Genomic DNA, 576716 nt, shown 5'->3' on the forward strand with positions numbered 1-576716 from the left:
ATTTCTCCTAGTTTTTATTCTTTCTGCGTGTGCTGCATTCTGGAGCACACATAGAAAGAGGAAGATGCCGCTCAGTTATGTTTATGTGCAGGAAGATGTCCCTGCACAAAAACAATCCTGCCTACAACTCAGGTACTCATTCACCATGACGCAAGAGTGCCTGCATTGGCGTTAGGCAGGCAAAAGTGTATCAGTGCTAGGAAAGGACAGGAATGCTCAGTATAATGTTAAATACTGCACATTCCTGCCCTTTCCTTTTAACGTAGCGCAGCAAGATGGCTGGCTGCATTGCTCTGTGTAAAAGAAAGATAAACCTGCCCCTAAATGTTTAATGCAAGTATTTCATGACTCTATGTTAATCGTTGAGGTGTTTAGCTATGTATTCTAATTGTTCTTTGTTTCATATGATATTTGAGATACTATGCAGGTGTTGCAAATTGTCCTTTAACAAGAATATTGATGTTTAACAAGGTACATTGAACAAGATAAAAAGTATTTCAAACAAGCACTGCCAGGAAGAAGAGGACACTTCAGTCCAACTTAAAGACTCGCTGCTAGTGGAAATCTGCAAGTATGTACCAGTGACAATGGCTGCTCAAACACAAATATGGAACCTAGAATGTAAAACATTGATATTTGTATGAATTTCCCTGCAAGACATCACCAATATATTACCCCACTACCAACATACCTCCTGCTTACTAAAAGCTCTATGTCCTGTTGGCCGTGAATACACCAACATAATGTGTTAGCCACTCTTTGTTGGTAATTTGTAGTCTCTTTTTGAACATCAGTTGATCACTGAGGTCTGTATCGAGTCGCTTCTCTAATGTGTTCAGGGCAGGCAAATTGCAAGAATAAGTGTGGCTTGGCATATGCCTGTTTTGTCCTTATGTGCAGGGTTCTGTTTTTAGGGTAGATCCTGCGACCGCATGCGTCTCGCTTACGAGACGCTGTTGTTAACAATAAAGGCTTGGAACCTGCCCATTGCTTATCATTTGTTGCCGTGCCTGGCACTCTTCTTTACAGCCACATAATATGTCTCTGCAGTCCTAACATCATTTCCATTCCTTTCTGTGGTGCAAGGACTAAGCACTGATTGATATAACTTAATCAGTGCACGTCCGCTGCTCCCTATGTGATTGTGGTACTATTTTGTTCTTTTAAGCTTCTAGTGCCATGAAAACAAAAAGTGTGTGACTAGCAAAAATGTGCCCAGCAGCACAAACAAAATTGCAAAGATTTATTTTCTATAGTTACCTTTCTCTTTTTTTTGCCAAGTCTTCTTTTTTCACTTTGCATTCATGCTTTTTGTTTTTGCTCGTGGGCTCTGTTCTCAAACAATGTGGCTTATTTTGTTCAAAATATTGCAAAGTGACATTGTTTCATTCTTATGTGTAATTTTTGAAATGATGCAATAACACTCAGTTGTGCAGTACACCCCCATCTACTCCACTCCAATCGACCCCACTCCAATCCACACCAATCCACCCCACTCAATCCAATCCACCCCACTCCAATCTAAACCACTCACCCAAATCCAATCCACTCCATTCCTCCCACCCCACTCCAATCCAAAGCATTTTGCCCCATTCCAATCCAAAACAATCTGCCCCACTCCAATCTTCCGCATTCCAATCTGCCCCACTACAAACAAAACAATATGTCCCATTTCAAACTGCTCTATTCCAAAAAAATCTACCCACTCTAATCCAAAACAATCTGCCTCGCTCCAATCCAAAAACAATCTGCCTTGCTCAAATGCACAACAAACTTCGATCCAAAACAATCTGTTCCACTTCAATCTGCCCAATTCCAATTTAAAACACTCTGCCCCACTCCAATCCAAAACAATCTTTCCTACTTCAATCCAAAACAATCTATCCTACTCCAATTTGTCAAACTCCAATCCAAAACAATCTGCCCTACTCAAACCTGATCCACTCCAGTCCAAAACAATCTGCCTCACTCCATTCCAAAACAATCTGCCAAGCTCCAATCCACCTAACTCCAATCAGCCCCATTCCAACCTAAAACCACCTGCCCCACTCGTCTGCCCCATTCCAATCCACCCTGCTTTAATCTGCCCACTCCATTCCAAAACAATCTACCCACTCCAATTTGCTCCCCTCCAAACTGCCCCACTCAATCCAAAACAATCTGCCTCACTCTAATCTTCTCCACTCAAATCCAAATCAATCTGCCACACTCTAATCTAAAACAATAGGTCCCACTCCAACCATCCCCATTCTAATCTAAAACAATCTGCCCCACTCCAATCCACCTACTCCATCCCAATTCACCCCACTCCAACCCATGACAAGCCACTAGACTCCAATCAAACCTCACCAATCCAATCTACCCCACTCCAATCCAATCTACCTCACCATAAAACAATCTACACCACTCTCTACCTAGTCCATCCCACTCCAATCAAATCAACCACAATCCACCTCACTCCAATCAAAACAATCTGCCTCACTCCACTCCAAAATAATATTTCCCACTCCAATCTGCCCCATTCCAATCCAAAACAATCTATCCCACTCCAATCCAAAACAAAACAATCCATCCCACTCCAGTCCATTCCATCCTACTGCATTCCATCCCACTCCAGCACACTCAATCCATTTCACCCCACCCTACCTTAATGCAATCTGTCCACTCCAATCCACCCCACCCCAATATCCCCACCCCATTTCAATCCACCCCACTCCAATAAAATCCACTCAGTCCACCCCACTCCAATCTACGCCACCCAATCCAATCTCCCCTTCAGTTGTCTAATCCACCCACTTCATTCTACTTCACCCCACTCCAAACCACCATACTGAAATCCAACCCAATCCACCCCACCCGTCTTATCACTCCAATCCAATTCCCCCACCCTACCCAAATCTAATCCACCTCACCTCATTTCAGTCCACCCCACTTCAATCCCATCCACCACAACCAGTCCACCCACTCCAATCTACCCACCCTACCTCAGTCCAATCCACCCCAATCAACTCCAATCCAATCCACCTCACCTCAATCCACTCCATCCTATTCCACCTCACTACATGCCACCCGACTCTATGCCACTCAACTCTACTCCTCTCTATGATACTCTACTCCCCCTACTGCAATTTACAACACTACTCCAACAAATCCAGTCTAGGACACTGATGTACAACATGCCGAAGCCATTAGCTTTTGCATAGGCGAGACCTATTAGATTTACCAGTGCTGGTTATTAATTGAGACCATTTTAAAGTGACCCTTTTATGTTGGTCTTTTTATGTGGGTAAAAGTCTCTGCAAAGTATGGTGTCGTTTTTAAGGTGAACAAAAACAAATGCTAATTTCCTTCCAAACGCCTCTATTGCCTTTTGCGCTGGGCATAGCAGCATATGGTCACACTAGAGCTCTCAGATCAAAGTCTACGGCCCTGTTAAAACAGGTTAAGATATATTTTAAGATCTTTCCAACGGGAGCACCCATGTTTCTTCCTTCTACTTTATTTTTCGGAGGTATATATACATTTTGATACTCCTGAATAGGTAGTCAGGCTAGTAAGTTCTTATCCCCAAAAATTATCTTTAAGGGAAGATAAAACTGTTAGACCAATTCAGTCCATTTGTTTTAGTTACAGCGCAGGTAAATGCTTCCCTGCTAGAGTTTTCAAATTTTCCCAATGGATAACTGAAGTCTGCCCAATGTCACCAGTGGTAAAAACTTTTTCTATTTTTAGAAATAAGGTGTTTTATTAAAGTTAATGCTTGCATAAAATTGAATTATGCCAGTAGGACAATAAATCCATTTACATTCCATTCAATATCCTAACAATCTTTAAAATAACTTACTCATTTTGAATAATTATCCACCTATTCCCTTTGAGAAATTTAAAAGAGAAACTGGTAATAGTGTTAGTTAATTTACTCATAGTATGATTTAAAGACTTAGACCTAAGAAAAAGTGAAGACAAATACTGGAATTGAATAGTCTTCTTATAAAGTCTAGGCGTTCTAGTGTTATCTAAGGGTCATTCGTGGTCTCTTTGAACAATTCCAAAACGTCACTCTATACTTGAAAATAATGTTGAACATCATAATGTAACTAGTACAAAATGTTTGTTGAGTACTAGTTGTATCCCTTCTGTAATGCCATATTCATAGCACTTCAGATATACATTGGTTCAGTAAATTATAATTTGTGACATTTTTTAGGAATCCCAGATTAGATCAAAGCTGATGCAAATTTTGGCAGTACACATGTTCCGCAACCTTAGCAAAAATGTAATCTTAGCTTTATTATGTCCACAAACCCTCTCCAATTTAAAAATCAGGCTCTACATGTTTGACATTGGAAGCGCTTACCAGTTACAGCCTTAAAAGGGCCAAACTAGAAGGGAATAAGCTTTATGAACACAAACCCAGCTTCCTTCTACAACTCCCACAAAAGCGATCCCTTAAGCTCTATTGACTGCCAGCACTGAACAGTTTACTAGACTCTACCCCGTACCATCTACAGTGAGCGCTAGCAAAACCTACTGATGATTTTGTCAACCTTTCCCCTAGGAGGACATTGGATCCATCTGTTCTTTCACTTTAACTGAAAACAGATAATCAATTTTCCTCAGTTTTCTTTTTTTTCTTGAACTATTTGGTTAAACTCATCTGATGTTTTATTGTTGACTATTTTAGATATTACTATCATTATTCTTTTAAGGTGTTGCATATTGAATTGTGCGTTCCTGCAACCGATCCACCCCCTTAATTAGACTACAGCTCGACCCAATCTACTAAAGGGTGAAACAAGGAAGGCTTTGATGGTTAGCCTTTGTGCATAGTAGAAGCTCAACTCAGCTGGAGCACACATCACAGTTTTCTGCCACTCTACTATTTTGACATTCTGGAGGGGCAGGGGTTATAATGCAACTCGTTGAACTATGGGCCTCATTTAGGCCCATGTGGAGTGCCCACTTCGTTGGCAGAGGACTTAGCTGGTATCCCCTAGCGAAGGACTGCTGCCATAGTTTGAAATCATCACCTGCCTGGTAGGTATCTCTGTGATGAAAGTGCATCCACTGGTGCAGTGAATTTCATTATTCTTGAATGCTGAGTGGACTATCATGTTTATGTGGTCCGAATGGCAGGCTTTTTTTGTTTTTCAACAACAGAACCCCAAGTAGTGCCCTTCCCAGGACTGTCAATGCCCTGTATGGGAAAATCATTTATTGCTGCCCTGCTTCAATGAGGATTTTGATGTGATGCACTTGCTGGCAAGGAATGCCAGATGAGTGGCAGTTGGCTAAGGCTCTGCCAACAGAAATCCACTAGTCATCTCACCTCGAGACGGGGTGGTGGAAAGTGAGCATGGCAATGTCCACCAAGTCTAAATGAATCTACTTTCAAGCTTTTGATGTTTGTAAGGAAGATCCAGTAACATTTGATTTTTTTTCTGCAAAGAAAGATTGTTAGCTCAATTGTGTGATGACGTGTTCCATGGACGTTGTCTTCAGGAAGCAAAATGCCAGACTTCTTCCAAGCTGCAGCATATTCCATGAATCTAGAGTAGAGAAGTTTCTATTATGAATAAATGCAGAAACACTGTGTGAGTATTTTGCATTTCTTTTCCGAGATACTTCAGTGGTTCCCATAGATACATTTGTGAGTAAAACTGAAGTTTTGTGGACGAGTCAGATATTCAGTGGGCAACAGTAAAGTGATTTCATTGTCAGAGGTGGGTGAGGCATATGGCTTCTTTACAACTTTAAGTCTTGCTGAAGCAGGGTAAAAATATCCAATTTGTTTTAATACTGACTTTTTTTGAATTTTTAAACCAGACTATTTTTTTTCCAGACTACCAACAACAATTTTGATAAAGTAAGCTCCAAGTGAAAAAGCGTTAATACGCATCTTTTGATGCAATTACTTTTCCTTTGAGGAAAAAGTAACTGAGTGGTGTTTAAGAAACAACCATCACATTATTCTAATTTTTCAGTTTTGAATAATGAGGCTAAAATGTGTACCTCCACACCAGTCAACCAATTCAGTACCAATCTCCTTCCTAGTCAAAGAGTTCGTGTTGCAGGAAAATAAAATTGTACAGCTCGTAAACTGATGACGAGCATGAGATGCACTCCATGGTTAGCACTGGTATCCTTTTTCAGGCGGGAGGAGTAAAACTTGCTGAAAGTACCTAATCGATTATCTCAAGATCAGACTCCAACATAAAGAGGCTCAATAGACCTCAACCTAAATTAACCTAGAAAAAGCCATGTGCTCTTATTGTGTGAACATTGCTGATACTGCCAGTTCAGTGAATACTGCAGTAAACATTACTCACTAGCCTTCAATGAGTAACACCTGTGTCGCTTCCTCTGGCATTGTTTTCCCACTCTCATCACCGACGTCAGCCATGTTCACAAACAAAGGTATGACAAGTCATCACATAGCCAATAGGTCTAACTTTTGTTAGGGGAAGTGACTGGTAGCAGTCACAAACATTTTTGTGTTGGGCATGGTTGTCCTATAAAAAAAATCCCATGATGAATCAACATCTTTAGTTTCAATAATATGGAAGCTGGGACCAGACTACAGTACCAGAGGTAAGCTGTACCCAGACAGAAATGTTTTATGAAAAGGAGTCAGTAGATAAAAGGTTTGTAAGTACTGAACTTAAACTGCATATGTAACAAAAGACAGCATTGCTGTTACCTTTTTACAAAGGAGTCAATATTTTTAGTGCATCTTTAAGAAAGCATATGTATGCACAAGTCTTTACTTTGTGATCAATTAAGGTGTACATCCAACAAATTGTTATCTGGACAGTAAAGTAACACAAGCATTGGCAATGCCAACAGGTGTGGCATTAAAGAAAGCTGTATGGTAATGTGAAGCATTACGAGTAAATAGCAGGAGAATAGACATGTATTTGTGTGCAAGCAAAGACCTGAAGAATAATATTGGTGAAGGTTGAGGTCAGATGACAGATATGTCAACCCAGACCTAAAAAACCATGCAAGTTAATGACTTCCCTCCTCCCATCTGTGCTACTGCCAGAAGAAAATTAATTATTTTGCTATCACTTCGCTCCTCCCTTCTGTATTGCTGCCAGAAAATTAATTTTTGCTATCTAAGACACTTTAATAACATCCCAACACAGGACTAGAAGAACCCACCAGACATAATACCTGTGACCAAATATGCACTATAGGAGACCAAGGGAAATTGATATCAGGGATATATTCTTCTCTACTAGCCAGCACATGTCTTCCCTTAAATAAACTTAAGACCAAATGGCAGGGGGAACTAGATATTACAATAGATGACGCACAGTGGACCAGAATAACCACGCACATATATACAGTTTCCAGAAATGCCAGGTTTAAATTAATAAACATATATGTTTATCACAGAGCTTACTTAACCCCATATATGATATCAAAGATTTATGGTGTAGAAGACGCCAGCTGCCCTCGGTGTGCAGAACTAGCAGCAGGGTTGCTGCACATGCTCTGGAGTTGTCCATTAATTGAGGACTACTGGACAGGGATATTTGAAGCACTCTCCACTTGCACAGGCAGAACATTATCCCGATCAGCCATGGTGGCGGTTTTGGGAGATTTCCCCCTCGCCAGCAAGCATAAAATCACAAACCGATTCATAGACCTGGCTCTGATACTAGCAAGGAGAGAAATAACTTCACACTGGAAAGATTCGAAGGGCCCACAGATAAATCGTTGGAGAAATGCATTAATCAAGTGGGCGGAAACTGAAGGGACAGTATTACTAAGGGAAACACTCAGGGGCCTAGGAACTAGAGACAATGCTCAGCATTGGAACACGATACTGGACAATTTTAGAACACCTGACACTTCTAACTCTGATGCAGAGGCAAATTTATCAGAGTCAGATCATGTATAGTTGACCAAGTTATCTCTATTGAAGATCGTACAAGAGACCAAATAAGTGAATCATTTGTGAACCGAACAAATATCTCTGTATAATTGATGGGAAGTGCGGAAGGGGAGAGGGAGGGGTAGGGGGGGTTATAAAAAGATGGGAAGTTATTTTGTTCTGTATGCGTTTTCATGCAATTATAAAGCAATAAAAGAGATCTTAAAAAAAAAAAAAAAACATCCCAATGTCATGTGTGGGCCCCTGAAAGTTCATCCTTATGCACTTGGATAAATAAATAAAATGATCATAGCTGCGTGAAGACCAAGCACTTATTTGTGGAAGCACACACCTGCCTAATCATAACATGTACTCCTTGGCTCCCAACATTTGGGAGGAGCCAAAGCCCCTTCTTAGCGATACTCATACAATTGTCTGGCAACAGCTGTACAGTCAATCCAGACCATAAAGAAATGTGCTAGGGTGATTAGTAAGAAACACTGACTTTATGACAGGCGAAGGTAGCCAAACGGCAAGCTCTTCAGAAACAAAAAAAGTCATAAAACAACGTGAATGTTCTTCTGTAGTCCCGGTCAACCCACCAAAGAGGACAACCTCGGCCTCAATTACAAACTATACACCTTGCAGCATCTGCACTATAACAGAAGGAATACTTAATACCCATCATCAAACCCTAATGGGAAAACAAATGAGCCAATGTTAGCATCCAAAAAAGGTCTTTGCCCTGACAAATAACTCAAGCAATGGGAATGCATGAAAAACCTATAACAGCCAATGGGAGAAGAGAGCTGACCCAAAGCCCACTCTTTCTGCACTTTTTACTTTTTTGAGGAATTGCTGACAGACAGCAGCGGTCTGTAGCCAGACCTGAAAAGTCAATTAACTTGAGTCATGTCATTTAAATGAACCCGAGATATGGTGTGTCCAATACTACGAAATTGTATGACTGTCACATAGAACTGCAGATATTGTAAATCAATATTTTGTCCCCTGTAATGCAGTTCTTCTATTGGGAGCTGTACAGCTCTTCACTATCACAACTGAACCCCTTGTTCTTACCTTAGGTTATACTGCATACTGTAATATTGTGGTGCCTGTAGACAAACCATCCATAGCTTGGGCTGGCCTCGGGATCCTTTAGATACCACCTATTTCCTTTTTCCAGTTTGTCTGTGTGACAGTTGTGATAGGTTTGGCAGTTTGATATAGGTACTGCCTGATATGGGTCCATGTATAAGAAGCTGGTACTGCATCAAGCGCATTGAACCCAAAACACATCTGGAGCGATTGTGTTTGCGTTCCTCTCAAAGGGGACCTGGCCTAAGGATGCAGTAGCACTTTCAGGGTAGCACATGCCTTATTTCCATACTGCTTGTTTCTTTCTTTAATGGGCGCAATGAGGTAACACTGCCAAGAGTAATTATCAGTAATTAAAACAGTCAAGCATTTCATCAGTCACCCTTTTTAAGGCCCGCCAACAGACATTAGCGGTCTGTTGTTAAAAGACATCTTGTGGACCCTGCCAAAAACTTCCAGTGTGCTTTGTGCCAATCCGCTGCTTACCACTGGCTGGCTTTCTTCTCATTTGCTTGCTTTTTATTTGATGGCTTCCCTTCTTTTTCTGTTTTACCCTCCCATTGATCATAGCCTCTTTACAGAGTTTTTGATTGGATGACTTATATTCCTCCAATGTTCATATTTAAGGCACTACTTTCTTCATTATTTCTCAGCACTCCACAAGTGTCTGTGCTTTCTTGCTGTCTCCCTTGTAACTGATTCCTCTATAAAAATACCCACCCACTGTGCACTCTCGGGCCTCAAAAAATCTACTCGCACACTTGCAATGGCAAGTAGGATTTTATCAGGTTGAGCTTTTTTTTAGCATCTACTTGTCTGTTCTGGTGAGTGAGCTTAGGTTGGATGGAACAGGTTATGTGTTCATTCAGAAAGTGAATGAGAAATAAACACACCTTTAAATTTTGTTTTTATCTTGACACATTTGCTGTCTGTTCAAGGACAGAGGTCAAATGTCAGTTTGCATTTTTACTAATTGTTTCTTATCTAATCCTGGAAATGGTGTTTAATTTTTTTTCTCTTATTACAGTTGGAGGTTTGCCAAGTGAGCTGTCTAACAATCATTGTGAAACAAAAGGCTGTAAGATGTCAGGTTTTTTCTCTAACACAACATCTAAACAGCTTGTAAAATAATAGTACAAGTATTTCAAAAGAGATCAGGAATTACAAAAGAATTTGTTTTTGTAATTTAGATGTGTGATGCAAACAAAGATTTAAATCTGAGTAAAACAAATCAGAACACTTTACTTGGTGGTGTGCAAATGACAATTGCAGAAACTCGATTTCCAAACGTTAAACACTATGGGCCTCATTCTGACCCTGGCGGACGGCAGAGGCCGTCCGCCAGGGTACCGCCGCTGAATGACCGCACCGCGGTCAAAAGACCGCGGCGGCCATTCAGACATTTCCTCTGGGCCGGCGGGCGCTCTCCAAAAGAGCGCCCGCCGGCCCAGAGGAAATGCCCCTGCAACGAGGACGCCGGCTCAGAATTGAGCCGGCGTAGTTGCAGGGGTGCGACGGGTGCAGTTGCACCCGTCGCGTATTTCAGTGTCTGCTTAGCAGACACTGAAATACTTTTCGGGGCCCTCTTACGGGGGCCCCTGCCTTGCCCATGCCATTGGCATGGGCACGGCAGGGGCCCCCAGGGGCCCCGCGGCACCCCCTACCGCCATCCTGTTCCTGGCGGGTGAACCGCCAGGAACAGGATGGCGGTAGGGGGTGTCAGAATCCCCCATGGCGGCGCAGAAAGCTGCGCCGCCATGGGGGATTCTAAGGGCAGCGGTAAACCGCTGGTTTGCCTCTTCTGACCGCGGCCGAACCGCCGCGGTCAGAATGCCCTGCGGGGCACCGCCGGCCTGTCGGCAGTGGGTCAGAATGACCCCCTATATAGTTTTATCAGTAAAACCACGTCAGTGAGAAATGTTGTGGCCATTTCAATGGAAAATCTGCTGACTGGAAGTAAGTGTGATACCACTTCATGCTTCAGTTATTATGTATAAATTAAAAGTGCTAGATATTAAATATTATTTGAGAAACAATCATGCCCCCGCCCAGATGACAATGTGGTTAATGAACTAAGAGGCAAGTCAGTAGTCATTTGTATCCTATTTGTGGCTAGATTTGTATTATATATGGAGCAAACGTTTAGTCTATTAAATCAAACAAAATTGTTTTTTGTATAGTTTTTTGCTCAATTTGTGTGTTTGAGGGTGCTCTCATATGTGATAAAGAAGACAATGAAAGCTCAGTGAATTAAAATATTGGCCCAGGATCACATCATTTGATAAATATTTATGGGTCAAGAGCATTATAATGAGGCCAAATTGATTATTTAAGACTCTAGACCTGCAGGCCTAGTAAAGGTTTTATGATTTTTCGAAGCACGACTCCATGATGCTAAATTCTACCTAAATTCCTGCTCATTCCTTGCTTCCCCCAACCCAGTTTTATATTTCTTTCCCCCAACTGTTTCAAGCTCCTCTGTTGCTCCCCAACCCACTTCCCATTGTTTCCTTGCAATAAGGTCGCCCCATCCACTGCTCCCTTGCTTCCTTGCTCCTACAATTCACTGTTGTTTAAAAACATTTTTTTCAGCGCCTGCAACTGCCATTTATTGCCACTTAGTTCTAAATAGATGTTTCAAGTCCGCCATCCTGCTTCTCTGTCACTGCCTTTTAAAGTTTTTTTTCCTTCAATTTATTTCAGAACATGGCACCTGCCATATGCTGTCAGGTTTCTCCATTTTAAATAGGCACCCTTGTGCCTGTTTGCATTATTTTTTTGAATGTACTGCTTCAAGTGGTGTCTGCCACCTCTGCGCCATAAATTAAAAATAAATAACATGGTGGCTGCATCATGTGTGGACGTACACCATGACGACTGGCCGCCAAAGTGTAATGATGCCTAAGCCTGTGTACATACCATCTTACCATTTTTTTCATTTTGTTGATGCTGGATAGCTTCGGTGTAAGGAATTTCTTTTTGCTAATGTTGCGTAGCATCAGCAAAAAGCATTGGTAAAGCCAGGATGCTACAAGGGCAAGGCTTACTGACTTTGCTAATGCTTGTCAGTGCAAGTCATGGAAGTGGTGGAGGTCACAAGTCTCTGATTTATGCTAATTTAGCAACTTTGAGTCCTTTTTCACTTCAAAGTTAATAGCGTGTTGAAGATAATGCTGGCAGGTTTGCTTTTCAGCACACTAATTGAATTCTAACGTAGGCCATGTCTACAATAACTGCCAATCTTGCATGTTTCCACATCCGCCAGGCTTTACTTTTCACGGATTATGGTGATAATTTTGCTTTGTGTATTATTCATACAAACTGGTGCATACGTCCACCCATAATGTGAACACCAGTCGATGACCACTACAAGAATTTACCTTTAAGACAATACATCGAAATGTAATTTTATCTTAAAATGTGAAGGAGCTCCAAAAGGGTTCAAACGGACTGCTTCCTGCTTAAACTGGGTGAATTGTACACTCGGTTTACAGGATTATGCGAATTTGTAATTGGCTCACTGAATCATCTGGACCAGATTTAAAGATGGCGTAAAGGGAAGCACTTTTAAAGCTACCAAATACTTTACAGCTAGGGAAAAAAACAGAAAGGGTACTACGCTAGTGCAATCTATACATTGAGTAAAAAAGCACAAGGTTAGTTACATCGTGATTACAAATAGTTTATTCATGCGTGTATTGGCGTTACACATGCAATCGAGATTACAATAGTAAAAAGAATGTGCAACATGATTTATGCCTGGAAAACCGCTGTAGGTAAAATTTACATCCAAATATTAAAAATAGTCAATGTGGGCTAACAAAAATTGGAATTGAATGAAACGCGGGTTATAGGGCTAACGCAAACAATTTATACTAATGTTTAGACAAACAGAGCTTTGCTTCTCACATTTGTGATTACACATTTTATAAAAATCCCCTTTGACGTGGTTTACAATGAGCTTAAACCTCTAAATAAAACCAAGAAGCTGCAAAGCAGATGCTATCGACAAAATAATCACTCCAAAGTAGCCGATGTATCCGTATGCGCCCTGCATTCTTTTCTGTGGATCTGTAAATAAATGAAAAAAGGCAATTAACTCAAAAATAATACTTACTTTGATCTCTTCGAAAGCTCTACTGTTATACGAACATGAACCTTTACTTAAACAGCCTGCATGATACAACACACAATGAACATTGCGTTACACAGATGTAACCTCCTCAAGCTCATATTTATTTGACTTTAGTTATTAACCAAATTGAGGAAAGGCTAGAAAAGAAATCTTCGTTTCGTTGAACATGTATGGTTTTGAGAAAAGTTATTTTCCCTCAAAAACACAACTTTAATCAGCTGTAAGGCAACGGATTGTTGCAAGCCTAGGGGCGTCCAACTCCAGTCCTCTGGGGTCAAAATCAAGTCTGCGTTTACATGGTTGGTGGATGGTGGTTATGGTGAAGATCTGATTTGATTGCGGCTGGACACCAAGTCTTCCAACAGTATTTTTCGAAACTGCACATTAATTGCAATCTTCAAAAACATCACAAGCACTCAGTGAGGTTATTTTGAGTTTGGCGTGATGGGAGAATGGGAGAAAAATGACAGCTCACCCATCCGCCAAACTGGCAATTTCCCCGTCTGATTGAGATGTGGGAGAGGAGTCATATTTCCAATAGTAGAGCCCCAAATGGCTCTGCCAGGAGGAACCCTCTTTCCTGAAGACCTTCTGCTACAGAGCTGTTGGGGGCAATGTACTTGAAGGTTCATCCAGACTAGGATAAGCCTTCTGGCACATAGTTTTCATGCCTGAGAAGAGCCATAACAATCCAAGCCACGAAAGATCATAAATGATTCCACATGAAGGGCAAAAACTCCCTACACACCATAGCCCCAAATTATTTGTATCTCAGAAACAAGGAGACAGTTGGCATTTCATTACATTTTTGACCGAAGTGTTTCCTTTTGCTAACTCAATTCCCAGTGAGTGATCCTGCACTGGGTTGGTGAAGGTAACCTTCCACATCAGTGGGCTGGTGGGCCGTCTGTCCAAGTTACAACTACCCCTCTTATTCTGGAAACAAGTTATGAACTAAATCCCAAATTATAGAAGATCAGCCATCCTTGTGCCTGTTTAAAAATAAAAGTAATAATAAGCGCTCTCAGTGGGTAAAAAGAGATCAAATCTGGTGCTGCGGACATAAAGTGTGAAATATTATTTGAGTTGAGATAATGAGGTGTAAGTAGCTACAAATATCAAGAAAAATCAGATTGCTTAAACCTGTAACCACAAGCCTACAAAGACAGTGTTCATAAATGGTTATGAATAAACGTCTTTAATCTAGAAAATCTGGCGAAAGAGCCAACTATTTAGATGTCTGATGTGTTAGACTTTGGTTCGTGACATTGAAGGATGGTATTAAACTATCAAAGCAGGGATGGAAAAAGACCTTCTCTGGGGCAGTCCAATGCTGGGTTCATGCTGGTTAGATCAATGTAGGTTTTTCAGGATCACCACTGAATATGTGAATAGTTCTCATTTAGGCTAATTTTATGAGAATATATCTCATGAGGATATCCTGCAAATGTGTCATTGATCCGACATTTGGACAAGCATACAACATACATTCTTCCCCACCCTTATGCATTCTTTCTAAGGGTCACTTGTATCACTATACTGGTTGCAAAAAATGATCACGATATGCAGCCGGTATTTTTGCGACCAGTATTTAATTTTGCAAACACACCGATATACTAAAAGGCTTGTTCGTAAAATTTCAAATCAGAGTGGGTTGTAATCAGACTTACCCAATTAATACTCATTAGGTTGGTCCCAAATTGCAACTCACTCCAACTGGATACAATCATTTAGCGGTGGCCTGCAAGGATCGACAGACCACTAAAGGAAAAGGGTCTGCTTTAAAAAGAAATTTCCTCTTATTACTCTGAGAGTTGGCAGTGCTCTCCCTCAATAACGGTCTACACCCAAAAAACGTTTTCCACAATTTACAAGGAAGAAGGGATTGAAAGGGAACTCCTTTCCTTTTGCAACTGAGTTACCACCTACTTTGTGGGTCAGTAAGTTTTTAATGGTTTAGGACCAAAATAGCATTCGAACCAATGGAAGTGTAAACCTTTACATGCTCCTAACATGGGATAGATAGAACTCTGATTCAGAGTGTTTGTGATGGTTGAAGAAAGTTAGTACATCTTCCCCTTATAGCACTACCTGGTTTTGTATTTTGATAAACACAATTTAGCAGTACTCCACTTATGAAAACAGTGAACTATAGTTGGTCCTTACTGTAGAGGATACAGCAAAAGGAAGAGACAAAGGCTCATAAGGCACACTACTCTCTTGAAATAAAGAAATGGTTTGAGGTAAAATGGTTCTATCGCAATCACAACTATATAAGGGGCTAAGGTAATTGAGAGTTTATTAATATTTGTGAGTTTTCCAATATATGCTATGAATAACATAGCCTTTTATGTATAACCTGTCATGAAAATGCCGATAAACAGGATAACATTAACTAACTAAGTGCTGTGGTAACTCTGCCCCAGCAAAGTGCCACAGATTATATTGATCTATTGTAATTTCCTACTCCAGGACCAAAACATATCGTAAGCATACAACTTAAAAAGAATAAATCATTGTTGTCAATTAGAGGAAAACTAGGATAGCACATGCTCCACCTTGCTTGCCCTTTGGTACCCCTGGTACTGCTATCCCTAATGTCAGTGCTCAAGAAGACGGTAGCAGGAACCCGAATTAAGGATGACTCTTAGAACTATATTAACTACATTAATTTTACACTCATTTCCCCTCCCTAGACCCTCAGTAGGAAAAAGGAGGCTAGTAAGGGGCAAAAGATAAATCAACCCTGGAATGTAATTTGGGACCAAAAGGTTTGTAATGTCAGTTTCTCTACCCAGGCAACCAATAATTGTAATAAAAAATAATATAGTAACAGGTACTGTGTCTCTGTACACTCTTCTCGCCCTTACACCCCCTAATTGAACCAAAAAAAAGCCATCCACCTAGAATCCCAAACCAAGTGGGCCCAGATTTAAGGAAATGTCTACAGAAGAGAAGGAGGCTGCTCATGGCAGTGATAAACAAAATGCAATAAAAGCTGGAGGCAATAGACTGGAAGGTGACTGTCTATGAGGAGAGGCTGGAAAAGATGGAGGTATGTGTGAAGAATACTGAAGAAATGATTTAGTCAGGGCAGCCACACTACACAGAGTGGAACCTTCAGTGCAAACCCTGAAAGTGCACTCCAAAAGATACTCTATGTCCCAATCTTGTCTGCTTACCACCATCAAACACCTTGAGGAGCAAGTAGAATGTCAGGAGAACTCAAGACAGTCCAATGTGCTTAAGCTTCTAAGCTAACCATCCTCTCCCACCCAGAGCGCGGCAAACAATGCTTGGCAAGGGAGCCTATGGTAGAATCTTACAGAAGTTAGGTCAGATTTAAGTAAGAACCAAAAACTGGTCTGTTGTGCCACCCATAAACAAGCAGGGAAGTCTAAAGTCTGAAGTCGTGAAAGGCATGATTTTTTGTGACTTCAGACAATGAAGCTTTGAGTGACCTAATCTTGAGAGCAGGGGATTGAGAAAAGTGATCCAAAACCAGGTCCACTGCATTCTGCTATTCCTTCAAATGAGCCCCATGTCCACTGACCAGAGACTGAGAATGCAGGACTTACATAAAGAGACAATACATAAAGTGGCCAGGCCTTGATCTACTTCCCAGTAAGCCTGCATGTTGAGTAAGTGCACTGAAGATTTCTGTGCTCCCAGGTAGGGGCAGAGGATACCTCCGTAAACTGCTTGGGAGGCATGAGCTAGGATAACTGAACAGTGGGGAAGATGATGAAAACATCCCTCTCAAGAAGTCAAACGTGTGGATTATTTAGTTGAGCCACACCCATACCCAGTGCTTAGTCCGGAGTTGGTTTGATTTTGCGGACATGCCCTGGCTCGGCCTCGTTGTTCCAACCCCTGCCCCCACTGAGTACTCAATGCAGAAGCAATCCAGGGTCTAGTGGTTATCCACTGGTCCGGTGACTCTCTTTAAGCACAGATTCTGCGTCCTCTTCTCCCTTCACACTAGCTATACATTCCCCATATAGTTAGAGGGATTTAGAGACCCTTTATATTTTATCTCCCCTCCATTCCAACCCTTCTTAGGTTGCCTACACGTAGCTGTTGTTGAAGACCTATTGTGGTCAATAACAATACTTATAATGGGCTTTGAGTGAGTCCATTGCTTACTACTGGATGTCATTCTGGTCAATCTGAATTGTTTGCCTCTTTTACAATGGTGTTCCTCCTTATCTTGTGCTGCGGCATAGCATCTTTACCATGCTTTTCATTAGAGGACTTGCATCCCTGTATTGCTTACATTCAGAGAATTACTTTTTTATTTTTCATACAGCACTCCATGTGAGTATATCTGTTTCCTTGCACAAACTCTCCCCTATGCTGCTTGTGTACTCAAATCGCACCACCCCACTGTTGCTGACCCCTACACCTTTCACTCATTTCATTTTATTTAACTTTTCCCCACCCATATCTTTCATTGCGGTTCCTGTCCTGCACCTTTCAACACCCCTTCACATCCACTGCTTTCCCGGCCACCCATCCCACTTGGCTTTGTCCCTCTAGTCCCCAGCTCCTTCGTTGCTTGCCATCGCTTACTTCTCTTCTTCTTCATTGGAAAGCCGGTAGCTGGTCTGTGAGAGCCCGAGGTGCAGCAGGTAGGACAGAAAACGAAATAATGACCTGCCACACTATGGGAGATAACTCCAGCTTTAGGAGTTTTTTTTCCTGAAAAACAAAAAAAATGTAAAGATTGGTGAACAGCTGTCGACTAAACTTTTTGTACAAAGAAAGGAACTGCTGTGTTGGTGGTTCCTTTCAAAGTACAGAGATGTCTACTGGGCCTGCGGTAATCTCTAAATTTGACCGCCGGTAGTCTGTCAGAGTGGTGAGGTAAAGTCATCTGCCACCCATATCATCGTTACTTTTCTCTGTTGGGACTGGGGTTGGGGTGGGGTAGAAAGGCAGACTCTGGCAGTCTTGGAATGCATTTGTGCTTCTTCCGCATGCGTTGCGTCGGTTCTTCGCAGGGGGATTCTCAGTGCCCAAAGCACCTTTGTATGCTCCCATTCCAAAGCATCTTCCCTCAGAGGGGAACATTGACGGAGCCGTCTTTTACCACAGCAGTACGGTCCTGATTGGTCTCTTAGGTTTTGTTCCAGTATGTAACTGCGCTTTTGTAGCTGCTGGCATCCAGAGTGAGATTTCTCTTTCCCTTACATAAGTGAATGAATTCCGCCATGTATAGTCGTGTGCTTTTATTTGCTTAGCTTCTAATGGCTTCTCACCGTCCTTGCCTAATCTTCAGATTTTGGTGGCATTCTCTTGAAGTACACGGTTGGTAAAAAGACCTTTATTATAATGAAAGAAGGTTGCACAACTGGAAAAGACGTTTGAATAAAAAAAACAAACAAAAAAAAAAAAAAACACCTGTTCCTCCCGTTTATGATCTTTTCTTTTATGCTAAAATAGGCAAGAAACTCATTCTAAATAGGCGTCGCCAGTTGAAGGAATAACTTGCATGGTCAAGTAAACATTTATAGTTTGCAAGTGGTGAAAAAGGACTACTTAATAGTTCGTCAGATGATTATAATGCCTATTGTTTGAAATATCACTGCACCAAAGATTACGACGAATGGCTAATTCATAGTTACATCAAAATCAGATTAAACGTTTATATTGCTTCACTGCAAGCTGCATTGGCGCGTTAGCTTGTGGTTTTCACTTTGACAGAAACATTACAATCACACAAACACACATGCGCACTGTGCTCTCTCCAACCCAGCAACACAGTCATTGCGTTGCTGGGAAAATATATATATATATATATATATATATATATATATATATATATATATATATATATATATATATAATCCCCTGCCCCTTTTCCCTCCCGCGAGTCGCCACTAGGCACTATGCGTGTTGGAGACAAGTTTGTTCTGATCATCAACAAAACTGAATAGCAATTCATTTTGTGATGCAGTTGTTGACATCACGGCTCCACTCTGTATTCATGGCCAATAATTTCTTCAATGGTAATTTCTCCACCTTCACCCATAGATGCGCTCCCAATGAGTTGCGGTTCCGAACAGTCTCAGAGGTGTGCCCACCTCAAACAGGGGCACAGTCAACATTTACATAGCATTATCTACTGCAAAGGCTCTAAGCCATTCAAGTGACGAATATCCCACTTTCCTGCACACCATCTTCAAGGCCTCTAACTGCTATCTTACTATTTTCTTTTTCAGCAATCTACCCGCTGCTTCCGTCCTTCTCAATCTACCACGCTCGTCCATTTTGCAGCCACTCTAACTGGTTCTTCTTTCCCGTCACCCCTCTATTCCATTGCTGCCCAGACTGCCAACCTTAATTTTGTTGGTCTTTCCATCCGCCATGCCTCTGTCTCCTGCCACCCCTTTTCATTTGCACCCCTCTATCTGTTGTATTCTTCTTTACCTGTGTCATCTTTCTAGCTGCAGCCTCAGTTTTAGGGTCAAGCCTGTGAGTGCATGCTTTACTGTATGCATCTCGCTTGCAAGACTGTTGTGTACACTAAAGGGCTTGGAGCCCGCCTGTCGCTTACCATTTGTTGGCTTGCATGGCACTCTTCTTTACAGCCTTGTAATTCGTCACAGCAGGCCAAGCATCATTTCCGTTCCTCTGTGAGGAGCAGGGGCCAAGCACTGATTGATTAAACTTAATCAGTGTCTGCCCTCTACTCCCAACATGAATGAGGAATTATTTTGTTCTTTTTAACTCCGAGTGCCCTGCAAACAGAAGGCTTGTGAATGGCAAAAACATGCCCAGCAGGACAAAGCATTCTTTTACTTTGCTAAGTCGTCTTTTCTCGCTTTACACTCATGTTTTCTTTTGTTTTCGCCCGTGGGCGCTGTTCTCAAATTATGACGATTACCTTGTTTTAAATATTGCAAAGCAGCATTGTTTCTTTATTATCACTAATTTCTGAAATTATGCTTTAACACACAATTGAGCACTACACCCCAATCAACCCCACCTCACCTCACACCAATCCACCCCAATCCAATCCAAATCAGCCCACTCCAATCCAATCCTCCCAACCCAACCCACACCAATCTAATCTGCCCTCCAATTAGCCCCAGTCCAATTCAAAACAATTTGCTCCACTCAAATCTGCCCTACTCCAATCAAAAACAATATGCCAGCTCGAGTCCAAAACAATCTGCCCCACTCCAATCTGGTGCCTTCCAATCCAAAACAATCTGCCCACTGCAATCCAAAACAATCTGTCCCACTGCAATCTGCCCCACTTAAATCCAAAACAATCTGCTCCACTCCAATCTGTCCAATCTGCCGCATTCCAAACCAAAATAATCTGGCCCACTCCAATCCAATTTACCAGCTCCACCTCATTTCACCCTACTCCAATTCACCACAATCCACCCCCCATCCACTCCAGTCCAATCAACCCCCACTCCAGTGCAATCCACCGCACTTCAGTACATCCCACCCCACTCCAATCCAATCCACCCCAATTTTGTCCACCCCCAGCCCAACCCAGTCCAGTCCAATCCAGTCCACCCAAACCCATCCCACTACAGTCCAGGCCACCCGACCCCAATCCACCTTCACCCAATTCATCCTACTCCAATCCAATCTACCCATTCAAATCAATTCCACTTCAGTCCATTCCAATTCACCCCACTCCATTCAAGCCCACCGCAACTCAATCCATCTCACTCCAATCCAATTCTCCCACACAACCCCAACCCATCACAATCCGGTACAATCCACTTTAATCCACCCCACTCCAATCCAGTCCACCTAAATCCACCCTAACCCAATCAACCCCACTACAGACTACCTTAATACACCCCACTCCAATCCACCCCACTTAAATCTAATCCACCCCACTTTAATCTAATCCAACCCAACCCCCTCCAGACCAATCCACCCCACTTTAGTCCAATCGACAACAACCCAATTCACCCCACACTTACCTATATCCAATCCACCCCACCCCATTCAGTCCAACCCAATCCAAACCACCCACTCAATCTACTTCACCCCACCCAATTCAATCCACCCCACCTCACTCAAATCCAATCTAATCTAATCTAACCCAATCCGATCCACCCCTACCTAATCCCCAATTCGTATCCACCCCAGTCATTCCAATTCACCCCATACTAATCCAAGTCACACCAACTCAATGCGATCCACCCCACCTCAATCTAATTCATCCCACTCCAGTCCACCCCACCCCAATTGACCCAACCCAATTTCAATCCACTCCACCCCACTCCAATCCCACCCAATTCTACCCCAATCAAATCCACCCCCACCCTAATTCAGTCCACTCCATTCCATCCAGTCCACTGCCTCCAATCCATCCCACTTCAATCCAATCAACCTCACCTCAATGCAACCCACTGAAGCCTAATCCACCCCATACCATCCCAGGTCAGTCCACCCTACCCCACCCCAGTCCACCTCACCTCAATCCCATTCACTCCACGTCAATCCAGTCCACCCCACCTTAATACAATCAACCCCAATCCACATCAATCCAGTCCAACTCACCGACCCTAATCCAATCCACCCACCACAATCCATCCCACTGCAGCCCACCACACCCCAAGTGAATCACCCTACTCCAAACCACCCCACTACACCACACTCTACTCCATTCCACTCCATTCTATCCTAATCCAATCCACCCCCACCCCCGTTCAGTCCACCACACTCCAATCCATCCAGTCCACCCCACTCCAATCCAATCCAATCCATCCAGTCCACCCCACTCCAATCCAATCCAATCCAATCCAATCCAATCCATCCAGTCCAACCCAGTCCAATCCATCCAGTCCACCCCACTCCAATCCATCCAGTCCACCCCACTCCAATCCATCCAGTCCACCCCACTCCAATCCATCCAGTCCACCCCACTCCAAATCAATCTAATCCACTGCACACCAGTCCAAACCACCCCAATTCAATTCACCCCACACCAGTTCTATCACTCTAATCCAATCCACCCCCCCAAATCCAATCTAATCCACTCCATTGCAATCACTTCATCCCATTTCAACCCATTCTACCCCACTCCAATCCAATCACTCTACTCTACCCCAATCAATCTAGCCTACTCTACCCCACTCCAATCCAATCACTCTACTCTACCCCAATCAATCTAGCCTACTCTACCCCACTCCAATCCACTCTATGACACTCCACTCCCCCACTCCACTCTATGACACAACACACCACTAACTTTTAACCATGCTGAACAGTAGCCACACTGGTGTACAACATGGCAAAACACATTGCCAAAGCAAATACCTGCTGTTCCTTTTCTACCCACTCTATATACAACCTCCCTCTTTCCCTTTGCCATTTTTTATCTATCCATCCTCAGCTATTGCCCATGTATGTGCTCAAATGGGAGTCAGAGCAGACATAGTGGCTGTTAGTGCAACGTAATCTCAGTACATTTATGCCAGTGCATCACTTCCAAGGCACACATCACAGTTCATCTGCATATCGTCCCGGACACAAGTATCTAGATACAGCTCTGCCAGGGCACCCCTTCAATGTCACAGGTCTGCCAGTGGATATGCACTGTTTCCCTGGTAAAGCTTTACTAATGCACCACTATGAAGACACAGATCGGAGAGTGCTTATGTACCTCTTCCCTGCTACAGCTCTGACAGTGCATTTTTATATAGACAAACATCTGAAAATAGGTCTGTCTGCAATGTGCTAATGCATATAAACGAAGGCAGCCAGAAATATACACACTATTTGAGCCATGTAAGCCACTGCTTGGCACCTCAAACTTGAGGTATAAAAACAGGACACAGCTCTAAAAAGAAAAACTAAAAAGAGGCAGACTTCAGAGAGACCAAGAAAAAGGGCAAGTGCCCATTTGGGCAGGTCTGTAGTTAAAAAAAGTATTTAAAATGCAACAGGTCTCACATTTGCTCGAGTTAGAGCTATTGGCATTCTAAATTCATAACTGGACTTTTCTTGCCACATAAATTGGTCAACCCTGCCTCATAATTTTGTTTTTTCCAGTCATATATTTTCAGTGGCCCTGCATATAACTAAAGCACTTCCATTTACTTTCTTCCACTATCTGCAGCAAATAATGAAAATGTTGCCATTTAGCATCTTAATTTAAATCTGCCATGCTAATTCCAATAGAATACCACTCCCCCCCCCCACCCCCACCCCCCACATTAGAGTTGCTTCTGGCCAACACAATTCCCCAAAGAAAAACACAAGAAAGCCACAGAGGAGAAATAAACTAGAGGGGTCCCCCAAACATATCAAGAGTGCTCAACCAGTCATAGTGTAATAGGGGTGTTACGCTGGCCAGAATTATGATCATAATTATAATAAGAAGAGATTATTAAAACATATGCAATTATCAAATAAACCTTTATCAGAAATAAACTTTTGGCATTAGACTGTAATGCTCAAACCAGCCCCTAGAGTACACCATAACAAAAATATCAACTGTAAGAAACATGGTCATGTAACCATATTGATAACCCCTAGAGGGAATTACCCCATAAAAAAACAGGAGAAAGTAATGCAGTGTAACCAAATACTTAGCCCCTAGAGGACATTTCTAGGGTTAGCAGGCCTAGCGAAATGATATTACAAACAAGGCCTTTAAAACAAAACTCCTCCCAGCTGTAAAACAAAAGTTGTTGCCATGAGAAAGCTTAAAAGACACTAAATGGTGGAAGGGAGTTATTATTTTGGGGTCCCCACTAATCTAGTGTGGGGACCCACAGATGATGTAGACAGAAAGAGCATTTTGAAGCTGGTCCATTGTCCTAGGACCACCACAGGTTGAATTATGAGCAAAAATGTTTTGTAAAAGTAATGCCCTACAAAGCACTATGGGGCGAGTTTATTGTGCAGCCAATATTATAGTATGTTGACTGCAATGCTCAGAACCGCCCCAGAGGATGCCACAATAAAAATAGCATTTGGCAGACACATGGGTATGCAACCATACAGTCAGCCCTTAGAGAGCATAATCACATGAAAAAGGAATAGGGGAAAATAATGCAGTGTAACCATATATTTAGCCCATAAAGAACATAGAGCATTACACATGTTTAAGGGTAGCAGGACTATTGCAATGATATTACAAACAAGTCCCATAAAACTTAACTTCTCTCAGTGGTAAAATAAAAGTTCCAGCCATGAGAAAAATTATAAAGATAATGAATCGTGATGGGGTAATTATTTTGGAATCCCCACTAACAGTGATGATGTAGAGAGAAAGAGCACATTGTGGCCGATGTTTTGAATGTGGCCTCGTTGCCATAGGACCTCCACAGGCTGAGTTATTAGCAAAAATGTTTGTAAAAGTAATGCCCTGCAAAGCATTATGGGACAAGTTTTTGTGCCACAAATATTTTAAAATGTTGATACAACTGTAATGCTTATAACAGCCCCTAGAGGACCCTACAATAAAAATAGCATTTGTAAGAAACATGGTCATGTAACTATATAGTTGGCCCCTAGAGAACATAACCACATAAAAAGAAAACGCCAACTAATAATGTAGTATAACCATATATTTAGCCCCTAGAGGGCATAGTGCTTTAATACATTCATGGATAGCAGGCCTAAAACACTGATACAACACAAGCAACTCCTAACTATAAAACAAAAGTTTCACCCATGAGAGGGCTTAAACAGCCACTGAATGGTGGGAGGGGTTATTAGTTTGTGCTCCCCACTAACCTAGTGTGGGGACCCAAAGAGGATGTAGACCGAAAGAGCATGTTGTCATGAATGTTTTGGTGGTTGTCCCATTGTCCTAAGCACCACCACAGGCAGAGTTATGAGCAAAAACTTTTGTAAAGGTAATGCCCTGCAAAGCATTATGGGTAGAGTTTTCCCAAGAGCAGTGAATATTGTAGTATCGTCTCTTCCTGCTGTGCCGGAAGAGCCGCTTTCACTTTGAGGATTTCGGTTTTACGTAAAGCATTCACCAGTTTCAAGTGTTTTAAGGTGAGAGCCACAAGAAATGACTCTTGATTAGGTAACTGAACAATGAGACCAGCCCTCCAATACCGCCGATCGAGTTCACAATGTTGTGCCTGTTCGCGCTGTGAGCGCCATGGCCGCCACACAGCACGAAGGGAAGAGACAAAATAAATTGTTTGCCAATGCTGAAGTATATCGGCAATCGTCCAATAATCCATTTAACAGGGGCAGTCTGCAAGGCGTGACAAGGCGTGTCAAAAACATACTCAAAGTGGGACAAACAAAGCATTTACTAATGATATCAAGCTATTTTTGAAAGGCAAGCCCACGAACGAGTGAAAGTGATGGGTGTGACATGGGCACGGTTAAAAGCCCACAATACTTACAATCGGCCAAAGTGCTTTCATGCTCGATCTAAAAATGTCTTGAAAAAACAGATAGAACTGTACTTTTGTAGTTGTGTTTGGAGTAAACACCTCACTTTTTGGAATTCAGACAAATACAGGAGTGGTCTTGAATCATTATGCGAGTCTTGGACATCTCGTAGTAATGCACTTTGTTTTTGTCCCTCTAAAGGAAAAAAAATGTACTGTGGAGAAACCTAATAATTATTATGTGTACTACATTTGCCCCCACAATAATTCCACTATACTGGCAAAAGGTTTGTGGAAGGAATTACAATTAATTTATGATGGTACAATGGTTCTTGTCCTAACAAATAATGTTTTCTATCAACACAGCTATACTTCGGTGCACAAAACCGTGAATAAACAGGGCTGGTAGTGTCGTCAAGCTTCTTGCGATTAGGTGGTAAAAAATCGTGGCTGATATCATCAATCCAACAACGTTGTCATCCTAAACCTCCTTTCTGAAGCATGTAATGCAATCCACATACATCCCAATAGCATATTTTGGGGCTAAAACAGATTACCTTTGTACAGTTTCTGTGGATGTGGTGAAAGGTACATCCCAAAAACAATTGTTCTCCTTTGCATACACTCTTTCACAGATTATATTGGAGGCAGTCCCTTGTCTTAAAAAAAATCTTTGCTATTTAAATGCAAGCATAAATGTAGATTGCAGCAGCAGAGGTACATTGTAATGCTATACAATTTAGAAAGTTAGACAAGGGAGAGCATCAGCAGACCCAGGTACCATACACAGCACAGTGTCACATCGCAAGAGGGTTTGGGTCACTGTGAAATATGATTTGGCAAATAATCACTTTCTCAGAAACACATAAGTTTGTACATCTCTGTTATTCATCCCTAATTGAACGAATATCTCAGTGTGTCACTGGGTCAGGCGGGAACAATACATTTTAACCAAGTCGCGTCATACACGTAATCATCACATTTCTCGACATGTTCAAGTACTGAGCGTGTGTTTTTCTTCAGCCACTGTCTAGTCATGAATGTCTTGAAGCCAAAAGGTGCAGCACAAGTCTGTCTGGATGTAATCAACAGAGTGCTACGGGTCTCTAAACAAGCAAATGCCGAGGGCAGGAAATGTATATCTAATTTTGCCTTTCTTTAGCCCTTGAATAAGTCTTAGCACTGCCAAGTGTTCCATCAACAATTTGATACTTTGCCTCCCTAATGATTCCATGATCAATGTGGAGGAACCCAGCATCATCCACAAAATGTGGGTATGTATTTAGGCTTTCAGGACATGTGTTATGTAAAACAGCAGTGTCAAAAGTCCTGTAAGAGAATTTCAACTAGGTACACCCAAGGCAGACACTGCTTGTTGCTCTATTGGTATGTAAATGTTCCCTCACTTCATCTACCTCAGATAGTGGTACTTCAAGCCAAAATCCCATTTATCTGTATTTAAGAGTATACGTAGGATTACTTGATCTGGTCTTCTTGTAGAGTAGAGATGGGTCTCTACAAACCCCTATAAACAAAAGAACTCCTTCCTGGGAAGGACAAGCAGCCCTAGCAAATCTTACATACACCTAAAAAAGGTCCACTTTGCACAACATAGTGAGGTTTAGATTTCTAAAATACTAAGAAATTAGCCTTTGTCTGAAGGCTTCCACTCTTAAGCTTTTAAAATATAACAGGCTTGTCAAGGAAAATGAAGTAAAGCCAAACGTGACACCCCTGAAAATCAGGGTCCTTCTTAATCACACTCTAACCTCCCACTCTCCAATACGCTAAGGTTGCTAGCCTTCTCTGTTCTGTTTCTGTGCTTTACTCTATATTTGTTCTTTCCTGGTGTATGTCTTTATCTGCTCCTCTGCCTCAGCACACTACATCCATAGGGAGATATTCTGTGGCCTTGAGGGGTGTTCCACCAGGAGTTCCTGACAACTTGTAACAAACAAACTGCCTCTTTGCATATCGCCTTCATACTACCATACCAGTGTTCAACAAGCATTGCCAAAGCCAACAGGCCTGGTGTTGGCTGCTAGTCTTTTGGTAATTCTTGTTTTTTAGTCATTTGTTTTTGCAAAACGTTATTGTTCAGGAAGCTGCTGGGCCCTCAATCTTAACAAAAGCATTGGCTAAAGACAAAAATGATGCTTTGATCTAAAAAAAATGCACACATTGCCATAGAACTCAATGGGAACTACTTTGTGTGTTAATGGGCTCCCTGTGAAAAGGCAGCAAGCTGTAACTTGTAGTAAAGTAAGCCAATGGCTGAAGTGGAATGACCCACAGTCCCTTGATGCATGCTGGAAGAAAAATATGAATGACAGACAAAACCACAGACTAATGGATAAAGTCTGGCTGAATACCCCTAAAGGTAACTTTGTTATGCACATAGGTTTAGTAACATAAAAAAGGTCTTTACTAACAGACTTAAAAAGCCAATCTGTCTGGCACTGGCTGCAAGCTTCTTACCTTTGGGAAATAAGCCAAGCATGCAAAAAGGAAAGAAAGAAAAAAAAATGAAAGAAAGAAGACGAGAGAAAGAATGAGAAAGAAAGAAAATGAGGATAGAAAGAGAACGTAAGAGGGAGGCACAAAGAGGAAGGAATGAAAGAAAAGAAGCAGGGAAGAAAAAAAGTGAAACAAAGAATGGAAAAGGCAAGAAAGAAAGAAGGAAATGAAAGATGGAAAGGAAAGAAGGAAAGAAAAAGAAAGAAGAAAGGACAGACAGACAGTTAGGGTTGCAAAAACAAAGCACCCTCATGAGCATATATTCAGAGTTTATATGAGTTGTTGGTATGGTGTGGAAAATCAGCAGTCATACACAAAGGCCAATTTAAAAGGAGTTTACAATAGCATTGGCAGGAGACAGGAACTGATAAAGCTGGAATGTTTTCTGTGCTCAAATATGGTGGAAAGTCTTGCATTCACATTAAGCTCTACAGAAAAAGGCACAACCAAAGTAAAAATAAAGTAATAAAAACACTGACACTGAAGGGAATTATCTTCTGAGTAGATGTGCTCCTTGTGAAAGAGATAAATCCTTTCACTCAAAGTAAAGTCAGCAAGTGGGTGAAGTAGGATTATCCACTGCTCCATGCTGTATTGTGTAGTGGGAGGAAATAAAATGTGAATGACACAAGAACAGACTAGTTGATGAAGAGAGGTGTCTGAAAGCCCTTTTATGCAAGTATGTTATACATATACTTTTAGTAAAATTAAAAGGTCTTGGCTAATGACAGACTTAAAAAAAGGTAACACAAAAGATCCACACTTATCGAACCATCACCTTGCTAGACTCTACAGTGAAGGTGGTGGGTCAAATAGTTCTTCACAGAATAACAAGGACATTCCACATTCTTAGTGAAGTACAATATGAATTTAGAGAAGGATTAGGATTGAAGAAACAATACCTTGACTGACACCTGCTTATTAGTAAATACACTGCGGTGAAACAAGGCCATCTGTACCTATTTTAATGAACTTCAGCAGTAAGCTTCTAAGCTAAGAGACATTCTAAATGGTCTGCAGATGGAACAGTTCTTGGTTGACTCTCTCTGTACCCTATATTCAGACGTTTTGACATCTGCAAGACATAGCATTGGGGTGGAGGGAGTTTTCCAATTCCATTACTTTAGCACTGTGCTCATCCCACTTTTTTCCTAGTGTACATAAATAAGCTCAATGCATTTTTGATTTTGTATAAAATTAACATGCTAAAGGTACATTCCAAGTCAGTATCGGACCTATTGTATGCAGATGACTTAGCTTTAATGTCTCAGACTCCCAATGGTCATAAAGGTTTGATAGATCACTGTCATTTTTATGGACAGTTTAAATCTGGAGACCAATGTCTCTAAACGTATTATATATAAGTCATGTGGCCATAAGAACTGCAGGTGTAGACCAATTTTCATCAAGGGAAAGAGCACTGGAAAGGTAAATTATTCATCTTACTTAGGAATTGCCTTTGATTCTCTTTGTTCATGGTCCCATTGCCTGTCAACCAGCTCTTTAAGGTTTTATCAATCGGTCTGTGCTCTTTAATTTTGCACAGTATGTTGGGAACATACAGATGAAACCACTCCTTGAAATCTATAAGCGTAAATTCTGCCAATTCCAACTTATGGGGCAGCCATTTGGGGCTACAATAAAAGACAGACTTCAGACAGAGGACATTATTTTTCACATATAGAATTAGGCTGAAGCTAAGTGGAAGGCCATATTAAACTAGCTCCTATGGTTTTGTGGACATCAGACTTGGAAAATATCCACACAACCGTAAATCGATCCATCATTGAGGATACTTTAGCCTGTGGCCTGAGATATAAAATCCTTTGGCTTAAGTATATTACGCATACAGCTGACATCCTTGGCAGACCCAACCTATTTTCGAGTCCTCCCAAATCACCGGGGGTGAGAAAGGTTGGGTGAAAGATAAAATTGGTGCATGCATGCCATCTTTATGGGAGACAGAGGACTTGAATAACCAGACTGTGTGGGAAATGTTACTCTTCTAACCCCCTCAGATATAGAGCCTTAACCTGGCTGACAAATTTCTTGGAAAAGCTTTGTTAAATAGATTTTATCTTGGCAGGATACACAACTATCTTAGCTTTCTGCCTGGTCCATTCCAAGACTGCTACCACCCTTACCTGCCCACATGATGAATCCGCCTCAAACACTTAATTGCACTTCATATTCTTTTGTAAATTCTATAAACCTTTTACAGGTGACTTTTTAATCCCGATTCTTAAAAATCATGGTTTGTATTCATGTAAACCTGCTCTTAACGTTCTTAAGAATGTTGAGTAACCCTATAATGGATTACCACATTGGTTGTCTTCTAAATTTTGCAGTACGCTTCTGCAAGATGTTGCAGGTTTATTTATTAAGCAGTAGTTCTTACTAATAGACATTTATAGTTGTACCTCTTAATATTGTACTTTTATGAATATTTATTAATAATTGAATACAAGACTTGAATGTAACTGTAGGGAAATGCCTCCCTTAGCATGGTTACCCCCTAACTTTTTGCCCTTTGTTGATGCCAGTTATGATTGAAAGTGTGCTGGGACCCGGCTATCTAGGCCCCAGCAACAGTGTTATTTCCCTAAACTGTACCTTTGTTCCCACAATTGGCACAGCCCTGGAACACAGATAAGTCCCTTGTAACCAGGGATGGTCTCTAAGGGCTGCAGCATGTATTATGCCACCAAGGAGACCCCTCACTCAGCACATGCACATGGCCTCACAGCTTGTGTGTGCTGGTGGGGAGAAAATGACTAAGTCGATACGGCACTCCCCTCAGACTACAATGCCCTTAACCCACTGCCTGTGGCATAAGTAAGTCACCACTCTAGCAGGCCTTACAGCTCTAAAGCAGGGTGCACTATACCACAGGTGAGAGCATACTTGCATGAGCACTATGCCCCTACAGTGTCTAAGCAAAACCTTAGACATTGTAAGTGCAGGGTAGCCATAAAGAGTATATGGTCTGGGAGTCTGTCAAATACGAACTCCACAGTTCCATAATACATACACTGAAATCTGGGAAGTGTGGTATAAAATTTCTCAGCACAATACATGCACACTGATGTCAGTGTGGGATTTATTGCAAAATGCACACATGTCTCTTAGAGCTGCCCCCTGCATGCCAGTCCGACTCCTAGTGTTAGTCTGACCAGTTCCTGCCACAACCAGAGGAGTTTCTGGCCACATGGGGTGAGTGCCTTTGTCACTCTGTGGCCAGGACCAAAGCCTGCACTGGGTGGAGGTGCTTCTCACCTCCACCTGCAGGAACTGTAGCACCTGGCAGTGAGCCTCAAAGGCTCATGCCTGTTGTTACAGCGCCCCAGGGCATCCCAGCTAGTGGAGATGCCCGCCCCCCTGGACACAGCCCCCACTTTTGGCGGCAAGTCCGGATGAGATAATGAGGAAAACAAGGAGGAGTCCCCTACCAGTCAGGACAGCCCCTAAGGTGCCCTGAGCTGAGGTGACCCCTGCCTTTAGAAATCCTCTATCTTAATTTTGGAGGATTCCCCCAATAGGAATAGGGATGTGCCCCCTCCCCTCGGGGAGGAGGCACAAAGAGGGTGTAGCCACCCTCCAGGGCAGTAGCCACCCAGACCTAAACACACCCCTAAATTTAGTATTTAGGGGCGACCCTGAACCCGGGAAATCAGATTCCTGAAACCTATAACAAGGACTGCTGACCTGAAAGCCCCGCAGAGACGACGGAGACAACTGACTTGGCCCCAGCCCTACCGGCCTGTCTCCAGACTCAAAGAATCTGTACAGCGACGCATCCAGCGGGACCAGCTACCGCTGAGGACTGCCCTACACCCAAAGGACCAAGAACCTCCCGAGGACAGCTGCACTGTTCAGAAACAGCAACAAACTTGCAGCAAAGAAACAACTTTAAAGAGACTCTCACTTCTCGGCAGAAGCATCAGACTTGACACTCTGCACCCGACGCCCCCGGCTCGAGTCCAGGACAACCAACACCACAGAGAGGACTACCAGGCGACTCCAACGACGTGGACACCCTGAGTTGACCTCCCTGCACCCCCACGGCAACGCCTGCCTAGAGGATCCAGAGGCTCCCCCTGACTGCGACTGCCTGGTAACAAAGGAACCCGACTCCTGAACCAAGCACTGAACCTGCAGCCCCTAATACCGAGAGGAACCACCTACCAGTGCAGGAGTGACCAGCAGGCGGCCCTCATCCTAGCCCAGTCGGTGGCTGGCCGGAGAAACCCTCATGTGCCCTGCCTGCACTGCCAGAGTGACCCCCCAGGTCCCTCCATTGCGTTCAATAGCAAAACAGACGCCTACTTTGCACACTGCACCCAGCCACCCCTGTACCGCAGAGGGTGTGTTTTGTGTGCTTGTGTGCCCTCCCTCCCACCCCCCAGTGCTCTACAAAATCCCCCTTGTCTGTTCCGAGAGGACGCAGGTACTTACCTGCTAGCAGACTGGAACCGGAGCACCCCTGTTCTCTATAGGTGCCTATGTGTTTTGGACACTCCTTTGACCTCTATACCTGACTGGCCCTGTGTTGCTGGCGCTGTGGCTTTGGGGTTGCCTTGAACCCCCAACGGTGGGCTGCCTATGTCCAGGAGACTGACCGTGTAAGTGTTTTACTTACCTGAAAAACTAACTAATACTTACCTCCCCCAGGAACTGGTGTCCATTTTTAAAATAGCTTATTGCCATTTTAACCAAAACTGTGTGTACTACTGTTTTAAATCAAAGTGTCAACACCAGGACAGTGCGCGCTTTACAGGCGACTAGAATGCAAAAACCCAACACTCTCAAGATAATGTAATTTATGCATTGTGCTGATATGTAATTGTTCATGTTATTGTTTAATCTTTTGCATTGCAGAATTCAATTCTGAAGATTCATTCTTAAGGTGCTTATAAATACTGTCCATTTGCAATGTATTGCTGCAGACTTTCAGAGTGAGTCAGGGTGTGGTCCCTTTCCAGGGCCTACTAGAAGCTTTCCCTGCAGCATGCCTGGGTGTGGTTGTGGGCTGGGCCAAGACTCTATAAAAGGGAGCAGTCCAACTCCACGTGCTCACTATTCAGAGGTCCTGGTGCAGAGCAGCAGCAACTCCCTGAGCTCCTGTTCCGGCGGCCTACCTTGACCTTCCAGGCCTCTGCCCTTCATACTACAGTGGTGACCCTTAGTCAGGGCGGTAAGACAGAGGTTGGGCTGGGCCCCCGACCCCTTAATCAAGGACGCTCGTATTCTTGAGCCTAATCTTTCATGCTAAACAATTTGCTCTTGCGTGTGTGAATGTGTGTTTGGATTTTTTCATGGCATTTGCGTGCTGGCTTTCGAATCGGCAAGACACGCGATTCTTTCATGGTGTTAAATTCATGATATTCATTGTGCGCTACCATTCTTTCACAGTTCACAGTTGGTGGCCTTCGAATCGGCAAGATGCGCGATTCATTTCCTAGTGATTTAACCCTTGATGTTCAATGTACGCTACCTTTTCCTTGACAGTTTCATTGTGGCCTTTGAATCGGCAAGACGTGCGATTCTTACCTTGTGTGTAATTCATGATATTCATTGTACGCTACCATTCCTTGACAGTTACATGGTGGCCTTCGAATCGGCAAGATGCGCGATTCGTTTCCTAGTGATTTAACCCTTGATGTTCATTGTACGCTACCATTTCCTTGACAGTTTCATGGTGGCCTTCGAATCGGCAAGACGCGCAATTCTTTCCTTGTGTGTAATTCATGATATTCATTGTACGCTACCATTCCTTGACAGTTACATGGTGGCCTTCGAATCGGCAAGACACGCGATTCGTTTCCTAGTGATTTAACTCATGTTATTCATTGTACGCTACCATTTCCTTGGCAATTTCACGGGGGAATTAGAATCGGCAAAACGCGCAATTCTTTTCCTTGTGCGTAGTTCATGATGTTCATTGTGCGCTGCCGTTTCCTTGGCAGTTTCATGGAGGCGTTCGAATCGGCATGACGCACGATTAGTTTTCTAGTGACTTATCCTTTGATATTCATTGTGCGCTACCATTCCTTGGCAGTTACATGGTGGCATTCGGGAAAATGGGAAAACCTGCGTGGTTGATATTGGGGAAACTCCATGACTAAAATGTTTATGGGTTTAGGGCATCCTTTAAAATTCTGAGCAACTTCCAGATAGCGTACTTAATTGCAACATCTGTACTTCGCATGTTTAGAAGAGTATTCATCTGCACTTCAGAGTTGACAGAGACTAACCGGATAATGTGACTAAGAAGGCAGGTAATATGCTGTGATGATGTATAAAAATTAACTTATCAGATGGTCTGAAGGCCTATTGAATAATATGCTTTTGGTCTGGGTGGCCTATTGAATGACATGATTGTTAAGCATTGGGTTCTAACAGAAATTAATTTTGTTTAGGAGTTGCTTTGCCAAAAATAAATTCTACAGCAGTCTTTAAAGTAGGTGTATTAGTTAATCAAAATTGAATCATAAAGAAGTCAGATGTTCACATAAAGTTTATTTATCAATAGATGTTGAGCTATATACTGAAATAACAATGGAAAAGGAAAACTATCCATGGTAGTGGAGAACTTATGAACTATGTTTTATCTAAGAGGGCTGATAAAGTTAATCAGATTTGGGTTCGACATGCACGTTTCATGCAGATTTGTAAATAGGAGGGGATATTTAAAAAAGTGACTTTTTGCATATTAATTCCCATAGGAAGCTTTCCTCAGATAAAAACAGAAAAAAAACAGAAAGATATCAAACCTAGTATGAAAGCAGAACAAGAAAGTGCTTCATTTGGTGTAAATCCATACTGTACCAGGGGCTTGAAAATTCAAAATAGTCCAAGGTTTGGAGAGTCAATCTGCTGTTACTGGTATATGATCTTTTCAATAGAGTTCAGTATTTTTTTTTTCCCAGACAGTTGTCATGACCACAACAACATTATGGCATCTGTAGGCAGAAGTCACGAAGCACCACCGAACTGGCCAACAGAAGGTGCCAAGTTACAAAAAAACAAAAAAAAACAGTAAAGGAACTGCCTATGTATCGATTTCCCTTGATCCCCAAAAATCATTGTACTGGAGCTCAGGATAGCCAGTCTTTTTTTTCTTCACATTTTCCAGTTCTGCTCAGAGTATGTAACTAAAAATAAATATATCACTATGGTCTAGTGAGGGTCACGTACTCCATGAACCAGTGGCTTTTGACTGTTCCTACATACAGGGGTGCAAAATGAAGTGTATCAATGCTAAACTTCATTGGGAAAAACTCATTTGGAGCCAATATACACATTAGTGTTTGAGAAAGCACTTAAACATGCTCTTAGTTTCATTATTTTTTTCTCACTGTTCATTAAAAAAAGAGCAATGTTGGTATACTTATTTTAATATTTTGTTGCACTAATATTTACCTTACTCAATTACCACCTTTGCTTTTTAGAGAGCCATACAAGGAATAGCCCTTGAAATTATTCACACCGTATATGTAATTCAAAAGGCAACCATTATTTTATTGTTGGGGGAGGGTCCCATTCCAGTTTCCATTTGGAGACTACCCCGTTCCTATGTGTAATGATTTGGCCAGGCCAGGTGACAGAGGACATCCACATTAATACTGCTCATAAAGATTGTGAGAAAAGATATAGGAGGCACCTCATGTAAGCAACAACCATGGGATTTTTGGCTGTTAGTCACCAACTTGTTCACTTTTTCATCATTGGCAGCTTTCCTATAAACCGGAGGAACCAACACCTAGACTGAATCAAAAAGTGCTACTTGTGTGTGCCTCTGTAAAGTGAAACACTCGTCATCCTCCTTAGGTCCTCATAAAGGAAGAAAAAAGCAATATCTTCCTAACAGAAACATACAAAATTAGTTCAAAGTGGCATCTAGCGTATGTCTATATTGCATGCCCGTACTCATGATTAAAACCAAATCCCATATTTAGACCATTTTAATGTGAAGGCTATTTATGATTATGGGAAAACCTATTTTGTGGTTGAAAAATCCGAATCAAGACGTTTGAGACTGTAAAATAGCTTTGTACATCTGGCCTCCTTCTCTAATTAAAAGAGTGCATATAGTCCTCCCACTCAACAAACATTAGGCTAAGAATAAATACTAGTCTACGAACCCCACATTTCATGAAGTTGTACAAGCAAAGGAACATTGAAACATTAATTTTGCAGGTAAAGGTTACAGCCAAAATGCTGAGTTGCACAAATAATTTTCCACATCTACAATGTTGAACCAACTGTGAGCATGATACCATTTCCCTTTGCCACTCCTGGAAATTTCCAGGCTAGTGACTGAATCTACCCTTAAAGCACTGCAGGCTGATGCAATGAAAAAGGTTTGTTTTACTGAGGGTAATGTAGGAGGAGCTCTATGAGCCAAGTAATGAACATGGTAGGCCATTCTGCATATCTACCCAAATATATGAAGGTAATGAAGGGTAGTTACCAGAGGGAACAGCCCTTCTCTTCGCCCTGATTGACATTGGCACCACAAAAAAAGGATATTTTGCAAAAAAAAATCTTTGCTAGTTCTTAATTTGCCTCAAGGTTGTGATATGCTTTTAACACTGCTTTTTACACAGGCAAGGATAGAGCTTATATAAATATGGGTAGGTCAGAGTTTCCATTAAAAAGGCATTTTTGTTATCTTAATAACTTTCCAACAGTTCTACCCTAAAACTTCCTAATAAAAAAATTCATCGATTTGCATTTGGCATGGCATGTTTCGTACAAATCTCTCATGGAGACCAGAAATGAGGAGTGGGGTGAAAAAAATAGGCTTTTCCTATTTCAATTTTCAAAGAAATCTTTGATCTTGAATACATACATAACGCTGCATGCAATTACACGGAACTTGTCATGAAAGTAGAACTTTACCCAAGGAAGTGGCTTTGCTTGGCTTGAATCAGTTCGGTAGGTTTCAAACAATTAGCCTTTAAAAATAGTTTTGGGGTGGGCTTGCAGGGGTACAAATGAGAGATCTCTAGACTGCTTTTTCTCCTGTTGTCCATTTCATGTCTGCAGACTCAAAAGACAGAACACTGACCTTAAGGTTCTTATTGACTGGCTGTATAAGAATTTTTTTTCTTCAACTCTTCATTACAAGATGTGGGGCACGGCCTCAACATCTTGACAAAAAATGAAAAGCCCACAAACGAGGTCACAGTGAGCCCATCTTCATCCCCAGACCTCAGCTAATCTTGAATCCCAGGTCAAAGTACACACTGAGCCCCATGGTTTGATGGGAGGACTAGTGTGAGGGGGCAGTCACCGTTTCTGGTAAGAGAAAAAAAACTTGGATTATGATGGGGTGATCTGAAAACCAGGACTGGCTTTCGCAGACCCCTGTTCTCCCAGCATTTGTGAAGATAGTCTGTGATCTAAGTACAGAGACTGAAGACTACAGAAAGGGGGCCCAACACTGGTTCATATAGTCTGCTACCTCATCAGTGAAGCCACAAACCACCGTATGAAAAATAGCACCCATAATCTGTACCTCAGTAAGAAGAAGGTAGACCATATTGACCAGTGTTGGGCACCCTTTCAATAGTCTGCAATTCAATACTGCGAATGCATACTATCATTTGGGATTGCTGGGGTGTATGCTATCTGTATTTAACCACTGATTCCATCTTGACCACGGACACCATTTTGTGCTTGGCTTCAAATGCCATCACATCAGTGGCGCAGGTATTTTTCCACGCACAGCTTGTTAATTTGTTTTCGCTTGTCTCACCAGGGAAGGGAACACAACATGGGGGACGCAACGTTTATAAGAGTGTACAAGGATGAGAACGTTTATAGCAGAGAAGGGTACGCTCGGTCTTGGAAATGTACCTTGGGATGTGGACAATCTCTTTGCATGTTTTTCAACACTGACCTAATACGGCCATCGCTTGAATTTCACAACTTACTCGAAGGGAGGAGGATTACTAGAACCTTCCTCTCAAGTTTTGTTTAAAGTATATAAGGTGGGGAAGCTTGCCACTGAGGCAGAAGGAACTCATTCCTGAGGGAGGACACTTTGCCCAGGAAAATCAGAGTCCCATTGGGTAAATTCCTCCTGTCTCAGCTTTCCCAGGTCCCATAGCTTGACCTTGGCAAAAGACTAAGATGATGTTGGTTTCAATCTCCATGGTAATGCATTTTTAATTCTTAATTAGCTAGCTTTACTGTGCGCCTGCATATACATATATATTCACTGCATACATATTCATAGTTGATATACTGCATTTTCTCTTATTATCCAACTGTTGTGACTATTTTAGTAGCCGCACATGTTTTGTGGCATTCAAATTAAGCGTTCACGTTAATATTTTTGAATAATCCTATTTGAACTCTGGGAAGTGCCTTAAATTCATTACTCAGACTATGAGTGCTGCATTCTTTAGCCTCTTTCCCTCTTAGGTTGAAGCAAAGCAGAACATGGGGGGAAGATTTGGAAGGTGGCAGTAGTATAACTGTGTCTATCATGATCTGCCGCCTTGTTACAGAGGCCACACAGCAAGTGTGTCATTTTAGGTCTCAAGCCTAAGATTCACTTTTAGGGAAGGCGATTATAGTTGACAACTTTCTTTTTTTTCTTTTTAAATATAAATGTGCAGAGCCAGCAGTCTCATTCTTGAAACTGCAGACTCAGCAACCCAATAATGAGGGACAAACCTTTCTGCAAAGCACGTGGACTTCCTGTCTAGTCTGCAGACTATTTTACAGTTTAAAAAGGCATTTTGAGCCAAGAACTCCAGTATCGTCAAACCATATGAAAAAGTGTTTTTTTTTTCTTTAACACAGACGACTTATCCACCAGTTCTGATAAGCAGGATACCTGAACAGGTACCCACTGGTCCATCTGACAAAGCCATAGCAGAGAGAGCCCAGTAAGAGATTTCTGGACCATCCATAACTACCACACAAGATGCTATGCTTATGACCTGACAATATTTATACCAATAAGTAACAACACCTAAAAGCACAACATAATTAAATAGCATGATCAAACTTATAACTAATACATTTTAGGTTGCTCTTTCATAGTGTTAAGAGTAATAAGTATATGTAATCTCATCTATAAGCTTATTTACAAAATTACAATTGCATTGGTTATATCAAGGTTGAGGTCATGTGCACTGAATTTGGCGTGCGAGTTCTGGTTTTCATGGTTGTTGTGCACATTATGGATAGTTGAACCAACCATAATTTACGAGTTTCAGTGGTTCTTCAGTTTTAATTCGTAACCATAACTGAAATTCACTTAAAAAAACCAGTGCTAAGTACAGAGTGTTTTAAGCATACATTAAGGTGTTAGGACACAAGAGACAGAGTGTGTGTTTAAATATACATGCACTATGAATGTTGTTAGCAGTATCCTATTCTATCATTATAAATCTAGCAAAAGGGCATAATTATGTAGGGCCAGTGAAGAATCTGCAGCACCAATCATGCAATGATGTGAACTTTAACATGTACATTTAACGTTCTACCTTGAGTAAATATGTTTAAAGACCAGGTTAGTACATTGTCCCTACATGAAAATGTGATCTAATTTAATTTTTAAAGGGATGCTCCAATACGTATTTTTACAATCAACTTTGCTGTAGGAAACCAATAGATAAGACCTCCTGTAGCACATACACAATTCTATATCTTTAATTGGGCACAAGGGAATAGGGATAGAAAAGATGCCTGGTTAAAACAGATCACTTGGAAAAAACAGCTCTTATATTAAAGATATGTACCTATGGTGTTATATTATAAAATGGCATTAAAGCTCACACAACATTCACTATGTTATCAAATGTTTGTATTATGTTATTGTAACTCTACTCTATCAGGTAAGGGGTGAGGTTGAAGGAATATCCCAAGGCAGTTTTAAACAATCAAGAGCTCAAAGCATTCTAATAGAATTTCTCCAAGTGCTGCATGGCTCTCTCTTGACACCTAAAAAGATCTAGGGATTATACTGAATATGCACATAAGCAAAAGACAAGGTTTCAGTTCCTGTAGCTTATTAAACGGCTATTGCGTATTGTAATGTATTTAATACACAACAACTGAATGCAAAATTAGTAGGTAAATTATGTTCACAGTACAGCAGATGAACCTTACAAAAATGATGCTCTGCTCCCATTTATGTATATCATACCTCCAGTATAGTAACCCCGTGCGTAGGAGAATCGGCTTGTAACCCAAAGAGCTCCAAGAATTGAGGCTGGTATCTGGATGGGGAAAGAAAAAGGAAAACATGAAAGCTACAACCAGAAACCAAACAATTCTGAAACGTTATTGAAACAGTTCTAGTTTGTGTTTTTTAATAATGGTTATACTACCCATGAAGGTGATGTTAAATGCACCAACCTAAATGATTGCACATTTAGAAATTTGAAACATAACCAACAGTCATCAACAGCATTAATTCTGGATCATGCCTGATTTTATTTACACAACAGGCCTCTGCTCTGATGCGTGATCCTCTGTAGGAGGAGAGTGCTCCTTGGACTACTCATTAGGTGATCAGTGTGGCAAAGAAAGTATGGAAGCACAGGTAAAAAGATACTAGATTTTGAAATGTAACTTTAACTCCTTCCACCACCTGCACATACATGTCATCATCAGGCCATTTTGATAAGTGAACTACTAAAATCTTCCTTTTGCAACATTTGCTAAAAAGGAGGTCATACTGCACCCTGTAAATGCGGATGCTACGGGGGACCTGTTAAGACTTGGCATCCTTGGTGTGGTCTCCCCTAACTTTCTTCCTCTGCTTCCCAGGTTGATGATGTGTGCTGGACTCTGTTTTTGAAACTCTGGGCACTTTACCACTGCTAACCAGTGCTAAAGTGCACATGCTCCTGGGTAAAATGTATGTGTAAATTGGCTTATCCATGATTGGCATATTTGTTTTACTAGTAGGTCGCTAGTAAAGTGCACTAGAGGTACCCAGGGCATGTAAATCAAATGCTACGAGTGGGCCCCCAGCACTGGTTGTGCCACCCACATTAGTAGCCCTGTAAACATGGCTCAGGCCTGCCACTGCAGTGTGTGTGTGTGTGTGTGTGCAGTTTTAAACCACCAACTCAACTGGCAAGTGTGCCCACTTGCCAGGCCTAAACCTTCCCTTTTCATACATGCAAGGCACCTGCTAAGGTAAGCTCTAGGTAGCCCCATGGGCAGGGTGCAGCGTATATTAAAGGTGGGACATGTACTGATGTGTGTTACATGTCCTAACAAATACTGCTAAATTCAGTCTTCACTGTTGCAAGGCCTATCTCTCTCATAGGTTAAGATGGGGGCTGCCTTTAAATAACCTTAAAATGCAGATTTCCTTTGAAGGCAGATAGAAATATGGAGTTTGGGGGTCTCTGAACAAAAAATACATCTTGTAGTGAAGTTGTTTTCTAGATTGTTTGAAAATGCCACTTTTAGAAAGTAGGCACTTTCCTTCTTAAACCATTCTATGACTCTGCCTGTTTGTGGATTGCCTGTCTGGGTCAGTTTGACAATTGGGCTGTTTGTGAACCCCCTCTAGACAGTGAGACAAAGGAAGCTGGGGTGTAGCCTTCATATCCTGATGAGCCATCCGTGCTAGAGTGGAAAGAGGAGTGGTCACTTACACCTGAATGGGCTGTGCCTGCCCTCTCGCAATAAGGTCTCCAACCGCCAGGTATCTGTCTGGGGCCTGGCCTGGGCAAGGCAGGATCTTGTGAACAACAGAGACTTTCCTTTGAAGTAGGCCTACTTCAAAGGCAGAAAGGGGTATAAGTATTGGACCCAAAACCCCTGAAAATCATCTTACTTCTGGAACCAAGAGGAACCTCTGCCAAGGAGAAGAGCTGTAGTGCTGAGGAGGCGTGCTGCCCCTGCCTGTGACTGTGCTTTGTTCGGCTATCCTGCAGTTGCTGCTTCTGCCTGTGAAACGGGACAAAGACTGGACTTTGTGGCATATTCCTGTTTGTGAATAATCTCCAAGGGCTTGAACTAAGCTTGCCTCCTGTTTTGAAGTATCAGGGCCAAAGACTTCCTCTGCCAGCACCACGACTCTCTGCTGAGACTTCTACCCTGCCAAGTGGTGTCTGATTCCATCTCTGGGCCCTTCAAAGGTGAAGTTGGCAGACAAGAGCTGAAAATCCACGCACAGATCCTCGTGCAGAGAACTTTTTGATACACAATCTGCAGCGCGGCTGATAAACAATGCTACACCTGTATCGCGGATGGTAGATCGACAAATCACAGTTGGAGAAACGACGGGCAACAAGCACTTGCAGCTGCTGATAACGATGCAAAACCCACGCAGTGCGGTTTTTTAACACCGTGTGACAGGATTTTCCACGCATCGTCCCTGGGCGTCAAAGTCAACCCAACTCTGCGCGGATCCGAGGTGCCCCGTCCGGGAAAAAACAAAAAAATTCAATGCATCGCTCTCTTTTGAGGGAGAAGAAACGACTCACAGCCTCCCTTGTAAGGAAGGAATCGACGCATCGCTGCCTATTCCGACGAACGCTTGCACGTGGGGCTTTATTTTTTACGCTAACCAGGTACTTTGTGCAGAATCATCGTTTCCATTGTTTCCTATGGAGTAAGACTCATTCTTTTGAAAATTCATATTTTAACTTGGGTATGTTGGATTTTTGTTGTTTTGGTCTAGTTCGATTTAGAGAAATATTGCCTATTTTTCTGAACTGGTGTGGTGTCCATTTTCAAGTGTTTTCACTGTATTACGTTACACATTGCTTCTGAGTTAAGCCTGCGTGCTCGTGTCAAGCTACAAAGGGGTTGAGAGGGGGTTAACCAGCTTTGTTTCTCCTTTTCCCATGACTAGAGTGAGAGTCCAAGCTTGGCAGGGCTTGACACCTTGAAATAGTGGGTTAACGTGATGCTGTATGTTTCCCATTCCAAACAGCCAAACTGTAAATATTGCAGTTTCTTCCTGCACAGATGTCACCAGGTATTAAGTGAAGCTTGTGCATCGAAAAAAGTAAGGTACTTTCATACAACTTGAAATCCTGACTAATACGAGTTTGTGCCTCAATCACAATTACAGCGGGCATCAAAATGAGACTTTCATGTTTAGCCTCAAGGTCTACACGCCACCCAAAAGTAACCAGTTTCAAAATCTCACAATGCACCATCAAGGGGACATACACATACATTTATATATGCAGACAGAGATGGCATTTGTAGTACCAATGGAATTAGCTGACATTTAAATTAGTAACAAAACTGTGTATTCATACGTTTTCATGACCTAACAGATTACACAACTTATAAGTGCAAAATATCTTCCCTTCCATCTTTAGTTCTGGCCAGGGAATTTTTCCTCCCAAAAATGTAGAATGGAATAGTGTTACTCAGAGAAGCCACTGAATGGCGTACAAACAAGTGTCATTTATTGTTCATATGTGGTGGAATGGTGCTTTAAGGCAGCCAGGGACTGTTGTCAGTATGAGTCTGGTAAAAACATAAAAAATGTCTTCTCTTGTTTCAGATTATTTGATATGGACAGGGAAATCTTCTTCCCAAAAAGGTGTCATGTGTTAAGAACATTGTATTTTTTACATATGTGCTGGAACTGTGCTTTAGGTGAGCCAGGGCCTGTTATCAGTCTGTTTCCAGTAAAAGCAAAACAACATGACACTGGACCGTGAACCTAGGATGACTCAAGCTCTTTCCTTCATCTGCTGGATAAAATTATCTGTGCTTACTTGTCACAGGCTGGAATTTGCAACATGTGATCACCGGAAATCCCTTTGTGACATAAGGACAAAGCTGCATGGTAGATAATACTGTTTACCATTGGTGTCCAAGAGATCGATATACCCCACAGTAAGAAATAGGGTTAAAATGTGGATGTGGGTACACCCACCACAAGGAATATTCTCAACGAAAATCATGGTGAACCCTCAAAGTCACTGAATTAACCCGAGTTCAACCTCCTGGCAGCTATGATAGCGGGCAGAAAGGATTAACTTAGGGCAATGTGTAAAGTATTTATGAAGAACCAAAACATTAATAAAGTCAAAATGCAAAACAATAAAAAACCCAAACTGAATTAAAAAAAAAAACAAAAAAAAAAACATGAGGGTAAAACCTAATGAACAAAATGACACCAAAATTAAAAGGAACCAGGCATATGATTTTTCAAACTACAGTGCCAAGGAGCACAAAGGGCCAATGATAGTATATGGTTGCAGTAGACTATAACTTAGGCACAATTTGAGGCTGACCGTGATGGAGCACAGGTCAGATATTCCAATCAGGTTTGTCCTAGTCAAACATTTTACTTTCTGACTCAGGGTGGACAGCCCTGGTGGAAAGGACCGCCCACCAAATTTAAAAATCATGGTCTAGCAGATGGTCATTTATAAAGGCAATGGCAGGAACCGTTTTCACTATGGTTCCTGTCAATGCATTTTACTGTTTGCTGCAGGGCTGTATCGGAAGGTCACAGCCCTACAGCAAATAGTATTATTTTTTCTTTTGAAAAAGAAAATCCCAAAATGGGATTTTCTTTTTTAGAAGAAAAAAGTAATGCTCCCCTCGCTATGGGAGACTTCACCCATACTGCGTGAAGTATTAGAATGGTTTTAGTGTTCCTTACCGCCAGCTTTTAGCTGCTGGTAAGGAACAGTAAACAATGACTACATGTCTGCCCATCTAAATTGGGTGGGCGGACATGTAGCTATTTCTCTGATAGCCCTTACTTCCCAGGTCTGTCTGAGATATTTAGCCATGGCACAGACAGAGTAGTATCTGCCATGGTCAAACTCAAGGCCCGCCAGCAACTATATTTGGCGGGTGCACCACAATGCTGGAGAGAAGGGAACTCAGTTGCAACAGCCTGATTTAAATTCTGGTGGACAGACCTGGTGGAAGGACCGTCCAGCAAGATTTATAAATCACCATTTAGCTGGCAATCATTTATAAGACATTGGTGGGAGGTTCCCGTCAATGCATATTACTGCTTGCTGCCAGGCTGCATTGGAAGGACAGGCTGGGAGAATTTGGAAAGCAAATGTAAATTAAGCTTCCAGGTATTTCAAGGCCAGGAAAAGGTATCTTTCGAAAAGATACTTTCCCTTAATATTTCATAAAAACCCATCTTTACCATTCAATTGGATTTTTGGTAACTATTAAAAATAACTGCTTTATTATTTTTCTAGCTATCCCCATTCCCGAAACACAATACTAGGATTTTAACCTGTACTCTCGTTTTTTACGTAGGACAGCTGTGTCTGCCACAGTGAAAAATAGCAGGTAGATGCTGTAAGGATATGTTAACATTACATTTCTACAGTCCTTAGGGCCTGATTTTCATATTGGCACAGATGGTGCTGTGTTGCAACAGCAATCGAATTCTCGCCCAACCAATAAAGTGGTCCGCCCACCAAACTGAATTTTCAGTCGGACCTTAAGTTCAGCCATGGCTGGGACAACTCCATTTCACTTTTTCTTTTTGAAAATTTCCGACGCAAACCGTATTCCGCAGCAAAACGCACTGGCAGGAACCGCTGTGATGATAGTCCCGGACACTGCCTTTAAAAATGACCACCTGCTTGGCTGTAATTCTTAAATTAGAAGGGTGACCTCTCCAACATGGGGGCGGAGTAATTTACTCTGTCCACATGGCAGGCCCATGGGCCGTCAGCCTAAATCTAAATCTGTTTTTTTACCAGCTTTCTCTCCTCCAAGGCTAGTGTAGCCAGCCTCTACCTCAAGTCCCACTACAACTGCCTGTTCTCTATCTCTGATTGGGACAAACTGTAGGCTGACACTACTGCCTGCTCCAAATAATGCAGGTGAGGCTGCCTCCTCAATATAGTCTTCATTTCCATCTCCAACCTCATCATCATTCTCCTCTATGTTGCACTGAAGCTGAAGGACTTCCTTCCAGGCTGATATGGCAATGTGATAATCCCCCTTCTTGGACTGCTCAGCTTTAGTACCTTTTGCTTGCATATGCTTCTTAGCTCTGCCATGCTGGAGCTTTCTAGCCAGGCCCACCTCAATGATCCCCAATGCTTAACGTGCAAGAACATGCTGCTTCACTATAGAAGGACTCCTTGCTCTCCAGGGCCCTCACTGGTGAAGCACACTCCATCCTAACATTAAACACTGACACAGCTACCCGACCTTTAGACACAAGTGTAAAATTCACCAGCTTAGTGATCCCTACCCAGCTCCACAACAAGTCTACATAGTGTCTAGAACAAACCAAGTGCCAAATGTTATATATGAAATAAATTCTCTCCCATGCCTACTCACGAACTCTATCACTTAGTTATTCACTAAATAGATTTCTCACTCTATCTCCGAGTTATTCACTTGCTCTCTTACCAAAATCACTCACTAACACACTTGCTCAGGCACTAATTTGCTTACTCGCTCTCTTAACTAATCAGTCTTTCACGCTCATGTGGTTGCACGCCCCACCATTTCACTCACCCAATCATTTGCTCATTCACTATGTCACTGTCTTAACTAAGCACATTTGCTCATTTATCGCAATCACTCACTTGATTGCCCAGTCATGTATCTGCTCACTTACTTATCCAGCTCATTCAGTTTATTTGCTCATACCTCACTTAATCACTTGCAGCTTCACTTAGTTACTTTTTTATTTGTTTACCATCTGAACTATCCACCACTTACTTGCTCACCTCCCTCACTCACTTGCTTAACTAGTGTCCCCTGCCTTTCATACGCACTCACATATGCACCTCGCTCAGCTCCTCCGGTTACTTGCTAAATCACCTAACTCAATCACTCACTCATTCACTTGTCACTCAATCACCCAGTCACACTCGCTTATTCAGTCACTCAGTTGCTCACAGTTGCTTACTCTCCCAACTCACTTCACACAACTCACATTCACTGTTTCATTTGGTAATTCACTTCCTCGCTCACTACTGTATCACTCACAATACCCCTCAGTCTAGTGCTATGCCGGCTGCCTCTGTAGTGAATTTTGTGCTAAAGCATCTGTGGAATCTATATTCTCTGAGCCAGTGAGAGATCAACTGAGAACAGAAACGCCCACAGAAGCCTCAGCTTTGTTTTACTGAAGACTGAGCCCACAAGCAGGAAGACTACCCAACCCAGCCAGATGATTGGCTTTTCTATTTCACTCTGGCACTCAAGTTGGCATTAAAAGGACAGAATGAATGAGAACCTTTATTTGTTTCATTACTTAAGATCATTACAGATCAATAAACCAACCAAACGACAGCCTACACATGTTGCACTTGGGTTAAGGGAATAGCGCATACAATAAATGTGAAAAAGAGTCAAACATTTGGTGTTATGTGGCGCTTCAGGTATGCCATGATAAGGGACCTTGAAGAGAAACGTTATGTGGGACAAGAATGACTTTCTGTGTAGCCCTAGCCCATATTCACTCGCATTTGTCTACTTCACACAGGATTCCTGGATGAGACCGCAAAACTTAGTGCCCAGTGGCCACTGCATTGGGTTTGTAGTTAAACTTTCAAAAGAACTGAAGTAAAACTTTAACCAGACTCTCAATGCAAGAGTATTTGAGAAGCTGTCCTTAAATCATAGATACAGGAATAATGCCTGCAGTTTTTCAAATGAGGTTTAAAGCTGGATATCTTTTAGCCCCTACCTCTACACTATTGCAAGTTTAATGCAATACATTGCTGTTAATATCCAAACTGTTCCTCTGTTGGGAGTTTGCTAAGGCCTGGATGGGATAATGGAGGCAGGGCTGGCTTGGCAACAAACATACATAAGTGCACATAGCAACCTAAAACAAATGGAATGTTTTGAGGCAATGAGATGTCATAGAATTGACTGTCATGATGGGGGAGCCCCTGAAGACCACTGGTTTAGTTGTAGGACATGCTTTCCCATATATAACCAGAAAGAAACAGGAAGCAAAACTACCCCAGCCAGGCAGTCAGCACTTACCGATGAGCATGGACAGACAATTTCAAATCAGACACTGAGTAAAAATTGAAACGGCTTTTATACCCCAGAACTCAGTCTAGATCAGATGTGTGATAGACATATGGAACACTAACCACAATGGTGGTAACCCACAATCTACCATGCTGAAGTTCAACATAATCTATAATGATTACAAACAAGCCCAATTATTGATGTGTTTCCTCTAAGATGCTGCTATGTCATAACGTTTGAGGCAGTGGCCATCTTGGATTATGAGAAATCCCTTGGGAGCTTGTGAGAGAGCAACAAACACTTTTTTCCATGTGCAAGCAATTAACTTGTGTCCAATCAAGTACTGTATTCCTGGCTCCCAACATGAGGACAGAGCCAAAGCACCACTCCTTGAGATTCTCACATAATTGTCTGGTGCCAGCTGTGCTGACAAGACAGACCATAAAGAAAAAAGCAGTGCTTGAAAAGGAATCGAAGAACACAAGTAAAGGGTCCACACTAGGCTTCAGATGAAAGACAAACAGCAGAAGAGGAAAGAGAGCCCACAGAGCCTGACAAATAAAAAGCAAGCAAATGAGAGTGACAATAAAGCCAACCAATGGGAAGCAACGTTAGTCCCTTTATGGTTTTGGTAAGCCCACAATAGGTCTTAACTAAAAAGGAAGGAGAAGATGGGAGTATGAAATGGCACATCATAGAAAGAAAATGCAGGGTTAGGAAGAGCAAGGAGGGGGTGATGTTAAATAAAGAATTAAATTGGTTGAGGGCACTAACTTGCCTACCTTGTACACAATATGTTCAATCTTGAGCACGCTCCTCACTTGCCAGCATCATGGCCATTCTCTATATGCGCTTAGGTACATTTTCCACTTTGGGTGTCCCTCTAATTGTACAACAACCTAAAGTCCTTTCTGATTGTTTATCATGCCATGCCTATCCTCTCTCTTCTTTTCTCACTGGGGTCGCACATTGTTTGCCACTTTCCTTTTTGCACATAAACATCTATTTATCGTTTTACATAACTTGTGTTTCGCGAAATATGGGTATTGTCACATACAAGTTTGCTTATACCATTGTTTCGCAGCCTTGATGAAGTCACCTGAGTGACGAAACACGTGTTGGCTGTATCTTGAAGAACGCACTATCTGTATTGAGGCGAACTGTGCCTCCAATTAAAGACACCTTCTTCAACGGACTTGGGACACTTACGTATTATTTCTACAACTCCAGCATCCTACTAGCGATACAAATCCTTGTTATTTTATTGGACTTTACATCTGTGTGCCGTGGTCGCACTGTGCACACAATATGTTCAACATAAACCTTTTTCACTTTCAACATTTTAACGTGGGACTAATGTGTTTTTTAATTGTGAAGGGTAATCAAAATGAATAGGGGAAAACGGGACGAATGGTGAATCCAAAAACTGTGTCTAAATTGAAAAAATCCTACCCATAAACATGAACACAGACTGATGCAAAATATTTTTCAAAGAGAAGACTAAAAACTTACCGGAAAAGCCAGCCCTGCTAACAGCTGAAAGATTAACCAGGTTGGTAACACTTCCAGGGTGTTCTGATGAGCTCGCTGGATGCAGTTAAATAGTGGATCTTTATCAGAGTACATTTTAGGATACTGAAATCAAAAATATTTCAATTAATAGTTGTAGTCCACATTATTAATGAAATATACTTAATAAACATGTTTCTATTCATATCTTGCACCCAAACGACCACCTTCCTCGCCACACACATCCTTCAGTATTAAGCACTTCAGAAATGAGTGCAATGGCCACTGTTATATGTGTTGGGCCTATTGAAGAGAGATTCCTTCCTGGTATTTATAATAATATCACAGCTCTGCCTCTAAATAGCTTAAAGGGGTAATCCAGTGTAGAGAAATAATCAGTTCTCTTTATCCAGTTATGGATCTCTCACAATCACTAGCAAGAGTCAATCTCAAAATGTTCTTAAGGCTGAAAATGTCAGAGAGGGATTCAAAATTTATCCTGACATCATTCGCTGGATGGCCTTTTAAAGCTACTGAATATAACAATTTTAAGTATGCATATCGCTAGAGAAGAAGGAATTAACTGTACCGTTCAAGCACTGCTATGAAGCACTTGTATTGGTGAGTATATACAAGCTAAATATATTTTTTTCTTGAAAAAAACTTAAAATTGTCAAAATGAATAATGCTGTATTGGTTTAAACAATAAACCTGAATAGGGACAGGTTTGGAAGTGTTGCTCCTTCACCGGGTATGGGGAAACCAATCTTTCTTTCTCCCTTAACACGCCCCTCTATCTTTTCACTTCCTCACATTACTTGTCCCCAATTTCCTGTGTCAAAGAAATATATGTTGATTTTCCTCTGATCTGAAATCCAATTTTCCTCACTTTTCCAATGTTTGGGTTTCCTTTTCAGTTGCGCTTAACTTGCTTTTTCAGCTTATTCTTTTCTAATTTGTCACTGAAGAACGAGTTACTTACCTTCGGTAACGACTTTTCTGGTGGATACATTAGCTACCTGTGGATTCCTCACCTAATGAATACTCCCATGGCGCCAGCATTCGACGGAAATCTTCTTACTAGTCTCTGCACGTCGACGAGGACGTCACTCTAGCCCACGCGACGCCGTCTGACGTCATACAGGCAATAAGAGGTCCTCGACGACGTGCGGACGTCAGTACCAATAATTTTTTACGTGCATGAGAACAACCAGGCAATGCAATGAAAGAGCAAGGCAACATCCCATTATATTGTAAAAATACACAACATTGCATGAATAACTGTAAATCTTTTATATATATATATATATATATATATATATATATATATAAAACTCTCTCTTTTTAAAATATATACACACATCAAGTATATACACAAAGATATAAACATATATACATATATATAAATATATTATATACAACATCTATTGCACCCTCAAAGACCAAGAGGAGCGCACTCAAGGATTACTTGGTAAGACCAGAAAGGCAACGGGGAGGCGGGTGGGACCGTGAGGAATCCACAGGTAGCTAATGTATCCACCAGAAAAGTCGTTACCGAAGGTAAGTAACTCGTTCTTCTGATGGATACAACTACCTGTGGATTCCTCACCTAATGAATAGAGTCCCAAAGCAGTACCACGCCCGGCGGTGGGTGCCTAAATGGTCAAACCAAGAAATCCTGCAGCACTGACCGTGCAAAATGGCCGTCTCTTCTAACCTCAGAATCCAAACAGTAATGTTTTGCAAAAGTGTGAAGGGACGACCAAGTTGCGGCCTTGCAGATGTCGACCACAGGAACACCCCTGGCCAAGGCCGAAGTGGCAGACTTAGCTCTGGTGGAATGAGCTCTAATGCCCTCAGGAGGATCCTTCTTTGCCAAAGAGTAACAGATTTTAATGCAAAGAACAACCCACCTGGATAGTGTTCTCTTGTGGACTGCCTTTCCTCTCCTCTTGCCCACGTATCCAATAAACAGCTGATCCTCCAGCCTGAAATCCTTTGTTCTATCAATAAAGAAGCTCAACGCTCTCTTTGGGTCCAGACGGTGCAGTCTTTCTTCCTCTTTGGAAGGATGAGGCGGAGGATAGAACGTGGACAAAGTAATTGCCTGAGCCAAATGGAAGGGTGAAACAACCTTCGGGAGGAAAGCAGCCTTGGTCCTCAACACCACCTTATCCCCATAAAAAGTTGTATAAGGGGGCTTTACTGATAAGGCCTGCAACTCACTCACTCTCCTTGCTGATGTTATCGCTATCAGGAAGACTGTTTTTAAAACCAAATACCTTAAGGGGCAAGAATGCATAGGTTCAAAAGGGGACCCCATAAGGAAAGTCAGGACCAAGGACAAATCCCATTGCGGCATAACGAATGGCTTTGGAGGATATTTATTTAGAAGACCTTTCAGGAATCTGATAACAATAGGGGATTTAAATAAAGATGGTTGGTCTGGAAGACATATGAAGGCTGACAAGGCCGATAAATAACCCTTAATGGTAGCCACTGCACAACCTTTCTGCGCTAGAGACAGAGCAAAAGACAAAACGTCCGATAGATGAGCATGCAAAGGATCAATCTGCCTCTCTCCACACCACGCAACAAATTTAGACCATCTATTAGCGTAGATAGATTTAGTGGAGTGTCGCCTGGCCGCTAATATAACATCCACTACCTCAGGCGGGAGAGAGAAGGAACTCAGGTTGCCCCGTTCAATCTCCAGGCATGTAGGTGCAGACTCTGGAGGTTGGGGTGTAGAACCTGCCCCTGCGACTGCGAGAGGAGGTCTGCCCTGAAAGGGAGACGGAGCGGAGGGCACATTGAGAGTTGGAGAAGGTCGGAGTACCATACCCTCCTTGGCCAATCCGGAGCTATTAGGATGACTAGAGCCCGGTCCTGGCGAATCTTCCTCAATACTCGAGGAATCAAGGGTATGGGAGGAAACGCGTAAAGCAACTGGCCGCACCAGGTTATTTGAAACGCGTCCCCCAACGCTCCCTGCATCGGATACTGGAGGCTGCAGAATAACGGACAATGCGAGTTCTCTTGAGTGGCAAACAGATCTACCCGAGGAAACCCCCACCTCTGGAAGATTAAACGGACTTGATCTGGATGGAGACGCCACTCGTGGTCTGCCGAGAATTGGCGACTGAGACTGTCGGCACGCACGTTCAAGACTCCGGCCAGATGGTTTGCTATCAAGCAAATCTGATGGTCCTTTGCCCAGGACCATAGTCGAAGAGCTTCTCTGCAGAGAAGGTACGACCCCACTCCTCCCTGCTTGTTTATGTACCACATCGTGGTAGTATTGTCCGTTAGGACCTGTACCGACTCTCCACGAAGGGAAGGGAGGAAGGCCTTGAGAGCCAGACGTACAGCCCGCAACTCTAACAGATTGATGTGAAACATCTGTTCCTCTGGAGACCAAAGACCTTTGATCTCCAGATCCCCCAGATGAGCTCCCCACCCTAGAGTGGAAGCATCCGTTATAACTGTGGCCACTGGTGGCAACTGCTGGAACGGCTTTCCTTGTGAAAGATTGTTGCTTGCAATCCACCACTTCAAATCCACAGCAGCATCTCTGGAGATCTTGACAGTACTCTCTAGATCCCCTTTGTGTTGAGACCACTGCCTTCGGAGGCACCACTGAAGAGCCCTCATGTGCCAGCGAGCATGCGTGACCAACAGAATGCAGGAGGCAAACAGACCGAGCAGACGAAGGACCTTGAGGACTGGAACAACCGCTCCATTTCGAAACATTGGAACCAAATCCTGAATATCTTGAATCCGCTGAGGCGGAGGAAAGGCCCGACCCAATGTTGTATCCAGTACTGCCCCTATGAACAGGAGGCGCTGAGAGGGCTCTAGGTGAGATTTGGGCTCGTTCACCGAAAAACCCAGGTCGAACAACAACTGGGTTGTTGACTGCAGATGATGCGACACAAGCTCCGGGGACTTGGCTTTGATCAACCAGTCGTCCAAGTAAGGGAATACTGCTATCCCCTTCCTTCTGAGTTCTGCCGCAACCACCGACATCACCTTCGTGAAGACTCGAGGTGCTGAAGTAAGACCAAACGGAAGGACCGCAAACTGATAGTGTTGCGATCCCACCACAAACCGGAGATACTTCCTGTGTGACTTGAGTATCGGGATATGAAAGTAAGCATCCTGCAAGTCGACAGACACCATCCAGTCTTCCTTGTTCAACGCCAAAAGCACCTGTGCTAGGGTCAGCATCTTGAATTTTTCCTGCTTGAGGAACCAATTCAAGATCCTCAGGTCCAGAATTGGTCTCAAACGACCATCCTTCTTGGGAATCAGGAAATACCTTGAGTAACATCCTCGACCCCTTTCCTGCTCTGGGACCAACTCCACTGCGCCCTTGGAAAGGAGGGCTTGTACCTCCTGTTCTAGCAACAGGAGGTGTTCTTCTGAACAATAAGAAGGGCGGGCGGGATGAGGGGCGGGAACTCCCGAAAGGGAAGGGTGTAGCCTTTTCCCACAATACTGAGAACCCAAGTGTCCGTTGTAACAGTCTTCCATTTGGTGAGAAAATGCTGTAATCTTCCCCCTACAGGAGAGGAGTGAGTGGGAAATGGTGGAAGCCTAAGGCTGCTTCCCCTGCTGCACCCCGCCAGAGGATGAGGAAGAGGCAGAGTGATGCTGAGAGGCTCCTCTGGTGCGGACCCTACCTCTCCCCCTGAAAGATCTATAGGGATGGGAAGAGGCAGGTTGCTGATATCTTCCCCGAAAGGAAGAGGAGGAAGAGCCACGCCCAAATCCACGAAACCTCCTGAAAAATCTGGAAAAGGCCGTGGAAGAAGGAGCTTGGAGCCCTAACGACTTAGCCGTGGCCCTGCTTTCCTTAAAACGTTCCAAGGCCGAATCAGCCTTGGCTCCAAACAGTTTGTCCCCATCAAACGGGAGATCCAACAATGTGGACTGTACATCTGCAGAAAAGCCCGAGTTACGGAGCCAGGCCTGTCTCCTTGCCACCACAGTTGTGCCCATTGCTCTGGCTACCGAGTCGGTGGTATCCAGTCCCGTCTGGATAATCTGGGTCGCAGCAGCCTGGGCATTTGAGACAAGATCCAAAAGACCCTGGGGAAGCTCTGTAAACAATGAGGAAATGTCATCCATCAGAGCATGAATATACCTCCCCAGGATACAGGTTGCATTGGTGGCTTTTAACGCCAGACTGCAGGACGAAAATAATTTCTTCGACTGCGCTTCTAGCTTCTTTGAATCTCTGTCCCCAGGCACTGTCGGGAAAGAACCAGGCGCTGACTTGGATGAACAGGAGGCCTGCACCACCAAGCTCTCTGGCGTAGGGTGCCTAGATAGAAACCCAGGGTCAGTCGGAGCCGCCCGATACCTCCTGGCCACGGCTCTGTGAACTGCTGGGGAAGATGCCGGCCTCTTCCACACCTCTATCACCGGATCCAGCAGAGCGTCATTAAATGGCAACAGAGGCTCCGCCGCAGCTGAGGCCGGATGTAGCACCTCTGTTAAAAGGTTTTGTTTAGCCTCCACCACCGGCAAAGGCAGGTCCAAAAAACTAGCTGCCTTCCGTACCACTGCATGAAAGGAAGCAGCCTCCTCAGTATATTCCCCCGGGGACGAAAGATCCCACTCAGGGGAAGTGTCCAGCCCACTGGCCGACTCCAGTCCACGCAGCCCATCACCCGAGTCCTCTAGCTCTCCTTCCTCCAGGGCTCGTTGGTACTCCTGCTCTTCTAATACACGGAGAGCACGTCTCCTAGAATGAAGTCGCTGTTCAATACGCGGAGTCGACAATGCCTCCGCCGAAGTCGAAGATCGGCGCCGATCTTCAGAAGCCACCGACGCCGCGTCCGGCGCCACAGGTAACTTCGGCGCCGACAAAAGAGCAGCTGAAGCAGATGGACCCATCGGAGTCACAGGCCGAAATCCCGACTTCGACGTCGACGGGATGGAAATCCCCGGGGCCAATCCTTCTGAAGCCACCGGAGCGGCCACCGGCGCCGACACTGGCGCCGAGCCCACGTTCCCAAAAGGGAGAAAGGGCATAAAGGGTGCCGGCCGAAGAGGCGCAGGATCACCCAAAGAAAAGGCCAAAGGCCCAGCCGGAGCACCCCCTGGAGCCATCTGTTGGAAGATGGCATACATCGCATTCAAGAATGCAGAACTATCGGCTCCAGGGGTGGGAAAAGCCGGATACTGAGGTGCCTGTCTCGGAGGCGACCCCGACGCCGGCCTCGGCGTCTGCGCCGGAGAAAACACCTGAGGCTCCAATACCTCAATCACCGATGCCTGTCCAGGTGAAGTCGGAGACACCGGAGAGGGAAACGGCGTCGAAGGATGCGGCGTAACCGTGGGACTGATCTCCCATGTCCTTCGGCACCGATCCGAAGACCTGGAACAAGTCTCCTTCGAATGACGCCGAGATTCTCTACGGCGCCGGGAGTCTCGATGACGCCGATGTCTTGGAGAAGAAGACTTCTTGTGATGCTTCTCCTTCGATTTAGCCATAAACAGCTTCGCCTCACGTTCCTTGAGGGCCTTTGGATTCATGTGCTGGCATGAATCACAAGTCGAGACGTCGTGGTCGGAGCTCAAACACCAAAGGCAATCGGAATGAGGATCCGTCACCGACATCTTGCCTCCACACTCACGACAAGGCTTAAATCCAGACTTTCTCTGCGACATTATTACCACAACGAAAGACTACGCAGCAAAAATACACTGTAACCAAAAAAGTAACAGTTGCTCCCTCGAAGATAACCGTTTCAAATGCACGGAAAAAAGGGAACTGACGTCCGCACGTCGTCGAGGACCTCTTATTGCCTGTATGACGTCAGACGGCGTCGCGTGGGCTAGAGTGACGTCCTCGTCGACGTGCAGAGACTAGTAAGAAGATTTCCGTCGAATGCTGGCGCCATGGGAGTATTCATTAGGTGAGGAATCCACAGGTAGTTGTATCCATCAGAATACCTTGTTATAAACCCTAACTCAGTGGACTGATTGCACAGCATGACACTAGATGTCACTGACAAAATCATGCCAATAGTTCACAGCACGTTCGTAAAACTGAGGTTTCCACATTGTCCGGTTTTCCTTTAATCTCCATTCTAAATGGAAGGGTGGATGCACTACATTTACTCAGGGACCTGTGGCAGACAGAAATGCTGTAAGAGCCAAACTCAACAGAACACAACACACCTAACCTCTTGCCTCAGGGGCAGAAATGAGTGGAAAAGAGATTCTTAAAAATATGCTTGAGCCAACGGTTTTAAGTATAACTCATATTGGAGAATCTCATTCAGTGTAGCAGTATAAGATCTCCTAAAAAATATTCTAGATATAAAAAAATGTAGCATCTTCAGCTCTTTATTTGCTTATTATCAAAATATCAAATCGTAGGGTCAGATTACAAAGTCATTTAGCTTTGTAGCAAACCCAGCGGTTCACAAAATGGCTTTTCTTTTTTTTAAATGTACTAAACCCATTTTGCAATTTGGTTAACAGGTTAATCACAAAATGGACTTAAAAAAGCATAACGAACTGAAACACTATTTGAGTTGGGGTGGAATTACATTCGCTACATTTAAAAAAAAAATCGATGGCGAATAAACAGTGGTTCAGGGGACCAAGTTCTTGCTAAATGCAGTCCGGTTTCCTTGAAGGAATACGGACTGATTTTAAAAGAAAAATGCTTATCCAAATGCGATTACAGACACGGTGGCCTGCTGACCCTAGCAGGGCACCATCCCTGGAATGCAGCCAATCATAGTGGGTCGCAATTTGAGACCTAGTGCCTGAATATCAATGAGGCAATTGAGCTCGTGACCCTCTATGATCTGGAATTTTGCAAATAGACCTATCGGTACATATGTACGTTTGCATAATTCCTTTCCATTTGCAAAAACTCAGTGACCAATTTTGCAAATGGAAATTTCGTACATGAGGCCCATAATGCTTTAAAATGTACGTGCACAAATGGCACTTGGTCTCCAAGTTCTTACTTTTGCTATTTCACTTTACCAGACAGGTAAAGAAGAAACAGATTTATATTTATCAACTGGAATCCTGGGACACTAAAAGCGTGTGAATCATGATTATGGAACAGTACAAGGTTTACAGTTTCACTTTTTTCAATTGATCTTATAATAAAAATTAAGAGTTCAACAGACTGTGCTATGCAAGAGTTGAATATCAACATATTAAAGGGAAGAAAAAGTTCACTAGAGGTTCAGATGTGTAAAAACAGGCTTTAAAATTAAATGTAAGGTATACATCGAAAACACGATGATATCCACGTTTCGGCAGAGGATGTGTAAAATTATAAATAAGAAGGTTCGAGGACCAACGAAGCTGCATGTAAGACGTAGTGTTCTGCTGATAGTGATACTATGTAATTACAGTATTACATTTGCCTCTTTCCAGCTCACTACATTATACAATGTTTGGTGATGGTTGTGACTTCGTTGAGCTTTTACAACAACAGTTTAGACGTCATTGACATCACGTTTCCGGTACTTAATATTGCTTTGAAACACTCCTGGTTTGCAAGCTTCCAAAGACCAAAGTTGCTGGAGATGTCATGCTGTATACTAGGGATTGATTGTCTCTGGAAAATGTTGCTTTGCAGAACAGGGGCATAGACTATTTGAAGTTTAGTCTCTAAACTTCTTCAGATACAAGTCCATCCATGAGGTCACAGAACCTTTATGGGAGGATAGGCTTTTTGCTCAGACAACGGTTCTTCCTCCGCAGGCCCTGTGAGCATTGGAAGAACTGTGGGGTCTCTGCTGGAGTGATGCAAAGCCTATTAATATAGTTTTCCTCTAGGTTTAGCAAAGATAAGAATATGCAATTACTTGCCCACCTTCCAAAAACAGGGTCACTACATTTTTACCTCAAGGAAAGAGCAATTATGTTAGAAAAAGTAAACATACTTATTAAGAATCTTTTTTATAAATATCCAAGGCACCGAGGGCATTAGAAATCTGTGTAATGACCCCTTCGGACGCGAGAGACTTACTAGGAGCCCAACATTCAGATCAAAGGTCAATGTCAGTTACAAATAGTTGAGGGGGTCACGGGCATCTTCTATGAATTTGTGGAGCAGGGAAGTACATTATGAGTGAATATTTTTAACAAGTGTATGAGAGCCATATTACCCATATTGCAATTCACATGATGCCTCCGCCAGAGCTGTACTGTGTGTCATGTTGTTTTGTTCCAAAATGCAAACATAAAATCATTTTTTTAAAACAGAAGAATGTTTATGAGAGAGGTTTCGTCAAAAGAAGTGACAGACCACAGTGTTCAGGTTATTTTACTCAGATTCCTTGACTTTGGGCCAGGGCCCTGAAAGGATTCGCAGTCAAGTAAAACCTATCTGCCTGCCTCTGGGAGGTGGGTAATACTCACCAAATACAAATATGAAAATTGCTCTCGTTTCTGGACTCATGCATTATGGCTTCATGGGCTGCCTCTGCAGAAGGCTTACTTCTTGGTACTTTTCTTGTGGGTTTCCATTATTTTATTTTAGAATACCTGTGAGAAGATAAAATGACAAACATCTTGTCTACCTCATGCAATGTTCCCGAGTGGGGACAGTAGGAGAATGTGGAATTCTTTGGACTGAAAAGCAGAATGTGTAAACATAACTGTCAACTCTGGAGCTAGGTTAACCTTTATAGAGGATCCCTAACTGGGAACATGATCATCAGTCATGGGGTGGACTGGTTAGTGGTACTACAGTTTGAACACCATGCTGGAAGTGACTACATTGAAAAAGCTGTTTGGTACTTTCCCACCTTTACAGGCAAACCGACAGATTAATGGGTCACAAGGTGAATGAAGATTTCCAGCAGCAGATGAGGATGGTTAAGAAATGTGCAGCTGGTTCTCCTCAGGAAAAAGGTTCAACTAGTGATCGAGTTTAGCTGCCTGAAAGCCCCAATGACGATTTCTATACATCTCCCCAGCTGCCATCATTCATCCTTTGTGGTGTGATCCAACTGCAAGGTGTGGTGCTGCTAATAAAAATGCCCAACGTGCCTTAACCCATCAAAAAAAACTTTACTTTTTGGTTTCACAAGTAGAACACGACCATGTCAAGATTTGTTGCCTGCCTAGCTTGCTGGAGGAAAAGATTTGAAAACGGAGGCATGCAGGTGAAGGTCAGTAGCCAACTGGCAGATCTATGACTTTGGATAAAGTATTTTTTACCTGTGAGTCAGCTTTGGGTTTTGCCCCCTAGCTAGCTGTGCTTCCACAGATGTAAATCTAAGAGGGCTTAAATAAGCTACCTCTTGAATAAGGTTACTTCATTGTCTCTGGTACGGTTAGGGGTCTGGTGGTAGTAAGCACCCAAAAACTGAGAAAAAGAAGCAAGTGATCCAGGCTCACAATCATCTCTACCCCGTGTGTGATACTGTGTCTTCCAATCAAGAGAATGGTCACAGAACATGAATGACCAAGAAAAAAAGGAAAGGTAGATTTTGGGTATGACACTTTGCTATCTATTAGGAGGGGAGGATAGATTACAGTCCCTTTTAGCTTCCTACCATTATCGGCTGTCTACATTCACTTAGATCTAGTGCTGTAAGAATGACTGTAATGGAGAAGTGTTTATTCTGAGTAAGGAAGGAATACTAGCTCCCTCGTTACTAGTACTTTACAGCGAAAAAGAGAAAGGTAAATGGTGATGTCAGAACTTGCTCAATACCCTATGTAGTTAAAAAACATACATGGGGCGTGGCCTGGATGCCGAATATGACGGGCGCAGCTTAACACTGGTCCGTGCAGCCACCTACCATCTGACATCATCCTATCATTAACCAAGCCAGAAACGCATGTTGCTGCTTACAAATACACCCGAAACATAATGAGCGCTCTATCGGAGGCAAGATCGGCGGGCTGGTGATTGGGGCGACAAAGGCAGCGGCAGCCATGCTGGAAGCAGAGAGGGCAGAGGTGCATCGGACAGCACCCGGCACTGTGCAGGCCCCGATCCCGTTGCTCGCTGCTGCCCAAGAGGATCCATAGCTGCGAGGGCCGATCTATTTGGCTGAGCGGAGCGGGCCTTGCACTGACAGGGCCCGGACCACGGAAGTGCCGGCAAGATAATGCTACCTTCGGTGTGAGCACGGGGCTGCAGACTGGGGCTGTCGCCTCCAGGAACCAGGCAACATTTGAAGGTACACGCACACACAGACTGAACAGTAGGGTTGGAGACCCGGGACAGTGACTAAGCGAGCTGTGGGTGGCCTGGGCCTCCAAGTGTGGCAGCTGTGGTTTTCCCCGTGGGTGGGCAATGGAGGAGCAACTAATTTCAGAGTCTTTCCCCCACCCACACCCCCTCCATGGATATTGCATGCTGGATTCTCCTGGAGCAGAAGCGGTGGTGGTGGGGTGCTAACTCTCTGGGACCTTGAAACTGCTCTGACGGGCCCTAATTGCTTGCCCACAACGAGTGGTTTAACAGATCATCCGGCATTAAAGAAGTGGGGGCCCCCAGCACATACTTGTTTCTTTTCACACTTGAAGACTGCAAGCAGCAGTGGCAGGCGATGCCTGGGAGGTGACACTGCAGTCCTCCAGCGACCCTAAACGCAACTACACTACCCTCACCGAGGAAAAGATGATGAGGGACTGACCACTGCTGCTCCCTAAGATACAACAGGTGCTCACTTGAACTGAGTTCACATACACTTTGCTAATGATCACTAAAGATTAAAGGGCAACCGGCAGCCAAACAAGGCACGGTTGACAAATACTCTCTCCCCAACACCTGTCGACAGGACAAGACACATAGGCAGCTAATAATCCAGACAGTGCTGTGGTGCACAATGACCTGCATCACTTATTCCTTTCTCTGCTATTACGGCCCCTTTGGCGTGTTAGACACTTTATTTGCAGAGGTGGTTTCCGTCTTTCTTTGTGATAGTTGGAAAATAACGGGCAAGTGCTGGCTAGCCAGTCTTCCCTTAGTGATCTCCCAGGTGAAGAATATCAGAAGCACTCTGTGCACATTTCCTCCAGATCCTCACTTTTCTTCTTAAACCGATTTTTCTGATTCTGCCAATTTGCCCCTCGTTACAAATTATGCAACCAAGCATATGAAATGTCCGCCCATTAGTGTTAATTATCCAGAATGTTAACAATTGCGGTGTAGTCTCAGCACTGACTGTTTCAACTTCTCATATTGTATTGCCTTGCGCTACTTGGCATGCTTCTTACTTATTGGCATGCTTCTTACTTCTTGCTGTTTAAAATTGCTCTCTTGTCATTTGGGACTAGGTCATTGCCATATAAAAGCCCTAAATAAAATACAAATATACAATTAATGATAGATTTGTACAGGTAACAGCAATTGAGCTAAAAGTTGTGCTTCCAGACACTTCCCTGGAGCCCAATATTTTGCTTTTCTTTATGGTTCAGCGATTTCTTATTGTCAAAGCCAATTACGGTAGGTTTATGCGTAATAAGATAAAAATATTCTTTCCAGTATTACTAACCTGAAAAACAAATGTTCCGGTACCCTTTCTCAAGAAGACATCATTAGACCTCAGTAGGTGGGCTAAATTCAGCCAAAATACTAATCTCGTTTTCCGAGGAAGATTATGAATTTTGAAGGCACTCACGCATTTGAAGTTTATGGCTTTTAGTGGTGTGTTATGTGACTGTGTGGTTTTAGGCATACCAGAGGAACAGAATTAGTGCTGCAGACAGCAGGAAAACATACTTCCTTTTAAATTAAACCAAAACAGCAGTTCATATCTTGATGAGTTTCTCTGGAACATATCATGTAGTCTTATTCCCAACTGCTGGTGTGATTCTGCGTATAGATGGGAGGCTGTGGCAGGGTACTAGAATGAGCGATGGACTACTGAGGGGACTGAACCAATAGATAGATGCCCAGCATTAAGAATGTAAAAAGGAAGTTCTCATAAGAATCCATCCTTTGCCCCTGATGTATATTGAATGTCTCCAGTTTCTGTGAAAGAAAAGGATGATCATACCGAAATCATGTCCTGTTTGTACCACACTTTTTTGTATGAATCATCATTTTCTTTACCTAAATGAGTTCAATAAGTAATTCCGTTTGCTGTGTGCCAGTTCAGGGACCAGTATTGTATACTTGGCCAGAGTGATGAGACCTTTATGCTCATTGCCCATTCATCCTAACATTCTTCCATCAGCTGTTGTCTATAAAATCTACAGATCTTGCATTGGTGCAATGTGTTTTGTTGAAATATAGTTATACTACACTATTCTCTGATACTTGATGACATGTTACTAGCTTAGCCTTTTAGTTCACCCTCACCATTGTTTGACTGAAAGTGTAAATCATCTTGACCTCCTTTTGTACCAATATTTGATTGACTTGTTCCAAACACCTCACAGGATTCCTTCCACTCTGTCCATCATACTGAGTATAAGAGGGGTAACTGGTACACAGACGGTGACGCCTGTTACATTTAATGGAAAAATGTTAAATCCCAGGGGCAAAATCAGTGCCAGACTGGTGAAGGCACACATTTGTGTTACTCCCCTCGTGCCGTCCTTTATCGCTGCAGAGTAAAGAAAAAGTGGGTCAAAATACCATCAGCCTTGATCAGAGGGGACAAATGTGCAAGGACAGGATTATGGGCGCAACTGGCAAGGTCAGAAGAAATTGACTTTGTGGAGTCTGATGGCAACCAACCCCGAGACACTATGTACGTGTTTGATTTGATTACTACAGCACCAGGCGTTCTAGGTTTTTGTACAGTGAGAGATGGGCAAACATTTGTATTGGGCATTTGTCCTCAAACACAGCAAGAGGCCATCTGACTGTTTATAGAAGAGTTGTGCTATCAGTGGTGGAGGCGGGAGAAAGCCCAGAGTGTCAGGGGAAGTCCAGAGAGGACAGCTGGATGTTTTCAGAGAAAGACCATCCAAGCATTACTTAATGGTAGCCCCACTACTTTAAGTGGGTATGAGTACTGAGGAGAAGATAAACTAGGCTGGCAACTGTTTTGAATTTTAGTATCAAAGTAGGTTGTGGTAAGTAAGCCATACCAAACTACTCAGAAAAGCAAACTTGATAAGTATACTAAGTGCCAAGGTATTTCTGACATGTCAGTTGCCCAAAATGTTGCAAACACTTGCTGTTTTAGGGACAGCTGCAAGGGTGGGTAATTCTACAAACACAATCATGAATGCTTTATCTGACTCCAGAATAGCCTCAATAGTAGTAGATTCAGCAGGAACCGTGCCAGAACTGGAAGAAGCAGGAGTGAAGAGGGTCGTAAGTGATCTCATTAAAAAGTGCTTGAGGAAAGAGCACATTAGAACGGCACAGTGCAATAACTTACAAATGGTTGGCATCTCAGAAAGGATGGGGGAAGCAAGGGAACAGAAGTTGATTGAAGCATCTGAAAGAGTTGGTGTGAGAGGCATCCTTATTCAAATGCTTTCATATGAACTCCCTTCCTCCATGAGACCGGTTGAGACTATTTCCTGGGGCCCATCAGAACCCCTAATGCGTCAAAGTCGTAAATTATCAGGAAAGTGATGTCATTGTGGTATCAACACAGAGCAGATCCAATAGGAATTCTTCAGTTTATCTTCCTGTACTTATCAAGAGCAATGACAATGCCAACTGGCATTGGAATGTGCTGCTCCCACCATCCAAGCTGGTAGTTCTATGGAAGGAAAAAAATTGTATTTTTCCAATGATAAGAAGCAGCTAAGGACAACAGTATAGAAAGGCACAAGAAGAGAGCAAGTAGATCAAAAAGGGAGAAGGATTTGAGAGACCAGTCCAGGAGAATGAGATGGCAACAATAGGAAAGGGCCATTGACAGGAAAGTGCAAGAATGCTTGATCCGAGCATCAGAATATGAGGAGTAAGATGATGCTGGGGGAAAAGAAAGGAGTGTGGACACAGGCCGGGGGACAGTGATTTATAAGGCGTAAGACATGGCATCAGTATGGAGGAGGGAGGGCTCTGAAAGATTCAAAGTATGTCGAAGATGACCAACAAGAGTGGCTGAAGTTAGGATGGCAGGGAAGAGGGGTAGAGCAATCCTTAAATAATTGCGGAAAAAAGAGACCTAGTGAGTAGATTTTGCTTAGTTGTATTGTATTTACATGGAGCTTAACTGAGTTTGCAAAGATGAACCAACAGCTGCAGAGGATAATCGTTGAATGGATAGTTTTGTCAGGAGCAAGAGGTGAAACAAGTTGAGGTCAACATACTTTTAGGGCAGATGTGGGGTGGTTGTTGGGAATGGTTTGAAGTCGGACAGAGGTGGTCAAACTATGAATTTGTACGACTTCAGCTTGTCTATCATCTGAAGATTTGATGCCTAGAGGCTACTACAGAGACAAGGTCAGGGAAGGCGTGAATGCTGTACCTAACATGAAATATAGGAGGCCTCTGAGACCAAATTAAAAAGGGCATTATGTTTAACCACACCAGTAAATATGTGGCAACTGTTTGATTTGTGCAAGAGAAACACTTTGTGTGGGTTCAGAACATAGCTTCCTGGCTAGACCACCTATCATGTGGGGCTTATATGCAGAACTGAGAAGTAACATGCCTCTCAAAAGAATAATTACCAATGCTGATCATGTACAGACAAATAGTGAATGTTAGGATTCCTGAAAAGAGAAACTTGGTGTAGCCACTATGTGCAAGCTCCACCCGGCCCACAAAATGTGGAACTGTCATGCAGAAGAGGGTTCTACCAGAAGTCCCGGCAGGGGCTTAACTACCAATGCTGCAGTTACACCAGGGCCCACTGCTCTGAGAGGCCCATTGACCTTAATAATTGATGTGTTTTACTGCCTCAGCAGAAGTGAAATGGGCCATTTTCCTTGCTGGCACCAAGGCCCATGGCATTCTTCCTACACTGTGGAGTCCCAGTAGAGGCCCTGGTCATGGACAGAAGTTTCTTTGCAGTGATCAACAGAAAATTATTTAGAGTGAAGTCTGTCATAGTTTAGACAGCAGATTACAGTATTCCGCATAGGCTTGTATGTATGTTGGGTCTTGGGGGCATTCATTTGATTTAGGGTTTTTTACTAAAGCTGGATTTTGCGTGTCACACAACTATTTTTGTTCCTCTTAATGCTGTTCTCCTAGTTACCTAGTACAATATTGTGGGGCAACGCAAACTACTTTCTAATATTAATAAGATTATGGGTTGTAAATCAGACTGGTGCCATACTAGGCACCTGATTTAATAAGGAAGCAGTGGAATATTTAATGAATGAGAATGAAGAGTGTGTTTTTTATTTTCCTTAGGCCTCACCTGCACGTGTGCTTGCGTGCTGCTCACAAAATCTATTTAAGAAAAAAAAACTTCAAAGGGGCTTAAGACCAGCCCCTTACTTACCTGAATTTACCAATGGCTTAGTCCAACTTCACTCTGATTTATGTGCTTCTGATTGGCCAGATTCTTTGCATGTTCTGCTTCACTTCCTGTTGTCTTCTTTGCCGTCTGGTTGCCTGTGAACCAAGTACTCCTTCCGGTCACTTCTCATTGGACACTAGACAGTGTCCTTCCTCTCTGGCCCCACGCTGAAGGTTGTACTTTTTTTTTTGGTTTGCTTTGCTTCGTGCTCCGTGGCTGTATGTTTGGGCATGTCCTCTGGTATCGGCATCTCTACAAGCCTACCTGTTTTGACGCCTCTGTGGGAGCAGTGGAGTTTTCGTTGTCTCTTCCCAGAGCCACAGCGCTCTTGGTGAATGGCAAGATCCCATTTGTGAATCTGACCCCCCCCCCCACCTTCCCCCCTCCCCCTACCACCACCACCAACCCTAACCCCCAGTGCTCACATGCAGTGTGGTGAACGGGTTCCCTCAGCAGGTTTCCATAAGCATGGTTGAGCAAACCCTTCACTGTTCTTGGATTCCGCTCAACTTGAAACGCACTGTTAAAAGAGGAAAATAGAGAATACACATTGTAGAATACTTTGTGGATCTAAATGATTTGTGTATGTTTCATGGCATAAAAGCTGTCTCGAATGTGTGCATGCTTAGAGGGGTTTTAAACCGGGAGTCAATAGTAATTTCATCAAATAATTCTGAATTGCCTGGCCTGATCAATTTGCATGAATGAAGAATGGCTCTGTATCCTTCTGTTTTCAAGAATGCACATTGGTGGCCGTTGCATGTGTTTGTTTTTTTTCTTCTTTTTTCCTCAGTGTTATGTAGCACAAACTCAACCAAAAGGTATTGGAGCGCTTTACATAAGCACCAGTTACATAATATAAGGACATGTTCATTTTTATAGGCACAGAGAGATCACGTGATTTGCCCAGAATCACAGGATGTTTAGCTGACACCGAGACTTGAACATGGTTTCCCTGTTCCAAAGTTGGCAGACCTGGCTGTTACGGCACATCCTCTTCCTGTTGTGGGCTTCTGTGATTTTGGGGTATCCTTGCCAGAAAAAGGAGAGGGCAGTTTGTTATTTTCTCTGCAACAGCAGGAGCGTGCCCGACAGTTCGCCCAGTGGATAGCAAAGTCACAATTCCAGTGGCTGTCGTCAGAGGAGCAGGAGGGTTTGTGAGCTGGTGGCACTGTGATCACTTCTCACGAAAAGGCACCAATGGATGAGATTTTGTTGTGTGGAATCCAAATAGCTTCGGCACCTCACAATGCACTGCAGCCCCCATCCTGATATAATATCCGAGAAGAAAATGGCATGTGGTGTTTTAGAATAAGGCATTGGGCATCAGACCTTCATCCAACAGACCAGCATTCCTGCGATCTCTTCTCACTGTGTACCACTGTGCTTGCATTTCATCATTTAAGACACAGGTGACTGCGCTTTCTCGCATCAGAGAGCTGGTTATCTTCCAGACTAAAACTAAGGCGAAACCTGTTGACTTTGACAAGGCTTGCTTAGTTTGATGAGACATTGGTGAGCATGCAGGAAAGCTTGTATGCCAGGTATTGGGGGTGTAGCAATAGTTGTTATCAAACAGGTGTGTAGAAGTAAAGAGGAACGAGAACAATTTAAAATGAAGATTTTGGAACTAGTGATGGGATTTGCTGTAAAGTAATACCAAATTACTTTTTGAAATAGCAGTGAATTTAGAACAAAAGATCAGGAGTGCCTTGCATTAGAAAATATGATTTGTAAGAGCAAGAAGATGTAGGGAGTAGGCAGAAGAGAGAAGAATGGTAGCAGAGCCATTTACTTGTAGTCTGAAAGTAAGCTCATTCGGTTATTTACCCTGCAGATTTTATACACTGAGTAGAGTATATGTGATATTGGAAGAAGTTTGTAAGGCAATCGATGGATAAAACAAACGGCTCTCAATCGGACTGAGGAACCCACTGCTTCCGTTTGCTACTGCTCGAACAGCAAAGTCTTGAGGTGTCTCCTGAAGCTAAGTAGGTCCTGTGTCTGTCACAGGTGGCTGGGAAGAGTGTTCCACATCTTGGCGGCAAGGTGGGAGAATGATCTGCCATAGGCGGTCGTTCTGTGGATGCGTGGGACGGTGGCAAGGTCAGCGAAGCGGTCGGGGGTGGGAGAGCCTTCTGTTGAGGTATTATGGTCTGGTGTTATGCAGTCCCTTGTGATTGAGAATGAGGAGTTTGAACGTGATTATCTTGTTGACGGGGAGCCAGTGCAGGTCTCTCAGGTGGGCTGTGATGTGGCTGCGGTGGGGGATGTCTAGGATGAGGCATGCACAGGAGTTCTGTATGCGTTGCTGTCTTTTCTGGAGCTTAGCCATGGTTCCTGCGTAGAGGGCGTTGCCATAGTCCAGTCTGCTGCTTACGAGGGCTTGGGTGACCATCCTTTGGGTTCCAGTGGGGATCCATTTGTAGAACTTCTGAAGCACGTGGAGGGTGTTGAAGCAGGAGGAGACAGCGTTTACTTACTGGGTCATTGATAGCGATGAGTCCAGGATGAATCCCAGATTTCATGCGTGGTCGGTGGGTGTCGGGCAGTTCCCACTGCAGCAGGCCACCAGGAGTCGTCCAAGGTGGAGGGGTGGAGCCGAGGATGAGGACCCCAGACTTGTCAGAATTAAATTTCAGGCAGCTGTTCGTCATCCATTCGGCGATGGCCTTTATTCCTTCATGGAGGTTGGTTTTGGCGGTGGCGGGGTCATTGGTGAGGAAGAGGATCAGCTGGGTGTCATCGGCATAGGAGACTATGTTGAGGTTGTGAGATCGGACAAAGCTTGCAAGTGGAGCCATGTAGACGTTAAAGAGGGTCGGGCTGAGGGATGATCCCTGGGGTTTTCCGCACATGATTTTGGTGGCTTCAGATCGGAATGGAGGGAGGTGGACTTTCTGGGTTCTGCTGGTGAGGAAGGCGGTGATCCAGTCCAGGGCTCTGTCGTGGATCCCTGCGTCGTTGAGGCGTGTGCGTAGGGTGTGGTGGCAGACGGTGTTGAACGCAGCTGAGAGGTCGAGGAGGTTGAGAGCCACTGTTTCGCCGTTGTCAAGTATGGTCCTGATATCGTCGGTGGCGGCGATGAGGGCAGTTTCAGTGCTGTGGTTGCTGCGGAATCCGGATCGGAATGGGTCCAGAGTGTTGTTCTCGAGGAAGCGGGTCATTTTTTAAAATAGTTTTTTCAATGACTTTGCCGGGAAGGGGAGAAGTGAGACGGGCTGGAAGTTCTTGAGGTCTTGTGGGTCCAACTTGGGTTTCTGAACAGGGTGTTGATCTCGGCGTGTTTCTATCTCTCTAGGAAGGTGGCGGTCTTGAAGGAACTGCTGATGATCTTCTGGTGTTGGGGTGCGATTACGAAGCTCACTTTGTTGAAGATGTGGTGAGAGCAGTGTCAGATGGTGTTCATGATTTTGATGGTGGTGTTGACGTGGGTCCAGGAGAGCAGGAGGCTGGTGTGGCGAGTCTGTGGTTGATGGGAGCGGGGGAGATGCCGGGGGTAATGAAGCTGTCATGGATGTCTGTGATCTTGCAGAAGAAGGTGGCTAGGGAGTCCTAGAGGTTTTGCGATGGAGGGATGTAATTGATGTTGGAGCCGGGGTTGGAGAGTTCCTTCACGATGTTGGCGAGCTCCTTGTAGTTGTGTGTGTTGTCAATGCACTCTTTGAAGGCAGTTCTTTTGGCGGTTCGGATGAGTTGCTAGTGTCGGCAAATGGCGTTCTTTAAGGCTGTGTGGTTGTCCGGTGTCTGTTCTTGGCGCCACTTTTTCTCGAGTCTTCGGCATGTGTGCTTGGATTCTTGGAGGTCGCGGTGAACCAGAAGGCCTCTCTGTCGGTGCGTCTGTTAGAAAGTTTCTTGATTGTGCGATAGTGTTGGCACAGTTGTGGATCCATTGCCTGAGGTTGTGGGCTGCGGTGTATGCGTAGGTGGTGTCGATAGGTGGGTTCGGGGAGAGGGTGGTGATCAGCTGGTCTTCGGTGACCTTGTTCCATCTGTACAGTGGAGAATCCTCTGTGGGTGATGGTGTGTTGTGGGTTTCTCGAAGAAGTGGATGTAGCATTGGTCGGTCCAGTGGAGTTCGGTGGTGTGGCTGAAGGAGACGTGTTTGCTGGCGGATAAAATGGGGTCGAGCGTGTGACCTGCGGAGTGGGTGGGTGTTGTGACGAGCTGCTTGAGGCCGAGGTTGTCGAGCAGGGTGGTGGAGTTGTTGTCGTTGGTATTCTCTGAGCAGTATGTAGTCTGTGGATGCAAGGGCATGCGTGATGATGACGGAGATGGAGTCGCTGAACTGCTGTCATGGTCCGGGGGTGGGGCGGGTGGGGGGTGGGGGGGGTTGAGGTCTGTAAACGAGGGTCCCTCTGAGGGTTGCGTTTGGATCAGTGTGGATCTGGAAGTGCAGTTGTTCGGCGGCACTGAGGGTGTCTTCGGTGCTGGTCGTGATAGTGGGGGTATTCCTGTGGACGATGGCGATGCCGCCTCCTGGTCACTTGGTGCAGTCCCTACGGGTGATCTTGTAGCTGTCCGAGATGGCTATGGCGATGGATCCGGGCTCCATGTCAGCTTATTGGAGCTCCTGGCGATTCGGATAGCATTAAAAGCATTTCTTCCTGTTGTGAAAGGGAAGACAGTGCAGGTGTTCATGGGCAACAACACTGCAATGTGGTACTGCAACAAGCAGGGTGGTGTGGGGCAGTGGACCCTTTGTCAAGAGGCTCTGCGTCTCTGGACATGGCTGGAACAGCAGGGCATAACTCTGGTGGTTCAACACCTGGCAGATTCTCTCAACGCCAGGGCGGACTAACTCTGCTGTCGATGCCTAGGGTATCATGAGTGCTATCTCCATTTGTAGGTGGCGCAAGGACTCTCAGCAGTGGGTAGAGCCTTGGTTAGATCTGTTTGCCTCAGCAGAGAACGCACAATGTCAGCAGTATTGCGTGTTGGAGTTACCAAGGCGCCAGTCACTCAGCAGTGTTTTTTGTCACGAGTGGAGTTCAGGTCTCCTGTACGCTTTTCCGCCAATACCACTTCTGCCCAGAATTCTGAAGAAGACATAGAACGACCAGGCCCAAGTCATCTTAGTGGCTCTGGATGGAGCACGGAGAGTCTGGTATCCCAAGCTACTCAAAATGAGCCTCACTCCTCCGATCAGGCTGCCCCTTTGGGAGGATCTTCTGTAGCTGCAGCAGCGGAGGGTTCTCCACCTGAACCTGTCAACTCTGCGCCTTCATATGTTGAGACTGAGCGGCGGCAGCTGATGGCTTTTGACCTTCCTCCTGAAGTCTGTAAAGTTATTTTGGCAGCCAAGGGTCCCTCCACTAAAACGGTGTACGCCTGCCGTTGGAAACGCTTTGTATATTATTGTACAGAAAAGTCTATTGACCCTCCTTCTGCTTCTCTTTCTGATATTCTTCTTTTTATACTTTCCCTAGCCCAGCAGGGTTCTGCCTTGGGGACTCTCAAGGGCTAGCTTTCTGTCTTATCAGCATGTTTTCGGCTGCCTGATCAGCCGTCTCTGTTCAAATCTCCCACTGTACATAGATTCCTCAAAGAGCTTGTACATATGTTTCAATTTCCGCCTTTTATTATGCCTCAATGGGACTTAAATCTTGTCCTCACATTTCTCGTGTGCTCCTTTTGAGCCTCTGCACAGCTGTCCCCTCTGGCTGCTCACCATCAAGACAGCCTTCTTAGTGGCAATAACATCTGCCAGGGTTGTGAGTGAGATGCAAACCCTTTCACCAAAGCCACCGTATCTCACTATCTATCCAGACAAAGTGGTTCTCAGAACTGGTGCCTCTTTCCTTCCCAAAGTGGTGACCTCATTTCATCTGGGTCAGAACATCACCTTGCCCCACCTTCTTTGCTCCATCGAATCCCTCTAAAGAAGAGGAGCGACTCCATCGACTGGACCCAAAAAGAGCGTTGTCATTCTTCCTTGACCGCACAAAAGGGTTCCGGGTGGATGACCAACCCTTTTGGGGTACGCTGGAGCAAAGAAGGGTCGGGCAATGCAGAAGCGGACTATTTTGCTCTGGGTCATTCTCTGCATCAAGATATGCTACGCATTGGCTAAGAAGCAGCCTCCTGAGGGCTTGCGAGCTCAATCTGCCAGGGGCAAAGCTGCTACCACTGCACTAGCTCGAGGCATGCCAATCCTGGAGATATGTCAGGTGGCAACGTGGGCATCTTTGCACACGTTTGCAGGACAGTCCGGTACGAAGAGACGGGCACTTTGCCCGTTCACTCCTACAGGACTTCTTAGTGTAAGGAGTAGTATCCGCAGCCCACCGCAAGGAGGTTATGGCTTGGGTATCCATTCAAAGGTAGGGAATCTGCAGCTAGAGGTCGCTATCAGATGAACAAGTTACTTACCTTCAGTAACGCATTATCTGGCTGCAGATTCCTTACACCCACCCATGCCTCCCCGCTCTGCGGATATGTCTAGTAGGGTTAGTCTTTATTCCTTTCAGGGTCCTAGTTTTGCACAGACAAATGTTGGTTCTATCCATGACTCTGCGCTTCTGGCGTGGAAGTTTTGTGGATAAAAGAACTAAGGTATGCGCGCCGGGGTGGCGCCTTTATAGGCGACTGGGATGTCACAGACTGCTCCGACGATGCTGATGAAGCCACACGGAGCTGGACAACGCATGTAGATCCGAACTTTGACACCCGATGACACGCACAGGGTATTGCTCAGCACAAAGATTCCGGATTCGAAGCGGACGCCAGGGAATTCAAAGATAAGGAACCTGGAGCAAGATAGTCTCTACCAGATAATGCATTACCGAAGGGAAGGAACTTGTTTATTAGTGGGAAAGGAGTGTGTTAGATGGCTTTAATGGAGGTGATTAAAATAGGCATCTTCAAGTTAGAAGACGTGATAGACCAAGATTGAATTTAAACTTTTGAAGAACTCCAAAAAAACATTTAACTTGTGCAAAAAACAGACCTAAGAACACAAAGGCCATAATTCTGATAGGCGACGGAGTACTGGAATCTGTCTCAAATACTGTTTTTCTGATCATGTATTCTGAGTAATCCAGTAATTTTGCACACCTGTTACTTTTTCTTTGTAAAGCTTTTTTCTTGTAATTCTGTCTGAGTTTTGCATGTTTAAAAAGGGGAAAACCTGAAGAAATCTGGTTCCTCTCTTGTGACCTAGGGCCATATGTATGAAAGCTTTTTCCCATAGAGACAGAATGGGTAAAATTATTTGGTACATCTGGCCCCAGGTTACACAACTTGACATAAGTAACAATCCCATGCAAGATTATGAGTAGTGACAACCAACACCTGTGCTTAGGGCATGTTGTCCAAGAATGGCATACAATGCTGAAATGCCTTCTGTTGAGTGATGACTTAACATTGTTATGCCAGGGTTGGTTCTGAGTAGTCAAAGGATGCCCACAATAATCCACGAGTTGGAAACCCCTCCCCTTAACTTGGCGCATAGTTCACAATTGTCAGGGAACAGTCACAGGTATGTCAATGGTGCTTGTCTTATAAAAAGAATTACACCACTCTGCCAGGAATGGTCACCATTGACCCAGAGATTAACTTGATTGAGAATGGGGTTAGCAGATGCCCTCACGATTTCAGATGTAAAGGATTGCTCCTGGTGAGGGGGACAACACCAGGAGCAGATGTACCCCAGTCTGGGTAGATTAGCATAAGTGTCCACGTGTGAACACACCCAAACTCGTGCAAGTGGAATACTCGTCACCGTCCATGCTCTGGCCCCTGCGTTTGTACATTTCCTATAGAATGCGGGCCATCCTCTGCCTGCGCAGCAGCTGACACACTGCGATTCTTTGAAGCACACTCAGTTTGTACGTCACCATAGGATCCTGAAATTCAAATTTGTTTGGCTGTCGGTCTCAAAGGTTTAGAGACCCCTTAACTAGGTGAAATAAAATGTCTTTTCTATAACTATATTCCTTTAACATATATTCCCTTACTATGTATTTACATATCTATTTATTACTCTAGTCCTACTGTACTAGAGAAAAATGTAATAAAAATAAAATAAAGTCTATTAAAAAGTAAATTAAAAAAAAATATTCATAATAATCATAATGAATAAATGAAATAAAAATAATGATCAAAAAGTGTATATATATATATATATATATATATATATAAATATATATTATATTTTTACTCTCTTAAGCTTTACTTTGTCTACCTATCACCATATGTCATGTCCCTCTCTATCAATCTGTCCTCCATTCCCACTCTGACTCATCCCAAATCCATTCTACTACTTTCATCTCCTAAATAACCCTGCCTAAGCTCTTCCCTCCTCTTCCACATGTAACTCACCCAACCCTCAGTTTACTGCCATGATCTCCCAAACAACCCTACTAAATTCTCCCTCATTTATCTCACCTTTGACTCATCCAAAACCCTTCCTGCTACTATGATCTCCCTAACCCTTTCCACTGACTCTTTCCTCCTCCATCCCCCCTTTACTCATCCCAAGCCTCATCCTATTACTATAAACTTATAAACTCTTCTGGATTCTTCCCTCCTCTACCTCTCCATTACTCCAGTCAATCCACCTAACAACCTCACATTTCCGCGGCTCAAATTAACTCATAATACTAAAACCGTACTCATATTTCCCTCTACTAATCCACCACTAATTCCTTTTGGGTTCCGGAGTAGCATGCTACTCGCCAAAAAGCGCTTTGAGGCCTCGTCAAGGGTAGTAAGCGCTATATAAAATACTATTACAATACAATACACTTCTCGCAGCTATGACACAATCCTGAGACGTCCTGGATGCAAAGATATGAGCTGTGGGCTCCGAGATTCAGCTACTTCGGCAAGACTTCCGTAATGCAGTGGAACGAATTACAGCAACTGAGTCTCGAATATCAGATGTGGAAGATATGATCAACTCCCTGAAACAATCAGTCTCATGATTAACATCACTAGTAGAGGATGCTGAAAGAAAAGCACGTCACAACCACCTTAGATTTATAGGCTTCCTGGAGAAATTCTTAAGACACCTAGATCCAGGAATTGGTGCCAACTAGAACCCTATCCTCCTGCTTTTTGATTGAGAGAGCCCATATGGCTCTCGTTCATCGCCCCCCACTGGGGGCATGGCCTAGACCTATCATTGCAAAATTGTTGAACTGTAAGGATAGAAACACTATCCTTAAGTATGCTCCACTCTAGGCCAAATATTATATCAGTCACACACTATCATGATCTTTCCAGACTACATTAAGCTAGTGCAGCAATGCCACTAGTCCTTTCAAGAGGCCAAGCAATGCAAATGCGATTCAAACATCAAGTATATGCTCCAATTGCCTGCTAAACTCAAAGTGTTTCATCAGGCGCAAACCCTCTTCTTTCACACTCCGGAAGAGGTCTTCCAATGGACAGATGAGTGATTCCCCATTAAACCTTACACCGCACAGAGACTGGACTCTGATTCGTCTCAAAGAACTAACCCATCAAAATCCTGCAAGCCTCAGAGCACCCGTAACCATCGGTCCCGCTCCAGCCAGAGGCGAACCAGACGGCAGATGGAGCCAACAAAAATAACTGAGAAATCCTTAGCTAACAACCTTTTGGACGCTGACTCTCATAAAGGAACTTTGGTATAATGATCTGTTTATCAAATGTACTTGTATATGTTCCTATTATGCTAATAGGTGGATCCCCAAGGGTAATATTCAAGCACTTGCCCCCTCCCCCACTTTGGTTCTCCCACTTTCTTTTTTAGATTATTAATGATTAGGGGTGGGATGCTTTGGACTTGGACAGGACAAGGCCCTCGTTGAGGTCTCCTGGGATCCATTTCTGTGACTGATATTTCATGGTTTAGAAGTATAGGGTGGGAGGTACAACTGGTTATAGTTGGACTTGCTTTTTGTTATTCTTGGCACTACAACACCTTTTAACAATACTACAGTTACCTTTGACATTTTGCAGATTCTTTGCTTTTCATTCACAAAACGCGAGACACGCACATGATCCACTGAACTTAAGCAAACACTATAGTAAAACAGCGACATGACTCCTGCATATCAGGCTACCCCCAAAGACGCCCCCCATATAGTGTCCTAGAATGTTAATGGTCTCCTAGATAAGGTCAGGTGGAACACTGTCATGCGACAGGCCAAATGACTGGGAGCTGCAATATTACTGCTTCAAGAAACTCATCTCAATGTGTACAAAGGTCCATTCTTACAAAAATGGAGGCACACACAAGTTTACCACTCTGGGTTCATGAGGGGCTCAGTAATCCTGATTAACAAAATTGGTCTTCTTTGAGCATCTCAAAACACGATTGGACATTTATGGTCGTTACACCGTGGTAACGGGGCAACTCTATGGAGAATCTCTCACGGCGCTTTGCATAATACCGCCCCCCCCCCCCCACCACCCTTGGACAATCATTCACCAAGGTACTGACACAACTGTGGAGCGACTTGCCAGAAGGAATGGCAGTGGTGGGAGATGACTGGAACAGGGTGGTGACCCCATGTCTGGATAGATGGTACCCACAGAGACCGACCCCGGAAGACAGGACAACACACCTCTCCTTACTGATAGGCATCCTTTAGATTTCAGATGTTTGGAGGGCCCACCACCATGCCAGTGGAGGATATACTTTTTCTTTGGCTTGAGGTTCTTTCTCCTGCCTGGATTACTTCCTGGTACCTCTGTCCTACATGCATAGAGTGATAGATATTAAAGTTCTCCCGCAGGGTGTGTCAGATCACTCTCCACTAGCTCTGAACTTACATTGGGGCCACAGCGCCCTACACGCCGCTGGCCACTGTCACCATGGTATCTACAGTCCCCTGAGTATCGTACACATATGAAACAGTCAATAGAGCGTTATTTCGAGCAAAATACTGGCTCAGTCACTTCCCCTTAGATATTATGGGAAGCTATGAAACCCACACACTGGGTGGTGGACATTGGTTACTGCATGAGTATGAAACACCACCAGATAGACCCTTTGGAAGAATTTGAGTCTAAAATGTTCCGATTAGACACGCAGAGCCACCAAGAATATGGCATATATGCACGTGGACAACTACTCCTGACAACAACAATATCACCAGATATCACCAGACCTTGACGAACGAGGCATGGATGGCGTTGCAGGCATCGCAAAGCTGCATCTAACAATTGCGGTACAAGTCGAGTCATATGCGCTACAGGCTCTGCCAAGGCCAACTTAAAGTACACACTCTGCCCCTAATTAATGCCTCATCGGGCACTCCATTTACAAACCCTGATCAGACAGTGAATTGTTAAGCCACCCATTTTGAAAAAGTCTACGCTAAACATGATACCATTCACTAATAGAAGTTTGGAAATGACTTCCCCCTCAGGACTCTCTCTGCCACAGCCCATACATCACTAGACGCACAATTGACTAGGGAGGAATTGGCATCTGCAGTGACTAGTACTAACTCCGGTAAGACCCCTGGGCCCCATTGATTCACTCGTGAATTCTTCAAGACACACATGCCCAAACTCCAAGACCATCTCTTGGGGGCAATCGTGTCGGCTTCTGAGACAGGAAACATGCCATCTGATTGGTGTCACACTAAGATTATGGTCCTCCCCAAACCTGCCCACCCCAATGATGACATCACCTCATATCGCCCAATCTCATTCCTTAACTTAGAAGTCAAGATAATAGCCAAAGCCCAGGCAAATAGACTTATACCTCATGTGCCTGATATGGTTCACCCAGATCAGTCTGGCTTTATGCCCCATAGGGTGACCCTCTACATTATTCGACCTGTCCACAATGCCCCTGCAATGGCAGACTGAGATAGCCCACACTGCTCCTCCTAGCTGATATCAATAAAGCATTTGATTCAGTCAGCTGGGAATACCCATTTCTTCTACTCCAACTTCTAGACTTCGGCCCATGCTTCCTAACTTATCTGCGCTTGCTTTACACAGACTTAACCTCTTTGGTGTGGGTGGCAGGAGCACAGTCACATATCTTTCCAATACAGAGGGGGACAAGACGAGATTGCCTTCTGTCCCCCCTCTTGTTTGCCCTGGTCATGGAACCACTTGCGGTGTAGGTGAGGATGGACATGCAAGTGAAAGATTTTGAATAGGGACCAGGCTTAGCAGACAAAATTGCATTATACGCAGACGACGTTCTCTTTTTCCTTACTTCCTCAGAAGTCACCGGCCCTAAGTTGCTACAGATTCTGCACGTATTTGGAGAAACTTTGGGCCTTCATATTAATACATCTAAATCCTTAATTTATGCAGTGGGCAAGGGGCCTCATAGACTGGCGTGGGTGGAGGAGCTACATCAAGCCGTGGGTGGGTTCAAATACTTGGGTGTACATGTATCTTCTACCACCTCGGTGAGATGGGACAAGAATATTTAACTTATATTCCTTAATTTTAAAGAGGCAACCAAAATATAGCTGATGCTTCCGATGCCCATCTGGCAAAGTCTGCAATTTTCAAAATGGTCTCCGTCCTCAGTTTCCTCTATCAACTTCAGAATTACCCATTACCATTACGCCATCCCCAGGCAGTGCTTTTGTAAATGTAACTCTATCCTTGCCACCTTCCAGTGGGACGTGGGACTCCACGAGTCGCCCTCATTAAATGCTTTCAATATACATATTGCGGCGGCATCGTGGTAACAGACCTCGAAACCTATTATTCTGTAGTCCATCTCATAACCATTAATGACCGGTGCTACAATACTCACGGCGATCCTGCATATGAACTGGAGCGATTGGTGCCAAACCTCTACTGGAGTATCTTTATAGTGGGAGCCGCCACACAGACCTTCCCCGTCAACACAAACAGTCCTCAGCTTATGGCAGACATCTCTTAAACATTTGAACTGGTGGGGGAACTAACAGAGCAGACACCTTTGTGGTGGGTAGGGTCATCTCACCCACAGCCAGATTACCAGGTTTCCAGAAATGGAATTTAATTGGAATTTCCACCTTAGGTAATGTCATGCAAGGCACAACACTTAAATAATTTCGAGACTTACAGCTGGAATATCAATTGCACCGTAGTCAGTTCTTCAAATACTTGAAATTCCACCATGTATTGACCCCACACACCTATGCGTTGTCAGAACTCCCTGAAAAAAACCTAGAAAACCATAAATTAGCAAAAACCTACCAAACACTCATCTCTAACCAGCTAGACACATTTACCTCTCTTTGAACAACCTATAAGGAGGATATTGGGGGCCTGGAAAACGAGGACTGGGTGGGGGCTTTGGGCTCACCCCGGGAGGCGGCCATAGCATCCCGCCTCTGTCTCATTCAATTTAAATATCTACATAGAATATATCTTACACATCATCAGCTTTGGCGTACGGGTGTGATAACTACTCCATTCTGTCTTCGCTGCAACACAGAGGAGGGTACCTTCCTTCATACATTCTGAAGCTGCCCCGTGAATGTGACATTCTGGAATTAGGTTTTCCGATGTTTTGAGGAGGTCTTGTCCTGGTGAACCCTCCACCCCCACACCCGCCCAAGAGCCCAAGATTGGTCCTACTCTACCTTACAGACAAAGTGGGAGGCAACAGATACAAACTGCTTCTCCTCCGAGTGGGATTAACACTTGGTAAGTGAGACATTGCCAGAGAGTGGAAGGCTTACAATCTCCCATCCCTGACGGTTTGGAAGAGGGGGTGGACCACTGCATGGCTATGGAAATAGCAGTGTATAAAGTGCTGGGATGCCCCCAAGAGCACCCCAAGATCTGGCAACGGTGGGCAGATTATAAGGGAATAAATTTATCAACGGTGACTCTAGTTCAGCACACCTTAGACACGTTTCCAGAATGCAATGAGATCTCCTGAACTATATATTGCCAAACATGTGCTGTGTTGTGGTGCGTACATTTGTTCAGTGTATTTTAGATGCAGGCAGTGCGAGTTGTACCCTAATTTCTCACCTACAAACTCTGATGCTGTCCTGGTATATGATAAGAGTATTGATTTTGAATCTGTTAACTTTGTTGTTTATAATAAGCCGAATAGGCTATCCTGTAATTTTCGATTATCATCAAATAAAATGTTTTCTTAAAAAAAAAAAAAAAAAAAAAGACATACAGAGCAGAGAAACATAAAGACCTACTACAGACTGGTAAAAGGAATCGTGCTGCACCTTAGACCAGCCATGAAGTGACAATATTTGCTCCGGCTGTTGGGCGGGTGTAAAAGTGTGTGTAGAGTAGGACAGTTTCTGCAAAATTGGTCTTGGAAAAGTGAACAGCCTTATAGCTAGTATGTAGGAATAGCATGTTTTTAGCCCAGCTATCTTTTGAAACAACATAAGCATTTGAAAAAAAGTCTGCGACGTACAGAAAAGAAGCACCAAAAATGTAAGTCCTGAAGCAATTAAGCATATGTAGTGTAGGCTTTAGCTACAGATATCTACTTTAAAAACAAGGTTTTTGAATGATTTGCTTTGGGTCATAAATGACACTACACAGTGAAGATGTATTTTAGAAGCGTCTCATTTCATTGTCACTAAACTCGAAATTAAATTACTGATTTAAAAAGTATTTTGACCCCATATTTACAGTATCTCTTCGGTTTGTGTCCGATATCGAATGCTTTTACAAAGCTGTTTCGAAACGGCAAAACGAGTTTCTGTGGAGAATATACCTTTGAAGCCTGGGGCAAAGGTTACCTGATATCTTTTTTCCATCTGTGAAACTGGGTGCCTGAATTCTGCAAGTCATCCTTAGTATGCGTGCGATGTGAACCGCACCCTAGAAGGCTGTTTTCGTTACAAGTTCCTGTGAGTGTGTAGTATGAAGTGCCATTTTGAGCTAAAAACCACGAACTGTTAACCGAAAATAGTGAACTCTTCCTATGTTGAATACTTTTCGTACGCTGTACAGGTGAGAGGAGCGGGCGCCTTCCACAAATCCGCTGCTGCGTGCACTATATTGGCACTCTCATGGTACATTATTTGCCATGCTTCATCCATTCTCCCTTCGAAAAAGCCCCCGAAAGAGAAAAAGTCTCGTTTGTGAGTTGGTGGAAAAAATTTTCTATTTGCCGACAACCATCTTCCTTTACATTCCTCCTTTATTCTAAGGTCTGGAGGTGGTCCTGCCTCATTGGTACTTTTGGTCATCTAATATTAAAAGTATATGACATGAAAGAAGCAGGGGGTGGGTTCAGCGACTCATTACTACCTCGCCCCACCACCCATGTATAGTATAGGGCAGCAAAATAAATATACCTACGTTAAGTACCACACAAGCCAATACCGTCCCCAGCACGGACTTCAAACCAGGCCACCGATTATCTCTATAGCTTACTAGCAAACATTTCTTCTATCCACTGATGTGTTTATTTTTCCAGCCTAAATTCAATTGGCAAGGCACTCTGTAGCCTGGGTTTATGAGGCCTCCTATAATGGGAAATCGGTTCTACTGAGAGAGTTACTTGTGTTCCTCTCCTTTGACATACTTTATAAGGCCACGCTTTTGGAAGAATGCCAAACAATACAGATTAGAAAGAAGATGCGCCGTCTTCTCCATTAATACGTATCAGATATTTTTCCACGTCCAAACAATGTGCTGCCCCAAACCGATTTAGATGCCACAATCAATAGCAAAGCAATGGGTCTGGCCTGGTCAAGCATGCAGGTTTTTTTTGCAAACATATACAACGCTCCTTAAAAGTACAAAGGTAATAAAGGTTTCAAAATGCCACCATCTAAAGGTAGGCTGCATACGTTTGCAAAATAATACTTTAAAAATAAAATACTTAAAAAAATAATCTTTTGAGCTTGTGCTCTTTGTTGTAAATACTTGTTAAATCTGGATTAGCACCAGGGCTCTGGTGTTCTGACCAAAAGTCTTGTTAAGCAGAGATTTTCAAACATCTGGTCTGGAATCACACAACTGGTGCTGACGTGCAAGATCAACAGAAGATTACATTTTTTTCGCAAAAAAATGTATAATTTCTACCAGTAACAATGCTGGATACAATAATCATTTGTAGGTCTGGCCTGACAGCACAGTTGTCTACATATCTATTGTTTCCAATGCTTTAAAATATACACAGAGCAGTCTTTGGCCCCAACCAAAGGAGTTTTAATCTCTCACCTCATGCTACTGGCTGTTCGGTGTATTATTCAACCTCTCATGAAATGCTCGTATCGGAACACATAAGGGACTTTTTACACTTAAAAAAATACACTCAATCGTCATGCATTACATTATTTTTCCAGTGAGACGCATTGCATATGGAACATAATTATATTTAGTTGTATTCATTCAATGCAGCAAGCTTCTTTAATGTTTAGTCAGGAGTCAAAATGCAAACCAGACCTACTGGTTTTGCCAATGCTTATTTATGCATTTGTTTCTTTCACCATCTTGTAGTGTTGTGGTTCTTTAAGTAACAATTGCTACCATTATTCAACTCAGTTACCCTCAGATATATCAATGATGTGTGCAGTTTTTCCACATTTTGAGTATGTGTCGGAAGTTATTGTTTGGACTCAATGACAGAAAAGGTATCGTTACCTAGAAGTGCAGATAACAGATGTAATCCTTAAATCAAAGGACAACCATTGAATCCATATGTCACTCTGGAAGGGCACTTGTGTCGCTAAACACTATCTACTGCTGGTTGCCTTGATCCCTTAAAGAACAGTGATATTATCTCTACTGACTCCTCACTACCACAGCTTTCTGCTACACAACTTACTTGCCCAAACTGTGATTCAGAAGGGCACCGCATTTTTTACTGGCAGAGGAGGTTGGCGAGCTACAGTTCAGCCAGGAGATCGACTATACATTTGTGCAGCTGCAGTATAACTTTAGGACACAATCAAACTCAGCTATCTGCAACTTTAAGGGTGTAGCAAACAAAAATGTCTGATTCGCCAATGGTTATTCCTAATTAAACGGAGGTGGATTTTGATTAGCAAGAAAACAAAGTTAGCAAGAAGGAATATTTGTAAATGAAAACAGAAACTACGAAGTTTAAAAGCTTGAATTGTATCCAGACTGTGTATGCAATGCAAGCTGTAATATTTAGTAGTTTAGATCCTATGTCGTTTTTACAAATGTTTTCATTATCTTAGAGTTTCTGTAAATGTAATCTACTTCCGAATGATTTCACATGTTAGATTGCTTTATGAAAAATGTTACAATGCATTCACCCTCTATTTGAATTTGAAACTTTGTGCAGCAGTCAGCAACTTGTACCTGGCTCTCCAGAAACAAAAAGTACAGATAGTTTAAGCTTGTAATTGTTTTTGTTTAAAAACATGCTTTTTCAATACTTATAAAGCACCCCCAAACTTTAACCACTGCCTAGCAATCATCAGTAAGCACTGAAACTCTCGGGGGACTTCTCACAAATGCATTCTGTAGTACACAACGTAGTACTACTGTAGACCTACTCACATACTACAAAACGCTGTTCACTAACTTTCAGGCAGAGACCTCTGCCTCTCCTATATTTTTTATGCAGAGATCTCTGCCAATGCGGCATAGCTCTCCATACATGTAAATATACGATTTAGGTATAAATGTAGGAGGGACCAGGTGGAGTGGCACGAAAATAGGAAATAGCAACTCCTAAATGGATGAGGTTTAAGGGACTGTAATGATGGGTTTAGGGGGAGACATGTTAGGATAAACACACACAAAAGTAAGCACACTGTCATTCACAAACTACACTTTTAATGTTACTACAGATCAAAAGATTCCAAAACAGGTGTAAATGTACTCCAGAATAGCCTCTGAGTCTAGCATCACACACATAGGTACTGCAGCACACTCCATAGAGAATAAAGGAGACAGGGAATTAAACAATACTTCGCAGCAATGATATTAAAGTAACAAAAATATTTAGCTTTTAAATATACATAACGTGTTATGCTAAATAAAAAACCGAAAATTAATAATTAGATATTCTATTTTTAAAGTTAATAGTTCATTTATTCACAGAAATGTCAACTTTTCTTAAGACTTAAAATTTCTACATTATAAATATTAATTAGAAATAAAAATTATTGTGAAGCTACGATTTTTAAATAACATTTCTAAAATTAATAGACTACATTATTTATTTAACAAACATTTATGTTGAAGAGTTAATCTGCTGTAACAGTTTATTAATTCTAGGTTAAAATAATCATTTAAAATGTTACATCTAAATTTTACTTTAAAATATTTACAATATATATATATATTTTTTTAACTTTATGGGATTTTCCCTACACTTTTCCATAGGGAGATATCCACCGTGGTGACAGAGATGTTTGCCTATGTTTGAAAAGTTACTAGCAATAACTTTACTCTTTTAGACTTGGTCTTAGCTGCCTCCAACCTTTGAACTGAGAGGGTGGGGTACATACAAGTCGATACTTAGGTGTAAACCTACACTCAGAAACAGTGAACAGCAAATACGTTTACAGTTGCACCTAAGTGTAGTGGAAAATATGCCAGAGTGACTATACGCTTGTATATTTAATTTTGTGAATAGGACCACCGAGTTGCTCTGGAGAGCACATCGTGAGAAATCCCATAGGATTTTGTGTATTGCGAAAGTAGCCTCTAACCTAAATTATATAATCACAAATGAACAAAACGCATACAGATAAACATATTTCAATGTCACATTTTCAAACTTTCAATGTGTAGTGTATTCTACACCGACTTTAACCGCTGCTTGAAACAATTAAACCTACATTAATTTAATTTGTTATAATTTCTAAAACATGTTCCCTAGCAAATCCAGGGCAATTTGATGTAGAATATTATTGCCTGAAATACAAGAGAGGTCGGTTGTGTAAGTACAAGGTATTTAAAGTTCTGATAGTGGTTTCTGTCGAACATGCTTAGTGGTCACAAATGAACACTTGGCTTCTTGTCGCCAATGGTAATCCTAAATACTGTTTCGTGTAATCTATGTATAGCATTTCTGTAAATGACAATCTACCGATAGATACCTAAACAACAAATGAAATTAGTCTAATACAAAATGGCTAGTATAACTGAAGAGTAAAACTTTACTACGGAATATCCTCCACTTACAGTACATTGTAAAACTTTCCAAAGGAACAGGACAAAACAGACTTTGACCACTGATTTTCAAATAAACACGCAGCGCCTACCTTGACATCGTATTTCTTCCTTCCTGCCATTACCTTACTTGATAGGTAAAACAACATAACCTGGCCATAACAAAACGTAAGGATAACATATGCAAAATTCTCAGGCACTATGTCGCGGATCGAAGTAGCCATGTTTCCGTCTGAATACTTTTCTCCCCAGTAAGTACGTGAAATGAAGCTGCAGCCCTTGACGCTCCTCCGAGTCTTCGCGCAGCATAATAGGAGGGAGGGGAAAACGTCTGCTGGAAATAGAAGTAGGACGACGCAAAAAATCCTCCGCTCATTGTTATCACTGTTTCAACAGGGTTTTAGTTTTTTTTTAAATACAGCAAATTTTCAAACCTAAAACCCAAGTTTTAAATCAAAGCGAAGAGAGAAAATAAAGCGCATATTTTACAAGTCTGTAATTAAGACAAATGAATATTTTTACAAATATTGTTTGTTAAATATATTATGCTTTTTGAGCACTTAATACAAAATATTTAAACAATGCAAATCTACGGCTGTCCATTGTTCTCATATTTCATCCCGTTGACAGAATTAGGTAATCAAAGATGGTGGTTAGGCTAACCTATGCACAATATGAAACGACTGTGCTTTCTAGATCTAAAACGTGGTATACGTCGGTGTTTACACACTAAATCAAGCAATCCCTACCTCAGGAACGAGTTTGCCGAGCAGTCATTTGAGTTCTGCACGGTTACAAGCGAAAAGACTTAGCAAAGCAGATAAACGAGAGGGGCAGTGCTTGAAATTGAAAAATGAAAGTGCAGATTCTCTTTACCAGAGTACCTGTTGTTTCTGAGACGTGCCGGTTCTCTCTAATTAACCCCTTCGCTGCCAGGCTTTTTCCCCCTCAGGTTCCAGGCCTTTTTTTGGCTATTTGGGGCAGGACACGCCTAGGTCCTCATAATTTATTGTCCACATAAGCTACCCATGCCAAATTTGTGTCCTTTTTTTCCAACATCCTAGGGATTCTAGAGGTACCCAGATTTTGGGCCAGATTACAACTTTGGAGGAGGTGTTAATCCGTCCCAAATGTGACGGATACACCACCAGCCGTATTACGAGTTCCATAGGATATAATGGACTCGTAATACGGCTGGTGGTTTATCCGTCACTTTACCGTCACTTTTGGGACGGATTAACACCTCCTCCAAAGTTGTAATCAGTCCCTTTGTTCCCCTGAAGGAGACCAAGTAATTAGCCAAAATACAGTTAAAATGTTTTTTTTTTTAAAACAAATTGGAAAAAAGGGCTGCAGAAGAAGGCTTGTGTTTTTTTCAGTGAAATTGGCATAAACAAAGGGTTTGCAGTGCCAAAATCACCAGCTTCCCAGCTTTCAGGAACAGGCAGACTTGAATCAGAAAACCCAATTTTTCAACACAATGTAGATTTTATTACAAGAACGGAGGCTCCTATTATGCTTCCTTTTCTTGCTTTATTCTAAATAGCAGCCAAGATAACATACACAACAAGAACTACATATCCCATGAATCAAGACAAAATAGATGTCGTACATGAAGTCATAAACAAATAACCAATAGAAAATGCCCAACCCCAATAACTATCTTAACTGCAAACAACAAGCCCTCTTTTCTTGCTGCTTGCAGTCAAAATAAGTTCTATTTTTCCTCATTACATAATATTGGTGTTGTTTTCGTATATTATGTATACTATATGTATTTTATGTATTTTATTATATATTCTTTTATGTTTTAAATTGTGTAGTTATTGGGCTTACTGTTCCTGCCGGTTTCTAAAGAGAGCGCTTTGTTCGCGCTTCGCTGGGTGAGCCGAACGCTCTTCAGAACGTTCGGCTCTCCCGCCTCGCTCTTCTGAGGTACGCGTCTCATTCGAACGCTTACCTCAGGAGAGCTCGGATCGCAGCGGCGACGCGTCTCCACAGGCCTTTGTTTGGAGTTTCTTTGTCTTCAAAGGTTTTCCTTCTTTGGCTCCACGGCTGTTTACACCGCGTGTCTGGAGCGTCTGTCAGGAAACAGTTCCTGCTTCAGTGGAGACAAGGAGCGAGCCACGCCCCCTCAAACCTTTTTTTGGTTGTTGGGGGAGTGTCATCCATTTTTTACACTCCTCTTGCATACGCCCACAGCCCACAATACTTTTTAACCCCTTTTTTACTGGTTTACTCTTAGTCCTCTTACTAGCTTTTCAATTTGTGAGCTTTTCTGCCTGGCGCTTATTTCATATTTCCAGACAATGTCTAAAAAAGTTTTTGAAGATACTAATGAGGTTGGCATTGATAATTTTCACGCTGATTTGAATTCTTTTATTCAAGATACTGTTCAGCAGGCTGTGTCAACATCTATGTTGCATATGTCTAAAAAGCTGGAATTATGTTTTAAAAAGTTGGCCTCCCAGTATGCCAATGTTTCTGAACCAATCAAAAGGAAAAAGCGCACTATTTCTAAGGTACAAGCTATGTCGAGCGCTGACGAGTCTCCCCAAGTTGCTGGTCCTTCCCCCCGTAAGGAGTTTAATACGGTGGAAAAGGGTCCCTCTCCTTTTAATATCACACAGTTGAGAGACACTGATGGTGATGTGGAATATGATGATGGGGAAAATGATGATACTCAGGGTCTTGATGATCCCTGGCAAGGGCCTCTAAAGAAAAGGCAAAAAAATTCTCTTTCTGATTCAGACCCATCTTCATTTATAAATGATTTTACTGTTCTTGATGCTCTGGGGGAACCAATGTTTGATCCCACTTTGATACACCATCCAAACTCCACTGAATGGTTCCCGTCTGAACATGTGGCGGAATATGTTTCGCTCCATTTAAGACACTCTTTGGACAAATCCACGAGAAATAAATTGCGCTCTGGATGTCCCCGTCCCTCACAAATTGATCCTGCTACTCTTTCTAACTGGGCCCAGCGGGCAAATTGCATTTTGGGCAATGCAAACACAGCTATTTCCCAGGAGAGACAAAAGACTCTTTTGCTCAAAATGGATCCTAAATTGGGCAGCCTGGCCGCCAGGGAAGAAGGACAGCAAGCTAACGGAATTCTTTTTGGGGACTCGTTTATAAAAGAACTCAGTAAATACGTTTCTACCTTTGCAACCCTGGATAAGGCTCAGGTCTCAATGAAGAAGATTTTCAGCTCCAGGGTTTTTGGCAGGGCCAGTAAAGGAAGGAGCCGCTTTACTGGCCGCTTCACCTCCTGTGGTGGCAGTTCCTTCCGAGGCTCCTCCTTCTACTCCCCTGAATTCAGACCTCAGTTCTTTCCTCAAAGAGGGAGAGGGTTTAGGAGCAGAGGTTTCCGTCAGAGAGGAGGACAAGTCTCAGGTAAGAGATTTAAATTTTGGCCCTCTTCCTGTGGGAGGTCGATTAGCGCATTTTCTTTCGAATTGGTATCAAATTACTGCGGACCCTTGGGTTCTTCAGACCATTCAGTGGTATTGCATAGATCTGTATCAGGTTCCCAGCCAATCTTGTCCTCCTCCCCCTCTAAGGTTTTCCCAGGAACAATCTTGTTTGATAAAATTAGAGATTTTATCTTTGATTTCAAAAAACGTAATAGAAGAAACATGCTTTCACCCTCGGGTTTTCTCAGTACCATTTTTCTGGTCCAAAAGAAAAACAAAAAGTTTCGGCCAGTGATAAATCTGCAATTGTTCAACAACTATGTTGTTTACAACCATTTCAAAATGGAGACGATTCTCCATCTCAGGGACATCTTGATGGAAGGCGATTGGTTCGTTCGGCTAGATCTCCAGGACGCTTATTTTGCGATTCCTGTCCATCCTTTTTACAGGAAATTCCTACAGTTTCAATGGGAAGGTTTGATTTTCGAGTTCAAGGCTCTCCCTTTCGGCCTCTCTTCCGCTCCATGGTGTTTCACAAAGGTGATGAAGCCAGTGGTAGATTATTTAGGAGCTCAGGGAATAAGATTGATTATCTATCTAGACGATTTTCTCATTATAGCTCAGAACAAGGACACCCTGTTAGAGCATTTACACATTTGCCTTCATCTTTTGCAGTCCCTAGGTTTTCTGGTAAACATGGAAAAGTATTCTCTGGTTCCCTCGACTCAGGTGGAATTTCTGGGGTTCCTTATAGATTCCAAAACGACATCTCTGTCTCTACCCCAACAGAAAGTGTGTCGAATAAAACATGAGCATCGGCAAGTCCTCAATCTTTACCATCTTTCTCTTCGATCTCTGGCAAGAATTGTAGGCCTCTTGGCCTCATCCATTCAGGCCATATTTCCAGGTCCATTACATTACAGAGCTCTTCAGAGGCTAAAGATTTGTCATCTCCGCAGAGGTCTTCGGTACTCGGATGTCATTCAGTTGGACCAGGACTCTCGAGCAGAGATACAGTGGTGGCTCGATCATTTGGAAGCATGGAACGGAAGAGCAATTTTCTCTTCGGCCCCAGATCTAGTATTAGAATCCGATGCAAGTCGGACAGGTTGGGGTGCAAGATGTGGCAACATCTCGACTGGGGGCGTATGGTCAGAGAGGGAGTCTGCTCTGCACATCAATTGTTTAGAGATGCTTGCAGGCTCCTTTGCACTAAGGACTTTCGCAAAGGACAAGGTAAGTTGTTCTATTCTTTTAAAAATGGACAATATTTCCGCAGTAAGGTATGTCAATCATCTTGGAGGAACGAAATCCAAGCCTCTTGCAGATCTAGCCAAAAGCTTTTGGGAGTTTTGCCTTCTTCAAAAATTGTTGGTCACGGCACAATATCTACTGGGCAAAATGAACACAATAGCGGATTGGTGTTCACGCCACCTAAAAGATTCCAGCGATTGGCATCTTCATCCTTTAGTGTTCAACAAACTTTCTTCGAACTTCGGTGCCATGTCGATAGATTTGTTCGCTTCTCGATTGAATTCTCACCTCCCAAAGTTTTACAGCTGGAGACCGGATCCTCAAGCTCTTGCTACGGACGCTTTTCTCCAGGACTGGTCTTTCCATCTCAATTATGCCTTTCCTCCTTTCATGATGATAGCCAGAGTCCTGGCTCAGGTTCGTCGTCAACGAGCCTCCCTGGTGTTAGTGACTCCCTTTTGGCAAACCCAGCATTGGTTCCCTTCGGTTCTGGAACTGTCAATCGATTTTCCGGTCCTGATTCCTCCTTTTCCAGAGCTCCTTCTCGATATCAAGGGTCGTCCTCACAATATGGTTCTCGACCACACCTTAACTCTGGTAGCATGGAAGATTTCGGGTCAGCCTGGAGAACCCCCAGAATTTCGGAGAAGATGCCCAGTACATCCGCCACTCTTGGGCTCCAGGAACGACTAAGGCTTACAAGTCTGCCTGGTTGGTATGGTGTGGCTGGTGCTTGGATTCAGATCCCTTTTCAGCCGATGTGACTTTAGTCATCAATTTTTTAGCGCCTCTAGCCTCCCAGGGGAAAGCATGCAGAACAGTGAATACTTATAGATCTGCTATTTCTGCAGAACATATTCAAATTGATGAGAAACCTGTTGGGGAACATCCTTTGGTGTGCCGTCTTTTGAAGGGAGTAAGATTTTCCAATCCCCCTGCATCTAGATATACTCATTTATGGGATGTGAATTTGGTTTTGAATTTATTCAACTCTTGGCTCGATAATGAATTGCTCTCTCTGAAATGTCTTTCAGCAAAGTTAACTATGTTGTTATGCTTAGTTTCTTTGAAACGTGTTTCTGATGTTAGAGCTTTAGATGTATCCTCCGTCCAGTTTTCTCCTTCTAATGTGTCTTTCAGAGTTCGTAGAAGAACAAAGACTAACATTTCTGTGATTCATTACCCGTATTTTCCTTTGCATCCTAAACTCTGTATTGGTAACTGTTTAAAAGTCTACATCGCTAAAACCGCAGATTTAAGAACGTCCTCCTCCCCCCAGTTACTTATTTCTTTCTCTAAACCTCATAAACCCGTCTCTTCCCCTACCCTTGCTCGATGGGTTAAATGGGTTATGACCCTTGCGGGTATTGACACCAGTTCCTTTGGAGCACATTCCGCCAGAGGTGCTATGGCTTCTAAGGCCCTTTGGGCTGGAGCTCATTTGGAGGACATTCTTAGATCAGCAGACTGGTCTAATGTTTCCACTTTTAGGACTTTTTATTGTAAACCAATTTCTTCTGTGGCTGATTCTGTTATTAACATGCTTTAAACAAGCATAATAGGAGCCTCCGTTCTTGTAATAAAATTCAGATTTTCCTAGCTTTAGTGAAGGAAAGTCTAGATTTTATTAAAGACACAGAGGTGAGTATTATCCCACCGCTTTTTATTAACCCACCCATTTCTATTTCAGTGCCGGCTCCCCCTGCACCACTCGCTTCATCTTGAAGATACTTGTTCAGTGTCTAAGACTCTTTCTCAGGAAGTCTTTCCTTCTGGCACTCTCCACGATCATCGGTTAATGCTTTCCGCATGTTATGGGGACCACCTGAAGCCGATTCCCCCATCAGCCCTGGACTTTGCAAAGGACTTCTTTACGTTATTGATGGCTTTTTCCATTATTTTGGTTATTATTCCTTTGTTTCATCTACCTTGATCTACTCCCGCAAGAAAAGTGGGTTTGTTGTTCGCAGTTAAGATAGTTATTGGGGTTGGGCGTTTTCTATTGGTTATGTGTTTATGACTTCATGTATGACATCTATTTTTTCTTGATTAATGGGATATGTAGTTCTTGTTGTGTATGTTATCTTGGCTGCTATTCAGAATAAAGCAAGAAAATGAAGCATAGTACTCGCCTCCGTGTCTTTAATAAAATCTAGACTTTCCTTCACTAAAGCTAGGAAAATCTGAATTTTCCTAATAATTTATGACGGAAAGTCTTAATTTTATTAAAAACACGGAGGCGAGTATTATGCATTATCTTTTCTTGTTTATTAACCCCTTTGCTGCCAGGCCTTTTCTCCCTACTGTGTCAGGCCTTTTTTTGCCTATTTGGAATAGTTCTCGCTTAGGCCCTCATAACTTTTTGTCCACATAAGCTACCCACTCCAAATTTGCGTCCTTTTTTCCAACATCCTAGGGATTCTAGAGGTACCCAGACTTTGTGAGTTCCCCTGAAGAGGCCAAGAAATTAGCCAAAATGCACTGAAAATTTCGTTTTCTTTTAAAAAAATGGGAAAAAAGGGCTGCAGAAGAAGGCTTATGGTTTTTACCCTGAAAAATGCATCAACAAAGGGTTTGCAGTGCTAAAATTACCAGCTTCCCAGCTTTCAGGAACAGGCAGACTTGAATCAGAAAACCCAATTTTTCAACACAATTTTGGCATTTTACTGGGACATATGCCATTTTTACGATTTTTTGTGCTTTCAGCTTCCTTCCAGTCAGTGACAGAAATGGGTGTGAAACCAATGCTGGATCCCAGACACCTAAACATTTCTGAAAAGTAGACAAAATTCTGACTTCATCAATGGGTAATTTGTGTAGATCCTACAAGGGTTTCCTGCAGAAAATAACAACTGAAATAAAAAAATATTGAAACGGAGGTGAAAAAAACAGCCATTTTTCTCTACGTTTTACTCTGTAACTTTTTCCTGCAATGTCAGATGTTTGAAAGCAATATACTGTTACATCCGCTGGACTCTTCTGGTTGCGGGGATATATAGGGCTTGTAGGTTCATCAAGAACCCTAGGTACCCAGAGCCAATAAATGAGCTGCACCTTGCAGTGGGTTTTCATTCTATACAGGGTATACAGCAATTCTATGTCAGGACCGGAGGCTCGGATTATGCTGTATCTTTCTTTTACTGAACTTTCACAGCAGCCATTAACAATACAGTAAAGGAAAAAACTACATTTCCCATGAACACATATCATATGTCACATGCTCCAATCACATATCGTGACCTATAACAATAAGAGCTCTGACCCCCGTCATATCCTCTTTCTTTGCTTCTTCGCAGCAGATAAGTGACATTTTCTCTTTTCTCATGTATTTTGTATGTGTTTTAACTGTTATTCAATTGTGTAATTGCTAATTATTAGCGTCGCAATTGCTATTCAGTCATTTTTTTAAAATCAAAATATAACGTCGCAATTTTGCGCGCTGCATTTATTTTAGGTGTATTTTGAGCCTTTGAGTTCTTTGATTCTATTGTGGAGCAGGAGCGGGAACACTGCACGCGATTTGCGCAGTCTGTCTTCTGTTTCAATTTACTTTTGACCGACGCGCGTTTTTAAGAGCCGATCCATTCTTCAGAGGTTTCTCCTCCGGATCGGCTCGTAATTATTGCGCGCTGGGGCAATTTGTTTTGAAGGAATTTGACAGACTTTTAAAGTGTGTCCCTTACGCCCAGGCAGTTCTAACTGGGTTGTAAAATAATAGCAGGCTCTGCCTAGAGTAAATTACAGGCAGCTCCCTCCACTCGATATTTAAGGGCTTAATTGTTCATACCTATTGCCTGAATTTTTTCACTCCCCCTATACAGTTATTATTGTCTATTTTGATTGCAATGGCACATTTGAGTGACCAGGATGCAGGGTTCTACCCTGAAGATAATGACAATCAATTAGAAGTTAATTTAGTTGAGGCACTCAACACTAGAGTGCAACAGTCAGTAAATGATGCATTAGTGAGGGCATTAGGCCCCTTTTCAGGACAATTGCTGGAATACGCTCACTCTCAGGACTGGGTGCCGGATCCATCCCCTTCTACCCCCGAAGGGACCAATCCTCAAGTTGCCTCCAAGTCCAAAACTAAAACTAAGAATATTGCAAATGAGGATCCCTCTGAGGATATACATGCAGAGGTTTTTGCGAAATTGCGCAAGCAGCGTATTGCGGAGCATAATTACAGCACTTTGAATAATTCCTCCTCTTCAGGAGACTCGTCTGATCAAGATTCGGATGACCTGACCACGCCTATGCCTAGTAAGAAGGCAAAAAAGCATTCCACTTCTGTTTTATAAGATTTCGACCCCTCAGAAATTGTTCATCCTAGATCCTCTAACTGGCTACCATCCACAGAAGTGGCACAATATTTTCACGATAACCTTAGGAAAAGCTATGATAAGGAAGTGCGTACTCGTCTCAAGACTGAATGCCCCAGACCTGATTTAGAGAATAACATAGCAGATACCCCAGAGATAGATCCGACCATGGTTACCTTTTTGAATTTTTTTTCCAAAGATCCTAAAAAAGGTTTGGATAGGTCATGGCGTTCATGCCAAGATAAGCTGCTGGACATGTCAGGTCCTCTTACTAAAATCCTAGATCTAGCGGCAGAGTCAAAAGAATCAGGAATTCCAGTGGATACAGATGTCTTACTAGGTTGGGCCCAGCGGGCTGTTTGCCGATTAGGCAATACCAACTGTGCGATTTCAGCAGAGTGCAGAAAATCTATTCTCATGCGCATGGATCCAAAACTGGTGGATTTGGCAGCTTCTGAGGCAGGCCCAGCTGCTGAGGGCCTCCTTTTTGGATCTTCTTTTATTAAAGAGCTTGCAAAATTTTGTTCCACTTTTTCCACCCTCGACAAAGCACAATTGTCCCTTAAAAAAGTTTTTAGAAGAGGCCTTTTTCTCAGGGCCGGATGTTATGGTGGACAAATGTCCTGCCGGGGTTCCTTCCAAAGTCCCCAAAATGATTATCCGAGAGGACGAGGTAACTGGTCAGGTGATCAATCGGATGCCACCTTCTACCCCACTCGGTTCAGAGGTGGTAGGCCTAGGTTCCGCAGAGGACATGGGAGAGGGCAACAAGGAGCGATCCAGGACGCCTCCAACGCTGGTAAGACTCATTCATCCGTCTCAGGTTATTCTTAGGGGAAGAGTAGGTCGGTGTGCACAAAATTGGAGAAAGATTTCTGGGGATCCTTGGGTGCTTCAGACGATATCAGGTTTTCATCTGGAATTTATCAGCACTCCACGACAATTATACCCTCCTCTTCAAACGAATTTTTCCCTAGAAAGTCAGAATTTTATAGATACAGAGGTGCAAGCGTTACTAGACAAAGGTGCGGTAATTTTTTCAACTCCTCACCCAGCTGGATTTTGCAACCCCATTTTTGTCGTGGACAAAAAGGGAGGAGGTCATCGGCTGGTTTTGAACTTGAAAGACTTCAATTCTTGGATTGTGTACAGACACTTCTAGTTGGACGGGATTCACATGCTAAGAGATATTTTAATAGAAGGAGACTGGATGGTAAGATTGGATCTGAAGGACGCTTACCTTTCAATCTCTATTTTTCCTCCACACAGGAGATTCCTCCAATTCCAATGGAAAGCTCAGTGTATGGAGTTCACAGCTCTCCCATTCGGCCTATCCTCAGCACCATGGTACTTCACAAAGTTGTTGAGACCGGTAGTGGAGTATCTGAGAACCAAAGGGGTTTGGTTGATTATTTATCTGGACGACATCTTATTGATGGCCCAGGAACCAGCAAGTTTACAGACCCATTTGAATTGGACAATCGATCTATTACAGGAATTGGGTTTCCTTATCAATGCGCAGAAGTCATTGTTGAGTCCAACTCAAGTAATAGAGTTCTTAGGCTTCAAGATCGATTCGATTCAGGCTCGGTTGATTCTCCCCTCATTAAAGATTCGCAATATAAAAAGGGAATTGAGGTCAGCCCTAGCCAGTCCGACTATCTCTTTAAGAAGCATTGCTCGATTGGTGGGCCTGCTGGCCTTATCCATTCAAGCAATCTTTCCAGCCCCTCTACACTATTGGGCTCTGCAAAGATTGAAAATCAAATATCTGAGACAAAATTGGAGTTACTCGACATTGATCCCGTTGTCCAGGGAGGTCAGGGCAGAAATTCAGTGGTGGCTTCACCATATGGAAGCCTGGAATGGCAGAGCCATATTCGGGTCCCATCCTGAAATAGTGATAGAATCAGACGCCAGTCAATGGGAATGGGGAGCCCGTTGCGGGTCTGTAGGGACCGGGGACCGTTGGTCTGTGACAGAGCAATCTCTTCACATCAATTGTTTGGAGCGTCTTGCAGGATCGTTTGCGATAAAGAGATTATCCCCCCTCAAGACAGATTGCTGCATCCTGCTAAGGATGGACAATATATCAGCAGTGAGGTATGTCAACAAGTTAGGGGGAACGAGATCCAGAGTTCTAGCGGAGATAGCCAAAGAGTTCTGGCATTATTGTTTGAACCACAGACTAGTAATTGTAGCAGAGTACTTACCGGGAGCTCAGAACGCAGTTGCGGACTGGAACTCCAGATATCTGACGGATACCAGCGATTGGAGGTTAGACCCGATTATCTTTCAACAGATAATGGGGGAATGAGGTCCTTGCGAGGTAGATCCCTTGGCATCTCGCCTCAATACCCAGATTCCAAGGTTCTTCAGCTGGAGGCCGGACCCTCTCACATCAGCGACTGATGCATTTCTACAGGACTGGTCCCCTTTTCGGGGATATGCCTTTCCTCCGTTTCTATTGATTCCCAGGGTTCTGTCTCAGATTCAGAGACAGAAAGTAGACTTAATATTGGTGACTCTTGTGTGGAGATCTCAGCCCTGGTTCCCTATTGCACTCCAATTAACGTGTGCTCCACCGTTGCTCATCCCTCCTCGTCAGGGCCTATTGTTGAGTCCGGACCAGAGGACCTTCAACATCCTCTAATCTCATCAAGGACTCTCGCGTTGATGGCATGGATGGTTTCAGGTCAAATTGGAAACCCCCAGGCATTTCACAACAGGCTAAAAACTTTATCAAACAAGCCTGGGCTTCTAGCACCCACAAGAGATATGCTTCTGCTTGGCGCAGATGGACTAGTTGGTGTAATGGAAGGAATAACAATCCCTTGGAATCAAGTATTGATTTGATAATCAGTTTTTTAGCTGAGATAGCCTCCTCAGGTCTAGCCCATAGGACGGTTAATAATTTCAGGTCAGCTATTTCGGCTGGACATAGGCCGATTGACGGTAAACCAATAGGTGAACATTCACTGGTTTGTAAGTTATTGAGAGGTATACGTTTTTCTAATCCACCTCAAGCCAAGTATAATACTTTATGGGATGTAAACGTGGTTTTCAAATTTATTGATTCCTGGCCTAGTAATACTTATTTATCACGTAAACAGCTCTCAGCAAAACTGACGATGTTGCTTTGTTTGGTTTCTTGTAAACGGGTTTCGGATGTCAAAGCCCTGGATTTATCTGGTAGAGTATATTCTCCTGAAGGTGTTACCTTTTCCATTTCTGAAAGGACCAAAACTAATTGCAGGTCGGTATCCTATCGTTGGTACCCGGATAATTCTAAATTATGTGTGGTACAATGTTTGAAGGACTATGAGTCGGCCATGGAGGAATTCAGACAGAACATGAATGGCCAGTTATTAATTTCTTTACAGAAACCCTTTAAACCAGTTGCTTCGGCCACTCTGGCGCGATGGGTTAAATGGCTCATGAGTGAAGCAGGGATTAATACCGATCAATTTGGAGCTCATTCTGTGAGAGGAGCAATGGCTTCCAAATCCTTTGGTTTAGGCTCTAGCTTGCAGGATATTATGAAAACGGCTTATTGGTCTTCTGAAGGTACTTTTCATAAATTTTATTTTAAACCTGTGATTGATGTTGCTTCTATTGTTACTGATCAGCTTTAAACTAGCATAATCCAAGCCTCCGGTCCAGACATAGAATAAAACAAATTCTAGTTTACGCGTCAAGAATTTTCAATTCTATTAAGGACACGGAGGCGAGGATTATCCCACCCGTTATTGTTATGGAAGGTTATATTCAATTGTATATTTCATATAAAGAGTTATACCCGCCCTATAATTTAATTAAAGAAATGTTGAGAATTCTTTCTGGAAAGATAGGTCAAGGAGAAGTATTATTATATTGTGTTATTTTTTCTAATAGAATTGAAAATTCTTGACGCGTAAGCTAGAATTTTGTTTATTCATTTGCTGAAATATAAAGAGTCAAAATAGGTATCAAGAAAACCTTTGTATTTCCAAAATGGGCACAAGATAAAGTGTTGAGGAGCAGTCGTTATTTGCACATCTCTGAATTATGGGGTGCCCATACTAGCATGTGAATTACAGGGCATTTCTCAAATAGACGTCTTTTTTACACACTGTCTTATATTTGGAAGGAAAAAATGTAGAGAAAGACAAGGGGCAATAACACTTGTTTTGCTATTCTATGTTCCCCCAAGTCTCCTGATAAAAATGGTACCTCACTTGTGTTGGTAGGCCTAGAGCCCGCGGCAGGAAATGCCCCAAAACACAACGTTGACACATCACATTTTTCCACAGAAAACAGGTGTTTTTTGCAAAGTGCCTGCCTGTGGATTTTGGCTTCTAGCTCAGCCAGCACCTAGGGAAACCTACCAAACCTGTGCATTTTTTAAAACTAGAGACCTAGGGGAATCCAAGACGGGGTGACTTGTGGGGCTCTCACCAGGTTCTGTTACCCAGAGTCCTTTGCAAACCTCAAAATTTGGCTAAAAAAACACCTTTTTCGCACATTTCGGTGACAGAGAGTTCTGGAATCTGAGAGGAGACACAAATTTTCTTCCACCCAGCGTTCCCCCAAGTCTCCCGATAAAAATGGTACCTCACTTGTGTGGGTAGGCATAGCGCCCGCGACAGGAAATGCTCTAAAAACACAACGTGGACACATCACATTTTTCTACAGAAAACAGAGGTGTTTTTTGCAAAGTGCCTACCTGTGGATTTTGGCCTTTAGCTCAGCCGACACCTAGGGAAACCTACCAAACCTGTGCATTTTTTAAAACTAGAGACCACAAAGTTCCTTCCACCCAGCGTTCACCCAAGTCTCCCGATAAAAATGGTACCTCACTTGTGTGGGTAGGGCTGCTCGCAACAGGAAATGCCCCAAAACACTATCTGGACACATCAAAATTATCAAATAGAAAACTACCTGTTTTTGCAGGGGGCACCTGTGTTTTTGGTCCTGGGCTCAGCAGCCATCTAGGGAAACCTACCAAACCCAGACATTTCAGAAAACTAGACACCCGAGGGATTCAAGGGAGGTGTGACTTGTGTGGATCCCCCAATGTTTTCTTACCCAGAATCCTCAACAAACCTCAAATTTAGCTAAACAAAATCACATTTTTCCCACGTTTCTGTGTGGGATCACTGCACCGGGACAAATTTCCTACCACCTAACGTTCCCCTTAGTCTCCGGGTAAAAATGATACCTCACTTGTGTAGGTGGGCCAAGTGTTTGTGACAGGGAAGAGCCAAAAACACGTCAAAATTGAGGGGGAACCAAAGTGGGTCCAAAAGGGAAGTTTGAAACAAAACTTTTTAAGGCTGACAAGTGCAGCAGAAATTTTATCGGTATAGATGAGACAATGCTGGGTGGTAGGAATTTTGTGGATTCCTGCAGATTCCGGAAGGTTCTATCACAAAAATGTGGGAAAAATGTGTGCTTTCCAGCAAAGTTGCAGGTTTGCAGGGCATTGTGGGTAAGGAAATGGTGTGGGGTGCATGTGAAGCACACCACCCTGGAATCAACTAGATGTTTCGTTTTCAGATGTGTCTAGGTCTTGTGGATTTTCTACATGGCAGCGTCCCAAAGTAAAAAAAAAAGTGCAGCCCTCACCATTCCAAGTGGGACAGCTGAAGTAAGCCTCAGCAAGGCCTACTAGTGCAAGGGGTTCGACCTTCTCTGCACAAAGTCCTCCAACCATATAGGAAGAAGTTGGCACAGAAACTGAAATAAAAGACAAAGGGGGTCATTCTGACCCCGGCCGGCGGCGGACGCCGCCGGCCTGGCTGGGACCGCCAGAATACCGCTGCGCGGTCAAAAGACCGCCGCGGGTATTCTGGGTTTCCCGCTGGGCTGGCGGGCGACCGCCAGAAGGCCGCCCGCCAGCCCAGCGGGAAACACCCTTCCATGAGGATGCCGGCTCCAAATGGAGCCGGCGGAGTGGAAGGGGTGCGACGGGTGCAGTTGCACCCGTCGCGATTTTCAGTGTCTGCATGGCAGACACTGAAAATCATGGTGGGGCCCTGTTACGGGGGCCCCTGCAGTGCCCATGCCATTGGCATGGGCACTGCAGGGGCCCCCAGGGGCCCCACGACACCCCATACCGCCATCCTGTTCCTGGCGGCCAAAACCGCCAGGAACAGGATGGCGGTATGGGGGTCGGAATCCCCATGGCGGCGCAGCAAGCTGCGCCGCAATGGAGGATTCCCCAGGGCAGCGGAAAACCGGCGGTACACCGCCGGTTTTCCGTTTCTGACCGCGGCTGTACCGTTTGCCCCCCAGGGGAGCGACCCTTGCCTAAGAAGTTGCTCCCCATACATAAAAACATAAAGTAAATAAAAATATATATATATCCCTGGTGTCTAGAGGTTTCTGCCCCCTGGAGGCAGATTGGGCTAATTATATTAGGCCGATCTGCCTCCAGGGGGGCAGAAATGGCCTAAAAATAATATGGCCCCCTAGGGAGCGACCCTTGCCCAAGGGGCCGCTCCCTTTATTAGAAAACACAAAAAAAAAATCCCTGGTGTCTAGTGAGCATTTCTGCCCCTCCTGGGGGCAGATCGGCCTAATTATATTAGGCCGATCTGCCCCCAGGAGGGGCAGAAATGGCCTAAGCACAATTTGGCCCCCCAGGGAGCGACCCTTGCCTGAGGGGTCGCTCCCTGCACAGAAAAGAAAAAAAATCCAAAAAAAATCCCTGGTGTCTAGTAGGCAGGGCCTACAAATAATATGGCCCTCTAGGGAGTGACCCTTGCCCAAGGGGCCGCTCCCTTTATTAGAAAACACCAGAACAAAAAAATCCCTGGTGTCTAGTGGGCATTTCTGCCCCCCATGGGGGCTGATCAGCCTAAATGTATTAGGCCAATCTGCCCCCAGGAGGGGCAGAAATGGCCTAAGCACAATTTGCCCCCCCAGGGAGCGACCCTTGCCTAAGTGGTCGCTCCCTGCACATAAAAGAAAAAAAAAAGAAAAAAAAATTCCCTGCTGTCTAGTAGGCATTTCTGCCTCCCCTGGGGGCAGATCGGCCTAATTGTATCAGGTCAATGTGCCCCCGGGGGGGGGGGCAGAAAGGGCCTAAAAATAATATTGCCCCCTAGGGAATAACCCTTGCCCAAGGGGCCGCTCCCCTCATGTAAATTAAAAAAATACCTAAAGTCCCTGGTGTCTAGTGGGCATTTCTGCTGCCCGATCGCAGAAATGCTCAGAATGACATCGAAAGAAAGGAAAAGCCTTTCCTTTCTTCCGATGTCTCTCCCGGCTCCCTCCTCCCGAGCGGAAGAGAAATGCTCAGCATTTCTCTTCCGCATCGCGCTGGAAGGTCAGCATCAGACGTCACTGGGGGGGGAACGTGGGGTCGGGGCGAAAGGGGAAGCGATTCCCCTTTCATCCCTGACAGAGGGAAGTGTAGGTGGTGGGCTCATGGGGGCAGCGCTAACGCTTCCCCAGTGGGCCCGGTGCAGGACGAGGTGGTCTCGTCCAGGCACACGGGAACCGTGTGCTGGGACGAGACCACCTTGTCCAAGGCACCGAGGGGTTTAAAAAGTGTTATGTTTTTCATGAGAAGTGCAGGTAGTCTCCCTCTCAAAATAAAAAAGTGCTGGTACTCTGTACCGGACAGGTCGGCCCATTTAAAGCACTGGTGAGGAGGGTATTATGGGACGATTTTAGGGAGAAAGGTGTAAACATTGTTTAATTCAATAGCTTTTATTGTTTTTTTCAAATTGCAAGTGTGAGAGCTGGGATTTTCTTGATAAATGTTTAGTATTTACGCAATTATACTTACAGATTAATGTGTGAATTAATCTAATAATAATATTGTATTCACGAGAATGGTGACTATGGGGGTGATTCTAAGTCTCCGCCGCCCGCCAGACTTCCCCCTCCAAAATACCGCTCCGCGGTCGAAAGACCGCTGAGGGTATTTTGGGTTTTGCACTGGGCTGGCGGGCGACCGCCAAAAGGCCGCCCGCCAGCCCAGTGCAAAACTACCTTCCATTCAGAGCCGGCGGAGTGGGAAGGTGCGACGGGTGCAGTGGCACCCGTCGTGAATTTCACTGTCTGCAATGCAGACAGTGAAATTCTTTGTGGGGCCCTCTTACGGGGGCCCCACAACAACCCATACCGCCATCCTGTTCCTGGCGGGCGAACCGCCAGGAACAGGATGGCGGTATGGGCTGTCAGAATCCCCATGGCGGATTCAAATGGGCAGCGGAAAACCGGCGGGAGACCGCCGGTTTACCACTTCTGACCGCGGTCAAACCGCCGCGGTCAGAATGCCCAGCGGGGCACCGCCAGCCTGTTGGCGGTGCCCCCGTCATTTTAGCCCTGGCGGTCTTGGACCGCCAGGGTTAAAATGACCCCCTAAATGTCCACCATTTTATGTAAGGCCTATATTTTGTCTATGCTAACCTAAGCTGAGGAAATTATTTTGTCAAAACTAAAAAGAGAGTGTGTTTCTTAACTAAAATAAATGTCAGAATTAAACGTGTATTTAGTGGCTTCTATTGGACTGAAGTGGAAGCAGATGCAAGGTCACTGTGCAATGCAAGCTATATAAAATGTTTCTAGTACGTTCCGTGGTTTGACTGACTTCATTTTTCGTAGTTATGTTTCTAACTTGTATGTCTTTCCTCGAGGGAAAAGAAATGGTGTGGTAACATATTTTGTAATCGTTTTCCTGTGACTTCGTATTCCGGTGGAGTGAAAACAATGTATCCATAGTTGAAGCTAGAGAAGAGGACATACAGGATACAAACGTATTAGTTTAGATTTCATCAATGAAATACCAGCAAATAGAAGAGCTTTGAGTAAACAAATTGTATAATTTTGATATCTGTTAATGTTCTGATTGGTCATAACTTTCTCACCTCATGTTTTAGCCAATCATTTTCATTTAACAAGTTTATTTTAATGTTCAGTCACCACTGTTTGTGGGTCATTCTTCTTCGGGATTTTTTTGTATCCTGAGTTCTAGAGATTCTTTTACCGTATGATCTGTCACTTTGACATTTCATATTTTCCAGATAGTCTATTGACATTCTGGTACTTTATCAGTATGTCTGTTCAATTCTGAACTTATTCATAGATGATTTAGTGTATTTATAGCCCAAATTCTAAACCATCAACCCTTGCCCTTATTACTTTTCCATCCTGATATTGGTGCCTGATGTTGCTGTCCCACTGATGAAGCAGACGTTGTTGCTGATTACCATAGTGATTTGGTAAATGTATGTGCTGTGAATTGTTATTTGTCTTTTGTTTTCCAGGTACCAGCTGCAAATGTTATTAAATGCTGCTTATTCTTATGTTTTTTATAGCACCATAGTTAGATGTTTTCTAAATTTGTGTTACTAAAACTTTTAAATGAAGTCCAACATGTTGATGCTAATTAATGGTTAGTGAAGTGTTATCCACATGTTCATGAATAGTGAATGATATTTTTGTCTTATCATTGTCAGATGTATTCAATTTCTCCTGCTCAGATCTTGTTGCTATGGTTTTGTGTAATAACTATTCAGATAATTTGTCTATTTGCATTGATTAAACCTAGATATATCTGGCGTTCAAATCAGCCTTTGTTGTTTCTCTATGTGTATCACTTGTGTTTGAGAATTATTTTCGTGACCATAGCTTCTTAATAAACAGGTGTGTTATTGAAGTTGAATTGATTATCATGTGTTATCTATGATCTTTATGACATACTTTGAATTACATTATTCTTAAAACAGATTTGGTTCTGTTCATCGACCTAGGGTGTGAAATCCACTATCTAGTCCTTAGTGACTAAAAATATAGCTAGGGTTTCTCCACGTCAACACAAGTACAAAACTATTTAAAAATAAAAAGAAAGAATGACAGCGTGTTTCGAAGGCCATGATTATGATTGTGTTATAAGAGTGTACATATAAACTATGACACCGTGCTGTTCACCATTTATTAGGCGCGACAAATAGCACCTATGCTGTATTTTTGGGAAATAACATCAAGATTTAGTTGGTTAATATACCAAAATCCTCGTATTATGGTAAACATCGTACTATTCACACATAGACCCGCAAAGTTAAGCTCTCACAGCCAGGACCCTATGCAAATAGCGCATGTCTAGCTCCTGGCTGCCTGACCTGAAAATGAAGAGTGTCTGTTAGGCTGACCTTTGCTCAGCCTGACAGACACTCTTCTTGAGGGGCAAAAGATGTGGTGGTGGGGGTGTGTGGCCTCTCAGCCCTAAAGGACAGGTCACAGCTGAAGAGAAGTAGAGTGTCGTAGAGTTGACTACAGTGAAGTAGAGTTCAGTGGTTCAGTGGCAGAGAGTGTCATAGAGTGGAGTGTAGCGGGGTGGAACAGAGTGGAGTGGGTTGTGGATTGAGGAATGGGGTGGATTAGATTGGGGTAGAGCGAGGTGGACTGAGTGAGGTCGATTGGTGTGGGGTGGATTGGATTGGAGTGGGGTGGTTTGAAATGGGGTAAAGTGGATGGGATTAGGGTGACATTTAGTGGGGTGGATTAGACTGGATTGAGGTGGGGGTTTAGATTGGAGTGACAGGGGTGGGGTGGACTGGATTGGAGTGGGGTGGGCTGGATTGGAGTAGGGCGGGTAGATTAGATTGGACTGGGTGGATTTGATTGGATTTGAGTGGGGTGGATTGGACTGGAGTGGGGTGGATTGGACTGGAGTGGTGTGGTGTGGATTAGAGTGGAGTGGGGTGGATTGGACTGGAGTGGGGTCGATTAGATTGGAATGGGGTGTGGTGGATGGATTGGAGTGGGGCGGGCTGGATAGATTGGAATGGGGTGGATTGAATGGGAATGGGTGGATTAGATTGGGATAGAGTGGGTGGATTGGAGTACAATTTGGTTGATTGGAGTGGGGTGGGGTGGATTGGAGTAGGGTGGAGTGGAGTAAGTGGGGTGGGTTAGAGTGGGGAGGGGTGGATTGGTGTAGGGTGGAATAGATTGGAGTATGGTGGGGTGGATTGAAATGTGGTGAGGTGGATTAGATTGAGGTGTGGTGGGATGAATTGGATTGGGGTGTGTTGGATTGGATTGGAGTGGGGTGGACTGGATTAGAGTAGGGTGGATTAGAGTGGGGTAGGGTGGATTGGTTGGATTGGATTGTGGTGGACTGAACTGGGATGGGGTGGGGTAGACTGAGATGGAGTTGGTAGATTGGATTGGAATGGGGTGGACTGGACTGGAGTGGAGTGGAGTGGGCTGGAGTGGACTAAAATTAGGTGGGGTGAGCTGGCAGGGTGGATTGAATCGGGGTGAGGTGGATTGGAATGGCGTGGGGTGAATTAGAATGCAGTGGGGTGGACTGAAGTGGTGTGAATCGGATGGGGTGAATAAGATTTGGGTAAATGGAGTGGAGTGGATTGAAGTGAGGTGGATTGGATTGAGTGGGGTGGATTAGGGTGTGGTGGGTTGGATTAGATCGTGTGTGGTGGATTGGATTCGGATGGACTGGACTGTGGTGGGTGGATTGATGGGGTGGGTTGGGTTGTAATGGAGTGGGTCACAGTGGAGTGGGGTGGATTGGATAGGAGTGAAGTGGATTGGATTGGAGTGGATTAGACTGGATTGGTGGGGGTGGATTTGATTGGTGTGGAGTGGATTGACTGAAGAGGGGTGAACTGGATTGAAGTGGGGTAGATTAAGGTGGTTTGGAGATAGGTGGATTGGAATGGAATGGGGTGGGTTAAAGTGGATTTTACTGGAGTGAGGTGGATTGGATTGAAGTGAGTTGAGGTGGATTGGGTAGCGGTGGACTTGATTGGAGTAGGGTGGATTACATTGGAGTTGGTTGGATTGGAGTAGGGTGAGTTGGATTGGAGTGGGTGGGATGGACTGGAGTGGGGTGGTTTAGATTGCAGCGGGTGGAATAGGCTTTAGTGGGTTGGATAGGACTGGAGTGGAGTGGAGTGGGGTGGATTGGACTGGGGTGGGGTGGATTGGACTGGAGTGTGGTGGATTAGACTGGAGTGGCTTGGGGCGTGGTGAGGTGTATTGGATTGGGGTGGGGTACATTGGACTGGGCTGGATTGGGTTGGATTGGATTAGTGTGGGGTGGATTGGATTGGCGTGGCATGGACTGGATTCTAGTGAGGTGGATTGTGGTGGATTGGAGTAAAGTGAATTGGGATGGAGTAGAGTGGATTAGATTGGGGTGAGGTGAGGTGGATTGGAATGGAGCGGGCAGATTGTTTAGGATTGTAGTGGGTTGTTTGGGATCGTAGTGGGGCAGGTTGTTTTTGGATTAGTTTGGGGCATATTGTTTTGGATTAGAGTAGGGTAGAGTGTTTTCGATTGGAGTGGAGCAGATTGCTTTGGATTGGAATGGGGCAACTTGGGGTGAGGCGGATTGGATGGGACAGATTGTTTTGGATTGGAGTGTGGCGTGGATTGGGTTAGCGAGGGGTGGATTGCATGGGAGTGGGATGGATTGCAATGGGATGAATTGGGATGAATGGGGAAGATTGGATTGGGGTGGAATTGATTTGACTGGAGTGAAGCATATTGTTTTGAATTGGAGTGGGTCAGCTTGGAGTGGGGAAGACTGTTTTGGATTGGAGTGGAGCAGACTAGGTTGTGACAGATAGGAGAGGGGCAGGTTGGAATGGGGTCGTATTGGAGTGGGACAGATTGCTTTGGTTTAGGGGCGGATTGGAGTAGGGCAGATTGTTCTGGATAGGAGAGGGGCAGATTGTTTTGGATTGCAGTGGGGCAGATTATTTTGTATTGGAGTGCAGCAGACTGGAGTGGGTCAGATTGTTTTGGATTTGGGCAGACTGGAGTGGGGCAGATTGTTTTTGATTGGAGTGGAGCAGATTGTTTTGGATTGGAGTGAGGCATATTGTTTTGGATGGGAGTGGGGCAGATTGCTTAGAGTGGGGCAGATTAGATTGTGGTGGGTTGGAAGGGTTAGAGTGGGGTGGGTTAAAGTGGATTGGATTGTGAGTGGTTTCGATTGGATTGGTGTGGGGTAGAGTGGAGTGGGTTGGGATGTAGTTGGTGTAATGCACAATTATGTGCTAAAGAATCATTTCAGAAATTACACATAATAAAGAAACAATATTGCTTCACAATATTTCAAAAAGTTAATCATCATCCTTTGAGAACAGCTCCACGAGCAAAAACAAAAGAAAACATGAGTGGAAAGTGAGAAAAGGCGACTTGACAAAACAAAAGAAATTTGGCTTTACAAAATAAAACTTTGGGATTTTGTGTGTACTGCTGGGCATGTTTTTTGCAGTCACAAGCCTTCTGTTTGCAGGACACTACAAGTTAAAAAGAACAAAATAGGACCTTGATCATGTTAGGAGCAGCGGATGGGCACTAATTAAGTTGAATCAATCGGTGCTTGTTCCCTGCACCACACAGAGGAACGGACATTATACCAAACCTGCCTTGATTAATTTTATGGCAAGACCGGTGGCTCATATTATGCATTTTCTTTTCTTGTTTATTAAATAGCAGCAGTCGAGAAAACAACAACTCCCATAAGGCCAAACGAAAAATGGCCAATGGGAGAGAAACAGTAGTTTTAAGCGTCCACCAATGACAGGGCACCAAACCCCTAAATATGTATCTTGACTGTGAACAGCCCTCTTTTCTTGCTGCTTGCAGTCAAGATAAGTATTTCATTGTTCTGCTTGTATTAATAATATTTGCTCTTGTATTTGTCGGTTTTATGATATTTGCAGTATTTTGCCTATGCGCAGCTTTCCTTTCATGCTTCAATCTCCCCCAGTTGGTTCGTAGCCGCATATTTCATTTTTTCAGTGCGTCTCTGCACGCTTTCGCGTTAGGCTATTTTCGGCATTCTAAACTGTTGTTTCTGTCAGGGCGTCTTCATTCGGATAGACGCTTGACAGAAACAGTAGCGTTTGCTGTAGTTCTTCGTGTTTCATATAACTCTGGCAAGCTCTGCTTTATTATTTGCTTGCGGACGCAGGGATGTGGAATTCCTATCGCCCGACGCCCGGGACATCTTGTTTGAGGTCAAGGGCAACAAGTTTTTATGTTCACTTTGTCCTTGGGACAAGTAGGCCCAACCCTCTGCAGCACAAACCCTGTGGCTGCCTGTTTACAGAGAGTGGAACTCTCTGCAGTTGAGGTAATGTGTTTCCGAAAGATAATGCTGTTCGAACTTGTATTTATGGTTCATTATTTGAAAACCTTCATTATTAGGGTGAGTGCTGTAAATAAATGTTTTAAGGTCACACTTCACTACTGACGTTGGTTCCAGTACAAAAAAAAAAAAAACGTGTATACACATGTTTGAAAAGTTTAGGCTATGAGGCTAAGTATAATGCTCCCAGAATGCTCTCTGATTAGATGCAAATGAAGTGTCATTTAGTAAAATGTTTTGATGCATGCTAGTATTTCCCAAAAATATTTCGAATGGAAAATCAGTGTAAACATTTTCAACACTATTATGGGAAGCATGAAAATAAACAAACACTGACAAAGCCAACTGATCTGACATATTTTTATAAGTCTTTTAGTTTCATCAATGCGTGTCTTGTTTTGACATGGCTTTTGTAACACTTTATTGTTGTGGGAGCTACCAGGCCCTCAACATTGTAACAAACACTGGCAAAAAAAAAAAAAAACGTTTTTGAACTCCAAAAGCACACGTTGCCACCAGTGGCATAACAAAGGCCCCGCAGCCGCCCTCCAGGGGGCCCCTTCAGCACAGCACCTGCCCTGAGTGAGTCTGGAGAGGGGGCTCCTCCATGTTCTTTGCAAAGGGGCACCCTCCAGTTTTGTTACGTCACTGATTGCCACTGTTGTTCCTGACACTGAACAAAACTACTTTGTGTGCCAATATGCTCCTTGTGGAAGAGAAGAATGCGATCACTCACAGTAAAGCCAGCCAAAAGAGAGAGAAATAGAAGTTTAATAAAAACAAAATGTCTTTGTTAACACCAGACCTAATTAGGGACCAAGACCCACATGTAGGTAGCTTTTTGCATGTCGCAAACAGCGACTTTCGCTGTTTGCGACGTGCAAAAAGCACATTGCGATGCACAAACCCAGTTTTGCGATTCGGTAACCTGGTTACCGAATCGCAAAACGGGTTTGCGACTCGCAATTAGGAAGAGGTGTTCCCTTCCTAATTGCGACTCGCAGTGCAATGTAGGATTGCTTTGCGAACGCGGGCGCAAGCCAATCGCAGTTTGCACCCATTTCAAATGGGTGCTAACACTTTCACAAAAGGGAAGGGGTCCCACTGGGACCCCTTCCCCATTGTGAATGTCACTGTAAACATTTTTTCAGAGCAGGCAGTGGTCCTGCGGACCACTGCCTGCTCTGAAAAAATGAAACTAAAACGTTTCATTTTTCGTTTTTGTAATGCATCTCGTTTTCCTTTAAGGAAAACGGGCTGCATTACAAAAAAAAAAAAACTGCTTTATTGAAAAGCAGTCACAGACATGGTGGTCTGCTGTCTCCAGCAGGCCACCATCCCTGTGAGGCCGCCATTCGCAAAGGGGTCGCAAATTGCATCCCACCTCATGATTTTTCATGAGGTGTGCATTTGCGAAGCCCTTGCGAATCACAGATGGTGTCAGGGACACCATCCTACATTCGGATTTGCGACTCGCAATTTACGGGTCGCAAATCTGAACCTACCTACATGTGGCCCCAAATTCTTAAAGAAAGTCACAAAAGTGCACCCATGGTATATGTCGTACCCCTATAAAATATTTGTGAACTGTATTTTAGCATGGGTAAATACGCATGTGTAGATTTTCTCATGTGAAAATCTATTGAGCATTTGCAAGTTCATTTTCCCTCCAGCCACTTTCTTCCCAACCCTGGAAGAAGTTCTAATTCTGCCATTGTCAGGAGTAAATGTCCAACCTTTCTTATTATGGGAAAATATTAGAGAGAAGCTGGTGAAAATCTTTAAAACATGCAGGTTAGTAGGTTTGCAGACTCAAAGGCATTCCAGCCCTGGAACTATTGCTTACTGCTTCCTCCAGCCCCAGTATGCAGATCTGCAGAAAGGTGGAAAAATAAGGAAATTGCTACAGTAGGGATTGAAACTGCAAGTATTCAAGCCCTACTATGGTAGTAGCCCTGGCATAATCAGAGAGGCTATTATCAGAGCTCCTACATAATGAGATTGCTGCCATAATTTGGCGCCACACTACATGGCACCAAAGGGACAAGTAGATCTTTTTACAGGACAAGTAGATTTGAGAAGCAGCCTGTCCCGTGGACAAGTAGATATTTCAATAAATTCCACACCCCTGGGACGCCCTGCTCCTCACCTGTTTCGGCCGAGTCCTGCCTGTTGTACCCATCCATCGGCGAAGCCTGCCTAGTTCCTGCTAGTCTGCAAAGAATTTAACCCTTTCAGGTCTTTTTTCTCATTTTTCTACTGCTTTAATCCATTTTCTTTGGAAATGGAGGGCTCTCTGGGCAAGAATGGCTTAGAGGAGGATGACCAAATGAATAAACAATTAACTGAGTTCATTCAGGGCTCTGCAGAACAAGCTGTAGCAACTTCCATTAATAAACTATAAAAAAATTTGGAGAATTCTATTTTAAGCTTGGTTTCAAAGACGATTTTGTCCCAATCTGCTGGGGAAAGCAGAAAACACCTTATTTAAAAAAATGTTTCAAAAAAGGCGTTGGTGAGTGAGGTTTCCTCACAAAAGGCAGAGGACGCGGTTCCTCACAAGGCTCCTTCCAAGGAGGGTTCTACTATTTTGCACTCTAAATCATCTGTAAAGTGTGCTAAAAAACAAGCATCTTACTGCGCCTATTGTGGTTTCCAATATTTTGGATACTGATGATGCTGATACTGATTCCGCTTCTGATGTGCGCAATTCAGAGAATGACGACTCTTCTTTTGCCTCCTCCTCCAAAGAAGGCAAAGTTTACGGCGCAAGAGGCTGCCCAACCTCTAATCATATCTGATGCAGAAGGGGTTCCTATGTTCAACCCAAACAATAGCCATCACCTGAACTCAACAGAATGGTTCCCAATAGATCATGTGGGTGACTATGTGGCGTCTAGGTTACGTACGTCCCTAGACAATCAAACCAGAGCCAAACTCCATTCCGAAAGTCCTCGTCCCTCTCTTTCATAAAAAATCATGGCCACCCCAACTATTGACCCATCTCTTATTACTTTCTTTTCTAAATTTGGTAAGGATCCACGGAAAGGAGTGAACAAAGCCTGGTCCACGTGTCAGGATAAGCTTTTGGATGTTGTGGGTCCTCTCACCCGCATTTTTGATTTGGCTGAAACTGCCCGTCTGGATAATTGTCCCATTGATCCAGTCGACTTATCTCTACGGGTTCAGAGATCCTTTTGCCTCTTAGGCAATGCCAATGCTGCAGTCACACATGAGAGAAGGAAAGGCCTCCTTCTTAAGTTGGATCCAAAGTTGGTCAATCTGGCTGTGTCAGACCCAGGAATCAAGGCAGAAGGACTCCTCTTTGTTGATTCCTTTATCAAGGAACTGAGTAAATATGTTTCTACCTTTGCTTCTTTGGACAAGGCCCAACAATACCTCAAAAAGATGTTTCATAGTCGGGTTTTCACCAGGGCCGGCAGAAGTAGGAACCGCTTTGTCGGCCGGTCGTACAACAACCAAGGTTCTTGTGGTTCCTTCAATGCCTCCTACCAGGACTACAAGCCACAATTTTGCCCACGGAGAGGAAGCGGTTTCCGCAACAGAGGCAGCAGGCGAAGCCGGTAAGTCTGTCTTCTGGCCAACCTATTATAGGGGTCGTCTTTTGTTGTTTCTTCCAAAATGGCAGTCGATTACTGCAGATCCTTGGGTTTTAAACACTGTTCAAGGTTACAATATCGAACTATACTCGGAGCCTATTCAGACTCGTTTTCCTTGCCCTCCCAAGTTTTCACAGGAGATGACGGCAATATCAGTGGAAATCCAAGGTTTACTTCAGAAACACGCCATCGTCCCCTGTCAGCTGGATCCTTCAGGCTTCATCAGCTCTATATTCCTAGTTCTGAAAAAGAACAAAAAGATGCACCCAGTCATCAACCTAAAACATTTCAATCAATTTGTGGTTTACCATCATTTCAAGATGGAAACTATTCTCCATATCAGAGACTCTCTTCTTCAGGGCGATTGGATGGTTCATTTGGATCTGCAGAATGCTTACCTGTCAGTTCCTATGCATCCAGATTCCAGGAAATTTCTTCAGTTCGAATGAACAAATCAATTCTTTCATTTTTCTTCCCTACCTTTTAGGCTCTCTTCAGCCCCTTGGTGTTTCACAAAACTCATGAGGCCAGTCGTGGCTTTTCTCAGGTTACAAGGTATCAGACTAATCATTTATCTAGATGATATCCTCATTATGAACCAAAATCGTTCTTCTCTTCAATCTCATCTCCTCTTGACCTCCACTCTTCTCACCGATCTAGGTTTCATTATAAACAACGCAAAGTCTTCCCTGGTCCCAGTCCAGCACATAGAATTTCTAGGGTTTCTAGTAGATTCGGTATCAGCTACTCTTCATCTTCCCCCGCAAAAGTAAAGTCTATCAAATCCAAAATTATTCACACTCTACACAAATCCCTTATATCCCTCAGATCTTTGGCAAGGATTGTAGGCCTTCCTTCTTCTTCCATCCAGGCATTTTTTCCGGGTCCTCTCCACTACAGAGCCCTTCAAAGACTCAAAATTAGTCATCTTCAAAATGGGCTCACTTATACAGACAATGTGGCTTTAGATCTCAATTCTCGCGCAGAACTCCAATGGTGGATAGACCATTTAGATGCCTGGAATGGCAGGACCATATTTGCGTCAGCCCCAGATCTAGTATTAGAATCCAATGCAAGCCTCTCCAGTTGGGGAGCCCGGTGTGGTACAATCTCGACTGGGGGCACATGGTCTCTTCAGGAGTCACAGTTGCACATCAACTGTTTAGGGATGCTTGATGGCTACTTTGCCGTCAAGAGTCTGGCAAGAGATCGAGTTTGTTGTTCAGTTCTTCTCAGAATGGACAACATTTCAGCCGTCAGATATATCAACCGTCTGGGAAGCACAAGATCCAAACCTTTAGTGGAATTAGCTAAAGGGTTCTGGGAGTTTTGTCTTCAAAGAAAAATCTCAGTCTAGGCGGAATATATTCCAGGCAACCTCAATACCATAGCGGATTGGCATTCTCGCTTTCTCCAGGATTCCAGCGACTGGAAACTTCATCCCGAGATTTTCAGGGCTATTTCTCGCAAATGGGGTCATTTGAAATAGATCTTTTTGCGTCACGTCTCAACACTCAGTTACCTCAGTTCTTCAGTCGGCGCCCAGATCCGTTAGCTCTGGCCTTCGATGCTTTTTCTCAGGATTGGTCTTCTGCTCTGAATTACGTCTTTCCCTCTTTGATTATGATAAACAGGCTCACATCAGATGTTAGCAAGCAGTTGTAGAACTCGTAGCCCACTTTTGGCAATCCCAAGTATGGTTTCCGTCTCTTTTAGAATTAGCAATAGATTCCCCTTCTCTCCTTCTTTCCTTTCCGGACCTTCTCACCAACCCTCTTGGGCTTCCTCACAACTTGATTCTAGACAATCTTCTCTCCCTCTCAGCTTGGAAATTGTCGGGGATTCCCAAACAATCCCTCAGATTTCGGCAGAAGCTTCTAGCCTCATTGAACAGTCCTGGGCATCTGGCACAAAAAAGGACTATAGCTCAGCTTTATCCTTATGACATAGCTGGTGCATGGGAAAAGGTATCAATTCTCTTTCAGCAGATGTAACCTTTATAGTTAATTTCCTGGCAGCTGAAGCTAGCAAAGGTAAGTCATATCGTACTATTAACCTGTACAGATCTGCAATTTCTTCCCATCACCCATACATCAATGGTAAAACTGTTGGGGAACATCCTTTGGTTTGTCAATTATTGAAGGGAGTAAAGTTTTCTAACCCTCCTTTACCCAGATACAGCTCATTATGGGATGTCAATACTGTGTTTAATCTGTTATTATCCTGGCCTGACAACGATATGCTTCAATTTAAAAAATTGTCTGCAAAGTTAGCTATGTTGCTATGTTTGGTTTTTTTTAAACGTCTTTCAGATGTCAGAGCTCTGGATATCTCTGCCCGTCATTTTACCCCATCAGGTGTTTTATTTAATATTCACAGACACACAAAGACTAATTTGTCATCAGTGTTTTATCCTTATTTTCCTGACCAACCTAAACTCTGCGTAGGTCAATGTTTAAAATCATATGAACATGAAACAGCTGATTTGAGATCTTCTTCCGCTTCCCAACTCCTTATTTCTTTTAAAAAACCTTTCAAACCAGTCTCCTCTCCTACTCTTGCTCGTTGAGTTAAATGGATTAGGTCCTTAGCTGGTATTGACACTTCCGTTTTTGGCGCCCATTCCACCAGAGGTGCTATGGCCTCCAAGGCTTTTTTGGGGAGGTTCCCGTCTTGAGGATGTTCTCAAATCAGCTGATTGGTCTAATGATAATGTGTTTAAAGTATTTTATTGCAAACCTGTACATCATGCTGCATTAGGTGTTATTAATTTGCGGGAGAGGAGGAGCCAAGATGGCGGCCGGGATGGCGCCTGATACGAGCGCTCCGTCCCAGGCTTGCCAAAAACATCCTGTAGGGCACCCCCCGGAACCCCACTGATATACTGGGAGTGGCGGTCTGCCCGGGGCGGGCCGGAGCATCTCGTGGGAGCTGTGCGCCGGCCGGACTGAGGCTGCTGCGCCGGAGACTGGCCGCGAGGCCGGGAGTCGCTGGACGCGGACCCTGACCCAGCCGAGGCTGGTGGGAGGGGGTGCTGAGTCGGCGGACCTGGGCGCGCCTCCTCCCGACGGCGCCTGCGCTCGCCTGGCTTGGACAGCCGGGGGGGTGGGGGGCCAGGGGCGCGGGCCTCTGCCCTCGCTCCTCCGGCCGGGGCCCACCTCGCTGGAACTGGAACACGGGAGCAGCGATCGGCGCTCCCGCAACGTGGAAAGGCACCCGCGAGGGGCGACGACAAGAGCCCAGGTCTGGGCCATAACGCCGGACTGAACTGAGCCGCGGCAAGGGAGGAACGAGCCCTTCGCCGAGCCTGGCAGACTCGCCTGCCCGCAAGCAGGACTGACCGTGGCTCTCGGCCTGAGGTGGGGCCAGAATATGCGCTGAGCCAGCAACTGCAGGACACTGTGGTGAGGGGGAGGCCTGCCCGGGGGGGCACGGCTCACGCGGAGGGGTGCCACCATTAACTCCCCCCCTTTTTTTCTTTGTTTCTTCCTCTGCCGCCCGGCGACTCTAAAATGGCGGCGCACGCCACCCGAGCACGGGAGGTGGCCCATTAGCGGAGCCCTGCACAGGGGCCCCACCGACCTCGCCCCGAAGGGCCGCTTCGAGCCGGCGGTGGGCCTGGACCAAGAGCGGAGGAGCCACACCTTGGTCCCATTGTTTAGCCGCGAAAAGGAGGAAACTGGCTGCTCTTTGTTCCCTCGGATCTCTGCCGGAGGCTGCAGGAGTGGACGCGATGCCTGCCTGGGGGCCAATCACCTGCCCCCCCATTGACTCGCCCTGCTGAGCTCCCCTTCCCTGCCTTCTGCCGTGCCCCCCCTCCTCTCTAGGGGCGCTGCTACTGCCTGACTCCGTCGCTACCCCCGGGGGGTTCGGCATCCCAATTTTATGCATATGGGACTCATCCCTGCAAGGGGTGCAACAGATAGCCCTGGGGCGACCCAACGCCGAGATCGACGGGTGAGTTGGCGACCACCGCACCGCCCCGCGTGCACACAGCCGTACGAACTGGTCACTCAAAAGCTAAGAACATGCTCCCTCCTAGCTCTACTAGCTAACGTCAAACCCAGAGAGTAAAAAAGCACACGTCATACCGAGAACAACAGGCAAAAGCCTAGTCCGCCGTGAGGATAACGCCAAGCCGAGCGCAACTACACCCCACAAGGCGATTACCAGACAGCCACAATGGCTGGCAGGGCCACATCATCCAAGAACCTGGACCGCAACACTCTTGGAACAACACCCAATGACCAGCAGACAAGCCCGTCCCTACAGTCATTGGAAAATACTCTCATGTCGCATTCTGCACAGTTTGAGAAAGTACTACAGGCGATCATGGACACTAAATCCTCCATTTGGAGCCGGCTCCTATGTTGCGGCCGTGATCCCCACTGGCCCAGCGGGGATCTCCAAATGGCTGCGGCGGGGCTGCGGCCGCATTGGCGGCCGCATGGCGGTCAGATCTTGGCTGACCCCCTAAGTCTGTGGAAAGATGTGAGCCCCGCAAAAGAGCCACACCTGGTAGATATGATAAATCCACCACGGAAATCCAATCGGATATGGGTTTTTTCACACACTTACGGGTTAAGTAGTTTCACACAAGTTGTTAGAAGGGTTGGGGATCCATTTGGGGTGGTTGGGGTTAGTAGTTTAGTAAAAATACACGCGTCGGATTCACTCAAAACACAGGGAACACAGCTGCACACGTCCCCCTTAACAAACAGCTTTGCCAGAGGGGCAGTGACCAGGAGGGCCAAGCTCAAGGACCGGAACCCAAGCAAAAAGATATATCTCAGAAATCCTTATGGCGCCTCACGGGAGAAATAACAAAAACCAGTATGTCATAGTAACATGGAATGTGAGGGGTCTGGGAGCGCCGAGTAAACTGACCAGAGTACACGCACGCCTTAGGCGACTAGGAGTACACATTGCCATTTTACAAGAGACGCACATGCTGGAGGCGGACTTGCGGGAGCTGCGCGCGAGATGGGGAGGCCAGCTGATAGGCACTACGTACTCAGCTTTCGCGAGGGAGGTGTTGATCTGGATCTCAGCCGGGGTCCCATTCCTCCTATCGGCACACAAAATAGACGAGGGAGGCAGATACGTGGTAGTGGAAGGCCAGCTGGATGGCAGACAGTTAGCTGTAGTAGGTATATACGCCTCAAACAGCGGGATTGTAGGTTTCCTGGGAACTCTCACACCGACACTATTGACAAATCCAATGGCTCCGGCCCTCTGGGGCGGAGACTTAACAGTACTCCAACTGTAACACTGGACAGATCCCACGCCCAAGCGAGCTTGATAGTAAATAGGAAAACCCCAGGCCCCCTGCAGGTATGGGCAGGCGATATGAGGCTATACGACATATGGCACTTAGGACATCCGCAACAGAGGGAATACTCATTCTACTCAGCCCCACACAAAACCTACACTAGAATAGATATAATATGGGGCACCCAGGACATAGGAGCACTGGTCAGCGAGTCAGAATACCTAGCGAAGACACTGTCGGACCACGCACCACTGAGTGTAACACTGAACTGGGGTAGGACACGACAGGCAATCCCTACGTAGCGACTGCAAGTGGAAGCTTTACAAGATCAGGCATTCGCCGAAACACTGAAATCCACATTAAGCCAGTACTGGGAAACAAATGCCATGACCGCAACATCACGAGCTATAGAGTGGGATGCCCACAAAGCAGTGGTCCGCGGACTATGAATATCCTCCACATGGGGAGTAAGATGCACCCTGCAGGCGGAAATCTGCAAGTTAGAAAAGGAGCTTAGAGCAGCAGAAATAGCAGTAGCGCGAGGGGAAATTCCCCACACAGTCCTAAAAGAAAGGCGCTCAAAATATAACGATGCTGACAGCATACTCCGATGTCACGACTATAACTATCATCTAATGCGTCTGCAAACAGAAGGGGATAGATCGAGCAGAATGCTGGCGTGGCTGCTGCGCGAGGATAGACAGCAATCCCCTATAGGGGCCATACGCGTTGACGCACACGGTAAGGCCACTACACAAGCTGAGATAAATGGAACGTTTAGAGAATATTGCTCAAACTTATATACCAAACGCACCTCATGCACTTCTCCGCAACTCGAGCCCTTTCTCGCAGGCTCTCTCCTGCTGCAGTTATCACAAACTGACAGGGAAACACTCGAAGCCCCCATGACAATGGAAGAAATAGAATCAGCCGTAGCGCAGATGCCCAGGAACAAAGCGCCTGGCACAGATGGCCTCCCGTTGGAGTATTACACTGCCTATTCGTCCTGCCTAAAGCCCCACCTGCTGAAGGTGTTCGAAGAAGCGTGGGCCAATGAATGCCTGAGAGAAGCCATAAGAGTGGTGCTCCCCAAACACATCAGTGACCCGACAGATGTCAAATCCTACAGACCACTATCGCTCCTAAACTTAGACTGCAAAATACTAGGCAAAATATTGGCAAACAGACTAGCCCCCATCATGCACACCCTAATACACGACGACCAAAACGGCTTTATACCAAGGCGTAACACCTTCTTGAATATCCGTAGATTACTGAGTATAATGGGAGACACTCCCCTGGATGCATACGAAGAAATGGTGCTCTCGCTGGATATCGAAAAGGCGTTTGACACGCTAGAGTGGGACTTCCTCCTGACCACAATGCGTCGCATGGGAATAGGCCCCAATTACATACGCTGGGTCCGGACACTGTACTCCAGCCCACAAGCCAGGGTGAAGACAGGCGGTGTGATTTCCGACAGTTTTTTTATCACTAGGGGCACGAGACAGGGCTGCCCCCTATCCCCGCTATTGTTTGCTATAGCAATCCCTCACCTCGCTATCCCCGAGGTGAGCCCCGGCCAATTTCTGGCATACCACGCCATATGCCACGCAATTAAAAAAACGTGGGGGGCAGGTACCTCAGAACCAGATTCCTCCCCTGTAATTCATCATATCCTACAATATGATGCCCAAATAAAAGTAACATCAAGCCTGTACAAAATCCTTAATAAACCCCCCGAGCCGCATGCGGAGAGAGCTAGGGAGAGATGGAACGCCGTTCTCCCTGACCCGATCCCACAAGCTGAATGGCCGAAAGCTCTGTATCATGCCTGTGGAGTGTCAAGGAACCCCAGATTCAGGTTAAACTTCACACATCAAACATACTTGTCCCCTGCCAGGATAAAGCGAATGTTCCCCGACTCGGAGCCCTCATGCCCTAGATGCAAAGCACCGTCAGCACACTTCTACCACATGGTCTGGGAGTGCCCTAGCATACAAAAAGCATGGACGGAGGTGGTACTGGGGATTTCTGAACTAACGGGGCTTGTATTGGCAGTAGACCCCAAGTCCTGCCTTCTGGGGCTGAGGTCAAGATCTAAAAAACAAAGACACCTGCACAAATTTGTAGACCTAGCCTGTTTGATGTGTAAAAGATTGATAGCAATGCACTGGAAAGCGCCCAAAGCACCTGATTGGAATTCTTGGTACACCCTTACACTACGCTGGGCCCGCACGGAATACCAGGTACTGAAGAAGCTTGCGCGAGAGGGGCAACAACACACAGGGTGCGTAGCCTGGGAAGCATTGGTAACCAAACTCGAGGCCAAAAACGACGATAAGCCCCCATGAACCGGGGAATACACAGAATGAACAAGCATAGCACCAATCCTTCTGCGCACCCCCCGTGGAAGCACAACTCGACGAGCGGCTCGCCAACATTGAACGGGCTCGTTCACCACCCCCCCTCCCGTACTGGCAGCTCATTAGCTCACCAGCGCAAGAATATCTATAACACATAGGGTAAACATTTAACATCCGACACCATCCGCTGTTATCAAGCCCATACAGGGCCACTACTAGACGATGCGTGGGACAGGATCAGCAGTAAAGGGCCCTCACTGGTCACATGTGCGCACCCCCTCAGCTACTCAACACACGCTAAAGTTTCCAGCTAATGCAGCAAGTAATGATTCTGAAGGTTAGGTAGTGTTCAGTGACGTGTCTAAGTGTGGGGTTTGGGGTTGTTATATGCTTCCTACGCAGATAAATGGGATCCTGTTGATGACAATTGTATAGCTTGTAACATATATCTGAAATATAAAACCAATAAAATATTTAAAAAAAAACAACAACAAAAAAGTGTTATTAATTTGCTTTAAACTTGCATAATATGAGCCTCCGGTCTTGCCATAAAATTTGGATTTTCCTAGTAATTTATGACGGAAAGTCTTAATTTTATTTAAGACACAGAGGCGAGTATTATCCCGCCTCAATAAATAATGGTCTTCATTGTTTTTCCCTCCCTTCCAGAATCAACTACTTCATCACAGCCTTCAGCGTAACCGCCATCTTTCAGCGGATCACCTTTGTTTACCTCCATTGGTTTCTCTTCCTCATCCACATCGGCTCCATTCGGACGTCATCCTTTCTCCGTCTGATATCCAGTTGTTGAATGTTTGTCAAGACTTTCTGGCTTTCTTGATGGCTTTCTGCATAATTTGTTCTATCCTACCTTCGTTTAAGGGCTGTTCACAGTCAAGATACGTATTTAGGGGTTTGGTGCCCTGTCATTGGTGGACGCTTAAAACTACTGTTTCTCTCCCATTGGCCATTTTTCGTTTGGCCTTATGGGATTTGTTGTTTTCTTGACTGCTGCTATTTAATAAACAAGAAAAAAATTACATAATACTCACCTCCATGTCTTTAATAAAATTAAGACTTTCCGTCATAAATTACTAAGAAAATCTACATTATTAGACTGTAACAAAGAGTGCCATGCTAACCAACAAATGATGAGTGACAGGCGGGCTTCAATCCCTTTACTGTACACAAGCAAGACACATGCACTAACGCATGCACTTGCAGGCTCAACCCTAAATATAAAACAAAATCTTTTTCCTTAACTGAGATTATAAGAATTGCCATGGTGTACATTTAATTTCTGCAGTCAAATTTCTGCTCATGCCAACAATACCGTTAAATTGTGCCTATCTCAAGCTTTGTTTCCATGCTTGGTATATAAGCTAAAAAATGTGTGGTTAGCTTGTTGAGCACCAAGATTTTAATTTTTTTAACTGTTTGCATAGCTGCCAAGATGTCAGATTGCTTATGTGTGACATTTCTATGGTTTCAGTCTGCCTATGACTGTCATTCTACTGTCAAATGTGTGACACTTCAAGTGACAAATTCTTGCGAGTAAAACAATGCAATAGTTAGTATCTGAGTGACTCTGAGTTTTCCGTTATTGTATTCAGATACATCACAGAGCAATAAACATATCCTAAAACAAACCACACCTATTGGCGTAGCCAAATCTTTTTAACAGAAACAGATCAATGCATAATAACAAAGATTTTGTTATGAATAACTTGAATTGAAAATGTTTCAATTCTGAGAATATTAGATTGTGAATTGAACAATTCTAGGTCTGTTGGAAGGGAAGTGGTCTTCAGCGTGTCTTAATCACTCTTGCTGTCCCCTTCACACTACTTTCCTCTGCAGTTTCTACCTCTACGAGCCACTTGCACCCTTCTTCTCACATTTTTCTGAAACCCTTCTTCTGCAATACGTCACGCATCATCTTCTTCTTCACCACACTTTTCACTGTTTTCAGGTTCTACTTCCTTGTGTGAGACCTTCATCATGTTCCCTCTCACACACACACACCCTCCATCTCCTCCCTGGAAATGCAGCATTTTCTTTTCATTGGAATTGTGCTGTCTGCATTTTCATAACTGTGTACCTCCGTTACAATCCCTCAAATAAAATGGTAATTTCAGTTGGCAGATTGTGTAAAAAACGTACGTGGTAACAAAGTGAGGTTCCCACAATGCCATGCCACAACAAACTCACCACAGATCTCGGAAAGGGAAAAGAAACAAAAACATTAGAAAGGGAGGACAGATTAAGACAATAAAACATAAACATAGGAGAAAGACAGGAGGTCAAATACACACTGATTGAGAAATGCACAACAGTGACACACCCTGTGTTTTAAAACACAGGGAGTGGGAAACAATAGGAGAGCGCAGAATCAATCAATCAGGGATTTGTAAAGCGCACTATTCACCCGTGAGGGTCTCAAGGTGCTGAGGAGGGGATAGGGGAGAAGGTGAGGGTGGGAGGTGCTGCTACTGCTCGAACAGCCTGGTCTTGAGAAGTTTCCTGAAGGTAAGGAGGTCTTTGGTCTGGTGCAGGTGAGTGGGAAGAGTGTTCCACATTTTGGCAGCGAGAACAGTGAAGAAAGGAAATGGATGGAGATGACAGAAGAGCAGGGATGCCGACACAGAGGCTGGACCAGAGACCAGGGAGAGGCGAGTCCATACAGGTGAACACAGCCCTACAGGTTGAGGGTAGGGGCTAGAGGCAAAAGGGAAATGGGACAAACATCCCATAAGGAGACAAGAGGGAGGAAAAAGATGCAATAAACCCTTAAGTGAAAAGGGGCCAGTTTTTGTTCAGCACAGAAAAGCCTAAAAATTCCAAGCAGAAATAACAGAAAAAGACATAAAGGAAGAGACTAGAAGGCTAGGAAGAAAAAACGAGATAGAGAGAAAAAAAAGAGAAGGAAAGGACTAGCTAGGACAGGGATCTCCGATACTATTAAGAGCTACTGGTGTCCAATAGCAATTAGAACATTGGAATGTTGGGAACTCCTTTGGAGACAATGGAGTGTTCTAGGCTTTTACTGGCTGGTAAAAGCCCAGAGCGTCAACATTCCAATGTTCTTTGTTTACAGCAACTGCCTTGAACAAAGGCTTCACTGAGCCTAAGGGGGTCTTAATCCCCTCGGGCTCCGTGAGGACTTTGTTTTATTTATTCGAACATTCTGCCCTCTAGTGGCAGAACATTCTACTCTGTAGGGGCAGAATGTTCTAATAGCCTTATAGCTCTTTGTAGCTGGGCTTTACCGGCACTTAAAGTCCCGCTCCCTTGCCTTCAGCTTGGGCCTTTAGCGCTGGAGCGGGCCTTTAATGGCCAGTATAGCCCGCTACAGTGGACTCTAAGGCTATATTATCCAGAGCTACCAACACAAATTATCAGTTACAATAGTGACCGCTTCAGACAGGATTCCATTACAGGCCATTCTGTACAGGATTGCGAGAAGTGATGACCTCAGTGCATCAGGCAAGGTCGCCAGCAATAATGTTAAAAAAAGCTATCAGTTTTAATTTTTAATGCCTTTTCATGTCATAGCAGGTATGTTTACAATCACTCTGGCATCTCGGAAAGAATACCAGCAATAGTGGTTCCCCAAAGCAACTTGAATTGCTATTCATATATCTGCCTTAAATATATATTTTCTGCAAACATCAGTTTATCAGTTCTGAAGATAGACATATTTTACTTTAAAAACTTCTTTTGAATTATCGAATTGAAAGGAAGAAACGTCTCCAATAAGAGGTAAAAGGGGTTTTATTCCACCAACTATAAATGAATCCAGTGCATCAGAATCCATAAACATTTTACCAAAAGAATGGAAAAACAAAATTGCACATACAAATAGAGTAAATAAATCAAAAGAAACAAAACATATCTAATTCAACCAAAGAAAGTCGTTTCATTTACCAGGATGGGCTACACATAGGGGAGTTACTCACAGATACCTGGAGAGCCACCAGTAGCTCCAGAGCTACTCTTTGGAGAATCCTGAGCTAGTACAAGAAAAACAATTAAAATCACAATGAGCAAGAATTTCTGAAGCGAAAGACAAACAAAGGGAAAAGTTTATATGCGAGAACACTAGTGTTTTTCTTTTCTTTTATTTCTTTTCCTTAATGCAGCTGGCACTGACACCTACCCTTTTTCCCTTTTAGCGTCCATGAAGAGGGGGCTGTTACCTGGAAAAGAAAGGAGAAGGAGTCAGAATTTTGAAAACGGAAAAAAACTATGAGAGAAACAGTACATGTCAAAAACGTGAAATTAGTGCTCTAAAACATGAAAGACTTGCCTTCTTGGAAAAACAACACCAAACAGGAGTGACTGGCGGTGCGCTCAGCTGTGGAATGGATAAGCATGTAATCGAATTGCTTTATGATCCACTGACAGGCACTGCCTACAGCCTCAGTACCAGAGCTCTCAATTGTTTCCTAGGGTGAACAACTTCCCAATTTGAATCTACCCAGGCACCTAGAGGCGTAAACAGGATGCACTATACATGAGTCATATGTTGCAAGAAACAAAACTACAGAAACATCTGAGAAGTGCATTTGTTTCTAGGTAGTATGAACTAAAACGTGAAATGTAGACAGGCATTGTATCACTGGCATGGATTACCTTTAGGGAAGGGTAAGCCATCATCCTGTGCACTCAGTAGAGATTCCAGTGATAGTGTGAGCATGTCGTTTGAACACAATTTTATGACAAGACCGGAGGCTCCTATTATGCTTTCTTTTCCTGCTTTATTAAAACAGCAGCCAAGAGAAACAGACCAATCCCAGTGGTTTGCGAGCAGGCAGCCAATGGGACTTAAGAGAAATAACATTAACCAATCAGTACACTATAACACGTAAGATATACCAATCCTGACTGCAGGCAGCCCTCTTTTCTTGCTGCTCGCAGTCAAGATAAGTATATCTTTCGTTGCTCCATACATTTAGATAACTTTATTGTATTTCGTTTGTTTTAATATGTTGTTTTATCATTTAGCGTGTATTTTATTAACTTCATTAAGGTTTGAAACTCGTATGCGCCTTTCCGCAGCTCGTAGGCTATTTTTAGCCGTTTCGCTTCCATACGCGAAGAGAACGGCCGCCCGCAGTATCTCCTCTCTCAGCCAGCTCGCGTCACCGTGAACGTTCTATTGTGAACGCCGGCTGACACGAGCGCCAAACACGCATTCCCCTCATTCCTGAGCGCATTCTTTCTGAAGCGCTCCTTCTATCGCAGACGCCTGCAGTGTTTACCAGATTTTCACACTGCCACGGAGCTCCTCTGTTTCTCGCCGTTTATTCTCTTCAGCTACTGTAAATCTTGGCCTTATTCTATACCGTTTTCTCCGGTGTTCTGGTGAGTCACACAACTTTTATTCTCAGAGTCTGCCCTTATTATTTAACCCTCACTTACCAGTTTTTGCCTCTTCCTTTTAGCAACATGGAATTTTCAAACTTCTTCACAGAAAATAATGATTCTGATGAGAATTTTTCCTATAACCTAAATAACTTTATTCAATCATCAGTCAAAAAAGCAGTTTCTGCTTCAATGGGAAAGATTTCCAAACAAATTCAGTCTACAGTTTCATCCTGTTTGTCCCAATCACAAGTGGCCTATTCTGCGGGGGAAAGCAGAAAGCGCAAAGCCTCGGAGGCTTCTTCTAAGCAGGCTAACGCCTCATCTGCGCTAATGGAGGGTGAACCAAGCTTACACAGGATGGAGGACGAAGTTCCTCAAAGGCCTCCTAGTACGGAGGGGAACACAATTATGGGTACTAAAAGTAAATCTAGAGTAAAAAACGTGTCTAAGACCCATAAAATTGTGATTGCGGACATTAGAGACACTGATGATGATGATGGAATCAATGACTCTTCCTCTGATAACGAGGACGACAACACCTCAAACTTTTGGATTGGCCCTCCCCCCTCCAAAAAATCCAAGTCAATACCATCTGATCAATTCCACGCCCCTCTGCTAGATTCAGATGGTAACCCCATGTTCGACCCCGGTCTAATTCACCACCCAAACTCAACCGAATGGCTACCTTCCGACCACGTTGCAAGTTACATTCTTGCAAAACTACGTCTTCCTCTAGACAAACAAGTACGAGCCAAACTTCGCTCAGAATGTCCTAGACCCTCCCTTCCCTTACACATTACTGCTACCCCGTCTATAGATCCGTCCCTTCTAACTTTTTTCTCCAAATTTGGGAAAGATCCCCGTAAAGGGGTGGACAGAGCCTGGGCCCTGTGCCAGGATAAAGTCTTTGATTTGGTCGGTCCCTTATCCCGTATTTTCAACCTTGCTGAATCCGCTAGAATAAATGATGAATCTATCGACCCCAAAGAACTCTCCCTCTGGATCCAGAGAGCCTTTTGTTTGCTGGGTAACGCGAACTGAGCCATGACGCATGAGCGTCGTAAAGGTCTACTGCTCAAACTAGATCCTAAACTTGAAAACCTAGCAGCTATGGATCCAGGAGCTAAAGCCGATGGTTTACTCTTCGGAGATAATTTTATCAAAGAACTCAGCAAATACGTCACCACCTTTGCTTCAATAGACAAAGCCCAACAGTCAATCAAAAAAGTTTTTAACTCACGGGTTTTTGCCAGGGCCGGTAGAGGGAGAAGCCGCTCCACAGGCCGGTCCTTCAGGAACCAAGGCTTCAGAGGCTCCTATAATTACCAACAACAACAACAGCAACAGGACTTTCATCCACAATTTTACCCCCAGCGTTCCAGAGGGTACAGAGGAAGGAACTATCGCAGGTCCTACAATAACTCAGGTAAGCCAACATTCTGGCCATTTTTCTATAGGGGGTCGTCTAAAAGAAATTCTCCACAAATGGAAAGAAATTACATCAGATCCCTGGGTTCTCAACACTATCAAAGGCTACTTAATAGAATTTTATGAAACTCCCTTCCAACCGTCCCCTCTTCTTCCCCTCAGATTTTCAGAAGAAATGTCAAATCTTATCGATTCAGAAATCCAAGATCTGCTTCAAAAACGTGCTATCCAACCAGCTCGTCCTCTCCACTCAGGCTTCATAAGCCCCCTCTTTCTAGTAATCAGAAAAAACAAGAAAATAAGACCGGTCATCAACCTCAGGCAATTCAATCAGTTTGTTGTCTACAGACACTTCAAAATGGAAACGATTCTCCATCTAAGAGATTCACTTCTCCTCAACGACTGGATGGTTCATCTAGATCTCCAAGACGCTTACCTAACAGTTCCCATACATCATTCCCACAGAAATTTTCTCCAATTCCAATGGAACTATCACACCTATCAGTTCACTTGCCTACTCTTCAGTCTTTCCTCAGCCCCTTGGTGTTTCACCAAGTTAATGAAACCTATTGTAGCTCTTCTCCGATCTCAGAGTTTCCGACTGATAATCTATCTGGACGATATTCTTCTTATGCACCAAGATGTTTCTACACTCGGTCCCAACTCTCTTTCGCAATCTCACTTCTGTCAAATCTAGGCTTCTTAATCAACAACGAGAAATCAATGTTTATCCCGTCACAAACAACGGAATTCCTAGGTTTTCTAATCAATTCTTCTCAAGGCCTCCTACAACTCCCGGCCTCAAAAATAAAAAATATCAAATCCGAGATAACCCTATCTTTACAGCAGACTTCTCTCTCCCTCCTTGCAAGGATTGTAGGTCTTCTTTCTTCCTCGATTCAAGCAATCTTCCCAGGTCCCCTGCACTATCGAGTGCTCCAAAGATTAAAAATCCGACACTTGCGCAACGGTCTTGCTTATTCAGATTTCATTCCCTTCGACCTCGAATCCCATACAGAACTCCAATGGTGGCTCGATCACCTAGAAGCCTGGAATGGCAGGACCATCTTTGCCTCAGCCCCAGATCTTGTATTAGAATCCGACACAAGTCTAACAGGCTGGGGCGCAAGGTGTGGACAGATATTGACTGGAGGCACATGGTCTCGACAGGAGTCTTTATTGCACATCAACTATTTAGAGATGCTTGCAGGCTCCTTTGCAATAAAAACCTTCACCAAAAACAGAGTCTCTTGTTCCGTACTTCTCCGTATGGACAATCTTACAGCTGTAAAATACATCAATCATCTCAGCGGTACCAAGTCCAAACCCCTTGCAGATCTAGCAAAAAGCTTTTGGGAATTTTGCCTTCATCAAAAAATTTCAGTTCAAGCAGAATACTTACCAGGTTCTCTCAACTCAGTTGCAGACTGGTATTCTCACCATCTTTCCGATTACAGCGACTGGAAACTTCACTCCTCAGTTTTCACCTCTATCCATCGCAAATGGGGTCCATTTCGGATAGATCTCTTTGCTTCCCGTTTGAATGCTCAACTTCCTCGCTTCTTCAGCTGGAGACCGGATCCGCACGCCTTGGCGACCGATGCATTTCTCCAACAATAGAATCATGCAATAAACTTCGCATTCCCTCCTTTTATCATGATAAACAGAGTCCTCAAACAGCTTCGTCGTCAAAGAGCAACACTAGTTCTAGTAGTCCCATTGTGGCAAGCCCAAGTGTGGTACCCCACTCTCCTAGAATTAGCCATCGACTTCCCGGTACTTCTGCCCTCCTTTCCCTCCCTCCTTCTGAACCCACAAGGTCTCCCTCACGACCTCATTCTCAATAAAACCCTTCTCCTATCCGCCTGGAAGGTTTCAGGTCTTCCTCATCTTACCCAGGAATTTGACTCGAGGCTTCAACCTCTATCAACAATTCCTGGGCTCCAGGCACTTCCAAGGCTTACAAATCAGCTTGGTCCATCTGGTCTAGCTGGTGTTTGGGAAAAACACGTGATCCCTTTTCAGCAGATCTAACCCTAATAGCTAACTTTCTTGCTTCCCAAGCTAGCGCCGGCAAATCATACAGAACCATCAATCTTTATAGATCAGCTATATCCCTACACCATCCGTTTATAAACGGAAAACCTGTAGGAGAACATCCTGTTATTTGTCGTTTATTGAAAGGAGTAAAATTGTCCAATCCCCCAGTTCCCAAGTATTCCACTTTATGGGATGTGAATCTCGTTTCGCAAATGTTTGTTTCATGGCAGGATAACAACTCCTCATCTTTGAAAATGCTTTCAGCCAAACTAACAATGTTACTTTGTCTTGTGTCTATCAAACGTCTTTCTGATGTCAAAGCTCTAGATATTTCGGCTCGTCACTTCACTCCTACTGGTGTTATGTTCAATGTCTCTCGTCGTACGAAAACTAATATTACTTCTGTTTTCTATCCCTTCTTTCCAAATCACCCGAAACTTTGTGTGGGAAACTGTTTAAAAGTTTATGAACAAAAAACGTCCGATCCTAGAACATCTTCCGCTTCCCAACTGTTAATTTCCTTCAGAAAACCCCATAAACCTGTATCTTCCCCCACCTTAGCTCGTTGGGTCAAATGGGTGATGTCCCTAGCGGGCACTGATACTTCAAAATTTGGTGCCCATTCTGCTAGAGGCGCCATGGCGTCAAAAGCCTTTTGGGCTGGATCACGCTTGGAAGATATTCTAAGATCAGCAGATTGGTCAAATGATTCTACCTTTCGTACTTTTTATTGTAAACGTGTTAGTACAGCAACTTCTGTAGTAGTTAACATGCTTTAAACATGCATAATAGGAGCCTCCGGTCTTGTCATAAAATGTAGATTTTCCAAGTATTTTATGATGGAAAGTCTTAATTTTATTAAAGACACGGAGGCGAGTATTATCCTACCGCTTTTACACTAACGTTGTTCTTTCCCACCCCATCTAGTTACTAACAACGCTCCAGCATCTGCTTCAACCTAATTCAACGAAGACTGATTCTCCTCACAGTATCCACTCACCGCAATTTCCATTGAACTCGGACTTCTGCCTTCATCAGCCTATCAAACCATCCTTTTCTCCTAACCTGGACAGAATTCAAGACTTTTTTGCTCTAATCATGGCAATCTGTTTAATTTGTTGTATTGTACCTTTATTTAAATCCTTTTCTTGACTGTCTCGCATCTGAAAAGAGGGCTGCCTGCAGTCAGGATTGGTATATCTTACGTGTTATAGTGTACTGATTGGTTAATGTTATTTCTCTTAAGTCCCATTGGCTGCGTGCTCGCAAACCACTGCGATTGGTCTGTTTCTCTTGGCTGCTGTTTTAATAAAGCAGGAAAAGAAAGCATAATACTCGCCTCCGTGTCTTTAATACAATTAAGACTTTCCATCATAAAATACTTGGAAAATCTACATTATGAGTCACTAACAGTCACTATGAGAAACTTTCAATGCCCTACTACTCAACTCATGATGCTCACAAACCTATTTCAAAACTGGGAACCACAGGCAGCTCAAACCAATGCTCCCATTCCGGCCCTGCAGCACCCCACGATCAGAACTCTATAACTAGTTCTGCCAACGCACCTCAAACGGAAGCTGCGGCAACCCTAACTATGGATAGATACTACCTGATTAATTAGACCTGGAGATGAGGGCTCAATGGTGTTGTCTCTACAACTATGTTACTTTGTAACAAAGTCAATCACAGCAGTCCCAGATATTGTAAAGAAAACAGCTTGAGCCTAGGCTGAATCCTAGAGCTGTAGACATAGCAACTGCCTCACCTCAACCTAGGCCCAATAGTGCACCACCCACTCACTGTTTTCAGCAAAGGAAGGTGCTATAACAGCACCACTCCGATAAAGCGCTTTGTGGTGGACTCGAACAGCTTCATTCAATATGAGTGATATAACATTTTAGTGCGGTCATGTGGATACCAGCACTAAAATGCGTTAGACCAATCCCCTAGGAGTGGCACTTGGCAGGGCTGTATTTGAAAGTTGCCAGCATGCTGTCTCATGTTTTCAGACGCCTGCGTCTATTTAACACCTTTATTATTAAGATTTTAAAATACTTCAAGCTAACAACCCTCTGGCTCCCCCTCCCCCTTTCCCTCCCCCCAACTGTGAGGGCACATTGGCCTCCAATATTTTTATTTTGTTAACAAAAGTTTTAGATTCTGAATTTACATCTTGGGTAGATTTTCTTTAAAAAATCAGGCACATTTTTCTAGGAAGTACCTACTATTGGCCATAAGTGGGGGGGGTTTGGGGGGGGGGGTGGACCAGGCCATACCGGGCATCGGGCATTTCCCTGGAAAGGTGGGGGCCGCCTTTCTTACTGGGGGCCGGTTTTGTAGCAGTACAGCATTTTGAAAATACTCCAAAGTTCCTTGTGTATCCAACAGTTTTCAGGCAACAATAAAAATGCCAAGATAACTAAGGTGATTAATGTACGTACTAGAGAGAGATTGGGGGTTTGTTTAGTGACAGTTTTAACTCATCCAAGGTAGTGCACAGGATTCAGTGAGCTATGAACTGCCATCAAAGAGCTGCATGCAGATTGCATGATACAGGTTACAAAGGTATGTTTTTACCAATCTTTGATTACCCTAATTTTGCTAAGAAGAGTTTGGGTAGAAATAAATTGATATTAGTAACATCATCTCTAAACACTGCCTTGCGTTCTAAATCTTGAGTTTATGCTTCCCCAGACCAAGCACTCTTAAAAGTGTCTACCAGTATGGATGCCATGTGAATCCTCCACCTTGGAGTCCCCTTTCTCTTATGTACCATTTTGCATACGCTGATTTACACATGTATGATTCATTGTCTCTATATGTGTGTGTGATGTAAAGTGCTCCAACACCCTATGCTGGTAAGAGAGTCGCATTAAAACAAATAAAATACATGTGAGAGAGCGGTTTTGGAGAGATGAGAGGCACTGTTAGAGGTTGATGGTGAGGGAATCAGTGAAGAGCCCGAATAAAGACTGCTGCACCCGGTGTGCTATAAGGACATAATTTACTATTGTGTGTAAATTAATACAATTTAATATATATTGGAAATGTGTTGTAGAATGCACTGTTTTGCCGTATTTTCCCCAGATTTTCTTGGGAGTTAGAACGCCTCCTCCCACCCAAGCCCTATTGTAGTGGTTCAGCTCGCTCGCTATGCACCCCATGGGGGCTGGTCTGACAAAATTTGCCAGGGCTGCTTTGGGTTCATAGTCCAGCCCTTGTGGCCTGGCATTTGACTCACCAGCCAGGTCAGACAGCATTAGCATGCTTGATAATTTATTTAATTTGAAATATGATTGTGTTTATTGTCTGTAAGGGTCTGAAGAGAATTTAGAAAATTGTTGTGTGGGCAGGTGATGCTGTGGCTGTCACTGCTGCTAGAGAAGCAATGGTAAATCATTTTATGGATGTGTGTCCAGCCAAAACTTACTGGACCAAAATTAGCAATTGTAAATGTCATTATCCATGATCCATGCTAACTTGGGGATGTCATGTGAGTGCAGAGACCTCATCTCCAGAACTTCATGGGCAAGTGTGTTCTTCTTTTCTGAGAAGACCATAGGGGTGGAGTACATAAACACTTATTAGATAGAGAATATGAGGTTGCGACACCCATGCTACACAAAACACTCCATAGGAACTCAAGTAAAATACAATTCCTAAGATGCCGATGGACTCTCAAGACTTGCAGAGGCAGCAGCCATCTAAGTTCCTTGTGTCCCATGGCGTTCATTACTAGGCAATCGGTTTTCGTGTTGCTGCAGGTAGAACTCTTGTTGCTAGGAGTAGGTTTTCTTTGTCTCTTCATGTCAGTGATGCAGTTTCTTGTACACAGAAAAGTATATCAGATAACACTGAAGATGTGAACTCCATACAAGAGTCTTCTGAGGTGTGCTATGCACTCTACACTGGAGTCATCTGGTTTGGTGGTATGAAACCTGTGCTGGAGTAAACTGCTTTTGGCGCTACAAATTCTATACAGAAAAATTAAGAAAGGGATATCCACTTAATGGTGTACATTCCTGTTCTCCTGCCCTGAGTGCCTGATTGTGATTAAAAGGTATCCTTGTTTTTTTATTTTGGACACAGCCTCATACTAATCTATTGTGTGTGAGTGCCTAGGCCTGTCCAATGATGTGAGAGAGGTCCTTGACCTGGAGGGCTGCACCAATGCTGGCCTCATTTGTATGACAATGGACTACCATCCCTGTCATTGTAAAGAATTTTCCTTACCGTTTGCCACCACAGGCTCTGCTGTGGCAGTGCTTTACAATTCTGCTGCCGCAGGTTCTGCCGCAGCACATTCTGGTGTCCTGCTTGTCATGGGCCTCGCCTCAGGGGCATCACCTCATCTTGTAGTCACAGTTCCAGCTATCGCAGCACTAGGCATTCCACATGGGTCTCTCCTCCTCCTCCCATTGGTGCTCTCAGTGGGTGCCATCTTGGAGTAGGAGGTCCATTCATGCTCCTGGTGTATAGCATGTACAGGAACCTTATTATTTTTTAAGAAAAGGCAGACCTTACAACATATTGGGACATATTTTGTTAACTTAAAGAAATGTCTTATTCATTTATTATCTTTTGTTTATATTAGTTTGTTAGATTATTCTCCCAATCCAAGATGGCCGAACCTTCTTCTATGGGTTCCTATTCTGTTTTACACTGTTTAAGGGAACTCCATTGTGAAGTCTAGTTTCGTCGCAATTGTTTCGGCTCTAAATTCCCTGGTCTCCAGTTTTTCCCTTCCTGCTTTGTTTTTTCTGGAGCATTGCTAGACCCCTTCTTCTCATTCTGGGGTCTGGTACTGCCTCTGAAGATAAATGGCTGTATCTCTTGACTAATAAGCTGTTCTGAGCTTCGTCCAAAAGACCAGCCATTGACAGTCATAGGTTTAACACGTGGTGCATGGTGGCACCATACCATATTTTTTGAGTCAATAGCTCTGACCAGACACTTTTATCTGTGTCACTGGAGACAATGCCTACTGGCCCACTCATGTAAAGGTCCACATCTACAAAGTCTTAGTGCTAACATTCCAGTGCATGTTTTGCCTGTACGTATGTATGTAGCCTCTGTAATACTTCCATTACATCTACGAGTGAACCAGACCATTGGAGACCGTTGGGTTTCATTTTTGGAGTCCCCGGCCTCTCCAGGTGCACAATATGGAAGTGAGCTTGTTTTCCCAGACAGTAAAGTATATTGCTGACATTGCTGAAGCTGCAGGGAGGAGACCTACACCCTTAGGTGGGTTGAAAAGGAGACAGGGCTATAGTTGAAATTCAATTAGGTTCTTTACTGAGAGGGGCTGCCGATTAGTCTTCCAGAGCACTGTCATTCTGTAGATGGATGTAGTGAAGGCTGGGGCTGCAGCCTCTGTTGTTTATAGTGTAGAGTATGAAGGTTCCCTTAAGTGAGGTCAGCCTTTTGTTAATTTCCTGATCACTGTTCAGTATTGCTGTAGATAACCAGGTGCAGGCTGTGTCTGGAGAAGAACCTGGAGAGGACACATGGAAGAAGAACAATCCCAAACTGGTTTTGAGAGGGCAGATTGAGAATCCACATCACTGTCTGCTTTGACTGTATAAAAGTGGGAATTGCCGACATACTTATTGTGACAGTTTCAAGTTCTTTGTGACCAATGAATGGAGTGCTCTGCAGAGTACTCTGAGGACAGGGTGGAACAAGAGCTAGTATCTGCCTGACAACCAGCTTCCCAGTGATAAGGTGACATCACTCGCAGGGTGACAATGAAAGGAGAACTGTCTCAATGTCCTAAAGTGCCTGAAAGCTAATCTGCCTGCCGACAGAGAGAAGCAGTGTGTCACCCATGCAAGAGGTATGATCATCTAGGATATGCCAGAAGCAGCTGACACTAGAGCAATGGGTCCATCCACCCACACAGACTCAGCAGATTGATGTGTATACTCCTGGATCATGTTGCAATCTCTCTCCCCAAGTGACCTGCACTGTAGCAGTGTCCTGAAGTTGTGCCCAAGTGGACTGTGCTGATGTAATCCTCCAGTTGTGCACCAGTGTCTTGAACTGTGTTACTGTCCTGAAGTTGTATCTGACCGGACTACTACTACTGGATGCTAAAGTTGTACCCAAGCAGACTGTGCTACTACGAGGTTCAGAGGTGTGCTGAAGCAGACAGTTCCACCAGGACACCTTGGACTGTGCCCAAGTTATTGGGCTGCTGTGACAGCTGATTGAACCTGTGTGGGCTACATAACTAACCCAGCAATGTGACCATAGCTGTTCATGCCACTTGCAGAAGAGCAACTTGAGTCAGTTCCAAGACCTCTGACCCCGCAGCTCACCACACAAGTCATCTGAGACTCAAAAGCGGGCTTACGACCAACCAGAGAACTGTGACGATGCCAGAACCTGTATGCCGGCACAGACCTCAGGTGGCCACCTCTACTGTTGCTTCCAGTGGACTTGATCCAACTGCTGGAGCACTTGCAGCTGTCATGTCTCCTCCTGAAAGAGAGAGGGAGAGCCAGCTTCATGCAGTAGGGCTTTGCTGTTGAAGGCACTTAGACAGATCTCCGCACTGGTGAGATGAACAATCATTTGGGACTATTACGAGTAACAGAATGCATAAATTCTAGAATGGGTAGCATTCCACCTGTGCCTAATAATCACAGAAGGAGTGACATGCCAGTATCTATATGCTGTAGTCAGTGGTGTAATGAAACTTAAAGTTGCCCCCCTGCAAAGTACCTGTAGGAGGCCCCTCCCCCCTAGATCCAGTCAGGGGTCTGCCACCCATGCACAGTGTACAGTGCTCAGGGCACCCTGAAGCTCGCTCCCCCTGTCCCATGTGGGCAGCGGGGGCCTTTGTCATGCCTCTGGCTGTAGTGTGTAGTATTATGTTTTTTGCGAGTATGAAAGTATTTCCTTTTTAATAAAGACAAGCACTGTGTTGGAAAATCAAATTATTTCACTGCTGAGGGACTGTTGAGTCTTGAACTTGACGCACCCATGCACTACCTCCCTGAGCAGCCTGAGATTACTAGTCACTGCTACCACTGAGAGGCAAGTGTGGAAGTGTTGTGCCTGGCTTAGTTTGCAGAGCAATAGTAGGACAGACCCCAGACCATCAGAGGCAAATTACACCAACCAACCTTATGCCTGAGGTCCAGTAGGCCCTGCTTGTCTTGTGGCCCGCGAACTGGATCTGAAAATGAATTTAGAATTAATCAAATCAGAAACGTAACTCCCAGTTTGCTGGAGGTGATTCTAGAGCATAGAACACATATATTACTCCAGGTTACTCTGTGTAATGTTTCTAAAGATTATTTCTTTCTTTCAGCTCTTAGAAATGAATGAATGAATGAATGACTGAATGAACTAATGAATGAATGAATGCTAAGGATTTACATAGCACAGCTGCTGCACCTAGAAGTGTCTTGATGCTGAAAAAGATCAGACAAATCATCAAAGCAATCACTTTTAGCAGGAAGTGAATGACTAGGTATTAAGAAGTAAATTCTAGAGCTACCATCAATTTCTGAGTGTGGGTAATGCAAATATTATTACAAGGTATGTCATGTGACATAGTAGACTCAGTGAATTGTAATCTTGCTGACTATGAACTGAAAGATCATTCACTTGTTGTAGGTATCCCTGCTTCTATAGTGCAAGTTGAGACTGGATGATCAGGTGAGAAGATACTTTGGTGTATGTTACTCTCTCTCGTGTCCCATTCCAATGATCCTTAAACACTGCATAACCAACATGCTAATTGTATGCATGGCCATTAGTGAGTCCAAGGAAATGTGTGTATTAGCATCACTCCTGTTAGATCCGAAATAACAGGTTAATGAAATCAACCATTTTTTTTAAAACTGATTTTTATTGTAATTTTCAACTTTGCAAATAGCTCGGTGCGGGCCACAATAGATGGAGAACATGCTTACCACATTATTCAATATAGTGATCTTCGTGGCAGTTCAAGTAACACAACTGAGAGAACATTTATAGGAATACAGTACATGTTCAACGTAGGCCATCCGCCACCTGAAGGCTATCCCTCTGCCCTATCCATCCCTTCTAACCTCTTGCCTATGCCTGCTTAATTCTGTAACCCATGGTGTTGTATAGGCAGCTAAGGGTCAGATAGGCTACCTACTATGTCAGTACTCCACAAACCCCATAATGCCCAGCAAAGGAACAGGACTAACCCTGCTCCACGTTCAAGCCATCTGTAGGCAGTGGGAAACCAGTTGGGGTGTCTGTCTCAGGGTCTTTAAGGCAATCCACCAGGTGATCCCATGCTCGGGCTTTATCAATCGAACCATGCCCTTTTCTCCCCTCCTGGAATAACACTGTGCCTTCGTACCCTGCCCCTCGTATAAGGTTGTCTCTACATTTGGGTAATGTGGTTCTATAGCAACTTTCCAGTTCATGGTCTTTTCTTATTTTTCAAGCACTAGGGCCAGGTCTACAAATCTGGTAGTTATTTTTTTTTGTTTGGGCGTGGGAACACCCCAGCAAGTAGGCCAGTGGAGTATATAGGACTGTCCAATAAGTTACCCCGTTAATGCATGCAATCACCCTGTCTGTCATTTAGGGGCAGGACCACACCATACGAAGCATCTCAGCTCCATGCTCACCACATCTGGGGCAGGATGCCTCAGCTGCCTTAAAAATCCTTCTGATCTTGCCGGGAGTAAGGTATGACATCTGTAAGAAAAAATATATAATTAATTTAAATCTAGCATTTCAGTAGACTGTGTACGTATTGACAAGAACTGTTATCCTGTCCGCTACTGTGAATTGCATCATAAGGTCCTCTTCCCATTTCTCGTGTAGTTCACCTAGGAGCATGACGATATCAGCCTTCACAGCCTGATACAGGTTGGTAGCTACCTTATCACGTAGTGCAGAGGACCCTACAACACTGATGGATAGAGGGATCGTACACACTGTTGCCACCACTGCTCAGTGAAGCAGAAATCGTCCCCTAGGCATCCCAAAGGCCTCCGAGAAATCATCAAATGTTAATAGATCTCCATCTCTGTAGAGGTCATCAGTTCGAGTCACTCCATATGTAGACCACTCTGCCAAGCCCCTTAATGCCCCGCCTTTGACCTAAGTCTCCAGCTCCTCTAATGGAAGTTACTGAGAATACATCAGGTGGACGTGGGTATGCTGGAGGCAATGATACCAGCAACTGTGCATGAGTAGCAAGTCCATGGGACCCTTGGGGTTCATTAACACCCGATATAATACTTGGTGGTTTGACGGTCCCATCAGGGTTCCCTCGAGAGTAAACCCATTGGTTCAGCCACTGGAGTTGCGCTACTATATAGTACGCCTCCAAGTCCAGCGCTGCTGACACCCGCTTCCCAACCCCCCCCCCCCATTGTAGGATATTGTAATTTGGCTAACACAATCCTGCGCCTGCCCGCCCCCCAAAGCAAGTTCTGTCATTAGGGAGGTCAAACCCCCGAATATTCAGTGGGATATAATGATGGGCAGTGTGGAAAAAAAATACTCAAGGTGGGTGAGCACCACCATCTTTGTCACCGCGATCTTCCCAGCCACATTGGTCCGAAGCACTCTAATGGTGAGACAATGTTACCTTCTAGGAGGTTACAAGGGTCGTGGTAAATTTTAACTCCTGGGTATTTCAGACAGGTGCTTTTCCAGGAAAGCCTGCGCTAATCTCAGGGTTGCAACACAGCCTTACAGAGAGGGAATAAATGGGATTTTTACGGTTGATATGAAGGCCTGAGGCAACACCAAATCACTCCAGAACTAAGATCGCCTCAGGTAAATCGGCATCTATATCACATAGAAACACGAGCATGTCGTCAGCATATAGAGCAGTGTAGCGTACATTGCCCCGCAGGTCTAAACTCTGGTAAGATTCACACGAGTGCGCACTATTGGCCAGGGATTCAACTTCTATTGCAAAGAGTAGCGGGACACCCTTGTCTCATCCCCTGCCCTATGGCATAGGACCCAGCTATGGTCTTGCTGGTCGGAACACGAGTAAAGGAGCTGTGCCTTATGGACAGACCTAGGTCCCAACCCCATAGGTTAATAAAAGCAAACATGACAGTAAAAAGGACGAAGGCTGTATCTGAATCTTCGTCTTGTTTTGCTCGGGCTGCAAAGAGCGCTTGGGAAGCTGTTGCGTTTCTTCAAAGTTTCCCACCTGAGGTTCAAGAACAGCTTTGCACCATTAGTACTGGATGGCAAAAGAAGGGTCTTGCTGGATTAATTTATGGTGCTATTCACTGTGTTTCCGTGCAAGAGAGGAAAAAGGAGCCAGATGAATCAAGAGTGATGTCTTTGTACATGCAATTGTTTCAACAAACTACTAAAGGGAGGGACCCGGGAGGACTGGGCAGACGGAATGATCAGGGTGGGCAGGAAACTGCGAGGCCGTGACTGGGTCAGGAGAGAGGTTGATATAATTTGGCTCCGCCTTGTGATTCCTCATGTTTCAGTTGTGGGCAACTGGATCATTGGAAACTGGACTGTCCTCACTTACTAAACCTTAGCACTCACCATCAACCGAACAATCTGAATTAACCCATCTCTCCCAAAACTGATACCCTATCATTTAGGAGAGCCCGAAAGAAGACGACGACTGTGCTGTAAGTTTTTTGATTGCACTAGATCAATGTGGGCTGTACGTGTGAAGCAATATTAATATGTTTTATTTCAAAGGTGGTACCGTTCAGCACTAAATACCTGTGATTTCTCTTTCTTACTTTTCTCGGGCAAGCCCATTGATGCAGTTAGCATTCCAATCACCCGTGTCCCTCACCATATAATCAGTCTCACCAATCTCATATCCATAACCCTGAGTTCTACAACAGACCAATTTGCCTTTTTGTTAAGCTCCACCTTTCCTGCCAACCTTTTGGGAAAACATTTTTTAAGCAAAATTAACTGTACTGAGAATTGTATCATTGATGGTGCTTATTTGAATGTACCAGAACCAACAGCAATGAAGTTCTAGCTGTACTATTTGAAAAAATAGATTATACTGATGATGTTGAGTTCAAGTACCAGAGGGGTTCCTTATATTTATTTTAGTGTCAGGAGCTGGGGAAGAGCTTCAGTTTTGAGTGGAAAAATGTGTGGTATCCATGTTGTGTTTTGGGCCATTTCCTGTCCTGGGGACTAGGCCTACCCACATAAGTGAGGTATCATTTTTATTGGGATGCAGGTAAGCTCCCCCAACACTTATTTGTGGGGACCGGCACTTATTTACCACATATTTATCAAGACTAAGAATGAGAAAAACACACAAATAGAAAAGACAGAAGAAAAGAAAAATGGTAAAACAGAAACAAAGGGCGAAATCATGAAGCTACAAGAGCGAAATAAAGGGACAGGGAGCATCTGGTAATGGATTAAAGAGACATTAGGTGGATTTTAGACTACCTAGGTATTCAGTAGAGGTGGGTGGTGAACTCCGCTCCGCTAGTTTGCAGAATTTTTCCCACTCCGCGCTCTGTTTAGAGAACAGAGTTCCAAAAAACTAGGCGGAGCAGAGTTTTTTTTCTCATTCGCGCTTGCCAACGTTAAGTTAAGTTGGCAAGCGCGAGCGAGTAAAATCTTACTCCAGACCACCTTACAGTGAGACTTCTCACTGCAGGAGGTCACGGATGGTCGCTATTGCTCGTGTAGAGAAACGTTCCATTTGCGTTGAGTAAGCTGCCACTAGAAAAGGAAATCTACTTGATCAGCAGAAAGAATCAGTGCCCTCTTGCGCAGTGCGTTGTGCCATTTGCTTTGATTTTTCAGCACAGGACAAACACCCAGCACTACAAATCAGCATGACCGGAGTGACCTAATGCACTCCTCTGCTTGCGGAACTCCACGTAGTGCTCAGGAGTTGTTTGGTCACTTCGCAGAGTTCCGCGTCCGCCGAAGCCTAGTATTCAGCATGCCAATGTTTAATTGCACCAACCGTGCACTACTGAGCAAAGCTTCGAGCACCAGCCCTCTTTCTTTTACAAATTAAGCACTGCATCCTGCATTTTTATAAATAAGACCTTCTCTTTTCAGTTGGTATGGGTGCAGCCTAACATCAGGATAAATTATGTTCTAGTGATAATTCTACTCAATGCACATGATATGCATGTATTTAGGGGTGGGAATGTGTACTCCGTAGGGACTGTGCATTCTGTAGGGATTTATGTGTACCTTTTAGGGCACAGACTTGATTCTCTGCAGTGGTTTCACAGCCTTTCAGCCTTCTGAGATTGCTAAAGTTAATATCACTGACTGACTAACGGAAGCACCTGATATTTACGGTGCTGCAGAACTGCACCATCTGTCTTGCAAGGTTTACATCAAACCACCGCTTAATTTGTAAAAACCCATAAGTGCCAGGGCCCAGAGTATTTCTCAGGAGTCCCCTGCATCTGGCACCACAAACAGCTCCTGCCACTGCTAAGAACTACAAGTGCCAACATTACCTACTAACCATCGTACTCAAACAAGTGTGATATTTTGAACTTATTCAGGTCACCTAGTAAGAGCTAAGTTTATCATTTTAACTATACATTGAGGGGCAGATGTTGCAAAAGAAAATTTAGCGAGTTGCAAATTGCGAGTCATACCGACTCGCAATTTGCAACTCGCAAAATTGTATGCAGAAAGGTGTCTCAGACTATTATATTATAATATTAATGAGGTGGGTCGCAAATTGCGACCCCATGGCGAGTACCTGCACTCACAGGGATGGTGGCCTGCTGGAGACAGCAGACCTCCATGTCTGTGACTGCTTTTTTAATAAAGCAGTTTCTTTTTTTTGAATTGCAGCCCGTTTTCCTTAAAGGAAAACGAGTTGCAATTCAAAAAAATAATGAAACCATTTGGTTTCATTTTTTCAGAGTAGGCAGTGGTCCTTTTGACCCCTGCCTGCTCTGAAAAAATATTTTCAGCAACATTCACAAAGGGGAAGGGGTCCCATTGGGACCCCTTCCCGTTTGCGAATGAGTTATCACCCACTTCAAGTGGGTGTTAACTGCAAATTGCTTTGCGACCGCTTTCGCGGTCACAAAGCAATTCTGCATCGCGGTGCGAGTCGCAAATAGGGAGGGAACACCCCTTCCCATTTGCGAGTCGGATTCACATTTTGCGAGTCGGTACCGACTCGCAAAATGTGAATCAGCATCGCGATGGCCGTTTTGCAAGTCGCAAACTGCATTTTTCGCAGTTTGCGACATGCAAACCGGTTCCTACATCTGGCCCCGAATGGTTAAAACACACTACTGATGTGCTCGATCAAAAATTAAACAACAGTGCCACCACGTGGTGATGCTCAAAAATACATGCTAGTGATTAGAATTAAAGCACAGGTCCCTTTTCAACCTACAACTCTCTCGACAAATTGGCCAGTATCTCGGCTCCTCATTACATTACTTTTTTGGTAACTTTTGTTAGCAGCTTATACTGTATCTTTTTGAAAGAATCTTCAAGGTCCTGTGTCTGATTCAAGAGAGGCCTCAAATAATGGATTACATAAACCAACAGGTCTGGCTTTAATTTGCTAATGCGGTGTTTCGGAGGACCCCTGGTGGTCCGTGAGGCCTACTCAAGGTGTCCGTGACTGCTTTACAAAATTAAATATTAGTAAAATGAATCAATTAAAAATAACAAAATATATACGAATAAAAAGGCAAAATTGATAATTGGAAAACTCTAGAATTAAATAAGATATTTCATTATTTGAGCATCTGTTAGGAGTATACTCATTTTCGTATTTTTAAGAGTATGCTCGTTTTCGTATTTTTAGGAGTATCCTTTTTTGTATTTATATGTTTTGTTTTGAGGTTCAAATCACAGAAATTGTTTAGGCCAGGGGACCCTGGCTTCCAACAACGACTCAGTGGGGTCCCCTGGCTTTCAATAATGATTCAGTGGGGGTCCAGACATGTGAAAAGGTTACAAACTGCCGTGCTAATGCATGCAAACACAGCATGTACAGCATACAAACAAATTATGGTATAAATATTGTTTGCCTTTGTTAACATATTAAAGCTAGACCTAGTGACTTTCTCAATGCTTGTTTGCTTCTGGTGTCAATTTTTATGTGGCTCTGTCCTCTGTGTCCCCAGTTTTTGCTCCTTAGGGGAACAGAAAGAAGAGGAAACACTTGCATTACCGGGACCAGTGACATATAAACCTACTGGATCAATTTTGGATGATTTTGAACTAATTACATAAGGAGTCAGCAAAGATTTCTCCCCATTTATAAGAAATTGTGAAGTACTTAAACTTAGTTTATATTTAAAAACATTAGATTGAAGTAGATAATTGAACAATTGATATATCAATTAATAACAATCGATATATCTTATGAACCTTAGGATATGCCTCAATGAAAGCCCATGAAAAGGTTTAACTTGAAAATTTTTATCACTACATGTTCTGTAGTTTGGCATACACATCAATGTCCATTTATTTCTGTGAAATGTGTTTTCTGTGGCCTCAATGGACAGCTGAAAAGAATTAAACTGCCCCAACCAGCTTATTTTTCATTTAAAACGTTTTTCAGTCATAATCAAGTTGCAGTTTCGCTTAAGCAAGTATATATATATTTATATACATATATATTGACCCCGGTGCGTTGCCAAAATCAGCTAGTGGTGCTGTGTGGTCGTAGGTGCTGAGCAGAGTCCATTATGAATCACACTGGCCTCTGGAGTGCAGGCCGGGTGGTCTATGTCTTGCGCCCACTAGGTGGTGAACTTGCTGCATTGTCGTAAAGTTTAAACCCTAATTCGTGAAAAGCCTTCACTTGTCCTGGGGGCGCTCAGAAAACAATTATGCCCATCCAAACGTAAAGTATAACACCCAACTGTATTTATAACATCACCCAAAAAAATCATTTTTTAGTAGTTGAAGACACTTGAAAGTGTTTTTAACATAAAATACTTGTAGTTTTAACTGTGGCCAAACAGACATGCCCACTTAGGTTTCTCCAACCCGGCTGTGCTGCACAGCCGAGTTAGAGAAACAGCATAGCCTCTTATGCACTGTCTGAGCAGCAGACCAAGCCGCTCAGACCAATAGAGCAGCGCCAGGATTGTGTGAGGAGCCTGTGCTGGTTTCCTAGGGACTGCTGGGACACCAACACCATTGAGGGAAGAGGAATGAGGCGGTCAGCGGCGGCGGCAGGAACAGGTAAGTTTTTTTGTATTGTTATTATTTTTTTTATTTCCGCCATCCTCATCCCCTTCACTCCTCCTGCCCCTCCCCCTGAGATCTGCAGCGGCTGCCGCAGGATATTAGTTGGCTCACTACAGCTCTAGGCAGCCCACTCCATCTCAGACGCCACTCTTGCTTCTTTCACTTGTTTTGTTTAGTACTTTCCCATACAGCTCCTTATTCCTCCAGGCAGCTGGGCTGTGGATTGTTCTTTTTGGCAGCTCCTCTGTGTAGAAATAACTCCAGTGTCACTTTCTGTTCAGTGGAAGCTCCTTCCTCCAAGCCTCCTTCTAAGCCCTGCTTCTAACAGGATTGTTGCAGGGCTTCAGGCCTGTTTCTGACCTGAGAAGGGGCTTGGCTGCCAAATACCCTAGCTCAGAAACACAGAGGGTCCTAGCCACCAATACATTTTGGCGTATGTGAAGTAGTACTTACGTAGTACTACTTCACACACTGATAAATACAAATTACTAAAGTATTGGTGGAGATCTCTGCCTACGCTTCTCCTATCTCTTAAGTGCAGAGTTCTCTGCCAGAGTTGCATAGCACTTCACAACCATAAGTCCACATTTTTTAAGTAAATGGGGAATGGCAGACAGGAGTGGCTACAAAACGGATATATAATGTAAAGTGGAAAAAAACTATGGAGGGCCAAGTGCAATTACAAAACTACAACTAAAAAAGGTGAAATCCGTTGTTATTCACCAAAGTTACACCCAGATGTACTCCACTAGTACTATAGCCCAAATGTCTTTGAATGATACAGCAAAGCCTTGGCGTATGTGACACACCGCACATGGCTGCTCAGCAGTACTAACAAGGTACTACATTATGAAAATAAAAGATATATAAATATAAAATACTTACAGAGCCCAAACACAGCACATTCAGTACATCTACACACCTACAAAAGTAGCAGTACATTTTAGAAGAAACTCCCACACACACAACATTAAACGTAGACAGAAAATAATTATGTCAAACTGAGTGTACTACACACATAGCTACAAGTGTAAATTCCCATTCCACGCACCTGGCACAGGAAGGGGTTGACGGACATCAACAAGCATGACTCCACTACACTCATCATTGGGTGAAACCCAGCACAGCATCAACCAACCACTCACTGTCTGATCTGTATACTAAAGAAAGTCATAGGCAAACATTTTATTACCATGTCAGTGAATGTGTTTATTGCCCTGCTCCTCATTTTGAGAACGATTACATAAGGAGGTAGACGATCTACAAGCATAGAATCACTATATTTAGGATGCCCAGGAAAGGAGGATGAGCAATAGACCACAACCCTCTCAATGTAATCCTTGAAACAGTTGCAAATATGAGCAGAATGTCATTTCATCTACTACCCACTCCCAGGCCATTCCTTCATTTCAAAATGCTAGCAGGTCAATCCCAGTGCTTGTGCCAGGTCCTGAGAGACATCACCAATCAAGTGCACCAGTCTAGCCCCACACCACAGTCATGGGTAGAAAGGCAACCGGTGGTAAGGAAATTCCATTCCATTTCCCCCTTCCCTCAATTCTGCGGTGCAATTGATGTCACTCATGACACATAAGTCACAGGGAGCAGCATTTGTGTCACAGATTCCATGCCATAACCTTAGGTGGGATTGAAACTCAGGCAGATAGGCCAAAGCATCCCTGAAGCCTAACATTCTCAGAATATTAAAATCACAAGCACTTAGAATCAGACGCTAAAAAACAGAAGAGAAGGGAAAGGAGGAACACTGGTGTACAAGACGTACAGAGCTCCCTATCCCCACATGCAATTAAACGGTATGAGCAGTAATGATAAATTGTGAAAATATACAGGCATTTGCAATTCAACTCACCACTTTGAGGCTTTGGGACAGCTTTTTAAATAGGGTGAATCCAGTGATTCCAGCATGAAAGAAACTGAATGAAGAACTGCAAGGGGTAAATTACAACAGCATCAACAATTCCTGCTTAAGGTGAAACCTCCCACAGGAACCCAATAAAACAGAAAATGTGCAATTGGGAGGAAAACTGGGTGTGAATTAGAACAAGAAACGAGGAAGACCACCAACACAATTACAAGGTGAAGTTCACCTGAAAGTGCAACCCTTCTATACTATGCTGCCTACTCTGACCCAGAAGAGGAATCCTGTCACTTTCTTGGATGGGTATGACCCATATCCCCTACATAGTAAGCCTCTGCCATCTTAGAGTGTCTAGGACACCAATACTTGCAATCTTGATTCCCCAACTTTCAACTCCAGGGTAGCCATAGGCGCCATGTCACCTTTCTATTCCATAATGTACCGCAAATTCTCCTGTGTACCCGCAACCTTGTGGAGTCTGAAGCATGAACATTGATGACTGTTTTCAGGTGAGTCCTAACAGTACCCTCACTATCAGAAATTCCCCCACGTTTGGTGGAAAATCCATTTTTTGTTTGCATTTTTATATATTGCAAACTTGGCTCAGGGACATTAAAGAACTTCACAACAGAACCACACCACAATACACTTTTTGAAGGCACAAGGAGGTTAAGTTATTTGCCAAGAATCACATGCTGTTGACCTGAAAACTGGGATTCAAACCTGGTTCCCCAGTTCAAATGTCAGCAGTTTTAGCCAGTAGGCCACGGCCTTGACCAGGGGAGAGGCAGTAACAAATGAAGCAGGCTCCCATTAATCTATCAGCTGGTCCATACGGAACACTATAGCTGTCTATAAACCCAATGGGAATTTAGGGTTGAAAAAACTTCTTATTCATGTTCCTGACTTTCAACTACTGGAAGACATGGCAGAGTAGATCAGAGTGGAAGGAAAGGGGATGGTTTTAGCAAAGAGATGTGGAAAACCAGATATATGTGGCAACAAGTAGGTAGTGAGGGGTGCACAGCAACTGCTTTGATGATCAGAGAAACTAGAAAGGGACCGATGAAGCTAGCTTTGAACTTCAAATGGTATCCTGAAAGATGTAGATTGCCGGTATTTATATTTTATGAATTGATGAAACAAGGGCTTTGACCAAGGGTACTGAACTCTATGGTTCATGATTGGGTAGCATGAGAGAGTGAAATCCACAAGAGCAATAAAATGTTGATGATTCAAAATACCTGTGTAGAACATAAATTCCATAAATTCAGCAAATGGAACCTTTCTACAAGAATAATCTTGGTACTGTGTTACAAAGGTCTAAAGATATTGTTATGTTGTTTAGTTTACCTTTTCAACCAGACTATCATACTATGAGTGATAACTGCTAGATTTATATAAGTTCACTCCTAGATGTTTCATTGAAGCAGAGCAAAATTTAGAAGCCAACTGTGTAGATCGGTCTGACACAATACCAGTAAGCAGGCCTTGCAGAACAACTATCTCCTGCATGAATTGTTTTGACAATGACCCAGCTCTGGGAACTGATTTCATAGGAATAAAATACCCCATCTTAGTTAAGGAGTTAATAATGACCCTTAAACTTGTAAACGCGTTTAAGGCAGTTAAGTCCATTGATATTGTTAACCATGGTTGAGAGGGGGTGGGCAAAGGGATGTTTCCCACATACGTTTTAGCTTGCAAACAAGTAACACAGGTTGCTATGTACTCATGGATTATCTTTCTCATGCATGCACATTAGAAGGAACATACAAGCAACTCTTTGGTTTGTGGATTATGACTGGATGACTGGCTAAAGGAATATTGTAACACTATTAAAGTATTTGATTTTGGAGTTCTTTTATTGGCACAAAAGTATCTTCTCTTGAAACACAATTTTCCGTTAAATATGCCTTAGCTTTGGTTCATCCTTTTTTATTCAGGGATGTCTTTTTGAGCTTAAGTTTTGGCCTTCAATAACATACATAGTGCATAGTATCTGGTATAAACAACAGGAAATATTTCTGGTGGTGTTGTTTCCTCTATGCTTTTTCCATTTCTTGGTAAAGCATCAGCTTTACAGTATTTATCTATTGGTTTCTAGTTGATGTGAAAATGGGAGCTATTGAGCAAATCTGTGATTTTCACAACACATTTTCTTAAGGAAACCAAGATTATTGTGGTCTGCCCAAAGGTTCACTTCACAGTTCACTCCTTGTAAATAATGCCTCCCATGAGTAAAACCATCTTTGATGACTAAGGATTCTCTGTCATATACATTATAATGTTGTTCAATTTCTGATCAGGTTTGGGAATAAATTGTAACTAAATGCAATGCCTCTGTCTGGAGGTCTCTTTGTGGTAGAATAGCTCAGATGGCCGAGGCAGAAGCATCAGTTCCCATAATAAAGGAAAGAGAAACAGCTGGATGACTTAGGACTGGCGCTGTAGTAAATATGCTTTTCAGGGCTGAGGATGCATCCTGTAACCTGCAATGAGGGCAATAATGGTGGAAAAATAGTGAATACATTGTCTGTAAACATTTTCAAATCCAACAATATATTGCACTTCCTTAATATTCTGAGTGTTGGCCATTAGATAACTGTCTTCAGTTTCTCATCATCCATGCCTGTGTCCTTAGCTGTGATGAAATATCTCCAAAATGTCGCTAAGAGAGCTTCAAAAATACATTTGGACAAGAGAGCTTCAAAACACATTTGGATGACAGCATATAAGCTATGTTGTCTGAGTTGTTGAAAGACTTCTTTTACATCTTGTATGTATTCTTGAAAGGGGGTTTGAAGAGATGATGATTTCTTTAAGTATGCAACTACAAACATATCCAAGATATAACAAAGGATGTAATTTATAAAGTATCGGAAGGGCGCAGGGGCATTAGAAAGACCAAATGGCATGGCTATTCATAATGGCTATCTCTCTTCCTTTGATCTCCATGCTGTATTTTAACCAGATGGAAGGCACCTTAAAGATCTAACTTTGTGAAATAATTTGCAGAATGCAGTTGACCTAATAACACAGAAATGAGAAGTAAAGGATGTCTGTTTCAAATAGTTATAGAGTAAATTTCTTTGTAGTCTATGCAAGGGTGTAACTCCCCATGGTTTCCAGGCACACAAATATGGGTGTTCCTTCTGGTGAAGTTGAGTGCCTTTAGCTAGATTTTCTTGTATCTAGTTCTATACTTTTATTCTCTTCTCTTTGAGTAAATCATGGAATCTTGGCACCTGTAAGTAAGGGCCTAATTTAGAGTTTGACAGACAATGTACTCTGTCAGAATGGAGGACTTACAGAGTCACCTCCATTTGCCAAATGTAAAGTTCCCCGGTGACCCAGGAAACAATGTTCGACATGGACCCACCATGGTGGCAGTTACCGAAAGGTTTGACAGGCAGTAGAGTCATCCATGATAGGAAACAGTTGGGAGCACACTGCCTCACACTCCAACATGCAGTCTGCCCCATTGCATTATGGTAAATGCAGTACAATCTTGTGCTTTCTTCCTTTTTTCACCTTAGTGGGTGCAGCTAGTGCTGTATATTTCTAGACAAGTGTTTCTGGGTTTAGCCCTTCATCAGTAGAGAGCAGCAGGCTTTTTTTCCTGGGGTTGCTGGAAATGCTGCCAAAGTCCTCTCAGGTCTCAGTATCACTCACTGGCACACAGGTGCATCAACCAAAGCTTGCCAGCTTGCTGGCTCAAGGGAGCCTTTTTAAACAGGAAACAGTTGGGAGCACACTGCCTCTTACTGCAGGATGCAGTTTGCCCCATTGCATTATGGTAAATGAAGTACAAATTTGTGCTTACTTCATTTGTAGGCTGTAGGTTTGCACCTTAGTGGGCGCAGCTAGTGCTGTATATCTCTTGACACATGTTTCTGGGTTTAGCCCTTCATCAGTAGAGATCAGCTGTTTTTTTTCTGGGGTTGCTACTTCTGCCATGATGGTGCGGCATCAAATTTTCAAAGTTTCTTTTCATAGGCAAGCTCTCAAACCAGGAGTTTATCATTTAAAAAAAATAACACTAATAGCCCCCACACTCTGAGAATTTTCTCCCTGGTTGAAGCGATTGTTATTGTTATTTCTTGTCCCTTACTGTCAGTATTTTAATGACGGTAACGACTTGGAAAAAAGACTTAGGGCGGACAGTGTAAAGCCCTTCCTCTGATGGCCCCTACTCCATCGGGCTATTGGAGGAAGTATTCCGTCAATGGAGCCAATGCAGGCGCTGCCAACTGAATAGTTATGGTCTGCTCATCTCTCAATGAGATAGATGGACTGAGAACTTGGCTAGCAGAGTACTCTGTCACATTTGTAATGAAGTACTCTGTTAAAAAGCAGTTATAGGATTGAAGTGGCGGTAAATGTTCTGCACCTTTCTCACAGAATACTTCTGCAAACGTGTGATAGACTTGAGGGAAATCATTGTCTTTTACACTAGCAGCCTCAGTAATGGTCATTGTGATCACCTTGGGAAAATAATTAGGTGAAATTTAGTGTCTCTTTGAGCCAATTGACAGCAGGTTATGTTGACGAAGCCAGGTGATGCCTAGTATGATGCTAAATCATGGGTACTAGCAAACATATACACAAGAACCAAAATGTTTGGTATATGATGTGACCGAGGGCCACAATGAAGCCAGCAGGGTGGCGGTCAGTGGTTTGAGGGAGAGGGTCGGCACTAAAGTGGGTGTAGGGGAAGCAACGCATATACATCTAGTACATGAATTACACAATGTGAAACCAGAAAACCTGGGATTAATGCCAGCTTGCCCTCTTAACCAAAATATATGATACTAGGCAATTGTTTTATTTCACTTTTCCTCATTTTTCTTTACTATCACATATAAGAGGACCTCCCAGGCCACCCAGAGGTGCATATTACAACTGATTTGCCTTTCAGTTCACCATTGGCATTTGTTGTCAAGGTGGGGGGGATGAATGTTTCTAAATATGTTTGCTAACTATCACTTTAAAAAAAATACTTTGCAATGCACTGACATAATCTGAGGTACTAAGATTTGGCATGATAGTAAAAGACTTTTTGAATTTTGGAGAGACCTTGTCATATTTTTACACTTTTGCTGCAAGGTGTTCTTGAAAACGAAGATATTCCAAAAGTTAAGTGGTGCAGGACACTAGTTACTTTCATTAACTTTAGTAAAACGTTGTAACACCACTTTCATGTTATTGCTGAGTCGAGTAAACAGTAGCCCAGTGCTGCTACTGACCATGGGGTCACCTGTAAAGATCATATATAATATATATTTTTCTTCCCCAAACAATGTGGCCTTACAGCGGATCACTTAAACTGCTGGTGCCAGCACGAGGTTAAGGTCATACCTCTGTTACTTTGCCAAAGAAAAACGCTGCACTCCCAGAGGCTTCCTTTTCACATTACATTTTAATTCTCAGATTACATTCCTTAGCAGGTTCTGCAACGATGTCTCTCTAGACACCACAACGCGTTTCAACATCCGTCTTCCTCAGGTGATCTCCATCTGTATACACACCATGTTCCGATTAACCTGCTCTTTTTCTACACATACAGTCAATGTGGAACTTGTGGTTTTAATGTTCATTACACGTGGGAAACATTGTAAAAACAGCATTTCAGTTGAAGTTACTAATTATAAACACTCCCATAAGTGAAATCACAAGTCACTCAGTGCTGGTAGTTCATACATTTAACTCAAGTGCTGCTGCTGACCATGGGGGGTCCTGTAAAGATCAGAAGGGCCGTATGCGCCCCCTGGGCCGTTCTTTGAGTATCTTTGTGCTAACTGAAGGTACAGAGATTACTTAATAAGAAATAGATTATTTATGCCACACAAGAGACACCATGAACATCTTGGTAGTTTCTCCGGCACATCTTCTGGCGTCCAGAGTGTTCTATCTACTGCTAATACAGGTTCACCTTAGGGCTTTTTTTTTAGCAAGTTAATACCATGGTTTGTGGTTAGGGCAGTGCTGAGCAAAGTTCCCTGGCTCACCACAATAGAGAGATAGTTGATTTCTCCATCGATGTTCCTTTTTCTTCAGAACCGAGCCCTTCACTGACTGTTTCAATCTAAATTGATTCTTCTACAGAGCCTATAGTGACTGTAGGTGATGAAGTTGTTATAGATACTAAAAAAAAAGGACACATTGGGGTGCAGAGTTTATTTTTTGTTTTGTTTCTAGCAGTTAGCTAATTGCTGATCACACTGTAGAACCAGATCAATGACAGCAGTCCTAGTTATAGGCCTGTTAAATACTATGGGCAGGGCATTTTTGAAATCCTCTTCTAATCCATGATATAAAGATATTGTGTCTCCTTCATCCATCCATGATGCTCAGATGAGTACCTTTGAAACTGAGTAATGTAATGCATTACTTCTTGAGAACCTTGTCGTACTGGTAGGAACTGGTGGTGTATGTAATTCTCAAGTGTAATTATGTGAAATATACAAAACAATACACATAATTACGTGAAAGGTGGCCCCATGATCTTGGACACAAAACATCTCAAAAGCAGGTGACACGTGAAAGCAGATATTTTGATTAGGATATGGTATTCCTCACTCCAGCTTCCTTCTGTCTAGCCGTCCCTCTGTCCCTCTGGCCATCCCACTCTAGACTGACCTTTTTACTGTCCACCTGTCCCATTTTCCAACTTTTTTTGCTTTTTGGATACTTTTCCTGCCCTTGCTTTTTTCTCTCTTCTGCTCCCCCCAAGTCATGACAGAGGAAGGCAGAGGGCTCTGGGACACCACCACCAGCCCCCAAAGGCACTTTGTGGGTGTGACCCATGCAACATTTTTTCTGCGGATGAGGTGGCAGCACATCTTTTTTTGGTGCACCTTTCCATCATGTTGGGGCAGACAGCAGGCCTGGAAAGGGATACAGCTTCCCTGAGAGGAAGATGCACTGGGGGAAATTGGGGGAAAGTGTGATGCAGAAGAATTGTGTGTGCGTGTATATATATATATATATATATATATATATATATATATATATATATATATATATATATATATATATATATATATATATATATGGAAAGGGATACAGCTTCCCTGAGAGGAATATGGACTGGGGGAAATTGGGGGAAAGTGTGATGCAGAAGAATTGTGTGTGCGTGTATATATATATATATATATATATATATATGACCTAGTGGCGATCGACATGAGGTAGTAATAGTTAGGACCTAGTTTCTATAGAAAAAAACAGTTTTTTGCTTGCCTATATCTTTGACGCCGATTGACGAATCTTCACAAAATTTTACCCAAAAAATTGACAGTCATGCGAGCTGCTGTCTGGATAGTTTTGGGGTAATCTGTCAAGCGGGGATGAAATTTAGTGTGTTTTCAATGTTAATTTCCATAGGAAAAATTGAACAGTGATAGTGCAAAAACCACTGGACGGAATTACTCCAAATTCGGCAGAAAGGTAGCTCTTGGTCCAGAAGAGCTCTTTTTGTCATTTAGTGTAAATCCGTTCAGTAGTTTTTGAGAAATTTAAGGGAATCCAAGTTTGTATATCTAGGGATGCAAAGGATTTCCTACCCCTCTCGATCTTGTGCTGAGATCTGATTGGCTGCCAACACTTCAACAAGGAAGTGTTGGCAGCCATTTTGGGACTCAGCATAAAAAAAAGAATAGAAAATACAAAAGGGAACACGCTGACTCCTTAGCTCTGGTGCTGTGGTCCCCCCAGGGCTAAAAAGCATTTTTTTAAATGACGTGGTCGCAAATCTGCGGTAAAACTAAAAAAAAAAAAACGCAAGCTTCCGTGCTTGTTTTCAAAAAAGCGCCGGGACCACCACCTTCCAAGGGTGAATAATGAAATATGAGCGGGGTGCCACATGGTATCCCCATAGCTTCGGGGACCACCACCTTCCTGGGGCTACAATTAAATATGAGCTGGGGGTGCACAGACCCCCGCACCCCAGGGACCACAACCCCCTGTGATGGGGGCGCGAGTTATAGTTATCTTAGGGCACAAATCATAATTATAGTTACTTGAGGTAACTCTAAATCTAACTGGTGAATTTCTATGGTTTTGCACATTTAAAATGTGAGCCTAACTATAATGCCCCAGTAACCTTTGGTTTCTTAAGTGAATATATATATATATATATATATATATATATATATATATATATATATATATATATATGAAACACCAACGTTGCCAGACATCCGAGGCTCCTAATTCAGTAGCGGTCCACACGTGGACCTAGACATCCACATATTATTGCCAACAATTCTCCTATTACATACAGAGAGTTCCCGGACACCACATGAAATTCCAAAAGTGCTTTATTCACCAATGCTTCCTCCCATAACAACGCGTTTCAGCCGTAGCCTTGATCACGTAACACTTGAGAGTGTCTCATACCAACTATATACCACTACTAACATACACATAAGAAAAAATAGAAGAAGGACTATCAGGTTGCATGGCTATCCCACAATGTGCAAATATCAGCCCCATCTTGGAATGACCAGAGTAACCCATCGACAATACTGGAGGCAATCATACAGTTACAAAATTGTCCACCTTATTTGCTCACTTTCAACATAAATTAATTATATTCCTAATAGTCATTTAAATAGCTTCCATATTACATATTAAATATTATTAATATCCAACATGGTCCAGAACAATTTTAAAAAAACATAATAAATACTGGATACCATTATATTCCCAGAATATCCACATTAAAAACACAGCAGCAAACAACAGATTGCATTCCTTGATGTCGAAGTTATGGTCCAAGAACAATCATTAAGGACCAAACTCCATATGAAATTGACGGCTGGCAATAGTATATTGAACGCGAACAGTGCCCATCCACCAAATCTTATTGCCAGTATCCCCTTTGGGGAATTTTTCAGAGCCCGCAGGATTTGTAGTACCTGGGAGGACTATCAGAAAGAAAGTGACAGTATGTTCTTACGCTTTCTAGAGAGGGGGTATAGGAGTAAAATGATTCTCCAAGCTAAAAATAAAGCGGATAACATAAAGAGAGTGAATCTGTTATACCCGAGGGTGGATTCAGATGTAGGTGATCAAAAGGTAAGATTTATCACCACCTATTCCAACCAGTCACAAGTCCTGAGAAAGATTTTGAACAGAAGTTGGCATATACTACAGAATGATGCCATCTTAGGTATTGTCATCCCGGAGGTGCCCGCGATTACTTTTCGCAAGGGTAGATCGTTAAGAGACGATCTTAGCCGCAATAGAATAACTAGGGATAGTGTTAGAGCTATGTCCCTTGATCATTCTGTGGGTTTTTTCTGTTGCAAACAATGCAAGGCATGTAAATACAGTAGGAATTGACTTAAAGTATTTGGGGAAAATGGACACTGGACTTATCAAATTCGAGGACATTTTAACTGTAATACAGATTTCTGTGTTTATTGTTTGATGTGCCCCTGTGGAAAACTGTATGTGGGTAGCACAATACACAAGGCTAAAAAGAGGGTTCTTGAACACATTCGTGCGATCCGCAGTTTTGATCGAACATACCCAGTGGCAAGACATTTCCATGATAAACACAATGGTGATGAGAGGCTGTTGAGTTTTGCAGTCATTGATCAGATTAAACCCAGTATTAGGGGAGGTAACAGAGAGAGGAAGATGAGGATTTTGGAATCAAAACTGATTATCAGACTCAACACCTTGAGCCCTGGGGGTTTAAATTCAAGTGAGGAGATGAATGTGCATTTAGGTTAATTGAAGCTGCTGGATACACAGAGAGATATGTATTTTTTCAGTTATGTTAATCATATTTTATTTATAGTTATTGGGTCTTTTATGGTAATTTTAGTGATAGATGGTAGGTAGCAAGAGACACATAGTTGCACATATACATACAAAGAGTTTTGAATACCAGTATAGGGCTGTCAGGGGACATTCATATACTAATGCATACTTATGTGTTTAGGAATACAATGCTATCTGACAAATACAATGTTTTACAGTTTTGGATCACTTTTTATCAATAACATTTAAATATTTAAATATTTAATATTTAATATGGAGGTTAGTCAAATGATTATAATCAATTAATGGTCAATAGGTGTAATTAATGTGGATATTCTGGGAATATAATGGTATCCAGTATATATTATGTTTTTTAAAAATTGTTCTGAACCATGTTGGATATTAATAATCTTTAATATTTATTATTTAATATGTAATATGGAAGCTATTTAAATGACTATTAGGAATATAATTAATTTATGTTGAAAGTGAGCAAATAAGGTGGACAATTTTGTAACTGTCGGATTGCCTCCAGTGTTGTGGATGGGTTACTCTGGTCATTCCAAGATGGGGCTTATATTCGCACATTGCGTGATAGCCATGCAACCTGATAGTCCTTCTTCTATGTTTTCTTATGTGTATGTTAGTAGTGGTATATAGTTGGTATGTGAGACACTCTCAAGTGTTACGTGATCAAGGCTACGGCTGAAACGCGTTGTTATGGGAGGAAGCATTGGTGAATAAAGCACTTTTGGACTTTCATGTGGTGTCCGGGAACTCTCTGTATGTAATAGGAGAATTGTTGGCAATATATATATATATATATATATATATATATATATATATATATATATTCCAACACTTCTCTCCGAAATCTCAGGGAAGTGCTGGCATCACACAAAGAACTTGCAGATCAAGTTAGTAATCACACATACTTAATTTAATAAAGCCACCGACTACATCGCCCCTTTGTTTTGGCACAACAGCAGTCAGCAGTTTATAGGAAGTATTTGCATAGGAAAAGTATTTTTTGTTTTGCCAATAACATTGGCGCTACTTGATGAATCTTCACAGAATTTTCAAAACGTCTACTACAGTGGGTTCAGCTGCTGTCTTGAAAGTTTTGGGGGGATCTGTCAAGTGGGGGCTGTGTAAAAGGGGAGTTCCAAAATACATTTTACCCAGAGATTTTCCCATAGGGATTTTTTAACACAACTACAGCCCGAACCGCTGGACGGAATTACACCAAACTTGGCAGAAAGCTAGCTCTTTCTCCAGAAGCGTGCTTTTTTTGATTTGGTGTCCGTTCAGTAGTTTTAGAGCTATTAAAAGACTAAAACAATTATAGATATCCAGGGACACAGATCCTTCGCTGATCCAACTCTCCCCGGGCTGGTATCTGATTGGCTGCCAACACTTCAACAAGGAAGTGTTGAACAGCCATTGTGGGACACCCTGCACCCTTAGCCTTGGTGAAGGGCCCCCCAGGGACCCCGTCAGGGCTAAAAAGCATTAAATAAAATTCTCAGAAAAATCAGTGGATGGATCAGCTGATTTTTCGGAGGTTTTTTTTTTAAAATAGGGAGGTCTTCTGCGCTTTACCTTCAGTTTGCCCCTGGGTGGGCCAGGTCCGGTGGCATCGCAATAGAATAGGAGAGGGGGGCACACGCCCCCCCCCCCCAGGGCTTATTAAAGCCCCAGGGGCCTCCTGCTACCTCCCAAGGTGCCCACCCTCATAGCTGTTTTGGTTTTGCTTCGTGGAAGCTGACAGCTTCCAACAAGCAAAAGTAAAAATTACTCCACTTTATGCAGGTGGAAGCTGTCAAACACAATGACTAGCAAGCAAAATTTATTTGCATAGTCTGACTGGCCCAAGGAGAACAATGGGAAGCAGGATTGAATATTGATTCTGCTCTCTCTAGATTGGGACCAACTACAAATATGAATAACCCACTCCTCTAATATTTATTAAAAGCCCAACTTGAAAGTGAAGTCATATGTTTAACAAATATTAAGAACGCGTACCTTTTAGAAAGTAACCTTTTCACTGCCTGAAGCTCCTAGAGTCTGATTTGCATTAGCTCTCCAGCAATAGCTCAGTAGTAGTGACTAATCCAAATGAGGTGTAAGAACTGCTCCAAGAGAAGAGACAATTGCTTCGGTGTGGAGAGGTGTTTTCTTTTCCCCTAGTAGGAAGACCAGTTAGGCTGTACATAGAAACTTAATTTATTTCAAGAGGGCCTTCCCTGTCACTAGTAACTATTAGGTGACACCTGGAAGGGCCCCAGCATTTGTCCTCTCATAAAGCAGGCACCAAACCTAGTGGAGATAAAGTTGCCCCCAGAACTGGTTTGAAGTGACAATAGGGGAGGGAACCACTCGTTGGCATGGCCACACCTCTTGGTAAGCACATAGACTCAGAATAAGGGGAGAAAGGTTTGGATTTTAGAAATGAAGGGGACTGTGGGATTGTTTTGCAGCAGGACAAATTTAAACTGCTATAAACGTATATAGGTTTACCCCTAGGAACTTTCCACCCATTGGTTAAGGAGGATCCAGGAGCCACCCCTACTACCTGGTGCTAGGCATAAGTGGCACCCCAAGTACCCCCCCCCCCCATCAAAACACTTTCTGGAGCTGTAGAAGAACAATAGATGACTGGCTCTTCTGTTTATGACCTGAGAGGAGCCCTTAAGGACTGGACCTGCTCTACTTTGTGCCAAGGACAAAGAAGTGAACACCAAGGATCGGTTGGATGGCTTCAGGGTTACAACAAGGGCAACAAGCCTTCTCCTGAAGGGCTCAGCTGACCAGTACCACCAAGGCAATGCTAGTGGGCTCTGCTGGAATGAGTATTGACCCCCAAGTGCTGTTCCTGAGGTCCTGGGACACTTGCCTGTGTCTAACTCGACTTCTCCTATCACCACTGAAAACCTATGACTTAGAAAATGTTCAGATTTTCAGACAGCCAGAGGGTGCGGACCTACCACCCCACCCTATCTGAGTAAGTTGCGACCTTGCTGAGCTAAGGAAACAGGTGTCTCCCACTCAGAACTTATGCTCACAGCAAATGTGATTCAGTGAACCTGCGGCACCTCATCAACTCCCATGGTAAACCCTATGACCGGATCAACCCTGGTTGGTGAATCTGACCCGCTCTCCATCATGGTCAGTCTGAAATTGACCCTAGGTCACTGTCTACCACAACCATTGACTATCATTAGTGCTTTTTTGTGCTATTTATCTTTGGAAGTTCACATCTCCAGTTCCCCTTTTTGGATGGATTTTGTCATTTTGGTGTCATTTTATTTCTTAAACTTTACTGAGGTTTTATTGTGTTGTGTTTTTGACTTTTAACAGTTTTTTGTACTTCTGAATGCTTCAGTTCAGCCTGTCAGCTCTGTGCTTTAGCATGTAGAGATTGAGCTCATGTTTAAATTACTGAAACCTTTAACTGGACCTAGCAATTAGTGACTTTATTATTTGAGGTGGGCTACCATCCACCCAATTAATAATTCACATTCTCTCTTGAATGATTTATATATATCAATGATGTTATCAAAGATGCCATAAGTGCCATAATTTGTGGGGTAATTAGTAGTGCATGGCATGTTTTTGCCCTCAAAAGCAGTGGATTGAAAATCATAGTTATGTCTGGACACTTTAAAACAATAAGGCCCATATTTATACTTTTTGACGCTAAACTGCGCTAACGCAGTTTAGCGTCAAAAAGTTTTGCGCCGTCTAACGCCATTCTGAAGCGCCATGCGGGCGCCGTATTTATGGAATGGCGTTAGACGGCGCAATCAGACCGGCGCTGCCTGGTTTGCGTGGGAAAAAACCACGTAGACCAGACAGCGCCGGCGTAGGGGGAAAATGGCGCATGGGCGTCTTAAAATGGGGCAAGTCAGGTTACGTCGAAAAAAATCGTCTTAACCCGACTTGCGCCATTTATTTTCGACGCCCATCCCCCATCAACATGACTCCTATCATTGTAAAGATAGGAGTCATGCCCCCTTGCCCAATGGCCATGCCCAGGGGACTTCTGTCCCCTGGGCATGGTCATTGGGCATAGTGGCATGTAGGGGGGCACAAATCAGGCCCCCCTATGCCACCAAAAAAATATATAAAAAAAAAAAAATTATACTTACCTGAACTTACCTGAATGTCCCTGGGGTGGGTCCCTCCATCCTTGGGGGTCCTCCTGGGGTGGGCAAGGGTGGCAGGGGGGGTCCCTGGGGGCATGGGAGGGCACCTGTGGGCTCATTTTGAGCCCACAGGCCCCTTAACGCCTGCCCTGAGCAGGCGTTAAAAAGTGGCGCAAATGCGCCGTTTTTAGCCACGCCAACTCCCGGGCGTCTCTTTTGCCCGGGAGTATAAATACCACGTAAAGGCCTGGGAGTCATTTTTTAGACGGGAACGCCTCCCTTGCATATCATTAACGCAAGGAAGGGGTTCACGCTAAAAAAATGACGCACATTCCGGGAACTTTGGCGCTATTCGCCTCTAACGCCATAGTATAAATATGGCGTTAGTTGGCGTTAGTTTTGCGTCGAAATTGCGTCAAAAAAAACGACGCAATTTCGGCGCAAACGGAGTATAAATATGGCCCTAAGTCACCTGTGACATAATGGTTAAGGTCTCAGGCTGTCACACTGAAGGTGGGTTCTAGTCTAGGTCTGATTGTGGTCATTCTATAGTTCAATTTCTTTTCAACTTCCAGTATTTAAGGTACATACCGAAAGGTGATCTCACTCTACTTACTTGTCAAATGCATTTTTCTTTTTAATTTTTCTGGAAATATCTCATTCTAAGTATATCATTCATCAAAGCCTGAAAAAGCTCTTTCTCTCTCCCTCTCTCAGTTTCTCTCCGGGTGGATATAGGGGCTTGGCTGCAAGGCTTGGCTGCAGGGCTTGGCTGCAGGGCCTAGATGCAGGCCAGGCCAGGCCATGCAGCCAATCCCAGGTGCGCTGGCCAAAGGCTGCGCGGGACATGGGGGTGGATGGTTATAGGGGATGGCTACAGGGCCTGGCCACAGGTCAGGCCCTGCAGCAATCCCCCACTGTGCATGGCCAAATGCCGTGCACGGCATGGGGTCGGGTGGTTATAGGGGTTGGCTGCAGTGCCTGGTTGCAGGCCAGGCCTTGTGACCAACCCCTGCTGCGCATGGCTGAAGGCTATGTGCGGTGGAAGGTTGGGTGGTTATAGGGGCTTAGACACAGGGCCTGCAGCCAAACCCTGCACGGTGCAGGGTTGGGTGATTATGGGGGCTTGGCGGCAGGCCCTGCAGCCAACCTCTGCTGCGCACGGCCGAAAGCCATGTGCTGTGGTGATTGGATTAACGTATAGTAATTAAAACTACTTTATGTAAAAACATAGAAATTCACTGAAAAAAACAAAGGTTACAGGGACGTTATAGTTCTGAATTTACTCGTACAAAAGCATAGAAATTCAGCAGTTAGAGTTATTTCAAGTAACTATAACTCTCAGCCTAAGGTAACTATAACTGGCACCCTCGCTATACACTGTTTACTACTCCAGATATTAAAGCACTCATGACAACTTCTATAACGTGAATAAAAATATCAATTAAATATTAGCAGTCAAATTATTGAAAATAAAACTGTGCATGGCGGAGGTGTGAGTTATAGTTACATGAGGCCGCGAGTTATAGTTACTTCAAATAACTCTAACTATAACTGCTGAATTTCTATGGCTTTGTACGAGTAAATTCAGAACCTAATTATAACATCCCTGTAAACTTTTGTTTTTTCTGTGAATGTATATACATATATATATATATATATATATATATATATATATATATATATATATATATATATATATATATATATATATATATATATATTTATATATATATACACATACATACATACATATATATCTATATCTAGAAATACATGTATATATATATATATATATATATATATATATATATATATATATGTACCAATAGGTTGTGCCGCGTAAATTTAATATGCCATATTTTTCTCTTATCTTTGTTTTTGACAGTTATTTTAATTCATTTTATTTCTCAATTTCTTTTGTTCACCGCTTTTTGAGATGCCTCACTTAAGTCTGGAGCTGGACAAAGTCAACCACCCACTTCCTCTTGCCTCGCTAGTATGCATAGTGGCGGTTGAGGCGCAGACATGCCACTTCACTGGTGTGCTGAAGGTGTGCCTAAGGCAAGCCCTCCTCCGCCTGTCCAAACACCTCCTGGTCTTTACCACACCTGGAGCCTGGGACCATGGTTCTTTTGTCTCCAGCAACCTTGTGCCCACAGGTAAGTCTTGCAGATTCAGCCCTCTTGACATGAACACCCTTATGGACTTCAGCTCATGCCGGTGATGCAGATTGCCTATTTCATTTTTCTCCATTAATACCTTTTCCTCTACTTGTTCCCTCTTTCTCCTTCCCCGCTCTGGCTGCTATATGCTATCTGATAAATGCTCAATCTCTGCCATGTAGATGTCTTTGACTTCCCCAACTGCCCGGGCCCTATATGCCAGAGGCTCCATTGCCATGGCAAACGGAAGGGCGAGAAAGGACAGTCCTTCTGGGTGCCACACCCTACTGCCATGGACTGATTGTCCAAGCCGAGTTCTGGCCCAAGGGGAAGTGTAAAGGAGCTGGATCAGATTGGCAAAGTAAGTGTCATAGTCAAACTTCACTAGGACTACAAATAGATAGTCCCAGCTAAGGAAATCAAATGCCTTATGAATATCTAGCACCAATGCTGATGCTCTGGGCCAGCCCTCTTGCATTGCCTCCATTATCCGGAACAACTGTCCAAAGTAAAAGGGAGGTATTTCTGTCAGGTATTAATTTGTTTTGGTCCTTATGAATCAATCGTGATAAAATATGTTGCACTCTTTGTGCCACTATCATACTTAGGGCCAGATTATGAGTTTAGCGAATAGGAACAACAGTCTGCCAAACTCCTGATGGGTTGGTTGGCTCCATGCTGGCTACCTCCCCACTGGCCCCATTAAGACTTTCCTACTGAGCTCACTGGCAGAAACCAAGGTTTCTGCCAGTCAGCCCAGAGGGAAAGTGGCAGCAACATTGTCGCTGGCTCGTAATTGAGCCAGCGGCAATGCTGCTGCCAGCAGGGTGCACCAGCACTCTCGTAATATGCACAGTCCCCAATGCAGACAGTGCACATTCAGATGGTGCTGGCCAGGGGGACCCCTGCACTGCCCAGGCCATGGGCTGAGGCAGTGCAGGGGCCCCATGGTGGCCCCCTGCACCTGTTCTCATCCAGCCTTTTCATGGAGGTGAAACTGCCATGAAAAGGCTGGCAGAGAACCAGGTTATAATCAGCAGGGTGGAGTTGACTTCACTGCCACCCTGGCTGATTCCAACCTGCACCGCCGTCAGCCTGTCGGGATCTCCAATACTGGCGGAGACGGCAGTAGGTTGGCCGAGCTGTCTGCCATCCTCGTAGCATGGCGGTCAGACTGACACAACCACGAGGACCGCCACACTCGTAATTAGGCCCTTAGTTTTTTATGGTCTACATTCTATATTGCAAAGGGGAACTATGATGCAATATGTATCAGGCCTTTTCCCATGTTTCACAAATGACACTTTTAATGCTTCCCAGAGCGTGGCTGTGAAGCTCCCCAGCAATAGTGCCGACTCATATAGCCAGAGAAGCTTAAGGGCTAATGCTTCCTGGTAATCTTTCAGAATTCGTCTGGGAGTCTGTCAGTCCTGAATGATTTACTGGATGACAGGGCCACAACTGCCGCTTGTACTTCCTGGACACTAAATGGGGTATTGAGGCCATCTTTCTCTTCTGGGGTGAGTTTGGGGAGATGTGCAGGTTCTAGAAATACTGCAAGGGCAGGAAAGAGACTCTCTTGTGCAGGGTGATAGAGATCAGCATAATAAGCAGTAAAGGCATTGTGTATCACCTGCTGAGAGTAGAGGGCCCCACTCTCGTTCGGGCCCAGATTTCAGTTACAGGCAGTTGTCTGCTATCCCTGTTAGCTAGCCAAGCTTATAGTTTCCTGACCTGTCTCCTTCCAAGTATGCATTGGCAGAGTATGAAGGAAAGTCCAACCATCAAAGGCGCTCCAGGAGCCATGCCTCTGCCTCTTGGAGGGGAACCAAGGTTGTCAAGAGATTCGGAGGTGAGGTTGCATGCCTCTCCACGTCAATGTAGTCTTGGTCAGCTGCCTCCAAATCACGAAGAATAGTAGGCCTGATCCTCACTGTTGTTTGAATGCTCTCACACGAGATCACCGCCCTGAAGTACTCCCACTCCACTGCCTGGGAAGCGGCTATGCCATCATTATGGTTAAAAAAGTCTTGGATCTTATTGGCCAAAGTATCTCAAAATGGAAGATCCTCGAGGGCGGAGGGTAAAAGCTGCAGGGTGGGTATTAGAGAAGGTAGTCTGCCCCATCACAGGCCCGACAATAAAGGGCTATGATTGGAGAGTTCCCTACACAAATAATCTGATAGGGTGATGAAGGGGCAGAGAGAATGGAAGCAAACTATTCGTTCCAAGCGTGCATACACCCTATGTACCAGTGAGTAAAAGGAGTAGAGTCTAATGCCTGGATTGTTGTGCCCACAAACATCTGTCAGTGCCCATTGTTGTAGCCACATTTGTAGGCTCTTGGTGTTAGTAACTGTGGGGGTGCCAGGGAGTGGAGGGTGGCAGTGATTTATTATAGGGTCCAAAAATGCATTGAATTCACCACCTAATAACCAAGGGATATGTGCCCATTGAGCCAGGATGAGTGAAAGTTGGCATCAGAATCTGAGTTTAGGTAGCCTATCAGAATATGATTGCCATTCAGGCACACTTCCAGGACAACATACCTGCCACCAATGTCTATCTTGTGACTCAGGACCTCAAAAGAGAGCTCCGATCGCATATGCTGAAAAATGAGTGGTGAAGACCTGCCTTCTCCATCTTTTCTGAAGCTTAACCCCTTCGGCCCACGTAATATGTGACTTTTGCAAGAGTGCGATGTGTATGCCCTCCCATTTCAGGAAGGAATGTACTTGGTAACGTTTGTCCAGGGTATGCATACCATGGATATTAGAAAATAAGACATTATGGCCCTCATTATGACAATGGCGGTAAATTCTGCTTACCGCCGCGATGACGGCCGCCAACATACCGTCGTGGAAGTGAACATCCATTAGCCATATTATCACACACATACACACTGACAGAACTCTGCCACAGACACAAATCTGCCAGACCAAAGGTAAGTGGCAAACTGTTGGTTCGATCACCCACACCGTCACGCCAACAAAATAACACCCTCCACATCTTCCATCTGGAACAAAACAACGACCCCAACACCACCACCCTGCTCGACAACCTCGCCAACCTCGGCCTCAAACAACTGGTGAACACCGCCACCCACATCGCCGGACACACGCTCGACCCTATCTTCTCCGCCAGCAAACACGTCTTCTTCAGCCACACCTCTGCCCTACACTGGACCGACCACAGCTGCGTCCACTTCACATTCCGACGCGAGACCTCCCACCTCCGCACTCAACCCACCCCTCGTCGACAGTGGAACAAGATCCCTGAAGAGCAACTCTTCTCCGCTCTCGCCGCCAACCAACCCACCCTCACCACCGACCCCAACGACGCAGCTCTCAACCTCACAAACTGGATCTCCAACTGCGCTGACAACCTTGCTCCCCTCAAACGCACGCATCGACAGACCAACACCAAAAAACCTCTCTGGTTCTCTGACACCCTCAAAGAATCAAAGAAAACTTGTCGTGCCCTTGAGAAGGCCTGGCGCAAGGACCACACCGCAGACAACATGACCGCCCTCAAGAACGCTACACGCAAACACCACCACCTGATCCGCACTGCCAAAAGGAACTTTTTCACCGACAGACTAGACAAAAACAGCCACAACAGCAGAGAACTCTTCAGCATCGTCAAAGAGTTCTCCAACCCCAGCGCCAGCGCCAACGCCGTCACGCCCTCACAGGATTTGTGCGAATCCCTCGCCACTTTCTTCCATCGCAAGATCAGCGACCTCCACGACAGCTTCGGACACCAGACCCAACCATACACCACTGAACCCGCTTCCCCGGACATCACCCTCAACAACTGGACCCACATCAACACGGAAGAAACCAAATCCATCATGAACTCTATCCACTCCGGCGCCCCTTCGGACCCCTGCCCGCACTTCATCTTTAACAAAGCCGACGACATCATCGCCCCGCACCTCCAGACCGTCATCAACTCTTCTTTTTCTTCTGCTACCTTCCCCGAATGCTGGAAGCACGCTGAAGTCAACGCCCTACTAAAGAAACCTACGGCTGACCCAAGCGACCTGAAAAACGTCCGCCCCATCTCTCTTCTACCTTTCCCAGCCAAGGTAATAGAAAAGACCGTCAACAAACAGCTGACCACCTTCCTGGAAGACAACAACCTGCTCGACCCTTCACAAACCGGATTCCGAACCAACCACAGCACGGAAACCGCCCTCATCTCAGTCACAGACGACATCAGAACCCTGATGGACAACGGTGAAACAGTCGCCCTCATTCTCCTCGACCTCTCGGCTGCCTTTGACACCGTCTGTCACCGCACCCTAATCACCCGCCTATGCTCCACCGGGATCCAAGGCCAGGCCCTGGACTGGATCGCCTCCTTCCTCGCTAACCGCTCCCAAAGAGTTTACCTCCCTCCGTTTCGCTCAGAACCCACCAAGATCATCTGCGGCGTACCTCAAGGCTCATCGCTCAGCCCGACACTCTTCAATGTCTACATGAGCCCCCTCGCCGACATCGTACGCAAGCACGACATCATCATCACCTCCTACGCCGACGACACCCAACTTGTACTCTCCCTCACCAAGGACCCCGCCAGCGCCAAGACCAACCTACAAGAGGGTATGAAGGACGTCGCAGATTGGATGAGGCTCAGCCGCCTAAAGCTGAACTCTGAAAAAACGGAAGTCCTCATCCTCGGCAACACCCTGTCCGCCTGGGACGACTCCTGGTGGCCCACGGCCCTCGGCACCGCACCGACCCCCGCAGACCACGCCCGCAACCTCGGCTTCATCTTGGACCCTCTTCTCACCATGACCAAGCAAGTCAACGCCGTGTCCTCCGCCTGCTTCCTCACTCTCCGCATGCTCCGCAAGATCTTCCGCTGGATCCCCGCCGACACCAGAAAAACCGTGACCCACGCCCTTGTCACGAGTCGCCTGGACTACGGCAACACCCTCTACGCCGGGACCACCGCCAAACTCCAAAACCGCCTGCAACGCATCCAAAACGCCTCGGCCCGCCTCATCCTCGACGTACCCCGCAACAGCCACATCTCCGCACACCTGAGACACCTGCATTGGCTCCCAGTCAGCAAAAGGATCACCTTCCGTCTTCTCACCCACGCACACAAAGCCCTCCACAACAAGGGACCGGAATACCTCAACAGACGCCTCAGCTTCTACGTCCACACCCGCCCCCTCCGCTCCGCTGGCCTCGCACTTGCTGCCGTCCCTCGCACCCGCCGCTCCACGGCGGGTGGGAGATCTTTCTCCTTCCTGGCGGCCAAGACCTGGAACTCCCTCCCCACCAGCCTCAGGACCACCCAGGACCACTCCGCTTTCCGGAGACTCCTAAAGACTTGGCTGTTCGAGCAGCGATAACCCCCCCTTTCCCCCCTAGCGCCTTGAGACCCGCACGGGTGAGTAGCGCGCTTTATAAATGTTAATGATTTGATTATGACCCATGAATCACCATGGCGGACATTCAACAGCAATAAACCATTGGTGGTACACACCGGTTCTGTCAGATTAGCCACCCAAATACAAAACAACACAACATTGGCCAATACCAAAAACACATACCTGACACTAATACACACACCACATTCACCCACCCACAGCACTATAAAACACACACCCACATTACCCACAACCCTTTACGAACACGAAAAATAGCCAAGAGGTAGACACACAAATCACATACACAACTACACACACCACAAGCACCCATCCATCCATCACGCATCCCACACCCCAATACATTATTTAACACCCACTGGCAACACACACAACACCCATGTCCCCACAAAGGCACCCTTGTTTCACAGATGAGGAGTTGCAAGTCATGGTGGAGGAAATAGTCAGGGTAGAGCCACAGCTGTTTGGAGCACAGGTGCAGCAAATATCTATAGCAAGGAAGATGGAGCTATGGCAGAGAATTGTGGACCGGGTGAACGCCATGGGACAGCATCCAAGAACAAGGGACTACATCATGAAGAGGTGGAACGACCTATGGGGGAAGATACGTTCCATGGCAGCAAGGCCCCAGTTCGCCATCCAGAGAACTGGCGGTGGATCCCCACCTCCTCCCCCACAGCTGACAGCATGGAAGGAGCAAGTCTTGGACTGGACACTGGTGAGTCAAAATTTACGACCTTTCACCCCCCCATACCGGCATACCATCTCACCCTCCCAAAACCTGAATCCCATCACTCCACTCCATCCCACACAGTGCACCTACACATATGAATAACCCGAATGCCAAGCCCTGCATGCCATATCCACTGCATGTACAGCCCTCTGAACTAACAATCCCACAATACATCACCATACACAAACAAAGGTAACAGGGCAACAACAACGATATAGGGGAAGCTACAGATGTACAATATGTCACAGACATGAAGCATAATAAATCACTTACATCCACGCAGGTGCCTCAGCCAATCCCAGCGTGAGGAGGTGCCACGGCTATCCAGTCCCCCAACAGAAGATGCCCCCAGTGATGACAGTAACTCTGGACATCTGGATGAACTTCCTGGCGCATCAGGGACCACTGGTCAGTCGGCCACCCCAGCCCACACCCAGTCCACCACATAGCCTCCCCCCATAGTTTCCAACACCACAGCACCCACCCAACATCCCCCACACCTCTGTTCCGAGGACACGTCAATCAGCAGGGTGCCCACCTGTACAGGGACCCCAGTCCACACCTCATAGCCAAGACAATCAGGGTTCTGGGGTCAGTGGCAGTGGGCACACCGTTCAGGTGACCGAGGCACAGGGGGACAGGGACACTCAGAGGACAGCTGTGCGCCAGGGGGAGGACAGGCTCAGGGAACCGACTGTCCTGGAGGCACTCACTAGTGTCCTGGAGGCTTACCAACAATCCCAGGACAAGATGGGCCACATTCTTGACATCATGCAGGAGAACCAGTGGCTGCAGGAGGTACACCATCAGGAGATCAGGAAACATTTGCAGGCCCTCAACACCACCATGGTCTCCATAGCAGGGGTGCTGGCTGATATGACCAACATAATGAGGGAATATACAGCAAACCAGCGCGCCTCTTCCATAAGCCAGTCAACTGAACAGCCCACCACATCTACTGCAGCTAGTGGACAGGAGGCCCTGCCACAGGACCCACAGGCCACCAGCACCCCTCCCCTTGCAGAAGGTTAACCACCCCGCAAACGTTCCCATTCGACCCAGACAGATGCCAGAGACTCTTGCTATGACCAAGACCACCGCCAGGAAATGAGACCCTCCTGAATGCCTCCCTTGTGTCCCACTCTGTCACCTTGTCCACCTTAAACTGCCTTTGCTCGCCTTCTTATGGCCCCTTGGACACTGGACCTGTGCTACAAAGACCCTAGTCCATTGCACTATTCCGTCTATAAATTGAATTGCAATGAACAACCTTGAACAAAACTTGAGTGACAGTGCTTTATCTGATGAAAATGTGCCAATTATTTTAAAAGTCACATCTTGTGCAATTGCCTTGAGCTCTGTGATAGCATACAAATAATGACCTGTAGCTGTCTGTAGTCATCACATCAGTACACAGTTGTTATAACACCAACAGCTGCAAAATGATAGGCATAGGTGACAGTCAGTTGAGATGCAAAGGAAGTGACTGCCATCCTGCTACAGCCACACTGAAAAGATAATTAATCAGTTCCACTGTATCACCTGTGTGTCATTGGAAGTACTGCTGTATAACTGATGTTCTGTTGTCCACATCCTCGTCCTCATCCTCATCCTCATCCTCTGCCTCCTCATCCTCACTGCCCTAAGGGTCCACTGTTGCCACAGTGGCATTTCCAGTCTCTTCCTCCTGCAGATAAGGCATATGTCGCCAGGTTGTGCAGCATGCAGCATGCTACAACTATCTGGCAAACCTTCTCACGGGAGTAGCACAGGGATCCACCTGTCAGATGGAGGCATCAAAATCTGACCTTCAGGAGGCCGAAGGTATGTTCTATGATCTGCCTGTTTCCCCTCTGTGCATTATTATACCGATTCTCAGCGCCTGTAATGGCATTCCTCACAGGGGTCAGGAACCAAGATAGGTTTGGGTAGCCAGAGATATCTTCAAGAATTAAGGGACAAACATTAGCCTTACACAATGGAATGGGGATGACTCCTGAAGGCATTAACTGACATACATTAGTTGGGGACTCCGGCTCACCTACTTGCCACACCCTGTGCCTCTGAAGTTGTGCCATTGCATTTGGGATGCTGCTATTCCTCAGGACGAAGGCATCATGCACCGACCCAGGATACTTGGCAGTGACGTGGAAGATGTACTGGTCGGCAAGGCACAGCATCTGGACATTGAGTGAGTGGAAACTGTTCCTATTCCTGGACACCTGTTCATTGTGCCGTGGGGGGACAAAAGGCAAGGTAGAGGGCAAGGAGATACCACCTCTAGCTGAGGCACAACAGCCCTTGTCTCCAGCAGAGACACAACAGCCCTCACCTCCAGCTGGGGCACATCAGCCCTCACATCCAGCAGAGACACAACAGCCCTTACCTCCAGCAGAGACACAGCAGCCCTCACCTCCAGCAGAGGATATGTAGGCCACCCTCCAGGGACTGTTGTACAAGGAGCCCCCTCCAGAACCAGTGGGCAAGTTTCCCACTTCAGAGACTGTGGCCTTGGATTCTCCACCAAAGACAAATGGGCATGAAGCCCCGTCCAGAACCAGTGGGCAAGTTTTCCATTTCAGAGACTGTGGCCTTGGACTCCCCACCAAAGACAAATGAGCATGGAGCCACCTCCAGAACCAGTGGGCAAGATCCCCACTTCAGAGACTGTGGCATTGGACTCCCCACCAAAGACAGATGGGCATGGAGCCCCCTCTAGAACTAGTGGGCAAGTTCCCCACTTCAGCTGAGGTGCCTCCCTTCCCCCTGAGGTGCCTGCCCATTTCCAACATGAAGCCCCTGAACCGTGGATTATGGATTGTGTCAGGAGTCAAGTTGGGACTTGGACTGTGGCCATGTGGCCATTTTGTACTTTGGACTGGTCATTGGGCCATTCTGAACAGTGTCACCTGCATTTGGATTTGAATGGACAATATGGTGGTTGTTGGTATCAAATTACAATCTTTGCAATTCTCTTTGTGGTCCTTGTTTTATTTTAACGTGTGTCCTGTGACATTGGTTTAACTCTGCAGCTGGTTCTGTGTATGGTGTGTGTGTCACTCTCCTTTTCCTCCCTCCCTCCTTTGTGTGCTAGGTGGCGGTACTCACCGTCCTCGTCTTCGTCAGCATTGGTTTTCCAGGAAGGCCATGGCGTAGAAGAGCATTGGGAAGTCTTGAAGTTCCAGTTTCATGACGGCAGCGAAGTCCTCTGTGTACTTGTTGGTGAGACTTTCATTTTCTGTGTTATGTTTCCGCCAGGCTTTTGATGGTGTTGGTACCACCCCAGAAATCCTGGTGGTTTGCTATGTCATAATATGTTGGGCGGTACCTTGGCTTTTGCCTGGCTGTTGATAGCTACAGCCGTGGTCAGTGGTGTTAACGCCCTGGCAGTTGGTGTGGTACATTGGCTGTTTATGGGAGGTATCACCACCATGGTCATTATTTGCCGGTATTTACCACCAGCCTGTTGGTGGTATTACCACCACTTTATCACTCACTACCAATGTCATAATGACCACCTATATATCTTTGTGTCATGGGCCCCAAATATGGACTCCTCCCACCACATCCCGGGAAGAGACAAAGAACTGGTAAGGGAAAGAGGTATGGGGGTGCAATGTGGGGCCCCAGCAGTAGGAGGGTAGGTAGTGCAAGCATGCATCCAAAAACAAACAAGCAAAATGCTTAAACTGAACATAATTCAACAAAATAAAATAATACTGTTAGTAGCAGAGCAACGGCCTGCCTTGTAAACAAAATATCCAATCCATCCTATGTAAGGGGCGGGTTGAAGGTATTGATGTCTCAATTCATCCAAAAGGCCAGGTCCTTGAATAGATGAATAAAGAGGTAGAAGGTGACCCCAGCTAAGTACAAGAGGGCATCTGAGCCTTCCACCGGCTAGAACCAGTACGCTGGAGCTGGTGCCCAGAGAAAGATATAAACTGCAATGGAGAAGAGCTGCTTGGCTAAATGAGATAATAGGTCATTTGAGGGGTCTCCTATAGGGTTTGAGATGGTATCAGACATGGAGGGAGCATGTGAGATTCCCACAACGAAAATGGTTGATGAGGATTCAGACTGATCCACGGAGCATCTCAAAAGGATCCAGCTACCTCCAGGACAGACAAGGGCCATCCTGGAATTGCTCGGGGGAAGGGGAGCCCGGGACCAGGGGACAATCAGGCCTGCCACGCTCAGAGCGATGGTGCCACCCAGTCTGCTACCTGGGCAGCCTCTGTCACTCCGCCGGAGCAAATAAGTTGGTCATTGTTGCTTTCAACCAGTTCCAAGCCTTGGACGGTACAATGAAGAATGAGCTGGTATCTCGGATCACTTTTAATTTGGCAGGGAAGAGTGAGGCGGGTTATAGGCCCAGGTCTCTCAGTTTACATTTGACTCTGAAGAAGGAAGCCCGTTGACGTTGAACCATCAACACAAAATGCAGAAAGAAAAGGATACAGTATTTGCTTCAGAGGACTTGGGGGGAGGGAGGGAGGGACTGGCAAACCATTCAAAGAACTGTATCTTGGTCTTTGAAATGTAGGAGTTTGGCAACTAACGGTCGTGGTGGGTATTGGAGGGGCCCCTGGAAGGGGGCATTTTGCAGCGACCCAGTTTGTCTCTGCGAAGGCAAAAAATGGGGTGAGACCCTCAGCAGGCACCGGCTCCCTTAACGACTGTTCCAGGTAGGTGATCATGTTTGGGCCCTCACAACCCTCCGGTAAGCTGATAAATTGTATATTGCTTTGTCTAGCTCATCCCTCCTCGTCATCAGCTCTTGTCTATGGTCCCACAGCTGTTTTAGGGGGTCAGATGCCTGGGACTGGAGGCCAGTCAGGAAATGCTTGGTGAGAGTGATCTGTTCAGTGCGCTTTCTCTGGTCCTGTCAAACGGAGTTTGATGACCTCAGTTACGTCATCCACTTTTACTTCCAGGCAAAACTGCGAGGGTTCAATTGCCATCTGGATAGTGTCCAGCTTGTCCAGGTGTGGGAGGGCACCAAGTGTTCTTGGGTCCCGATCTGGGGATCACATAGGCAGTGTTAACGTTTTGGTTGGTTTTGTACACCCCATGGTATCTGGTAGGTAACACTCGGGTCCGTTGCCCCCACTATCCTACTAGGGGCAAGGGAGGCAGCACAATCAGCCCAGTAAATGTTATGGGGTCAACACCTCAAGTGATGGTTTGTCAATGAAGAGGGACCACTTTACCAAGTCCCTGGTGCTCTCCTATGGGGCGGAGCAACACAAGCGGCCCCTGTGTGTCCAAGAGAGAAGGGGGGAGGTGATAAACTCCCATCAATGTCACCTCAGGCAGGGCTTCCGGTATCCTCTTGGGTGACAGTAGAGAAGTGTTCTCAGGGGCCCTAATCAACTGCAGAGATCTGGAACACCAGAGGAAAACCCCATACGGAGACTAGGGAGGCTGACCAAACTTCACAGGCCTCACACACTAGATAGCAGTGCAGGGGCCTCTCAGCGTGTTTAGGCGGCATGCCCCATCACCCCACATCTGAGGGTCCTTGTTCACTCTAAAATGGAATTCAGCACTTCCAAAATCACCTGGGGGGGACCATGAAACAAAAAATGTCTCCTGGCAGGCACAAGAGCTCCACTTCATGGGGCAGTGGTATGTCAGGACCTCATCAGACCCCCTTGCAGGACCTCCAGTGGTCTAGGCTGGGGCCTCACTCGAAGAAGATGCCCAGGCTCCCAGCTCCCCACCAGCCAGACAGGACTCCCCAGGCCATCCCAAGAAATGTACACTGATACCTCAGGATCAGGGGCCCTCCCGGGTGTGACCCCACAGAGTCTGCAGCCCTTCCCCACAGTCTCAAAGCTTCAGGGACCTCCTTCCCCCCCTCATGCTACCTGGGGGTCCCCAGTGATAGCACTTGTCTCCAGGCGGGCGTGGCACCAGCATGCGGGACCCTTCCTGGCTGAATCCTTCATGGCCAAGGGGGATGACCGCTCCCTCTGCTCCCTACAGGGATATTCATGGTCGCTTCTGCCTACCCCCTCCTTGATTTTCAGAGACCTTGGCAACTTAAAATCAGAGGATTGCAGCAGATTACAGGCCAAGACCGTGAGTATAGCATCCTCACTCCTCATCCCTACAAATCATCCCTGCTTCTCATCCATCATCCCTACTTCTCATCCATCATACATCTTCCCTACTTCTCATCCATCATCCCTGCTTCTCTTCCATCATCCCTACTTCTCATCCATCATCCCTGCTTCTCTTCCATCATCCCTACTTCTCATCCCTCACTACAGATTCTCATACATACTATTCATCCATCATCCCTCCTCCTCATCCATTGTCCCTACTTCTCATCCATCAACCCTACTTCTCATCCATCATATATCATCCCTACTTCTCTTCCATCATCCCTACTTCTCATCCCTCATCCCTGCTTCTCATCTCTACTCCTCATCCATTGTCTCTACTTCTCATCCATAATCCTTACTTCTCATTCCTCATCCCTCCTTCTCATCCATACTTCTCATCCATCTTCCATCATTCCTACTTCTCATACTTCATCCATCATCCCTACTCCTCATCCATTATATATATATATATATATATATATATATATATATATATGTCTGTGCGCCCTCACAATGGACAGTTTTTTTGTCACAAATTTGACTGCAAATATTATATTAATATTATCAACGATGTTATCGAAGATGTCATGAGTGCCGTAATTTGTGGAGTAATTAGCAGTGCATGGCTAGGGTGCAAGTTATAGTTACTTTAACGCACAAGTTATAGTTACTTGAGATAACTCTAAGTATAAAAGGGGAATTTATATGGTTTTGTACATTTAAAATGTGAACCTAACTGTAACGTCCCTGTAACCTTTGGTTTTTTAAGTGAATTTCAGGGTCTTTTTTAATTCTATTTTCTAATTATAATGTCCCTGTAACTTTTGTATTTTTCAGGGAATTTTTATGTTTTTTTAAACGTTAATTATAGTTAATTACTACATGTTAATTCAACCATCACCAAGCACAGCCTATGGCTATTCCCTCAGCCAACCCCCTATAACCGCCCAACCTTGTACTGTGCATGACTTTGGCTGTGCAAGGTGGGGTTGGCTGCAGGGCCAGGCCTGTGGCCAGGCCCTACGGCCAATCTCCCTAACCACCCAACACTACACTCTGCATGGTTTTTGACCATGTGCAGCGGGAGTTGGCCGCAGGTCCGTGTGCCCCCTCCTATCGACGATTTTGGCCAGGGGGACCCCATCCCATGGGGCCCAGCCTTCTAAAAAGATTTTTGGGTGAGGTGGTCCATGCAGACCCCCTCCTCTGGCCGATTTCAAACCCGGGGAGCCCATCCCCCAAGGCCTGGCGTTAATATATGTATTTCTTATGGGGAGGGGGGCCACGTGGGCTCACTCCCCTGGCTGATATTGGCTCCCAGACCCCATTCCCCGGAGCCTCCTAAAGTTTTTTTAGTGTGGGGCGCCATGCGCCCCCCCTTGTCGATTTCAGCCCTGAGGACCCCATCCCCCGGGACTTGGCGTAAAATATATATATTTTTTTAGGGGAAGAGGGACGTGTGGCCCCTTTCCCTGAGCTATTCTCAGCCCTGGGGACCTCATCCCTGGGGCCTGGCCTAAAACGTTCATTTTTTGGCAGGAGGGGGACTGCGCCAACCCCCCGGCTGATCCCGGCCCAGGGGAACCCATGCCCCGGGGCCAGGCCATGTTACCTGGGTGCCCCCCAGAGCATTCAGTCACCACCGACGGGGACCGTGGGGAGAACCTGAAGACCCCCGTGATCCTAGCCAACTCCCCACCTCCAGGGGTAGCAGGCATTGCTGTCATGGACAGGAAGCTGCTAAACATGCAGCTCCCTGTCTGTGAGAGCTGTTTGACAGCTCTCACTTGCTGGAACGGGAGTGTTTGCTCTGACTTGGCGGGAGCTGGCAAAGCTCCCGCCAAGTTAGAGCAAACAGCTATGTTCCAGGGATGGGGACCCCGGAATGTAGCAGGAGCCAGTGCTGGGGTGTGTTGGTCTACAGGGCCATTATTGGCTCCATGAGGAGGGCTGCATGGCCTCCCTCCAACATTTCAATTAGCCCTGGGGAAGTGATGGTCCCCGAGACTGGGAGTTCGCAACAGACCCCCATCCTATTTAAATTTAGCCCTGGGAAGGTGCTCTTGGGGGGGGAGCTCTGGGGCTTCCTAGGGGCCGAGCACCCCCCCCTCACATTTAATTACGTTAGCTCCAGGGAGGTGGCAGTCCCCATGACTCTGAGGGACTAGGCACCCCCTAGTTAATTAAATGTTAGCCCCAGGGAGGAAGCAGTCCCCGAGGCTGCCGGGGGACCGGGCGCCCCGCCCCCTGCATTTGATTATATCTTCTGGCCCATTTAGATGGCAGTCCCCGCGGTTGTCAGGGGAGCCAGGCGGCCCCTCCACATCTAGTTAGATGTTAGCCCCTGGGTAGGTAGTGGTCCCCAGGAGTGTGGTGGGGCCGGGCTGCCTCCCTGTGTTTAATACTGCTTGGTCCAGGGGAGGTGGCAGTTCTGGGGGCTGCAGAGGGGGCCGCATTGCCCCCCACAGTCAAAATTTCAATGCCCCCTTGACCTGGACCACCCAGAGGCTGTTAACAAAACAAGCGAGAGAGCCTGTGCCTGTTTTTTTTTTAAAGAAATTCACCAGATCCGCAGATACCCCATGACTCCCACCTAAATAGTTTTTGCTCTCGTGGGGGTCCCTTTGGGACCAAGCGCCAGAGCTAAGGGGTTAGGGTGTACGTACCCTGGCCCCTTTTCTTTTTTCAAATCTTTTTTTCTGGGACTCGGCTGAAGCCATTTCCCAACATGGCTGCTAATACTTCATTGTTGAAGTATTGGCAGCCAATCAGATTTCAGCATGAAATCAGGAGGGTTCACAGAACCTTTGCATCTCTTTATATACAAATTCGTTTTTTCTTTAATTTCTCAAAAACGACTGAACAGATTTGCTACCTTTCTGCCGAATTTGGTGTAATTCCATCCAGCGGATTGAGCAGTACTCCAGTTCAAAATCCAAATGGAAAAATGCACGGGGAAAATGTGTTTTGGGACACCCCCTTTTTCTCAGCCCCCGCTTGACAGATCACCCCGAAGCTTTCCAGACAGCAGCTGAAGTTAGCGTCTTATGTTTTTTGGAAACTTTTGTGAAGATTCATCAAACGGCGCAAAGTTATTAGGAAAACAAAAAATGCTTCTTCTATTGAAAGTAGTTCCTTACTATAACTACCTAGTGGCGACCGCCACTAGGTAATATATATATGTGTTAATTACATTTTTCATTAAGACTTTAATATTTTTCCTACATTCATGGGGTTACTCATTCATGCAAAATATTTGAAGTGAAGTATTTTCCCTACTCTTGCTTAGACTGCAGTAGGAATAGTAAAATTAATCTCTTTGCAGTTCAACTCTTTCTCTACTTTTGCTCTATTTGGAGTGTGAATAGTAAATTTCACCTATCAGAAATCCATCGCTTTCCCCAATGCTGGACTGGATTATACCTCCAAAGTCTAACACTTTCCCTACTGTTGCGCTGACTGGAGTGGGAATAGTAAATTTAACCCCTCTCAAGTTCCAACTGTTGTGTTGTTTGGTGTGGGAATAGTAAATTTCCTCCCTCCGAAGTCCAACGCATTCCCTGCTTTTGCACTGACTGGAGTGGGAATAATTAATTTCAACACTCAGAAGTCCAAATCCTTGCACTACTGAAGTAGAAATAGTAAATCTAACTATTGTGAAGTCCAACACGTTCCCTATCATCCAGTGACTGGAATAGGAATATTAAATTTACCCCTCCGAAGTCTAGCACTTTCCCTACTGTTGCATAAACTATAAAGTGGGAACAGTATATGTAATATTCTTAGACCCCAAAAGCTGTCATAGTATTGATTAAATAGACTTTATAGCATTAATTGTTTTATGTTTCATATTGTTTGTTTTTATTTTAATATTTATTTTAATGTTTATAGTATTTTTGAAAATGTATTTTTTGAATTTTTGAATGTTAATATTTTTTTACTGTCTACATTGATTAATATATTTTTTCCTATTCAATTGTTTATATTTCCATGGTGTATGTATGATATATATGTGAGTAGTGTCACAATTAATATATTTACTTTACTTTATATTAAGTTCATTATTTTTTTCATGTATTACCATGAATATAGATATACCCATGTATTTTCATATTAATAAATGTAAAATGCAATAGTAAAAATATTGTAATGTAAAATACATATTTGTTCTAATTATCTTACATATATTATCATTATAATAAATGTAAAATGTTAAAAAATGAAAATAATAGAAAATAAATGTTTATTAATTATGTTACACTATATATTTATATACTTATTTCTATAAATCTGAACATATATAAGTATATATTTATATATAGTATTACATATTAGTAGAATATATTTAATTTACATTAAATTAAATTTATATTTTGAGATATTTAACATTTACTACTTTAAACTCTATATTATAAAATCAATATTTTTGTCTACTTTTGGACAATATTAGTGTCAACAATATTTTTTTAACATATGTTTGTACTTACCAATATAAGTATAGGAGCACAATATTTTGGTAAACAATACTTTTGACATGATATTTTTGTCAACAACATTGCTTACCACGGTATTGTAATAGTGATCCCCCCCTCAGCGCATTTAAAAAATGTTGAGATCTTGATGGGCCAAAACCTTCTCTTTCCCAAACAGATCTGCCAGGTTTCCACTCTATATTTAGTTTTACTCCAAAGGCTGAGAAAAAACTCCCTCTAGTACCTGATGTCACGCATTACAAAGCCATCTATGCCCTTGTGACCTCCAGGCTAAACTATGAGAAATCCCTGTACCAGGTCATCCCAGAAAACCTGATGCAGCGTCTTCAGGTTGTGTAAAACACGGCTGCAAGACTATTCCTCAATCCGACCCTTTCCTCGCCAATCTCCACTGAGCTTAAGGACCTTCACTGCTTACCTTAGGCTCTATATTCAAATCCTTATGTTTGGTCCATAACACTATACACTATCTCATCAGCAAGTACTGGAATAGCTTTCCTTTTACCATATGTTCCACCTCCAACCTTTCAGCCTTCAGGAAGCACCTCAAAGCTTGGCTATTCCAGATTAGCTCTCATCTTGCATCTTTTCTTTTCCTAGTGTTTCCTCTTTTAGCGCCAGAACATCCCTCGGGGCAATTGTTCTGCTTTACAAAGTTTCACATAACATAACATAGCAAATATAACATATGGCAATATATACAACTTGGAGATTAGAAATGTGTAAAAACGCACCTTAAGTGTCCGGTGAAAGTGTCAACTCATTATTTCATTTGTTTACACTTTTCATCCATTTGAGTAAACAATATGTGAAATAAAAATGTAAGGCACAGAATCACAAACAAATTCAGTGGTCCTAGAAAGCAGCAATGCTGTGTGGGTAGCAGACTGTACAAACACATGCTTACAATGTGTACTACAATTCATGTTCTTTTCTTCTTTCCTCATACCATCCAGATGTCTCTGTAACACCCACACCCTGAGTCCCAGGTAAGGAATTCTGGCATCAGTAGGAGATAACCCCTCAGTTGCCCCACCAGAAGGTGGCAGCCATAAAGGTAGTTTTCTGTTGGTGAATGATCTGCAGGAGGAGGATGCAGCTGTGGCCACCTCATCTAGTGCCCAGCAAAAAAGCCAAGATGTACCACCTTTGTCAAAGCCACTGCAGGCGGCCAAGAATATCGCTGTCCCCCAGAGCAACCAACACTCACAACTAAAGAGGTCCTCCTCTGGGTGGTCTTAAAAAGCCTGTAGGAAGTAAAGGCGACCCAGATGGACATTTTAAAAAGATCAGAGAGATCTAGTAACAAACAGCATTTTGTACTATATTAGTAGTAGTACAACACCATGAACAATTGACTCCTCTTGCTAATCTTAACTGATTCCACCTGCTTCTGTTTATTTGTTCCAACTGCCATGATCTATTGACTCCACCTGCTAATGTTAATTGATTCCACTTGCTTCTGGTTATTGGTTCCAACCGTCATGATCTTTTGACTCCACCTGCTAATGTTAATTGATTCCACCTGCTTCTGTTAATTGGTTCCAACTACCAAGACCTTCTAATTTTAACTGATTGCACCTTTTTGCATAAAAGGTCAAAACCATTAGGCTGACAGATGTTCTCTCCCAGGGCCTGTTGGAACCTTCCTGTCTCCCTTGTGAGTCACATGCCTTTCAGGAGTCAGACACACCCATACAGTATTTAAGCCCCACCTGAAACTTGAGTTGGTGCTTGGCTTTGTTCCTGTCCTGAGCAAGCATCGTCCCTGCACTCACCTCGTGAGTCGACCGGATTCCTCACCCACACTAGTCTTCCTCATACAAGCCTCCTTGAAGCTCCTGTGATCCTGACTCCGTCAAGGCTTCTGTTGTCTTTGCCTCCAGTGTGGCGATTCATCTTCCTCTTTGGCTCCCTGTGCTACAGCTACAAAGACTTCCTCCTGATTCCAGTTTTAAGTAGGAGAGACAAGGCTAAGCACCTGATCACATGTTAGTGTGCACTAATACTTCGACTTAGCTTTAGTGCTCTGACCCCCCCTTATAGAGTGGGTGATTTGGACTTGAATCAGAACTGAAATCTGCCCACCAGTAAATCTTGACAGATTTTTGTCATAAGAAGGAGAGTGGACTTATTAGAGCACACTATATATGTATACAAACTTGTACAGAGAACTGAATGTAAAATGATTCTTGGGAGTGCCAGAAACTCCAGCCTTAAATTTTGATTGTACATGCTCCCATGCAGTACTTGTGGTGAAACAGTGCTTACTTTGTGCTTGTTGTTTCCTGTGCTGAGCCCTGGCACTTATTTTTTAGGGACGGGGCTTATTCTTCTGCCTCAAGCATTTACTGCGAGAAAAAGACACATATGGGAAAGACGGAGGAAGGGAAAAACAAAAAAGCATCATAAAGGGAGAAAGTAGAAAGCTGCAAGAGTGAGCTGAAGGGGCAGGAAGTGGCTTTATTTGGATTGAAGAGGCCCAAGATGGCTTCAGGATTACACCGCCTCAGTATTTCGTGTTCACACATTTAATTGCAGCAGTCGCGTGTTTAATAGGAGGGCTTTGGGCACAAGCACATTTTTATTTACAAATTAAGCACTGTGGTGAAGCCTGTAGGTCTACAATATTGTGAATAACTATGTAATCTTTTATTGTTGAGAACTGTTGGTAAACTGTCACAGAGTCCGGATCCTCGGGGTTTGCGCCTGTTCCCAATATGTCCACCTCTTGGCAGCTCCAAACTCTACTAGCCGTTATAGCACAGAGTTAAAGAATGGCCAAGTGTGGGAAGGGGTTTTAGGTTGGGAACAGCGGGGAAGGAGACCTGTGGAAGGAAAAGTTAAGAACACAATAATCAGATTATACACATTGACTTTCATAAGCTTTGTTCAGGATAGCTATGTACTGATAACATGAATGATCAAGAGCCTTCAAATATCATAACCGTATTAACTCTGAGTATCTGGAAAGTAAATAAGGGTTATGCAAGCTTTCATATGAGCGTTTCTTTAGAATACAATCTGAGACTCTGAACCTTAAAATGACTCAAGTTATTATTTGAATAGAAGCTACTTAATAACAGTGATCAATGAACACATTAGTTTTCAGGAATAAACTGCGTTAGGCTCATGAATGATACTGCAAAGGCACACTATAACAGTAATCAATGAACACATTGTTTTTTTAGGAATAAACTGTGATAAGCTCATGAATGATACTGCAAGGATACACTTTGTCTAGATTTTCAAGATTCAATTGCTGAAGAATTATTATACGCTTTAAATATTGAAACTGTGTATCAAGATTTCAATGTCTAGAAATGATCGTGCTTTCCGCCGATCTGAAAAGCAAGGGTTAAATGCCAAGAATGAATCATGCACTCTGCCATTGATTCAACCATCAGGATCTAAATGTCAAAATACGATTGCACACTCTGCCGATCTGAGTTGCAAGTTTTAATTGCCAAAAATGAATCGCGCACACTGCTGCCGATTCGATCATCAAAGTTCAAGTGTTAAAACATGATCGCACGCATGCCGATCTGAACTACAAGCGTTAAATGCCAAGAATGAATCGCGCACACTGCTGCCGATTCAACTATCAAGGATTAAATGCCAGGATACGATCGCGCACACTGCCGATCCGAACTGTGAGAGTTAAATGCCAAGAATGAATTGTGCACTCAATTGCCGATTCAACCATCAAGGTTTAAATGCCAAGATACGATTGCGCACACTGCCGATCCGAACTGCAAAAGTTAAATGCCAGGAAAACCATTGCACATGCGATGTAACCAAAAGGCCAAAAACTCGAGTATTTCTGAAAACTGAGTCGGGGACCTAACCCGACCTCCGCCTTACCGCCCTGCTTGAAGATCACCATGGAAATTAAGACAGGGCCTGAAAATCCTGGGTAGGCCTTCAGAACAGGAGCTCAGGAAAATGCTGCCGCTCTGCACCACGACCTCTGAATAGTGAGCACGTGGAGCTGGGCTGGGCCCCTTAAATAGACCCAGGCCCTGCCCACGTGCCACACCCAGCCAGGCTGCAGGAAGGGATTCTAGAAAGGCTTAGAATAGGGACCAAACCCTAACCACACCCTGTAATACTGCAGCAAGGCCTTGAAAATGAGCAATACATTGCAAACCGCATTAATGATGTTTCAATATGAATCTCTGCAATGCAAAAGGTTAACATACTGCATTAACACATAATGCATGAATTATTACATTTCATAAGCGTTGGTTTATTGCATTACGTCGCCCGTAGAGCGCGCACTGTCCTGATGTTGACAGTAAACTATTCTTCTTGGTATTTCCAGTGCACTACATCCACACCAACACCAAAGGTCCAGGGAGTGTAGAACCACTTACGCAGTGTTGCAAGGCAGCAGAGCAGGACTGGTGCTGCAAGTCTATCTTTTCTTATTTTGTCTCAATTCCCCCTTTCCCTCGAGGGCAGTGTATGATTTAAGGGTTTTGCTTTCCAGGGGGTAAGAGGTCCAGCATCGCCTTGGAATCAGGCGAGTGCATGACAGACCTTACATTTGGCCACAGCGGTGACTACTCCATCACCACCACAGACAAACTTCTCTGATGGCTCAACGGACCAAAGAAAAAGGGAGGATGTCAAGCACTAACATTTTGTCCATCTTCCTGCTTAAAGCATGGATTGCTCATGTGTTGACTGTACGGCGACTCTTTGCCGAACACAGAATTGATAGTGGCTTGTTGTGACTGTTGTTTTCTTTCTGAGGATATCTTCATGTGTGACATACAGGTAGTGGGAATGCTGCTTCGATGGTCTGAGGTGACTGTATCCCTCTTTTCCTTGCACCATGCTGAGAGTGCCACAGGTGATGGCTTGACGCTAAGAGCGACAGGGCTTCTTTGGTGACATCTCTCTTTCCTCATCATCGCCACTTCCTTCTATCTGTTTGACTTCTTCTTTCTCTACATCAGATATCCTTTTCAGATGCTGTTCCAACATGATTGAATATTGGTTTTTCAGATGGGCAGGTTGGCCTCCAGTACTGTAATGTCTAAATAGCATCTAACAAAGCACACTTTTTCCCAAATTGTATAGTCTTCAATGTGGTCTTCTTGCGGCCTAGGTTTAAACAAATCCCAAACTGGGGAGGAGAGAGCTTTCTTATACAGTCAAAGCCTGAGCAACATGCTGCGGTGGAGCTATTGCTGTTGTGTTTGCCTTTCCCTACAACAGACTGCGACTGCAGTAAAGATGAGTGTGTGTGCACATTTTTGGATTCATGATAGAAGCGGGTGGTATTGATGGAAAACTGTGACTCAGATTAGGTTAATAGAAGTGACATGCATTTCTTGTGTGTCCCTCTCAACATGAACAATCACTGTTCCATGTCCCTTATTTTCAAGGCTTTCAGCCAACTTCCTTTCCCTTGTCTCCTGTGGCAATGCTTGTGGTCCAATCCATGTCATCATTGTCTGATGTCAAGCTTGGAGAAGATGGGAGAGTGCTCCTTTTTCACCTAGTGAAGATATTTGTGTCCAATGGAAGAGCAGCCACAACATCCTGCTTGCAGCAGGCTCAAAATCCTGCTCTGTTCCTACCTTTGGAAGGTCAGATGTAGTAGACTCTAGTTACTATTGAGTTTCCTGGGAAGATTAAATTTGCTGCTGGGACATTTTCGAATTTAGACTGACTACTCTCAGCCACAACTGCAACGCTCATATACATCTATTTTAGTTTTGATGGTAGTGGCATCATTGTTTAACAAAGGTAGACCTTCTCCCAACCTCTTACTGCCCATGAGAGGGTGCATCCAGGTACGCAGTGCTGCTGAATAAAGAATGAGGGCTTGATGCGAATAGCTGCTTTCTTGGCAGAAGCCTGCTTCTCTGGGGCCATCTTCTTTGCTATTGTTGCTATTGCTGGTAAGCAGCATGAGCTAACCACAGGGAGAGCAGTCTCAGGACTATGGTGTCAACTAATTCACAGATTTCTCTCTGTCTCAGGTTCCAATTTGTACCTACAAACAATAAAAATAAAAATAAGAAAAAGAGTGTAACTTGGCAGCACTAGTCAGTGCAATAAAATCATCATCATAACAATATTGTATACATTGATTAAATTAATACAGAAAATACCTGGTGTTCCTTTAAGCCCTATTGGGGCTTCAGTGAGACTGAGAGGGAGGGGGAATCTATTAAATACATTAATAAACACCTGGCGTCCCCCCATGCCCCATGGGACCCCTATGAGACTCAGGGGAGAGGAAACATTAATTTAAATTAATTAATGAATATCTGGTGTTTTTCCAGGGCCCATTGGGACCCTATGGGAGGCAATGGGAGGAAAAATCAATTAAATTAATAAAAAATATCTGGTGTCCTTCATTGGCCCTAAGCCCCCTTTGGTATTCAGGGGGGCTGGCAAACATATATTAAATAAATTAGTAGATTACTAGTCACTCTCCACAGCCCATGAGACCCCCCTTAGATGAGGCAAAAATATTAAATTGAATAAAACAGCAACCACATACTACAGACTACTGCAGTCAGTCACAAAAAAAAACACCTATAACTGGAATAATCTATCAAAAATTAAAACTGAACAAATATGACATTGTCTCCTAGAGGGACATAAAGATCAATGCTCCCAGCAAAAGGCTTTTAAAAGTGGCATAATGTGATTAATAATCACACAAACACACTGGCTTTTACAAAATGGTGGTCACCCACATGGCAAGCAAAGAAAGAGGTATAGAGAATAAAGACACAATGGCTGCCTGGGACACACATTATGCAAAAACAATTCCATTCATCACCTTATGATTGATAGAGTTGATGCACTAAGTGCAACAGCTATGCCCAGATGTGGGTCCCGTGCTCACTATGCCACTGGAATAAAGCTCTACCGGGCTGAAAAGCCCATAATAAGGATGAAACAGGTCCCAGGTAGCTTATATTCCAGTTTAGTGTGGACCTTGCTTGTTAGTTCAGTCCGGGCTTTTCCTGTTGAAGCAGTGTCAAGACTGATTTACATATGGCTCACTCCAAGCTGAGGTGTCATGGTGTGCAAAAAACTATGGAATGGCATGCAGCGAAAGCGATTGTCAGTGGCTCAGATTAATTCAAGCATCATATCCATCACCTTTTTATTGTTACAGTTGATGTCATAAGTGCGATGGGTATGCCCACACGTAGGTCCCGTGCTCATGTGCTCACTGGAATAAAGCTATACCTGGCTGAAAAGCACAAGATGGGGGGCCAAACTAGTCTGAAGTTGCTTTTATTCCAGTTCAGAGATAACAGGGCTTGGCAGTTCCAGCTAGACTGTTCCCATTGGGGCAGGGTCAAGACTGATTTGCATGTGGCTGGGCCCAAACTGAAGTGGCATTGTGGGCAAAAATCTATGGATTGGGATGCAGTCCCAAGCGATTGTCAGTGGTGAAGATTAACTATAGCATTCCATCCATCACCTTGTTGTTGTTACATTTGACGCCTTAAGTGTGACCGGTATGCCCAGACAGTGATTCTGTGGTTACTGTGCCACTGAAATCAAGATATACCTGGCTGAAGAGCCCATAATAAGGGCCAAACCGCTCCTAGGTTGGTTGTATTCCGGTTTAGGGATGACCTGGCTTGGCAGTTCAAACTGGACTGCTCCCAAAGGAGTAGAGTCAAGATTATTTGAATATGGCTCATTCCAAACCGAGGTAGCATGGTGGCCGGAAAATGATGGATTGGGATGTGCCCTGAGTGCTTTCAGTGGCAGAGATTAATTCAAGCATTCCATCCATCACCTTGTTGTTGTTACAGTTGACGCCCTAAGTACGATGTGTATGCCTAGATGTGAGTCCTGTGCTCACTGTTCCACTGGAATCAAGCTGTACCTGGTTGAAGAGCCCATAATAAGGGTGACACCAGTCCTAGGTTTCTTGTATACTGGTTCAGACATGTGTTGTTGTTACAGTATGACACACATTATCTCCGGAAAATGGTGGTCGCCCATGTGGCAAGCAAAGAAAGAGGCATGAAGAACTAGAATAAAATTGCTACCTCTGGCGTGCACTTGAGTGTGCACGCACACAAACACAGACACTCACTCCACAAAATGATGGTCACCCACACAGCAAGCAAAGAAGGAGGCACAGCAAGGAAAGACAAAATAATGACCACCTATGGTATTCACATGAGTGTGTGCCTGCACTCGAACACAAACACACACAAAAAAACACACACACTGCCTCCACAAAATGGTGGTCACCGACTTGGTGCACAAAGAAGGAGGCATGTGGAACAAAGACAAAATGCCCCCCTATGGTACGCTTGCACACACACACACACATACAAACACACATTCTCCTTATGGATTTAGTGATTGGCCTTTGTGAAAGGTCACTGGAAGACCAATTTAAACATGAGAGGCCGCTATAGGTAAAAGGAAGGTAATCAGAAATGTTTAGTTATAGATGTTTTTATAATGATAGCATTGCCTAGCAGATTTAAATGTTTTATTAATTTATACTGTGTATTGCTCTTCACTGTGTACTTTTATGGCACTAGGGGCCAGATGTAGCAAACAGTTTGTGAGTCGCAAACGGCGAAAATCGCCGTTTGCGAGTCGCAAACGTGTGTTTGCTATGCAGAAATGCATTTGCGAGTCGGAACCGACTCGCAAAATGCATTTCCGACTCGCAAATAGGAAGGGGTGTTCCCTTCCTATTTGCGACTCGCAGTGGTATGCAATTCCATTTGCGACCGCATACGCGGTCGCAAATGGAGTCGCAGTTACCATCCACGGGCTACATTTGGAAAAAAAAAAAACTGCTTTATTTAAAAGCAGTCACGGACATGGAGGTTCCCAGCAGGCCTCCATCCCCGTGAGTGCCCATAGTCGCTATGGGGGCACAAATTGCGACCCACCTCATTAATATTAATGAGGTGGGTCTTTGCGACCCCATAGCGACTCGCAGACGATGTCTGAGACACCGTTCTGCATAGCAAATTGCAAGTTGCAATTTGCGAGTCGCTCGGACTCGCAAATTGCAAGTCGCAATTTGCCGTCTTCCTACATCTAGCCCTAGATGGCCAAAATATAGTTATTAATTGATTAATTAAAAGTTTGCTATTCACTTGTGATCAAAATTGTTGCCAGCACAGGCACCGTTTCTCAAACCCAGGAAGAAGATAGAAAGGAAAGATACATTTCAGGTCCCCATCAGCATGAGAGAGAACTGCTCTTGGTCTCGAGCCATTCTTCACTTAACAGATGCAGGAAACACAAATGATTGTTAGGTATGCTGTGGTGAAAAAACAAAACCTACAAAGTCTTAACACGGGTAAATCTGCAATCGTTGAACACTCCATGGCCTGCCCCACCCTACTATGGAGCTTGCACTGTGCCTCAATTATCTTGTTATCATGTTTGAAAACTGGAGTGTAGTCATTAATTCATTTTTTAGCTGGAAAGGAAAAGGCCAGTAAAAAGGCCTCCTGTGTGTGTGTCCCTAGTTGCCCTGGGCTGCCAGGCTGCATAATTTATTTTCCTCAAAATATCTATTATTTCATTTGGATACATATTTCCCTGAATGTTGTTGTGGGTGTCATAATACTTTCATGTGTATGGTGACCACTGGTGTGCTACTGTTCTGTTAAAACAAATATTGAAAAAGCCAATAGATCTCTCCTTTAGGGGACATTGGCTTTGGAAATGGCCTTATAGAGATGCTGTACAGCAGTGATACTCAAAGTACGGCCCAGGGGGCGCATGCGGCCCTCCTGACATTTACATGCGGCCCTCAGGTCATCAGCAGCACTGTGCTGTGCTGCTGTTTATTTGACTTGGCAGTAGCACTAAAAATCGTTAAATAAACGGGCAAGTATTTATTTGGAGGCTAATTCAAAGGGAGTAACTAGAGTGTCCTGGAACTCAACTTTAGAAACACCTTAATTATTAAAGACATCTTGCAGCAAAAATATAAAAGTATGATCTGTTTGAAAGTCAAAAAGTGCATTTCATTATTCTGCAGAACCATTTCACCTTAGTACACACGATTATTTCACTGCATTGAGATGTATTTTTACACAGCATACATCCTGAAGTTTCAAGGATCTTATATGTGACAATGAAGAAAGAGGAGGTAAAGTGAAATAAAACATTTGCCTAGGATCACACAATTTGGTTAAGTGGAGAAGCCGGGATTTATACCAAAGTTTCTGGTTTCACATTGCACAGTTCAGATACTAGATGTATATGCATCACCACGCCTCTGACCGCCACCCTGCTGGCATCAATGCGGCCCCCGGTCACATCACAGACCAAATAGTGTGGCCCCTGGGAAAATGTTTGTGAGTACCCATGCTGTACAGCATACCTGATGCAGTCAGTGCAGCATGGGTAAAGGCCAAAAATGCTGTGACATGGCTGCTGCAGCCCTGTCATCATAAACGCAAGCACAAGTATCATCCTACATGTGCGAGCCTACAAAATGAATTGGGTTCCTTTTTTCTTCATAGATACAGATCTAACATGGATCTATAAATGAAAAAAGTGGCACAAAAGCATTTTTTTCAAAGGTGTGTAGGGCGAAGAAACAGAGAGAGTGCAGGTGGGGTGAAGCAAGACAGCGGGTGGGAGAAGTAATATGGAAGGAAGAGAAGAAGCACATAGGCAAGCGAGACCAACATGGACCATGGAGAAAAGAAGAACACAGGCGAGAGAGAGCAACGTGGAAGGCAGAAGAAGCACCTGGGCAAGCGAATGCAATGTAGGGGAGAGAGAAGCACAAGGGTAACTGGGTGCAACACATAAGGACCCGGGCCCAGCACTCCACCTACTTCTTTTGGCCCTCGGCCAGCTCCAGGATCCACATTCTACCAGGCTGTCTTTCCTCTGCCGAACTCTTCTTCCTCTTCCTGCTTCTGTGACACTCTCTTGTTGGGCCTCTTCATGCTCTCTTTTTGCTGCTGCTTCTGCCTTTTTCCTGCCCATTTTTCTCACTCTCCACTTCAGTCTTTTCCCTTTTGCTTCATTCCCACCTTATTCCACTATTCTTTTTGCTCTTATTCTGCTTTTTCTGCTCTCTTTGGGCCTTTTTAGTCAGCTTTCGCTGATACTCCTTCTTGCCCTTTTCCAGCTCATTTCTCCTGCTCCCATCGCCTCCACCTCCCCCCTCCTCATGTGCCTCCTCCCACCTTTCCCTCTCCTTACCTGCTTCACCTTTCCGCATTTTATGCAGCCCCACCCACTGCCCCCTAGCGCCCCTCCCACCTTCCAGGACCTACTTAATGGTGGCAGCACAGCAGGTGCACCGCTGGCATGCCAAAGGTGTGCCAAAGACAAGCCCATCTGCGCCTCGACCGTGTCCAGTGCCAGGAACCCCTGTCCAACCACCACCCACAGTTAAATTTCTACAGCCCTCTGCACCCTCGACCCTGGACACCACCATAAACACTGCCATTGTGCCGCACAGCACTCCACGATAGGACCTTTCACCTTCACCCTCTGCTACTTCACCTGCTACACCCCCACCCCTCACACCAATACCCGGACCACTCGATGTGCAACATTGGCTACCCACCATTAGCTCGCATGCCCGGTCCTAAACACTCTCTCACTCAGCAAACACGCCACCGAGCTCTGAGATCTTATCAACATTCTTGAGCCCAACATCATCTTCCTCACCGGGACCTGGCTCAGCCCCTTGTCAGCCCCTTACATTGCCCAAACCATACCAGCAGGATACAGAATTACCCACTGCATTTACAAGCCAAGTGGAGGGATCACCACAGGGACTTCATTAAATGTGCAACCTCCATGGAAGACACCATTCCAGCAATGGAGCACCTTAAACTAATATCCAAAATTATAAGAAATCCACCGTTAGGCGAATCTTTGCATGTCGTCCACCCGGATCTCAAACCACCTTCTGCAACCTCCTCACAGATTTTTATCACCCTCCCCCCTATCGTCTTGAAGGACTGGATGTTTTGGGCGAAATCAACTTCCACATCATCGACAAAACTGACACCAACTCCGCTAACCTACTCAAAAGCCTGAACAACATCGTCCCCACCCAACTCGTACACAACCTCACGCACATCTCAGGACACTTGTTTGACCCCATATTGGCCTCCAGCGACCCCATCAAATATAGCCACACGACTGAACTCACATGAACTGACCACTCAATCGTCCACTTCACCATCACGACCCCTATATTCCCCCAATGCAACCCAGCACCACTCATCCCAGCTGTAACAAGGCCTAAGAGATTGATTGGACCAACACCATCAACCTCAACCTGCCAATACACCACAACAACGTAAACCAGGAGGTCAGAAGCTTCACACCTGGCTCACAGACTATGCTGACATCGTCCCCCCATCAAGAAACCCAGAAGATCCAACAAGCAAGCAAGCTGGTACTCTGAGAAATTCAGGACAGCCAAGCACCTCGAGAGAAGGTGGTGCACCATCAAACACCCAGCTGGCAGAACCCCTGCAACTCAGCACTCAACCTATACTACCACCAACTATGTGAGATGAAGAAAAATGCCCTGGCATTGCGCATCTAAGCTAACAACAATGACAGTAAGGAGCTCTTCTGCATAGTCAAGAAATTCACCAACCCTGCAATGGCAACAGGAAACATCTCTCCCTCTCAAGACCTATGTGACAGCCTCAGAGATTTCTTCCATGACATAATTGCCAAAATCTGCAGAAACTTCAACCCCAACCTCAAGCCAGGAAAACCTTTTCAATGGCCATACCTCCACATAAATGACCATCTAATGGCTAACCACCTGGAACCACCTCACCATTTATGACACTATCATCTTGATAAAATCTATTGGCTCAGGGGCCCCATCTGATCAATGCCTCCATCACATATTCAACCTAGGAGCATCCGGGATCAGCCTCGAACCTTCCACCCTACTCAACACCTCATTGGATTCTGCCACCTTCCCAGAAGACTGGAAGCACCCTGAAGTTAAACTTCTGCTGAAGAAACCCGCAGTGGACCCCAATGAACTTAGCAACTACAGATCTCTCTCCCTGCTCCCTTTCCCGGCCAAAGTCATAAAAAAAAGCCATCAACCAACAACTTATGATCTAATTAGAACACAATCACCTCATGGATGGCTCTCAATCCAGATTCTGCAGCACCCACAGCACCAAGATAGCCCTGATCACAGCCACTGATGACATCTGGGACCTCCTTCACAAAAGAGAGACAGCAGCTCTATCCTCCTCGATCTTTTAGCACCCTTCGACACTGTCTCCCACCACACCCTCATCTCCATAATTCAAGACAAAGGCATTCAAAGAGCCTCACTCAGATGGATCGCCTCCTTCCTCACCAACAGAACACAAGTAGTCCGCCTTATACCCTACACCTCCGAACCTAAACCAATCATTGCGGAGTCCCTCAAGGCTTATCACTTAGCCCCACCCTCTTCAACATCCACATGTCCCCCCTTGCCAACTTAGTCAGAGCTCAAGGATTCAATGTTAAATCCTATGCCGACAACACCCAACTCATCCTTTCCTCCCTCCGAAAACTCCACCTCCACCAGAACCAACTTCCACCAATGCATGACCGGCATCGCCAATTGGATGAGGGATAAATGTCTCAAGTTCAACACAGACAAGACAGAAGTCTTGATCTTTGACAGTGACAACTGGTGGCCCACAGAACTAGGGTCCACTCCAACCCCAGCTGAGCACCACAGGAACCTCAGTATCATCCTGGACAGCAAACTCACCATGAAGTTCCAAATCAACACAGTGCCATCCTCCTGCTTCTTTATCCTGTGCTTGTTACATAAGATTTTCAAGTGGCTTCCCTAAAACGTGAGACACACCATCACACAAGCCTTCGCCACCAGTCGAATGGACTACCGAAATACCCTCTAAGTAGGAAACAAGGCCCCAATAGTTCCAAGGCTACAGACTATACAAAAAGCCACAGTAAGACTCATTCTGGATCTCCCGCGTTGAACCCACATCACCCCCACCTCAAAAACTCCACTGGTTCCCAGTTCTGAAGAATTGCCAGTTCAATCTCCTCACCCAAGCATTCAAGGCCCCGATGACCCCAGACCCTCCTACATCAACCACCACCTAATATTCCACAAACCCTTCAGACACATCTGCTCTGCCTCCCATGCTCTGGCCTGTACCCCCACATACAATGCAGCAGAGCAGATGGGATGCTCCTTCTCCTACCTCATAGTCAAAGCCTGTAACATCCTCCCACTACGCTGGCCTATGGACCTTGCCAGCACCTGGAAGCCCCCCTGGGGAACAAGTCACTCTCTACAAGTCGACTGATTGATTAATTGATTGATTGATGAGGGGAGTAAAGCACACAGAGACAGCTGGTAAGCACATGCACTATTGTGGATTTATCAAGCAAAAAGAAAAACCTTGTTCCCTAAAAGTGAGCAGCGGAAGGACACAAGTAAATAGGATATGCCTCATGGGAGGGGCAGCCACAAGATGGACAAGGCAAGCCAATTAATAAGAATCTCCTTTCTCGGCTCGACTTTACCGCTGTACTCCTGGAGAGAGTAATCAAAGCAGAGCAGTGAGCCCACCTCCACTCGTTTGCATGAAGTTGTTCTGCACATCCTTCTCAACTCCAAATCTCTTACTTCAGACTTCTTCACTCACTGTTCGGCTGTGTAGCTCTTTATAAAATGATTATCTAACATAAAAAATGTTATATAAGCATCCTATCTAATCAGAGTAAGTGGAAGGATGCATGCTTTATTACACAAACTCAACCCGGAACAGATAGATATATATTATAGGAGTTGGAAATATCTGCCTGTGCTGAATGGTGACATATTACACATGTGGTACATCCTGGCACCATCGCAGTAGTGGAAACATGGCATAAACTCAATAACGAAAGGCGGTGGAACAAAAGGTTGACTCCCAAAACGCTGCTGTAGATGGGTACGGGATTTAAGGCTATAAATGTATTATCAAACTGCGGAGAACTGGATTATATTGGGATCCCATTGTTAGGCAAAGTATTTGTTCTCAGTCACACACCTACAGACCTAAAGTCAGCTGCACGAGCGACAGACATTCAAGAACTTGCAGCTGAAAGCTTCCCTGACTTCATGCCTAGGGAATAATAATGAAATAATCGAAGCATCATCTGTGGAGAGAAAAAAACACTAGAATCCGACGCAATATAGCGAGCAGTTTTCCCACAATAAATCGTCAACATACTGACAACTGAGGACCCTAAGAGTTAGATGGGATTAGGTTGTAGGAGAAATGGAACACGAAACTTGGGAAGAAATCCTTACATTCCCTGGAGAGGTATTGATAACTTTAGGCTAATTCAGCTTACGACACTGCATAGAAATATACTATGCATGGAAAAAATTATACAGATTTGATGGACGAGCAACTAAATATGTCTACAAGGATGTGTACAGTGAGGTACTTTTTTTCACAGATTACGCAGTTGCCCCCTAAGAGAAATTTACTGGAGGGGAATCGGATGTGAGTTTGGAATAACAATAAAACTAGTTACAAAAAACTGTCAGCACTACCCAACATACTTTTAGGGACCTAGGAAGTAAAAGATCAAAATGTAGATTTTCCTAGTAATTTATGACGGAAAGTCTTAATTTTATTAAAGACACGGAGGCGAGTATTATGCTTCTCGATCTTGCTTTATTTTAAATAGCAGCAGTCAAGAAACTACGTTTCCCATGAGGCTGAAGGAAGAGGCAGCCAATGGGAAAGAAAAACGTATCGGCATTGGAACCAATAGAAACACTTGAACACGTTATAAACATTACACTTGACTGCGACCAGCCCTCTTTCTTGATGCGAGAAGGCTAGTCTGTGTGAGAAAACAACGGAATAATAGAAACAATTATGGCAAATGAGAGAGCAAAGTTCTTGGCAAAAGTTTATCCAGGATTTGAGGAGTGGAAAAAAGCAGGGAGATGAGCGGAGCTTGTGATGATCTTGAGGCAGAAGGTTGGTCCAACTTGGTGGTGTTGGAAGCTTGTTCCGGTGATCAGGAAGGGTTCTGAGGCTGATTTGTTGTTGCTGTGGGAGGGAAGAATCAACAAAATTAGAGAATCTGAGGCGGGATAATACTCCCCTCCGTGTCTTTAATAAAATTAAGACTTTCCGTCATAAATTACTAGGAAAATCTACATTTTATGGCAAGACCGGAGGCTCTTATTATGCTTTTTTAAAGCATGTTAATTATTATAGAGGTTGCTGTATGAATTGGTTTACAATAAAAAGTTCTGAAAACATAATCATTAGACCAGTCAGCCGATCTCAGAATGTCCTCGAGTCTGGAACCTACCCAAAATGCTTTGGAGGTCATGGCACCCCTGGAGGAGTGAGTGCCAAATACCGATGTGTCAATACCTGCTAAGGTCATGACCCAACGTACCCATCTGGCTAGAGTAGCGGATGAAACAGGTTTATGGGGTTTGCGGAAAGAAATGAGGAGTTGGGATGAGGACGTTCTGAGGATGGCTGTGCGGTCTTCGTATACTTTGAGACACTGTCCTACGCATAATTTGGGTTGATTGGGGAAATAAGGGTAGAACACTGAACGTATATTTGTTTTGGTACGTTTGTTAATAGTAAATAAAACACCTGTGGGGGAAAATTGTCGGGATGAAATATCTAGTGCTTTGACATCTGATATACATTTAATGGAGACTAGGCAAAGTAACATTGTTGATTTGGCTGAAAGCATTTTCAGAGAAAGATCTGCATTATCTTGCCAGGAAATAAATAATCTTAAAACAACATTGACATCCCATAATTTGGAATATTTGGGTAACGGAGGAAAATAAAATTTTACTCCCTTAAGAAGGCGGCATACCAAGGGATGTTCTCCAATCGGTTTTCCATTAATGTGAGAGTGTTGAAGGGAAATAGCTGATCTATAAAGGTTAATTGTCCTGTAAGACTTACCTGTGCCAGCTTGTGCAGCAAGGAAATTTATGATATAGTTTATATCGGTTGAAAAGGGATCGATATTCCTTCCCAGACACCAGCTTGACCAAAGAGACCAAGCAGAGTTGTATGCCTTTCTAGTGCCGGGAGCCCATACGTTGTTAATGAAGTCTGAAGCTTCTGTCGAAATTGGAATGGGAGGTTGGGGATACCTGAAACCTTCCAGGCCGATAGGGAAAGAGTATTGTTGAGGATGAGAGGATGAGGGAAGCCGGTTGGATTCCGAAGGAGGGAAGGAAAAAGTGGAAGGAGAACTGGAAAATCGATAGTTAATTCGAGGAGAGGGGGAAACCACACTTGTGATTGCCAAAATGGAGCTATTAGGATTAGAGAGGCTTTTTGGCGCCTGACCTGGGCGAGCACTCTGGTAATCATTAGGAATGGGGGAAAGGCGTAATTGAGCATGGATGACCAGTCCTGGAGGAAAGCGTCGGAAGCGAGGGCTGAAGGATCCGGACGCCAACTGAAAAACAGAGGGAGTTGTGTATTTAGGCGGGACGCAAATAGGTCTATCTTGAAGGGACCCTATTTGTGAAGGAGAGATTGGAAGACTGAAGGGTGAAGTTTCCAGTCGCTGGAATCTCTGAGGTAACGAGAGTGCCACTCTGTGACATCGTTGAGGGAACCGGGGAGATATTCTGCTAACAGGGAAATTTTGTTGTGGAGACAATATTCCCAGAGACTTTTTGCCAGATCTGCTAGGGTTTTTTTATCTGGTGCCCCCTAAGTGGTTTATGTAGCGGACAGCTGACACATTGTCCATACGGAGGAGGATGGTACACTGGACTCTGTTTTTTGCGAGGCTTTTGATTGCAAAGGAGCCCGCAAGCATCTCTAAATAATTGATATGCAATTTGGACTTTTCTAAAGACCAGAAACCTCCAGTCGAGGTTGCGCCACATTGTGCGCCCCAGCCCGACAGACTTGCATCTGATTCTAACACAAGATCTGGGGCTGACGGAAATATAGTCTTGCCGTTCCAGGCGTCTAAATGTTCTATCCACCATTGAAGCTCTAGACGGGACTTGCGGTCGAGATTGATGGACTCTGAGTAGGAGAGACCGCTTCTGAGATGTCGGATTTTTAGCCTTTGGAGTGCCCAGTAATGAAGGGGTCCGGGAAAGATGGCTTGTATTGAGGAGGCGAGGAGGCCTACAACTCTGGCTAGGGATCTGAGAGAGATTTGGGAACTCCGGAGGAGTTTCTGGATCTCTGATTTCGTGGATTTTACCTTTTGTTGTGGAAGTTGGAGGACAGCTGTGGAGGAATCGATTATGAAACCCAGAAACTCTATCCTTTTTGAAGGAATAGACATGGATTTTTCTTTGTTGACGAGAAAGCCCAATTGGGATAAGAGGGAGCAAGTCATCTGTAAGTGACGTTGCAGGGAGAGACGGTCCTGGTGCATTAACAGGATGTCGTCTAGGTAAATGAGCAATCTGACTCCCAGGGACCTGAGGTGGGTCGTGATTGGTTTGAGGCCGAAAGGAAGGTAGGAGAAATGGTAAGTTTGTCCCTGCCATTGGAATTGGAGGAATTTTCTGTGAGACACGTGTACAGGAACAGATAAGTATGCGTCTTGAAGATCTAAACGGACCATGTAGTCTTGGGAAAGAAGGATATCTCTTAAATGAATAATGGTTTCCATTTTGAAATGCCTGTATACGACAAATCGATTGAAATTTCTTAAGTTGATGACTGGTCTTGGTTTTTTATTTTTATTTTGGAATAGGAAGAGGGTACTGAAGAAACCGGAAGGATCCGGGCGGGAAATCTGAATGGCTTGTTTGAGGAGAAGTGACTGGATTTCTGATGAGATTAGGGACGACATTTCTGAAGAGAAGAAAAGGGGGGGAGGAAGGGATCGTTGATGTGGGACTGAATAGAGTTCTATGGTGTAACCTTGGACTGTGTTGAGTATCCATGGATCTAAGGTGATACTTTTCCATTTTTCTATGAAATGACGTAGGCGGCCGCCTACAGGAGGAAGACCATAATTGGGGCTTACCTTGTTGGTAATTGAATCTGGCGCTGCGATGTCCACGACCACGGTAGCCTCTGCCGCGTTAGGGATAGAATTGGGGTTTGGAGGATTGTGAATCATAAGTGGAATTATAGGTGTTGTAGGCGTGGAAGGAGCCTCTAGATCCTTGTGACCGGGCGGAACGGCCGGTAAAGTGGCTCCTGGCTGTACTGGCCTTGCCAAAAACCTGTTGGTGGAACACTTTTTTGATTGATTGTTGTGACTTGTCTATAGAGGCGAAAGTGGAAACAAACTTTCCGAGGTCTTTTATGAATGAATCCCCGAAGAGGAGACCATCCGCCTTGATACCAGGGTCAATGAAAGCTAGGTTGGCCAATTTAGGGTCTAATTTGAGTAGGAGACCTTTCCGTCTTTCATGGATAATGGCCAAATTGGCATTGCCTAAGAGGCAGAAGGCTCTTTGGCTCCACAAGGATAATTCTGCTGGATCGATGTCTGTATTTTCTGATTTGGCTGATTCCGCCATGTCAAAGATTCTGGCCAAAGGACCGACCAGGTCCAAGAGTTTGTCTTGGCAGTTGCACCAGGCTTTATCGACGCCTTTACGGGGGTCTTTGCCAAATTTAGAAAAGAAGGTAAGGAGGGATTGATCAATAGACGGGGTAGAGGTAATATTAGAAGAAAGGGAAGGTCTAGGGCATTCTGATCTTAGTTTGGACCTAGTGGGTTTGTCTAGGGGAAGTCTCAGTCTGGAGGAAATATAATCAGACACATGGGAGGAGGGTAACCATTCGGTAGAGTTGGGATGATGAAGGAAAGAAGGATTAAACATGGGGTTACCGTCTGGGTCCAGGATTTGTTTGGCTGTGAAGGGGTTTGTGGTCGAATCAAATTTTGTTCTCTTGGGGGGGGGAGGATTGAGACTGGGAGCCCCAGATATCTGGGTCGTCATCTGGGTCGTCTAAGTCACCCATGTCGTCATCTGTGTCTGAAATATGCGAAAGGGTAATTTTTTGTGGCGTAGCGGAGATATGTTTAGTCTTTTCAGAGCATTTTAGTTTAGGTTCCCCTCCTTGGAAGGAGGCCTTGGAGGAGACTTGTCCTCAATCTGGGGTGAAGAAGTTTCACCAGTCAAGCTAGCACAATCTGTTTTTTGTGAAGACAAATCCTTAATTTTTCTTTTTCTGCATTCCCCCGCAGAATGGGCCAGTAAGGATTTGGAAACCATATCCTGTATAGAGGATTGAAGGTTTTTTGTGATTTTTCCCATTGAATTATTAATGGCTTTTGCCACAGAATCACTGATAAAATTATCGAGGTCTTGGTTAAAAGACTCATCTTCATTATTAGAATTATCAGTCATATTGTCTGAAACTGGAAGTGAAAGGGTTAAGAAGAAAATGTGGAGGGCAAGGCCTGGGAGAACACGCCCACGGGGCGTTACCGGTGTAGAGGGATCAGTCGGAAGCTTGAAGTCGGGCAGAGGAGCTGGTTTCAGGATGTCTGGAAGAAGCTAGGTATTTTTGCCTACGCGCGCGTCGTCTGAAGAGGCAGAGGCTCTTGTGAGGGGAAAAGACGACCGTTGGAACGTTCGCTTTCCTCGAAAGGCCGGCGCGAGGTGGGGGGGAATGGCGGAATAGATAAATCAGCGCGGAGCGAGTCTTCGCAATAAAAACACAGTCGCGCGGCAGCGGAACATTATTAAAGTAAAAATTCATGCAAATAAATACATTTAAGTAAATGCGCGCAGATAAGTAAAGGTGAAGAAATTTTGGAACACTTATCTTGACTGCGAGCAGCAAGAAAGAGGACTGGTCGCAGTCAAGTGTAATGTTTATACTGTGTTCAAGTGTTTCTATTGGTTCCAATGCCGATACATTTTTCTTTCCCATTGGCTGCCTATTCCTTCAGCCTCATGGGAAACGTAGTTTCTTGACTGCTGCTATTTCAAATAAAGCAAGATCGACAAGCATAATAAGAGCCTCCGGTCTTGCCATAAAATAAGCACCACAAATATGTAAATCACATACTCATATTGGCAAAGAGAGACACTGGAAAAAAACTAGGGCCAACTATTGCTGAATGGAACCACAAAATGGAGTGGTGCATGGCGGCTGGAAAAGGGGTCTATCTGGGTAGAAGGTGCCCTACAAATCAATCACAATCAGGCTGGTGGCTTAGTAGATCCAATGGCATTGGGCCAATGACCAACATAGGGATTATTGTACCATGCATGTCAGAAGTGGTGACCTGCTCAATGGAATAATCTATTATAACCAATTTCTCACTTTTAATCATTCTGTGAGCCCGGCATTTCGTGCTTAGGCCTCCATAATCTTTTGTCCACATAGGGTATCCACGCCAAATATATTCCCTTTTTTGCCAACATCCTGGGGATTCTAAAGGTACCCATGGTTTGTTGATTTTCTTGGTCGGAGAAATTAGCCAAAATACAGTAAATGTAGGATTTTTTAGGACAAATGGGAAAAAGTGCTGCAGAAGAAAGCGTCAGTTTTTTTCTCTGTACATGGCATCAATGAAGGGTTTGCAGTGCTAAAATCTCCATCTTCACAGCTTTCTCTAACAGGTAGACTTGGGTCAGAAACCTTAACTTTTCAACACAGTTTTGGCATTTTACTGGGACATAGCCCTTTTTGCTATTTTTGCCTTAAACCTCCTTCCAGTTAGTGATAGAAGTGAGGGTAAAACCAATGGAGGATCCGAGAAAACAACACATTTCTGAAAAGTAGACAAAATTCTGAATTCAGCAAGGTGTCCTTTCTGTAGATCCTTCAAGTTTTTCCTGTGGAAATGAAACAAATATTAAAATTGAGTTGAAACAAAACAGCCATTTGTGTCTACCTTTTCATCAGTAACTTCTTCTAACTATGGCAGATTTTCAAAAGCAATATAATGTTATGTCCGCTGGACCCTTCTGGTTTCAGGGATATATCGGACTTGTAGGTTCACCAAGAACCCGAGGTACCAAAAGCCAGTAACTGAGCTGCAGCTTGCAGTGATTTTTCATTGTGTACCGGGTATACAGCAATTCATTTGGTGAAATATAAAGAGTGAAAAATAGGTATCACGGAAACCTATGTATTTCCGAAATAAGCACAGGATATGGAGTTTAGAAGCAGTAGTTATTTGCGGATCTCTAAATGTGTGTACCCATACTAGCATGTGAATTAGAGGGCATCTCTCAAAAGGACTTATTTTTTACACACTCTTACATTTGGAAGGCGTAAATGCAGAGAAAGACAGCTGACAATAACACTTTTTCTACTATTCTGTGTTCCTCTATGTCTCCCAATAAAAATGGTACCTCACTTGTGTGGGTATGCCTAGTACCCGTGACAGGAAACAGCCCAAAATGCAACGTGGACACATTACATTTTTCCACTGAAACCAGACCCTTTGTTTGCAATGTGCCTAGGGAAACCTAGCAAACCTGTACATTTTTTTAAACTAGACACCCAGAGAAATCCAGAATGGGGTGACTTGTGTGGCTCTCATTAGGTTCTGTTATCCAGAATCCCTTGCAAACCTCAAAATGTGCCTAAAAACACATTTTCCACATGTTTCTGTGATGAAAAGTTCTGGAATCTGAGGGGAGCCACAAACTTCCTTTCACACAGCACTCCCACAGGACTCCCAATACAAATGATACTTCACTTGTGTGGATAGACCTAGTGCCTGCAACAGGAAATGGTCCACAACGCAACGTGGACACATCATATTTTTTGACTGAATACTGGTCCTTTATTGGCAATGTGCCTAACTCTGGATTTTGGGACCTAGCTCAGACGGCACATAGAGGAAACCTAGCAAACCTGTACTTTTCTGAAAACTAGACACCCAGGGAAATCCAGGATGGGGTGACTTGTGTGGCTCTCACCAGATTCTCTTACCCAGAATTCCTTGCAAACCTCAAAATGTGTCTTAGAAACACATTTTCCTCATATTTCTGTGATGGAAAGTTCTGGCGTCTGGGAGGAGTCACAAACTTCCTTCCACCCAGCATTCCCTCATGTCTCCCGATGAAAATGGTTCCTCACTTGTGTGGCTAGACCTAGTGTCTGTGACAAGAAATGGCACAAAACGCAACATAGGCACATCAACTTGATCCACTGAAAACTGAACAGTTTTTTGCAATGTATCCAGCTGGGGATTTTGGGACCTTACTCAGAAGGCACATAGGGGAAACCTAGCAAACCTGTACATTTCTGAAAACTAGACACCCAGAGAAATCCAGGACGGGGTGACCTGTGTGGCTCTCACCAGATTCTGTTACCCAGAATCCCTTGCACACCTCAAAAATTGTCTAATAAAACACATTGTCCTCACATTTCTCTAATGGAAAGATTGAGAATCTGAGGGGAGCGACAAACTTCCTTTCACCCAGCATTCCCCCAGTTCTCCAGATAAAAATGATATCTTACATGTGTGAGTAGGTATAGTGCCCGTGACAGGAAATGGCCCAAAAGCAACATAGGCACATCACATTTTTCCACTGAAAACTGACCCTTTTTTTGCCATGTACCCAGTTGTGGATGTTGGGTCCTACCTTAGCGGGCACCAGGGAAACTTAGCAAACCTGTACATGTTTGAAAACTAGACACCCAGAGGAATCCAAGATGGGGTGACTTGTGTGGCTCTCAACAGGTTCTGTTACGCAGAATCCATTGAAAACCTCACAATTCCCTAAAAAATAAATTTTCTTCACATTTCTGTAATGGAAAGTTTAGTAACCCGAGGGGAGCCACAAACTTACTTCGACTTAGCATTTCCCCATGTCTCACGATACAAATGGTACCTCACTTGTGTGGATTGACCTGGTGCCCATGATAGGAAACAGCCCAAAATACAATGTGGGCACATCACATTTTCCTACTGAAATGTAACTCTTTTTTTGCAATGTGCCTAGCTGTGAATTTTGTGCCCATTCTCAGCCGGCACCCATAGAAACCTAGCAAACCTGAATATTTGTGAAAACTAAACGCCCAGGGAAATCCAGGATGGGGTGACTTGTGTGCCTCTCACTAGGTTGTGTTACCCAGAATCCCTTGAAAACCTCAAAATCTGTCTAAAAACATATTTCTTTCATGGAAAGTTCTGGAATCTGAGTGGAGCCACAAACTAGTGCCCATGACAGGAAATGGCCCAAAATACAACATGGGCACTTCACATATTTGCACTGAAAACTGACCATTTTTTCCAATGTGCTTAGCTGTGGATTTTGGGCCCTAGTTCAGTCGGCACCTAGGGAAACCTACAAAACCTGGACATTTTTTAAACCTATACACCTAGGGGTAGCCACAGTGGGCTGACTTGCCTGGCTCTCACTGCAGTTTTTTACCCAGAATCCCTTGCAAACCTCAAACTTTGACTCAAAAAACAAATTTTCCTCACATTTCTGTCACAAACTTCCTTCCATTCAGCATTCTCCCAGCTCTTCCGATAAAAATTGTACCTAACTTGAGTGGGTAGGCCTAGTGCCCGTGACAGGAAATGGCCTGAAATGCAACATGGACACAGCACAGTTTTCCACTGAAAACTGACCCTTTTAAACCAATGTTGGTAGCTTGAGATTTCAGACCCTATCTCAGCCAGCATCTAAGGAAACCTAGCCAACCTCTACATTTTGGAAAACTAGACACCCAGGGGTATCCAGGGTGGGCTTATTTGCATGGCTAACAACACATGTTTTACCCAGAATCCCTTGCATACCTCAAGTATTCACTAAAAAACACATTTTCTGCACAGTTCTGTGATGGAAAATACTGGAATATGAGTAGAGACACAAACTTTCTGCCACCCAGCCTTTCCCCCAAGTCTCCCAATAAAAGTGGTAACTCACATGTGTGGGCATGCCTAGTGCCCAAGACAGGAAACAGCGCTAAACACATGGGCACATCACAGTTTTGCACTGAACACTGAAAAAATTTTTGCAATGTGCCTAACCGTGGATTTTGGGCCCTAGTTCAGTCGGCATTTAGGAAAACCTACAAAACCTGTACATTTTTAAAATCTATACACCTGGGGTTTCCATAGTGGGCTGACTTGCTTGGCCTTCACTGCAGTTTTGTTTTCCCAGGATCCCTTGCAAACCTCAAACTTTGACTCAAAAAACACATTTTCCTCACATTTCTGTGATGGAAAGGTCTAGAATCTGCGGGGAGCCACAAACTTCTTTCCGCTCAGCATTTCCCCAGGTCCTCCGATAAAAATGATACCTAACTTGTGTGGGTAGGCCTAGTGCCCTTGACAGGAAACAGCCCAAAATGCAACATGGACACAGCGCAGTTTTCAACTGAAAACTGACCCTTTTTAACCAATGTTGGCAGCTTGAAATTTTGGACCCTATCTCAGCCAGCATCTAAGGAAACCTAGCCAACCTATAGATTTTTGAAACCTAGACACCCAGGGGTATCCAGGGTGGGCTTATTTGCATGGCTCACACCACTTTGTTTTACCTAGAATCCCACATTTTCTGCACAGTTCTGTGATGGAAAGTTCTGGAATCTGAGTGGAGCCACAAACTTCCTTCCACTCAGCATTTCCCCAGGTCCTCCGATAAAAATGATACCTAACTTGTGTGGGTAGGCCTAGTGCCCTTGACAGGAAACAGCCCCAAACACAACATGGGCACATCACATTTTTGTACTGAACATTTTTTTGCAATGTGCCTAGCCGTGGATTTTGGGCCCTAGTTCAGTCTGCACCTAGGAAACCCTACAAAACCTGTACATTTTAAAAACCTTTACGCCTAGGGGTATCCACAGTGGGCATGCTCGCCTGGCTCTTACTGCAGTTTTTTACCCAGAATCCCTTGCAAGCCTCAAACTTTGTCTCAAAAAACACATTTTCCTCATATGTCTAAGAGGAAAGGTCTGGAATCGGTGGGAAGCCACAAACTTCCTTCCACTTAGCATTCCACCAGATCCTCTGATAAAAATGATACCTAACTTGTGTGGGTAGACCGATTGCTCGTTACAGGAAATGGCCTAAAACCGAACATGGAGACAGCACAGTTTTCCACTGAAAACTTACCCTTTTTAACCAATGTTGGTTGCTTGAGATTTCAGACCCTAACTTAGCCTCTAAGAAAACCTAGTTAACCTATAAAAAATGTTTAACTAGACACTTAGGGATATCCAGGGTGGGCCTATTTGCATGGTTCGCACCACATCTTTTTACCCAGAATCTCTTGCATACCTCAAATGTTTGCTAACAAACACATTATCTGCACACTTCTGTAATGGAAAGTTCTGGAATCTGAGTGGAGCCCCAAACTTTCTTCCTCCCAGCATTCCCTCAAGCCTCCCGATAAGAATGGAACCTTACTTGTGTGGGAGGGTCTAGTGCCTGTGACAGGAAACAGCCCAAAACACAACATAGGCACATCACCTTTTTGCACTGAAAACTGAACTTTTTTTTAAATGTGCCTACCTGTGGATTTTGGGCCCTAGTTCTGTTGGCACATAGGGAAACTTACAAAATCTGTACATTTGTTAAACCTAGACACCTAGGGGTATCCACAGTGGGCTGATCTGCCTGGTCCCACTGCAGTTTTTTTTTACCCAGAATCCCTTGCAAACCTCAAACTTTGACTGAAAAAAGCACATTTTCCTCACATTTCTGTGATGGAAAGGTCTGGAATCTGTGGGGAGCCACAAACGTCCTTCCACTCAGCATTACCCCAGGTCCTCCGATAAAAATGATACCTAACCTGTGTGGGTAGGCCTAGTGCACATGACAGGGAATAGCCCAAAACGCAACATGGACACAGCATAGTTTTCCACTGAAAACTGACCCTTTGTAGCCAATGTTGGTAGCTTTAGATTTTGGACCCTAGCTCAGCCAGCATCTAAGGAAACGTAGCCAACCTAACAATTTTTTAAAACTAGATACCCAGGGTTATCCAGGGTTCGCTTATTTGCATGGCTCACACCACATTTTGTTCCCAGAAACCCTTGCATAAATCAAGTGTTCACAAAAAAACACATTTTCCGCACATTACTGTGATGGAAAGTTCTGGAATCTGAGTGGAGCCACAAACATCCTTCCACCCAACATTCCCAAGGTCACCTGATAAAAATAGTACCTCACTTGTGTGGGCAGGCCTAGTGCCAGCAACAGAATATGGCACAAAACACATTGTGGAGACATCAAAATTATCTATCACTTAACAACCTGGTTTTGCAAGTGGTAACCTGCGTTTTTGGTCCCGGGCTCAGCAGCCATCTTTGGAAACCTACTAAACCCAAACATTTCTGAAAACTAGACACCCAGGAGAGTCAAGGAAGGTGTAGCTTGTGTAGATCCTACAACATTTTCTCATCCAGAATCCCTTGCAAACCTCAAATTCAGCTAAAATAAAACACATTTTCCACACATTTCTGTGTGGGATCACTGCGCTGCACAAATTTCCTACCACCCAGCATTCCCCTATGTCTCTCGATAAAAATGATACCTCAATTGTGTGGGCCAACTGCCTGTGACAGGGAAGGGCCAAAAACGTGTAGAGATTGAGGTGACACCAAAGCATGTTTATAAGTGCCGTTTTTTATACGTTTTAAGCTACTCTGCTGTGGGCACCCACACAAGTGAGGTATCATTTTTATTGGGAGACTAAGGGGAACGCTGGGCGGTAGAAAATTTGTGCCAGCATGGTGATCCCGCACAGAAATGTGAGGAAAATTTGATTTTTTTTAGCTAAATTTGAGATTTGCAGGGGTTTCTGTGAAAGAAAACATTTGGAGATCCATGCAAACCAAACCTACCTGGACTCCACAAGGTGTCTAGTTTTCAGAAATGTCTGGGTTTGGTACATTTCCACAGATGGCTGCTGAGCCCAGGACCAAAAACTCAGGTACCCCCTTGCAAAAACAGGATGGCTTGTGATAGATAGGGGGCCACATGCGTTTTTAGTCCCAAGCTCGGCTGCCATGTAGGGAAACCTACCAAACCCAGATATTTCTGAAAACTAGATACCTGGTGAAGTCCAGGGAGATGTGGCTTGCTTTGATCCCCAAACATTTTCATTTTTATCAGGAGACCCAGGAAAGTGCTGATCCTACAACGTTCCCACACAGAGATGTGAGGAGAATGTAATTTTGTAGCTAAATTTGAGGTTTGCAGGGGATTCTTTGTATGAAAACGTTGAAGGATCTATGCAAGCCACACCGACAGCCAAGCGCCAGTCCACACACACTGCCAGCCAGGTGCCATCCGCGCACACTGCCAGCCAAGCCCCATCCACGCACACCGCCAGCCAAGCGTCAGTCCACCCACACCAACAGCCAAGTGCCAGTTCACGCACACTGCCAGACAAGCATCATCCACACACACCGCCAGCCAAGGGCCATCCACGCATACCACCAGCCAAGCGCCGCTCTACACACACTGCTTCAACCAACAGTCCACGCCCATCACCGTCAAGTGCTAGTCCACGCATATCGCCAGCCAGGTGACATCAGCGCACACTGTGAGCCAAAGAAACACCAGTCTATACACACCGCCAGCCAAGCGCCAGTCCGCATACACTGCCAGTCAAGTGCCAGTCCATGCACACCATCGGGCAAGCGCCAGTCTACATACACTGCCCCCTAGCGCTATTCCACACACACTGCCAGCCAAGCGCAAGTCCACACACACTACCAGCAAAATGTCAGTATACACACAGCCAGCCAAATGCCACTACACACAGATCAGCAGACGAACTCCAGTTTGCACACACACTTTCCTTGGCATCTAGTGGTTTTCTGCCCCCCCCCCCCACCCGGGGACAGATAAGCCTAAAAATATAGCTGATCTGCCCCCAAGATCTGAAGAAACTGCCAAAATATGTGCCCCCAAAATAAGGGGTGTGGCCCTTGTCAATGGGGCTGCTCCCTGACATGCCTATAAATGTATCCCTGGTGCTTAGAGGACTTTCGGCCCCTCTTCGAGGGTAGATTGGGTGAAATAACCACCATCTTGTTTCGTTTTCACTGAAATGACGTCAGTGCAATGCGCATGCTGCTCGCCCTTTCAAAGGTTACTGGTTTGCTGCTGCCCCATCTGTATTCTCACCTTTCTCATCCTCTAACGCTGCCCACACCTTCCTTTTTAATACATATAAGTCACCCCTAATTAAAAAGTTGGATATGTAGTTTAAGTATTACAGGTCCAGGTAGTGAAAAACTCTTAAATTCGTTTTTCACTACTACAAGGCATATTTCTCCTATAGGTTGACATTGGGATTGCCTTATTAAATGCATGTGTTGTTTCCAATTGGGAAGACACAGGACCCCCAGGTTTGGTGTCTCTGGAATTACAATTTACAATCAGCTAATGGTGAATTTAGATTTTAAATTGTAATTCTGAAAATCCTACTTTCAGAAAATTGGCATTTTCGTACTTTAAATCATCTAGTGCCTTCTGCCTGTCTCTGAATACATGACTGGGTGAGTGACAGCCGGGCTGTAGTGCATTCCTCCAAGACAGTCACATACAAAGGGAGCTTAGGTGTGACTGATGGGCTGTCAACATCCTGATGGCCCATCCTGGGTAGGACAGGAGTGACAAGCTGACACGCCTGAACGAGATGTGTCCTGATCCCATACAAAGGGCTGGATAAGCCCCTGAAGGAATTCTGGAGCCAGGGCAGGAAGGGCAGGGACTCTATGCACTTCAAAGGCCTCTCTTTGAAGCCCCATCCCATTTTAAAGGCAACTCTCAGTATAAGAACTGAACCTCAGACACTACCAACTTAGTATACTTCTGGACCTGAGGACATTCTGCCAGGAAGAAGGGCTGCTGTGCTGCTGAAGGAACTGTTACTCTGCTGGACTCTGTTGAACTTTGCTGGACTCCTGCTCTGCTGTGCCTGCCCTGCTGTCTGCTGCACTCCTTCCCTAGGAGTGTTTAGGTCTGGAGCTGCATCCCTAGAACCAAAGTGACTCCAAGGGCATGCTTTCTTGCCCCCTGTTCTGAAATCTCAGGGACATCAAAGACTTCTCTTCTATCTACAAACAGCACCTGGACATTGCTTGCTGCAAGACTTGCTCTGCTAAGTGGTGCCAACCCAGTCCATGGCCTGTAGAAGTGAGTATAAAGTGCAGCATCCGCCAGAACATGTGCATCATTGACAGTGCACAGATCAGAACTGATGGCTCACCTGCTGCAAGATTGACACTCAGTGCTGTTGCAGGGACCAGACCGGCACATCACCTTCGGAACCGCTGAATAGCCTCTGGAACCACCAGTTTGGAACCAACTCATTGTCACCAGTGTATGAAGAAGATAGACACAACGCCCCTCCAGTGTGGATTAAACTAGAACCGCTGCACTTGGACCAGTGTATCACACTTGGAACCTTTGCATCACCACAGTTGCATGGAGAAATCCAGCGCAACACCCCAACTGAGTGGGGAACAATGACATATCTGATGCTGAGACAAGGATTAAGGTCAGTTGCTCAGCAGGACCTGTGTGGGTCCTGTCACTACCTGCACTCTATGCTGGAGGCCTGTACTAATGACTTTGTCCCGGTCTAAAGCGACCAGCTCCTAAGCGCTAATTTCACATTTATCCTTGAAAAATTCACTTCTACTCATTGGATTTTTGTATTGTTGGTCTTATTTTACATGTATAAATTTAATCTATCTTTCTAACTTGGTGTGGAGTCTTTCTGTGGTGTTTTCACTGTGTTACGTGTTGAGGTTTTGTACAAATACTTTACATGTTGCCTCCTAAATTAAGTCTGCCTGTCTTGTGCCAAGCTACCAGAGCATGAGCACAGGTTCATTTATGGTGTGTAACTGAATTACTCTGACTAGGATTGTGGTTCCTCTGCCAACTACAGACCTAATTTCTAACAGCAGCTATAGTAGTTTGCTTGCTCATATACACTGATTCATTCTCGCTACAGTGTTTCAGGAAATCTATGCCCAGATTGCCATTCACAATTTCCTCAAACTTGGTTTTCAACTGCATTGTATTAATCTTTTGGGAACATTGTCTTTAGGTTGGGGTGATGATTCAGGGGACTGCAGTCACAGTGGCTCATTCTGTGCCAGGATCTTCATTGGACTCTCTCTCTGGGGTCCTGGGTAATGGTGGTGAACACATGTGTTTACTGGTGTCTGTGGGGTGCTTGAAATTGCTTGTACCTGTGAAGTGCTCTTTATTATTTTTTATTGACAGAATGCTTCTGCTTATCAGGATCTGTGGCATGCTTGGAGTTGGGGGAGCTCTTAGAACTACTTGTGTCTGAGGAGCACGGGTATCTACTTATATGTTAGAAATGGGACCTCCAGTTGGCAGTGGTTTGCACCCTGTCCAAGTAAAGACCCTCACTCTAGTCAAGGTAAGGGAGTCACACAGCTAAGATAACCCCACCACTCAAGCTCAGGTTAAGCAAAAAAAATCCATTTTCTAAATGTGGCATTTACAAACTTACAATTCAAAAACCAACTTTGCCAAAAGATGTATTTTTAAATTGTGAGTTCAGAGACCCCAAACTCTGTATCTCTATCTGCTACCAATGAGAAATTAGACTTAAAGGAAATTTCAAGGCCATCCCCATGTTACCCTAAAGGAGACATAGGCCCTCATTACGAGTCTGGTGCCCTTAAGACCACCAGACTTGCGGTGGTGGTTTTACCGCTGACGGGACGGAAGTAAAGACCGCCATATCACGAGTTTGGCGTTTGGCCTAAGCCAAACTGCCGAAATGTTGCCCGTACCGCCACTTTTGGCATGGCAGCAGCAGTAATACCGCTAGCGGTATTACGAGGCGGCGCACCACCAAGAAAATGCTGGCGGTTCTGCACCCGGTGACAGGAATCTTCATTCCTGTCACTGGGAGACACAACCCCACACATCTACACACTCGCACACATGCACCCACACACTTCTACACTCTTACAAACACTCACCCACACACTTGCTACCTACACCCCCATTCACTCGAGCACACACACTCAAACACGCACACAGAAACACTCATTCACCTATGTACATGTACTCAGGCACACCCATGCAAACGCTCACACATACACGAACACCCTCATTCATGTGCACACAGGCACACATACATTGACATTCACTTGCATACATGCACGCATATACCACCCGCTCCATATACACGTACGCATACACCACCCCCTCTACATACATGCCCGCATACACCACCCCTCCTCCTCCACATACATGCACGCATACACCACCCCCCACATACATGCATGCATACATCAGCCCCTTCCCATCCGCATACTCGCACTCATGCACTCACACATGCAGACACCCCACATTCAATACATTCAGACATGAACTCACACGTGCAGATACCCTCTCTCCCCCGCATTCAATACATTCACACACGCACTCACACACGCAGACAACCCCACATTCAATACATTCACACACACACTCAGACACCCTCCGCATTCAATACATTCACACACGCATTCACACACACTGACAGCCCCCTGCCCTGCATTCAGTACATTCACACACGCACTCACAGACACCCACCTGCCCCCTCGGACGATCACTTACCTTTTCCGGCGAGAAAGTCGTCCAGGGGGGGTGGGTCCCGGCACTTCCACCGCCGGCATTGCACCACCTCTAGGACACCGCCACGCTGTATTACAGGTCATAATATGGCAGGCGGAGTTTTTTTGGTGTGGCGGTGCCAGTTGTGAACTGCCTCTCCACCAATGTACGCCAGGCCGACTGCTGTCAGATTTCTGCCTGAAAATGAGGCAGAAATCTGACAGCAGTCGTAACCGCCAGCACTGGTTGTCTTTCGGTGCCCGTGGTTTCGTCGGTCTTTGTAAAAAAAAATCCTGAAGTCGTAATGAGGGCCATAGTTCTTCCAATAGTGAAAAACTAATTTAGCAGCATTTCACTATCAGGACATGTAAAACACACCAGTACATGCTCTACCTTTTAAATACACTACACCCTGCCCATAAGGCTGCCTCTGGCCTACTTTAGGGGTGGCCTACATGTAGTAAAAGGGAAGGTTTGGGCATGTCAAGTGGGTGAACTTGCCAGGTCGAAATGGCAGTTTAAAATAGCATACACAGGCGCTGTGGTAGCAGGCCTGAGAAATGTTTGCAGGGCTACCAATGAGGATGGCACAATCAGTGCTGCAGGCCCACTGGCAGCATTTGATTTACAGGCCCTGGGCACACCTGATGCATTATACTAGGGACTTACTAGTAAATCAAATAACCCAATCATGGAGAAACCAATCGTCAATATATTTTAGACAGAGAGCATATGCACTTTAGCCTTGGGTAGTAGTAGTAATGTACCAAGAGTCCTAAAGCCAACAACAAAAGGTTAGAAAAAATAGGAGGAAGAAGGCAAAACATGTGGGGGTATGGTGACTTCAGAGACCCCTTGTGATAGGTGCATACCTGGTTAGGTAGCCAATCCCCCTCTCAGGGCTATTTAGGGTCTCTCCTGTGGGTTCCTCTTTGGATTCAGCTTGCAAGTTCCTCCAGGAATCCTCTGCAACCTCTGCTTCAGCTTCTGACCGTCAGATCAACCGCAGACTGCTCCAGGAACCACTGTAACTGCAACAAAGTATTCAGAAAGGTTACTGTGACCCTGCAACTTCAGCTCCAGCCAGCAACAGCAACAGTTTCCAAGGTGTGCATGCTCTGAGGACTCCCTACCTTCACCCTGCACCAGAAGAACCAAAGGAATCTCCCGTGGAGTGACAGAGTCACTACCCTGCTCCAGCAGGCACCTTCCAAGATGACGACCGGTTCTCTGGGACTCCTCTCCTATGATGAGCGTGCTCCCTGGAACACAGGTGGTGGACCCTTTCAACCCAGACTGTCCTAAGGGCCAGCTGTCCAAATTTGGCAGAGGTAAGAGCTTGCCTTACCAGTTTGCGACAGTACCCCTGTGCACTGCGTCATCTCTAGCTCCTGGGGCCTCTGTGCACTTTTTGCAAGAATCCTTTGTGCATAGCTTGGCCGAGGTCCCCAGCACTCCATCCTGTGATGCACAACTCGCTGAGTTGTTCTCCTGCGGCATGGGACCTTCTTTTGTAGTGCTGCAGCAACCGCAATTTGAACCTTCTTTGTCCCCATGTCCTGGGACTCCCGTGGGTGCTGCCTGGTCATCTGTGGGTTCCTCCATTTTTGGGAGCCCCCTCTGCCTCATCAGTCTGAGTTGAGGCCATCAGGTCCCCCCGGGTCTAGGCAGAGCCATTTTGACGCAAACTGTGACCTTGCTTGAACCAAGGCTTGTTGGATTATTCCAGCTCTGCAACTTGCCTGCAACCCACACCTCAACGTGGTACATCCCCTGCACCATGCAGGAACCCGCAGCCATCTTCTATGGTGCTCTTCTGCAGACTTCTTGTAACCGGAGAATCCTCTTTTGCACAATCTTCTAGGTTGGCAGGGGCTCCTGTACTTCCTGGAATCTTCTGCGACTTCTGGACTTGGTCTCCTCTCTTCGCAGGTCTTCAGGTCCAGGAATCCACCATTTGTTGCTTGCAGTCTTGCTTGGTTCTTGCAATAACTCTTATCACGACTTGTAGTGTGTCCTAAGGAAACTTGAAGTACTTTACTCCTACTTTCCTGGGCTCTGGGGTGGGGTATTTTACTCACCTTTGTGGTTTTCTTACACTCCCAGCACTCCTCTACACACTACACTTGCCTAGGGGGGAATTTGTGATTCGTATTCCATCTTCTTAGTATATGATTTGTGTGGCCCCTAGGCCTATTGCATCTTATTGCATTCTATTGTATTTTCTACTGTTTGCACCTTTCTGTGACTATTTACTTATCTGATTTTGGTCTCTAGTGCATATATTGTGTGTAATACTTACCCCCAGAAGGAGTATTGCCTCTAAGATATTTTTGGCCTTGTGTCACTAAAATAAAGTACCTTTATTTTTGGTAACACTGAGTATTGTCTTTTATTGTGTATAAGTACTGTGTAACTATAGTGGTATTGCAGGAGCTTTGCATGTCTCATAATCCAGCCTAAGCTGCTGTGCTACAGCTACCTATAGACAGCCTAAGCTGCTGGAACACTGACTAAATTTCACTAACAAGGGATAACTGGACCTGATATAAGGTGTAAGTACTTAGGGAACCCACTAAAAAACAGGCCAGCCTCCTACAACTGATGTCATTGTTTAAGCCACATGCACATATATAACGCTTTTTGTGCTGCCATCTTTCTGGCAGGTGTGCCTTCAGGTGTCAGCTTTTACTTTGGGGCTTTTGAGTAAAGATTCCTCATGCAAACCTCTATAATGATGAACCATTTGCAAAGGGGCCTCTACAACCTTTCAGCCAATCCCAGTACGAACAGTGCAAAGGTTAGCTAATTACAGTGTGGTTCTCAACATCAACTCACATATCCCAGTGCAACACTTGATGATGCAATAACAGTGTAATTTTCAATAATCGAAACTTAATGAACTTACAGGATCAACTATTATCTGCTTCACCTACATAGAAAAGGAACAACACTTCAAAGACACAGATTGTGCTTTTTATGGCATTCACAATCATACAGCAGCAAGCTCTTGACCAGAGGTATGGTACCTTAAACCAGTATATTTACTCCTGTGCACCAAAAAATAAACAACTACCCATCCAGGTTTGTACACATGTACAACAGTTTGATATTATGTCCCTATCTTGATGTGCGTGATAGCCCTTCACAGTACATACCACATCCTTATAGCTGACAGTTAAAAAAAAAACCTAGATCTCCAGAGCATGGACTTCGACTAGTCCACCAACATAAACCGCAGCTTTATCTTATTACTGTATTAAGTGCAGCAACCACAAGCAAAACCACACACTGCAAGCCCTCTTCGTGGTGTCTTAAATAGTGTCTTCAAACATTAAGGATAAAACAGCAAAATGACAATAACCACAGTCCCTACAAATCCACAAATCAATGCCATATAGTACGTAGACTCAAATTGCAACCAATTCCGGACATCACACTCTCTCCCCGACTACAAGTCCCAACATGCACTATTTCGGGCTGCGTTTCCTTACACTCTAAAGCAAGTGCAACACCTTTCCCTGTTTGTACTCACACAAATTGCTTCAGGAACCCCAGCACAACTGCTGCTTCTTTGCATGCCCTTCAGGAATCGGGAATGCAGACCGGATCGGGGGCAAGATCAGCTGAACCACAAAGGTACAAATCCCAGTCTATAAGTACACGTTTCCTAAACAGGTCCAATCAGAACCATACAGGCCCAATGCTCACCCATCTTCTGCTACCAGAATTTTGCACTGCTCCCCTGTCTGTTTGTGTGAAGCATGGACCAGGAGTTAATCCCTTTACATATGTTGGTGCTCCTTGCTAAACCACTGTCTAATCACAGCATTCTAAATGATAATTTCAACTGAGCACGTAGAACCCATTTGTTCCTACAAAAATGACAGAAGGAGAAGTGCTGAACCTGAAAGGTTTATTTTCAGATTATGTCACACAGAATTTGATTTGTATAGTTAAAATCAATTAATCAATAAATAGGAGTGCAAAGCTCAGTTAAGGTACAGAATCAAAGTGTTCAGTAAAATTCAGGTCAGCAAATACAAAGTTTAAAACGGGAGTGCAATCTGGCAGAGAATCACCTCCAAGGGTCAGTAAAAAAAAAGGTCTCCCTCACATTCAAAAGGACATTATTATAATGTTCTTAATGATGGATTTCATACTTTCAATACAGTTCTGTATGATGTCTTCAAATTAGACCAATCAGAGTTGAAAAGAGTGAAACAGTTACAAGAAAATACATGTAGAAAATGTCTCATAATTCTACAACATGGAGTTTCTCACTACCTGCATTAGGACAAATACTGTTACAGTATGTGTGATTCTGCTATGACAGCTAGCTGCAACCTTGAACATGGGCAGTTGCACTGAAGCAACGTTTTAATATTCTCATGAAGATCGCTGCCTTGCATGTGAAAAAATATATATAATCATTAGTCTACTGAGACATGAAAGTATGAGTTTATCCACGTGATACGGGTCACTGGCATCAAAAGTCCCAAACAAGATGGGGTGTGAGCCCTAAAACATCTATGTTAGCCAGAATTCAAGTTCTATTAGTGCAACACATTTATTTTAGGAAAACGTTATCACATTGTAGGAGGGCTGAAAAGCAACTCAAGTTGAGGACGTTCAGGAGACATCTAGGTCTGAATGGAACAACAGTAATAATCTCATAGTAGGGAGAAAGTAGCATGAGTTGGTGCTAATTGCTGCCACGTATAGCAAATTACTTTGGTGATGATCTGGCCTTTTAGCAATTCGCCTTGATGAAAAGGACCTTATCCAGTTTTTAGGCATAGACCAGTTAAAAGATAGAGAGATTTAAAGAGAATTAAAGAGTTGTCATACATGGCAGCATGTTAGACCAGGAAGGTGGAAGATTTTAAAAAATCCGCAATATGTCTTTTCCACATTCACTTATATTGAAGCAGACACAATTTTAGGAGAGAGAGCTAAAATAAAGCCATTTTTGCTTAAAAAATCAGGAGTCTCACGCCAAACTGAATCAGGTCTGTTGGCATGTATGACTTGTGGTCCGGTACCAATATCATCTGGACGGAGCTGGTCCAGTGTTACATGTGGCGGGGGTAAGCCAAGTACTTTAGAGAAACAAAGGTGAAAGTTGAATATAGAAAGGAGTGCTTTTTGTGCTGAACATGAGATTGAAATGTTTAAACATTTGGAATTAGCTGAGAAGGATAAAGCTTTGTATCAGCAGGATGGATTGCACTTACAATATTTTAGAAATGAATACAATTTGATGTAATTCAGATTGATCATAGCCAAGGAGCTGATTCTGAGTTTAAGAGTTATGAAGTTAGTCCTGTGGTTATTTGTAAAAAGGTGAAGTGGAGCAAGAAAACTCCTTGTCAGGTTATGAGCTAAAAATGGCGAGACCCATTGCATTGCAAATGCTTGTTTCTTTTGTCTCACATGTTTACTCTATTTCTTCTCTTAGTTGTGTTTTCATTTGTTTCCTTTGTTCTTTCTTTCCCTTCTTTCTGACCTCATCTTTTTCTTCCATTTGTCTGTTGTATTCCTTTTGCTTTTCTTTTTCTGCACTATCCGCTTTCTCTCCTGAAGCCTAGTTATCCATGGAGCAACAGGTGCAGTGGCACTGGGGCTGAGAGACCTATGGACCTCACTCAACTGTAATTACTGCTGCATTTTCATACCAAAATTGCAGTCAACTATTTTCCTTTCTTACTCCAGGGCCCATGACACCGTTACCACGTCACTTACCCTCTCCATCTTTAATCCCGACTCCCTCTTTCCTTTCACCCTCCAATCTGTCCCAAATTATATTTTTGTTATGGTGTTTTGAGCATTACACTCTAATGCCAAAATGTTATTTCTGATAAAGGTTTATATGACAATTATCACTATTGCCTCATGTAATGTAACGTTTGTTTTTGTAACAGGCTCACTTGTAATTCTCCTCTTGTATCTCTACTTTGCCTATTGTGAAGCGCTCTGACACCTTCGGGTAAAGTCCGCGCTATATAAAAACGCATTAAATAAAATAAAATAAAATAAATGGAAGCAAGTGCTTTGGTTAAATACTGGGCCACTGGAATTATATGGCAGTAAAAGACCAAATTACGAGGCATGGTTGAACAATGTATGTGGCAAGAAATGTCCAGTTATTAAGTCACAAGGCCAATTGCTCTAACTCAAGAAAATGCGAGACCTATTGCATTGCAAATGCGTGTTTATTCTCGGTGCATGAGGACAGGTCGTGGGTGTCGGGTAGACACCACATTGGAGGACCAGCTCTCTTTGTGCTCGTGGGTCCAAGGGGACATCTAGCAAGAGCCAGGCATGTGGCTCCAGCTTTCAGTGGCTTGCTCCACCTCTAAGGCTATGGGGCGGAGGGCTGTCTAGGTGGAGTGAGTATGTTGAGCGTCCCAAAACATGCCATACTTACATAATCGTAGAAGATAAAAGTTTACTTGTTTACCAATCGTAAGGCGGAAATATTTTGAGGGGTAGCCATCACAGTAGGAAGTTAGTTCCAATCGATCACTCTTTATTTTTGGGCACAAAATTTTCATTTAAAAAATGTGTTTCAGGATGCGCGAGGTTACGAGTGGTTACCTTTTACTACGATATTTTTAAATGGTACATTGCATGATTTTCTGTTTTAAAAAAAAACACGATATTCTGTCGTTAAAAAAAAATAGAAAAAGATAGCTTGCAGACTTTTTTTCACATTTCAGCGCTGTAATTTTCTGTTTGAAGAATACGTGCTGACAACGCAGAGCTATAAGGTAGTCGGATGACTATGGCCATCCTGTTTTACTTCTCATCAGGCCTCATTATTGCGCTGTTAAGGCAAAGCCCTATTGGTCAATTTGGTGGAGATCGGCTGGCCGATACTCAAATTAGAAGTTTTAGTGGGTTGGAGAAATTCACCAATGGGAGTCGCTGAACTGAAGAGTCCCGCCCTATTCCTGACAAAAGACGAGCCTTCTAGAAGGTTGTTGTTCATTTGTTCTTAGATCAGCTGTTGGAGAAGTGCTCTTTGTGAAGCTTTTGGTCACAAAGGACATCTATTGTGTTTTACCGACACATTATCTGTCCTTGGTTGTTTATTCGTGGGTACTCTCTATTAATCCGTTAAATAGTTATTTTCCACGTTGTTCCGCTCTGAAGTCTCTGCGCCATGGCGGTGATGGACGGAGCGAAGAGCCTGCACGAAAACACCTATCAGCAGAACTGTGGGCAGCCCAGTACCAGCGCTAAGGCGGTTCCAGCGTTCGGAAACACGTATGTGTTTTTTGTTGCATGTGGAAGTAGTTTATCAAGACTGTATTGTCTTAGGGCAGTGCTTGTCTCAAAAAGTTGTTATATGGGAAATGCCTGACAGGTGGGTGGGTGGATTCGTTTTGCGATAGTCCTAAATCATTACCGGCTGTTTTCAACTCCTAAAGAGGGAAAAGTTGCGTATAAACATGGGCGTACTCGTCGAGCCGCACCGCAACGTTACTTTTGCTTCGAAATCTGCCCACGGTAGGATTGTGACGCAGTTGTAAAACTCCGTGTCATAGTAGTGGTGTTCGGCCTTAAACCCTGTCGCACCACAGGGACTTTCTTTCGAGCAAGTACGGAGGCAACGATCTTACGGGCAGGCTGTTGGCTCCAACGCCCCCCCCCCCCCAGGTGATACAAGTCGCTGTCAACGGATTTCCGCCATTTCATCTTTTACTTCACTGCGCCGCGTAATGGCGGCGCTGTGGCGTTCGTGTAATGGCGACGGGTGGGGTCCGTTAAAATGGCGGTCAAGGAAAGTCGCGTAATGGCGGTGTTTTCTATTTCCAGTCTCTGAAGGCTTTGGTTTTACAAGGACGACATTGCTGGCAACGGGTCCGACTTAACTATTTGTTTCTTTTTAAATGCTCGCATTCATACAAGGAGTCTAGTAAAGCTAATCGTTGGATAACTTAATTAAGTGTTGTAATTCGGTAACCAGTTTTAGCGCCTATACTATTAACTTTATCTGAGGCGGAAGAACCTTGTCCTTTCTGCGGGAAATGCACACACCTAACCCGTTACGAATACCGCGGTGTGAGTGCGCACCGCAACTTCAAGCGCACCCCTCTCCCCATTTCTAGTAGTCCCGTAGGTGGGGTGGCACTGACGCTCCCTGGCTATGGTGCAGTTTTTTGTTCTCACATTAGATCTGTCTAGGGAAACGACGGCTTAGTACCTGGTCTACACCCAAATGCTGCAGTGAGCAACTGAAAAGATAACCAAAGATGGTCTCCGTTGCTCAGGTACTTCTATCACCGTGTTAATCACGTTTAATCCATTTGGGCTAGAAATAACTTTAATACGCAGGTTATGCCGTAGATGATGGGTGCGTGGTAAGTCCACACGAGCCAAACTGCGGCCACAGAATCGTATTTTAGCGACCCTCCGTTTCACCATGCACTGCTGCTTAGTATCCCCACAGGCTGGTTCGTTGCTATTCCGTTCATTAGCTCATGACTTTATCGGGTGCGGTGTGGCTCACCAAATTAGGTCATGCTGCTGGCAGTAACTAACTGAACTGGCGAACCGAGCGACCTACAGCGTGCTGTGCATCAGTAGGCGACGTGATTTCAGTACATGAAGGGCCTCTGAAGGGGAGAAATTGACTGACCGTTGTAGGAACCGCTGTTGTCAGTTTTTGATGCTGAGTTTCCAAGTTTGGACAAAAAATCCTGTTTGAAGACTTGTTGCCGTTTTTCCTGAAAAAATTGATAGTCGTAACCTTTGCTTTCTTGTGTGGTCAAATAAAGCATTATCCTTGTTGCGCAAAAATGCTTCGGTGTTAGTGCAGGTTTGTATTCTTGTTGATGCTGCTACTGTCAGCCGTTTTCATTTTTGCTGTTCTTTACACTTAGAAATCACGACGGACTAAATACAGAAGTACAGCACTGCGATTCACTGTACAGCATCTCAACCACTGGTAAGATATTTTACTAGATTTCTTCAGGCTACTTAACACGGGGTGGGGAGGGGGAGAGATGAAAATTGTTTGGGTTAATACTCTGCACAAATCTTCCAAAAAGTGACCCGCGGATGCTCGTGCCCTAGACCCTGCACCTTTACTTAACAGTACATAGTTTATTTAAGGAGTCTCCTAAACCCTTAGCTATGTTTTAACGTCTGTTAGTATGTGCAAGAGCCAACAATTCAAGCGGGTCGCTCCTTTAGCTTGTTAATGTTTAACAAGTACCCCCTTTCATTGCTATGAGCAACATTGTTGCGAGGAAACGGGCTTCACGTACTGTCAGTTTCAGAAGTGTAATGGAGACAAATGGTGAGAAATACGGGAAGCAACAATTCACTTGTATGGGAAATGAAGAATTATGTGGCAAAACTAATATACTAGCATCCTGCGCAGCGATGGAGGGGAAAGGCGGAGGCGCATCTCCCATGGATAGAGGCTTCCAGCTGCATTGATCTTTAACTAAAACTAATAGTATAAAAATGTTTAAATTTTGTCTGACATACATGACGCTTCTTGTTTTCCTTGTGTTTTAAAGGAGGAAGGTCTGTAACAAAAAAGAACCTAGATATCAGCAATACGGAGCATGAGGCGAAGGCGAAACTGAGAACCAGTGAAATGCCTAACTGCTTGAATGACTTAAATCTGAGGTCGCCCAAGGAAAGGGACTCTCGTTCAAAATCTAGAGGAAGGTCTTGTAGCTCCAGGTCGTCTAGCAGATCTGGGACGTCACGTTCTCGCTCCCGCTCGTACTCTCGCTCAAGAAGTGTAAGTCGATCATCTTCGCGAGGCAGACATTACAGGAAAAGGTACCGTCGAAGCTCTAGATCCTCTTCTAGAAGTCGATCGAGGCCAGTCAGCCCTCGATACAGAAGATACCACTCATCCAGATCCCATAGGAGGTATTACAGGTCTCCGCCCAGGTACAGATCACGCAGCAGGTCTCGTTCTCGCGGAAGAGCGTATTACAGAAGATACCGTTCCAGAAGCCGATCGAGATCCAGAGGCAGAAGGTACTACGGATTTGTTCGCCGGGCATATCCAGCTACATTCAGAAGCTGGAGAAGCAGATCACGGACAAGATCAAGATCTCGAAGCCACAGCCCTCTCAGACTCACTGAAAAGGGTAATCCTTGTGTTTTTTCTTTCCTGTGTAACCGGTTTGTGGTGCATTTTCTTTACGGTATTTCAGATTTTCTAAGTGTCATCTACTGTCCTAGTAATGTTTCAAAAGCCCATCGGTGGTTGGCAGGAAGATCGATTAAGGGCCGTTATTGGTCCTTAATGTTTCGTGCATCTAGTGTAACTACCATTGTGTTCTTGTTCGCTCGCTTAGCCGGCCCCCTTCTAAATCCCTGCGTTTAAAGTAGAAGTCTGGAGTCGTGTATCCTTGACGGACGTGGTTACACTGTGTAAAGCAGGTAGACTTGTTTCCTATCGTACTTAATGAATCATTCTTGCCTATTTCAGATAGACGTGAGCTGTTGGAGATTGCTAAAGCAAATGCGGCAAAAGCCCTCGGAAAAAATGTGGACTTGCCACCTAGTTTGAAGATGGATCCTTGGCTTAAAGACGCCCAGAAAAGAAGCACTGAAGCAGATGCTGCAAAGCTGGCCGGTGTAAGTATATATTTAGGCAGGGGGCAAATTGGTTTGGAATACATGGTAACGCTACAAAGTAGCGACTAGTTCTTGTGTCGGTCGAGCCCACTTATATACTTTTAATTGCTCACATTTTAAAGTTAACTGGGAGAAGAAACAAGAATGACTAATGTAAAGTCTGAATGACGTTCTGTTTTTGCCCACTATGAATGTTGCTTTCATTGAAAGTATAGCCAAATTCCAATTAACGTACTTGTGAAAGGGCCTGTACGTTATGCATGCTCACTCCTATATTAAACTGCTCGAATGTTGATATTGTTGGTAACTTTAATTTTTTTTTGTACCGTTCCTTTAAGCTCGGGGCTCGTTGCCCAACAAGTGGAATTCTGATGCCCGCCTAACACCAAACAGCGCAGGGGTCCGAATGAGATTTGGTTAATACAAATTTTGTCTGTTAAACTGCTACAAATGTTAGTTACTTTTATACTAAGTTGTGTCTGCGGGCAAACCATGCTGACTAGATAGATGAGCGCAAGCAAGCTAATTAATAACGTAGTTCCGAAAGGTGCTCAGTCGAGGGGAGCACTACAGGAAACTCTAAACACACTACACCTCCCCTATAGACAAGATCTACATTTTCGAGCACCTACAAGAGAACCCCAGTTAATGGTAAATAACACTTTAAATTTCTAGTCTAAAGCGCGGTGGCGGCTTTGTCAAGTTAGAAAAATGCTATCGGGAAAGCGGCAACAGCAGTTGCATACCTACATTGAGACAATTGGGTTTTGAAGGCAGGCAGTGTTGGGGCATTTGGATTAACCGTGCCCAGTGATTGTGCTCATTTGCAGTCAGCTGATCGTTTGCTTTTTAGGTGATCAAAACATAGCACAATCTGAGTTAACTAACTCTAGGAAATGCTTTCGTGTTCCCAAAAAACATTTATTCAATTTGGAATTGAATACAAATTCAATATCGTTTAATGTTCTCCCTTGGCTTGTGCTCTCCAGAATACACCATATTGCATTTTCACAGTTCAGCTAATGTCCGTATTTTTTTTGGAACTTACTGGACCTAATTAAAGGTTCAATATTTTGGGTGTTGGACATGGTGGGCAGTGGTTTGTGACTCCAAAAATAGTACACAATACAGTTTACATGCTCTTTCTGTCTTTATAGAGATGAATGATCTCCGGTCCTTGATGAAGATAAAGTTGGTAATACATCAATAGGTGATCGATCTAAATTGTCGGGCATTGGGGACATTAAAACCAGTGATTTTGATTGGTCATTATGTTTGAAACTATTTTGCACATTTCTTACTGCTCTGCAGGAAGAGTGAAGGATTCTGAGTTGGCTGTGTAGTATAGGTTTTATCCCTCATGATGTATTAACTATATTCCAGATTTTGAATGTGCCGAAGAAGAGGCCTTCGTCGCTAGCAGATAAGTTCATTAATTGTTGGAAGTCTCTAGGGCAGACATGCATATAAGCTGCCTAATCGATGCACTTAATAGACATCAGAATTTGTGGGGTTTCATAATCCATATTATATCAAACTTTAATGCGTAGTCCTTTAATTTGAACTCGTTTGTATTATGCTGAGATGTTAAAAGCTCACAATTGGCGCAAAAACGTCCATCCTGGCAAGTTGTGCCTTTAAAAATGTAACTATACACCTAGATCTTGCTCCTTATTGCTCACACTAGACATTATCACTTCTGTGAGTAATGTGCAGTGAATTAGTGTAACAATTTAAACTAATTGTGGTATCCTTTCCATACAGCAATCAAGTGACTTAGCTGAAGTTCCCAGTGAAGTGTCGCCTAGACAAGGGGCCATCGCGTTTAATCCCAATGTAAGTTTTTAGCACATTTTTCAGCCTGCTTCCATTTCAATAACCAGCGATTAAGCTTTCTGAATTAAATTCAGAACCTCGTTGCTACAACTTAACTGCCAGCGAAAAACCAAGTCTTGCACGGTTTAAATAAAACAGGCTCCTACAGAGCATGTAGAGCACAATCTTCATGTTTAATACAAATAGAAAAGGTGTCTAGCGCGAATATTTCCACCCCTACACGTACCTGTTCCAGTTTCTCTAATGGGATGGTCCCTTTAAAATGGAATTTACTATACTGTGGCCAATACAGAGACTACATTGAAGACACATTGCCTAAACTGCGAGGGCTAAATATATATGAAGTTCACCTATGACAAAGTGTGGATGCCCACATAACAGCGCTGAAGCATAAGCTCTGGAAGGTACTGGCAGAAAGTAGTATCGGCTCAAGTTGCACTACATCTCAGCTGGTTAGGGTTTCTAAAGAGCCCTGGGCAGAGCTTGAACAGGTTGGCTCCACAGAACGGTTTTAAGATTCTCTACGGAATACTACGAAGCCGGAGTGTCAGTCCTGAATGTGCCCGTCTCAAAGCGCTAAGCAGGGTCAGGCCTGGCCCAGCTTATAGTTTCTGAGGTGGGTGCATTAAGCAGGGCCGTTGGCAGTGAAAGCTACTGTTTCAGACATCTTGTGCACCAGCCTGTCATTTGCAGTGCCCACAGGGCAGGTTGGTGCACAAGAGTCCTGAAACAGCAGCTCTATCTGCCTACAGCCCTGGCCTGAATTAAAGCCACGGCTGTTGGCAGATAAAGCTGCTGTTTCAGGCCTGGTTTCTGCACCCCCGTGCACAAATGGCAGACTATGACTTACCTGCACCTCATTGTCTGGTGATGAGTCCTCTCCAGCAGCTACCTCCTGTGTTCTGGTGCATGCTACAGTGCACATTGGTGAGCTCCACTGTCAGAGCTAACTGAGTTTTTTATTGGATTTTAAAACTTGGCTCTGCAGAGCTTCCTGCACACCACTAAATAACTACTTGGGGGTACAGTTAGTAGGTTTAGAACAGTTATTCCCCATTAATATTGCCCGCAGTCTGAGTTTGTTCCTGCAGCTTTTGAAAATAAACAAGCTGGTTAAAGGGTCTATAAACAGTCGTGGTTTATTGTTGTCACTATCTGTGAAGTGTACTGATTCAAGGTGAGAATCCACTCTGGTAGTGGGATGTTGGCAAAATCCCTAGCAAAGTTTGCATGGTGGGTAACCTATTTGCTTTGACCGTTATGTTAACGGTGCCCAGTGGCAGATTTTTCCACATTGTATTCTTTCAAACTCTTAATTGAGAAGACTAGTGGATAAGCAGGACAGGCTGACTTAACGGGTCAATGTCTCTGAACCTTTTCATCAAGCTGTTACTGTTGCATTAGTAAACAATTGTAAAACAGGCAGTGTACTAATACAATATAGTAAATGTAGCAGGGATTACGTAACTTTGAATAGAAATTTACGTTTCGTTAACTTTTATTTGTGCAGAACGCAGTTGCAAAGCCAGCAGTAGAAAAACAGTGCACCAGGTCACCACCAAAAGATGAAAAAAGAAATCCGTATGGGCAGTGGATTCCCATTCAAAAGGACGCAGAAAGTTATTCGGGTTTGTCGCCAAAAAACACATACATGCCAATAAGATGATTTTTTTTCTTCTGCTGCAACATATAAAGAACCCCTTCACTAGTGTTGGAAGTCTCAACTCCAGTTTCGACTTTTTTCCTCAAATCATGGTCTCTGTTCTAGTGCACCAAGAACCTTTATCGAACTTGCTTGATGCAAGTTAATTGTAAACATGTAAATGCTAAAACAAGGTTAGTTGACTTTACTTTTGCATACTGATGCACTTTGTATATTTGTAAATATTGGGTTAAAATATTTTTCAGTTTATTTCATTAAAGTATTGGGAGTTCTGTCCCAGGAGTATAAATTAAGATTTGGAGCCTAACTTTTAGTGGCTGTTTCACATACTTGATTTGTAAGCTATGTATATATACATTAATTGCAGTAATGCAACTGAAGGTGGACCATTTTGAAACTAATCGCCATTTTTGGCAAAGTTTCTGTATTTTCTATGTAAATAAACTTGGCAATAAACTACTGTCACATTGACTGATTTCTTTGTCACCTATCCTGTTTGAGATTGCTGGTCCAATGTTCTATTAAGCTTTTTCAGTTGGAGAATGTTAGAGCAAATTCATTTGATCTCTGATCACACCACAATTTGTATGTTTTTGGGATGCAATCTTCCATAATATGCACATAAATGGCTTTTGTTTGTCCCTTGCAAAGTACAAGCACCAAACACTGCAATCCTTAAACCCTGACCATTCGTAGTATCCCCTCTTGCTTTCTATGCAGAAAGCAATTGTACTGCTTATAACACAGCACCTAGTCTTACAAGAAGCATGGTCTTCAAATGCTGCATGTAGTGCCCTCACTGTAAAACGGGGGGTGGCCCCCCTAGGGGGCCTCAAGTGATCCCAGGATGGGGGGGGCAGGCTCTAGTCCAAATGATTATTTGGATAATAGTGCTCTTTTTCAAGTAAAACAATTAAACATTTTTAAAAGGTAACCTAAATGCAATGTTCAAATGTCTAAACACTTTTAAACATTACCAAATTAACAGAATAGTTATGAAATGCTTCCCTCCTTAGACAAGTGCCCAAGTCTCTCCTGACCAGCAGACTGAGCCCTGTGGTGAATACTTTTTGGTATGATCCTTTTCTGCAACCATCCAGTTGGGCCTGATAGTCTATTCAATGACAATAGTCAGTTCAGTGGCATGTGCAGCTGTAGATACACATGCTTTGCATACTTTGGACGTTTAGCTGGTTCTGTAAAATTAACTGTTGCAAGGTAAAGTGGCCCTCCGTGATACTGCGAAGGGCCATTGACTCTATTTTCTTTTTGCAATTGTTTGGATGTTCTTTAGTGCTCAGGTTTCAGGCCCTTTCGGAAGGTGCTGGTATTCTGTTGTATGTATACCTTCTATCCTGGTCTGTTTTTGACAGTTTCATTCACCCACTAAATGTGCTGCTGATGAAAAGGAAACCTTTGGTTCGATGGCATCTGTCGCTGTAGATACACATGTTGTGCATAGCCCGCCATCTGGTGTTGGGTCGGAGTTGTTTTTCTTCGAAGAAGTCTTTCGAGTCACAGGACCGAGTGACTCCTCCTTTTGTCTCCATTGCGCATGGGCGTCGACTCCATCTTCGATTGTTTTCTTTCCGCCATCAGGTTCGGACGTGTTCCTGTCGCTCCGAGTTTCGGAATGGAAAGTTAGCTAACTATCGGAAGATTACGTCGGTATTGTTGCGTTCGGGATCGGCTTAGATAGAATCGAACCCGCATCGAAGTTTGAAGAGCTCCGGTGCCCTTCGGGGTAGCTTTCGATCCCCCGTCGGGGCCTGGTCGGCCCGACCGCGTGCCAAACGACACAGATGAAACGGACCCTGTTTCGTTTCTGTCCCAAATGCCACAACCAGTACCCATACTCAGACCAACATTTGGTCTGTAACCTGTGCCTGTCACCTGAGCACAGTGAAGAGACTTGCGAGGCCTGTCGTGCGTTCCGTTCCCGAAAGACACTCCGTGACCGTCGAGCCAGAAGACTTCAGATGGCGTCCACGCCGACAGCACAGAGTTCGAGGAACAAGAGGAAGAAGCCTTCTCGATCCACGAATCAGACTCCGAGGAATTCGACGATCAAAGAACTGTGAGTAAGACGTCTAAGACAATACACAAGAAAAGTGACAAGGCCCAGGGGACGCCACTGCCACCAGGCCATGGCTCAACCCATAAATTCGGTGACCGACCGTCGGCACCGAAAAAGGCCGAAACAGTGCCGAGATCGTCCGACTCCGGTCGAGACACCGGCACGCAGCCTGCTCGGGACCGAGACAGTGCTGCTGAAAAAGATCAACGCCGAGATAGCGGTGCCGAAACGGCTCGATGCCGAGACAGTGGCACCGAGGAAGATCGACGCCGAGAGGTTTCGACTCCAAAAAAGAAAGAAGTCACCTCGGAGCCAAAAAAGAGTACAGGCAGGGTTTCGGTGCCAAAACGAGCCGCAACCGACCCAGTTCACCATCTTTCTTCTTATTGCCATCTTTGTCACCCCCTGTATGAACTTTTCTGTTCACCCTTATTCTGACCCATTTGTCTGCCTTCTTTCCCAATTCTTGGGGAGAGGTCAGATCAGAGTCTACCAGGTACTGGTGCAACAAATCAGACACACAATTAAGTATATGCTCTCTCAGGATTGTGTTATACAGGCTTTCATAATCAGTAACTTTACTGCCATGTAACCACCCCTCCAAGGCCTTCACTGAATGGTCAATGAAATCAACCCAGTCTTGTGAAGACTCCTTTTTGGTCTCTCTGAACTTTATCCTGTATTGTTCAGTGGTTAAGCCATAACCATCCAGGAGTGCATTCTTAAGAACTGTAAAATTATTGGCATCACTTTCTTTCACAGTAAGGAGTCTATCCCTACCCTTTCCACTAAATGATAGCCATAGGATAGCAGCCCACTGCCTTTGAGGGACATCCTGTACCACACAGGCCCTCTCGTGCAGCAAACCACTTGTTAATGTCATCCCCCTCCTTATAAGGGGGAACTATCATATGCAGATTCCTGGAATCATGCTCTTTTGCAGGATGACTATGGGGAATACTGCTGCTGCCACCATGGGTATCTAAACCCAACTTCTGTCTTTCTTTCTCTAGTTCAAAAGACTGTCTATCCAAATCCAGCTGTTGCTTTTTAAGCTTCAGTCTGGTTTGTTCCACTCAACTTATTGAGTTCCCTCTCTAACATTCTGTCATCAGGGTTGGTGGGAGGGACATTCTTAGACACAGAAGAATGAACAGAAGGAGACCTGTCCCTTACAGAAGCCACCCTAACAGCTTGGCTAACAGAAACATCACTACCAGTATGGTGAGAATAAATGCTTTTGCTATGATGTGAGACAACACTATTTGTATGGTGAGGCTCTCCATCATTACCAACTATGCTAGACTGTCTAGTAATGGGCAGGCTAGGAAGTTTCTTTCCTGAATCTTTTCCTGGGGGAGTCCCTGGATCAGATTGGGAACCATTTGCTACTTTTTCAACAGATGTGGCCCCTAGGGCCTTATCTTGTTCTCTAAGCATGTTAAGCAATAATCCCAAAGAAGGATTCTTCCCTACACTCAAACCTCTCTCTATGCAGAGACTCCTTGCTCCTTTCCAGCTAAGGTGATCATATGCAAGTTTGGACAGATCAACATTTTGGCCTGTGCCAGACATTTTTAGAGTTAGTGATAGAAAAAGAGAAAAGTGTTTTCAGAACTTTTTAGAAAGACAGAAACTTTTTAAACTTTTAAGAACTTTTTGAAAGTTTAGAAGTACTTTTCAGCACTTAGAAAAGAGTGAAAAGAGGAAATGCAAAACTTTTTGGCAATGTGTATATACACTGAACTTGTTTTGTATTTTTCTCTTATGAGAAGTACAATGACAAGAGTGGTAAGTAGTCTCAAAGCACTTATCCCACCGCTGCACAACCAATGTAGGAGGCTGGACTGGCTTGTAGTGAGTACCAAGGGGTCCTTGCACCAGGCCCAGTTATCCCTTATTAGTGTATAGGGTGTCTAGCAGCTTAGGCTGATAGATAATGGTAGCTTAGCAGAGCAGCTTAGGCTGAACTAGGAGACGTGTGAAGCTACTACAGTACCACTTAGTGTCATATGCACAATATCATAAGAAAACACAATAGTTATACTAAAAATAAAGGTACTTTATTTTTATGACAATATGCCAAAGTATCTTAGAGTGTACCCTCAGTGAGAGGATAGGAAATATACACAAGATATATATACACAATAGCAAAAATATGCAGTATAGTCTTAGAAAACAGTGCAAACAATGTATAGTTACAATAGGATGCAATGGGGGAAACATAGGGATAGGGGCAACACAAACCATATACTCCAAGTGGAATGCGAACCACGAATGGACCCCAAACCTATGTGACCTTGTAGAGGGTCGCTGGGACTATTAGAAAATAGTGAGAGTTAGAAAAATAACCCTCCCCAAGACCCTGAAAAGTGAGTGCAAAGTGCACTAAAGTTCCCCTAAGTACAAAGAAGTAGTGTTAGAGGAATAATGCAGGAAAGACACAAACCAACAATGCAACAACTGTGGATTTCCAATCTAGGGTACCTGTGGAACAAGGGGACCAAGTCCAAAAGTCACAAGCAAGTCGGAGATGGGCAAATGCCCAGAAAATGCCAGCTGCGGGTGCAAAGAAGCTTCTACTGGACAGAAGAAGCTGAGGTTTATGCAGGAATGAAAAGGGCTAGAGACTTCCCCCTTTGGTGGACGGATCCCTCTCGCTGTGGAGAGTCGTGCAGAAGTGTTATCCCGCCGAAAGAACACCAACAAGCCTTGCTAGCTGCAAATCGTGCGGTTAGCGTTTTTGGACGCTGCTGTGGCCCTGGAGGGACCAGGAGGTCGCAAATTGGACCAGGAGAGAGAGGGGACGTCGAGCAAGACAAGGAGCCCTCTCAGCAGCAGGTAGCACCCGGAGAAGTGCCCGAAACAGGCACTACGAGGATGCGTGAAACGGTGCTCACCCGAAGTTGCACAAAGGAGTCCCACGTCACCGGAGACCAACTTAGAAAGTCGTGCAATGCAGGTTAGAGTGCCGTGGACCCAGGCTTGGCTGTGCACGAAGGACTTCTGCCGGAAGTGCACAGGGGGGCCGGAGTAGCTGCAAAAGTCGCGGTTCCCAGCAATGCAGCCCAGCAATGCAGCCCAGCGAGGTGAGGCAAGGACTTACCTCCACCAAACTTGGACTGAAGAGTCACTGGACTGTGGGGGTCACTTGGACAGAGGCTCTGGATTTGAGGGACCTCGCTCGTCGTGCTGAGGAGACCCAAGGGACCGGTAATGCAGCTTTTTGGTGCCTGCGGTTGCAGGGGGAAGATTCCGTCGACCCACGGGAGATTTCTTCGGAGCTTCTGGTGCAGAGAGGAGGCAGACTACCCCCACAGCATGCACAAGCAGGAAAACAGTCGAAGGCGGCAGGATCAGCGTTACAGAGTTGCAGTAGTCTTTGCTACTATGTTGCAGGTTTGCAGGCTTCCAGCGCGGTCAGCAGTCTATTCCTTGGCAGAAGGTGAAGAGCGATGCAGAGGAACTCGGATGAGCTCTTGCATTCGTTATCTAAAGTTTCCCCAGAGACCCTAAATAGCCAGAAAAGAGGGTTTGGCTACTTAGGAGAGAGGATAGGCTACTAACACCTGAAGGAGCCTATCAGAAGGAGTCTCTGACGTCACCTGGTGGCACTGGCCACTCAGAGTAGTCCAGTGTGCCAGCAGCACCTCTGTTTCCAAGATGGCAGAGGTCTGGAGCACACTGGAGGAGCTCTGGACACCTCCCAGGGGAGGTGCAGGTCAGGGGAGTGGTCACTCCCCTTTGTCCAGTTTCGCGCCAGAGCAGGGCTAAGGGGTCCCCTGAACCGGTGTAGACTGGCTTATGCAGAATTGGGCACATCTGTGCCCAACAAAGCATTTCCAGAGGCTGGGGGAGGCTACTCCTCCCCTGCCTTCACACCATTTTCCAAAGGGAGAGGGTGTCACACCCTCTCTCAGAGGAAGTTCTTTGTTCTGCCATCCTGGGCCAGGCCTGGCTGGACCCCAGGAGGGCAGATGCCTGTCTGAGGGGTTGGCAGCAGCTGCAGTGAAACCCCAGGAAGGGCAGTTTGGCAGTACCAGGGTCTGTGCTACAGACCACTGGGATCATGGGATTGTGCCAACTATGCCAGGATGGCATAGAGGGGGCAATTCCATGATCTTAGACATGTTACATGGCCATATTCGGAGTTACCATTGTGAAGCTACATATAGGTAGTGACCTATATGTAGTGCACGCATGTAATGGTGTCCCCGCACTCACAAAGTTCAGGGAATTGGCTCTGAACAATGTGGGGGCACCTTGGCTAGTGCCAGGGTGCCCTCACACTAAGTAACTTTGCACCTAACCTTTACCAGGTAAAGGTTAGACATATAGGTGACATAAGTTACTTAAGTGCAGTGAAAAATGGCTGTGAAATAACGTGGACGTTATTTCACTCAGGCTGCAGTGGCAGGCCTGTGTAAGAATTGTCAGAGCTCCCTATGGGTGGCAAAAGAAATGCAGCCCATAGGGATCTCCTGGAACCCCAATACCCTGGGTACCTCAGTACCATATACTAGGGAATTATAAGGGTGTTCCAGTAAGCCAATGTAAATTGGTAAAATTGGTCACTAGCCTGTTAGTGACAATTTTGAAAGAAATGAGAGAGCATAACCACTGAGGTTCTGGTTAGCAGACCTCAGTGAGACAGTTCGGCACCACACAGGGAACACATACATATAGGCCACAAACTTATGAGCACTGGGGTCCTGACTAGCAGGGTCCCAGTGACACATAACAAACATACTGAAAACATAGGGTTTTCACTATGAGCACTGGGCCCTGGCTAGCAGGATCCCAGTTAGACAGTGCAAACACCCTGACATACACTCACAAACAGGCCAAAAGTGGGGGTAACAAGGCTAGAAAGAGGCTACTTTCTCACACTATTCAGAGGAACAATCACTGTCCTCTCAGATGCGAAAGCATAGATTTGAGGAAGAGTTGCAATCCACCGAAGTGGACCATACGCAGAAACGTATTTTCATACAGGAAGGAACAGGGAAAATAAGCACCCTTCCCCCAATTAGGAGAAAAAGGAGGTAACTCCGCCACCCTCTCCTCCACCTGTAACTAACGTTTCACCAGCACAAACTCCATCACATTCCCCGGCTCACACCACCGCGAGCCAAGGTGACCAGGACCAAGACGCTTGGGACTTGTACGACGCCCCAGTGTCGGACAACAGTCCTGAGGCGTATCCCACAAAGCCCTCGCCACCAGAAGACAGCACGGCTTATTCACAAGTGGTGGCTAGAGCGGCAGAGTTCCACAACGTAAACCTCCACTCAGAACCAGTCGAGGATGACTTCTTATTCAACACCCTCTCCTCCACCCACAGCTCCTACCAAAGCTTGCCTATGCTCCCAGGAATGCTTCGGCACGCAAAGGAAATCTTCAAGGAGCCGGTCAAGAGAAGGGCAATAACACCAAGGGTGGAAAAGAAATATAAAGCACCTCCCACAGACCCTGTTTTCATCACCACACAGCTGCCACCAGATTCCGTCGTAGTAGGAGCAGCTCGCAAGAGAGCCAACTCCCACACATCTGGGGACGCACCACCCCCAGATAAAGAGAGCCGCAAGTTCGATGCAGCCGGAAAGAGAGTCGCAGTACAGGCTGCAAACCAGTGGGGCATCGCTAACTCCCAAGCACTACTTGCGCGCTATGACAGAGCCCATTGGGACGAGATGCAACACCTCATTGAGCATCTACCCAAGGAACTGCAAAAGAGGGCGAAGCAGGTGGTTGAGGAAGGACAGAACATTTCTAATAATCAGATACGCTCCTCTATGGACGCAGCGGATACAGCTGCGAGAACAATTAACACATCTGTGACTATAAGAAGGCACGCATGGCTACGAACGTCTGGTTTTAAACCAGAGATACAGCAGGCAGTGCTCAATATGCCATTCAATGAAAAACAACTGTTCGGACCAGAGGTGGACACGGCAATTGAGAAACTGAAAAAGGACACTGACACTGCTAAAGCCATGGGCGCACTCTACTCCCCGCAGAGCAGAGGCACTTACAGCACCTTCCGCAAGACAACCTTTAGAGGGGGGTTTCGGGGTCAGGCCACACAAGCCAGCACCTCACAGACAACACCGTCCAGCTACCAGGGACAGTACCAGAGGGGAGGCTTTCGGGGCCAATACAGAGGACAATTCCCTAGGAATAGGGGAAAATTTCAAAGCCCGAAAACCCCTACAACCAAGCAGTGACTCACATGTCACTCATCCCCTCCACACAACACCAGTGGGGGGAAGAATAGGTCAGTATTACCAAGCATGGGAGGAAATAACTACAGACACTTGGGTCTTAGCAATTATCCAACATGGTTATTGCATAGAATTTCTACAAATCCCTCCAAACATACCACCAAAAGCACAGAATTTATCAAAACAACATTCAGACCTTCTGGAAACAGAAGTTCAAGCATTATTGCAAAAGAACGCAATAGAACTAGTACCAGAAACACAAATAAACACAGGAGTTTATTCACTGTACTTCCTAATACCAAAAAAGGACAAAACACTGAGACCAATCCTAGACCTCAGAACACTAAACACCTACATCAAATCAGAACACTTTCACATGGTCACGCTACAAGAGGTGTTACCATTGCTAAAACAACAGGACTACATGACAACCTTAGATCTCAAAGACGCGTATTTCCACATACCAATACATCAGTCGCACAGGAAATACCTCAGGTTTGTATTCAAAGGAATACATTACCAATTCAAAGTATTTCCGTTTGGTTTAACAACCGCGCCAAGAGTCTTTACAAAATGTCTAGCAGTAGTGGCTGCACACATCAGAAGGCAGCAGATACACGTATTCCCGTATCTAGACGACTGGCTAATCAAGACCAACTCACTGACAAGGTGCTCACACCACACAAATCAGGTCATACAAAACCTCTACAAACTCGGTTTCACCATCAACTATGCAAAATCACACATTGTGCCGTGCAAAGTACAACAATACCTAGGAGCCATAATAGACACAACAAAAGGATTAGCCACTCCAAGTCCACAGAGAATTCAAAATTTCAACAAGATCATACAACGCATGTACCCAACACAGAGAATACAAGCAAAAATGATACAACTCCTAGGCATGATGTCCTCATGCATAGCCATTGTCCCGAACGCAAGACTGCACATGAGGCCCTTACAACAGTGCCTAGCATCACAATGGTCACAAGCACAGGGTCACCTTCTAGATCTGGTGTTGATAGACCGCCAAACATACCTCTCGCTTCTATGGTGGAACAGTATAAATTTAAACAAAGGGCGGCCTTTCCAAGACCCAGTGCCACAATACGTAATAACGACAGATGCTTCCATGACGGGGTGGGGAGCACACCTCGATCAACACAGCATACAAGGACAATGGGACGTACATCAAACAAAATTGCACATAAATCACCTGGAACTGCTAGCAGTTTTTCAAGCACTAAAAGTATTCCAACCAATCATAACTCACAAGTACATTCTTGTCAAAACAGACAACATGACAACAATGTATTATCTAAACAAACAGGGGGGGACACACTCACCGCAGCTGAGCCTTCTAGCACAAAAGATATGGCGCTGGGCAATTCACAACCACGTTCGCCTAATAGCACAGTTTATTCCGGGGATCCAGAATCAACTTGCAGACAATCTCTCTCGAGATCACCAACAGGTCCACGAATGGGAAATTCACCCCCAAATTCTAAACACTTACTTTAAACTTTGGGGAACACCTCAAATAGACTTATTTGCAACAAAGGAGAACGCAAAATGCCAAAACTTTGCATCCAGATACCCACACAGGCAGTCTCAAGGCAATGCCCTATGGATGAACTGGTCAGGGATATTTGCGTACGCTTTTCCCCCCTCTCCCTCTCCTTCCATATCTAGTAAACAAATTGAGTCAAAACAAACTCAAACTCATACTGATAGCACCAACATGGGCAAGGCAACCTTGGTACACAACACTGCTAGACCTATCAGTAGTACCCCACGTCAAGTTGCCCAACAGGCCAGATCTGTTAATACAACACAAACAACAGATCAGGCATCCAAACCCAGCATCGCTGAATCTAGCAATCTGGCTCCTGAAATCCTAGAATTCGGACACTTAAACCTCACACAAGAATGTATGGAAGTCATAAAGCAAGCTAGAAGACCATCCACTAGACACTGCTATGCAAGCAAATGGAAAAGGTTTGTTTGCTACTGCCATCAGAATCAAATTCAACCATTACACGCATCTCCAAAGGATGTAGTGGGCTACTTACTACACTTACAAAAATCGAACCTCGCCTTCTCTTCCATTAAAATACACCTCGCAGCAATATCTGCATACCTGCAGATTACCCATTCAACTTCACTATTTAGGATACCTGTCATTAAAGCGTTTATGGAAGGCCTCAAAAGAATTATACCACCAAGGACACCACCCGTTCCTTCATGGAACCTCAACATCGTCTTAACAAGACTCATGGGTCCACCCTTTGAACCTATGCATTCTTGCGAAATACAATTCCTAACCTGGAAAGTTGCATTTCTCATTGCCATCACATCTCTAAGAAGAGTAAGTGAAATTCAGGCGTTTACAATACAAGAACCTTTTATCCAACTACACACAAATAAGGTAGTCCTAAGGACTAATCCTAAATTTTTACCGAAGGTTATTTCACCATTCCACCTAAATCAAACGGTAGAACTACCAGTATTCTTCCCACAGCCAGATTCCGTAGCTGAGAGGGCACTACATACATTAGATGTCAAAAGAGCATTAATGTACTACATTGACAGAACAAAGAACATCAGAAAAACTAAGCAGCTATTTATTGCATTCCAAAAACCTCATGCAGGAAACCCAATATCAAAACAAGGTATAGCCAGATGGATAGTTACGTGCATCCAAATCTGCTACCTTAAAGCAAAACGACAGCTGCCCATTACACCAAGGGCACACTCAACCAGAAAGAAAGGTGCCACCATGGCCTTTCTAGGAAATATTCCAATGCACGAAATATGTAAGGCAGCCACATGGTCTACGCCTCACACGTTCACCAAGCACTACTGTGTAGACGTGCTATCCGCACAACAAGCCACAGTAGGTCAAGCCGTGTTAAGAACCTTATTTCAAACTACTTCCACTCCTACGGGCTGAGCCACCGCTTTTGGGGAGATAACTGCTTACTAGTCTATGCACAACATGTGTATCTACAGCAACAGATGCTATTGAACTGAAAATGTCACTTACCCAGTGTACATCTGTTCGTGGCATCAGTCGCTGAAGATTCACATGTGCCCACCCGCCTCCCCGGGAGCCTGTAGCAGTTCGGAAGTTAGCTTAAGATTTGTACATTTGTAAATATATTATTTAAACCTTAAATAGGTACATACTTAGTCACTCCATTGCATGGGCACTATTACTACAACACAACTCCTACCTCACCCTCTGCGGGGAAAACAATCGAAGATGGAGTCGACGCCCATGCGCAATGGAGACAAAAGGAGGAGTCACTCGGTCCTGTGACTCGAAAGACTTCTTCGAAGAAAAACAACTTGTAACACTCCGACCCAACACCAGATGGCGGGCTATGCACAACATGTGAATCTTCAGCGACTGATGCCACAAACAGATGTACACTGGGTAAGTGACATTTTCCTTTCTCATCTCCCCCCCCCCCCCCCCAGACCTCCACCCGGTGTGTAACATTTGGTAACCACCAGATCATAACAGAACTGTAACCAGGCAGTGGTTTTGGTCAGACACCACAAGATCAGGCACATCAAATACCTAAGACACCAGATATCTTGGGGCTGCAAAACACAGAGCTGCCGGAAGACCTCCCAGAGGCTTCTGTTGAGGAGGTGGTCTCCATTTCTGAAACCAGTTTAGTTAGAGGCTGAAGAGGGTTTGCAGGCACAATAAGTGAGAACCCATGCACGAAGGAAGCACTCTGCTGTCTCTGTGCGAAGAGGACAGTAGAACCCTGAATGAGCAAGTTGAGTGAGGAGTTGCCTTGGCCTAAAATTAGGAAAGGTTGGGAAAGCCGCAGGCCCTGATGGGTTGCCATTAGAAGTCTACAGATGTCTAGGAGATAACATTAAGTCCTTGTTTTTGGGATCTGTGTAACTTTTTAGAAGGGAAAAGTAAGATGCCGGTATCGTAGAAAGAAGCAAATGTTATGGTGATTCCAAATCCTTGGAAAGAAATGAGACCTTGTGATGCATATAGACCAATCTCCCTGGTAACAAAGATAACAAATCTTTGTAAAGTTTATGGCAGATTAACTGGGGTCCTAAGCAAAATTATCAGGATCAAAAAAGGCTTTATGAAGGGGAGATGGATGCAGGATTTGACACTTTGATAGGCTCAATTGATTTGGCTAGTGTGTGCCAGGATCCTTTGGCATGAGTCCTGGTGGATGCCACTAACCCTTTCAATAGCGTGAACTGGGTCTATTTGAGGAAGGCTTGTGAATTTTGTATGGGGGTGGTATTTGATAGGTATGTTGCAGGGGCTATCAAGAGCCTGAGGCAAGGATTTTGGTGTATGGGGCATATCCTTTCAAAATTAAAGGTACTAGGCTGGGGTATATCACCATTGTTTTTTAATATATACCTTGAGCCTTTTGTGTGCAAACACGGGTATCAGAGGGACTCATGTTTTGTTGTGGGGATTGGAGTAAGATTTCCCTTTATGTGGAGGATAAATATATGCATCTGATGTGGCCCAAACCATAGATGCTTTGAAAGACCAGGTGGGGGTGTTTGGGAAGATTAGTGGTTTCACTGTATGTAATGGTGTAGAATATGGAGGTAACTGAAGTCCTAGTGTAGAGGTGAAATACTTAGGGGTATTGTGGGAATTTATAGAAATACTGAATCTCGCAACAGATGAAGAAATTAGTTAGTCTTCCCCTTACTAGGATGGGTATACTTAGTAATTTTTTTTATTTTCAATGCAGTCCCTTTGAGAATCAATGGCCGAGTAAGCTTCAGTGAGAAATTGGTAGCTTCATTTGGGCCTCTAGAGCAGTACGCATTGCTTGGAGAGAAAGGAGGGTTGGCATTACTTGATGTGCAGTACTATGTATGGACTTTTTTCCTGAAGAATTCCAGGGATCTAAGGGAGAAACCTGAGGACTGAGAAGAAACAAATGTTCAAGGCTATGTTGGAATTAAATGGTGTACAACATAAGGGCTTGCTGTATAAGTTTGGTGGCCCCAAGTTTTTTTTTTTTAGTTGAAAGTAAGGATTTGGTAAAACTTTGGGGTTTGAGGAGCTTTCAAGCTGCCATATTATAGTAAGTATGCCCCAATTTGGGACTCGCCAGGTTCCCCAGATTGGACTAGAGAAGTTGGCTGTTACATTGAAGGTGGTGAATCTGCTGGTTTGGGTGACAGTTGGTCATGGATGGGAGTTTGGCATCTTATGAGACATTGAACCATGAGGTTGGGGACAGCTTATCCAGGTTTAAATACCTTCAAATCTCCAGCTGGTTGAAGTATGTGAAAAAGTAAGTTGGGGCCTCAAACAATTTAGAGGAGTTTCTATGATCTAATTCCCCTTTCAAGACTGGCGATAACAAAGTTGTACTAGTTGAGTATGGAGACAGTGGATGGATCAAAGGCAAGCTTCTAATTCTCTTATGAGGCAGTTCAACCCGCATTATTGAGTAGGAATTACCTTTTCACTATTCATAGGGCCTGCTGGACACCGCTGAAATGGTTTTAGCCTGTAAGAAATGTGGTCTTGACAGTGCGGATCTTCGTTTCTCCAGTATTGGATCTTTCGTAGATTAACATGCCTGAATTATCCCCGTCGTCTAGGTGGGAGCCTCCATAGTAACTTCAAATATATATATATATAGCAGTAAGTGTAACACTAGGCCCTAATGGCCCCAATAGGCACTGTTGTAGCCTATTCATCTTATGAAAAAAACTTGAGCTACAGTTAATCAGGCGTTGGCACCCTCTAAAACACTCCCAACAGAGGCGGTTTCCCTCAGATTTTCTACTGCACTTTGTGGGAAGGGAGTCTCCCTGAGCCCTGCTCAGTCTATTCTGATTGGAATATTTTCTCGGAGAACCCAGCTTTCCAGTGGACAGGCTGTCCCAGCAAACTTAATGATTTTTCAAAGATTGGCTGCTGTGGGAGGAAAAGGCTTCATATTGACACCCCCCCCCCCCACAAGAAATGCATCTACTGCCTACATCCATACCATAAGGTGAGGGACTGTAAGATTTGTCGTACCTTCCCTCAAAAAAAACCCTGAAAGACCGAAAGGGTCTTACAAAAGCAGAAGGCCATGGAGAATCCTGATGAGTGAAGCCTCGTCACACACTACTCTCGCCCTAAAGGCCTAGAGGTGAGGGAAAAACTGCCTGCAGAGCCTCCAAGAAAGGTAGCTAAAAAAATTTGAATACCTCTTTGGAGAAGCTAAAACGCCAAGAGGGTGCTGCCGCCGTATCAGATACCCACTTAACCTCAAAGGCTCACTCAGAGCCTGCGACACCTTTGGGGGAGTGTGGCACCCCCAAAAAATTGCCTCGGTCTCTATCACCGGGGAAAGAGCCAGGGAGATTATTCTCAGATTCTGCCGAAAAGGGCCAGTCGAAAAATACTGTCTATGGCAACTGAGACGTAGACGTTTACCATGGCGGTGTCCCTGATGATTACATTGTTGCCACTTTCATCGGCGACTATCATTATGGCAAAGATGTGCAGGAAGATGTCGATGAGACAGGTTGGAAGCCTCATTGCATCCATAGACGGTGGCACTCCTGTCAATACACCTGTTGACTAGGGTGAAGGGAGAACCGCCAACGAGGAAGTCTGCTGATGAGGACACTGTCGACAAGAGAAACAGCTGTTTTGTCAGCGAACATAGGGAAGCACCATTTTCAGGTGATCTCACGACTTGGGCTTCAGTCAACAAGATTCCTTCCTCTTTTTCATTACGGTGGGAGAGAAGGCATTGCCAATCCTCCCAAAGCAAAGTGTTGCCGTACCCTCCTCAGCATCTATTGGATGATGTCTGTTCTCAAGATGATGGCATGTTTGGTGCAGCCAGTAGTCTGTCACAGCTTCATGTCAAATGCCAAGACCTGGATGACGAGAATGATGGACAAGATCAGGACACTTGTTCGTCAGCCAGAGTCCAACCGGATCCGTCATACTCCACGTTTAAGACACAGGCTTCTATTCCTATATGTAGATCTTTAGTGTCAGATCTCCAAGGTTTGTTGCAGGATAACTATAGAAGATTTCTGCCATCACTACCGGCGACTCTGTCCAGGCCATACAATCCTCAAATGGATCTGCACACCCCAGTCCCTAGTCATCCAGGCACACCGCACAGGAACATCCTGTTAGAAATGGGGTTTTTGGTTGGAAGTCAGGTTACCCTCTGTCCAAGCAAAAGCCCTCACTCTAGTCAGGGTAAGTCACACACAATCCAAGATTATCCTGTGCCCCACCCTCTGGTAGCTTGACACGAGCAGTCAGGCTTAACTTAGAAGGCAATGTGTAAAGTATTTGTGCAATAAATCATACAATACCACCATATAGCACCACAAAAATACACCACAGTGTTTAGAAAAATATATAATATTTATCTGGATAATTGTAGGTCAAAAAAGAATAGTTTGCAATGGGAAATTGTAGGGATATCACTGAAAAGTGATATACAGTGTCAAGTCTTTAGAATATAAACAAAGTCTCTTTCAAGCACAAGAACCTGGTTTGGAGTGGAAAAATCTCCTCAGAGGGCCACAAAAGAAGGTGCGTGGAAAAAGGGTGTGTGCGTCGATTTCTCCCCACCACACACGGACTTGCGTCGGTATTTTCCACGTGGGGAAGTCGTGCGTCGTTTTCCGGCACACGGACAGTCTCTTTTCGTGGATCGCGGGGATTACCAGATGTCCCGGGTCTGTGCGTGGATTTTCCTGCTTGTTTTCCGGCTGCGCGTCGTTCTGCGGGGCTGCGCGTCGAAATTACGATATCACAGCAGGCGTCGCGTCGATTTCTCCTCAAGATGTCGGGCGGCCTTGTCCTTGCGAAGCCGTGCGTCGGATTTTCGGTCGTCCCAAGAGCGTCGCGTCGATCAGCGCCGGTGTGCAGCATTTTTCTCACCGCGGAACAAGCTGTGCGTCGAAATTTTCGGCGCACGGAGCGTCCAAGTGAAAGAGAGAAGACTTTTTGGTCCTGAGACTTCAGGGAACAGGAGGCAAGCTCTATCCAAGCCCTTGGAGAGCACTTTCACAGCCAGACAAGAGTTCAGCAAGGCAGCAGTCCTTTGTAGAAAGCAGACAGGTGAGTCCTTTGAGCAGCCAGGCAGTTCTTCTTGGCAGGATGTAGTTTCTGGTTCAGGTTTCTTCTCCAGCAAGTCTCTGATGAGGTAGGGCAGAGGCACTGTTTTATACCCAAATGTGCCTTTGAAGTGGGGGAGACTTCAAAGAGTGGCTAAGAAGTGCACCAGGTCCCCTTTCAGTTCAATCCTGTCTGCCAGGGTCCCAGTAGGGGGTGTGGCAGTCCTTTGTGTGAGAGCAGGCCCTCCACCCTCCCAGCCCAGGAAGTCGCATTCAAAATGCAGATGTATCCAAGTGAGGCTGAGTACCCTGTGTTTGGGGTGTGTCTGAGTGAATGCACAAGGAGCTGTCAACCAAGCCCAGCCAGACGTGGATTGTAAGGCACAGAAGGATTTAAGTGCAAAGAAATGCTCACTTTCTAAAAGTGGCATTTCTAGAATAGTAATATCAAATCCGACTTCACCAGTCAGCAGGATTTTGTATTACCATTCTGGCCATACTAAATATGACCTTCCTGCTCCTTTCAGATCAGCAGCTGCCACTTCAACAGTGTATGAGGGCAGCCCCAATGTTAGCCTATGAAGGGAGCAGGCCTCACAGTAGTGTAAAAATGAATTTAGGAGTTTTACACTACCAGGACATATAACTACACAGGTACATGTCCTGCCTTTTACCTACACGGCACCCTGCTCTAGGGGTTACCTAGGGCACACATTAAGGGTGACTTATATGTAGAAAAAGGGGAGTTCTAGAGTTGGCAGTAAAACTGCACACACAGGCCTTGCAATGGCAGGCCTGAGACAAGGAAAAGGGGCTACTTAAGTGGGTGGCACAACCAGTGCTGCTGGCCCACTAGTAGCATTTAATTTACCAGCCCTATGCACATAAAGTGCACCTTACTAGGGACTTATAAGTAAATTAATAGTCCAATCAGGTATGATTCAAGGTTACCATGTTTTAAGGGAGAGAGCATATGCACTTTAGCACTGGTTAGCAGTGGTAAAGTGTGCAGAGTCTAAAAACCAGCAAAAACAGTGTCCAAAAAGTGGAGGGAGGCAGGCAAAAAGTTAGGGGTGACTACCCTAAGGCTGTCAGGTCTAACACATCCTATTTGTTCAACCACCACCGCAGGATGTTCATCACTCCACAGACTGAGAGAAGAGGGTGAGATACCAGAAACAACTAGTGAGTGGGATGAATACCTCATCCCTACACAGTCACCCCCACCAGCAGGACCGGTGGAGTCACCCCCGGAGAACATAGGGGGCTTCCATAATTTGATGGGAAGAGTGGCCAAAAGATTAGAGCTACCCATTCTTTCCTGGGAAACGGATTGTTTCCGATATGACTTTAAGGAGCCATCAAAGAAGTTGGCTAGGGCTATTCCTATAGTGGACTTTCTAAGGCAAAAAGCATTTAAGACGATGAAATATCCAGCTACAATACCTTCCCAGATGCCGCGGCTGGAGAAGAAATATAAAGCCCCGGAAGATACTCCAGCCTGCTTAGTAACCCCACCGAAGCCGGATTCTGTCACATCTCAAGTGGCGCACTGCTGCTCAAAGAATCCTTAAACGCCGATAACCTCACCGCTAGACAGAGAAGGGCAGTGTTTGGACAACATCGGAAAAAATATTATCCTCGGTGGCAACGATTACAGTAAAGGCTGCTAACTTGTTGGCCATCCTGTGCAGGTATGACCGCCAAATGTGGGCAGACGTCCTCTAATATAGACCATTTGCCTGGGGATACCGAATTGGAAGCAAAGAAAGTGCTACTGGAGGGAGAGCGGATCGCAGCCGAAGTCATTGTGCGATTTTTCACGGACAGGTTTCAGGCAACTAGCAAGGGCAGCGGTCTTGAAGAGACCGGGGCGGCTAAAGTCTACTTCCTTTTGCCTGCAAGTTCCGAGTAGAATTCTGGACATGGTTTATGATGGGGAAAGCCTCTTCAGGAAGCATGTGGATGACATGCTACAGTCCAAAAAGGCCGATACAGATACAGTGAAATCCCATGGTACGCTGCAGTACAAAAAACAGCCATTTCGAGGTGCGAGAGGAAGGGTAAGTTTACTCCTTTCCTGGTGGTTTCCAGCAGTATAGACCACAGTACCAGTCATCTCCAGCAGGAACCGGATATCGGTTGCCACCTACAGCTGCTTATAGACACCCCGCAAAGGGTAGATCCGTTGCCCGTGGCAGAGGTACGGGTAGAAAGCAATGACTGGGCATCCATACCAGCTACCAACACGACCCAGGTGTCGAAGATTGGGGGTCGCATCACTTCCTTCAGTGGCCAAGCATAACATCAGAAGTGGGTGCTAGATATAGTAGCCAAGGGGCATACTCTGGAATTCATACAGAAACTGCCAAATACCCCTCCGTTACGACCACCACTTCCACAATTGAAACACCTCCTCAAAGAAGTGTGTGATGTTGCACAAAGGGATTTTTTTCTAGTAAAGAAGCCTTCAGGGGATTGGCGCCCCATTCTAGACTTACGATCCTTAAACGAGTTCTTGAAGAAGCAGTTGTTTCGTATGGTGACGCTACAAGACATCCTATGCCTTGTGAACACAGACGATCACATGGCATCTCTAGACCTCCAGGATGCGTACTTCCACGTCCCAATACATCGGAACAATCGGAAATTTCTTAGGTTCAGGGTAGCTGGTATGCATCTGCAGTTTCGTGTCCTCCATTCGGATTAAAGTCGGCCCCCAGAATTTTCACAAAGGTGTTAGCTCCAGTAGCAGCTCACCTATGCCAGTTGGGTATGCAAGTTTTTCCTTATCTGGACGACTGGCTCATCAAGGCATCCTCAAGCGCTCCGGTGATAGACCTTGCAACCGCTTGCCTCCGGTTGTTTGAGGATCTCGGTCTTACCATCAATTATTGGAAGTCACACGTTTATCCCACGCAGAAACTGAATTTCTTGGGGGCAATTCTGAATACTATCCAAAGCATTCCCATCTCTTGAGAGAAAACAAAAGCTATCGTCAAGTTTGTTTCAGTTTGAGCTTAAAAATCATTAATCGGAATGATCTCGTCATGCATTCCGCTGATCCCAAATTGCCTGCTACTTATGCGGCCTCTACAGGAGCAACTGGACACTCAGTGGCTTCAGGTGCAGGGTTCGTTCGAGGATCAAATTCCCATCACACCAGGAATGCGAGCTGCCATGTCTTGGTGGGCGAAGCCGCCCAACTTGTCCAGGGGCCTTACCTTTCTTCCACAAGTACCTCAATACATAGTAACAACAGATGCGTCCCTTGAGGGATGGGATGCCCACCTTCAGGATCTGCGTATAAGTAGCTCCTGGACTCAAAAGGACAAACAGCTCCAAGTAAACCAGCTGGAGCTCAAAGCAATAGATCTGGCGCTAAAGGCTTTTATTTATTTTTTTAACCACGAATTCAAGACTGATATTCTTATCTGGATGGACAATACCATGAGCATGTTTTACCTAAACAAACAGAGCGGCACAAGGTCCTTACAGCTTTACAAGCACAGAACATTTGGAAATGGGCCATAGGAAACAACATTTCTCTGAAGGCAGAACGCTTGCTAGGGCAAACCAATGTCCTAGCAGATACTTTGAGCAGGACGGTCATACCGTATCACAAGTGGGAACTCGACCAAAAAGTTCTCGACCAAATCTTCCGGATGTGGGGCAGATCAAATCTCTATCTGTTTGCCACATACGAGAACAGGAAATGCCCATATTACACAAGCTGGCATCCCCAAAAAGGGTTGTGGGGAAATGCGTTTTCGATTAAATGGTCAGGGGTCTATGCCTACGCTTTTCCCCCCGATTCCACTCATCCCCAGAGTGATAAACAAGATGAAGACAGAAGGATGTTGCCTCCTGCTAGTGGCACGCAGGTGGCCCAGGCAGGTATTCACAGAACCCCTCATATCTTCGGAACAGCCACTTGTTCCAATCAGACAGACACCAACCCTTTTGACCATGCACCAGGGCCAAGTCAGGCATCCAGATCCGTCATCTCTTCATTTGTCTGCCTGGCTCCTGAATTCAATGAATACTCCACCATGAGCATCCCATCAGAATGTAGGGCTATACCAGCCAAAGCCAGAGCTGACACCACCAATAAGACTTATAAACTTAAATGGAAGCTTTTTTGGTTGTGGTGTGCTGCGGAAGGAATCCATCCTCTCTCCTCACTCCCGGAACAATTACTTCCTTATTTGTTACACTTGGCAAAATCTGGGCTTTCGTATTCCTCCATTCGAGTACATGTAGCAGCAATTTCAAGATACACTTCCTCGTTCTATTCTACTAGGATTGTGAAGCAATTTCTTAGGGGTCTTTTTCGAGTTTTTCCACTGGTGCGTAAACCCCACCACTATGATCCCTAAACATAGTATTGGGGCAACTCATGAAACCCCCTTTCGAACCAATCCACAGGGCGGAATTGAAACGAATCTCTTGGAAGACATCACTTTTGCTGGCTCTCACTTCAGCTAAAAGAGTAAGTGACATACAGGCCTTCACCATCAAAGGGCCTTTTCTTCATTTGACCCCTAATGGGGTAATCCTTAGAACAAATCCTAAATATTCCGAAAGTACCCTCAAACATTTGAATGGGCCAGTGATTTTGAAAACCTTTTTTCTTAACCCACAAACAGTAGCTGAAAAAGCACTGCACTCTCTGGATGTTAAGAGGTGTTTGAAATTCTATCTTCAAAGAACACAGAGCATTTGGAAATCAGACCAGCTATTCATAGCTTTTGGAGATGCAAGAAAGGGTTCCGCGATATCTAAACAGACTATTGCCAGGTGGATCGAGCTAGCAATACAATTCTGTCATGCCCAAGCCAGAAAGTCACTCCACAGTAAGGTTAGAGCCCTCTCTACCAGGGTGGTAGCCACGTCAGGGGCGCTCTTCGCGGGAGTGCCCTTGCAACACATTTGCAGAGCACAACATGGTCCAGCCAGCATACATTCACAAAGTACTACTGTCTCAAAGAGACTAATAAAATGGACACGGCTGTTGGGCAAGCAGTGCTGAGGCATCTATTCCGTTAAGGTGAGCCTCTCCGGTCATCCCACCTTCCACTTGAAAGGATATGTGATCTACATTTCCGTAATCTGGCCAATGTTAGTTTTTCTTGTTATAATGATTGCTCTTATTATTGTGATTAGTATGATAATTATTGTGGTATTTATGATTATCATCATTATTATTGTTATCTTCCTTGAAACGTTGATGTATTGCTCTCTAATGTTAGCTGGGAGTAGCATCAATCCTATTATATAGGTTATACCTAGTTTAAACAATATCACTGCTCGCTACTCTAATTCAAGCATGTGAATCTACGAAAGATCCAATACTGGAGAAGAAAACTGGTTACTTACCTGTAACTGTCGTTCTCCAGTATTGGTATCTTTCATAGATTCACATGCAACCCACCCTCCTCCCCACAGAGGCCTCCCTTACAAACAAACTTTATGCTTCACACTTTTACTAGAAAATCTGAGGGAAACAGCCTCTGTTGGGAGTGTTCTAGAGGGTGCTGACGCCTGATTGGCTGCAGCTCAAGTTTTTTTTAAATAAAAGATGAATAGGCTATAACAGTGCCTATTAGGGCCTAGTGTGTTACACTTACTGCTATATATATTTGGCGTTACCGTGAGGCTCCCACGTCGACGGCTGGGATGATTCAAGCATGTGAATCTATGAAAGATAACAATACTGGAGAACCACAGTTACAGGTAAGTAACCAGTGTTCGTATGAGCTGCCCCGCTTGACCAGGTTTTGGAGTACGGTAGAGGAGGTAATAAGGGAGGTACTCTCGATAAACTGTCAGGTCGGCCCCTCCCTGGTTCTTTTGGGGGGTTTTCAGGAACAAAGTCAGTTGACACTTAAAAGGAAAAAGATTAAGTTGCTTTTTTACATGGTTTTGTTGTCCAGGTGTGAAATTTGTAGAAAATGGGTGACTCCTCCCCCTGATAATGCAGGATTGTTTGTAAATGCTAATTTACTATTCTACTGTGGATATGAAGAAGGATAAAGGAGCAGGAACTTTGGGCTCCTTTGAGAGATTGGTTGGAAAGCTCTCATTATCAGTCTCCCCTCCCGGGGGCGATGATTGTCCGATGATTACACTGCCTCTGATCCTAAGCTTGCTTTGTGGATCATAAGCAGCACACGATTGGTGACTCAGCTTAGTTTTCCGGACAGGAGCCTCTTGACGGAGAGAGGCACAGAGTGGTTGGAGGTTGCCTGAGCTCCCTGGGGCCTCTCTTGAGTCCGATTGTGATAAATTAGGGGCAAAAAAAAAGGAAACACTCTGCTTCAACAGGTTAAGGCTATTGTGTCTGCAGGCCGTGGTTGGCAGCAAATGATTGAGGATGCTCTGCCTTTTGTCCTGGCACCAAAGGCCACGTCTAACTACTCCTAACTACTCCTTGCATAAAATTGCCTCGAGTTTTGGCACTGACCCAACCTAGGCTGTCTTCAGTCCCCACATCGTCATCAAGCTTTTCGGCACTGAAACATTCTTTGGTATTGAATGTTTTCCCAATCAGATCAAAACATCTATTTTGGCACCAGGGTCTTTTTTACTGACTATGGCAGAAAAGGTCGTTCTGAAACAAAATTTTACATATTCAACCAAATACTGGTTGGATCGTTGCAAAATCTTCCCATCTTAAGCCCCAGACTTCATTCAAGGAGGCTATTCATGCACAACCACCTCCACAGAAAAAGGACATCATTGCTGCCAGTCCAATACCTCCACCACATCATTCACACTTAAAGGCAGAAAATGTAATACATGAAACTTCATTAGGGTCTCCACCCTACTATGTAGAGACGATCAGGGGAGGCATGATGACAACAGCAGCCATTAGATCCTTTGGAACAATTTCCACCAGATGACACATCTTTTTTTATTTTTTTAATCTGGTAGCTGCATACCATCAGGTCCCACTGCATAAGGACCCTATAGAAGATGTTTTTCTATTTGAAACCATGTGTTCTACCACTAGGGCATCTCAATATTTACCCTATGTTAAAGGGAAAATGGCTTGTGATTGAATTTTTTTTTTAAAGGCCCTATTTGTGCATGAATAAAAAATTACACCCAGGGTTGACTAAGTATAAACCATCCTCAACAGATCCTTCTTATATTATGGGACAGATTTCACCAGGTTCCCTAGTAGTCTCCAATGCTCGTAAGAGAGCTCGTTTTCAGATGCACCTTCTCCAGACAAGGAGTCAAAGCTCATTGATGCTTCAGGCAAAAAGGAGGGAGGGGAGTGTTCAGGCATCCAATCACTGGGGGATCACTAACAAGATATGCCAAGATATTGCAAGATATGACAGCTCACTGGGAAGAATTGAAAAAGAACTTGTACAAGAGGGCAAGTTGATTCCCTTCAATTGTATTAAGTATGCTCTTGATACTGCTGACACAGCTGTTGGGGGGGGGGAATAAAACATGCATATTATTATGCTGTCACACATGGCTCCATGTATTTGGTTTTAAGCCTGAAGCCCAGCAAACTGTTCAACCCCCCCTTTGGTCAGGAACATCTTTTTGGTCCGCAAGTAGACCAAGCTCTAGAGAAAATAAGATGATTTTGCAAAGTCTATGGCCGTACTATAAACACCTGGAAATGGAGGCTCCATTTGTAAAGCAACTTTCAAACGAAGTAATAGACAAGCAGCGTCCGAATCCTCTACCTCTTTCAGATGAGCAACATTCACCACCCCCTTCAAGATGTTTTTATAGAGTATCATATAGAGGGAAACAATTCCAAAGGTAGAGGTGCTTCCATTCGTACCACCCCTGCCACCTGATCACATATCGGGACGTTCATTTTTCGCCAGCTGGCAAAATATAACAGACCAGTGGGTGTTAGACATTATCCCTCATGGTTATTGCCTGGAGCTAATAACCACACCACCAAAAAAACCACAAACTCTCTAGAACATCTCCAATTGTTAACTCAAGAAGTACAGACTCTCATTCACAAAGAAGCAATAGTTAATTCCCAATCATCAAAGGGAAAAGGAGTTTACTCCCTCTTATTTTCTCATTCCCAATAAAGATGGGTCCCTTCGTCCAATTCTGGATCTCGGACCACTGATACATCCTATCGGAGCATTTTCACATGGTCACTCTACAAGATGTAATACCACTATTATAACAAGAAGACTTCATGTCTGCTCTAGATCTCAGGGATGCTTATTTTCACACTCCAATACATCCAACTCTGATTTCTCATTCAAGGCAGACAATACCAGTTCAAAGCTCCCCCATTTGGAGGAACAACTGCTCCTCGTGTATTCACAAAATGCCTTGCAGTAGTTGCAGCATATCTTTGCAGACAAAGCCTCCATGTCTTCCCATATCAGAACAATTGGCTTATCAAATCCATTCCCTTCAGCAATGTCTGCAGCACACACAACCATTCATCTACACCAGTTAGGGTTTACCATCCACATGCAAAAATCGCACCTACAACATCTCAAATACAGCCCTACTTAGGAGCTGTTCTCAACACATAATTTGCTTATCCTAATACATAAAGGATTCAGAATATAGCAACTCTATTGAGTCTACTATTCCCTAATCAACATATTCCAGTATGAACAACCCAAAACATTCTAGGGAGGATGGTGACTTGTATTGCAGTAGTGTCATGCAAGACTACACAAACATCTGCTGCAGGTGTGTCTGGCGAGTCAGTGGCCTCAAGCATAGGGTCAGTTACACAATCTAGTTTTGTTAGACAGCTGCACCTACTCTTTGCAATAATGCAACACATAAAATTTGACAAAAGGGTGGCCGTTTTTAGATCCTGTTCTCCAGCTCACTCTGATGCCTCCCTTACAGGTTGAGATGCACATCTCCTCCATCTCAATACAGGGAATGTGGGACACCAAACATCCAGCTGTACACATACATTTATTGGAGCTACAACAGCCATGTTTTATTTACAAAAACGGGTGGCGGGCACACTCTACAGTTGTCTAGACTAGCTCAGACGATCTGGCATTGGGCAATTCAATGCCACATTCACCTGTTAGCAGAACACCCCCAAGGGATGGACAACAATCTTGCTGACGTACTCAGCAGGATGCAGCAACAAGTCCACAAGTGGGAACTCCACCCTTGAGTCTTACAAAAATACTTCCACCAGTGGGGCTTTCCACACAGAGATCTGTTTGCAACAGCAAACAACTCAAAATGCCCAAACTTCGCCTCCAGGCTCCCAGAACCTCTCCAAGGGCAATGCTATATGGATGAATTGGTCAGGGATATTTGCTCCTCTACTCCTCTTTTCTTTGTGGTGAAGAAGCTCAGACACTTAGGTCCTCATTCTGACCTCGGCGGTCTTTTCGCAAGACCGCCGAGTTACCGCCGCGGTGAAGACCGCCGACCGCGGCGGTATGCCGCTGTGCGCATTCCGACCGCTGGGAGCGTTCCGCCGGGAAACCGCCGGCAGCCAGACTGGCGGTCGGCGGGAAAGTGGAGACTGGTCAACCTCCACCGCCACGCCAGCAGAACACCGCCCCCAGAATTACGACCCACATTTCTGTGTGGCGGTCTTCTGTTGGCGGTGTGCTGTCGGCGGTCACGTCCCTATGGCTCCCGTCGCCTCCCGGAGGACCATCGCACAAGGTAAGTTGATCGTCCGTGAGGGGAGGGGGTGGGGGGGTGTTGTGTGATGTGTGCGTGCATGGGGGTGTGCAGATGTGCATGTTGGGGTGCGTGCATGTCGGGGTGCGTGTATGTGCATTTTGGGGTGGGGGTGGGGAGGGGGTTCGTACCACCTCTGGGGGGTGGCAGGGGGGTGGAGGGGGTGGGGGGAGGACTCGGGGGCAGTGGGGGGTGGGGGGGGACCCCTATCAGTGCCAGGGAAGGAATTCCCGGGCCCCGATAGTGCCTACCGCCATGGTTCGCATGGCGGTTCCCGACCGCCAGAAACCGCGGCGGTAAGCAGGGTCATGATACAGGTGGCGGTCTTGGGGCGACCGCCGGGCCGGAGTGCGCAAACTCCAGCCCGTCGGTCATGACCGCTGTGGCGGTCGGAGTGGGGAAGTGGCGGTCGATCGCGGCGGTGACCGCCGCGGTCAGAATGCCATTTTTTGGACCGCCGGTCTGTTCGCGGTCCGACCGCCGCCTCTCCGCCGACCGCCAAGGTCAGAATGAGGGCCTTAGTCTGGTGGCTCCCACTTGCGCACGTCAACCATTGTTCACAACACTACTCGGACTTTCAGTAGTACCACATGAGAAGCTTCCCCTATGCCTGTGCCTTCTCACTCAGAATCAAGGAGAATCTAGACACCCAAAAAAGTACTCAAGCTTGCAATTTGGCTCCCGAAGTCATATTTAGATACTTGCGTTTACCACCTGAATGCATGGCCATTCTTAAGGGAGCACGAAAACCGACAACTAGAGCGTGCTGCGCCGCTAAATGGAAAAGGTTTATTTATTATCAAAACCAACAAAGTGATCTGTTTAATTTAACTATTCAAGAGATTGTTTGCTATTTGCTGTACTTGCAAACTTGTGGCCTAGCAAATACCTCAATATGACTGCATTTGGCAGCAGTAGCAGCTTATCTACAAAATAGGCATTATTTAATGTTATTCAAAATACCGGTTATTAAAGCATTTATGGAAGGTCTTAAAAGAGTGAGTCCACTCACGGTGCCTCCAACACCAACATGGAATCTTAATATTGTGCTTACCAGACTCCATTTGAACCTTTACATAAATGTCCAGTCCAGTTTCTTTCTTGGAAAGTAGCCTTGTTGGTGGCAATCACTTCACTAAGATATGTGAGTAAACTTCAGGCATTAACCTTAGAAGAACCATTTTTCCATGTACATAAGGATAGGGTAGGACTATCAATCCAAAGTTTTTTTACCAAAAGTGATTTCTGCTTTTTACCCGAACCAATTGGTTGGACTACCAGTATTCTTTCCTTAACCTGATTCAGTTGCTGAAAGAGCTCTAGGCACCTTATATGTTAAAGGAGGATTAATGTACTACACTGATAGAACTAAAGACTTTTGTAACACTAAACAACTTTTTGTGGCTTTTTCACCTCCACATACAGGAACTGCTATATATAAAGCAGGACTATCAAGATGGATAATCAAATGTATCCAAACATGCTGTACTAAAGCTAAAAGATCTCTACTCATAACTCCGGGAGCACACTCAACTTGGAAAATAAGTGCATCTATGGCCTTTTTTTTTTTTTTTTTTTTTGTGGAAAACACCAATTATTGACATCTGCAAAGCAGCCACATGGTCAGATCCACTCACACTTACCACTCACCAAACATTGTGTAGATGTCTTCACACGGCAGCAAGCAAATTATGGTCAAGTTGTGCTTCATACTCTTTTTCAGACAACTGCAACACCCACGGGTTAGCCACCGCTTTTGGGATGGCACTGCTTTACAGTCTATGAAGAGCATGTGTATATACAGCCACACATGCCAACAAACAGATTATGTTACCCTGTAAGCATCTGTTGGTGGCATGTAGTGCTGTAAAATAAGATGCTCCTGCCCACCTCCCTGGACACCCCTGGCTGTGGCAGTGTTTTTTTATTACACTTCACATGCATGGACATCTTTTACTAACACTATATTCACACTCCGTTCTCAACCGACTGTGGGAAGACAATCAAACAATGGAGTCGATGCCCATGCACAGTCTCACCGAAGGAGGGGGGTCAGTTTACCTTGTGACTAACTACTTCTTTGAAGAAAAACATGTTCACATCCGGACCCAAATTAGATGGCAGAAGTATGCAGAGCACGTGAATCTGCAGCACTACATGCCACAAACAGATGCTTACGAGGTAAGTAACATAATCCTTATAATTCCTGGGTGCAGTCAACCACCATTTAAAAAGCCCAACCCATGTCTTATGTCATGTGCACGCTAACGGGTCCTCTACGCAGACATACCTTCAAATAACGTTTTGTTTCTGCCAATGGGTCTGGAAGCATCCAAGCTTTTTTCCTCATGAAAACAACTGAAGATCCTTGGAGGCTGAGCGGGTGAACAGCAGAGGATGGGAGCTTTTCCAATCTACTTGTATAACTGCGACAGGAAGTCAAAGACATCATCACGAAACTAGTGATAGAAACAGTCCCAATATGAGGGGCAGAAAGGGGCATCTAGGCGTACTTTGTGCCAAACCAGGATTTAATGCAGAGACAATACTTGGTGTCTGTTATTTATATTTTCCCAATATTGGATCTTTCATGGATTCACATGCTTGTATCATTCCTTGTTGTCAAAGTGGAAGTCCCATGGTATCTTAGGAAAGCAGTGTTAGTACTATAATAGGCTACAATGCCAGTATGCCATCTGTTTAAGAACAAAATTTGAACTATGACCAACCAGGTGCCAGCACCCTCTAGAATACTTCCAAGAGAGGCTCTTTCCCTCAGATTTTCTACTGCACGTTGTGTGAAGGGAGTCTTCCTGAGCTCTGCCAATTTGTTTCTGTGAGAATAACAGCTACAATGTTGGATATATCCAAAAAGGCCTTTTTCATTAATGCAGATTTTGTGGGAAGAAAAGGCTGCATGTGGATGACCCACAAATAGACCTTATTGTTTTTACCCTCAACATCAGGTAAAGGAGTGTAAGATCTGTTGAACTTTCTCCTCAAAAACTGAGGGGCAGATAAGGAAGACTACTTCTATGACTACAGAATTCCAGATCTACAAAATTCAGCTCTTCAGGTGAGGACAGTGATATTGTCTCTAAACCTCATAAAATGTCAAGATTATCTGACCAGGGGCGTTCTGAGGAGAGCAGAAAGACCTTTAAAACTCATCATAAAGATCCTTCAAAGGAGAAAACTCGTCTGGTCTCCATGGGTCACCCTCCTCACACTTGTCCACTCTATTCCTGAAGAAAAAGAAGACTTGTCATTGTTCTCCTTCGCCTGAGCTGTCAACGTCAAACGCATCACTGAAAAACTCGATGACAGCTACATCATCTACTGTCACCACTATCTCGTTGACAAGGCCTTCGTCAGCAACATCGTAGATGACGGTCATTCATACATCCATTTCATCCCCCAAGTCAGTGGTCTCCAAACATTTTAATGTCGCTCCGCCTCCAGTTGAAAAAAATCATTGACCCCCTCAGAATTTTTCACAAATATTTTATAACGGTGGAAATGATTAAATATGTCTAGATGTATTTAAACATTGCAGTTAAGTACTGTTACCTTTTTTAAAATGCAATAACCTGTTCCTGTTTAAAACAAAACACTGTTACCTGTGTAATGCTTCTTTTGACAGAGTCTGGTGCCCCCCCGGGATCACTTCAGCCCCCTCCCCGCCCAGGGGGCATGCCCCCCAGTTTGAAGACCCCTTCTCTAAGGTATTTGGCACTAGATTCTCAGAGGCGGTGGACTTATCATCACCACCATTCAAAAAGATCTTGTCGACGAAGCAATCCTGACAGACAGTTGACGAAGTCTCCTCCATCTACAGACCCACTGTCTACAGTCCTGTCATCAACGGAGCCACAATCAATGACTACATCATCGTCGTTACCACCCTTGATGAACCCATCATTGATGGGAGAGACATTTTTTCTGCAATATACTATTATCTTGCCTTAACGTCAACTGACCCTGCAACTACTATTTGGAATACCAAGGTCACAAGCAAAGTTTCATCCCTGCCTTCTAGCCATCTCTAGGACTGGGAGGAATCTTAAGATAAAGTACCTCCTGGGGATGCACACAGTCCTTTAGAACTTCATGTTAAGTATCAGGATGACGAGTCTGACCAGCAAGACTGAGTCATACGATACCCCTCATTACAAACACTATGAGCATTTTGACTAACACCAACCAAGACGTGATACAGTACAGATGCCTGCATCCCTTATCCAATATTTGAAAGCTATGCTGCAAGACTATAGGCACAGATTTTGGGACTCTACCAAGGATCAGCCATAGTGTTCTCCCCAACCTCAATCTACTTTTCCGGCCACACTGAGGAACATTCCTTCTTCAGCAACACCTACGCTGACACCAGCTTCAGCAATAGCTGCACCTCCCAGGGAGGTTGACACCACCTCAGAAAAAGAAGGACGATGAAGAGATCATTGCTCCCTAACTTCGTCATGACGAATGGGGTGACTATTTAGCCCCCCTACACCATCTCCTCCACCTCCTCATGCATCAGACGAGGCCCTAAACCAGGTACCGACTGCAATTCCTCTTCCCTCCCATTTCACCCAAGTGGGCACGAACATCTTGAATTACCTCCACCAATGGAAGGAGATAACATCGGACAGATGGGTGCTGGATATAGTAAGTTGCGGTCACACCTTGGAGTTTGTGGAGAGACCACCAAACAATCCTCCAAAAGGAGTGCACCCATCTCATCTTCACTTACTAAGAAAAGAAGCATTACTAATGCTTTCCAAGGGTGCAATAGAGAAGGTTTCCCCCTTATCAAAGAGGATTAAGCTTCTACTCCCGTTTTTTCCTGGTGAGAAAGAAAACAGGAGAATGGAGACCAATACTGGATCTCAGAAAATTAACCAAACTCCTGCGTAAGCAATCTTTCCGTATGATAACTGTTTTAGACATCCTTTACCTTTTAAACAGAGGAGACTACATGACATTGCTGGATTGGCAGAATGCCATTCATCCCAAGCATCGCAATATCTCGGCTTCACAGTAACCGTTACCCATTATTAATTCAAAGTGCTCCCTTTCGGATTGAAGTCAGCCCCTCGAATCGTCACAAAATGTCTCCTACCAGTGGCAGCTGCACTTCGCAAGCAAGGTTTTCAAGTGTTTTCCTACTTAGATGAATAGCTACTGAAAGCGGCACCGCAATAAGCTTCCTAAGCCACCAGCTCCTGTCTTGCACTATTTTGCAGTCTAGACCTCACAGTAAACCACCAGAAATCTTCCACCGTGCCAATGCAAAAGATGATCTCTTTGGGTACAAATCTCAACACAATCGAGAAAAAAAGCTTCTCTTTCGGGTGACAGACAACACAAGTGTTCCAGTCTGGATTTCAAAATCTCCAAAAGAAAGTCAGTTCCTCTTAAGGTTTTTTAAGTTGCGACTAGGGATGAGTTCTTCACCAATAAATCTAGTACTTCTAGCGTGGCTAAATATGAGATCACTACAGGGGCAGCTGCAGAAACAGTGGATGCAGTCTCAAGGATCCTTCGAGGACTTGATCAGAGTTACCCCACGGATGGTAAGGCATTAAAATGTTGGAGTCACATAAATCACATATCTCAAGGGTTGACTTTCCTGATTCCAGTTCCAGGCGTTGTCATTACTACAGACACTTCCCTGGAGGGATGGGGCAGTCATTTAAAAGATATTTGGTTTAAGGAAAATGGTCCAGGAATTAGAAACAGATGCACATCAATCTCTTGGAATTTAAAGCAATATTCCTCATGCTACATGGGTTTCTGCCACAGATATCAGGCTCCTCTGTGCTGGTCCATACAGACAACACGACCAGCATGTCTTACATCAACAAATAAGGAGGAACACGATCTCTGTGCCTTTCTCGAGAAGTACAAGCTGTTTGGGATTGGCTCTCGATTCACTAAATCCCTTTGAGGGCAGAGCATGTGTCTGGTGTGAACAATACTCTAGCAGATACACTCAGCGGAGCAGACAACAGTTGCCTCAAATGGGAACGAGATCAACAAGAGGTGGACAGCTTTGATTTACGGAGCTGATTCTGTTATCCATGTTCAATCCGATCCATCTTCCGAGGAAATGAACCCTCCTGACGTGGAACCAAGGCCAAATCTTACTCCCGGAGCCAGCCTCTCTCCTGTTGCATTCATGGCTCCTGAGTGCTACGAGTTCCGAAACGTGACCATTGATCAGAAATTCAGAGATATACTATACAGAGCATAGGCCGAAAGTACAAATAAGACTTACAGGCTGAAGTGGAAAAGGTTCTGTTCTTGGTGCCAGCAAAGAAACCTGCACCTGTTTAAGACCTCTCCTGAACAGATCATACCTTATATTCTTTCACTAGCCTTGTCCATTCCTCAATTAAAGTTCATCTTGCTGCAATCTCAAGATACAGACATTTCACACAAATTGCATCACTGTGCTCCACAAGACTCATCAAGCAGTTTATGAAATGGCTATTCAAAGCTTTTCCCCCTGTGCAAGCACCTCCCCTGGAATGGCATCTCAATGTGGTGCTCTTGCAATTGATTAAATCCCAGTTCAAACCAATTCATAAGGCTGAATTGAAGATCCTTACATGGACAGTCACAATTTTACTCACTCTCACGTCAACCAGAAGAGTCAGCGAGATACAGGTCTTTACAATTCAGGATCCCTTCCTGCACTTCACAAACATATTTGTCCTCAAAACAAATATGAGGTTTATTCCAAAGGTCCAGTCCCATTTCCATCTTAATGAACCGGTCATACCACAAACATGTTTTCCAAACTCTTCTACGACAGCTGAAAGGACTTTTATAGACATCAAACGATGGCTGAAGTTCTACCTGCACTGTAATAAACAGACTCGCAGAAAGGATCAGCTGCTAGTCTCTTATAGTCAAGGCTGTCAAGGGACAGCGGTGACAAAGGCACAATAGCATTGTGAATCTCAGCAACCATTCAGTTTTGCCACTCTAAAGCCGGCAGACCACCGAATAAAGTGGCTAAGGTACATTCCACAAGAGCATTGCCTACTTCAGCTGCTCTCTTTGCAGGTATCTTACTGGAGAAAATATGCCGAGCTGCAACATAGAAAAATACTCACTTTATGCAGCACTACTGCCCAGAGTCAGCACAATGCAGTGACTCGGCCACGGGACAGGCTGTACTACGCCACCTATTTAATTAAATTCCATGTTAATTCTTGTTTTAATCATGTTTGTTTATCCAAATATTCAAGCATGGATGTTTACAATTTCAGACTATTTCCAATCATTTTATACAGATAACATGTTTACATTATATTTACTATTATTATAATACATTTTTACCCTTACCCACCATCGGATAAGGGTCTTTGCAGTTACGTGTAATACTGCTTACTATTCTGATTCAAGCATGTGAATCTATGAAAGATCCAATACAGGATAAGAAAATAAGTTACTTACCTGTAACTGTGGTTATCCAGTATTGGTATCTTTAATATATTCACGTGACCCACTCCTCCCCTTAGAGGCTCCCCTTATATTCAAGAATATGCTTCACTCTTGTGCTCGAAAATCTGAGGGAAAGAGCATCTCTTGGGAGTATTCAAGAGAGTGCTGGCGCCTGATTGGTTTTCGGTCATAGTTCAACTTTGGTCCTTTTTAAAAAAAGGACATAGATATGCTATTAAACTGATGGCCTACTGCCATTGTAGCCTATTATAGTACTAACATACTGCTTTCCTAAGGTTCCGTGGGACTCCACTTTGATGACGGGGACTGATTCAAGCATGTGAATCTACGAAAGATACCAATACTGGATAACTGCAGTTACAGGTAAGTAACTTATTTTCATTAATATAAAACACAATTAAAGATACCACTGCAAGGAGTATTTCCATCTCAGCCTAGCTCAAGTATACTTAGAATTCAGCCACCTTCAGCTTTCTCCCAGGACAATGAAAATCCTCAGAGAAGCAAGAAGAGTACACAAAAGTACCACACAGCTTAGTGGGTCACATGCATCCTCTGGTGCAAGGGTCATGAAAAATTGGGACTGAGGACAGCACAGTACTAAAGTACCACTCCCACCTACTGGACATTGGCTTGATCTTTGCATCATTGAATGGCCAGCTGGCCACCAAGAACCATCCCTCAATTCCTACCAAAGGCAGTAAAACAAAAACATATCAAGCATAGCATACCAATACCAGCCTTCTTCCAGGATCCAAAGACTCAGGCCGAAAGTCTACTGCACACCTTGGATATGCAAAGAGTACTTATACATGACCTGCAAAAGACATAATTATTAAGAAAGTATCCAACTCTTTGTCTCCTTTGCAAGGACAAACCAGTAACGAAGGGAATTATCGCATGATGAATAGTAAAGACAATGTAAACCTCTACCTACACCACCCAGGACACACTACACAAGAAAGAAGGGAGCAACCCCGGCCTTCCAAGAAAACATGCACATCAGCATAGCTGCTACATGGTCATCCACACACCTTCACTAAACACTACTGATAAACTAGGAGGCACAGGTGGGATAGAGAGTATTTGAACACCTGTTTGTAAACTATAGCACATTTCATCCTGACCTCCTTAGGGAGACGTACTGCTGCGAAATCAACGTACAGCACGTAAATCCAGGAAACGATTTATGTTGCAAAACAAATTGGTTACCAGTAGTACTTTTGCAGCTTGATGAGTTTCTTGGATTCGCATGTGGCCCCTTCACTTTCTCAGGAAATGTGTGGTGCAGTCATTTGAGGTCAACTATACATGAGAAAAATGGAAGGTTCTAGCTTTAAAGGTCGCCAAAGTTAAAAAAGATGTACATATGGCGACCACACACATGAACTTCCAGGTCAGACATCTGACATCTCACAGGATGGATTTACCACTAAATGGTAGTTTAAGGACCCCCCCAAAAAAGTAAGTGAAGAAAAACGATTCCATACCCAACCACTAGCTGGCAGCATGTGATCCAGGGAAACAACTCATCAAGCTGGAAAACTAATGCTACTGGCCTGGCTTTTGCCAGCATTTGTGGAATAAATATATAGCCAACTATATACATCGAGTGAGTTTTGCTCCTACTGCCTTTTTCAATCGTAATTTTTTCCTTTCGACCATCCTCTTTTCAGCCACTTGCTGAGACCTTTGTTCCCTGTTGCATGCGCTCACACTGCCTTCCTCTGGCACGCTGGCACGCGAACACTCGCAAGCGTGCACTTGAATGCTCCATGAAAGACCTAGAGCCGTTCAAGGCCGACTTGCAAAAATGGTCATCATCTTATTGCGGAAGTAAAGTGGCAGCGAGTTTTCAAGGCTGGGTGTAGGAGCAGAGTGTGTGAAAGGCAGAGCTTTCCTCTTGTAGGCTATTCTTTTCCACAATGCACGATAAACGTCGGAGCAGACAACTGTTAAACATGCTGCTTGCTCAATAAGTGTGGGGAAGTTGTCATGCAAGGATGTGGCAGCGGCGTCTAGGAGACGATTCGGAAGCGAATATATTTTTGGCAGGGGGCACTGATAAAACATAATATATATGGTGTCTTTTGTAAAGCGCTGGATACAAGTGCCCAAAGTTTGTGCTATGCTAAAATCGCTCAAAATGAAATGTGGAATATAGCTGTCACCAAGCTCTAATCACATGCTTTAAATAGGCCCAAATGATTAACCTTTGATGGCAGAAACGGATGGTAATCTAGTGACTGAATTGCACAGTGTAAAAATACAAAATACCTACTTGACCAAATTGTGAGATCCTATGTGGACATTATTTCAATGCACATCCTTTTCATGCATTACCACATATTAGAGCACCTTCAAATACTTGAGTTCAGGATGTCCACTGTGCAAACATTTTCTCTTGTGTTTGATTTATTAGCTTATCTAGTTGCCCCATCTATAATAAGAATTTAGGTCATGTATTTTGTAAGCATGAGGACTGATGTGCTTCATCAGAGCCGGGGTAGGAATGTTTTCTCAGTTCATGTTTAAAAATTCCCAGATCCCACTTATACTTTCCAAATATTGTTAAAAATATAAACTTTCTTGGCTCTTGAAGACAATTTATATTCTAACTTGATATTGGTTGCGCGATTTACATATTTTTAGAGTTCGGCTCCTACATGAACTGTTAGTACCAGAGCTGACCCTTGGCTCATTGCTCCCTGTTGGCTCGCCCACCTCTACTCACTCCCCGCTCTGGACTTCAGACAGGTGGTAATTTGTGCTCTCTCTCCCCTTCTATGGCACAGTGTCCGCTCATCAGTCTATTTTATGATGTCTCGAGTATGCTGCCTGTGAAAGGAATAATCATACTTGTCACCATGGTTTTAAGTGGGCTAAAAAAATTGGGAGTCTCTAAAAGGGGCAAGGCAAACAGACACGTAACTGCTACTTAGGTTTGTTGAAAGTGTAGTGCCATCCCCCCTCATGTGTAACAACTGCATTTTTATTTACTTTCATCCTATCACTATTTAGGGCGTTTTGGATCTCCTGCACACACTTTTGCATATAATCAGTTTCAAGGGTATAATTGATCTCTCTCATCTGCAGGGGAGCCAGTAATTGGATGCACAGTATTCTGAACAACTTTCGGACCCACTGACAGGCATCCTGTGAATCTCACAATTCCTTCAGCCTCTACTACAGAGCTTTCCATTGTGGCACATTATGAACACCCACCTACAACCTGAGCTTGGATAGATGCAATATTCAGAGCATATAAAAAATCTGAGCATATAAAATGCTGCCTTGCTTTGTCACAATTGACATACGATGACTAGGCCGGTCCGTATTAATACACTTTTCTTATACCGTCTACTTTCGATTAGGGAGAAATGCATGTGTGTGTATATGTAATAAGTGCAACAAAAAATCATATCTATGTGATACAGCAGACTGAAAAGTGACATAATTAACACTGTATTTTTGTAGTTGGGTGCTAGTGTTGCAATTTCTTTGTATTTACCAAGCAACCCAAATAAGATGGTGAGGATTGGAACGCATCAAAATCATCCATTGTAATGTTGGTATAAAATGGCACATTCCTCATAGCTATCTGTGCTCTGCATAGCCCATTTTACCCCCACCTGTCTTCTTGTAGGGTTCCACCGCACAATCAAGTCACAAATAGAGGCTGTGTCGTTTGCAAATTGTGAATTAGGGACACCCACTTTTTAGTGTCAATGATTTCAAGCAAAAGCTCTTAAATATGTCAGTCAGGCCAGTAACTGCTTAAAATTGACTTATGACAGCCCAAGTCCAGCAGTTTTCTAATTGTTCAGCAATCACAGACATGCTTGCTCTATTTGAGACTCACCAGTGTGTTGAGAAAAATACTTTCACCTGTGGTTCCAGCTTCATGGTGGATCTGGATCAGCAGATAGCAAAGGCATTGAGGAGAGTGGTATAGCGGGCCTGCCCTGGATTGAGGGGACAATGATGGTGTTGCTGGTCAGATTTAAAAAGAAACCTTATAATGTGGAGTTCAAGATCCATAGACCTAACACCCATGGGGGACCTGGATTCCATTAAAGAGGAGAGTCTGGGAAGAGAGAACTCAGGGGCAGAAGGGGATGAGAATCACAGGGAGCAAGGCCAGAAGTAAAGCGAGAAAAAAACCCACATACCATGCCAAGGCCCCGTACTCGTGCCTGACCACGTTTATCCTGATGATCCAAAACTCCATGGAGAAGAGGCTCATGCTCATCCAGGTAAGATGGCCGCTTCCCTCTTCGTAGTGCCTTATGACTTTTTCACCATTAGGATCACTTTCAGGGAAGCTTTTTTATTGCATGCTGTAGAAGCTAATACCACTCCTAGCCTCCTATTCTGGGGATACACAGACTGCATTAACCAGCTCTAACTCTTCCAGGTAATTGTCACCAGGACACTACTTTATATTCAATAAAATCCTATAGTGGTATATCCTTTTGAGACCTGTCCTTTTTAGGGTTGAGACTGTGTAGCATGCGCTTGCACATGCATATCGCTTGCGGGACGCTGTAGTAGTTAGAAAATGGCTCGTAGCCCCGTCCATGTCACGTCATTGTCTTTCATTGGTTTGTGGGCTTGCCTTTTAAAATCTGCTTGCTTTTATTAATGGAAGGCATGCATACGTCATGCCTTTTCCGGTGGTTAGCCCTCCTTGAGCGCAGCAACCAAGTACTGAAAACATACGAGGCTCGCTGTTTTCTGTCCGGTTTGTGGACTACTTTCTCTCTTTTTTCACAGCGCGATCTCGCTTATTTATTTTTGGCACGTCCTATTCTGTTTCGTCATGTATATGCTCCTCCAGGCTTATCCCCCCAGAGGAGTAACATTCTGAATGAACAGATGGTGTAATTTGCTATATGCACTGTTTCGTCACGTATATGCTCCTCCATGCTTATCCCCCCAGAGGAGTAACAGTCTGAATGAACGGATGGTGTAATTTGCCATATGCACAGGAAAGTGGGGAGACGTTACTGTATGCAATGTAAGAAGTACATTTCTAAGGCCCTTTCACATCAAGATTTTGCTAAGACTACTTAGAACGACTGCACAATTGTCTGCAACGTGCATATAAGGTTACTTAACCTCCCCCTTCTTGCCCCCCGACATAAACACATGTGAAGACTGACTGCCTGTCGCCACTCTCCCATCACCGAGCGTTGCCAGTGTACCTCGCCCCAACCAAGAAACGTGCAGAGTGAAGGCACAAGTACATCTACATGTATTTATATATCACTGTCACGAAGTGTATGTAAATATAACAGTAAAGCTCGCATTCAATATCTGTATGCTGCTCGATCCTACAGCCGAGAGATCTCTTGCCCAAAACCAACCGTCCTTAATGGACACAAACTCTGCCTCCATCAGACGCACAACATGCATCAAAGCCACAGGGTTGGGCAGCCGATGCCGCCTCAACAGTGCATCAAAGTCAAGGGATACCCAAACACCAAGAAGTAACAACTTTACAGATTGGACAGAACCCCTGACACCGTTATGCACCGAGTCATGCTGGTGATTAAGCTTTGCCACCTCAACAGCACCTCCATGCAGTGCTTGAAATGGAAAAATAGAAGTGCAGGTACTCTGCACCAGAGTACCTGCTTGTTTCTGAGAAGTGCCGGTACTCTGCAATTCAAAGTATTGCATTATTCTTGAGAAGTGCCGGTACTCTCCCTCTCAATATAAAAAAGTGCCGGTACTCAGTACCGGACAGTACCGGCCCATTTAAAGCACTGCCTCCATGTCCAATCTTATTTGTATTTAGGACTGCCCCGAAATATCAAATCATCTAACACTACTCTCCACACAACATGACACCGCCATCTCAACTGCTCATCTGTATCCATCCATATTTGTATTCAGGCCTCCACCTAGCACTATCATGCACACAGCGCATCTCTAGGCTGCAGAAGAAGTAGGCATGTCACTGTTCTGGTTTAGCCCATTTCTAATTCTATTTCATTGTCTTCTAGCGACCTAGAAATTACATCCACGTACTGAACACAATAAAGGGATAAAAACAGGAGGCTAAGGGACACGTTGAAACAAACATGTCATAACAAATGGCCTGAAGGTAGGATCATTGCTTTCTTTGTCACTTCAGGCATCTGTCGCAGAGTTTAATACCAAAGTGTAGGGAATTTCATCACCTGCCCTGGCATAGTTTACCCTCGGTGCTTTCAGAAGACATTTGTCTTGGGTTCTGGATCAGGTTAGCAGCTGTAGGAGGTGGCTGGCATTCCTACTTGCCCGCTAAGTGACAGAAGGCCCTAGTGGTGCTGACCATCAGCGAGGTGACAGGCTAGAGTGGACGGTGCCTTCATCGTGGGTTTTTGAAGTGGTGTATGTGGAGATAGGATGCCTCTGGAAATTTCTGGGAATAAGAAAACCAATCACTGATGTTCCGAAATCTGCTGGTGTGGACAAAGGCAACGCAGAGTAAAGGGAGCAGTACAATGTGACAGTGAATCTGCAAGAAGAAAAGCAACACTGGACCTCGTATTATAAATCACCACACCTTTGCAAAACAAAACTGTTCACCTAATTCCTGTTACGAAATACACATGATCGTAAAATGCAACCAATCTATGAATCTGCCTAGTAGAAATGAAAACTGAGAATAGCTTGAGGTGCAAATACATACGTATTTAAACATCAGCCGTATCTAGTAAGCAACATGCAGCAGGCTTTCATAATGAGTCAATGCAGTACAATCTCAATAACCCTACTCACACAGCGCACCCCGAAAATCAAAACGCTGAGGGTATTAGCAGGGCCACTGGAAGTATGCGATTGTGCGAGTGTTAAACTGGCACTGATGAGGTACAAACAATGCCCAGACATTGTTTGCTAGTGTAAGAATTACAAACTAATGAAGCAGTACTATTACATAATGTGCCGCACTATGCCGCATAATTTGCCTTTTCTTGCTGAATAATGTATTCAACACTGCCACATAATGTATCCCTCTCCTACCGCATAATTCCAGTGGCCCTGCCTATTAGTTGAAGTGATGTTGACAGGTAGTGGTGCAGTAATAAGAGACAGCTGCTGAAGGTAAAGGACTGATGCTGTCGTTCCACGCAGCAAGGGTAGAGTTAGAATGGAGATCTAATCCCCACAATAGGCCATGAGTAGGATGGGTGTCGCCAGACAGAAACAAGAGGGGTAAATCAGTAGTTTGAAGTGATGGTAAAGTCTGTACATGTACAACGGCAATGGACACTGACCCGGTACCCTGGAGGTCTGCAGTAATAAACAGGGGCTGGGTCAACTTAGGTGGCGTGGTAGATAGTTGCAGCAAATAGACACGTCTGAACCATCAAGCGGGCCAGCAATATGATTTTGGGGTCCAATATCAAAGCAAAGGCTCGTTACATACTGAGAAAGATACGTTCAGCCCCATAAGCCCACTGGCAGAAAAAGAGGATCCTCTATATCATGGATACTCAAAATACGGCCGCCTCTGACCTTTACATGCGGCCCTTCGAGCAACAGAAGCACTTTAACACCAATGCACAATTGGTGTTAAAGAAAGGAAGTAACTAGGGACTCCTGTACTTAACTTTAGAAACGCCTTCATTTTTAAAGACATCTTGCAACACAAGTGTAAAACTAAGACAGCCTCTTCAAAATTAAAAAAGTGCATTTCGTTAACATGCAGAACCTTTTCGCCTTAGTACAATTTATTTTATCAGTGCATTGAGATGTATCCATTTAAAATGATAGTTTTCAAACATAAATTAGGAAACATAAATTATTTCACTTACCCTGAGAACACCACCAATAGTAAATTAAAGAGACAAGTCACTTGGTATATGCGCTTTATTGGTGGCCTGGGTTCCTATCATACATGAACAACATTACACTTTAATAAATCAAACATAGAAGCGGGTTTTGTGCAGTACACACCATGAATCATGTATTTCGAGGTCATCTTAAATGTAATAATGCAGAAAAAGGAGGGCAAGTGAGACTAAACAATTGCCTATTGGAAAAGTGGGTAAGCCGGGATTAGTTCCAGGTTTTCTGGTTTCCCATTTTTTATTTCAGCCACTAGATGTATATAATTTGCTTCTCCTACACCTACTTTGCCATGGATCCCCCCAGCCACCTCACCCGACCGTCACTGCCCTGGCATCAATGCGGCCCCCAGGCACGTCACAGACCAAACTTTTTGGCCCCTGGGAAAATGTTTGTGAGTACCCATGCTCTATATCGTTCTCTCCAGTATTATTGCTGTCACATCCAGTAGATCCCCTTGCCTGAAAAATAAATGTACCCTTTTGAGACAAAAGTGGAACTGGCAGGTGCCTCTCGCTTCCTTTTCAATGAGTTATGCTTAGTTGGACAGGGAGTTTTAGGAATCAGATATACCTGTCAGAGAAACTCTTATCTGCGGGTGATATAGATGCAGCCCGACCCTGGTTCCCCAAAATCAGCATGCATACATTAGTTGAGATTTTACAACTATCTGATTATTTATTCAGTAGCATCAGTATATCAATCATGTGAGTCAGGATGACCGTAATTATAATAAACAACTCAGCTGGTGGCATGCAAATCAGAGAGAATGTTACAAAGCCCCCAGTCATATTTCATCACACATTTCTGGCCTGTAAGTCTATTGCCTGCTCAAAATATCTGCATGTTGTCAGCCATCTAATTTACATGCCTGTTTACTAAGCCTTAATGATATCCAGCCCTGCATAGGTTCCACACAAATTATGCTGCCATCAGGTAAGGAGTAGAACTTCAGCTTTGCATTATCGCCCACCATCAAACTGTCAATCTGTCTACCCTGATCGCTTGTGCTCGGAGCTCACTTGGTTACAAAAATGTACGAATAATACCCCTTTGCAGAAGCATACAAAAGGTTATGCCAAATCTTTCTTACTCCTTCCAAGACACAGTTGCACCACATGCACCACAGAAGTGGAAAGTTGTCCTTCTCTGACTTGTTAGTTCAGATGGTTTCAGAAAACACGGAGTTTGTAAACAGAAAATATGAGCCAACTGTTACCAGTACAGGTAAAATGCATACTCTACGTTTCTAGGTCCATTGCCGGCTGAACCTGATCCCACAACATTTTGTGGGTTTTGCCATTTGCAAAAAAATGTAAAATCAGGACTTCTATAAAAATCTAGTGATGTGGACAAAAGTCCATAAAACAAAATGTAATTAAAAAAAGCCTGACTTTTTATTGGATCTGCACTACTGTTGGGCCAATAAAAAGAGTGTGAGCAATAGGCCAGGAGAAGCGTTAATTTTCTCTGCTACCTGCCTTGTAACAAATATGGACAGGCCCCCTTTGGTGTAAACAGCCTGCGGGCCCGAAGTGAAGGTAACGGCCAGAGATCTGCAGGTATGTGCATGAGCCAGTCTCATTGCACTTGTTCTTATGTGCCTCCCTCTTCTCTGTAGCAGCATGACCCCGGGTGCCCTGTTGCGCCCAGGACCTGCCCCCGTGACACCCTCATCACCAGTACGTTTTCTTCTCTTATCCCCATATACTTTTGCAGCAGTAGACTAATGATAATATCATATTTATTACCACTGTTCAGTCATTTCGTCACGTTTGCCAGCCCTCCAACCTATACCTACCCTGCTTCCCTCCTTAGCCCGCCATGTACAGTTTCTAGGAGCACCTAGACCCATATTTATACTTTTTTAGTGCCGCATTTGCGTCAGTTTTTGGCACAAAAGCAGCGCAAACTTACAAAATACAATTGCGTTTTGTAAGTTTGCGCCGCTTTTGCGTCAAAAAGCGGCGCAAATGCGGCACTAAAAAAGTATTAATATGGGCCTTAATCTGCTGACAAGGCGCATTATACACATGAAACATAGTGAAGCGGTGCTTAAACTGCATGTTAGAAACTCTGATTTCTCTTGCTTGAGACTAGTTCTCATTCTCCGCATCAACTATGGATCTGTGTTTGTAATCTGGGAATATTCATGGCATCATCGCCAACTAACAGCCGATGGCACTGTGGTATGAACCTTTGCACTTTAGTAAGGAGATTATTAGGGGCTGCCTTTCGTGCGACCATACCACACTATTTTATGGTTCAAGTATATTAGTGCCACTGTGTCTAGTTTAGGTAGACTTGACCTGTTCACTGCCCCAGAGAAAATAACTATTGAGGAGAAGGCATTGGTCACCTCTAAATTGATGAAGGTTAGATTAGAGGAAAGAGAGGTCGTTGAACTTCGTAAGCCATAGTTAAAAACTATATACATGTACAGACCACTTTAGGCCTTGAGCCCTGTCTGGAATATGCTGACGATATGTGGGTACGGCTCTTATTAACTAGATTCAGACTAGGGGCTATTAGAAACCGACTGTGTATCCCTCTTTGACAATTTAGCCCTGATTCAATAGTTCCCTGCCCCTGTGATGAAGCGTCCCCACAGACCATGCTACATTTTATGTTTTTTTTTTAAATTTTACTTTCCTTTTCCCCCCTGAGATTCTTATTCTTGATTTTATAGAAGCAACTATCTGACAAGTGTCCCCCTTCTATGCTATATTTATTAATGCTTCCTGATGAGAATATTTCTGTAAATGTTGGCCTATTTTCAAAACCCGCTGTATGTCTAAGATCAGCCTTCTTTTTTGATCTGCTTTGCAGCAATGGGGCAGAATTTTAGATTGATTTATAGTGTTGATTGCAAAGCACTCCGTCCCTGGTGTAATCTCTCTGTGGGCTTTTCACATTGCCCACCGCAGGCCCATCAGTTTGGTTGGATCGTGGGCTTGCCTTTTACAATTCACATCATTTGATTAGTGCGAGGCATGCATCTGTCATGCCTTTTCCGGTGTTTGGCACTCCTCGAGAGCAGCGGCCAACTACTGAAAACATATGAGGATCCATGTTTTCTGAGTGGTTTCTGCACTTTTTTTTCTCTTTATTTCACAGGCTGCACGATCTCGCTGTGAAGTAGTAGAGCTCTTTGCATGACATCGACTCTGTTACACATATAAAATGCACTTTTGCTGGTTACATGGATAGTTGCACTTCTGCTGATACGTTTCACTGCAAGCAAACTTCTGTTTCCTTTTGTGTGTTTGCTTTGCACTCATGGCGGCCGTCGGCTCGCTTATGTGAAACTGTTTTACTTTTCAGTTTATGTGGCAAGATAAATCTGGTTAGGAGTTTATAGTGCTAATAGCTTTAACTCGAGTAAACAATTTATGTCTTGATGGAGTTTATCTACATTACGAAAACTGTCTCAAGTCCCTATTTATTTTTTAAACAAAAGTTTAAAATGGTAATTGCCACTGAATTACATAACAGAGTGCAGTGTTCACATGCATGATCAGTTGCGCATAACCTTGTCTGCAGCTCAGATAGATCTTAGTCTGCTGCACATAGGTGCTAATGCCCACGTATTTCTCATTACACAGGCATGTCTTCAGATACACTACATTTGGGGTGTTGCAGTTGGTATGTCCCTTGTACAGCCAAATGTGTGTTAGTCCCATTTCCAATTCTGTGCTCTTCTTTGTCAAATGGCAAACACTGCTCCCGCTGCATGGGATATATCACGACAAGTAGGAGGTGCCACAAAATTGTGTTTGTGATTTGTTTTTGCATTTGTTTACTAAGGCATCACAGGAATACCTGTGGTGTTTGTTCACACAGATTTAGCTAGGTTTAGCCAATTGTAGTGCCCCAGTGTTGAGGATAGACCAGTTCCTGTTAATAATCTTTTTGACCTCATTTGTGTCCTGGCTATATGTGGTCACACATACAAGTTGTTCAGTCTCATTTCTGTTGTTGATATGCTCTAAGAGGGAATCCATGTTGTTGCTCGCATGTTTCAGTGACTTCTGGATATGTGCTGGATATTTTAGTACCCTCAGTTTTCTACATAGGCCATCAGCTTGCCGTTTGAAATCTATTGTCTTAGTACAGTTCCTGAAAAGTCTTAATTGCCCATATGACAGGTTGTCCCATTATGGGTGGGGGTGAAAACTCTCATGTCTCAGGAGGCTATTCCTGTCTGTTGATTTCTAGTAGGTGCCAGTTATAAGGTGCATGTTCTCATGGATGATGATGACGCCTACAAAGGGGAAAGCTTCTTGCTCAGCAGTGTGTGTGAATTTCAAATAGTCATTTTGCTTGTAAGTTGAGTCCTGCAAGACCTGATAGACTCATAGTCCCCTTCCCAGATGAGCCGCACATCATTATACCCCTTCTACAACTTTATGTTATCTCTGAATGCGTTTTGGTCACATATACAGGGAGTGCAGAATTATTAGGCAAATTAGTATTTTGACCACATCATCCTCTTCATGCATGTTGTCTTACTCCAAGCTGTATAGGCTCGAAAGCCTACTACCAATTAAGCATATTAGGTGATGTGCATCTCTGTAATGAGAAGGGGTGTGGTCTAATGACATCAACACCCTATATCAGGTGTGCATAATTATTAGGCAACTTCCTTTCCTTTGGCAAAATGGGTCAAAAGAAGGACTTGACAGGCTCAGAAAAGTCAAAAATAGAGAGATATCTTGCAGAGGGATGCAGCACTCTTAAAATTGCAAAGCTTCTGAAGCGTGATCATCGAACAATCAAGCGTTTCATTCAAAATAGTCAACAGGGTCGCAAGAAGCGTGTGGAAAAACCAAGGCGCAAAATAACTGCCCATGAACTGAGAAAAGTCAAGCGTGCAGCTGCCACGATGCCACTTGCCACCAGTTTGGCCATATTTCAGAGCTGCAACATCACTGGAGTGCCCAAAAGCACAAGGTGTGCAATACTCAGAGACATGGCCAAGGTAAGAAAGGCTGAAAGACGACCACCACTGAACAAGACACACAAGCTGAAACGTCAAGACTGGGCCAAGAAATATCTCAAGACTGATTTTTATAAGGTTTTATGGACTGATGAAATGAGAGTGAGTCTTGATGGGCCAGATGGATGGGCCCGTGGCTGGATTGGTAAAGGGCAGAGAGCTCCAGTCCGACTCAGACGGCAGCAAGGTGGAGGTGGAGTACTGGTTTGGGCTGGTATCATCAAAGATGAGCTTGTGGGGCCTTTTCGGGTTGAGGATGGAGTCAAGCTCAACTCCCAGTCCTACTGCCAGTTCCTGGAAGACACCTTCTTCAAGCAGTGGTACAAGAAGAAGTCTGCATCCTTCAAGAAAAACATGATTTTCATGCAGGACAATGCTCCATCACACGCGTCCAAGTACTCCACAGCGTGGCTGGCAAGAAAGGGTATAAAAGAAGGAAATCTAATGACATGGCCTCCTTGTTCACCTGATCTGAACCCCATTGAGAACCTGTGGTCCATCATCAAATGTGAGATTTACAAGGAGGGAAAACAGTACACCTCTCTGAACAGTGTCTGGGAGGCTGTGGTTGCTGCTGCACGCAATGTTGATGGTGAACAGATCAAAACACTGACAGAATCCATGGATGGCAGGCTTTTGAGTGTCCTTGCAAAGAAAGGTGGCTATATTGGTCACTGATTTGTTTTTGTTTTGTTTTTGAATGTCAGAAATGTATATTTGTGAATGTTGAGATGTTATATTGGTTTCACTGGTAATAATAAATAATTGAAATGGGTATATATTTGTTTTTTGTTAAGTTGCCTAATAATTATGCACAGTAATAGTCACCTGCACACACAGATATCCCCCTAACATAGCTAAAACTAAAAACAAACTAAAAACTACTTCCAAAAATATTCAGCTTTGATATTTATGAGTTTTTTGGGTTCATTGAGAACATGGTTGTTGTTCAATAATAAAATTAATCCTCAAAAATACAACTTGCCTAATAATTCTGCACTCCCTGTAGTTCTATTTCTCTCTAGATGGTGCACATACATGCATGCAGTACTAGCAGCAAATGTACTGCCCATAGATTTCTTGTGTGATTGTAGGTATAATGTCCTGTCATATTCAGTGCCATTTCTAGTGAGGGCAAGACAAATACGTTCTAAGACAAAATTACAGTAAATACATTTCTGCTTGTTTCTGCTTGGTTTGGGAAACAGCCTCTGTATTTGGTGTATGAATATAATTTCAGGGAAACCGAGGGCCTTGCCCACATCCCTTCTCATTGGTTTTGGTACGGCAGAAGGGCACAACCGTTGGGATGCAATATTAAAAATGCAGTGACAGATTCTGTTACACATGACATTGATATCTTTAACAGTTTAGAGATTATTTTTTTGAGGTCGCCGCGTAAGATCAGTTCCAGAATGGCTGAAAATTTGAGACTGACTTTTACTGATGAGGTGAGTCTCCTCTTGGCCAGTAAGCCTGTGTTTGACCAGATAACAATGGTCGGACTTTAGCCAAGTCAGAAGATTGGGACATCTTCAACACATTGAAGAGGGAGCGGGTTAAAACCTTGTTGCACAGAAGCATCCTTACAGAGTATTTACTGCCCCTAGGAGGTTAATTGTCCAAAGTGCACCACATATTTTCTTGACAGACGCCACATTCAGAAAAGAATGGGCAGGGAGAAGGCGCATTCTCAAACAGTGGTTATCAGGATCTGACAGTTTGGAGTAATGGAACCAGAAACAGAGGAGTAGAGGTAGGAATAGAGAGGATTCACCCTTTTTATGGGATATCAGCCAACACTCATTTCTGCCCAAGCACACCAAACACTGGATATGGTTGGCAGGGTACATACCCCAAACCTTGGACCAAACCTTTCTTTTTGTCCCTGTATAAGCACTTACCCAAGTTAATATTGCCTCCAGTGCTCATAACAATTCCCTAGGAGCCCAAATAGTAACATCCGCAATGGAGGTGTGGTTTTTCTTCAGAGGAGCAGATTTTACTGTGTAATGTAGTAAGTTAAAAAGGTACTTGCCAAGGCTCCTGTAACACCTCCTGGGGCAAGTAGTCATCCCATATGCAATATGGTGGTTTCATGTTTTTCGCAGCTGCCTTTAATAGGTGTAGGTACCACTTGGCTACTTCCTTCTTCATGGTCTTGGAGTTTTGAAGCTGTCTTACAATGATGTTAGGCTTGCAATTGGACCAGTCTTTGGTCTTAAACCATGTGGAGAACTGATAATACTTGAATCTGGACATGCCTGATTTCACAAGTGTTGACCAGTCACTCCATGACATTAATCTGTCCTCCTCCATTACCTACCCCCACCTTGTAATCCTGGGATTCCTCATGGGGTCCGCCAAGCAGTCCTTTAGATATTCCTGAGACTTTGGAGAATCCCAAATTAGCAACAATTTGTTGTAATATGGGATTCCTAGCAGCACCCTGGTGTTGAACCACAGTCTTGAGGCCGATCTCAAACACTCCAGTCTGACGTCTTTTTTCAAGAACTTGGGGTCTCCGCATTTGTGAAGAAAACCTTCAGTACTGGGGGTTGCCAACATTGCTTTGTATAGTGCCTCAAACATGTCTCATCAGGGTGAGAAAACAACATCCTGCAATTTTTCAGTTGGACTGTGAGGAGCTGGGCCCGTGTTTTCAGGGTGTTAACCTGACATCTCACTAATGACCTGTCTATATCATTGCTTAAAATAATATTAAAATCCCCCTTGGAGTATCAGGGATTTTAAAATCCAGCAGGGCTGAAAAGAGTTGCATTAATGGTGTTTCATCATCAACATTGGGCCCAAAATAGATGGCTATGGTGAACTGATCTTTCTCTCTGTAGCAGTGACTCCTGTTGCCCCCTATTCCTTCACCTGCTCCCATCCTAGTCAACTGGACTAAGAACCATCCATGGATATTTTGTGTTCCATTTATACTTTAAATAATGACTCAATTTTTGTTTAACTTTTTGCCTCCAAACTTGTGCACCCCCTCAGATTCCCTCCTCCCGTGAGAACCTCCCTTGTAAAATATTTAGCATAAAGAATGCCTCTGTTTCAGCTCCTCTTCCACTACTGGTCCTTATTTAGCATTTTTATGTTTTAAGATTCTCCCTCACCTGTTTTTATACTTTGCAGAAATTCATCAACTTCTTCGGTGTCAGTAAAGCTATACATTTTGTTATTTTTCATGACCTTCAATAATGCTGGAACTTGAGTTGAACGCTTACTCCAACTTTCTTTAGTTCCCACTGCCGGGTTCCCACTGTCTATCTAAGGTGGAATGCGAAAGGTCAGATCTAATGAAAAATGGGACACCTTGTACATTTACATTTTGCTTTCTTAAGGATTAATGTTGGCATCTTCTTATCTCTATGTATGATATGAAATTAACAATAATTCTGATAGGCTTCCTCCTCCTTCGATTTAGTCTTCTATTCTATCTCTTGTGAATACCTCACAGGGGTCATCTTCCAAGCCGTCATGTGTTTGCTGGTGCCTTTTGCCCCTGCTCACTCCAAACCTTGGGTTTATGGTGGGCTCATGTAGATCCTCCCTCCTCATTCTCCTTGCTCACAGTTCTTGCTCCATAGGAGGAATATATTGATCCCCCTTGATTTTAACCACTTGGACCACCTTCTCTTTTTCTACCATATTTTACCTAACTTTATCCGTCTCTTTCCCGCAGGTGCTGCTGCTTCTGACATCTGTTTCTTTCTGCTCAGGGAATAGTCCATCCAGCTGATTTAGACAGCGGGAGTGGGTGTCTTTGTTCGACTTACCCCTGAAGTAGGACCTTAGAGATGGTGTTATCTTAATACTTTTAGCCTGTTTCACGGGTTTCTCCACCGCTGACTGTTCCAATAGCTGTCCCTTCACTCACTGATCATTTATGGTGGAGCTTTGCTATCACCTTGCCGCAGAACCCGTTTCCTCACTGTAATATTTTAGCCACTTGTGAGTTATTCCTTAAGACATTAGCCAACCTGAATGAGTATCTCTTCCCCATCTGTCCCCTTCTCCCCTTTGCTGACTCTGTGCCCCGTGTGTTAGTAAAGTTTATCCGGTCCACTTCCTTGCATGGAGATTCCAGTGGTCCTACCATTCTTAGCACTTGACTTTAGTTCCGTTAATTGCCCCCAGTCCACCTCGTGGCTGCTGCCCTCCTTTATATCCCACTCCCAAGCACAGTGGTAATACTCCTCTGTGGACTGACATTTTGATAAGGAAGCCGGGCTCTGCGCTCCTCTTCTCTGCCAACATGCTCCCCTTGCTACTGGAACATCCTGTACTCTGTCTTCTGACAGTGCAGAGTTTGTGCAGACTCTGCCTATCCAGCTCCAGAGAGATACGCAGCGTCCTCGTGACTAGCTTTGAGCCACACGGGCCCAGTGTAGCTGTAAGGAAGGGGCCAGATCTATCAGGCCATGGAGAATTCAAAGCCTCATCCATGGGGGCATCTGCTCATCAGCCCCATAGTTTTCCCTGCAGAGCCCTGCAGAGGTTTTAAACACGACCGCATAGGGTCGGGAGCTTGTGGTCAGTTAAATCTGACTGGCCGCCATATTCCCCCCTTTAATATCTCAACTGACCCCCTTTGACAATGCAGCACCAAACAGGACGCTTTTTTGATGGAAAGATCGTGGGTGAAAAAGGAAGAAACGATGCCAGGTGAGCCACATACAGTGGACAGACTCCTCCACAGGCATGAACACCAGGACTATGACAAGCTCAAATTCTCCCAGTATGAGCGTAGAGATTTAGTTGTTAATCTCTCAGACATGTCGATTTCCTCGGCCTAGAGGTCACTGTTATACAAGGTTTGGGGTTTTATACCCACCTCTTACTTTGATAAATTCAGACTATGCCTGGAACTGGCGTAATTCTTCGGAAAAATAAAGCTGAGGGCTTTCTTCAAAGACAAAGAACCCAGAAATATAGATGACGGGTGGATTCCTATGTCTGCTGGCAGATAGAAGGAATTACCAGATTTTGGAAGAAAGTCCTACCCTGGGTCTTATAATTGAAATTCACACATTCACAGAGGTTGAAGAGACAAATGGCTGCATATCTAAAAAAGAAGCACATTTTTTGGTAGCGGATGATACCAGCATTTTATACTCTATCTTAAATACATAAAGGGACTGTTCCTGTCCTGGGTTGTCCCATAATGTCTGGTATTAATTCAGTAGTAGAGCCACTCTGTAAATTCAGTGACACGTTTCTGAGACCTATGACAGAAGACACTACCACTTGCATCAAGGATACCAAGGACCTCTCACTGCAGAATCGGGATATCACATTTGACCCCTCTAGAAATTTCCTCATACTAAAAGATGTAGAAAGTCTCTAAACTAGCCTGCCCCAAACAGAGACACTGTGAGTAGTTGAAGAACCATTATTTTCCCACCCCTGGCATCACAACACCACGATACAGTTTGTCTTGGAATGCATTTCTCTTGCCCTCACTAGGAATTACTTTGAATATGGTGGGACATTATACCTACAGCCGTACCGGACATCTATGGGCAGTACATTTGCCCCTAGTATAGCATGCCTCTATCTGCCCCATGTAGAGGAATATGGATTCTAGTTTGAACAAAACCATTCATAGATAACATAACGTTCTGGAAGAAGTACATTGATGTTGTGCTGTTCATCTGGGAAGGGGACTATTAGTCGACCTGGTCTTCATGACCTGCTTTAACCATCAAAATAACAATTTAAAATCAACACACACCAATTAGCTACAAGCTCTCCCCTTTCTAGACATCACCATCATCCATGAGAACGGGTACCTTTTAACTGACACCTACCACAACTGACAGGAAAAGCCTCCTGAGATTCTAGAGTTTTCACCCCCATTTATGACAATCTTCCATATGGAGATTTTTAAGTCTTCACAGGAAATGTACTAAGACGAGATTTTAAACGACAAGCTAATGACCATTGTATAAAACTCAGGGAACTGAAGTATCCAGAACTTATCATCTAGAAGTCACTGAAATGTGCTAGCAGCAACAACAGGGATACCCTAATAGAGCATATCAACAGCAAAAATTAGACTGAACAACTTGTTTGTGCAACCATACATAACCAGTCCATGAGTGAAATCAAAAAGATTATTAACAGAAACTGGTCTATCCTTAACACTGGGGGTCTACAATTGGCTAAACCTCTGCAAACAAATGTAACAGAAATTTAGGTGATGTCTTAGTACATACAAAAAAGTCCAGTCACTGAAAAGAACAGATATTAAATTTTGTGGCACCTCCAACCTGTCATTGGGAGCCTCCATCCATGTGGCATTTGTAGTGTTTGCCATTTGAAAAAGAAGAGCACAACATTAAAATTGGGACTAATAAGCAAGTGGCTACAATAGGGACACAACAATTGCAACACCACAAACGTACTGTATATGATTACCTCCCAGTGTAATGAGAAAGTCTGTGATTTGACATGGGCCTCATACTGTGCTCATTAAAACCCCACCCTTTCTCTGAGGCAGGGACCTGATGTCTTCAACTGCTGGCCAAGAGGAGTCATTTTTCAGCTGGGTGGGAGTCCCCTGTGCGGAGCTCACCAGGGGGAAAACATCCCCATTCCAACTTCATAATTTTGTATTCAATTTTCGATCTGATATGTGCACTGTATAAAAAAAAATCCCCCTTTCATTGTCTTTCACTAGAGAACATATTTGTTTGCTTTACTGTAATTAAAATTAGTTTGTCATGTTTGTATGCATAGTAACCCCATTTATCTGCCGGGGTACTGAGATTCTATTGCAGGTCTACGTCTGTAACACAAATTCAGCATGTGTGATAGTTTGACAAAGATAAAGGGCCGGATTTAGAGTTTGGCAGAAAGGTTACTCCATCACAAACCTGGCGGATATCACATCCACTATATTACAATTCCCATAGGATATAATGGGTTCGTAAAATGGCGGACGAGATATCCGCTTATGACGGACTAAACCCATCTGCCAAACCCTAAATCGGGTCCTAAGTCTTAAATATTCGCGTTGCCTTTTGTGACTGTTCTCACTGAAGCCTTGGTAACTATTTTCCACACATCACAACAAGGCTTATTTGTTTTATTTTCTTAAATAACACAGTACTTCGTGAAAGAGCCTGACTGTGCCTAAGATGGTTGGTTCCCACTGAAACTCCTGAGCCACCCACCACTCTCCAGCAGAATGTGACTGACCTGGACACCCAACTGCGAGTTAAGAAGTGACTGTGATGTTGGAGCATACGGGGCATCATTTGGGATCCTTTCTGTGGCCCCCAGAGGAGTGCATTGTGTAGTGGCTGACTAACCTCTGTCAAACCTACTTGCGATTGGTTAAGTCTACAACACACAGAGAGGATGGGTTATAGAGGCACGAACTGAGCGGTAGCCGTGGGCTGGAGGTGAGAGGATAGGGAGCCCTGTGTAGCAGTGACATTCTGTTGAAGTGCCCCAAAGGAGATATAGTTTAGTGAACACACATTTCCTGCTCAGCCTCCCGAGAGTGAGGCCTGTTGCCACATGAGTGCAGTGTTGTTACTGACCACACTGTTCTGGAGAAAGCCTTGTCCATTGGGGCTCGTACCCTGGTGCCAAAGTGGGCTGTTCTGGTTCCTTCTTGGTCCTGGCATGGAGTGCTCCTAGACTGGGGCTTGTTACACACTGCCCCAGCTGTGGCTTTGCTCCTTTTGTGGCCCTTACCTCCTACGAGGGGCTTCTCGGCAACAACTCAGGCCCGGACAAGGAACCTCCTAGCTGTATAAGTTACTACCCAATATCACTCGTAAATAGCGATATGAAAATACTTGCAAAGGTCCTGGCAACCCACCTTAAGAGCATCCTTCAAAACTTGATCCGTGACTCTCAAGTAGGATTTGTGCTGGGCACTCGTCTCGTAAACATATGCGATTCCTGTCAAATGTCATATGGCACTTAGGTAATGATCCGAACAACAAGCTCTTGCATTCCTTGGATGCTGAGAAGGCTTTTGACTGGGTTGAGGGGGAATACTTGTTTTGCACACTGAGCAGAGCTGTGATGGGTCCACATTTTCTGTTAAGGTTCAATGGCTCTATACTTCCCCCATGGCACAGATTGTGGAGGTGATATCTTGGGAACCCTTTTAATTCTTCAGGGGAAAAGACAAGGGTGCCCTTTGTCACCATTGCTGTTCCATCTGGCCCTTGAGCATTTGACGGCAGCCATCCCCAGGCCATTCATATACAGAGCATCAATACTCCAAGGGGCAGCTTAAAATACCTGGGCCTGCTGGTCTACAAAGGCCTTGATAATATGGTAACTAATAACTTACAACCTCTTCTGAGCAGAATGGAATAGAACTTTATGCCTTAGGTGGGTGGGAACCAGCGCTTCATGCCATCAGGACTGCATGTGGATACTAGAACCAGAGGTCTCTGAATGCCTGACTGCCTATATACTATCTGGCTCACCGTCTTTCGCAGTTGGCTTACATGTTTTATATGCTACTCGACTCTTGACAGCTTCACATTCCCTGACTACTATTTGGGTTATGTGGCCAACCTAGAAAGACTAGGCTTCTGGTCAGTGACATGGCAGTCGACAAAGAGGCACCTCTGTGGAGCAATGAGGGCATTGCTGTGGCGTGGAAGCTGATCAGGTGGACAGTTTGAGTGGATCGGGGTATTAAGACGGTTGGAGACCTTCTCAATGGGGATTATTTTCACTTGTGTGATGCTTAACTCGAAGTATGTGTTACCCCTTTCCCAATGTGGAGGTATTGGTAATTATAACACTGCCTACACTGTAAATTAGGGTGCACCCCAAATCATCTCCCTGTCATGCCTATTGTGTACTCCTTCAGAATCTGGGGGCCATCTAGAGGCGGCGTTGCCACTCTATACCAAATACTCATCATCAACATCTATTCACATAGTACCCATATGGCAGCCTGAGCTTATTGGCAGGAACGACTGGGAATAGCCTATTCAAAGGCCAACTGGAAGAAAGTTCTGGACTACCATGACCATTCGCTCAGAAAAACACACCTGAAATACTCATATTTCATGGTTCTACATAATTGGTATTGGTCTCCTTACAAGTTGCATAGGGTCTGCCTAACTCGGAAAGATACCTGTTAGGACTGTCCAGACCATTGATGTGACCTCTATCAAATACTCTGGCGCCGCCCCACCTTGCCTCCCTAATGGCATTCGATTAGTGTGACGTCACTCCCCGACCTATCTGAATCTACCAAATTAGCATTTCTGCACAACTTTACTCACATTGGTGATACATCCTCACATCGGCATAGCTGTATTTTGAGAGCCCTAATGGTAACCAAGATCTGCATACTCTGACAGTGGCAATTGGCGCAGGTGCCTGCGCATCAGGGGTGAATCGTAGAGCCATACTGCCTGGCCACCTATGAACGACCCATTTAAAAGGTGAAGATCAAGTACATCTTTTTGATGATATTTTGGGTCCCTTTTTACATCTTCATGAACCATATTTTCCTCCACCACTATGGAGCCTTGTGCACCCCTCTTCATTGGCTTTCAGGTATGGCAGTTGCTATTACAGTCAGGATGTTGGTGACGGACATACAAGAGTAGTCTCTGGGTACTTGTCGGAGTGTTTCTTGTCCATTCCTGGAGAAAAGAACATGGGGGAGATACACAAATGCCACACCCATTTGGTGGGAGGTCATGTGAATGGAATGGTAGTGATTGATGTTCTAGATGGGTGGATACTTGTTTTTTTACGCTGTTGTGATTCAGGTATGCCCTGTATAGGATGTATGTGTTGACTCCATCTGTTGTTGCTCATCATCTGTTTGTCTGATTTTATTTTCTTCTGTATATTTGCCTATGTATAGCACTTCACAGTGTACTAATCTGTGATGATCATTAGAATCTCAATACATAAATGTGAAAAACAACACTTCATCCGCCATCACAAACCTAAACTCTAAAAAGTACAGTCACCCTCCCACATTGTTTCCAAGCACACTCAACTTCACTGCATAGGCTTACCCACACTTACATCACAGCTTCAAGCCACAGCTGAACAGCTCTACTGGGCACTATCCCAGTGCCCTTGCTTTGTTCCTTACCTTTATCTAGATGCTGTACTACTGTTAGATACATGGATTAGTGGTACCCAAAGACCTGTGCCAGTTGCATGGTACTGTGTGGTAGCTAATAGAATATGGGGTGTGGTGCTTCTCAAATGTCCACGTCGTCTTGAATCTTTTGAACTCCACGTTTCTCTTTTTTTGTGTTCTCAACACTTAACCTAGTAATACATTAAGTTACATAATGCCTCTTTTGTCTAAAGAGACATGGTTTAGGATTTTATGTTCCATATAACATTGCAAAAGACTTTGTTGCTTGAACATAAGAAGCATAGAGAGCTGTAATTAATAAACTGCCCAGACAGCTTTATCAGATGTAAAACGGAGGCAACTGATAAACAGGTTGACTATTCCTTCTTTCCTCCTGAATTGCCTACCTAAAACCCTGTGTGAGATAGTATCCCAATTAGATCTTCGTGCAAAGGTAAAGTAAGGGAATCTGAATATATCCCCATCATTGATTTCTCTAACTGTCCTACCCTGTGTTACAGCACTTGGTCTACAATCAAGATGAATCTCTTGAATATATAACTCAGTCTTCTAACCACAAATTCCTCACCTTGTGAATATTCTACAGGCATCAGGCTGGATTTGGAAACTTTAAAGCAGTACTCCTGGTTGCCTGTAGCAGGTGTCATGTAGCTCCTCACCATCACTGTTTTGATCCAGAAGTGATGAGCTGCATATAAGTTCCGCCCGTGCACACTGACATTAGTTTTTTTCCTTCTGCACCTGCAGACTCAGATTCAGAGCTACTCTTTGGTCTTCTCAGACCCTTTTTCAAAATCTCACTCTTTAAAACACCAGGGTTCAAGCCATGTATGGACTGTCGCAAACAGATGTTTGTAGTGTTCCTTCCCAAAGTATGCTGATAATGCCCGCGGTCCAAGGACAATTCCAGGTCCTGCAACAACTGTGCTCAGATGAATCCAAAGGCTATACAAGACCGCGTTACAAAGTAGTATCAAACATCGGAAGATTCCATGCCATGACTGGACTCCATTCCATCACTATGGCAAATCATCCTTGCGGTCCGAGGCTTCAGGTAAGTTCAAGAAATTGAAACAGTAATCTGCCCTTCCCTCCTCATTTGAGCTCCAGAGAAGGCATAAGTTTGTCCCTGGTCTTGATCCTGACTACCATCTGAGACAATTCTGAGTCTATTCTGGGTCCATCAATGACATTGCAGCAAGTGGAGGTCTTCTGGGAGGCTATGCTGCACCACATAGAGTTCTGCACCGACTCTAGTGTCAGCTTCGATGCCAAGACCACCTGCTACTCTGATTCCATTTGCATTGACTTAAGTGCTGAAGCCAGAGGAGGATTTACTGCCCGTTGTGCTTTCTGAATCCAAGCAGAATATACCTTGACCAAAACTGCACCTGGTTCCCATTGGAGCCCAACCAGCAGGCAATCTCTCTGATTCTGATACTTTGCCCTTACCATGCTGTAAGGTCAAAACTTTGCACAATATTTTCAGCACTGATTGAAACAATGACAGTTTTAATGAGGGGGATAATTTTGTCCCACGACATGATGCAGAAAATTAGTATGAAGAACTCCAAGATGCCAATGGTCTGTATACATCTCCAGATAATGGCCTTCTTGGAACTGCCACAGAAGAAAGTGCCTCTTTCGCGTTTGTTAGGTGAAGGGAGGCAGAAACATTGGTCCTACAACTTTCCACACTGGGCAACATCAGAGAGTTTGGTGGTACAGGCATCCACCAGTGAAGTATATCCTAAAGCCTTTACTACCACCCCATCTGATTGCAAGCCTAAAAGAATAGAAATGTTTGGCAAATATATCTTTTCTTCCACAAGCATTGCTCTGCATTCCGTAAATTTACAGCTGCCTTCTAAGTTGTTGCTCCCAGGTCATATGGGACTGTTGGAAAATGGCTTCTCTGAAAAGTGACCCCAAGCTTTTTGCATTCCTTCTCTTTTTCTGACCACCTTTTTGTTGGCTTTAGGACTCTGGAAACTTTACCACTGCTAACCAATGCAAAAGTGCATGTGCTCCTAAAACATTGCAATATTGACTCAAACCCGATTGGCATATTTAATTTACATGCAAGTCCATAGTAAAGTGCACTACAGTTGCCCAGGGCCTGTAAATTAATTGCTACTAGTGGGTGGGAAACAGCCATTACAACGCAGTTGTTTCCACGACTAGCATTTACCACGCATGCACTACAACACATGCGTCAATTCCATGAATGGCCTTTACCACGCATACCATTACAATAAATTAGCTTGTAATGGAATGCATGGCAGGGGCCATTCGTGGTAATGCTGAAAAAGCCTATCCGCATAGTTAGAGGAAGGATATCTACTTCAGTTTCCTCAGGCTCACCCGTGGCCGGCAACAGTACGGGGGCTGAGAGGTGTGAGTCTGCTGCTGAGTGGCTCCCCGCTGTGAATTGGTGTGGCGGTGGTCAGTGCGCCGAATTTTCACCACAATATGAGACTCAAATATTCAGAGGGATTCTGTATAGATTGCATCAGAGGAGCTTGGGGCAGGGATCAGAGTGTCTCATGTAAAACCAAAGCTTGGCGCAAAACTAGCACAGCTGCAAACTCTCACACGGCAGCCTCATTGTTTGCCAGACATTGCAGTCTCAATGTGCTAGAGTCTTGTGGACTGTCGCTTACTTAATTTCTGAGTGGCAGAGTAGGTAGCCTCTTTGCTGTACCAGGATGGTTTTAGGGGGAGGGGTGGTTTTCAGGCTTGGGTTGGGGAAGGGAGGGACGATCTTAGGGCTCAGGGCGGGGGCCACAGAAGCAGCTTTACCACGCATATGCCTTTAACATACATTCTTTCACACCGTAATTCACTGTAAAGGCATACGTGGTAAAGGTTATGCATGGTAATGGCATTCTCTTTGTAACAAACACGTGGTAAAGCGTGCGTGGCAATGGAATGCGTTGTTCCATCATACAACCCTAGTGGGCCTGCAGCACTAGTTGTGCCACCCACATAAGTAGCCCCTTAACCATGTCTCAGGTCAACCATTGCAAGGCCTGTGTGTGCATTTTCACTGCCACTTTGTCTTGGCATTTAAAACTACTTGCCAAGCCTTAAACTTTCCTTTTTCTGCATATAAGTCACCGCTAAGGTAGGACCTATGTAACCCATAGGGGCAGGGTGCTATGTTAGTAGAAGGCAGTACATACACTTTTATGTTTTTACATGTCCCTGTAGTGAAAAACTCACTCGTTTACCACTACTGTGAGGCCTGTCCCCGACCAGTCATAGACCAGCATTAGAACTGTCCTCATATACTTTTAAGTGATAGATTCTGATCTGGAAGGAGTAGCCTTGTCATGTTTATTATGGCCAGAATGGTAATAGAAAATCCTGCTTACTGGTGAAGTTGGATTTAATATTACTATTTTAGAAATGGCACTTTTAGGAAGTGGCCATTTCTCTGCACTTACTGCCATTTGTGCCTTAGAGCCTGACTCCAATCCACGTCTGGTCTGCTTGACAGCTCCCCTTGTGCATTCCACACAGACAGCCATAAACACAGGACACCCAGTCACATGTGCATTCATCTGCATACTGAATGGGTCTCCCTGTGCAGGAAGGGTGGAGTGGCTCTCTCTTACACTTCAAAGGCCAGTGGCCTGCCCTCATGCAAAGGACTGATAACCCCTCACAGGGATCCTGGCAGACAGGACTGGACTGAAAGGTGAACTTGTGCACTTCAAAACCCCTCTTTGAAGTTTCCCCCACTTCTAAGGCATTTTTGGTATATATGTTGGGTCTCTGTCACCACCAAATCAGACACTTCTGGCTCTACACCTGGACTCTGCAGAGGACCTTCCTGGCTGCCCAAAGGACTCATTTGGACTGCTTTGATGAGAAGAACTGCTGCCCTGCTTGTTGCCCTGCTGCCGGCTGGCCCTTGACTCTGTTGGAAGGACTCTGCCTTCCCTGCAAGTGCTCTCCAAGGATTTGGATTGAGCTTGCCTCCTGTTCTGAAGCCTCATGGCCAAAAAGACTGCAACCCAGAGAAGAAAATCCCAATGCTTTGGAAAATCAATGCAACACTTGCAGAAATCAATGCAGCACCTGCCTCGCGGCTGAAACTTTACCTCATTGCCTACTGGATCAATGCAGAAACTGCTCCTTCTTACCAGTGCGTCAAGGATTTTCAATGCATCATCCCTGGGTGTCAAAATATACCCACATCACAGTGAGGAACCAAGGCTGCGCTCCTGGAAATCAACGCATCACCCTGCAGCATGAAAAAAACCAGCGCATCTTCTGTGCCGTATCGGAAAATCCAATGCAGTGCCTTATTTTTCAATGCCTCTTATTCTCTGCGACCTCTGTGTGTCTTTATTTTTGATGCATCCAAGGTGCTGTGTGTTACAAAGATACAACCACTGATTCTTAAGGATTGACACTCTTTTAAACCTTTAAACAGTGATATCTTGATTAATGCATATTGGATTTTTGTTGTTTTTATCCTATTTTATTCGGATATATATTATATTTTTCTAAACCTGTGTGGTGTATTTTTGTGGTGTTTTCACTGTGTTACTGTATAAGATACTGCACACATACTTTACACATTGCCTTCTATGTTAAGTCTGCCTGTTCTGTGCCAAGCTACCAGAGGCTGAGCACAGGATAATTTGGATTGTGTTGTGACTTACCCTGACTAGGATTGTGTTTTCCCTTCTTGGCCAATGGTGTATACCTCTGCCAACTAGAGACCCAATTTCGAACAGGGACACTGGCTCAAGTATTGGCTGCAGTGTAGGATGACCTCATGGTATCCCTGGCCTAAGCTAATCAGGATGGCCGAGATGCAGCAAAGTTTATAACACAGTCTGGTTTGGACATGACTGACTGACGGCCCAAGCTATCCAGGAGGGCAGCACCTCAGCAAAGGTTTTAATGCAGTCTGGTTTGGACAGGACTGACTGATTAGGCTGAACAATGGCTACGAGTGTGGCACTTCCGCACTTTGCCTGGATGAGGTCTATGGGCTCATTTACGGTTTTCTAGCCATATTTGATGGGTGTACCATTTGATGGCTCTTCCCTTTTTGGCGGCAAGGCAGATTCGTCCCTGGAACCGTTTAACAAAAGCAAGGTGTCAGCATGTTCCTTAGCGTGTTCCATGAGTCTTTCTGCCCCCGCAAGAGAATTCCAAAACCTTTGCCCTATTCGTGACTTTGGAAGGAGTTTCAGTTTTGACAGTGCCTAGTCCCTCCACCAGCCTAGCAAGCCTTTTAACTCTTTCACAGCGAAGGTTACAACTCCCAAAGACAATGCCTAAGACAGCTAGGACAAAGTGCAGGTAAGTCCTTTGCCCCTTCATCATCCGCAGTGACAAATCTACTTTAGTGTTTTATGAGAAGTTGGGTTGTTGGTTGAGGGGGAAGTGAGCCCTTCTCAAGCAACAGCTAAAATCCTGTGTCAGGCTGAACCACAAATGTCACTAAACTAACCTGTGTTGAATCCTGTGGTAGAAGCAATGTATAAAGTAGCTATGCAGCACTTAAGCAGTAGTAAAGTAAAAACACAAAAGAAGAAAAATCACACACCAGTTTAGAAAACAGAGGAGCATTTGATACATCTTTTGACACCAAATAAAAAAAAATCCAATCAATAGAACTGGATTTATGATTTTTTTAAGTTTTTAGTAAAATCTAGCTCCTAAAAGATCAAAGGGCCAACCACAGACATCTAGTGGGGCAAAGTCGAGAGTTATGGTTGAGCACATTGTAGCCTTGTTCGGATACACGAGGTAGATTTGGCCTTGTCTCCTCTTATCTTCAAACTTAAAAAAAAATGTGAGAAAAAATGTTCTTTGAAGGTAATGTTCAGTGGGACAAGAGAGTTGGTGGTGTCCATGGAGGAGGAATCATCATCGAGGAGCCTATGGGCCAAGTTCTGGTGAAGGTTTCAATGTTTGGACTTAGGTCCTGATTTAGAGTTTGGTGGAGGGGGCTACTCTATCACAAACATCACGGATATCCCATTCACCGTATTACGATTCCATTATGTCCTGTGCACATGGTAATACAACAAATGGGGTATCTGTCATGTTTATGACAGAGTAACCCATCTGCCAAACTCTAAATCAGGCCCTTAGTCTCTTTTTTAGAAGTTGAAAATCTTCAGCAGGACAAGGGTGCAAGCTGTAGCCAACCTGTAGTCGACGAGGGCTTCATTAGGCCCGACACCCTTCTGAAGAAGAGGTGCTGAACAGGATTTGTTGCAGTGGAGAAGAACCTAGCGGGACCTACCGTGAAGTCAGGTCGACTGGTGAGTCACATTTGATGTATCAGTGAGCAGGTAGGTCCCGGTCTCCTTTTGGTTCTCAGGGCACTCTTTGGCTGAAAAGTCCCAAGTTTTGGATTTGGGCTATCTGGTCACCTTTAGCCCCACTTCCAATAGCCCAGGACTGGAGGTACACTACTTTGAGGGTCATAACTTACTCAAGCTGGGTCCAGATGCGCATTCATGATGGTTGGAGCCTTTTCTGTCCCCGGGGTTCCAATCAGGAGGCAGGCCGACTAGCCCTTGAAGTCACTGTGGTAGCCCTGGATTCAAGCAGCACATCAGATTTCAAGCAACAAAGCAGGCTTCAGGCACCTGGGCAGTCTTCTGAAATACACAGCAGGCCACATGCAGCAGGACAGTCTTCTGAGAGTCCTCTGCAGTTCCAGAAGTGAACTGAAGAGTGGGTCTGAGGGTCCTGTTTTTATACCAAATGCCAGATTTGAAGTTGAAGAAAATTCTAGAGTTTTCCCCAAGCAAGTGGCTCTACTACGTCTGGGGTGACAAAAGGCTAGTGTGAAGTTCTTTGTGTGTGTGCTAAGGTAGCTGCTTTGATGTATAGGTGCGGGGGGCTGTGCACAGCGCCCACCCCTCCCATCCTGCCAACAAATTTCCCCCCATTGTGTGGCTTTCTGGGAGGAATACACAAAGGCCAGGCACAAAATGGTTAGGGCAAGGAAATGCCAACTTTCTAATAGGGACACTTTCAGAATTGTGACTTAAAATCTTACTTTACCATTGAGGAGGATTTTGAATTATAATTCTGTAGACACCAAACATGATATTTCGATGTGCTCCCCCACGAAGGTTATCACTATTAAGATGTAAAGAGTTTACCCAATCTTATCCTATGGGGGGGTAGGCCTTACAGTAGTGAAAAACACATTTGTTCGATTTCACTACCAAAACATGTAAATCTTAAAAGTACATGTCAGCCTTTGTAAATACAATGAACCTTGCCACATGGGCTGTTTAGAGCCTATATTAGGGGGATTTATAGGTACTGAAAATGGAATTTTAGGCTTAGCAAGGGATTTATTTTGCCAGGCCGATTGGCAGGCTAAAACTGCAACAGTCTGCAATGGCAGGCCTGAGACATGTTTCAAGGGACTACTTAAGGGAGTTGCATAATAAGTGCTGCAGGCCCATCAGTAACATTTAATTTATCAGTCCTGGGTATGCTATACTACTATACTAGGGGCTTATAACTAAATTAAAAAAAGCCAATCAGTTGTAAGCCAAATGTACTATGTTTTAGAGAGTGAGCACAAGCAAATAATCACTGGTTAGCAGTGGTAAGATGCACATAGTCCTAAGGCCAATAAAAACAAATTTAGCAAAACTAAAGGAGAGAATGCAAAATGTCTTGGGAAAGACTACCTTAAGGCTGACAGTCTAACATGTGTCCTTGCTGGCATACAGACACCCTGTCAGAGACTTGATCTGATATTTCCACCAAGAGTTACAAGCCATCACTTCAGACAAGTGGGTCCTCCTAATTGCACATTAGGGCTATGCCCCCCAATTTATCTCCTCCCTGCCACACTTTCCACAACCTCAGTATGACACCTTGCGGGCCACCTGTCCATCCTGCAACTGACAACCCTTTTGGCCAAATGGGCAATTGAGAGGGTTCTAGCTGTGCAAGTGAGAACTGGGTGTTGCTGCTGCTTCCTGAGCCAAAGAATGCTGATGCTTCCTGTACCAAAGAAGGATGGAGACCATCATCTTATTTTAGATCTCCTCCCTCTTAATACCTTCCTACAGAAGGACAAACTCATGATGCTTATGCTGGCTCAGGTCCTTCCTGCCCTGGACCCCGGGGACTGGATGGTAGTGTTGGACCCACAGGATGCTTATTTCCATATACCTGTTCTGCAGGCCCAAAGGCACTACCTGCAGTTTACAGTGGACCATGAACATTTTTAGTTTGCAGTGCTCCTTTTAGGCCACTCCACTGGCCCTTGGGTATACCTGAAAGTGATGTCTGTGATTGCAACATACTTTCAAATATTGAGGTTACTAGACTCCTCTAACTCAACGACTAGCTGTTGAAGGTGGGCTCACCCTAGGCAGTCAACCACCTCAGGAAGATGACTATCCTCATATTGTTGGGGTTCATTACCAATGTGCTGAATTCACACCTGACTCCTTCTCTTATGCTCCCTTTCATCTGAGCCATTCTGGGTGTAGTATAGTGTTTTGCTTTTAACCTGGAAAGAAGAGCCCAGAACAATAAGGCTGTGATCCTGATGTTTCCGCCTCTCTCCTGAATATCAGTGCGGCTGACTCTGGGCCTACTGGGATTGTGGGACTAAAGCATTCTGCTACTGAAGCATGCTCTATAGCATATGAGTGCTCTGCAGTTGGATCTGAAGTCCCTCCTTTCACAGCATCAGAGGAATCTGCTGAATTGTATCCAGAGTTTGGAGGAGACTGCAAAAGATCTTCAGTGGTGGCTTCTGAACCAGGAATGGGGAGTGTGGCAGACCCCTCTCCTTAACCCACCCAGAATTATTAGTGGTCACAAAAGCCTAGCTTCTGGTTTGGGGAGGCCACCTGGAAGGGGTGGAGATCAGATGCTTCTGGTCTCTGGTAGAGGGTCGACTCCACATCAGTTTTTTGGAATAGAGCATCTTCCTGCCCACCATCAGAGGAAGGATGTTGAGGGTGTTCACAGACAGTAACACTGCCATGTAGTCCTGCAACAATGCAGGATGGGATGGTGTTTTGGGTCCTGTGCCAGGAAGCTATCCATCTCTGGATGTGGCTGGACTGCTGGGGCATTTCTTTGCTAGTGAACCACGAGTGAGCTCTCTAAATACCAGGCTGGATGAACTCAGTCACTGACGCTCAGTAGACAGTAAATGGAAGTTACACCCAGAGTTGGCTCAGGGCTTTGTCCATCAATCGGGAGAACTGTGACTCAATCTTTTTACGCTGAGAACTCGCAATGTCAACACTTTTGCATTTCGGAGTTCCCAAGAAGTCTTTCTTCTGGAGATGCATTCCAACAAGTCTAGACCTCAGGACTCCTGTTTCCTTCCTGCCGCTGTCTGTCCTGCCTAGACTTCTGAACAATGTCATGAACAACTGGACCCTAGTCATCTTAGTACCACCAGATTGGGCCACAAATATGTGGTACCTGGAACTCCTGGACATGAGTACCTGTCCTCCGATCAATCTGCTGCTTTGGCAAGATCTTCTGTCACAGCAGCAGGATGGAGTATAGCATCTGGGCTTGCACAGTTTGTATTGCCATGCTTGGAGATTCAGCCGCTGCAGTTGACCTCGTTTGACCTTCCTCCTGGGATCAATTATGTTATTTTGGTGGTGGTGAGGCATCCCTCCACTAAATCAGTAAATGCTTGATCTATGAGTGGTTGAACCTTCTGAAAGCCCATGGGCAAGTCCTGTGGTGCTTGTACCAAAGCCTCACTCAAAAGATGGAAAAAGGGAGATGAGGTTTTGTGTAGACTACAGAGATCTCAATCAGGTAACAAAAACTGATGCTCACCCTATACCTGGGGCAGATGAGCTCATTGATACACTGGCATCTGCCAAGTATCTAAGCACCTTTGATTTGGCTGCAGGGTATTGGCAGATCAAATTGGCTGAGGATGCTAAACCTAAAACTGCATTTTCAACTATAGGAGGGCACTACCAATGTACAGTGATGCCCTTTGGTTTGAAAAATGCACCTGCCACTTTTCAGAGGTTGGTGAACACAGTCCTGTAAGGGTTGGAGGCTTTTAATGCAGCATATCTAGATGATATATCTGTCTTTAGCTCCACCTGGGATGAGCACCTGGTCCACCTTTGGAAAGATTTGGAGGCCCTGCAAAAGGCAGGCCTCACTATCAAGGCCTCAAAGTGTCAGATAGGGCAGGGAAAGGTGGTTTATCTGGGACACCTGGTAGGTGGAGAACAGATTGCACCATTGCAGGGGAAAATCCAGACAATCATGGATTGGGTTCCCCCTACAACTCAGACCCAGGTGAGAGCCTTCTTAGGCCTCACAGGGTATTACAGGAGATTCATTAAAAACTATGGCTCCATAGCAGCCCCTCTTAATGATCTCACTAGTAAGAAGATGCCTAAAAAGGTATTATGGACAGCCAGCTGTCAGAAAGCTTTTGAGGAGCCTCTGGAAATGCTTTGATGGGCACAGATGGTGCCCATCTCTGCATAAGCCAGTCTACACCGGTTCAGGGATCCCCCAGCCCCGCTCTGGCGCGAAACTGGACAAAGGAAAGGGGAGTGACTACTCCCCTGACCAGTACCTCCCAGGGGAGGTGCTCCTCCAGTGTGTCCCAGACCTCTACCATCTTGGAAACAAAGGTGTTGGGGGCACACTGGACTGCTCTGAGTGGCCCGTGCCAGCAGGTGACGTCAAAGGCTCCTTCTGATAGGCTCTTACCAGTCTTGGTAGCCAATTCAGTCTTGGTAGCCAATCCTGCTTCCTTAGTAGCCAAACCTCCTTTTCTGGCTATTTAGGGTCTCTGCTTTGGGGAATTCTTCAGATACCGAATGCAAGAGCTCACCAGAGTTCCTCTGCATCTCCCTCTTCACCTTCTACCAAAGGATCGACCGCTGAATGCTCAGGACGCCTGCAAAACCGCAACAAAGTAGCAAGACGACTACTATCAACCTTGTATCGCCTCATCCTGTCGGCTTTCTCGACTGTTTCCAGGTGGTGCATGCTCTGGGGGTAGCCTGCCTTCTCCCTGCATCAGGAGCTCCGAAGAAATCTCCTGTGGGTCGACGGAATGTTCCTCCTGCTAACGCAGGCACCAAAAGACTGCATCACTGGTCCTCTGGGTCCCCTCTCATCCTGACGAGCGTGGTCCCTGGAACTCAGCAACTCTGTCCAATTGACTCCCACAGTCCAGTGACTCTTCAGTCCAAGTTTGGTGGAGGTAAGTCCTTGCTTCCCTATGCTAGACTGCATTGCTGGGTACCACTTGATTTGCAGCTGCTCTGGCTCCTGTGCTTTCTTCCAGGATTTCCTTCATGCACAACCAAGCCTGGGTCCCCAGCACTCCTTTCTGCAGTGCACAACCTTCTGAGTTGTCCTCAGGCATCGTGGGACTCCCTTTTGTGACTTCGCGTGGACTCCAGTTCACTTTCCTTCCAAGTGCCTGTTCAGGTGCTTTTGCAGGTGCTGCCTGCTTCTGTGAGGGCTCCCTGAGTTGCTGGGCGCCCCCTCTGTCACCTCCTCCAAGTGGCGACATCCTGGTCCCTCCTGGGCCACAGCAGCACCCTAAAACCTCTACCATGACCCTTGCAGCTAGCAAGGCTTGTTTGTGGTCTTTCTGCGTAGGAACACCTCTGCAAGCTTCATCCCGACGTGCGACCTCCGTCTTCCAAAGGAGAAGTCCCTAGCTCTCTTCTTTCTTTCAGAACTCCAAGCTTCTTCCATCCGGTGGCAGCTTCCTTGCACCCTCAGCTGGCATTTCCTGGGCTCCTGCCCACTCTCGACACTGTCGCGACTATTGGACTTGGTCCCCTAATCTTACAGGTACTCAGGTCCGGAAATCCACTGTTGTTGCATTGCTGGTGTTGTTCTACCTGCAGAATCCCCCTATCACGAATTTTGTGCTCTCTGGGGGTAGTAGGTGCACATTACACCTCCCTCTCAGGGTCTTGGGGTGGGCTATTTTTCTAACCCTCACTGTTTTCTTACAGTCCCAGCGACCCTCTACAAGCTCACATAGGTTTGGGGTCCATTCGTGGCCCGCATTCCACTTTTGGAGTATATGGTTTGTGTTGCCCCAATACCTATGTGCTCCTATTACAATCTATTGTAATTCTACCCTTTTTGCGTTACTTTTCTTGCTATTATTTATCTAATTTTGGTTTGTGTACATATATCTTGTGTATATAACTTATCCTTATACTGAGGGTACTCACTGAGATACTTTTGACGTATTGTCATAAAAATAAAGTACCTATAGTTTTAGTAACTCTGTGTATTGTGTTTTCTTATGATATTGTGAATATGACACCAGTGGTATAGTAGGAGCTTTACATGTCTCCTAGTTCAGCCTAAGCTGCTTTGCCATGGCTACCTTCTATCAGTCTAAGCTGCTAGAAACACCTCTTCTACACTAATAGGGGATAACTGGACCTGGCACAAGGTGTAAGTACCTCTGTTACCCACTACAAGCCAGGCCAGCCTCCTACACAGTCCGACAAACTATTTGAAATCATCAAAAAACAAGCAACTTGCCATTCTAATCACCTCTCAGTAGATACCAGGACGAGTTCTCTGTCCATTTCAATGATAAGATAAGGAGGATCAAATATGAACTGTAACTCGCCTCTCAGCATCTGCTCAGTCATGACCAGCCCAGGCTCCTCCCACTGCAGCTCCCCGATAGAGCACCTCATACTAGCTATACTGCAAAAAATAAGGCTATACTACAAAAAATAAGTATTGTGAGACATGCTCACAATACTTACACCAATAAAACCCTCTAACCACGTTAATGCTCCTCTACCCGCCAAGCTCATCAAAGACCTTAAATATTCCTTACTACCCCTATGGACAAAAATTGCCAGTGCATCTCCTTCTCAGGGCATAATTCCCGACTGCCTAAAGATAGACAAGTCACCCTAATTTTTTACGAAAGCAACTGCGGACCAGTTAGACCTCAGCAATTTTCATCCAATTTCCAACATTGCAACTACGGCAATGCTACTAGAGAAATGTGTACACCTCTAACTCTGCAACCACATTGAACAATTTCAACTCCTAGACCATTGCCAATGTGTCTTCAGATCTGGATTCTAGGCATAGAACAGAAACTGCTCTGAGACACATTGTCGATGTTCCACTAAGGTTGTTAGATCAGAGCGAACCCTGTCTACTTATACTTCTTGATTTCTCCTCTGCGTTCGATACAGTCAAACACTACAGCTTGAATGACATTCTTGGAAAAAGAATGTGGCTATCCAGTCATGCTTTACGCTGGTTTGCTTTATTCCTTCAAAATAGAGCTCAGAAAATCAAAGTCAATCAAACTGTATCTGACATCACAAGGGTCATAATTGGCATTCCTCAAAGATCCACAGCCTCACCCACATTATTCAACTTGTACATGGAACCTCTTACTTATATTTCAAAGCTCTCAAACGTACACTACCATGCATATGCAGATCATACACAATTATATTTGAAAATCTCCTCACCTGAATGTATCAAAGCATTAAATGGCACCCTACTGAAAGCCCATCAATGGCTGAATCATAAAGAGCTCATCCTTAACTCCCTCAATTCCTTTTGATTGCCCTCACAATCACACTGCCCCAATAGAAGAGTGCCTCAAATAACACACAGCTCTCAATTGCTCCCCAGATATTACCGACTGTATTCGATCTTTAGGTATAACTTCAGACAAATGCCTAATAAGCAAGATCATATCAGTGCAACCATCAGGTAGCCAATCATCAATTGAACATTCTAAGGAAAATCAAACCCTTTCTGCTCTCTGATGACTTTCAGTTAGCTGCACAATCCCTAGTCATCTCCTGATTAGAATATGGGAGTGCTACTCTTGCTGGCTTACGCAAAGGAAAGCTGGTTCCTATAAAGACTACATTAAACTCAGCTACTAGGCTCATAACAGGATCCGGAAGAATTGACCACATTACACCAGGCCTAAAAAGTCTATAATGGCTCCCGTTTGAAGCAAGAATCGAACTGAAGATTGCCTGCATAACTCACAAGGCCCCTCACCACATTACTCCTGTCTCTCAAACTCAAACTCAAACTTTCCGGGGCTATTCTTCCCTTAAGAAGCTCATATTTCCTACTGTTGAAACCACAGAAGTTCAAGAAATAGACAACTCACAACTGCTCCTTGTCTGGCCTTGTCACACGAATATGGAAAGCATTACCTCCTGAAACCAGAACAAGGCCCTCAACTACCTCCTTCAAAAAAGAAGAAAAAAAGTTTCTGATGCATAAATTCCTTCACTAGGAGTCCTGAGGTTTTTCAGCTTCTCTCTCTTCTGATGGACTATCCTGGATCTTTGGAGTTGACTTGCTGACCGATATACTGTATTTGTTTTGTTCCCTGCTTATTCCTTCCTTATTGTAGAACACCCCAGGACTTGCTTTTCCATGCTGACTCATATACTGTATTTGTTTTGCTCCCTGCTATTCCTTCTTAATTGCTTTTTGATTTTTTCCTTTCCATGTTTGTATGACAAGAATGCTTTATGTACATTGCTCTGATACCCGGAAGGGTCATGTTTGCCCTATATAAAACTCCTCAAATAAATAAACAAAGAATAAAGAATAACAGTTTGAGCACCAGTTCCCGCAATTGTATGGGTTCTAACCTACTTCTTTGTCCCTTTAAAAAACTAGTAGTAAATAAATAAATAAATCTGCACCATGACCGTTCCCATGTAAATCAACATCTTCACGGATTAAAATAATCTTGTGTTTTTGATCTCTCAAAGTTTTTGACGTTAGATAAGCTTCTTTCACTCTTCAGTGTCCACGAGAATCTTCATAGATCCTTTATTAGGTTTATTAATGAACAAAATGGTTTGAATCTTGCTTAAAGACTTTGCTTTCATCGCGTGCATGGGTTATTATCCTTTTCACAGGCCATTTAAAAGCCACACTTCCCATTGCAAGGTTCCTTGATTAAACCACATACACTGGGGCATCAGGCCTGTGAAAGGGAGCACTAGATTTTGAAAGGGCACTTGCTCTGGTCCCTGGAACTTCACTAAGGCTGTATGGCTTTCAAGAAGTGCTTATTCTGCTATATTAACATGACCAGATGCGTCTGTAATCTGACGGAGTCATTCTTACAGATTTGCCTTGCTGAAAAATGTTTCATTTCATGGTATATGTAGTACGCAAAGTGTATTTTGTCATTGGACTGTGTGCAAATTGAACGCAAATGTATACCTTAAGTACAAAACGATGTAAGATATTACCAGCGGACTGGTTTGAGCAGAAAATGTCTTGCGACCTTAGCGGACATGCATTTCATAATCCTTGTAAGAAATGTTCTTCTTCAACCAATCTCCCATGTGCAAGGATTAAGTGAAAAAGAGTATCAGGAAGGAAAACAAAAAGATGGCAAACTATGCAAAAGGACGGAGAGAGTCAGGGAGACAGGATAACAAAAAGAGAACCGTTGAATATTAATATGGACATGACTGGGTGTTGGGCACATGGATTGGGCATCACATATGACTGGCATGATCGCCTCTGCACAGTTCAGTATTCATGCATCAGTCTTCTGTGATCCAGCAGATGCCATCCTCCCTGCCCATTCCCACATGTTTCCGATCAAATGTTCAATCATGTTAAAAGGAGCAGGTCTTGGTTTCAAAGGACCCAAATGTTATTCAGGTAAAGATCTTCTCAAAATCATGTGTTCACTAATTGTTAATAATGGAAAGATGCACTTGCACCCTTGACTCAGCAACGCCTACTCTGTGAACAGTTGTAACCCTCTGTGAATTTGTGAGCTCATAGGGCATCATTCACCATGCAGCAGTAACATCTTGAAAATGGGCATAATTCCACCCTCACTGCCCTTAATTAAACTTCCAGATCAGACACTGTCACTGCTTCCTGAAGAGTGTTCATGATCAAAAATGGAAGAATAGGTTGGAATGCTTCCCCGAGTGATTGCCAGTGGTCAGACCTATTGCTAGCATTCATCCCATCACCTTTTCTGTGTTTGACGTATCGCCCTTAGTAGCAAGGGTATTCCGAGGCGTGGGTCATTGTCCCACTGGATCCAAGCTAAACTGCACAGAAGACCCCCAATCAGGGCAAAACTAGTCTTGGGTTGCTTGTGTTCCAGTTCTGGGAGTTCATGACCTGCCAGTTCAGGCTGGACTGTTCTGATTGGAGCAGGGTGTAGATTGATTTGCATATAGCTGGGTTCAAACTGAGGTGTCATGGTGACAACAGAATGTTGAGTTTGAATGCTACCTCTAGGGATTGCTTGTGATTAGACATATTGCAAGCATTCCTCCCAGCACATTTTATGTGTTTGATGTTCCATCCTAATTGGCAATGATATGATAAGATATGGGTCTCATGCTCAATGTACCACTAGAACCAAGCTACAACTAACAGAAGAGTCCCAATCAGGGCAAAACCGGTCTTGGTTTGCTAGTAGTTTGGTTCCAGGAGGGCCTGGCATCCCAGTTTCAGCTGGACTGTTCCAAGTGGAGCAGGGTAAAGACAGATTTGCAAATGGCTGCATCCAAACTGAGGTGGCATGCTGGGCAAAAAGAATGATGGGTTGGAATGCTACTCTGAGTGAGTGCCAGTGGTTAGACTTATTGCAAGCATTCCTCTCATCACCTTTAGTGTGTTTCATGACCTCTTTGAACTGGTTAGATGACATTGTCACAGCCTAGGATTTCTTGGGTGTCTATTGCTTCCAATGTTTGTCAGAGACCAGAATATTACAGGCAAGCCAGAGACACCTGGTATGATCTCTATGACTTCTTTGGCATTCTTAAACAAGAACCAGGGGAGTCCTAAACTGAACTCTTGATTCTATTTATAAGGCACAACAGAACACTGCAATAGTGTAGCTCTTAAAAGAGGAATGAAGGTTTGGTCACGTGAATAACCAGGATCTTGTTTAAAATGCTGCAGTGAAAGAGTATGTTCTGAAAACTCATACGATCCTCTCTAGACTGCCACACCTAGTGTTAGCACATACCTATTGAAGATGGCCAGAAGCCAGGGGCAAAAGCCCTAGCTCTATCTAAAAAACAAGACCTGCTTTGTAGCTGGCACTGCACTTCAGCACTTCCAAAGAGGTCACAGTAATCCCTCTATAAATCCAAGTGTACTGCTTATTGTTGAAGCACCCGCCTATTCAACCAGAGATAGTCCATGAATTGTCTGTTGGGCTTGCCCTACAAAGGAAATTATCAAACCTGTGAAAGGGACCACCTCAGCAGACATCAAGAAATCAAAAATCAAGTAAGACCTGTTAAGGGAGGTGATCTCAGGTTCCCCTTGAGGGAAATAGCCAGACTGACACAGCCACAGAACTCAGACAGGACACTTGTCCTTGTTGCCACTCTCTCCTTAAGGCCTCTGTAAGCTACTATCTCCAATAAAAATGTAGGGGATCTTCATAAATTTTAGCAAGGTGCTCCCAAAGTTTGGAATATAGGAAATGAAGAATTCCTATCATAATGATGTCTAAACATTGCACCGCCCAGTGGACAGCTTAGGAAGGAGCCGAGAGGTTCCATTATCCTTACATAGTGGGGATTCAGTCAGGCACTGTATGTCAGAGACGGAAAAGCCATTGTCCCAAAGACAGGCACCCCAGCCTTGGGAGGAGACTTTAGAACCTAGATTTATGCGGGTTTAGAAGCCAAGGAACTGCATTCACACTTATGGCCAGTCTGAAAACCCTCAAAAAGAGGCAAATCATACTGATACTGGGTGCTATACTTCACAGGCACACACTAACACAGCCGAAAGCACCAGTACCACAAAATGGCAGGTAGCAACGGCCGAAATGGCAACCCCACTGCTATTGCCTCAGCCTCCGAACCAAGTGAAGGCTCCATACATCTTCTTGAGTTTTTATTTTTTTGTTAATCTTTTGCAATGCATTTTTGCTTTAAAGCCAGTATACTAAATACTCTGTCAGCACCTTGTTCTGCTGGTGTGTCTCCGAATGCATGACGTTATTTAATAAACTATGTCAGAAGAGAGAATATGGTTTCTCTGCTACTTAGTGCTCCCATCAATAATTCGTGTCTGCTTTAATTGGTTAATCAGACAAATATTATCTGGCTTTTTGAAGCCAGCAATGGAAGAGCCCTTGAATAAAAGGCGTTCATTTCTGAATGCTATTTCTAGCACCACGCTTCTGCATTACTTCTGACAGGTCTCCCCAGTTGTCTGCACAAAAGGCCCACGTGTGGTTTATGGGACCCTTTTCTGTTTAACTTGCATGAAAGTGTTTCAAGGAGTTACAAGTGCATTAGTGGTCTGGGTCACAATTTGCTTTGGTAAACTCTGACCCCTCCCAATCAATCTAGCTGACACCCATTACCGTGAGCTCATGGTGCTGTTTTTACTGCCAGATTAAGTGGTGGGTATGCAGTTAGGCGGCTCTGCGTGGGCGTCACACTGCTAATGAGCTCTTTATTGATCTGAAGTGATTTCCTGAAGCAGTACAACAGCATTAGCCCCAGCAGCTTACTCCAGTATAGGCTTTGTAAATAATTCACTGTAACAAACTGTATTCACGCAGCCCAACCGTTTTCATAGCACTGATATATTATTAAAAAATACAAACAAACAAACATATTATATTGGCATGTTATCTCTTTTTGTCGAGTGCCTTGAATCGTTAGTATGAGTTCTTAGCGCTTTCTCAAACTATGCCCCACTTTTGTATAGTTCTACGATTGCCATTAAATAACTGCACATGGCAGTTTCTCTGTGGATGGATAGCAGAGCTTTGTCAAATGCTAGGCCCTAGCAGGACACTGCTCTACCAGAGCATCATTGTTTTTGACTCTCTTGTGGGGCAGTGTGCCAGCCCATACTTACAAGGCCACACAAATCCACCTTGCGTGGCTTATCATGGGCTTGTAAATATGCACCCTTTTCAGGCATAACACTGCGTGAAAGGGGCAGTCCATTGGTGTTGCTTGGGGTGTTCCCCTGCAACATCCATGGAACCTGAAGGAATCTGACCCATTCCCAGATTTACAAGTCTGGGAATGTGTCAGATTCCTATGCCACCTCAGGGTTGGCATAAGAATAATGCAATGGGGAGAAATAACTTTATTTCTCCCTGTTTTTCCTCTTCCTATGTATGCTGCATTCTGCAATTTCTGCGCCAGTGTAGATGAAGAGGACAGTAATGAGCAATATCTTTTAGATATGGTGCATTTCTGCCCTTTCCCAGTGGCGCAGGATGGTGCAGTAAGACACTTGTTGGGCGGCCCTACACCACAGGCTTCGTAAAGTAGGCGCTTAGTGTGTTTTTTAGAAACATTACATGTGAGCTCTAGCATGTTGCAAAGCAGCGCAAAAAACTGCAAGCACTGCGTCAATTTATTTAGGATTATTTAGGATTAGAAAGGGCAGTAGGTCCAGCACAAGATTGCACAGTGTTAGAAGAGCTCCAGCACAATTCTTCGATCAGCATCATTTTGGCAGTATAAACCCCAGAGCCAGGACCAAATTAGAACAGAAAATAAGCCTGGAACCAAAACGAAAGCATCCTCCATTAGTGAATTAATAAGCTAAGTGGCTCATGTTTGCAAATTGGGGCAGTTTTGAACTTGTAACTGTAAAGACGCACCTTGTAAGTGTTTTATGAGGTATGAAAGAGTGCACTTGTTTGAGCTTGCCTCAGACAAAGTTTGTTTTAAGATCAGCCGCAGCCAAAGTTTGTTTTAAGAACAGGGAAATCAACAGTAAAAATCGAACAAGCATACCATAAAACAAACACACACACACACGCACACACACCATCACTCACACGTATATTCACTGAAAGAAACAAAGGCTAAAGGTGAAAATGTCAATTAAAATGTAATATTGTAAGCTCAAAAACAAGTCAGTCACCAGTTATAGCTTAGTCAGATAACTAGACCTTGTGCCTCTACCAGGCCCAGCGTTTTCATCAATGGTATAATTTGAGATGTTATCAGTAATGTAATTATTGGTGTCAGTGAGCTTGCCATGAGTAATTAAATCTGTGAGGCCCTAAGCTGAGCATGGTAGAGGCACACATTCTTGTTAGCTAGCATTGCCACTTAACTATAATGTCATTTTAGCCATTATTTTTCAGTTAATTTCTGAGGATTTTTTCAATACAAAGTAAGATATTATTACCATACCCAACCCTAGCATCACTTTAGCCTTTGTTTCTTAAAGTATTATCTTATTACTATAGGCAACTCCTTTGAGGTGGACACAGCCCTGCTGTGCATGGCGTGAAGTAGGGTACAGAGTCAGGTCTGAGACCAGGCCTGGCTCTGCCTTCTTGTGGGCTGCCAACCCCCACAGACACTCACCTCACATTTTGTTTCTAATTCATTTGCCCAGTCCCTCTGGAGACCCTCAAGAGTCCTTTAAGAATTCCTCTGGACTTCCTCAGGAGTACTACAGGATTGTGGTGACCCCCATTTAAAAAAAAAAAAGGGTTGGGACTAGAGGAGTCCTTCTGGGACCCCTCACCCGACAAGTGCACGGGGGGTCAGGGTATCCTTATACTGCCTCCGTAAGTTCTTTTTCAATAACCTTATCAGAAGAGATGCCCAAATCTCTGAGTCCTGTAATAGTCACTGCAGCATTTTTGTTCTTGTTGTGGCCAGCCCCATCAGAAAGCTTGAATTTTTGAATTTCAATCCAACAGCAGTTTTGGATAGGCATTGACCTGAAGAAAAATGGCTGACTTCCACCAGGGAAGCAGCGGGGGTCACGAAGGCGCCCACTCATCGCACAATAATAGATATCTTACTTTACACTAAAAACATAGAAATTTGCTGAAAAAACAAAGATTAAAGCAGCATTATAGTTAGGAATTGTAATCATAATTTACTTCATATTAAAAAAAAACCTTGAAAAAATTCACTGGAAAAAACAAAGGTTAAATGGAAATGGCCCTATGCCCAACCCCCCTGGTTGACTGTGTGATGTTAAAATTTAAATGGGGCTGGGAATAAAATGCACAACTAGTGAATTTGGATGCCTTACTCAATTTTAAAAGTTAGATCTCAGACCCTTTTGCAAAAATAAACCAGAAAAAGAGCTCCCTCAAACAGATGAGGTGGATCCTGCCTAGATATAATCTCTCTATCTGTGGCAAGGATTCAGTGATAAAACATGGCACCAAATTAAAACTCAGTGGATAAGAGTCCAATACTCCATGAAGATATGGTCACTCCCTTTTGATAATAATGGTGTATACCATGGAAGCAGAGTTAATCCACATTTATGCTTCTACCTCCCACTTTATGATTTAAACAAACTGCATATTTGCACCACATCATACCAGAATAAACCATTCCCTCACACAAAATGCCAAACTAAGCAATATCATATACATATCTATGACATTTACCAGACCACATCACACCAGAACAAAAAAAAACTACACCATCCCACAAAATACAAAACAAAGCAATACCATATAAACACCCATACCATATTGCACACTGCTCCATAAAGCAAAAGGCAATTCATGCCACCAAGCCACTCTACTCTATAAGATCCACCACCACAGACCTACCACTAATGGAACCACCAGCTGCAGCTGGAAAAGCATCACTGAAGAGAGAGCTTTCGCTCTCTCTGTGCACCGGACCAAGAACACCAGCAACTTGCCTGAAAGACAGCAAGAATCTCAACAGGTGGAATTGCTGCAGGAGGCAACACCCTGATGCCTTCAAGCTCAACCTAATGACAAACGCCCAACCTAAGTAGTACACAGAGAAACTCAGGCTGATGAAACTCCACTGCAAGTAACTGGAGTGAAAATGGAGAACAAGTCAAGACACAAAAGACAAAAACAAAACAGCCCTAAGACGCTTCCACCAGCGAATACGGAACACCAAACGCACAGCTCCTGCAGATCGTATTAACGCCAGCACTGATAGTAGCAAGGAAATCATCAAAAAATTCCCCACACAATCTGCTGCCTCCAGCAACATCACCCCCTCACAATACCTTTGCAGCAAGCTCTTTGAGTAATTCTGTAACAATATTACCTTCATATAGAGTAACTATGACCATCAACTAGACCCCCTCACAGATGGAACTACACTTCCCATCACATTCAAATAATGAACCCTGACCTTATGGCCCACCTTCACTACGGCTGAAATTGCTGCTGCCATTAAGACCATCCACCCTGGGGCGCCATCTGACTCTTGTCCCCACCACGCCTTTACGAAAGGACTCCTACCGGTTAGTGAATATCAAACACCCATCCACAATGCCTCCTTCAACTCAGCCACATTCACCGACACCTGGAAACATGTCACCATCATGTCGCTTCTCAAGAAACAATGCTCTAACCTAGTCACACTTTCCAAATACAGACCTATCTCCCTCCTACCAAACCCAGCAAAGCTTTTGCATTAACTAATAAATCAACACCTCACTGACAACCACAGCAACCACCAGCTCAACAGTACCATGCAGTCCAGATTCAGGCCCATCCACAGTACACACTCATCGCCACCACAGACAGCAACCTCATGCTCCTTGTCAGAGGAGACACAGCAGCCCTCATTCTCGTGGACCTCTCTGCAGCATTTGCCATGGTCCCACCCCCCCATCCTTGTCAGGTGGCTGTATGAGTTTGGCATCCAAGAACCTTCTATTTGCTGTATCTGCTCCTTCTTAATGGATAGAAAACAATCTGTCAGGCTGGCACCTTAGTTCTTGGAAGACCACAAATTCACCTATGGAGTGTCTCCCATCACTCAGCCCCTCGGTCATCAATGCATACATGATCCCTCTGGCCAGCGTCATCCATGCACGTGACCACAACATCCTCTCCTACATCAATGGCACATAACGCAACACAAAAAACAAGTTCACCACAGGCATGACTGAAGTCACTGATTGAATGAAAGCCAACTGTCTCACGCTCAACACTAGTAAGACCTAAGAAGTGATCTTCAACAAGAACACCTCATCATGGGGATCCTACTGGTGGCCAGCTGAACTCAGACTACACCCAACACCCATGACAGACTTTGGAATAATCATCAATAGCAAATTGGACATGTTGCACCAGTCAGCATTATTATTGAAACCTGTTTCCACACCCTAAAGATGCTGAGGAAGACCATCAAATGGCCCCCAAGCAACACAAGAATAACTGCCACTCATGACCTAGTCATCAGCAAGTTGAACTACAGAAACGCAGGACCACAAAGCAACTCACTAGAAGACTACAGACCATCTAGAACGTGGCAGCCAGACTCATTCTCAACTTCCAACACAAAACTCACATCACACCACACCTCAAGGAACTCCATTGGCTGCTGATGCACAAAAACAATCATTTTAAACTCCTCGCACACACATTCAAGGCACTACACAATTTGGGCCCCATCTACCTGAAAAGTTACATCTCCTTCCAGCAAACACCCAGATCTCCACTCGCAGGATTACAACACATTCACATCCCACACATACACAGAACCAGATCAGGAGGACGGGCATTCTCTTACATCTCTCCTAAGGCAGGAAATGACCACCACCTCCACATCATAGCCTCCTCCTCTCTTTTTGAATCCCACAAGAAGCTGAAGACCTGGCTTTTTAATTACTCAATCCACCATAGGCAGGACTAGGCACACTAACCTGCCCAGCACCAGGATAACCTCACGGGTGATAATGTACTTTAGAAATACACATAAAATAAGACACTAGGCACATCCCAATATCTTCTACCATATCACATCACACTGTACAAGAAAACACCCATTTAACATCATATTCCATAACACATAACAAATTACCTCTTCTAAACACACACACGTCAGTAAAAATCACACCACACCACACCAAAAGTGGCCAGGCCAAACAACATAAAAATATACGGAACATATAAAACTAGACTATAGGACTGATAGCTGTCAATACACAAACCTACAATGGTCCTTCTTACCCTATCATACCAGATAACCCAGAACAAAAACATTTCAAACGAAGCCAATGATATGGTATTATAACAAAACACAACAAAAAGCCATCTGAAAAAAACAGGAATAGTTGTTTATTTCTATTAACTTATGTACCAGGAACCAGAATATTGAAGTGCCAATAAATTATTTTCACACCCTTTTTCTGCTCCCAAGGCTTAGCCATATTTCAGAGAGGACACAGAACTTGCATGGCATGCTCTGTGGCACTTATCCTACCTCACCAACTGATAGCAATTCTTTCAGATGGGAATCATGGGATTCTGCACTCTCCTGCTCACCTGTGAAGTCTCCAAGGGCTCCATCCGATCACCCATTATTTGCAGCCTCTATATCGAACCGTGGAAGCCATTCTTGCATACAGCAACATCAAGGTCCACCATTACGCAGACTACACCTAACTCTATCCCAAACGCTCCTCAGCCAATGGCATACAGAGACTCAAAGCCTGCCTTGAATGCATCAAATCCGTGTTGACTACTAGCTAACTAATTTTAAACTGGACAAAGAACAAAATCATCCTGTTTGCCAATAACATCAATCTCAGATTCAGGCTTGGCTCTACAACCTAAACCCAGCATGCTTCACACCTCAACAGACAGACAACACCATATCCCTCAGATTCACACTTGACTATAATCTCACACTAAAGGAATATATTGGCAAAAACACAAAAAGAGCGTGGGTTCAACCTTTTCCCTCAAAAAAACTGAATCCTTTCCTCCCAGGAGAAGACTTCAGAACGACCGCTCGTTCCCCAGTCTTCTCCCACCTAGACAGAAGCAAAGACTGCTCAACCACATTCCAGAGACTGCCCTTGCACCTCTGCAAGGACTCTATTGTGCTGTCTCTTGGCTCATCAAGGGACTGAAGAAAGTATAACCACATCACCCCAGGATAATGGAGCTACACTGTATCCCCCTACAATCCTCATTGTCTTCAACACCAGCTGCATCACGTATAAGGCCATCTAAATCAAGATCTTTATCCACATAGTCAACAAGATAATATCTGGAGGACAATTCGAAACAACAAGCTCTAGCCTTGCCAGATTGGAGAATAAACACTACACTAAATACTAGCATAGAAAGCAAGCCTTTTCAGCTTATACCCTCAGGATTGGAGCAGCAACAACTTTCTTTCAGTTTCAGAACAAATTAAAAACTCACCTCTTCGAGGAATACTTTCTCTGTTAGGTAGGTGTCTGACCACTTCTAGTACCGCTTCACCCCCTTGTACTGTCTAGTCCCTTCCCCAAACACGTATATTCCCCCAGGGCTGTGGCCCCTGTACAGCGATACATTGCTTGTCAATTAAGTCCATTCTATGGAAATACCAAAACATATATTCGTACTCTGCATTACACATTGTATGGTTGTAGTATGAAATAGTGGCTACAAAAATATCAACAAGCAATACCATAATCTGATAAATATTGAGTATCAAAATATTGATCTTTATTGGGGTCTATGTATAATACACAAATATCAATATCAAAAGCAAAACAATAGGAAACAATAGTATGTCGCAGCCACAGTTCAGAGTTCTACGATTAATATGTTGTGTTCTCAAATAGAAAAGTAAATACATTAAGGGGGTCATTCTGACCCTGGCGGTCGGTGTTAAAGCGGCGGCTAAGCCGCCAACAGGCTGGCGGTAAAAAAAATGGAATTGCGACCCTGGCGGAAACCGCCAACAGAGACCGCCACTTCAACACACCGCCCGCCACGGTGGGACAAACAAATGGCGCGGCGGTCAACGCCAACAGACAGGCGGGAGTCAATGTACCGCCCACCCTATCACAACCCACCAATCCGCCACCTTTTCCGGGGCGGTAGTCCCGCCGATAAAAACACAGCGGAAACAGCCATTTCGAACGGAAAACACTCACCTCCATACACCCCACGAGGAATCTGGACAGCATGGAACCCGAACTCCACATCCTCCCAGCGATTGTCTTCCTGCTCCTCTACCAGGTGCACGAACGCCGGCGCAGAAGACAACGGTAATTACTGCACCTACGACACAGGGGAGGGGGGAGGCAAAAAATTACGGGGACACACATACGCGACACACCCACCCCCACCCTCACCCAATACAACACACACATCAATGCATAGCAACAACTCAGAGTGACACCCCCAACCCCCCCGGAAGAATGCAAAGACAAAAGGAAATGAATCGAAACAATGGATTATATTTTATCACTGGCTTAAAAAAATATCACACATCTAAAACTTTATATACATTAATTTTAAAGTCCGATAATAGTAGCAGGCATTGTCCGTGGACCACTGGGCCCAAAACACATGGGCAAAGCCCACACAGGATACCTGACTCCAACGGAGAGAACACTGCAGGGGCATCAGATAGGAAAACTACAGGCACCTCAGGGGGAAGGGAAGAGGGGGCACCTCAGCCAGATGAGTCCACAACGCCAGATCCACGAGGGGCCTCCATGGCCACTATTGAATCCTGGGGAGTGCAAAGCCACAGTCTCTCAAGTCCAGACAGTGGGTGGGCTGCCCACTGTACCATCCTGGGGAGTGCAAAGCCACAGTCTCTCAAGTCTCTACAGTGGGTGGCTTGCCCACTGTTACATCCTGGGGAGTGCAAAGCCACAGTCTCTCAAGTCTCTACAGTGGGTGGATTGCCCACTGTGCTATCCTGGGGAGTGCAAAGCCACAGTCTCTCAAGTCTCTACAGTGGGTGGGTTGCCCACTGTGCCACCCTGGGGAGCGCAAAGCCACAGTCTCTCAAGTCTCTACAGTGGGTGGGTTGCCCACTGTGCCATCCTGGGGAGCACAAAGCCACAGTCTCTCAAGTCTCTACAGTGGGTGGGTTGCCCACTGTGCCACCCTGGGGAGTGCAAAGCCACAGTCTCTCAAGTGGATAACAGTCTCCACTGGTTCTTGAGGGGGACTGGTGCCCAGAGTGCTTCGTGCAGCCCTGCCCGACACAGATGCGGCCCTGCCCCTTCTGCCAATGTGCCAGCGGTGCTTGAGATGGCGGTGCCCTGTTCAGCGGTGCTTGAGATGAAGGGCCCAGTGCAGCGGTGCATAAGACGAAGGGCCCAGTGCAGCGGTGCTTGAGACGAAGGGCCCAGTGCAGCGGTGCTTGAGATGAAGGGCCCAGTGCAGCGGTGCTTGAGACGGCGGTGCCCTCTTCAGCGGTGCTTGAGACGGCGGTGCCCTGTTCAGCGGTGCTTGAGACGGCGGTGCCCTGTTCAGCGGTGCTTGAGACGGCGGTGCCCTGTTCAGCGGTGCTTGAGATGAAGGGCCCAGTGCAGCGGTGCTTGAGATGAAGGGCCCAGTGCAGCGGTGCTTGAGACGAAGGGCCCAGTGCAGCGGTGCTTGAGACGGCGGTGCCCTTTTCAGCGGTGCTTGAGACGGCGGTGCCCTGTTCAGCGGTGCTTGAGATGAAGGGCCCAGTGCAGCGGTGCTTGAGACGAAGGGCCCAGTGCAGCGGTGCTTGAGACGAAGGGCCCAGTGCAGCGGTGCTTGAGACGGCGGTGCCCTGTTCAGCGGTGCTTGAGACGGCGGTGCCCTGTTCAGCGGTGCTTGAGATGAAGGGCCCAGTGCAGCGGTGCTTGAGATGAAGGGCCCAGTGCAGAGGTGCTTGAGACGGCGGTGCCCTGTTCAGCGGTGCTTGAGACGGTGGTGCCCTGTTCAGCAGTGCTTGAGACGACGGTGCCCTGTTCAGCGGTGCTTGAGATGAAGGGCCCAGTGCAGCGGTGCTTGAGACGGCGGTGCCCTGTTCAGCGGTGCTTGAGATGAAGGGCCCAGTGCAGCGGTGCTTGAGATGAAGGGCCCAGTGCAGAGGTGCTTGAGACGGCGGTGCCCTGTTCAGCGGTGCTTGAGACGGTGGTGCCCTGTTCAGCGGTGCTTGAGACGACGGTGCCCTGTTCAGCGGTGCTTGAGATGAAGGGCCCAGTGCACGGTGCTTGAGACGAAGGGCCCAGTGCAGCGGTGCTTGAGACGAAGGGCCCAGTGCAGCGGTGCTTGAGATGAAGGGCCCAGTGCAGTGGTGCTTGAGACGGCGGTGCCCTGTTCAGCGGTGCTTGAGACGGCTGTGCCCTGTTCAGTGGTGCTTGAGATGAAGGGCCCAGTGCAGCGGTGCTTGAGACGGCGGTGCCCTGTTCAGCGGTGCTTGAGACGGCGGTGCCCTGTTCAGCGGTGCTTGAGACGACGGTGCCCTGTTCAGCGGTGCTTGAGATGAAGGGCCCAGTGCAGCGGTGCTTGAGACGAAGGGCCCAGTGCAGCGGTGCTTGAGATGAAGGGCCCAGTGCAGCGGTGCTTGAGACGGCGGTGCCCTGTTCAGCGGTGCTTGAGACGGCGGTGCCCTGTTCAGCGGTGCTTGAGATGAAGGGCCCAGTGCAGCGGTGCTTGAGACGGCGGTGCCCTGTTCAGCGGTGCTTGAGACGGCGGTGCCCTGTGCAGCGGTGCTTGAGACGGTGGTGCCCTGTTCAGCGGTGCTTGAGATGAAGGGCCCAGTGCAGCGGTGCTTGAGACAAAGGGCCCAGTGCAGCAGTGCTTGAGACGAAGGGCCCAGTGCAGCGGTGCTTGAGATGAAGGGCCCAGTGCAGCGGTGCTTGAGACGAAGGGCCCAGTGCAGCGGTGCTTGAGACGAAGGGCCCAGTGCAGCGGTGCTTGAGATGAAGGGCCCAGTGCAGCGGTGCTTGAGATGAAGGGCCCAGTGCAGCGGTGCTTGAGACGGCAGGGCCCAGTGCAGCGGTGCTTGATACAGCAGGGCCCAGTGCAGCGGTGCTTGAGAGAAAGGGCCCAGTGCAGCGGTACATCGGATGAGTGTCCAGGTCAGTGGATCCGGCCATGGCATGGAGGTCATTCGCCACCTGACCTGTGGCTGGCGGTGCATTCCTGCCCACCTGGGATGGGGCTTGCGGGGCCCTCCTGGGCTGCAGTGCCGGGCCTGTGGGTGTCCTCCTGCCCACCTGGGCTGGGGCTGGCGGTGCTTGAGACGGCGGTGCCCTGTTCAGCGGTGCTTGAGACGGCGGTGCCCTGTTCAGCGGTGCTTGAGACGGCGGTGCCCTGTTCTGCGGTGCTTGAGACGGCGGTGCCCTGTTCAGCGGTGCTTGAGATGAAGGGCACAGTGCAGCGGTGCTTGAGACGAAGGGCCCAGTGCAGCGGTGCTTGAGACAAAGGGCCCAGTGCAGCGGTGCTTGAGATGAAGGGCCCAGTGCAGCGGTGCTTGAGATGAAGGGCCCAGTGCAGCGGTGCTTGAGACGGCGGTGCCCTGTTCAGCGGTGCTTGAAACGGCGGTGCCCTGTTCAGCGGTGCTTGAGATGAAGGGCCCAGTGCAGCAGTGCTTGAGACGGCGGTGCCCTGTTCAGCGGTGCTTGAGACTGCGGTGCCCTGTTCAGCGGTGCTTGAGATGAAGGGCCCAGTGCAGCGGTGCTTGAGATGAAGGGCCCAGTGCAGCGGTGCTTGAGACGGCGGTGCCCTGTTCAGCGGTGCTTGAGACGGCGGTGCCCTGTTCAGCGGTGCTTGAGACGGCGGTGTCCTGTTCAGCGGTGCTTGAGATGAAGGGCCCAGTGCAGCGGTGCTTGAGACGAAGGGCCCAGTGCAGCGGTGCTTGAGAAGAAGGGCCCAGTGCAGCGGTGCTTGAGATGAAGGGCCCAGTGCAGCGGTACTTGAGACGAAGGGCCCAGTGCAGCGGTGCTTGAGACGAAGGGCCCAGTGCAGCGGTGCTTGAGATGAAGGGCCCAGTACAGCGGTGCTTGAGACGGCAGGGCCCAGTGCAGCGGTGCTTGAGAGAAAGGACCCAGTGCAGCGGTGCATCGGATGAGTGTCCAGGTCAGCGGATCCGGCCATGGCATGGAGGTCATTCGCCACCTGACCTGTGGCTGGCGGTGCATTCCTGCCCACCTGGGATGGGGCTTGCGGGGCCCTCCTGGGCTGCAGTGCCGGGCCTGTGGGTGTCCTCCTGCCCACCTGGGATGGGGCTGGCGGGGCCCTCCTGGGCTGCAGTACCGGGCCTGTGGGTGTCCTCCTGCCCACCTGGGATGGGGCTGGCGGGGCCCTCCTGGCCAGCTGGCCTGCTGGCGGACTTGTCGGGCGTGCTGCCCTTCCCACCCTTCCCTGGTCGCCTGTGGCCCTTCCCCACCTTTGGCGGTGTGCCAGGTGGCACCAGACTTCCTGCCGGGGCCATGGTGGGAATTTTGGTCCCTGGTGTCTTGGGCCTCTTGCGCCGGGCACTGGCAATCTTCGGGTGCTTTACCGGGGGTGGGCTTGCCGTGCCTTGGCTCCTTACAGAACTGGCTGCCCTTGAGGGTGGGGGACTCCACAGTCCATGGCAAACAGTCTTTATAGGTCCCGCTTTTGTGGTGGCTGAGGTGCTGACTGGAGTCCTATGAGATGGACGGGGTGGGGGAGTTGTTGGAAAGAGGTCAAGTTTGGAAAGGAAAAGCAATTTAGGAAGAGAGGGACGGGTAGGTGTAGTGGGTATGGGAGTGGAGGAAGAGGTTGTGGTTGTAGGAGTTTTCAGTCTGGTGTCTTTGGGTGCAGGTGCTTGGGCTGGATGCTGTCGTGAGGTGGATGGCTGTTGGGTGGGTGGCTGCCTGCGTTTGTGTAGCTTGGAAGAGGGGGTCACAGACACAGTAGGAGAGGACACAGGGGACATGTAAATGGTAGTGGGGGTGGTGACTGCACGTGTGCGGGGTGTTCTGGTGGGTGTGCTGGTGATGGACGTAGTGGCTGAAGATGTTGTGCATGCAGGTGTGAGTGGAGACGTTACAGGGAGGGAGGAGGGAGACGAGGAGGAGGGGGACACAGTGGAGGCAGTGGGTGTTAGTATGTCTGCATGTGGATGTTGCTTGTGTGTATGCTTGTGGGATGTGTGGTGCTTATGTCTGGATGAGCTTCCCTTGGGTGTTGAGGTGTGTTCAGGCTGGTCTGATGGTGTGTCTGGGATAGGCAGAGGTACAGGGGATTGGGTATGGGTGGAGGAAGTTGGAGGGGGGAGGCTAGAGACAGGAACAATTGCTGCTATCAGTGCTGAGGCCAGAGTGTTGAACAATCGCTGATGGGCAGCCTGACCAGAATGAATGCCCTCCAGGTATGCATTACTCTGGTGCACCTCCCTTTCTACACCCTGGATGGCATTCAAAGGGTAGTCTGCCCAACAATGATCGTCCTCAGGAGGTCAATGACCTCCTCACTGAGGGCAGCAGGGGTGACAGGGGCAGGGCCTGAGGTGCCTGGGGCGAAGGAGATGCCCACCTTCCTGGGTGAGCGGGCACGGGGCAAACGCTGAGGGGCTGCTGGGAGGGCGGTGCTGGTGCGGTGGGTTGCCACTGTACCAGTTGTTGCAGGGGGCACGGATGTTGCCACCACCACAAGGGAGCTCCCTTCAGAGGACGAGTCGCTGTCACTAATGTCCGCACGAGTCCCCGCTGTGGAGCTCCCCTCGCCCTCCGTCCCACTAGTGTATTCGGACTCCGTTGCATGGCCCTCCAGGACCATGTGGGATGCAGCTCCCTCGTGCTCCAATGCCACTTCTCCTCCGCCTGATGATGCTAATGCACACATGAACAGGAAGACCACAAAAAAAAGGGGGGGGGGAATAAAGACATGTTGAGTGCATGCATTGGCGACACCGTTGGCGGAGAGGACAGACACAGAAGCCCCCTGCACTACGCCGCGCACTTGGGGTCGACTACTCAATCCGTGGGACATGGCCTACAAGCCTATGGACGACAACTGCACACATAGATGACACAGGGCCATGGATACCTGTACTTGGCACCCTACAGAGGTGGGGGGCGGGGGCACAGGGCCATGCCTTACGGAGGGGCCTAGCCTACAGAAATCGCCCTGGCCTAGGGATACCCACAGCTCTCCTCCCCCACCCAGACACCTCCACTGCGCGCAAAGTCACCAGAATGCGAGTGAACTCACCCCCTTGTGTCTGCTGTGATGTCCTCACGCTCCCATCCAAATCGGGGTAGGCCACCGCCAGGATCCGGGACATCAGGGGGGTCAAAGTATGACTGGCACCCCTCCCACGTTGGGAGGCCATCCCCAGCTGAGCCTCCGCCGTCTTCCTGCTCCAGCGTCGGATGTCCTCCCATCTCTTCCGGCAGTGGGTGCCCCGTCTGTTGTGGACCTCCAGGGTCCGGACGTCCTTGGCGATGGCACGCCAAATGTCGATTTTCTGGTAGGCGCTGACCTATGTGACATGTACAGGGAGAGAAGTATAATCATCACCTTCTGCATGCTCCATGTGAGTGGCCCCCCATCCCCACCCTTGCCATGTGGCACATGCTCTCATCTGTTGTTTGATGCATGACTCAATCGCTCCCCTCCCCACCATCTTTCATTCACCCCACTCAACACAGGCATAGCCCACAAAGCATGGTCCCAGTGTACTTACCTGTTGGTCTGGAGGACCGTAGAGTAGTGCATACTGGGGGAGGACCCCATCCACAAGTTTCTCCAACTCCTCCGCAGTGAAGGCAGGTGCCCTTTCCCCAGTCGCATGAGCCACTGTCTCTTCCAGACCGAGGTCACAGCAGCACTTGCAGTGTAGGTCCTCTCCTGTGGAAATCAGGTATCGAGTGATTAAGCTGATAGAAAATGGCGGTCATGCCCACGGCGGTGCGTACCGCGGCGGTGCGTACCGCGACCGCCGGCGCACATCGTCATTGGCTCCTGAAACCCATAGGGTTCAATGTTAACCAATGCGGCTTTGCGCCGCGGTCTTCGACCGCCTACCGCCACGGTGTGCCACGCCAGCGCATTGACCTCACATCCCATTGTCTCTCTTCACAGGTCAGGCAGCCGCCATTTCAAGGGCCCACATGGCTTAATTTCTACTGCGTCACACATACCTAGGCCTTGCATCGACACTCATACAAGCCATACAATGCATTGGGAATCGTGTTACGTGCAAGCTGTGGGAACGTACCTGTGGGTTGTTGTCCTTCATAGGCACCGTCCGCTGGGACATGCGAGGAGATGGAGGAATCTTCCCGTGTACAGACCGCTTTTGGACCTGTCGACAATGGAGGAAAGACATGTCATACTGACATACAGGCTTGACCGAGCCACTATACAGGAATTGTGTGCCCAGCTGGAGGCAGACCTGATGTCACCCATCCGCCAACCCACAGGGATCCCGCCTCTAGTGCAGGTTCTGTCAGTACTCCATTTCTTTGCTAGTGGGTCTTTTCAAACAACAGTGGCCATATCATCAGGGATGTCCCAAACCATGTTTTCCAAGGTGTTGTCCAGAGTGTTGTCTGCCCTGCTCAAACACATGCGGAGCTACATCGTGTTCCCTGAGGTGGGGGATTTGCCTACAGTGAAGGGTGATTTCTATGCCCTTGGACATATTCCCAACATCATAGGTGCCATTGATGGGACACATATAAAATATTATTGAAAAATGTGCTGCCACTTTTTTGTCATTGTGTATATGAGACTAATGTAACTGAGAGAAACGGATGAGACCTGAGTGACCACAGTTTCCCTGAGAAATCAATTATGTCATGCGTTCGGCTGCCTAATCATCCCTGCCCTTGGGTAAAGATGAGGCACCGCTAATTAGCCGGAGCAAAACACGGATTGGAGCAACAGGTGTCACCTGAGGTGGGTCATACTCAGTCTCTCACACCGCATGTAATTCTGACAATCAAAATCCAGTAGTCTCATTAGAATAATGAGAGCCTATGCGACAAAAGAAGATGTCATCATGCGAAGCAGCACTGTGACTGTCGCTCATAGTATGCAGCCATAACCCAGAGCAACTTCCGCATGGAACAAGGATAAGAGCAACACAGTTACTCCGAAGTGTTCCAAACAGTTTACTCACTAACCTATAGTGACTTGTGGAGGTATCCCCATAAAGAAAACAGTCACAACAACCCACTATGAAGTTTATGTTCGGCAAAGAAATGCTGCACCACTGAACCCGTGAAAATTCCCAGTTACATAGTGGAATGCTGGCCAAATGTTAGCGAGTGTCCTCCTGTGCTTGCCTTTCATGGCCGGAGAGAAGTTTCCAGAATTTGCGGAGACCCTCTGTCAAGTCCAAGCTGAACTTATTTTTCCACTGTCGCTGCACCAGCTCTGCACCAACAAATGCTGCAAATTAGTTGGAGAAGCAAGGAAGAAGAGTGCTACTGAGTCCATTCACCTCATTGCAGATGTGTGAATCAGTTGTCAAGCAACAGACTACATGTGCATCACTGCACACTGGACCTCTTGCAAGAAGGGGAAAGGGAAGGTTAACCACTGTTAAGGATGTTTCTTGAGGCAGTGGGCAGCATGCAACAGTTGCAATGTTCTCCATGAGAAATTACATACAGATGCCATTATCTAAGCATCAATTTAGTATCAAGTCTACAAAGAGTTTAAAGCCACAGGTCCCAGCACTGGAATTGTTACTATTGACACTGGCAGTAATATTGTCAAAGCCAGTGCAGTCATGAGGATACTTCATTGTCCTATGTTTAGTGCAATGCATCAACCTAACTCTGCATGACTATATCAGAAAAATAGTAGTCAACTACAGCATACTGGTCACTTGATGCAGGATTTACACCTATTTTAGTCATTCTTTCAAAGCCCAGAAGTAGCTGAGGATCATTCAGCATGCTAATGGAGGAAGTGCCAACCCGTTGGAATTCCACTTTCTATATGCTACCTGTTGGAACAGTACAGGTTTACCACTGATTATGTTTTATGAAGGAGGGGGAATGAAACTGCCAAAGATATGACAACTGGAGGTTGATATATTGGGTCTACTGGTGTACCTGATCCAAATACTGCTGCCTTTTGAGATCAAAAGGCTGCAAATGCGATTGTGTTCTCCAAAGAGTATATCTGTGCCACAAAGCTGGATCCACAATGCAAAAAAGCACTGCCCACTTTCCTTCTTTCTTCAACGGTGAATGTCTCAATTTACAAGAACTGGCTTGTCAAGAAAGTGGGTGACCTTGAAGATGAATGATTGCAAAATCGAGACAATAGCACAAGTGAAGTGCTTCCTTCAACCTCTGAACAGAGCAGTGTTGGCCCAGAATAGAGAAGAATGTTGCAACTGAAACAGCTGCATTGACTAGTGGTAATACCATTACCTGTTACCAACCTTACAGTAGCAATAGCTTCACTTGCAACATCCAGTCCATTTCCTGGAAAACACTTAGCCTAGGTAAACTTGGTATTTCAAATAATGTCAGACGGTGATCATTTGCTTCAAGGTTAATGTTGGAAGTGTTTCTTGATTAGCATGTTGGCAATTTGCATACCAGCATTTCTTGAGTCTTCTGAATTGTCTCAGTTTGCATTGACTAGGTGAAAAAATGCTCTATTTTCTTAGTTAATGGGCCAGTCTATTTTTTGGAAGAAATACAGTCTACAAGTTTCAACAACAACATATGGAAGAAGGGTCAATGCCTTCATACGTTTATAGGAAACAAGTAGCTTAAAGGAGGCCTACCCCTTAGGAATAGAAAAGGAAAGGGGTGAGTTATTATGTAAACTAGTGGCTTCAGTGCCAAATCCTAAGTGCTTGTGGAGGGCATAATGATGATATGCACAATTTTTTATTGGTTGGGTGGTCAACCATCCAGGGTTAGCTAGTTGTCTGGAATTGGTGGTACTATTCTAACTGATTACCTTGAGTCTCACATACTGTCATTTTTACTTTTCTGAATCTACAGACCTCTGCTGCTGCATTGAGCTCCTGGTCTGTAGTTCAACCTTGCTCTCAAGATGGACAATGCCAGAAGAATGGTGTTGCACCATTTTAAGGTAGTATCTTTTTCTTAACTTTTATTATATATTTTGTTTACTGAATGCATCATTCCCATTTTGTTTTTGAGCCAGATAGCTATGACTAACTTGGGAGTCAACTGGTTCCAAGGACTGAGTGGGTCAACATGTTCTAACCATCTTCCCCCAAGTTGCAAGATCTATTGTGCTGTTATCTATTTTCATCATCCACAGGTCCCATACTTAGCAGGACATACGTGGTGCAGGCAACATTAAATTGTTTCAGGGAAGGTTGGAAAAATTGTGACTTTGCCCATACTCCACCCCATGTAGTCTAGAAACGGACATAATATTAAAGACAATAAACACTAATGATAGACCAAGGGTAGGTAAGGTACACTTTTTGCACCATCTATGCCCCACGAAGATTTAACTAACTTGATGATTCTATCAAAGCTAACCTCCTTCTGTTACTTAAATGTTCATTACACATACTATAGGCAATGTGTCCATTCATTTTCACTTGTGTTGATTTTCTGCTGTTCTTTGACTTACATTTTCCACTTGTTCTGTTTTTTTCTTTTAGCTTGTTGGTGTCATCAATGATTTATTTAACATGTCATTAGTGAAGTAATATTTTAGGGCACAAGTAGTGTATGGCAGGGGCAGAATTTATAGCTAGTTAAGTACACTATCACTGTAGAATTTAATGGTTTCATTTTGGTGCTTAAACATATTTTTTTAATCTCATTTCAACACTGAAACATTTGGTGCCTGCAGCCTGTCTCCTGCATCACATGACTAGGTGGCAGTTGGTCTTTGTGTATTGCTCCCAGAGAGTGAGAAAAAGGAGAATAGGTGTAGGCAGGATGGGTTATCTCTGGCTTGTTGGGGGGGGGGGGGAAGCTGTCACGTACTACACTTGCACATCACAAAGACTCTGCCTGAGCACACTCACAAAGCCTATGACACCCGTCTTTTGTGACCCCAGACAAGATTGGCCCAGGGCAGGGAGGCAAGAAGTTGCAAGCACCCCTGGTGGTGGAAACTCCAGAACCTTCTCCTATTTTAAAGTGGGCATTAGGTATACATATAAGACCTGAGGTCTTCAAACTGGGGGGCGGGCCCCCCTATGGGGGCCTCAAGTGATCCCGGGGGGGCGCCAGGCTCTGGCCAAAAGAAGCATTACACAGGTAACACTGTTTTGTTTTAAGCAGAAACATGTTATTGCATTTTAAAACGGTAACAGTACTTAACTGCAATGTTTAAATGCATCTAGACATATTTAAACATTGCCATCTTTATATAATATTTGTGAAAAGTTCTGAGGGGGGCCCAATGATTTTTATTTTTCAACTGGGTGGAGCAGCATTAAAAAGTTTGGAGACCACTATATTAGACCCTCATACCCAGCTCTTCAGTACACCTCTGGACCTGTGGAAGACTCAGAAGGACTGCTTGCCACTCTGCAAGGCGGACTGCTACTCTGCTGCCCTGCTGCCCTGCAGCCCTGCTGTCTGCTGTCCTGCTGCCTGAGTAAAAGGCCTGGACCTGCATCTTGAACTCAGGACCATCAGAGTGACTCCAAGGGCTAGTTGGCTGGCCTCCTGATCAGAGCCTCAGGGGTACAAATGCACCAACCATCTTGGAACCAGCACCTGCACTCTGTCTGCTGTGAGTCTTACCTCCCCACCAAGTGATGGCACCCTAGCCTTGGACCCTTGGAAGAGGACCTGAGGGTGATCTGCTAGACCAGCTGTGGTCCAGGGGACAGAACTGATGCAGTGCAATGCACCCCCTCGCAACTCTACCTCAGAACCCCTGCAGTGCGAGGCATCCCTGACTCTAGATCCAGCATTGCAGCCCCCTGTCTCCTCAGAACTGCTGCTGCTTGATGCATTCTCAAAGCAGGCATTTACATCACAAGCTCCTTGTCAATGGCATCATCAACTACTCTGCAGGACTCCGCATCAAGGCCCCATAGCTCCTTGAAATTGCAGCTGTGCAACACATCCTCAAAGTAGGATCTCACAACACCCTGCTACCAAGGAGCTTTCTTCAGCAGGCCTAGCTGAATGTCTGTAGCTGGTCCACTCTGCATTGAGGTTGGCCCGAACTTGTGACTTTATCTCAGCCCAGCACGACCAGATAACCAGAGTTGGCACTTTGTTCTTCCAGACACTATTTTTACTTAAAACATTAAAATTGCATATTTCAGGTTCAACTGAAATGTATTAAATTTAACTCTATTTTATTTAATTGGTGTGGGATGTTTCTTGTTTTATGTTTTCATGTTATTACTGTTTGAAGTGCTGCACAAAATACTTTACACATTACATGACTTCTGTGCCAAGCTACCAAATGGTTGAGCACAAGTTAGTTTAGGGTTTGCTTGTGTCTCACCCGGACAGAGATTGTGGTTGCTGCTTGAGTAGGGTTTCACTCCCTCAACCAATAACCCACTTTCCAACAACGCTGCATACAGTGGATTAGTTTACAGTGTAGTGGCCGATAGTGGAGTATTGTAGAGTGGAGTGACATGGAGTGGAGTAGCTTAGATTGGAGTGTGATAGGTTAAACAGAAATAGAGTGAAGGATTGTGGAAAGATGTAGATGTAAGGTGTAAGGAATGTTTGTAAGGAATATAGATAACGAGGTACAAATGGTAATTTGTGGTAATGGATGTGAATAGTTTAAGTAATGTTAAAGTTATAGGTCTAAAAATGCCTATTGTGCTACGGTATACTGCAGTAACTTCACGGTATACAGTGGTGCATGCCAATGACAAGTCAGTATATGGTTGGCTAAAGGCTGTCTTTACAAAACGTAAAAAAGGCAGCCATGTAGTTGTCAGCACACTTTGTCTGCGTGCTGGTTTAATGCCCAGGTATAGGTAAGTAGTATATTTGATTGTTGTTCCCTACCCATTACTGTATTTTTAAAGTGGGAATAGGTGTTGAAATGTGTTAGAAATGGGGTCTTTGGTTGGCAGTCAGGTTACGCCCTGTCCAAGCAAGAACCCTTACTCTAATCAGAGCAAAGGAAAAACACACCCGGTTAATCCCTGCTCACCCCCTTGGTAGCTTGGCATGAGCAGAAAGGCTTAACCCAGAAGCAATGTGTAAAGTATTTGTACCAAAACACACAATAGTATAGTGGAACACTACAAAATGGACACCACACAGGTTTAGAAAAATAGTAAATATCTAGCTAAATAGATAGTAAATATCTAGCTAATTAAACAAGACCAAATAGGATAAAAATCCACAATACACAATTAAAAAAATGACTTTAGCAATTACAAATACAATAGAAGCACCAAAGCTGCAATTTGATGTTACCGGCATTGTGACGGAGTCATTTACCACAATGTGACACCGCTAGCGCCGTTTACGGAGTCATAGGGAACCTCAGGTACAGTACCTTAGCAAAAGTGTGGAAAACAGGCCGGTGCATGGAGCCGGGGAGTGAGGCATGGCTAGGTCCGAGGCTGCGTCAGTTCCGGTGCTGCGAAGCGAAGAAGCAGAGGCATCACAAAGAGGCTTTGGGTCCTTGCTTTGGAGTGGGGGAGGTGAGGCGGTGTTGGTTGCGAGTAGTCGGTCCCTGGCACCTCCGGAAAAGTCGAAGTCCAGCGTTGTCACGATGCTGCGGGCGATCTTACGGGGTCGCGGTCACGTCATCGGATGTCACGAATGTTGGGGTTACAACGCTCCGATCTTGTGCGTTCTTGGGGCATCAGTGGCACCAGCGACACTGGGCCTATGATGTCAGTGGGGTCATCGCACTTCTGCGAGGTCCACGGCTGCAGGTGCAGGCGGCATCACAGGTTCCATGCAGCGGCTCCCATACAAAGTGGCATGGTGTCGTCCAATGTCGTTTCACTGGAATTTTGACCAGATTTCCCTCTCAGGGGCCTAGGAACTGGAATAGCACCCTCTGACAAGTTACCATCCACAGCATGCAGACTCAGAGACTGGTTGGTGAAGCCTTTGCTGTCCCTGAGGCTTCAAAAACAGGAGGCAAGCTCAGTCCAAGCACTTGGATGTACCTCTCAAGCAGTAGTGCACAACAAAGTCCAGTCTTTGTCCCCTTTCACAGGCAGAAGCTGCAACAGCAGGATAGCTCAACAAAGTACAGTCACAGGCAGGGGCAGCACTTCTCCTCAGCTCTTCTGCTGGCAGAGGTTCCTCTTGGATCCTGGAAGTAATCTTGAGGTGATCTAAAGTCTGGGGTTTTGGGTCCGATACTTATACCCCTTTCTGCCTTTGAAGTTGCCCAACTTCAAAGAGAAGTCTCTGTTGTTTACAGGATCAAGCCTTGCCCTGATTAGGGCCCAGACACACACCAGGGGGTTGGAGACTGCATTGTGTGAGGGCAGGCACAGCCCATTCAGGTGTAAGTGACCACTCCTCACTCCACTCTAGCCCAGATGGCTCATCAGGATATGCAGGCTACACTCCAGCTCTCCTTGTGTCACTGTCTAGAGGAGATTCACACACAGCCCAGCTGTCAGTCTGACCCAGACAGGGAATCCACAAACAGGCAGAGCCACAGAATGGTTTTAGTCAGAAAATGCCCACTTTCTAAAAGTGGCATTTTCAAACTAACAATCTAAAAACCAACATCACCACAATATGCATTTTTAAATTGTAAGTTCAGATCCCCCAAACTCCATATTGCTATCTGCTCTCAAGGGGAAACTCTACTTTAAGAATATTTAAAGGCAGCCCCCATGTTAACCTATGAGAGAGATAGGCCTTGCAACAGTAAAAAACAAATTTGGCAGTATTTCACTGTTAGGACATGTAAAACACATCATATCCCACCTTTAACATACACTGCACCTTGCCCATGAGGCTACTTAGGGCCTACCTTAGGGGTGCCTTGCATGTATAAGAAGAAATGGTTTGGGCCTGGCAAGTGGGTACACTTGCCAGGTTGAATTGGCAGTTTTAAAACTGCACACATAGACACACAGTGGTAGGTCTGAGCCATGCTTACAGGGCTACTCATGTGGGTGGCATAATCAGTGTTGCATGCCCACTAGTAGCATTTGATTTACAGGCCCAAGGCACCTCTAGTGCCCCTTACCAGGGACTTACTAGTAAATCAAACATGCCAATCATGGAAAAGCCAATTACACATATGATTTCACATAGGGCGCACTTGCACTTTATTACTGGTCAGCAGTGGTCAATTGCCCTGAGTAACAAAACAGCAAAAAGTCCAACACAAAGCAGCAACCTGGGAAGTAGAGGCAAAAAGTTAGGGGAGATCACACCAAGGATGCCAAGTCTAACATGTGTCCCCCCAGCTGAAAGTGGGGAGAACTACTCAACCTCATGAGAGTTCTCTTCACTAAGGAGGAAGAATCGGGACAGACCATCAGCACTGGCGTGTTCTGTTCCAGGGCAGTGTTCAACCGTAAAGTCCATTCCCTGTGGGGAAATGGACAGCCTCAACTGTTTTGGATTGTCACCCTTCATCCGCATTAACCATCTGAGGGGCCTGTGGTCGGTCTGAACCTGGAAGTGAGTCCCAAACAAGTAGGGTCCTAGCTTCTTCAGTGCCCAGACCACAGCAAAAGCTTTACACTCAATTGCACTCCACCTTCTTTCCTGGGGAAGTAACCTCCTACTTACGAAGACTACAGGCTGGTCTAGGCCCTCTTCATTTAGCGTTGACAATACTGCTTCTACACTATGTTCTGAAGCATCAGTCTCTCCAGTTCTTGAGAGAAGTCAGGTGCCTTCAGCACGGGTGCCGTGCACATGGCTGCCTTCTGGGTATAAAATGCTGTCTGGCAAGACTCAGTCCAGATCACTGTCTTTGGTTGCTTTTTGGAAGTTAACTCCATTAAGGGGGCAACAATGGTGCCATACCCCTTAACAAACCTCCTATAGTAACCGGTGAGACCTAAAAAGTCTCTCACCTCAGTCTGGGTCTTGGAAGGCTCCCAAGCCAGAATAGTGTCAATCTTGGGTTGTAGGGGTGCCACCTGGCACTCCCCACCTGGTGTCCCAAGTACACTTCAGAACACTGCCCTATTTGCCACTTACTTACCTTAATAGTGAGACCTGCCTTCTGCAGTGCCTCTAACACTTTGCAGAGGTGCTGCAAGTGTTACTCCCAAGTGGAGCTGAACACAGCAATGTCATTCAGGTAGGCTACACTGAAATCATCCAATCCAGCCAAAACTTGGTTAACCAGCCTCTGAAAGGTGGCAGGGGTATTTTTCATCCCAAAGGGCATCACCCTTAATCGGTAGTGCCCATCTGTGGTAGAAAATACAGATCTCTCCTTGGACCCCTAAATAGGTAGTGCCCTTCTGGGGTAGAAAATGCAAACCTCTCCGTGGCCCCCTCAGTCAGAGCAATCTGCCAATATCCAGACGGTAAGTCAAATGGGCTGAGATATTTGACAGCCCCTAACTGATTAATGAGCTCATCAGCTCAGGGGATGGGATGCGCATCAATCTTAGTGACCGCATTGAGTCCCCAATAATCCACACAGAACCTGAGTTCTGGAGTGGCACCAGGAGCAGCAGCTTTTGGGATCAAGGCCTCTGGAAACCTCAATAACCTCAAGAGCTAACAGTTTAGATACTTCATCCTTAATGCTGGCTCTATCTTTGTCAGTCACTTTGTAAACTTTATGTTTTACAGGTGGACTGTTCCCAGTGTCCACATCATGTGTGCACAAGTGCGTGACCCCTGGGATCAAGGAAAACAATGAGGTTAACTGCCCCAATACCTGGCGACAGTTCCTCTGTTGTTCTGGGGTCAGTAAGGGAGAAAGGTTCACACCCTCCACAGACCCATCTTTCTCCTTAGCAGAGAGGAGGTCAGGAAGAGGCTCATCTTTTCCTCAACCCCATCATCTGTTGCTAGGAGTATTATCACCTCTGTACTCTCAAAATGAGGCTTAAGGCAGTTCACATGTAGGACCCTCAAAGGGCTCCTAGGAGTCTGCAAGTTCACCAGATAGGTGACATCACTCTTGCACCTTAAAAGGGTAATCTACCTAACCTAGAGAACCCTAGGCTGCACTGGGGACATCACCACACTTTCTGGGTAGGTTAAAACTCAACCAGAGTGGCATTCTGATCATACCAGCACTTCATATCTTCCTGGCTTGCTTCCAGGTACTCTTGGGTGAGCTTCCTAAAGCAGGCAGTCTGGTTCCTAAAAGCCAGCATGTGACTGAATACATCCTGAGGGGGCTTACTGTAGGCTTTCTCTAAGCCTTCCCTAACCAGACTCAAGGTTCCCCTGACAGGGTGGCCATACAACAACTCAAAAGGGCTAATTCTAACACTCTTTTGTGGCACCTCCCTGCAGGCGAACAGAAGGAATGGCAGGAGGATGTCCCACTTATGCCTGAAGGGCTCTAACAAGCCCATGATCATGCCTTTCAAGGTGTGGTTGAATCTCTCAACCAGACTGTTTCCTTGGGGATGGTAAGGAGTGGTAAACTTGTAGGTTACCCCACACTCCTTCCATAGAGACTTCATATAGGTAGATATGAAGTTGGTACCCCTATTGAAGAACACTGCCTTGGGGAACCCCATGCGGGTAAAAACCCTCATGAATTCACGTCCCACCACAGGGTAGGTGATTGATCTCAAGGGAATGGCTTCTGGGTACCGGGTGGCATGGCCCACCAAGACCAGGATACACCTGTTGCCCATGGCTATCTTTGGATCCAGAGGCCCCACAATGTCAATACCAACCCTTTCAAAGAGTGTTCTGACCACAGGAAAAGGTTAGAAGGGAGCCTTACATTTCTCCCCACTCTTGCCCCTTGCCTGACAAGTTTGGCAAGACCTACAGTGTGCATCTGAGTGCATGTGCATTTGGGGCCAGTAAAAGTGGGTGACAAGCCTTTCAAAGGTCCTCTCCTGTTCCAAATGTCCAGCTAAAGGCACATCATGAGCCAACCCCAGTAGGAAGGCTCTGAAGCACTGGGGTACCACCAGCACACGAGCTGGACCAGGCTCAGCAACCATAAGCTTGCTATATAGGAGGCCATCCTCCCAATAAATCAGATGTGAACCAGACTCCTTGACAGACGCATGGTCTGCAGCCTGCTGCCGCAAACCCTCCAGAGCAGGGCATGTCTTCTGTGCCCCACAGAATGCTTCCCTGGTGGGTCCCCATTCCTGCTGCCACTGAGTCAGTTCAGGGACCTCCCCCAGATCAGTCACCTGTTCCTCTTTAGGCTCTGGGGCATCCCGTCAGGTTCAGCCTCCTCCCGCACTGTGGGAACTTCTAGAATGGGTTTCCTACACCCCTGGCCTTTCCTCCTTCTGGCAGGCACCTGGGCTACTCTTTCAGGCTCCAGGGCCTCCTGATCACCTTGATGGACTGCCATCGACCGGGTGGACACACACACTCACCCACCAAGGCAAACCCAATATCCCCAGTAATCCCCTTACGATGTCAAGGTGTCCCTCCCTTCTACCTCAAAGTGCTTCCACAGACGCGCCCCCAATGTACTTCAGGAATTATGTTTATGTGGAGAGCAGACTCATACCTCTGTAACCACAAGTATATGTCATCCTCCCTCTTGTAATCCTTAACTAGGTCTTTGGGAATGTGCACCCTCCTCTGACACTTCACTGTGGTACTGGTACCACCATCTCTACTAGACTAGCTCCTCTGATCTAGTCCCCTCAAACTAAGCTCATGAGCTAAGAGCATCTTTGTTTCCTCAATGGCCATCCTCCTCTCTTCCATCTCCCTCTCCATCTTAAGCTTCTCTAACTCAAGAAGGTGCACCCTCTCTGCCTGTCTGTCCTGCAACTCTTCATGAGTCAGACCCTTAGAGGACATACTGCTAACCACCCTGGAGACCCTTCCGCCAGGCAGTACAAGTACCTCTACTACACCCTCATGGCTGTTTTGCACCTCCTTGCCATCAATCTCCGACTCTTTGCCCTCCCCCCCCCACCCCCTGGGCTGTCACCAGGCCCTCTGTGCCTTTTGTAGCTCCTCCTTCCTGGCAGAGCTCCTAATGGGACAGGCAAGATCCTTACTGAACTGTTTCAGCTGAGCAACTCTATAACTCTCCAGCTTCTCCAACTCAAAAACAGCTCCAGTGGGTGCATCACCAGATTAAGACATGATAGCAAGTCAAAAGGGAAAATTTCCAAAGCAGAACAAAGAATACCCAATAAAAGTTCAGAGGTCAAAAAATGGAAGTAGTTGAAGTCTAAGAAGAGAAAAAAGCAAAAACAAGTGATATGTGGAAACATAATGGTATGCACTGAAAATAGTAGTGTGTACTTAATAACTGCAATGTGTAAAGTCTTTGTACCAACACACACAGTAATGAAGTGAAACACTACAAAATGGACACCACACAGGTTTAGAAAAATTAGTAAATATTTATATAAGTAATCAAGACCAAATATGATACAATATCAAAAACAATTTTTTAAAATATATATAAATCGATCAATACTTTTCCCTACCTATTACCACTAGGTAGAGAAAAAATATAAAACCTAATACTTTCCTATATCTAAGGCCTCAACCCAGAGCACAGCCAAAGTGCCCTTATGACAACATGGCTGCTTTTAACTTTTTTAATGGCAGTATTTATCCAGTCACATAATGCCTTGTCATCAGCATATACTGTGGTACTTTTGTGAAATGGTCTGTTTTGGTGCTATGTTCATTACAAAAGTCAATGGAAAATGCATTCAGAAAAGACGTGTTTTGGGACCCCCCTTTTTTAATTTGCATTACCCTTGATGAAGCACAACAAAACTTTGAATCACCCGCCAATGTGAAAAAAGACTATGGGGGTCTTTATGACCCCGGTGGATGACAGTAAAATGGAGAAAAGTACTGCCAACAGGCTGGCGGTAAATTTCCCCATATTATGACATTGGCAGTTTGGCCAATGTACCACACCGTCCGCCACAGCAGTAACGACCGCAGGGCTGGAGACTTCAGTCTCCAGCCCGACGGCCGTCACTAGGCTGCCTGCAGGATTATGACCCCCACCTACCGCCATGGTTTACGTGGCTGCCTTACTGCCATAAAAACCATGCCAGTAGGCACTATCAGTGACAGGGAATCCCTTCCCTGTCACTGATAGGGGTCTTCCCCTCCCCCCTCCCCCTTCCCTGGTTTCCCCCCACCTCCCCTCTCTCTTCAGAACCCCCTTCACTCATGCACATTCATTCACACACGCACACACGCACTCACACACTCATTCCCACATTCAGCCATGCATGCAGACATCCATTCACACACACATCCACATTCACTTACATACATACAAACACACACGCATACACACATCACAACATACACGCACTCTCACATCCATACATGCACACATATACAACATGAAACACACACCACCATTCATGCACGCACAGACTTGTACACACACCCCCCCCCCCACACACAACACCCCCCACCCTCTCTCCCCTGTCGGAGCACCTGACTTACCATTTGTGAGGGGGTCCTCTGGCAGGAGACAAGAGCTGCGTCTGCCAGCAGAACAGCACCAGGCTGTATCATAGGTCATGTTATGGTCTGCAGCAGTCTACTGGTGTGGCACTGCTGCTGGCAGCAGCGCCACCTTACAGCCACACGCTGACATGACCACAGCCGGATTTCCATCATCCTTCTGGCAGAAATCTGGCTGCGGTCATAATACCGCTGACGGCTGGTAGCCGTGGCCACGGTCTTTTGGCGCCCGTCGTCGTGGGGGGTAGGCGGCAAATACCACCAATGTTATAATGAGAGACTATGGCCCTCATTACAACCCTGGCGGTAAATGCCACCTACTGCAGTGCTGACGGCTGCCAACATACCGTGACCACGGCGGTAATCCGCCACGGGTATTATGACCCACACATAGAATACCCCCATAATACAGACACCTACACAAGTCCACCAGACCAAACCAAAGGTCAGTGATAAACTGGCAATAGCAAAACCCACACCGTTACGCCACAGGAAGACGCCCACAGTATCACGACCCACGAATCAGCATGGCGGTCTTCCAACCGCGGTAAACCATTGGCGGTACACACCGCCGCACTCAAAATACACACACACTTAGAAAACACCACCACAATTGGCAATTCAAAATAAACACACCTGACACACATACACACACCACACACCCAATCCAATATAAAAACACACACCCACACTGCCCACAACCCCTTACAATGAAAGAAAATATAGCTAACTGAGAGAGACAAGCCAGGAGCAGCCACTCAATCAGAGCCTCAAAACACCATCACCCATACACCATTCACGCACATCACAGCATACCCAACAACACATCACCCCACACTTCCTCACACATATCACTCACCACATCCATGGCAACACAAAGACACCCCAGGTTTTCTGAGGAGGAGGTAAGGGTCATTGTGGAGGAAATCATCTGGGTAGAGCCACAGCTATTCGGTTCACAGGTGCAGCAGACATCCATTGCAAGGAAGATGGAGCTATGGCGGAGGATCGTGGACAGGGTCAAACGCCGTGGGACAGCACCCAAGAACCAGGGATGACATCAGGAAGAGGTGGAACGACCGACGGGGAAGGTGCATTCCATGGTATCAAGATACCAGATTGCTGTACAGAGGACTGGCGGTGGACCCCCACCTCCTCCCACACAACTAACAACATGGGAGGAGCAAGTCTTGGCGATCGCAGGAGTAGCAGGAGGATTGGATTCTGGTAAGTCAAATCTTAACTACTTCATCACCCCAACCTACCTGCATGCCATCACAAACTCCTACCTCTACCCTCACCCCATCACTCCACCAACTCACAAATACCTTACTAGCAGAACCCACCCATACCAATACCAAGCCCTGCATGCACCACCAATGCATGGACATCACTCACAGACCCGCATGGACACCCATCACCACAGCATGCCCAATAGAGAGACTCACCCAGCCCACAAAATCACCACTTGCACAAGGCCAAGGTGACAGGGAAATCAAAATCATAGAGCCAAACACACCCATGCACAGGATGGTACACGCAGATACATTAACAATGCATTTGCATACCCAACAGGACCCCTACCCAACGTCACCGGAGAGGAGGTACCAGCTACATCCAGTCCCCCCAGAAGAGGCCTACAGTGATGACGCCTGGAACAGGATGACCAACCTGGCCCATCAGGGACCTCTGGACAGTCGGTTCCCCTGCCACAGTCCCAACCCACCACAGAGCCTCCCCCACCAGGAAACACCACCACAGCACCCACCCAGTGGGCCCATGCCACTGTCCCCAGGACATGTCAATCAGCAGTGTGTCCACCACTGCAGGAAACCCAGGCAACCCCACAAACCCAGGACGATCAGGGACCTGGGGTCAGTGGCAGTGGGCACACGGTACAGGGGACAGAGGCACAGGACAACCGGGAAGCTGGGAGGACTGCTGTGTGACAGGGGGAGGACAGGCCCAGGAAACCCACTCTCCACAAGGCACTTGAAGGGATCCTGGGAGAATACCACCATTCCCAGGAGACCATGGGCCAGGTACTGGCCAAGTTGCAGGAGACCCAGCGGCTGCAGGAGGGACAGTACCTGGGGATCAGGGAAGACCTAACAAAACTATACACCATCCTGGTCACCATTGCAGGGGTGCTGGCTGACATGGGCAAGACCATGAGGGAGGCAGTGGTACAACAGCAGGCGCCTGACACTAGCCAAACTGAGGACCAGCCTTCCACCTCCGCCGGCGCCAGTGGACAGGATGCCCCGCCACAGGACCAACAGGCCACCAGCACCTCACCCCCTGCAGAAGGAGAACCACCCCGCAAACGGTCCCTGTGATCCAGGCAGAAGACAGAGAACATTGCCAAGACCCCCGCCAGGAGATGGGACTCTCCTAATTGTCACCCTTCTGTCCCACTCTGTTACCCAGTCCACCTTGAACTGCCATTGCTCCCCTTCCTATGCCCCATTGGACAATGCACCTGTGATACCAAGAGACTGGACTCTAACTGGACATTCCTCCACCATCACCCCAGCCCCTTGCACATACCCCTATACTTATTGGCACAAAAATAAACACCCTTGAAACAAATACCATACTGGAGTCAGTGTAATGAATCTCAAATGTATTAATACAACATTATCAAAGCATTGCAACATTTATGTTCAGTGAAGTATACTACAGGATGACCTTTGGTGGGCAGCAGTACATATAGCAGAAGCCAGAATGGGGCACACAGATCTGAAAATAGAGAATCCAAAGGGAACAGTCAGTGTCCATAGACAAAGGGTAAGAGGCTGCCATGTACAAAGTCCAAAAGATTACTGAAATGTCAATTGAAGTTACAGGTGGTCATTACAACCCTGGCGGTCAGTGTTAAAGCGGCGGTAAGACCGCCAACAGGCCGGCAGTAAAACAAATGGAATTACGACCGTGGCGGAAACCGCCAACATAAACAGCCACTTTAACACTCCGACCGCCACGGCGGTACAAACAAACACAGCGGCTATCACTGCCAACAGACAGGTGGAGGACAATGTACGGCCCACAGAATTACAACCTACCAATCCGCCACCTTTCCTGGGGTGGATTCACCACAAACAAAAACAAGCCGGAAACAGGACTTCGAAGGGAAAACGCTCACCTCTGCACACCCCACGAGGAACCAGGACGCCATGGAACCAGAGCTCCACATTTTTCCAGCCTTTATCTTCTTGCTCCTCTACCAGGAGCACGAACGCGGGGGCAAAGACCACGGTGAGTACTGCACCTACGAGACAGGGGAGGGAAAAAACAGTGACACACACACGCAACACCCCCACCCCCACCCTCACCCACGACAACACACACACTAATACAGCATGATACATTACAGTTACACCCCCCAAACCCCCCGGAAGAATGCAAAGACAAAAGGAAATGAGGTGAATGATTGTAATATATTAAAATTCAGTATTAAAAAAATATACATACACTATTTACAAATATATACACCAATAATATTAGTCCAAGGTATTCCACCATTAAAGTCCGTGGATCACTGGGCCCAAAATGCATGGGCGAGGCCCACACAAGATACCCGAACAAGATGGAGAGAACACTGCAGGGGAATCAGATAGAAATAAAACAGGCACCTCAGGGGGAAGGGAAAGGGTGGGCACCTCAGCCCTTTGAGTGCACAACGCCAAATCCACAAGTGGGCCCCATGTCCACTGTTCAATCCTGGGGAGTGCAAAGCCACAGTCTCTCAAGTCTCTACAGTGGGTGGTTTGCCCACTGTTCAATCCTGGGGAGTGCAAAGCCACAGTCTCACAAGTCTCTACAGTGGGTGGTTTGCCCACTGTTCAATCCTGGGGAGTGCAAAGCCACAGACTCTCAAGTCTCTACAGTGTGTGGTTTGCCCACTGTTCAATCCTGGGGAGAGCAAAGCCACAGTTTCTCAAGTGGATAACATTCTCCACTGGTTTCTAGATGGGGCACTGTGCCCAGAGTGCTTCATCCTGCCAAGGACTGAGGTAGAGGATGTTGTTCTCCACTGGTTCTGGAGGGTGGCTTGTGCCCAGAGTTCTTCATCCTGCCAAGGACAGAGGTAGTGGATGTACTTCTCCACTGGTTTCTGGAGGGGCCTTGTGCCCGAAGTGCTTCATCCTGCCAAGGACTGAGGTAGTGGATGTCTTTCTCCACTGGTTCTGGAGGGGGCCTTGTGCCCAGAGTGCTTCATGCTGCCCAGGACAGAGGTAGTGGATATCTTTCTCCACTGGTTCTGGAGTGGGCCTTGTGCCCAGAGTGCTTCATCCTGCCAAGGACAGAGGTAGTGGATGTCTTTCTCCACTGGTTCTGGAGGGGGCCTTGTGCCCAGAGTGCTTCATCCTGCTCGTGGCAGCCTCAGTAGGGTCAGAGCTTTTGGCGCTCACGGGCCTGCAGTGCTTGTTGCGGCGATGTCCTTGGCAGCGGTGCTCGTGGCGGCGGTGTCTTTGGCAGCGGTGCTTGTGGCGGCGGTGTCCTTAGCAGCGGTACTTGTTGCGGCGGTGTCCTTTGCAGCGGTACTTGTGGCGGCGGTGCCTTTGGCAGCGGTGCTTGTGGCGGCGATGTCTTCGACAGCAGTGCTTGTGGCGGCGGTGTCTTTGGCAGCGGTGCTTGTGGCGGCGGTGTCCTCGGCAGCGGTGCTTGTGGCGGCGGTGTCCTTGGCAGCGGTGCTTGTGGCAGCGATGGCTTTGGCAGCGTTGCTTGTGGCGGCGGTGTCCTCAGCAGCGGTGCTTGTGGCGGCGGTGTCTTTGGCAGCGGTTCAGCTGCTAGCGGTCCTGTCTTGGGCAGCGGTTCAGCTGCTGGCGGTCTTGTCTTGGGCAGCGGGGCTGCTGCTGGCGGTCCTGTCTTGGGCAGCGGGGCTGCTGCTGGTGGTCCTGTCTTGGGCAGCGGGGCTGCTGCTGGCGGTAGGCTCCTTGGCAGCGGGACTGATGGCGGTCCTGTCTGGGGCATTGGGGATGCTGGCAGTCGGCTCCTTGGCAGCAGAGCTGATGGCGGTCCTGTCTGGGGCAGTGGGGCTGCTGATGGTCGGCTCCTTGGCAGCGGGGCTGATGGCGGTCTTCTCCGCCGTGCTGATCTTCCCAGACTTGCCGGTTTTCTAGTGCCCCTTCCCCACCTTGGAAGGTGTCGCAGCTGACTATACACTCCCAACTGTACCCCTGGGAGCGACTTTGGTGGCTGGTGTCTTCCCCCTCTCCCACCGGGCACTGGCCAACTTTTGATGCTTGACAGGTGGGGGACTGTTCGTGCTGTGGCTCCTTGCCACACTGCCTGCCCTGCTGCCTGGTGCACCCCAGAATCCGGTGACTGCTGGCACCACTGGTCCCGCCGATTTTGTGGCTGAGGTGCTAGGTTGGGACCTGGAGAGTCGGGCCCTAGAAGACGGGGTGGGGGAGGTGAGGGAAAGAGGTCAAGGCTGGCGAGGAAAAATTTCTTAGGAACACTGGGACGGGTAGATGGAGGGGGTTTGGGAGTGGAGGAAGAGGTAGTGGTCGTAGGAGGTGTACGTATGCTGACTTTGGGTGAAGGTGCATGGCCTGGAGGCTGTCGTGAGGTGGATGGCTGTTGGGTGGGTGTGTGGCTGCGTTTGTGTACCTTGGGAGGTGGCCTCACAGACACACTGGGAGAGGACACAGGGGATGTGTGAATGGTAGTGGGGGTGGTGACTGCACGTGAGCGGGGTGTGGTGGTGGGTGTGCTGGTGATGGACATAGTGGCTGAAGATGTAGTGCATGTAGGTGTGAGTGGAGATGAGACTGGGAGGGATGAGGGAGATGAGGAAGAGGGGGACACAGTGGAGGCAGTGGGTGTTGGTATGTCTGCATGTGTGTGATGCTTGCGTGAGTGCCTGTGGGATGTGTGGTGCTTATGTTTGCCAGAGCTTCCTTTGTGTGTTGAGGTGTGTGCATGCTGGTCTGATGGTGTGCTTGGGATAGGCTGAGGTACAGGGGTGTGGGTCTGGGTGGAGGAATTTGGAGGGGGGAGGCTAGAGACAGAGACAATGGCTGCCATCAGTGCTGAGGCCAGAGTCTGAAAAGCTCACTGAAGGGCTGCCTGACCAGAATGAATGCCCTCCAGGAATGCATTGGTTTGTTGCAACTGCCTCTCTACACCCTTGATGGCATTCAAAATGGTAGACTGTCCAACAGTGAGGGACCTGAGGAGGTCAATGGCCTCCTCACTGAGGGCAGCAGGGGTGACTGGGGCAGGGCCTGAGGTGCCTGGGGCAAAGGTGATGTCCACCCTCCTGGGTGAGCGGGCACGGGGCAAAGGCTGAGGGGCTGCTGGGAGGGCGGTGCTGGAGGGGGTGGTGGCATCTGTACCTGTAGATGCGGGGGGCACAGATGGGTCCACCCACCGCAAGGGAGCACCCATCAGAGGACAAGTCCGTATCACTTGTGTCAGCTCCTGTCCCCGCTGTGGAGCTCCCCTCGCCCTTCATCCCACTGGTGAAATCGGAGTCCGTAGTCTCGCCCTCCAGGGCCATGTGGGATGACACTCCCTCCTGCTCCGGTGCCACTGCTCCTCCGCCTGATGATGCTAATGCACACAAGTACAGGGAGACCTCAAAAAGGGGGGGCGGAGACAGAAGAATGACATGTTGAGTGCATGCATTACCGCTACGGTTGGCGGACACGACAGACACAGAAGCCCCCTGCACTACGCCGTGCACTTGGGGTCCACTATTCAATCCCTGGGACATGGCCTACAAGGCTATGGCCGATATCTGCACACAGGGATGTCACAGGAGCCTGACTAGGTGTAGTTGGCACTGTACCCAGGTGGGCTGGGGTGCCACAGGGTCTGCCTGAAAAAGGGGACTTAACTAGCAAACTTGCCCTGGCCTAGGGGAACCCACAGCCCAGCCCCCCCACCCAGACACCTCTACTGCGCGCTGAATCAGCTGAATGAGAGTGTACTCACCCCCTTGTTGCTGCTGTGATCCCTGAAGCGCCCATCCAACTCTGGATACGCCACCAACAGGATCCTGAAAATCAGGGGGGTCATTGTGCGACGGGCACCCCTCCCACTTTGGGAGGCCATCCCCAGCTGGGCCTCCGCCGTCTTCTTGCTCCAGCGGCGAATGTCCTCCCATCTTTTACGTCAGTGGGTGCTCCGTCTGTGGTAGACCCCCATGGTCCGGACGTCCTTGGCGATGGCACGCCAAACATCCTTCTTCTGGTGGGCGCTGACCTACAGGAATTGTACAAGGGAAAAAGAGAAGTTTTTACCAACTGCACTGTCACAGTCATTGGCCCGCATCCCTACCCTTGCCATGATGCACATGCACTCACCATCGTTTCATGCACGCCTCTTCCCCCCCATCTTTCATCCACCCCACTCCACACAGGCATTGCCCATACAGCATGCTCCCAGTGTACTTACCTGTTTGTCTGGAGGACCGTAGAGTAGCGTGTACTGGTGGAGTACCCCATCCATCAGTTTCTACAACTCCTCCGTGCTGAAGGCAGGGGCCCTTTCCCCAGACGCACAAGCCATTGTCTCTTCCAGACTGAGGTCACAGCAGCACTTGCAGTGTAGGTCCTTTCCTGTTGAAGATCAGGTATTGAGTGACTGAACAGATAGAAAATGGCGGTCACGTCCGCAGCGGTGCATACCGTCACCGCCGGCGTACATCGTCATTGGCTCCTGGGACCCATAGGGTCCAATGTTAACCAATGCAGAATTGCGCCGCGGCCTTTGACCGCCTACCGTGACGGTGTACAACCCCAGCGCAGTTACCTCATAATCCATTGTCCCACTTTACAGGTCAGGCAGCCGCCATTTCAGGGGCCCACATGGCTTTATTTTTAACTGCGTCACACATACCTAGGCCTTGGCTCAACACTCATACAGGCAAATTTCGGGTTATGAATAGTTGTCTGAGTAAGCTGTGTTTACGTACCTCTGAGTTGGTTGACTCTGTGCTTGCTGTTGTCCTCCATAGGCACCGTCCGCTGGGACATGTGAGGAGATGGCGCATCCTCTGGTGTACAGACCGCTGGTGGACCTGTCGACAATGGAGGAAAGACATGAAATCATCACCTACAGGCTTGATCGTGTCACAGTCCTGGAACTGTGTGCCCAGTTGGAGCCAGACCTGATGTCAGCTATCTGCCATCCCACAGGGATCCCCCCCTCAAGTGCAGGTGCTGTCAGTACTCCATTTCCTTGCAAATGGGTCATTTCAAACAACAGATGCCATAGCATCAGGGATGTCCCAGCCTATGTTTTCCAACGTGTTGTCCAGAGTGTTGTTTGCCCTGCTGAAACACATGCAGAGCTACATCGTTTTCCCTCAGGTGGAGGATTTGCCAACAGTGAAAGGTGACTTCTATGCCCTGGAACATATCCCCAACATTATAGGTGCCATTGATGGGACACATGTGGACATGGTCCCCCCGCAGGAGTGAACAGGTGTACAGAAACTGGAAGGGTTACCATTCGATGAATGTGCAGATGGTGTGTTTGGCAGACCAGTACATCTCCCATGTTAAGGCCAAATTCCCTGGCTCAGTGCATGACGCTTACATCCTGCGGAATAGCAGCATCCCTTATGTGATGGGGCAACTACAGAGGCACTGTGTGTGGCTACTAGGTGAGCACCTGGAACCAAATCAGTGGGAATAGTTATCTGGGTCTGGGGATATCCCTAAGAGTTAGTGTGTGCCTAACAGTTGTCCCTCGCCATTTGCAGGTGACTCTGGTTACCCCAACCTGTCATGGCTACTGAACCCAGTGAGGAATCCCAGGACAAGGGCAGAGGAACGCTACAATGAGGCCCATGGGCGAACTAGGAGGATTATAGAGCGGACCTTCGGCCTCCTGAAGGCCAGGTTCCGGTGCCTCTATATGACAGGTGGTTCCCTATTCTACTCACCAAAGAAGGTGTGCCAGATCATCGTGGCCTGCTGTATGATTCACAACTTGGCTTTGCGACGACAGGTGCCTTTTCTGCTGGAGGATGGCTCAGATGGAGGTGTTGTGGCAGCTGTGGAGCCTGTGGACAGTGAAGACGAGGAAGCAGAAGAAGAGGACATCGACAACAGGAACTCTGCGATCCTGCAATACTTCCAGTGAGACACAGGTAAGAAGACAAACCTGTCTACTACATGTACTTCAACACTACTACCTCTCTACTCACTACTACCTCTCTACTGTCTGTCCTTTTCACCCAGTGTATGGTCACTGAGTTTTCACTTTCTCTTACGATTTCACAGATGTGGGTCCCACTGTGTGACATCTGCTTTGTTTCCTCATGGACTAGAGCTGTGTGACATACGTATGTTGACATTACTATTGAAAGAGCATTTTGTCACTGTAATTGCTAATACACTAATTCAAAATCACAGACTCCAGATTGTTTTGTGCTTTAAGGGTGTTTATTTAAGTGCTCAATATTGGAGGGGGTTGTTAAATGGTGAGGGGTGATGGTGGAGGAATGTCCATGGCAGAGTCCAATCTATTAGTCTCACGGGTGCCTTGTCCAAAGGGGCATAGGAAGTGGAGCTGGGGCAGTTTGAGGATGGACAGGGTGACAAGGTGGGACAAAAGGATGACAATCAGGATGGTCTCATTTCTTGGCGGGGGTCTTGGCATCGTTCTCTGTCTTTGTCCTGGATCTCAGGGACCGTTCGCGGGGTGGTTCTCCATCTGCAGGGGGTGGTGTGCTGGTGTGGTGGTCCTGTGGCGGTGCCTCCTGTCCACTAGCGCTGGCGGAGGTGGTGGGCAGTTCATCGTCCAGGCTAGTGTCAGGGGCCCCTTGTTGTGCCACAGTGTCCCTCCTGGTGTTGAGGACTTCCTTCAGCACCCCTACGATGGTGCCCAGGGTGGAATTAATGGATCTGAGTTCCTCCCTGAAGCCCAAATACTGTTCCTCCTGCAGCCGCTGGGTCTCCTGAAACTTGTCCAGAACCGTTGCCATCGTCTCCTGGGAATGATGGTGGGCTCCCAGGATTTTGGAGAGGGCCTTGAGGAGACTGGGTTCCCTTGGCCTGTCCTCCCCCTGTCGCACAGCAGACCTCACAGTTCCCCTGTTTCCCTGGGCCTCTGTCCCCTGAACCGTGTGCCCACTGCCACTGCCCCCAGGTCCCTGTTGTTGTTGGGGTGGTGGGTTAGCCTGGGTTCCCTGTAGTGGTGGACACACTGCTGATTGACGTGTCCTGGGGACAGAGGTATGGGCCCGCTGGGTGGGTGCTCTGCTGGTGTTTCCTGAGGGGCGAAGCTCTGTAGTGGCCTGTGACTGTGTGAGGGGAACCGACTGTCCCGAGGTCCCAGATGGGCCGGGCTGGTCGTCTAGATCCAGTTGGACAGAGCTGCTGTCATCACTGTGGGCCTCTTCTCTTGGTGGTGTGGACATGTCTGGACCCTCCTGTCTGGTGACGTTGGGTAGGGGTCCTGCATGGGTGTACAAGCATGATTATTTCATCTGTGTGTGCCATGGTGTGCAATGGGTGGGTGACCGTGTACCCTAGTGCCTGCATTCCTGTGTGGGACCTTGTGTGATGATGGTTTGGGGGGTGTATGGGTATGTGCAGTGGCCATGCTTTGGCGATGGGTGTCCATGCTTTGGTGTTGCATGCAGGGCTTGGTGTTGGGATGTGTGGTTTGTGATATTGGGGCATTTGTGAGGAGTTGGAGTGATGGGGTGAGGGCGAGGGTGGGGGTATGTGATAGCATGCAGGTAGGGTGGGGGATGTAATAGTTAAGATTTGACTTACCAGAGTCCATTTCTCCAGCTACTCCTGCAAGGCCCTCAGGATGCAGAATAGCCAAGACTTGCTCCTCCCATGTTGTTAGTTGTGGGGGAGGAGGTGGGGGTCTGCCGCCAGGCCTCTGAACCGCATGATGGTGTCTTGAGACCACGGAACGCACCTTCCCCGTAGGTCGTTCCACCTCCTCCTGATGTCATCCCTATTTCTTGGGTGTTGTCCCACTGCGTTGACCCTGTCCACTATTCTTCGCCATAGCTCCATCTTCCTACCTATGGAGGTGTGTTGCACCTGTGATCCGAATAGCTGTGGCTCTACTCGGATGATTTCCTCCACCATGACCCTGAGCTCCTCCTCAGAGAACCTGGGGTGTCTTTGGCGTGTCATGGGGTGGTGAGGGTGATGTGTGGGGTGGTGTGTGCTGTGATGTGTGGGGTGATATTTAGTGGTGTGTTGTGTGAGGTGCGTGGATGTTGTGTGAGTGATGGTGTTGAGTGCCTGTGGATGCTTGTTTGTAGATTGTGGTGTCTCTCTCTGGCCTTCTTTCAGACATTTTGGTCGTAGGGGTTTGTGGGTGATGTGGGTGTGTGTTTTATATTGTATTGGGTGTGTGGGAGTGGTGTGTGTATGTGTATCAGGTGTGTGTATTTTGAATTGTCCAATGTGGTTGTGTTTTGTAAGAGGGTGTGTGTTTTGAGCATGGTGGTGTGTTCCGCCAATGGAATACTGCGGTTGAAAGACCGCCGCGTGGATTTGTGTGTCGTGATAGTGTCGGTGTATTCCTGCTGGCGTGACAGTGGAGGTTTTCTTATCGCCAGTTTATCACTGACATTTGGTGTGGCGGACTTGTGTGGGTGTCTCAATTTTGGCGGATTCCGAGCAGTGGGTCATAATGACCATGGCGGAATTCCGCTGCCGTTGGCGGTGTGTTGACAGTCTTCTGCACGGCGGTAATCGGCTTTTACCACCAATGTTGTAATGACCCCCACAGTCTCTTACCTGTGTGTCACTGGAAGTACTGCTGCATTATGTTTGTTCTGTTGTCAACATCTTATTCCTCTGCCTCCTCTTCCTCACTGTCCACAGGCTCCACCACTGCCACAAGACCATCTCCAGGCTCATCCTCCTGCAGAAAAGGCACCTGGCGTATCAAGGCCAGGTTGTGCAACATAGAGCATTCCACGATGATCTGGCACACCTTTTTGGTTGAGTAGTACAGGGATCCACCAGTCAGATGGAGGCACCTGAACCTGGCCTTTAGGAGGCCGAAGGTTCTCTCAATTATCCTCCTTGTACGCCCATGTGCCTCATTGTAACATTCCTCTGCCCTTGTCCTGGCATTATCCTGGCATTCCTCACTGGGGTCAGTAGCCATGAGATGTTAGGGTAACCAGAGTCACCTGTAAATATCGAGGGACAACTGTTAGATGCACACCAACCCCTAGGGACACCCCCATACCCAGACACCTACTGATACTGTGTGGGGACCTTGGGCTCACCTACTAGCCACACCCGGTGCCTCTGGAGTTGACCCATCACATATGAGATGCTGCTGTTCCTCAAGATATATTCGTCATGCACAGAGCTAGGATATTTGGCCTTCACATGGGAGATGTACTGTTTCGCCAAACACACCATCTGCACATTCATCGAGTGATAGCCTTTTCTATTCCTGTAAGCCTGTTCATTTCTCCGGAGGGGGGGACAAATGCCACATGTGTACCATCAATGGCACCAATGATGTTGGGGATATGTCGCAGGGCATAAAAGTCAGCTTTCACTGTGGCCAATTCATCCACCTGGGGGAACATGACGTAGCTGCGCATGTGTTTCAGAAGGGCAGCCAACACTCTGGTCAACATGTTAGAGAACATTGACTGAGACATCCCTGATGCCATGGCCACTGTACTTTGAAAGGAACCACTTTCCAGGAAATGAAGAACTGACAGGACCTGCACTAGAGGGGGGATTCTTGTGGGCTGGTGGTTAGCTGACATCAGGTCTGGCTCCAAATGGTCACACTGTTCTTGGTTTGTGGCACGATCAAGTATGTATGTGATGATAATGTGTCTGTTCTCCATTGTCTACAGGTCCACCAGGGGTCTGTACACTGGAGGATGCCGCATCTCATAATCTGCCTCAGCGGTTGTAGCCTATGTCGGAGAACGGTGAGAAGAGGGTCATATTTCCACATAGATTGCACTACCGTTGCTGAATTTACAACACAGAAGCAGTATGGGAAGTCGAGAGTCAGTTGATGTGCCAGTGTGTGCTATGACGCAGTTAGGTGCCATGCCATGTGCCCCCCTGAAATGGCGGCTGCCTGACTTGTGAGGAGGGACAAGTGGAAATTAGGTAAGTGTGCTGGCGTTGTGCCCCGTCGCAGTAGGCAGTCGATGACCGCAGCACAACTTCTCATTGGTTCAAATTGAGCCGTATGGGTTCCAGGAGCCAATGGCGATGTACGCCAGCGGTGACTGTATGCACTGCCGCGGACGTCACCGCCATTTTCTAACTATTCACTCACTTGCTACTTGACCATCAACAGGAGAGGACAGACACTGCAAGTGCTGCTGTGACCTGAGTCTGGAAGCGACAATGGCTAGAGCGTCTGGGGAAAGGGCCCCTGCCTTCACTGTGGAGTAGCTGGAGAAACTGGTGGATGGGGTCCTACCCCAGTACACATTGCTCTACGGTCCTCCAGACAAACAGGTGAGTACACTGCGAGCATGATGTGTGGGCAATGCATGTTTGGAGTGGTGGGGATGTAAGCCACATTTTGGGGGGGAGGCGTCCTGGCCTGAGTGCTGCATGAGAGGTGGTCAGTGGATGTGTGTCAGGGCATATGTGGGAACTGGTGGGCAATGGGTATGCTGGTCCGGACGTGTGAGTGATTTCCTTTTCTGCTGTCTTTTCCCTCCAGGTCAGCGTCCACCAGACAAAGGGTATTTAGCATGCCATCGCCAAGGAGGTGCGGACCCTGGGTGTCTATCACAGGCAGAGCACCCACTACCGCAAGAGATGGAAGGACCTGCGCCACTGGACCAAGAAAACGGCAGAGGCCCACCTGGGGCTGGACTCCCAACGTGGAAGGGGTGCCTGTCGCACCATGACTCCCCTGATGTTCGGCATCCTGGCGTTGGCCTATCCAGAGTTGGATGGGTGCTTGAGAGCATCACAGCAGCCACAAGGGGTGAGTACAGATTCAAAAAGATGACATTGCGCGCTTTAGGAGGTAGCTGTGTTGGGGATGTGGGCTGTGGGTGCCCCTAGGCCAGAACGATCATGGCAGGGTCGGTCCCTTGTGTTCAGGCTCTGGCGCACTGCTACCCCAATAGTGCAAGTGGCCATCTACTGTGGGTGTCAGGTGTGCAGATGCTGGCATTATGCATTTTACCCCATGGGCAGGTGACTATCTCAGTGACTGGTTGGGCATGGCCTAGTGCATAGGGCAGCTCACTGTGTGTTGTGTACGCCAACGGTAGTGTTGTTGCTGGCATTGACTAAGTGTATCCTCTGTCTCTCCCCCCCTTTTTGTTTTCTCGCCCTGTCCTTGTGTGCATTAGCATCATCTGGTGGAGGAGCAGAGGCACCGGCGATGGCGGGAGCTGCATCCCACATGGGCCTGGATGCCGAAATCCACCGAGGGTGAAGGCACCAGTGGGACGGAGGGCAAGGGGAGCACCATGACGGGGACAGGAGGGGAGACCACAGACAGTGACTCCTCCTCCGATGGAAGCTCCCTGGCGGTGGCGGACACCTCTGTGCCCACACCAATAACATGTACAGCCGCCACCCCCCAACCAGCTCTGCCCTCCCAGCAGCCCCTCGGCGTGTTTCCCGTGCCCGCTCACCCAGGATGGTGGGCATCTCCTTCACCCCAGGCACATGAGGCCCTGCCCCAGTCAGCCCTGCTGCCCTCAGTGAGGAGGCTATTGACCTCCTGAGATCCCTTTCTGTTGGGCAGTCAACCATATTGAATGCCATCCAGGGTGTCGAGAGGCGTTTCCAACAAAGAAATGCATACCTGGAGGGCATTCACTCTGGCGTGGCGGCCCAACAGAGAGCATTTCAGGCTCTGGCCTCAGCACTGATGGCAGCCATTGTCCCTGTGTCCAGCCTCCCTCCTCCAACTTCCACTGCCCAGACCCAATCCCCTCTACCTCAGCCTATCCCAAGCACACCTTCAGACCAGCATGCACCCAAATCACCACACAAAGGTGGCTCAGGCAAAGATAAACACCACACTTCATCTCACAGGCACTCACACAAGCACCATGCCCATGCAAACGCACCAACATCCACTGCCTCCACCGTGTCCCCCTCCTCCTCCTCCTCCACCTCCCTCCCAGTAGCGTCTACACTCACACCTGCATGCACTACATCTTCATCCACTACCTCCATCACCAGCACTCCCATCACTACACGCCCCTCACTGGCAGTCACCACCCCCACAACAATGCACACATCCCCTGTGCCCTCTCCCAGTGTGTCTGTGACCCCTCCTCCCAAAGTGAACAAACGCAAGCACCCACCCACCCAACAGCCATTCACCTCACAACAGCATCCAGCTCATGCACCTTTACCCAAACTCAGCAGACGTACACCTCCTACAACCACTCCTTCTTTCTCCACTCCCAAACCCTCTCCATCTTCCCTTCCCAGTGTGTCTAAAAAGAATTTCCTGTCAAACATTGACCTCTTCCCTACGCCTCCCCCTCCCCTTACCCTGTCCTTCCCCTCGGGCCAGGGTGTCAAGATCCCAGGCCAGCACCTCAGCCACCAATTAGGAGTCTGCTGTGGTATCTGCAAGTCCCAGAGGATCAAAAGGGGCACTCGTCAGGGCAGCCAGTGTGCCACTGACCCCTGCAAAGGACCAACCCATTCCACCACCTGCCAAGGTGAAGATGGGGCCAGCATGCAGCACGGCCAAGAACAATAAGAACGACCCACCCAGCAAGGCCTCATCCAAAACTCAAGCTGCCAGTGCCAAGGCCCCAGCAGCGTCTGCCAAGGTGGGGAAGGGGAAGAAAACCCAAGGCAAGGCACTTCGGGCCTCGGAGGCTCCAGGTGAGGGACTGGTGCCCACCATCAGTACCGACAGCCCCGCAACCTGTACCTCGGAAAGCATTGCCACTGGCACCGCCACCTGCACCGCCATCTGCCCGCCACCTGCAAAACCCCCTGCACCGCCACCTGCACCACCCCTGCAACAACAACTGGCCATTTTGATGGTGGGCTCATTGTCCTAGGACCACCACACAGTGAGTTACAGGCAAAAATGTTTTGTAAAAGGAATGCCCCGCAAAGCATTTTGGGGCGAGTTTCTGAATTCAGCGGACATTGCAGCCCCTAGAGGGCCCCACAATAAAAATAGTATTTGTAAGAAACATGGTCATGTAACCATATAGTCAGCACTTAGAGAGCCTAACCACATGAAAACAGAATAGCAGAACGTAATACAGTGAAACCAAATATTTAGTCCCTAGAGAGCATAGTGCACTACACATTTCCATGCCTAGCAGGCTTACTAAAAAAATATTGCAAACAAGGCGCCTAAAACACAAACTGCTCCTAGCTGAAAAACAAAAGTTTCAGCTATGAGAGAACTTAAAAAAAGACACTGAATGGTAGGAGGGGGTATTATTTTGCCCCCCCAACCTAGTGCGGGGGCCCAGAGATGAGTTAGACAGAAGAGCATGTCATGCTCAATGATTCGGTAGTGATCCCATTGCCCTAGGAACACTACAGGCTGAGTTATGGGTCAAAATGTTTTGTAATAGAAATGCTACGCAAAGCATTATGGGGCGAGTTTCCCAAGTGCAGTGAATATTGTAGTATAGCTCTCCCACGGTGCCTGGAGAGCTACGTTGAGGATTTCTGAGTTTTTTCTGTTTAAAATGCATTAGTTTGTATATTTTTCAACTGCTAAACGTGTATGTAAGTGGTATTCATTTAAAGCGCTCCTCCAATCGAGTTTGAGCTATATGAAACTTCATGTATGTAAGTGGTACTCATGTGAAGCACTCTTCCGATTGAGTTTGCACTAGATGAAACTTCCAAAAAAAGAAATTAATAATTAAAAAAGAACCCCCCTCCAGCTTGCAGCCTTTGGGTGCAGTCACCACAAAGAAACAGCAGCATGCCCCAAAAAAGGAAGAGTTAAAAACAACATACGGAAATGGAACGTGAAGGGGCGAGGCAAACGAAAAAGAAAAAAGTAGTGCGCCACAGTACGGTATTTGGCCGATCATGCAATTATCCATGTAACAGGGTCAGTCTCCAAGGGTAGAAGGACCACACTTTTGGGCAAAGCAACCTGAAGGTGGAATAAACGTAAAGCATTTCTGTACGAAATCAAGGGAATTTTGAAAGGCAGGCCAAGGAACGAATGAAAGTGATGGGTGTGAGATGAGAGTGGTGAAAGCCCACAGAACTAAATTCTAACATGTCGAGAACAGCACATGCGTGCTGCCCAAGCTCGACTTAAAAATGGTATAATTTGTGTTAAAGGTCATTGTTCTTCATCTTAGTGCCTAATTTGTAAACACATTTGTAAATAATTAGTCAATAAAAATGTGTCGGTGCCCAAAGCTCTTCTTTGAAACACGTGGCTGCTGCAATTTGAGCACTGAATAATGAGGCAGTGTAGTTCTAAAGCCAACTCGGGCCTCTTTAATCCATTTACAGCCACTCCCTGCCTCTTCAGCTCACTCTTACAGTTTTCTGCTTTCTCCCTTTGTGACACTTTTTCATTGTTCTCTTCTTCCATCTTTCCCATATGTGTCTTTTGCTCGCAGTAAATGCCTGATACAGAAACAAAAGTGTTGGCTCTCAAAAATAAGTGCTGGTGCCCCCCCACCGGAGACCACAGGCACAAGTTAAGCACTGATTCAGCTAGAAAACAGCACTCCAATGACTGTGTAATAATATGGGTTTGGTGAATATTTATCATTTGTGCATCTCCAAATAAAGTGGCTTTATTTGTTTTGGTCTTACCAAAATATCTGTTTCCAAAACACTTCAGAATCGCAAAAAAACAAATACTTCATTTTTGCTTTCTTAACTGTTGAATGCATACAGTTCATTTACTGTTGTGTTGCAAAAAATCACATCCTAAGATTGCCACATAGTTCATTTTAAAAACTCCTCTCACTTTGCAGCCCGAGAAAGAAAAGTAAACACCAATCCCATGTTAAAAGAATGGAATAGAATAGGAAACAATTTGTCAGAAGACATGTTCTGACAATTGACCTCTGCCTCTGAAGCACTGCAAATGTGTTATGATAAACACAGATTTTAAAGGGTATCTTTTTTATTGCTGGGACTTTCCTGACACACCACAGAATTGGCTTGTGGATGGGTGGCAACCCATGCTTGGGGAAACGCTGATCTAGGCCCAACAAATATACACCAAAAACATCTGATACCCACAGGGGCTTTTACGTTTTCCAGTCCGATGACAAACACATGAGTGAGGTGTGCCATGTTGCCGCCAAGCTTGTGTCTAGAACACTCTGTTGACATCCAGAGGGATTCCTTTCTGGGACATACCTTCATTGTGGGAAGTGGGAAGAGGAGAGTCTCCATTAACGTGTCAATGAAGAATAGGGGCAGGATGCTACACACCATGTCGCACAGTGAAGGTATGTGTGCCATGTGAACAGCAGCCATTTCAGGAGTTCCTAATGCAAACACGTCGGCATAACTGAAAAGCTATGGAAATTATTTTATTACAGAAGAAACAAGCCACGTTAAACATTTTAAAGACAGTACCTCAATTGCAGCTTTATATTCCATATATAAGCTCTTGATACTGAAACATAAAAATGACTGGATTTCGGTGAAAAACATTTAGTGGCACTCACTGATTGCAGTCAAATATTAATCAGTCTGCTTACCAGAGCGCTCGGCTGCAGCTTCTCATTATGGAACAAGTAAAAGTGAAGGGAAACCCCCAGGGGAGCCATGCAGCCCACTGCAGCGTGAAAGGGGGCCAGGGAGGGTAGAAGCACCACACTTTTGGACGGAGGACATTGAACCTACTGACTATGAATATCTGTGAAATATTGAACCCCTTAGAGTCTGCTCACCAGTAACCACATTTGGAGGGGGGGTGCACCATTTCACTTTACGCCACTCAAAGCCCCACGTTTTCCTCATGGTCTGTTATCTCCACCCCAGGTAAATACCTACAGACGGGATCTTATATGAATATTATTAGACATTTGAAGTCAGATTTGAAGCAAAGTTGGAACTAAAAAAAGATATTCTAGTCAAGACGCTTATGTGCAGGACTGTGTCCAGTCCCACTCTATTTATTCATTCAATAAATGTCCGGGTCCATCCCTTGCAGGATGGAGAGACCGACAATACCTAGACATGAGGCAGGCAAGTGTCAGCCAGTTTCTTAGATGGCATTTTAGGCCTGCATATAGCATTCAGGAAAAGCTGTTTTCGCGTCAGAACTGGGAAAAACAAAACAAACAAGCAAAGGAATGTGGTTTTCAGTGAAGCTCAAATTATATAAATATGGATAAAATAAAAAGTCAAACTATACCACAAAGCTGGAAGCCCTGAAGCTTGAAATCATGAAGTTACTTTTTCCTAGTTCTGTTTGACACTACAAGATATCTAGGAAAGGATGTCTAGGAAAGGATTGCATCTGGAATTAAAGGCAAAACCGAAACCAGGCGGGAGGAGGGAAGAGGGGGCTTCACACGCTGTAACAGGAGGAAGTGAGACCGTAATGTGATGGCCAACAAAAATGTTCTCTTAGTGAAATCGCCTGGGAGGGAACTAAGCACACAAAGGGAGGGACATTTAGAAAAATACATCAATAAAAAAGAAGCACTTAAGACAAGAACAACATAAATGGGATGGCAAGCGGGGACGTTTAAAATCTATAGATGGAAAACAACATGTCTTGCAGACAGCGCTGCACGCTGTCTAGGATCAACCTAAAAACATACATCACAGGCCTAAGTCTGCCCTCATGAAGCGTGAAGAGGTCAGGTAATTGCTGACACTGGGCTATATAAAATCCACGCAACAGCATACCTACATTTTTACAAACTTCTTTTACTCATGTAGATTCCAAATAAGCGGTTAATAAACTTTAAGCTCATTTGTGATTTTGCTTAACAAGCCAGGTGAGAATAGAATTCAACGTTTTTCCAACTGGGAAAGCATAGAATGTAAGTTTGTACCTTGGATCCACACTTGCATTTAATGATTCCCATTGCAACTGATTAATCCCTGGGAGATCTACCCGCTGAGACCCAGATGTAACAGCACAATGCAAACCATCATTAAAGAAATACTTCTGCAGCCACCAGTACTAATAACATGATGCAACATCAACATTGCTGTTGTATCTGAAAACACAAAGGCAAAAGGGACTCTTAAGACCCCTTGTGGACCAACTGAATAGCCCGACCTGCACTCTTTCATTCATTATAAAGTTTATTTCCGGGATAGAACCCTATAAAACATTCACAAAAATGCATAGAAACAATATCAGTTTCAGTTATATTGCCATATATATCATACCAGTATGATATATATGATAATATATACCATAGTATGAAAATGTTCATATTAAAAACGTGATCACTTAATATATAAATTATTTCAAAATATCACAGTTCAAGTAAAAAAGGGAAATTTCAATGCAGAAAAAAAAATCAATCACTGGGCAGAACCATTTAGTTTAAATCATCATAGATATAAAAAGAGCCCCTTGCTACAATGTAGAATGATAAGTGTAAAATGATAAACATCAAGCTGCATACAATGGCAGGCCTCGCTTAGTTGACAGATCAAGCATTAGCATACAGTAAAGGGTTGAGTACTTCATAAAACTGGATAGAAAACTCATACAGTGGATCATAGAAGCATATTCTGAGCCGAAGATAAGATATAAGCTATGGAAAGCTTACAAATCAGAAATTGTTATACATTTTGAATAAAAAAAAATAGAACAGTGGGTAGATCGAAGAGTTGTTACTTGATTCCATGTGACCTTATCTAAAGCGGGCACCCCAGCTGTTTCAGTGACAGCCGCGAGAGGGCATAAACATATCTACTTACAGTGTAGACAACAAGGGGGTTGGTGCTAGTCCTTGGTGTCCTAGAGTTAGTTGAATAATGCCTAAAGCCTAAATCTATCCTGAGGGGTCTGACCTAAGTACTTCTTGCTCTTTTGTGCAGTGGAAAGAAGAACAACATATGATCTATATCTTCTGTTGTATGCCTATGTTGTATTTTTATTGTGTAAGCATTTTAGTGTGCAGGTTCCCTTCATTGCACTTACTGTAGAATGAGAATGTTGCTGTCATGATGTCAAGGGTTGGTGGATTCCGTTGGAAAAGATCGTCGATGGTGGTTGTGCTGTGCCGTTATCTGCAATAAATCTTCAAATTATAACTCTGTAGTGCCTGTGATTCACTATAGCCTACAAGATATACAAAGGGCCTGTACATCGAGATTCTGCTTCCGTTTGCTAAGAAATTGACCTACCTGTAGAGTGCCCATCCTCAATTTGATATATATGGTTCTGGCCTGGTAGGGGGTGATGGCCTCCATATAAGTAATGCCTGAGTATGCTTATGGGATAGGAAACCTACAGTAAGGCTTCCAGAACTTATGTTTCTATGATGTAACTCAGTCATATGTTAACAAAAAGCTGATTTGACAGTGTATTTTGTTCCGCCCCTTGTAGTAAAAGGATCACTCCAGAGTAATTCCATGCCTTGTACCTCAGGATTAGATTTTATAAGGCGAAACCTTGGAATGGAGTACGAGTTGTCCACATCTAGGACCTCAATTAAGGCTTTCCTATGTGGGCCATTTATTGATAAGGATAACTTTAGGTCTCCCCCACTTGAACACTAAACATAGGCATCTTCTTCTTTTCTCTGTCTTGTCAAGGTCTTGAGGCCAATTTTCAGCAGGGTGATTTCTTCTCCTGAACACGTATAGTTGTTTACGAGCCCAAAGTAAGTTATGGTCTTGACATCAGCTGTATAACATTGTAAATGCAAAGGTGAGGTTGTAACACAGTTATTTTTCAACCTGCCTTGGAAATAATGTGTGTCATATGTGTCCCTTATGGTGGCCATAGTATCAGTAGTACCTGGTATGGTACCAATATAATGTAGATCATCAGCAGAGCTGCCGTGCAATGTATATGACTCAATACAGTGAATGTAACACCAACCACCAGTGAAAAGTAAGGTGATCTAGCAATGATGCATCATGGAACAGTGGTGGTGGTGGTGGTGGCAGAATATAAATTGTATTTCCAATGGAGCAGCTGAGAGAGCCTGATTGCGATATGGTCCACCAGGAGCTTTGTACATCTTGTGGCAGCTGTACTACCTCCAAGGAAGTTTCTAATGACTTCATATTTCTCTTGCATCCCACAAAACTGTAGTAAACTGTACAATCAAAAACTGAGTGAAGCTTTTAAGCCCTTGAATAGATGAGAGGACAGACAAATGCATCATATGATGGTTATGTGCCAAGTGGGTAAAACATCAACACACCCATCAACGCTCATGGGTGTTGTTCTTTTAATATTTACAAACCAGTCATCTTATAACATTCAAGAACTGAAATAAAACTGGAACAACTCCTATATGCCAATGAATGTGACTCTGATATATTGTTATCTTAACCTTTTATCTTTGACTATGCTGGGTACTGAGGTCTGCTTCATAGATCTTAAACCTATGTGCTGATTTAAAATGGTTGAACTATGAACCTCAGTGCAGATCTCCTTAACACAAGGTACACGTGTCACTTGGAATGCCACTAGGCTGTTACTCTGAGTTATGAAATATTAAAACCTAAAGAAAAGTAAGTTCTCTGATTATCTGCGAAGTTACTGTTATCTGACAAAATGTGCACTTCAGTTAAAATGCTTGAGAAAATTATAAGATTTTACCCTAGTAGAATAACATTGTAGTAGGCCTTTTACTACCTTTCGTGACTTGCTAAGTAGGTAGTTTAATGGTGGGGAACCGGACATAATATTTTTTTGCTGGTGTCCCCGCACGTAAACCTGTCTCCAGGATTGTGACTAACAAACGGACCTGTAATTAATTACCAGGTTCAAATACCCATATGATGTCCATATTGGAGGAACATAAATGCTTACATTTACCACCTGCTCTTGTCAGATGGTAATTGGAAGTAGGGGCTGGTGCGTGGAAGGCATCAGGAGACTGGGAGGTCACTGGCTGGCAGGGGAAGCCTTCTGTGCTCCCTTGTGCCATGGGAGAGGTGTGGGCAGGTATCACAGACCAAGGCCAGGCTGCACTTACAGCCCGAGCCTCATTAGATTTTAGCAGCTGGATTTTAGAGCCAGTGTACTCGGGCTTAGTATTTCCACACACGATTTTGTGGCATGTCTGTGAAGGCTTTTTGTTGTTTGATCCCTTGCACAAATATTCACACAGACTTTTTCTAAAAGGGGCTGTTTTGCTCACTGATTGGGGTGATTACAGAAGTGCACCACTGAAGTGCATATAAAACTTGAAACCCACACGAGATCATTGTTTTTTTATCTCTTACAGGATCTAGGAAGAGACTGTTGTGGGGAGAGGGCGCCTCTGCTCTTTGCATGCTATTTATTTTATGTGTTGTGTATTTGTCCTGCTAGAATAGTGTTAGGTTAACTGTCATCTCTAGATTACATTTTTCTGCTGGCATGTAGATCATCCAGCCCTGATGAAAGACTGGGGCCCAATGGCCATTGTACTTTAGGAGTGAAACATGTCGACCTTTATGTAGGGTTGTAGGATCATTACTTGTGTAGCCACCCCATCCCTTTATTTTTTAATCACAAGAGTAACACCATGATAACAGGGATATCTAGGTGTTCCGAGGTAAATTTATTCTAAGACCCTGGCAGGAGAATATCCAAAGTGCTCCCAGCAATAGGGTCGATCCCCTCTTTCTGGTTTTTAGGGACCAGGGTGAGACCCCCACAGCAGCAGTGCCATTACCAACAGTGCCAATGGCACCTGTACCAGCAGCAGCACCACTAGTAACAATTCCACCAAAGACAGCTGCTGCAGCAGCACCACCAGCAAAACTGCCACCAGTAACCGTTCCAGCAGCTTCATCACAGTACCAACAACATAACCACCACAGGAGGCTTTGATATCCAGGACCCAGCAATATTAAAAAATGCCAATGTGGACTGTAAACTACTAGACCTTAGGGTTCAAGGTGAAGCGGGGTTAACCACAGTCTACATTTTTGTTGTCTACATCAGTGCTAATTCTCTGGCACCACCACAACCTCATAAAGCCTGCAGTGACTGCCTCTACTGCTTCAGCCATGGCCAGCACCACCTCCACCACCTCCCCAAGAACCACCCGCACTGCTTTCCATAGAACTACCCTTTTACTCCCTCTACTGTCTCTCTGCCTTCCCACTACTAACTCTGCCTTGTCGCTAATAGGTTTGTGAACAGCGAACAAGTAGCCCTACAGCTAACTGCGAACAGAAATATATCACAAAAGGTGCACAATCTATTTCACAATATGTATTATCTCATAATACTATTCATGCATTCATAACATACTAACACCAAAAGACCCCACCTAGGTCTGGTCAACAGTTAACATATCACAGGATTTACAAACACCAGCATCCAGAACCAAACATAAAACAAGCTAGGAGAGCCCTAAGCTATGTTCCTCATAGTTCAACATAAGCAGTGTTCCTCATAGGTTTGTGGTCTGATTACAGCTGTCCGACACAATGGGCAGTGCCGTAGGAGCTGATGATGAGCAAGCTGAGTATCCTCTCTTTCCCCCTCTCACCAATCCCTACCTGCCTGGCTTTTCCTCTCTTTCTGGTGATCTTTCATCTTTCTTTTTACTGTCTCTCGCTCACATTTGCTCTCTCTGTTTTTTCTCTTTCGCTACCTCTAACTTACTCGCAATTTCTCTCTCTGCCTATATTTCTCTCTGTACAAGCTCTTGACCTCTACTCTGTGCACCTCTGCTTTTCAGTTCTTCTGCTCTAATCCTCCCTTCTCCCTTCTTCTACTAACTCTTTTCCAGTTCTCTTGTAGGTTTGTGGCATGACTATGTTTGTCTGTCACAAAGGGAAGACCTGGAGAAGATGGTTATGAGCACGTTCAGTATTCTTTCTTTTTGTGTTTCACCTGTACCTACCTGTCTCTCTTTCCCTCTCTTCCTATCTCTTCGTAGTGTTCTGCCCTCTCACTCAATTTTTTCTCTCTCTCTTTTCCTCTCGCTGTCTTTTCCACTCTCTCTGCCAATCTTTTCCTAATTATTTCTCTTCACTTTCTTTTCCTACAGTCGTTTAACAGACCCCCACTCTTCGTTTCGCTACTTCTACTCTCTTTTTGCACTTTTCGTTTTCTCTGTCTCAGGGTTGTGGCCTGACTATACCTGCCTAGCTGCCTGTCGTGATGAGGAGAGCCAGTGGAGGAATGAGAAGCATAAGAAAAAAAGGAGCTGTTGAGTGCAGCATTTTGAAAATTCTGTTTCACTCTTGCAGCTACCACTTTCTTGTGCCACTCCTGCTGAATGAAGTATAGGATGAACTAACGGTCTGCTTGGACATCGCACTGTTGTCAAAAGGGTACAGAGGTGATGTCGCGGAAGACAATCTTTAGAGCCCTGTCTGGGTATTTGGGAGGGTTTTATTGGGGTCCCCCTTAGGGGTGTTGGGGTGGTGGTCTTGAGCATCACTCTCAGGGGTGTTTGGGGATGCATTCCTGGGTCTCCCTCTTAGGTGTGTTTGAGGAAGCAGTCTTGGGTGTCTCTCTCAGGAGTTTTGAGGGAGGTGATCTCAGGTATCCCTCTCAGAGGGACTTGGGGGAGGTAGTTTTGAGTCTTTGGGGGGACCTGGGGGAGGCAGTTTGGAGAACTTTGGACAATTAACGAATTGAAAAGGTGATTCATATTCCTGTCCAAGCCCCCAGCCCTTTAAAATTATGAGATATGTGGAGGCATCACAGATCCTTTAACTTTCATCCAGAGATTTTGGCTGCTAAAAGCAGCTGAAATTTCTTGTTGAAAGTCCAGCCCAAAATGGTAATTTTGGGTCTGATTCCCCCAGTAATTCCTCATTCATAGTGGGGAAAATCAAGCCCATTTAACGGGCCTCTTATAATGAGGTCTGTAGCAAAGTGGGTTGTAATATTAGGGGGGGGGGGACATACCCTATAACAATGTCACTCCGCCCTCAACAGGTCCAATAGGTTTCATCCCAGTAAGCCTGCTCAGTTCTGGGCAGCTGTGTCACTGAAGCAGCCCTGCTTAATTAGAGGAACATGTATGCCAACAACTCAATAAAGTAAAGGAGGTGACACAATAAAATGATGACACTATTTTATGAAAAATAGATTATGTTTATGTGAATTTTTAGACATCTTGAACTTTACAAATGGTCAGATACTTCCAGAAATGCAGATTTTAGAACATTGAAAAATATTTTTAAATACACCTAAAGATTCAGGTTATCTGATTGCACAAAGTATTTCGTTCCCTTGAGAAAAGCAGTGCGCTGCTCAATGTGGCCACTGCATGTACTTTTGGGCCACAACAGAGGTGAGCTCCAGTCAGAGGGATCCAAACAAGTGGCCTCAATCAGTTACCTCAATTGAAGTGTTGACTTTAGACCAAGTCCAGTGTCCTTTTTGATCCCACTGTACCAGAGTTGTCCTGATGCTGCTCTGGGAAAAAAGGCCAGTGAGGCTTGTGACCATTGTTGCTGAGGATGCTAGGGTATTCCTCCAGTGCCCACTCCTGTGGTACCTCGAGTGATGAGCGTTGAGGTCCCTTTGTGTCCTCAACAAGATCTAGCTGGTGACCCATCTCAACTGGTTCTCTGGTGCTGCAGATGCTTGAGTGATAGGTGCTAAGGAAACACTCCTGTGGCTACTCTTGTGGATTGGTGCAGGTAGGACTAAGGGCCTGATTTAGATATTTGCAGATGAGTTCATCCGTCACAACGGTGACGGATATCCTGTTCGCTGAAATCTAAATGCCATATGACATAATGGGATATCCATTACTGTTGTGACAGAATGACTCGTTTGCCAATATCAAAATCAGGCCCTAAGTCTCTAACACTCTTCAAGGGTCAGGACTATGATGTCCACAATGCATTTTAGTTGACAAAGGATGATTTCCTCAGCAGGCCCGATGGCCAGGTACAGGTCAGTCCTTTGAACCTGTTGTAGACCTGTGGTTCATATAGGGAGCAAGTGTCCTGTTTCACCCAGATGCAAGCTTGCAAAGTCTACCTCTATCAAGACTCCCAATGGCAAACATTTGCCAGTCCAGTATGGTCTGCTAACCATGATGGTGGCCTCATCAAAAAAGTCTTAGCACCTTGAGCACAAGTCAAGTGAGTTCCCACTGGATTTTTGACAAGCCTGTCTCACACAGAGCCTTCAAGCGCTAAATTTCCATAAAAAAGTTGTTCCAGCATGTAGAGCATTGAGTTCAAGCAGGTTGGCACCCTTATTATCATTTAAATTTCTGGAAGATTAATCCTTTACTACTAGGATTTTAGGGCTTTGCAGGCCATGGTGGAATGGCTGAAATCTGAGTATATCTTAACAGTTGAAACCAGCATCTCTGTGATTGCAGCATCCTTCAGGAGGAGGCCAACATCAAGATACAACACACAAGCAAAACACCATATATGGGAAATCTTAGCTAAGTTCACAGCAGTGATAATATTTCTTCCATTGCCCTGGACCAAACCCTCTAACTTTACCTTCATATTAAGAGCCTTGTGCGTGAGTCCATCAAAACTCTGAAGCAGAGAGTTGTTTGACACCAGAGGGGCTGACACAATGCAGGCATAAAGAAGATGCCCCATGAGCAAAACACGTGCAATGACCTACATGCTTGTCCACATGTCCATGGCAAAGTGCACAAAATCCTATTCCACATTGCTTGATGCTGAATGTATTGTGCTCACCATCAGCTGGTAAATGTGTGGCACTGCTATCTTGAAGAAGAAGTACGACTTGGTATGTCCCAGTCAGTGCCAAGAAATCATGATTCTCCTGAAACCCATTGAAAATTGCAATAGGGGTCTTTAACTAACAACCCAATAGTGAGTGTATTGAGCTGCCAAATAAGATGCTGCTTCCTGTTGCAAGGCACCTGGCTGTATAAGATTTCGGGCATGCTTGGCTGCCAAATGCTGGCATTGCTTAGCATTGGTAGTGATGCCACTAAAGACGACCCGCTATGCATAGAAAAAATAAATTATCATTGCACCCTTGGAATTGCACCTGTTTACTTCCTCCCACAGTCTTATGGTGTTTCTTTAGGAGGGCAATTTGACTTGGAGTCTTTGCATATCAAGCAAACTTTCTCCTTCTGGCAGGCGACAGCAAGGGGAGCAAATTGCTATTTGTTTTTGGTTCTGGTCAACAGTGAAGTAATCAAACACCAGGTAATTTATGGAGACGCCCTGTATGGGAGTTGGTGTGGCACTGGAGATGTGCAATCATGTCCAAATATGCCATATTGGGTCTGCCACAAGTGACTAAATTGGCTTCTTCATTGGAGTTGCAGAGTTCTGCTGTACGCCTTTCTGCTCATAACACCATCTTGAGCACTGCGAGTCCACAAGAGTCCCTTGAGCCCAAATGTTGGTGGCTACCAATTGTCATCGATGTTGTCAAGCCAAAGTCATGCTGTAGGCCTTCCCATGACACTGGCTCCCACTCTGAACTCAAAGATCTAGTCAACGAATGGCTCACTCACTTGGTAGTGCCGCCGTGAGATGCTGAATGTCCTACTAAGCTACCTTCTGCTTGGACCTCATGATGTTAGCTAAAGCAGGTTCTGTGCTAAGCCAGTGCACAGCACACGTGCTCAATGAGGAACCATGAGAAAACATCACAGAAAGGGAAGAACCTGAACCCATGGTCCAAGGAGCGCTAAAGACCCCAAGGAGCCAGTGAAACTAAGGTTCAGAGAAAGAGAAATTTTCCTGTCCTTTATATATCATGAAAAGCCTTTCTGCGGCAAAGGTTCGCCACAACACTAGGGGCCAGATGTACCAAAGGTTTTTACCCATTCTGTGTCTATGGGAATTTTTTTTCGTACATATGGCCCTAGGATACTTGAAAAATAGGAAGACCTGTGAAAGTTGCATTTCACCGGGGGAGAAAATGTAAAGGCAGATTTCTCATGATTTTCTTACCACATGGAAATTTCTCCCACAACTAATCCTTAGAACCACCCCTCAATAGTTTAAAAATGCTATATTGGAAGTGCTGCTGCTACATGTGATGGGAAGGCCCCTTTGGCCTGAATGAAGATCTGAGGCTCTTGTGCTGCAGGGAGAAGGCAATGCTAGCCCTGGAAAATTGCAGAATGGGTGGATAAACGTTATCAATGATGCGACATAAAAAGACTTGCATAATTTGGTTGAATAAGTGCATGTACTGAGTAATTGTTTGTCAAAGTTACATAATCTCTTGAGTTTTGAATGACAATTTACAGGACTATGTTTCTGCAAGTGAGGACTATCAAAAAGTAAGCCATATCCGATTTGCCCCAAAATCGCCTAATGGGTGGATTAATGGTAATCTCAACAATGATAAAACCTACAAAGACTTGAGTAATTTGGCTGTAACAGTGCACTGACAGCAATGTTTTGGCAGGGTTACAGTAGTATAGAACAGAAAAAATACATGGTCTTTTGAAGCCATTGCCAATTTCTCCCATGGTTTGGGATTTATATTTAATGTTGCTAACCAAAATCAAAAGAGTATTACACTGTTTTGTGTGTACTAAACATGATAAACTTAATATGAAGTCAGTGTTCTTGGCAGTGCTTTTGTCACACAACGTGGTATGTGTCTATGCCTTAACCACTGAGATACTTTTCGGTATACATCTTCAGTTTGTTTCACGTTTCTTTGTTTGGTGTCTACACAGTCACACGGACCACAAAGTTAATTGCCACCAATGGCAGTCAAAAAACACTATTCTTACCTAGCTTCTCTGTCTCAGTGTGGTTGAGCAATGGAAGTGTACAAGCAAACAGATGATTAAAAACACAATGGAACCATGATGTGTGGCTGGAAGGACAAAGTACAAAGGAGCTAAGACCAAACGTTCATAGTCCACTTTCCTGGAACTCAGGTAGTGATTTCTGCATGAGCTATGCTGCAATTTTGAAGATTCATACAGTCTTTCAGAGCTCAGTTCTAAAGAGTGTATAGTCTTGAAACTTAAAACCATCAAAAAGGACAGATGCCATTGCCACCTATGCCAGACATCATCAATAGCTCATTTGAGGTCGCTATGTAAATGAGATTACAGGTGCCATGATCAGCTAATTTGTCTGACCAATTTCCTGGGGTAAAGACCCACGAAATGGTAACCAAATTAATAAAAGCATTGTACTAATAACAGACTGTCCACGTGAAATAGGTCACCCTCTTTAGTAGTCTGCATACGTTGGCTGCCAGTGCTTGTAGGAAGCTGGCCTGGTGTGTGGTGGGTACCTAAAATACTTACACCTTATACCAGGTCCAGATATCCCTTCTTAGTGAAATGTAGGCAGTGTCTAGAAGCCAGGATCTTTCGAGGTAGCTGTGGATGAGCAGCCATGCAAAACCCATGCAATACCAATGTAGTCACACAGCACTCACACACATGAAAGAAACCACACAGTGTTACAAAAAAAGGTACTTTATTTTAATGAAACAATACCAAAATTATTAAAAAGGCAATACTCCCTTAGGAGGTAAGTAAACATACCAAATATGTATGCTAGTAATCAGAAATAGGCATAGAAAAGATTAGAAAACTGTGCAAATGTAGATAAACCAATAGTGACCATAGGGGGAGCCCAAACAATATACTAAAAAAATGGAATGCGAACACAGGATCCCCACCCAGGTAAGTGAAATGTGTAGAGGGGGCCTAGGGGTACTAGAAAACCACAGAGGTAAGTAACACAATACTCTCCAATGACCAGGAGAGCAGGAGTAAATCACTGGACTTTCCCCAAACCACCCAAAAGGAAGAAAAAGAAGAAAATAAGATACAGAGACAAGACTGCAAGAAACCAGCAGTGGATTCCTGGAGGAGGAGACCTGTGGAGAGAGGGGACCAAGTCCAAAAGTGTCAGTGGAGTCCAGGAGGTGTAGAAGCTACTACCCACCTAACTGTACTTGCAGGAGTTGGTCAATGGTGAGGAAGAACAGGTCAGCACTGCAGCCCTGGGGCCGGAGAAGTATTCCTGCTGGATGCAGAAGATGTCCCACGCTGGAGTGAAGATTAAAGATGGGTGTTGGTGCAGGAATTCCACCAACAAGCCTTGGTAAAGGCAAGTTTGCCGATAGTGGAAAAGTAGAGCTGCCGGGGACCAGCAAGGCCCAGCAGGACTCAACCCAGGAGCGGGAGCCAGAGAGGACCCTCAGCAATACAGAGAGTCCACAGGAGCAAAGGCAGCACCCACAGGAGTCCCACAGGACAGGGACACAGAAGTTGCAGAAGGAGCCCATGCAGCACTACAGAAAGGGATCCCACACCTCAGGAGAACCATGCAGAGGGCTGTGCATCACAGGAAGGAGTGCTGGGGACCGGAGCTACATGTCACCTGAAGATCCTTTGGAGAAGATGCAAACTGGCCTTGGCAGCGGCAAGAGATGTAGGGCATGGTGGTACTATCTTGCATGGTAAGGCAAGGGCTTACCTCCACCAAAGCTGGACAGCTAGCAGGGGGACCAAGAGGACTACTCCAGACCACCACATGTGATGCAGGATCCACGCAGCTCAGGTTTGGAGGAGATCCAAGTAGCCAGTCGTTGCAGCAGTTGCCTGCGGATGCAGGGGAGTGACTCCTTCACGCCACGGTAGATTCCTTCTTCTTCTTGTGTAGTCTGAAGAGTTGCTGATGTCTGACGATGCACAACCAGGGAAATGTTGCACAGCTAGCAGAAGCCATAGAAACAAAGTTGCAGAAGAATCGTCTTTGTGGATTGCAGCATTTTGTCAGTTCCTGGAGGGCCAGAAGTCGAAGTGGAGGTTGCAGAGGAATCCTGCTGGAGTCTTGCAAGCCAAATCTGAGAACCCAGCCAAGAGAGAGTCCCTAAATAGCCCTTGAAGGGGTATTGGTCACCTAGCCAGGTAAGCACCTATCAGGAGGGGGCTCTGATGTCACCTGTCTGGCCTGGTTACTCAGATGCTCCCAGAGATCTCTGACAACCTTGGAAACAAAATGGCAGAATCCAGGGACCCTCTGGAGGAGCTCTGAGCACCAACACTAGGGGTAGTGATGGACAGGGGAGTGGTCACTCCCCTTTCCATTGTCCAGTTTCCCCCCAGAGCAGGGACTGGTGGTCCCTGAACTGGTGTGGACTGTTTTATCCAAATGTGTCCTTCAAAGCATACCAGTGGCTTGGGGAGGCTACCCCTCCCCTCCCAACCCAGTCATTCCTATTTCCAAAGGGAGATGGTGTTACCTCCCTCTCCCACAGGAAATCCTTTGTCCTGCCTTCATGGTCTTGATTAGATCAAGCAGCAGGAGGGCAGAAACCTGTCTGAGCTGTGGCAGCAGCTTGGGCTGCCTGTAAAACCATGTAAGACTGGTGGTAGCAATGCTGGGGGTCCTCTAATGAGCCCCCAGAGTGCATGAAATCATACTTCCAATACTTGCAACAGTATTAGGGTATGATTCCAACATGTTTGATACCAAACATGCCCAGGTTCAGAGTTACCATTATGCAGCTTGACATAGGTAGTGACCTATGACCAGTACATTCGTAAAATGGCATCCCTGCACTCACAAAGTCCATGAAAATGGATCTGGACTTTGTGGGGGCACCTCTGCTAATCCAGGGGTGCCCTGACACACAGGTACCTGCACCCAGCCCTCTGGGATAAGAGGGCCTACCATGGGGTGACTTATAGTGACCTGGGGCCAGATGTAGCAAAATTGCAAATTGCGACTTGCAATTTGCGAGTCCTTCCGACTCGCAAATTGCAAGTCGCAATTTACAATGCAGAACGGTGTCTCAGACACCGTCTGCCAGTTGGTATGGGGTCGCAAAGACCCACCTCATTAATATTAATGAGGTGGGTCGCAAATTGCGGCCCCATACCGACTATGGGCACTCGCAAACATGGAGGCCTGCTGTAGTCAGCAGACCTCCATGTTCGTGACTGCTTTTAAATAAAGCTGTTTTTTTTTTTTAAGTGTAGCCCGTTTTCCTTAAAGGAAAACGAGCTGCACTTAAAAAAAAATCCGAAACCTTTAGTTTCAGTATTTTTTCAGGGCAGGTAGTGGTCCCTTGGACCACTACCTGCCCTGAAAAAATAATTTGTGGTCCATTCACAAAGGGGAAGGGGTCCCATGGGGACCCCTTCCAATTTGCGAGTGGGTTACCATCCACTTCAAGTGGATGGTAACTGCGACACCATTTGCGACCGCATATGCGGTCGCAAATGGTATTGCATACCACTGCGAATTGCAAATAGGAAGGGAACACCCCTTCCTATTTGCGATTCGGAAATGCATTTTGCGAGTCGGTCCTGACTCGCAAAATGCATTTCTGCATTGGAAACACGCATTTGTGAGTCGCAAACGGCAAATTTTGCCATTTGCGAGTCGCAAAGTGTTTCCTGCATCTGGCCCCTGGTGCAGTGACCTGTAAAGAAAACGGGTGCATGCACCCATTTCATGCAGGCTGCAATGGCAGGCCTGCAGAACCCTTTGCATGGGCTCCCTATGGGTGGCAGAATAACTGCTACATCCCATATGGATCCCCTGGTACCCCAATGCCCTGAGTACCTAGGTACCATATACATGGACTTGTATGGGGGGACCAGTATGCCAATTGTGGGTAGAAAAGGGTACAGTTACCAAGTTAGAAGGGATAGAGCATAACCACTGGGGTCCTGGTTAGCAGGATCCCAGTGAACACAGTCAAACACACTGACAACAGGTAGAAAATGGGGGTAACCATGCCAAGAAAGAGGGCACCTTCCTACACTGCTTGAAAAACGTATCTGACAATTTCCATAGCCTATCATTGCCTCTGGTGAGGTGTGTGACCTTCAAAGGCCTACGGAGTCTATCGCTTCACAAGTAAGCCTCTCATAATATTTCCAACATTTTATAACTTTAGAATGATGGTAGCTGCAAACATATTTTGAAGCCAAGTGTGAAATAAGATTAAATCTTGCACAATCGAAATTTAAGGGCCTATTCACAAAGGGAAATCATGTCACAAGATCTCCATACACGTTAATTTACACCTACCCTTGGGCAGAGAGCTGTGCTCAGATGGATTTCACCAATTGCTGGTGGAAGTCTTTGCCTAATAGCAGGGTTTGCAAGGCTCCACCCCCTTATACAAGATGGTGGAGACTTTTATGACATAAATTACAACCATAAATTTGCTAGTAGTAAGATGGGCAGAGATCTCCCCAACTAGGGCAGAGAGCTCCACCTGTGCTATTGAAAACTCAAAAAGCAAAGTATAGAGAACTACATTGTCTGCCTTCATGCAACCCCAGTGAAGCATAGAGAGAGGACTTGTGTCAATAAGAGATATACACATTGCAGGGTGCTTAAAAAAGGGTGTAGTACAAGAAGAGACAAGTGAACAAGTTCTCCAACATTCAGGTGGCAAATCTCTTCCTGGAGGAGGATGTGGATCCTGTCTCTGTCTTAGCCCCATTGATGAATGTAGCTTCCCTGCCTGGCACCCTCACCTGCTATATGGTCTACCTGTTCAAGGAAACACCAAAGTAGGTCAGGTAAGAACTCATACCCTTATATTTCACTCCTATATTTACACACCTCACTCATGTCACACTCCTTTGCTACACAGATAAGCATACACTTCTCTCTTGCACACAGCTTCACAGCCTTTTCAGATTCCATGATTAAAGTTATTCCATTGCACTTATTTTTAAATACAGTGACCGTTTATGTGCATTAGTATTAAATGCAGGAGTACCACCCACTTTAACCTGGAAACAACCAAAGCACATGTCTAAATGCATACCACCCACACACAGATATTTCACTCTTGATATATCTGTTGATACACATACTCCAGAACCGGGGTATCCAGTAGGTAGATCAGGGGTTACTGATGGCTTGCTAGTACCCTGAAAGTAGCTTTCTGACATGCAGCTCATCATAATATGTAATTCAGAGGGTCTAGCCATTTTGAATAGGGCAGTGTTGCACACCTCCTTGGAGTGGCCACTAGCAAAACTATGACAGGGGTACACTCTGTGCTTACACAAACAACCACTGTGACAGCCTGGGGTACCTGCAACATGACCACATGTATCCCCTCTCAGTTTAGCAAAGTCAAATAGAGATTGGTCACTTTGCAAGCCCCAATATATCGATCACACAGGTCCTGTTAAAACTGGACCAGAAAAGAAGTGTCAGCAATAACCAGAGTAGTGTCACTAGAATCTGGATCTACTGGAGATAGAGTGTATATATTTGATAACTGTACAACATCGGCAATGTAGCCAAGGCTGGATTGAGGATGGAGACAGATCATGGCCATGTTTGTTTCAGTGGTGTGTGGATGTATGTTTGTGTCTTTATTGAAATGTTTCTCTGTGCATATGTAAGTGTGCTATTAAGTATGTGTTGTTTATCTGGCTGGTGTTAAGCCCTTCCTTGAAAGACATTGGTTCACCCTGGAAGCCACTCCTAGTATCATGGAACACCAACTGTATATGGTGCCCCCATCATAACAGCTTAATCTCTGAAAAAAGATTTACTATTCCTGCCATAATGTTGGAACTGGCATAATAAAGGAAAATCTAGACATATGTATGGGATCCTTGAAATAATCATGGTGTAATAGAAGTTTATCTTGCACTATTGAGAGTATGCTTGACCTGTTTGTGGCCATCTATCACACAATTGTGGCCTTCCTTTGAGTCATAAAGTACTTGACTGACATGATGTGGTGGCCCTCAGCAGTATGGTTAGCAGGCATGCCACACTTGTGGCCCTGACATAACGGTGGACATCCTTAGCATAAAATAGGCATCCTTGATAGTATTGTGGGTATCCCGGCATGTAATGATAATAACTGGGCAGAAGGAGTAGAATCTGTCAATGTAATGCATTTGAAGAAGGAAAATCAGAAGGGGACCAAACATGAAAACTGATTTTTGAGACAAAAGTTATTTTTTTCAGAAAAAGACAACATTTTCTTTGAATGTGTTAGTCCAATAGGGAACGTGCATGCATTTAATAGAAAAATATAACTTTTGAGAAACTGATATGTTGTTGTTTGAAAAATATATTTCCAAATCCTAAATATTTAAAGGTGTTTTTCTAATAATAGTTCAAACAAAGTTGAGGAGATTTATAGCGGAATGCAGCACACATAGAAAGAGCAAATACTGAGGAGAAATAAAGATATCTCTCCTTGTTGCGCCAGTTTTATGCCACCCCTTGAGTGGCATGGGAATCTCACACATTCCTAACCTTGTAACTCTGGATTGCGCCAGATTCCATGGGTGTTGAGTGAGAACACCCACAGCGACACCCATGGAGCACCCCTTTCACGCAGAGTAATGCGTGAAAGGGGGCTATAATTACATGGCAATAAAAAGCCAAGCACTGCTTGGTCTTGTAAATATGAGCAGGCACACTGAGCCACTGGAGCGTCAAAAAATTGACAGTCCGGTGGCACTAGGGGCTTGTAATTATGACCCTGAGTGCATAGAAGTTTTTCTATGAGCAACAAAATACATTTGTTTCTTGAAACTCTTTATTAAAACCTGTTTTAACAATCTATCAAAAAGTGTACTCATGCAGATAAGTACACTGTTATTTCACCATTAATTGCCTACATATTTTTGTGCTTGAGACACACCCCCTATCTCATATGTACTGAAACTGTGCTAAGATCAAAGCCAGGTCTGAGTCTTTCAGGGCACACACATATTCTATGCAACTAACTGTGAAAATAAGTGGACTTTTCAGAACACTAAGGGCAGATTTAGGAGCTGTCTTGCGCCACATTTCCATAGTTTTTTTTACGCTAATGTGGCCCAACGAGGCCAAGATCGCCACACCAAACTTACAAAGTGGCGCAATGCATACATTGCACCACTTTGTAACCCTCTGCGCTATATTATGCCTGCGCCAAGCATAATGTATGCAAAGGGGACGTTTCCTCGTTAGGGGAGCCAAAAAAATGGTCCAATGAATCTAAGAAATTTAGTTGCATCTTTTTTATCAGCTCTTTTAACACCTGCTCAGAGCTGGCGTTAAAAGGAGGCACACCATTGTTTAAAACATTTTTACACTAGTTTCCATTTGATACGGCGCACACATGGTGGTGTTAGGGGGTGCTAAAGGGGCTCAAGAAAAGTTACGCTGCATTGGGTGCAGCGCCACTATTTTTACATCAGGCCCTAAAGCTCTTACTTTTTTTAACCTATGCGACTGTCAGTAACTTCACACTACATGAGCAGAGATGCTCAGGTTCCCATTCGGGCAGAATGCAAGATTTTTCATATGACAGGGAATATTGACAGATGAGCTGAAAAATGATTGAGGAAATTGTATATAGGGAAGGGCAGTGGAGCATGTACTAAGGGCCAAAAATGAATACTCTTATTTTTGACCCATTAAATGTCAAACGCTTCAGGCTCAACCATTGCTCAATAACTAGTTGACTCTGGGAAAACGTCCTTATTAGGGGTAGTGGATATGATCGAGATGTGAGTCTTATCTGACCCCTTTAATATCTTCCCCCTTCTGTGTTGTCAAGGTGTATGGGCTTGGGTTTGTTGCAACCACTTTTGATTATTTCTAAGTTGTTGAATTCTGCAGCATATTTCCTTTTTTGCAGGTATGCTCCCGTCATTGTAGGATATTTTTTGCATGACCTCATTTGAAAGTAAGACTGGAATTTTACTTTACTCATTTCATTATTGAAAGCTATAAACAAATAATTAATATGCACTCAGTGGCAAATTGTCCAGCCAATTAATGCGTTTTGATTTAAATTATCAATAATATATGCATGTTGCTATTCACTTTTTAAACTATACAGTGTAAGGGGATAATGTGTGGAATTTTCACTCAGTAGTATTGCTTGTGCAAGCCCTATAGCAAATGCTACCCATGTAATGCACATACATTCCTTTCGATCGACTTTGAACCGCAGTATATAAGGCCTTAGAGTTAAAAAGTTTAAAATATACAGAAGAAAGTTTCACATTTTACCCAGCGTCATCCTTAGGTCCAGCAACGCAATTTTGAACACTCAAACCATACTCAATTGAAAGAAATATGGAGGAACTATTGTGGCAACAGGCACACAACTGCCCATGATTATACAATTGAGGAATGGGCTCAGTCCATGAAACTTCAAGCAACTAACGATAACCAGCCTTGTTATGAAAGTTTTAAGCCCACACCAAGGCAGATCTCTGACAGCCACCCTATATGAAAGGGAACCGATTTAATCAGAGATGAAGACATGTAGTCCCTCATTACAACCCTGGTGGTCGGTGATAAAGTGGCGTTAATACCGCCAACAGACTGGCAGGAAATTACCGCCAAATTATGGCCATGGCGGTGAGAATCCAGATAGACAGGCACTTTACCACGCCGACCGCCAGGGCGGAAACAACAGGCACCACAGCGGTAGCCACCTACAGCCAGGCAGGAGTCAAAGTTCCGCCCACCATATAATGACAACACAATCTGCCACCTTTTCCGGGGTGGTACCAAGGACATCAAAAGCCCGGCGGAAACAGACCTCAGAAGGGAAAGGGCTAACCACTGGAGACACAGGAAACAGCCACACCACCATGGAGCCCAAGCTGCAAATCTTCACAATGATCTTTTACGTCCTGCTCCACCTCGAACACCAACGACGGCGAAAACTACCACGGTGAGTACAGCCACCTAGTACACAAGTGTGGGAGGGAGGAAAACGAGAGTGACACACACACACTCAACACAGACACCTCCCCCCCCAACACCATACACACAATCAGATGCAGTAATAAAACATATTCACCCCAACCCCTCAGGAATAATGCAAGGACAACAGGAATGTGATAAAGTGAGAGTAATAACATAAATACAGTATAAATACGAAAATGCAATGCAACTGGTATATACATAGGTACAGTTCATGGGACAACGCACAGTCCTCATTGTGCATGGGCCACAGGGCCACAGGCCAAAGTCTAAGGCCCCACTTGTCACCTGCAGCAACATGGAGAGAACACTGCAGGGGCATCAGTTGAAAAATAGGCAGGCACCTCAGGGGGACAGGGAATGAGGGGACACCTCAGCCAGCAGATGAAAGAAGACTGCTGGTTCTGGAGGGGGCCACTTGCCCTGTGCTCGGTCCTGGGGAGTGCAAGGCCACAGTCTCTCAAGTGAGTGACTTGCCCACTGGCTCTGAAGGGGGCAACATGCCCTGCGCTCTGTCCTGGGGAGTACAAGGCCACAATCTCTCAAGTGGGTGACTTGTCTCATGCTCTGGAGAGGGCAACATGCCCTGTGCTTTGTCCTGGGGAGTGCAAGGCCCCAGTCTCTCAAGTGGGTGACTTGCCCACTGGTTTTGGAGGGGGCATCATGCCCTGGGCTCTTCATCCTGGGGAGGCTGGGGTAGGTGGGTGTCTTACCCACTGGTTCTGGAGGGGGAATCGTACCCTGTGCTCTTCATCCTGGGGAGGCTGGGGTAGATGGGTGTCTTACCCACTGTTTCTGGAGGGGGCATCGTGCCCTGTGCTCTTCATCGTGGGGAGGATGGGGTAGGTGGGTGTCTTACCCACTGGTTCTGGAGAGAGCATCTTGCCTGTGCTCTGTCCTGGGGAGTGCAAGGTCACAGACTCTCAGGTGGGTGTCATACCCACTGGATTTGCAGGGGACAGGCCTCACAGCAGCCCATGGACGTTGGACTACATACCGTTCGCCTGCGGTGACGGCTGCTCAGTGATGTTAGTGGTGCTGGTGCTGCTGCAGCTGGTGATGGGGGGAAGCTCCAGGCCATCCCCTGCAGCCTCGGATGGCTGCCCACTAGTGGTACTGCTGCTGGTGGGGGGTGACTCCAGCCCATCCCCTGCAGCCTCGGACGGCTGCCTACTGGTGGTGCTGCTGCTGCTGGTGGTGGGGGGAGACTCCAGCTCATCCCCTGCAGCCTTGGATGGCTGCCCAGTGGTGGTGGTGCTGCTGCTGCTGCTGGTTGGAGGCGGCTCCGGCACATCCACTGCAGCCTCGGACAGCTGCCCACTGGTGGTGGTGTTACTGCTGGTGGGGGGAGGCTCCAGCTCATCCCCTGCAGCCTCCAACGCCTGTCCACTGGTGGTGGTGGTGCTGCTGCTGCTGGTGGTGGTGGGGGGAAGCTCCAGCCCATTTCCTGCAGCCTGGACAGCTGCACAACCATGGTTGGTGGAGGGTATCTGTCTGAGTCCCTGCACCAGGCCCCTTGACCTTCCTGGCAGCAGCTGGTGCAGGCCCCTTACCTTTCCTGGCAGCAGCTGGTGCAGGCTCCTTGCCCTTCCTGACAGCAGCTGGGGCTGGCTCCTTGCCCTTCCTGGCAGCAGCTGGGGCTGGCTCCTTGTCCTTCCTGGCAGCAGCTGGGGCTGGCTCCTTGCCCTTCCTGGCAGCAGCTAGTGCTGGCTCCTTGCCCTTCCGTCCCGCAACTGGGGCAGGCACCCTTTCCTTGTGGCTGCCTGGTGCACGCTCCTTCACCCTCTGGACATGTGCCCTGGATCCTTTCCCACCACAAGTGGGTGTGGAGACTACTGGGCCCTTGGACAGGGTGGCTGAGGTGCTTGCCTGGTTTTATGCCACCCTGGCAAGACAAGAAGGACAGGGGGAGGGGTAGGGAAGAGGTCAATGGTGGAGAGGAAAAGCTTGATAGGGACATTGGAGCGGGAAGGGGGAGAAGGTTTGGGAGTGGAGGAAGAGGGAGTGGTTGTAGGAGGTGTTTGTCTGCTGAGTTTGAGTGCAGGTGCATGGGTTGGATGCTGTTGTGAGGTGGATGGCTGTTGGGTGTTTGAGTGATTGTGTTTGTGTACTTTAGGAAGGGGGACAGACACAGTGGGAGAGGACACAGGGGACGTGCGCATGGCTGTTGTGGAGGTGTCTGCTAGTGAAGTGTGTGTTCTGCTAGGTGTGGCAGTGATGCTGATACTGGATGAGGATGTAGTGCATGCAGGTGTGAGTGTAAATGCAATTGGGAGGCAGGTGGAGGAGAAGGAGGAGGGGGACACAGTGGGAATTGTGCATGTTGGTATGACTGCATCTGGATGGTGTTTGTGTGAGTGCCTGTGGGATTGTCGCGTAGGCTCTCATTATCCTAATGAGACTACTGGATTTTGAGCAGCAAGATCGTTCATAGTGTGGGGGACTAAGTCTGACCCACGGTGAAGGACCCTTGTCAACTGCATTTTAGATAGCAAAGCGTGAGCTGCTATAACCAGAACTACACAACACAGTAGGATTGAAATAGTAACGATGAGAGTGAAGCACAAGAATAAGGCTATCATAGTGCCACTAGATTATGTTCTCTCTAAGTTATATTTTGAGCACTGCATGTGAAGTTCTAAGCCTGCTTTCAGGTTCCCCCAGGAGGACATCAACCCTCATACCTGAGCAAAGGCCTGTAATCTGCATCAGCATCTGCAACAGGGCAGTCAGCATCTAGTTGTAGGTTCCTGGCCGGAATCTCCCTCTGACGTGTACTAGGACTAGGAAGTGTTTTTATAACTAACACGCAGATGTTCTAAGAAAATGTCCCTACATAAGGATGTGTATTTTCTACGAATACTGGAGACTAAACGTCTACCATGTTTACCGGCAATGTACCAGACTGTAGCCTTGACTGAAGCACAAGGCGATCAAGAATGCATTATTTGAGAACACAGTGCTGAACTAAGCTAAACAGTGTGATAGAAGGAAATAAAAACAAGACCGTAATACTGGTTATTGTAAAATAACAGTACAAGGCTGAATAAAATGTATCTAGGGCAAAGTGCACTGCGGCCTCTAGTATGTTACACTAACGTGCATGAAGCTATATTAAAAATTGCTACACTACAGGATGATGTGTGGTGCTTGTGTTTGCCTGTGCCACCCTTGTGTGTTGTCTTGTGTGCATGCTCGTCTGCCTGTGTGCTTGAGATAGGTTGGGGTTGAGGGGTATGGGATTGGGTAGAGGATGTTGGAGGGGGGAGGGTGGAAACAGTGACAATGGCTGCCATCAGAGAGGAGGCCAGAGCCTGGAATGATCTCTGTTGGGGCGCCAAGCCAGTGTGAATGTCCTCCAGGAATGCATTAGTCTGTTGCATCTGGGCTGCAAGCCCCTGGATGGCATTCACAATGGTTGACTGCCCTACAGAGATGGATCAGAGGAGGCCAATATCCTCCTCACTCAGGACAGCAGGGCTAACTGGGGCAGGGTCTGTGGTGCCCTGGATGAAGGAGATGCCCACCCTCCTGGGTGAGCGGGAACGGGCAACTTGCTGAGGGGCTGCTGGGAGGTTGGTGCTGATACAGGGGTTGGGGGCCATCAGAGGGGTCAGGGTTCGACGGGCACCCCTTCCTCGTTGGGAGGCCATCCCCAGCTGGGCCTCCGCCGTCTTCTGTGCCCTGCATCTCAGGTCATCCCACAGTTTCCGACAGTGGGTGCTCCGCCTAACGTAGACCCCCAGGGTCCGTATGTCCTTGGCGATGGCACACCTTATACCCTTCTTTTGATGGGCGCTGACCTGCAGAGGCAATAAACACAGGAAATAGTATAAGTCAGAACGTCCTGCCTGTACACATATGGCCCACCATACTCCTGCACAACACCATTTACACACACATGTCCCAGAACACATGCTGTACACTGCCCAGGACATCCACCCACCCCCTACACGAGGCCTTCACCAACACCACCCCAAGCATTCATGCCACATGCATCGTGCCCACAGTGTACTCACCTGTTAGTCTGGAGGCTCATACAACAGTCCGTACTGGGGTAGGACCCCATCCACCAGTCACTCCAACCCCGCCAAGGTGAAGGTAGGGTCCCTTTTCCCAATCTTACAGGCCGTGGTAGGTTCCAGACACAGGTCACAGCAGCACATGTAGTGTAGGTCCTCTCCAGTTGAAGGTCAGGTAGCAAGTGAGTATTCAGACAGAAAATGGCAGTTGCATCTGCGGCGGTACATACCATCACTGCCGGCGTACATCACCATTGGCCACTGTACCCCATATGGCCCAATGTTAACCAATGAGGAGTTGCACGGCGGTTCCCGACTGCCTCCCACAACGGCGCACTATGTCAGCGGAATTACCTTACTTCTACCTGTCCCTCCACACAGGACAGTCGGACACCATTTTGGGGGGGGGGTGGGCAGGCCCTAGATAAAAACTGCATCACAGTTAAAATTGAACATACAGGACAATCACACTTAACCATTAAAATGGAAAATCATGCATTGTACTGTTGTGGCTCCAATGTTCAGTTTGTGACCGGCTCCTCACTCTTTTGCCCAATAGATTGCAACCGCTGCTGATGAATAGGAGATGGCAACATACCCCTTTGTACAGACCCCTGGTGGACCTGGCAACAATGGAGGACAGGCACATTATCCTCACCTATAGACTTGACAGTGCCACAATCACAGAACTGTGTGCCCAACTGGAACCTGACCTGATATCTGCTATCCGTCACCCCACTGGGATCCCCCCTCTTTTGCAAGTTCTATCAGTGCTCCATTTCCTGGCAACTGGTTCTTTCCAAGTGACATTGGGCTTGGAAGCAGGAATGTCACAGCCAATGTTCTCAATCGTGCTGAACAGAGTGTTGTCTGTTCTGACTAAACACGTGCAGCTACATTGTTTTCCCCCAAGTGGAGGATTTGGCCACAGTGAAGGCTGACTATTAAGCAATGGGACATACCCCCAACATAATTGGGGCGATTGATGGGACTCATATTGCATTTGTCCCCCCGTCGAAATGATCAGGTGTTCAGAAATCGTAAGAGTTTCCAATCCATGAATGTCCAGATGGTGTGCTTGGAGGACCAGTACATCTCCCATGTCAATGCAAAGTATACAGGGTCTGTGCATGATTCCTTTATCCTGAAGAATAGCAGCATCCCAAATGTGATGTCCCAACTACAGAGGCACCGGGTGTGGCTAATAGGTGAGCCCTCGTTCCCACCCAGTATATGTTGGTTTATGGGTATGGTGTGGGCCAATTAGGATAGTGTGTGGCTAAATGTTGTCCCTCGATATTTGCAGGTGACTCAGGTTACCCCAACCTATCATGCCTATTGACCCCTGTGGAATGCCAGGACAAGGGCGGAAGAATGTTACAATGAGGCACATGGGCGAACAAGAAGGATAATCGAAAGAACCTTTGGCCTTCTGAAGGCCAGGTTCAGGTACCTCCATCTAACAGGTGGATCCCTGTGCTACTCACCCAAGAAGGTCTGCCAGAAAATCGTGGCATGCTGCATGTTGCACAACCTTGCCTTGAGACGCGATGTGCCTTTTCTGCAGGAGGAGGAGGCTGGAGATGGCCATGTGGCAGCAGTGGACCCTGTGGAAGTGAGGATGATGAGGATGAGGACAACAGAACAGCAGTGATCAGACAGTACTTCCAATGACACACAGGTAAGACAGTGTTACTTCACATTTCATTGTAATAATTTAGATTATTTATCTTTGGCACTGGCATGCTGTTGTTTCCCACTTCTATGCCCACTCACTGTACCCTTTGGCAATTCATTTTGCAGATGTTGGTGCCCCACTATCGCTCCTGGTGTGATCACTGCAGGAAATTACAGGGCTTTCCTATGTGAAAATTACCATACAGTTGAATTGTAATGTTTGAACCTGGTTAAACAAAAACATACTTAAAAAATGTTACATACTCCATAATTTTATTTTTTTCAAGGGTGTTTATTGAAGTGCTAAAAAGAAGAGGGGCAAGTACAATGGGATGGGGTGATCATGGAGGAAATCCCAGGGTATAGTTCCAGTCTATTTGTAGCACAGGTGCATAGTCCAAGGGGACATAGGAAGGGGAGAAATGGCAGTTTCACGTGGACAGGGTGACTGTGTGGACACAGGGGTGACAATCGGGAGAGTCTAATTTCCTGGCGGGGGACTTGGCAATAGTCTCTGGCTTCTGCCTCGATCGCAGGGAACGTTTGAGAGGTGGTTCTCCTTCTGCGGGGGAGGGGTGGTGGCCTGTTGGTCCTGTGGCAAGGCCTTCTGTCCACTACCGGCAATCGGAGGTGGTAGGCAGTTCAGATGTCTGGCTAGTGGCAGGGGGCCCCTGCTGTGAAACTGCCTCCCACATAATGTTTGCCATATCTGCCAGCACCCCTGCAATAGAGACCAGGGTGGTGTTGATCGTCTGCAAGTCCTCTATGATGCCCTGGTACTGTCCCTCCTACAGCCACCTGTTCTCCCGCACGTTGTCCAGGATCTGGCCCAGGGTATCCTGGGAATGTTGATAGGCTCCCAGGATCTATGCAAGTGCCTCCTGGAGAGTCAGTTCCCTGGGCCTGTCCTCCCCCTGGCAACCAGCAGTCCTCCCAGTGTCCCTGTTGTCCTGTACCTCTGTCCGCCGGAACTGTGTGCCCTCGGCCACTGACCCCAGGTCCCTGGTTGTCTTGGGTATGAAGTGTGCCCTGGGGGTCCCTGTAATGGTGTCCTGGGGACAGAGGTATGGGAACGCTGGTTGGGTGCTGTGGTGGTGTTTGACTGTGCCTGGGTATCCGACTGTCCAAAGGGCCCTGATGGGCCAGGTTGGTCATCCAGATCCAGGCGACCAGAGTTGCTGTCATCACTGTGGGCCTCTTCAGTTGGGGGACTGGATAGTGCTGGCACCTCTTCTCCGCTGACCTTTGCTGGGATACCTGTGGGGATGTAAATGCTGTGTTATTATTTCTGTGTGTGACATATTGTGCATTGGTGGGTTGCCCTATTTGTTTGTATTTGCCCTGGCAGCTTTAACTTGTGTAGGTTGGTATGTGGTGGGCTAGCTGATTCTCTCTAGTGTGCATGCGTTGGTGATAGGTGTCCATGCAGGGCTGTGAGTGATGTCCATGCATTGGTGGTGCATGCAGGGCTTGGTATTGGGATGGGTGGGATGTGATGGTGGAGTGTGTGGGAGGTGGTGGAGGGATGGGTTTGAGGGTGGGGGTATGTGATGGCATGCAGGTGGGGGGGTGATAGTAATCTAGAGCTGACTTAACAGAGTTCAGTCCTCCTCCTACTCCGGACAGGCCCGCAGGATTGCTCCTCCCATGTTGTTAGTTGTGGGGGAGGAGGTAGGGGTACACCGCCAGTCCTCTGTACAGCGAGCTTGTGTCTTGCTGCAATAGAACATACTTTCCCTCGCAGGTGATTCCACCTCTTCCTAATGTCATTCCTGGTTCTTGGGTGCTGTTCATTGGCATTGACCCTGTCCATGATCCTACGCCATAGCTCCAACTTCCTAGCAATGGATATCTGCTGCACCTGTGCTCCAAATAGCTGAGGCCCTACCCTGATGATTTCCCCCACCATGACCCTTAGCTCCTCCTCTGGGGATCTGGGGTGTCTTTATGGTGCCATGGGTGTTGTGTGAGTTGTGTGGGTGAGGCTGTGTAGGGTGATGTGTTGGGGTGTGTGATATGGGGTGCGTGGGTGGTGTATAGGTGATGGTGGTCTGTGGTCTTGGTGTCTGTTTCGGGCCAATGGTTTGTAGTCATAAAGGGTTGTGGGTACTGTGGGTGTGTGTTTTATAGTGGTGTGGGTGTGTGGGTGTGTGGGTGTGGTGTGTGTATGGGTGTCAGGTGTGTGTTATTTAAATTGACCAATGTGGTGTTATTTTGTTTGTGTGTGTGTATTGTGGGCGCAGCGGTATGTACTGCCAATGGTTTACTGCAATTGAATGTCTGCCGTGGTGATTTGTGGGTCATAATGTGATGGGCATTGTTCTGTTGGCATAACGGTGTAGGTTTGGATACTGCAAGTTTATCACTGACCTTTGGTGTGGCGGACTTGGGTCTGTGGCTGAATAGTGATGGATTGGTGTGTGTGTGTGTGATAATATGGTAAATGAATATCCGCCGCAGCGGCAGTATGTTGGCGGCAGTCAGCGTGGTGGTAAGTGGGATTTACCACCAGTGTCATAATGAGGGCCGTAGTCTATATTCCAGCCCAGACAAGAGAAGACAAGACTTTTGACCGGAAATCCAGCAAGTTTGCGAAGAACCTCATTGTTAGAAGTGGGGTCTCTGGTTGGCAGAGGTATACACCCTTGACCAAATAGGGACCACAATCCTAGTCAGGGTAAGTCACACACAATCTAAGTTATCCTGTGCCTACCCTCTGGTAGCTTGGCACTGAGCAGTCAGGCTGAACTTAGAAGGCAATGTGTAAAGTATTTTTGCAATAAATCATGTAATAACACGGTGAAACCACCACAAAAGCACACCACCCAGGTTTGGAAAATATAAGATATTTATCTGAATGAATGAAGGCCAAAAACGATCAAGATTTGATAAGAACAAGTAGAAATATCACTTTTGTAATGATAACAAGAGTCTTAAGTCTTTAAAAAGCAACAAGTGTCTCTTGCAAGAATAAAGTACCTGGTATGTGTCAAAATTACATGCTTGGAGACTGCAGAGGAGGATGTGCGAGGAGAACAAAGGGTGTGTGTCAGATTTACGGGTGCACACAGATGATGCATTGATTATTTTACATGCGGCAAGGACTTTGCTTCGAATGCCGGCGCACAGGCTTGAATCCTCTTTCCGAAGTGGGTTCTTTTGATGCACAGGGACGATGCGTGGAAATCCTGGCCGTGCAGGATGAAGTCACAGGTGCTGCGTCGATCCAGTGGGCGATGCATCAGAGTTTCTCTTGCACGGCAGGTGCTGCATTGATTCCTCCCGCAGGAAGTCGGGCTGCGTTGTTCTGGCTCAGCAATGCGTCGATCAGGTGGGCTGTGCGTCGAAGTTCCGTCTGGAATGCTGGTGCTGCGTCGATCTCCACTCGGGTAGCCAGGCTGCATCATTCCAGTTTGGCCATGCAGTGATTCTTTCACCCCTAGGCAGGCTGTGCACCGATTCTGGCAGACCGTGCGTCGATTTTCACCGTACAAGGAGTTGCTTTGCAGAGATTAAGTTTTTTTGGCCCTGAGACTTCAGGAAACAGGAGGCAAGCTCGATCCAAGTCACTTGGAGAGCACTTCTCAGCAGAGCCAGAGGCCAGCAAGGCAGCAGTCCTTCACAGCAAAGCAGTGCAGGTGAGTCCTTTGGGCAGCCAGACAGCTCCTCCTGGCAGGTTGCAGGATTGGTTTCAGTGTATCTGTCCTAGGAAGTGTCTGAGTTGGAAGGGTCAGGGGCGCAGTTTATATGCCCAAAAGTGCCTTTGAAGTGGGGGAGACTTCAAAGAGTGGTTTTGAAGTGCACAAGGTACCCTTTCAGTACAACCCTGTCTGCCAGGATCGCAGTAGGGGGTTTGGAAGTCCATTGTGTGAGGGCAGACAAATGCCCTTTGAAATGTAAGTATCAGGCCCCCCACCCTTCCAGCCCAGGAAGACCCATTCAGTATGCAGATGTGTGTAGGTGTGACTTAGCATCCTGTGTTTGTGGTTTTCTGGGTGAAATGCACAAGGGAGCTGTCAACCAGCCCAGTCCAGACGTGGACTGGAGACAGGCTGTAAGACACAGAAGGATTTAAGTGCAGAGAAATGCTCACTTTCTAAAAGCAGCACTTCTAAAATAGTAATATAAAATCCAACTTCACCAATAAGCAGGATTTTGTATTATCATTCTGGCCATCCTAAATATGACCTGTTTACACCTTTCTGATCAGAATTTACCACTCAAACAGAATATAAGGGTAGCCCTAATGTTAGCCTATGAAAGGAGCAGGCCTCACAGCAGTGGAAAACAAATTTAGGAGTTTTCCACTACCATGACATATAAAACAAACTGATATACTGTATGTCCTGCCTTTTACCTACACAGTACCCTGCCCTCTGGGTTACCTAGGGCCTACCTTGGGGGTGACTTATATGTAGAAAAAGGAGAGTTTAAGGCTTGGCAAGTACTTTTACATGCCAAGTCGAAGTGGCAGTGAAACTGCACCCACAGGCATTCCAATGGCAGGCCTGTGACATGGTTAAGGGGCTACTTATGTGGGTGGCACAATCAGTGCCACGGGCCCACTAGTAGCATTTAATTTACAGGCCCTGGGCACATGCAGTACACTTTACTAGGGACTTACAAGTAAATTAAATATGCCAGTTGGGTATGAGCCATTACCAAGGCATGTAAAACCTAAAAGTACATGTCCTGCCTTTTACATACATGGCACTCTGCCCTATGGGCTACCTAGGACCTATCGTATGGGTGACTTATATGTAAGATAAAGGAAGTTTAAGGCTTAGCAAGAGTTTTTAAATGCCATGTCAATGTGGCAGAAAACTGCACACACAGGCTTTGCTTTGGCAGGCCTCAGACATGTTTACAGGGTTACTTAAGTGAGTTGCACAATCAGTGCTGCAGGTCCACTTGTAGCATTTAATCTACAGGCCTTGGGCATGTGGTATACGACTTTGCAAGGGATGTATAAGTAAATTAAATATGCCAAGCGTGGATACATCAATGTTACCATGTTTAAGGGAGAGAGGTTATGCACTTTAGCACTGGTTAGCAAAGTGCACAGAGTCCTAAAAAACAGCAAAAACAGTGTCAAAAAGTGGAGGAAGGCAGGCAAAAGGTTGGGGGTGACCACCCTAGGGCTGTCAGGTCTAACAATCTTACTCCACATTTTGATGCACAGACCAAATTCATGACAAGGCTTTCCCAGATTGTAATTGTGCCCTCTGCGCTATTATCATAATAAATGCAAAGTTTAGAAAGCAAACATTGAGAAGTCATAGCACAAGTGCATATTTATTTCAAGCATCAAAAATACTGACAATGTAAAGGAAATGAGAGGAGAGTGCTTTCAAGTTCAATACCAGTTGTACACTTCCGTGGATTGAATCATAGTATTAAAATTGATAGATCACTTATTTCGAATGAATACTTAAATATAAAATCTTACAATGATTTTAAAATATATTTTGAACTAACGCTTCTGTGTGGCTTCTATTGGTTTTAATGAACTAGTCCTCTCTAGTGACTTATAGTTAATAAGAAGTGACTTCATTCTTTCCCTATCCACTGCTTTCAATAATAAGCAGGAGCTTTCTTCAACAAAAAAGTTCTAAAGCTTAATGCAGGTAATTGTGTTAATTTACTAACTAATTTGAATTGTCCCCACCTGAATATAGAGGTCGAAAAATTACTTAGAGCCCGAAGCGGGACATGTTTATTCCGCTAATGGTACGCTTTAAAAGAAGGCATTCTTTGTTCCACAGCAGGTGAGATTGAAAGATGGTCGAGGTTACAGCAGACAACTGCACTTTTGATTCCAGATATCAGTAATAGAGTTTGGTTGTAGCCTTTGAACACACAGACTGCTGTGTTGTAAAAGGCTGGAGATTAAAGAAGATACTGTTTTCGCACCCTGAAGAGGAAGAAAGACATTGGAATATTCATTTCAGACAGTGAGATAAAGGTAAGGAGCAGACGTGTTAGAAGCTTTTGTAGGGATGGGGTCAGAAACGTCATGCTTGCCCACTCTCTAGTGTACGGCAGCAAAAGGACCTGGTTTAGGATAGAAACATAGTCCGGGGAAACTTGGTGGCTCCTGCAACAAATGGTGCCAGCTAGTCATTTCCTGTCTCGTTGTGAATGTATATACATTTTGCAGTGGCAGGGCAGAGCCCTGAAAAATGTGGGTGTCTGGATTGTGCAAAACAGCTCTAGCTGCAACTTCTTGTGACAGTAATGTGAGGAGAGTACTAAAATATATAGATAATTAGTGAACCATCTAAAACGAAACAGGAAAAGAAAGATGCATTTGGCATACGCCTTCCAAATGTTCCCGCTACTTTAAGACTGACAGTGAAAAAATGTACATGATCTTGTACACAATGTTGTGACTAATACATTTTTACATTCGATGTATCATAATTTCTTGCATATATAAATTTGAAAGCCAATGTCTCATCACGTTAGGACTAAAGGTAAGATTCTTATTAGAGAAATTTTAAAAAGAAGAGTAGACGATTATTCTTAAGACACTGTGGTCCTGATTTACAAAAATGACGTAACACATTTGCCAGGATGGTTGAGAATGTAATTTGGTACTCTACCGTTCATCCATTTCAGGAGTGACTGCGTGAAGTTTCTGCAATCATATATAGAAAGTGAAATCAGCCAAGGTTGCCCCACTGTCTAATCCTTCAGCAGTCACCTATTTATGTCTGTGGGATTAATGGAAGGACTAAAGACTGAAAACTATATAAAATACAATAACGCTTCAGGAGTGTAGCTTCAGGAGGGGTGTTTGGGTGTTACACCACCCAAATAAATGCAATTTTGGCTTGGTAGTCGCGCATGGGTGTCCTCAGTCAAGGGTGCTTTCTGTGTCGATTTCTCTCATGGGCCAAGGATAAGAGAGAAAACAGTGACCTCTGTTGTAAAACAGGAGAGAGAGATAGAACTATACATCTGGTGGCTGAATTTTAAAATGTGAATCCAGAAAAAAGAAATCAATTCCAGCTTCCCTGTCCATCCAAAGATTTTGATTCAGAGAGCTTCCCTTTATTTTTATTATAACATATGAGAGCACTTTTAGAGCTTTGAGTACAGGATGTGCACTATACAAGCTCCTCTTATGTTTGATTTATTAGACTGTAATGGTGCTCTTTTTCATAATAAGAATTTAGGTGATGTTTAGAGTTTCTATGACTGCTGTGACTCAGTTCACTAATAACATTATCATTGGAAGAGAGCCATTAATGTTTCTAAGTTCATGTTTGAAAAATATCACTGTTAATAAATGCTTTTCTACGTAGTGGTATAATCTGATGTATTAAGGTGAAACATTCCGCATGCTATAAAAATATTTTGGGGAAATTGAAGCGACTGTATCACATTTGTACATCATATTAGTTGCACTATATATATATGTGTGCAGCATATATATATGTATATCTATATATATACATGTGTATATATATATATATATATATATGTATCTATATATATATATATATATATATATATATATATATATATATATAGAGAGAGAGATATATGTATTTCCATTCTTTTCTCCCCTCCAGGAGCCTCTCTTTTCCCAAGGCAAGTTGAAAATTCTAATCCCAAGAAGGAGAAATAAGGCGGCACCACCAGGATAAGATTCAGAATCCTTATTTTTTCATTTATTAGATTTTAAAGTACTTGGTGCTTGTAAACATGGCAACACGTTTCGGCCTTAGCCTTCAAAAGGCTGTATATAAATATATATATACTCATGTATATATATATAGATATACATATATATATGCTGCACATTTTCACAGCTTGGCCAGTGCACAGACTTTTAGAGCATATGTATTTGTATATATATATATATATATATATATATATATTGATATTTGACTGGTTTATAAAAAAAGAGTAAATCTGTACCCATGTAAGAGCTACTTGAATTGGTGCAAATGTACTGCTTTTTGGAATTCACAAGCATTGTCAGTAGTAGGCTTCCAAAGCCGCACCAGTCTCAGGTTTCCTGGAATATTACGGCCAACCAAACACTCAAGAGTTGTTGAGATGAATGCTTGAAAATTGTCTTTCCAGTGACAAATACTCAGGGTAGTATTACAGCCCATTGTTTTTCGCACACTACAGCACTCTAGATAGAGGCTCACAATGTGTAAATCATTACTGACCCTGTTCTTCATGGAAACAGCCCATCTCTAACCTTGGTCATCTCACCCCTCCACTCTGCAGCCCACTGTTTCTTTTAGTTGGGAAATTAGAGATCCCTCCTCCCCCCCTCACTGACTAAGTTACACTACTGCAGGGCTTATTGAGCTCTGAATATTTTTTCTACCTGATGCTGCTAATGACACTGTGAGCAGAGGTGGCAAAGCTATCCCTAGCGGATATGCAGATTGAGATAGATTGTTTGTCAACAGCATGTACTGCTACTTTCTTTGAATACTCTGCTTCTTGTGGACATCATCTGTGAAATCACATTGCACAAAATGTGTACTATTGTAAAGCTGCGCTAGCGCCATTCAGCAAAACCTTGTTTGGTTCTGTTTCGTTGTTTTTTCAGAAATGTTATAAAATGTGCTCTTTAAATGCATTTCAAATATTGGAAATTGTGTAATTAGTTTTACCACACAAAAGTAGTTTTAATTACTTAATTAATTCGTTCATGCAGGTTGCATTTTAGAATCTAAAATCAAGGAGCAAGCTCTGTCCATCAACTTATTGTTATCATATGTTTTGTTTTGTTTTGTTTTATGTTCTTAAACAATTTCCTGTATCTGGTCACAGAATCTTCACATTTAACAATATCAATATGTGTCGCCTTTGGGAGCTACGGACTTTGCAAATGGTTCTAAGTATATCACCAAAAAGGAAAAGAAGCCTATGAAGCAACCAGAAGTGACATTTTGTAGGTGGAGGCACCAACCATGCCTACACCTACAAAATAACACACGCACTTTTATTCTTTTTGTTTTCCGATTCAAGTTGGGTCAGTAAACAAAAAGGAAAAAAAGTAGCGTAGGTGGGGGACACCAACACTGAGGGTGGTGGGCAGAACCACAAAGGGGTGGGAAGCACCAGGAAGGAGATGGGAAAAAGCAACAGAAGGGTCGGGGTGTAGCAACAGAGGGGGAATGCATGGCTGAAGCAATAGCGAGCGGGTGGGTGGAGGGAGCATACAGACAAGTGAAAGCGCAAACAGTGCCAGAGCGGTTTGACTGGTGCCGCCGCACCGGGTTCCAAGCTCAAATGGTTTCTCTTTGAGTGACAGGCTGAGGCGAGGTAAGAGAAGCCTACACAGATCTTTGTGTGCTCAGCATTTTTCAGATGATAATAAAAACGGTAAGATATCGCTGGAGACGTCTGCGATGTGTCTAGTCACAGGTTTGACTCGTGATAAAGTAGCATGGATGGTTAATGTTCCTCCTGCAAAGCATAACATGCAACATGGTCACAGATGTGTAGTTTGTGTAGCTAGTTCAGTGGGTTACTGCTAATGTCGCTAAGATCCTTATGTTACTCGTAGTTCATAAATTACTATCCTTCTAATATAGCTTACTCAGTTATGAACTGACTTTAACGCACAACATGGAAATTCCAAACTGCAGGTTTAGAACCTTTTCCTTTTTTCCACAAACTTTCATTATACCAAGATTGCTAAAACGGGTTCCTTTGGCAATAATACAATTCTTTTAGTATGACGGCCACTATCATTTTGTTACATTTCAAATCCTGAGTTTAAGGGACAGTTTACTAACACCTCGTGCCTGGTTTGCGTCGCCAAAGTTACAAAAACCTAGTGTAAAGTGTTTTTGGGGGTTTATTTTCTGGTGCAAATCCTAATTTGTGCTGGAAAGTGGCCATAAAATAACACAAAGTAGGACTATGTACTACTTTATGTCACAGGTCAGTACCATTGTTGGTACATGGATGTCCACATGAACCTACCAATGAATTTTACGATTAATCCCTACTTACTAACTTTGATAGAAAGCAATTTGCATAGAAACAATATGTCTCTTCAAGGCAGTTGTAAAGCTAGGGAAAAGATTTATTTCTCCAAACTTTTCCAAATTTGTATGTGTGCTTCACCATACAGTACACATACAAAATGTTAAACTTTGTCAAAGCATATCATTTTGTGCTGGAAATGCAACCTTCCAGTATAAAAGTATAAAACCTTTGCCTGATATCCCACACACACCCTTACACTATAGTGGAAGGGTGTTGGCATTGGCGCAAAGCAGTCTAAGGTGAGCCAGCACTAGAGGAGAGAGCAAGAGCACCATTTCTTAGTAGATATGGTGCTGGAGAGCACTCTCCTTTTAATATACTGCAGGTAAGCAACTTTGCTTACTGCGCTGCAAGAAAACTTAGGACCTTGTTATGAGCTTGGCGGTTGGATGGACTGACCGCCAAACTCGGTGGACGAGACTGCCATCAACCTGGTGGCCTCACTCCCAGTCATATTACACGTTCTCACTGGTCAGCCTTGTGGTAACAGTGGTACAATATTGGTCTCCGCTCCCTTAAGAGAGCTGAGGCCAATAGCATAGCACAACAGCACCCTCGAAATGTGCACTGTCTGCAAAGCAGACTGTGCACATTCCGAGGGTGCTGGGCAGGTCGTGAGCAGTGCAGAGGCCCCATTGTTGCCCCCAGCACTTCATTACTGCCAGTCTTTTCAGCGGTTAAGCTGCCTTGAAAAGGCTGGCAGAAAGGGGACTCCTGATTAGCACTGCGGCACTGAACTCAGAGTGGCCATACCTGACCACGAGCCCAACCATCATTAGCCCATTGGGAACTAAGGGCCAGATGTAGGAAGCCTTTTGCATGTCGCAAACTGTGAAAAACGCAGTTTGCGGCATACAAAAGGCGGTACTGACTCGCAATTTGAGGATGCGACTCGCAAATAGGAAGGGGTGTTCCCTTCCTATTTGCGACCACATCGCCATGCTGAGTTGTTTTGTGACCGCGAATGCGGTCGCAAACCAACTCGCAGTTACCACCAGTGTCACACTGGTGGTAACTCATTCGCAAAACGGAAGGGGTCCCCATGGTACCCCTTCCCCTTTGTGAATGCCGAAAAAAACGAAACCAAATGGTTTCGGAAGTTTTTCTTTTTGCAACTCGTTTTCCTTTAAGGAAAACGGGCGGCAAAAAGAAAAAAAACTGCTTTATTAAAAAAACAGTCACAAACATGGAGGTCTGCTGTCTCCAGCAGGCCACCATCCCTGTGAGTGCAGGGACTCGCTATGGGGTCGCAAAATGCGGCCCACCTCATTAATATTCATGAGGTGGGTCTTTGCGACCCCATAGCGAGTCGCAGAAGGTGTCTGAGACACCTTTTTGCATACAATTTTGCGAGTTGCAATTTGCGAGTCGGTCAGACTCGCAAATTGCAAGTCGCAAAATTTTCTATTGCTACATCTGGCCCTATGTTCCTGGCAGAAACAGTGGTCCCCTGGCAGTCTAATTGCCAGGGCCATAATATGGCGGTCTGATCACCTGGAGTACCCCCGCGAGGCAGGAGGTCTGAAGACCACCAGCCTCATAATGAGGCCCTTAGTAATTATGCCCCCCTCATTTCTCCAGACCAAACATTCTTAATATATAAAGCTTGCAAGTATGGATGGCAGGTGACTCTACACCTTGCAATCCTAATTGTTTTTAGCAACATTTCATATACAGTGATTTACACACTTGTATGACTCATTGTCTTTGTACAGTATGTTTGTGATGTAAAGTTCTTTGACACTACATTGGGATGAGTAGAGTTTTAAAATAAATAAATGTCAGAGAGAGGCTAAGTAGAGATTAGGGGTATTATTAGAAGGTTGTAGTGAGGTAATTCATGAAGAAGGAGGTCATGGGGGAGCTTGAACAAAGATTGCTGCACCACCAGTGCTAAAGCTGGCCCTGATCACAATTTGGAACTGGAGGGAAGGAGCACACAGGACTAAAAACAGCACAGGGGGATAAGCATAAGAGGGCATCACAGGTAGGGTGGGTGAGCATATACGGGTAGCAAAAGGGCAGCATGGGCGTGCATGGAAAAGGGTGAGAAATCCATGAGGGAGACTGCTGGAAATCACATGCACTCTTCCAGAGTGCTTAAATAAAGGGAAAAAAGTAGCACCTGACAATTTAGCAATAGAAGGACACATGTAATGTGTTGATGGTCCAAGGGAGAGATAAACACAAGAAGTGGAAGGAAATCCCATACATACTAACAAATGAGAAGCAAATTAGAGTGACAAGGAAGCCAACCAATCATAAGCAAATGGCAGGCTCTAAGCCCACTGTAAGCTAACGACAGTCTTGCAAAAGAAAGTGCATGGGCTGTCTAGCAGGCGGACCCTAAAAAGGTTTCAAAGACATTTGAAGTTTTGTAAAATGCTTATGAGTAGAGTAAAAATATGCTTAAGGGTGCACTCTAATTTGCATACTTGGATCTAGAACATGGATGTATCAACATAAACTACAATTACAGCAACTAATCTAAAATGAAATGCCTTGTATATTAAGTAGTTATCCTGTGAACCTAAAGCTCACTTTTTATAGTTCATTTTCTTAACTCAAAGCTCATCACAGATGTTTAACCAATTGAGAATAGAGTAAGGAACACTAAAGTATGGTGTTGTGTTATTATTTGGCAACCAACTGCCTATTTCGTTCTTCCCAAAAAACATTTTATTTTAATTCGTCATTTTTTATGTGTGGGGTCGCCCATAGTTATCATGGCACTAGGAGTCACAGGAGCAGAAGACAAGGAAACAAGAAAATAGAGAGAAAATACTACTGGCAGCTGCTGCAAATCTCAAGGGGAGTAGTGGGAGGGGGAGGGACGGGGTGATAAAAAAATAATGTAAAAAAAACTTACCTGTTCTCGTTGTTGCCGCCTTGCTCCTCTGCTCTTTTTCTGGTGTCCCAGCATTCACTGGAACACCAGCACAGGCTTCCCAGCAATCCTGGAGCTGCTCTCATGCTAATCCTAGATGAGATTGATATGAGCAGCTTGATCTGCTACTCAGACAGTGCACTGAATCCTGTGCATTTTCTCCAACCCAGCTGTGTAGCACAGCCTGGTTGAAGAAACCTAAGTGCAGCCTGAGACCGTCGGCCAAACACACATGCGCACTTAGAAGTGCACAGACTCCACTCCCCCTCTCCCATAGTAGAGCTCTGCCCCTCCCTTCACATGCTGCTGGCTGAGCCAGGAGCTGAAAAATAAAACAATAATGATATATTGTTTTATTTTTCAGCTCCTGGCTTAGCTAGGGTGGTGACTCTCAGAAAGACAGTGAACATTGCAATGGTGCTTAGCAGGGGGACCCCTGCACTGCCCATGCCAAGTGCATGGGCAGTGCAGGGGACTCCCTGTGGTCCCCTGCACTTGTTCTCTGCCAGCCTTTTCATGGTGGTAAAACCACCATGAAAAGGCTGCCAGAGAACGAGGTCATAATCAGCAGGGCGCAGTGGCGTAGCGTGGGGGGTGCAGGGGGGGCCGGCCGCACCGGGCGCAACATCTTGGAAGAGACTCGAGTGCTAAAATCCACGGGTTAGGGGGCGCAAATTACTTGCCTTGCCCCGAGTGCTGACAACCCACGCTACACCACTGGCAGGGCGGCGCTGCATGCAGCGCCACCCTGGCTGATTGCAACCTTCATCGGCGTCAACCCATCAGGATCACCGATCCCGGCACAGACAGCGGAATCCTGGCAGTCTGGCTGCCAGGGTCTTAATGTGGCAGTTGGACCGCCACAGCTGCAGTGGTCCTGACCGCCACCGCAAGGTTGGCGGTCTGAAGACCGCCAGCCTCTTAACAAGGCCCAATGTGTAAAGTACTTCTGCAACACTTTAAATACAGTATGATAGTAAAAACACCACACAAATACACCACACCAGTTTAGAACAATAGAGAATTTTTACCTGAGTAAAACAAGACCAAAAAGACAACAATCCAATTAGTAGAACTTGAGATATGAATATTTAAAGATCAAGAGCCCGATTGAGAGTTTGGCAGTCCAAATACCGCCAACCTCACAGTGGCTGTCAGACCGCCACACTCCTGGCAGTCTGACCACCAGATTATGATCCTGCCGGTGAGACCACCAGTTGACTGCCGCCTCTGCCGGAGTCAGGGATCCCGACGGGTTGGCAGTGGTCAGAGTTGTGGTCGGCACTGCAATGTTGATCACAACTCCACTTTCTACCTGCCTTTCCATGGGAGCCCTTGCACTGTCCATGTCCATGGGCAGTGCAGGCTGCCCTGTTTCCACTGGTGTGACCTGCGGAAATGTAATACAATGGGAATGAGACCTGTATTGACAGCCGCTTCACCCCTCCCATATTGGCAGTTGTGATCATAATCGGGCCATAAGGGCCTGATTTAGACTTTGGTGGATGGGTTACTCATTCACAAACATGACGAATATCATGTCCACCGTATTACAATCTCCATAGGCTAATATGGGATCATAATACAGCTAACGGGATATCCGTCATGTTTCTGATAGAGTAACCCCCTGCACTCGGGGCACTGCATCACTTTTTGGAGTTTTCATCTGCAAAACCCACTTCTGAGGCCCAGGACTGGAGGGGACACCTCAGGCAATGGTGGGACTCACAGATGACAGAGTCCAGCTAAACCAGGAGAGTTGCAATCAGTCTTAGATGACCCTGAGACTGCAGAAGAACAGGGGACAAGCCAGCAAGCCCTTGGAGCTCCTCTGGTCAACAAGATGGGTCCCGTCCTTGTCCTCAGCAGTGCAGAGCAGCAGTTTCTTGGACTATTCACTATAGGCAGAGTTGCAATCCTAACAGCACAGCAGTATTCACTCCAGCAAAGTTCTGCCCAAGTCCTGTAGTGATCTAATTTCAGGGGACAAAGGCCCAGTACTTACACCCAAAAGTGCCTTTGATGTGGGGGATAACTTCAAATAATCTTTCTGAAGTGTACAGGTCCTCCTTTCAGCCCAGCCCTGGCTCCAAACTATCAGTGGAGGTAAGCAGCACCTTTGTGTGTGCTCAGGCCCCTACCCTTTGAAGTGTAAGTATGAGCCCTTCCCAACTTCCTTCCCGGCAAGACCCATCAGTATGCAGATGAATGCAGATGCAGTTGAGTATCCTGTGTTGTGGGTGTCGGAAGGGAATGGACAAATGTAGCTGTCACCCATCCTAGGCCAAACATGTCTTGGAGACAGGCTGTCAGGCTCACAGGGCAGTGAGGGCAGAGAAATGTCCACTTTCTAAAAGTGGCTTTTCTAAAGTAGCAATAATAAATGAAATTTTATAAGTAGAGGATGTATCACTATCATTTCAGTGATATACAACATGATGCAGCTATGCGTTTCTGTTCAGGAATTACAGCTTAAGAGTATTTTAAGGAATTCCCAATGCTGGCCTATGAAAGGAGTAACCCTCACAGTAATAAAAAACAACTTTGGGAGTTTTTCATTACCAGGGCATGTAAAACTTAAAAGTATATGTCCTGCCTTTTACTTACATGGCACCCTGCCCTATGGGCTACCTAGAACCTATCTTATGGGTGACTTATATGTAAGAAAAAGGAAGTTTAAGGCTTAGCAAGAGTTTTTAAATGACAGGTCAAAGTGTCAGTAAACTGCACACACGGGCTTTGCTTTGGCAGGCCTCAGACATGTTTACAGGGTTACTTAAGTGAGTTGCACAATCATTTAATCTACAGGCCTTGGGCATATGGTATACCACTTTGCAAGGGATGTATAAGTAAATTAAATATGCCAAGTGTGGATACACCAATGTTACCATGTTTAGGGGAGAAGCACATGCACGTTAGCACTGGTTAGCAGTGGTAAAGTGCTCAGAGACCTAGGGCCAACAAAAAGATGCAGCAACAAAACAGGAGGTAAAGGCAACATTTCTGGGGTAAGACCACTGTAAGGATGCCAGGTCAAACACCCCATACCTGTCAAACTCTAAATAATACCTCATAGGGTATATGTACTAAAATGTATAGCAACACAGAGTAGCAACCAAAGTTGCTATGCTGCGTTGCTTGAGATGGAGAGAGCAGGAAAGCACCATATCTCCAGAGATATGGTGATGTTTTGCTCTTTCCCCAGTGCTGGCCCACAATTAGGCTACCTAGTCGCACATACACACCATTGCACCTTAGTGCAAAGCTGTGTGAGTGATGCCTAGCATAGGTTGTGTACTGAAAGGTTATACTTCCAGTACAAGATACTAGGCTTGGTCTAACTTTGAAAACTTTTCCTACTTTTTATGTGTGCTGCCCAGTGTGCACAACAATCATGTGGGTGTTAAGTCACTGCTATGTGTAAGAGAACTGAAGGCGCAGAGGAGGTTTTATGGTCTGGAGGGGCACACCAAGTGTGCCTTTCATTTTACATGGGATTACTGCCCTTGTACTGGTTCATAGAATCTGAGTGGTGGGGGCAGCATACTGCTTTTTCATTTCTAGTGTCAGACAGGTCTATTTCCTGCAACGAGTGGGAAGCATACCGACCTTTTCCATTCTGAGTGTATGGTATGTGTGCAATGAATATCAGGTCACTAATATGAATCTGCATAGCATGAGAGTGTGTGGCTATGAGAATAGTAAGGCACAAGGAGGTGGCTGGATAACAACCTCCTAGGAGAGCAGAGTGTATTGGTTACATTCCTTAATCTATTGTGAAGAACCAGACATTAACCTATGGGAAGATGGAGATAATGCTCCCCGCACAAAAGTTTCAGTGACCTTTTAGCAGTGGTCTGCCTGATTGTTTTTAATGAGTACTCCCATTTAAAGAGATACAGGATGGGGGCACATGGAGACAGCTCTTTTGTGAGTGCAGGGGGATCCATTCTGTCACAGCCTGCCTTTTGTATTTCTCAGCGGTGCTACTCAAAAAGACTGATGGGTGTCAGATGCAGGAACTTCACGACTCATTATGCTCTGCCTCATCACTCACTGCTGTGGGATCAGCAAATACAGACAAACATGTCTGCTCAATAGAGAAGGGATACATGAACTGATCAAACCACCTCAAACCATTTCCAGTACAGTGACAGGGGAATCAATAGTACCTGTCAGGAAAAGGACACTATGAAATAGCTTAAAACTTCCTGAAACAGTTCCAGAATGTCTCACTGGCCCAAGAAGTGACACTCTGCAGAGTGTCAGGAAAGCACTTGAGATACAGGGCTCCTGTCATTGACAGTCAATTGTCTAGAGGTGTGGGGACATCACAAGAAAGTCTAAAACTACTTGCACAAGAGAGCTGTGGGTATGCTTTATAAAGGAGTATACCTGGTCTGCTGACAGAAGGAAAAAGAGGGCACCCCTATAGGATGAAGCCTGCTCAGAGGAGAAAGCCATCGACATCTGTTCGAGGGGAAATACCAAGAAGAGTGGACTGGCTGAGGAGCCATCTCAGGAGCCGACCAGGACAAGGTCTCCCTGCAGTCACTCATTTCACCCTGGTATGCAGCACCAAACATTCCAAGAGTGACTGCTGGCAATAGCCAAACCTAACATGGAGGGACATTGCAAGAGCCAACCCAAGTGATGGAATGTGTCTCCCTACATCCCTCATGTGGGTCTGTCTGTTCCAAAGATCTCAAGTGGGACTGCTGCTTGTGGCTACCTCACCAGGGGCAATACTGCATCAACTGATCTATGTGCTAGAGTGAGTATCCCTGCCTCCTTCATCTGATCCTTGCAAGTTACAAGGACAAAGAGAAGTGTAATCGCCTCCCACAGTCTTCCTCATTCTATGGCCATCATTATAAACATGGCGGTAAAGACTGCACTGCCGGCGGTGGCGGTAACTACCTCCAATAGCCAGGCGGTCTAGCCAGCCAAATTATGAAGCACATGAAAAACAGGCAGCCTGAAAACCACCCACCGCCAGCAGAGGAGTGCCGACAACGACGGAAGAGACTTCCCACAGGCCAACAGAAAGGCCCTACCCACTCATCAAATAATGAAGCACTAGACCGCCGTCAGTTCCAGGGCGGGAACCACCACCACGCATGGCTAGGTGGAAATTAACCAAATAAAAGAAAACACTCACTGGAGGCTCACACAGCACGCCGAAGCAGACATTGATAGAGAGTTGGAAATCACGCCAGTCCTGCTCCCTGCAATATACCTCCACGACCGAGACCGCCGACGAAGACGACAATGGTAAGTACCGCAAACCTACTAAACATGGGGAGAAAGGGCACAGTTACATAGCCACCCACCCTGCAACACACCCACAACCCCTCACAACAGCACAAGCCATACATACCTTAACAAGAGGTACTTACCCGACACAAGGCCAAGACAACCTGCCCAAAGTACTGAGGTGCAGCAGATGTTCCTGGGGCAGCACGGGGTCTCCTGCTCACAGGGGAGCTAGCACTGGTAAGGGAAGGGCAGAAGGGGCGGGCTGTGACGTGGGAGGAGTGGACAGGGCAAGGAGGTGGGCATTTTTGGGGATGAGACGGGGTGGGCCAGTGGGTTCAAATAGGTGAACACAGGATAGAAAAAGTTTCTTAGGGGCAGTCAGGGTGGATCTGGAGGAAGGTGTGCGAGTGGAGGTAGAGGGAGTGGTTGTGACAGGTGTAGGTGTGCATGGTGTGGATGCAGGTGACTGTACAGTCTGCTGAGGTGTGGTGGATGTCTGTTGATTGGGTGTCCGGGAACGTTTGAGTGTCTTGGGAGGAGGGGGAGTGGACACAGTGGGACAAGACAGGCTGCCAGTGTAAATGTATGTTGTCTGTGTGTCTGCAAGTTTGGTGAGTGTGCTGCAAGTGTCAACTAAAGTGGTTGTGGCGAGTGCAGGTGTGGTGTCTGGGGTGTATGAATGGATGTCTGATATTGTGGTGTCTGCCAGAATGGGGTCAGCAACAGTGAATGAGGGTGCAGTGATTGTGAGTTTGGATGTAGAGGATACAGACAGGGAGGCGGAAGAGGTGGGGGAAGTGAATGTTGCTGTGGGTGCCTTTGTATGTTGGCTGTGTGTATGTCTTTTGGTGGTAAGTGTGGTGCTTGTGTTTTTCAGTGTGCTTCTTGTTTGTTGAGGTGTGTGCATAGCTGTCAGAATGTGTGCTTGGGACGGGTAAAGGAGTGGTGTGCTGGAAGGGGTAGTGCTGGTTGGAGGGGGGATGGAATGACAGTGGACACTGGCTGCGTCAAAGAGGAGGCCAGAGCCTGAAAAGATCTCTGTAGGCCAGACACGGCACTGTGAATGCCATCCAGGTGTCCATTGGTCTGCTGCACCACGACTGTTAGCCCCTGGATGCCATTGGCAATGGTTGTCTGCCTTACAGAGATGGTCCTCAGGAGGTCAATAGCCTCCTCCGTGAAGGCAGCAGGGCTGACTGGGGCAGGGGATGAGGTGCCTGGCACAAAGGAGATGCCCACCGTTCTGGGTGAGCGGCAAGGGCAACTGGGTGGGGAGCAACGGGAAGGGCGGTGATGGTATGGGGTGGCGGAAGATGACACAGAATGGGTGGGCCTTCTAGGGTCTGCCACCACCAGTGAGCTCCCATCGGAGGAGGTATCAGAGTCACTGGGGGTCATTCTGACCCTGGCGGCCGGAGGCCGCCAGGGCCACCGACCACGGGAGCACCGCCAACAGGCTGGCGGTGCTCCCACGAGCATTCTGACCGCGGCGGTTCAGCCGCGGTCAGAAGCGGCAAGTCGGCGGGCTCCCGCCGACTTACCGCTGCTCGGGGGAATCCTTCATGGCGGCGGAGCGCGCTCCGCCGCCATGAGGATTCTGACCCCCCCTACCGCCATCCTGTTCATGGCGGGAAAGCCGCCATGAACAGGATGGCGGTAGGGGGGGTCGCGGGGCCCCTGGGGGCCCCTGCCGTGCCCATGCCAATGGCATGGGCACGGCAGGGGCCCCCGTAAGAGGGCCCCGCAAAGTATTTCAGTGTCTGCCTTGCAGACACTGAAATACGCGACGGGTGCCACTGCACCCGTCGCACCTTCCCACTCCGCCGGCTCGATTACGAGCCGGCATCCTCGTGGGAAGGGAGTTTTTCCCTGGGCTGGCGGGCGGTCTTTTGGAGACCGCCCGCCAGCCCAGGGAAAAACTCATAATACCCTCCGCGGTCTTCTGACCGCGGAGCGGTATAATGGGGGCGGAATTCTGGCGGGCGGCCTCCGCCGCCCGCCAGAATCAGAATCACCCCCACTATCTCCAGTGGTAGTTGCCTCCCCCGTGGTACTCCCCTTGCCCTCCAACCCACTGGTCACCTTGGCATCGCTCCACTCTGCCTCTGTGGAACCGTGAGCCATTGCATCCCCCCTCACCAGTGCCACTGCTCCCTCACCAGATGATGCTGATGTACACAGACACAACAAGAGAACAGGGATGGGGAGACAAAACAGGAGAGACACTTGTAAATAGCTGACTGGAGGTACATGACTGGTTCACACATACTCCCACCCTGCAGATATTTCAAAATGCAGCACCTACCACTATACACATGGCTATGCCCCTAACTAGTGGCACAACCCTGCTCAACAGCCATTTCCAACATCACAGAAGGACCTGAAGTACTGTAGACCTGTCCCTTACAACCTAACTTTCCATGGGGGCCATTATGTAAAATGACATCAGTCAGAGTCCCTGCCATTAGACAGCATACATACTACAGCACACTCACACATCCATCAAGGAGGCATACAGTGGTTTCTGTGCTCACCCCCTTGTGTCTGCTGTATAGCTTTCAAGTGCCCGTCCGGATACGCCACTGCCATAATGCGGTGCATTAGGGGGGTCAGTGCCAGATGGGCACCCCTTCCTCGTTGGAAAGACTTCCCCAGCTGGGCCTCGCAGGTCTTCCTCGCCCAGCATCACATGTCCTCCCAGCGCTTCCTGCAGTGGGTGCTCCGCAGGTTGTAGACCCCCAGGGCCCGCACCTCCCTGTCAATGGCCTGCCAGAGTCCCCTCTTCTGATGGGCACTGACCTATATGGGACACATAGCAAAAGTAACACAGCAGTCAGACAATACCCATTAGGTACAGCTGGCTATACGTCCCCTATGGGATGGACATTTACAACAGCATAATAGCATCTCACATATGCAGCATGTCAGGAATCCCATGACTGTACAGTGTCAAATCGTGCACAAATGTTCACAGCCATCTATCACCATTACACACATCCATGCCCACCAATCCGCCCACTCACATGTATCTCTGGTCGACGATAGAGCTTGGCGTACAGGGGTTGGACCCTGTCCACCAGTTTGTCCAGCTCCTCGGTGGTGAAGGCCAGGGCCCTTTCCCCTGTCAGGTGTGCCATTTCCAAGACCAGAGTCAGGATACAGCAGCACACTCAGTGGAGTACCTACATGCACTTAATCCGGGAGTCAAGTGAAGTTGGGGTGACGAGTTGGCATATGCTCCGCGGCAGTGTGCACCATCACTGCCCGCAGCGATCATGATAGGCTCAAATTCCCCATTGACAACCATGGTAACCAATGAACGGTCACACGGCAGTGAACACCGCCTTATGCCAATGCAACAACCACTAGCGGTATGAGGTCACTTCCACTACAACACAACTGGATTAAAGGGGGCAGACATTTTGGTCATTACTACGCAGTTCTTAATTTCTCATATGCCCCATGCAGGCCCTTTTGTCCCCAGCCCCCATACCTATGAACAAATATACATTTACTCACCACAACAGTCCAGAGGTATCATTGAGGACATGTCACTCCAGTTAAACATCCCACAATACATATGTGTCATCGACTTGTATGTCAGCAGTGCCAGTAAGGTGCTGGTATGCCGTTGTAAATGTCCGTCCCATAGGGGACGTATAGCCAGCTGTATCTAATGGGCATTTTCTGACCTCTGTGTTACTTTTGCTGTGTCCCATATAGGTCAGCGCCCATCAAAAGAGGGGACTCTGGCAGGCCATCACCAGGGAGGTGTGGACCCTGGGGGTCTACAACCAGCAGAGCACCCACTACAGGAAGCGATGGGAGTACCTACGGCGCTGGGCGAGGAAGACTTGCAAGGCCCAGCTGGGGAAGTCCTCCCAACGAGGAAGGGGTGCCCATCTGGCACTGACCCCCCTAATGCACCACATTCTGGTGGTAGCATATCCAGACCAGGATGGGCGCTTGAAGGCTGCACAGCAGACACAAGGGGGTGAGTACAGAAACCATTGTATGCCTCCTTGATGGATGTGTGAGTGTGCTGCAGTATGTATGCTGTCTAATGGCAGGGACTCTGACTGATGTCATTTTACATAATGGCCCCCATGGAAAGTTAGGTAGTAAGGGACAGGTCTGCAGTACTTCAGGTCCTTCTGTGATGTTGGAAATGGATGTAGAGCAGGGTTGTGGCCACTAGTCAGGGACATAGCCATGTGTGCAGCGGTAGGTGCTGCATGTTGAAATATCTGCAGGGATGGGAGTATGTGTGAACCAGTCATGTACCGCCATTCAGCTATTTACAAGTGTCTCTCCTGTTTTGTCTCCCCATCCCTGTTCTCTAGTTGTGTCTGTGTACATCAGCATCATCTGGCGAGGGAGCAGTGGCACTGGTGAGTGGGGATGCAGCAGCCCACGGTTCCACGGAGGCAGAGTGGAGCAACACCAAGGGGACCAGTGGGTTGGAGGGTGAGGGGAGTACCACAGGGGAGGCAACTACCGCTGGAGGTAGTGACTCTGATACCTCCTTCCGATGGGAGCTCACTGGTGGTGGCGGACCTTAGTGGGCCCACCCATTCTGTGTTATTTTCTGCCACCCCATACCATCACTGCTTTCCCAGTTGATCCCCACCCAGTTGCCCGTGCCTGCTCACCCAGAAGGGGTCTCCTTCGCCCCAAGCACCTCATCCCCTGTCCCAGTCAGCCCTGCTGCCCTCACGGAGAAGGCTATTGACCTCCTGAGGACCATCTCTGTAGAGCAGACAACCATCGTCAATGCCATCCAGGGGCTAACAGCCGTGGTGCAGCAGGCCAATGCATACCTGGATGGCATTCACAGTGCCTTGCCTGGCCTAAAGAGAGTTTTTCAGGCTCTGGCATCCTCTTTGATGGCAGCCAGTGTCCCTGGTCATTCCGTCCCCCCTCCAACCACCACTACCACTTCCAGCACCCCACTCCCTTTACCCGTCTCAAGCACGCATTCTGACAGCCATGCACACACCTCAACACACAAGAAGCACACTGAAAAACACAAGCACCACACTCATCACCACAGGCATAACCACAGTCAACATACAAAGGCATCCACATCAACATCCACTTCCCCCATTGTGTCCACCTCTTCCGCCTCCCTGTCTGTCCCCTCTACATGCACACTCACACTAACTGCACCCTCATTCACTGTTGCTGACCCCATTCTGGCAGTCACCACAACATCAGACATCCATTCATGCACCCCAGACACCACACCTGCACTCACCACAAACACTTTAGTTGACACATGCAGCACACTCACCAAACTTGCAGACACACAGACAACATACATTTACACTGGCAGCCTGTCTTGCCCCACTGTGTCCACTCCCCCTCCTCCCAAGACACTCAAACGTTCCCAGACACCCACCCAACAGACATCCACCACACCTCAGCATAATGTACAGTCACCTTCATCCACATCACGCACACCTACACCTGTCACGACCACTCTCTCTACCTCCACTCCCACAACTTCCTCCAGATCCACCGAATGCCCCTAAAAAACATTTCCTATCCCATGTTGACCTATTCGTACCCACTGGCCCACCTTGCCTCTTCCCCAAATGTGCCCACCTCCTTTCCCTGTCCACTCATCCCACATCACAGCCCACCCTTGTCCACCCTTCCCATTCCAGTGCTAGCTCCCACGTGAGCAGGAGACCCCGTGCTGGCCCAGGAACATCTGCTGCACCACAGTCTAAGGCGCTCCACCATCTTCGAAGTCCAGACCCAAGCCCCCTCCACCTCCCAAACGTAAACCCAAGCCTCCCCTCCCAGACGTAAGTCCCCACCCCCACCACCTCCTGCCCCTGTTCCCTGAGTTGCCTGGATGCTCCATTGTTGCCCCTTTAAGTTGGAGTACCATTTGCACTTGTGGGAGTCAAGTTGGGGCCATTTGGGCCCATCGGACTTTTGATAATGGACTGACCATTGGCCTTCTGTTGGACTTCTGTTGCCCCTGGAGCGTAATAAATGTTTGTGTGGCCAGTGTTGGTTTTTGCACACTCTTGATCTGTGGTTCATCCTTTCTTTGTGGGGGGGGGGGGTTGTGCACATGTGTGTACTTTGGCAGGTTGTTTTGACCTTGTGTCGGGTAAGTACCTCTTTTTCAGGTGTGTATGGCTTGTGCTGTTGTGAGGGGTTGTGAGTGCGTTGCGGGGTGGGTGGAGTGGACCGGTATGTAACTGTGCCCTTTCTCCCCATGTTTAGTAGGTTTGCGGTACTTACCGTCGTCGTCTTCGCCGGTGGTCTCGGTCGTGGAGGTATATTGCAAGGAGCAGGACTGGCATGATTTGCAACTCTCTCTCCATGCCTGTTTCAGCGTGCAGTGTGATCCTCTGGTGAGAGTTTCCTTTTATTTGGTTTATTTCCACCTAGTTTTGCGTGGCGGTGGTTCTCACCCCGAAACTGACGGCGGTCTAGTGCTTCATTATTTGATTGGTAGGTAGGGCCTTTCCGTTGGCCTATGGGCGGCCTCTTCCGTCGTTGTCAGCACTCCTCTGCTGCTGGTGGGTGGCATTCAGGCTGCCTGTTTTTCATGTGCTCCATAATTTGGCAGGCCAGACCGCCTGACTGTCAATGGTAGTTACTGCCATCGCCAGCGGTGCGGTCTTTACTGCTGTGTTCATAATGAGGGCCAATATAACTACAGAAGGAAAAGCACTGACTCTCCTAAAGAAGGAAGGTTTGCTTGAAATTGGACACATGTAACAATACACAAAACACAAATTATGTGACCAGAACAGCTCAGTGGGTCTCTCCCACTTGATAAGAAGTCAAAACGACTTCTACATGAATGGAAAAAGGACTACAAACTGCATTTTGTAATAAATATAGTAGTACTACTACAGTAGTACTGCTAAAGTACTACACAATGCTATTCATATGCCTTTGGGCCTCTCCTATCCTATATGTGCAGAGATATTAGCTGTAACTGCTGATGTCACTACACATGTAAGTATTTGTTTTAGTAGCAAATGTGGGAGGGACAGAGGGCAATTGTTGGAACCTGTTGAATTCTTCCTACTAAATGGAAGGGGTTAGTGGAAGAGTGAGAAGGGGTTAAGGGAAGGTAAGAGATCAGTTTTGAGTGGGACAGGCACCCAGCCACTAAAACGTCTTCTTATTCACAAACTGCCCTTCTATAGTAACTGCAGCCAAAAAGGGCTGAAAACAGCTATAAATGTACTATAGCTCAGAGCTGAAGTAAGTCCAGCACTGCCCAAGAACATTCACAGGTACTGTAACACCCTTCCACAAAAAATAGTGGAGGTAGGGACTTAAAATAAAACCCTGCAGAAACTAATATTAGAATAAGTTAAACCAAACTGTTTAAAAATATGATTACATTTTGTTTAATGCTAAATATGTAATATAATTATTTAATTATTTTAAAACATTGTATTATTTATTTTAATATATATATATAAATATATAAATAATATATAATTATATATTATATATTATATAATTATATAATTATAACACATTAATATATAATTAATGTGACATTAATGTTTATGAAAAATATATTACTGTATTCAGTTCTATACATCACTTTTGATATTTTCATATATGCATAGTAAAAATATACTAATTTACCTACTGTAAATGTGAATGCTTTACAATAAAATTAGGAAAAACATTTTTATTTTAGATTTAATATATACAAACTGATTAAGAGCCTTATTACGAGTTTGGTGAACCAAGGACCGCCATGTTGGCGGTGGCAGTCCAACCGCCAACAGGCTGGCGGAGAGGACCACCAAATTATGACATTAGTGGTGCTGCACACAGAATCCTGCCAAAGCACCACCGGCATAATCAGTCCACCGCGGTCAATTGGAACCACCATCAGTCCGGCAGAGACCATGTTTCCTCTGGACCCATTACAAGGTTGCACATTGCCAACATAACCCCCACGGTCGGACCACCATGGAACACCAGGTGGAAACAAACAGAATAAAAGGAGACACTCCAGGAAGCCACACTTTTCCGCAGCCATCATGGAACCACAACTAGATGTCATCCCGCTGCTCCTGCTCGCCGAAAAACAATGGAATAATCGCCAATGAGAACAACAACCGTAATTACACACACTCACCTATTGCAGTTGTAAAGTGTAAAATTTTTAACTTTTATATATCATACCATAGGGAGGGGGGGTGAGGGCTATATTCACACATAACAGTAAAGTGACACACACACTCACATACAGCAAGTAATACACACACACACAGCACACACACTGCAGCCAGCACACACACACCACACATCAATAACACAGACTTATGCACAGCAACAAAGCAGAGGCCCAGCTTCACAAGTTCACAAAGAACATGCAAACTCATAACAACAACATCACAACTGCACAAATATGAACCCATGTCTAACAGAACCAACACTGGCCAGGGACTCCACACACATACAACACATTATACAACCATATGTGATGAAACACACACATTTGCACCATCACACAACCTAGCAATTGACATACACATCACACACACACATAGTACACTGAACCTATTATGCCATGCACAATACATGTAGACTCAAACAGGCCAAACACACAAAGCAACACAACACTACAACAAACACAACATACCACCATGACAACAATAATTCAGCTACATACACATATCCATCACACAAAACACACCCGATGACTGGGGTATAAAAGCACTGCACACAACCTCACTGACTGCTAAGACAATACCGGAAGCATCAAGCAGCACACACACAAATACAGCCACACAATCACTGAACAACTATAACTTAGGAAAGGAAATGCAGGACAAAGATTTAACATGAAAACCAACAACTGGTTAGTTAAACCTTCATGCAAAATAATTATTTGAAAAACAATGTCCAAGGCCGTAGGCCAGTCCTCAGCTGTTGAAAAACAGCACCAAAGGCACTAAATGGTGTCCCTACTTGACTCCTGACTGCCATATATCCATTACAGGTAGGGGCATCAAAGGGGCAGACAAGCAACCCAGGGATCCTTGAGGAGTCATAGGGGAGGGAGGGGTTTGGGCATAGGCCTGGGGGGTTTAGGCTTTGGCTTGGGAGTGGGTGGATCTTTTTGGGAGGGGTCAATTTCTTTTTGGGGAGGGGCACGGGTACTGGCCGGGAGGCAGGGAAGGCCTTGGAGGTGGAAGGGATGGACTTGGGTAGGGAAACAGACCTTTGAGGGATGTCACAGAGGAGGAATAGGGAACAGGTCAAACTCGGAAGGAAAGTATTTTTGAACAAATTATCATCTGAAGGGGGTTTGGGTGTGGAGGATGATGGAGTGATTGTATAATGTGTCGGTGTGGATGTTTTGGGTGCGTGTTTGTGGGAGATGTATATGTGGGTGGTGGATGCTTGATGGGTAGGTGAGTGTGGGCGTTTATGTGTCTTGGGCTCAGCGGGGTGAGGGTGTTGGGGGTACTGTGGTGGGTGGGTGGCTGCCTGTTGGGGTGGTGACTGCAGGTATGGTGGATGTGCTGCATGTAGGCGTGTCAGTGGTTGTGGTGTCTGTGGGTGTGGTGACTGGAGTGGATGTCTGAGGGTCTGCTGGGATGCTGTCTGCGGGTAGGATAGGTGTGATGGCTAGATCACTAAATGTTGGTGTGGTGTCTACAGGTGTGCCAGGTGTTGTGTCTGTGATGCTGGGGGTGTCAGGGCAGGTTGTGACTGTTGCTGTGTCTGCAGGTGGATCTTGTCTGTGTGCGTGCCAGTGGTGTGTCTTGTGGTGCTTATGTTTGTCTGTGCTACCCTTGGATGTTGAGGTGGATGCATGCCTGTCTGTTTGTGTGCTTCGGCTGGATCTGCGAAGTGGGGAATCAGACTGGGAAGAGGAAGGTGAAGGGGGAACGGTAGACAAAGAGTGACTGGCTGCCGTCAGTGTGGAGGCTAGAGCCTGAAATGATTCCTGTAGGCCAGCCAGCACACCGTGAATGCCCTCCAGGAATGCATAGCTCTGTTGGATTCAAGTTGCCAGACCCTGGATGGCATTCACGATGATTGACTGACCCACAGAGATCAACCTCAGGAGGTCAAAAGCCTCATCAGAGAGGGCAGCAGGGCTAACAGAGGCTCAGGCAGAGGTGCCTGCCGCAAAGGAGATGCCCACCCTCTTGGATAGGTGGGCACTGCCTACAGAGTGGGAGCTACAGAGAGGGTGATGATAGAATGTGGGGTGGCGGACAAAGATGGTACTGGGGTGGCCCCCGATGGGTCCCCCACCACTAGAGAGTGGCCACTGGAAGAGGATTCCAAAGAAGATGTGCTGGATCCGGTCTCCCCTGTAGCACTCCCCTCGCCCTCCAGGCCACTGGGTCCATTGCTGTAGATGTTCTCATGACTGGAGGTCCCGTGGCCCGAAGCTTCCCCACTCAGCTGTGCCCCGTCTCCTTTGCCTGCCGGTGCTGATGCTGAAAGACAGAAAGTCAGGTATGGTCAGCACTTTCACAAAATAACTCTTCGATCATACATTGTAAGTTAAGGTTAAGGAGTCGGAACACATTAGACACACATGTACCAATAGTGATGTATCAAGTATTTAAAATATAGGCCCTAATTACAACCCTGGCGGCCGTTGATAAAGTGGCAGTAATACCACCAACAGGCCGGCGGTAATTACCACCAAATTATGACCATGGCGGAAACAGCTCAGACAGATAGCCACTTTAACACACAAACTGCCAGGGTGGAATCAACAGGCACCACGGCGGTAACCGCCTACAGCCAGGTGGAAGGCAATAATCCGCCCACCTTATTATGAAAGGCCAATCCACCACCTTTTCCGGGGCGGTACCAATGACATCAAAAGCCTGGCGGAAACACTGCACAGAAGTCAAAGGACTCACCTGTGGAGACTCAGGGAACAACCACGCTGCAATGGAGCCCAAGCTGCCTGTTTTCCCAATGCTCTTCTACATGCTGCTCCACTACGAACACCAACGAAGGCGAAGATGACCACGTGAGTACAGCCGCCTAGCACACAGGGGACGCAGGAAGGAAAAAGAGAGTGACACACACATGCAACATGCAACACCCCCACCCCAACACTATACACACAAGCAGATGCAGTAACATAACATATTAATCCCGTACCCCTTAGGAATAATGCAAGGACAACTACAATAGAGTAAAAAGAGTGTAATAAGATTAAATAGTAGCAAAACATGCATCCAAATCAAAAAGTATATACATATTTACAAATCAAGGGACACTGCCCAGTCCTCAATGTTCATGGGCCACAGGGCCACATCACAAAGTCCAAGGCCTCACCTCACTCCTGCAACAACACGGAGAGAACACTGCAGGGGCATCAGATTGAAAATAGCCCGGCACCTCAGGGGAGGGAACGGGGGCAACTCAGCCGGAAGATGGTACAACACCACTGGTCCTGGAGGAGGCAACATGCCCTGTGCTTGGTCCTGGGGAGTGCAAGGCCATAGTCTCTCAAGTGGGTGACTTGCCCACATGCCCTGGAGGGGGCAACATGCCCTGTGCTTCATCCTGGGGAGTGCAAGGCCACAGTCTCTCAAGTGGGTGAATTGCCCACATGCTCTGGAGGGGGCAATATGCCCTGTTCTTGGTAAGGGGAGTGCAAGCCCACAGTCTCTCAAGTGGATGGCTTATACACTAGTTCTGGAGGGGGCATCGTGCCCAGTGAGCTTCATTCTGGGGAGGATGGGGTGAGTGGATGGCTTCTCCACTGGTTCTGGAGGGGGCAACGTGCCCAGTGAGCTTCATCCTGGGGAGGATAGGTTGAGTGGATGGCTTCTCCACTGGTTCTGGAGGGGACATCGTGCCCAGTGAGCTTCATCCTGGGGAGGATGGGGTGAGTGGATGGCATCTCCACTGATTCTGGAGGGGGCATCGTGCCCTGTGATGCAGATCTTGGGGAGTGCAAGGTCATAGTCTCTCACCTGGCTTTCATACCCACAGGATTTGCAGGGGCCAGGCCGCACATTAGCCCATGGACGCAGGACTACACACTGTCCGCCGGCGATGACGGCTGTTCAGTGGTGGCAGTGGTGCTGCTGCTGGTGGGGTGGTAGTGGCGGGGGGAGGCTCCAACCAATCCCCTGCAGCCTCGGACGGCTGCCACTGGTGGTAGTGCTGCTGGTGGAGCTGGTAGTGGTGGGGGGAGGCTCCAGCCCAACCCCTGCAGCCTCAGATGGCTGTCCACTGGTGCTGCTGCTGCTGCTAGCGGTGCTGCTGGTGGAGCCGGTAGTGGTGGGGGGAGGCTCCAGCCCACCCCTGCAGCCTCGGATGGCTGCCACTGGTGCTGGTGGTGGTACTGCTGGCGGAGCTGGTAGTAGTGGGGGGAGGCTCCAGCCATCCCTTGCAGCCTCGGACGGCTGGCCACTGGTGCTGCTGCTTTTGGTGGTGCTGGTGGCGATGCTGCTGGTGGAGCTGGTAGTGGTAGTGGTAGGGGAAGGCTCCAGCCCATCCACTGCAGCCTTGGATGGCTTCCCACTGTTGCTGGTGGTGGTGCTGCTGGCGGAGCTGGTAGTGGTGGGGGGAGGCTCCAGCCCATCCCTTGCAGCCTCGGACCGCTGCACCACCATGGTTGGTGGTGGGGTCACCGACTGAGGCCCCTTGTCCTGGCTGCCCGCTGGTGCAGCCCCCTTGCCCTTCCTGCCAGCAGCTGGGGATGGCTCCTTGGCCTTCTTTCCTGCAGAACTTGGGGCTGGCTCCTTGCCCTTCTTTCCTGCAGCACTTGGGGATGCTCCTTGCCCTTATTTCCTGCAGCACTTGGGAATGGATCCTTGCCCTTCTTTCCTGCAGCACTTGGGGATGGCTCCTTGCCCTTCTTTCCTGTTGCACTTAGGGAGGGCTCCTTGCCCTTCTTTCCTACAGCACTTGGGCCAGGCACCCTTTCCGTCTGGCTTTCAGGTGGCCGGGATCCTTTCCCACCTTGAGTTGCTGGGGACACTAATGTGCCTGTGGATTGGGTGGCTGAGGTGCTTGCCCGGGTTTTGACCACCATGGCCTGACGTGAAGGACGGGGGGTAGGTAAGAGGTCAATGGAGAGGAAGAGCTTCTTAGGGACATTGGGGCAGGGAGAGGGAGATGGTTTGGGATTGGAGGAAGAGTGAGTGGTTGTAGGAGGTGTCAGTCTGCTGTGTTTGGGTGCAGGTGCATGGGCTGGATGCTGTTGTGAGGTGGATGGCTGTTGGGTGTCTGAGTGCTTGTGTTTGTGTACTTTGGGAGGAGGGGGCACAGACACAGTGGGAGAGGACACAGGGGACGTGTGCATGGATGGGGGGGGGGTGACTGCCAGTGAGGGGTGTGTACTGATAGGTGTGCTGGTGATGGTGGTAGTGGATAAGGATGCTGTGCATGCAGGTGCGAGTGGAGACACAACTGGGAGGGAGGTGGACGAGGAGGAGGAGGGGAACACAGTGGAGGCGGTACATGTTGGTAGGTCTGCATCTGGATGGTGTTTGTGTGAGTGCCTGTGGGATGAAGTGTGGTGCTTGTGTTTGCCATGTCCATGCTTGTGTGTTGTGCTGGGTGCCTGCTCATCTGCCTGTGTGCTGGGGATAGGTTGAGGTTCAGGGGAATGGGGTTGGGTGGAGAAAGTTGAAGGGGGAGGGTGGAAACAGGGACAATGGCTGCCATCAGAGAGGAGACCAGAGCCTGGATTGATCTCTGTTGGGCCACCAAGCCAGTGTGAATGCCCTCCAGAAATGCATTGGACTGTTGCATTTGGGCTGCAATCCCCTGGACGTCATTCACAATGGTTGACTGCCCAACAGAGATGGATCGCAGGAGCTCAATAGCCTCCTCACTCAGGGCAGCAGGGCTAACTGGGGCAGGGCCTGAGGTGCCTGGGGCAAAGGAGATGCCCGCCCTCCTGGGTGTGCGGGCACAGGAAATTCGCTGAGGGGCTGCTGGGAGGGTGGTGCTGGTACGGGGTTGGCAGTTGTACCTGTAGCTGGGGTGGGCACAGAGGTGTCCGCCACCACCAGGGAGCTTCTTTCAGAGGAGGTATCTGTGTCTGAACTGTCCCCTCCAGTCTACACTGTGGGGCTCCCCTCACCCTCCGTCCCATTGGTGCCCTCACCGTCGGTGGATTTGGCCTCCTGGATCCTGTGGGATGCAGCTCCCTCCGTTGCTGGTGCCTCTGCTCCTCCGCCAGATTATGCTAATGCACATAAGGACACGGTGACAAAACAAAAAGGGGGGGGGAGGGACAAAGGATACACTTGGTCAATGACGGCACCAACAATGCTAGTCACCAGCCCATGGATAGGGACACATACCGCCAATTGCAGCATACCTGAGACCCACAGACCCCTGCCCAGGAGTGGATGCCCACTAGCTTGGTTGGAGGACTTTCACATCAGAACCCTTCCCAACATGGGACCTACTCTGCAATGTCAGGCCTGGCCTAGGGGCACCCACAGACCCACATCCCCCACCCGGATACCACCCCACCAGGCGTAAGTTGTAATGATGGGAACTGTATTCACCCCCTTGTTGCTGCTCTGATGCCCCCAAGCGTCCATCTAGCTCTGTGTAGTCCACCGCCAGAATGCAGGCCATCAGGGGGGTCAGGGTATGATGGGCACCCCTTCCTCGTTGGGAGGCCATCCCCAAGTGGGCATCCGCCGTCTTCTGTTCCCAGCATCTCAGGTCCTCCCACCGTTTCCGACAGTGGGTGCTCCACCGGCCGCAAACTCCCAGGGTCCGCACGTCCTTGGAGATGGCACGCCATATACCCTTCTTTTGATGGGCGCTGACCTGCAGGGAAATGCACACAGAGAAAGGTATTAGTCCGACTGTCCTGCCTGTTACACTTATGGTCCACCATGCCCCTTCCCATCCCCATTAGCACAGACATGGCCTAGCATACATGCTGCACACTGCCCAGGGCCCATCCACCAACCCCCCAACATGAGGCACTCACACACACCACTCCATGCATTCATGCCCCATGCGTCGTACTCACAGTGTACTCACCTGTTGGTCTGGCCCATACAGCAGTCGGAACTGGGGTAGGACCCCATCCGCCAGTCGCTCCAACTCCGCCGAGGTGAAGACAGGGGCCTTTTCCCCAGTCACACGAGCCATGGTCAGTTCCAGACACAGGTCACAGCAGCACATGTAGTGTAGGTCCTCTCCTGTTGAAGGTCAGGTAATGAGTGAGTGAACAGAAAGAAAATGGCGGTGACGTCCACGGCGGTGAGTACCGTCACCACTGGCATACTGTACCCCATAGGGCCCAATGATAACCAATGCGGAGTTGCAAGGCGGTTCTCGAACGCCTCCTGCAACGGCGCACAACGTCAGCGGAATTACCTCATTTCTACCTTTCCCTCCATACTGGACAGGCAGATGCCATTTCAGGGGGGGGCAGGCCATGGATCCTAACTGCATCACAGTACACAAATTCACATTTTGGACATATCCCCCAAAAATATTGTAACAATCACAATATGCATTGGACTGTGGTGGTTACATTGTACAGATAATGACCAGCTGCTCACTCTTTTGCCCCATAGATTGCAACCGCTGCGGAGGAATAAGAGATGGAGACATCCCCCGTGTACAGACCCCTGGTGGACTTGGCAACAATGGAGGACAGGCACTTTATCCTCACCTATAGATTTGACAGGGCCACAACCACAGAGCTGTGTGCCCAATTGGAGCCTGAGCTAATATCTGCTATCCGTCACCCCACCGGGATCCCCCCTCTTGTGCAAGTCCTATCTGTGCTCCATTTCTTGGCAACTGATTCCTTCCAAGTGACAGTGGGCTTGGCAGCAGAAATGTCAAAGCCAATGTTCTCAATAGTGCTGACCAGAGTGTTGTCTGCCCTGATTAAACATGTGCAGCTAGATTGTTTTCCCCCAGGTGGAGGATTTGGCCACAGTGAAAGCTGCTTCTATGTAATGGGACATATCCCCAACATCATTGGGGCAATTGATGGGACTCATATTGCATTTGTCCCCCCCGGCAAAATGAACAGGTGTTCAGAAATCGAAAGAGTTTTCACTCCATGAATGTCCAGATGATGTGCTTGGCGGACCAGTACATCTCCCACATCAATGCTAAGTATCCTGGGTCTGTGCATGATGCCTTTATTCTGAAGAATACCAGCATCCCAAATGTGATTGCCCAACTCCAGAGGCACCGTGTGTGGCTTTATAGGTGAGCCCTGGTTCCCACCCAGTGGATGTTGGTGTATGGGTATGGTGCAGGCCATATGGGATAGTGTGTGCCTAACAGTTGTCCCTCGTTATTTGCAGGTGACTCTGGTTACCCCAACCATCAGCAGTCAAGTAAGGGCCAAGTTAGCTCTGGCCTTTGTCCCACACACAACCACAAGATGTCAAAAAGAGTGTATCCGAAATATGGACACCTAATCTGTGCAGTAAGATGGCAATCAGACCTACTTAATCATGCTATTAGTACATCAATAGGTCACTGACTGAGTGGGTACATCAGTACACACACATCAGACATTACAAGCCTCACATCTGTCTAAGGAGGATTCTCTGGGTCAAAGCACGTGTTGCTAACATGACAAAAACACCTACCATGATGCAAGCCACAAACCCAGATACACTTACACTACTACTCACGTGTGTATGTGAACTACCACACCTGCAGCACATAAGTATCAATGCCAACATTAGGCTCCCAAACAGCCAGGACTCATTTGCCACATCCTTCATAGCAGCAACAAATGTACATAACCATTTGCAATGTTTAATCTTCCCAGACTTTTCAAAATTATGCATAATGTTGATATATATCTGTCAAGAATGTAACTGTGTCTATGCTACCATTGCCTATGTTTTATGCCTATAACAGTATGTGCAAGGTCAATGCTGTGTGGCCAGACAGTAGTAAGGTTGTGACATTCCTATCTTCAGATATCAAAATATGTATGCCCATAGAAATGTTGGAACAGCTCAATAGTATCCAACATGTATGTTCTCTACTCTGATGAGGTGTCACAAATGTCTATGTACATATCTCACCAAGGGGGATTACTTTGTAACAGGTGTGAAGATGTTGATCTTGTAGGTCATTTGACATGTCAGATGGACATCACAGCCTTCCATACTGCTGTCACTTATCGGAAAACATTAGAAAACTATTGATGAATAGAATATGTCAGACTCTATGTTGCACATAAACAAGAATTGAGAAACATTGCAGAGGACAGAGATCAAGGACCTATGCACCTCTACACCATTTGATAAGGAGGATTTACCTGTTGGCGAGTATCTACAATCACCAAATGCAGTATGGTGGTACACATATGACATAATATGCTATTGTACTGCGGGGACAACATAGTTGAGTAACATTCCTCTAAATACACTTGTATGTGCACATCTGTGTGCCATAGATCGCTATGGTACGTCAGTGTGTACACAGGAAATCTGTGACACTTCGCATTTACCACATTGTCAGAGCCAACATTCTGTTCCCTCACTCAATCACCTGGTAAAGGGACAAACATGAGTTAGGTCTGTGCTTACCCCTTGTGGCTGCTGTGCTGCCTTCATACGCACATCCACCTCAGGGTAGGCCACTGCCAAAATCTGGGCCATTAGGGAGGTTATGTTCCAATGTGCACCCCATCTTCATTGGGAGGACATCCCCAGCTGGGTCTCTGCAATCTTCCGGGTGCAGCATCTCAGGTCCTCCCACCTCTTCTGACAGTGGGCGCTCCACTGGCTGTGAACCCCTAGGGTCCGCACTTTCTTGGTGATGGCACACCAAATCCCCATCTTCTGATAGGCATTGACCTGCATGGATGACATGGATAAAAAAGTATGTCATGTCCACCATACCATACTACAACAGGCAGGGTTATAACTAGTTAGCAAAACAAGCCAAACACAGACTGTCTTTAACAGCCCCTCCACCAGATATGAGGTAGAAACAGGCAGACAACATGCATCTCCAGCACCATCTGTCATGTCATTGCATGGTTATTTTTTTTTTATTAAACACTATAAAGGGGTGAGAGGAGATGCTTTTCTGCCCGACCTCCCTTAACTATATTATCAACACCAGAGGACAGAAAATTCGGTGTAAAAAAACCCTAAGGGTTAAACACCTATGTGTAAAAAACAGCCCTCACCCACAAATTGTGGCATGCTTCATCATAGGGCCCTGCTAACACACTCCGACATAATCCCACTTCGGAGTGGAGCAGTAGGGGTAGGGAAACATGAAGGTACACATCAGACAACAAAGAAGTACGGGGATCAAGGACGAACAACTAAGAATAAAACTGTCTCAGGCTGATCACTCCTCATAGTTTATTCCAGTGTCCAATTACCTGTACACCCCAATGTCTGCCTGTTTTGGCCATTTTTGAGTTGCCACATAAGGTCATTAGGCCTTCATCAGGAACCCCTACCTGTTCTTTATCCTGGAGCTTAATCAACCGTGTATTTAAGAGGATTTCTCATATGTATACACATTCTGTTATCTGCAAAGATAGAAACATATAAAAGATACACTGTATCAATATATGTCCTGTCCCTTATATGTTAGAGAGGAGTATCCAGATACTGGTTATTTCTATCTTCTGAACCAATTACCATTTTGTATGAGTGAATTATCAAGGATGTGCACTAGGTTCCCTAATAATCAAATATCTCTAGGTGGTCAAGGTTAATTCTATGGGTCCACCGTGTTTACTGGCCACTTACCCAGGTTCAAGATCCACACCAGATTAGTGGGTAACAAAGAGGTAGTCAAATGTTTGTAACTCACAGAGTTTTCATTTTTACTCGCCTTTTTCGGCGCCGGGTGGGAGCACCACCCTGTATTCACACACTGCATAGAGATAAACACAATAATGCTTGTGCAGTAATTATACAAAGAGATGTCTATCAGATGCTCTCATAAACCACCCTCAGGCCCTAGCGGGTCCTATGTTGTGACTGTAAATAATCGGATTTTGTGTCCCAGTGAAACACGCATCTCAAGCACAGCTGCCATGCCCCACGTGGTTTCTTCTGTATGGTCGGTATGCCGGTAAGCACCCATTCTCCATCAAGACTATCCAACACTGTGCGCCCGCTACTCTCTCCTTGTCAAGTTGAGGCTTATCCTTACGCCCTCAGACCAAACGGGTCCAGCAGATATTTCCAAAAGGAACACCAAGCCCTAGAGCCCCAGGGTCGGGTGTATTCAGCATTCCACCGTAAATCAGAAATAGTGTCCGAATGTCTATGTTCTGCCGGTAAAGAAATACACACACAGAGGTCCCCATTGTGGGCTCCCACCCCCTCCTTACTTCCTCAAGGGTTAGGTGCTGCTTCTAGCGCCACTCCCCGGCTCCGCGTTGAGGAACTCCATGAGTCGGAGACCCGGATATGGCTCTTCCCATGATGATGTCACTCCCGTCAGGTCTTGCAAAAAACTAGAGCGTAAGTTAACGTCAATGGTTCAAAATGGCGGCCATCTAAGGATGGTCGGGAAACATGTTTCAACAATATTCTACCTGTGAGTCTCTACAGCATGGGACAGCGATGTAGGCTAAAAAAAACCTTGTTAATTAATAGCTGCCATATTGGGGGGAAAACAATCCCTCCTCGAAGAATGAAAAGGGGGGGGCAAGGTTACCGACCCTGGGGAGTTATTTATTATTATCATTTGAGAAGGGAGGGTTTGGGGGGGTTGTGGGTGAGGGCTGTTTTAGGTGTTCAACCCTTAGGGGTTTTTTACACCAAATTTTCTGTCCTCTGGTGTTGATAATATCACATGTGGTTAGACAGCAAACACATTGGCAAATATGCTATTTCAGGAGGAGTTTGATATATCAACTCCACTAACCTTGTGCAACAGTCACAAAGTGGGTCAGGGAACATACATCAAACTCTCCCCACCATGTCTCAGGACTCACAATCTGTCACCAAATGTAAGTACATGACCAGGAACTCCTCCCATTCTATCACAACTTTGGCACCCTACAGAACTTAAGCACACAATCAGAAATGTTGGCCTTCATCCTTTGCTTAGCTTCCCAAAGTTTAGTTGGGCTAAGGAAATGTATGTGTGGGAAGTTGGCTCTGTATGTGCTATTTCAAAGTAAGGAATAGCATGCACAGAGTCCAAGGGTTCCCCTTAGAGGTAAAATAGTGGTAAAAAGAGATAATACTAATGCTCTATTTTGTGGTAGTGTGGTCGAGCAGTAGGCTTATCCAAGGAGTAGTGTTAAGCATTTGTTGTACATACACATAGACAATAAATGAGGTACACACACTCAGAGACAAATCCAGCCAATAGGTTTTGTTATAGAAAAATATCTTTTCTTAGTTTATTTTAAGAACCACAGGTTCAAATTTAACATGTAATATCTTGTTCGAAAGGTATTGCAGGTAAGTACATTAGGAACTTTGAATTATTTCAATTGCATGTATACTTTTCAAGTTATTGACAAATAGCTACTTTAAAAGTGGACACAGTGCAATTTTCACAGTTCCTGGGGGAGGTAAGTTGTTGTTAGTTTTACCAGGTAAGTAAGACACTTACAGGGTTCAGTTCTTGGTCCAAAGTAGCCCACCGTTGGGGGTTCAGAGCAACCCCAAAGTTACCACACCAGCAGCTCAGGGCCGGTCAGGTGCAGAGTTCAAAGTGGTGCCCAAAACACATAGGCTTCAATGGAGAAGGGGGTGCCCCGGTTCCAGTCTGCCAGCAGGTAAGTACCCGCGTCTTCGGAGGGCAGACCAGGGGGGTTTTGTAGGGCACCGGGGGGGACACAAGCCCACACAGGAATTTCACCCTCAGCGGCGCGGGGGCAGCCGGGTGCAGTGTTAGAACAAGCGTCGGGTTTGTAGTGTTAGTCTATGGGAGATCTAGGGATCTCTTCAGCGCTGCAGGCAGGCAAGGGGGGGGTTCCTCGGGGAAACCTCCACTTGGGCAAGGGAGAGGGACTCCTGGGGGTCACTTCTCCAGTGAAAGTCCGGTCCTTCAGGTCCTGGGGGCTGCGGGTGCAGGGTCTCTCCCAGGCGTCGGGTTTTGGATTCAAGGAGTCGCGGTCAGGGGAAGCCTCGGGATTCCCTCTGCAGGCGGCGCTGTGGGGGCTCAGGGGGGACAGGTTTTGGTACTCACAGTATCAGAGTAGTCCTGGGGTCCCTCCTGAGGTGTTGGATCTCCACCAGCCGAGTCGGGATCGCCGGGTGCAGTGTTGCAAGTCTCACGCTTCTTGCGGGGAGCTTGCAGGGTTCTTTCAAGGCTGCTGGAAACAAAGTTGCAGCCTTTCTTGGAGCAGGTCCGCTGTCCTCGGGAGTTTCTTGTCTTTTCGAAGCAGGGGCAGTCCTCAGAGGATGTCGAGGTCGCTGGTCCCTTTGGAAGGCGTCGCTGGAGCAGGATCTTTGGAAGGCAGGAGACAGGCCGGTGAGTTTCTGGAGCCAAGGCAGTTGTCGTCTTCTGGTCTTCCTCTGCAGGGGTTTTCAGCTAGGCAGTCCTTCTTCTTGTAGTTGCAGGAATCTAATTTTCTAGGGTTCAGGGTAGCCCTTAAATACTAAATTTAAGGGCGTGTTTAGGTCTGGGGGGTTAGTAGCCAATGGCTACTAGCCCTGAGGGTGGGTACACCCTCTTTGTGCCTCCTCCCAAGGGGAGGGGGTCACAATCCTAACCCTATTGGGGGAATCCTCCATCTGCAAGATGGAGGATTTCTAAAAGTTAGAGTCACCTCAGCTCAGGACACCTTAGGGGCTGTCCTGACTGGCCAGTGACTCCTCCTTGTTGCTTTCTTTGTTCCCTCCAGCCTTGCCGCCAAAAGTGGGGGCCGTGGCCGGAGGGGGCGGGCAACTCCACTAAGCTGGAGTGCCCTGCTGGGCTGTGACAAAGGGGTGAGCCTTTGAGGCTCACCGCCAGGTGTTACAGCTCCTGCCTGGGGGAGGTGTTAGCATCTCCACCCAGTGCAGGCTTTGTTACTGGCCTCAGAGTGACAAAGGCACTCTCCCCATGGGGCCAGCAACATGTCTCTAGTGTGGCAGGCTGCTGGAACTAGTCAGCCTACACAGACAGTCGGTTAAGTTTCAGGGGGCACCTCTAAGGTGCCCTCTGGGGTGTATTTTGCAATAAAATGTACACTGGCATCAGTGTGCATTTATTGTGCTGAGAAGTTTGATACCAAACTTCCCAGTTTTCAGTGTAGCCATTATGGTGCTGTGGAGTTCGTGTTTGACAGACTCCCAGACCATATACTCTTATGGCTACCCTGCACTTACAATGTCTAAGGTTTTGTTTAGACACTGTAGGGGTACCATGCTCATGCACTGGTACCCTCACCTATGGTATAGTGCACCCTGCCTTAGGGCTGTAAGGCCTGCTAGAGGGGTGACTGACCTATACTTGCATAGGCAGTGAGAGGCTGGCATGGCACCCTGAGGGGAGTGCCATGTCGACTTACTCGTTTTGTTCTCACTAGCACACACAAGCTGGCAAGCAGTGTGTCTGTGCTGAGTGAGAGGTCTCCAGGGTGGCATAAGACATGCTGCAGCCCTTAGAGACCTTCCTTGGCATCAGGGCCCTTGGTACTAGAAGTACCAGTTACAAGGGACTTATCTGGATGCCAGGGTCTGCCAATTGTGGATACAAAAGTACAGGTTAGGGAAAGAACACTGGTGCTGGGGCCTGGTTAGCAGGCCTCAGCACACTTTCAATTGTAAACATAGCATCAGCAAAGGCAAAAAGTCAGGGGGCAACCATGCCAAGGAGGCATTTCCTTACAGTATGTGTACATGGTGCACTTACCTGCTCCTCTGGTGCACCATAGAGCTGTCCATACAGGGGTAAGACCTCCTCCACCAGTTTCTCCAGCTCCTCAGATGAGAAGGCAGGGGCCCTATCACCTGTAGGACGTGGCATGATTGCTCCCAAAGGCAGTACACAGCAGCTCACGTCATCAAGGTCATGCTGGCAGCAGTATCAGGAGTCAAGTGAGAGATGAAGTATGAAATGGTGGTCACATCCGCAACTTGAGACACTATCACTGCCAGCGGAGATCGTCATTGGCCCAAGACCACCAAAGGCAGCAATATGTTCCAATGGCAATATCCACTGCAGTAGTATCTGCCTACCACCATTACGACTCCCTCCGACGGACGTAGGTCATTTCCTAATGTCCAGTATACTAGGTCAGACAGCTGCGCTTTTAAGATCCTTAGATGGTTGGAAAAGTTCAAATAAAGATATGTTACGAGATCAGAAACGTATCTACACCATAGTTTTTACATGTTGTAAGATACTTGATATGTGAGTTATGTGTCATTAGTGACATGGTCTACACCCTCATGGCAATTGGATAGATGGTATTAGGTTCTATCATATGTGAAACATGATAAGAATGTCATTTTCACTGAGACCTAGTCATAATAGAGATAAAGGAATGACATGGCAGCAATAAGCTATTATTTCCCTAGGTATGTCCTGTGTACCATGTTCTACTATTTCATATGGCATGTAAACTCATCATTTGTGACAGATGGGGTATCACACTTACAATGAACACAATGACTGATGAACATACCTTCTTGTATTCCTTCATCTAGTTACCTTGGAATGAGAAGTTTAAGACAACCTCCAGTGTACCATACACTAGCTGACCTGCATACCATGGAGAACTGACATGTCATCCAGATCTACTGCCTGGATGGGCAGACAATCATGGATCTGTGTTGTCAGTTGGAACCTGATGCCTGCCATTCGTCATCCAAATAGCATACCACCCATTGTAGAAGCCACGTCAGTGCTGCATTTCCTAGCCACAGGGTCCTTTCAGAATACCATGGTCCTAACTACAGGCATGCCCCAGCCAATGTTGAGTCTGGTTTTGAAGGATTTATTATCTGCATTGTTAAAACACCTGGAAAGCCACATCAGATTTCCACAGCATGAGGATTTGGCCCACATAAAAGCAGATTTTTATGCTTTGGCACACATCCCATATGTGGTGGGAGTCATTAATGGTACGCATGTAGCATTGGTTCCCCAAAATGACTATGAACAGGTGTATCAGAACAGGAAGAACTTCCACTCCATAAATGTGCAAGTAGTCTGTTTGGCAGGCCTCTACATTTTCCAAGTATGTGTAAAGTACCCAGGTTCAGTTCATGATGCTTTCATCATGGGAACAACAATATCCCACTTCCGATGACATGACAGTACACAGAGAGGGCCTGGCTGGTTGGTAAATCATATATGTGGTATGTGTCAGTTTCTTATGTCTGCTGCCAAATCTAAGGATGTGAAAGATTTGTTTGCACACATGTAACGATTCCTTACAGGGGATTCTGGGTACCCAAATCGTCCCTGGTTGTTGACACAAGTGAGGTACTTAACCACGCCAGGGGAAGTCTGCTTCAATGAGGCCCAGGGAATGACAAGGTGTGTTATGGAGCAGACATTTGGGCTCCTAAAGGCTACATTTTGTTGCAATGATAAGTCTGCTGGAGCTTTCCTCTACTCATCCACCAAAGTGTGTCAGATCATTGTTGCCTACTGCACAATCCACAACCTCGTCCTGAGACGTCAGATCCCATACATACCAGATGAGTTCCAGCGGTTGAGAATGCAGAATTGCCAAGTGAGGATGACAGTGATGAGGATGGAGACAGCCGGGCAGATCTCACATATAGGTCTGACATGTGAGGTGAACATGGATAGATCCAGGTATTGTATTTCATCATATTGGTGGTTTATGAGTTACATGCCCAGACTGTCAGGACAGTGGGATGGTGGTATACTGTTCCACACATTCGACCTATGTGCCATGTTACCTGAGTCCAAGGATGTCTCAATGGTTTGATGTAAATGCTATTTAACTTGTATGTAGCTGTCAATGTGTTACCTCATTGAGGGCACTGTGCGTGTGTGTAAAGACTGACATAGGTGAGTATGATGCATATGGATACCTGACCATGGTAAGTAGAGAGGTCAATGACTGGGGACTGTTGCACGGATCTCTGTCTGTATCAAGGGGTATGCTCATTAGAGTGGTATGGTATGGGAATGAAATAAGGATTTAGCTGAAGACTATTAGAACCAATTTGTTTGCCTATTTGTATAGACAAAGACTGCCATGTCCCTATCTTCATTAGTCTGTGGGGTGCTTGTTATTTACACCTATGCTGAAGCTTTAATTTGTGAAGCTGTACTTCACTGTGTGATATTTGGCATGTTGTCAACCTATGTCCTGGAAAGTGCACTGAATGGGAAAACGAGTGTGTCCATTTGTACAATTGTACATATATCAGACCCAGATTCAACAGTACATGTGAGATGGGACTTAACATGTTTCACAGATAACAATTCAAAATAACTGAAAATGACTCTCAAACGTGATATGTGGTTTAGTGGTGTTTATTTACAAGTGCTCATGGATATTTAAGAAATGGGATCCAATCATTAAGTACACACAGCAAAGGATTCAGTCATGGTGACTGCAATCATCAGGGTAGCTGCAACAACAGTTGGAGTCTCAAGTCCAATGTTGTAACACAGTCAACAGGAGTGGTTGTAACACAGTCAACAGGGTGTATCTGTGACACACATGGGGAAACAGTCATTAGAGGATCACTTCCTGGCAGTGGTTGAAGTCTTGGCATCAGTTCCTCCTGGATGTTTTGGTGGATGTCCATGTTTGAGGGGGGTCTTTCAGCTACAAGGGCAGGGGTGTCTGAGGCGTGTCCGTCCCCTTGCAGAGCCTCCATTCCACTGGATGCCACAGATGGAAAAGGGCCTGATGTTACATTGCCAATGGAAGGGGTCTGGTGTTGAGGACATAACATACTCAGGGTGGTATTAATATCTCTGAGCACCACTGTTAGGGAGGCCATGTTGGCATTGAGGGCCTCCCACTTTTGCTTGACTTCCTGGTGGTTGTCCCCTGCGGATACTTAATGTCCCCCATGATAGTAATTACTGATCCATCATGCCTTGGGACTGTTGATTGGCTCCCAAGACTTTGGAGATGGTGTCCTGGCCAGTTGTATCCCTAGAAGCCTTAATCCACTGCCCAACACTATCTCTCCCATGCATTCTAGCCCCGGGAGCCTGTGCTCTTGGCAAAGTTTGCACAATCCCATTAGTGCCAGGTTCTTCACTGTGAGGGTTTTCTTGTGCTGACTCCAGTACCTGTACTGGCGGGCACATGATGGTATTAACTGTCCTTGGAACAAAGGTTTTTGGGGTGAATGGTTGCTTGGGATGTTGATGCAACAGGGCTGAGAGAGGTCCATGTAGGCAGGGTGAGGCTGACAGTTGGAAACTGACCATGTGTCCCAGATGGGCCAGAGTCGTCCTCAATGTCCTCACATCCAGGGGTGTTGTCCCAACTGAGGCTTCATCCAGGGGGGAAGTGGCAGTCTCAGATGTTCTCTCCCTGTTCGCAATGGGTAGGTGACCTGTTGAAGAAGTGAAACAGACAGTTACAGATTGTAATGCAACATGTGCTATATGGGGCATAGGGAATTCCTATGACATACTACTGGATTCCAGATTAGTTTGATAGATGGATGTCTGTTGATAGACTCATATCTTTTCTGCTGTGTAGCTTAATATCGTCCATGCTTGCTCCCAGTTTGCAATAGTTCAGTATTTAGACACCAAACAGCTGCAGAATGTGAAGTGGAAACTGACTTGTACATCAGCTTAGGGCTAACCAATGTACCTGGCCATAAACATATTAGGTTACACCTCATACAACACACTGCAGATTTGTGTGTTCCTCACAGTTGAGTTGCTTTCAATGTGTGTTGGGATGTAAAAGGGCCATTTTAGCATTAGACACAGCTGTAGCTGTGTGTTGATGGTATTGTACTGGCAAATGCCCATGGCATTGCTGTCACTGCCCTAGACAGTGGTAGTGTGTATCATTCAGGTGGGTTTAGTCGATTGCGTAGTTGATGCAAGGCTATTTTCTTTTTGGTACACTGTTCTGATTTTCTTAATGGTCGAACAGTGCCTGCTGGGAGCTGTTGTGCTGTCGGTCCCTGTACTACCCATGCCATTCACAAACACTGTGCCCCTAGGTGAGTTTAGTTGACATATGGTATGTCAGAGAGAGGTATTTGAACAGCTGAACACAGGGGTGGTGAGTATGTTGGCTGCTATTACATCAAAATATGATCAGTGAGCGTGCAAGACAGAACTTTAGGGTGACATTTTCAGTGTTGTGACTTACCCAACTCCACTCCTCCAAGTATTCCTGCCATGTCCTCAGGAGCAGGTGGTCCAAGACCTTCTCCTCTCATGATGTGAAGGTTGGGAGAGGAGATGGGAGCCCACCGCCAGCCTTGAGGACCGCCAGCAAGTGCTTGGCAGCCTATAATGTACCTTCCCCCTGAGGTTGTTCCACCTCTTCCTTATGTCCTCCCTGGAGAATTTATCCTGTCAAATATATTTGGCCACATCTCCATTCTTCCTGGTAACCGAGGTTTGTTGTACTTGTGCTCCAAATAGGTGTGGCTCTACCCTGATGATTTCATCCACCATGACCCTCAACTCATCGTCTGTGAATCGGGATGTTTTTGTTGGGACATGGTAGCTGTGGACAACGCGATATGGGGAAAAAACGGGTGATTGGGTGCGGGTGCTATGTTGTGAGTGGGTGACAGGTGGTGTCTGATGTGTGGATAAAAAAAGTGTGGGATATGTATGAAGTGCAGGTGTGTGTGATGAGTGGCATTTGGAGTGCTAAGAGGTGCCTATTCAATGGTTCCTAATTTCTGTATGCGGCCTCCATCTTGCAGCATATGGCATTTTTTATGCAAAGGATTGTGGGGTGTGAAGGGTTGTGTTTAATAGTGCAGTTTATAGGTGTGTCAGGTGTGTGGATGTGTGTCAGTTGTGTGGAATTCAAACTATCCAATGTGGTGTAATGTGGTGTATTGTAGTGTTGCCCGCCGACCGCCGCGGTTCACATCACCATGGGTTTACCGCAATGGGAGAACCACTATTGTGTTTTGTGGGGCATAATTGGTTCAGTGGACTTTTGACAGGCTGACGGTGCTGGTGATGGAACCGCCTCTCCCCCCCCCCCCAGAGTCCTGGTGGTGTTCGAATTTTGGCTGGATTTCGGCAGTCCTGGCTGTGTAGCTGGTAATACAGCAGTGTGTATGACCGCCAACATGGCGGTCTTTTGGCAGCTGCCACCGCAGCGGTCTTACCATCAGACCGCCCAAATCGTAACAAGGCCCTAAATGTTTAATTTAAATTAAATTAAATTAATAATGTAATATTTGCATAGCTTTCCACGACATACAACTAATTAACATTAATATTTAACACAATTTTTTTTTTCTAATTTAAAAAAACAAAACAAATAAACTTTTACACTTTTTACTATTTACCATAGAGCGATCTCCTCCCATGTGGCGGAGATCTCCATCCATGTGTGAAAAGTTACAATTAGTAACTTAACACTCGTAAATTAGTCTTCAATCTCAGAATTCAGGGGCTGAGAACATGTAAGCCTCTATTTTCATGTGACTTTATTCATCTGTAAGTTTCCCTTTGCGAACAGACCTCAATGTCTTTTGCAGTGGAAGCATTGCAAAACTTTTGGACATATTTGGTAACATGTCACTTTATGGGCAGATTTAAGAAAGGTGGCGCTACACCCAGTGCAGCGCAACTTTTTTTGCACCGCTTAGCGCCACCCTACAGCCACCATGTGTGTGCAGTATTTAAAATACAGCGCACAATGGCGCAGGGTAGGGGCCAATAGCGTCAAAACTTTTGACGCTATTGATATACTGTTCAGGGTTAGTGCCAACATTTCGACGCTAACCCTGAACAGTACATAGAGGCCCATTGTAACCAATGGTGTGCCCCGTTTAAACGCCTGCTCTGAGCTAAAAATGCCAAGAACCCCACCCTTGCATACATTATGCCTGGCACAGGCATATTGTGGCACAAGGGATTATATAGTGGCGCAGTGCATGCATTGCTCCACTTTGTAAATATGATGCAATGTTTTTGCTGTAATATCGCCACGTTAGCGTTAAAAAAATGATGCTAATTTAGTGATATATATGGCGAAAGGGGCTCTTAAATCTTCCCCTATGTAGGCAAGGGTTTGATAGCCAGCCACATGGGAAGTAACATTTGGGAGAAAGTGTAAGGACTACAGAGCTGCCCTTCTCCTTGTGGTGACACATTTTGTGAATGACCACAAACAGGTTTGATTTACATACTGTGATCCACACATTATTCTCCCAACTATTCACAAAGGTAAATTTACATATTACTAAATCTACATGTGTAAATTTACCTTTACATTTTGCAGTAAAATTACTACTTTCGGTTAGTCACCATTTAAAGTGTAAACTTACTACAAAATGTGGGCTCATCCCCTGAAACAGGGAGTTGATTCAAATGTACAAGTGTAAAGTTACTAGAGTCAAAACAGTCCCAAAACAGTAGTCAATGTATTTCAGCACAGACCAGGAGTACGTCCAGCACCACATATGACTAACCACTGGTACTGCAATACCCTTCCTAGAACATAATGGTGGCAGGGATGTAACATAGAATCTCATAGCAAATAATGTTAAAATTAATTTATTTTGACTCCTAAAAAATCTATCTAAATTAATTTAGTCTTACAAATATATATATACAAAATACAACTGTTATTTTATGATAGAATATTTCAATAAACTTCAGCTTAAAAAATGAATATAACATTAGTAGAGAAAATAATTTCATTTTCATTAATTCTATACATACCTTTTTGTAATTTTTAATACACAACAGGTAAATACAAACATTTTATTTTATGCGGGATGTTTTAAATAAATCTTTAACAATCAATTTAATTTCATTTAATATATTTAAATTAATTCAATTCTTAATTCAAAATTACTTTAGTAGTGTAACATTAATATTAGTAAATTTTCACATGTTAGTCAGAGTTCTCCTTGTCTGGGGTGGGGATCTCGCTATATTAATGTTTAGGGACATTTTTAAACGTTTTTTATACTTTTGAAAAATATTAAAATATTTTATTTTGAGTGGTAATGTAAATTAATTTTATGTATGTGTTTCAAATGTAGAACAAAATAAAAATAATACAGCGCTACTAACTTACTTTTAAATTAAATATTTAATTTAATTAGTTTGAATATATTGAAACGAAATAGAAGTATTTTCAAAGAATATTTAAAAAAATACCACCTAAAATAAAATGATTATATATACCTGTTATGTGTTAAAAGTTACAAAATTCATTTAAATTAATGTTACCGTGATTTTAAGAATTGAAGCTATTTTTTAAATTAAAGATTGTTACAATATTTTATGATAATAGAATATTTATATTTGATTTATATTTATTTATTTACTATTTAATTCATTTTGCATATAGTTTTAATATATACATAAAATTAATTTAGTTTGGTATTCTATTTTAATCCCCTGTCTCTGCTATGTTCTACGAAAGGTGTTGCAGTGGTTACCTATGTGTGGGTGCTGGACATTCTCCAGGACTGAGCTAGATTACATTTACTACCATTTTGAGTCCTTGTTAACTGTAGTAACGTGACAAATGCAGTTTGTGAGTAGCAGTAGGCTTACTCTTTTGGTGGTGAGTGTCTGTCCTTCCCAAATTCAGTAGTAAATATTCCTCTTTTTCCAGCTATTCTTTCTGGTCCTTCCCATATTTACTACTTAGCAGAAAACTTATACTTGTGGCAATCTAACCATAGAAGAGATACAAGTAGTGGGTATGGAGATTTAGACTCATAGGTTTGTGAATCACATTTTTTAGTAACTAAGTGGCAGTAGTGCTGGAAAACTTTTCAGAGTGGGGATGCTGTCATGAATGTTGCATTACTGAAGTCATAGGAATTATGAAAAATCCACGTTGCAGAAAGAACAAGTGTATACAATATGCCAAGCCCATTCAGCAGTTGAGTGGTATGGGTGTAGTATGTAACCAGTGGTGCATTTTGGTGCACCCTGTCACAAATATATTACTAAAGGAGGTTGAGGTAGCTCACTGTCATTTACAGACAGCACATTTTTCATTGAAATGGCCATTAAATTTGCAGAAACATGCATTTATACTGATAAGTGCTAGTGCACAAAAATAATGTGCCGAAATGGTCTTCCAGTGAATATTATCTGTGCATCACCAAGTAAAGTCTCTTGATTTGTTTTGATCCTATTAAAATGTTTGTTTCTATCACACCTAAGAACTGCAAAAAATGTGCTTCATGTATTCTTTCCTAAATGCTGATATATTTTGGGATATTTGTACAGTTGATTTATAGATTAATTTAGATTTTGTTAAACACTAAAAAACCATTTACCTCCTACAGCCTTTCCATTCACACTACCGATACCCCAGCAAGATTGTCACATAGATTGCTTTACAAAATTCTCTCACTTTTTAGTCAAAGAAGGAAACATCAGCACCAGTCTCCACGTTAAAAGAATATACAACAATGTGTGAGAAGACACAGCCTGATATCTCAACCCTGTCTTTGAAAATAAAAGCAAAAGTGACAAGCTAAAAACAAAAGGCCAGATTTATCATTATTTTGCATTGCCCTTGCATCATTCGTGGTGTTACAGGGGCAACTTAACACTTATGTCAGATTTACCAAGGAAAACAAAGACACCTTGCGTGGCCCTCCGTTGCTTGGTAAATAGGGAGTATCGCAAGTCTTCACAAGTCGCTGCCTTCAATCAATCAATCATGCATTTGTAGAGTGCAAAACTACTCAGGAGTGTTCTGGCACTAGTGGACATTATTCACCTCAACCCAAGCACACTATCTATTCTCACTCAGAAAGCTCTGTCAAATACTAAGGTTTTGAGCGATCTCCTATAGCTGTTTTATCCTTCATTTCACACAAATAAATTGGAAGGAGATTTCAAGCATGCACTATGAGCGAGGAAAAGGACAAGCCTCCCCACTTGTTATGCTTGAATCTCTGCATGCAAAGCACTCTGGCCTAGGAAGAAGCCTTGAGTTACTCTGCCCTAGAAAGACGGTCTATGGGTGGAGTGCGAGAGTTCCCATGGATTCTTCAATGGAGTTTGATGCATTCATAAATTTACCAAGACAGGAAAACCTGGAAATATGTCAAAATGCTATGCCTTCACAGGGGAGGCACAATGAGGAGAATTATCTTCATTTCTATTTGTTGTTTCCTCTTTCAATGTCTGCTTCATTCTGCAGCACACTTAGAAAGAAGAAAAAGCCTCTAAGGATTGTTTTTGTGCTGGAAGGTCTCCCTTCCTGCACAAATACAATCCTGCTTGTAACACAGGCACACTTTCCCCATGATTGCTGACAGGAATGTCCTTGAAGTAAGAGTGCCTGCATAGGTGCTAAGCAGCAGATTGTGCACCAGTGCAGACAGAGGGCAGGAATGCAACATGTATTGGTAAATATGGCACATTACTGCCCTACTGCCCTGTTCCTTTTATGCAGCGCAGCAAGTTGTCTTGCTGCATTGCATTGTGTGAAATATTGATAACTCTGGCCCAATTTCCTTATTCTTCTTTATTTATTGTTCATTCACCTTCTGCATTCCAGCATGGTTATGGTATGAAATGGTATTAATATAGTACTACTCTACATACTACCAAATTCAGTTTGTGAATTAGTCTGTTGTGTTTTGCGCGTATTTCGTGCTTATCTTTGCATATGTGTTGGGATGGAAAAGTCCTCCACATGTTAATTGATGTGCATCCCTGCCCTGAGTGCCCAACAGTACAGATATCTGGATTCACTAATGCTGATTTTTGTGATCATAGGCAAACACAGATCATGCGTGTGCACCATGACCTAGGCCTGTCACACGGATTGTGGTCTTATTGGACTGGGAGGAGCACGCAAACCGATGACCTCATAGTAATGGAAGGATGTTGGCTTTATCAGGATTTAATCAACACGAGTGGGGTGATAGCAGCATACCATACAATACTCATTAGAAGAGAACATATCCTTTTAGCCTTTATCACTGAAGTGAGGCCTACAGGTTCACTCATTTAAAGTTCTGGTGCTGTGTGCTTAACTTATCCCTGGCTTACATTGGTTTGGTGTGTACTGCTGCGTAATGTATGTGTGATGTGCCAGGTGTATGTGTGCCTGTAAGTGGTACAGTGCAGGGATACTGAAGTACTGTGTAGCATTTATGAGATATGCATGTGCTGGATGTATGTATACCTGCGAGTGGTACAATACCTGAATAATGTAGTACTGTGCAGTGTGTGCATGTGCTGGGTGTATGTGTGCCTGTGAGAGGTACAATATATGAAGGATCTTATGCTGTGAAGTGTGTGTATGGTTTATGCAGGTTGTGGGTGTATGTTTGCCTTTGAGTGGTACAATACATGACGGATCTAATGCTGTGCAGTGTGTGTATGCTTTAGACGTGTGCTGTGTTTATGTGTGCCTGTGAATAGTACAATACATCAAGGACGCTGGGTTTGCATTTTTAGAAAACCCAGAACTGTATGGTGTAGCATGAGGAGAGGAGGTAGAGGAATCCCCTCAGCTTCCGACATATTTGTGTATTCCTGCATTCCTGTATATTGGGTGGAACTCACTCAAGAAGAGAGAGTCAGGCTCCCCTGGTACACTTTAGAGGACGCTCTTTAATTCTGAATGACATGACAAGGAAGGAGCCTGGGCACATCTCAGGAAGTAGATGGGGCAGATAAGAGAATCATAAAGAGTAGGGCTGAGGAGTGGGCACTGAAAAAGGAAGCAGACCCCAACATAAACTTGGAAGACTCAGACTCTAAATCACATTTGCTATCTGGAAATGAGCTAAAAGAGACCTCAAAAGTTGGCAACTTTCAAGCAGCCAGTTAGGCTGTGCAAAGGAGAAGCTCTGCAAGACTTCTGCCTGTGACCAGGACTGGGGGCGGGGGTAAGCCTGCTAGTTATCCAGCTCATCAAGGGGACATCACCCAGGGAATCCAAGACCACCAGCCCTGGAGCCTGGAGCACCAGAGCATACCTGTTTATGTGGAAGAGGAGAGTATTGGAGGGGGCGAGGTCCAGTGAGGAATCTTGTTAAGTGGACTTCCTATGAGAGGTGTGAGGAGATGGCTATTGCACTAATCAGGTCATTGCCTGCGTGAAGGAAAAATTCAGAGACCCCCGTATGCCAGGAGGAGCCACCACAGAATAATCCATGATTATCGCTTTGCCAAAGGAGTCCTCGTCTGTGTGCAGAAAGGAACTGGCAACCCCACATCCCTGTGCCAGAAAGGACTGCAGTGAAATGAGCTGTGATCATCTCTGTGCTAAGCAGGTGATTGCCCATTTGCATTGAGGCACCGGTGACCCTGTATGCCAGGAGGGACTGCTGGGACAAATTGCTGTGCTTAGTGGGTCACAGTCCGTGGGCAGTGGTGAGCCGGTGGCCCCATATGCCAGCCTCTTTGAAGGAATCTGCCGTGCCAATCAGGCCTGAGCCCTTTTGCAGCAGAGAGATGGTAACCCTCAATGACCATAGGGAGCCACTGAGACCAAGCAAGAAGTGTGACCTGGGCGGGATCATCACCAGAGAGAAAGGCCACTCTAGGGACCCTGCAAACCTGCACCATGACAGAGGACCAGCATCAGGTCCTTCATTCTACTTCCCCTCCACACACGCACACACACACACACACACACACACACACACACACACACACACACACACTGTGGGACTGACCAAAGAACTTGCCCAAATTGCAGGAGCCATGAAGAACCTCAGGTTGCTGTGGCTGCATGACCACGTGTGAGAAACCAGAGGACCAATAAGTGCTGCACGCCTGGGCCACGTGCAGGATAACTCATCTGAACCTGATGCTGCCATGTGAAGAGGGCACGCTCAGTAACCCCAGTCGCTCAGATTCAGCAGGAGTGAGTTATCCAATCCCTCAGCAGGTCCCAGCAGGTGTTACAAGGACAACGCAACATTTAAGTCAGATTTACCAAGCAACACAAAGCCACCTTGCGTGGCCCTCTGCTGCTAGGTAAATCAGGAGTAACGCATGTCTTCACAAGTTGCTGCCTTCAATCAATCAATCACACATTTATAGAGTGCACAACTACTCGAGAAGAGTGCTGGCACTAGTGACAGTATTCCCCTCAACCCAAGCACTCTATATGTTCTCACTCAATAAGGTCTTTGAAATAGCCAGGTTTTGAGAGATCTCATATAGCCGTTTTCATACTTCATTTCGCACAGATAAAGTGGAAGGAGAGTCCAAGCATGCTACATGAGAAAGGAAAAGGACAAGCCCGCCCACTTTTTATGCTTGAATCTCTGCACACAAAGTAGTCTGGCCTCTGAAGAGACCTTGAGTTACTCTGCCCTGGAAAGATGTTGTATGGGTGGAGTGTGAGTGTTCCCACTCACAGGTCCCAGAGTTCACAAAAGTAGTCTCCACAAATTGGCACACAACCGTATGTTTTCTATGTTGGGACACAACCTGTTTCACTATGGCAAGGGAAAAAGCTACACCACATGGCTTAGTTATGGAGCTTTGCAGAGTGGTACAGAATAGGCATTACCAATTTGGAAGATAATTGGTTTTGAAGATGCATGTGCTCATTCCAAGACCTTCAACAACATTACTCCCTATCTCAGACCCAGTTCCATAAATATTTACAGCTTTGCCATTCTCTCACATGTCATTTGACAGAGATGACAGACTTGCCCAAACACAACCTGCTTGAGACCAAGATCCTGGTAGGTACTTTGGTTAAGGGAGTGATATCCCAAAAATACCTATCACTAGTCACCAACGTCCCTGATACATTTATCTCCCCTAAGAGAAAGGGAAGGGGTTGGTGGGACCCCTTGAGGATGCCAAAAGGCAAGATGCCCAGAGGGTAGCCCAAGAAATAGTCATTTCTTCTTTACTTAGATTGATTCAGATGAATTATTTTCATGCCACGCACATCACATCCCACTGTCTTTGGCATGCTGGCAAGATTCCCCACTTTACTTTCTTTCAATGCAGCACACTGATGAAAACTTCCTTCACATGGTATGTGTTTGCCCTAACCTAGCACGGTATTGGCGAGGAACTGAGGGGACACTGGCCCAAGTCTTTGGGCCGCCGGTAGATCTGATGCCCAATGTGGCACTTTGGGGCATAATGGGCACACATTATACAGTGACATACTGATGTGACCCTATAATGGTGGGAGTGGCCACAGTGGTCATCAAACGTGACATTGTACGCAACTAGAGGTCCCCACATCTTACTACCCTGTTGGAGTGATGGATGGGAGTGGATTGGTGTGAAAAAACCGGAACAGCCCATTTATCATACCCGGGGTACAAGCTCCAAACTCTAGTATATATTCATGCAATTGGATTCACTGAAAAAGGCAAATTCCGGCAAAGTATAATAGATACTAAAGCATAAGAGTATAAAAAACGTCCTTAAAATTGAATCCGTAGGCTTTGATTAATGCCCACGGTTAATTCCAATATATGAAGCAACAACTGTTAAAATCTTCTCCAGGCAAATTTGGACAAGTCAAACCTGCCAATATTTAGATGGAGAAAATGACCAATAAATACAGAGAGAGGAGTATTTTGCTGTGGTAAGCAAAATCCCTACGTTATGTCCCATTTTTAGAAAAACACAGAATAAGCAATAATCATCACACTCCAATACCTCAGTGCAGGATTTTATTGCATGTGGTAATTATTATTGCATGTGATAGAGCGGAACGTGGTAACAATTTACCTGCGTTCGGACGCTCTTTAGGTCGATGAATCTTTTGACTAAGTGGGAACTCTCTGTACTCTTAATCGATCAATCACCTTATATCGATAATCAATAACGAACATAAGCAACACCTTGAACAACATAACACTTAACAATTAATCCAGAATACATTTCGGCGAACCCTGACCTTTCGGCCAGGAATAACCACACCAGTTTATTGCAAAGTTAGTGAATTTATTTCCCTATATTAACAAAGCTAGCACGATATAGATGTGTCTCAACACCAAATGATAAACATAAATGAACATTAATAGCTGTCCATATCGTCGGAACAAGTGTAATCTATGTAGCATTTGAATCACAAGGCATTCGATAATGGCAATGCAAAGCACTAATACGATAATCTGTAATGGGCTAATTGCGTACATTTAGTCAGCATAACAAGACCTCAAATTGCATCGTGCGGCATATGGAATCCTCATCTAACCTCAAATTGGCATCAGCATGTGGGACTTCATGCAAAAAAACTATTTGGCAACATCAATTTAGAAAACTCCTAGCTAGGGTCCTTCTCAAAATCAGCAGTTGGTTACCTAAAAGAAACACAATGCAATTTTACAATTTCCTTTCATAATTACCAATTCTGATCAGCAATCAATGAAGTCTTCGTGTCACAGGTACCGTTTCTCGATCAGCATGGGACAGGACAAAGGGGCAGGGGTGGACGGGGCAATTGCCTCACGGCGGCAAGGTAAAACTACTACTTCATGCAAAGGGACAAATCAAAGTTAAAGTCTCTAGGGCAAGAATCATTAAAGTCTCTTTCTCTCGACTAGAGAAAGCATCAAAGTCTCTCAAAATGGCGTCGCAGCAAAATGGGTCATAGTAGCTACGAAGTCAAAATGGCGGGATGTCCGAAGATAGAGAGAGAGCTTTCCTCTCGTGCACCTGGGTTTTATAGACAACAGTTCAAGTCCAGTAGGGTCTCCATTGGAGGGTTCATAGGTTAGCTTCAAATTGACCAATCAAAAACGACAGTTCTCATGCTTTTACTTAAGCATACATTATCCTTGGAGATGGGTACGCAAATTGCAACATTGTCTCTCGATTAGCTTACTCTCAGAGCCTCCATTGTCCGCACCTGCAAGTCGACCTTGAATTAAAGAGAAAATATGCCATGCTGGCACTAACTTTAAGATAAGCATGTGAACAGTTTCTGTGGAAAAGTACAGCTTCAAGCAGAAATACACGTTTAATAGCACAGTGGAAAAATACGAACATCTAAACCGTGAGACCAGGCAACTAGGCCGAAGCCTCCGCTAAAGTAATGCTAAGCTAAAACATCTCAAACAAGCAAATCGTAGCACACGTTTATGATTATGTCGGATTAGTGCAATTCTAATACACCACGTTATATAAAGCACGCGTATAAATGATGGCAAACTACTCTGAGGGCACATTTTGTCCCCGTACAATCTTTATTAGTTCGGTTAAATTCACACATGATTGTTTCACACTACGTTTATGCGTAAATAAATCAAAACCTTCATTTTCTGCTTCATCAATCCCTCCTCTGATGACTACTTGTCATCACACAAATTTAGCCCACAAATTTTATCCCATTAAAATTCTGTCAGCTCCCTTTTCCTTTTAGTTCCCCTAGTTTGCGCTTTGTATTCTTCTGCCATTCTTTTCATTATTTTCTCCTCCTTTCTTCTTTTAATTTTCTCCATAATCATTATTATTCCCCTTTTTATTCCCCAAATTCCAAATACACAAATTATCACTATTAATATCCCTTCTATTATTTTCAATAATATTCCATTCCAAATTCCCCCAATCCAATGTCCCACTGAAGCAAGTCCCTTTCCAACCTTCTCCCACACTCCTGGTTCTTTCAGTTCTTTCAAATCTGCACTTTCTTTTGTTAGATTAGCAAGCATAGTTTTAATCTTCACACTATTATCAGGTATATAGGTGCAGCAGTGACGTGCACCAATCATTTTGCAAACGCCTCCATCCTTTGCTAAAAGAATGTCTAAAGCAAGCCTATTTTGAAGAGTCATAGCTCTTTCCGCTGCAAGTTCAGCATCCATCAGGATTATAGCACCTGAAAACTTTGTCAACATGTTATCCACTATAGTAGACAACTTTCTTATCTTGATGGAATTCAGCACAACTCCCAATGAAGGAATCATGGCTCCAAATATATCACCTACCACAGCAGCTGCGGTCTCTCTTTTCTGGATACGATGGGATCCAGGTGTCTTTTCAATCATCGATATGTCATCCAGTTGATAAACCTTTGGAAACACTATACCCAAATAACATCTTCCCCACCATCCCTTTGGAAGACGATAATAGGCATTATGCCCACAAATGTAATACACCCCTGGAATGACAGGGTCAAGTCCGTCCATCATGAATGTCCATTTGGCCTTAAAGATAAACGTATGTTTGCATTCACTCGCTCCTACAAAAATATTATCATAGTAAGATTCACCTCGATATATACAAAACTTCCCTACATGCCAAGCATCTAAAGCAATTTTCCCTTGTGTCTTAATAGCAGCAAAATCATAATTATCTACTGAAGTCCTCTTGTATAGCTCCTTTTCTAATTTCGCTTTCATTTGAGCCCTTCTATCATCTGTGCGATCTAAAAAGCTTATTTCTACAGCAGAGACTGAGCAAGTAAGGTTCTCCCTATGAGCATGTGCCGTTTCAAAAGGTTGCATTGGCTCGAAAAAGTCCCTCATAATTTTGTAATCCCAATATTTTGCAGTCTCGCTTAGCTGCGCTATTATAGGAACATAAGCAAAGATAACATCATAATTTGAGAAAAAATACTGTATGTTAGATTGACCATAAAACCTAGACATTACTATACTACATGTAATCCCGTATGTAAGAGGCATGTGGTGATAAGTCACCCCTTCCTTTACTGATGTCGGTATCTGGGTACACACATAACAATCTTTCGCATCCATAGTCTCAACATACTCTGTTAATAAGCGATAGAAAACGTTATACGAAAGCTCTTTCTTATCGTGCAAGAGCCTCTCATCCAGTGCTAGTCTTTTCAATGGTGTTAGTTCAGTGACAGTAACAGGAACAATAGTAGAAGCAGCAATAGTCTCCTTCTCACCCTTTCCATGCATTCCAAACACAATTGCCATTATTATTAGTACACATGTTAGTACCAAGCCTATACACACGTATTTACAATATTTCTTTCTATTATTCTGCATAGCGTACCCAGGCATGATCTGTATAGAATCAGAGAGCTAGAAGCACTTATAAATGAAACTACTTAGCAATTCAGTTACAAACTGAACGAGCACAATGTTCACACCGTCTTCTTCAATAGGCCAGTCACTTATCGGTTAGCAGCATTTGTCTCAATTCGGTTTAGCAATGTCTCAGCTGGTTGTTTGTCTCACGTTAGATTGCAGCAAGCAATACCATTTACTACCGTTTCAATCAACAGAGTCTATGAAACTTTTCTTTTCTATTGGTATCTCTTCTTCTTCCTCGTTCTCGATGCTTAGAGATACAAACTCATCAGTACAATCGTCGTTTACTGCATATGCCCATTCAGGACCGGAATACCTCCTGTTTGGTATCCTTTTCCTTTTCAATTTTGCTTCTCTTTTCGATTCTGCTTCGCTTGCACTCTCCTCCTTCGCCAAGTCCTTTTCTTCACTTGACGATTGTTCCACGACAGTCACTTCCTTTCTTTTCTCTTTCACTTTTGGCCTTCCTCCCTCGTTCAAACCTTCTTTGCCCTTTTCTTTTATCGGTGAGATACTTAGTCTCCTTTTTGCACCGTGTCCGTTTGATGGACCTGCGATCTTTTCTGTAGAGGTTTGAGCTCTTTCGTTCTGCTCTTCCTTGTCCCCACCTTCAGGGGAATCGGTTACGTTTTCTTTTTCCTTTTCTGTATCGTCTGTTTCTGGGAAAGCCCCCTTCTGCTCAGGCTCTCCTGCCTTCTCACTCTCTTCGAGCCCTTCGTCACCGTTACTTTCTTCAGGCTCTGTATCACTTTCAGCTGCTTCAGGTTCCTTGTCACCTTCAGCTGCTTCAGGCTTTTTGCTACCCTCAGCTTCTTCGTCGCTGTCTGAACTTTCTCCTTGGTCTTCCCCAAGTGAGTCGGACTCTTCGTTCTCCAATAATATCTCTTTTTCTCCTGCTGCTGCTTGTTCGCTTTCAGTTCGCTTTTGTTCTGTCTCAACACTTGGCACTGTTTTATCAGGCACTGGTAATTTCAGTGCTTCAACTTCCTCATCTGTGGGACACAGCACCTTCTTTGTATGACTGGTGTGAATCCAGTTGGGAACCCCCGCGCACTTCACAGCGGTAGTTGTCGTCAGGATCACTTGGAAAGGGCCTTTCCAACGGGGTTCCAGACACGACTTCCTCACGTGCTTCTTTATCACGACCCAGTCACCTGCTTTCAGTGCGTGTCCTGGACCTTGGATCGGTGGCAAGGTGGTCGCTTCCACCTGGTGAGAGAAAGAGCGAACCACGTCAGCCAGACCTTTGCAGTAGTCTAACACCATATCATCTGTAATATTCAAAAGCATGTTTGCGGGAACTGCAGGAAGTATCATAGCCCTGCCCATGAGAATTTCGTGTGGAGACAATCCAGTTTTCCTATCAGGAGTGTTTCTCATTGACATTAGTACTAAGGGCAATGCGTCAGGCCATTTCAAATTTGTCGATGCACATATTTTTGCCATTCTCGATTTCAGCGTACCATTCATCTGCTCCACCAGTCCTCATGCTTCAGGGCGATAGCTACAATGCAGCTTTTGCTCAATGTTCAGTGCTTCGCAGAGTAACTTTATCACCTCGTTGTTGAAGTGACTTCCCCTATCTGATTCTAAAGAGATCGGGAATCCGAAACGTGGTATTAACTCCCTCAATAATAGCTTGGCAACTGTAAGGCTGTCGTTTCTACGGGTGGGGTATGCCTCAATCCAATGACTAAAAATACACACAATCACCAACACATATCTTAAACCTCCATGCACAGGCATCTCAATGAAGTCCATCTGCACACGACTAAAAGGACCGCTTGCCCTACCAATGTGACTCGCGTTCACAACCGTCCCCTTTCCTGGGTTCATCTGTTGGCAAGTGACACATCGATGGCAAACTGCTTCTGCAGCTTGACGAAATCTGGGGTTAAACCAATCAGTTTTGAACAATCTTATCATGGCATCTCTCCCTAGGTGAGCTTGCCCATGATAGAACCGCGCAAGCTGTGACAAGAGACTATTTGGTAAAACAAATTTTCCCTCATGTGAAACCCATAGCTCGTCTTGTCTCTTTATACATTGTGATTTAATCCAGGAATCTCTTTCATCCTCCCTGACATTACTTTGTAGTGCTTTTAGTTCTTCTATTGTATCTACGACCTTCAAGGCAAATGTTTCAGCTGGTTCGAGTTCTGGTTCACTTATTGTATTCCAATCATCCCTTAGCAATATACAGTTCAAAGCACAAAATCTTGCGACTTGATCTGCATATGCATTTCCCAGAGACACATAGTCCTGTCCTTTCGTGTGAGCACTGCACTTTACCACTGCAACTTCAGCTGGCACTTGAATGGCATGTAACAATTCCCTTATTCTCTCCCCATTTTTCACTGGGGATCCTGAAGAAGTCAGGAAACCTCTCTGTGACCATAGTTGTCCAAAGTCATGCACAATCCCAAACCCGTATTGGCTATCAGTGTAAATGGTGAATTTCATCAATGCAGACAATTGACATGCTCTAGTAAGGGCTACAAGTTCTGCTACTTGTGCAGAATAGACTCCTTGGAGCCATCCTGCTTCCAAGACCCCTGTTACAGTACATACAGCATATCCTGCTTTCAAAATTCCCACCCCATCTCTTAGACATGAACCATCAACAAAAAGAATTTGGTCATTTTCATCAAGTTTTGTGTCTTTGATGTCCGGTCGGGGTTTTGTGCAAAATTCAGTCACCTGAAGGCAGTCATGCTCGACGTCTTCAGCGTTCTCAATTTCAGCATTTTCTCCAGGAAGCAAGGTAGCTGGATTCAACGTAGTGCACCTTTTCAGCTGCACATTCGGTGAGCCCAGAATAGTCGTTTCATACCTTGTGAGTCTTGCTCCAGTCATGTGCTGCGTTCGGGAGCGGGTCAAAAGTATCTCAACTGAGTGAGGGACCATGACTGTTACTGGGTGTCCCATCACTATTCCTTCACTCTGAGTGAGGCTGATACCAACTGCTGCTACGGCGCGCAAACACCCTGGGAGTGCTGCTGCAACCGGATCCAGAGTAGCTGAAAAATACGCTACTGGTCTGTTTACGCCACCATGGGCTTGAGTCAAGACAGACAAAGAACATGCATCACGTTCATGGCAAAACAATGTGAAAGGCTTTGTGTAATCAGGCATACCCAAAGCTGGAGCCCTGCACATGCACTCTTTCAATTCAACAAAAGCATCCATCTCATCCCCTTTCAGTTCGATCTGATCCAAGGCATCCTTCTGGGTTCAATTTCAGCAAAGGCTTTGCTAGAATCGAGAAGTTGGGAATCCACTGGCGACAATATCCCACCATTCCCAAAAACTTCCTCACCTCCTTCCTTGTCTTTGGTGGACTCATTTGAAGTACACTTGTAATTCTTTCCTTCATTATTCTCTGTGATCCTTTCTCTATCTGGTGACCCAAGTATTTCACTTTCTTCTGACAGAACTGCAGTTTGGAAGGAGACACCTTGTGTCCATTCCCTCCCAAATGGTTCAACAGAGCAATGGTATCGGCTGTGCAGCCACTTTCTGTCTTTGATGCAACCAGTAAGTCGTCAATGTACTGTACTAAGGTTGACTCGAATGGCAACTCTAACTCTTCCAAGTCTTTCTTTAGAACCTGATTGAATATCGACGGTGACTCAGAGAACCCTTGAGGAATTCGACACCAACTGTATACTCTGTCTAGGAATTTGAAACAAAAGAGGAATTGGCTGTCCTCATGAAGAGGCACAGAAAAGAATGCTTGTGACAAATCGATGACTGAGAACCACTCAGCTTCGCAAGGGATCTGAAACATTATCACAGCCGGATTCGGTACGACAGGGCAGCACTTAATTATGATGTCATTTATTTTTCTCAAATCCTGTACAAGTCGGACTTTCCCACTTGGCTTTATTAGTCCCATTATCGGTGAATTACATGGGCTGCTTAATACTTCTTTCAGTACTCCCTGCTTCACGAATTCGTCAATAAGTTGGGCAACTTTCATGAGGGTATCTTGTGGCATGTGGTATTGTGGGGTCTGGGGAAAGATCGCATTGGGCTTTACCATCACTTTTACTGGTTCTACTCCTTTCATCAATCCCACCTCTTTCCCTGTCATGTCCCACACTTCCTTTCCGACTGTTTCCCGTAATTCTGCTGGGATATCTTCTTCAGTTATCATTGGTAAAAGACAAATCAGAGGATACTCTTCGTCAACTGTTTCTATCTCATCACCCTCTACACTGTCCTCTTCTTCCCCATCACTGCTCGTCTGTATTGTTATTCCCTCGTTCGAGCACATTATCGAACAACCCAACTTGCACAATAGGTCTCTTCCTAACAGTGCAATCGGGCTTGAGTCACATACTACAAACTGATGTACCCCTTGATAGTTACCAATGTTGACTGGTATCGGATCTGTTATTGGGTTCGTCAGATGCCTGTTTGCTACTCCCACCACTTGAACTGTCCTCCCTGAGAGTGGCAAATTTGGTACTTCACTGCTCTTAACAGTTGAACGTGTGGCTCCCGTGTCAACCAAGAATGAGACACGATGACCCATTACTCTTCCTTCTACGTACGGACCCCTTTGATCAACTTCTAGAGATGCCGCAAGCACACAATCTCCTTCCTCTTCTGAGCTTTCACTCTCCCATACATTGTTTATTCCACTCTCACTGTGTAATGGGAACTGTTGTACTGTGCCGTTTGTGCTCATTACCTGACCCGTTACCTGTGGAGGAACCATCATTTGCTGCTGACTCATTGGTGCCAAAGGTATTTGCATTTGCTGATTAGGTACCATAGGTAACTGCTGTTGCATCGGCTGCATTTGCGTCATCTGCACACGGGGCATCTGCATCTGCTGCGGCTGCATAGGTTGTAATCCCTGCAATTGATTTATGGTCTGAAAATTTGGGTTTGGACCTCTCATTTTTGGTCCTTTCATTGTCTGAAAAGCATTGACATCATTGTTTTGCTGACCAACACCTACACCTGCACCTACACCTTCCTGCACCACCATCGGGCACTCGCGTTTCCAATGACCTACGTTTCCGCACGCATGACACGGCATCACCTTCTTCATTGCCTGCACACCCGTCACAACAGTGTTCAAATCCGGACCATTATTCACAAAACCTCCTCTACCTCTGCCTCTGGCCTGTGGCTGAAATGCCATGTTTCCTTGCAACTGCGGCTGCTGTTGCTGAAACGCCATGTTTCCCTGCAACTGCGGCTGCTGTTGCTGAAACGCCATGTTTCCCTGCAACTGCGGCTGCGGTTGCGGTACCTGCTGTTGGAACCCTTGCATCCCTGGCAACCCTTGCAGTCCTTGCAGACCTTGCAAGCCTGTCTGAGCCGCCTTAAGCTGCATCATCATCACCTTCTCTTTCAGCTTTTTCTGTTTCACCTCAATTTCGTCGCTACAGTATTTCGCATAAGTCAAGACTTCATCAATCGGTTTCGACTGCCAGCAGATCAAATGCGATTTTATCATCTGACTTATCTCTGGTCTCAGCCCTTCCACAAATCTGAACACAAAATGAAGCATATCTTTCGCCTCGATTGCTTCCGTGCCACTGTAATTCTTGAACGCCTTCAACAACCTCTCATAGTAACTATGAATCGATTCTTTAGCCTCTTGGGCAGTTCGATCAATCTTCTGCCAATCCACATTTTTCGCGGCAACCTTCGTCTTCAAATGCTCAATCACCTTATAGTACAGACACATCACCATAGGTGATGGTGCACCCGTCTCTCTGTCTCTCTCTGGTTCACTTGTCGGCCAACCTACAGCTCTTTTGCAATCCTCCCACAAATCTGCCGGAACCACAATCTCGAATAAAGTGTTCAGGTCTTCCCAGAGACATTTGGCAAGCTTCACAAACCTATCAGTCTGTTGATACCATTCGATCGGCTTCTCCCTCAGTTTGGGAAAATCATTTGTAAAAGACTGAATATCACTCCTGTGCCATGGTATATGTACTAATTTTCCCCCTGCTGTCTCCCTCATTGGTAACATGGTTACTGTTTCGCTGCTCTGCGGTCTTTTCTCATTATGCTCTGTAACACTGTCCCTCCTCTTATCCTTCCTCTTTACCCATCTGCTTTCCCACTTGTCTAAGCACCTCCACACTTGGGCACTCTGCAACAATTCTCTAAGGTGTGCCTTCATGCCTGTTGATCTCATGTGTTCAAAATCTGTAGTCCCAAAATCCAACCTATAGCTCCTGCTCAAGTGTTTCGTCTTGCCTATGTCAATCCCGTTCCTGTCTGCTACTTCCTGTAAACTTTTATGCACCTTGTTTACTTCTTTCGTGATCTTTGGACATAGATACCTCAACTCCTCTTCCGTGTAGGACTCTAACCTGTTCACACCCATATTCCCTTCCACCAATTCTTGTGCTTCCATGTTCAGCCTCATCCTGCTCAAGTAATCGTCTCCTTTCCCACTGTCTGAACTTTGTGTGGAATTCAGACTGTTGAACCATTGTGTCAGCTGTTGCGCATTTACCCCCATCAGTGTAGCATTCACATCGACTGCCATCGATGGTTGCGGCAACTTTTCAGTGTTCGATGTTAATGGTATTATCAGTGGGGGGCTCGACCTCACCAGTGTAGACTGAGCACATACGGGACTAAATTCCATCAGGGACCCACACCCAGTTGGCTGAGTCGCTATCGGAGTTATCCCTGGAATGTTTTCTATGCACCTTCTTTCTGTCCCATTTTGCAGCATTGGTCCCTGACTGTTCATGCCTAAGTTAGGCTGACTATACAGAGGTACCACTGGACCTACGGTAATGGGCAGTGATATCGCATCTGGATTTTGTCCATTTCCCATATTCTGAGGCATGTTCATCCCCATATTATGGCCCATCATTGCCGGCATGCCCATCTGACTCCCCGTCATTTGAGCATGAGCGTTTCCTCCCTGCATCTGCTTTTGAGGCATCATAAACTGAGTTTATTCAGCTTGTGCCATTGTTGGGTTGTAACCATTCTGTACGCCCCTTACGGTTGGATCTAGAATCATCCCCCCATTGTTGTCACTGCTGTAGTACCCTGCCATCTGCGGCTGATAATTTTCTGCTGGTTTCAACACGGGCACATCTGGATATATTCTCCTAACCTGCGGTATCTGTGGGGTGAACAGTAAGCTCGTGTCCTTAGATCCCGATGGTGCTCCTGGACTCTGCGTTTCACCGTTCTGTACCGATGCCGGAGGGGCAGAACTGGTACTTGGACCTTGTCCATTCTCTGCATAAGGTGGTGGACGGTCGTTCAGCAATTGCATTATCAACTCCTCATCCTCTAACTCCTCTTCTCTTCTCAACTTTTCCTCGTCCTCTCTATCCTTGGAACACTTCCTGTCTGTCTTACAGGTAGCTTTCTTACCTGTCTCCTCTTCATCCTTAGTGATTGCGGGGAACAATTTTATTCCCTGCAATACATCTGACCTCCACACCTTCTGCGCATTATCCCACCTAGCATCCGCTAGTGTCTTTTCTACCTTCCTCATCCTTGTTTCAAACTTGTTCTTCTGCTGCTGTCTAGCCATGATTTCCCATATTGCTAGAGCCTCAAACTGTGCTGGCCTTGGAGGCACCTTCATGTCATACATCGTGAATCTCAAATTCTCTAGGACCCTTATATTGAATGTCCCATGTATCGGGAATGCTACGCTCCCATGTTTCTCTGTCCACTTGTGCCATTGCTTTAGCCAAAGACACGGAGCTACCCCTTTTTCCTCCATTACAATGTAAGCTGGTGTGCCCTCGGGCGGCGTCTCCTCTCCTACGCTCGCTTTGATGTAAGACTCTCCCTTCATCGCGCTCCTGAATGCTTTAAGGAATTTCATTTTCTCGTCTTTTAATTCACAAATTTTATAATCAATAGATCACTGTTATTCCACAAGATTTGTAATCAATAGGTGACTTTAATTCCCGGAATACTCTTCACCTGCCTTTCCCCTTCCAATCGAGTCCCACGGACTGCGTCCAATCCGTGCGCGACCCTTCTCTCCAATCAACCTATCCCAGCGCGGCTCTTAGTGACGTCACACTCACACACACTGCGGCTGACAAAGCCTCGCGGCTAGTCCTCCTTCACTCAGTTCCTCCCGTAACAACTTCTTGCATGTATCGCGAGCTACCAAAAACTGAAACAGATCTGTCGGTTTACTACAGGAAGGGTAACACAATCGCTTCAGGACCTTAGGGACCTTTCACCAACCTCGGCCACTATTCGATCTCTTTCACCAGCCTCGGTCGCTATTCCGTCTTTCTCAATCCCCACATTCGCAAGCAAATCTGACCCGCAGACCTACTCTCAACTTGTCAATGATCTGTTCTAGTGCACTTAGAATCTTGTCAAAGCCCGAAGTCGAAGTTTCTATCACTCCCTAACACACGCACCCACTCGTTGACCACGCCCGATCAACCTACTAAACCGCCCAGACCACAACATGGATCAACATACTCCGGAGTCTCTTGACCTCGCAGGGCCCGTCTCAACAACAACAACCACGTGGACCTTTTTATGCACAAAGCGCCAGACGCACATGAAGTTCGACGACTTCCCTGCTCTCACACTCGGAGCCGCACCTCCGCTATCTCTATGAAGTTCGACGACTTCTTAGTTCTACACTCGGAGTCGCACCTCCGCTATCCTTAAAAGAAAACCCTCGCAACCTTTTCACACACTCTGCGGCAATAAGCTGTGCAAGCGCAAAACCCTAACTTCACTCATACCATCACTAGTACCGCCAACGCTGTTTCCACATCTCCTTTCTCTCCATTCGCAAGCTTCGAGATCCCGGGAAAGTCGCGGTGGACCTAGCCCATCATCATCTTGTCAGTCAGTTTTATCCAAGAAAATCTAATTCGACTTCTCGAATGAGGCCTCAAAATGCATAACCGTTAATTCGACACCATGTACTTTAATAGTACAGGGTCCACGCTTAATTAAGGCCTCAGATCTAAAGATGGCACCAAGGAAGGTGACTTACACAAAATTAAAACATGTTGTCTTATTTACACATTTGTTCATGAAATCTGTTTTCTTCCTTTCATTTTGCTAATGGAAATAAATAGGTCATTCAGTTGGTGATATAACAGCATTTTAAGTAGTATTCAAAAGCTTGCAGTTAGTCAAAGAGGGTCCTGTTCCTTTCCACACTTAGGCCCATATTCACAAAAATTAGCGCGGCGCTGAAACAAAGTTTGCAGCGCCGCTCTGCACCACTTTTGAAAGGCAGGAATGCTCTGTATTTACAAAAATACGGCATACCCCTGTGTTTCCCCCTGGGTTGGAACTAAATTTAGCTGCCTGCACCAACGCAGGCATCCTTGCACCATAGTGCAATGGTGTCTGCGTTGAGGGGTGTGATTGTTTATGTGCAGGAAGGTGTCCCTTCTTGCACATAAACAATCTACAGTGGCAATTTGGCAATTCGATGTGTGCTGCAGGATGCAGCACACATAGAAGTACCATACCTTCATTTTTGATTGATTGTTTATGTGCAGGAAGGGACACCTTTATGCACATCACTTCGTCAAGCGTCACTTTTTAGCTCCGGTGGCGCTAGGGCCTTTTCAATCTAGCCCTTATAGTCTATCAAAAATTTAACGTACACTAGTATTATGTTTAAAATAAATGTGCATTTACAAAACAAGGGTCAAACTGCATTTTTTTTGGTCCCAATATGAAACTTTTTTTATACCTGATCTTCCCAATACAAAAATAAAACATTTCTTCAAACATTGAGGGACCAAGGGCCATATGTACGAACACTTTTTCCCATAGACACAGAATGGGTAAAAACCTTTGCTACATCTGGCCCCATATCCTTCCCTACTTTCTCTGGCATGAAAACTACTGACAATATTCGTAATATAAATATATTAACCTTTAGCGACATCAGAGGTCTGTAATTGGTTCTTGAGGTTAACAGTTTAGCGCAAAGTTCTAGAAGTAACTCTTCGGTGCTCAAGCCAGCAGGTCGACTTGAATTTCCTGCGTTTCCCTGGGAAAATGTATAAAGTGTTCCGAACCTTTTTCAAATGTTTGCCACGACTACTACAGAAATTACGAGTTTTGCTGAATGAATTAAACATCTAGAAGAAATATAACTTATTATTTTCAGCTGATATCCTTTTTTCTGAAGTGCATATTTAATACACTCACCTATTTATAGCATATACTATTGTGTATTATAAACGGTAAATCAGTAAACTTATGGTTAAAGCCCAAACAACATTTATTCACTGAATGTGCATTTCCAACAACTGCATGTTTAGCCACATCAATATCTGTTACTGTTTCACTTATGATATATCTTTTATGTGTTTTAAGAGATAGAAATGACAAATACGGAATGTTCGGGAAATCGCACCACGCTTACAGAATTTATTTTCCTCGGATTTCAAGTCCCCTCCATAACAAAGATGGTCCTCTTTGTGTTGTTCCTAATAATTTACATTTTTACTGTAGCCGGGAATGCTGTGATTATTGCAACTTTTTCCTCAAATGAACATCTTCACTCTCCTATGTACTTCTTTCTTGTTATTTTGTCACTATTGGAAATCGGGTACACAACATCAATTTTTCCGATCTTGTTGGGGAGCTTTATAATGGGCAAAATCAGCATTCCCTTTGCGGGATGTGGTACACAATTTTTTTGTATTGCTTTTCTGGCTTGCAACGAGAGCTTTCTTTTCACTTTAATGGCTTATGACAGATATGTAGCTATTTGTCATCTATTACATTACACAACCATAATGAGTTTGAGCCTTAGTGTTAGGTTGATCGCTTGTGCATTGGTTGCTAGCTGTGTATATTCATTTAGAGGTAGCTTTTTAGTGTTCACGTTGAAATTTTCTACCCGAAACGAGATAGACCATTTTTTCTGTGATTTTGCACCGCTTTTGAAGCTAGCTTGCTCTGACGCCTCTTTGGTTGAAAACGAATTTTTTGCCACAGCCCTCATTATGACATCAATCCCGTTCACACTGATCATTGTTTCATACGTTTACATTATCTCAACCATCCTTCGAATCCCCTCAGCCACAGGAAGGCTAAAGGCCTTTTCCACGTGTAGCTCTCACATTAGTGTAGTTGTCATATACTTCGGAACATTGATCATAGTATATGGGATACCAAAAAGTGTCTACTCCCTCAATCAAAGCAAGGTTTTGTCCCTCTCCTATACTGTAGCAACTCCATTTCTTAATCCCATCATATACACTTTGAGAAATAAGGATATAAAAGAGTCCATCAAAAACGTTCTGCATAAAAAAAGTAAATAGGGGAAAGTGTTTGATTTACATTTTCATTATTGCGAGTATTTAATATGAGGGGGGTTGTCAAAATACAGAATAGTGGTTAAACAAAGTTTAACAATGTCACTGTGAGCATATTTAATGTATGGGTGAGCCATCATTTCACATGCCACCTTTTGTAATCATTAAATAGATTTCCCACCGAAAACCTTGTAAATGACTGTAAATGTGCAAATTTACCAAATGTCTTCTCTTTTAGCAATATAAGTGCTTTTCTTCACAGTGTAAAACACCCATCTATCTGGATACCCAGGAAAACAAGATGGGGAAGTTGAAATTAGGATGAAGTAAAGGGGGAAGGTAAGAAACATAGAGGGCAACAGGAAACGGGATGAGTTGACAAAAAAGGAATGGTTAAGTGGAAAAATAGAGAATGAGAGAAAGTAAGAGAGAGAAAAGGGAGAGATGTCAAGCCTGACAGAAGTTTTGGATCTGTCTAAAGATTCAACCCTTCTACATTAAGAGGTTCTAATAGGAAACACATCTAGAGGAGCCACAAGAAGAAGAAGAGGAAAGTTAGTAGACACAGAAGTGAGCCGTCAGTGCTGAATCGTTTATCAGTGTGTCTTCATATACGTGGATCTTTTACTAGTGCAGCAAAAAATGCAGTACCTCCAATGTAAAAATCAGTAAGCGTAAGTGATGGCAATTGGGTTACTGGTTGAGGGGGGGTCAAACCCTTCCCAAGCAGCAACCACAATGCCTGTCATGGTGAAACACCAGCAAACCCCAAATTAACCTGTGTTAAGCCTCTGGAGCATGGACTGAATGCAGAGACCAGGTTAGGTTCTCTGAACAAAGTACCTTAAATCCTGGTGAGGGAGCATTGCAAGATCTTGTGTCGAAGATGCATTGCATAGTGGCAGTTCCAAGGAGCTGCAATGCAGAGTCATTCGTTATCATTGAGGATGCCCTAAAAAAGGGGCTTGCAATGTGAAGTCCTACGTCGAAGATGCGTCGCGCACCAGTGGTTCCAGAGAAACTGTGGGGCTCCCATGCGAAGTCCTGCATCATCAAGGATGCCGGAATGAGGGGCTTGTGATGTGAATGCCTTGCTTGATGATGTATTGCATAGCGACAGTTCTGATGGGACTGCAGGTTGCGATGCAAAGGAAAGCATTAGGAAACGTCATGCCATAGTAGTATTGAAGTGGCTGCAAGGAGATGCATTGTGCTGCATTGATTATGCTCATATGACCACAGTTGGGCTGGCAGAGCACCTTCAGAGCCACTTCCAAGGGTCCAGGACTAGGGTTGCACCACTTGGAGGGCAAGACTCACAGCAAGTAGAGTTCAGATGCTGGGTTCAAGATGGTTGGAGTCTTTTCTGTTCCAGAGTCTGTGATCAGGAGGCCAGCCAACTACCACTTGGAGTCATCCTGGTGGTCCTGGGTTCAAACGCTAGTCCTTTTTACTCAGGCAACAGGGCAGCAGGGTAGCAGGGCAACAGAGTAGCAGTCTGTCTTGCAGAGCAGCACAGCAGTCCTTCTGAGTCTTCCAGGGGTCCAGAGTTCGACTGAAAAGTTAGGTCTGAGGGTACAATATTTATACTTGCTGCCAGCTTTGAAGTAGGAAAAGGTTCTGGAGGTTACCACCCGAGCGGTGTTTGAAAATTATTGCCTCCCTGTCTGGGCCCCAGCTTGCCTGGGGCCACAAAAGACTAATATAAAAACCCTTTGTGAGTGTGTTGGGCAGAACCTCTGTGGTGTGCATGTGTGGAAGGTGAAAGTTCCTCCCCGTCATCAAGTCAGAGATGACCTATCTTGCCAAGATCTATTCTCCCTTTGCCTCACTATCTGGGAGTAAAACACAAAGGCCAACTGCCATCTGTACCTAGTCATGTGACCCAGACTACAGGCGACAGGCACCAAATGGTTTGTACAAGAAAATGCTAACTTTCTCAACGTGGCATTTTCAGAATTGTGACTAAAATCTGACGTTACACTCAAAGAGGGTTTTACATTATAATCCTTTAGACACCAAACTTGGCATTCATTTCTGCTCTGAATTGAAAGCTATCACTTTTTAAATGTAATAAGTTAACCCAGGGTTGTCCTACGGGAGCAGTAGGCCTTGTGGTAGTAAGAAATGAATTTGAGTTTTTCACCTACAGGACACGTAAAAGTTAAAAATGTCCAACCTTTTTAATTCCACTGCACCTTGCCCTATGAGCTATTTAATGACTGCCCTAGGGATGACGTATATTTTAAAAAGGAAGGTTTAGGCCTAGCAAAAGGTTAATTTTGCTGGGCCGAAATGGCAGGCCTGAGACATGTTTAAAAGGCTAGTTAAGTGGGTGGCACAATAGATTCGCAGTTCCACTAGGAACATTTAATTTACAGGCCCCCGGTACATATAGTGCCACTTCACTAGGGACTTACAAGTAAATTAAATGTGCCAATAGGTGTAAGCCAATTTCACCACGTGAGAGCACAAGCATTTCAGCACTGATTAGTAGTGAAACGGAGTGCAGTCCTAAAAGTCAACAAAAATAGGTTCAGAAAGCAGGAAGGTGAAGGCAAACATTTAGGGATGACTGTGCAGAAAGGGCCAAGTCCAACAGTAAGTCATATACATCTCATACTAGCAACAGGTTCTGTATTGTATGTATTTCCAGAGTTGAAGAAAAAGTACTGTGACCTTATATCTACAGGGCATTGGTGCGGAACATTTGGATAATGAAAAGCAGTGAAAGCCACAGCAAAGGAACATCACCAGGTAACCTCAAACAGGCAAACAAAAAAGAGAACCTTCATATTCCCCAACCATACAAACTGATGGAACCAGGAGTGAGAACAATAAGAACATAGAGGAACAGGAAGCTGGGTGAAGAACTATTCAGCAAACATAATAGCCATACCACTAAGAACATCTTTGACAATCAGAGTCATAACTGAGGTGGGAAATTTGAATATGTGCATTCTATCAACCTGGACATGAACACCCAACCTGGATGTAAAAAGTTTCTAGATGGCTTATGTTCTAGTCTGTCACCCCAACCACCTCTAACCAACTCAGTGCAGTTTCCCAAAAATTGTAAACTTGAGCTCAACCCCTAGTAGCTGTGGCACACAGTGAACAGGCTTAAATTAGCGAAAACTTCTATTATATTTAGAAATAGAAAAACTGTTAAAAAGCAAAACACAACACAATAAAAATCCAGCTCAAATTTCTGGAATTTATTAAACAAATTCATAAGCTAAATGACCCCAATACATGGACATCATTTAGGGGTTGCTAGGGGTCGCAGCTGAGGCTTGCCCCGTGCTACCACTAGCACTGCCTCTGTGACCCTGGCCTCAGAGGTGTCAAAATCAGTGCAAGGAACATATTGGCAGATGTCCTTATGGACATTGCTTGGGGCTCCACTTCCTTGTTTTCAATCAGTTTTGTAATTACACTAATAGTGAATAATATATTATAGAATATAGAATATATTATTCACTATTAGTGTAGTAAAAATGCAGTACAGTTAGCTTGAACATGACCCTCCTTGGTAGCTGAGGTAGGTAAAAACCCTTTTAAATGTTTATTGTGTGCATGCTTGAGGGTGAGACTGCTTATGTAAAAGAGAGTGTGTGTATAAGTGAATGTGTGTTTGTGCAAACATGTGTATGTGAGTCAAAGTAAAGGTGAAATGGTGCATGATGTCACTTCCACTACCCATGGAATTTTAGTTAATTGACATCCATGCCCCAGTGTGACACAAATCCAATAAGTGGAACCGGAGATATGATTTTTTTAAAGATGTAAGAGAAAATAGCGCCGAATAGCACAAAGCATCAATAGTAGTCAGTGGTAGCAGTAGGTCTAGCCCAGGAGCAAGTTTAGGCAGACTATAATGTAGCGTCGGTCAGGTTCAACAAGTAGATTGGCCCCTCTATGGCCTGGAAGTAGAGAAGTTGAAAAACGTTCCTAAGTTCCCATCTAAAAATGGACTTTGACGTGTTTCTGAAGAAAAACTCTTCTCCACACAAGACAAGCCTGAAATTCAGTCCAATGCCATGAAACCGACAGTTGGATACTTATCATGGTCCAGCTCCTTGAAACTCCGCAGGTCTGGAGGAAAAATTTGAAAACATTTCCAAAATTCTTCTGATGCACAAACAATTAAAGGGGTACACTTCTCAGGCCCCTGTGACCTCGGAGGGAACATTTGGTGACTCTCAGCTTTTGAGGCGGACTTCAACAACAAAGTCAGTTCAGATCCAGTTGCTACTGGTCAGCTAGGATTCTTCACAAACATGTCTCCTTCAGCTTTTTTATGTTCCTGGTGCAACCAAGGGGATCAGCCTTCTGAGCCTTGGAGATCTTTCTGCCCTTGGATTTCACGTGGAAAGGTGTCCAATGACCCCAGGTCCTTTTCACAGATTGTAGATGTCAAAGGCAGCAGGTTCAGTCCACCCAGTATCCTGTCACAAGTCCAGCAGTGTTTTGAGGTGGGCTGGGTCAGGGCCCAGCATTGTATCATTCATCAGCCCGTAGGAGGGAAGCACCCTAAGACACACAGGGGGTGATTCTGATTCTGGCGGGCGGCGGAGGCCGCCCGCCAGAATTCCGCCCCCATTATACCGCTCCGCGGTCAGAAGACCGCGGAGGGTATTATGAGTTTTTCCCTGGGCTGGCGGGCGGTCTCCAAAAGACCGCCCGCCAGCCCAGGGAAAAACTCCCTTCCCACGAGGATGCCGGCTCGTAATCGAGCCGGCGGAGTGGGAAGGTGCAACGGGTGCAGTGGCACCTGTCGCGTATTTCAGTGTCTGCAAGGCAGACACTGAAATACCTTGCGGGGCCCTCTTACGGGGGCCCCTGCCGTGCCCATGCCGTTGGCATGGGCACGGCAGGGGCCCCCAGGGGCCCCGCGACCCCCCCCTACCGCCATCCTGTTCATGGCGGCTTTCCCGCCATGAACAGGATGGCGGTAGGGGGGGTCAGAATCCTCATGGCGGCGGAGCGCGCTCCGCCGCCATGAAGGATTCCCCCGAGCAGCGGTAAGTCGGCGGGAGCCCGCCGACTTGCCGCTTCTGACCGCGGCTGAACCGCCGCGGTCAGAATGCTCGTGGGAGCACCGCCAGCCTGTTGGCGGTGCTCCCGTGGTCGGTGGCCCTGGCGGCCACCGGCCGCCAGGGTCAGAATGACCCCCACAGAGTTCAGTTCTGCCCACCGGAGTAAAGGGACCCGGGTCCTGACCTGCATGCATACCAAAATATCATATGTTTGGACATTTTCAAGGAAGTCATCGCCACACCAAACATGGGGTATGAAGGCTGAGGAAGTGTGTGGGTGGTGTACTATGGTAATCCTGATCTACCACATGTAAGAATATAATCCAGCTGCCTTGTGCACACAACAAACCTAGAGATAGTAGTCTGGTAGGACAAAAACATGGTCCTTCATCAACCAGTCAGGTGATACAAAAGAATTGCCCTAGCATTCTGTTTGTTCTCTTTAAAGGGTGCAAAGCTTTTACATGTGCTTCAGATACACCTGTCATGCAAGACTTGATGCGATTGCTGCTCTTTTAGGTGAGCCTACTGTTTGCTCCTGGACGGAATATTATACCTCTTTCAAACCTCTTCCTGGCCTGAGCATAGGTTCAGAGAAACTGGGGAGTTAATGGAAATTAGCCTCTAGGAAAGTCAGGAAGGGAAAGGTAACCTTTTAACAATTTCATACCATTAATGTTGATAAAAAATTTGACTTAGACAATAAAAGTTAATCTATCCATCCAAACGTTTCCTGTAAAGTGAGTTCTTGATCGTTATGATCAATACAAGCAATGTTATGGACAGCTTTGAAAATTGACAAAAAACACATACTGCAAAAATATGTTTTACTGACATATTTTCTGTGTTTTGCAGTGAAATCAGAAGCTCTTAAAAATTCAGTTGGTATAATATTTCGCTTTTACTGCCGAATAGGTAATGTATCAGTAACTCTCATGGTCCCAAAGTACATGCTTTTGTCTCAACCCAAATGCAATACAATTTTATATTCTCAATTGTCTTGCTCATTGCAGGCACCCACTACCAGTACAAACCCATTTCCATGGTGTTCTGTCATCTTTATGATTAGCTCTAAGACTATTAGGTCACAAACATTTTGCCAAATGAATGTGCTCTTCTTTAATAGTCAAATTGTCTTTATCACAAATAATATGATTGCAAATTGGAGTATTTAACTTTTTTGGGTCAAATATCCATTGTATGTATTTTCTCAGCTTCCTGCATTTTATCACGAATAATATAATTGCAAATTGGAATATTTAACTACTTTGGTAAATTTTTGACTGTATGTATTTTTCCAGCTTCCTGCATTTTGCACAACACTGACCCAAAGCCAATTTTTGAGGCCTCTATCTCTAGATGATGCATTTTCCAAAAAGCTGGTTGTTGTGATATTGAAATATGCTATAATTTCCAGGCACGAATGACCAAAATAGATGCTGGATTGTGAACTCTCCTCGAGAACAGTGAGTTAACCTGAATGAGGAACGGTCGCCTTTTTTTCAAAGCGATTACTGCACTGGCTCTTCCTCACTCTCCAACTTGGGCCCATATCTATACCTTTTAATGCAAAAGTGCACGAATGCAGTTTTGCATCAAAAGTATAGCGCCGGCTTGTGTCATTCCAGAGCGCCAGCTGGGTGCCAAATTTATGGAATCTCGAAAGCCAGCGTAAAGGGTGTACTAACGTCTGGGAAAATGATGTTAGCCGGGTACCAGTGGTGGTATGGGGGAAGAGGGTTTTTTCACCAAAAAATGATGTTAGGCTGGTTAGAAGCAAAAAAAATGCCTCTAAACAGCCTAGCGTCATTTCCTGACGCAAAACCATCCATACCACATGACTCCTGTCCTATAAAAGACAAAAGTCATGCCCACCACCACCTCAATGGCCAGCACAGAGGACAAGGGTCCCCTGGGCATGGCCATTGCACCCAGTGTCATGTAGGGGGCCCGTTTCAGGGCCTCCAATGTCACTTTAAAAAATATTTTAATATACCTACCTTTACTTACCCTAATACCTGGGATGGGGTCCCCCATCCTCTGGTGTCCCTCTGGTGTGTGGGGGGGTGTTCCTGGGGTTTTTGGGAGGGCACCTGTGGGCTCTTTCCATGGTATTTGACCATGAAAATGAGTCCACAGGTCCCCTAACGCCTGCCCTGACCCAGGTGTTAAATAATGGCGCTATGCAGGCTTAGCCCCATTATTTAGGCCCACCTCTCCACGTGCACCTTTTTTGCACAGGAGAATAAAAAAGGCGCTAAGGCCTTTGAGTCATTTTTTGGATGGGAACACCTACCTTGCATCTCATTGACGCAAGGTGGTTTCACGCATCTAAAAAATAACTTTAACTCCAATATTTTGGTGCTAGATGGGTCTAGTGTCAAAATATAAATATGGAGTCAAGTTTGCGCTGAATTAGGTTAAAAAATGACGCTAATTCAGCGCATAGGAAGTATAAATATGCCCCTTAGTGATTCAGTCAGAGAGGCAATGCATTTTTCATCAAAGGGCAGGACTGTGCCTAGGCCAGCCCCTCTTCTTCTCCAGTAGAAACAAGCACAACGATTGGTCATAACAAGATATTTTGACTTGAAAACTCTTGTTTGGCTTTTCTAACTGGTTTGGTGTTACCAAAATATGTATCAATTGAAAACATTTAATTACCAACTGTTCCTTTTAGTATTTAAAGCATTGTTACCTCATTATACTTACTTGTGTATTGCCAAACAATTTCCTAATGGCAGATTTAAGCCTGTCACAGGGCAATATGTCAGCACACACCTCTAACAAAAGGAAACTAGTACCCTTACTTCCACCAATTAAGTACAAAAGTAATTGAGACACCATAATATTTAATAAATACAATTCTGGAGGCAATTCAAGTGATTTGCAGCAATTCTGATGCTACCAGTCTAGACATTAAACATATCGAAAGAGATATTGCAACACTTTCTATGAAAGTCTCTGAGATTAAAGTTAGACATAAAAGTTAGACATAATCAAATGAAAATTGGCCATTTGTCTTCCCTGATTTCAAACGTTCCTCCAAATGGCAAATACGTTTTTTGATTTGTGTTAAACCTGGCAGCTCTTGGTGTGGTTTCTCTGTACTTTTTGTTGCTGCCCTCCTGGTTTTGGATCCTATGCTGTAATCGTTTTTGCTGATTTTGATACTCTGGGAGCTTTCCCACTGCTGCTCAGTGCTAAGGTGCAAGTGCTCCCTGTGTAAATTGGGAATATGATTAGTTATACATGATTGCCATATTTGATTTACTAGTAAGACCCTAGTATAGAGCACCATACGTGCCCAGGGCCTGTAAATCAAATGCTACTAGTGGGCCTCCAGCATTGATTGTGCCACCTACGTGAGTAGCCCTGTAAACATGTCTCAGACCTGCCGTTGCAATGTGTGTGTGTGTGTGTGTGGAGTTTTGTACTGCCAATTCGACCTGGCCAATTCCCCACTTGTCGGGACCAAAACTTCCATTTTACTAAATATAAGTCACCCCAAAGGTAGGCCATAGGTAGCCCCAGAGCAGGGTGCAGTGTATTTAACAGGTAGGACATGTACTGGTGTGTTTGCATGTCCTGATAGTGAAATACTGCCAAATTCATTTTTCACTATTCCAAGGCCTATCTCTCCCTTAGGTTGACATGGGAATTGCATTTATATCTCTTTTAAGTGCAGTTTCCTATTGGGAACAGACAGAGATCTGGAGTTTGGGGTCTCTAAACTTTCAAATTAAAAATAACTCTTTTGGTAAAGTTGTTTTTTAGATTGACTGTTTGAAATGCCACTTTTAGAAAGTGTGCATTTTCTTGCTTAACCATTCTGTGCCTCTGCCTGCCAGTGGAATCCACATCTAGGTCAGACTGACAGTTGGGCTGGTGTGAATTCCTTCTAGACAGGGACACAAAGGGAGCTGAGGAGTTTCCTGCATATCCTGATGAGTCTTCTGGGCTAGAGTGGGGAGGAGCTGACACTTGCACCAGAAAGGGCTGTGCCTGCCCTCACACAATGCAGTATCCAACCCCCTGGTGCTTGGAGACTGCATTATGTGGATGTTGCTTTCTGAAATCCTGCTTGTGAAAATTCTCCAAGGCTTGAACTGAGCTTTCCCCCTGTTCTGAGGTATCAGGGCCATCAAAGACTTCATCTGCCAGCACCTGGGATCTCTTGATGAGACCCCCACCCTGACAAGTGGTGCCACATCCAGTACCTGGGCCCAGGAAAAGAGAAGCTGGTGAATCCAAGGAGAAAATCTACGCACCAGAGGCGAGTGGCAGAAAAATCGACGCAGTGCCTGCACTGCATCTGAAAAATGTACGCATCACCAGTAAAATCGACGAATCGCCAGCTCAGTGCGGATTCATCACTGCTGTGCGTCTGGATTTTCCATGCATTGGCCATGGCCATTAAAACCTGCAACATTACCGCACAGACCTGAGGCTGCTTGTCTGGAAATCGACACATCTCTTCCCTGCGAAGAAAGAATCGATGCATCGCTTGCCCGGCAGAGGAAGAATCAACCACGGTCTCATTTGCAAGCAAGGAATCGAAGCATTGCTTGCGTTACCGATGGATGTTCCCCAAGCGTTGTATTATTTTTGACCCATACCAGGTACTTTGTGCAAAAACAACACATCGATTGATTTCAATGGATTAAGACTCTTTTTACTTTAAAAATTCATAACTTTTCTTTGTTTGATTTAGATAAATATTGGCTTTTTTTCTAAACTGGTGTGGAGTCATTTTGTGGTGTTTTTACTGTGTTACTGTGTCAAGTGTGCTTGATAGAAATACTTCACACATTACTTCTGAGATAAGCCTGATTGCTTGTGCCAAGCTGCCAACGGGGCACAGGGGTTATCCTAGGTGTTTATCTCCTTACCCTGACGAGAGAGAGGGTTCCTGCTTGGACAGAGTTCAATTTGATTGCCAACCAGAGACCCCATTTCTAACACTGGTGATCAGCGGCGAGGATAGGACTTGTATTTGTACTTGACATACAGTGATCGGTGTACACCATTGTTTTATTGCAGACCATTACACAGCCACATACTGTTTTTTTTATCTTGGATTTCATTTCCTTTTCTTTTTTGTCCTTTTTTGGATCTCTCTGACTTTTGAGACTTTACACCTTCATTGAAGCTTCTCTACAGATATGTCATGGAGAATTACACAGTGGCCCAGCTGAAGCAATTTTGTAAGGAGTTCCAATGCCCCATTAAATGCTCCACTAAGAAGGAGAAGCTGCAAAAGGCACTGAGGGCATCGTTGGCAGGAAAGGAGGCTGAGAGACACACAGCAGAGGTGAGTATGGCTATGGATGAGGAGTTGCAGAGCATACATGACAATTTTGTGGATAACCTGGCCCTGCCTGGAGGGACCAGAGCAGGCAGCAGTGTTTCTTCTAAAGGTCCGACCCCAGAGGAACTGAGGGACAGACAGGCAGAGATCATTTGAAGCTTGAGAAGCTCAAGCTGGAATTGGCCAACCTGGATATAGAGGCAGAGGCAAAGAAAATGGCACTGGCCATGGAGGAGAGAAAATTGTTGTGGGCTCATGAACTGAGTTTAAAGGAGCTTGATCTGAAGGGCATGTCCAGCACAGATGGTAGCAGAAGTAGCCCACTGCAGCCTGAGAAAAGGATACACATTCCTAAAGATCTGGTACGGGATTACAAGAGGGAGGATGATATATACTAGTGGCTTAAGGGGTATGAGTCAGCTCTTCATATGAACCTGGTCCTTGAAGTACACAGGGGGTGGTCTGTGAAAGCACTTTGTGGTAAAGGGGAGAGACACCTTGACAGCCCTAGGGGATCCTCAGGGGCTCACCTACTCTACCATGAAGGACACCCTACTCACTATATTCGGTCTTACTTCACAGCTGTACAAGGAGAAATTCAGGTCTTACAAGAAGGGGAATTCTCAAACTTGGTTAGAATGTGTTGATTCTTTTTGCAGGGCACTCAATGATTGGGTGAAGGGCAGCACGGTAACAACTAATGAGGGGCTCTATAATTTGATTGCACAGGAGCACTTGTATAGTCTTTGTTTTCCAGAGCTGCACCAGCAACTGATTGACAGCAAGCCGACTGACCCCAGGGAGCTTACCGAGGAAGCAGCCTGGTGGAAAAGCACCAGGGCCCAATAGAGGTATGGGGGAGTCTCTGCCAAGGGTGGGCAGGGTCCCCATCAGAAGAAGTGGGTGGGGGTAAGTGTAAACAAGGGGAGTTCTCTCAAAAGCCCCAACCTAGTTCCCAAGGTAAGGATTTCCAGCATCCAGGTAAGAAGAAGCCATGGATCTCTATGGGGAAGCCTGCAGGTAGGGAGCCACGCAAGTGCTATTCATGTGATCAGGAGAGTCACATAAGGGGGAATCCCAAGTGTCCCAATCGGGCACTGGCACCCACTGTTGCACAGTCACAGGGTTTGGCCAGTGTAGAGCTTGGTGAGGGGTTGGTTCGGGGGGAGAGAGTGGGAGCCATTTGAGAAGACCCTTGTCTCACTGGGGGACAGTGAGATGGTCCAGAGGACCCTCATTTCTGAGATCACTAAGAAATACAGGCAGTTGGTGACCGTCAATGGATAGAGGGTGGAGGCTCTGAGAGACACTGGAGCCAGTGTGACTGCTGTCAGGTGTCACCTGGTGTCTGCAGAGCAAGAGGTCCCTATTGTACTTCACTAAGTAGTTGCTGTAGACAACTCAGTGTGCCTGTGTAGGTGGCGCAGGTTCCCTTTGAATGGGGAGATCTCCGGGTCCTTGAGGGTAGCTGTGAGTCCAACCATGCCTGTTGGTTGTCTCCTAGGTAATGACCTGGAGGATTCCCTCTGGAGTGAGGTAGAACACCAGTCACACAAGGAGATGCTGGGTGGACATGCATGACCATCTGGTCTGTGGCAGCCTGTCAGGGTGATCAGGAGGCCCTGGAGCCTGAAAAAGTGTTCCAGGTGCCTGCCAGTAAGAGGAAGGGCAAGGGGTGGGGTAAACCCGCCCAGGCAGTTTTTGCAGTCTGGGAGGAGGCTGAATTTGAGTGGATACCCCAGAGGGGAACAAATTGCTGAACTAGGGGAGGTGCCCGAGCTGTCCTATTGGCAGCAGGAAGGGGATCCCACCAGGGAAGAGTTCTGTGAGGAGTCTGGCTCACACTGGATTTACTGGGAGGATGGTCTCCTGTATAGTGAGCCTAAGGTTGCTGAACCTGGGGCAACACACATGCTGGTGGTACCTGGGCGCTTCAGAACCTTCCTACTAGATCTAGCTCATAATGTGCCATTGGCAGGACATTTAGGGCAGGACACGACTTCTGAGAGGTTTGTCACCCACTTTTACTGGCCCCAGACACACAGTTACTCTGACACCTATTGTAGGTCTTGCCAGACTTGCCAGCCAAGTGGCAAGAGTGGGGGGAAATATAAGACTCCTCTCCAACCGTTTCCTGTTGTCAGCACCCCTTCTGAGCAGGAAGGGATTGACATTGAGGGACCTCTGGACCCCAAGACAGCCATGGCAACAGATTCATCCTAGTCTTGGTGGACCATGCCACCATGTAACCGAAGGCCATCCCTCTGAGGTCAGTGACAGCCCCGTGGTGGGCTGGGCATTTATGGGGATTTTTTACCTGCATGGGGTTCTCCAGGGAGGTGGCATCTGACCGGGTATCAACTTCATATCTATTTATATGAAGTCTCTGTGAAAGGGATGTGGGGTAACCTACAAGTTCACCACTACTTACCACCCCCAAGGAAATGTTTTTTTTTAAAGGTTCAACCGCACCCTGAAGGGCATGATAATGGGTTTGTCAGAACCCCTGAGGCGTAAGTGGGATGTCATCTTGCTATGTCTCCTCTTCGCTTACAGGGAAGGAAGGCAGAAGGGACTTGGTTTTAGCTCATTTGAGCTGCTCTGTGGCCATCCTGTGAGGGGGACCTCTGAGTCAGATAAATAAGGGCTTGGAGAAAACCTCCAGTAAGCCCCCCCAGGACATGTTTAGCTATGTGCTGGCCTTTGGAAACCAGACTGCATGCTTCAGAAAGCTCGCTCAGGCGAACCTAGAAGCCAGCCAGGACTACATAAAACAGTGGTATGGCCAGAATGCCACTATGGTCGAGTTTCAGCCTGGCCAGAAAGTGTGGGTCATGGCCCCAGTGGAGCCCTGTGCTCTCCAGGACAATTGGACCGGGCCTTTTGAAGTGGTGGAGCACAAGAGTAACGTCACCTATCTAGGGAACTTGTAGACTCCCAGGAACCCTTTGAGGGTCCTACGTGAGACCCGCCTCAAGCCACATTTTAAGCAGTCTGAACTGACTACACTCTTGGCAACAGATGATAGGGTAGTGGAGGAGAGTGAGCTTCTTCTTGACCTCCTGACTGCCCAGGAGAAGGATGAGTCTCTAGAGGGTGTGAAAGTCTCCCCAACACTAACCCCAAACATCAGAGGGACTGTTGCCAGTTGCTGGGACAGTTGGCCTCCTTGTCTTCCTTGACTCCAGGGGTCACTCATCTGTGTACCCATAATGTGGCCACTGGGGACAGACCCCTGTAAAACACAATATTTACAGGGTGACTGACAAGTTCAGGTCCAGCATCCAAGATGAGGTATCCAAAATGCTGGAGTTAGGAGTAATTGAGTTCTCAAGCAGTCCTTGGGCCATCCCAGTGGTCTTGGTCCCAAAGGCTGCTACCCCCAGTGTCACTCCAGAACTATGGTTCTGTGTGGACTCCCGTGGACTCAATGCTGTCACTAAGACTGACGCACACCCCAACCCCAGAACTGATGAGTTCATAGATTGGCTAAGAGCTGCAAAGTTCCTCAGCAAGTTTGACTTAACATCTGGGTACTGGCAGATAGCCTTGACCGATGGGGCCGAGGAGAAGTCAGCATGTTCAACACCAGAGGGGCACTACCAGTTCATGATCATGCTCTTTGGGTTGAAAATCACCCCAGCCACCTTTCAGAAGTTGGTCAATCAGGTTTTGACTGGGCTGGAGGATTTCAGCGCTGCCTACCTGGATGACATTGCAGTGTTTACCTCTAGGTGGGAGGAACACCTGCAGCACCTCTGTGAAGTGTTGAATGCCCTACAGAAGACAGGCCTCACTATTAAAGCTAGTAAGTGCCAAATAGGGCAGGGATCTATGGTTTACTTAGGACACCAGGTGGGGAGTGACCAGGTAGCACCCCTGCAACCAAAAAATGGATACTATTCTGTCTTGGGAAACACCCAAGACCCGGACAGAGGTGAGAGCCTTCCTAGTTCTCACCGGTTAAGACAGGAGGTTTGTCAAGGGGAATGGCACCACTGTTGTCCCCCTGACAGAGCTGATCTCCAAATAGCAGCCCAAGAAAGTGATCTGGACTGAGGCTTGTCAGACCGCTTTTGATGCCCTGAAGGCAGCCATGTGCACAGCACCCGTGCTGAAAGCACCTGACTTCTCCAAAGAATTTGTTGTGCAGACTGATGCTTCCGAGCATGATGTGGGGGCAGTTCCAGTCCAGCTAAATGAAGAGGGCCTAGATCAGCCTGTAGCATTCATTAGTAGGAGGTTACTTCCCCAGGAACAGAATTGAGAGAGAAGCCTTTGCTGTGGTCTGGGCACTGAAGAAACTAAGACCCTACTTGTTTGAGACTCACTTCTGAGTTCAGACAGTCCTGATCACAGGGCCATTATAATCCAATGATCATGAATCAGATGGTTTGAAACAAACATATGTCAGTGTTGTGGCACAGGCACTGTAGCCTACAATGATGAAACACATCTACAGGTATATACTGGTCATACATAAAGAGTGTTTAGCCAATGTGAATGGCAAATGACTTGGTCATAAGCTAGGACTACATATTTTATCACCACGTGATGACACACATGATGCCTCAGGCCCACCACAGGACACAAAACAAGTCCAATGGGCACTTCTGAACTTCCATCCAAATACTGTGCAAGCTGTCTCATACACCCAAACCTACATTACCTGGAACAATCAATGCCCACTGTATTTGTCAGAATAGCATCAAATACCTGCCAATGTCAGAACTCTGAAATGCCCACACGAAGATGTCATGATGAAGGTACCTGTACAAATAAAAAAACAAGGATTATAGGATTGAAACTAGGCACATGATACAAATCACTTAGCAAGCATCTGGATAACAAAGTGCTTTGCAAGGAAAGTGACACAAACAAAGCAACATTATCAAGGTGGGGATGTGTAAAAAGCTATCTTATCAAGCAGCTGTTGGCTGATTATTGCAGAATATCAGCACCCTAGCTGTATCCAAAACACTCAGCTCCACACATTCTCGTAAATACTGTTCATTGTACATTCACAGTCATGACATCACATGACATACTTACACTTATGAGAGTTAGGTTTGGATGAGATCTTCTCGCAAGTCAGCTCCTTCCTCTTCAGCACTGTCATCTTCAGTTGGAATATCAGGATTCTCATCTGGTGGCACTGCAGGCTCCCATTCTTCTGGGATGTATGGGACATTCCTCAGCAGGACAATGTTGTGGAGCATGCAGCATGCCACAGTGATCTGACACACTTTCCCAGGTGAACAGAGAAGGGCTCCTCAAATGCTGTCCAGACAGCGAAATCTGGGCTTCAGGAGCCCAAAAGCTCGCTCCGCTGCCAGTCGTGTTCTTCCATGGGCCTCATTGAAGCAGACTTCCCCTGGCTTAGTTGGATTCCTCAGTGACATCAATAACCAAGGATGGTTTGAATATGCTCTGTCAACATCATGACAGGCATGACTTACCAAACATCCAGGTCCTCTCTGGTTACAGTTGTGACATCAGTTGGGTTATGGTGTTGTTCTGCACTATAATGGAATCATGGGCTGATCCACAAAAAGTGGCACAAACATTTGAGGTGTAGAGATCTGCCAAACAGACAACTTGCACATTGACGGAATGGATGTTTTTCTGTTTCTATAGACTTGTTCAGTGGCCTGTGGTGGCACCAAGCCAACATGTGTGCCATCAATGGCCTCCACCACAAGATGAGGAAGGGGAAAAAAACATGGAAATCAGCCCTCACATTGGCTAAATTCTCACGCCGGGGGATCCTGACATAGCTGTCAATGTCAACATTGCTGATAGTAAATCTTTCCACACCAGACTGAACATAGGTTGGGACAACCCACCAGAAAGAGCCATTGTATGTTGGAAGGACCCTGTGGCCAGGAAGTGCAATACTGACATGACTTGTGGTATGCAGTATGGATTGCTGTTAGGTGGCATCAGATCTGGCTCCAACCGATGGCATAAATCCACTATTGTTTGCCTAGTCAGACGGTACAGCTGGATGATGTGGCATTCCTCCATGGTCTGAAGGTCTGACAATGGATGGTAGACAGGAAGTTGTTGTATCCTCCCTCTCCCAGGGTACCTATGTGTGATATTACATGATTTGAGACATTAGTTGCTGTGTCCATAGCAACATACATGATGCATGCCAACAATATCATGTGACAAAGCAATTCTGACAGGATAGACATGACACCCAGTGCACATCAAAGCTGGTAACTACACAAGGGTCAAATGCAACCCAAATGGTTGTGAACACATGTCCACAACATGGATTTGGGTGACATCCAACTATCTGCTACACAATTGTCCCTCAAAGTGCGATTGTATTTTCCAAACACAATAAATACCATCAGTGGTGGTGGCCCATATACTGCCGTCATATGACATCTGTGCCCTGCAACACACGATACTGGTAGTTGTTTAGTCGGATGTACAGAAGACAGATTGTGGATGTTTGTAATTTGTTTTTGTGACACATATAACAGGGCCACATACAGTCTTTCAAGCCGGAAAAATGGTGGATGCCTGACCCACTCCACTGGAAATCAGGCACTGTCCACAGCCACTAGCAGAAGTCACACAGTAGGTAGTTCCAACCATAGTGGACAGAGCCATAAGCTTACGTTGTTGCCTGTGGCCACCAGAGTGATGTCCATCAGCAGTGATGACTGCGTATGTGGCGAACGTGTACACTGCATTGTTTAAAATCAGTCACTTGACATCTGACACTGCTGCCAGCAACACCTCCACCACTTCAGCTTCCTTGTGCCGCCTCTGAGAGCAATCATGCCATGTCCATCAAGTGAAAAGGCCCCTGTCTTTTCTCCAGGAGAGCTGGAGAGGCTTGTGACTGAGACCGTTCCCCTGTATGATCAACTCTATGTTTCACCAGAGGAGCAGGTCAGTACCTCATAGATACAATTGACTGTGTTCAACACTATCTTTTCCCTCCTCACAGGCTACTATGTGGCCCTGTGTGTCTTTGACTTATGACATGTCCCTTACTCCCAGAGCTTTGTTGTCACCTTCACAGAAGTGATATTTGTCGTCTACAGGCTTATTTCAGAAACTACAGATCTACAGTTCAGACAGTGTGTAGATTCCTGGGAGGCCATGACATGTGACTCAGTAGCTTGGTTACATAGCAGACATTGTGCGATATATACCTTTGTATGTTGGCTGCCATTTCTGTAAGTTAGACAGATATATCCAAAAAAGTGTTCTGTGGTACAGGTACGTATGGCAGGAATGCACCCTGGCATGAGTCTGCATTTGGTAGGCCACATGTAAACACATGCACTTGAAAGACACTTTCTGTACCCACCATGCCAGCACTTTCATTGTCACTCAGGTGTAAGGGTGAGGTCTGTACTGTAGTCTTGCCGGTAGGGACTGTATGCAGTGAGTCAATCTTGCAGAGTGCAGATGTGTTTGTCCACCTAGGCCTAAAGAGTTTATCCTTCAGAAGCCACATTGGTGTGTAGTGTTTCATTGTGGCTCACATCACAGTACATGTTGTTGGAGAATGGGCTACCTGATGTCAGTAGATTTGCTTAGTCATTGTAGGCCATGACCAGGGTAGTGGTTTAGTCTGCTGATGAAAACAAAACTGTGTAGTAATATCCCTGTATCCCTGTACCTATTGGCATTTGTGCTTTACACTTGTGGTATGTTGACAAATTACCAATTTTGTGTCTGTTTTTTCTGAAATTAGTGTGACACAACCATTTGGGGAAAAACTTGTGCTTGTAATTGCTTGATTTGTCTCCTGCATCCATACAGGTAAATGCACATCAGAAGAAGGAGATTTGGAAAGCCATCGCCCGGAAGGTGGGGACCCTCGGATCAATAGCTGGTGGGGTGTCTACTGTTGCAAGAGGTGGGAGGACCTGAGATGCTGTGCCTGGAAGATCGCAGAGATCCAGCTGGGGCTGTCCTCCCAAAGTGGGAGAGGCGCACATCGGAAGATGACCCCCTAAATGGCCCGCATTCTAGCCTGACGTACCTGGTTCTTGATGGGTGTTTGAGGGGAGCACAGCAGCCACAAGGAGGTGAGTATATGGCATATTTCTGCCTGTCACATAGCCAAGTTGATGTGTTAGGTTCTGAAATCTCCCCCTGGTAATCAGGAATAGGCCATGTGTGACACACAAGATGAGTAACTGTTTGTGTAGATATGTAATGTGGCGCATACTGACTTGCCTTGCTTATTAGCCCAGGGACCTAGGACTGAACTGAGTACAATCCATGAAGATTTGGCTCTTTAGGGACAACACATGGCTGTGTACAATGTGCAATCAAGTAATGTTTGTTGTTGTAGTGGGTGTAAATTCTACACAACGGAACACTACTCCTCAGCAGCAATGAGGAACATGGCAGGTAGGACTAGCCATTTTACACACAATGTGCATTTCTATGTCATTGTTGCGGCATCATGTGGCAAAGTGCGCTGCACATGTGGAATGTGGAAAGTTAGTTGCCTGACTGTTGGCATCCATCATGGAGTGACTTGCAGTTATGTTAGAATCACATGTGGTTGTGTACAACCAATCATCCACGGATATCTGGGTGTGCTTGACCAAAACTGGAGACGGTGATGTAGCTTCCCATTGTGCAACATGTTGAGGACATTCTACAAGTACTTGCAACTTCCTAGCTCTCTCTAACATACAAAAGACTAATGGCTACTATTGATGCAATCAGAATATGGCATGGTAAGGTGTGCCAGACAGTAGTGGTGATTTCCCTGGGGTTAGTTGATTTATTGTGTTGTGGATTTTAGAGATATATCTCCCTGATAATTTGCACATTTTGTCGAAAGTGTACATTTCCATATCAAATGTGTAGTATAACTGAGAAACATTACTACTACCTTCATGACTCCATTAGGACAACTTACACATGGTAAAGTGTGCATTGTTGATATGTTTCCAGTGTAACATGACCATTTCCACGTACCCTTCTCCGTGCGTCTGTACTGCTGTCAGCAACACACAGGATTTTGGAGCATCATTTCTTATTGTTGTGTTATTATGTCTGTGACAAATAGATGTCTGTATCAACCTGTGTGTGATCTGTGCGAATGAACTTGGCATTGGCCTACTATTGTATGACAACAGGTAACTGAGGTATGCTCCATGAGGCAAAGCATTGAAGGTGATGTGGTTTTCTACTTGTTCATTGGTTACTGTGATTCCTCAACTTCACCCATGCAATTGCAGTTGTCTGAGATCCTGATTTTCCTGTGGAAAACTGTTGACAGTTCATGTGGCATGCATGCATATGGTATGGCACATGTAGGAGCCACTTTGATATAGTTTGTTGCTGGGGCCGACTTGACATCATGGTAATGTTTGCTAATCACAGCTGTCATTCAAGTGTGGTCAGGAACATGTGCTCAAGATCCTTGTCTAACAGACAACCTATGGGCATGCACGACCCACACCTACTTTTAGAGTACCAGAGATCCCCCCGCCCATTTAAAGGGGACCAGAGCTACCAGTAGGTGGCTCTCACGATTGTTAGTGACTATGACCTGGTGGAATGTATTAGTGATGAACTTCTTTGCTGACACCAGCTGCCCCCTGACAGTAGTCATACCGGCTCCTGTGTCATGCAGAACCTCCTCCCTTTGCCCATCAAAGGTGACCCACTGCCTATACTTGGAAGTATTGGCAGGCATGTGGGCTTTTGGCACCATTTTCTTATCTCCCAAGGATACTAGTGACACCTTTATCAGCTCCCCAGGGCTAACTGGGACCACCCCCCTCGAGCACTACACTAGTCAACCCAGGTGTCTGCCCTCCAGTGGAGGGCTGTGCCCTCTCGGGGCACTGGGAGTCACATTTTTAGTGTCCAAACTTGAAGCACTTTAAGTATTTGGAGATAAACTTCCCTCTCTTCTTGTCAAAGTACCCTGGCTTCTTGTCAGATTCAGGTGGTGACTGGTTACCACCCCGCCTTGGAAATTGTTTTGGAGGCCTTTTGAGAACTCCTTATTTTTAAGTTTTTCTCCCCCCACTTTCTTGACCACATAACATGGCACTACATTTTTTGGTATACGAACCTTCCTTTCCCCAGTAGGTCCTGCATGTATGCTGCCACCATCACTCCCGGACGCAGACTGCCTCGCCTTGATATCCAGCTCTTTGAGACTCAGTTAATGAGCCAACAAAAGTTTCTTTTCAGCCAAAGCTCTCTCAGCTGCAGCCTAAGCTCTCTCAGCTTGTTTGGCTGCTCTCTCAGCCTCTCTCTCTGCTTTCCTCTCCTCCGCTTCCATGTTTAACTTTGCTATTTGTAGTTGAAAATCTCTCTCCACACTCCTTTCCTCTGTGGTCAGGCCATGGCTAGAGACACTGCTCCCTGGTTCACTAGGGGGCACAATTCTAGGGGTAGCATCCCCCACAACTGGCCAAAAATCCTCTGGGGGGCCATCCTCTGGACCCTCCTCCTCAACATTCACATCTGAATGGGCTTCTGTCCAGGCCCTCAGCGCCTTTTGGTATTGCTCCTTTCTGGAGGCACCCTGGGTAGGTACTTCCATCCCCTTGCAGAACCCCTTCAGCTGTTTAACAGTGTATGTCTCCAGCTTGGCTAGGTCAAAATCTTCAGCTCCTGCTTGAGACCCAGCCAGAGACATGTTGAATGAGGATTTAGTTAAAACTGTCAGGCATAAACCGGAATTGCAGAAAAAGATAAAAAATCAAGTTGACCTTCAACTGTGGGTAGGTAGTGTACACTTAGCTATTATATGTCACTACACAAATACAAGTCCTATCCTCACCGCAGATCACCAATTTTAGAAATGGGGTCTTTGGTTGGCAGTCAGGTTAACCCCTGTCCAAGCAAGGACACTCACTATAGTCAGGGTAAGTCACACACAATACAAATTATCCTGTGCCCACCCTCTGGTAGCTTGGCACTGAGCAGTCAGGCTTAATTTAGAAGGCAATGTATATAGTGTTTGTGCAATAAATCATGCAATAGCACAGTATAGCACCACAAAAATACACCACACAGTGTTTAGGAAAATATAGAACATTTATCCGGATAAATGCAGGTCAAAACAATCAAGATTTGATAAGTACAAGTTAAAATATCACTATAGAGAATGCTAAAAAGAGAGTCTTTAGTCTTTAAAAAGCAACAAGTGTCTTTTGCAAGCACAAAGTACCTGGTTTGTGTTCAAATTCTCCGCAAGGGACCGTAGAGGAGGAGATGTGTGGAAAACAGGGCGAGGTGTGTCGGTTTCTCCGGGCACACACAGACGATGCGTTGATAATTTTCCATGCAGGAAAGGGTTTGCATCGATTTCTGGCGTGCAGACTTAGATCCTCTTTGGGTTGCTGGGTTTTTGGACGCCCCAGGGATGAAGCTGAGAAATCCTGGGCTTGGTGTCCAAAGTCACAGGAGCTGCATCGATCCGTGGGGGATGCTTGGAAATTTCTGTTGCACGGCAGGCACTGCGTCGATTCTTCTCACAGGAAATCGGGCTGCATCGTTCTGGCACAGCTTTGCGTTGATCCATTGGGCTGTGCGTCAAAGTTCCGGTCGCAACGCTGGCGTCGATCTCCTCTCGGGGAGCCGGGCTGTGCTGTTCCGGTTCGGTGTGCTGTGATCTTCTCAACGCGACGCAGGCTCTGTGTCGTTTCTGGCAGGCTGTACTTCGACTTATCGCCGCACATGAAGTTCTTTGCAGGATGAAGTCTTTTTGGTCCCAAGACTTCAAGGAACAGGAGGCAAGCTCTATCCAAGCCCTTGGAGAGCACTTCTCAGCCGAGCCAGAGGGCAGCCAGGCAGCAGGGCACCAGCTGGGCTGCAGTCCTTTGCAGAAAAGCAGTCAAGTGAGTCCTTTGGGCAGCCAGGCAGTTCCTCTTGGCAGGTTGCAGATTCTGGTTCAGAGTTTCTTCACCAGTAGTATCTTGTCCATATGTGTCTGAGGTGGTAGGGTCAGAGGTCCTGTTTAAATACCCAAATGTGCCTTTGAAGTGGGGGAGACTTCAAAGAGCGGCTTAGAAGTGCACCAGGTCCCCTTTCAGTTCCATCCTGTCTGCCAGGGTCCCAGTAGAGGGTTTGGCTGCTCATTGTGTGAGGGCAGGCCACTGTCCTTTCAAATGTAAGTGTCAGGCCCTCTACCCTCCCAGCCCAGGAAGACCCATTCAGTATGCAGATGTGTGCAGGTATGACTGAGCATCCTGTGTTTGGTGTTGTCAGATGAAATGCACAAGGAAGCTGTCAAGTTACCTAGCCAGACGTGGATTGTAAGGCACAGAAGGATTTGAGTGCAGAGAAATGCTCACTTTCTAAAAGAGGCATTTAAAAAATATTAATAATAAATCCAAATTCACCAGTCAGCAGGATTTTGTATTACAATTCTGGCCATACTAAATATGACCTTGTTACTCCTTTTAGATCAGAATCTACCACTCAAACAGTATTTAAGGGTAGCCCTAATGTTAGCCTATGAAAGGAGCAGGCCTCACAGCAGTTGAAAAACAAATTTAGGAGTTTTACACTACCAGGACATATAAACTGCACAGATACATGTCCTGCCTTTTATCTGCATAGCACCCTGCTGTAGAGGTTACCTAGGGCCTACCTTCGGGGTGACATATGTAGAAAAAGGGGCGTTCAAGGCTTGACAAGTACCTTTAAATACCAAGTCGAAGTTGCAGTGAAACTGCCCACAAAGGCCTTGCAATGGCAGGCCTGAGGCATGGTTCAGAGGCTACTTATGTGGGGGGCACAATCGGTGCTGCAGGCCCACTAGTAGCCTTCAATCTATAGGCCCTGGGCATACTTAGTGCACTTTACTGGGGTCTTACAAGTAGATTAAATAAGCCAATTGGGTATGAACCAATGTCACCATGTTTTAAGGGGGAGAGCATATGCACTTTAACACTGGTTAGCAGGGGTAAAGTGTGCAGAGTCCTAAAACCAGCAAAAACAGTGGCCAAAAAGTGGAGGGAGGTAGGCAAAATGTTAGGGGTGACCACCCTAAGGCTGTCAGGTCTAACAGTGACCCTTTCCTCTTTGTATTTACAGCATCATCCCAGGCAAGCGAAGGAGACAGGGTGCAACTAATTGGAGAAGCATCTGGCCTTGGTACCTCCAGTCACGACACCACCGACCCGGAGGGACCCAGTGGCTCGGTGGGTGAGGTTAGTGCCACGGAGGACTTAGGATCAACCTCATCATCATCATCGGATTCTACCTCCAGTGGCTACTCCTTAGTGGTGGCAGACCCAGCAGGACCTGCTCCTGCACTGTCTTTGTCCTCCACTCCCAGTTCTATCACCACCCTCCCTGTTGCTCCCCACCCAGTTGGCCGTGCCTGCTCACCGATGAGGATGGGCATCTCCTTTGCCCCAGACACCTCAGCCCCACCCCTGTTATGCCTGCTGCCCTGAGAGCGGAGCCTATTGACCTCCTGAGGATTATCTGTGTGCGTCAGACTGCCTTTGTGAATGCCATCCAGAGATTGGCAAGCCAGCGTCAGCAGACAAAAGCTTTCCCCGAAGGCATTCATAATGACATGTGTGGCAAGCCAGTGTCAGCAGTGAAATGCTTTCCCTGAAGGCATTCATAGCGACATGTCTGGCCTACAGAGTTCTTTTCAGGCTCTGGCCTCCTCACTGTCGGCAGCCATCCACCTCCCAATACTGCCCCCAACATCTCCATCTTCCCAATCAAACTTCCCTATCCCCTTTCCTCTTCCAAGCACACAGGCACACCTGCATGCACCCACCTCAACACACACAAGCAGTACACACTGACACACCACAAGGCACACCAGCATGCAAGCACTTAACATTCACCCACATACACCAGATCTGCCACCATTTAAAAGGACACCCCCACCACCCCAACCAACCCACACACCACATCCACCATACCCACAGACACCACCACAACACCCAGTGACACATCCACCACACCCACCATACATCCAGGCAACATCTCACAGCCCACGGACTTACAAACCTCAGACAACATACACCCACAGGCACATTTACCACATCAGCCATACCCGCAGACACCCCCCCAACACACACAGGCATATCCACCATACCCACAGACACCACCCCAACACACAGAAACACATTCACAACATCCACCATACCCAAAGACACCACCCTAACAGAGACACACACATCTGTGTTCTTGCTGCTGGTTGCGTCCACGTGGCATGTATTTTAGGCTCCATCGATGAGCAGCAGCAGTGGCAGGACTTGTGTCATGGGCTCCATGGCGGCACAGCATGTGTAATGCTGTCTGCAGGTGAGTTGCTTCCTTCATGCTCTCCAATTCTGCCTGCTGGGGCATGGTGGTTGAACACCACAGTCACATGTGTCCGACGGAAACACTGGCTCCTGTTTGGCCTGCCTCAACACTGCAGAAGTCTGTGCTGCCTGAAGGTGCTGGCGGGAACACAGCAGTCTTTCCTCGATGGACCTGCCAGCATCATAATACGGTGATCCGACTGCCAAGCTGATGGTGGTTGAGCTTCCGCCATGGCAGTGCAAGGACCGCCAAACTTGTAATGAGGCCCTTAGGGTATAAATATGGTCTGTTTCACCCTTCAACTTGAGAAAATGTAAGGATGGTGCAATAAAATCCTTCTGCTGACCCACATACTTAATTGATCTACTCAATTATCATCATCCTGCTGATATGGAGGAGCAGGAAAGAAATAATATTTCCTCTTCCAATTCACACTTCAAAGTCTTTTATCACTTATCAATTATTTGAGGCTAGTTTACAATGTTGTATTACTTATCTATCCTGTACTTATCCAGCTGGGCTTCAATACAGTTGAATGTTTGTTTTCAATGTTTCTATGTTATCTGTTGTTTGTCTTTTTTTTTTTAATTAACTATAAGATACTTTTTTCCCTACGTTTACCAATATTTCTTACTCTTTTCTCTCTTATAAATGTCTATCTCTCTATTTACTATCTTTATATTTCTAGATTCCCAACTTAATGGTATTTCAGTAGATATCAAATGCCTTACACATACAATCAAGTGTAGGAAGATAAATGAATATCTCTCTAGGCATAGGGACAACATTTTATTCTTTCAGGAAAAGTATGTGAATGCGTACTAAGATTTTATCCTCAATGATAAAAGATTGGTTTGCAGGTTTTGTTCTTCTCCAACTGGTAAAAAGAAAAATAGTCTTAAAAGGCTTTTCAGGTTTCACATAAACATGCAATGCCAATGGTTGGTTTATACATGTTAAATTACAGTATGTAAAAGAATGTGTTGCCAGTTTTTAGATGAATAGGTGGTGTACAATTCCATATTCCAGGAATCTCTAATATTATTTAAGTTAGATAATTAATTGTATCATATTTCCTTGCATATGTTTTATATAATATGGCCATAGTGATGAACAAATATTTAACAATAATTCTATTTCAGGTAACTGGAATAACGTTAGGAAATGAATTAAGGATGGAGCTGCATACAGTTTCATATTCATGAAGATCAGTGGAAGCTAAATTAAACTTTTGCTCTAAATTAATTAATGATAAAAAAGCATTACCTTGACAAATGTCAGATATGTAGAAAATACCAGCATCTTTCAACTTTTTACATAACATATCCGGCTGACTTTTGTTTTCCTTATGTCAATCAAATCATTTTAATTCACATAACTATCTATGGAGCCCTGTTTGACTGCTCAAGGCTAAACTACTTGATAGCCCCGTGTGCTGATAGTGTAATGTTACTAAAAGTTCCTTGAACCATTTATTATATGAATATTTCCTTGAATCATTTATTAAATGAATGCTCTGTTATATCTACATTTTGGTCTGATACTATTTGTAAAATTATCAATATTGCTGATGAATTATCATCTTTGAGAATTATATGTCAATATGTTGCCCCCTGTTCCTCCTCATCTTTCAATAATCAGTCTTTATTTGATTTTTTTTCTTTCTTCTGCAATCAAACCTATTATGTTTAATTTAAAAGATGCTAAGTTATTGTCAATGCATACGGGGATGGTCACAGATTACATTTGTAAGACGAAGTGATAGAATGTCTTTCTTTTATCCAATTCATAAATTCCATAAACACAAAGGCCCTCCTTACAAACAAGGCAGTCGGTGTTAAAGCGGCGGTAATACCGCCAACAGGCCGGCCATAAAAAAATGGGATCACGACTACGGCGGAAACCGCCAACATAGACAGCCACTTTAACACTCTGACCGCCACGACGGTAGCAACAAACACCGCGGCGGTCACCGCCAACAGACAGGCGGAAGTCAATGTATCGCCCACTGTATTACAAGGCACCAATCCGCCAGCTTTTCTGGGGTGGTACCAACGACATGAACAGCACAGCAGAAACTGAACAACGAAGGGGAACTACTCACCTCTCAACACTCCTGCAGATCCTACCCATGTTGGTGTATCTACTAATACACCACGAAGTAGGAAGAAAGCGGCTGCGGCAGCAACGATGGTGAGTACTGCACCTAGCAGACAGGGGAGGGGAGGAGGGAAAAGAGAGTGCACACACACGCGGCACGCAACACCACCACCCACCACCCTCACCCACAACACCATACACACAAACATATCCAACAACATTACAGATACACCCCGTCACCCCTGGATAAACCCAAGGACAAAAAGAAATGAGTCTCACCAGTGTTATATTGGAACAATCAGATATATCAAGAGAAAAGCAAATAATCAGTGTACACAAATATTTACATTAAGTACACATTGAGTTCACAAGGCCGTACACTGTCCCTTGTTAATGTCCGTGGACCAGTTGTCCCAAAAAGCCCACACATGACACCTGCCTCAAATGGAGAGAACACTGCAGGGGCATCAGGTTGAAAAAAAACAGGCACCTCAGTGTGAAGGGGAGGGGGCACCTCAGCCAGAAGATGATACTATGCCACTGCTCCTTGGGGGGACTCCATGCCCACTGCCTGGTCCTGGGGAGTGTAAAGCCACAGTCTCTCAAGTCTGTCAAATGGGTGGGTTGCCCACTGCTTGGTCCTGGGGAGTGCAAGGCCACGGTCTCTCTAGTGGGTGGTTTGCCCACTGCTTGGTCCTGGGGAGTACAAAGCCAGAGTCTCTCTAGTGGGTGACATGTTCCACTGGTTCTGGAGTGGGCTTTGTGACCCGAGTGCTTGATCCTGCCAAGGATAGGGTGAGTGGATGCAGTTTTCCACAGGTTCCGGAGGAGGCATTGTGCCCAGAGTGCTTCATCCTGCCAAGGATAGGGTGAGTGGATGCATTTCTCCACTGGTTCTGGAGGGGGCTTTGTGCCCATAGTGCTTCATCCTGCCAAGGATTGGGTGAATAGATGTATTTCTTCACTGGTTCTGGAGGGGGCTTTGTGCCCCCTGATGCTGCACCTGGAGTGTGGCAGTTCACATCCTCTCACCTGGGTGTCTGAGCCACGCAATGTACTTGGAACAGGTAGCATGATACTCCATGGAGTCAGAGCCACACTCCATCCTGCGGCTGCCAACTGCTGGTCATGCCAGTGCTGGAGGTGGTGCCTCAAGTGGCTTGTCCAGGGTCCAGGACGTCACCTGCAGACTCAGACAGCTGCCCACTGGGGATGCTGCTGACGTCCGACAGAGTGGTACCGGCTGGGCACGTGGCAGTGCAGATGGTGGTGCCGGTGGCGGTGGCTGTGGCGGAGATGCCGTGGTGCAAGTGTCTGTTGTGGTGGAGGGAGACACCATACAGTATCCGGCAGCCTCGGATGGCTGATTCTTGGGGAGGATGCTGCAGACTGACGTTGTGGCAGCGGCGGTGCAGGTGGCCGTGCAGGTGGTGGTCGGAGTGACGGTGGTGACTGTGGTGCAGGTCGCTGCCATCCCTGATGAAATGGTGGTCACCAGCCCCTCACCAGGAGGCATTGTGCTCTGAGGTAACTTGCCCTTTGGCTTGTGGCCCTTCCCCACCTTGGCAGTCACTGCAGGGACCTTGGCACTGTCCTCTCTGTGTTTGGGCGAGGTCTTGCTGGGTGGGTAGTGTGACTTTCCCCTGCTGGAAGCTGGGCCCTTTTTGACCTTTGTAGGTGGCGAAATAGGGTGGTCCTTCATATCTATAGGTGGCACACTGGCAGCTCTGACGGGTGCCCCCTCCGAGCCTCCTGGACTTGCAGGGACCACAGCGGATGCAGATTTGGTGGCTGAGGTGCTGGTCTAGGATCTAGACATCCTGTCCCTAGGGGGAGGGAAGTGGGGGAGGTGTAGGGAAGAGGTTAATGTTAGCTAGGAAAAGTTTTTTAGACACACTGGGACAGGAAGATGGAGAGGGTGTGGGAGTTGAGGAAGAGGTAGTGGTTGTAGGAGGTGTACGTCTGCTGAGTTTGGGTGAAGGTGCATGGGCTGGAGGCTGTTGTGAGGTGGATGGCTGTTGAGTGGGTGTGTGCCTGCATTTGTGTACTTTGGGAGGAGGGCTCACAGATACACAGGGAGAAGACACAGGGGACGTGTGAATGGCAGTGGGGGTGGTGATTGCACGTGAGCGGTGTGTTGTGATGGGCGTGCTGGTGATGGAGGCAGTGGCTGATGATGTAGTGCATGCAGGTGTAAATGGAGACGAGACTGGGAGGGAGGTGGAAGACGTAGAGGGGGGGACCCAGTGGAGGAAGTGGATGTTGGTATGTGTGCATGGTAATGGTGCTTGTGTGAGTGCCTGTGGGATGTGTGGTGCTTATGTTTTCCTGAGCCACTTTTGTGTGTTGATGTGTGTGCATGCTGGTCTGATGGTGTGCTTGGGATAGGCTGAGGTAGAGGGAATTGGGTTTGGGAAGTGGAAGTTGGAGGGGGGAGGCTGGACACAGGGACCATGGCTGCCATCAGTGCTGAGGCCTGAAATGCTCTCCGCCACACCAGAATGAATGCCCTCCAGGTATGCATTTGTTTGCTGCAAATTACTTCCGACACCCTGGATGGCATTCAGAATGGATGAGTGCGCAACAGTGAGGGATCTCAGGAGGTCACCCTCCTGGGCCATGTGGGATGCAGCTCCCTCCATCGCTGGTGACTCTTCTCCTCCGCCAGATGATGCTAATGCACACAAGGACAGGGTGACAAAACAAGAAGGGGGGAAAGACAGAGGACACACATGGTCAATGCCAGCAACACCACTGCCGTTGGCGGACACAACACACACAGAGCTGCCCTGTGCACTAGGGCTTTCCCAACCAGTCACTATGGTAGTCACCACCCCATGGGGTACAATGCCTGACACCAACATATGCACACCTGACACCCACAGGACCCTGCACACTAGTAGCTGTCCAATCGTACCATCGGGGTGGGGGTGCTTCTGAGCCTGCAAACAAGGGGGCTACCCTGGCATGACCACCCTGGCATGACCACCCTGGCCTAGGGGCACGCACAGCCCACATCCCCCACCCAGCTAAACCACGCTGAGTCAGCTTTCTGAAACGGTACTCACCCCTTGTGGCTGCTGTGATGCCCTCAAGCACCCATCCAACTCCGCATAGGCCACCGCCAGGATGGCGAACATCAGGGGGGTCATGGTGCGACGGGCACCCCTTCCACATTGGGAGGCCAGCCCCAGCTGGGCTGCCGCTGTCTTCTTGCTCCAGCGGCGCAGGTCCTCCCATCTCTTGCAGCAGTGGGTGCTCCGTCTATGATAGACCTCCAGGTTCCGCACTTCCTTGGCGATGGCACGCCAAATACCCTTCTTCTGGTGGGCACTGACCTAGAGGAAAGGTATAGGAGGAAAGGAAATTACTCACCCGTCTGGACCATCATACTCATTGCCCACCAGTTCCCACCCATGCCCTGATGCACATACACTGACTATCCTCACATGCAGCCCTCAGCCCCCCCAACATGTGTCTTCCATCCACACCACTCCAAACAGGCATTGCCCATGCATCATGCTCCCAGTGTACTCACCTGTTTGTCTGGAGGACTGCAGAGTATCGTGTACTGGGGGAGTACTCCATCCATCAGTTTGTCCAACTCCTCCGCAGTGAAGGCAGGGGCCCTTTCCCCAGACACTTGAGCCATTGTCGCTTCCAGACTGAGGTCACAGCACCACTTGCAGTGTAGGTCCTCTCCTGTTGAAGATCAGATATCAAGTGAATGAACAGATTGAAAATGGCGGTCACGTCCGCGGCGGTGCATACCGTCACCACCGGCGTACATGGCCATTGGCTCCTGGAACCCATAGGGCCCAACGATAACCAATACTGAGTTGCGCGGCGGTCTTGGACCGTCTACCGCGACGCTGCACAACGCCAGCGCAGTTACCTCATTTCCCCTTGTCCCTCCTCAGAATTCAGGCAGCCACCATTTCAGGGGGGCACATGACATAGCACCTACCTGCGTCTCTGCACATTTTGGCAAATATACGGACTAACTACTTCACACACGGATTTACTAACATTACTGCAGACACAGTTGTGCAACCTACGTGATAAATGACCCTCTGCTCACCGTTCTCCTCCATAGGCTACAACCGCTGGGGCAGATGATGAGATGGCAGCATCCTCCTGGTGGACCTGTCGACAATGGAAGACAGACACATCATAATCACATACAGACTTGATCGTGCCACAATCCAAGACCTGTGTGCCCAATTGGAGCCAGACCTGATGTCATCTATCCACCAGCCCACAGGAATCCCCCCTCTAGTGCAGGTCCTGTCAGTGCTCCATTTCCTGGCAAGTGGCTCCTTTCAAACAACAGTGGCCATGGCATCAGGGATGTCTCAGCTAATGTTTTCTAACGTGTTGACCAGAGTGTTGTCTGCCCTGCTGAAACACATGCGCAACTACATCGTCTTCCCCCAGGTGGAGGATTTGCCCACAGTGAAGGCTGACTTTTATGCCCTGGGACATATCCTCAAGCCCAAGGTCCCCACACAGTATGATTAGGTGTCTGGGTATGGGGTAGTCCCTAAGGGTTAGTGTGTGTCTAACAGGTATTCCTCGGAATTTGCAGGTGACTCCGGTTACCCTAACCTCTCATGGCTCCTGACCCTAGTGAGGAATGCCAGGACAAGGGCAGAGGAACGCTACAATGAGGCACATGGCTGAACTAGGCATATTATTGAGAGGACGTTCGGCCTCCTGAAGGCCGGATTCCGGTGCCTCCATCTAACAGGTGGCTCCCTATACTACTCACCGAAGAAGGTGTGCCAGATAATCGTGGCATGCTGCATGTTGCACAACCTGTCATTGAGATGCCAGGTGCCTTTTCTGTAGGAGGATGAGCCTGGTGATGGTCTTGTGGCAGCAGTGGACCCTGTAGACAGTGAGGAAGAGGAGGCAGAGGAAGAAGATATTGACAAAAGAACAAACATCATCATGCAGTACTTCCAATGACACACAGGTAAGAGACTGTAACTCCTCCTCACATTTCAGAATAAGGTAGGACATTGTACAAGTCAGCCTCTTAACCTCTGTCTATGGACACTGACTGTTCCCTTTGGATTTACTTTTTTCAGATCTGGGTATCACATTCTGCCTTCTGCTATATGTACTGCTGGCCAACAACTGTCATACATTGGTATGAGTAAATGAACATCTACATTGCTATTTGTTGCTAATGTTGTCATTATACATTTATGAAAGATCAGACTGACTCCAGATTGGTTTGTGATTAAAGGGTGTTTATTTAGGGGCTAATGAGTATAGGGGTATGTGCAAAGGGCTGGGGTGATGGTGGAGGAAGGTCCATAGTAGAGTCCAGTCTCTTGGTATCACGGGTGCAAGGGGGCATTGGAAGGGGAGCAATGGCAGTTCAAGGTGAACAGGGTGACAGAGTGGGACACAAGGGTGACAATCAGGAGAGTCTTATTTCCTGGTGGGGTCTTGGCAATAGTCTCTGGCTTTTGCCTGGTTCACAGGAAACGTTTGCAGGGTGGTTCTTCTTCTGCAGGGGGAGGGGTGCTGGTGGCCTGGTGGTCCTGTGGGGGGGGCTCCTGTCTACTAGGGGCAGCTGAGGTGGAGGGCTGTTCAGAAGTCTGCCTAGTGTCAGGGGCCCCCTGTTGTGCCACTGCCTCCCTCATACTGTTGGCCATGTCTGCCAGCACCCCTGCAATGGAGACCAGGGTGGTGTTAATGGACTTCAAGTCCTCCCTGATCCCTAGGTACTGTCCCTCCTACAGCCACATGTTCTCCTGCATCTTGTCCAGGATTTGGCCCAGCGTATCCTTGGAATGTTGGTATGCTCCCAGGATCGCAGTGAGTGCCTCCTGGAGAGTTGGTTCCCTGGGCCTGTCCTCCCCCTGGCGCACAGCAGTCCTCCCAGCTTCCCTGTTGTCTTGTGCCTCTGTCCCCTGAATCGTGTGCCCACTGCCAGTGAGCCCGGGTCCCTGATTGCCCTGTGTTTGTGGGGTGGCCTGGGGGCCCTGTAGTGGTGGACACACTGCTGATTGACGTGTCCTGGGGACAGAGGTATGGGCCTGCTGGGTGGGTGCTGTGCTGGTGTTTCCTGAGGGGGGAGGCTCTGTGGTGGTGTGAGAGTGTGCCTGGGTAACCGACTGTCTGGAGGTCCCTGATGGGCCAGGTTGGTCATCCAGGTGACCAGAGCTGCTGTCATCACTGTGGGCCTCTTCTGTTGGGTGACTGGATATTGCTGGCACCTCTTCTCTGCTGACATTGGCTGGGGTACCTGTAGGGATGTAAATGCAGTGTTATCGTTTCTGTGTGTGACATATTGTGCATGGGTGGGTTGCCCTCTATGGTTGTTATTGCCCTGGCAGCTTTGCCTTGTGTTAGTTGTTATTTGGTGGGCTAGGTGATTCTCTCTAGTGTGCATGCTGTAGTGATAGGTGTCCATGCAGGTCTCTGAGTGGTGCCCATGCATTGGTGGGGCATGCAGGGCTTGGCATTAGGATGAGTGGTTTGTGATGGTGGGGTGTGTGGAAAGTGGTAGAGTGATGGGAGTGAGGGTAAGGGTGGAGGTATGTGATGCATCCAGGTAGGGGGGGTGATAGTAATAGAGAGTTGACTTACCAGAGTCCAGTCCTCCTGCTTCTCCTGTCAGGCCCTCAGGATGCATGATTGCCAAGACTTGCTCCTTCCATGTTGTTAGTTGTGGGGGAGGAGGTAGGGGTCCACCACCAGTCTTCTGTACTGTGAGCTGGTTTCTTGCTGCAATGAAACGTACCTTTCCCAGTAGGTCGTTCCACCTCTTCCTGATGTTGCTGTGTAGCCATTTTAGTTATAGCTCCAAGCACGTTAGTTTAACTTCTTCGCTGCCAGGCCTTTTCCTCCTCCTGTGCCAGGCCTTTTTTTGGCTATTTGGGGCAGTTCACGCTTAGGCCCTCATAAGTTTTTGTCCACATAAGCTAGCCAAGCCAAATTTGCGTCCTTTTTTTCCAACATCCTAGGGATTGTAGAGGTACTCAGACTTTGTGGGTTCCCCTGAAGGAGGCCAAGAAATTAGCCAAAATACAGTGACAATTTAGTTATTTTTTTTTTTATGGGAAAAAGTGGCTGCAGAAGGCTTGTGGTTTTTCCCTGAAAATGGCATCAACAAAGGGTTTGCGGTGCTAAAATAACCAGCTTCCCAGCTTTCAGGAACAGGCGAACTTGAATCAGAAAACCCAATTTTTCAACACAAATTTGGCATTTTACTGGGACATACCCCATTTTTAAAAAATTTTGTGCTTTCAGCCTCCTTCTAGTCAGTGACAGAAATGGGTGTGAAACCAATGCTGGATCCCAGAAACCTAAACATTTCTGAAAAGTAGACAACATTCTGAATTCAGCAAGGGGTCATTTGTGTAGATCCTACAAGGGTTTCCTACAGAAAATATTAACTGAAAAAGAAAAATATTGAAATTGAGGTGAAAAAAATTGCAATTTTTCTCTACGTTTTACTCTGTAACTTTTTCCTGCAATGTCGGATTTTTGAAAGCAATATACCGTTACGTCTGCTGGACTCTTCTGGTTGCGGGGATATATAGGGCTTGTAGGTTCATCAATAACCCTAGGTACCCAGAGCCAATAAATGAGCTGCACCCTGCAGAGCGTTTTCATTCTATACCGGGTACACAGCAATTCATTTGCTGAAATATAAAGAGTGAAAAATAGCTATCAAGAAAATATTTGTATTTCCAAAATGGGCACAAGATAAGGTGTTGAGGAGCAGTCGTTATTTGCACATCTCTAAATTCCGGGGTGACCATACTAGCATGTGAATTACAGGGCATTTCTCAAATAGACGTCTTTTTTACACACTCTCTTATATTTGGAAAGAAAAAATGTAGGGAAAGACAAGGGGCAATAACACTTGTTTTGCTATTCTATGTTCCCCCAAGCCTCCCGATAAAAATTATACCTCACTTGTGTGAGTAGGCCTAGCGCCCGCGACAGGAAATGCCCCAAAACACAACGTGGACACATCACATTTTTTGAAAGAAAACAGAGGTGTTTTTTGCAAAGTGCCTACCTGTAGATTTTGGTCTCTAGCTCAGCCGGCACCTAGGGAAACCTACCAAACCTGTGCATGTTTTAAAACTAGAGACCTAGGGGAATCCAAGATGGGGTGACTTGTGGGGCTCTGGCCAGGTTCTGTTACCCAGAATCCTTTGCAAACCTCAAAATTTGGTTAAAAAAACACATTTTCCTCACATTTTGGTGACAGAAAGTTCTGGAATCTGAGAGGAGACACAAATTTCCTTCCACCCAGCGTTCTCCCAAGTCTCCCGATAAAAATTATACCTCACTTGTGTGGGTAGGCCTAGCGCCCGCGACAGGAAATGCCCCAAAACACAACGTGGACACATCACATTTTTTGAAAGAAAACAGAGGTGTTTTTTGCAAAGTGCCTACCTGTAGATTTTGGTCTCTAGCTCAGCCGGCACCTAGGGAAACCTACCAAACCTGTGCATGTTTTAAAACTAGAGACCTAGGGGAATCCAAGATGGGGTGACTTGTGGGGCTCTGGCCAGGTTCTGTTACCCAGAATCCTTTGCAAACCTCAAAATTTGGTTAAAAAAACACATTTTCCTCACATTTTGGTGACAGAAAGTTCTGGAATCTGAGAGGAGACACAAATTTCCTTCCACCCAGCGTTCTCCCAAGTCTCCCGATAAAAATGATACCTCACTCGTGTGGGTAGGCCTAGCGCCCGCGACAGGAAATGCCCCTAAACACAACATGGACACATCACAATTTTTGAAAGAAAACAGAGGTGTTTTTTGAAAAGTGCCTACCTGTAGATTTTGGCCTCTAGCTCAGCCGGCACCTAGGGAAACCTACTAAACCTGTGCATTTTTTAAAACTAGAGACCTAGGGGAACCCAAGATGGGGTGACTTGTGGGGCTCTGGCCAGGTTCTGTTACCCAGAATCCTTTGCAAACCTCAAAATGTGGCTAAAAAAACACGTTTTCCTCACATTACGGTGACAGAAAGTTCTGGAATCTGAGAGGAGCCACAAACTTCCTTCCATCCAGCGTTCCCCCAAGTCTCCCGATAAAAATGATACCTCAGTTGTGTGGGTAGGCCTGGCGCCCGTGACACGAAATGCCCCAAAACACAACGTGGACACATCACATTTTTCAAAGAAAACAGAGGTGTTTTTTGCAAAGTGCCTACCTGTAGATTTTGGCCTCTAGCTCATCCGGCACCTAGGGAAACCTACCAAACCTGTGCAATTTTTAAAACTAGAGACCTAGGGGAGTCCAAGATGGGGTGACTTGTGGGGCTCTGACCAGGTTCTGTTACCCAGAATCCTTTGCAAACCTCAAAATTTGGCTAAAAAAATCACGTTTTACTCACATTTCGATGACAGAAAGTTCTGGAATCTGAGAGGAGCCACAAATTTCCTTCCACCCAGCGTTCCCCCAAGTCTCCCGATAAAAATTATACCTCACTTGTGTCGGTAGCCCTAGCGCCCGCGACAGGAAATGCCTCAAAACACAATGTGGACACATCACATTTTTTCATGGAAAAGAGTGACTACCTGTGGATTTTGGCCTCTCGCTCAGCCGGCACCTAGGGAAACCTAGCAAACCAGCGCATTTTTGAAATCTAGAAACCCAGGGGAATCCAAGATGGGGCGACTTGTGGGGCTCTGACCAGGTTCTGTTACCCAGAATCCTTTGCAAACATCAAAATTTGGCCAAAAAAACACTTCTTCCTCTCATTTTGGTGACAGAAAATTCTGGAATCTGAGAGGAGCCACAAAGTTCCTTCCACCCAGCGTTCCCCCAAGTCTCCCGATAAAAATAGTACCTCACTTGTGTGGGTAGGCCTTGCGCCCACGAAAGGAAATTTTCCAAAACACAACGTGGACACATCACATTTTTTCACAGTGCCTACCTGTGGATTTTGTCCTCTAGCTCAGCCGGCCACAGGGGGGGCAGAAACGGGCTAAAATAAATTTACACCCCCACCCCCCAAACCCTCCCTGGGAGCAACCCTTGCCTACGGGGTCGCTACCCTTGCGCGACATTGGCGCAAAAAAAAAAAAATCCCTGGTGCCTAGTGGTGTCTGCCCCCTTGGGGGCACAATGACCGAAAATCGGCCAATCTGCCCCCAAGGGGGGCAGAAAAGGTCTAAATACAATTTGCCCCCCAGGGGAGCGACCCTTGCCTAATGGGTCACTCCCCATCTCTAAAAAAACAAACAAACAAAAAAAAAACACCCAAAAAAGAATTTGCCCTGGCGTCTAGAGGTTTGTGCCCCCCCTGGGGGCAGATCGGCCTAATAACAATAGGCCGATCTGCCCCCCAGGGGGGCAGAAATGGCCTGAAATAAATTTACCCCCAAAACCCCCCCACCGGGGAGCGACCCTTGCCTACGGGGTCGCTCCCCCTGCGTGACATTGGCGCCTAAAAAAATCCCCGGTGCCTAGTGGTTTCTGCCCCCTTGGGGGCAGATTGACCTAAAATCGTCCAATCTGCCCCCAAGGGTGGCAGAAATGGTATAAATACAATTTGCCCCCCAGGGGAGCGACCCTTGCCCAATGGGTCGCTCCCCATCTCTAAAAAACACAAACAAACACAAAAAAACACAAAAAATAAAATTTGCCCTGGTGCCTAGAGGATTTTGCCCCCCGGGGGCAGATCGGCCTAATAACAATAGGCTGATCTGCCCCCCAGGGGGGCAGAAATGGCCTGAAATAAATTTACCCCCAAAACCCCCCCCCAGGAGCGACCCTTGCCTAAGGGGTTGCTCCCCCTGCGTGACATTGGCGCCAAAAAAAAAAATCCCCGGTGCCTAGTGGTTTCTGCCCCTTGGGGGCAGATTGACCTAAAATCGGCCAATCTGTCCCCAAGGGGGACAGAAATGGTCTAAATACAATTTGCCCCCCAGGGGAGCAACCCTTGCCTAATGGGTCGCTCCCCATTTCTAAAAAAACAAACAAACAAAAAAATAAAACACAAAAAAAAAAATTGCCCTGGCGCCTAAAGGTTTCTGCCCCCCCGGGGGCAGAAATGGCCTAAAATAAATTTGCTTCAACACCCAAACAAACAAAAAAAAAACACCCAAAAAAGAATTTGCCCTGGCGTCTAGAGGTTTGTGCCCCCCCTGGGGGCAGATCGGCCTAATAACAATAGGCCGATCTGCCCCCCAGGGGGGCAGAAATGGCCTGAAATAAATTTACCCCCAAAACCCCCCCACCGGGGAGCGACCCTTGCCTACGGGGTCACTCCCCCTGCGTGACATTGGCGCAAAAAAAAAATCCCCGGTGCCTAGTGGTTTCTGCCCCCCTTGGGGGCAGATTGGCGTAGCCAGAATCGGCCGATCTGCCCCCAAAGGGGGCAGAAATGGCCTAAATACAATTTTCCCAACAGGGGAGCAACCCTTGCTTTAGGGGTCGCTCCCCTTGCGTGAAATTCACGTAAAAAAACAACTCCCTGTTGTCTAGTGGTTTCTGTCCCCCTTGGGGGCAGATTGGCCTCATAAAAATAGGCTGATCTGCCCCCAAGGGGGCAGAAATGGCCTAAGTATGATTTGCCCCCTAGGGGATCGACCCTTTTCCTAAGGGGTCGCTCCCCACCTCCACAAAAAACAAAACAAAACAAAACAAAAAGAAAAAAAAAATGATCCCTGGTGCCTAGAGGTTTCTGCCCCCGCCCCCGGGGGCAGAAAAGGCCTTCCAAACAAATGCCCCTCCCAGGAGCGACCTTTGCCCAAGGGGTTGCTCCCCTCATGCCAGTTTCACAAAAAAAGAAAATCCCTGGTGTCTAGTGGGCATTTCAAAAGCCGGATTGCAAGCAATCCGGCTTTTGAAACGCTCAGAGAGACTTCAAAGGGAAGGAAGTACATTTCCTTCCCTTTGAAGGCTCTCTGGGCCTCCCCCACGTGATCGAAAGAGAAATGGGAGGAGGCCCTGTGCAATTGTGCGCTGACGTCACTGGGGGGAGTACGGGGGTGGAAGGAGAAGGGCTTCCCCTTCCATCCCTGCCTTGGGGGGATTGGATGGGTAGCACATTGGGGGAGCGCTAACGCTCCCCCAAGTTCCCGGGTGCAGGACGAGGTGATCTTGTCCAAGACACCCAGGAACCGGTGCCCTGGACGAGATCACCTCATCCAAGGCACCGTAGGGGTTAATACACTAGGCCGCTGTGCACCTTAACATAGATATATTTTATTCAGCTACGCATTGTTATTTTTACAATAACCAGTTTTACGGTCTTGTTTTAATTTCTTCTATCTAACTGTTTTGCTTAGTTCAGCATTGTGTTCTCAAACAACACATTCTTGAACACCCTGTGCTTCAGTCAAGGCTACAGTCTGGTACATTGCTGGTAAACGTGGTAGAAGTTTAGTCTCCAACATTCGTAGAAAATACACATCCTTATGTAGGGACATTTTCTTAGAACATCTGCTGTGTTAATTATAAAAACACGTTCTAGTTGCATTACACATCAAGAGGGAGGTTCCAGCCAGGGAACCACAACTGTAGGTGAATGCTTCGCTGCAGATGCTGACGCAGATTTCAGGCCTTTGCTCAGGTATGAGGGTTGATGTCCTCCCAAGGGAACCTGAAAGGCAGGATTAGAGCTTAACATGCCGTGCTCAAAATATGATTTAGATGATAGCATTATTCTTATGCTTCACGCTCATCGTCACCATTTTAATATTGTTGTGTTGTTCTGGTTGTTGCAGCTCACGCTTTGCTATCCAAAATGCAGTCATTTTATTAAACCAATTTTTTAAACTTATACTGCTCTTATTGTCATTTATATATGAGACCGAACTGTGAATGAGAGAACCTTATGCGACCTGAGTGACCATGACTTCCCTGAGAAGTACGATATGTCATGTGCTCGGCTGCCCAATCATCCCTACCATTCGGGAGAGATGAGGCCCTGCTAGTTAGCCGGAGCAAAGCCCAGATTTGGAGCGACAGGTGTCACCCACCGTGGGTCAGACTCAGTCCCCCACACTGTGGATGATCTTGCTTCTCAAAATCCAGTAGTCTCATTAGAATAATGAGAGCCTACGTGACATGGCGCCACCAATGTTTGGTCAGGCTCTTATTTTCGGGTCCTCCGGAGTATCTCTGTCTCATTATTATATATAATGACACCTCAATACCATATGCAGAGATGTCCATGGTACTGAGGATTTCCACTACAGCTGTGTAGGTAATCCTATTACAACTGGCAGTTGTTCAAGCTTGAACTTTAAAAGGAAACCCCATTTTGGCGTGCCTTCTCTGAACTCATAGTGTTACTATCATGGCGAATCCCCAAAATGTACAAATAGCTGTTAACATGAGACAGCGTCTCACAGCACACTTATTAGCAAATGGCCTAACGGCCCAGGGAGGTCCAGTCACGTTCGTGGTGGACGCCCATGCACCTTATAGAACAGAACTTTTTTACTCTTGGGTCACATTTCCAGCAGTTGATGGGAACACAAATACATTTCACCAATATACAGTTGCGAACGCGCCTGGATAATAAAGAGCGTACGCCTATTTAGAGATACCTCTATAACATAATAATTTGCTTGATGGTGCCCTACCCCATACAATATTACCAGTTAGGTTAGGTCCACTAAGTAATGACGGTCCTACCTGGCCTTTATTGGACACTTATACACAACATCCTGCGGTTGAGAATTTAGCAGTGGCTGAGGTTCGTGGCTTAAACATTGAATTAATAGCAATATACAGACGATTTGTACAATTTGTGATGCAAACATTAAATGCAAACCCAGCACGTGCTGTTCCAGCACACCCACATGCAGTAACGCCAGGTATAAATCCTGCAACTGTACATTCGATTATGGGTAAAGTACATGCCAAACGAGAAGAAACTCAGTTTTGGTTAGCACAAAAATTAATATGCTGGAGTCAGTATTTCCCCATACGGGACCTCAGGATAAACATAGAATATTAACAATGTTCCTGCCCTTTGGGATGGTCCCTACAGTAGAAAACTGTAATACTTGGGGTACGGTATTTGCCGTGCTCTACACAACCGCACACGGTTCACAGACACTAGCTAATTTACCGGAAGTGCTGAAACAAATTCATGATTAATTATGGGGCTGCCCCGGCCCTAGATTTGGGAATGCAACTGATGGGCAACTTTGCCACAGTATCCTCAATCATTTTAAGTAACCTTAAAGGGGAAGCAGTCGCACTTGCAGTGCTCATGCGGCTCCGTGATGTTCTGCAACAAGACCAAGAAGAAGAGCTGCCTAAAATAATAGCGGAAACATATTCAAGTATCAGACGAGATACCCTAGGGGCCAGACCACGAAAACATAAAATCCAGGGTAAATCAAATAAAGATAACTCCAAACAACAACCTGAGGGTAATAAGAAACGCTGGGATAAAAAGCAACAGATGCCTAAAAAAGAAAGGGGAGAATCTCCACTTACTGAGACCCCACAGAATAGGTATAATCTCAGAAATAGAGATAATATCAAAACGCCTGATAGATGTCAATATACTGATACACGCCAATCTCGTTCCATTCAGGACTCATCGGAAAAGAGAAATGAGAGAGATGGGCGAGCAGAGCGAAGAACAGAGTACGTGAAACCGAGACAGGAATCACAACGCTCTTTGGAGGTTTCTGTTAAAAAGTAAGAGAAACCTGCCCAACAAAAACAACAATTTAAAAATAAAAAGGTGGCAGCAGTCGCAGTTCGACATGCCACACAGGAAGAGGGTCCTCTTGAAGAACAAGAACTGGGATCTAGCATTGCTAGACAGCGCGGCAGAGGTCACAATAGTTCGCCGGAATCTTCTAGAGCATCTGGAGGTGAAAGCAACTGATGACTTTATACAAGTAGAAACAGCAGACATGCGTGTCTCCAAGCCTGATAGGGTGTACAAAGTAACGTTGCAATTAGAAGGAGACATTAAACGCACAATAAACGCAATCTTTTGGGATCGCATAGTAAAAGTGTATGATGTCTTGTTGGCCGAACAAGATTGTCCGCCTAACTTTGTCCGTACCTGCCCATATGGAGAAGATATCATTAGGTCTTCTTTCTCGCCCCTTGTTCCAGAGTAACTTGCTGAATCCTATTCCATTGAATGGGCTCTAGCACAAGCACCTGCATTATATAGAAATCACGTAGGGTGGGATAAAGACTCCCCCTACCATGTAATTCCCATTAAAAGTGAACCTCAGCCACAACCACAGTATCCTATAAAATATGAGGCAAGAGCACCAGTAAGAGAAATACTCATGCAATTAGAGTACCAGGGTGTTATTGAACCCTGTGTCTCGCCGATGAACAACCTTTATTTCCTGTAGTTAAACCGGACCATTCATGCAGAATAGTCTTAAACTACAGACATTTAAACAGTCATACACGCACCAATGCTATACAAAATTCACATAGCACTGCACTAATGAGCAATATAGTGCGTAAAAAATATAAAACAACATTAGACATTTCAAATGGGTTTTTCTGCCAGAATATAGCGCCTGAAAGCAGGGACTTAACAAGCTTTAGCGCACTAGGCTCTCAGAAAAAAATTCTGTTGTTTACCCCAGGCGTATAAGAACAGCCCAGGACTGTTCGTGGCTCGTGTTACTGCCATTTTACAAAAGATTGACCCTGAAGCATTGTCCTATGTAGATTACATATATCTCACGGATGATGAGTTACTATAGCATTTAAAACGGGTAGCCGGCATTGTTTGTAGGGGTTTTGCCGAATTTGGCTACAACTTTAACTTAAAAAAAACAAAAATGGCCTTCCTCAGTGTCCTGTTTCTAGGATATGACCTGTCAAGTGAAGGGAAGAGCCTAGCGCCACAATCTTTAGAAAAATGCGCACAGTTACAACCACCGAATACGATAGAAAAACTCCAATCATTATTGGGCTTTTTGAACTTTGGCAGAACTTACATTCCAGATTATGCAACACGCATAAAACCTTTATATGACTTAATACGTCCAGATTTTTCAAGTAAATTCTGGACAACTGAACATTCACGCATTCTTAGAGAATTGCAGACAGACATGCTTGCAGCACAACATTTACACACAATGGACAACAAAATACATTTGGTCATCAGGGTAATAGCTGGGGCCATCGGTTTCACCTATGTGACATTTAATGAAAGTGAGACAGTCCCGATTGCATACAAATCAAATTTGTATTCAGCAGCTGAACAACGCTTTGCTCCCACATAGAAAATTCTCACTGCTGTGCAGATGGCTGTTATTAAAGAAAGACCTCTTGCCCAGGGAAAACGCATTATTGTAATTTCTCCAATCCCAGCCCTAGAGGCTGTTACAAAAGCTAGTGTTCCGAACGCAAAAGCACTACATCCACATTGGACACAATGGGCTACGTCTTTAACAGCCACTGATGTAGACTACATTTTTGACCCAAAGTTACAAACTCAGGAATTCCTGCAATACGAAGTAGAATACCCAGTTCCAGCAAATACTTTGCCTATTGATCAGTATCATGACGGCTCTGCACAACCTGCAATTGGAACTAAACATCAATATTTTGCTGCTTGCACAGTCGTAAGTGGCCATACGGAAGGGGATACATTTTGTCCTCTACATACCATTACACAGACCCTAGGGGATTGTACAGCGAAATTGGCTGAGCTAAAAGCTCTGCTGATGGCACTAGAACATACGGATCAAGCACAGCCTACGCTGATTGTTCGTGATTCATATTATTGTGTCCAGCCCTTTAATAAATACCTGCATTATTGGCGCCAGAATGGGTTCAGAGACTCCAAGGCAACACCTTTAAACACAGACTACTGTGGGGGAAAGTAGCGGATCTGAAAGAGACGCTACCGAATGTCCATGTTGTGCATACACTTGGACACCAGTGTGTTGGAATACACGTTGCTGGAAATACATTGGCTGATGAAGCTGCAAAGTCAGCAGTGGCAGTAGCCACAGTAGCTGCAGTGACTCGCTCAAGTTCGCATCCAGACGCAGACATTTGGGTTGCCGTAAAAGCTACGGCTGATGGTACGCCCCATCCTAAAGGATTTCCTAACAAATATCAATACCACATGGGAAGTATGCTGAACGCTGAAGTTAAGATACCAGGCGTAAGCGTACAAGACGTCCCTAACAAAGATATAAGACCACAATTGATCAAAGCAGCGCATGTGGGGGTAGCATCTGCACATGCTGGTGTGGCGGCTACAATTTCAGTCTTACAGGCCCGTTATTGGTGGCCAGGTCTCTATAAAGAGACTAAGCAGTATGTCCTTTGTTGTGACATCTGTCAACAAATTAAAGTTTCCACGGTTCAGCGCCCGCCGCAGACACCCCTCTTAATTTCAAACAAACCGTTACAATGTGTGTACTTGGACCACTGTGGTTCCCTAACACCTGATAGTGCATACAAATACATATTAGTCACAGTTGACTCATGCTCCAGATTTGTATAGGTGTGGCCACAACGCTCGGCTGACACTCGGACTGTTATTAAAGATTTGCGAGTCTTTATTGGTACATATGCGGTTGCGGCGTTCCATTCAGACTAGGGCCCTGCTTTCGCCTCAAGGGCTTTCAGGGACACCATGGCATCATTGGGGGTCCAACTGCAGTACTCATTTCATCCCGAGGGAAATAGTGTCGTGGAGCGATTCAAAGCAATCCTTAAGAGCCAGAGTCTTAGGTACGGGTCGTAGTTGGCTTAATCACCTGTATGGAGTCCAGAGAGACCTAAATAACCTGCCTAGAAGGTCCCTGGGGGGTCGTACTTCATATGAGTGCCTGTTCGGAACTCGAATGTTTGTTCCGGATCTTGATGGTCCTGGCGTGGAGGCAGCAGAAACACCTTTTGACATAAATTAACGTGCCACTGTTTTACAGGAATTCCAACAGTTCTGTGATGATAATTCTTCCAAAAGTGCTGCCGCCACAGGAATTAAGGATGTGCCAGTAACATCTACCGGCTGGATTTCCAGAGTTGGGGATCTTGTACATGAAAAAGTTGTAGTGAAAAAGGAATCTGGCCCTTCTTATTGAGCACCAGTCCCTGTACTGGTGATACTTGGTACCAGAACTGTTGTTCTACCACCGTTGGCAAGTGCCAAAGAAAATCATTTTGTTTCAATTGACAATGTCAAATTACACCATGTGGTCGATCCTGCACAGCCGACCAAGAGGGACATCCAGTAGTTCCCGAATTCCTCTCACTACTGGCGAAGAAGTTCCACTACAAGTTGTTTATACCAACACTGATACCTCTCAGAGCTTGGGGAGGGTGGATGATGATCTTGCATTAGTTCCACTAACATCAAATAATTTAGAAACATTTGACAAAGTCAACTCGACTACAAGCCAAACGGATGGTGCTGTCTATAGTGTGCCACCACAGGAAACACCAACGGACCATTTGCACGAACTGCCTTTGGTTATTTTGCTGACTTCAACAATGGTATATCAGACTCATTCGCCTCTTCGACAGCTGATTTGTCAAGTGCACGTAAGCTAACACACTGGCTTAAAGAAACATACTTCATTTTTCCATGGAAATATGTATGGCTTTCCTTGACTGTCCTAGCCTTTATACTTTGGATTGGTTTTGTTATTACCTTTTTCTTATTAATACATTGTCATTTTCTTCCCGAAAGAGGGAGAGGTCTTTTGTGAACATTTCCGCAGTGCCAAATCCTGATGGGATTGTTTGGGACAAAGTAATGTTCGATATATATGGTCCCATGGAAATTATTCAAACACCGTATGTGTTAAAATTATTAATTAATGATGTAGTCATACCAGGCATTGTATCTGATGATTGGGATGTGAAAACAGTTGATTCCATGATGACAGAATTGCAATATTATACTGTCTTTGAAAACGAAGATGTTTACCAATTCAAAGAAAATTATGGTGATATGTTTTGCTATAATTATTATGGGCACCACTTCATACATAGAGAGAGTAGTCCCAAAACGATATTTAATTACACGCAATCGGAACATTGTCCAACCCCAATGCAAGGGAGTTCTACAACTTATACTGAAAAGTTTACATATTTTTCTGGGCATAATCAAAAGAATGCCGAGTCATAATATTTTAAAGTAACTTCCACTAAGGATATACACATGTTGTTGACCAATACGAAATTCATATATTCAGAATCTTTTGTTTCCCGGTTATCAATAGAAGGTTGTGAATATTGGTCCAAATCCATTGATTTGAAGAGTGTTTGGGAATGAAAAAGTGGCAGATCAAGGGAAAGGAAACATTGTTTAGAGCTTGTCTCATCCCTGTTCAAATGATCTTTTTAAATGAAACAGAGCAACAAACAAGTTGTTTAGGCTTGGCAACAATCAGAGAATTAGACATGCCCAGAATACCTGCCCCTGCAAAATTCGACAACTGGCAAAGGTACACGAATGCAACTAAAGATGAGCTCAATGAGTGGGTCCAGGATGGTACGTTTAATGCTTCACTGACACGTCCAGGCGGGTGGGTATTGTGGCCCATAGATACCAACGGGTGTCATCAACGTTTTACTCGCTATATATCACCAGCACACGCAGATATCATTACCAACATATAGTGGAGGAAAATTGTGCCAACAGTTGCTAAAATCATCCTCACTAAACACGGTTAAAGCACACCTCAATCTCTTGTCTAACACCACTGACTTACAAGATTTCTTGTCAGGCCCCAGAATACCTCATAGGAAGCGTTTCTTATATGCAGTATACAATGAAGTATGGAAACTTTCCCAACAAGATGCTGCAGCCCGGTTAAGGCAAATAGATCAGGAAAATCTGAAAAAGGCATTAGCTGTTGTAGATAATGGGATCAACACCTTGTCCGACCGGATATATACAATAAACTACATTGTATCTTCTGCTATAGACATTATACAATCTGATATGTCTTCTTTATACCATGGACAGAGTCAGACCAGGTCCATTATGCAGTTGGGTTGGACGCTTCAAACATTGAAGGCGGGTCGCTTTCTGTGGCAGCACGTCAGTGCAAGGGAAATATTTTTTTCCTTTAATCTAACGCGGCAACAACAACTAATGGCTAAGAAAGAAGTGACTTATGTCATGCTTAACATCGAGAAAATAGAAAGGTTGCCTTTCACCATGGCCGAAATATCATCGGTAGAGTGGTTAATACACGGGGTTATTAATCTTCCTATTTCAACATTACAATTCACCTCCTGTTTGAAACACATTCCAGTAGGCAGATGTGAAAAGCTGGGAAATAGTAACATCCATGAGGTGTGGGAGCTTCCCTTGTCGTACAAATGCTTTAATGGCATGAAAGAGGTCTTTCTTAGCGGTAGTGAATGCGAGACTTATGTCAGCCATTCGATGATTTGTAAACAGCTGTCTTTGCAAGGGGTGTGTAACGCCTCAGCTGCAAATTTGGCTTGTTATTTTAAGAGAGTTCCAGTCCCCTTGATTAGACCTACGTTCCAGGTGCTTTCAAATGGCAGCTACGTCCTTCTCAATAGTGAAGACTGTTGTGGCATGCGGGCCGGAATAGTTTACGTTGTGTCGGTCTCTAAGGTCGTTGCATGCTGCGGGAAAGTACTGTTTCCCCCCACTAAACTGAAGGAGGTAGTGGATATCTGGCCTCGCATTGCTACTTCAAATGTGAATTTTGACAAGTTAAGTGGACTCAAGGCTTTATTGTTTCAAAAGCATGTGGCCCTTACATCTGCACGCGAGACCTACGCACTTCAAGTGGCAAGGTCATCAGCAGAAATACAGTCCTTGTTAAATACGAACTTTCCGAGACACTTTAGTGAACTCGTGGGACGAATATTTAATGCGTCCAGCATGACTGGATTAGCACATTTTTTTAAAGCTGTCGGTTCTGGTTTTGTTCACACCTTCTCCTCCATGTTCGGTTTGATACCTTCAGCTATCCACTCAATTTTCAGTAGTATTTTTTGAGGATTTCTGATAACTTTGGCTTTATTAGCCGGCATCCTGCTGTTGCTGTTGTTTATGCGCAATGGCTGTCCCGCCACAACAAGGACAAATGACGGCGCTCCCATCAGCGCAGCTGTGTCATGAACGTATGATGCAGCATTTCGGAGCAACACTCCTGGAACATTTGGAGTGTGACTGGTCTTTGTCATTCAGACCGGTTTTGTATTGTGTGCAGCCCGTGTTCCGGTGCCTTTGGTGCTCTTTTGAACATGCACTGGAAGTTTGTCTTTCACAGCAGAGCCCCCCATCAATAGATGCTGATCTGTTGATGCTCTCGTTGAAGGTTCATCACCAGTCATGCGCACTGAGGCTGCGTTTGCTACGGGAAGCCAATTATGAGTTACCCTTCCTGGAGGAAGTTGCCATCAACTCATCAATGGGCACTGCACGGGATGCCGCCTTGGTTGATACTGGGGCTCTGGAACACACCTGCTCCTCGATAATTTTTGGCGCGGACTTTCCGGTTTTGTCATCTGCCGAAGTGGAAGATTTCCTGCTTTCCATGACTCGTGCTTGATTTGGAACAATTCTAAATTGACATTTTCATTGAATTAGGTTTTAAGCCACATGCAATTTTTTTTTAAATTGCCAAGTAGTATGCTTGTGTGTCCTTTTAACTTGTCAAAATTGAGTAGAGTTTTAGGTATATCTTAGGTTGAGATATTTTAGTTTGGGCTTGAACCACTTTCTACCACCAAGGGGAGGGTGTTGTGTAGCCATTTTAGTTATAGCTCCATGCATGTTAGTTTAATACACTAGGGGCCAGATGTAGGAAAAAAGCAAATTGCGACTTGCAATTTGCGAGTCTGTGCGACTCGCAAATTGCAAGTCGCAATTTGCTATGCAGAAAGGTGTCTCAGACACCTTCTGCAACTCGCAATGGGGTCGCAAAGACCCACCTCATAAATATTTATGAGGTGGGTCGCAGTTTGCGACCCCATTGCGAGTATGGGCACTCACGGGGATGGTGGCCTGCTGGAGACAGCAGACCACCATGTCCGTGACTGCTTTTTAATAAAGCAGTTTTTTTTTTCTATCTGCAGCCCGTTTTCCTTAAAGGAAAACGAGCTGCACTTAGAAAAAAAAAACGAAACCTTTTGTTTCGGTATTTTTCAGAGCAGGCAGTGGTCCATAGGACCACTACCTGCTCTGAAAAATAGTTTTTGTGATCATTCACAAAGGGGAAGGGTCCCATGGGGACCCCTTCCCGTTTGCGAATGGGTTACCATCCACTTCAAGTGGATGGTAACAGCGATTTCATTTGCGACCGCTTTCGCGGGCGCAAATGAAATTGCATAGCATTGCGAGTCGCAAATAGGAAGGGAACACCCCTTCCTATTTGCGAGTCGGAAATGCATTTTGCGAGTCGGATCCGACTCGCAAAATGCATTTCTGCATAGCAGAGAGGCTTTTGCGCCTCGCAAACGGCGTTTTTCGCCGTTTGCGAGGCGCAAACCCTTTGCTACATCTGGCCCTAGGTCGCTGTGCACCTTGACCTAGATATATTTTATTCAGCTTTGCATTGTTATTTTTACAATAACCAGTTTTACGGTCTTGTTTTAATTTCTTCTAAATAACTGTTTTTCTTAGTTCAGCATTGTGTTCTCAAACAACACATTCTTGATCACTCTGTGCTTCAGTCAAGGCTACAGTCAGGTACATTGCCGGTAAACGTGGTAGAAGTTTAGTCTCCAACATTCAATGTCCATGACTTTACTGAGAAGTATGATATGTCATGCGCTCGACTGCCCAATCATCTCTACCATTTGGGAGAGATGAGGCACTGCTAGTTAGCCGGAGCAAAGCCCGGATTTGGAGCGACAGGCGTCACCCACCGTGGGTCAGACTCAGTCCCCCACACTGTGGATGATCTTGCTGCTCAAAATCCAGTAGTCTCATTAGAATAATCAGAGCCTACGCGACAATGTCATCCCATGTTCTGGGATGCTGTCCCACGGCGTTGACCCTATCCATGATTCTCTGCCATAGCTCCATCTTCCTAGCAATGTATATCTGCTGCACCTGTGATCCAAATAGCTGTGGCTCTACCCAGATGATTTAATCAACCATGACCCTTAGCTCCTCCTCAGAGACTCTGGAGTGTTGTTGCGGGGCATGGGTGTAGTGTGAGTGGTGTGGTTGATGATGTGTAGGGTGATGTGTTGGGGTGTGTGATGTAAGGTGCGTGGGTGGTGTATAGGTGATGGTGGAATGTGGCTCTGGTTGTCTGAGTGCTCTTGCTGTCTCTCTCTGCTGGCAATTATTTGTAGTGGTAAAGGGTTTTGGGTATTGTGGGTGTGTGTTTTATAGTGGTGTGGGTGTGGTGTGTGTATGGGTGTCAGGTGTGTGTAGTTTGAATTGACCAATATGGTGTTGTTTTGTATGTGTGTGTGTATTTTGAGTGCAGCAGTATGTACCACCAATGGTTTATCACCACTGAATGTCTGCCGTGGTGATTCGTGGGTCATATTGTTGTGGGCGTTGTTCTGTTGGCGTAACGGTGTGAGTTTTCCTACCGCCAGTTTATCACTGACCTTTGGGCTGGCGGATTTGTGTGTGTGACTGAATAGTGATGGATTGCTGTGTGTGTGTGATAATATGGTTAGCGGATATCCACCGCAGCAGCAGTATGTTAGCGGCAGTCAGCAAGGCGGAAAGTGGGATTTACTGCCAATGTCATAATGAGGGCCTAAGAGTATTGCAGAAAACAAGGGCAGGAAAATAATCTGACACATTGGTCATGGCATTGGCATCCCTCCTGCCCTAATACAACGTTCCCGTTGGTGTGACTGGCGGAAATGTTTTACTAGAGTGTTCCGGCCAGCCAGACCAACAGGAACAGTGCTACGGGATGGCACCTGGCTCCCTTAAAAGAGTCTAGTGCTATCTGGTAGCACAGAGGGGGCAGACCAGCACCCTCTGTATACGCACTGTCTGTAAAGCAGACAGTGAAAATTCTGATGGTGCTGGGCGGGGGGCCCTAGCACACCCTCACCACCAGCCTTTCATGGTGGTGAAGGTGTGCTGGGCTACACAGGGGCCCCTGCACTGCCCAGGCATATGGGGGTATGGAAAGGCTGTTGGTGAGAGTTGTAATGAGCCAGGCTGGTTACACCTCAGACCACTGTCGGGAACCATGATCCTGACAGAGACAGCAGTCCCCTGGTGGGACCTCCCACCAGGGCTCTAATTGGGCGGTTGGACCACCCAGAGTGCGGCAGTCTGATTGTCAATGTGAGTGTGGCGATCCTCAGACCGCCACACTTTTAATCAGGCCCATAATCTTTCCGTAACTGATTTCAGCCTGATAATTTTTAAATTTCAATATGCCCAGCTCAAGGATATGCCAAGGATTATTGTTAGGTTTGTAAAATTAAATTATAGGATGTGATGGAGATGTAATGTCCAATGTTTCTTGTTGGATTTAAATAAACAAGGAAAATGACTCATTAAGAAATACGTCTGCGCTGTAATTGAGAAACTGCTTTTGTAAATCACCAGAGTTAGTCACAATTGTTGCAGCAGTAGCTTTCTTCATGTTCCTTTTAATTGATGAAGTACTAGCAGGTAAAATTCCTCAGCCATAAGAGGAAATAATACTGAAAGAATTAGACAATTATCTGACCATGCAAGTGGGAGCGTGTTTCCAAACAGAATATTTTCAGAGTTAGAGAAGACAGGGTGTAAAAGATGACCTTTAGTAAGTGTATGCTTAATAGAAATTAGGATTTAACTTAAAACTTTGGAGATATTACCTGAAGTGAACGGCTATACTTTGTGGAGCCTCTAGTCATTGATTTATTTTATTTAGAATGACACAACCAAGGCCCTAATTATGAGATTGGCTGTTTTGGGGCAAGACAGCCATGCAAAATGCCGCCACCATACTGCCAGCGTCTGCCGTATTACGAGTCGCAAAGAAGTAAATGCCCAAATCCAGCCACAAAACCAACACCGCCAGGCTGACCTATGGTGAAAGAGTGACTGTCCAACCGCCGGTCACACCACGTCGACAACATTCTGACTGCCCCATTACGAGTCAGTTCTCAGCACAGTGGCACTTGCACTGGGGTAAACCATTGGCGGTTCGCACCACCACAGTACAAAAAGGCACTGCCAATAGTAGCCTATACCACATTTGACAGTTTGAATCCCCAACACCTGAAACACATACACACACCAAACGCACCTGCTCGTGGTACAATAAAACACCCCCCACACACACACAATCCATTGCAACTCCCATGACCAGCCACAGAGACACAAGCCACGAAGCACATCCCATATACTACAAACACCTTCACATTGCACACTTAGCACACACCACCACCCACCTGCACCCACTTTCAAAAACCTCCGCACCACCAATCCCCTCACACTGCACCCTACCCGCACAGCACACCCCCTTAAACAACCTGTCACACCAGGAGCACCCACGGTTCATAGACAACAACACAATGAGCTGCAGGTCATGGTGGACGAGATCGCCAGAGTAGAGCCACAACTGATGGGAGCCCAGGTCCACCAAACATCGTTCACACACCACTGCACCTCTCCCAATCACCCTACGCCTCTCACATGCATGCCAAACCACCCCCACCCACCATCCCCACTCACTACCCCGTCCAAGAATGACAATCACAATGTGTAGAACCACAAATCCCACAATGCATCAATCCTCACACAGCCCAAAGAAAATCACAGTCCTACATCAAAGTGGAATAACTGCATGGGGAACCATACCACAGCCCACTCCTACTGGTTGCCATGACAGCATCCCAACATATGGCAATGATAGCAGTGCCAACCACCATCCACAATATACCATGGCACAGGTTACCATGGCACAATCCCCATACCCGAATCAATGTCTGCAGTGCTGCTGCTGTCAATGCCATCACTGGGAAGCAAGTTGAGCCACTGAATGCACCACACCATGGAAATGACAACTACACATCCACATACACGCTCTCCACCTTTCCATCCATAGGTGACCCTGCCACTGCCACCCTGCAGAGTAAGCCAGAGTCAGACAGCCTTTGCCTGGGTGAAGGCCCAAGCTGATGTCTGGATGGGGTCAACTTACCTGGGCCATCTGGGGGGACTGGTCAGTCTACTCCTAGCAGTCCAACTGTGGACACACCAGACACCTCCTCCCATGTGCCTACAAGACCTCAGTCAACCCCTCTTCCACAAACCTGTGCCCAAAGGATCTCTCAATCAGAAGTGTGCACCACAGTAGAGGAGCCAGTATCTGGGGCACACACCCCAGACAATGAAGGGCCTGGGGCCACTGGTAGTGGCAACACCACGCCAGGGGCACAGGGGGCTAGGGCTAAAGGGAGGGGAACAGTGGTCTAAGAAAAAGGCCAGCCACAACACCAGACTTCCCAGAAGGCCCTCACCCAAGTCCTGAGTGCATACACCAAACCCAGGACACCATGGCCCAGATCCTCGCTGCCGTGCAGGATACTCAAAGACTGCAGACTGCACACCATTAGGAGGCAATGCTGCAGTGGCAGACCCACAATGCCACCATGGCCTCCATAGCAGGGGTGCTGAAGGAACTCACCGCCATCGAGCGTCAGTCCACCTCCCACCAGCAGGCCCCTTCCAATTGCCACAACCCATCTGAGCTCTCCACGTCAGTGGCAGCTAGTGGCAGGGAGTCCCTGCTCCAGAACCCGCAGTACACCACCACCACTCCCCCTGTAGCTGAGAACTCCACACAAGCGAGGACGTCCAAACAGACATCCAGCCGGAACTGATGCCAAGACCAAGACCACCGCCAGGAAGTGGCCCTCTCCTGAACATTCTACCCTGTGTGTCGCTGAGACACCCTGCTCACTCTCCACTGTCATATCTCTGTTGTCCCAAGGCCACCATACTAGACTGCGACTACCCACTGCTGGTCTATATACTCTGATGAACCCACCCGCCATGACCCTACTCTTCATCCCTTACCCTTGTCCTCCCAAATAAACACAATTGAGCACAGTTACTGTCTACATCTGTATTTGTTATGAGTAAGTAAGATACTGCCATTACATGTGCAACAAGCAACCTATTGTGATGCCAACATATTTGAGAGTGACTGAAGGGGGAGGAACATGCAGCAATGATTACAGGGGAGCGGCCAGTGGCTGGAGACATGTGTCTAGGGAGGCAACAGGTGAGGCAGGGACAGGAGTGCAGCACAACAATGCCCTGTAAATGGAACATGGCAGGGACATCAAACACTAAAGGAGTCAAATATGCCTAGTCAGCACACATGCACTGTAAGTACAGGAAACCAAGGCTGAGATGGCAACTCAAGTCGTCAACCATATGCTCATTACAAATCCACATTCCCAAAACATACCTCCGCAGTGGTCTCTCCCCCACACCAAACAGATCCAGACGTGTGGCAGTTCCCATTGGCACGCACAGAGAGGTTGCACAGCCTCCCCATGTCGATTCCCAGGAGTGGATGTAATACAGAGGAATCCACCTAGTGCAGTTCACATGGAGCAATGGAACTGTCAGTGCACACAGGTGTCACTGGTGCAGCAACACAACAGCAGGTACAGAATGGCACTGACATGTGAACAGTAAGGAACCAACTCATGGGCGCATGTAACCAACCCTCCAAACCACCCTGAGTCAGAGCTGCACCCAATCCATGCAGTGATTACAGACACCAGGTGGCAGGATAGGACAAGGCAGACAGTTGTACAGGTCACATCCAAGACAACTGGCACATACCTTTATCTCAGTGGAAGTATTGTCATATCAGCAATGCTCTAGAGTCAGCTGCATCCTTATTATCTTCCTCCTCATCACTCCCCATGTCCCATTCATCAGCCACTGATACAGGTGCCACATCCTCTGCATCCAGCAATGAGATGTGACGTCTGAGGGCCAGATTATGTAGCATGCAACAGGTAAAAATGATCTGGCACACTTTCTGTGGTCTGTAGAGTAGGGCATCTCTGGAGATGTGCAAACACCAAAATCTGGCCTTTCGTAGGTTAAAGGTCCTTTCAATGACCCATCTTGTCCTACAGTGAGCCTCATTAAAACTGTTTTCAGCAGCTGTTGTTGAGATGCCTCACGAGTGTTAGTAGTAATGGAAGGTTGGGAGAACCAAAGTCACCTGTGTGCACAGAAGTAAGAGCCATGTCAAGTCCGGGAGCCTGATAGGGCAGGTCATGAAGGGTGTTGAGGGCAGAGGGGAACACATACGAAAGGATACATACCGATGAGCCAGGCCCTGTGCCTCTGAAATGGTGCCATCATGAGTGGGACGGTGCTGTTCCGCAGAATGTATGAGTCATGCACAGAACCAGGGAACTTTGCAGTCACTTGTGTGATGTATTGGTCAGCAAGACACACCACCTATACATTAGTGGAATAGAAGTTTTTACGGTTCCTATACATTTGTTCACTCCTCCTGGGTGGCACCAGTGCAATGTGGGTGCCATCAATGGCCCCTATCACATGAGGTACATGTACCAATTCGTAAAATGCAGCTTTGACAGTGGCTAAATCAGCACATTGGGGGAACCTGATGTAGTTGGGCAGATGTTTTAGCAGGGCACATAGTACGTCGCTCAGGACGTTGCTGAACATGGGTTGTGGCATCCCTGCTGCCAAGCCCACTGTAATCTGGAATGACCCTGAGGCAAGGAAGTGGAGGACTGGCAACACCTGTACTGTGGGAGGGATGACATTGGGATGACAAATGGCAGGCAACAGAAACGGCTCCAACTGGCTCACCAGCTCCATGATGGTCTGACGATTCAGATGATACGTCTGAATGACATGTCCAGGGTGGCAAGGTCGACTAGGGGCCTGTACACCGGAGCATTGCTCATCCTCACCCTTCCACCATACCTGGGAATAGGAGGGAGTAGGAATCATGGTGTGCACCATTGACTGTGTGAACGTAGCTGTGCTGTGCACAGGTCACAAAATTCAAACAATGACATACCGTAAATGACTCTCAATTCACACTGCACATGTAAAATGGTAGCCACCTGTCATGCACACACAGGACAGACGGAAGTGAGTCCATCCCGCTGGTGTAACACGTCATGGCAGTAGGCGGTCACAACCGCCGTGCAACTCCTCATTGGTTAACATTGTTGGCTATGGGAGACAGTAGCCAATGCTGATCTCCTCTGGTGGTGACGGTGATGTCCGCTGTGGACGTGACCGCCATTTCATGTGCTCAGGCTCACTTGATTCCTGACATTTGTGCACAGAAGACCTCCACTGTGTGTGCGGCTGTAGTCTGACTCTGGTTGCCAAGATGCCACGTCCTGAAGGAGATAGGACCCCAGCCTTCAACCAGGAGGAATTGGGAAAGCTCATGGGTGGGGTCCTTCCCCTGTATGGACAGTTGTATGGGGCACCAGAGCAGCAGGTGACGCCACTGTCCTGTCTGTGAGTGGTGCGTGTGGGGACAGGGGCCTTGAGGCGAGGCGGTGTGACTGGAGAATGGACATGGGTGAGGAGTCAGAGGATACGTGGATTGATGAAATTTGCTTGTGGAAGTGAGATGCGTGCTGCCGATTGCTGTCCCTGTGTTGCCACGCTACATGATGTCCTTCTGTCTGTGTCACCCATGCAGGTCAGCACCCATCATAAGAAGGGGATATGGCATGCCATCGCCAAGCAAGTGCAGACCCTGGGGGTCCATGCCTGGCGGAGCACCCACTGCAGAAAGCGGTAGGAGGACCTGAGACTCTGGGCCCGGAAGACCACGGAGGCCCAGCTGGAGGACATCCTCCCAACGAAGGAGGTGTGCCCGTTGGACCCTGATCCGCCCTTATGTCTCACATTTTGGCAGTGGCATACCCTGAGATGGATGGGCGCTTGAGGGCAGCACAGCAGCCAAAAGCGGGTGAGTACACACTTTCACTTACATTATGTGTTGCCTTAGTGGCTCAGGATGTGCACTATTGGAAAGCTGTAGCGTGGGTGCTAGGTAGATATATGCCCTTTATGGGTATTAGAGAACCGGGCAGGATTTAAATCATAGATGTGTTACCATGCCAGGCAATCAGTGAGTTGAGGTTCACTTATCTCCAATGTGTCATCTGTGTTGTCAGTTACTACCAAGATGAGCTTGGCAGCTCATGGCAACAGGGTCATTGCATCTGGGGTGTCAGGCCATTGTAATATGTTCTTGCCGACCACTGTGCCAGGGGTGAAGGTAAAGTCCTCAATCTGCTGACAGGTAGTATATGTGTAGTGAGGTAAGGTGGGCCAAGATGTCACAGTGCAATTTGAGAATGGCCTAGTTGGCATGCCAACTAGCCATGCAGGAATCAAATGGTTCAGTAGTTCAGAAATTGTGTGTCTCAGAGGGCATGGGAAGTGGCCAGATACTGTGCAGCTGTGGCGGGTATGCCTCTCATCATGTACCCAATTGCATCTGTGTCACCATCAGCGGTACACATGTGCATTGCTGTGCCCCCGTGGTGTTCCGTTGTTGTAGCATGTGTAAGTGAGGGCATGGCATGTCATGGCATGGCATTAGAGGATGTTGTAGTTACTGTTTGTGACTGTTGTGCTGGCATTGACCTATTGCACCCTGTCTCTCTTTCTCCCATCCTCTCTCCCTCCCTCTCCTCCTCTGTCTTTGTGTGCATCAGCATCATCTGATGAAGAAGCAGGGTCACTGGCGAGTGGGGAAGCTGCAGTCCACGGGACCCAGGATACCAGCAAAGCCGAGGGGACCAGTGTGACGGAGGGCAAGGGGAGTGTCACAGGAGAGCCAGGATAGACCACAATATCTTTAGATTCCTCCTCTGATGGTGGCTCACTGGTGGTGGTGGACCTATCTGGGCCCATGCCTGCATCATCTTTGTCTGCCACCCCCTTTACCAGCCCCACCCTCCCTGTAGCTCCCCACCCAGTTGCCAGTGCCCGCTCACCCAGGAGGGTGGGCATCTTTTTCACCACAGGCACCTCTGCCCCTGCCCTGCTTCCCTCATCGAGGAGGCTATTGACCTACTGAGGTTCATCTCTGGGGGGCTGATAACCATCATGATTGCCATACTGGGACTGGCATCCCAGATGCAGCAGTCAAATGGCTACTTGGAAGGCATTCACGCTGCACTGTCTGCCCTGCAGAGATTGTTTCAAGCTCTGACCTCCTCATTGAGGGCAGCCGGTGTTCCTTCTCCTTCCCTCCCCCCAACTACCTGTTCCCACTCCCACATCCCTCTCCCATCACCCATCCAAGGCACACCTTCATACCACCATGCATCCACATCAGCAGACCCAGATTGCAAGGACAAATACAGCACCACAGAAGACACCACCACCATCCAAACACACAACAGACACATGCAGACCCTCTCTGCAAGGACTCCCCCACCACCTCCCTCCTCACAGTCACATCACCACTCACACCTGCAGTCACCACCTCATCAGTCCCAGATCCCACCACATGTGCTCTCACTGCCACCACAATATCACAACCCATACATGCACCTCATACACTACATGACCACGCACCATAACAGTCAACACAACCACATACAGCACATCCACCCTCCCTGCAGGCACCACCCCAACATTCACTGACACATCCCCCTACCATTTCCCTGCGTCTACTCGCCCTCCTCCCAGTAGACCTAAACGCCCACACTCACCCACCCAACAGTCACCCATCACACACATGTCATCCACCCATGCACCTGCACTCAAGGCACCTCCACGTACACACCTCTCACCCATTCCGTCTCCATCCACTCCCAAACGCCTTTCCCATGACCTACCTTGTGCCCCTAAGAAACGCTTCCTTCAAGAGTTTTCCCTGTTTGCCTCACTGTCCCAGGCGCCTGTTCCCTCCAAGCACCCTGCTACCCTTACCAGACCCCCTGCCTTTCACCTCTCAGACCTCCTCTGGTCCTCACCATGCCTCTCTGCCATCTGAGACCTCCACCTTTACAAAGTCTGCAGTTGCCCCTCCCAAACCCAAGGCAAAACCCACTCCCTCCACCTCAAAGGCTAAGCAAAGGCTCACCCACCTCCCAGCTAACCCATCTCCTTCCAAGGACAAGTCAAAGGAGCCCCCCTCCAAATCCACCACCAAGGACCCCCCTCCAAGTCCAGAACAAAGGAACCCCCCTCCAATACCAAACCACCCCCTCTGCCACCCCATCCCTAAGGTGCCTGCATGCCCCATTGATGCCCCGCCACTGTGGAGGTCAGCACATTGCAGTCAGGAGTCATGTTGGAGCGTCATCCTGTGCCCAGGGTTCTCAGGGCACTGAGAGACATTTGGACTGGCCCTTATGCCTATTGTATGCAGTTTGATTTTTTTTTTACTTGTTCCACGATTACATCTGCACACTGCAACATTGGTGGCAATGGTAACAACCTTGTCCTGGCTTTCCTTCTACCTGTATGTGTGGTGGATGTGCGATTTTGTGTGTGTGTTGTGTGTGCACTAATGTCCTTCCGTCCAGTGTGTGTTAGGCTGATGTACTTACGGTTGGTGTCTATGTCGGTGTCACTAGTCCTTGAGGTCAAGGGCCACCAGGAGCATTAAGAAGACTTGCAATTTGTGTGCCATGGTGCCTACAGACGTGCCTGTGTTCCTGAAGGTGAGTGTTTCATTTTATGTTGTTTCCGCCAGGATTCTTGTGGCGGTTAGACCGCCCCAGAAATCCTGGCGGTGTGTAACCTCGTAATACAGTTGTGGGAAACAGCCGGTCTGAAGATGCCTTCCGCCAGCCACAGCGGTCAGTCCACAGTAACGGTTTGGACGGAAACTTGGCGGTATTCTGCAGGTGCATTGCCAGTACTCGTAATATGGCAGTCTTTACCACCGGGCCCGTGGCGGTGCGACCGCAACCTCTACCACAGCGGTCCACTGGCCACCAAACTCGTAATGAGGGCCTCAGTGTTGAAGGTCTTCATCAGTGGCTCTAAAATTAATTTAAAAAGCAACATATCGGCAGGTCAGGAGGATGATGGAACAAAGCAACCTTTCAGTCTCTTATTATATATCTTGAAAATGTCTTGCTCCTTGCTTGTCAGTTAATACACCTTACTAAGTGGGTATATCTTTTCAGCAAACTAAAGGGCAATATTGCCCACTTCTTTAGTACTTTAAAGCTAAATACATCAGCATATTCTTATATTTTCCAGGAGTTACCACATCACAGACCATAATATGTCTGCATGACTTCAATTACATAAGTACGTAAACATTTCGATACTGCCTAACATGTCATTTTGATCATCACCCAGAATGAAATTGTGCTTAATAATTTTCTTATGGATTAAAGATTCAGGTATGCAAGATCTTATGAGGGTTACACATTAAGGGGGTCATTCTGACTCCCGCCGGCCGCGGTAACCGCAGGGCCGGCGGGAGCTGCCAGAATACCGCTGCGCGGTCAGAAGACCGCCGCGGTTATTCTGAGTTTCCCGCTGGGCGGGCCGGCGACCGCCAGAAGGCCGCCTGCCCGCCCAGCGGGAAACCCCCTTCCACGAGGATGCCGGCTTCGAATGGAGCCGGTGGAGTGGAAAGGGTGCGACGGGTGCAGTTGCACCCGTCGCGATTTTCAGTGTCTGGATGGCAGACACTGAAAATCTTGGTGGAGCCCTGTTATGGGGGCCCCACGACACCCCTTACCGCCATCCTGTTCCTGGCGGCCAAAACCGCCAGGAACAGGATGGCGGTAACGGGGTCGGAATCCCCATGGCGGCGCAGCAAGCTGCGCCGCCGTGGAGGATTCCCCAGGGCAGCGGGAAACCGGCGGTACACCGCCGGTTTCCCGTATCTGACCGCGGCTGTACCGCCGCGGTCAGAATGCCCATGGGAGCACCGCCAGCCTGTTGGCGGTGCTCCCGCGGTCATTGGCCCTGGCGGTTGTCTACCGCCAGGGTCAGAATGACCCCCTAAATGTGATTCAATAATATTTCATAAAGAAGAGACAGAGCTAGAATGTGCTCAAGATAGCGACTGCCTCCTAAAGCTCAGTGGATCCGCATCTCTTGCAAGCTGATGCATGACCACTGGGAGCTATAGTGTTACCAGAAGCAACTTGAGCAGCCTGGAACTGACCCTGTGCTGAATGCAACTGACAGCAGGACCCCCACCACCTGATTCACCGAGCAGAACACAGATGTGATCCTAACCGCATCTGCTGAAGTGGTGTGCAGTGGTGCTCTGATCAGTATTTGGGTACAATGTTGAAAAAATATTGGCATACAAAATATCAGAAATATTGTGATGTCAGAAATATCGAGGACATAAATATAAATGGTAAGTATATTGTTTTCAATTTTGATTTTGTTTTTAATAGTGTAAGATATATCATTTACTAAAATATTGATATATAAAATGTCATTTTTGTTAGTATTTTTGTTGAACAGTTGTAACTATTGTGACATTTATATTATGCATTTAAATTTAAAATAGTTTGATGTTATGTATATCTATTTTAAAAAGTTGTTTGAAATATTTATAGCTCTAAGGGCCATATTTATGAAGGCCCTAGCGCCACCTTGTGGCACATTAGCATAATTTATTTTACACTAATATGGCATCAGGGTGGCAAAAGCACCTCACTTTATTTACGAAGTAGTGCAATGCATGCATTGTGCCACTTTGCAAACCTTTGCACCACATTATGCCTGTGCCAGGCATAATGTATGCAAGGGGGCGTCCGGCATTAGGAGGCCCAGAAAAATGGTATACTGGAATCTATGAGATTCCACTGCGCCATTTTTAGCATCATTTTTAATGCCTGCCTAAGCCGCTATTTCTCTAACGTGCGCCATGGTGCACCGTATCATAAATATGGTGCACACATGATGGCGTTAGGTGCCGGTAGGAGGGGGGGTGCAGAAATAGTGACACATCAGCTCTGATGCGCCACATTTTCATAAATATGCCCCTAAGTTTTTTAAAGGTACTCAATTAAAAAAAATCTTTTTATTTAATAACATTTTTAGTTTCAGGCTTTTGAGCTTGAAGGGGAAAGGAATGGGCAGAATTTTTTAAGTATCTTTGTGTAAATGTTCTTTCATTTTAAATTCATTTATTACATTTACAATTTTAAAATATACATTTTCATATATATATATATATATGTAGCGTTTTTCTTTTTCTTGTTTTGATAAGGTTTTAATTTTTCACAATTTTCAAAATTATAATTGTTTTAAATATGTTTATTTCTAGAGTTTGTTAAAATTAAATTATATTTATTTTATTTTATGCTTATGTTAATATGTTATGTTATTTTATTTGTACTTGTACTTTGTGTTCATGATAACTAAAGCAAAAAATGTAAAAATGTATTAATTTTCTTAATAATTACTAGTTTCATTTCAAATTAGAAATCATTTTTCTTTAAAAAAAATATTGCTTTTAAATTTTTTATTTTGATAATCAGGTAGAAAAAGACCGTTACAAATTGCAAAATAATTATCATGATTAAGAGTACATATGTGTAAATAGAAATATAGTACCATTTCGTACAATAATACAAAAGAGAGAGAAAGCAGCACAAACAAAGCAAAGACTATAAACTAATACTAGTGAATTTCATTAGGAGGGGGTCTGGTCAGATAACTTAGCTGTACTTAACATTGGTCTGACTCATTGCCTCAGATATCCCTACATTTTTTAAGGGCTCCAGTTCTTTGCACATACAATTTTACCCGTTGCTTAGCCTGCTTCATTTTGGTAAGCCATGACTTAAAAGTAGGGACTGTATGGGACTTCCACTTCTGCAGGACAAGGGGTTTGACTACCAGGGAGGCAATAAAGAGAAATTGTTGCTGCCTTAAGGTTGCATGCTTGTTGGAGGTTGACATACTGAACAGTGCTGCCAGGGAGTCAGGAACTATGTGGATCTGTAACTTAGGCCCTGATTAAAAACTTTCGCAGTCGGAATGAGCTGACTGCCAAAGCCACAGGGAGGAGGCTGCCATCATACCAGCAGCCTCTCCCCCAATCGTATTAAGATGTTTCCACTGGGCTGCCTGCTGAAACATCATATTATGACTTTACTGCTAGTCACACCGGCAGAAACAGTGCCACGACATTGGCCTCGGCTTCCATAAGGGAGCTCAGGCCAATTCCGTGGCACAACAGCACCCTCGGAATGCGCACTGTCTGCAGTGCAATTCGAGGATGCTGTCAAGGGGGCCCCTGCACTGCCCATGCCATTGGCATGGGCAGTTGACGAATGAAGCAAATATTGTGGTCCAATAACAAACTGGAGCTGGGCAGATGAAGCATACATGGAGCCAGTCACCTTTCGCATGTCTGCACCTGAAACATGCAGCTGAAATGGATTGGAAATGGATACATTTTCTGTATGCGATACGGGGTGTAGTATAACGACCATTTAGAGTAAAAGGCCCTTCTTTATTAATTATTTCCCCGAATGGCTTTATGAGCCATTAGATTGTAATGACCCCAAGAGCTCTGGCCTATTTTGCATTCTTTAGAGGTTGCAATCATGGTCAGTGCCGCCGGGACAGCTGCTTCTCGCAATTGCTGATGAAGCATTTGGTGCAAGTTACCTATTCCAGGGAGGCTATTTAAAATATAGGCTTTGCTGTTACCTTCAAGAAATGAAGGCGGTCATTACAACCTCGGCGGTCTTTTAACAAGACCGCCGAGGGACCGCCGTGCGGAAGACCGCCAGTAGTGGCGGTTTGCCGCTCGCCGTATTATGACTGTCGGCTGCTCTCCGTCCTTTGTACGACGGAGAGCCGCCAACAGCCATACTGGCGGTCGATGGGGAAGTGGAGGTTGCTCCACCTCCACCGCCAAGCCAACAGAACACCGCCCAGCGAATCACGTCCTGTGATTTGGCGCAGCGGTGTTCTGTTGGCGGTGTGGTGTCGGCGGAGCAGCCCCCATGGCTCCCGTCCCCTCCCGGAGGATCGACGGACAAGGTAAGTTGATCGTCCGTTAGGGGAGGGGGTGGGAGGGTGTTGTGTGGGTGCATGGGGGTGTGCGTCTGTGTATGTAGAGGGGGGTGTGAGTGCATGGATGCTTGCGGGTGTGTTGCATGTGTTGGGAATGAGTGCGTGTATGTCTGTATGTATGTCTGTATGGATGTGTGCGTGTATGTCTGTATATGGGTGTGCGTGTCTGACTGAGTGTGTGGATGTAGACATGTATGTTGGTGTGTGTGTGTGTATGTGTGTTGGTGGTGCCTGCGTGCGTGTCGTGTGTGTGTGAGTTATGTGATGTTGGGGGTCGGGGTGGGGAGGGGGGCCCTGCCACCTTTGGGGGGTGGCAGGGGTGGTGGGGGTTGTAGGGGAGGGAGTCGGGGTGGGGGTGGGGTGTGGGGGAGACCCCTATCAGTGCCAGGGAAGGAATTCCCTGGCACTGATAGGGCTTACCGCCATGGATTTCATGGCGGTTCCTACCGCTGCAAATCCACGGCGGTAAGCCGGGTCGAAATACCGACAGCGGTATTGTGACGGCTGCCGGACTGGAGACCAAGGTCTCCAGCCCAGCGGTCGTCTCCGCCCTGGCGACGGGAACGGTGAAGCGGCGGATGACCATGGTGGTAACCGCCATGGTCATAATAGTAAAAAAATGATCGCCAGCCTGTTGGCGGTCTTACCGCCGCTTTAACACCATCCGCCAGGGTTGTAATGACCCCCTAAGTATTTATCATCTGATTTTGCTGTATGTAGTGGCTAATTTGAAGATAAGAGAGTGCTAGTACGGGAGGGATGGCGGTATTACTGGAAGTCAACTGTTCCCAGGATTTTTCTTCCCCAGTCAGCAGAAAATCACTAATCCTGGAAAATCCCACCCTTTCCCAAATTCTGATGGTACAGGATTCTATGGTTATTCCTAGAAGCGTGCATTCTTTTAATCGCACCTGTGGATGAAAGAGGGGAAACTTGAGTTTCATAAATCTTTATTCGAAAATGTGTGGAAGCTTATATCTGGTACGCTTGGGTAATATAGGGATTTTAAGGAAAGTAGAAAGCTGAATGATGGCCTCTTGCAGCATGCGCTGAAGATAGAAACAATTTGACTGGCTATTCACTGACGCTGCTCATAGGAGCCAATCGAAGAAAACTGTGTGGTAGTATTATCTCACGTTAGGAAGTGCCAGCCATCCATCCTCTATATTCAATGGGATTGTTGTCAAGTTGGTACGGGCCTTCTTCTAATATTGGCACAAATAATGGTGTATTGCTTGGTCTATCTCAGCAAAGAAAGAATGTTGGACTTAAATCATGAATGACATTCAGAAAGGTAATGATGAACAACGGGAGAGTTGCCATCTTAATTAATGCGACGCATCCTATAATATTCAGTGGCAAAAGCTGCCACTTAAGTGATAGGGGCACGCTTTATTAAGGATGGTAGTAAGGTTTAATTTGGACAAATCAGAGAAATCATGTGAAAAAAAGATGCCCAGATATCTTATAGGGTGAGTGGCAGAAAAGTGCTGTCTCATTTCAACAGGTAGATTGAGGGAATGCTGTTAAATGAATGGGCTTCAGATTTGGCATGATTTATCTTGTAGCCCCCAATATCCATGAATGTCTGGATTTTAGCAAATGAGTGCGAACATGCTGTGCGGTTTCTGGTCTAGTCTGTCAAAAAGAAGAAGAACAGTGAGACCATTAAGACAATTTTGAATAAGAGTTAATACCAAATGACAAATGGTCACTCTACCTGACCAAGTTGGCAAAGTGTTTTTCGAGCAGATCTCTATGCCTCCACTAATATCACTACACTTGAAAAGATTGAGGACTTTTTGCATCCAACTGAGCTGCCCATGTTGAGCAGGGACCTCCAAGATTTAGTTGTTGCTCCCATCTAATTAGCAGAAATGAAATAAGCTATTAAATCATTGCCCAATGCTAAAGCATGTGGAAACAACGGCCATCTGCTGAAATGTATAAGGCATTTGAGGAACAGTTTGCAATTTTCTAATTGTTGTATTTACTGAAATTCTGGAAAAATGCGAGGTACCCAGCTCCTTCACTGAAACTGCCATTGTAAGCTTTCTCAAAAAGAACAAGGCACCCAAGCAACCTGGCTTCATTCAAATAGCTTATTAATAATAACTACAAGCTGTTTACTAAGTTCATAGCATCTAGGCTAGCCCATGCAGCTAAAACTGTGGTCCACAGTGACCAAAGTGGATTCTTGCCTGCAAGATCGATTTAATCCAATACAAATGTTCTAGCTCAAGCAATTGATTATTACTCATACAATAAATTCAAGACAGCCATTATTATGCTTGACACCGAAAAGGCCTTCGATCTTGTGCAATCGGAGGTATTGTTCACCAGTTTACACTGCTTCATATTCCCCTTAAAGCTAATCCACTTACTGGAAAATTTGGATGCAAAGGCTGAGGCAAAAATTGTGATCAACTCCCAAGCTGTAGAGTATGTTTCCATCAAAAAAGGTCCTTTTCGTCCTCTTCATACTTCATACAACCTTTGGGCGCTGCATTAAGAAAACACCCACATGTTAGAGCTCCCCTCCCAGGAATATTGAAGATCAAGATCTTTGCAGACATTATGATCCTTTAGTTAGCCAGTGAGGAGCAAAACATTCTAAAAAAAAAATTCACATTCACTTTTTGAATAAAAAATATGCATATACTATATATTTTACTAAAAACGTATTTATAAGTATTTTAATATTTTTTTAACTAAAATAATTAATAATAGTTTTATTAGTGGAATATTGGGTCTATTGGGTAATAGGGTGAGGGCAATTTTGAAGTATATGTTATTAGCTTTATTTTTTATTTAATATTTGAATTTTTATGTATTGTATTTGTTATTTCTTTTATTGTAATTTTAATTGTGTACTAATTACTTAAAAAAATTATGTTACATTTTCAATAAATTTAGTTATATATCTTCAGTTTTCAAAGACATGCAGTGCTGCACAGACCATATAACTACATCCTCACTCACAGTACATTTGGTAAACACGCAATTTAACAAGCGAAAGTAGAGACGTCATGCAACTGGAAGGCTTATCAGGGACATACAGTGGGATAGAGGGTTGGGGCAGTAATGATGAAAGAGGCAATGTACATACATGTAGTTCATTAAGTGTTCTGCTACATGGGTTGACAATTGGTATGGATTATTTGTTTTAGTCAGCTGCATCATCAGGGGCCTCAGTGTCAATTTTACATTAATTTTTAATTGTTGATGTATGTATTCAAAATACATTTTACTTTTGCATGTATGTGTAGTTATTGTAACTACATATTGTGTTATTTAAAAAAAATGATATTTTAATAATGTATTTATATTTTTTTAAATTATAGATTTTAATTCATAGAAATGTTAAATGGTAAATTTGTAATTTATTATTTTCTAATTTTTATGATATTTATATTGTTAGTAGAGGCTATATTGGGGCTCAAAAATGTAGTTTATAAATATTTTACTCATACTATTAATTTGTATTTAGTTCCAAATTTGATTGTATGACTTAATTATAAATTACATGGCCTGTTTTTATATACATTTAAATATTAATAATATTTTTATATTTTATTTTATATTATTTTATCTTTATTAGTTGGCATATGTATGTACATTTTCAATGTGTATTGTTATGTATATGTTATATTTGTTTTATTTGTATTAATAATTTTGAAAAAATATGTATTATTATGTATGAATATTAAATGTTACCCCTGTAGTATCCAAAATCGCTCTCAAAATGGTTAAGATTGGAGTGGGAATGGTAACTCTAACCCTTTAGTTTCTAACACCTCCCCCAAATTGCTTTAAATTGGAGTGGGAACAGTAACTCTAACCCCTTTAGTTTCCAACACCTTCCTCAAGTGGTTTAGCCTAGAGTAGAAATTTTAGTTTGAACACGTATGGTGTCTAGTACCTTCTCCAAAATGGTTTGCAATGGGGTGTGAATAGTAAAGGTAAGCCCCTTTAGTGATCAACACCGTCCTCTAAATGGTTTAGATTGCAGTGAGAATATTACATTTAACCCTTTTATTGTCCACAACCTTCCTCAAGATGATTTAGATTGGAGTGGAAATAATATATTTAACCCCTTAGTGTCCAACACTTACTCCAAAATGATTTAGATTGGAGTGTGAATAGTACAACTAACCCCTTTAGAGTTCAACACTTACCCCAAAGTGGTTTAGAGTAGACTGAGGATAATAAATGTAACTCTTTTAGTGCCCAGTGCCTTCCACAAAATGGTTTAGATTGGAGTAGAGATATTAGATTTAACCCCTTTAGTGCCCAACACCTTCAACAAAATGGTTTCAATTGGAGTGGGAATAGTACATCTAAACCTATTAGTGTCCAAACATCCCCAAAATTGTTTCAAATAGAATGGGAATAATAATTGTGATCCCTTTCGTGTCCAACACCTTCCCCAAAGTAGTTTAGATTTGAGTGGGATTGGTAAATCTAATAGTAACAGGAATAGTAAATCTAACCAATTTAGAGTCCACCACCTTCCTCAAAGGGATTTAGAATGGAGTGAGAATAATTACATTTAACCACTTCAATGCTCAACACCTTCCACAAAAGGGTTTAGAGTGGAGTAGGAATAGTACTTCCATTTTATGTCAACACCATGCCCAAAATAGAAAAATCAGACTTAATTAGTTTTTCATGCATATATTTTTTAGATATACTACTTTGCATTTCTGCTTTTTTATGAATAATCTTTACTATAGCTTACCTATTACTGTTCAACATTCAATGATATTTTATTGTGCTTCTTAATTTATATTTTACATATATATCTGTATTTTTACAGGTTACAAATTTGTAGAGGAACATGTGAAGCATTTGTAATGTCTTCTTAATAAGGGAATTTAATTTGGTTTAATTTAGTCAATATTCTTTTTTATTTTCATTTGATTTTCAGATTTCCTGGAGTGGTTTCGCTTTAAATCATTTGTTTTGTTATTGATTTGAATGACTGTTGAATAATTCTGTGGATTTAATGTGGGCATTTCATTTTTGCTTGTTTTTTCTGAATTTTTTACTTTCTATTTATGATGTTTTTTTAGATTGGATTTTTGCAAAGTGAGGGCAGATCAAGAACTGTAAGTATGTTTTTTTATTTATTTTTGGGTGGGACATGTTATGCTTTAATATGTATATGTATTTTGCTTTTACTAGAACTGAAAAGGTCTAGTTTAGATATGGATGTTTTAATTTTTGATCCACTTTCTATATGTTTATATTGTATATTTTTCATTCTTGTAGAAATATTTTTAATTAAATAGTTAAATGTTGTTATTTATCAGTCTTATTGTCTACTTTATTAATATATTTTTGTTATAGACATTCATAAGAATAATTATTCTAATATCTATTTGAAATAGTATGAGTACATTAGTAGGTAGGTGGTTTATAATAGTGAGTTAGATATCATTTCTAGGTAGCAAACTCCATTGTTATTTACAGAGGGTCCAAGTTTGAATTGTAGCATTTAGTACATTTCTTTGTTTGCTAAGTTATTTGAGGTTTGCTTTGGTTTACTGACTGTTCCATCATTAGTTGTTGGTAGCTTTGTTTTGGAGGGCTTCTAAGAATTTGCAGAGTGTTTCTTGGGCTCTTGTTAGTGTGTCTCAGAAGACTTAGTGCAATCATTTCACTGTGTTGTTAGTTTTGAATTGCTGGGTCATGGGGATGTTGTACACATTCCATCATGGTATTTGGAATTTGGCTTTGTTAGACCTGACATCCTTGGCATTGTCTCCCCTTTCTTTTTTGCCTCTGCTTCCCATGTTTTGACTGTGTGCTGTTTTGGTACTCTGGGCACTTTACCACTACTGACCAGTGCTAAAGTGCATGGGCTCCTGTATAAAATGTATGTGTAATTGGTTTTTCCATGATTGGCGCATTTGATTTACTAGTAAGTCCCTAGTAAAGTGCACTGGGGTACCCAGGGCCTGTAAATCAAATGCTACTAGTGGGCCTGCAGCACTAGTTGTGCCACCCACATAAGTAGCCCTGTAAACATGATTCAGACATGCCACTGCAGTGTCTGTGTGTGCAGTTTTAAACTTCCAATTTGACCTGGCAAGTGTACCCACTTTCCAGGCCCCAACCTTCCCTTTATATACATGTAAGGCACCCATAAGGTAGGCCCTAGGTAGCCCCATGGGCATGGTACAGTGTATGTTAAAGGTGGGACATGACCTGATGTGTTGTACATGTCCTAACAGTGAAATACTACCATATTAGTTTTTCACTTTTGCAAGACCTATCTCTCTCATAGGTTAATATGGGGGCTGCCTTTAAATATTTTTAAGTGCAGTTTCCCTTTGGGAGAAGATCGAAATAAGGAGTTTGGAGTCTCTGAACTCACAAGTTAAAGATACATCTTTTGGTCAGGTTGGTTTTAAATTGTCAGTTTAAAAATGCCTCTTTAGAAAATGGGCATTTTCTTGCTTAAACCATTCTATGACTCTGCCTGTTTGGGGATTCCATTGTCTCGGTCAGACTGATAGTTGGGCTGTTTGTGAATCCCCTCTAGACAGTGATACAAAGGGAGCTGGGGTGTAGCCTGCATATTCTGACAGGCCATTTGCGCTACAGTGGAGAGAAGAGTTGTCACTTATACCTGAATGGGCTGTGCCTGCCCTTACACAATGCGGTCTCCAACCCGCTGGTATGTGTCTGGGGCCAGGCCTGGACAAGGCAGGATTCTATGAACAACAGAGACTTTCCTTTGAAGTTTGCCTACTTCAAAGGCAGAAAGGGGTATAAGTAGTGAACCCAAAACCCCAGATTTTTAGATTATTTCTGGAATCAAGAGGAACATCTGCCAAGGAGAACAGCTGAAGAGCTGGGGGAGGAGTACTGTCCCTTTGCCTGTGATTGTGCTTTGCTGTGTTGGACTGCAATTGCTGCTTCTGCCTGAAAGAGGACAAAGACTGGACTTTGTGGTATATTCCTGCTTGTGAAGAATCTCCAAGGGTTTGGACTGAGCTTGCCTCCTGTTTTGAAGTCTCAGGGCTCTGCTGAGACTCCTGCCCTGCCAAGTGGTGCCCTATCCAGTCCATGGGCCCTTAAGAGGTGAAGTTGGCAGAACAAGTACTGAAATCCAGGCACAGAACACCATGCACCACCTGCAACGTGGCTGAGAAACGACGCAACACCTGCTTGCGGCTGCTGATAATGATGCAAACCCCACGTAGCATGGTTTTCCAACACCGTGCGACCAGATTTCTCATACGTCATCATTGGGCATCAAAGCCATTGTGACCCGGAGCACATCCGAAGTGCCCTGTCCGGAAATTGACACATCACTCTCTTGAGGGAGAGGAAAATGGCGTATCGCCAACCTTACCATATAAGAAACAATGCGCAGCCTCACTTGTGAGTAAGGAATCGATGCATTGACTTTTCCGATGCATGCTCGTCAGTGCAGATTTCTTGTTGACGCAAACCAGGTACTTTCTGTAAAATTAACGTTTCCATTGTTTTCTATGGAGTAAGACTCTTTTTACTTTGAGAATTCATATCTTGACTTGTGTATGTTGGGTTTTTGTCATTTTGGTCTTGTTTGATTTAGATAACTATTTCCTATTGTTCTAAACTGGTGTGGTGTCCATTTTGTAGTGTTTTCACTGTGTTACTGTGTGTGTTGGTACAAATACTTTGCCTCTGAGATAGGTCTGACTGCTTGTGCCAAGCTACCAAGGGGTGATCAGGGGTTATCTTGAGTGTGTATCCCCATTGCCCTGACTAGAGAGAGGGTCCCCGCTTGGACCGAGGGCAAACTGTTTGCCAACCAGATACCTCATTTCTAACAGGCTTGTTGTCAGCCAAACCAAATGTCTTTAAAGTAGTCCATTAGTGGACTTAGGGCCTCATTACGAGTTCGGGTGTCAGACAGTCAGACCGCCATGTTGGCGGACCAGGAAAGACCGCAACTATGGAGGTACCCCATACCTCCAAGCAAAAAAGGGAGACCACCAGTGGTGAGGCAACCTGGATGTAGGCGGTCTGACCTCTAGCACCATCAGCGCCACGGCCAACCACCAAGTATATTACAATCACACAGTCACCGTGGCGGACCCCTTGTGGTGGTCAGCCAATAGCGGTTGACAAATAACAGACAACTGCACTTTGGATGAATTAAAAAACTACACAACTGACACACATTGGCCAAGTGGACTCACCTGCAAAGGACACTATAAAAACACACACCTTCATAGACTACAAAGCTTTGCATTTCCACGGGAAGACACCAACCCAGAGCACCTTCTTTTGTAGAGTACATAGATTAAGCACCCCTTTTTTACCATCCCATAAAACACCCAGCACACACTTTTGTCCATTCACACCCTATTGCACCTCCCCTGTTAAGTAAGTCCTTGTCACCTTTTTTCTTTTTTTCCACCATGTCATGTTTAAAAATCCCTGTTTTCCGGAAGATGAGTTAAGGGTCATGGTGGATGAAATCATGAGTAGAGGCACAATTGTACAAATCCAGCATACCCCTCTCAGTAGGAAAATTGAAATATGGAACAGGATCGTTGACAGAGCGAAGGCTGCAAGCACCACCCTGCGCACAAAGGAGGACATTAGGAAGAGGTGGAACAACCTCAGGGACAAGGTCCGTTCCCTGGTTACCAGGCACCGGCTGCAGACCAAGAAGGATAGTGGTGGCCCTCCCAGGTGCCCCATTAATACTCTTTCACTGGGAGGAGAAGGTATTTGCCATTCTGCATCCTGAGGGGTTGAAAGGAATATCTGGGGGAGTGGAGTCTGGTAAGTTATAACACAAATACTTTCACAAAAATGCAATGTCATGCAAGGTCACAGCTCACCTTTTGACACTGTCTTGTTCATGTACCCCACTAACATTCAATACCCAGAGTGTCTGAGTTTTAACATTTTCAATGTGTATTACCGGACCCAAAATCACAGTTACCAAGGCCCATCACATGCCATAAATCCAAATGGGGCCTTGAAATCTCAAAATAACAAAAACACGTTCCAAGATCCATGGTCTGTTCCAAAATGAAAATGCATGCTCAAACATAAATGCAACCATCCTACAGATATGTGACACACAACAGTTGTCAAGTTTTGGGGAGTAGAGAGAGTGACCTGACTGCAGCTGCCAGCAGGCCCTGTTTCTGTACCTCCAACCGTCATCCCAGTTGTTACTTGCCCCAATACATCTGTAAGTGAACACACAAATGATGTTAACTCAACTGGTGGGAGAACATTTGCCAAGTGTGTGTAGTAGAGAGTGACCTGACTGCAATTCCCAGCAGGGCATGTTTCTTTAACTCCAACCATCACCCCAGTGGTCACTTGCCATATACCCTTATCTGTCAACTCACAAATGAAGTTAACTTACCTAGGGAGAGAACATTTGTCAAGTGTGTGTAGTAGAGAGAGCGACCTGACTGCAACTCCCAGTATGTCCTGCTTCTGTACTCCAAACACCAGCACACTGTTCACTTAACCATATACCACTATCTGTTAACTCACAAATTAAGTTTACTCACCTGGGGGGAGAACATCTGTCAAGTATTGGGGAGCAGAGAGAGTGACCTGACTGCAAATCCCAGCAGGCCCTGTTTCTGTAACTCTAACCATCAGCACAGTGTTCCCTTGCCCCAATACATCTGTGGGTGAACTCACAAATTAAGTTTACTCACGTGGGTGGAGAACATATGTCAAGTATTTTGGTGTGGAGAGAGTGGCCTGACTGCAACTCCCAGTAGGCTCTCCTTCTGTAACTCCAAACGCCAGTACAGTGATTACTTGCCCATATATCCCTGTTTGTCAACTCACAAATTAGGTTAACTCACCTGGGGGGAGAACGTTTGTTGAGCGTGTGTCGTAGAGAGAGTGACCTGACTATAACTCCCAGCAGGCCCTGTTTCTGTAACTCCAAACATCAGTACAGTGTTCACTTGCCCCTATATGCCTGTTTGCCAACTCACAAATAAAGTTAAATCACCTGAGGGGAGAACATCTGGCAAGTATTGGGGATTAGAGAGAGTGGCCTGACTGCAAATCCCAGCAGGCCCTGTTTCTGTAACTCTAACCATCAGCCTAATGTTCATTTGCCCCAGTATTTCTGTAAGTGAACTCACAAAGTAAGTTTACTCACGTGGGTGGAGAACATATGTCAAGTATTGCGGTGTGGAGGGAGTGTCCTGATTGCAACTCCCAGGAGGCCCTGTTTCTGTAACTCTAAAAACCAGCACAGCGCTCACTTGCCCATATATCCCTGTTTGTCAACTCACAAATTAGGTTAACTCACCTGGGGGGAGAACATTTGTTGATTGTGTGTCGTAGAGAGAGTGACCTGACTGTAACTCCCAGCAGGACCTGTTTCTGTAACTCCAAATACCAGTACAGTTTTCATTTGCCCATATACTCCTGTTTGCCAACTCACAAATAAAGTTAAATCAACTGAGGGGAGAACATCTGGCAAGTATAGGGGAGTAGAGAGAGTGACCTGACTGCAAATCCCAGCAGGTCCTGTTTCTTTAACTCCAAGCACCAGCACAGTGTTCACTTGCCCATAAACCCCTGTTTGCCAGCTCACATGCGGGGAGAACATTTGTCATGTGTGTGTGTAGTAGAGAGTGTGACCTGACTGCAACTCCCATCAGGCCCAGTTTCTGTAACTCCAAACACCAGCACAGTGTTTACTTTCCCAAACACCCCTGTTTGTCAACTCACAAATGAAGTTTACTCACCTGGAGGAGAATATCTGTCAAGCATTGGGGAGAAGATAGAGTGGCCTGACTGCAGCTCCCAGCAGGCCCTGTTTCTGTAACTCCAACCATAAGCCCAGCGGTCACTTGTCCCAGTACATCTGTAAGTGAACTCACAAATGAAATTAACTCACCTGGGAGAGAATATTTATCAAGCGTGTGTAGTATAGAGAGTGAACTCACTGCAAATCCCAGCAGGCCCTGTTTCTGTAACTCCAACCATCAGCCCAGTGTTCACTTGCCCTGATACATCTGTGAGTGGACTCACAAATGAAGTTTACTCACCTTGGGGGAGAACATATGTCAAGTATTGCAGAGTAAGGAGAGTGACTTGACTGCAACTCCCAGCAGGCCCAGTTTCTGTAACTCCAAACACCAGCACAGAGTTCACTTGCCCATATACCTCTGTTTGTCAACTCATGAATGTAGTTAACTCACCTTGAGTTAGAACATTTGTCAAGTGTGTGTCATAGAGAGAGTGACTTGACTGCAACTCCCAGCAGGCCCTGGTTCTGTAACTCCAAGCGTCAGCACAGTGTTTACTTGTCCATATACCAGTGTTTGTCACCTCACAAACAAAGTTAACTCATCTGGGGAGAGAACACCTGCCAAGTATTGGGCAGTGGAGAGAGTGACCTGACTGAAACACCCGGCAGACCTCTGTAACTCCAAACACCAGCACAGTGTTCACTTGCCAATATACCAGTGTTTGTCACCTCACAAATTAAGTTAACTCACCGGGGGGGAGAACCTCTGTCAAGCATTGGGTAGTGAAGAGAGTGACCTGACTGCAAATCCCAGCAGGTCCTGTTTCTGTAACTGCAAACACCAACACAGTGTTTACTTGTCCATATACCCCTGTTTGTCAACTCACAAATTAGGTTAACTCACCTGGGGAGAGACCATTTGTCAAGTGTGTGTAGTAAACAGTGTGACCTGACTCCAACTCCCAGCAGGCCCTGTTTCTATAACTCCAAATACCAGCACAGTGTTCACTTGCCCATATACCCCTGTTTGTCAACTCACAAATGAGGTTAACTCACCTAGCGGGAGAACCTCTGTCACGTATTGGGGAGTAGAGAGAGTGACCTGACTGCAACTCCCAGCAGGTCCTGTTTCTGTAACTCCAACTTTCAGCCTAATGGTTGCGTACCCATATACCCGTTTGTCAACTCACAAAAGAAGTTAACTCACCTGGGAGGAGAACAATTGTCAAGTGTGTTTGTTAAAGAGAGCTACCTGACAGGAAGTCCTAGCAAGCCGTGTTTCTGTAACTCCAACCATCTGCCTAGTGGTCACCTGCCCCTATACAGCTGTAAGTGAACTCACAAATGAAGTTTACTCACCTGGGGGGAGAACATTTGTCAAGTGTGTTTAGTAGAGAGAGTGACCTTACTGCAAATCCCAGCAGTCTCTGTTTTTGTAACTCCAACCATCAGGCCAGTGGTCACTTGCCCCAATACATCTGTAAGTGAGCTCACAAATGAACTTAACTCACCGGGGAGGGGGAGAACATTTGTCAAGTGTGTGTAATACAGCGAGTGACCTGTCTGCAAATACTATCAGGCCCTGCTTCTGTAACGCCAAACATCAGCACAGTGTTCCCTTGAATGAAGTGTACTCACCTGGGTGAGATCAAGCAATGATCTTGCTCAAATCAAAGATATGTCTGTCTAGCTAGCTCCATCTTGACTTGATATGCCAAGATGAAACTATTCGGTATAGGAATGCCATCTTACCCAGTGTGTACATGTATTCATAAAGTCTCAAGATGCCTCACCAGATTGACAGCAGCAGCAGACACATTGACGCAGCACTGTGCACATGATGACTCCAGTCACATATACAACAAAGTCCTAGGTCTGCCTGCATCACACTCAACTAGACCTCAGAATGGCAATGCCATATCTTGACTCTCCACTATGTTGGCTGCACTGGTGGCAAGATGTCATTTTCAGGTCATGCATCGAAGTGCAACTGATCTGTACATCTCAGCAGCTGCTTGAGTCAAATTAGGTTGGCAAGCTTCACACATGTCATGTCAAATCACCCAATAACAAGGTTACTAGCCACAACTGGATTAACACAACTTAACTTTGTCTAAGGTCTCTGCTTACTGTAAGACTAAACTGTTGGGGGTAGATGTCACAAAACAACCAGTAACAATGTACGTTTTATATTAATAGGTGGATCTTCTGCTGGGCACACAGAGGCCACAGAACAGACTGCCACTACCAGCCTGGATGAAGCCCTCATTGATGATACTCCTGGACGTCTGGATGTGGAGGGTGGTTCTGGCCTATCTGGGTAACCTGGCCAGAGAGAAACAGTGAGTCTCACCGTGCCCACAACGTCCCCACCCAGCCCTGTAGCTTCAACATCCCAGGCAACTATTTGCCCCCTACCCTGTGTCCCTAGCACAGTGTCCACCATGTCATGCCCCCCAGTCCTGGATCTTGAGTTGCAGCATAACACTTTGGACAGTGAGGGTCATGGAAAAAATTGGAGAGGGCAGCCTGTGGCAAGGGCTCTGGCCTGTGGGGGTATGGTGTGTGGGAGGGATGCTGTGGGCCAGCAGGGTGAGGTCACTGGGGCTGCTCTTGGCCAGGACACCATCAGCCATGTCTTGGGGGTCTATCAGGAGTCTCAAGACATGATGGGACATCCATGGATCGTACCCTGAAAGCTCAAGCAGATACAGAGGGACATGTATATGGACATGCAGGAAAAGATGGAGGCCCATAATACCAACATGGCCTCCATAACAGGGGTGTTGAGGGACAATACACACTGCCCTGAGCAATGCCTTTCAACACCAGTCTACCCCTTCCTTTGGCTCTTTAACAGCAGCCTCATCAACATCTATGGCAGCCACAGAAAGGGAGGCCCTGCCAGAGAAACAACCAGCCCCAGACACCCCTGACTCTGTAGCACTAGATCACCCCCCCCACGCAAGTGGGGGCATCCCGCAAAGAATCCAGGTGGTGCGTATGGCAAGACATTCAGCACTGCCAATAATAACCCCCTTCCTTAAGGACCTCCTTTGTGTGTTACACATTCACTCTGGACTGATCATAAACCACCTATCATTTCCAATGGGAGGAGTACTCTGGACTCCCAGTGGTGTGGCATCTAATCCAATGAATTCATTCACCATGACTGACCCCTTCACATATTTCTTTGGTTGATTCATGTCACATATATTTTCTGTTAGTTGTAGCTTCAGAATAAAATCACCCATCACTGACTCTTTGTCTACTGATTTTGCTTTCATATTTAGCCATGTCAGACCAAGTGAACCATATGATGATGATCCAAGGTCCTTGTTCAAGATGGGATATGTTGCATGTACACAGTTTAAAGCTCAGGATTACAACCATCCCAAGCAAACACATACATAAGGCTGTCTGGCATACTAAAAAATGTATTACATTGTTCAGCATATAGGCTGTCAATATGTTGGAACAACTGGAAATCATAAATGATGGACTCATACTGAGTAAATAAACATATTTACAGGTACAAACCTCCAGGCCACAGAAGGAAGGTATTTACTAGACATTGTCCTGTAGAATAGGCAAATTGTGAAGTGGTTGATGTCATTTTCTTGATCCTTAGCACATACCACACCAAAGTAATCCAACATCACACAATCCAAGATTCATACAAATGGCAGTACAACAGTTCCTGATTACAGGGCCATTATAATCCAATGTTCATGCATCAAGTGGTATGACACAAACATATGTCAGTGTTTTGGCACAGGCAGTGTGGCCTACAGGTTATATAAAAAGAGTGTTTAGCCAATGTGAATGGAAAATGAGTTGGTTGTAAGCCAGGGCTAATATTTTATGACCACATCATGACACACATGATGCATCAGGCCCACCACAGGACACAAAAGAAAGTCCAATGGGCACTTTTGAACTTCCATCCAAACACTGTACAAGCTGCCTTGGCACAGGTCTCATACACCCAAACTAAATGACCTAGGACTATCCATGTGCTCTCCATATGTCAGAACAGCATCACATACCTGCCAGTGTCACAACTCTGAAATGCCCACATGAAGATGCCATGGTAAGGGAACTTGTATAATGAACAAACCAAGGAGTATACCCTTGAAACCATGCATTTGACACAAGTCACAAAGCAACCATCTAGAAAACAAAAAACATTGCAAGGAAGCTTACACAAACAAAGCAACATCATCAAGGTGGGGATGAGTCAAAAGCGATCTTATCAAGCAGCCGTTGGCTGATTATTGCAGAATGTCAGCTCCCTAGCTGTATCCAAAACACTCTGCTCCACACATTCCTACAACTACAGTTCATTATACAGTCACAGTCATGACATCGCATGACATACTTACAGTCATGGGAAGTAGCTTTGGATGAGATCTTCTGGCAAGTCAGCTCCTTCCTCTTCACCACTGTCATCCTCAGTTGGCATTTCAGGAGTCTCACCAGGTGGCACTGCCGGCTTGCCCTCCTGTGGGATGTAAGGGATATTCTTCCACAGAGCGATGTTGTGGAGCATGCAACATGCCACAATGATCTGACACACTTTCCCTGGTGAGTAGAGGAGGGCTCCACCAGACCTGGCCTGACACCAAAATCTGAACCCAAATGCCTGTTCCACTGCCTGCTGTGTTCTTCCATGGACCTCTCTGAAGTGGACTCCCCCTGGCTTTGCTGGATTCCTCAGCGGCATCAACAACCAAGGATGGTTTGGCTATGCTGAGTCTCCTGTTGAGAAATGGAACATAAGTGCAACAATGAGTCAGTCACTTCATGATTAAAGCCCCTGACATTGTTCACACACAATCAGGACAGACGTGACTTACCAACCGGGCCAGGCCCTCTCTGGGTGCAGTTGTGACATCAGCTGAGGTATGGTGCTTTTCCGCATTATGAAGGAATAATGGGTTGATACAGGAAAACTGGCATACACATTTGAGATGTAGAGATCCGCCAGACAGACAACTTGCGCTTTGATGGAATGGAAGTTCTTTCTGTTGTGATAGACTTGTTCAGTGGTCTGCGGTGGCACCGAGGCCACATGTGTTCCATCAATGGCCCCACCACATGTGGTAGGCGGGCAAAACCATAAAAGTCAGCCTTTACATTGGGTAACCCTTCACGTTGGGGGAACCTTAAGTAGCTGTTAATGTCAATGTGTTTCAACATTGCTGAGAGGAAATCTTTCAACAACAGATTGAACATAGGTTGGGACATACCTGCAGATAGGGCGACTGTATGTTGGAGGGACCCTGTAGCCAGGAAGTGCAATACTGGCATGACTTGTGTGATGGGTGGTTTGCAGGTTGGATTACTGTAAGTTGGCATCAGATCTGGCTCCAACTGCGGCATAAGTCCACAATTGTTGGCAAAACTGGATGATGTGGCATGCCTTCATTGTCTAAAGGTCTGGATGGTAGACAGGAGATTGTAGCATCTACCCTCTCCCTGGGTACATTAGTCAGTGTTTCCACAGCAACGTACATGATGCATGCCAACAGTATCATGTGACAAAGCATTTCTGACTGGATAGACATGACACATACTACACATCCCAGCTGGCAAGCACACAAGGGTCAAACGTGACACCCATTGTTGTCAACACATGTGTCCACAACATGGATTTGGGTGAAACCCAACTATTTGCTGCAAAATTGTCCCTCTGAATGTGAATTTTGCGACCGCCAAAAATCCTGTCAACTATGGTGGACCGTGCACTGTCACCACATGCCACCTGTGCCCTACAACACACTACACTGGTAGTTGTGTAGTAGGGACTACACAACAAGACAGAATAAGGATGTTTGTGATGATCCAACACATATATTGTAGGTGTGATGTACAATAGTTAACAAAGCCATATACAGCATTTTAGACTGCCAAAACGGCGGATGCCTGACCTAATCCATTGGACAATAGAAACTGCCCGCAACCGCCAGGGGAAGTTGCATGCGCTGTAGGCGGTTCCAACTGATGTGGACACAGTCATAGGCTAACATTTTTGTCTGTGGCGGTCGTGACCCAATGGCTGTGTCTGTGGGCAGTGATAATCCTATGTGTGGCAGACATGACTGCCATCTTGTGCAAAATCAGTAACTTGACTCCTGATACTGATGCCAGCAACATCTCCATTAATTGAGCTGCTGTGTGGAGCCTCTGGGAGCAACTATGCCATGTCAAGCAGGTGATAGGGCCCCTGCCTTCTCTCCAGAGGAGCTGGAGAGCCTTGTGAATGAGGTCCGCCTCCTGTATAGACATCTCTATGGCTCACCAGAGGAGCAGGTCAGTACCTCATGTACACAGCTGACTCTGTTAAACACCATCCTTTACCTCCTCATAGGCTACAATGTGCTCCTGTGTGTCAGTTAGACTTCTTGTTTGCCGGTTGTTGCAGTCTGTGTGACATCAATGGGAGCTACATGGTGCAGGTATCGGTGACCAGTACTATATGTTGCATTCATTCACATTGTGTTGTGTGATGTTTGGTGGTCCTAGATCCTCCTTGTGTTGGCTGTTCATAACTAGGCAAGGAGTCAATCAATCAATCAATCAATACATTTGTAGAGCTCACTAACCACCCATAAGGGTCTGAAGGCGCTGAGGGGAGGGGGAAGTGCTGCTACTGCTCAAATAGCCAGGTTTTGAGGCACTTCCTGAAAGTCAGCAGGTCTTCGGTCTATCGTAGGAGCAAAGGAAAGGTGTTCCAGGTCTTGACGGCGAGGTGGGAGAAGGATCTGCCTCCGGTAGTTGCTCTTTGGATGCGAGGGACGGTGGCGGAAGCGAGGTCGGCTGAGCGGAGTTGGAGGGAAGGGGTATAGAAGATGAGTCACCTGTTGAGGTAGGCAGGACCGGTGTTGTGGAGTGCCTTGTGTGCGTGGGTGAGGAGCTTGAAGGTTATCCTTTTGTTGACGGGGAGCCAGTGTAGATCTCTCAGGTGGGGAGTCATGTGGCTGTGGCGCGATGCGTCGAGGGTCAGGTGTGTGGAGGCGTTTTGTATACGTTGTAGTCGTTTGAGGAGTTTGTCCGGGGCTCCTGCGTAGAGGGCGTTTCCGTAATCAAGTTTGCTGCTGAAGAGGGCCTGGGTGACTGTTCTTCTTGTATCTGTGGGATCCATCTGTAGATCTTGCGGAGCATGCGGAGGGTGTTGAAGTCTTTACTGCCACCCAATTACATTTCTTTGTTCATGATGATTGTAACTGTTAGACAACATGTATGTGCATGACAGCATGAGCTACATATGTATGTTGTCTGAGTCATTTGAGGATCTTGTAAGCAATTTGTATAGTGCTACAGATATTTCATCCGACATCTGGCCTTGCCAAACTGTTGTGTGGAAGGCATGTCATGATTCACTCTGCCCTTCACGTTGCCGCACAAAACACGAGCCATATTGATGATGGTCACATGATCTACTATCATGCATGGAAGTAATGGAAATGTGAGTGACATGTAGGCTCTGTATGTTCAGCATACTACATGCTATGCTCAAATGTATCTCCCAGTATGGGACATAGTCCAGGCTGTGGGAGAGTCACTGTGGCTACGCAACTGTGGCACTGTGCCCACTACCTGTGCACAAGCAGATCCTGTCATGTGGCGAATATAAGGCTCTGGTTGCAACACTTGCCCTGAATGCCTCAGTCCATTGACTAGATTATGAATGGGTAAAGAGCTACATCCCAGAACTAGTCCATATGTGCATTTGCATCATTGTCTATGTATGCTTTGACTCGTGACAGGTCCCTTACCCCCACAGCTGTTGTCACCTTCACAGAAGTCATATTAGTCCTGTACAGGCTTATTGCACAAATGACAGCGTCGCATTGCAGACAATGTATAGATTCACGGGAGGCCATGAAATGTGACTCAGTAGCTTGGTTATTATTTTTTTTTTTTAATATGTTTTTATTGTTATCTTACACATCAAATAACCGTAGAGAAAAAAAATAAAGGTGATCATACTACAATGCGAGTAGAGGCAAATTCTGCTCCGCCCCCGCCCGTCAACACAAACATCCCCAAGCTGGCGCAGTCGCTGTAGCCTGCCCGTGTAACTGCGGCAGCCTTCCCACGGGCTCACGCCGAGCCAGAGGGCCAGGGACCGGGGGGGGGAGAGAACACTAGTCCAATCAGCCTTGAAGAAGTGAGATTCCACAAACAGGGGGGAATAGGGGGTCCAGGGCTAGGGAGGGAGGAGCAGGAACTCAGACAGCGTGCGCAGGTGGGCAGCGGGAGGAGCAAGCAGGGGGGAGCACGGAGGGAAGCAGGCCACTCGACCCAGACGTCTCCCCAACTGGCGACCCCGGGGACAGTGGGCGCTCCGCACGACAAGTCAGCTCGGGGCTAGCAGGGAGCCAAGGGGGGGGAGCCCGTCTGTCGGGGTGCTTCCTTGTAGTTCTTGTAATGGTGTTTAGCAATGTTCACTCAGTTGTTATCAGCTACGCTCGGGGGGCAAACATTACGTGAGTTTCATGGTGGTCGTGAGTCGTCTTTGCTTTCTATGGTTTTCACAAAGGAGTTCCACGTGTTTAAACCCTTAGCTGGGATCCCCTTGTCTATCAGGAGCTGCAGCGTCTGTGCCTCGGCTTTGGCCCACCGCAACAGCTCAGCGCGCCACAGGTCAATCCCGGGGGCGGCCGGGGCTTTCCAGTGCATTGCTATGAGGCGTCTGTACATGACCAGTGCCAATGCTATGCATCTGAACGTGTGCTTCCGTTTTTTGGGACAGGGGCCTACACCCAGTAGGCACATTTCCGGTGTAGTGGGGAGCGCTATGGCGGTCCATTCCGTCAGCAGTGTTATTATATCGTTCCAAATCGCTCGGATTGGGGGGCAGTCCCAGGTCATGTGGAGAAAGTTGGCATCGGGGATTGAGCATCTTGAGCACGCCTGCGGCGATTGAGGGAACATGCGCGTGATGCGGTAAGGTGAGAGATATGTTTGATGCAAATAATTAAACTGGGTGTAACGGAAACGTGGGTTACGTGACACTGATTTGGTCATATTCATGGCCTGAGTCCATGCTTGCTGTGACTGGGGTGCTGCCAACACGCTATCCCATTTGTTTTTAGCTTGCTCTTGTCTATGTTCAAGGTGGGAAGTAAGGATCGCGTATGTGCTAGATACATTTAGTGGGGCTGTGATGTTACCTAGTATGTCGTGCAGAGTAGGTGAAATGTTGGGTTCTAAGTTGCCACTATTCCAGCAAGAGCGTATTACCTGACGCACAGCTCCGTACGCTATGAAGCCCCCTTGCCCCAAGTTATGTTTGTCTGAAAGAGCGTCAAATGTAATGAGGTGACCTTCATTGTATATATCGCCGATTGTGCGTATGCCCTTATCGTACCACCCAGCCAGTCCCACCTTGGGAGCGATATTGGCAAGTTTTGAAATGGCGAGGAGTGGAATCCTGGGGGAGTACTGTCTCTTTTGGTCTCCGGTAAGGACATATCGGCCCCATATCCAGTGCGCGACTTTCATTAGTATGTTTTGTGGGTGCTTGGGGTGCTCACGGTTCATAAGGTAGTGTAGTACTTCACCGTTTCTCAGGGTTGACAGGATCAATTTTGATTCCGCATTGTCGGGGCGACCTAGCCAAGTGGATATCCAATGGATTTGGGAGGCTGCGTAATATAGTTTGAATCTGGGAGCATCTAGCCCCCCCATGTTTAGTGGTTGGGATATTATAGCCAGTGCAACGCGCCGGCGTCCGTTGGCCCATATTAGAGCTATTAAGGGGCTGTTAAGTGGTCCAAAGAAGGAAGCCGGCAAGGTCAATGGAAGGGCCATGAAAAAATATAACAGACGAGGAAGAATTATCATTTTTGCTATCGCCACTCTGCCCAGGGGTGAGAGTGGGAGTGAGCACCAAAAGGGCAGGGATCCCCTGATGGATCTGATCACCTGCCCTAGGTTACCGTCTCTTAGATCGCATGTGTCGTGGTATATGTGTATGCCCAAATATTTAAAAGTGGTGTAACACCATTTCAGGTCGCCCGGTTTGGAGAGTTTCCTATGCGCCTCAGGGACAGGGCGCATGGGAAATATACAAGATTTTGCCCAGTTTACCTTTAATCCAGCCAATGAGCCAAATTCCCTGAGTAGTTTCAATAAATCAGGGAGAGATTCATTATGATTACGGAGAAATATTAAAGCGTCATCTGCGTATAAGGAGACTATGCGATGCGTATGATCGTCGCGGACTCCCCATAGAGGGGCGACCGCACGTAGACAGGCTGCCAGTGGCTCGATGGCTAGAGCGAACAAAAGAGGGGACAGTGGGCATCCTTGTCTAGTGCCTCTTTCTATGTTGAATGATTGGGAGATCGTATCACCAGTTTTTACCCTCGCGGTTGGGTTGGTGTAAAGCACCTGCACCCACTCGATGTATGCCCGTCCGAAGCCCATGCGGTGCAGTGTTTCCATCAGAAACGGCCACCCAAGGGTGTCAAATGCTTTCTCTATGTCTAAAGACACAGCTACCCGGTGGTAGTCGCTCTCCGGGGAGCTTGCCATCAAGCGCAGCAAGTTCCAGATGTTATTGAAGGTGCTACGACCCGGTATGAAGCCTGACTGGTCTTGGTGTACTAAGTCGGTCATGTATGGGAGTAACCGATTAGCTAATAATTTACCGAGTAATTTACAATCTGTATTTAATAACGAGAGTGGTCTGTATGATCGTACGTCTAATGGATCACAGCCAGATTTAGGCAGTACTGCTATCAATGCCTCACGGCAAGAATCTGGTAGTTGACCACATTTTAAAGCTTCGGATAGCATCTCGAGATATGGTTTTAATATTTGAGTTGGGAACGTGCTATAGTATTCCAAGGGCAGCCCATCGCTGCCGGGTGCCTTGCCTTGTGATTATTGTTGTAAAGCCCGCTGTATTTCTGCGATATTTATCGGCCTGTCCAGGTCCGCTGCTTGCGTGGCAGTCAGGCAGTTTAATGTAATATCAGTGAAAAACGTGTTCATTGACGCTGTGGGGGGTGGCGGGTGGGCTTTGTATAGTGTGCTGTAATGCTCTCTGAAGGCGTTGTTGATGTCTGCTTGGGTATTTACTATTAGACCTGTGTCCAGGCGGATGGCACCTATAGGGGAGTTCCGGGGTTCGGAGCGTGTGAGCCATGACAGCAGTTTGCCTGACCTATCCCCCTCTGCGTGCCCCCGGGCCATGTGGTGATGGTAGTCAAACAGCCTTAGTCGCTTGTCTGTGTCGTACCATTGTGCGCGCGTTTCAGAGAGCTCAGCCTGAGTGATTGTGCCATCAGCGAATTTATTTTCGGAAGAATGGACTTCCTTCTCTAGGTTGCGAAGCTCGCGCCCTAGTGTTTGACGCACTCCCACCGTTGTTGCTATGCATGCTCCCCTTATAACTGCCTTGTGTGCATCCCATTCGTTTGCTCTGGAGCTTGAGGACCCATCATTTTGGGAGAAATAGGAGGAGATGTGTGCGGCTAGTTCTTTTCTGAATGGCGGGTCTTGTAGTAACTGAGTTTGCAGGCGCCAGGTAGGAATGCATGCACGTGGTCTACCCCATCTGATATGGGCTATAAGTGGGGAATGATCAGATATAACCCTAGCAGTGTATTCAGCGCTCCTGATTCTATGTGTCAGGTCCTGTGTAGTGAGGATAAGATCTATACGAGTATGAAGCAGATGTACTGGAGAGTAATAGGAGTATTCCCGGTCCTGTGGATGCAGGTGTCTCCAAGAGTCTGTCAGACGGCGGTCTGACATCCATTGTTGCAACATCTTGGAGTGTTTGATAACTGGGGTGGAAGCCATGGGGGGGTGTGATCTGTCCAAGTCGATTTGTGGTACACAGTTCATGTCCCCACCCCAGATGCTTGTTGATGGTAAGTCTTTTGACATGTGTGAGATCGTTCTTTGTAAAAAATCGCCCTGCCCAACATTCGGGACATATAGACCATTAATCACTAATGTCTCCCCGTCCAAGTGACCAACCAGTTGTATAAACCTTCCATCTCTATCGGTTATGCTGCGTTGTACCACATATGGGACCCCCGGGGCTAACCATATTAAGACCCCCCTAGCGAAAGTTGAAATACCAGAGCCGTAGGCTTGTCCCGCACAGCTCCTTGTCAGTCGAGGAATCTCCTCTGAGGGGATATGTGTTTCTTGAAGAATGGCTATGTGGATACGGTGTCTTTTTAAGTGAGCGTGTATTCTATTGCGTTTTTTTGCTCCCGCCATGCCTTTTACATTCCAGGTCATTATATTATATATTGGTTCCTTGTGCGTCATGTTGCATTAAATTGTATCGCGCCAGCGCTGTAAGCCCAGGAGCCCAGCCCCCGCAACGTCTCCAGATCCCCTACCACCCGACCCGCGCCCCCGTGACACATCCCGCACCCGCCCCCCCCCAGCAACCGCAGCCACGAGGTGGGGGGATAATGTAAAGAGGGGGATAGAAAGGGAGAAAAAGGACTCAATACCACAAAAGAAAAAGGATACGTCGGGAAGAGCCCGCTGTAAAACAAAGTGGCACAACCTGTGCCTAAATAGCAGTTCAGAGAGTTAAACAGGGTGGCACAACCGGTGCCTAAAGTGAAATCCAGTTCGATCAGTCCCATGCGGGTACCGTTCCGGTAGAGGGGGGCGTTGATAGATTGAGGCGGGGCCAGCGCTCGGCCCGCCAACAGGATGACTCCGCTCCCTGTGTGTTCCTGTGATCAAGCGTGCTATTCATCCACATAGAACTGGAGACCTCCGGAGTTGCAGTTGAGCGAGCCCCGTCATTAGGCGTTTCAGGTCTGGGGGGTGCAGTCATTGGGGGGGAGGGAACCCTGCCTCCCTCGCAGTAGCCATCAGGAGTTTGAGAGGGGTCTCCGCTCCGGATGCTCAAAGATCGTCCGCCAGGCGTGGGGTGAGCTCGGGGCCCAGTAGAAGGGGTGAGGTAGGATGGGTGGTCACGCTTCCCGGCGAGCTGGCGTCTACTGGGTCCGCCCCTATCCGGGTTTCTATTGATGATTTAGTGAATGAGCTAGTCATTTTTAGAGTTTGTGCTTGGTCCGCTGCCATTTGTGATTTGGTTGGGCGTGTCGTTGCTTTTGATTTTTTCTTCTTTCTAGAGCTGGGGGTGATCCATTCTTCGCTAGTTGCATCTGCGTTAGTTGAATCAATTAGGCCTTTGGCGTGTATCCATGTCCATGCGTCCTCGGGTGTCAGAAAAAATAGAGTTTTTTCGTCATGTATTATACGGAGGCGGGCTGGGAACATGAGGGAGTACGTGATACTATGTTCACGCAGTAGTTGTTTGACCTTATGATATGACGCTCTCTTGCGTTGCACCTCCATTGTATAATCTGGATAAGCTGTTATATTGCTGTTATCCATGTTGATTGGATCCGAGGTTCTGAAGTGTTGGAGGACTGCGTCTCTGTCTCTATAGTTTAGGAACCGCGCTATCAGAGGGTGAGGTGGAGCGCCAGGGCGGGGGGGTCTGCCCGGGATTCTGTGGGCTCTCTCTATCACTAGAGCATTGGTGGTGTCTTGCATTTTCATTATTTCCTTCAGCCAGTTCTCTAGGAATTCCTCGGCTTTAGGAGATTCTGTGCGTTCAGGGATGCCGAGGAATCTTATGTTGTTACGTCTTGCTCGGCCTTACGCTTCCTTGGTTCTTCGTTGTAATTGCGCCAGTTCAGTCTCCATTTGTAGGATTTTGATCTTCATGCTTGCTACTTCGGGTTCGACAGTTTTTAGTGTTGATTCATTGTTGTGTACTCTATCTGTGAGTTTGCGGTGGTCTGCGCGGAGCAGTGAGACTTTGAGGACCGCAGCGTCAATTTTGCCTTCTAGTGAGGATTTGGTGTCCATTATTGCTTGCATGATTTTGTCGAACTGTAGTGAGTGTGTGCGCAGTGTTTCGCTCAGTTGAAGAAGTGCTGTTGCTTGCGAATCTGGGTTACCCGCGGGGGAGGAGCTGGTATCGTCCACATAAGTCCCCGGCTTAGGGTGTTTCGGCTTGACCATGGTGTAGTGCAGTTATCTTCCCTTCCGGGCAGCGCCCCGGAATTAGCTCGGTTTAGGTGGGCTACGGTCGCTGGCAGGTGGTCGAGGGACCTGGATCCGGGCAGCGGGCGACAAAGAGGCGACAGGGGGCAGATGAGTTACTGGAAAGATAAACAGAGGGAGGTCATGTTCTGCTGAGTGATACAGCGTAAGCTGTACTGTGTTGGAATCTCACTTCTGGGGCACTTTTTCCAATGGCCCCTCCAGTACACGACAGCTCACCTTGCCCGGCTCACCTTATTGCTTGTTGGCCTCATGCAGGTTATCCGGATCTCTATATAATTTTGAGTATGTGAACTCTTTTCTGGTCACTTCCGCCTGTATTCCGGTTGGGGCGTGCGCTGGATTGCTGCCGCAGGCACACGTTTCTCTTGGTCTATTATTTAAATTAATTAGTGCCTTTTGTTGTTCCTTACAGCATTACTCCTCTTTTTACACTTTATATTGTTCTTTATTTCTACTTTCCGCCTGTTTTCTTTCTTTTGTTGCTTTCTTCTTATTTACTGCTTTTTTTAATGTTTTAATTCATTTTTTTTATTTTTTATATATTTTCTCCCCTTTTACCTTTTCTTTATTTACCGCTGTTTTTATTTCTTGGTTGTGTCGCTCCTTCTCGTTGTTGTGGCTGCTTCTTCTGAGGGCCCAGGAGTCCTCACCACAGCCGCAACTCCAGTCTCGGCCGGCTCCGCCCGGATCCTCCAATCAAGTAATGGAGGCTGGAACCCGAGCACGGCCGACGAGGCGAACCGCACCGAGCGAGGGAGCCGCCCCCCCAGGGCATCTAAGGTGCAGCTCCGCAATTTCAGGGGTCTCCGTTCGTGCCCAGCGGCCGGGACACCGCAGCCGAGACGTGGGCAGGTCAGGTGCGGCACACACGCAGCACCCCGCCCGGAGGGGGAGGCCCCAGCGGCCACGCAGGGAGGCACGGGCACCCTCCGCCGCCGGTCAGCAGGTTTACGGGTCGCGGCCCCCTCGCGGCCCCCGAGCCAGGCAGTTAGAACCGACGGACGTGGGCTCCGGCTGCACCGCTGTCTCCGCGTCCGTGACGAACTCACCAGGCTACGGGCTTCATGTGTGCTGGTTTTTTTTGCGGATATGGCCGCTCGGTAGAGAAGCCCTCCCGCGCGGTGGCGGCGATCAGCTCAGGCCGCGGCAGGGAGCAGGATATCTGGCGCTTGGCGGGCCGAGAGCGGAGCCGCAGTCTTAGGCGTCCGCTCCGGTAGCCATCTTGGCCACGCCCCCCCAGTAGCTTGGTTATATCACAGAAATTGTACAATTAATACCTTTGTGCATTGGAGGTCATCTCTGTAGTTTAGACACATATGTCGAAAGAAGTGTTCTGTGGTACAAGTACATACCACACCAACCACCCCTGAGGTGGCATGAGCCTACATTTGGTAGGCCACACATCCACACATGCAGAAGGAAGACACTTTCTATACCCACCATGCTGGCCCCTTCATTGTCACTCAAATGTAAGGGTGAAGTCTGTACTATGGAACTTACCTGTTGGGACTGTATGAAGTGAGTGAATCTGTGTGTTGGACCAGTCGGGCCTAAGAAATTTACTCTTTGGAAGCCACATAGGTGTTTAGTGTTTCATTGTGGCTCACATCACAGTACATGTTGCTGGAGCAGGGGCTATCAGATGTCAGTAGGCTTGCTTAGCCATCTTCACATTTTAGATAGTAGTGAGGCACCAGAACTCATCACACGCTGAAGACAAGTGGCCTCTAGGCGGCAGACGCCAACTTACTCATTTGACCAGACACATGGCTGAGGACACTGACTGATCACTTCTTTTTCTTTGGCCTGCAACACTAAGGAGTAGTGGTCTGTAGCGTAAAATTTACACCCACAACAATTACAAACATTACTTTACTGATCAATTAACACATCCATGTGGTGTCCCTGGAGTGCAAATTGTTTGTGGATTGTACACAGTTGTGTCATAGGTCCCTGGACCAATAGAAAAGGCACATCAGTATGCACCACGTTACATATCTACACAAACAGTTACTCATCTACTGTGTCACACATGGCTCATCCATAATCATCAGGGTGAGATGTCAGAACTTAACACACTAACTTTGCAATGTGACAGGTAGAAATATGCCCTATACTGACCCCCTTGTTGCTGCTGGGTTCCCGTCAAACGCTCATCAATGTCTGGGTACCCCACTGACAGTAAAGCACTCAAAGTCCAATCTCTTTTTTATATGACTGCACAGCATAACCAAATCTAGACCACCTCCATCACTGCCATGCATCAATGATGTTGACCTCTGGTGTCCTTTTTTGAGGGTGAACACAAGCCTCCTTGGCACTTCGTAAGGCAAGTGAGTGAGAGTACTGGGTGCATTTAGAACAATACTGCTGCTATAGCAATATTTGAAGCATATCCTTCTTTAGCACAACTTTCCATATTTGTTCTTTATTATTGTGTTTGAATCGAGGAAAAACACAATTTGATTTCTAAAAAAAACATTTTTTTAGTATGATCCCTCAGAAAACTACATTCTACTCATGGACCAGAGTGGAAACTGTGTGAGCGTTTGCAAATTCTGGGTCACCCTGTACACGTTTTACATTCAGAAAGAGCCTTTAGTCTTGTCAATCGGTCAGATCTTGTTGAATAAAATCTAAAATACATATTGATAACACACAGTTCTACACAATTATTCTTACATTTTATTATAGAACAGAAAAAACACTAAAAAACATAAAACATCTAAAATGTCGATTAAATGCCACAAAGTAAATCTAAATTCAAAATGAAAGGCATTGTTAAAAATTGTGTCTCTAGTTAGCAGAGGTATGCACCCTGTTCAAGTAGGGACCACAATCCTAATCAGCGTAAGTCACAATATAATCTAAATTATCCTTGTCTCACCCTCCGGTAGGTTGGTAGGCAGGCTTAGCTTAGAAGGCAATGTGTAAAGTATTTGTGCAATAACTCACACAGTCACACAGTGAAAACACCACAAAAAGTACTCCATAGCAGTTTAGAAAAATAGATAATATTTATCAGAATAAAACAAGACCAAAATGCCAAAGGTTAAATATACACAGGTCAAGATCAATCAATCAGGAATTTGTAAAGTGCACTACTCACCCGTGAGGGTCTCAAGGTGCTGAGAAAGGGAGGGCTAAGGGGGGAGAGGTGATGCTACTGCTCGAAAAGCCAGGTCTTGAGAAGTTTCCTGAAGGTAAGGAGGCCTTTGGTCTGGCGCAGGTGAGTGGGAAGAGTGTTCCACATTTTGGCGGTGAGGTGCAAGAATGATCTAATGACAGTTGTAGTTCTGTGGACACGTGGGCCGGTTGCGAGGGTAAGGTCGGCGGAGCAGGGATGCCGGGTCAGGGTGTAAAAGGCGAGTCGTCTGTTGAGGTATTCTGGTCCGGTGTTGTGCAGTGCTTTGTGAGTGTGGGGAAAGAGTTTGAAGGTGATTCTCTTGTTGACTGGGAGCCAGTGCAGGTTTTTTAGGTGGTCTGTGATGTGGCAGTGGTGGGGGATGTCAAGGATGAGGCGTGCAGAGGTGTCCTGGATGCATTGCAGCCTCTTCTGAAGTTTGGCCGTGGTTCCTGCGTAGAGGGCATTGCCGTAGACAAGCTTGCTGCTGACGAGGGCTTGGGTGACTGTTCTTCTGGTTTCTGTGGGTATCACATTTTAAAAGTTTAAGTAGGTCTTAATCCACAAGAATCAATGAATGTATCCCTTTTGCACAACATACCTGGACTGCGTCAAAAACAAAGACGATGCGGCCACATGTGAGGTGAGGCACTGGAAAACAAACCGATGCATTGATTCCTGACCGTGAGGAGGAGGTGATTCATGGATTCTTCCCATGTGGGTGAGACGATGTATCAGTTCCTTACTGGCAGGAAAGGCGATGCATCATTTCTTTCCTTGTAGGAAAGACGATGCGTCACTTTCCAGTCACGTAGCTTCAATTCCTCACTGTGGTGTGGAGTCGGTGATGAATTGGTGTCCCAAGTTGATGCTTGTAAAATCCAGACACCCTGTGATGATGGAACCACAGTGAAACAGGCGCTGCATTGATTATGCAGGCGCTGTGTCAATTTTTATGCCGTGAGACAGGCACTGCATAAATTCTGCAGATGTTGCATTGATTTTTCAGCCACGAGACAGGTGTTGCGTTGATTTTTGCGATCTGTTGAGGCATGGATTTTCTTTTTTAGGTGACGTCTTTGATGGCCCTGAGACTTCTTAACAGGAGGCAAGCAGACAGGCCCATGTTGCTTGCTTGTGGTGGTAAGGAAAAGTCCTTCCAGCAGAGTCCGGGAGCAGAAGGCAGCAGGGCAACAAGCAGAAGAGCAGTCCTTCCAGAAAAGCAGTCCAGTTCGGTCCTTTTAGAAGCACTTCAGTCCTTCTGACAGAGTCCAGTTGTAGGTCCAGAAGTGACTGATTTTGGGGGTCACAGACCCAGAATATATACCCAAATGTGCCTTTAAAGTGGAGGAGACTTCAAAGAGTTGGTTTTGAAGTGCGCCAGTTTCCTTTTCAATCCAGCCCTGTCTTTCAAGAGATCTGTGCGGGGTTATTAGTCCTTTGTGTAGGGTCAAAACACCACCCTTTAAAGTGTAAGTGAGGGTGCCTCTACCCTTTCTGCCCAGAAACACTTATCAGTATGCAGGTGAATGCAGATGCAGCTGACTGTCCTCTGTGTATGGCTGTCTGGGTGGAATGCACAATGCAAGCTGTCAACCAGCACATGCCAGATGTAGATAGGAGACAAACTGTAAGGCACAGAGAGCAATACGTGCAGAGAAATGCCTACTTTCTAAAAGTAATACAAAAGGATGATGGCGGAGTGCTGAAACTTTTCAAACACTCACACTCAGTCACAGATCTGGGTTTAATCTATTGTTCTTCTGCTCACCATGCCACCCCAGTTTGGACTCAGCCATATGCAAATCAGTCTTGACCCTGTTACCCATGGGAACAGTCCAACCCAGACTGCCAGGCCAGGTCCTCCCTAGACCGGAAACAAGAACTCTAGGGCCGGTTTCAGGGTATCACCCTTCATCAGCCAGGCTAGCTTGAATCCAGTGGCACAGTAAGCAAGGGACCCACGTCTGGACCTGCCCTTCCTACATGGGGCAACTTTAGCAACACAAAAGGATGATGGACAGAGTGCTGAAACTTTTCAAACACTCACCCCCAGTCACAGATCTGGGATTAATCCACCGTTCTTCTGCTCACCATGCCATCCCAAGTTGGGCTCAGCCATATGCAAATCAGCCTTAACCCTGTTCCCCATGGGGACAGTCCAGCCCGAACTGCCAGCACAGGCCATCCATCATCTGTTGTTCTTGCATATGTCACCCCAAGTGGGAAGAGTATACCCAGACATCGGTCCCGTGCTTGCTATGCCACCAGATTCGAGATAGCCTGGCTGATGAAGAGTGATACCCTGAAACCAGTCCCAGGATGCTTGTTTCTGGTCCAGGGAGGACCTGACCCGGCAGTTCGGGCTGGACTGTCCTCATGGGGAACAGGGTTAAGACCAATTTGCATATGGCTGGGTCCCAACTGGAATGGCACGGCATGCAAAAAAAACTGATCGATTAAACCCATACCTGTGACTGGAGGTGAATGTTTGATTTGCTCTGCATTCCTTCCATCATCTGTTGTTTTTACTTTCTAAAAGTGGCATTTCCAAAATAGTAATGTTAAATCCAACTTCACTAGTAAGCAAGATTCCTTACTACCATTCCAACCATACTAAACATGACAATGCCACTCCTTTCATATCAGACATTTCCACTCAAAAGTATATAAGGGAATTTCCAGTGCTGTTCTATAAGAGGAGCAGGCTTTACGAATATGACACTAAACCACTACTACCTAAACAACGACTACTTAAACAACGACTGCCCAACACCGAAAAAACCTATAAAACAAATTTTTTTACAACGAAGTCTAAACAATGAAAAAAACCATTAACTAAATTATTCCTAAACAACGACCACCTATTTTACGACTACGAAAACCACTAAATCACGAATATTCCACTATAACACTACTATGTAAACAACGACTACCTAAACGACTCCCCAAATAACCACTACCTAAACAATGACTACCCAAACAAAAATTACCTAAATAACGACTCCCCAAATAACTACTGCCTAAACAACGACTACCCAAACAAAAATTACCTTAATACCGACTCCCCAAATAACTACTACCCAAACAAACTACTACCCAAACAACAAGTAGTTAAACAATGACTCCTAAAATAACTACTACCCAAACAAACGACTAGCCAAACAACGAATACCCAAACAAATACTACCCAACACCGAAAACGCCTAAACACCTAATACATTTAAAACGAACTCTAAACAATGAAAAATATGAATAATTAATATCACAACTAAATGACAACGATTAATAAATAAAATATTTAAACCACTACAGTACTACGTAAAAAATAAACGAAATCGAAAACAACAATATCTTTCCTACATACAAAAAACAAAACATCACAAAAATCAAAACCATATATACACTGTTTTAAATAAAAATAAATAATACTTAAATAATTATAAAAAAGACACAACACTAAAAAAAAAACTACATAAAACGATAGTCCTACAACAGTTTCTACATGACCCAGGAAGTACTTCCTCTACTAAACGAACGAAAATGAACATAGAAAAAAAATACAAACTACAAAACAAATACACCCCACAATTATATATATCTAACATCACAAACGAATTCACAATAAAAAACACGTCCAAAACACATTCAATTTACAAATAAAACAATACTTACAAAAACACATATAAATACCAACGACCTCCATTTTCTACTCATTACTACACCGAACAATTTACAGAGAAGACGAGCATATCACTACCGAAAGACATTAAAATATAATTTATCCAACACCGCCATCTACTGAGATAACAAGGTAAAATATTCATAAATAAATATAAAGAAATTTACTAACCTATACCACAGCTAAAATAATATATAATTAATGTACCTTTCGTGTTATTTTGTTACGGGCATAAATATCAAGAAACTGACCAAAAAGATAAACACCACACCTTCACCATCAAAGGTAAACCATTACCATTATTCAAAAACAATTTCACTAAACCATAAACAATTGCATTAAAAAAACTGTTAAATAACGAATACCATAATACTAGAAAAATTTATTATAATATAATTAAAATATATATATATAAAATATTAGAACTAAAAATTTGTAAAAAAACTAAATTAATTCACCTAATAAATTGAACCAAAAACCAAATATTATTCACCAAATTTCAAAGCTACTAAAAAAATTACTTCTAAATTAAAAAAAAACTAAATAATTAATAAAACAAAATAATAAACTAAATAATACACTATTTCTTCTTTGTTACAGACTCCAAGGAACCCCAAAAAACACCAGAAGACATAAAAAAGTGAAATAAATCAATTTAAAAAAAATAACATCTGAAAAAAGAAAAAAAACTCAAAGTAAGGATAATATTTTCATTATAACATACAACCAGATTTTCTAATTAAATAAAACTAAACAAACATTCTTATTCAAATACCCTTTAACTTGACACCAAACACACATAAACTCAGTAAAATGAAAAACACTTCACAAACACAGTACATATAGTATATAAAAAAAGTAACTATTACCACTCCACCAAACACTTACCTCTAAACAGCTGCTGGACAATAAACATAAATAAATTTACCATTACAAATCCACCAAATACATACCTCCCAACACATCCTTCACACCAAATACAACCAAAATAACTATAACAAATACACCAACTACTTACCTTAGACCAAATCAAAAATATTAAATCAGCACGTTGCAAAATAACCATAGCAAAAAACCCACATCATCACATCATAGTATGTGCAGAACAATTACTGTAAATACATTTACTATTACAACTCCACCAAATACTAAACTCAAAACAGTTGCTGCACACTATATAGAACTTAAATTATTATTCTAACTCCACAAACTACTTACCTCAAAAGATATTACACACATTAACTACACTACAAATAAATTATTGCAAACACCCCACATACTTACATTACAATATCTGCTACACAGTAACCAAAATAAAATTTACAGTTGCACAATGTAACACTGACTTCCAAAACAACTAGTGCCTTAACAACGAGGTCGGAACACCGACCTCGTTCTTACTACTAATGATTTTACCACGAATGCCTTAACAACGATATTTCGTTGTAAAGGCATTCCTGATAAAAGCATTACTAATAGGCACCATTCATCCGACATCCCTCACCCCACCCACCCACCCAACCCCACCCCAAAACCTAAAACCCACCACCCCCTCCCCAAAACCAAAAACGCCCCACTCCCAACCCCACCCCAAAACCTAAAACCCCCTAACCCCCCACCCCCTCCCCAAAACCAAAAACGCCTCACCCCCCAACCCCACCCCAAAACCTAAAACCCCCTAACCCCCACCCCCTCCCCAAAACCAAAAATGCCCCACCCCCCAACCCCGCCCCAAAACCTTAAACCCCCTAACCCCCCAACCCCGCCCCAAAACCTAAAACCCCCTGACCCCCACCCCCACCCCAAAACCAAAAACGCCCCACCCCTCCAACCCCGCCCCAAAACCTAAAACCCCCTGACTCCCCACCCCCTCCCCAAAACCAAAAACGCCCCACCCCCCCAACCCCACCCCAAAACCTAAAACCCCCTGACCCCCCACCCCCTCCCAAAAACCAAAAACGCCCCACCCCCAACCCCACCTCAAAACCTAAAACGCCCTAACCCCCCACCCCCTCCCCAAAACCAAAAACGCCCCACCCCCCTAACCCTGCCCCAAAACCTGAAACCCCCTCACCCCCCACCCCCTTCCCAAAACCAAAAACGCCCCACCCCCCCAACCCCGCCCCAAAACCTGAAACCCCCTCACCCCCCACCCCCTCCCCAAAACCAAAAACGCCCCACCCCCCCAACCCCACCCCAAAACCTAAAACCCCCTGACCTCCACCCCCTCCCCAAAACCTAAAACCCCCCACTTAACTTAGTCGACCCCTTGAAACCCGCGTCGTCCTCCTTCGCCAACTCCCTTCTTTGTAGCTTAACCACGCATGTTGGTTGTTCAGAACATAAGTAGTTAAGGCACAAAATAACAGAGTCACGGTTAAAAAAAGCGTTATTGCGCTTTCATTAACCACAACTTCGTAAATAAAACGTCGTAATAAAAGATGTTTTCTCAAAAATTACTATTACAACTCCACCATATACTTACATCACAGTAGCTGCTACACAGTAAATAGCACTAAAATTACTATTCCAACTCCACCAACTACTTACCTCATATCACATTACAAATACTCAGAACATTACAAAATAACCAAAGCAACTTCACTAGATGCTAACATTAACATAGGTGCTGGAGAGTAACTATCAAATAATATACTATTCCAACTCCACTAAGTACTTACTTCATAACAAAAACTAGGAACACAATAGACCCACATATACAGATCTAAAAGCAAAAATTACTTACCTCAATAAATAACACACATTCACCAAATGTAAAACTAACAAGCCACCTACACCAAACACTTACAAATAGGACACATTATACATTAATTAACTTACTATTTGGTAAACTAAATCCACCACAAATTGAATAATAAAAACTACAAACTTCTTTTAACCTATTTCTTTTATATTATTTACAGATATTTCACAAATGGCTTCACAAGGAGAAGCAAGTTACATAACCTCAAGAACCGGAAACCAGCTACTAAAGTATGAAGGTTATCTTTATTGCAGAGACAAGGTTGTCAACCTCAGGAGCCATTGGAGATGTGTACAATTCTACTCTTCACATTGCAGAGGCAGAGCTGTAACTCTAGAAGACAACAGATCACAACCACTCTGCCTCTGCAATAGAAATTGAGATAAGAGAAAACATACAAAAAATAAAAAAACATTGCACACACCTCCAATGACTCCTGCGGACAAGTTATAAGGGAGGTAGTACAAAATATTCCAGTATAGATTTCCGGTAGCATGCCTTCTGTACCAAACCTTAGGAGAATATTTCAACGAGAAAGACTGACAAGTAATCCCCAACATATAACACCACAAACCTATGAAGACATTAACATCCCCCCAGAACTAACAATTACCTTCTCCAAAGAAACTTTCCTCATTCACGACAACGAAAACCCTCAAAAAAGAATTGTAATATTCAGCACAACATCCAATTTACTAATCCTACAAAATAGTGAAATTTGGATGATGGATGGAACCTTTAAATCTACACCCCATCCATTCACTCAAATTTACACCATACATGCCACAAAAAATAACACTACAATCCCCCTAGTGTATGCATTACTGCCTGATAAACATTCCTCTACTTACAGTGAATTTTTATCAACAATCAAAAACAAAACATTAAATAAAACACCTAGAAAAGTAATACTAGATTTCGAATTATCAATGATAAACACAATACTAAAAATATATCCACAAACCCAAATTCAAGGAAGCTTTTTCCACTTTTCACAAGCATATTGGCGTAGAATACAAAAATCATCCCTAAGTAGAGAATACTTCTCAAACTGCATACTACAATTTGAATTAAAAAAACTCACAGCATTATGCTTTGTACCACCTACAAAAGTAGATGAGTATTACACCGCAATAACAGACTCTAACTATTATACACAAAATGAAGACAAATTAGCACCCTTACTAAATTACTTTGAAGAAACCTGGATTGGACACCTAAACAGATCTGGTCACAGATGAAAGCCAAGATTTCCCATAGAATGGTGGAACTGCTGCCAAACCTGTTTAGAAGGTGGTGCAAATACTAATAATGCAATAGAAGGATGGCACAACGCCTTCAATAAAGTAATAGGTAAACCCCACCCAAACCTGTATCATTTCATGGAAATTTTGAAAAAGGAACAAAGTTTCCAAGAAATGAGACTTGCTCCATCACTCTCAGGTACCCTGAACCCACACACAAGTAAAAAAAGCAAAGAAATGACCGAAATAATTTTGGGAAAAATACAGCAATTTGATACAATAACACCATCAGACTACCTCAACAGTCTAGCATATATTCTACATTACTAACAACCACTAACCTACTAAAAAATTACTTGCCAGTTTAAAAAAAACATCCACCATCAATTAAATTGGCATTTTTCATTTTTTTTACACTAAATTTAGACAACAAAAATTGTTCCTACCTTTCAAGTTTTCATGTCTTTATCCAAACATGTGTTGCTGAAGAAATCTTCTTCATTAATATAGAAGAAGCATCTCATACTTACAAAAAAATAAAAATAAACATTAATCATCCAAAAACAAATACAAAATAGTCATATTAAATGGATGATAAAAAAACCAACTCTATATACTATAAAAACAATAAAAAAAAATATATAATACTTTACCAAACCAGAAATTCGAGAAAAAACACAAAAATGAAAAACACCAAATATACTTTTTTTTACCAAAAAAAGTAAAAACATTAGTCACATACTTACCAAAGCCACATTATTAATTAAAACATTAACTATCAAGACAAAAACATGAAAACGAAATAAAGTATACTATTAACACAAAAGACAAAATTAATTACGAAACCTATTACAATGAACCAGATATTATTTTCATAAACCGAACAACTGACTCCCTCAAAAATTCCTACAATAAATTTATCACAAGAATATACAATTCTTTCCAAATACTACACAAGCAGTATAATCATTTCAAAGATAAAACACTGCTAAACAAATTTGTTTACTTTTACGATACCACTATCGTATACAAAAATATACGAAAACAAATAATTAAACATAAAAAACGTAGCAAACACCGAAAATCTACTACCTACCTTATAACTACCTCCGACAACTATTTCTGTAATAAAAATATCCCACTACGTACTGTAAATAAAATTATAATCCCACTTACCTGAACGAGGTCTCCACTTCCGTTCTATCTTGACCGCGACGCTCCTCCGACTGAATACAGAAGATGTCAAACAACGTAAACATGGAAGAGCACTAAAAATAGAAAACAAACTATTTCAATCATAGACTATAATAGGGAAAATAAGAAAATACCACAGAAAATAGATAAATAAATATAAAAAAAAATTGTAAAACATTTCTAAAAATCTGTAAATATTAAATAATAATTAAAACATTTTTTTTGCATTTTTTAAACTTGATTATGTTCAAAATAAAAAATATTTTTAAAAAAATGAATGGTGTTTTTATTTAAAAAAAATTAAATTAGCATGAAAAAAACATTATTTCAAATAAAAAAAATTCTAACACCTAAAAAATTATATTTTCTTTTATATATAATCTACAAATAATTAATTAATACATTTTTAGATATAATATTAATACAATTTAATATATATATAAAATTATACATCCAAAAAAATAATTAAAAAACACAAATAATATTAATAACAACAGATCAAACAAAAACAATCAAAATAAAAAAGAAAAAATATTTTAACAAAGTTTAAAAATCACAAAAACAAATTACAATCTAATAAATATACTAAAAAAAAAAAAGTAACATTATTATATTCCAAATTCTACTGTACCAACTACTATACTATTAAAAATTCAAATATAAATTTTTAAACATAACTATTTTTAAACAAAATTATTTTTATACCTTTAATAACCAAAAATAAAAATAAATACAAAACCCCAAAAAATAACACAATAAAATAATTCACCCATAATAAAAAATTCAAAACTATCAATACATTTCCAAATCATTAATCAACAATAAACAAAATTGCATCCCAAAAAAACAATTTACATAAATATAAAAAAAACTCAAACATAGAAAAAAAAACTAATAATAAAAACACTACCCCAACCATAAACCCTACATTCCCTGTATCCCACCCCTAATTCTAAATACACTTTTAATTAAAAAAAATAAACAATTACCCAAATACAATAAATAATACCAGGCTACTAATATACTTCCCACCCATAACCCCTAGATCCCAATACATTCCAACCATTACACAACCAAACTATCTTTTATAAAATACAAATTAAAACCCAAATACTAAAACACTTCACCACCTCCATTCAATCCATCCCAATCATTAAACCACAAATTATTTTTATTAACCTTTGTTAAATTAGCCAAATATATTAAAAAATACTAATACACTTCCCCACCCATAACCCCTACATCCCATATATCCCGCACCTAAACCCAGAACATAAACTACAATATTTAAAAAATACAATTACTTAAATTAATACCTGAGTATTAATACACTTCCCCACCCATAACCTCTACATCCCATATACCCCGCCCCTAAACCCACAACATAAATTACAACATATAAAAAACCACAAGTACTTAAAATATTACCTGAGTATAAATACACTTCGCCACCCATAACCCCTACATCCCATATATCCCACCCCTAAACCCACAACATAAATTACAAAATTTTATAAAATACAAGTACTTAAATTAATACCCAAGTATTAATACACTTCCCCACCCATAACAACCACAACCCATACATTCCAAAAATTAATTCACAATATATCCTTAATAAAATATTAAAAAATACTCAAAGTCCTAACAAAATACTCAAATATTAATACACTACCCCACAACAATTTCACAAAATAAAATAAAAATACCCAATTATATAAATTAATACCCAATTACTAATACACTTCCCCACCCATAAATCCTACATCCCATATATCCCGCACCTAAACCCAGAACATAAACTACAATATTTAAAAAATACAATTACTTAAATTAATACCTGAGTATTAATACACTTCCCCACCCATAACCCCTACATCCCATATATCCCGCCCCTAAACCCACAACATAAATTACAACATATAAAAAACACAAGTACTTAAAATAATACCTGAGTATTAATACACTTCCCCATCCATAACCCCTACATCCCATATATCCCGTCCCAAAACCCACAACATAAATTACAAAATTTAATAAAATACAAGAACTTAAATTAATACCCAATTATTAATACACTTCCCCACACTGATTTCACACAATAAACTAAAAATATCCAAGTATATAAACTAATACCCAATTACTAATACACTTCCCCACCCATAACCCCTACATCCCATATATCCCACCCCTAAACACACAACATAAATTACAAAATTTAATAAAATACAACTACTTAAATTAATACCCAACTATTAATACACTTCCCCACCCATAACAACCACAACCCATACATTAAAAAAATTAATCCACAATATATCCTCAATAAAATATAAAAAAATACTCAAAGTCCTAACAAAATACTCAAATATTAATACACTACCCCACACCGATATCACAAAATAAAAATAAAAATACCCAAGTATATCAATTAATACCCAATTACTAATACACTTCCCCACCCATAACCCCTACATCCCATATATCCCGCACCTAAACCCAGAACATAAACTACAATATTTAAAAATATAATTACTTAAATTAATACCTGAGTATTAATACACTTCCCCACCCATAACCTCTACATCCCATATACCCCGCCCCTAAACCCACAACATAAATTACAACATATAAAAAACCACAAGTACTTAAAATATTACCTGAGTATAAATACACTTCGCCACCCATGACCCCTACATCCCATATATATCACCCCTAAACCCACAACATAAATTACAAAATTTAATAATATACAAGTACTTAAATTAATACCCAAGTATTAATACACTTCCCCACCCATAACAGCCACAACCCATACATTCCAAAAATTAATTCACAATATATCCTTAATAAAATATAAAAAAATACTCAAAGTCCTACCAAAATACTCAAATATTAATACACTACCCCACAACAATTTCACAAAATAAAATAAAAATACCCAATTATATAAATTAATACCCAATTACTAATACACTTCCCCACCCATAAATCCTACATCCCATATATCCCGCACCTAAACCCAGAACATAAACTACAATATTTAAAAAATACAATTCCTTAAATTAATACCTGAGTATTAATACACTTCCCCACCCATAACCCCTACATCCCATATATCCCGCCCCTAAACCCACAACATAAATTACAACATATAAAAAACACAAGTACTTAAAATAATACCTGAGTATTAATACACTTCCCCATCCATAACCCCTACATCCCATATATCCCGCCCCAAAACCCACAACATAAATTACAAAATTTAATAAAATACAACTACTTAAATTAATACCCAAAAATTAATACACTTCCCCACCCATAACAACCACAACCCATACATTAAAAAAATTAATCCACAATATATCTTCAATAAAATATAAAAAAATACTCAAAGTCCTAACAAAATACTCAAATATTAATAAACTACCCCACACCGATATCACAAAATAAAAATAAAAATACCCAAGTATATCAATTAATACCCAATTACTAATACACTTCCCACCCATAACCCCTACATCCCATATATCCCGCACCTAAACCCAGAACATAAACTACAATATTTAAAAATATAATTACTTAAATTAATACCTGAGTATTAATACACTTCCCCACCCATAACCTCTACATCCCATATACCCCGCCCCTAAACCCACAACATAAATTACAACATATAAAAAACCACAAGTACTTAAAATATTACCTGAGTATAAATACACTTCGCCACCCATGACCCCTACATCCCATATATCCCACCCCTAAACCCACAACATAAATTACAAAATTTAATAAAATACAAGTACTTAAATTAATACCCAAGTATTAATACACTTCCCCACCCATAACAACCACAACCCATACATTCCAAAAATTAATTCACAATATATCCTTAATAAAATATTAAAAAATACTCAAAGTCCTAACAAAATACTCAAATATTAATACACTACCCCACAACAATTTCACAAAATAAAATAAAAATACCCAATTATATAAATTAATACCCAATTACTAATACACTTCCCCACCCATAAATCCTACATCCCATATATCCCGCACCTAAACCCAGAACATAAACTACAATATTTAAAAAATACAATTCCTTAAATTAATACCTCAGTATTAATACACTTCCCCACCCATAACCCCTACATCCCATATATCCCGCCCCTAAACCCACAACATAAATTACAACATATAAAAAACACAAGTACTTAAAATAATACCTGAGTATTAATACACTTCCCCATCCATAACCCCTACATCCCATATATCCCGCCCCAAAACCCACAACATAAATTACAAAATTTAATAAAATACAAGAACTTAAATTAATACCCAATTATTAATACACTTCCCCACACTGATTTCACAAAATAAACTAAAACTACCCAAGTATATAAACTAATACCCAATTACTAATACACTTCCCCACCCATAACCCCTACATCCCATATATCCCACCCCTAAACACACAACATAAATTACAAAATTTAATAAAATACAACTACTTAAATTAATACCCAAATATTAATACACTTCCCCACCCATAACAACCACAACCCATACATTAAAAAAATTAATCCACAATATATCTTCAATAAAATATAAAAAAATACTCAAAGTCCTAACAAAATACTCAAATATTAATAAACTACCCCACACCAATTTCACAAAATAAATAAAAAATACCCAAGTATATAAATTAATACCCATTTACTAATACACTTCCCCACCCATAACCCCTACATCCCATATATCCCGCCCCTAAACCCACAACATAAATTACAACATATAAAAAACACAAGTACTTAAAATAATACCTGAGTATTAAAACACTTCTCCATCCATAACCCCTACATCCCATATATCCCGCCCCAAAACCCACAACATAAATTACAAAATTTAATAAAATACAAGAACTTAAATTAATACCCAATTATTAATACACTTCCCCACACTGATTTCACAAAATAAACTAAAAATACCCAAGTATATAAACTAATACCCAATTACTAATACACTTCCCCACCCATAACCCCTACATCCCATATATCCCACCCCTAAACACACAACATAAATTACAAAATGTAATAAAATACAACTACTTAAATTAATACCCAAATATTAATACACTTCCCCACCCATAACAACCACAATGCATACATTAAAAAAATTAATCCACAATATATCCTCAATAAAATATAAAAAAAATACTCAAAGTCCTAACAAAATACTCAAATATTAATACACTACCCCACACCGATATCACAAAATAAAAATAAAAATACCCAAGTATATCAATTAATACCCAATTACTAATACACTTCCCCACCCATAACCCCTACATCCCATATATCCCGCACCTAAACCCAGAACATAAACTACAATATTTAAAAATATAATTACTTAAATTAATACCTGAGTATTAATACACTTCCCCACCCATAACCTCTACATCCCATATACCTCGCCCCTAAACCCACAACATAAATTACAACATATACAAAACCACAAGTACTTAAAATAATACCTGAGTATAAATGCACTTCGCCACCCATAACCCCTACATCCCATATATCCCACCCCTAAACCCACAACATGAATTACAAAATTTAATAAAATACAAGTACTTAAATTAATACCCAAGTATTAATACACTTCCCCACCCATAACAACCACAACCCATACATTCCAAAAATTAATTCACAACATATCCTTAATAAAATATAAAAAAATACTCAAAGTCCTAACAAAATACTCAAATATTAATACACTACCCCACAACAATTTCACAAAATAAAATAAAAATACCCAATTATATAAATTAATACCCAATTACTAATACACTTCCCCACCCATAAATCCTACATCCCATATATCCTGCACCTAAACCCACAACACAAACTACAATATTTAAAAAATAGAATTACTAAAATTAATACCTGAGTATTAATACACTTCCCCACCCATAAACCCTACATCCCATATATCCCACCCCTAAACCCACAACATAAATTACAACATATAAAAAAACACAAGTACTTAAAATAATACCTGAGTATTAATACTCTTCCCCACCCATAACACCCACAACCCATACATTCCATTACTTAATCCACACAATATCCTTTAAAAAATTTAACATATAATAATTAAACCCTAAACAAATAAAAAACAAAACACAAAACTCACCTTAAAATTAATCAAAAAATAATTCACTTACCTTAAAATTCGTTGTTCTGGCATTAGTTGTTAAGGTAAAATCGTTGTTAAACTAGTAGTTGTTCAAAACTTCGTTGTTAAGACCCAGTAGTTCTTCAAGATTCGTTGCTAAGGCAAGTAGTAATTCAAACGTAGTTGTTCAGGTTGTTTCCCAGGCTTTACAATAGTGAAAGATGACTTTGGTTGTTTTTCACTACTAGGACATGTAAACCCTGAAAGTACATGTCCTGCCTTTTACGTACATAGCCCCCTGTCCTATGGGCTACTTTGGACTTACTTTGGGAGTAACATATGTAATAAAAGGGGAGTTTAAGGCTTGACAAGTAATTTTAAATGTCAAGTCGAAGTAGCAGTGAAAGTGCACACACAGGCCTTGCAATGGCAGTCCTGAGCCATGGGTAACGGGCTACTTATGTGGTTGGCACAATTAGTGCTGCAGGCCCACAAATAGCATTTAATTTGCAGGCCCTGGGCACATATAGTGCACTTTACTAGGGACTTATAGGTAAATTAAATATGCCAATTGAGTAGGAGCCAATGTTACCATGTTTAGGAGTGAGAGCACTTTAGCACTGGTCAGCAGTGGTAAAGTGTGCAGAATCCTTAAACCATCAAAAACAAGATCGGAAAAATGGAGGGAGGTAAGCAAAAAGTTTGGGGAGGATTACCCTAAAGCTGTGAGGTCTAACAAGCATGAAAAGGAAAAATGTGGAAGAGCTTGTCACCTTAATAATAACTATTCACTATCAAGATGTATGATTGTCCCATATTGTAGCGTTTGTGCTGTAATTAATAATTTTTACTGTACTGTAACCTTATACTGGTCATTTAGGGACATCTGAGATCTATGTAGAAACAGAGTGCTTACACTGATTCTGAAAAGCAGAAAATGTACATGGCCTCCTCACAAATGTCCCAGAAGCAGAATTTCATACCTCTGATCCTTTATTACTACTGTTCAATCAATTAGAATACACTAATCATAATAGCCTCATTTCAAGAAGGAAGCCTTTGAAACCCAGTTACATAATATATTTCAATAAAGGAAATTCTTTATTCCTGAGTAATTTCACTCCAGCATGCAAAACAGTGCTAGTATTCCCTGCAATAGCTCTGGAAGAGTTCAAAAATGTAATTAATTGGTCCATGATTAACTCTATCCAGGCAACATCTTTACATGTGTGTACATTGTTGAGACCTTGCAAACCGGGATCGTTAGAAACAACAAAATACATTTGACTTATTAGGCTGGAAAATCTGCAATTGGAATAAACTGAATGAAAGGATGCTTTCCCACATTCTGCCATGGACACTTCATGCCCGACATGCAAGAATAATTGCGAACCTAGAACTGAACATACCGTGGCAGGAGGCCGCCATGGGTGTAACATAGCTTCATAGAAGGTTTCAGATCATTAGCAGCTGTCAATAAAGTTGCTTAGATAGCCGCAACTAAATTATTTACTTTTACAATTCAAGTGGTGTCCACCAAGCCTTCATCAGCATTGCACTTGTGCTTAGAAGCACATAATGACAAATGACATGTTGCAACTCCCTGTATACTTAGTTATCTTTGAATCTGTTAAGAGTCTAAACAGGAAGTATGGCATATGTAGTGTGCTTCTTTTAAGGTGGCAAATAGTGAGCATGCTTCACAGTCTATTTCACAGAGCCAATTGAATAATAAACAAGCATTTGCAATGCAATGGGTCTCGCGTTTGCTGGAGTTAAAGCTATTAGTGTTGTAAACTCCTAACCAGACTTTTCTTGCCACATAAACTGAAAATGAAAAGTAAAACAGTTTCACATAACTAACTGGACTTTCCTTGCCACATAAACTGAAAATTAAAAGTAGAACAGTTTCACATAAGCGAGCCGATGGCCGCCATGAGCACAAAGCAGACACAGAAAAGGAAACAGAAGTTCGCTCGCAGTGAAACGTTCAGCAAAAGTTTTGAAGTGAAACGTATCAGCAAAGTGCAATTATCCATGTAACTGGCAAAAATACAATTATCCATGTAACAGGGTCGATGACATATAAAGCGCTTGACTACTGCCCAGTGAGATTGCACGGCCTACAAAATAAAGAGAAAAAGTAGTCCAGAAACCACACCGAAAACATGGAGCCTCGTATGTTTTCAGTAGTTGGCCGGTGCGCTCGAGGAGGGCTAAACACTGGAAAAGGCATGATGTATGCATGTCTTTCACTAATTAAATCAAGCAAATTTTAAAAGGCAAGCCCACAAACCAACCAAATTGATGGGTGTGGTTAAGAGCCCTCCCAGAGATTACACCAGGCACAGAGCCATTTGTGCTCAACCCGAAAAATGGCATGATGTGACCCAAGGTCTCTGCTTTCTGGGAATGAGTTAGGGTTATTTCTCACTCCATCATGTGGTGTCTCAGGTTATTTGTCGGAATATCAACTACAAAAATGTGGCCTGGTATAAATATTGTGGCCTAAATATTGTTTAGAAAAATACCCCTCCATAGTAGGTAGATTTTACTTTCTCAACCCCTTTGGGGTGATATTTTGTAATCAGTATCTGGAACACAATATTTTATCAGATTAACTTTTACCCTTGAGATTTTAGGACCATATCAGCTTTTCGGTCAAATGAAAGCATGTCCACAGATTGTCAACAGGTTAGGGCATTACCAATACACACCCGCCTGCTGAAACCACGAAAGACCATAGCATCAACTGGCATGACCCCTGTATGGACTCCCTTTCACTCACTTTTACTTTGGTGTAATCACACACAGCCTCTTCTATGGCATCTCGATGTGCACAGCCTCATTGAGCTGGGAAGAGAGAATATGAAGAAATATAGAGTCGGCATTACAGGGAAAAAATAAAGGGGAAGACACTGCTTATCTCTTCCTCCTCAGGATCGTCTCTCATTCTGTGGCATAACCATGAAACTTATTCCTACCAGAGTTTCTGGGACCTTATTGAAGGGACCCCCTGTGCTCTTTGCCCTGCGGCAAGGATTTTCGTTTATCTATGCTTCAATATACTATTAATCTCTCTACCTAACACAATTCGAATGATTTGTGCATTATTCTCTTCTTTATTTGGTGTCTTCCCTCTAGTTTGTAGTGCTTTCTCTTACCAGCCTTTTAGAAATTCACCTTAGCAGCATTTTGAAATTTTCCACAACTGACACTTTTCATTTACCTTTTCTGAAGAAATGAATTTACAGTTTATAACTTGTAGATTATGTATATATTTAATCATCAATGAGCAAAACAAGTATTTATGTTTAATCTTATTTCTATCTTCTTTTTATTTGTAAGACATGCTTATTGCTAAGATTGTGCTTAGTAAAGTGCTCTGCCCCGACCATGTACACCCTAAATTAAAACTACAATATATACAAGTAAAATAAAAAAAAGCATTTGCAATGCAATTGGTCTCGCATTTGCTCGAGTTAGAATTTTTAGCGTTGTAAACTCCTAACCGGACTTTTCTTGCCACATAAACTGAAAATGAAAAGTAAAACAGTTTCACATAATTGAGCCGAAAGCCACCATGAGCGTGAAGGAGACACACAAAAGGAAACAGAAATTCACTCTCAGTCAAACATATAGGTTAAAAGTGCAATTATCCATGTAACAGGGTCGATGTCACGCAAAGCGCTTGACTACTGCCCAGCGAGATCGCGCTGCATAGGAAATTAAAAGAAAAAGTAGTCCAGAAGCCACTTGGAAAACACAGAGCCTAATTTGTTTTCAGTAGCTTCCCGGTGCACCGCAAACCGCTCCTGCTATCCCCCGACTGGGGTGTTGGAGTTTACGAAGTGCTGCTCTGCAGCATCCCACTCCATATAAAATCAATTATACTACAATCTAGGGGCCAGATGTAGCAAAGCGTTTGCGAGTCGCAAACGGTGAAAAACGCCGTTTGCAAGGCGCAAAAGCCTCACCGGTATGCAGAAATGCATTTTCCGACTCGCAAATAGGAAGGGGTGTTCCCTTCCTATTTGCGACTCGCAATGCAATTCAATTCCATTTGCGGTCGCAAATGGAATCGCAGTTACTATCCACTTGAAGTGGATGGTAACCCAGTCGCAAATGGGAAGGGGTCCCCTTGGGGACCCCTTCCCGTTTGCGACTGGAAAAAAATATATTTTTTCAGAGCAGGCAGTGGTCCAATGGACCACTACCTGCCCTGAAAAAATCTGAAACTAAAGGTTTCGGTTTTTTTTTCAAAGTGCAGCTCGTTTTTCTTTAAGGAAAACGTGCTGCACTTAGAAAAAAAAAAACGCTTTATTAAAAAGCAGTCATGGACATGGTGGTCTGCTGACTCCAGCAGGCCACCATCCCTGTGAGTGCCCAGACTCGCTATGGGGTCGCAAACTGTGACCCACCGTATTAATATTAATGAGGTTGGTCTTTGCGACCCCATTGCGAGTTGCAGAAGGTGTCTGAGACACCTTTCTGCATACCAAATTGCGACTTGCAATTTGCGAGTCGCAGGGACTCGCAAATTGCAAGTCGCAATTTGGATTTTTGCTACATGTGGCCCTAGGTCTCTAAAAAACAGTAGTCAGGAGCACAGACATATTGGGAAACTAGTACCCGGGGCACCACTGTCATTTTAGTGAAAGAGACCCTGTCCAGAATCAAACGCAGTTCAGATTTCAAGAAATGTTTGCATCCCTTTAGCTTCTAGAAGCTTTATCTATATTACCCTCTATCACCTCAGGTTTGGTAAATGTGTGTTAAAAGGTGATGGAATGTACTACATCAAATGGTTTACAATTGCTGATATTCATATAACTTTGAAGGCAAAATATTAGATTCAACAAAAAGTTCTTCAGGGCACAAAAATAGTACGTGTAGAAACTCTTAATATTCAATCACTCTCTGTTTTCAACCTAGTTCGGCCTTATTATTGGCTCTCATATCCATTTCAACAGGTTAGGTACTTATTCACCAATAGTATATCATACCTTGTTCCTACAGCCCTTCCAGGAATTAATATGCTGGTATTCAGCACACAAACACGTAGCAGGACATTTTTGCACATGTGCACTTTTGGCATCTATGGAATGTACTAAACTCCCATCTGAGGGTCTCAGGACTAGTCATGTCTCCCGCGGGTATCACCTCCGGTCATATGGGGTATACACATGACTTCGACCGATTAGTGAATAATCCGGACATTTCTCCAAATATCTGAAGCCTGGCAAATACAGGTGTCAATCCTCATTCTGTGCCTTTGACATGTATCAACATGTTTTCCGACACATTCTGATCAGCGAGTGTAACTGAAGGTAGTGTAGCTACTAATCCTTGTTAATTATTTTATAATAATCAATATTTAACAGGCTCTGTTTAGGCGATTTTTACCTCGCTTATAATTACTTCTCTAGATGTATCTGGCTGCACCCTTTTTTGAGGCTGTAGTATAAATGGCAAGTATTCTGGCGAGCATCCATGGTGCCAACAAGTCAATATATGTCATAGAGAGCTCAGCTTGTGGCCCATTTGCTCTGGGGCTTTCCCTTTCACCAGATCGGACAAGGTCCTCCTGACTTCTTGTACCCCTAGGGGGTGGTTGATGTACCCATTAGTCACCGTGCCCAAAACTTCCGTCCCGTCCCATACGTATCTGATTCATCTTCAGTTTTGTGTGAACCACTGTACCAGTCACATCTCATATATCCATGAGGGATGGTCTATGAATCAGGTCTAACCAACCAAAGCAGCACTCTCTCCGAGTGGTCAACCTCAGCATGTGTCCTAGTCATATGCACTTTGTAATCTAGGCAACATAATTTCAATAATGGACTGCATAACATGTAACAACCCTATGTGTGAGAGAGTTCCTCTCTAGTCCCTGGATCTTTCTTGCCAATTGCTCTAGTTCCCCAAGGCATATTCCAGTTCAGTCAATTCTCTCTTGGCCCCCTATGAGTTTCGAATGCAACCTTGAACTTCTTATCACTACCTTGATTTCCTCTCATTCAGTCATTCGAATCAGGCCAGTTGTACTATGAGAAGTGGTGGGGTATCTCTTGCCTGATGGCGTCCACACGTTTTGGGTTTTCTTATGTTGCAGTTAGTAAGCTTTAGGTATAGGTTCTCATACTGAACATGCCTCACGAAACTCCTATCAATTAAGGGACTGTGATTAAATATTACAGATTTCCATTTTTACTCGTTTTTACAGATAAGACAGAAACCATCTATTTTTTCAAGTGCATTTATTTTAAAATAGCTAGAAAAACGGAAAACGTGTCTTCGTTTAAATAATTCTTAGTTGTCTATCAAGAATGCAAGGCTAATTGTTGCACAGGCAAGAGAATCAAGAAAAAAATACACTAGAGCCCATATTTATACTTTTTTAGCACCGCATTTCTGCCGCTTTTTTACGCAAAAATGGTGCAAACGTGCAAAATATTACTGTATTTTGCAAGTTTGCGCCGTTTTTGCGTGCAAAAGCGGCGCAAATGCAGCGCTAAAAAAAGTATAAATATGGGCCTAGGTTTCCTAATGACGTTTTCAGAAGCTGTAGATACACCTGCTTTCTCTACAAAGCTATTTTTTCATATGCTAATGTTTTTATTTAATAAATTAAATTATATGTGACTTCTTACATCTTCAAAGTCCTTCAGGGAACCAGTTGCAAGTGTATATCTATTGGATAAATATACACTGGTCTGTGCAGGAGTGAGTCTTGTTCCCCAAGAAGTGCCCCCCAGGCCTTGCACCTTTGGCTGGCATAAAAGTGTAACTCCTCCTGGCCCAACTAGGGGTTTCCTCGGAACTGACACAGCAAGATGCAATTCAACACAGCAAGACCCAGAGCCTTGCATCGCAACACCTCATAGCACCTGATCAGTGCCGTCATTGGAACTGGTGCATCATGGTGCATCTCAGTGCAGGACCTTGCTTCGCAACCTCTCACAGCTCCTGATCGATGGCCATATCGACACAGAGCGTGAGCACCTTGACGTAGGACTTGGCATCACAGGACTTCACAGCTCCTAATTGGCGACCTATTCAGAACTGATGAAGAGCCAAGCACCTCGACACAGGACCTCACAGCGCAGCACTCCACAGCTCCTGCTTGGCAGCCTCATTGGAACCGATGCAGCATGATGCATCTTGATGCAGGAACTCACAGCTCCTGATCAGAGGTCCCATCAAAACCCATGCAACTCAAAGCAGCATGACACAGGATCTCACATCCCAGTCCAAGTACAATGTGGTACATTAACCAGAGGGCCGAACTTTGTCCAGTACCCAGCCCACATGCCATCATGGTCAGCTTGAACTTGTGACTTTGTCCCGGTACAGTGCGATAAGATAACTCCATTGGGCGCTTCACACTTTGTGGCGCTACTTTTACCTAACATTTGAAATTGCATATGTCCAGTTCTACTGAGTGGATGTTTGTCATTCTGATATCATTTAATTAATTAAAGATTGCTTTATGTTTCTAGATTAGTATAGGGTTTTGCATGTGTTGTTTTTTCAATTTATCATTGCTTGTGTGCTGCATATACATTTAACTCATTGCCTAAAGTTAAGTATGAATGCTTTTGTGCCAACATATCAGAGGGTTAAGCACAGGTTAATTTAGTTACTTTGTGCTTCACCAAGACAAGGATTGTGGATGCTGCTTTAGAAGAGCTTACACCCCTCCTCAAACAGAAGCCCAATTTCTTGCATTGGTGCTATGCAGTGGGATCCACTAGTGGAACCTGTGCAGTGTCACTCAGTGATTTTGTAGAACACTAAAATCCTAAATAACCCTAACTCTTTTTAATTCTTCTTCATTGGCCTCTTTTGCTTTTTCTAAGTTCACTTCTATTCTACCTGACCTTGTGCATCTGTGACTCTACCTTCAAGCATGGAATCTGAGATTAACAACCAGGAGCCCTTCACTGTTTCAGGGTGTACAGAGAGCTTTGGCAAGGAAGAAGGCAGAAGGGCTAAACCCAGAAACATGTGTCCAGAGATTTACAGCACTTGCTGTGCCTACTAAGGTGAAAAACTGCAGTTTACTTATGGGTATAAAACAAACTTGTACTGCATTTACCATGATGCATTGGGGCTAGCTGCATACTGGAGTGTGAGGCAGGGTGCTCCCTTTCTAGGTTTCCTGTTTAAGAACGCTTGCTTGAACCAACGAGCTGACAACCTCTGGTTGAGCACCTGTGTGCCAGTGAGTGGCACATAAACCTGAGAGGACTTTTGGCAGCATTTCCAGCAACCCCACAGACAAAGCCGTTATCTGCTGATGAAAGGCTAAACCCAGAAACACATGTCCAGAGATTTACAGCACTTGTTGCACCTACTAAGGTGAAAAACAGCAGTTTACTTTATGGATATAAAACAAACTTATACTGCATTTGCCATGATGCATTTGGGCTGACTGCATGCTGGAGTGTGAGGCAGGGTGCTCCCTTTCTAGTTTACTTGGGAAGGCAGTTTTCCCAGTTAGTAAGGGGTATTGTAGAGGTTATCTTCCTGTCAATGAGCGATAGAGAGATTGTACCTAGTACTCATGTGCCTAGTAATACTAAAAGGTTTGGGAAGTGGCTCATCATCAATGGGCAAAAGGTGGAGGCTCTGAGAGACACAGGAGCTAGTATGACGAATGTCAGGTGTCATCTGGGCCCTCAGAACAGGTACTTCCCAATGTAGCTAGTCCACCAGGTGGTTACTGCTTACAGCTACAAGAGTCACTACCCAGTGGCTTTAATTCCCTTTGAATGGGGAGTCTTGGTTTGACTGGAGGTAAGTTTGAGTCCAGCCAAGCCTGTGGATTGTCTTTTGGGTAATAACGTAGAGCATACCATCTGGAAGTAGGTGGAGCTTCAATCACCCACGGAGATACTAAGGTTGCCTGAGTGAATGTGCCAAACCACACAGTCCATGGCTTTCCGAGAGGAAAATCACAAGGTCCGGAAGCCTGGAACAATGGCTCTGGCGGTCGCCAAGAGGAGGGACAAGGGGCACAGGCAATCTACCCCAGAGATTCCCACTGTTTGGGAGGAAGCAGAATCTGAGGGGGATGCTCCAGAGCCTACAGGGGAAGACAGTGATGCCCTGGGAGACCTACCTGAACTAGCCGGTTGGTGATATGAAGGAGGTCCCTCCCAGGCAGAACTCTGCAAAGTGCAGGAGTGGTCCACTTACGAGGGCATTCACCGCCAGGCCTATACCCAGGTAAATGAAGACATCTTTGGTGATCTTCTTATTTAGTTGGAGTATGAGCTCCTGTATAGCAGGCCTAAGGGTACTAACCTGGGGCAACCCATGTTTTTATGCTCTCCTAGTGCTACAGGGCCTTCCTACTAGGACTGACTCATGATGTACCCCAGGCAGGACATCTGGGGCAGACCAAAACCTTTACATTTCTGATCACCCACTTTTATTGGCCTCAGATGAGAGTGGCCTTAGATGCATTTGTAAGTCCCAACTTACCTGTCAGGGCAGCGGAAAGACAGGTGGAAAGCAGAAGTCTCCCCCAGTTCTCCTTCCTGTTGTTGGCATCCCCTTTGAAATTGTGGACATTGATATTGTGATGCCCCTGGACCCCAAGACAGCCTTGGGCAACAGGTTTATCACTGTTTTTGTGGACCGTGCCATCAGATGCCTCGAAGCTATCCCTCTTAGAACAGTGTCTGCACCTGCAGTGGCAAGGGCACTGACAGGGATCCTTACCCAAGTGGGTTTCCTCAAGGAGGTGGTGTTTGACTGAGGCACCAACTTCCTGTCTGCGTACATGAATTTAATGTGGGTTGAGTAGCCCCCAAGTGTTCCACACCCCAACATCCCCTCACCAAGGGGCTTATTGAGATATTCAATAAGACAATGCAAGGCATGATAATAGGTCTATCAATGCCCTTGAGGCAGAAGTGGGATACTCTCTTGCCATGTCTGTTGTTTGCTTACAGGAAGGTGCCTCAGAAAGGAGATGGTTTCAGCCCTTTTGAGCTTCTGAATGGCCACCCTGTCATTGAGTTTCTCAGCCCTGTAAAGGAGAGGTGGGAGCAAGTTCCCACAAACCCCTCCCCCAGATGTAGCCACCTACATGTTGGGCCTAAGATCCCCGATGAAGCAGTTCCGGAAGATTGCCACTGAGAAAACTCTGGTATGATCATAAAGCTACTCTGGTCAAGTTTCAACCTGGTCAGAGGGTGTAGGTGATGGAGCCAGTAGAGCCCCGGCCCTTGCAGGACTGGTTGACAGGCCCATATGTGGTAAAGCAGCACAAGGGGAGATTACTTACTTGGGGGAGCCCCAGGAACCCTTTAAGGGTCCTACATGATAACTGCCTCAAGACACACTTTGAGAGGTCTGAGGTCACTATGCTCTTGGGGACAGATGGAGGTGAGGAGAAAGAGAGTAAACCTCTCCCAGATAGTTTCTCCTAAAAAAAGTGTAATGGCTCAGTAGACGGAATGACTCTCCCCCACTCTGAGTTCTCACCAACCCTAAGGTTCACCCATTGGTGTACCATTACCACTGACACAGGGGACAGTACGTCTGTGAAGAACACAATTTACAGGCTATTTTGCAAAGCGAGGGCCAGCATCAAGGAAGAGGTGTCCAAGATGCTGAAGCTAGGAGTAACTGAGCACTCAAACATCCCTTGGTCCAGCCCAATAGTACTGGTACCCAGGACCGCCCCACCGGGCACCACCCCAGAACTCTGGGTCTGTGTTGATTATAGAGGGCTCAATTCAGTCACCAAGACAGATGCACACCCCATTCCCCAAGCTGATGAGCTCATTGATCAACTGGGACCTGTAAAATTCTATAGTAGCTTTGATTTGACATTGGGGTACTGTTAGACTGCCTTAACTGTGGAGAGGAGAGGTATGTATTCTCCAGACAGATGGGTGATGCCATTTAGGTTAAAGAATGCCCCTGCTAACTTCCAGCAGTTGGTCATCTGGGTCGTGGCTGGATTGAGGACTGTAATGCACCTGAACCACATACTTCAGACCCTGCAGAAGGCAGGTCTGCCTGTCAAGGCCAGTGAGTGCCAGATAGGGCATGGTTCTGTGGTCTATCTGGGTCTCCAGGTTGAACGGCAGCCCAAAAATGAGAAAATCTTGGATTGGGAGCCCCTAAAAGACCCAGGCAAAAGGGAGAGCCTTCCTGGGTCTTGCCCGGTAACGACAGGAGATTTTTCAAGAGTTAGACACCATTTTTGACCCTTTGACTGAGCTGACTTCTAAAAAGTAGCCCAAGAAAATGACCTGGACATAAGTGTATCAGAAAGAGTTTGACACTTTGAAGGAGGCCTTGAGCCTAGCACCACCGGTCAAGGTTTCTGACTTCTCTTAGGAATTCATCATTCAAATGGATGCCTAAAACACAGCACAAGTGCATGCTCTCACAGCTAAATGAAGAGGGCTTAGACCAACCTGTAGCCTTTATCAGGAGAAGGCAATTGCTCAGAAGCCACAGGTGGAGTGTCGTTGAAAGAAAAGTCTTTATGTTGGTCTGGGCACTGAAAAAGTTGAGGCCATTCTTGTTTGGGAAACTAAAGGTGAGAATCCCAAATTGTTTAAATGTCTATCCACCTTACAGGGAATGGACTTTGTGGTGGAACACCGCAACGGGATTGACCACTTCAGTGCTGATGGTCTTTCCAGGTTCTTCCACCTTATTGAAGAGAACTCCCATAAGGGCAGGTAGTTCTCCCTACAATTGGCTTACACCTCACTAGTACATATAATTTACTTGTAAGTCTCTAGTAAGGAGGTAGTAAATTTATGCAGGCCTTTTAAATTAAATGCTACTATTGAGTCTGCAGCACTCATTGAGCCACCTACTACAGTAGCCTTTTAAAGCATGCCTCAGGCCTGCAACTGCAGTCTGTGTGTAGGTTCAATCTGCCATCTTGCCCTGGTAAAATAAATCTTTTGCTCGTCTAAACCTTCCTTTTTAATCTATATGTGTCACCCTCAATGTAGGCACTAAACATCCCTTGGGGCAGGGGCAGTGTATTTAAAAAGTTGGATATGTACTTGTAAGTTTTACATGTCCTGGTAGTGAAAATCTCTTGAATTAGTTTTTTTATTACTGCAAGTCCTACCTCTCCCATAGAACAATATTTAGTTACCTTATTGAATTTAGTAAGTGACAATGTTTTTTGGAAACAGACGCAACTTCATGTTTGATCTCTAAAGGCTTGTAATTTAAAATCCTCTTTAATGGCAAAGTCGAATCTTAAGTCACAAGTCTGAAAATGCGACTTTTAGGAAGTTAGCATTTTTTTGCCCTAACCGTTTGGTGTTTGCAACCTATATCCTGGGTCATTGACTAAGTTTAGTTGTCAGTTGGTCTTTGTGTATTCCTCCCAGGCAGTGATACAAAGGGAGACTAGGTGTTGTCAGGATAGGCCATCATGTCAGGATGGGAGGGGCGAAGCTGCCACCTACCACACTTCAAAAAGGCTGCCTCAGCACCCCCACAAAGGACTTCACACCAGTTGATTTGCAGTGAACATGGCCAGGTGTGTACCTGCCTCTCTTCATCTGTGCTAATACCTCCCTCTCTCCCTCCATCCAGTATATTAAAGTCTGTAAACGTGGCACAGATGTACCTCAGATCAAGACACAGGACTTGCTTAAGTGAGAGGGAAAGTAAGTCTTCCATGTTTACACGGAACACAAGTTGGAGGAACTCTCTGAATGGCACAGAACTCAGGTCGCAGTGAGAGGAAAGATCCTCAGGTTCACTGTCATCTGTTTTATTTCATCTACAGCTGAGGGCCTGCCAACCCGGGGAGCCCATCAGCGCTCATCCAGAGAAAAATCCCTATTTGAGGGCCTGCCAATCCGGGGAGCGCATCAGCTAGTGCCCAGAGGAAAATCACGATTGAGGGACTACCTTTCCCAGCTGACATCATGGCAGAGGAGGAATCTTGCAGCATGCTTGACTTGTCCCCTGTCATTATAAACACAAATCCTGTGTCTTGAGGCATGGGACATGATTGGGCTAACCCTGGTGAAGCTCGGGACAAAGGCGGGCCTGTCCTGTGCCTGTCAGTGAAGTCAGGAAGGGCAGCCCCCCGTGGCTCTGTAATAGGGACTTGTCATTCTAGTAAGATCAATTTGACTATTGTTGAGGTTTTTAAAGTAACTTTGTATTTCTCACTAATTTTCCAACATGAAGTAAATGCGCCCTGTTTGGCTTTTTCAGCCTTACCTGTTCACAGAAAGCTCTTTTCATCATATGTCTCTTTTCGTAGGATAGCTGCGTGCCGCTGTAAGATATGGGGAAGAGTAAAACAATAGCAGCTGCTTCAGGGAGTACAGGGACTACCCTTGACGGTTTCTTACAATGAGCAGAGATCAAGCTGGAGGAACACCGCCTATCACTTTCATCACCCCCTAATTGTCATACAAGCCCCACTTCAACTACAATGGAGAATCAAAATAATGCCAAACATGATGATCTCATCACCCCAGTTGAGGAACTATCAACAGCAGCTCCATCATGCTCTCCTGTATTTTCAGTGTGCTGGGGGAAGTAGCTAACTCGCATGCAGCTTGTAAGAGACTGGAGGGCTGGGATGGAAAAAGGAAGAGATCAACAAAGAGCTCTAAATCTGAGAGGCCCTATATTACAACTCCAACTCCAGTACCTTTAAAGGAGCAGGATAAATAGATTGAGGTGTCCGTAATATGCAATCTATATCGGCAGGATACCCCATTTTTGGTATGAACTGGGTGTGGTTAGGAGGAGTTGGTGGGATTGGTTTTGTTTTGGCACAGGCACCTAGGTGAAAACATGCCAATGCTGGCCAATGGTTGTAGGCAGGTGTATGTGTAAACTTTTAATAAATAGAACTGAACCATAAATTAGCAGACTGATATGGCTGTTCACACCCAGGGCCTTGATGTTCTTGTCCGTGACCTCAAGGTCTCTATAACAGATCTCATATCAAGCAAATATGAAATTATGCCCGCTTACCTGCTATTGAGGCTTAATGAAATAACCTGACTGCTCTCAACCCCTACCATTGCATATGGCTGTACCTTTAGATCCTGTAGGCCCTGAGGTGAGGTCAGGGGTGTCTTCACCAGTTGTTAATAAATTCAATGCAAAGTCATCAGTTGAGTCCACCTTATCCCCAAAGAGTCTCTCAAAGTACTCCTCGAACAATCGCTCAATGGATGTATGGATAACAAGGATAATAACAAGAATAGCAAGAAGGGAACTAGGCCATTAGCCAAACCTGGCCGAGGTAATAGTGTTGGGAAAGGTGAAAGTGGTGACATTTAAACTCACAGAGAAAGCTGAGAACTTTCCTCAACTCCCACCCCATATATCATGGTCTTAAGAAATGTTCAAGCTGTTCTTTCATCGACCCATGAAAACTTTGCAAGCATGAAGAATAAAACTATCTTCTGGCTCAAACGTAAGAATGGTTGGGCTCTGGATTTATCATCTTACATCCTGATGGTCAGAAGAACACCATGGACTGGCCCTGGTAGAAAGGAATCAAAAGGAGAATGTCTTATAGTGAATTTTATATCCCCTAGGATGGTGAAATCATTTCTAGACTTTTTCGAGGATTAGTTTTCTTCACCAGGCTCCATTCAGATAACCAGTGGGTTAGTTCTGTCTAGACCACTTAATGTTGAGGCCAATTGTCATAATATCCACCCAGGTACAGATATGATCTAATGACCTTTGGTTTCATTAGAAAATATTGACTGACGCCATTCTTCTTTGATCTCTGTCAATAAGGAAGCAGAGTCCTCATTTGTGAACCAGGACATTGTTCAGGCTTCATTCATAGGGGGCGTACCTACTACCCAAAGTTATCATCTCGAAACGGGTCTCTGTAATCCTGAACTTTCTTCTTTTGGTGCAGTTTTGCTAGTTAAGACCCCAAGTTCCGCGGGAACATATGGTGCTGGTCTGTGGAGTTATGATAATATTGATATCCTTCTAAGGACCTGGCATCCTTGGCGTCGTCTCCCCTGTTTTTTTCCCTACTTCCCATGTTTTGACTGTGTGATGGACTCTGTTTTTGCTGTTTTTGATACTCTGGACACTTTACCACTGCTGACCAATGCTAATGTGCAAGTACTCCCTGTGTAAATTGCATGTGTAATGGGCTTTTCCATGATTGGCATATTTGATTTACTAGTAAGTCCCTAGTAAAGTGCACTAGAAGTGCCCAAGGCCTGTAAATCAAATACTACTAGTGGTTCTGCAGCACTGGTTGTGCCACCCACATGAGTAGCCCGATAAACATGACTCACACCTGCCACTGCAGTGTCTGTGAGTGCAGTTTTAACCTGCCAATTTGACTTGGCAAGTGTACCCAATTGCCAGGCCCAAACTTTCCCTTTTTATACATGTAAGGCACACCTAAGGTAGGCCCTAGGTAGCCCCATGGGCAGGGTGCAGTGTATGTTAAAGGTGGGACATGTACTAATGTGTTTTACATGTCCTAACAGTGAAATTCTGCCAAATTTGATTTTCACTGTAGCAAGGCATATCTCTCGTAGGTTAACATTGGGGCTGCCTTTAAATATCCGTAAAGTGTAGTTTCCTTTTGAGAGCAGATAGAGATTGGAGTTTGGGGTCTCTGAACCTACAATTTAAAATACACATCTTTTGGCAAAGTTGGTTTTTAAATTTGTTTGTTTAAAAATGACACTTTTAGAAAGTGAACATTTTCTTGCTTTAACCATTCTGTCTGTTTGTGTAGTCCCTGTCTGGGTCAGGCTGGCAGTTGAGCTGTTTGTGAATCCCCTCTAGACAGTGACACAAAGGGAGCTGGGGTGATACAAAAGGAGCCTGCATATCCTGATGAGCCATTTGAGCTAGAGTGGAGGGAGGAGTGATCACTTACACCTGAATGGGCTGTACCTACCCTCACACAATGCAGCCTTCAACCCCCTGGTATGACTATGGAGCCAGGCCTTGGCAAGGCAGGATCTTGTGAACAACTGAGACTTTCCTTTGAAGTTTGCCTACTTCAAAGGCAGGAAGGGGTATAAGTAGTGGACCTAAAACCCGAGATTTTCAGATTACTTCAAGATTTGCTTCTGGAACCAAGAGGAACCTCTGCCAAGGAGAAGAGCTGAAGAACTGAGCAGAAGTGCTGTCCCTGCTTGTGACTGTGCTTTGCTGGGCTATCATGCAGTTGCTGCTTCTGTCTGTAAAAAGAGAACAAAGACTGGACTTTGTGGTATATTCCTGCTAAGAATCTCCAAGGACTTGGACTGAGCTTGGCTCCTGTTTTGAAATCTCAGGGCCATCAAACACTTCCTCTGCCAGCACCTGGACTGTCTGTTGAGACTCCTGCCCTGCCACATGTTGCCCATCCAGTCCCTAGGCCCTCGAAACATTAAATCCACGCACAGGAAGCTGTGCTGGGAAAATTTTGATGCACCACCTGCAATGCGGCTGTAAAAATGATGCACCACCAGCTTTGCGGCTGAAGTTGATGTACTACCTGGTTCGTGGCTGGGAAATTGATGCATCATCTGTACTGTGCTGGAGGAACAACGTGATACCCGCTTGCGGCTGCTGAAAATGACGTGAAGCCCACGTAGCACGATTTTCCATCACTGCGCAGCTAGATTTCTCACGCATCGCCATTGTGAGCCTGCATGGATCCGAGGTGCCCTGTCCGGAAATCGACGCATCGCTCTCTTGTGAGAGAGACAAACAAATCATCGCCTACCCGACTGGAGAAGAAACGACCCACAAACTCACTTGCGAGTAAGGAATCTACGCATCACTGACTTTTCCATTGCACGTTCGCCCGTGCGTCTTTATTTTTTACGCAAACCAAGTACTCTGTGTAACAGCAACATTTCCATTTTTTTCTATGAAGTAAGACTCTTTTTATTTTAAAAATTCATATCTTGATTTGTGTATGTTGGATTTTTGTTGTTTGGCTCTTGTTTGATTTAGATAAATATTGCCTATTTTTCTATAATGGTGTGGCGTCCATTTTGCAGTGTTTTCATTGTATTACTGTGTGTGTTGGTACAAATACTTTACACATTGCCTTTGAGATAAGCCTGACTGCTTGTGCCAAGCTAACAAGAGGGTGAGCAGGGGTCATCTTAGAATTGTACCTCCCTTACCTTGACTAGAGACGAACAGAGCAAAAATAGTTTCACCCAGGGACTTCTGTCAGTACCCAGAGGCACCGCCACCCTAATATGCCACAAAGAACTAGGGCTAACATTTCTGGAAGACCTGATTGGTACAGCACCTTTATTGCTTTGGGTTAAAATCTGGGGAACATCTGAGGCCGGTATAACCAAACCATGTATTACTGACTGCCTGTCACTAGATAGGTCAGACTGCTTTTTGTGGCTTTCATATCCGAAAGATTCAATAAAAAAATGTAGTTTAAAAGAGTTATTTGAAACTCTCTGCATCATTGGGCCTGAATATAAGTTAAGCATTAAAGAACGCTATTTAGCATACTGCAGGAACATTCGCATAGAAGAGGCCCAGACTAAGGAATCAGTTGCAAAATATATAGTAGTTTCAACAACATGTGGTACCAAGCTGTACCTAGGTTGGATTGTGAACCCCACTTATCGCCATTGGCTTACTCTTTTGAGACTGGGTACACTGCACTGTAAGTTTGCTTTCCCTTCATCCGAGTCATGGCATCAGGTTCTCCTGCTTTGTGTGTGTGACAATACTGTTATGCAACGCACAAGTCACGTTATGCTGTTTAGAACCTCGTACTCAGAAGCAAGACATTCTTTCTTAGTTCCTCTCCTGAGCAATACGAGTTTGAGACATCATAATGAGGGGCTAATATTATTGCAATCTTTAGGAACTCATGAAATTTGCTATGCCATTTTAAATTACATAAGATCAGTCTTTTGCATTAGCAAAATATATGAATCCTAGCTACACACCTCATGCAACATTGACTTGTATTAAAGTGTTTTAGATTAAGTTTATCTACTTTTTATTTATGGAATGTTTTTAATTTTTTGAAAAATGAATTTAGCTGTTTTTAATTGGCAGATGGTTTTTAATGTAGAAGTGGTAATGTATTGTATGTTGTTTGTTGTGCTTTTATGGCCTCAGCCGAATAAAGTTTTATTTGACTTGACTAGACTATTGTCACCCCAGACTGCTCTGAACCAGGTCTGGGGAAGGAAGGAAATCCCAGAATCGGATGTGAGGGGAAGTGTCTCCCACTTGAATGCTGGCACAAAGTCTAAATATTGGACCCTCAGACCAACTCTTCTGATCACTTCTGGACCTGCTCTTTGAACTCTGAACCACCAGAGTAACTATGAGAGCTAGCTAATAGGTCTCCTCTTTTGAGCTCCATTGACATAGCAAGCTCTACAGACCTGTCCTGTATCTACCCAGATGCCTAGACTCACTGGACCTGCCTGTGCACTGTTGCTGGCCTCTGTAGGAATGAGTCTTGATCCCCAAGAGGTGTACCCCAGACCCTAGGCCCTTTGCTGGCATCAGAATATGCTCCTCCTTGTCCAACTATGGGTTCCCTCAGAAGAGATGCACAGCAACACAACTCTACACAGTGTGATGCAGGACCTCACATCGCAGCACCTCGCAGCTCCTGATCGGCAGCTTCATTGGAACTGACGCAGGGTGATGCAGACTGTGCATCACATTATCACTCAGCTCCTGATAGGTGGTCTCATTGGAACAGCTGTGGCACAAGGCCACTTGACATAGCACCTAGCAGCTCCTGATCAGTGACCCCATTGAAACCACAGAAACTTGATGCAGAACCATGCAGAACCTTGCATCTCAGTCCAAGTACAACCAGGTACATTGACCAGCAAATGTATCTTGGTCCCGAACCCAGACCATGCTCTAACACGGTCAGTTTGAACTTGTGACTTTGTCCTAGTCCAGCGTGACCAGATGACCCCATTTGGAAACACTTTTACCAAAGGCTTTGAAATTACAAATTTCCAGTTCTACTGATTGGATTTTTGCCATTCTGATACCATTTTATTTTTTGAATATTGCCTTATTTTTATAGATTGGAGTGGGATTTTTCTTGTGTTGGGTTTTCACTTTATTACAGGTTGTGTGCTTCATAAAGACAAATTTTCTCTAAGTTAAGTCTGACTGATTTTGTGCCAGCCTACCAGCCGGTTAAGCACAGTTTAATTCAGAGTATTTTGTAGTTCACCCTGACCAGGATTGTGGCTGCTGCTTGAGAAGAGCTCACTAGCTCCTCAACCAGCAACCCAATTTTTCACAGAGACCATGTCTCCACTATTCTAAATCGTCCTGGAATGGCTCAGGCACAGCAGTTTTGTACTAGAAGTACAGCATTTCCCAGGACTGATTTTAGTTCCTAGTCCAATCATACTGGGATTCCCATCATGTGAGAAAGTGGGTTGTTGGTTGACTGAGGTGTGAACCCTGGTCAAGCAATAGCCACAATCCCTTGCAGGGTGAACCACAAAAAGTCACAAAATTAACCTGTGCTTAACTCTGGGTAACTTGACACAAAAAGCAGTGAGGCGTAACTTAGAGACAATTGTATACAGTATTTATGCAGCATACAAACAGTACTAAAGTGAAAACACAACACAAGAAGAATCTCACACCAATTTAGAAAAATAGAGTAAATGTTAATAAATATTTGACACCAAAATGACAACCATCCAGTCAGTAGAAATTAACTTATTGTTTTTAAAATTATTTTTAGTAAAACTAGCTCCTAAAAGCTCCAAGCACCAACAGTGGACATCTAATCACGGGAAACTGGATCAAAGTAAAAAACAATATGGCTGGCCACGATGGAGCATGGTTCGAATACAAGAAGTGGATTACCTTTGAACGTAGAAGAGATTTGGAGAAAAGTGTTATGAGAAGATGAGGTTCAGTGGAGCAAGGCTGCAGGAGATGTCCAAGGAGGGAGCATCATGATACGAGTGCATAAAGACACCATGGAATAGAGTGCAGAAAGACGCCATTAATCAGAGCGCAGAAAGACTTTGCTAATGTGTCCCTTTATGACTAATTTACTCACTCTGGGACTCGTTTTAGGCCAAGAATTTTTTGACCCTGATTGAAGACACCTTAGGACGAGATAACTAATCAACATGTCAATCAATATGTCAATAACGTCATCAATGTTTACCATAATAAGACAATTCAGATTAGTCAAAGACATTATTAAAACTCAGAAACCACCATGACCTTGCAGTCATGAATAACCACACCATTTTAGTACTATTATATGAAGTTTATTCCCTATTGATTACAATTCTACTAGTAAGTTTATTAGTCGCAAAACCAAGAAACACATTAGCATAGTCACAATATGGCAACTCTGATAAGATTTCATCAAAGCAAGAATCACTAATATTAGAATATAGCACGACGTCAACATAGGTTATCCTTAGCAGAGTATCAACAAAGCATAGATTCAGTCACTTGTCTATTTGCGTCTGTTTAATGTACCCCTCATCTAACCTTGAATTAGCATTGGCAAGTTGGGCTTCATGCAAAACAATTTAGCAACCGCAATTTAGAAAACATCTAACTATGGTCTCTGTCAAAAGAAGCAGTTGGTACCTAGAAAGGAAAAGTAAACAGATAATTACAATTTCACTGTCATATAGTTACCCTCCGTATTGGGTCAGCATAGAGGTTCAGTCTTCGTCCTCAGGACATCAGTTGATTCGCCATCAGCCAGGAATTCAGCAAGTCGGGTAAAAGGGACACTTCCCTCATGAGGAGGTAAAGTGTAAACAGGCAATATAAGGGCAAGGATGGTTTGAAGAACCAAACAGCAAAGTCTCTATGTAAAGTAACAAAGTGTCTGGTTTATAGCAAATCGCAATAGCATCTCCCTAACTAACTAACTAATTTCCTTGTGTCAAGGGTTTTTATCCCTTTTCTGTTGTATAGTCCCCTAAATTTTAATTGGTTGGGGTTGGCACACCACTATCTCCCTCCAATAGGGTTTCGATGACTTCATTAAAATTGTCACCCCATAACAGTTCTCACGTAGTTTATTGGTCCTTATTATTGACGTCTTCAGCGGGTAGAATGTCCGGTATGATTTCATTCTCTCGTGGTCCTTTTTGCATCTTCAGTCAGTTGTTCCATTGTCTTTACCGGTTCAGGCGACCTTGCACCTGCGACTAGTCTACACTGTTGCATTCAGCAAGAATGTTTCACTAAGCAAATCTAATTTCATGAGAACGGATCTACTACAGTTACATTCATCTCTAGTTTTGGAAAAAATACGAGTTCATGTCCTTCAGCAAGCCAGCACACTGTACGTCAGAAAAACACTTTTAATATGAAACCAGGCAGCTAGGCCTCGATTCATGCTAACTAAGGCCTAATGAATTATTAGCAAAACTTTAACATATATAACCTTTTATATTAGTGCAAAATCATACTTTAACATAACATTTCATCATTATTAATCAGTTTCATTAGTCATTGTTTATATTGGCGGCCACTCCCCGTGGGCACATTTCAAGCGCATGTTTAGCAAAATACATTATTACATTTTCTATGCGGCATTATTACGCATTAGTTCATAAACATTTCATATGAATTTCTAAGCATATAAGCTGTGCTCTCTAAGTCTCTCCTCTGATGACACTTGTCATCACACAAAACCTTTCCCTTCACAACCTTTCATTTTTCTTAATATACGCATTTCAACTTCTTCCCCCCTGTGTGATGTTTCCCAAATTTCTTGGAACATTTCTCCTTTTCCTTTTCTTCTTTTCTTTTATTGCGTTTTGCCAAATCTCTTTTAATTCTTTTACTAATTTTGCATGATAACCATAGTCTGAATAAACAAGTCAGAACAATCAATATACCCCCTATTATTTTTGCAAGAACCCCATTCCAAATACTGCTAAACCAATTCCCTACTTTAGTAATTCCTTTCCCAGCTTTTTCCCAAACTCCAGGTTCCTTCACCTCCTTCAAATCTGTACTATCTATTGTTAGGTTAGTAAGCATACTTCAAATCTTTTTACTATTATCAGGAATGAATGCACAACAATGGCACTCATTAAGCATCTTACAGACTCCGCCACTCTTTGCTAAAAGAATGTCTAAAGCAAGCCTGTTTTTAAGAGTCATAGCTCTTTCCGCAGCAAGTTCAGTATCCATCAGGAGTATACCCCCTGTGAAGTTTGTCAGCATGTTATCCACAATAGTAGACAACTTTCGAATCTTTATGGAGTTTAAGATAACCCCTACTGAAGGAATTATGGCTCCAAATATGTCACCAACGACAGCAGCCGCTGTCTCTCTCTTTGTCTCTCTCTCTTATGTAATTCAGACATTTTAGGAATTTGCTTTAAGTCATCAATCTGGTAGATCTTGGGAAAAACTATTCCCAAATAACATGTCAGATACCATCCATTTGGAAGATGGTAATAAGCATTAAGTCCACATATGTAATAGATCCCAGGGATCGCTGGATCCTGTCCATTTACTCTGAAACATAAACACAGGCCTGCATTCACTCGTTCCCACAAATAAAGTGTCATGCTCAGATTTCGGCCTATATATGCAAAGCCTTCCTACGTGTAATGCATCTATAGCTAATTTGCCCTGTGTCTTTATTGCAGTGTAAGAATAATCATTTGCAAGCGTGCGTTTTTCTAATCCCTTTTCTAGCCTTTAATGCTTTCCGTCTATCATTAGGGTGATCTAAGAAGCTCTTTTCTACAGGTGTTAGTAAGCAGGTTAGATTATTGGGGTGCGCATAAGCTGTCCCAAATGTCAATGTCGGCTCAAAGAAACCCCTAACTAATTTTATGCTATGTTCTTTAGCTAATTTATTTAGAAACTCAATCACAGGCACAAAGGAAAACACTACATCTAAGTTAGAATAGAAGTATTGAACATGTTCTTGATCATAGAATCTTGTTAACAGCAAACTACAGTTTATCCTGTAGGTAAGTGCCAGACTATGATAAGTAACCCTTTCTTGTACTGATGAAGGAATCTTTGTGCACACATAGCAATTCTTCGCATCCATTGTGTCAACATACTCATTCAGCAAGCAATAGAAGACATTAGTAGATAGTTCCCCTTTTGAATGAGTTCCCTCATGCAAGTATTTTGTATCCTGCTCAAACTTCTCCCATGGTGTTAGGTGTAGCAGTCTCAGGATTTGAAGCATTGTTAGTCACTTTCTTATCCACCAATGGCATTCCCACAATCACAGCTATTATCACCACTGCACACATAATTCCCACACCAACAACCAAACCTGCATATGTCCTACCCCTATTACTATTATATCTAGTGTAACTCATGATCTGTAAAGAATCAGATAGCAGAATAATACAAAGCAAACAATCAACTTGAGGACGATATAAAAGCTCTTTTTTTTTCTCTGTGCAAAGTCTCTCTCTTTCTCTGCGAGTATTTACAGCGTTTCACTCACACCAGGACCCCTTTGTTAAATCAGGTTAGCAGCTTGTCATAATCGTTTTTTCAGAGTCAATTCAGGTTAACAGTGTCACACCAAGTTAATTTATCAGTCTCTTTTCTCAGCTTTTCAGCTTTCAATTTCAATTTCGATTTAACACAGTCTCTTTCTAAAGTTTAATTCAGGTGCCGTAGTATTGACCTGGAACCTCTCGATCAAAACAGAACGCCAATAATTCTTGTTGCCATTAAGCTGATGTTGCATACGCCCATTCAGGACCTGCGTACCTTCTGTTTGCAACGCTCTTTCTTTTCAGTCTGCGATCACCCTGCAACTCTTCTTCACTAAGATCTTCTTTCCTGGTTGTGTCAACTTCTTCCTCTATTGTTTCTTTAGGGATCACTTTCTCTCCTGCAGCTTGTGGCTCCGGCCAATTATCTCCTTTAAGTGTTTTCTTTCTGTTTGGCCTTTCAGGACGTTGAACAGCGCCCTCCTCTTGTGCTATGGTGTTTTCTCTTGATGGCTCTGCAAGTGGCTCAGGAGGAGTCAGAACACCTCGACTTCCTTCTGCCTCACTCCCTTCGCCTTCAGGGTCAGTTATAGGCTCAACTTCAAACTCGTATCTGTCTGCTTCTGGGAGAACCTCTCTTTGTGTCGGTTCCCCTGTTGCCCCAGCTGAGATAGGCTCACTGCCACTCCTCTGGATCTCGTTTACGGTTTGAGTGATTAAGCCGTCCTCAGCGGGTTCTCCTTCAGTCTCAGTTCCCCTTTGAATACTCTCCGGCCCTGAGACTTCCTTCTCTGCAGCTGTTGTTTTGGACACTTCAAGTTCCTCATCAGTTGGACACGCCACCTTCTTTGTGTGACTGACATGTATCCAATTGGGAAGACCTGCACATTTCGCAGCAGTAGTAGTTGTCAGTATTACTTGATACGGCCCCTTCCAACATGGCTCCAAACACGACTTCTTGACAACAACCCAGTCTCCGGCTTTCAGGGTGTGACCTGGATCACTTATCGGTGGCAATGTGGTAGCCTCCACCTGGTGAGAAAAAGAGCGGACCACGTCAGCCAGACCCTTGCAGTAGTCCAATACCATATCATCCGTGATATTCGCAAGAGCATTTGCAGGCACTGCGGGCAATCGCATAGCTCGGCCCCTGAGAATTTCATGAGGAGACAGTCCTGTTTTCTTGTCAGGTGTGTTTTTTCATTGACATCAACACTAAGGGCAATGCATCAGGCCACTTCAAATTGGTAGCTGCGCACAATTTTGCCATTCTCGACTTCAAGGTACCATTCATCTGCTCCACTAGTCCTGATGCTTCAGGGCGATAGCTACAATGCAACTTCTGCTCAATGTTTAATGCAGCACACAAGAGCTTAATCACCTCATTGTCGAAGTGTCTGCCCCTATCTTATTTTAAAGAGATCGGAAACCCGAAACGTGGTGTTAACTCCCTAAGCAGCAGCTTTGCTACTGTGAGACTGTCATTCCTACGTGTAGGGTAAGCTTCAATCCAGTGGCTAAAAATGCACACAATCACCAACACGTACCTCAATCCTCCACACACAGGCATTTCAATAAAATCCATCTGCATTCTGCTAAATGGACCTCCTGCTCTCCCAACGTCGCTCAAATTCACCACAGTTCCTTTTCCTGCATTCATCTGCTGACAGATGATGCACCTGTGACAGATAACCTCTGCAGCTTGTCTGAATTTCGGATTGAACCAATCAATTTTGAATAACCTGATCATGGCGTCTCTCCCAACATGTGCGTGACCATGGTAAAACCTCGCAAACTGTGATAAAAGACTGTTTGGCAAAACCATCTTTCCCTCCTCTGAAACCCATAAGTCATCAGATCTCTGTACACATTACATTCTCTGCCCGGAATGTTTCTCCTCTTTGCTGGCACGTCCCTGCAAGGATTTTAGCTCATCTAATGTGTCAGCCACCCTTAATGCATACCCTGTGCATGTTTCATTTTCAGTTTCAGGTAACCATTCTCACTGATCTCGAAACGATATACAGTTCAATGCACAAAACCTTGCGACTTGATCTGCATATCCGTTTCCCATTGACACAAAATCTTGTGACTTAACGTGAGCATTGCATTTCACCACATCAATCTCAAGAGGTAACTGAATCGCGTGCAACAAATCCTTAGTCTTTTCGCCATTTTTCACTGGAGAACATGAAGAGGTCATGCAACCCCTTTGTGACCACAACTGGCCAAAATCATGTACAATTCCGAATCTGTATCTGCTGTCAGTATAGATAGTGACTTTTAGATTTTCAGCTGCGTGGCATGCCCTAGTAAGAGCAATTAATTCAGCCACTTGAGCAGAGTACACTCTTTCGAGCCAGGAAGCTTCTAAGATACCAGTGATTGTACACACGGCATATCCAGCTCTCAGTACTCCTACTGCGTCTCTCAGGCATGAACCATCAACAAAAATAATGTAATCATTTTCTTCCAGTTGGGTATCTTTAATATCAGGTCTTGGTTTGGTGCACAGATCTGTTACATCAAGACAATCATGTTCTACCTCCTCAGCATCATCAATGTCAGAATTTTCAATAGGAAGTAAAGTTGCTGGGTTCAATACAGTACATCTTTTAAGGGATACATTAAGTGACCCCAGTATAATTGTTTCGTATTTTGTTAATCTCGCATTTGTCATGTGCTGCGTCTTGGTTCGGGTTAACAAGATTTCAACTGAATGGGGGACCATTACTGTTAAAGGATGTCCCATCACTATTCCTTCACACTGGGTGAGGCTTTGACCAGCTGCTGCATCTGCATGCAAGCAACGCGGTAAGGCTGCTGCGACTGGGTCCAAAGTAGCTGAAAAATATGCTACTGGGCAGTTTGAACCTCCATGGACCTGTGTCAGTACAGACAAAGAACAAGCATCACGTTCATGACAAAACAGTACAAAAGGCTTTGTGTAATCAGGCATACCTAAAGCTGGTGCCCTGCACATACTTTCCTCAATTCCATGAATGCTTTCATCTCTTTCTCGGACATGGTTATGGCACTTGGGCCATCCTGAACTTCTTTAACAGTCAGTCTCACCAATGGTTGAGAGATAATCGAGAAGTTGGGGATCCACTGACAACAGTAGCCCACTATTCCCAAAAACATCCTAACGTCTCTTTTTGTTGTTGGGGCATTCATCTGCAGTATGGCTGTCACCCTTTCCTTGGATATTTTTCTCGACCCCTTCTCAATCAGGTGACCTAAGTACTTCACCTCTCTCTGACAGTATTGCAGCTTCTTCGGGGACACTTTATGTCCGTTCTTTCCCAAATGGTTCAGTAAGGCAATTGTGTCATACCTGAAGTCATCTTTTGTTCTGGGCGCAATCAACAAATCATCAATGTATTGTACTGAAGTCGAACTGAAAGGCAACTCTAATGATTCAAAATCCTTCTTCAACATCTGATTGAAGATGGAAGGCGACTCAGAAAACCCTTGAGGAATTCTGCACCAACTGTACACCTTATCCAGGAATTTGAAACTGAAGAGAAATTGGCTATCCTCATGAAGAGGCACCGAAAAGAAAGCTTGAGACAAGTCCACAACTGTGAACCACTCTGCATCACACAGAACTTGAAACATAATCACAGCTGGATTTGGCACTATGGGGCAACACTTTACCACAATCTCGTTAATTTTCCTCAAATCTTGCACAATTCGAACCTTCCCACAGGGCTTTTTCAGACCCATTATTGGTGAATTACACGGGATACTCAGCACTTCTTTCAGAACACCTTGCTTCACAAAGTCCGCAATTATTTGCGCCACCTGTATGAGGACATCTTGTGCCATGTGGTACTGCGGAACCTGGGGAAACAATGCATTTGGCTTTACCTCTACTTTAACCGGTTCTACTCCTTTTATTAGTCCTACTTCCTTTCCTGTCAGGTCCCACACTTTCTCTGTCACTGTTCCCTGCAACTCAGGTGGTAAGTCAGTCACTGTAAGCATTGGGAATGGGGTTATCAAAGGGTATTCCTCATTTGCGGTCTCCGTCTCTAACTCTGGAAACTGACAATCGTCCCCTTCATCATCACTGTTTGTCTGCACCTCAATCCCTTCATTGGAACCGGTAATTGAACACCTTGTTTTACACAGTAAGTCTGTTCCCAGTAAGGATACCGGACTCGAGTCACAGAACACAAATTTGTGTAATCCCTGGAAGTTACCAATGTCAACTTGGACCGGATCTGTAATCGGATTTGTCAGGAACTGATTTGCTACTCCTACCACCCTAATGGTACGCCCCGAAAGTGGTAATTTCGGAACCTCTGCACTCCTGACTGTAGAGCGTGTAGCTCCTGTATCAACTAAGAACAAAACCTTATGACCCATCACCTTTCCCTCTACAAAGGGTCCCCTCTGGTCTACTTCTAGGGACGCTGCAAGCCTGCACTCCTCACTGTCTGAACAATCATCCGACCATTCATTGTTTAATCCATCCTCACCACACAATGGGAATTGCTGTACTGTGTTATTTTGACTCATCGTTTGACCTGTGACCTGTTGAGGAAGCATCACCTGTTGCTGTCCCATTGGAGCTAATGGTATCTGCATTTGCTGTCTAGGTACCATGGGAATCTGCTGTTGTGCCTGCTGCATGTGTGCTGGTTGAACATGTTGCATTTGCATCAGTTGCACAGGTTGGAGACCCTGCATCTGCACCATGTTATTCTGAAAATTTGAATTTTGACCCCTCATTGTTGGACTCCTCACATTTTGAAATGTACCGACATCATTGCTTTGTTGAACAACACCATTCTGCACCACCATTGAGCATTCCCGCTTCCAATGCCCCACGCCCCCTCACGCGTGACATGGTGACACCTTTTTTCATCCCCTGCACATCATTTTGAACCACAACAGTATTTATATTAGGACCACGGTTCACAAAACCTCCTCTTCCCCGACCTCTTGGTTGTGCCTGAAACATTCCATTCCCCTGTGGTTGCTGCTGTACCATCTGCTGTATTCCATTTCCCTGCATCCCTGCTTGCGCTGCCTTAATCTGCATCACCATCAACTTCTCTTTCAACTTTCTCTGATTCAACTCAATCTCGTCACTACAGTATTTTGCATACTGCAACACCTCATCAATCGGCTTCGCTTGCCAACAGATCAAATGATTCTTAATCATCTGGCTAATTTCTGGTCTCAGCCCTTCAACAAACCTGAACAAGATGATTCATGTCTTTCGGCTCAATGACCTCAGTGCCACTGTAGTGTTTGAATGCTTTCAACAATCTCTCATAGTAAGCA

At 45.2% G+C, this 576716-nt stretch overlaps 2 protein-coding genes and 1 long non-coding RNA gene across 4 annotated transcripts; 1 reads left to right on the forward strand and 2 right to left on the reverse strand.

Moving 5' to 3' along the window:
- Nucleotides 1-12646: 12646 nt before the first annotated feature.
- On the reverse strand, nucleotides 12647-85169 carry LOC138284778 (glutathione S-transferase 3, mitochondrial-like). Its single transcript, XM_069223926.1, has 4 exons — nucleotides 84954-85169; nucleotides 49430-49552; nucleotides 40146-40218; nucleotides 12647-13051 (listed from the first exon to the last, which is right to left on the reverse strand). The coding sequence occupies exons 1-4, from the start codon at nucleotides 85083-85085 to the stop codon at nucleotides 12951-12953; spliced, it is 429 nt and encodes a 142-aa protein (XP_069080027.1). The 5' UTR covers nucleotides 85086-85169; the 3' UTR covers nucleotides 12647-12950.
- Nucleotides 85170-181409: 96240 nt separating this feature from the next.
- LOC138284780 (uncharacterized) lies at nucleotides 181410-409353 on the reverse strand. 2 transcript variants are annotated; one of them, XR_011201458.1, is made up of 3 exons: nucleotides 409270-409353; nucleotides 407495-407764; nucleotides 181410-183973 (listed from the first exon to the last, which is right to left on the reverse strand). It is a non-coding gene; the product is annotated as an uncharacterized lncRNA (long non-coding RNA). The 2 variants fall into 2 exon arrangements; XR_011201457.1 differs by lacking the exon at nucleotides 181410-183973 and adding an exon at nucleotides 193630-194033.
- On the forward strand, nucleotides 217484-225086 carry RSRP1 (arginine and serine rich protein 1). The gene is made up of 6 exons (XM_069223927.1): nucleotides 217484-217767; nucleotides 219387-219451; nucleotides 220032-220619; nucleotides 220964-221112; nucleotides 222877-222948; nucleotides 224459-225086. Exons 1-6 carry the CDS (start codon nucleotides 217664-217666, stop codon nucleotides 224612-224614), a joined length of 1134 nt encoding a protein of 377 aa, XP_069080028.1. The 5' UTR covers nucleotides 217484-217663; the 3' UTR covers nucleotides 224615-225086.
- Nucleotides 409354-576716: the final 167363 nt, after the last annotated feature.

Source organism: Pleurodeles waltl, chromosome 3_1 (assembly GCF_031143425.1).
Source record: "Pleurodeles waltl isolate 20211129_DDA chromosome 3_1, aPleWal1.hap1.20221129, whole genome shotgun sequence".
Taxonomy (NCBI): Eukaryota; Metazoa; Chordata; class Amphibia; order Caudata; family Salamandridae; genus Pleurodeles; species Pleurodeles waltl.

Bases quoted from the DNA above. Each gene is read 5' to 3' on its own strand.
- RSRP1 (XM_069223927.1), top strand. From the start codon at position 217,664: ATGGCGGTGATGGACGGAGCGAAGAGCCTGCACGAAAACACCTATCAG. The intron at 220,620-220,963 runs GTAATCCTTGTG...TGCCTATTTCAG, and splicing joins TCTCAGACTCACTGAAAAGG to ATAGACGTGAGCTGTTGGAG. The intron at 221,113-222,876 runs GTAAGTATATAT...CTTTCCATACAG, and splicing joins ATGCTGCAAAGCTGGCCGGT to CAATCAAGTGACTTAGCTGA.
- LOC138284778 (XM_069223926.1), bottom strand. From the start codon at position 85,085: ATGGCTACTTCGATCCGCGACATAGTGCCTGAGAATTTTGCATATGTT. The intron at 49,553-84,953 runs GTAGGCGCTGCG...TTTTGATTTCAG, and splicing joins GGAAGAAATACGATGTCAAG to TATCCTAAAATGTACTCTGA. The intron at 40,219-49,429 runs GTAAGTTTTTAG...TTCCCCATCCAG, and splicing joins TAGCAGGGCTGGCTTTTCCG to ATACCAGCCTCAATTCTTGG.